Source organism: Chiroxiphia lanceolata, chromosome 6, assembly GCF_009829145.1.
Source record: "Chiroxiphia lanceolata isolate bChiLan1 chromosome 6, bChiLan1.pri, whole genome shotgun sequence".
Lineage (NCBI taxonomy): Eukaryota > Metazoa > Chordata > Aves > Passeriformes > Pipridae > Chiroxiphia > Chiroxiphia lanceolata.
This window is the reverse complement of record NC_045642.1, coordinates 58052811-58629526: the sequence shown is the minus strand read 5'-3', so window position 1 is coordinate 58629526 and position 576716 is coordinate 58052811. Positions and strand designations below refer to the sequence as shown.

The 576716-nt window shown below is 41.7% G+C and overlaps 7 protein-coding genes and 5 long non-coding RNA genes across 30 annotated transcripts; 6 read left to right on the top strand and 6 right to left on the bottom strand.

The window, feature by feature from the left end:
- The first annotated feature begins 30857 nt into the window (after positions 1–30857).
- On the top strand, positions 30858–85706 carry RHOJ (ras homolog family member J). Its single transcript, XM_032691384.1, has 5 exons — positions 30858–31587; positions 75921–75979; positions 81325–81489; positions 82553–82648; positions 83998–85706. Exons 1-5 carry the CDS (start codon positions 31410–31412, stop codon positions 84142–84144), a joined length of 645 nt encoding a protein of 214 aa, XP_032547275.1. The 5' UTR covers positions 30858–31409; the 3' UTR covers positions 84145–85706.
- Positions 52277–62159, bottom strand: LOC116788497. The gene is made up of 4 exons (XR_004357653.1): positions 62101–62159; positions 60173–60325; positions 55195–55263; positions 52277–52421 (listed from the first exon to the last, which is right to left on the bottom strand). It is a non-coding gene; the product is annotated as an uncharacterized LOC116788497 (long non-coding RNA).
- A 5-nt stretch (positions 85707–85711) lies between the features above and the next one.
- Positions 85712–106848, top strand: LOC116788498. Its single transcript, XR_004357654.1, has 3 exons — positions 85712–92629; positions 98016–98020; positions 106839–106848. It is a non-coding gene; the product is annotated as an uncharacterized LOC116788498 (long non-coding RNA).
- On the bottom strand, positions 97836–101504 carry GPHB5 (glycoprotein hormone subunit beta 5). The gene is made up of 3 exons (XM_032691385.1): positions 101411–101504; positions 99909–100113; positions 97836–98024 (listed from the first exon to the last, which is right to left on the bottom strand). The coding sequence occupies exons 2-3, from the start codon at positions 100110–100112 to the stop codon at positions 97836–97838; spliced, it is 393 nt and encodes a 130-aa protein (XP_032547276.1). The 5' UTR covers position 100113; positions 101411–101504.
- An 11897-nt stretch (positions 106849–118745) lies between the features above and the next one.
- PPP2R5E (protein phosphatase 2 regulatory subunit B'epsilon) lies at positions 118746–198588 on the bottom strand. Of its 7 annotated transcripts, none has more exons than XM_032690044.1 (15): positions 198431–198588; positions 196637–196734; positions 190161–190324; positions 150853–151049; positions 138806–138907; positions 136087–136179; positions 131540–131670; positions 131395–131454; positions 130645–130753; positions 129618–129671; positions 129466–129516; positions 128490–128609; positions 127281–127408; positions 125413–125514; positions 118746–122768 (listed from the first exon to the last, which is right to left on the bottom strand). In XM_032690044.1, exons 2-15 carry the CDS (start codon positions 196732–196734, stop codon positions 122669–122671), a joined length of 1509 nt encoding a protein of 502 aa, XP_032545935.1. In that variant the 5' UTR covers positions 198431–198588; the 3' UTR covers positions 118746–122668. The 7 variants fall into 7 exon arrangements, with proteins under 7 accessions (XP_032545935.1, XP_032545940.1, XP_032545938.1 ...); XM_032690049.1 differs by having other exon boundaries at positions 125428–125514; XM_032690047.1 differs by having other exon boundaries at positions 190161–190321.
- On the top strand, positions 194321–204050 carry LOC116787933. Its single transcript, XR_004357491.1, has 3 exons — positions 194321–194921; positions 201004–201789; positions 202683–204050. It is a non-coding gene; the product is annotated as an uncharacterized LOC116787933 (long non-coding RNA).
- Positions 204051–219177: 15127 nt separating this feature from the next.
- WDR89 (WD repeat domain 89) lies at positions 219178–239329 on the bottom strand. Of its 12 annotated transcripts, none has more exons than XM_032691795.1 (3): positions 239007–239328; positions 237983–238065; positions 219178–223282 (listed from the first exon to the last, which is right to left on the bottom strand). In XM_032691795.1, the coding sequence occupies exon 3, from the start codon at positions 223249–223251 to the stop codon at positions 222082–222084; it is 1170 nt and encodes a 389-aa protein (XP_032547686.1). In that variant the 5' UTR covers positions 223252–223282; positions 237983–238065; positions 239007–239328; the 3' UTR covers positions 219178–222081. The 12 variants fall into 12 exon arrangements, with proteins under 12 accessions (XP_032547686.1, XP_032547683.1, XP_032547685.1 ...); XM_032691792.1 differs by lacking the exon at positions 239007–239328 and adding an exon at positions 238399–238495; XM_032691794.1 differs by lacking the exon at positions 239007–239328 and adding an exon at positions 238337–238379.
- Positions 239330–246426: 7097 nt separating this feature from the next.
- SGPP1 (sphingosine-1-phosphate phosphatase 1) lies at positions 246427–266279 on the bottom strand. The gene is made up of 3 exons (XM_032691409.1): positions 265456–266279; positions 254988–255077; positions 246427–252768 (listed from the first exon to the last, which is right to left on the bottom strand). Exons 1-3 carry the CDS (start codon positions 266059–266061, stop codon positions 252217–252219), a joined length of 1248 nt encoding a protein of 415 aa, XP_032547300.1. The 5' UTR covers positions 266062–266279; the 3' UTR covers positions 246427–252216.
- A 945-nt stretch (positions 266280–267224) lies between these two features.
- On the top strand, positions 267225–274821 carry LOC116788526. Its single transcript, XR_004357666.1, has 3 exons — positions 267225–267547; positions 270041–270259; positions 274487–274821. It is a non-coding gene; the product is annotated as an uncharacterized LOC116788526 (long non-coding RNA).
- Positions 274822–281003: 6182 nt separating this feature from the next.
- Positions 281004–290214, top strand: LOC116789012. Its single transcript, XR_004357850.1, has 3 exons — positions 281004–281239; positions 282711–282861; positions 290030–290214. It is a non-coding gene; the product is annotated as an uncharacterized LOC116789012 (long non-coding RNA).
- An 11392-nt stretch (positions 290215–301606) lies between these two features.
- On the top strand, positions 301607–482733 carry SYNE2 (spectrin repeat containing nuclear envelope protein 2). The gene is made up of 118 exons (XM_032689907.1): positions 301607–301627; positions 319792–319907; positions 330250–330311; positions 331254–331349; positions 331610–331687; positions 331780–331872; positions 332878–333059; positions 334710–334906; positions 335378–335478; positions 336229–336330; positions 337066–337203; positions 338065–338229; positions 340098–340210; positions 340876–341032; positions 342737–342833; positions 342993–343180; positions 343350–343514; positions 344745–344918; positions 346670–346828; positions 347099–347272; positions 348217–348342; positions 348499–348654; positions 349339–349550; positions 349830–349905; positions 350511–350629; positions 351223–351346; positions 352228–352385; positions 352839–352986; positions 354134–354732; positions 355369–355548; positions 356523–356673; positions 358448–358606; positions 359304–359465; positions 361843–361944; positions 363120–363320; positions 364289–364454; positions 365198–365310; positions 366062–366264; positions 366631–366750; positions 366856–367144; positions 367889–368058; positions 369386–369698; positions 370444–370608; positions 371473–371823; positions 372275–372409; positions 373335–373493; positions 374562–374708; positions 377564–377719; positions 378099–378364; positions 379453–381559; positions 383056–383378; positions 384311–384455; positions 385173–385388; positions 385772–386037; positions 386825–386981; positions 389508–389663; positions 392422–392562; positions 392895–393077; positions 393638–393775; positions 394018–394203; positions 395054–395176; positions 397240–397422; positions 401138–401263; positions 403619–403813; positions 404381–404455; positions 405483–405602; positions 406363–406470; positions 409262–409477; positions 411293–411460; positions 412474–412599; positions 413468–413580; positions 414222–414363; positions 415319–415450; positions 416020–416172; positions 416425–416634; positions 417755–417856; positions 418875–418994; positions 419164–419364; positions 420763–420936; positions 421524–421655; positions 423474–423670; positions 423875–424007; positions 424850–425032; positions 425467–425613; positions 427183–427359; positions 428858–429013; positions 429903–430052; positions 432393–432569; positions 433488–433621; positions 434091–434295; positions 436233–436412; positions 437775–437903; positions 438440–438594; positions 438937–439084; positions 440178–440272; positions 441523–441757; positions 443172–443366; positions 444120–444245; positions 446182–446337; positions 449929–450087; positions 451053–451219; positions 462979–463141; positions 466539–466726; positions 466885–467035; positions 468137–468319; positions 469628–469765; positions 470655–470849; positions 471648–471930; positions 472287–472355; positions 473147–473283; positions 474176–474326; positions 475779–475990; positions 478437–478637; positions 478981–479109; positions 479601–479789; positions 480477–480566; positions 480785–480831; positions 481635–482733. The coding sequence occupies exons 2-118, from the start codon at positions 319829–319831 to the stop codon at positions 481858–481860; spliced, it is 21039 nt and encodes a 7012-aa protein (XP_032545798.1). The 5' UTR covers positions 301607–301627; positions 319792–319828; the 3' UTR covers positions 481861–482733.
- A 3103-nt stretch (positions 482734–485836) lies between these two features.
- On the bottom strand, positions 485837–521443 carry ESR2 (estrogen receptor 2). Of its 2 annotated transcripts, none has more exons than XM_032689908.1 (9): positions 521305–521443; positions 517510–517982; positions 513125–513300; positions 510268–510384; positions 500606–500905; positions 494962–495100; positions 492301–492434; positions 490349–490523; positions 485837–488313 (listed from the first exon to the last, which is right to left on the bottom strand). In XM_032689908.1, the coding sequence occupies exons 1-9, from the start codon at positions 521305–521307 to the stop codon at positions 488124–488126; spliced, it is 1707 nt and encodes a 568-aa protein (XP_032545799.1). In that variant the 5' UTR covers positions 521308–521443; the 3' UTR covers positions 485837–488123. The 2 variants fall into 2 exon arrangements, with proteins under 2 accessions (XP_032545799.1, XP_032545800.1); XM_032689909.1 differs by lacking the exon at positions 521305–521443 and adding an exon at positions 519219–519443.
- Between the last annotated feature and the right edge of the window lie 55273 nt (positions 521444–576716).

Here is a 576716-nt window from a genome sequence, read left to right as displayed (position 1 = left end):
GGGACTTAACTCCTCCACCGGCCTCTTCCAATGGTGGAACAGATTCAGAACAGATAAACACAATGGAATCAGGAAACAGCACTGCCATTGCGTGAACCACCAAACTTATCCAAGGATATGATGTTTTTCCAAGGGAAAAAAGCACATTCCCCTCTTTCACGTTGTGTATAATGACTAATAGTGATCGGGATCTGAAGATGATCTTTACCCATCACTGATTATAAGAAGATTTTAGGCAAAGCATTATGTATTTCAGAAATGTGAATACACTGTGTTGATTTGTGAGCTGGCATAGTCAGACAGAGGAGCAGGGAGCTGCGTCAGTAAGGAACACCCTTAAAAGAGATTAAAGCAACTTGAACTGCAGCATGAGCAGGTCTGTCTTCAGTTACTCTATTGCTTTTGCTTAGGAGGCTGAAATCCGCCTACTAATTGAAAATCAAATAACACAATTCTGCTTTTAATGAATAAGATCTACTAATCCTACATTCTGTAGTCCGAACAGAGACTCAGTGTAGAAAGTATTAGCTCAAATTCTTTTTATTCAAATCTTCTGTGTTTTCTCTTACTCCACCCACAAATTTATTTCTCAAATCCTGCAGTTCCAGGTCACCCTTATGTTCTGAAGCCAATAACCCCTACCTTTTCTCATCTTAAAGCCTTTCCCCCTTGTCCATCTCCCCATGTTATCTAATCCCTCTCCATCCCCTCCCCTGTCCTGCATACAGGAGCTCCATGTCATACACAGGACCAGAGCATTACTCCTTGTTTTCCTTTGGTGCTGCAAATCCCACTCTCTCTCCCCAGCACTCACATAAAACCTGAGATCCCTTTGGAAGTGAAATGACCCAAACACTTTCAGTCTTTATATCTGTCAAGCAGCTCTTGGTAGAAATCATTTGAGCAGCTCTGGTTTATATCCTTGTGAGGTTTCTTAAACTGCTGCCCAGCTCTGATTGACTTATCAGGCCCCTCGACTTTCTCTATTACCCCTTATTCCCTTGTTGACACAGCTTCCTTACTGTTCTTAGCTTTTCAAGCTGCTTTGCATTGTGGAGACATTTTCACCGGGTTCACAGGGATATCTAAGGCTGTTCTATCCAGATAGGAGGCCCCAAGTAACTCAGACCCTGTGCAAGGTTGACTCTGGTCTACGCTGATTTTCAATTTCCTCCGGTTTTCTTCGCTAAGAGCATCTCAAATGGCAGATTTTAAGGAACTAATATGAATCTGGAGCATAAGTAAATTTTGCTGGAAATTCACCAAGCTCCAAGACACATGATGTCTTCCACATTCCTGCAGGACTTCTCATATTTCTTAATGTTTTCCCAGGCTCTGAGGGACCAGCGTGTCAAAGACAGCACGCAATTCTGCCCAGGCCATTGGAGGCAGAGCTTGAGTACTGCTCCCTGCTGAGAAATCTCTACAAAAGAACACAGAAGACTTTAATAAATAATAGAAAAATTGGTAAACTTGATTGGAGCCTGCTGGTGAAAAATAGGCATTGCCTTATGTTACGTCCTTCTGGGATTCCTCAAGCAGCTGTCCGGTTCAAATTAACTGAAGACATTTGTTAAGGCAACATGTCTTTTTAATTTGTAGTTTCCTTTTTTGAAAGGTGTTTTGATTTTTCACTTATCAAACTTCAATTCTTGACTATAAAGTTTAGGGGAAAAAAGAAAAACCCAAAAGAGAATGATGGATAGGTTTATTTTTGACACCTGGGATATTTTCCAGGCAGCCTAACACAAGAGAGCCTGCAAATACAGCACTCCAGGTTCATCAGTGTGACAAGAGCTAATGCAAATAGCACCAAGTAAGAGCAAGAGCCTCTCCAATACAGCTAAACCAGATTATTTAGCCATCTGCAGAGAGGTCTTTTCTTCCCTAACACACAGCTGGGTGCTTCTTTAGCCGAACTGAACCCCATCAAAGCACTGCCAGTGGAGCTACTATCAGTTTGTCCTGTCAGTGACTGTACCAAGCAGCTGAAGAACTATTCATGTCTCCTCAGCTGGTGGTCACAACCTCTTGGGGATCCACTGATTATTTCTAATATAAAGTTCTCCAAGATTTCTATAGCCAGATGACCCCATGCAAGTGCTGTAGGAGTCTGAAACACTTATTTAAACTTTCCACTGGGCTTCTGCTACTACGTGTTCCTTTCACGCTCACCTGGTCCAAACACTGTGGATGCCAGAGGCACCAGAGACTGAGGAGAAAAGATACAGGGATGTTTCTGATTCCCTGGAAGCAGTGAAAAGTAGTAATTTGGGCCATCTTATTAAATCAGATATACAAAAATAACCCACTGTTTTTTCTGCCTTTAAGAGCAGCTCTCACAAAGAATTTCATCAGGAGAAAGTAAAGCCACAAATGAGCTCATATGACCAGAACCAACCATAAATAGTTTACTTCTCTGCTTGTTATTTAATGAAATTTGGGGACCAGTATTAAACTTTTAAGGGATTTTCATGAGGTTTAATTTTTAGTGGTTACTTCCAAAACGTGACAGTTTCCAGAGTTACTTTGGGGGTGTACCCAGTTGCACCACCTTTCAATACACCCTATTTCCTTTGTGTTTCACATGTAAAATTTGCCACGTAGATTACCATATCAACAAGCTGGTTTATTTTCTGCCATGGTATGGAGCCAAAGTAGCTCCAAAAATCAGGTGAGTTACTGCTGAGAAACATGTTAGAAGTAGCAAAGTTTTTGCGATTTTATGACATGGAATAAAAACATGAGGACAAAAACCTGAGATACTATTGCAGATGAAAGACCCACTGTCCTGTTTCCAGCATTGACTGAGAACAGGTGTATGGGAAGGTGTACAAGAACCTGGCAATCATATGAAGGTACAGTCTGAGGTTACTCTCCCAAACTGTGATATTTTGCACTTCAGGAGTTTCCTAAGCCAGAGGTGTTTCCTTTGCACTTAATGTCAACAAGCAAGTTCTTCCTCCATAAGCTCGTCTAGTTGCTCTTTGAGCCCTTAGACAGATATTTGAACCAAAAGTTTTGTTTGTTGTAATAGCAAATCTGAGGGCAGCAGCTGCTATCAAGACTGATTCCAAGAAAAAAAAATCTCATATAAAAAGTGTAATAAATTTCACGAAGTTCAACACAACCAAGTGCCAGGTCCTGCACGTGGGTCGGGGGAATCTGAGGGCAAGCTTAGATTAGATATTAGGGTGAAATTCTTGACTGTGAGGCTGCTGGGGCCCTGGCACAGGTTGCCCAGGTTGCCCAGAGAAGCCATTCCTGAAAGTGTTCAAGGCCAGGTTGAATGGGACTTTGAGCAACCTGGTCTAGTGGAAGGTGTCCCTGGATGCAGCAAGGGGTTTGAAGTGAGATGATCTTTAAGGTGCTTTCTTACCCAAATTTGAACTTGGATTTCAGGAAAACAAAACCAAAATGAACCATGATAAACAATAAGCATTTCTCAAAGAACTAACTTTTACACATATAAATAACTAGTTGTAAATAACAAGACCACTTTCTATAGCTCCTACTGGTAATTTCTAATAAGCGCCCTTAAGCTTAATGGGGGGGGGGAGAAAACCACCAAAAAAATACCACCCCAACTGAAAATTCTATTTGCAGACAGTTTGTTCTTTTTTTAGTTTCAACAACGACAAAAAAATCCCCATTTCAATCATCACTACCAAGTTCTGTTTCAGAGGATGAAAATATCCCATAGAAATGAAAGTTGTCAGATATAATGTCACTTCATGGGTTTTGATCTTTCTTCACTGTTTGCAAAACACATTTTCCCAAAATAAACTAATTTGGCATGGTTCCCTGGAACCTAGATAACCCACAACTACTGACTGCCCCTGGGACAGCCCTCTTACATTGAAATGCAATGAAACTGCCAAGGGCAGCGGAGCATCTGGCATGGCTGGAATCTACATTTCTTACTTCACAAATGCTGCTCAGCCCAAAAAAAGTAAATTTGTGCCTGAGAATCCCTCCTTCTAATTGTTTTCCCCTGCCAGAAACCATATGATCAAGATATCTGCATGGGGTATATTTTCTCTTGGTCTGTATCTAACCACAGTAGCATATTTCTACGGGAACATCACTCTGTTTTATAGATGTGCTGGTGCTGCCACGAGCTTTTCTCATTATTGCTTTTGGTCAGAGCCAACCACAGTTTTTCCTCTCTGAGCACTCACAGCCAGACGTAGACAGACGTCGCTGTGTGGTGTGGGGCACATCCTCTCCAATCTGTGCAGCGTTTGGTTGCGCGAACGCGAGACTTCTGAAGAGATAAACAACTCATTTCCCTCCCCCCTTGCAGCTGCGTAACTCCAAGCCTTTTGCACAGATGCATCCTTTACGTCTTGTTTCAAATGAATTGGCAAACCTTGAAGGGAAAAGATGCTTTTGGCGTCTCCTAATCATAATGAAATACGTCTTCTGCAGACATGCGGCTCTGTGACGACTTTAAAGATCGCCGCGGTTTGCTCTTTGATCACACGCTCAGTGCAGACATAAGCTCGAGGTAAGAGCTTTCATATCAACTCCACATAAGGAAAGAGGCCACCCAGAAAGGCCAGATGAGCCTTGGACCCTGGTTTTGAAGAGCAGAAGCCTTTTTAATTTTATTATATTATTGTACTACTATATTATATTATTTGTAACAAACGTGGATAGAGCCTTCCTAAATCTTCATTCGCGAAGCCTAGCCATGATGATGATATTATATACTTTATGTTACATAATGTTATATCTTAATACAAGAAGAGTTGTAGACTTAACTTTTACTCTCATCTCCCTGAAACCTCTGTTTTTTAAAGGATTAAGTACCTAACATTTTAATGAGACTATCTTTCTTCATATTATAATGATGTTATGCTCTTATTCAATGCTTTCTTTAAACTCTCTATTGTGTTAGTGAGCTAGGTTATTTGTTCTGCTTCTGAAGGAAGACACACTGAGGGATTAGTTTCTTTTATTATGCAATAAGCTGTCTGTTCCCATCTAACTGCTGCTGCCCTTCCTGCCTAACCTCTCCTACAGGACCTGTGCCCCTCGGTTTTGGCGAGTAGGAATTGCCATCAGGCTTCCATGGCTTTAAAATTCACTTTCTTTTTGATTTTCATCTTTCCTCTCTTTTGTCTTTCTTTTGATGCCTTTTAGTTTCTGAACCACCACCGCACAGTGAGATGCAATCAGATGGCAAACACCCTCCAAAATATTCATCAGGCAATTTCTGCAAACAACTGCTTCAAGAAGGACTAAAGCAAATAGGTTGCCCAATGGGTTAAATGTTCATTTTTATATAAGATTCCATTACTACTTCTGAGCATGATCCTGAACCGTACAAAGGCCACCTGTGACTAGGGAGAAAGCTGATTGCTCAGCTCCCTTCCTTCAGTGAAGATCTCACAGGTGAAAACGCTTCAGCCCCTCTACCTGGCAGCAGTGGTTGGCACACATCATAGAGGGTCAACAACCTCCATTCATGAGGGTAGCAGCATGGCTCACCGCCCCCACCAGTTCCCATTATTTGTTCTGTGCTAAAATCTTTAAATTCCTTAGGAATTAAGTCTTGATTAGCTGAAAAGACTGCCAACACAGCCTGGAGTGGGGATGGCTTCTCAAACTGTGTTGTGGTTCATCCATACAGTCTCCTTAGCAAATTTTCTCTCCAATAGGATTGTTGTTCCACCCAAAAGTCCTTTCCTTTCCATGCTGCCATGGTTTCACCCTAGCCAGCAACCAAGCCCCACATAGCCACTCGCTCACTCCCTCACCATCAGGATCAGGGAGAAAATCGGAAGGGTGAAAGCTGGAAAACTTGTGAGTTAAGATAAAGACAGCTTAACAGGGAAAGCAAAAGCTGAGCACACAAGCAAAGTAAAACAAGGAATTAATTCACTGCTTCCCATAGGCAGGCAGGTGTTCAGCATCTCCAGGAGAGCAGGGTCCCATCACACATAATGATAACTTAATAAGTCAAACACCATCACTCCAAATGTCCTTCTCCTTCTTCCCCCACTTTATACACTGAGTATGATGTCATGTGATCTGGAACATCCTTTTGGTCAATTTGGGTCAGCTGTGTCTCCTCCCAGCTCCCCAAGCACTCCCAGTCTCCTCAGTGTGGCGGTTTGAAAAGCAGAAAAGGCCTTGGCTCTGTGTAAGCCCCGCTCAGCAATAACAAAAACATCTCTGTATTACCAACCCTGTGTTCAGCACAAACCCAAAACACAGCCCCATACCAGCCACTGAGAAGAAAATTAGCTCTACCCCAGCCAAAACCAGCACACATGCCTATGGCAGGCAACCTTTCCATGTGTCCCTTTACAGCCTTTGATCCGTGCCAGAGGGGTGACGAGGCGACAGAACATCTGGTACTTTGCAGGTTCAGTGGATAACACTTGATCTCAGTCTCCCCCAGGGCTCACAGCTGAGGGAAACTTGGAGGGATGTCCCATAAGACCCTTTTCTCAGGTCAGGGAGGCCAGAAATAGTGAGTGCCACTAGCTGTGGCATGGAAACCTGCTCCAGACTTCAGCAGGAGGGTAAACAAGATACCCAGAAATGATGAGATTTGGGGAATTTTATGGGGGTTTTTTGTCTGTGAAATGTTTTTATCACCCCTCACCTAAGCACCCAAATTAGGGAATAAGTTACACCACTTCCCTAATTAATATATGTAATACAACTACTCACCACTGTGACCAAAGAGATCAGTTCTGAGAATTTTACCCATACAGACAAAATTCTATTTCAGGATATTTGAAAACAGCCAAGGAAAAAAAGATAAGCCAGTATATATCACAGGATGTGAGAAAAAACCCACATCTTTCATCCCAACTGCTTGCTGGGCAGAGTATCACACCTCATCATCTTTCTTAGGTAATTTTTTTAAGTTTTCCCACACAGTCACAATGGAGCTGTCAATGCAGTTTTACACAGATCCCCAGCAGGTGTAAGACAGTGTGATCTCCAATAACTCTGTTTATGTTAATGGGGATTTGGCCTAAGGTGCTAAAATATTTACTGCAGAGAGATTCGTAGATCTGTTATAATTACATTTTATCTACTGATCAAACCTCTGACTGTTCCTAGTGCCTTAATTACTAGACTTGGATTTCTTCCAGGAAGAGATAAATACCAGTAGAGAGATGGGAGTTAAAAAAAAAAAAAGGAAAGAATAATTTAACATTTCCCTGGAGAAACAACAGAGAAGAAAACATTTAACAATAACCAGAATTAAGCATAGATTAAGATGTTCAGTAGTTATTGTTCATGAACAAAATCAGACACACTAGAAAGGGCCAGAAGCCACATTATACCTCCATATACCCAGCTGGTCCCTGGTGCCCACTCACCAGGGTTCCTCTTGCTCATCAAATTACCCTTTTTACTGGACTTTAGACACTCCTTACATGCATTATTCAAAGGCCTGGTACAACACAACATTGAGAATTTTTTCTTGTTATTCCACCTGAAGTTTTACCTTCTGACCATCACAACTTTGGCTTTAAAAGCTGTGTGACCTGCTGGCTGCAGTTCTGTGACACCATAGGAGTGTACTAGTTTCCTTGCAACAATTTGCTCTATTTTTCAGTTGGGGATGGAAATTAAACTAAAACTAACACACAGGTAACTCATATTAATCGACACAACTTCCTAGTGCTACAAAGGGGCACAACAAGCTTTCCTGTAAATTAAAGTCAGGAAGGCAAAAAGGCATCCAGGAATTTTGCAAAGCAGAGTTCCCACCAAAACCTTCTTTCAGTACTAGGGTGTTTGGGGTCCACGAACAAGAGCTCCAGGAAATCTGCTCCAAGTCCTTTCCTGGATGTGTATCACACACACATGCTGTTGGCTGTTGGAGAGGAGTTTTCCATGAAGACCTCACATGCATATGCTCAAAAAAACTCCAACCTAAACAAAACATTTCTCTGCCCACAATTTTCCTACGCGAAGAGAGGCCAAGAGCATGTTCTAAACAGACGTGAGAGCTGGTTTATTTGCTGTACTGCTACAAGGTGCTCAGAGAAGGGAAGGACGTGCCAAACTTGCAGACACTATGTTGGCTGCTCCAAGCAATGTGGTATGGGATACACTCCAGCTGGTGGATTTCAGTTTGCTGCCCAAGGCCTGCAGATTAATTTTTAAGGGGTCACAAATGGTAGAAAGAGAATAAGACTAACATCAGAGCACTTAAATGCACTTTTACAGAAAATAATATGAAAATCTGTGTGTGAAAAGTGTTGGGAAAAAGCTTATTCTTGAAAAGCATTGTGGGAGTATTCCCTATCCCCACATCAAATCCCTGATTTGGTATGAAGGAAGGAAGATGAGGGTGTGTTGCTCTGCAGCCTCATCTTTTCTGCTCGGCTGCCCCTCACTTCCCAGGGGAACTATCTATCCAAACTCCGTAATCTGAAAGGAAGTTCAGCCTGAATCTTACCAAGACCCCAAACACCAGAAAAGAACACAATGTGTACGTGGAAAACAGGGACTGAGAGGGAAAAAAAATCACACTGTACTGTCATGGGTGGACAGGCAGTGTCAAGAGTTCAGTTTATGGGTAAGAACTGGTTGTTAGAAGATTTGCAGGGCAGTGATTTCACAGCTAAAGTGGTCATTCCTTCAGTGTGAAGTAATTAACCAAATCTGGACCCCATCCCTGCACAGCACCCAAATTTGCTTCTTCTTAATTCAGTTTCCATTTTGTTATTCCTGCTGCACAGTATAAAATCATAAATCACATTTCCTGGAAGAGTAGAGGAAACTACATACCTTGCTCATCCTACAGGACAAGACAGACATGATTTAAATACAGATGTTTTGAAGATGATGTATCTGAGGCATTTTTTTCAGAAAATCAGACTTTACTCTAAAACCATCTGGAACTTTAAAATGAATACAGATTTCCCAGTTACATCATCACAGTTTTAAAAATAGCCCACTACACTGCATCAGATGCAAACTATTTTACCTGCATTATTAGTCTTCGTTAGTTGTATTACTAATCCTCTCAGGAGCCTTAGCAGTGAACAGCAACCACCATGAGCAAGTATAAGTGCAAATAACATCAACAATTATCTTTTGACCTGTTTTTGACATTTACAGAATTTGAGCCAAACTCATCCCAGGAGCAACATAAAAAAAAGCCAACGAAATGACACCCTGGGTCAGTTTAGTCCTCCCCCTCAAATCTTCAGTCAGTACTCATTTATTTTCTTAGACACATTTCCTGTTTCCACTTTTTAAATACATTCTGTCTCAGACACCATCCTTTAACTTCTGAATATATCCTAGCATTTCCTTTTATTTTATTTTTTTTCCTATCCAGCTTTCCCTCTTGGTCTTTGCAGTGACACCAACTCTTTCCAAGGGAGCAGAAATGAAACAAAACCTTAATCCTAGCAAACAGCTTGCTGCCTGCCTTCAGGAGGTATCTAAGGGATTTCCATCTCCTGGAAAAGGAGAAGGCTTCAGCTTTGATGTCCTTTGTAGGTTACTGGGGAGCTGTGCATTTCCATGTCTCCCCAAAGCCAAAGAGAAATGTCCTTTTGTTTCCTCAGCAGATTGTCAGTTCTGTACCACATGTGCCTTCAGAGTCAGCTTCAGAGGGCCAGCAACCTGCCAACCTGGTTTATGGATGGCCTGACTGCTCAAATACCAACATCCCTTAACTAGGTTTTATTTAAAAAGATAACTCCGTGGGAAAGGCCAAACCAACCAACTAACCAAGAGGAAAAAAAAATGTACCTTTTCCTCATGCCCCTTTCATTGACTTAGGATCTGGTCAGAGATTCTCTACCATTTAGGAAAGATTACACATACTCCAGCTTTTTCAATGCCCTGTTTCATAAAGTGTAATTTACTCAGCCTCTGCTCTTTCTGGGTGGTCAGTGTCAATTAATCATCTTCAAGTAACACTCTATGGCTGATTTCTGCTATTTTGATTATTTCCTGTTTCATATTATCAGGGGCAGATGCTTTCCTGAGCTGTTTTAGAGGTGTTGCACCACTAAGTTACTGAGGTTATCACCAAAACAGAGGAGTCTCTGCACCAAAGGCTGTTCGACACCTCCAAGGTATTCCTAAACACCCAGTGATGCCAGTGGCAACATTGCTGTCATTGCCCACTTTTACCTCACTTTTATTGAGATATATTCTTAGGATGCAAGACATTTTTTCCTTTGTCAGGGCCATTTTATCAGCCACGAGGAAAGAAAAAAAGTGATTGTGTATGTCTTGTGAGGTGTCTTCACAGCTATGGTTTTTTAAAAGCTAAAGTAGATGATCAGCCATGATCACAGTCCTTCCCAACCACAAGGACCTACACAGCTTCTCCATTACCAGGGAACAACAGGACGTAACAGTGCTGAAGCCAGTAATCCTGCTTCCACTGAAAGCAGAGGATTAATTTTCCTGAGCAGCCCTTGTGTCATCTCCCTAAGAACCAAGGTGAGTGTATATTCCAGCTGACCCCAACCATTTATTGCACATCAGTATACTGACAGACTTTTCCAAAGGACTTTCCTTTCCAATACTTCTAGTGTCCCTACCACCAAACCTTCCACTTTTTAAGTACTTTTTTAGGGAGAAAAGGGGTATGCCTACATAAGTAAGCTGCAGTCTCTCCTGTGAGCTTCTCATTAAATTGTCTCCAATACACTGTGAACTTGGCTGCAGTTCCTGTTCATTATGTCTGCAGACACTTGACTGAGAGCTCTCTGAAATGGAAATATTTGGCAGTTGGGCTTTGTGACTGTTTTTTCTGCTGACTTAATTTCTTCTGACAAAATACTGAAGGAATGAAGAAGAGATCTGTTTTAAATAATGAGGATATTTGACTTGGGAACATGATGCAGCTGCTTTAGTATTAAGAAAAAAATAATCACTTTAAAATGCTTTTGTCTGTCACGTGTGAAAGCACTGCAGAAAGGCACTGGGAAAAGAAACCATCAGCAAAGTTTACTTAAAACTTGTGGTGTGAAGGAAAGAACACAATGGTAGAACTAAAAGAGGGACTTGATTTGGCAATCTTCATCATGGGCCAGTGTGTGCCCAGGTGGCCAAGAAGGCCAGTGGCATCCTGGCCTGTATCAGCAATAGTGTGGCCAGCAGCACCAGGGCAGTGACTGTCCCCCTGTGCTGGGCACTGGTGAGGCCACACCTCAAATCCTGGGTTCAGTTTTGGGCCCCTCACTACAAGTGAGACATTGAGGTGCTGAAGCATGTGCAGAGAAGGGCAGCGGAGCTGGGGAAGGATCTGGAACACAAATCCTGTAAGGAGCAGCTGAGGAGCTGGGGGTGTTCAGCCTGGAGAAAAAGAGGCTCGGGAGGACCTTATCACTCTCTACAATTCCCTGAAAGGAGGTTGTAGCCAGGTGGGGGTCACTCTCTTCTACCAAGTAACAAGCAATTGGACAAAAGGAAATGGCCTCAAGTTGTGCCATGGGAGGTTCAGGTTCGATATTAGGAAAAATTAGGAAAAGAGAAAAACTTCAGTCCAACCTCAGCCCTCTAGACTACTTTAAACCAGGTGGGGACCCAAATACTCTTCCATGCGTGACACAGGATGGGAGATTTGCAAGCACCACTAAGGACATGACAGACACACCACACACAGCCTCTCCAGGGGCTCTGCCAAAAAAGTAGTGTGCCTGTCATGCAAAAATGTGCCGCAACATGGAATAGCATGTAATAATATTATATTCTTCATAGAATTGGTACTAAAGCAGGTAGCTCCTTTCTCTTTGCTGAGAAAAAGGGGATCCAGGTTCTACTAAGAGATGGAAGATTTCATCTGTAGTTGCTGCCTCTGTACAGATAAAACTGGTAACTAGAAGTAGCAACATCTTTTCAATCGCTTTCTGCACTGTGGAGGCAGTAGCCCAATATGCTGCAACGTGTACTGTAGTTTACAATCCTGATGGTTTTACCCTAAAAGGATAATGTCAAATCAAGGGATTGATCCTGCAAATGCTAAAATATGCCCTCATCTTCAGGAATTCAGTCATCCCTTTGTTTCCTTTAGTGTATCAAGTTGTATGGCCATGCACAGGATTCACATTGCATGGCAAGGGGCTATGGTTGAGCCACAATCCTACACAGTAAAGAGAGAACCTCAGGAATCACTGCAATACTATCACTACTCCTGATTAATGTTAAGTAAAAGTATATTTCATGTTATTTTACACATCAAAGGTGTTAGAAAATAAAATTCATTATCACCAGAATTATGTGATTTCCCCAACCTTTCATTTTCTAAGCTGTGAGAAACAGAAACTATAAACACAAAACAGTCGTATTTAAACATTTTCTTTCTTACATGCAAAGACAAGCAAAGGGAAAATTATAAAGTAATTAATTATGCAGGTGTCTTCTGGAATCTCTGTTCTTTTGCTTTGTATTATGTTCTGAACAATAACAAGGATACAGTTATCAGCAGCAAGTACATAATAGTTTTCATAAGAGATGTTTGTGCCTAGCATAGCTTATTAAGAAAGTTTATATAAGCATGCTGTCCCAGTACCTAATCCACCAAAATAGGTCAATCATGCAATGCCAGAGAAAAATAAACTTTTTTAAAAATAAACTGTTTGGGAAGTTAATTCACTTTTTATTAAACTACAAGGTTCTTTCATTTTTTTTTAAACACCAGAGATTAATGTGGCTATGACAGAAGCTACATGTCTTACTTCGGCCTTTCTGTTCTTTCAGGCCACCAGTGCATTCTGGAAAAGACAAGTTTGGCTTTTCCACACTGGGAGATGAACAGCAGTGAACCAAGTCAACACTCCACTTTCAAAATGTCAAAATACCAGGAGCCAAATACCCAAATGTTGGGATTCCAGCCAATCTCCGGCATGTGGAATTCTTGTCTGACAAATGCTTTTCTCTCCTGACTGAGCCACTGCTTCTGCCACCCACCCTCTGCAAAGGTGGAACCCCACTGTTGGCACAGCCCCTCCCTGCTGCCTTGTTATCATCCTGAACATTCAAGTCCTATCCCTGCCGTTGTTCCTGATCAACCCTCAGGATGACTCAGAATAGTTGTTACAATATCAGTTTTCTGCCTCTTCACATGAAATTACTTGTGCTGCATACCAGGAGGGTAAACAGAGTACGTCTCACTTGTAAAAGTGGAAAATGAGGATCTGGGGAGCCATAAAACCATCAGTCTGGAAAGAAAATAGCACAAATTATTAAACAATCTGTTTATAAACACCAGGAGAACAATAAAGTGATTTTAAAAAGCTAGAGTGGATGCGTCAAGAACACGTCGTACCCGTCCTAAACTCATTTCCCTCTTTGACAGGATGACTGGGAAGGTGGGAGGTGGTAGACTTTGGATGTCTTGATTTCAGTGATGAGAAACAAGGATAGTGTGGTTTCCAGGAGTCTGCAAAAACTTGTCACAACCAGTTGTCCTCACACTGACACACATGTTGCCATTGGGCTCCTGCAGTGGTCAGTCCTGCTCGGTTGTACTCAATATTTCCATTCCTCATGTTAATGAGGCAAAGTAAAGCTCCAGGAACATGCAGGTCGCCTCAGTTAAGAGGGTCATACACACCAAGGAGGGCAGGATATGCCCACAGACAAACCAGAACCATGTGTGACCAGGTAGGGGCTGGGAGACATGATGCTGGTGGGGAAGGGGATGCACTCCCCTTACACACTCATGGAGCTGTGCCAGTGAGGCATCAGCACCTACATACCCCTGGAAACATACCTTTTAGATGTTCAAGGTGTAAATTAGGGTTAGCTGCCAAACTAACCTAATTTGAGATCAATTATTGACTTAGTCTGCCTTTGACTGCCTTGACAGCTTCTCTGGCATCCTCTGAAAAGGAAACATCTACTGAAAATTAAAAAAAAAAAATAAAAAATAAAAAAAATAAATAAAACCAAGATATCTAACACTGGCTGTCAGTAATATCTGTGGACAATGTGTCCACAGGCCTGTCCCATGTTGCTATATATTTCAAAACAGTTAGCAATAAATATCTGACCGTATATACAAAGAAAGCCACGGCAGCTGGGAACATTGACAAGCGAGCTCTCTTTCCTTGTTATTTACTGTTGAACAAAGGTATTGATAAGAGAGCTAGAGAGAAGATGCACATTTCTCTCCATCTGCCTTATTACACCACTGTAAGGCACAGCAGGAAAGGTCTCTGTAGAGCCAAGTGGAGAAAATAATAAGTAAGTTTGAGATGACAAGAAATTTAACATGTACTTCTTCCATCCCAACTGATCCCACCATACCTTCCAGAAAGATAGTGTCACACGTAGAAAACCTCTGCCAGACTTTTATTTCTCCTCCTCACCTGAGCCAAAGGACAATTTGATCCCTTCCAGTGGTGCCCATGGGCTTTTAGATTCTCTTCCTATTTTAGGTATTTATTAAAGACAAAGTCAGTCTGATAGCTGAGGCAGTTCATGGGAAGTCTAAGGGGAAACATCTGCCTCCTCTCCAGGGAAGCTTGTCCCAGTCTGATAGAGCTTAGAGAAGTTCAAATCTCAATCAAAAGACTTTACTAATGTGCAGGAGGGGAAGGCTCATCAGCGAGGGCTGAAATAGGTGTGTCAGGGTGAGATGATGGAGCAGCACCTGGGTCTGCAATCAGAGATAAGGGGCAAAGAACTCAGTGAGGCCTTAAGTTCCAGGGATTTTCTACAAGGGTCCTTTAGGAACTTTGTCTGTTTGGAGAAACAATAGCAGCATGAGCTAGGACCCCTGTCTCAACCATGCCTCTGCATGAGGGACAGGAGCACAGCCACTGGGTCTCCCTGGCTCGTGTCTGTCTGGAGGGAAGGACATTTGAGCTGTTCTGCAAATAATAAGCCTCTGCCAGCACTTTCAATATAGTTGAGGTCTTTAATTACGCTTTTCAATTTTCATTTTCAAAGTTTTATTCACAGCAAAAAAAAAAGTCACTGCTCTCATTTCGTAGTTGCAGATTAACAAAACTACAGGGAAGAGATGGAAAATGGGGCAAGGTTCATTTAGCTCTGAGGCAGGGAGACATCCCTGGGTAACCCAGAGTCAGCACAAGGTACCACTGGGGCTGCTCTCTGTGCTGTTTCATGACCTGCTTTAAAAGAGAGTAGCAGAAAAAAAGCACTGCTTTCCCCAAAAGGACCACTCCCCACTTAGCAGTCCTATAGACTGTGTGTGATGAGAAGCCTCTGAGAAGGTAGTGGACTGTCTTGTGTTAATATTGTGACCACATTATTGCTTCATATATATTTTTCCCATGCTACTGATAACAGCTTAGGGCACTGGAATGGGAATAATTCAAACAACTTTGTTTCCTTTCACTACTTCTCTCCTGGCTCCCTTATTCAAATTTAGGAAAGTTAGTATCAGCTTTGCTTAGCATCCACATTCATTTTAATTTCACATTCCTCTTCCCTCACCCAATGCCATGCTTTTTGCAGAAAGACATCACCACAGCTGGGCCAAACATGCTATCGAGCAATGAAGATGTTTCTGTGCATGTCATATTTCAAAGTTGCTCTCACTCACCACAAAACCCACAGAAGGAGGATTACAGAGGAAGGAAAAATTAGTGGCCACTGCCAAGTCATTGGTTCACAATCATTTCCTACCATCGGTTCAGTTTCTTACCGTTGTAATGTTTTGTGTAAGAGAGCACTGGAAACAAAGGTAATCCTCCAGGAACCCTCCTCTCTGCTTTCATCTGAGCTAGATAACCTACAGCCAAAGGAGCAACCATCTCCTCCCTCGCTGGCATGGGAAAATTGGAAAATGCATCGCTGGCAGAGGGCTGCTGAGCACCCTGGCTTAGGCTGCTGCTCTGTTAAAAGTCTCTTAATGACCACTAGGTGGGGAGAGAAACTTATTGTCCCTAAATCCCTGGAAAATATGCAAAGCAGCATGGTGTGCTGTCACTCCAAACCCTCAGTGTTTAACCTGACCAATTCTCTCCCTCAGCTGCAGATGAATGGAGGGGCCATAAACTAGATGTAATCGGAGGCAAAGAAATCCCTCAGTATGATCTGCAAGTTTCATTTATGGTCTGTAGTTTTTCTGGACTCTGTTGCAATCCCAGAGATGTTGGATCTTAAATTCGTTGATGGTGCAGGAGTAAGTTTAATATTATATACAGGAAATGTTGGGCCAAAGTAATTTCTGTGGGTAAGTTCCTTACTGACAGATTTATTTGGCAGAGGGATTTGGGCTATTTTGAGTTTCTTTAGCTATTAAATAGAAGGTACTTCAAGAAAGAATTGGGTTTGCTTATAAGTCCCAGGAGAAAAGGATCAAATTCAGAGAGTTTAAGAAAGATGACTGAAGAGATACAAGACATGAATTATCTCTCCAGTTATCTCAGAATTGCCAATATTATCTATTTCCAAAAACTCAGTCATCTAAGTTCTCACTAGATTAGTGCTTACAGAGGTGTCTGGGGTATGTGGAGGGATGGATCTCGCTAAAGAGTTATTAATTCTTCTCCATTGGCAACCAGATTCCCCAGGTCAGCCACTTTCATGAGCTGCATCTGATTAGCTGTCAGGAATTCGAGCCTATGTGCCTACCTGTAGCCACTGAAGAGCACCAAGGGCACTCACAGTGTTAGATCCAGACAGAAACACAGGCAACACCAGGCTTCAGAATTTTCCAATGAAGACAGACACAGTGGATGAAGGTGCTCAGCACTGCCGTGGCCAGTCTCTACTGACACCCAGCTGGCTAGTTTAAAGCTAGACTGGGTCTGCATTCCAAGCATGGCTGCAGCACAAATCCTCAGAAACCCGACCTCCTGGTATTTGCTTTAGAGACAGAACCAGAAGTTCTCCTTCGCACTTGCAGTCTGAGCTGAGAACTACAACAGCGCCCACAAACAACTGTGGTTGCTATAAAAATTATATCTTAGTCACCTTTCAGTAGCAAATACCTTGAAAGCATTTGGCTTCAGTAACTGTAAATTTCTCACTTCATGCCTGGTAGTAAACAACAGTATCTTTCAAAAAAGATGTGAAGGTTGCCATGGAGCTCCCAAATCTTCTTGGTCCAAGAGAAGTTAATGTTTCAAGTACAACATTTTGATGAGGATATTCTGTGTGGTCTTTTTCCTCTGCATTCCCTGATAGAGGGATCATTACCTATGACCAAATAAGAGAAGAACTTGGCAGCTACCGCACTCATCTACCAAGTTCGGTGTAATGTACTTCCAAGAAGAACATCTGGCTCTGTAATTTTGTTCCTTGGCAATGCAGCTGTTGTCTATATGGCTGGCTACCCCTCTCTGCTGGCAGCTGTGAAAATGCATTGGGGTACGATTTGGACGCAGACTGCTGCTTTATGATGTCTGGATGTTCTTTGTCCTTGCCTTCATCCCAAAATTGCCTACACCTAGGAATGATTTTGCTTCGCAAATGAAAGCAAGCTGCAGTCCATCTAATTTCACCTCACTGCAAACAGAAGCAACTGGGGAAGGACAGCAGCATGGGGCTATTTACCTGCTCACCAAAATGAACATCAGGAAGACCCCTGTAAGACCACCTGCAGTTAGTAGGCACAAATCATCATATATTCTGTTGTCATGGGGAGTAAAGGAGGAAAGAACTCCTGCCTCAACCACAGGCCATTTTATGGAGGCTTTACTGAGATCTTCAGTGAATCTGAGCATATGCTGGGTGAACACTGCCACTAAATTGCATTAGGGTAAAGGACCCTGAGACAAAACAACACATGAAACCAAAAGTTTAAGTCCACCAAAAAAAACACGATACCGAAAACTTGCATTTGGTCACTATATGATAATGGTCACTATTGTAGCCATTATCAAAGTGTCTGGCCCAAAACAAGAGACAATCTGAGGTGTCCAAGAATTACTATGCAACAGTGTGCTCCCACCAGAAATGGACAGAGCAGGAGCAGAGGGATCACAAGAGCACTGAGAATCGATTTTTAGTAGAAATAACAGAAAACCCCACTTCAGAAGATGAAAAAATTCTCCATCAGCTAACAAATGAAACAACCCTTTATTTTTAATAACCTGAGAGGTGACAAGGCAGAGTGCCCTCAGAAACAGTGACATTGGGGTGTTAAAAGTCCCCTTCCTGCCTGCTCCACGGAGAGTAGGAGTTTTCATAGACCACGATAACAGAGCTCAGTAGCTCAAGGTGACACGAACCCTGCTTTTAAATTGTACTGTTCCCACTTTAATTCTCTATGTTTTTTCCATCAAACAGTTGGAGTGTTCCCCAGGATTCAAACCGCAGTTGGCCTCTGACGCTCGGGATAACCTTTTGAGCAGATAACCCCCCATTTTGTGTCAGGTACAGCTGAGTGTTTGTTACAGCTCTCTGGTGAGTTGCTATGAAAACTAGTGTCAAATTAATAAAAGCCTTAGGAAAAAATGTCAAAGGGTCAAACACTGCTCCATATTAGGGGCTGCTAATTACAGAGCAGCAGGAGAGGCTGGGATTTCACCTGCTGGCACTCTGCTCAACACTAGTCTTAAACCAGAAAATGCCTTCACGGCTGGATACGGAGGTCAGCAGTGTGAAGAGACAGAGAAGGCGAAGCAAATAGCTTGTTAGGGTTTGAAAGCTCAAGTTTTCCTCCTGCATCATAACAGCAAAGCTGTGTGTGTCCACAGTGGGAAACAGCAGCTGTGAGCAGCTGCCTGCTGTGAGAAGTAACTCCGTGGTTATGGGAAATTGCTTGCCCCATCAGACCTGTCCTGCTCAGATGTAAATGTGGTTTCTACACTCTGGAAGGAAGAAAAGGTGGGATGAAGTTGTGCACCTGAGAAGATCTTATAGCTATTGTCATATCCTCTTGCATTTAAAGCCCATGTTGAGTCCACTCTTCTCAAACCCTGAAATTTGCCAACATTTGGTTCCCAAACTAATTTGCTTTGGCTGGGAATCAAGGGACTTGCCAGTCAAAGAAATTTAGTGACAGGAAGTGTCCAGACTTGGGTTTTACCTCTCGGGGCACAATGGCAGCAGCTGGTGTGAGCTGCAGGATGCAACAAGTTCAAACACAAATTCAAGCCCAGTCAACAGGGATGGTCTCAACAGGGACAGGCAACTGAAGGAGGATGAAAGAGCTGAACCAAGGGAAGGCCCCTGTATCATCAGGTTTTCACCGCTTATGGCTTTGAAGTCTTTGATACAGATGGATAAGGAGAGGGAATGTACTTTTCCAAACATTTCCAGGCAAATATGTAACAGAGAGATGCAGAGGAGTCCCAGACTGAGCTCTGCAGGTTGTCTGCCCTGCTCAAGTGTTAGCTGGAGGACAGTTTTCATAGTGATACTAGAATCATAGAATGCGTTGGGTTGGGAGGGACCTTAAAGATCATCTAGTTCCAACCCCCTGCCGTGGGCAGGGACACCTTCCACTAGACCAGGTTGTTCCAAGCCCCATCCAATCTGGCCTTGAACACTTACAGGGATGGGGGCAGCCACAACGTCTCTGAACAACCTTGGCCAGCATCTCAGCATCCTCACAGTCAAGAATTTCTTCCTAATACCTAATCTAAACCTGCACTCTTTCAGTTTAAACCAATTACCTCTTGTCCTATCACTATCTGCCAATATAAAAAGTCCTTCTCTGGCTTTCTTGTATCCCCTTTTGGCACAGAAAGACAGCACTATGGTCACTGCAGAGCCTTCTCCAGATTGAACAGCTCCAGCTCTCTCAGCCTTTCCTTGTAGCAGAGGTGCTCCATCCCTCTAATCACCTTCATGGCCTCCTCTGAACTCACTCCAGGTCTATGTCTTTCAGTTTTAGCACCTTACACTGAGACCTTCCCAAATACTGCAGAGTGGCAGGTCCCATGGCAGAAAAATCCTATAAACAGATAGTCTGGCCTTGGTCTTGCTTTGGGAGCAACCTGCTTTAGGCACAGCACGTGACTGGAAGGCATTTATCTTAGCAGGAGATAACGAGTGGTTATGAGTCAAGGGCATGGGCTTCTATTTCTGGCAACACTAGTACCTCACACATCAGCTGGATAGTCCTTTCCCTCCTGCTTCCCCCACTGTCACTTGCACCTTTAGACTGCAAGGGGCTGGAGCTGCTGAGTTTCCCTGGACCTCTGCACAATGCTTGGTGTAACAGGAGTGTGTTTCCACTGCTGTCTTCAAAGCAATGCTGGATACAAATCCTACATGCCAGCACAGAGCAATTGGAGCAGGGGCCACAGTAACAGGATGGCAATTAAATTGGGATATTATGCAAACATTGAATGAGAATGAAAACCAGACCTTTTGCAGAGATAAAAAGCGCTAGTTAAGTTTTTCCTTATTTCCACAAGCAGGCACTCACCCCAGTTCCATCAAAAGCAAGGCAGGCAGTGACATGGTTGAGTGCTGAAAGGCTGTTGCTCTGCTATTCACGGCATGACAAGTCGCAGAACGATCTGTCACATGAACCCACTCTTCTATGATTTCCCAATGGACTGTTTTCCCGTCCTCCTTACCTCAGCACAAACTTAGAAAAGGACTGTCAACAGGACCTGGTCAAAAAAGTTGGGAAATCTCCTGAGGACAGATTTCTGGAGAGTTTGGCAGCTGTTTCTCCGGGAAAACCTATAAAGGAAGTTGATTTTTATTTTATTTCTCTTTTTATTTTTTTTTTCACCAATAATCAAAATGTGGCCCATGATGGTCTGGGTGAAATGGAAAGAGGTATTGAAATGGTGGCAATTTGAGCTCTACTTCCAACCTGATAAAAAAAAATAACAGTGCTCAAGACACCTAAGAAAGAGGAGAATTATATGTAAGCACCACGCCACTATTCAGATGTTTAGTGAATGGTTTTAACTGGAGATTATTATTTATTTGTATTATTTATCCAGTAACTAACACAGCAAAATGGGTCTCAATGACCATTTTGATGAAGCTCTGAAGACGAGCTACAGGAAGGACTAAAAATCACTGGAGGATTTTGAACAATGGAACGGTGACAGGCTGAAATGAAGCATCTTATTCCTGATGTTCATTTGCAAGCAAAGGAGAGGGCTGTCACCCATGAGAGAGGGAAAGACATAGAGCATCTTCCAGGACTCCAGCACTTTCCCTTCTCAGATGGGGCTGAAATATGGCTGAGAGACCTGCAGAGAGGACAGGAAGGACTGAAATGCTCTTGGAAGCCATCTGGTTTCTCTGCTACTGCGTACCTGAATGGCACCTGCCGCGTGGGTTTCTCAGCTCAGCTGCTGATGGTGATGAAGGCTGGTGGGCTCACAACTGAACATGGGAGCCTGGTTGTGCTTCACTGTCATCGCAAGCTCTGTGACCCAGGTGTTACAGAGGAATTGCTCTGGAGGGTATGATTATGGGGTGATTCCTGCAGCTCTCAGGCTGCTTGGATGCCCAAGTGGAAAAAGAAGACGACAGTGTGTGATGAAAGGAAAGCTTCACAGTTGGCACCCACGGCAAAAGCCAGCGCAACATATGGTCACAGGGCTCAGATGAGCATAATGAGCCCAGGGCTTTGGGAAAAGCTTCTCTAAGATAATGTTCTACTGGATGATGCCTACTGAGATCAGTCTGTGTCTCCAGATCACCTGCAGGTAAACTGGGAACTGTTCTGCTCCTACCACTGATCAGCAAAGCCCATTAAAGAAGTCTGAAATGTAAATTACAGAAGCTCATCAGCTACTTGTTGTCTTCAAGTTAGTTCCTCTTATGTTTTGCTTAATTTGTGAAATAAACACTTTTTTTGAGATATCTGTTCATCTCCACACCGTACTGATCCCCTCTGGAGAGGGGGCACAGGCCTCTACCCAAAATCCACAACCACAGACAAGGAAGAGAAGTTATGTGCTCTCTGCATATCAGAAAATATAGAGATCATCCCAATGCAGCCCAAATAATGAGGTCTGATGCCTGCAGGGTGCAAATCAGAGAGACAAGAAAGAGAACGGATCACCCTGTCCACTTTCTAGACATTTGCTGTAATAACAGTAACCTGTATCTGACTATTACCACAAATGTCCTGAAGAGAGAAAAAAAATTGTGTTAGAGTTAAGCTCAGTGAACAATAGTTCTCTGAGAATGGATCCCCATATTATTCACTCTAGTTGTTATCTACATCATATTTGTTTTGTTGAGCAAAACTGGAAAATCTTGGGAGTCAGTTTGGCCCGCTAAATCTCTTGAGGTATCACCAGTGCAAAATACATGGTCATGAAGACGGCGTGGTCTCAGGTGCTTCTGAACTAAGGAAAATAACCCACAGGGGTTCCTACCTTTTAATGGCAGACACTGGGGGCAAACCCAGACAGCTCCGAGATGGTGGCAAATGGCTCATTTTACGTAAATGTGCCACCGTGGGAGAATGGGGAGCAGGGAAAGGGAGCCCTGACCATTAAAAGCTTCATGGAGCTGCATCAGCTGATGGCAGCACAGTGCAGAGCATAGCACCACACCAGTCTTCAGCAGCCACAGATCCCCCACGATACATTATACCTAAATTTCACAAAAGGCCACTGCTAAACAAGCAGAGCTTCCTCCTGAGAGATGTCAGCGCCCTCTCAGAGAAGGAATGAGCCAGACAGTAATGAGAGAGAGGAGGCACAGATGGGTGAAGAGTTTCTAAATCAGCCTGATCGCACCATGAGCACCTACCATGGTGTGTCTGCAAGGCTGTGACTGCAGCTCATGCCTTACACAAGCCAGATACGTTAGCACAGGTACATTAACAGCTGCATTACCTAGAGCAAAAGCTCTGCTGAGCACCACAAAGCCTGTGTAGATCTCATGGAAAGCATTGGGGTATGTGCTGCAGAGAACACAGGACCACGTTTGCAGAGCACAAGCTTGGAGAGCACAGGCTGTGGCCCTGGAGGCAGGTGCAACCTGTAAACCCTTGACATGTAGCTCAGGGCTGTGCTAGTGTGGCTGAATTGGTAACATGAGCATCCACAGAGGAGGCAGGGGCTGAGCCATAGGGATCTGCTGAAGGTTTTGGCACCTGCTTATCCCCTTTTCTCCAGAGAATCACTGCAGCCACTCCCCACAGCTCTCATCCACCCCTCTCTGACAGCCCAAGGTACTCTCTATGTGTCTGATGGCTTTTGACCACAAGAAAATCTTGCCATAGAGTTCATTAGAGTAGAAAGATTTTCAGCCACAGAGCTGGGTTATCAGCCCATCTAGACACCTGCCCTGACCCCTTTTCCCCACTGGTGAGCTGCCAACAAGTCCCTTTCACTGTCTGTGGCTGCAAAAATTACCTCCAAGTAGACAACAGACACTGAAAATTAAGATTCTGACTATTTTCCATGTCTCTCCTCCTTCCATTGTATGCTCAAGTACTTGTAGGTCCTAAGGCACTGACCTGAGGCTCTAACCTTAAGCCTCATGCAACTTTGGGTAAACATTTCAGCAGGCTAGGTAGGGTGCCCACATTCCTCACTTGTTTTACCACCACACCCAGACACCTTTAAAGCAAGAGGATGATTTCGCAATGCAAATGAAACCTCCAGTTTCTACAAAAGGAGCAAAGTAACCTAGCTCTTGTTGCTTGTGGGAAGCCAAGCTGTCCCTCTAGTGAGTTGGGGGAGGTCAGCTAGCACAAAAACAACATGAAGGAGCTAAAAAAAAGAGCAGAAGAGTTTCCTATGCATTTTCTCCTTTAACAAGCTCCCTGTGAGGTTAGACCAAGCACTTTCTTCATGACAGTCAGCAAGTAAGTTGTTTTAGCTGTGTCGTGGACCCACACCCAAAGCTGGTCCCTGCCCTGCAGATCAGCAGTATAAACAGACAGAAAAAAAGGAAGCATTCCTCTTTCCTATTTTACATATGAGATAAGGGGTTTACTTAAATGATCCACTCTGCTTGTGCCAGTCTGAGCAGCAGGTTTGGAAACGGTGCTCCCCGGTCTCACTGCAGCGCTTTGCCACAAGGCTTTGCTGAGAATAGGCTGAGCAAAGAGACACAGCAGAAAAACTGTGACATCCCTTTGCTAGCCACCTTGGTCCCCCTCCCGTCTGCCTGCTCCTGGTATGTGGAGGCAGCACCAGCCTTCTGCTTATTTTTTAATGGAGGCAGAAAGATCACGCCAAGCAGAAAAGCACATTCTCTTCTTGGAAGCAGCCTGCTCCCTTCTTTCCAAGAGAGTAAAAACTCTGCATGAATGTTTTATGAATCAGACGTGTTCATTTCAACGATAAAGCCAGCTTGGCAATTTGGCCTGGAAAGGGGGAAGCTGAAAACCTGCAGATTCCAGCTGGCATGTTTTTAGACACGAACCTTTTCCCCCATTGGAAACATTTGGACCCATCTAACTTGGGGAAGTTTCTCTGCTTTTAAAGAAATTGCAGATTATGTCCCAAGCATTGCTCAGAGGTAAAGAAAATAGATTTGTCCCTATAGTGACTTCACTGAGTGCATGCATACACGGTGCTAATTGGTCACAATGTTGGTGCCCCTTGATTTCCTGATTGCAGCCCTTTTACATTCCCAGCAGTCCACAATCTGCAGGGACAAATGCCATTTCAAGATGCAGAAGAGGCATAGATGAAGTTTCCCTTTGTTTAGCCTCCTGCTGTACTGCTCAACCTAAAATAAATGTAATTTTAAAAAAAGTCTCTGTGGAAAACATCGTAGGTAGGGAGAAAGAAATTGCCTGAAGTGATGTTTTTTTCTGCTACGCTAATTCCAGGCTGAACACTTACCTAAGTCCACTTCTTCCCACTGTGATAGAGAGAGGTAAACAACTTTTCTCATACATCACCTCTAGTCTAGGGAGAGAAGAGAAGAGAAGAGAAGAGAAGAGAAGAGAAGAGAAGAGAAGAGAAGAGAAGAGAAGAGAAGAGAAGAGAAGAGAAGAGAAGAGAAGAGAAGAGAAGAGAAGAGAAGAGAAGAGAAGAGAAGAGAAGAGAAGAGAAGAGAAGAGAAGAGAAGAGAAGAGAAGAGAAGAGAAGAGAGAAGAGAAGAGAAGAGAAGAGAAGAGAAGAGAAGAGAAGAGAAGAGAAGAGAAGAGAAGAGAAGAGAAGAGAAGAGAAGAGAAGAGAAGAGAAGAGAAGAGAAGAGAGAAGAGAAAGAGATATGTAATGAGACAGTCATGAAAGAACAAAACCAGAAAGGAGTGAAGGCAGAGGCAACAGCCAGTGATTTTCTGCAAGGAAACAAGAGAACGATGGTGCAAACAGAGGGATGCACCACACTGTATGCCAGGTGCACATATTCCACGATCCAGAGGGAACTTTCACACCTCCAAGGAAAACTCATCCTCAAAGTCCAAATACAAATAAATACCTGTGAACAGAAACACCTGGAAATGCAGACTCCGGGCAAGAACCACCATATGTGAGGATGGGTAACACACACAGGACTATCTACAGTCAGGGATGCAGAATTAACTCTAAGGTGACAAGTGAGCACCATCTCCCTCAGTTGAAAACAGCCCTCCCCATTCACAAACACACAAATACACCATGTGGAGCTCTCATTTTATAGCAGCTCTCCTTAGAAATCAAGAGGGTACTCTGATGGACAGGGCATGAAACATCCTTTGCTTGACCTCCTCTCCCAGAAGTCATTTGTTTTTTTAGCTCGTCTTTCCAAAGGGAAACACAAAGACACTAATTATATCCATGGTAGAAGCTTGAAGCAGGGAACCCCCCGCTGCTGACATGGACCACCGTGGTGGTGGTGATGGTGGCAGCTGACTGATGGGGTGTGATGGCTGTAGGGAGACTTGCTTTCACTCAACAATCCTCAAAGCTGACCCTCAGCATCTGTCCCTTAGCAAGCTGCTTCTGAAAAGGCTTCACATAGAACACTTCCACCCCTCCTGTGGTCACTGCTAAACTATTATTTTTTCTCTTTAATTTGCTGCTTCTGCTTTTCAGTATATCAAATTCACTTGAGGAATCAATGAAAGCTTCACTGGGGTGGGAGGCTGATGAATGGGGCTGCCAGCAAGGAAGGGGAAGAGAGGATGGAGGAAATAAGGATAAAATGCCCTCATTTCAATTATTCTTAGCACAAAGTGGAGGGCCATATAGGCAATCCTAGAACAAAGAGGACTATGCCAAGTCAGATCCATCTAGGACTAAGGGTCCTCCCCTGAGAATATGGTGACTGTGGTGACAGTACCAATTTTTTTTTAACTGCAGAAGGCTGGGTTTTACCACAGCATAGTCCTGAATCTGATGGCCAGCGAAACCTGGTTTTAAACAGCACAGTGAGAGTTAAGCTTAATATGATTATGCTATGTTCAGTCCAATATCAGTGCAATCCTTGCCCTAAAAACCTCAAAATCTAAACAGATTAGACAAAGGATAAGAAAAATGTGAGAAGACTTGCCTGAAATCAATTTACGGTTCAGTGCCAGAAACTTCATTCCCTCATCAGCACTGGTAGGTGGAAGGAGAGTGGCTGAATGTGGCTATTTCTAACAACAAGACATGGGGAGAAAAGCTTCACAGTAGTGTTGGCACCTTCAAAATCCCCCACTCCTTGGAACCGCTTCTTATGGATGAGAATGCAGAGACAGATCTGCTTAGTTTAGGCCAGGAGGGGCCTAATGCAGGAGAGGATTTAAGAGGATAAGACCTCAGGAAGACTAAGACCCCCTTTAAAAATTATTCAAGTCTGGTGAGAAAACCAGTTAGCGAAGAAAATTCCTCTGACTGTCAAGTTTTAAATTCATAAGATTGCACGAAGGAAGACCACTGTGTTGTAGGAGGCACTGGAGAAACATGGGAGTGGCAGGTTGGTCAGGGAAAGAGAGCAGGGAGAGCACAATAGAGCATCACAACCCTTTTTTCCTCCTGCAAGCCTGCAGAGAAATATAGAATAGAGTTAATTGACCAAGATATTGCTAAGTGCCAAGCTAATTAGATTTGTGAGTTCTTCGTCTCCTACAGATCTTCTCACCAAATTTTCTTGCACAAGCCTTGAACTTGCTAATCCCCAAGGAAGCAGTTCCAGGCACCACCCTATCTGACCTGTGCTGATGAAGATGAAGCTGATGCATCCACACAGCTTGTGGGAGTTGGAGATACTCTGCAGTTTTAGGAATAGATCTGCTGCCAGTTAATTTGTTAATTAACAAAAGGTCAGAGGCACTTCATCCAGAGAAGAGCTCTTTGCATGAGAAACTTTGCTGGAAAGTGCCTCAGGTGACAGCTTCACTCCACAGTGCTGATAGCACTTGCCCATATCTATTTGTGCCACGGTGCTCTTGGCTAGAAGCTTGTAAAATAAGTGGGAAACAAACTGGCTTGGATGCCAAAGAGCCACACACATTTAAACAAGCTTTCCAAGCATTTAGACCAGTTGGTTTCACTTTTTTTTTACTTCAGCCATGTCTTCACAAATTGTGGCTCATAACCAGCCTGCTCTTATTGGATTTGTGAGATGGTAATGACTGAGATCTTGTGAGAAAATCTGACCAATTCTAACCTAATTAGTGAAAGAGCAAAATAAGCCATGAATCGAGATTAAATCACTAGACTTCCTGACCTTTGCTAATCATTACCAATACCCCTGTGACTTCCACTCTGAGGCTTGTAGGCAGCTCCGTTGTGAAGAAGTGGTCTTGGGGGAGCTGAAACTTGCCCAGTAATGCAGAAGGGTCAGTTTAACCTATAGAATTGCCACTTGCTATTTGCAAGTTAACAAATCTTCTGTAAAATGTAACAGGATTGCCTCAAACAATGCTAGACTGCTAGAAAACAAATTTCCTTGTTAATTCACTTAGCAAAGTCAGTGCCAACTAGGTAAGTACAAGATAAAACCCCAAAATAGCAGAGGGGTTAATGCTATCTCAGTCCCCTGAGAGAAAAAAAAGGTGTAAAATGATGTGGTTATACTTTGCTTCGACTATACCAGCTCTTAAAATCTTTTGTTCCAGCTGATGGTGCCAAACTAAGTTAAAGTAACGAGATTAAAGAAAATACATCTTTTTGGTCTAGGTACTGTTCTTATTTTATAACTTCATCATAACTCCTCACATATCACCTATATAATTAAAGCAAAAATGTAGCACTGAGTGTGAGTTATACAGACAGTGTGTCAGCCTTCCTCACCTTCAAGACAAACTCTTCCTGTTGGTCTATTCCAGGCCAGCCATTAAGTAGGCTCTAACAGTGTGGCTGCACTTCCATTATTCAAGGTGAGGCATGCAAGGTCTTTTATTGATGCATCTTAATTAAAACCGGTTCCCGACAAAGTGTCTCATGCATCGGAGCTTAGAATTGGAAGAGTCTGTAAAAACCTAAGAAACTCTGGAAGAATTCCTTCACTGAAAGGCTGGTCAGGAAGGTGGTGGAGTCACCATCCCTGCACTTGTTCATGTGGCATTTAGTGCTATGATTTAGTTGGCATGCTAGTAATCCATCAAGAGTTGGACTCGATGATCTTGGAGGTTTTTTCTAACCTAAATGATTTTGGGATTCTTTGAGTGTATGACCCTCCAGTTCAACCTCCTGATAGCATGAGTAGCAGAAAAGCTAACGCCTTTAAGCAATTTTGAAACACCTTTTTTAAAAAAAAAAAAAAAAAGGAGAAAGAATAAACTCAATTAAAGCCTCTAGAGAAACAGCAAGGGAGTTTCATCATTTAACCTCTTGCAAATGGAGGTGTGCACAGTCCTGCTGAGACTTGCCCAGCTTTATGATCAGGGAGAAATGAGCCATGGGGATTTTGTTGCAGGCCTAAATTTTGCCCAAGTAGCATTAAATCTTGCCTTAACTGGAGTATGTCTGATGTTGAAAAAGCTTGCAGATAGATTATGCCTGTGTAAAATGGGAAGCAAGACAGCTTTTGCTTTTGTCTGATAGTGGTAATGGGGAACTGAACCATGAATTATTGGAATGTTTAGCTTCCTCAGGCTCTGCAGTTACCTTGCAACAGCATGCACCTACATATTTGGCACGCTTTCCCAACAAGGTCACCAGGCTGGTAAGCAGAGGCACAGAGGGTATCAGTGTGCTGGTACCTACTCAGCTACACAACTGCTAAACAGAGGCACAGGCTTGGAGTTTGACCTCAATTGCAACTAGAAAGAAGCTTAAAGAATAAATCTCTTTAACATGTGATGCACCTCAGGACAACCCAGCCGTGCTGCTGATGGTGGAAATGATCAGCAGAGTAAATACTTGGAGAATGGGGGGTTTGATGCCCAGAGCTCCCAGGTTTTCTTGGATAAACCTCAGCCTTGAGCTGCAGTTTTGAAGCTAAGAGGATGCAGCTGATCTCCTAACTTTAGGGATGCCCTGGGACAGCAGGTGTGATGCTGGGCCTAACACTGCCTACTAAGATCTCTCTTCTCAGCAGGGAGGGGGACATGAAGAAGGTGAAGAGCGTGGGGCACAGTGCACACGTTACTGAATGACCAAGTCTTCTGATAGGAGACGGCAAAGAGAGCTCCCTGGGCACTCCAGGTAAACAGACGAACCTTGTTCACCCTTGTTCACATGCTTTACCTGTTTCACATCCCTGGAAGTGTTCAAGGCCAGGTTGGATGGGGCTGTAAGCAACCTGGTCTAGTGGAAGGTGTCCCATGGCAGGGGGATTGGAACTGGATGATCTTTAAGGTACCTTCTAACCCAAACCTTTATAGGATTCTGTGATTCTACCACCTCCTGGGAAAGGTGTACAGAGCTGGCCCAGCACAGATAGATCACTGAAGAGCTCTGACAGACTTAACCTATACAAGAGAGACTGCAGGCGGGTCTGCTCCGGCCCTTCACCACTAAAATTGAAGGACGTGTGGTTTGGTGGTAAGGATTTTCATTATGAAGGTTGTGTTTGTTTTTACTCATGCAGTTTGGAGCTAAAAGAGTTCCTTTTCAGGGTTGTGTTGGTCTTTGCACTTCCAGGTGTGCGTTGTTCCAAGCCTGTGAGTACTTTTGGGCGCTTATTTCTCACCAGGCATGAGCAAGGCAAGGGAAGCATTTAGCACGGTGTGCTTCCCCGTGGAGTCCCAGCAGGGGGGTGTTTCCCCCTTTCAAAGCCTTCGAGCCTTGTGGAAGGGAAATGCAGCCAGCAGGATGTGCTGGGCTGCTGCACTGGGGTTTATGTTAATGTCTGGCTCATTTCTGCTGGAAATTGCAGAATCTTTCCTGTGGAAGTAGCAGGGAGCTTAGCCCTTCATGTACATATAGACTGATGTATATTTAAATGGAGAGAAGGCTTAGAAGGCGTGTGAAACACCAGACCAAAACAGAGGAGGGGGGTAGGAATCATACAGTTCAAAGGGGGTTTTTCACAAACTTCTATGCAGAGTTTTTATATTTTTAATTCCTCTAACCCTTAATTCCACTTTATTCTCTCTGTCTGTGTTTACATGTTTACGCTAGGCAAGGGAAAATCTGTCTTTTTCTTTTTTATTTCTTTTTTTTTTTTTTGGAGTGGATGAGGGGAAGTGCAAGAGAAACTTTCCGAGTGCCTGAATTGAAAAATCAGTCATATATTCCATAAAACCAAGTACTTTAAAGAGCTATAGACACAGAGAGTTGACATTAAACTCTATCTGCCCACTACACCTCCTATCTGCTTTTCCAGCTCCCCCTTTTCCCCTCCCAAATGGAAGAAAATACCTATTTGAGATGAGAGGAGGTCGTGCCTGGGATCAACAGGCAGCCATGAGACAGGGACAGAGCTCGCAGCCTCCCCGTCCCCCGCCCGGCCGTGCATGTCCAACACTCGCGTCTCCCTCAGCCTCTCCCAAATCCTCCTCGCCGGTCTCGGTGCCGGCAGCCCAGAGAGCAGCTGGAGCGCGGGATGGAGCAGAAAGCCTGAAAACTTCATTCTGCAGAGGGACCTCTAGTGTTTTCCTTTCTCCATGTCCTGGCAGAGTTCCTCCAAAGTACAAATACACACAGAGCTCCCATTGTTTGCAGCCCTTCACAAGCCCACTGATCCTAATATGGAATTCAGCAGGAAACCCATGATTTCCTGACACACAGCAAGCTGGAGAAAGAAAGGAAAAACTCCATTAAAAACCTCCAGGCTCTCCTCCATGTTAGAAATGAAATGGAAAATGGAGTGGATTTAACAGGAGTCCCTGATTCCTGCGTCCAAGCTGGAGAAAGGGAGACGCGAATCAGAGCCGCAGGCTGCTGATATTTTTGAAGTCGCAATAAATACTGAGAACTGCCGGGCAGGATGAGGATTTCCTGACTGGGACAAATGAAACGGGACAGATCACTTTTTTTATGGTATTCCTCTCTACGTATTTAATTTATTTACCTCGATGATTCTCTTGACTGATCTGGTAATTGTTAGAAGTGGCTGTGACAGACTGGAAACATTAGTATGATTTCCTGAGTTTGAGATTTGCTGCTGGCCCCCCCCCCCCAACTCCAAACTCAGGAAAAGTCAATACAATCGCACTTCATTTTTCCCTTCATGTGCACTTGGAAGTCCTGGGAGCAGCAAGAGCAGCGGCAGCAGCGGCAGCAGCAAGAATGAACTGCAAGGAAGAAAATGACAACTGCACTGATGGGAGCAGGAATAACACCAAGAAGATGTTAAAATGCGTGGTGGTCGGGGATGGTGCAGTTGGGAAAACCTGCTTGCTGATGAGTTATGCCAATGATGCCTTCCCGGAGGAGTACGTGCCCACTGTGTTTGACCACTATGCAGGTAAGAAAGTGCTTTAAAAAGAAATTTAATTGAGAGCTGCGGGACAGCCAAGTGGGAGGTAAAGGAAACTCGAGGAGAGGACAGTTCAAAAGGGATGCATGGGTTACTTCTTGTCCTGGAATGTCATTCAGGCCTGGATGGTAGCCAGGCAGCTTAGATGGCAGCATATAAAATTGGGGCAATGCAGGATTTATTCAGAGAACTTATTTGTTTGCTTCTGATTCTTATTTTGGTTTTGGCAACTAAGCAGCGTTAGGGGTGCCATTAAATCCACCAGATTTTGAGGACGACAAATGTAATTCAGACTCTATCGACTGTATTTTTGGTTAGTTTTTGAAGTTCTGAGCTTTGCAGTCTGCACTTATGAAGACCATATATATATATATATATACACACATACACAAAAAAAATATATGCTGTCGTGATCTTGTGCCTCATGGCAAATGATGAATAAATTACAATATTTATATTCTATTTAAGGAGTAATCTTTGAGAATATATCCTATTTAAAGAGTAAACTTTGAGAAAACCAGCATAGTATCTTTCAGTGCTGTCGGAATATAACTGTCCTTTCGGAGGCGTTTGTTACTCCATCTATAAATAGATTTTAATACTATAACTTGATGATAGGGAAAGTAGAAGTGGTCATTGTTTTGAATACTTTATAGTGAGATAATTTGTAGTATGAGAAAAAATACAAACATAATCAAGATCATTGATGATGTTCACTGCATTGCTGTGCAGAACAGACACACAGATTAAGTACAATATTCACAGCCTCTTTCTGTAGCAATTACTTACTTTATCCAGCTGTGTCCAAAGTTATCACACAGATGGTTTATAGACTAAAACTGGTGCTCAAACATCTGCTTAAATTTTACTATCCCAAATTCTACTGTTTTTCTTCTCACAGTGTTCTTTGGCTTACAGTTGTTGTTTATGAGATCCCTGACAAACAGATTTTAGAAGCACTGCAAAACTCATTGCTTATCTTGCAGCAGCAGTTGGAGTTTCCCTCGTTCTCTCCCCACCTCCTTAAAAACTGAATTTTCATGGTGTGGCTTATCATAGGTTTGGAATTCTGTAATGGGAAAATCTCTGTTTGCATTCTGGCTTCATGTCAGGTTTAGCAGATGAACTGGCCAAACAAGAAAGCTGTGTAATTGCAGAATCTGATCCATGGAAATGTGAAGACCTTTTCCTCCACAAGAGTGGGCAGCGTCACTTCTAATGCAAGCAGCTCTCTCTTTTCTCTGCCCTTCCCACCAGATAGATTGAACAACCTCTTTAGAAGAAAACCTTTACACAGACAAGATATAAGACAGAATATTGCATGTTGTAAATGTGTACTTCCATGGGCCAAAATCCCTAAGGGTGCCTGGCTGCCCTATATTGCAATAGCACCCACTTTCTCCTGATAATTTCCGATCTGTTCATCCCTTACAATATGCTAGTCCCAGCATCCACTGCCCTTCTCCCACTCTCTCTCATGCCCTGCAAATATTTCTGCATATGGAAAAAGCCACACACTAGCTGGTGCCAGACCACCTAAGCATCAGTCTGGGTGAGTTTGGAGTGAGTGTGGGGACACACATGCGTGCATGGGGGCTGTGCACACACACAGGCACTGATGCCAGCCAGGCAGGCTGGCACTTGGTGAGGGCACCACCCCGAGTTTCTCTCCCCTACTCAGCTACAGGTGACTCACAGGGGCTTGCTTTGGTTTCCTTTCCTCTGTCAGAAGTGGTAGAAATTGCCAGTGGGCTCAAAAGTTACTGAGAGAAGGATGGAAAGATAAAGCAGCATAGTCCTGGTTTCCTTCGGGTGCCAGGTAAGAGCAGTATGCAAGCACTTTTAAATCAAGCTTCATTTTCAGGTTTCGAAGATTTACCCTATAAAATATCTCCAGCTATTCTTATCTACCTTCTTAAGTATTATAGCACATGAATATAAAGTAAGGATATTTTCAATGGGAAAATTCAGAAAGATAAGGGAAAAAATAGCTCTGTATATTAACATGCTATTCTGAGACAAACCCTGTTCAGAAGCAGTGGTCAAAACTAGCATTGATCAAAAAAGGAATTTCAGTTTTTTGGGGAATCCCATCATTTATTAAACCAATTTCACTACAAAACTGCATGTAGAATTGAGCAGTAGAAATTACTACCGGAGCAGAGTGCTGGAAAAGGTCCCACTCATAAAAATATTGCATGGCATAAAATATAACCTATTTAAAATACTGTGGATATTGACTGAGAAAAGAACTCACTTTGGGCAACTCACTTTGAGATATTCTGTTGGAACAGCCTCTTCCACATCTATCTGCACGAAAACCCATGGTGGAGAGAATTGGCATGGCAGTACCATGGGCATGGGGACATCACAGGCACTACAGCACACAGGGAGGCTTCATACACGGGCAGATCCTGCAGGGTGTTGGAGACTCCGGAATATCACTTTTGAATTTACCCCAGGGAACTGGTTTGTTTACCCCTGCCCTTGTTCCTGCTTAAACCAACTCTTTCAGCTTTCCCAAAGAAGCTGAAACTGTTAGATGCAGTCCTTCTGTGCTGGAAATTTTCAAAAGCAATTAATTGCTGCAGATATTTTCAAAGCTGCGCTTTCCACTGAAGATTTTCAACCCAGGAGTTATTACCAGCAGTGGTGTGTTAGCAAGTGCTTCCTCTTGCCTCACCAGGTCACAACCCGATTGCGAGTCCCGGGGCATTTACCCGTTTACCTCTTTCTAATGGAAAATGTAGGGGTGGGGGACGGGGAAACATTAAAAATCAAGGATTCCAGTGATGATCTCAGAGCAGTTTCTCACTGCCACGACTCCAGTGACTTGGGAGAGACAGTGATGCTATCCAGCCCAGCACTGGGAAAAGCTCCAGCTGCACGACTGCTGTGGCCAAGGCATTAACTGCTCATGGCCCCAAAGCACCAGCTACATGTACTTGCCCTGCTGCATTGCACCTTTTTAGTTCTTTCCCTGGACAGGTGTTCATGGAGCAGGTGAAGCAAGTGGACATACTGACAAGAGTGGCCCAGAGGAATCAACCAGTTTTTCAAAGGGCTGAGCTCCAGTAGTGTTAGGTCTGTACAGTATTTATTCTGTGCCTTTCACATGAAAGGGCTTGAAACCACCTTATAAAATTTGGGCTCAACCTACCTCTAAGAAAATCTAAAATACAGTAGCTGAATTTCACTTAGGGAAGGAACAGATATTCCTGTAGATAACTCACACAGCATTTACAACTGGATACGGCGATGCCTGGGACGAAAGGCTGTTGGTGTTTCACCACAGATGCAGCTGCACTGTACAAAATTCCAAACCAGTTATTAGCTCCACACTAGTAATATTCTGCCACAGATTTCACCCACAGCCCGCAACCCCAAATTTCTTCAGGGCCTGTTGCCAGGGTTGGGGTGTGATGCACGTAGAGTAGGTTCAGAGCAATGCCAGATAGATGGGGAGGGCAAATTTGTTGCTTGGGTGTGAAAATGGTTTCTTTCACTGGATGTATGGAAGTTTATGAGTCTGGTTATTTCTCAAGGCATTTTGGAGAGGTTTTGCTAGAGGCCAGAGCCCTGAGTAGGTTTTCTTACTTTGGGGAATTTCCAAGTCCCACACTGGAAGTGTTTAGCCACGAGGCAAATGGTTGTTTCTAGGGCAGGCGAACCAAAGTGCTATCCCAGTGACAAACAGGATATCACTGGCAATAACTGTAACAATGGGGACTGTTTGGATAGTGAGTAGATGCTTTGACACGCTGGTTCCATTCCGTCTTTTGAACACCAAATGCTGATTTTCCGTGAGCAAAGGTCTCTCAGCCAGGGTGACTTGTATTGTGTCTCGCTATGTGAGGTTATACATGTTTATTTAGGGCTGAGGTTGGACCAACAAAAAAATTCAACTCAACTACCAGCAGAGTTGGTTTAATAGTACCAAAGTTAACCGACTTGCTCTGTGAAATACAGAAGGGAGATGTGTGTTGTTTGTTACTTAGACAGCCACCAAGTATCCCATTTTATATTCATGAAGCCTAAAAGCACTGCAATTTTTAGCATGACATTTATTCACCCTAAAATCTATATTTAGGCTTCCTGGAGAGGAGACCAATGTCCCACGCCTGTCAGTGTTTAATAGGCATTTGGACAATGCCCTTAATGACTTGCTGTAACTTTTGGTCAGCCTTGAAACAGTCAAGCAGTTGGACTAGATGATCACTGTAGGTCCTCCCTTCCAAATGGAAATATTCTATTCTATTCCAAAGTGCATTCTTTATGTAAAAAAACCCTCAATGCTTGAGGAGCAGAAACAATGGCACGCAACTAACTTAGCCCATTGAGCAGACAAAGGTGAATGGGCTCCTTAGATGGTTGCAGTCTGAGAAGAAGAGGGTTGTGACTACTAAACTGTCTAGTTTAGGCACAGTGCAGACATGAGTACCATACAAATATCTTTAAGAGCCAAAGTTGCATCTTTGGTAAATGAGCAAGGTCAATCCCTCCAAAGGAGAACTGCAAAGCATCTGCAAAAAGTAGGTGGTGTAAAAATGTCCCTCCCTCTCCTCATGTGTCGGCACAAACTGGTGAATATTTATAAATAGTGAATCCATTTGAAAAAAATTAGCAGTGGCATGTGATCAACTAATGAATAGCATACAGAATAGCTCAGCCCTGACTGAAGCTCTGTAAATAAAAAGCAATATAGAAGACAGACATTACTTACTGTTAGGAGACACATTTTTTTGTTCTTTAGTGATGATTCAATGTAATCTGTCTGACTTTGCACTGAAGTGGGCTGGAGCACTCACCAGTTTCACAGAGGAGTGATCCCAACCTTGCTGGCCAGACAAGCCAAGTAAGAAGGGAGAGTCTCCTGCTCTGGCATTTTTATTAGCATAGGGGCAGTACTACTACTATTGCCCAGAGCAGTCAGCTTGTACCTGTGCAAATCCATAAATCTATTATATTTTGTCTATGTGCCAGAGCACTGACTCAACTCCCTGTTCCTTGTGTCTTCCCACGAAAGGGAGGAGTTGGAAGTGGGCTATCACTGATCATGGGGCTGCTCGTGACTAGTTGCTCTGTGTCCTGGGGCAGGCAGGAGCATCCAAGGGAGGAAGGCCAAGCACCAAGCAGCTTCGCCTTGCAGCCTCTCCCCATGGGGCAGGAACCACCAGCCAAAAACCAGATGGGAGCCATAACATCCCAAATTTCTCCAGCTACAGGCGTGAGAGCACATCTGTCCATGCTTTTGATGTGATAGTCACTTTTAACTGATTGCTATTGCACATTGTTTTTAACCCATCTCTGCTTGCCATGGTGTGTAAGTGATGATTTAAACCCTATACCATCCCTTTTTTTTGCCCCTGTTGAATCTGCATTAGGCAGGAAGGGACTGCCCAAGGAGATTCGCAATTTCTGCACGAGGGCTGCCATGGGAGTCTTCACACTACCACATTCTTGAGACAGTTGTCTCCTATAAACAGTCTTGGTAGCACATTAGAGAAACCCTTCATGTAATGTTTGGGGTCATTAAACTGAAATATCTATAAATAGCACTGACAGAGAGCTGTGATGTTTCTTTGCATGGATGTTTGCTGTGGTTTGGTTTTTTTCCTTTTAATGTTCATCCAATTTTGATGGTACAGATTTGAACTCTATCACTGAGACAAGAAAGCACTGACTCTCTGCCAATTTTCCTGGTATCATCCAGAATAAACCAAGGATCTCAATAAAACATTCGAGGTACAATACAACAGAAACCCACCAGTGCAATTCAAAGGTTTTCATGGCTGAATTTTTTGAAGATGAATTTTACAGAACCACTTATTCTTAGCCCCTCCACAGAAGGTTTAATTCTGAGTCCTGAGTCACACAAGTCAGAGGTGATCTAGTGATCCTAAGGCTTTTTCACATCCAGGAAGCTTGGACAGTCCTTATACCAAAAAGGTGCCTTTTTCCTTAATCACCACAGTTAGTCTCCTTTCAAATGAGACAGGCCCCACATACACCCCCAAGCATCTTAGGGCTCTGTTCTTCTGAAGGTGTTTTGCAGTGTGCAAAGACTCGAGATAACTATCACTCCTATCTCTTCCTCACACACATCCCTGTATTGTCCTGCGGGTGCACAATCCACTTGAAGCCCATGGAGACAGAGGTGTGTGCATGCTTTGGGATCCTATTTCTCAGGGCAGATCGTTTCTGCAGCAGTGCTCTGAGTGCCGCGGTGACAAAGTCCCTGTTGTCCCCTGTCCCCCTACGGCTGTGAGTGGAGACGAGCCTGCAGCACCTGAGCTGCTTCCTACCTTTGCCTCTGGCTCTGTCATATAGCTTCTCTTAGTACTGCTGCCATTCCTGGTTTGATATTACTTTGACTTTATGCTACAAAGAGGCACAAAAGAGCTCTGCACCAATCCTTTCCCCACACAGGACTCCACTGACAGGCCAGAAGCTGCAGCAGCCCAATGCAGAGAACTGATTTCTTCAGCCAGTATCAGTCAGTGGATACCCTTGGGCATCAAGCACAGCAGGGGACAAACACTGCACCATGAATGACATTTGCAGTTTGAAAACTAGATGTAAAATGTAAGCAAACTACAGCACACATCAGGAAGGACAGTGCCAGGAATTAGAGGAGTAGATGAAGCAGCCATGTTACTTTATCCAGACTTATCCAGCCTAAATTCCACCTAAGCCCCTCTGTCTACTCTTTTGTATTAGCTATGTGGTGTCTGAAGGGCAAGGGGAATCACAAAGAACACTAAAAGAGGAGTTAGACCATTTGAATCTGTGTTGGTGGTTTGGGTGTAGAATGATGGGATTTTTCTTAAGGTCAGGCACAGGCCTGAGGGAATGGGTTGGAAAGATGGAAAAGTGAAAAGGCTTAAAAAGAAATATTTCTGTGTGTGGTATGTGATTAACCCAAGGACTTATCGCTTTATGGAAGTTCCTGAGGACAAAATTTTAACAAGGTTTGCAAAAAAAGGAGGTTGGATCAGATATCAGGGAGATTGAGTGCTATCACAGGCTAATGAAAAAGACTTCTGCAAGAAGTGAGCTGACACAATCTTCTGTTCAGAGTCCAGGACAAGACCTACATTTGGTCTGATCAATGGCAAATCATCTTAAAGCTGCTCACAGCTATGTCAGAGAGGAAGACATTAGGCTGTGGATTTGGTACCCTTGTGCTCAGAGCTATGGAAAGGGACTTTTTGGAGTGATTCTTCTGGTATGTGGATGGGCAGATTTTGAAATTTTGTTTATGCAGCAATGGACTGCTATAAAGAGAAACGAGGGGATTTGTCTGGATCACAAAAAGGGTTAACAGTGGTAGCAATGAGAAAATAACCCTTTTCTTCTTCACTGCTCTAAGTTAGTCAGTCCTAGTCTTTCCCTCCCCTTCTCATCAGCACAACTTTGCAGGAGGTGACATCAGCTGAGAAAACCAAACCAGAACTGTTGCCTCTGGCCCTTGAAGGACAATCTCTACAGCTTGAACTAAACCACATCCACTGTCTTAAAATCAGTAATTGACTCAGTATATGTGTCCAGCCACCCACACAAGGGGGCAAAGCCGCTTACAGTGCCAGACCAGGTGCATGTTGGCAGCCAGGCAGATGGTTTCCAACAGAAGATGTTCCACGTGCAAGAAAGAAAAAACAAACTTAGCAAAGAAGTCCAAGCAACCCAAATTCCTAGGCACATTTCTGCAGGATGTGGCAGAAATGTTTTAGTTACTGATTAAGTCAATGCAAAACACCTCCATTAAAACCTCTTTCTCGTATACTGTTCTCTTGATACACCTTGATACCTTGACATCTGTATTAGTGATACATATCATTTCTACTGTGCATCATTGTGTGTATTTTGCCCTGCAGGCAGTGCCAGTCCTATGTTCTATCTTTCCAGTTGTTATGGCCAGGCCTAATGACATCATGGAAATGGCAAGGGATGAGGAAGAGCAAACATATTTCCTTCAATTGTTCTGTTCGGACAAAGTCATTAAACAGTAATGACATCTCTTGTCAAATTATTATTTATCTTTGCAATGAAAAAAATTCAAATTATTATATTTCTCATCTGCTTTTAGGAGTCACCACTCACCAGTGTCGTGAAAGTTATATTTTGCTTTACCTCAAGTTATGGGTCTTCCAGCTAAGTCAGGGAATATGTTACTAAAGAATGGAAGTTTTATGAATTTTCACCCCATGTTTTATGCCAAGAGGTACCAAGTGAATGAATTCTAAACTGGATTATTGAACTAGTATTCATCTCCCTTTTCCCCCCAAATAATAACAGTGAAAATTAATTTTAAAGTAATGTCTAATAAGTAAAAGCTTTAAAAAAAAAAAGGTTGATTCGCCTTATTTAATATCAACCATTAATTGCATTCAAACTCAGAAGTCTCTCAGCCAAGACGAGCCGTGTTACCAGAAGCCTTGGCTGAATCTGGGGACTAGACTTTACGTGCAACCTGTACATGTGCTAAAATGCTCAAGTTTCATTCATCAGCCAATGGCTTTCCCACGTACCCAGGTGGACGGGAAAGCTCTCCCAGATCTGAGAATGAATCATTTCGCCTCACTGCAATCCCAGGCACCATCCCTCTTGTCTTAGCAGTGAGGATACAGCCAGGTGAGCAGCATGAGGGAGGACCCAGGGATACAGCCCAGGTGTGTGGCTGCTTTGGATTCAGACTGGATCTCTTTTGGAAACAGATGCAGATCTCATTACACAGCAATGGCTTCTCCTGAGCATTTGCTGTGTAGCAGACATACTCATAGATTTAGGAACAAGAGCAAAGCCCTCTTCTTAAACAGCTATCACTGTGGGCACAGAAGGTCCTATGGCAGAGTAGGGAAGATGGTGTGGAAGGGTCCTGGGGACACAGTATCCTCTTTATGGCACTTGGGAGTTGGTGTCCCCTAGTCTCCATCGCTAAAGTGGTGCATTTGGGATCCCTGGGAAAGGGAGGTCCTGAAAGGCCATGAAAGCTTGTTATTTCAGCTAACACAGATCCCCAGATTCAGTGTGTATCCAGTGCACCAGCAAATCCAGCACTGAGGTTGCCCCAGGGTTGCCTTTTTACTCAGGAGCTGGCACAGCAATGAATCCATAAATACAAAATGTGCCAACCAGCCTCAGGGGACGAAAAGGCTGGAAAAAACTTTCACTGACAGGAGAAGCACTGGGAAAAAGAGAAAACTCCCAAAGGAAGAAGATTGACAGCTGTAAAAATATTCCCAAGCACAGTGGCACAGGAGGCACAGTCAGGAGGGTGCTGGTTTGGGGCAGGAGGGGAAGAGCAGCACAGCGCTGTACTAGCATCCTCACTCCTGGTTTAGGACAGTGTGCAAGTGTCTCATGGAAATAGTAGTCCCAGAGATGAGCACAGGAGCCAGCATTTAGGCATCTGAAAGAGTTAAAGAGGACTGTGCAGAGGGACTGGACAGAAAGGTCCTGCCACAGTGCAGGAGGATGCCTGAGATGACTCACTAAAACTACTTTCCAACCCCTGCAAACAGAGGCCACGTCTCCTATTAAAGACTCTCTGGCACAGACTCCAGCTATAACTTTGAAGTAATGGTATTAACATATCTGCTCATGCTAGGCTTTCTGCATACTTTAAGGAAAAGAACAGCTTCAGCAATGAGTGGGAAAACATACATGTTTAAACACAACATTAATTTTTATCCCCTGGGAGATGGGGCAAAAAGAGCATCTATTTACAATAGTACTCTGCTTTGCTGAGAACAGACTTTAAGGAAAATCCCATAAGGTTGGAAAATGTGTTTTAAGTTCACAAGCTGTCTCATACTCTGGTTCCAGAGTAGGCAGCTATCCAGCTGCTGTGTCCTCCCAGGCTGTACCCTCTCCATCTAGGACATGCTTGGTTTCTGAGAAATCCCCCAGCTCCATTTCAGAACTGGTTAACTTACTTCAGCATGTTTTCCTCCAATAACTAGGTGTGTAGTCTACATCTTGGCTAATTTTGGGAGCCCTGTTGCTTGAGAGCCTGTCCACAAGCAGCCGAAATGCGGAGGCTTGATTTTTCATTTAAAAGGTGAGGCCTTTCCACCAGGGAATCTCAGCTCCAGAACAAATTCACGCTGAAAACACCTCCTGAGACCATCTATCTTGTGCTATATATACCAAGAAATGGCCTGTGGAAGTAATGCCCAGGAATTCATGTTGTGCATTCCAGCTTGGACGAGAGCACTATACAACAGGTTGGGTTGTATTATGCTGCTTCCCAAGTGGATTCACATGGGCACACAAACACCACTGAGCGTTCATGGTGTATCTGCAAATACCTCCAGAGAGGTGTTTAGAAGGTGCATCTTTACTTTTGTTTAGTTATAGCTGCACATAAACTTTTTCAGCTATACCAAAACCACAAAGGATGCTACAGAATTGCTTGTAATTTCTTTCTCGTTTAATCCCATTTTTGCTCACTGAAAACTTGCCATTAAGAATTTCAGCAAAAGCATGAACAACATCTAGGAAGGCATTTGGTTGTTATTATTTAAGCTCTTAGAAAGGTCTTTTACCTCCACAGTGCAGCTTTCCTTTGTTCTGTGTAGCCAGGAATGTAACCAGTAAATTGCAAAAATGAAGCACAATTCCCTTCATCCCATTACCTTCTAGCTACTGCTCAGAATATTTTAAGCCTGTTCCAGGAATGCAAGGTTGCAACATCTCTCATTAAAAAAATATATGTGAAGTACAGCTTTAAGAAAGTAATTTTCCAGGAATATCATCCATGAAAACAGGATCAAACTCAACACTGAAAAAGGAGTTCATATTCCAAAAAATATTCAGCTAATCTGCCAAAAAACAGGCATTACAGAAGAAGTCCAAATTAGCTGAGCCAGTTCGTGATATCATTAATATAGAGAATTTCCCTTGCCACACATAGAAATAGTCTCTGATGGACTGTGCCACTAGAAGATCTGCTAGGCATTTACCTAAACCATTTGGTTTGGTTCAAATCCAGAGGGGTGAGGTTGCTGTGGTTCTTGTTATTTTAATATTTCAGAGTGTTAAGTGCATTTTCTCCCTCTAGTCTCCCTCCTGGGAAACTGCTAAAATGGTGAAATAATTCATTCTTCCATTATTTGAATCATATTGCCCAATTTATTTCTTTTCCTGTAAAGAGCTCCTTGTAGCAATACCATAAGTCCCTCCTGATGCTTCCAAGGAAGGAAGAAGCAACAGGGAGTGTGAATACAAGATGAGGACCCAAATCTGAAGTAATTTTTGACAAAGACCTGTGCCAAGATAATGGTGGAACAGCAATAACTTGTGTTGTCCCCATATGGTGCTCCAAACTGGGTTTCTCTCCCCCTGCCTTCTATTTAAATGCATGAACGTGAGAGATTGGAAAAAAAGTAATAATACAAGTCTTAAAAACAATTTTGCAAGGAAAATAGTATTTTGAGACTACACCCAACAGGGTGGAAACTCCTGAGGACACAAAGCTTGTCCCTGACTGAATGCATTCACAGTATGTCTTTGTGAGGTGCATGAGACAATTCATACAAAGATCACCTGACTAGGGAGCACCTTGTACCTTCAATTACATTAAGTCTTTCCAGGTCCTGATCTCCTTTCTGCAGCTCCCTCCAGCTTTCAGAATAGACAGCCACATTTCCTTTTTTCAGTATTTATTTTCCACGTTGCTTTTTTTTTCCTCAGTGAACAGGGTGTTTCCACCTGAAATGCTGAAGAAAAAAAAAAAAAAAGACAGTTTGTCTTTCCAGAGCTTGCCTGGGTACAGCATGGGACATGGAGCTGGCCAGAACTAGACAGGGGTCCTGCAGAGCCACCTCTGAGCAAGCTGGATCCAAAACCCAACCCCAGACATTGCACTCATAGCAGCTGCCCCACAAGCACCGAGTGATAATTGTTACCGTGTGTCTCCTCTGATTCCTCAAGCGCTGCCGAGCCAGCGAGGGCTGCAGCTGACCAGGGCATGGGAGCAGATGTTCCTGCCTTCTGACAGATGTCAGCTCTGCTCATGGAAAATGCCATCGGAGTGAGAACCAGCAAGCAGCCAGACATGTCTTTGCAGGAGGGTAGTGGGACCACCCCGCAGTGCCCACTCTCCATTCCGGAGACCATCCGGCAGCCACCTCTTTCCTGGCAAACCCCTGCCACAGCATTCCACAAAAAACATTATCTCAGCATTGCTGCTTGTGCGTAAACTAGAGAAGGTCAAACGAGCCAAGGAGCTGCATGAGAACCAAAAAATACCCAAGTAAATAGGAGAGAAGGACTGGAGGACTGTGGTAAAGAAATGTACATCCTTACAGGATGGAGGGGAAAGGTATGTTTAAGAGAAGACAGTCCAGAAACAGTCTATAAATCATAAAACAAATGACTTGTAGCAAATATGTTTTGGGGGATATGACTCATAATTTTGAACTTTTAGGGTTAGCAAAAGTTCTGGCCAGAGCATTTTTGATGAACTGTCCCACCAAGAGAAAATGCTGATTCATGGAAGTTGACGCATTTTTTAAATACTTGAAAGGACAAATTCTTGAGGTCCAGGGCCCTCTGGTTATTTCTGACAGTGCAGCAAAAAAGACCCAAATTGAAAACATAATATCTGAAGGTTTTGTTTTCATTCCATTGTAAAATGAAAACAAATTGTAAAACCTCAGAAGTTGTCGCAAAGCTGAATTATCATCCCCCTGGCCAGTTCTAGTTGGTTGCTGTTATTATCCATTTTACAGTTACTGTATTGCAGTCATTACTTTCCAAGGGCAGGCTTACTCCCACTTCCTGTAAATGAAATGTTTGTGCAGCAAAGACAAAAAATTCCAAGGACAGTGCTTCAAATAGCGTGAGCTCAGGTGTGGTTTTGGGCTCTCTCAATACAAAGAGCTGCAGTGGTTGCAGGGAGAGGTTGGCAGTCCTCTCAAGCCTTGGCAAACCTGATGGCAGAGCCAGGCAAGTGCTTAGGAGAAGGGAAAACAGTCTTTGAACTGAGCATCACTCATTATGGTTTTACCCTCTCTGGTACCGTCGGAGAATTTTTTTCTCCTCTTCTCCTTTGACAACTTTTGTCATCATATTTCTGTCCAATAAATTCACATTTCTAACTTCTAAGGCCACATAGGTTTGATTCCCAGAAGAAGGAATTTAGCCCAAGCACTCTCAAAAGTTTGCAAAGTACATCTTCCCCCTGCCAGACACCATCTCGCTCCAGTGAGTGGTCCCCAAAGTTAGGGACAGTGGAACAAGGACTTCACCTCTGATGCCCAGTGGACGTGGAGGGAGGTGTTTGTGGCCACATTCTGGTAATGCTGCTTGTAGATTATGGAGGAAATATACAGTAAAGGACCTGATTGGGAGTTTATGCCATATTCAGTTAGGAAGGACACCATCGTGGGTAGGGGAATTGGATTGTTTAAAAAAAAGTTTAAACTTAATTTAACCTATATTCCAGTTTCTGTCAGGTCTCGTTCAGGATCCCTCCTGTAGAGCTGCATTTCTATTATCTGTCACATTAACAAACCAAACTGCCATTTGATAGGAGAGATTCATTCCATGAGCCTGGAGCTAAAACGATCTGTCCTTCCTGGGAGCTTCTCAAGGGAGGGCTCAAAATCCTGGCTCTCATACGAATTACATCTGACCTAAGGAAGTTCACTTGGGGTCTCCCAGGACCGCTGAATTTCAGATTTCATATATGGGCCACCCTTTTGAATGTGTTCCTGCTGTGGGCTGTCAGGCAAGAAATAAAGCAGAGACATCAGAAATAATGAGAAGGCACTACTGACGGAGCCTAATGGATTTTCTTCCTTAGAAGAGCTGGAAGCACAACCTGAAAGAGACTGGTTTCCTTTCCCAGTGAGCACGGTGGGTGTGGGTACCTAAAATTAGATGTAGTCTCTATTAGTTGTAAATATTTATGCCTGTTGCCATAATACATGGCTTTTAGTCTGACGGTCTTCAGAATGAGGAAATCGTGGTAAATACATTTTGATATTGAAAAAGGAAGAAATAACAGAATTTTAGACAGTCCTTTTCAAGGTTAGCTACGCTCACAGAAACCATTGGGTTCATCTGGTTTTCGGAAGGCTCACAGAGCTGGGGCCAAACAAATCTAAGTCAGGAAACCCTTGAAGTGAAGGAATGTGTGACATACAATAAAAGACCAACAAGTAGATGAATAAAATAAGGGGGTAAAGCAGGTAATTTCCTTAATGCATTTCTGTGCAAAATTCTAAGATCCCAAGAAATCAGAACGAAGATATTTATGACACACAATAGATAATTTCAAGTAAGAAATATCAATTTTCCGCTTATGTATTTGCAGGACATGCAGCGAAATGTCCATATATTAATAATTGCATGATTTATTTTTGTCAAAGAATTAGATAACAAAGCAAACATATGTTTGGGGATTTTTTTACCCAAATTTCTTTCTTTTCTATATTAATTTATACAAACAACTGGAGAAGTACCTACAGTTTCCATTTCAGCAAATTTTCCTCAAAATCATTTCACAGATGCCTTTTGCTAAGCAAAGGCAACAGCTCCAATGTCTCTCACCATTTCACAGATGCAACCCCTGTTAATTACAGGAGCTCATAAATGAGCTTTATTTCTCTCCATGTTTTGTAACAGTATGTACAGAAGAAAAAGAGGTTGGTCAGCAGGGAAATACAGATACCGCATCTCCAGCGCTGGGAAATCTCTCATATACCTGCTCAGAGAAAGGCAACTCCACCAAAATCCTGGTAAGGTCCAGAGTTCACCAGCAACAATAGGAGAGAACAGTAACAGGAACCAGAAAGTCCGGACAGATCAAGCAAAATAAACACCAACTTGAAAAAATGTGAAAAGCCCAGAAGGAAACTGGACTTTGGCATTCACCCTGTACAATGGAGCTCTTCCCAGGGTAGAAAAATATGCAGCTGGCTGGAAAAGTTTTCTCTCTTGCCTGGGCACCTCAGCCCATGGCCAGATGTGAGAGGATGAAAAACACATCTTTCTACCTCTTAATCAAAACTAGGTCAGGGGTTTTGAAGCCACCTTGTAGAGCTGGAGACCCCAGTCAAATTCAATTTGAAAACGAACATTTTGGCTTCCTTGGAAAATCCTCTCCCCTCATTTTGACTCCCAAGAGTTTCAAATCTTCTCATGCAGCTTCCTGAGCTGCTGAACATTCCCAGTTCCTCCATGGCCAATAGTCCTGCCACAGACATCAGGGTCTTCCCTGCAGGATGGCAACAAGCCCATCCCTCAGCACCCACCCTTTAGTTTATAGAATGGCTCATCTGGGTGACCACTAAACCTTTGCCTATGGAAACACAAGTGCTAAGCAGGAGTCTCAGTATCAGAGACTCTTAGAGGCTGTAGAAGAGGATGTCAGATATGTCACAATTTTTGCAATCATCCAGTTGGAGGGAAGGCCACAAATTCCCTTGGCTCAGCAAAAATCTGTGGTAACTGGGAGATGATCACTGACATGGCGAGTGCAATGGATACACTCCAGATGTCTCTTCGACATCTGCTGGGATTTATATCCACCCATTGACACATGGGAAACCTCAGTTCTGAGAAAAAAAAAAAAAAAGAGAGATCTGTGCACTGAGTTTATAGTAAGGTAGTCAAGACTAAAACTTCTAGCGGTTTGTATGTCATCTTGCTATTTCTAGAAATACCTCCCTCTGTCCTCTTGGACACTAGAGTATGTGTTTCCCAGACCTGTAGCTGTCTTAAAAGAAAACAGATCATCTACTAGGAAGAAGTAAGCTTAGGGAGATCAATATGTCTGAAGGAACAGGAGTGGGAAAAACTCCAGAGAAAAATGTTTAAGAAGGAAAGAAAAAACACTCTGTGGTTTGCCATCATCCACATACCCTAAGGTAAGGAAGGAGCGTTTTGCAAGGGAGGAAACATAGTCATACATGGCAACATAGGCTAAAGAATATGGCCCTGAGTTCAAAAGGATACAACCCTGAGAATACTCTTTCACTTTGTAATTACAGAGTGAACAGTAAGCTTATGATGATGAAATTATGCATAGAATTGAATTAACTTGTCCCCAGTGTCTTCCTGTCATTACAAGAAGACATATTTTTTCCATAACTCATCCCCAGGTTACTTTAGCACTGGCTTTCTGGATACCAATGCATCATTGACCAGGTAGATATAACCTGTCTGACTCCAGCCATCTGTTTGTTAAATAACAAAGAGTCTGCTCAGACACCCCAAGGTGTCTTATGAACATAGCAGAAACAATTTAGCATTTTAGCTGAAGGGGGTGAGTTTGAGGAGTTATATAGGCACGCATTTCCTGACATTTTTCTCATCCTAATTTCTCCAGAGGGTCCCAGCACTGGTCAATCCATGTGTTTTGCAGAATCTGCTCCCAAACTCAAAGTCCAAAGATCCTGCGTGTAGAGAGGAATGTTGCTGTTCCGAAAGGGCAGAGATTTTTGAGTATCCCCTTTGTTCTGAAATCCTCTTAAAACCAATCCAAACCCGTTTCTTAGTGGTCCTCAGTGGCACGGTATAAACAAGATTTAAATCTCATATCTTTGCCATTTGCTCACTGCTTTCCCCACTGAAATGGCACCAGCTGGCCATTATTATTTCACACACTAGAGGGTTCAAATGTTCATCAGCTCTCCAATTCTGGGAGCTCTCATTACAAAGAGCAGTAGAGGTTTCTGGGCTGTTTGGTCAAAAAACACACTTCATATATGAGCACAGCATAATAATGCATATGCTGCCCAATGTTAAACAATTCACTGCATGCTATTGAATGCTTAAAAATAAAATGAACCACTGTTATTTTAGATTATCTTGATCATTAAAGCCCTGCAGGCAGCAGGCATCACAGCAGTTAATAGTAACAGTATTTAACATCAAGGAGTAGGATATATTAAGTAAACATTAAGTTCAACCCATAAACAGTCTCTAGTATAAGCACAGCAATACATGAGGGCTCACAGGTTTTATATAAAAGCAGGTTTGTGTCAATACTCACGTTTTGTTTGGAGGGAAACACTGGCTTGGGAGGATCACACAGCTGCAGGGCAGGAATCACGGCCAAATCACCCGTGTCACGGACCAAAGCTTTACCCACAACCCACCCCATCTGCCCTTCTGTGTGCACAAAAGTTTCTTCTACCCTTATTTTTCACCTGGAAGAGTTCAAGGTTTAATCCCTCTTTCCTTTGATAAAACAGTTCCCAGTCAGCCATCACATTGTGATTTCTGTTTTGGCGTCTGTTTGTAGACGCAGAATGAAATCCATTCTGCTGAAGGAAACATGCCTGTTTTTACGGTTGGGATAGGGATTTCACCCTCTGCCCAAAAGCCTTTCCAGCTGGGCAGCCAGGCTTTCTCTTTACTCCCCTTCAGGCTATTTCTCCTGGCCTTGCTGAGTCCATTCCCACACGAGTGGACTGTGGACCACAGCAAGTTCACGTGCTTTCTGCCACTAAGGGCCACCTTCCATATCTGCCAGCAAGACTCCATTCAGCCCCCATGCAGGTGTAAGCCTGTGTTTGCCCCTGTGCATAGAAAGGAAAGTCCTTCCCCTATGTATGTTTACAGTCATCTGGGCTTAAACACTCATTAAAGATAAGTACACACTTGTGTGTTTTGCTGAAACAACCCCAGAATGAGGAAAGTCGGAATTACGCAATATGGAAAGAATACTCTCCATTTATTAAGCGTGTCTTGACAGTACACTAAAAAAAATTCTGTAGCTTTCTTCTTGGCCAAATATTTCTCCCACTTCATACCATAGGTATGCTCCAGTTGTGCTGGGAGCAGAATGGCAATATTATGACTCACTTCATATTGTAGGCAGGAAGTACCGTATTTTGTTCCAGAAAGAAATAGATCGTAGGCATAAGATTTAAAAGGCAGCCTTTTGTAAACTCCACTCCAGTATATTCTGGAGCACATTTTGATCAGTTGCACCATCCAGTCCCTCTCCAGCTACAGCCCTGGCTGTGCTTATTTTTAAATTTATAACTCTGCTGGGAATATGGCATGTCCAAATTAACTTACAGCGGCGAGTGAGGGAGTTAAATGAATTTTTTGTGTTTCTTTCCAGAGCGACTCTCATGGCAGTAGTTGCTGCCACACACTTTTGCCATCAATTCAATGTTGTGTCTGTGCTGAAGCACTCAGGCACGGATGAAATTATGCTGTTCCTGTGTCTCTTAAGGGCCTATTAAAGTGGTCCAAATCTTTTGGTTTGCCAGCCTATGGGAAGTGGGAATGATTGTCCTCCCACTTTGGTTTTGCATTAATTATACATGGTTGGCCAGCCAAGACTACCAGTGGCTGAAGGTTTAGATATAAGTTTTCTTCGGTAGGGTGGAAGTGAAAAGCAATTTAATTTCTGGTGTTTAACAGATGAGGCAAAGTCTCTATGCTGTTTAGTACCAGTACGTTTCATTTGTAACAATCCAGCACTGTCCCCACTGTGTAGAGTCAGGCACCAGCCAGCACCACTGGCCCCTGCAGACCCAAAATGAAAACTTCAGGAGAACACGTGCAATTCCTAAAAAACATGCACTCTGGTAGAAACAAACCCTGAGAAACAGTACCCTGTCTCACAGCCCCTCTCACTAGGACAGGAGGGAGACAATGCAACTGCTTTGTCTCAAACCTGAAGGTACGTAGACTGTTGGCGATGTTTACTCCAGAAGCGCCCGGAGCACCAACTGTGTTTTTCACTTCTGACAAGCAAAGGGCAGGTGTCAGGGCTTTATGAGCCACACCAGCCAGCCACGCATTCTAGGGCTTGCCTGCTAAAGGACAGCATCAGTATACCTGTCTGGAACACACAGAAATCACGTAAAATGTTGGAGGTTCCTTTATATACAAGCCCAGCAGGCAAAAATTATGATTCCCTTCTGCGGTTCAGATTTTATATCCACAGTTTGTGTTTAACCGGCAAAGCCCCCAACTACCCTCCACACGCCTCAGTGGCTGTTTCATATCGAAGAACCCAGGGTAGATAGAGCAGCACTGGGAGCCTCCAGCCTGCCTGGCCTTGGCTTCTGGCCAAAAATCCTTTCATCCTCTGAGACCAACTCAGCCCCTCGCAAGCCCCGAGCTTTACTGGGATCAGCTGCACCTGATGCTTTTGGTTCAGGGCCGCATTCCTCGAGGGAACCTTGAATCCCTCCAAGGATCCGCTCCAAGCAGGCTTTTTTTCTTCCTCTTAGGAAGCCAGCAGTGCAGGATACCGGAGACTTCCTTCAGACGATATCCAAGCAGATGAAGCCTTAAAACTGTTGGTTGTGTAGAAACAGAGCCAGACAGAGGCATTTTGCTTTGGGTGGTTTCCTCCAGAAACCGCCTTCCCCATCAACACAGCAACCCACAAACCTCTGGGAAAGCCCCCAGCTCCCGTGGCTGCCAGCTGGGGCTGTGCAGGGCACCAGAGTTGTCACGGAGAAGGACACTACAGAGTTAAAAACACATGCTATCAGGGTGTAAACACGTGTCCTCTAAGACCAGGTTGGAATTATTTCTCTCTATATCAAGTCAGTCTTACAAAGAATGCTCTTGAAATGGAAAATACCCAAAAGGTCACAAAAATAATGGAAGGTTTAGAAAATAAGATCTAGAGGAAAAAATTTCAGCATTGCAGACATCAAAGCCAGGGACTGTGTGGAAAAATAATACAGAGCAGCAAGGTAACAGTCCAGAGGGACCAGGGAGGAATAGAGAATAGGAAGCTCAGGGCAGAAGGGAACCTCTTTTTATTGGAGTTAAATGACCACCCAACAGTCCAAAATTTAGAATATAGGGTTTTTTACTAAAATTCATAGTGTAACCTCTGGGCCGGTTGTAAAACCACATAAACTGCCGAGTGAAATTCCTGTGTCACAGTCATTGCAAGTCCAGAGCAAGACTGGGCAGGGAGTGAATTCTCCTTCACATGGCCCAACAACACGTATTCACCTCCAAAAGCCTGGTTTTGTCCTGTTTATCTGGTAGAATAAAAATCTACAATAATATCCAAAAAAAGCCATTTTACTCTCAGCATACTGTGATGGTTGGAGACTGCACAGGCACAGTAAAACAATCTTCACAACATCCTTCCATCCTGAATTCAGTGAAAGTCTCAAGGAGAAGGGCATGTCAGTGATATCCCATTTGCTGTTATAGCCTCTGGTTTTAAGTTTGAAACCTTACAGCAGTGCAATAATGAGCTTTCCATTTCTTTGCTGACGTGGTTGATGCCTGCAGGTTATTGAGTTTAAAAGCCAAAACATACAGACATAGAAAATTTGCTGCAGGGTTGAAAAAATATATAACCTGTTGGAAGGGTGGGATCAAATTAGCCTTTGTTCTCCCAAATTTCACATAAACAAGCATGCTGATATTCTCCCAGTACAAGGCAAGCAAAATCAAGAGTGCCTGTTTGAATTGGAATATTACTAGTCCGTGGTGGGTGGCAGGAACATATGTGCAAGTTATAAGGCTTGAAATTTAGGACTTTGCTCCATAAAATGCCCACGTGGATCAGATGAGAGATTGCCACTCATTGAATGAAATGCTGGGGACCAGGTCAGATCCTGACAGCCTGAGCCACCCAAGGCAGGATTTGCCTGTCCTGGGACTACAGTGGCATACACAGTCAGTATGTGCATCAGAAATTGGTGTAGAGATACTTTAGTCTTCAGCAGTATTATTTGCCAGTGAATGGTTCTCAACGATTATGCAGCAACAACTTGTAGAGACTGATGCAAAATAAAACCACAACAATGGTATAAAACAAGTAATTTCCAAATCCTGCAGTGGATAATACTTTATGATCCATGAAGTAGCTGTAACGAAAAAAAAACAAAAAAGAGAGAGAGCAGATTAAATTTTTTTTCTTTTTAAATTGTGATAATTATCCATATCACTACAATAAAACCATATAATTATACATTGAGACACATATTGTGTCTTTGTAAGACTTCTAGTGTCATTTCTCAGTCATTCAAAGCAGCTGTTAGATGATGCAGGGAAACAATCCACATTGTCTGCTGTATTGCCTGCCTCCTCCCTCTCTGCCTTTGTGTTTTCTTCCTCTCTCCTCCTCCTCCTCCTCCTCCCAGTGAATTTCAGAGCTATAAAATATCACTGACAGCCTCAAACTGTGGAAACAGGGAGCAATTCCACCAGAGTCAAGGGGGGAATCTCTTCAAACAGCAAGGGAGTCTCACAGTCAGAGAAGGGGGCAAAGCCAGCTCATGGCAAGTGACCTGGGGACTAAGTCCAGTCATGGCAGTGGGCAGTGAGCTGCTAAGTGCTGGTGAGGAGAGTGCTGTAAACCTACAAAGTCCATCTGAAAGTCTTTCATATGTGTGTGTGACTGCATGTGTGTTTGTAAACACATGCCTGTAAAAAACCCATTAATTTTAGAACACTAATTATTGGTGCAAATGAGTCCCCTAAGGACATTAACAAAGTACAAGGATAACCAGATCCATAGTAGAGCCTGTGGCAGACTCTGTTTTCCTTATTTGGGAGGAAATACAGCATATCTTTGTGAGATGTTATAAATGTGCAAAGTATTAGAGCCTGAATTACCTGTCAACACCTCTGGGATATATCTGTCATCTACCTTTTTCCTGCCATCTGCCATTTCCTATTTCCAATGGCTTGTCCTGAACTGACAATATGCAGTCAGGAGGCTTCCTGGGACCCTATTTCTACCCTATCCCTTCTTATGGATATACCTGTAGTTATCTTCAAGCCTCACATAATTCTCTGTGGAGAACTATGTTGTGTGAGCTGAGAGCTTCCTGCTAAAGGTTACTAGTCAAAGGAAGAAGGACAAAAGGTAATAATTAAATCTGAGGAGAAAGGGAAGAGAGAGAGAGAAGGACGAGTAAACTACAACAACTTCCACCCCTTCATGTAAAATTATGTGCAAACCTTCTCCTCTGCGAAAAACAATTTATATCTAAATATATATGGCCAGATGGGTATGGTAACTCAGTGCTGCTTGAGTCACAGAATCATTGGAAAAAATATTATTAAAGCAGGCCCTTCCCAAGATATGCAAGGACTGGTTTCTGATTTTGGTAGTTGTTTTAAATGATGTTATGTTTTGCTTGATAATAGAGAATCAAAAGCACAGTTTCCAGAACGGCACTGACCTCTTAGCCAAAATAATGGAAAATTTTCAAAAAACACCAGGAGAGCACAGAAAAGCTCATCACAATGCTTTTGCTGTCATCACTCACTCTGTTTTCATGGGGACAGCTGAGGGCTGTTCCACTGGAGGTGGAATTTCAATTAAGGACTTAACATTTTAGTAAGTAGAGACTGTAAGAACAAACTTGTGGAAGCAGAACAGCCATATTAACCGTATTTATGGATTTGCATTCAGGCTATGCCTGGAAAGGACAATGCAGTCTCTTTCATTTAATATGGAGGGCTGGGTACAACGGAGCCATTCTCCTAAGTATGTTGTATACAGTGGAGGCATTGGCTGGTTTTCATGTTGTGTAGAGTTCAGCCTTGCTACTCTCAGCCGATGGCATCCCCATTGTGTTCCAGATGCTGCACACACACATCTGTGTGCAGCCAACAGTCCAGAGTCACCTCTTTCCTGAAGTGAAAATGAGTCTTCAGTTTCTGCAGAAAGCTTCTTCTGAAAGCTTCTTCCTGAAGTGGTTTCTTTTTCCTTCCCCCTTTGCCTTACTTAGGCAGTATATGTGAGATGAACAACATCTCTCTGAAGCCAGGAGGGTATCCCAGCCAACAAGGTCAGCTGCAATCATCCTTATCCGTCGTTACGTGCAGCTCGTGAGCTCGCCTTCAGAGCAAGGGCAAGTTCTGCCAGAGTGATCTAAGAGTTCAAAGTAGTGCCCTAAACTTTGGCTGTCACTTGTTGTTGGATCACAGCAGTCATGTGCCATTTGAGAGGTGATGGAGCCACAGAAGGGGCATCAGCCCACATCAGGCTGGTGCCTAGTGAGTATGAAGCTCCCATGATTTATTAATGGGACAGAAGTCCAAATGACCATTTTCTTCTCATTTGGCTGATCTCTAACACCAATTTAAACCATCTGAAAAGGCTCATGGTTTTTCTTTTTCATGTTCAAAGTAACATCTCTTAAGACTTTTGGGCCAGTTATCCTAAAGAAGGATCCCCAGACCAGAGCCCAGTGGAGTACAGAGAGGGTGAACACAAGAACCCACTCTGCACAGTGGGTTCTTTTAAAGGTGACAGTTAACCTTCATTCCCAGGCTGTTATTACCCTTCTGGTTGCATATGTTTTGAATTAGAGTTGGTGTCAAATTCAGATTAGGAAGAGGGTCTAAAAAGCCAGTTCCTGATTTCAATACCATGAACGTGACTTTTCCATTGACTCACTGGGATTCAACCCAAAAGAGACATCAGAAATGCTGAAACATCGAAGAACAGAAAACATAACCAAAGAAATAGTGCTCAGGCATCTACACAAAAATCACTATGGCAGGAGAAGACTCCTGAGTGGGCTGAATAACACTAAGTTCGGTAGCAAAGTTGATGGAATTTCTCTACGTTTTTAAGCTTACACAGCAATAGAAAAAAGAAACTCAGCCTTTGAGTGTACTTACCAGATTGTCTCACTATTTGCTGTCATGTAAGGTTTTCAAGTCTCATGTTGAAGCATGACCTTGGGAAGCCTGGATGGGAGATCTTTTAGGAACAGACACCTCTTGGGAGCACAGCTCCCATGTGTATCACTGATAGACAGACAAACAGCCTCCTTGAAAGGACAAACTTCTAGGGCATTTTCTAGCAGCAGAGTCTTTAAGAAAGACAGAAGTGATATGTTCTCACTTAAAATTCACTGTCACAAATTTTACAGCAACTATGTTCACTCAGTTCTCACTACTGCTGTGGAAAAAATTTGGGTGCACACACACAACCCAGGTCCTAATACCTGAAACTGCGTATTCAATTAGAATTTTAGTGCCTGCTCATTTGTCATCAAAAAGATTTAAGTAAAAATCAAGATTCACTTAACCATAATTTTGCTTTTAGGCAATTTAGTTGAGTTTGCATTCTCCAGGAATCACTGCATATGCAACATGCCCATGCAAACCCCATGGATTTCTCTATTTCCATGCAGGGCTAATCTAATCCTTCACCTGAGTGGTGTCTAGCTGGTTAAAGACAAGGGATTTACCTGAACAGCTGTGGGAAAAATTCAGGCCCTCATGATTGGTAACGAAGTAAGACTTAACAGGATAGAATAGTGTAAATGTTTAGGGAGAAAAAATGGAAAATCGGAAAGATTTGGGCAATGCTTCTTAAATAATAAAGTGACTTTAGAGTTTCAACAGAGCCTGTACTTCACTTATGATGTACAGTTCCCAGTGAGAACTAGGTGGCTTTATGCTCTTTGGTCATTCATCTGCCTTTCAAACCCCCTTGCTAAGACCTTGTCCGGCAAAAAACTCAAGGCCAATAGCTGACTTAAAAACACGTGTGTCCTCTCCCAGCAGCCAGAGAGGCTCTGCAGGAACACACGTATCTGCCCACACACATCCAGCTGCAAGATTAGGGCCAAAGTTTTTATCAGTGGAACCTCACCAGGAATTTTTCTAGATCTGTTTGCACAAATGTCAATGCTGGCTTCTAAGCTTTTCCTCAGTCTGACAGCAAGTGACGTTTAAAGGGACAAAAGATCTTTTCACACAGAGAGCAACACAGCCAGTCACGCAACTGTGAAGTCTGTAGTGTAACCACGTGAGTCCAGAGACACAAGCACCATATCCACTTGGATAAATGCTATCATCTCTTCAGGCTTCTGCATGGAAAGCACGTGCCTGTCAGATACATTTCCCTGTCTCTTAACTCTCCTGTCAGCACAACTCTCAAATGTTTTCAAGTCCACACGTGTAATAACCTTCCTAAGAATAATTTTAAAGTTCATGCCCATGGAAGCAGTTTGATGGTGAGGTGGATGTGGGCAGCACTCATAACCTGTGCTACAGGAGGAGGAAAAAGTCATACATCTTCCATCCAGGGCCAAAAGATGTTCTTCCTTCCTTCTGAGGCATGGATGAAAGATATCATAGAATAATAGAATTATTTGGGTGGAAACAGAACTTAAAGATCATCTCGTTCCAACTTCCTCACCATAGGCAGGGACACCTTCCACTAGACCAGATTACTCAGAGACACATTCAGCCTTGATCACTTCCAGGGATGGGGCATCCACCACTGCTCTGGACTATATTGCACTAGCCACAGCCCTCAACAGAACTGATTAAAACCAGGCTTCCTTTTTTTCTCCCTATAATTTTATTCAATTCAATATTTTCCAAAGAAACACCTAAAGCTCCTCCTTTAGACAAAAGTAATCAGTTTCACCTTTCAAATACAACACTCCCTTTTAGAGACTTTAAAAGAAAATTTCTTAGGAAATAACCATTCTTTTAAAAACACATGTTATAAAAAGCCAGCATAAGACACAGAGAAATATTATATTTTTTTCAGCATTCATTGCTGAATTAGTTTTGGCACTCGGGGCACCTTGTTGATCAGAGGGATGAACTTTATGATCCCTTCCAACCCAAATCATTCTATGATTCTATGATTTCATGATCCTGTGACTTCAGAAGATACATTACTTGAAGTGGACTGTATCAGACCAAGCCACTGACCACCTCCCTGCTTTCCTCTCCCCATTGTACACGACACAGCTGGGGAAGCCCTGCCGTTATTCAGAGCACTTCAACCATGAGCTGTAGGGACAAACAGCAAATCTGACTCACTGTTGATGTGCCTCCACTACCGAGTGTGCCTAATGAGATGATATTTTATGGGTATTTCCTTAGCACTGTAATATGAGTCCTACAGATCCCCGTGTTGCGAATTAGCCCACTGTTGCCTAAACATGAGTCTTGGTGCTGCAAGCCAGCACAGAGCAGCAGTGGTTGGAATAATCTGGGGTCCTGTGGGGTGAGCATGCAGCACGTGAATAAGTGTGTCAGGGTAGAGCTTTGCTCCACGTCATTGTGCATGGGGAGGATGTGATGCGTGAGCAGAGCCCATCTCTGTTTCCATCTGCTCCCTCCGGTCCCGCTGCCGCACTGACTCAGAGGCAGGAAGTCTCTCCCCCAGTGGGGAAGGGTGTAAGCCAGGGGAGCATGAGCCACTAGGGCAAGATAAATGCCACTGATGACCCTGCAGGGAATTTGAAAGGGGGAAATGAGACACCAGCATTTGAGGAGGAACCTTCTCAGAAGGGATTTATCAAGCCTTTCCTGGTAATGTTTTGAACTGGGAATAAACCCAGTGGAAGTGTGTCCCCCTCCTCCTCTGTACCCAGATGGTAAGATCTGTCCTTTTGAGCAAGGACCCCAGTGGTGGGATGAGGGTCAGCCACTTTCCCTGGCCGAGAGAAAGATGATCTGCAAGTCACAATGCAGCAAAATTCTTAGGAAAAAAAAAATGCCACCGACTCAGGGAAACAATTGGCCTCTGGCCCTGGGCTGCCTTCACATAGGCATATCACAGCTCCTCTCTGTGCAGCTGCTTTGGATTCCCAGCAAGCACCAGCCACAGCCAGGGGCCAACAGCAAAGTTCAAGAATTAAATGATGCTTTTGACTCTTCATTGACCCGTGGAGCTGGATGATTTTCTAATAACCAGATTAGAGGTGGGTTGCCTTTTTTCATTAGGCAGGGAGAAAGACACCACAGTGGGAGTTTCTTAAAAACTGTGTGTAGAAACCAGGACCAGAATATCTAACCAGCCTGTCCAGACATAGAGGGGAGCAGCAGGCTCCTGCTCTTCAAGCAGAACTGCTGCATAAATCTTTAGGATGGCAAAGGTATTTCAGTATCTTGGGCGAGGTGTTGTTCCTTCCTGGTGGCACAGGCAGCACCACCTTGCAGACATCTCCCTGCTTGTGGACTAGAGACAGATTTAAAAACAGCCAGAAAAGACAGAAGTATGGCAAGCTGAAAGGGAAATTACTCAGGAATATACACCAAGCAGCAGTGCTTGCCATCTGAGCCTCAGCAGAGAAGAGTACCAGCTTGCATCAGACCAGAATCGTCACTGACTGTGCAGTTAAATTGCCAAAAATAGCTCTGTGCACCTCAGACAGGGAGACAGCTCCATCCATCCCATTCCCATGCCAGGCTTCTGCCTCACATATCTCTGTCACAGAGCTGTGGCTCTGTTGAGTTCAAGCAGAGGGATTTCCACCACTGCTTCTGATTCACACTTCTTGTGCCGGTTTTAAAAGCAACGCCATGTGGTGCAGTTACACCAACTGGCAGGGGGAAATCCTGCAATGCAAGAAAGCTGTAATCCTGCCTGTGCTCTCTCTTTTCCATTCTCCCTCAAATCTTGGTTCTGGTTTAAAAAGGATCTCTAATCCTTACATATTTCAACAGTCACTAAGCCAGTTACAGTACATGGCTACCACTGTCTTCAATCTAATTTGTCTCCAAGGATGAAACAAGACAGGAAGTCACTCTCAGTCTTCTGTCTCCAAATGGTCACTCTCCAGGAAGACCAGGAAGCCTTTAAATCTTGACATATTTATATTCACTGAAAGAGCTGCTCTTTTACTCTGGTGTCTCTCTAAGAACCATAGCAAGCTGAAAGAAAGGGTGATCAGGCACTGAAATAGGCTGCCCAGGGAAGTGTTGCAGTCACCATTATTAGAAGTGTTCAAAAGATATGTGGATGTGGCACTTAGGGACATGGGTTAGTGGCAACATGGCAGTGATAGGTTAACAGTTGGACTCAAGGATTTTAGTGGCTTTTTCCAACCTTGTTTGTTCTATGATTCTGTGAAATTCAGCCCTGTCACTGTGGTATAAAAGTGTGTTCAAAGCTAGAGAAAACCCTGTTCTCCATGGATATTTTCAGTCTTATTGAATAAAGTAGGTATAGCTCCCAGATATTACAGCTTACTTTTTTGCTATGATGATAAAAGCTTTCCAAAGAAACAACAGATAAAGTGGCTGTATACCAGAGGGGAAAGAAATGAACAGCAAGTTCAGTTTGCATCGTAGGAGAGGGCAGCAATTGCAGAGCATCTATTGCAGCACAGGTTTGGTATATGCAGGAGATCAAATTGTTAGAATCAGGAGCTATGAGCATATGGGAAAAAAAAAAGAAAAATAGCTGAAACCACAGTTGTTCAAACAAATGGGCTAATTGCAGCCTTGGTTACACACACGTGCAGGTGCAGACTGATCTCAGCCAGCATCTGTGGAAAATGCCACTTGGCAAAGGAGCGCATCACACGAAAGCAAACACTGTGTGTGCACAAAGCTTGCTGCTGGCAAACTGCACTGGGAAAGGGTCCTCTGCAGTCTCCACTGCATCACACAGTCCTTGGAAGGGCTATGTAAAGTGTCCATATTCCATCAGCACTGTGTCAGTTCAGGTAGAGGCAGGGCTGTTCCCCTGACCTGCAGAGTGGCTCCAGATGATGGAGAGCCCTGGTGGGGGGCTGCTGTGACAGCTGGCACAGGGGCATCACTGCAGGGAGTTGAGGGGCTGTAAGGCTGAGAGCTGAGACTGGAATAAACACACCACACCAAGCAGCACTTTCCTCACCTCCTGCTCCCAGTTCCCATGTAGTCAAGATTGCACAGCTCTTTCCTTGCCTCTACTCCCTGCTTGGTTGTGTAACATCTACAGCCAGCATGTAGACACCCTTTTATACATAGGTTTTGTCTCCCTTCTTTGATGTAGGAGCTCTGGATAGCCCTGGGATCAAAGAAAAAGACAGACAGATAAAGTGCACTAGGTGAAAGCAACAGAGTTTATTCTACCTTCTGCATTTTACTTACACCTTGCCTCCTTGTGAGAAATGCTGGGTGGAACAAGAGCAGAAAAACCTGTTCTCAGAGCACTAGAAATATTAGCAATTTAAAAAAAAATTGTTCTTTTTGTTATTCTTTAACAGTGTCTTCTGGCTTTTGGACATGGCTGTGGTCCACTCTTGCTTCCTGTTCCCTTCCACTTTGTTTCACCGCAAGCCGTAACTGAGCACATGATGTGGTCACTAACTGCAATGAGTTTCCCAGTGCATCAGAGCATTACCAGGCAGCTGGGCAGACAGATTTACACATCCCAGATGTACAGGGTGCTGCCTTCACATCATGCGGGCAGCGTCAGAGAGGGTTTAAAACCAGCAGCAACCTCCCCCTTGAATTTCTCTCCCGATGCAGCTCGGTGGCAGCTTTCCTTATATGGATGGGTTAGAAAGCAGCCAAAGAGATATCCTTAATGATTCTGGCCTGTGTCAGCAGCAAAGACCTCCAAAGTCCAGTTTGGTGTTGATAGATGAGAGCCCTGGCCCCGCTATAACCCATGCAACTCTGAGTTCCCATCCCTGGAGCTCTGCTAAACCAGTGCTCGACCCCAGAGCTTTCTCGCACCACTGGCATGAGTCAGAGGGTGCAGCACAAAATGCTTAAACCCACCCAAGAATCACAGAATCTTAGAATGATTTGGTTTGGATTGGATGTGACCTTAAAGATGACCTAGTTTTGACCCCCCTGCCATGGGGGCAGCAATTTCCACTAGACCAGGTTGCTCAAAGCCCTATCCAGCCTGGCCTTGAACACTTCCAGTGATGGGCCACCCAAAACTTCTCTGGGCAGCCTGTTCCAGTGCCCCATCACCCTAAGAATATCACAGCTTGTTTTACCCACCTTGTTTTTACCTGTTTTTATTATGAGAATCTTAGAGTCAGGTAATACTGTGCACATTCACTGCTGTAGGGAAACGACCACATGCACCTGCACATGCTCAACCACAGGCCAATCTGGTTTGCTGTCATTTCAACAATCCCTGGTTTTTCACTGGGCTTGGTTTAAAATGATGCAGACTACTTTTTTCACTCCGTTTTTGTGACACCAAAGCAGGGAGTTGAGAGTTTCTCAGTCTTTTCTAAATCTGTTGCTATGAGAATGCACAAAAATGCTCCAAATCCTTTTAAATGAGAGAAAAAAAATCACACAATTTGACTTTTCTCCCAGCAGAAGAGTCCATTTCAGCTAGCTCAGAGGCGTCTGAGTTAATATCTATTTCACTTAATCTGGCAGCCTGATTTCTTTGAAGATGCACTTTCTGAACGGATTTCTGTGTGCTTGTCAGACGTGTTGTTCTGACAGGGCAGAAACTGGGAGAAAACATTATCTGATGAGTTCAGCTCTGGACAAACTCAGCACGAGACCCTGAGGTGTCTTTTAATACAAGCATCAGCACTGTTTCACTAAAAACCAATGGAAAATTACAGAATGCCTAAAAACTCAGCAACATCCCAGTCACGGCAGAGAAACAAGCCCTTGCCAGGCAGCTGCAGCTGCGGTGAGCCCTTGCCCAGCTGATGTTCAACATCAATTCCCAGTAGCAGGGATGTTTCACCACTCTAATCATGTTGTCAGGGAAATCAGTTCAAATAAAATATTGCAGGGATTCCTGCTTTCCTAAAGTACACTTGGGCAATGTACCCTGTTCCCTGCTGCCCCATGCACCTGCAAGAGCCAAAGTGCCCACGAAATGAGCAGACATGGCACCTCACCGTATGGTTTAGTGGGTGTGGTGGTATTGGTCAAAGGATGGACTTGGAGCCTTAATGATTCTATGATTCCATGATTCTGTGACCCGAGGCTGTCCTGCAGGGATGAGCAGGACGCAATGTCCAGAATCTGAGGCCACACCTTGAGTCCTGTGCCCAGTTCTGGGCCCCTCAATTCAGGAAAGACATCGAGGTGCTGGAGAGGGTCCAAAGAAGGGCAACGAAGCTGGGGTAGGATCTGGAGCACAAGTCCCATGAGGAGAGGCTGGGGGAGCTGGGGTTATTCAGCCTGGAGAAGAGAAGGCTCAGGGGAGACCTTACTGCTCTCTACAACTGCCTGAAAGGAGGGTGTAGCCAGGTGGGGGTTGGTCTCTTGTCCCCAACAACAAGTGACAGGACAAGAGGACATAGTCTTAAGCTGTGCCTGCAGAGGTTTAGGTTGGACATCAGGAGGAATTTCTTCACAGAAATGGTGATTAGGCATTAGAACAGGCTGCTCAGGGGTGGAGTGGAGTCACCATCCCCGGAGATGTTGAAGGAAAGGCTGGATGTGGCACTTATGACAGGATGGTGTTGGGCCATAGGTTGGACTCGATGATCCCAGAGGTCCTTTCCAACCTATTTGATTCTGTGATCCTGTGATCACCCAGCAGGATGTGCAGCCTGCAGCAATGGCCAGACCCAGTCTCTGTGTTGAGATGAAGCCACAGACTAAGGCTCAGGCTTTTTCCCTCCATCTGCCCAGCACGGCCCTGAAGAGCCACATCCCCCCTGTGCACCTTGTCTCCCTTGCCGCAAAACAGGAAATTTCCTTTCTCCACCTTCATTGTTGGTGTGCTTGCTCTGCAGGGCCGGGGTGGCCCCTCTCCGGCTGTTTGCACCGGCCTAGTACAATGGAGTCATCATCCAAGGTGTTGCCACTGTAAAAATAGAAAGGGAGAACAATGTCTCTCTTAAAAACAAGGCTCTTCATGTATCTGATCGTGTAAAATACGCTGCTTAAAATCCGTTCACTGTGCTAAGCAGTAACTCAAATCAAAGGAAATACATCATACTTGGTAATCAATAGTGGGAAGTAGCTCTGGGTTTTCTACCTTGATTCATTTCTCCTTTATTTGCAATTTTCTGTGATTTTTCTTCAAAGTCCCTTCCCTCTGAAGTCAGATATGATCCCTGTTAGTGGAACTTTTATGTAGCTGAAGAAGTGTGTCAACATTTTCTAATATAGATTAAAGCTCCAGAAAAAATGGAGGAATGAACTGTAGGGTTTTTGGGAGAGCAGTGAGAAACAGAAAAAATTGCCAGATATGATGTTTAAGATGCTCTCTCAGAATACTTAAGAGTGTATTTCAGTCAATCACTAAGCACATACAGCCTTAAATAAAGCTAGGTGGAAAATAAATAATTTTTCTGCCAGGTAAAAGATTAATTTGGAGAAATGCCCAATTTCATATAGGCTAATATTTTGATTTTTTTAATTGAGCTGCCTGCTGCTACCCTGTATTTTGCTGATTATGTTCCTTTTCCACCTAAGAAAAGAAATGAGATGTTATAAAAAAAAAATCATTTCATCATAAATTTCTGCTCTCTGCACCTATTGACCATTGCATTTTAAGATCATAACATTTTAACAGCAATTTACATTAAAATATATGCTGCTTGTCTCAAAATTAGTTCACTTGTTTTTCCAGTTACATGATTGATGTTTCCCACAACTGAAAGTAACTCCTCTGAGCTCAGCAGAACTGCCTCTGATGTTCACAAGGTGGAAGAGAAGGTGAATTAAACCTAATAAATCTTTTCAAGAGTAAATACAGTCTAAATGGAGTTACAGCTAACAGAGAGTGCAAGACATTCCTGGAAATACAGCTAAATTAGAACATTTGATTTTAAAAATTGCATTCAACCATGGAATTATTAACAGAAAAGTTAAATTAATTAACCTTAACCTAAGAGTTAAAAGTTTAAAGAGCTCTGGTTAGAGCAGAAAGCCATCACACATTCCTGCTACTTGGAAAAGCCACGTAATTCAGAATCCATTTTCACTGTACATGGGAATTAAAGGTTAAAAATTTAAAGGTTTTCATAAGAACAATGTTTCTATATATAAGAAAGAATCACTGCCACGGCAGGGAAACAGCTTTAGATAAACTGGTTCAGGTCTTTTTAACAGAGGGAACAGTTCAGATCAGGGTCAATCAATTCACACCATTTCACCTCATTTCTGCCAGTGGAAACATCTGAACTCTTCTGTTGAAAGTGATAGCTTCCCATGGAAACTTCTGATTCTGTAGAAATCTCATTTTCTAGATGAAAATTCCTCTCCAGCTCTACACAGGAATTTGGATTTAGTTTTTTTTTGTCCAAAGGAAAAATCCTCTGGGCACAGCTCAAACAGGCACTTCAGCACCTCTTCTGTACACCCAGGGCTGGGCTGCAGCCACTGTGCAGCCTCTTGCTCTCCCAGGAGGAGGCTGCAAGACCCAGTCCTGTGCTGGAAGGGCCACCAAACTATCCCTAGTGGTAGAAATTACCTTTCTGAGGTCATGGCATATCACATTCTGCTTCATGTGAGTGCAACCGTGCTTGAACAAAGGATAAGGGTATCCAATGCTCAGGTTTGCTCTCACCTCTCCCTTTCACAGGCACACACACAAACAAGCAGAGGGTTAAGACCAGGCACTTCATCCATCTTCATCTGTTGCTTTTCCAACATTACAATCACTTCATTGTCTGCAGCAGCTGCCACGCTGGGCAGGAAAGTGGAGGGATTCTCAGCAGGGCGTAGAGAAAAAATTAACAGCATTTAAAACCTTCGTGGTAGCTAGGAAAAAAAAAATAATTCCTACCTTCAGATTTTCTTATAAGAAAGCTTAAATATCTCCAAGATTTTTGTTTACAGTGTTTAACATTTCTGCTTCTTAAGTCATATAGGCTTAGAGCTGCTGCCCAAATGTTTGGCTGATCTCTGCAAGCTGCAGGGTAAATAGCAGCTGAGGTTTGGTCCTGAAGCTAAGGACAATGGGCCTGATTCTTGGAAATGCAAAGCAGAGTTTCTGTTGTGATACTCCTTGGATTCAGGAACAGGTACTTTGTTTTCAAGCCTCTCAAGCAATGTCTCGTGGGGAAACATGCATGGGAAAAGCCAGAATTAAGGTCAAACTTAAACGAGATGCAGACAAAGCATCAGAGAGGTTGATGTTGGAAGGGGATGCAAAACATCATTTAATCTTTTCCCTGCCCAAAACACAATTCACAGTATGTAAAATGTCAGCTGTGGAAGCACTGGAGTTTGGGCAAACCTGATGCTCCTGACCTCTCACACTGATCTTAGTAGCCTTCCACTGGAGCCTGCTGGATTCAGTTCAGTGTGCCAAACATGCCCCTGCCCCAGAGGTTCACAGCTCAGAGGACCAGATGCTATTTTAAGTCACACTACTCTAACTCATCAGATGCTATTTTAAGTTGCACTGCCCTAACTCTGGAATTATGCCTGAGGCATTGCTCTGCTCTCTGAGCCAGAGAGTGGGTCTGACTGCAGAGATCTTGCTCAAATGCTCATGGAAGCAGCTGACACACACACAGACACACACACACACAGAGACACGTGTCTCACACATCTGTGCCCAAATTTTGCTCCCAAAACATCTCACACATCTGTGCCCAAATTTTGCTCCCAAAACATCTCAACGCATCGTTAGCTACATCTTTGCTTTAGATACCTCAGGACAGGCCTGCCCATCTCATCTGGCACTGAGTGTAAAGAGTAGTCTCAGGCTCTTTGCACAGACAGCAGCCAAGCTGTGGCTGCTTCCTGGTTTATACTCCTGCACATCAATCATATTTCCCCTAATATCAGGTTCTTATAGAAGACACACTCCTGTCCTCTTCTGTGTATACATACACAAATATTTCTTCTTTTCTGGCTTTGGCATCTGTACTTTTTTGTTGAAGATGCTGGCAAGCAGAAAAGCCATTTTTCCCCCTGAATCACATCCAGCAGTGGTAGGATGTGCCATAGTGCACTGCCAGCTGTAGTACTGATGATGTTGCTGGGGTAACATCTCTCCCCAACTCAGACACAGTATCTAATGCAAGTCCATCTTAGTTCCACACCCTCATTCCTTGGCTGTTCCACCACAATTACCGGTGTTGATTAATGGGGGCGATACTGAGAATCAGCTTGGCCAGCATAAACTGCCTCCCCTTGGTCACTCAGCCAGGAACTCTTTGGGAGCCCAAGAAATGAAAGCACCACAATTTTTCAGTCTTAAAATCCTCAAAGAATTCAATCCACTAATGTTGTAGCTACTGAATATTAAATTGCTTCTACTGTGGTCTCTTTCTCACCAAGAACCTAGAATCTCTGTGAAGTACAGAGTACAGAGCCTTCTGCCAGTATAAGTCACTGTGATAGAGTTACTCCATCATCTGAAGATCCAGCCCACAGTGAGGGCAACCCATCCACTGCAGAGCAGATGTTTAGTGCCCTTCCATCAGCATTATCTGCTCCCACTGCCACCTAACCCACACCAAGGCAGGTCATCACAGATTTTAGAAAGATATGTAGGGCAAAGAGCCAGAGCTGTCAGGCAACACTGCCTGTCCAGAGTGCTTTCCTCTCCCTTTTAGGCAAAAAATCCACTAGCTCTGATCCTTGAGCAGTGCAAGAAGTGTAGAGCAGAGCTGCCTTGATTCCTCCCAGCCACACAGAGAGACTTGTCCTCCCATGCTCTGGGAAACATCCTGTGTATTGTCTGGATACATTTCAGTGAAATCTGTCTTGTTTTGCCACTGATCTTCCATTTATTCTGATGCTATTTACCAAGAATCATGCTCCCTTGATAATCAGATACCTGACATAGCTTTGGAGATATTCTTTTCCCCAGCACTCGGTTGAGTTAAAGGAATGACTTTTCCCTCACACAGACAGGAGAAAGAAGCCAGAAAAATAGGCAAAAGGTCAATTTATTCCCACATTTTTCTCACTTTATTTCCACTTCTTCTCCTTGGAGTAAAATTCACACATTTTGCTTTGCTTACCATGATCTCAGCATCACTCTTAGGAGACTCCAAATACATCCTTCAGCATTAGGTTTCAGTAAGCAGTTGATAAAGAATCTTGACTGACTTTATCTGTGTTAAAAGAAACTGTAAATGCTGTAGTATCTGATCTTTTACAGATCAGTCCACATAGCTAGTTAAAATACTAATAAGAATGCTTCAAATATCAGTTACTTTTAATAATCTCAGAGCTATTAGCTTGAGTCATCAGCCCAGCTCTTGAAAAATAGATACTCCTAAATACTGTGCTATGAGGATGGAAACTTCAAAATATTTAGTAAAGTAAAAAATGTGAAATATAATCTACATGTTGCTTTTTTTTTTTTTTAATAGGTTTATACTCCAGATATAGCCAAAATTTTGTTCTTTCATGCATCTCAATGCCACAGACAATCATGTGGTCTCAGAAAGGGCACTTCCCCTCCATCTGGGTTAAGAAGATATCCAGTATTCTTCACTGTTTAGGAACAATCTTAATATTTTTAAGAATATGTTCAGATTCTATCTATTTATATTGCTTAATGCTACAGTTGTTTCTCTGTTTAGCATTTGGTTGGACTTAGTGCTGTTATTTTCAGCAAAGAGTAAAAAGACCTTCAGTCAGATTATCATTAAAACGCATACATCAGAGTCTATTTGCCTGCAAATTTAGTGCATTTAGCTAAGCAGTTATTATTAGTTTCTAACTCAGGAGCAGAACTGCCTTCCATGAGGACAGCTGATGGTGCACAGTGAGCTGAAACACTCAGGAAGCACCTCCCAGTCTGTGGCAGTGCACAGCCCTCCATTTAAGACGGAACAGAATCTAACAAGAGGCTCTCTTAGACACAATGTCAATTGTTCTTCAATTCCCCAAGCACCACAATCGTGTTCGGCTTTTCTGTCCAGCACAGCTTTACATAACCTTGAGGACTCAAGAGCTCCCTCAGTACTTGTATTGCCAGAGAAGCCGGGCATGGTTTTCTTGTAAACAGAGACCCCGAGATTCCTTGGACTCTGCTATCAGCAAAGCTGAATTTGTTCAAGGATTGATTAGTACGGCAATAATTCACGGAGATGCAGGGGAAATCCTCCAGTGCTGATTTTACAAACAATGAGGTCGATGATTCCGATAAATCAACTTCATTCATGCTGTCTATAAATAAGTAGTGTCCCAGACTGCAAAGAAGCTCGCTCATCTTGTAGTGTTGTGCTTGTTCTGAAAGCTTTGGGAGTTTCCATTCTCCTTCATCCATTTCTGGACCAGATTCGTTCTGCTTCATGTTCATAATCAACCTCCACTGCTTTTGTATTCTGTGTCATGTAAGCTGGACAACACTGAAGTCTGACTTCTCAACGTGTTTTGAAAGATTTAGAACATTTCATACGAGTTGCTTGATTAAAAATGATTGGTGAACTGGTACATCTCTGTTTGCTGTCTCTTGAGTAGCAAATACCCAGCTGTGAAGAGCTGCATCGTTTTTCCTCTCAAGATGCAAAAAACCCACGTACAACAAGTCATAAATCCTCCTCTAGGATGACATTGTCTAGATGAATCTGTCACCTTTGCATAATGAGACAATAGAGTTGTCATTTGGTGTCAGCCTGCTTCCCCAATGAAGCTGCAACATGAGTCAGGGTTGGGCATTTTTCCACTAATTCCAGTGGAATCTTCAAACCTGTATGGACAAGGCAGAGGGGAGGGGGTGCCCCTTGCCTTACGTGAGAGATAAGAGCTCAAGGTGAAGAGCAATCCCTAGAGACAGAGGAGAGATGTCTGGAAAGGAAACATTGAAAAGTGCTTGGATATCGCTTCTCTGACCTGAGACATTCTGTTGAAAAAGCTTGTCACTGCACAGACAATCCCAGACTTCCAAAAGCCTTTAATGTTGACTTCCATGCTATGGGATCATCGCAGGATCGTGACTGTTTGCCTCCCTTTCCGTGAGATGTCATCAGTGGGTGTTTCGAGTTACAGTCTCCAGATTTTCCGTACAACCACAGAGTTAAAAAGAATGTAATTAAAAGGCCTGAAAATACAAAAGCCAAGAATTACTGGACTTTAGCCTTAAGACAGAAATAAAGTACTGCAAGGCTCATTAAATAATGGGAATAACCAACCAATGAGAGCTTTAGATCAGCCATTGAGGGATGACAGGTAGGAATAGGAAAGTCATGTTACCTCTGGCTAGATCACTAATGAAACCATTACGAGACCCCACTGTCTGGTCACAGCAACCGCTTGACAAAGAATTTGGAAAAAAGCTACAAGAATGATACAAGAACAAGAAAATATGCCTTGTAGGAAGACACTAGATAAGCTATTTAGAACAGAGTAAATGATGCTGTGAATTCTATCTGGCTTTAAAATCATTAAATATCTGTGGCCTAAAGACAAAGCAGCAAATTCCTCACCACCTCATTAAGACCAAAAGCTTCACGGAATGAAATCGGCTGAATCCCAGCCCTGGAGGCCTCTCTGTGCTCCCACCACAGAGAGCAGACTGGAAATGTTTTTCAGATATTGTAAATATCAGATGGGCAAAAGTATTTGCTCAGCAGAACATAGATCTCATCCATTGATGAGGTGACAGAAAGTGGAGAGGTTTACTCGGAGCCCTTCTTTTGGAAAACTCTGTCTCTCAGAGGTCTGTATGACTAGTGGTAGATGATTACAGGAGCAATTAAAAGCATTTAGTACAATTTACATCTAAAGAGAAGTATTTAGGCCAATTACAGGGCAAAATAACATCAGTTTGATTTTCTTTTCAGAAGAAGGTTGCTAAGCTGCAGGGCAAGGCTGAGGTAGAACATCAATTTGGCTGTAATCAAATCTTGTTTGTCATGAAGGAGGGAATGGGGGAACATGCTGGGAACATCCTGGGAAATCATTGACTGGTGCCCATTTCTGAGGATCTCAACTCTTTCCTCAAATCTTTGCTGAGGAAAGCACCTATAAAAGCACAAAACCCCCTCATAATTGCAGGTGGACTCTATTTACATGAACAATAATAAATCTGGTAAAGAACACGGAGGAAACTGAGAATGAATGGTTCTGGCATTGCTGAAAATGTTCTGATTTTATAGGTTAGTGTTGCAGCAGATTTAGGGCATACTAACAAGGAAGAGGGTGTACCAGCTTCTTCATTTAGTACTCTGACTGAGGAGAAGGAGATTCATTTCTTACCTCCCTGGGAGCTGCTCTAGTCCTCTGAGGTGATGCTGTTGTTGCAGTCCCTGCCACTGAATATGCAACAGGTTTCCCATTATTTTTTCCAGTAAAGTCTGTGTTCCTCTGTGAATACGAATCTTTCCCCTTTCAGGCACGATTAAGGTACCCCAAGTCAAAGCAAAACATTTCACTCTATAGCTGAAAACTTTGTTCAACTAGAAACTGGAAACATATGTGCATTTGTGTATTTTATACATAAAGTACGTCTGCATATGTGTGCGCGTTTGTATTTTAGAGACAAAAATATTATTCATATTATTTCCCATTGTTACCCCTCCTCCTTAGTATCTGACCCTCATTTAATACATTGATCAGATAAAGTTACAGTTTTATGCAGATCTTCACCTGACAAGTACATACAGGAGCAAAGAAATTTGGTTTGAAATAGTTTTGTGAGACTGGGCACAAGCCGAAGCCAAGAGTTTGAGAAAGTACTGCTCTTTGGTGAGGCCTGTATGCACCAGCACCTTTGGAAGTGAAAGGAACTCTATAAAACACACAACATACATGCAAAGGACTTTCTTTTTGGAAATGAAAAATTTGGTCAAGTGTCTGCCCAGCACTTAAAGCAGTAAGAATACAAAACTTCCATCTAAACTTCACTGCAGCTGATCAAAAATTGCTCTTTTGTCCATTTTCTGATTTTACCCTTTCTCAGCTGTAAATGAAACCTAATTTGGCATTTCTACTGCCAGCAGGTCAGCCAGAATTGCAGTTCTCCTACCATGGCTATCCCTGGAAGTGTTCAAGGCCAGACGGGATGAGGCTTTGAGTAACCTTGTCTAGTGAAAGGTGTCTCTGCCCATGGCAGGGAGGTTGGAACTAGGTGATCCTTCCAACTCTGCCATTTTGTCATTCTGTGATTAGTCTGTGTTAAGTAACATTCATCTGGTGCATATAATCATAGTGAACAGAAAAATGTATAAACTAATACTCAGAGCTTGCTGACTAGGGCAGAAGATGACCCTTGTGAAAGCTGGAGGCTTGAAGCAAACTAATTTGCCCAAAAACGTGAGGAAGTCTTTCCCTCCAGACAGGTGCTTCCATTTCTGCTTGCTCTCAGGCTTCTGGCATCTCTCTCCAAAGCATCTGGACCTTAATTTGCTGGCAGGAAGGCACTAGAATAAATAGATCACTTTTCCCATGTGGTGTCCTATTAAACATTGCTTAGCTGTTGTGTCAGTGGTTTCACAGTCTTTGGGTTCTGCAAGCAATTCTTCACTGGCATGGAAAAATTCCCTGTGATGTGCATATCCGCTCTCCTGTGCCACAATTGCGTCCTACTTTGGTGTCATACCATATGTGCTGCTTTGCACTATCAGTCAAACATAAGATCTGTGAATGCAGTAGACATTATGCTTCCCATTTCTGTCAGTGCAGACTGTGAACATTGCTGTTGTGTGGCTGAAGGGCTCTTCCATGGGTACAGTTCAGACCCACAAAGTCACTCAGGTTTTGCTACGAGCAAAAAAAAGCCCAATGAGAGAAGAGTTTGGCAAAGATTGACCACAGACAGTTGGATCTGGGGCAATCTGGGCATGAAGAAGACCAATGAGAATTGTCATATTGTCCCTGGCAACACAAACTGACCACTCATTTCAAAAGAGAGCTCCCAGTTCAGACCAGTTCATGGTCCACACTCCAGATCCATCCCACACAATACCTCCACCTAGCACCTTGCCCTTCTGCTGTGGTCTTCAAGCTCTGTGTTGAAGCCCATTAGCAGAACTCCCAGGCACACAGACCTGCAACAAAGCCCTGGAGGTGACCCAAGACAGTTACTCAAACTGTAGCAAGCAATACTCAGCTAATTTATGATCTAACTATCATATTAAAAGCAGTGTTTTACATATCCTGCACTTGGTAAAACCACCTAATGAAAGGAGGGGAATATCTACCCTGCTGCATTCTCTGATGCAACCCAGACTAGAGCCAAATGAGAGCCAGGATGCAAAGAATTCTTGTGCAAGAATTCAGCCTCATTTTACTGCAGTCCCCACTGCACTGAGTGTTAAAGGCCAGATCATTTCAGTGCTTAATCAATATATCAATATAGACAGTAAATGGCAAGGAGTGTTCATATTTGTCTTGTTACTTCAAGACTGCTCATAAAGCCGAGTTCATGAGCCTGTAAAGGAGCCTGCATTACCCCAGTGACTGGAAAGGAATTCCGCATTGGCTTCCCATAGGCTTGGTCACTGAGAGAACAGGAAAAGATACTAACAGGGTAAGTAAAAGTAAACTGGAATACAGCCAAAAGTAAGACCTACAAATCTAGCATGGCAATCTCAGCTCGTAAATACGACCTACCAAGTGGATACTCTGAGTAGCCTGACAGAGGCAGACTGATAAACTTTTCGTAAAAAAATACCATGAAGTTTTCGCAGGCAAAAGCCATTTATTTTGACATCTGTTTTGCCTGCTTGAAAGTGTGGTGGAAATTTCAGCACCAATACATTAATCTAGACATTGCTGTTTCAAAATCCAGGGATTATTTGATTTGCCAGCGTGAGCCATGTGGTCCCCATTGCGTTCAGAGCCAGGAATCCAAAGACAACAGTTTGCCTGTTGCTGAAGTTTAGCCAACAAGACAATTTTCTGGGGTGGTAGCTGCAAACTCAAGAGAAGTGATATGGACAGGAAGAATATCTTCTGATGATGAGACAGAACAATCGACAAGAAGAAAGAAAATATAAAAGGTGGATGGGCCAAAGAAAAAGCAGGAGAAAAAAAAAGAAAAGAAAACAATGAAAAAATAAAAAGGAGAGAAAGAAAGAGATAAAAAGAAAAAGATAAAAAATAAAAATATGGGACTGGTACCACACAAAAATCACAGCAGGACCTGTAAGAGGCAGGAGAGGAGGCTATAAGGAGAATTAAAATGTGATATGCAAGCTGGGTAGACTTAGGGTGTATTTTTCAAAATGCCGTTGCATTTCTTAGCCCTTGTGTTTGGGAAGAGTAATGGGAGGACACTACCTATCTCTTTCTTCCCCCTCAGCATTTCCCAGAGGTCACCAAGAGCCAAACTGAACTGCACAAACCATCAATCACTGCTCAGTGTGTGGCTCCACAGACCTGTTGCAAAATATCCACCGTGACTTCATGGACCACAAAACACAGATAATAGTTTAGGGGTTATATCCTTCTGGCAGCAGAGACGGACTGGTCCTCTACCCAAACAGCTTATCTCCAAACCATATTAATTACTGGAACAAGGCAGCAATCTGTAGCTGCACCAGGGCTTCTTGCCAGCATAGCTCTGTCAGTCAGATGCCACCAAGAAAGAAATGGGCCAGCAAAGTTTCACAGCAGAGTAAATTTAAGTACGACTTTTAAGTTTTTAAAACACTGAAAACCAGAGCTGGTCTTTGCAAGCAGGACCCAGCTCAGCTTGGCTGTTCTCATGGTTAGCCAGCAGGAGAGGCTGAACTGGATAACTCTAAGCACCGCCTCGGCCAGCTGAGCGTTGCAGCTGGAAAATTGCCTTCCGTTGAAGGGCACATTACATCTTCCCACAGCTGGTCCTTGAGCAGAGTAAAACCAGCAGAACGGGTCTGGTTCCTGCATTTCTTGGCACAGGGGCAGATTGGAGGCCGGCCAAGGTTGCAACTGGGAAAAAAATGCACATTTCCCGCTGCCTCCAGTGAGCTGTGCCAGACCACCTGTAACCCCCACTGCTTCTGAGAAGGGAGCTAAGAAAAGCGGGCATGTGGTCAGTAAACTTATACAGTTCATACCTCTACTAGGACATTCTGGGACTCCCCAAACCACAAGAAGTTGAAAACCAGGGCTGCAGGGAGGATTAGTTCTAATTACTTTATTCAAGTCAGGTTGAAGGAAGGGGATGGGGCATGTGGATTATCTCCTGTCTGCATTGAGACCCATCTCCCCACCCTGGTAGCTCTTCCCTGGGCTCTTCCACCCTTGGACATCCATGCTTAACAGCCAGCCCCATTCTGAGTTCCCCTGGGAGCTGCACATGCTGCCTCCTGAGCTGGGAGGAGGGGTCTCGGCCCCTTTCCCATCTCCTCTCTCAGTGCACCATCACAAGGCAACCCCAGCGGCGGGTGAGTGCAGCCCATCCTGCTCTCATCAGCAAGTCTGGTCTTCACTGAGCCTTTGGTGCTTTCAGGATGTCAGGTTTGCTCTGTTTGTGTGCTGGCAAAATCATCGTGTCGCTTTGCAAGCAAGTAAAGCTGCTGAATAATCAGCCTGTCCAGTCACACTGACAGAGGCTTCGAGGCTAAGAGATTTCAAACAGGACATTGTTCCCCAGTGCAGGAGCTATTAAATTCCACAAATTGGTAGGTGCTTTTCTCCTGCAAAACTTTTATCGCTAAAAAAAATCAGCAAGAGCCTGTGTGATGTTTTCAAGCCTCCTCTTTGCTCAAAGTAACCATTACTCATTCCCAGACCTCATTAATTGCAAGTGGTGATAAGATGATGGGCATCAGTCCCAGCTCCACTACCCCAGCCATAGCTCTGTGTTCATTCCAGCATTTTCCCCTCAGGTTTAAACAAAATGTAATAGTCCATATGCTGCAAAAATACCATTATTTTAAGCAACCTTCCTGATGAATATTAAAAGTTCCTGTTGACTAATGGATAGTACTGAATTTTCCTTCTTTCTTTCCAGTTGAGAGGCAAGATTTAAAAAGATTAACTGGCTAACTAAATGTCATTAACCCAAATCATGTCCTTTATACAAAATAATACTGGTTAAGAGATCAGCTAATAATGGGGTTCATCCAAAGACAATGAGAAAACATTTTTGTCAATGTCAATGGGCTCAAAATGTGTCAATGGGCTCAAAATGAAGTTCAAAGTGAATTCTGCAAAAGGAGTAAATGTGCCCAAATGTGATCAATAAATTAAGCCATGCTTTCCATAATTTGTACCAGAATCTGGTCAACTTCTCTGCACATATTAGTGCTTCTCTTCCTTCCTGTCCCTCAACGCATCCACCACAGCCCCAAGTACCAAGTGCTGCCACTTTGACTGTGATTGCCTGAAGAAGGGCAGGACAGGCTTCACCTCCACTGAGACCCACCAAACATCAGCCACTGCTGAATGCTTCGTCGTTTCACAGCCTGGAAGAAATAAAGTAATAAAAAAACCCTCCCAGTGATCCAGGACAAACCTACCCCAATGCCTCTGGTGGGGAGACAGGAATTCTGTGCTTTCAATCCATGGTGGTCAGCTGGTGGCTGAAGAGAGAGAAACAAATGTTTCCTGTCCCTGATGGCAGCCGTGTGTGCAGCTCGTCACCCTTGCTTGCCTTCACAGATATAAGAGCTTGGCATAAAGAACTTGCTTTTGTTATGACTTTAGGTTGCCTTCAATTTGGGTTGAATAGATGTGCTTGGTTTAGGATGCCCATTGTAAGACACATGCTACTGTGTCTAGTACAAGGGTCTATTGGCATTTTGGGATTAAAGCAGACAAAAATGAGGCCATTGACTTGTGCATGAACAACAACTCTTGTTTCTTTCTTCCAGTAACAGTGACTGTGGGAGGACAACAACACTTGCTGGGACTCTATGACACTGCAGGGCAGGTAAATTACTGCAAAATATTTATCATTTTCCTTTCCCATGTGCTCTTGTGTTATGGAGTTTTTTCTTCATCTTCTTCTTTTGATTTGTTTTTTTGTTACTACCATATACTGGGATTTGTTGTTCATGATATTTGTGGGTTTGTTTTTTTTTTAACAAATATTAACAACCAGTTGTGAGCTGCAATGGTTGAACTGCTGACCTTCTCGTTTTCTACATTCCTTTCTACATTTCTCATTTTCTGCATTTCATTCTGGCTCAGCTATAAAACACACACAAATACATTCATCCCTAAGACTGTATTTCCTCTAATCAAAATACCAAAGGTATTTTGATGAGGCCGTTCAGCTTCCCATATATCCACCTTCTTCTACAAACACTATGTTTCATATACTCAGTGTTTTCTTACCTTTACCACATGGTGGCATTGAAGATACAGAGAAGTCCCAGTTCCAAGATCAGAAAACTAATATGATACAGCACCAGTCTATCAGTCACCAGCTATTGACTTTTTAAGTGGTAACCCAGCCAGATTGGCATCCATCCCAATATCCTTCTACGAGGTCAAGAATGTCCATTACAGGGGAGTCTGAATCCCATGTTTACTTACATATAGAATGCTTTTACTGTCCACGGTCTGATATGGTGTGATTGTACCCAAAGTTTGGAGAATAATTCCACTCCCTGGAGAGGAGGAAAAAGTAATTCTCATGCTTTGCTCTGCCAGTAGAAGGGCAGAAGAAGGTACAGGGAGCAACACATTTTTGTGGTGATATTTCCTTCTCCTACCTCCAAATGCCAGTGACAGGCAAAACAAAGAGTGAGCCACAATCTGCACAGAAACCTTGCAGAAAATCACCTGCTGAGAGGGGAGGGAGCAGGTTCCAGATCCATCACACCCTGGGGAGGTTATAACCTGCGTCCACCAGCTCCTCCAGTCAGAACTGGCACTGGAGCCAGCAGGAGAGAAAGCAGATTTGGGAACTTTACTCTCTCTTGGTTCCACTAACCCTGGATGCAGGGCTTTGCTTTCATCAGGAGCACTTCTTGGCTGTACTGGCTTTGGCCATGACTGACTGCTATGAAATGCACAGACAATACAGAACAAGACTCTCCTGTCTGCAAAAGGCCACTTCTTCCAGAATATACTTTGCAGCAGTATGCAGAGAGATCAAAAAACCCACACCAGAACAGACTGTCACTTCCAGAAAGCCTGCACTCAGCAGGACTGAGGTTTTGATGCTCTGGGTTTCACTTCCTTTAATTTTATTCCTATCATGTTTCTGAAGGCAGCAACACTCACTTCATGGTTAGCTTGGTGGCCCTTAAAGTCCACTCATCCATTCTATTGACATAGCACAAACAGATGATCCAAAAGCCAGTCCCAAAATATGACCCAAGTCCTTGTTCTATGTCCAAAGCCTGTTCAATCTTCTGTGCTCACAAAAGCAGAGCTTGGAGCACGTGTCACAGTCCAGCAGACCTGCAGGACTTCACAAGTGAGACTGGAGTTATATTCACTTCTCAGTCAGATTTCACCTGTGCCTTAATATTTCTACTTGTTCTGTAGGGCTGACAGTTCCACCTGCCAGCGATTTTCTCAGCAACACCTCCTCTTATTTGTCCTCCTGAGCCAGAAGGAACATTAATCTGTCTCTTTGACAAACCTCACCCCTTCATCTATTCCTCCACATCATTTTGCCATCTCCTGCTTCAAACTGGCCAGATCAACACCTGCCTCCAAGCCCTATTTCTAACTCATCAGGCTCATCTCCCTCTCAGACCTTGGTCCGGAGGACGTGGCCATCTAGTCCAAACTCGGAGCATGAATCACCCCTCGATGACTAGGTTGTGTCTCCATGGAGGCTGGAAGGATGATGCTTCCCACATGCTCCAGCTATAACGACAGATCATCTGGGTTGTTTCCTCCCTCCTTCTCCTTGTGTTGTGTGGCTTTCCAAAGGCATCAGTGTGAAGTCATAGCCAGAAATAGCCCCTGACATTACGATGCTATAAAACATATGCTAATGAAATAAAAATTGGAAAATGTACTCCTGCAGCAGGACCCTCTGTCAGCCTGAAGGGAGAGCTGGCAGAGACCCCAGATTTGGGGTATCTGGTTTTCTATATCCCTGGCACAAACAGTCCTAGGAGGAAAAAAACTGGTCTTTTTGTCCCAGGTTGGACTCAGGTGCAAAAGTGCTTTTAGGGAACGTACTTGGCAGCAACATTAAAAAAGCCAGTTTGGGGGTTTCTTTTGTGGGGCCCTAACATTGTTGAGCCGATGGCAGCAACAGAGGGGAGGGAGCAACACTAGTCAATGTATCTCAGCCCTGGAAAGTCACAGACAGTAACTCAGCAAGGCCAGGTGTGGCACTGACGTTTCCATGCCAAACCAGTGGTGTTAACTGGGAAGCCTTGTGCTCCCTGAAGAGCAGGCAGCACAATGCAAGCAGGAGCGAGGAAAATAAATTATTGATCAACCACAGCCCAAGCCTGCGAGAACTCATGTGCCTTCCCAAACACCACTGTCACTCACTGCAGCACCTCTGGATACGACCCTTATCCATACAAATGTCCAGTCCCTTTTTTATGCTATTTATTTGCTTGACTTCGACCATCTCTGACTGAGAAATGACACCGTAGTGCCACAGTCCAAGGTGTTACAGCCTTCTCCTGGAAAGTAGGTACATCCAGAGACAGAGTCCTTGTCTGATGTCATTTGGAAGCTCGTGTCAGCCCACAGACAAAGGAGCCCAGATCAACTCTTATCCACAACCTTTGTGTTTTAACATGTCTGTGTTTCCATGTGCCCTGGTGGGAGACAAGACCTCTGTTACGTTACTTGTGGCTGTCCCTCCTTACAGTTTATATAATGTTCTGTGCTGATAGCTCAAATCAGGAATGCTCCTCCTTAAAAAAGGATTTTCTAGGGACTCCAAAGGAGCAAGGAAAATAAAATTAAATACGTGCTCCTGTAGCTGTCACAGCCAGGCAGAGCACTCATGGCTTTAATCTGTAATTTTAATGGTACAGTAAGTTCCATCCCATCTAAATATGCACGTCTGGAATATTGAAACTGCCTATATTTAGCCAATTTCTTTCAAAAAAAATCCTAAATGAGGATTCCTTGAGGGCTTGCTGCCATCGTGTGGCTGGTTCAGGAGCCTGATTTGCAGCAATTAAACAAAATACAGAAAAGGCTTTTAGCGGTATCAGTCTGTGTTGGCTGAGCCACAAACATACTTAATCTCAGGTTGGATCTTCTGGATTAAAATAACTTCCCATAATCAGGCCAGGCCTTCCTAACACACAATATTTACATGAAACCTGTTCATCTCTGTGATGCAATTGCTCTGTTGATCCCATCCCATCACTTTGCCTCTATTAACTCCTCTGCTGGGAGCTGGGTGACATCTCCAGAGCCCCGTATACATCTCCTTTCACCAGCTTTACTTCTTCATGAACTGCATCACTGATATTCCCACAAACATCTCTGAGGGTTTTTTCTTACTATACTCTGAACATGGAGAATTCACTTTCTTTGGAGGTGATATATCCAGAAACACCTCCTCTTGTCTTGTAAATCCTTCTTCAGGTCAACACTTTCTATGCCACTGGAAAGACAGACACTGGTCAGCTGAAAAATACTCTGGCTTTACCCCAAATACTGTGTCTGTGAGAGCTGGAGGTAGTAACTGGGAATTTACTCTTCCTGTCAAAGTGGGTTTGGGACAATGAAGATTCAGTTAAACAAAACAAAACATTTTGTTTGTGTTTTAGGATGCTTCTTTAAACTTTTTAATGAGACAGAGCTACATTTAGCCTCATACTTCCTTTCAGAATAAAAAAGTATGGTTTTGGGTGGTTTTTTTAGAAGCAGTTGGAGAAGACTCTTTTTACATAATTCATGAGTATATTTTGGAAACTAGTCTCCATTCAGAACTAATATGGGTCAACTTATGATTGTGTAGTCAGTGAACAAAATACTTCAGAAAGAAGATTTTCCAGTCTCAGCTCAGGATTAAACCCTCTCATTTGCTGACCCATTCACAGCAAGGCAGAATTAAGGCTGAACTAAAACACCATCTCACCTGGGCACACACTGATATAGCTCTGCATCACTTTCTCCTGCAGGACAGAAAGCAGCTTGTATTGCTCCTGCCCCTAATGTGTTTTTTTTTCCTACCTAGAATAAAAGTTCTCAATTCTAGGCAACAGCACCTGGGTGTCTTTTTTTTCACCCTTTTATTAGCTTTATTTCCTTTTATTAACTATTTAGTATCTGCAAAACAAATCTGCAGCAGTTGAGTTTTCATACAGTTAAAAACAAAAGCGACCAGACTGCAGAGATTTGAGACTTGCCCAGAATGCAGAAACTATAAACTGCAGATCTAGATCTCAGTCAGGCTTGACAGCAGTATGTATTATTGTTTCCCACACTCCAACTTTGTGTTCCTTTCCCCTTTTTTGAACCTGGACCCCCCAAAAAGGCCTTCAAAACAGATGTATCCCCTTCAAAAAGCATCTGTTTCATTGCACTGAAACTTTCTAGCAGGTTTCATTGAACAGTACCCACCAGACACAGCTACATATGCTCTCACTGTCAAACTACCCCTTTCACATGGCTTGCAAAACCTCTGCTTGCTCTCAACTTCTCAAGCCTGAAAACAGACTTAAATTCCTCCTTGAAACTCAGCTATCAAAGCCAGCTCATGACACAACACAGCTGTGCTTTGAGCTGTTTGAAAATTTACCCTCTCCGCTACTAGCCCATAGAGAAAACATCTCTTCTTCTCCTGTCCAGGGCCCATGAAAACTCTAAATCTCCCACAGTGATGTACCCAGGCACTGCAGGCTGGATTTGATCTGCTTTCAATATGAGTGTCTTCTGCTGACTGACACATTGGTGCAGCAGACTATGATGGTACCAAATGCACTAACATTTAAGATTCAGCCTCTGCACCAACATCTCCATGGATAATACACACCCAAACAAAATGTGTTCACAGAATCATAGAATGATTTAGTTGGAAGAGACCTTCAGGATTATCTAAATCCAGCCTCCCTGCCTGGAGGTGGACACATTTCCCTAGACCAGGTTGATCACAGCCCTGTCCAACCTGGCCTTGAACACTTCCAGGGATGGGGCAACTTTCAGCTCTTTTGGATAAAGATGTTGACAGATCAGCCCCCCTGTCTCACAAGGGGTGGTTCCCCCCCCCAGCCAGCTCCCTGAAGGTTAGAACTGTTGAACACTTCATCAAGAGCCAACGTGGAGCCAACACGATGCCCCCATCTGCTGTCATCCCCACCTCATAACGCTCTTGCTGTTCTCCCCTGGCAGGAGGACTACAACCAGCTGAGACCCCTGTCCTACCCCAACACAGACGTGTTCTTGATCTGCTTCTCGGTGGTGAATCCTGCCTCCTACCACAACGTCCAGGAGGAGTGGGTGCCTGAGCTGAAAGTCTGCATGCCCAACGTGCCTTATGTCCTCATAGGAACACAGGTAATTCTTCTCCTGAGCACTGGGGGGGGCTTCAGAGAGAGGGTGGTCCTACTCCAGCCAGGGGTGGCAGGAGGCTGAATTCTGTGGAAAGGTCTCTTATTGTGAATGTCTTATGTGAAATGCAGCCAGATTTTCCCATTGGAGGAAAACTCAGGGACTGGGAATGGAAACCAACATGCAGATGTCTGGATGGGTAGAACTCATTTCATCTTTTTATTCAAATGTATATTAATGTGGCAACAAGGCATCAATACCTATAGGGAAAAAAGATTTCATACAGGCCTTCAGTGAGGGGAAAAAAACATCAAAGTCTGTGGTTAAAAGCAGAAGCTAAACTTCAAACTAAATTTTAAGAATGGGAATAATTAACCAAATGACTTAGAGACATGGGAAGGAAGTAGCCTCCCTTCATGCTTTTACATCAACATTGCTTGTGTTATAGTGATTGTTAGACTGAATGATCAAACCACTTTATTTTGGCCTTAAAATCTATAAATTTATCAATCAAATAAAAATACCTTAAAGATGGGTTTGCTTCCAAGACACAGAATGACTAGAGAATGTGAGAGTAGGGATACAACTCTCTGGAAAATGTCAGAACACTGGACAGTAACCTAAGCCAAGTTAGAGAAACAGATCAAATTCTGGTCAAAACCAAAATCTTCATGCCATAGGAAAGGTCATTCATTCAAACACTGGCTTTGTTTTCTAAACTGGAATAATCTGAAACACCCATTTAAAAGTAAAAGTATTACCCTTTGGATCACACACTCTGAAAATGGATGGGTTTGAAATGCCAGAATACTTCACTTTGATGTTTTCCATGGAAAAAAAGGATTTTGTTTCAAGTCAGTCAGACTGAGCTGTGTCTGTCTGGCCTGTCAGGGTGGTTTTTGGTGATGCAGTGCAGGGTCAAAGCAGCCTCCTCTGCCAGTAGGGCTCAGGCTTCTCCCAACACTTTCCAAGATGCACTGGGAGAGGACAGATGCCTTTATCTGGGTCTGTAAAGCTATGAATATCTGCCTTAAGAATTACAGCACAGAGTTTATGTATTTTCTACTAGATTGATCTCCGGGATGATCCCAAAACTTTGGCACGGCTGCTTTACATGAAGGAGAAACCACTCACCTACGAGCACGGGGTGAAGTTAGCAAAGGAGGTAAGAGCTTTTCCTGAGGTCCCATGAAATCCACTGATCACACCTTTCCACTGGGTTTGTTTCATTCAAGGTGAACTTCTCCAGGGCATGTTGGTGGTCCCAGACAGAGATTAAAGCCTCTGATCAAGCAGGTTGGACCCAGGCACTCATTGCAACCCCTGAGCCTGCACTTCTGCTGCCATACCCAGTCGAATCATAAAATTGTACAACAACCTGAGCTGGAAGGGACCTAAAAAGACCATCGAGTCCAACTCCTGGCCATGCACAGGACAACTCCAAAAATCACACCATGTGCCTGAGAGAATTGTCCAAATATTTCTTGAACTCTGGCAGGCTTGGTGTTGTGACCCAACTCTAAGTAAAGCATCAAGATACACAGGGCAGCAGGTGGCAAATGGGCATCAAAACAGATTTTACTGCCTATTTTACCTAAGTCAAGTGTTTCCTGTTCAGGGTTCTGCCAGGAGCTGCATATGGCAAACCCCTCTCTGCACCCACCTCACATCAAACTCATCCCTATCCCTTGCAAAAGCACAGGCAACTCGATTCTCACTTATCCTTTGCACCTCAAGCAGCAGAGGAGGTATTCCCAAGTTTTCTGTGATATTGCACCTTTCCCCCAGGAACGTAGGGGGATAAAAGCCCTCCCCAAGCCCTGGAATGCAGGATTCTGGACCCCAGCCTTGTCCACCTTATATGGTCCCCTTGCTGTTGTTGGCCCTGGCCCTCAAAGGCCAGTGAGAGCATCCAATAGCAGAACAAGATGAATAAGCCACAAGGTTGCTGAATAAGCTGAGGCTGCATTCCCAGGCCGCTGTGTGTGTTTGTGTTATGCCAGCATCCCCAGGAGAATCCCATCTTAAAATGATGTTTCCCTGTTCCCAGAAACCAGCTGGAAGTCCTCACCAGGTAACAGCTCCCTGGCATTGGAGGAGGAGGCAGGACATAAGAGTGACAAGTCAGGGGAGAAGAGCCAAATACATGAAGGGGTTCAGCATCTCTTTGAAATAAGCATCTCTTTGAAACCTTCCCCAGCTGCACAGGCAGGAGGCCAAGCTCCTGGTCCAACTCTCTCTGGAGAGTTGTACGGGGAATTCCTGCTCCCCATTACACCCTGTGGTGAGAGACTTTTGTTAATGCTTATTCCTGCTCCCTGGCTCAGGATGACCACCTGCCTTGTCCCTTCATCTCACAGGCAGCCAGATATAAAACAGACAATGACCTGACCCCCTTTCTAAAGGTCTTGGCTTCTCTCTGAGACAAGACACATGTGAGCATAGAAAGATGCCAGAACAGTCACTTTGTCTCTCCCAGCAGTGGGTACTCCACTTTTTCCTCTTCTCTTTCAGATTGGAGCACAGTGCTATCTGGAGTGCTCAGCCCTCACACAGAAAGGCCTTAAGACTGTCTTTGACGAGGCAATCATGACCATTTTCCACCCCAAGAAGAAGAAGAAGCGCTGTGCAAAGTGCCACAGATGCTGCACTCTCGTGTGAAGTCACTTGGGAAGAGAAGCAAGCTGAGTTCAATGAAACCAAGCAGGTTAGAAAGGCAATGAAGGTCACATGCAACTGAAATGGGGAACATGACCAGAAAAGGGTCCTTCTTACCCAAATACAGGAGCCCTCCATTCTGTGAAACCTCCAAGCTGTATCACACTAGGCCAACTCATGTCTCTGTGCTTTCCTAACCCTCCAGAGCTGTAGGTAGCCTGTTCCCACTACTACAGACTGAACCGAGCCAACAGAAACCAGGATGCCTGCTCCTGCCTGAGTCTTCACCTTAGGAATAAGGTGAAGGTGGCATGTGGCTAAACAAAGAATTAAAGGCTGTAAAAGAAACAGGAGAAACTCCATTTGTGGCCTTAAGTAAGAATTGATCAAAATTAGGAATTTGCAGTACTTAGGAATTAAATCTGAATTGACTGAAAGCACGTGGAGATCTGTAGAAGTCTAATATGTAAGATATACACCATAGGTAGGATGTACTTTAAAATTACTTTTCTTTTATAAGACTTGCTAGTTCAAGAGATACTTTAGTTTGTTCGAACCACATGGAAGTAAAGGTGGAGTGATTCCAGTTTATTCTGACTTAATGGTGAAACTTCACAGCATCAGGATGTTGCTGCACACAAGCTACCAAAATGGACCAACATTTACCTCCAGACTTAAGGAATGTTCTTATAACAAAAAAAAATGCAAATAACTGTATTTTTACAGGAGAACGTTCAGGCTGAGCCATGTTTCCATAAGGAAGAACAGAGTTGTAGCATTAATGAACTGAAACAAAGAAATTCTGCCACCAAAGAACATTGCCCTAGACATGGAATAGCAGCGTGGAATAATCTCCCTTCCAGCTGAGAACATGAACGAGACACATTGCCGTGGCAACTGAGAATTTACCTTATAGATCAGCTGGATTTCTACATCTCACCCAACAGCCAAAAATAGCAATAACCAAAAAGCCAAAGGTCGTGCTGACTTTAAGTGCTTTAAGGTGATCCAGTTGCCTTATGATTATCTTTTTTTGTGGAGCATTTCTGTAAAAAGACTCATCAAAGAGATTGCAAATGTTGACTTATTGTAGTCTCCCTCCTCCCTTTGATTGTTTCTTTCTTTCCTCCAATTTTTCCATCTTCAAGGAGAATGATGTTTTATTTGCAGCATGGCTTGCAGTCCTCAGGAGTGAACTTTCCCATGGGTGGCAAATGACAGCTGACAGCATGGAGATGGGCAGTCCAGCCCAAAAGAGAAGGGAAGATGCCTGTGAACTCCCTTTGCTGCTGGAGAAAGTGTGCCTTTTTGCTAAAACCTCTCCAGAGATCCTGTGGTTTTGCACACACAGCAACACAGGCACTCAGAGGTGAACTCCAAGTGCATCTTGTTATTTGCAGCTGCCTTTGGGTACCTCAGCAGTGCCAAAAGACTGTCTTGTTATGGATTTCATTCCCCAAACAGGAAATCACAGTACCAGCACATACAGATTTGAAGATGTCTGATGTAACTCCTTGCAAAAGCAGTAGCCAGTGTTTCCAGAAGCGCCTGGAGTGAGAAAGTAACAGTAGCCAGAAAAGCTGGTGAACTGCAGACCTGGTGTTGCTTGGAGTAATGAGTGACTTCAGCAGGACAACAGGAACTGCACCCTCAGCACAGGGAAGGGGCCAAGTCTGATGCAGTGCCCAGTCCTGCAGTCATCAAGGCTTACAGGTCCAAGCTCCTCCTTTAGCACAAATTCCATTTCGTAGAATCATGGAACAGTTTGCAATGGAAGTGACCTTAAAGATCATTTAGTTCTACCCCCAATTTACCATGGACTCCTACAGAAACAAGCTCTGACACCCAAAAACATTTCCAGTTATAAATCAGCAGTTCTCTCTGACAAAAGCAATCAGACTCAAGGTAAATGCCTTGTTGCTGTTACCTGGTGGCTTCCACTCACCATCCCTTTCCCACTGCACACAAATATGGATGAAAGCACAGCTGTGCTAAACCAAAGGCAGACAAAAGAAAGTTGTCCTCACTGCTGGCATTTTTTTTTGTGTGCATATTTTATGTTTGGTTTTCTGTTTGTTCCCAAACATTTACTTCATATGGCCTGGCTGCTAAAGCCCAGCTCAGAAGAAGGACAGTGCCAAAGCCCAGTGCAGGGATCTGTGCTGTGCCACAGAGTTTGTTGCCATCTCCAGGCAGAGCAGTGAGTGTTCACCCCACCGGGACACTGGCAGTCAGCTGAACTGTAATGTGTAAAGAGATATTAGGAGAGTATGAGGAGAACTAGGAGTGGATTAAAGAAATCAATATTTAAGTAATGGTTGTTGGCTTACAACATGACTAGAAATCCACTGAAATGAAAAAAAAAAAAAAGCTTTCAACACATTTCAGAGAAAAAATATATCTTCACTGTGCTGCCATTTACTTCAGTGGAAATAAATTAGGGGAATAGTTTTAGCTCATGTAGGTTGCTGTAGAGTCCATGTACAAGTGTCTGGTTGAAGTAAGTGAAGTCTGGTTTAGCTGGAGCACAATGCAAGCACTCAGGTTGGAGCTGCCAGGTATTCTTAGAGCTTCACAAAATGCAGAGGAAATAGAAATCCAGAGTGACAGCTGAGCTCATCATAACATAATGAGCACACTGCAAAAGTGCAATATAACATCCCAGCATGCATTAGGGAAAGTCACAAATAATCAAAGGGTACTTCTGTGTACCACTAAGTACCAGGGATAGTTATTAATACTAATTGGATGGCATAGGATTGGGAATAGAATCAAAAATCAAATGGGATTTGAGGAAAACTAACTACAAAATATATGGTGATGCAGAAGCTAAAATGCTACTGTCCTAGTGTGTTAATCTACAACACCCTGAACACATCATTGCATGGAGAAAGTAGATAGAAAAGTGTTAATATGCGTACAAAAATGTTGAGACTAACCAGGGATTTATTTGCACTTTTATTGCAGGGGTTTATCAAGTTTGTGAGGCAGTAAAATTTCAAGTTTTTCAAGCTGATCTTGACCAAAATTTGACGTCTGGGAGCTGCAAGGGAGGGAGGGTGCTCACAGTCCGCTGAGAAAAGGCCTCTGCCCTCCATTTACTTTTAATTTTTCTTCCAACAAAAATAAATGTTTTAAAAATAGCCATGGTTAATGCAGGTCCCATAAACATTATTGCTGTCTTAGGTTATGTACACACACTTATCCATGGAATGTGGCACTTACTTAAGGATCTGCCCTGTTACACTATTATTTTGGGGATGCAGAGCTACCCCAGGTCAATAGGCTTTAGAAAGGGATTGTAGGATGTAAGGAGATTCATTGACTCTCTGGCAAGTTGTACCTAATACCTTCTCTAAAAGCCAACAGATGGTGTGTGAACAGGCAGCAAAGCTTATTTTCAGAAATATCACAACACCAGACAGTGCAAGCACAGGCATAAGGCCACAGATATAAACTCGAAGTTATTTTCAAGCACCATTAGTAACAAGGAAAGAAAATCAATACAGGACTGCCAGGTGGAAGCAGATGGGTTTTCTCACTGTAAGATGAGCTAGAAATCAGATCCCAATTTCACCTCCAAAGGAACACAGTTAAGGAGAGTCATAAAGGTTATAAACCATCCCTGGAACCTATTCGACAACATCCTCTTATTGCAGCTGATGTCAAAACCTTTCTTGACAGACCTGCCTTTGCTAATAGTCTGCTGTCATTTCAAAAGCACTCACGACTTACAGGAAACCTGCTAGATCCTGTAAAACCCATCTCCTTTAGCCTCTTCTTAAACCATAATATTCTACCAGGAGTTCTTGACCTGCAGTTCCAGTTCCAAACAGAGTTCCTGAAGTATTTTCACGCAAACTCCTGCAAGGAGATATTAGAGGTATTAGGTATTTGAGAGATATCTCACACAAAACATTATATCATATATCATCATTAAACAACCCACAGATGCCTCTGCCCTCCAGACTCCTGCAAAAACACCAGGCTGGTGGAACTGGGACAATCCTGCCACTTCCAGCATGATTTGAAGGAGGTCCCACAAAGACTTCCACAGTTTGTCCTTTGCCTCCCAGAGCTCAGATAACCTGGGGAGAATACAGAAACAATGCTCTAACCTACGTAGGTCCATCCTTGTTTGTTCAACAGGATATACATCCCATGTACTTACATCATCCAGGGGTGGTGGTGAGCAGTTCTCAAGATGAGCTCACCCTGGTTCTCCTATGTGCCATATGGTCCCAGACCTTCTCTCTAATATAAATAACTACTGTTACAGTAATGTATAGCTTTGAGAGAACAACCAGCTACAAGCTCTTGCCTCTCATTGCCTTGCATTAGGCAGGATGTGAGTCTTTCCCTCTATATCCACACGCACTGGTCCTGATAAAATTATTCTTCTTGCTGGTGGGAACTACAGAATTCACTCCAAGTCCAGAATGACAACCAAAACAATCATTTCAGCAGCTGACATTGATATTTCTCACCTTTTTTGTCTTTCAAAGCACTGTTTCAATTCGCAATAAACACAGAATTAAATATACTGCTGCATCTTGATATGAAATAACATTATTCCAAATACTTTTATTAAGGGGACAGATTTTGGCAGTCTTCCTCCTGCAGAAGAGAATCTTACTTCACAAGGAACTGTCTCCAGCTTCCTCATTTCTCATTCAATCCCACTAACACTGCTCATATAAAGGAGGGAGGTAGAATATGGCCATTGTGACCTGCCCTGTAGTTAACCTATAACAAAATCTCTTCCAGCTGCTCTAGTATTGGTGGCCCGTGTTCCACAAAAGGCCGTGGTTTTCCACTCCCTGCACACTCTACAAATCACTTGGTGGTCTGTCATGCTAAGCACTGTGATCTGTCTGGTATCTGCCATCTCTAAGGAAGTGTGGGGGAGAAGAACCAAGAAATGGGTTGGGAAAGGAGAAAAGCCTTGGCCATGCTGCCACACAAACCAAGAAACAGTCACTGTTTCCCCCAGAAACAGTCACTGCATTGCAACTCTCATCAAGAGGCTGAAAGCCACACCAAGGGTGGGAAAACCACTGTAGCAAACAGAGAACAACAGGAAAAAAAAATTTCCCTACAGGTGACTGTCTGGATACAATGACAAGAATGCATGGGCTTCACTTCCCATCGACGGCAAGCTGTTGAGATCCCATCCAAGATATTGTCCCAAAACTCCAGAGATCCAAACTGAGAACCCTTTACAGGAGCTTGGAAAAAGTTGCAAAATACCTTGCAAGAAATTTCTATTGCTGCCTCCCCTCATATACCCCTCTGTTGCACCCAGCCTCACATACAGCAGTGACACAGTGGTTGGTCACACCAATGGTATCTGTCCAGCAGGTGCATTTTCACTGTGCAAGCTGCCCTGTCCTCACAAAAATCACAGAATAATTTTGGTTGGAAAAGACCTCTAAGGTCATCAAGTCCAACCATCAATCCAGCACTGCCAAGCCCGTCACTAAGCCACATCCCTAAGTGCCACATCTATACGTCTTTTGAATACCTTCAGGAATGGCTACTCCACTACTTCCCTAGGCAACCTATTTCTCCCTTTAATTCAGATATTTAAGATGCCCATCTGCTTTTATATCTTGCTTACAGTCCATGACTTTTTCTGTACCTTTTTTCCCCAAGTGGTACAGCAAATACCTCTTAATTCACCATACTGGAACTGCATCTGGATTAAAAATAGTTTGCAATGGCATCACTCTGTCTCAAGCCAGGATTGTTTAAAAGCACATTTGTCTTCTCCAGGAAAGCAATCAACATATGCTCATGTTGGCCCCGGGACCATTTGTTCAACAAACAGGTAGAATGCAGGAATCTGGCTGCACATGCCTTTCTCCATGCATTTTCCTTTCCCCTGAGGAGAATTTGTAATGTGTTTTATCCCACATAAAAAAAGCAAATCTGGAAATAACAGAACATTTTCTTGATTCACAACTCTATAGGACTGGAGGAGCATCTGCTGTGACAGGAGGTGAGCATGGAGAGACCTACGTCAGATAACTTCTAGACACATTTGAGCTCCATGTAAAAAATGAAGACAAATTTCCACTATAAATGTTTATTTTCCTCATCATGAATAAAGACCATCTGAAAGCAGGAAAAAGCCTCCCACTGCTTTCGGTAGTGGCTTCTGATCTCAGCTGTCTTCACCTATCAAAACAAAACAGGAACAGGAATATTTTTGCATCAAAAAGTTGGGACAAAATCACCAATTAGAAGTCATGAATGCAACAGAATCACATCTACACTTCTGCTTTGGGGGAGAGCTGCAAAATCAGGGACCAGAGTCACAATTAGTCAGTTTGATCCTAAAACTTGAATTTTATTTTAAGGTGTTAAGGGGACGCCCATAACTAGAATGAAAACAAAACTTCCAATTCTCTTTTCTTTGTTTCAGTTAAAGCTTGCAGAAACATGGGACCATGAATGTATTTTTCCTGGGCAGTTCCAGGAACCCCACCAGAACAGCATAAATAATCAGATGCTCATTGTAGAAGGAAAATGAGCTCACAAACCCATATATCACAGAGCAAGAAGCAAAAACCATGTGAATTGCTGTCAATAGTTAAAAATCTCTAACTTTGAAAATATTGCAACAAAAAAAACTTTGAGCCTGATCCCCACCCCCTTACAGATTGTGCAGAACATAATGCAGGGTTTGGCTGCCTCTAACTATAATGTTAGGGTGGGATTTTCAAAGATGCTGTATTTTGGCTTCATTTCAATTCTTATGAAGGCAATGGAAAATTTCAGTGGGGTCCACACATGGCTAATGTGGAAAACGTTTGAGAGTCTTTATATTACCTCTTTTTCTAACCTTTTATTTTGGCTGACCAAGCTTTGAGCACATGGACACACTGAGCCAGGTCCAAGAATATTTTATACCTTTTGGCTGCTGGTTGTGGGCTCCTGAAAGGAGATGGGGCATCTGGAAACTTTGCTGATCTGATCTTTGGAGGCTGAATTTGAAACTCTGTGTTCCTACCACTACTAGTCTGAAGATGAAAATAGTTACATTAACAGTGTAATATTCAAGATAAATGGTTTTCTTTGCTGAGTTTGATACTGCACTCCTTGCTGTCACTTAATTTCATCTCATCCCATTCAGGATGCCAGATTCAATTTGGTTTTGCCAAAGATCAGTTTGAGCTCTCACTGATATGAACTCTGGTGAATTTTGACTTTGATCAGAGGTTAATGAACTCAGAGTAAACAACTGTCACCAATCTACAGTTTCCGGATCTTCCGATACAACAGCTATTTGTATTGATAACATATAGAAAATTTGGTCTCATGCCTGTCAAAGAACTTTGGGTATAAGACATACCCATAGTATGACTATCACATCATCTCTCCCAATACTTCACCCCAAAATAGGCAGCTGCTCTATTTAACTGCATTACAGACCTGGCAGGCACTGAACTGCCTTGTCAGTATGGAGTAAATGAGCCCAAACTCTCCCCAAACTTGCAAATATTAATTCATTAATAAGCAATAACACAAAGTTATATGAGAGGGGAAAGACATTGGCAAAGTCTTCTTCACTCATGAGCAGAAGTGACTTAAGGTGGTGAGCCCAGGTTGCCAGGTGGGAAATGCTACAGAGCAAGGCATAGCATGTTGTCCATGTTTCCCCAAAAATTATGGATTGAGCCTGGTGAAAGGGCTCAGAGGTGCCTCTATGGAGTCACACCAGGATACCTGGAGCTCAGCAGCACCTTGGAACTGGGAGGACTTCAAGGAAGGCTGCAGAGAGGAGCAGGGAGATACAGTGCAAGGATAACTGAATCCAGTTTAACCTGTTATGACGTTGATGCACTTGTGAAATACAAGCATTTCACTGCACAGAGATGCCCTGCTCCCCTGAGAACACAAAGACAAGGAAATTTCTTTCCCTCTTTTTTGTGTTTACTTTATAGTAATACTCAAAAGTGTTCACTAAGCAATGCTTAAAAGTAACAGTGCAAAAAGTTATTCTAACTGAGTCCGTGAATCAGATGTAATGACCTCAGCACAGATCAGGACCTAATGCATCATCAGTCAGATCTTAGCCAGCTGAGAAAAGGAGTCATTTACTTGATGTGAGCAACTGAATTTTTCTCTCTTAAAAGTTGCTGTGTGCAATACTGCTGGAATCTGGGGCTGGTGAAACCAAAGGATGAGCACTAAAACATTATGTCTGACTTTTGAGTGATATGTCTTCTCTTCAAAGATTAACCAAATCTTCAGAATTCATGTCAAAGCAATACAATTTCAAACCAAGGAAATTCGGTTTTCCAGCGATTTTGTTCTGCATAGTTTAAAAATCATGTAAACAGTATTAGTTTCCTATTTACAGCACATAATTCTGTACTCTTTTGTTTATCCTCTTTTAAACATGTAATTACTGTATATTGTAATGCACATTAATATCCTCTATTGTACATAGTTTATTTTAACAAAATAAATGTATTACTAAGTATTTTGACAGCATCCTTTTGAGAAGGTGTGGTGTGTGGTGCTGTGTTTATTTTCCCAGATGCTGATCACATATACACCTTTCAGGACTCTTCAGGTAGGAAAAACCTGTACTAACATACAGGGCTGCTTTTGGATTGTCCTGAAACCACCTGCACTTTCCTGCAGAAAGTCAAACAGGAGGTGACACAGCAGGTTTGTTTGGGCATGTTCCTCTTGGAAAACTGTTGCTTGACCAAATCCCCTGCAGCCTGGAAACACAGAAAGATGGAAGTGTGGGAACTGCAGTTCTGGCTCCCTGATGGCACATAGCCTTTAGCTCACTCTGGTCACAGGGTATCCCTCAGGGACTGGCCTGGAGATACTTAGTTCTCCATCCTCCATCAATATTAAGGTGGTTGGTTGTTGCTTTGTCAGTTAAAATTTCATTTTTCTTTTAATTTCTGTCTGTGGTCTCCATTGGGTTATCACAGAACCATAAGAAGTTTTTTTTTTCCTTGTTTGAATGGAAATCTGAAGCATTTTGGAGAGAAGAGAGCGTGTGGCAGCCCAGCAGCAGCTCTCTTGGTGAAGCAGGTGGAAAAATGTTAGCCTAGGAGTTTTGAGGGGGTTTATTACCTAACACATGGATAACAAACCCTCCCAATAAACCCTTGCTGATGGCAAGGAAGATAATGAGTTGTGTTACCTGTGGTCCAGCAGGCAGGGCAGGTATAGAGTCAGGAGGGAAAGTGAAATGCTTACAGGGATGAAGAAGTTACATGAGGAAAGACAGCCCTGACGGACTGAAATTAAGAATATGACTGGCCCCAGTCTTCCAGGGACTCAGTGCAGAGATGTGGATCTTGTTTAAAAACAAACAAACAGAAAAAAATAGTGCCTTTGTTATGTAGGTCTTCATTACAATTTATTTCAAGACCAGAATCAATCCCATTGATCAGCTGGTCTGGTCTTTAAGTTAAGGCTATAAATCCCACCATTTCTGAACAATGTCCCTTATACTGATTGGGCTAAAGCAAGTTTCACCAGAGAAAGACTCTTTTTGTGTTTCTGCAGCTTGTGAACCTCAGTGGGTTTAATCAGCCCCTGCCTGGGGCACTCACTCACAGAGCAAAGACAAAGCGTATCAAGGTCTATTCCTAATAAAAAGGCACTGCAGCTCAAATCCTTGGCTGCTATAAAAGGATACAGGACAATCCAAGAGGGCACAGTATGTAGCCTGGAATATATTTGATTTATTTGTCCCCAGAGGAAGATGATATTACTCACCACACTTTCCATGGCCAGACTTTATCTGGGAAGAAGTGGCATGGAAGGACCTGCATGTCTGGGGCTAACAACAAGGTGCCAAAGGCATCCCCCGGAGCAGAAGCTTCCTAAACTGCTGCCAGATAAATCTTTGTGGATATAGGCAGAGAAGGATATCTCTGTACAGCCCTGATGCTTTCACATTTCCCTGAAGATCCACGCTTGGCTACTGTCCGTGGCAGGATGTTGGGCGAGACAGCCCTTTGCTCTGACCCAGGGCGGAGGTTCCTCTGTTTTCATAGGAGTACAATGTGAGCAGAGGGAGCTGCCTGTCCTGTCCCCCTAAGAGAAATCCAATCAGTGCAGGAAACACCCATCCGGGGAGGCATCCTGCCCTCCTTCTCACGGTAACTCAGGTCTGGAGGCGGGGTAAAATATGCTGATTTCTGGCATGGTCAGACTGGCTGGGCACACCAACTGCAGCATGGGAATGAGGGGAGCTGAGCTTTTGTCACTGTCATAGAACAGGAAAGTCTTGTGACAAATCGAAGCATGGCATGATAGTGACTATTGCTGTTCAGGTTAAAAGATTGACAATAAACCTGAGGCACTGAGTGCTGTACAGGATACAGATATGACTGATCACAAGGGACTTTACAGCCTTGTGATCTCACACTCCAAAGCACACAGGAGAGAAGAAAAGAGTCATGTATATCATCATTCCCAGTGTCCAGAAGGGAAATTGAGGCACAAAAAAAATCCACTGATTTTCATGGGAGAGATAATACCTGAGATGTGACAGTCTCTGTGACAAACACTTCTTGCAAACATGCACCAAAAAACAGAAGGGCCATTAAACTGCTTTGGACAGATGGGATGATGAGATTTAAATCTGTGGATTTAAGGAGTGTTAAAATGCTCCCACTATGGTTAAGATGGCTTTGGGAAGGGGCTTCTCATCTTCTGAAATATAGAAGCTATGTTGACTGCCTGCAAATTCTAAGCAGGACATACCATACCAGCTGCAACATAAAGAATGTGAAATCTTGGAGACCTGGTCACAAGTAGGGCCTGTTGCAGCAGGATAAAGGGTCATAGTCTTAAATTAAAAGAAGGTTGATTTAGACAAGATATAAAGAAGAAGTTTTTTTCCAGTGAGGGTGGTGAGGCACTGGCACATGTTGCCTGGAGTGGATGCCCCATCCCTGGAAACATTCAAGGCACCTTGAGTAGCCTGGGCTGATTGAAGATGTCCCTGCTCATCGTGGGGGTTTTGGACAAGATGACCTTTAAAGGTCCCTTCCAACCCAAACCATTCAATGATTTTAAGTAACAAAATCAGTGGGAATTTAACAGAATGAAGACCTAGTACTGTAATGACTTCTGGGAAAAAAGCCCCAGCGGCAGAAATGAAGTTGGTCTCTTGAAAGTCAGTGTTGTCTACTTGTGGGAACTCAGCACAGCTGGATGAAGAGGGATGTGCACCACTCAAATTACAGAATCATAGAATCATTTAGGCTGGAAAAGGCCTTTAAGATCATTGAGTCCAACCACTAATCGAGCACCACCAAGCCCACAATTACAACATGCCCCAAGTACCATATTTACACATTTTTAAAATCCCTCCATCAATCACTTGCATGGCAAATGGGTTGTTGGGCTCTGGTGTCAGCTGGACTGTTGTCACTCAGGGCAAATCCACAGCATCACCAGACGCTTTGGCTCTTCTCCTTAAAAGACCCTCTTGAAGTGGTCTTTTACTGATTGGGTTCAGTCAGTACATCATTCCCACCTTCCTCTTCTGGCCCCCAGTCTGGCTGCATCACTCAAAACTCTTCTCACACCCTGTAGTGTTTTCGTTTGATCACTTGCTGAGGTTTCTGCTGTCTCACCGTGTCTGGGTGCAGCCCTTATTTCCTGCTGGCTGCAAAGGAAGTAAGTTTGCCACTTTCTAACCCTACCTCTAATCCTGAGACTATAGAACAGCCAGACTCCATCAGAGAAACTCAGTGAAGGAAATGACTTCACATCGAGGAGATGTTTTGCAGGTGTTCACAGCTCTGGCAAAGAGTTTGTAGGAGTTTATACATATTCTACGTGAGAAATCTCTATGCATAAATAAAGAGGGACATGTTGCTTTAAATTGCTTTCATGCTACAATGGTGAGATTTATTAAAGACACAAAATAATTTATACTTTTTCCATAATAACTGTGATGCCAGTTAACAATATCAGAGGGATTGTGAGATGCAATTTGAAACAAAACATGAGGACTTTTTAAAGGAGGGTTAGTTAAACTCTTCATCAGCAGAAAACTGCTGCTGTTGGACAGAGCAGTCTCTATTCAAAATTAGAGAAGGCAGAGTGATAAAATCACTTCCTTCCTACTCAGTCACAGTGCAGCTTTTCCAGTTCCACTGACAGAAAAAAATGACATCAACTAATAAATTGAAGGTTAAGTTAGATCTGTCTCAGTGAGGACAGTACACCTGGGGAAGTTTCAGGTATGTATCCCCAGAAATGAAGGTGACTGCATCCAGAAGACAAGGCACTGCATGGGGGGAAGGCAGGTGCAGGTATTACTCTCAGCAGCAATTCTCTCCTAATGGCTATCTGAGAAGGTGTCTTTGTTTTGTAAGCTCCTGTGAGCCTCTCCCACTTGGCAAATCTTCCTGTGCTCACATAATTTCCCATTTTATTCAGGGGGGAAATGAGGGATGAATGTGGATCTGTCCTCCTGCAGGTGGGAACCAGAGGACAAAGGCACTTCTGTGGCTGTGGTCACAGGGGGCTCTTGCAGCAGCTCCCAGATGTCCCCCCTACTTAGGTCTGAGGAGGTGTGAACTGTCCTTTGGCCTGTCTGCTCTCTTTCCTGTCCTGGGTTTGTCTCACCCAGCATTACTGGATACTCCACAGCTTTACTGTCAGCACATCTGGCTGTCCCCCAGCTCTCTGTGCATCCTCAGAGGAGCGAGTCTCCATGGAACTTAGCAGTGCAGGGAACTGTGGGAACACCCTACGCAGCCCCCTCTTTCCCACCATCTCAGCCAGGGGCTCACTGAAACCAAATCATGATCGTTGCATTTTGGCTTGGTCCCTCTAACTCTGGAAATTGTCAGGAGAGACTCCTTGGGCTCTGCAGAGTCTTGCTGATTCTACATGAAGCCATTTCCCCTCCAATCCCTGGACGAAAGCAGATGGTTCTACACATTAATGTGTTTCTCTCTTTTTTCTTTTTTCAAGGAATTTTCACTTGTGAGGCAAAATTTTTTTTTCAGAAAAATAACTCCAATTAATCAAAGCACTCAAATACCTACTTAACTGTAAAAGTCCACTGATACTGAGCAAAACACTTAATCATGAGCTTAAGTACTTGGCTGAGTCAGGGCTGAGTATGCACTCACCCTAATTTCAAGGTAGTGATTTGGATACTCATTTCCATTTCTTTGGCCTTAAGACATTTTTCTTTGACTGTTATTCCTGAATGACCGGGGTAAAAATAACTAATGGAGGGAGGGTGGGAGGGTGAGGTGGTGGCAATGGTGGTAACTGCATTTATGTTACTGGGTAGGAGTTAAACCCCAGGTGAATAAGGAGGCTGTTACAGAGGAGGCAATGCCTTTGTGAGCTGTTTCCACCCCCCAGTGACTGCTTAGTCCATATGCACTTTGTACACAGAGAAAAGGTCACACAGCAAGAGGAAGGGAAACTGCATCACTTCTTTTTACCAAAGGGTTTGCTATTGTAAGGCTGTGCACTAGGTTTCTACAGCAATAATACCTTGAACAGCAAGAGGAGAGGGGATTAAGCCTCATCTGCCCGGAGAAGTCAATGATTAGGAGCATTAGAGGCTGAGATCAAATTCAGGACCGATTTACATCCTCAGCAACGCTGGAGGTACTAGGGGTGTGAAGCTGGGGGAGAATTCAGCCCCTCCCTGCCTGAGCTGTGGAGGGAGCTCAGTAAGTCTCACACTCGGTGGTGGCGGTGGAGCAGATGTCACAGTCACACCGGATGGCCACGGGGTAGGTGTAGAAGGGATCCACGTCAGGGGCACACTTGGGCAGCTTCACCGTCACCATCTTGGTCTCGTTGTAGGTGCAGATCCGGTGGTGGGACTCGATGTAAGGCGGCTCCAGGATCGGTTTCTGCGGGGGGGGGAAAATGATGGCCTCAGGCAAGAGGCGAGACAAACATCTGGAGTCCCACCTTCCTCAGGGGGGTTTAGCGTAAATAGAGGAGCTACTGGATCAAGTGGAAGGGGACATGGAAATAATTTTTAGGCTGCATCCTTCAACACTTGCCTTTTGGAGCCCTGTCGGGGGGTTGGGGGTGGGGAAGGGTGTATCTGCGTGTTTCAGTTTGTCTAAAGAATAAAAGCTCCAATCAAAAACTGCCTGAAGGAAGACAAAAGATTATCCAAATACCTGGTTTTCAGCAGAATACAAGTGTTTCGACCAAATGCTGCCAAAAGCATCTGCTTTCTTCCAAAAGCACTGATTTTCCATTAAACACATTCTGCTGGAAACCCCTCCATGTGCACAATCTGACTAAGAGAAGGGGTGCACCCAGGTGCCAAGGGCTGGGTTTTTTCTCAGTCAGACCAGTCTTCCCAGTCAGGCTGCATGTCTCACAAAGCCCAGTGGGTGTACACTGTGAGGAAAGCTCTCAGCACAGCAGCCAGCAGAGAAGCCTGCAGTTCCTCCTGAGAAAAACAGCTTGGCCAGAGACCTCAGCCATCAGGAGATGATGGGAGCATGAAGGCCTTGAAACCCACACAGTCATGTGGTATCACAGTGGCATTGCTTTTGCTGAAAAATTGGGTTTTTTCCTAACAGGGACACCCATTTTCCAAAGGATCCAAGAAGGGGCAGCACACACAGCAGTGGGAGTCCACTGTCATCCTCTCACTTGTACAGATGGGAAACAGCGTAAGATAACACATCCAGAAGACACTTTAATTTCTTTCTTTCACTCTCTGCTGTGTAAAGAGCCCTCCCTGGAAAACAAGAATCATGGCGTGGAAGAGAACAGATGCAACATCTCATTAAGAAGACATCCAGACACCCTCCCTCTTACAAACTCCCCAACCAGGCACATTGTGCTGCTTCCTAGAAGCTGTTGAGCCTATAGCCAGATGAATTCAGCTGAACTACACCCCAGTGGTATTGCAATACACTAAGAGAGTCTGAAAAGTCTGTGCTGCCAGAGGAGCTTGGGGGTAGGGGAAACCAGGTGTCAAGAGGTCCCTCAAAGGAACCTTATCCCACCATGGAATCTGGCCACTGGTGGCCTTCCTTCTCGTCTCACCAAGTCACAAAAGGAGGGCAGTCAGAGCTGTCCCACAAACCCTGGCTCCTCCTCTGGTCACCTATGCAGACCTTGCCTTCATGCAGCAAAATCCCTCTGAGTGGCTCAAGGCTTCCCTGAACAAATTAAACTGGGATTGGTCCCTTGAGCCTTCCAGTGGCAGAAAGGCAAAGACAGTCAGAAAGTTGTTCTCTGATTTGAGTGTAGATGTACTTATGCTCTTTCTTCCTCCTCCTGTACACCCCTAAAACTTAAATACTTCATGTTTACACAGTACTGTGACTTAAAACATGACCAAATTAGAAACAGACATTATCTTTGGGATTTCCTTTTTGGAACAAAATATATCACCCATCAATCAGGAACTCCATCTTAATCTCAAAGGAATTTTTTTTTCAAGTGAAAAGTAATAAAGTCCTCCTCTCCTGAAGCGTTCAAGCTGTAAGAGGCTTTCAGATTGTGCAGTAAGAGTTTTACATAAGGGCTTCATTGATGTCATCACATGACGTCCATCCCCCTTTGGGGCAGGGGAAGGAGGGAGGGAACAACCGACCACAAACGCCGCTGTCGGTGGTAGCGAGGGGGTCCTGGAGTGGGACACAGCCCTTGTCTGTTTAGTAGATACCTACAAGCTATTTAATGTTGGGTGGGTTTCTGTGGAGGGATTTTGGGGGGGAGGAAGCAGCACCCAGAGATGTCAGTGCCCACCACTGCAGCCTCACCTCCCAGGTCTCGCAGCGCCCCCAGCACGCGTCCGTGGTCACCCGCAGCCCCCGGCACCCGGGTTTCTTGGCCAGGAAGGTGAATTCCCGCACGGCACAGCCGATGAAGGTCCTCAGGTCGATGGCAGAGGTCTTGAGTGTGCTGCCACAGCCCCCCAGCAGCAGGAGAAGGAGAGCGCCCAGGATCACACAGTGGAGCTTCATGCTGAGGCAGAAGGGAAAGCAGTGGAGGGCTGGGAGAGCCAGCACGGTCCAGGAGGCAAGAAGGGCAAGTGGGCAGGCTAAGCTGGAGCTGGGACACCCCTTCCTGCCTTTGGACACACTGTTCCCCATCATCACTCAGCCTGAGAGAAGATGGGCAGACGGAGAAATGAGGGGTCACCTACTCCCAGGAGTGGGGAATCTTAGTAAAAAGTTCTGCCAGAGAAAGCAGCAGAGTGAAGACTTTCCCTGCAGAGTAGTGAGAGTTTGCCTGGAAGAGATAAAGCCACCAGCCAGTGCCTCAGCCCCACTGAAATCTCCATATTTCCAGGTTTCTTTGCAGCAGATGCCTTTCTACCAGCCCTTTTGGGTTGCCCTGAGCTCACACAAGGCCAATAGCTGAGCAGTTAGAAGCCAAGCATCCCTGAATTTGTGCTATAATCTCAGCATCTCTCAAGTGTTCCTGGAGTTGCCATTACCAACACCCTGAGCACTGGACTTGTGTTGTTCATCTCCCAGGGCTGCAGCCAGGGGGGCTGGTTTTCTCTTTGGTACACACTGCCCTACAGCCAGCTCAGCCCCAACCAAGGCTGCCAAGCCAGTGATCAGAGCTGGTTAGGCAAGGGGGAACACGGCCAAGGTGCCAGAGGAGGCTTGAACTCCTCACACCTGAGCAGCCCAGCATCCACCAAGACCTTCTGATACCTGTTGACTTTCTGTCTCAGTAAAAAAAAGCAACTGGCTTTTCTGAAAAACTTTCTCTGTCAAAAAAAAGAGAACTGGAAAGTAGCTCTAAGCCACGAGATGCATTTTATTTCTCAGATACTTGCACTGCATTCAAATATATCCTCCCAGACTTGACACTTCATTTTGAGAAAGTCAGCTACTGCACGGGGCACAGACTGGTGTGCACTGGCCTGTGTTCTCAGCTGGATAGACCAAAGTTAAATGAGCTGGGCCTGCCTTTTCCCTGGCTGATGCTTGAGTCTCTAAGCTCCTGCTAAACCAAATTCTTTAAATTTGCTAAATCAGAGCATTAGATCAGCACACGATGCTTGCTTCATATGTCACCATGCATACACTAGAGTCCTACATGTGATTAAATGAGATGTTTATATATAAGCTTCAACAGAGTAAAAAAAAAATGCTAGAATTCTATATTTTTAAAGGAAGACATATGAAAGCAAAATAGAAAAACTTCAGAACAAATCAAACGTATATTCTTGGTCACTTTAGCAAACCCTGCTGCTTTATTCATGAGCTGGAGCCATGACAGGGAGCAAACACAGACACACACTCACCTAAGTTGTTGGAGTCAGAATTCCTTTTGCAGTTTTAAATTGCAGATGATGTTTAAGGACGTCAGAGTGAGCAGCAGGAGACCTGTACAGCAATCTTTGTCAGCTTTGTGATCAGTGGATCTCCCCAGCAGCTGCTACTGGGTTGTTTAATTGCCCAAATTTATAGAAAGGGTCTTGCCAATCAAGGCAGATCCTTACTTGAACTACCCAAGGCATCAAAGTCATTGACGGTAAAGCAAGGCTCCCCTTTCCAACAGCAATTATCTTCAAGGGAATTGTTGTTTTTGTAGGTTATTGTTTCATAACATCAGCCCTGAAACAAAAGGAGCATCTCAGTGAGTGAAATTATGAGCATGCACTGGGGCAAAATGGATCTTCTTTTCCACAGTGGAATATCAACACCTTTGTGAGGGGATTGGAGGTTGGCTCTGAAATCATTACCCTTCTAATTAACAAGCCCTGAGTAAACATCCTCAAGAGAGACTTTTTGGATATTTGTGCGAAAAACCACCTGGATTTTTGCCAGTTGCATTAGACCCTTTTTATTCGATTGCTCTGTACAAGCAAGGGCAAGGGATAGGGGGAGGAGGTGTGAGTTTGCAAGGAAGGCAAGTGTTCTCTTGATGAGCCAGGCAGCTGTCACACAGGTGAGCACCACTGTGAAAGGAAATTTAGAAATCGTGTCCACTGCCTTCACCACACAAACACAGTTTTCAGCTATTCACAGGACGGAGAGCAGCCGAGGAACCTGGTTCCCTGAGGATCCTGCTGGTCAGTGAGTTCATAAAGGATGAGTGGGAGAGAGAAGAGCAGCCATAAGCTCACGGAGCGACCTGGGGAAGGTCACCTCCCTTCCTTTCCACCGTGGCTGGACGGTGACTTCCCAGCAGTGATGGCGCCAGTACCCAGGCACGTCCAGAAAAGGCAGGGCAAGTGTCAGGGATTATGCACCCCTCAGGATGATGCTGCTAAAGGTGGCCACAACAGTACAACCCAGTCCTGAGAATAGAAAACATAGAGGAAACCTTGATTCAAATAAAATCCATCCTACAATGTTTCAGAGGGGAAAAAAAAAAATATTTTAAAAAAAACCAGCAACAACCAACCAAAACAGCATCTGTTGATGTCCAGAACATGCATCTCATCAAATATGAAGCAGTAATTACTATGAGTTCGTTAATTTACCTTACAATTATCCAATACATTCTTCTGGTGAGTTGTTTTCAGGCTTTTTGTAGTTTAAGCTATGGAAACCAGCAAATAGACACTGAGGAAATGTGATATTGAACCATTCAGGGCCAAACAAGGTACATCACATAGGTGCTCTCCCTTTTTCGGGATGAATAACCCATGGCTCGAGATCTTTGTTTCACTTCCAAGGTCAACAGCCCACACTCGGTGCAGCAGCAGGGCTCACACTCATGCTCATGTCTCCTGGGAAGCCCAGAGCATTTGCTGTACTTCACTGTTCAGCTTGGAGCAGCCACACAAGCTGGTGTGTAAAAGGCTGGTTATTTACCCTCAAGATTTGCCTTTTCTGCTTAAATTAGAAAACAGTGATTGGGAGAAGAGGGAAGGAATTGTCTGAAACACAGAAGAGCAGAAGGCATTCAGTGCTGTTGCCATATTGCCATCATGACATGGGAAACAACTGCTTCAGAAAATTAATTCACTTAACTAAAAAACAAACAAACAAAAAAACCAAACCAACCAAACAGAAAAAAAAAACCAAACAAAAAGGAACAGAATTTTAACTAAAAATTTGTAAGCTGTCCCAAAGTCAGGAGGGAGGAGATGTTTAAAATCTGTCCCAGTACTCTCACTCATTATTATTCAGGGTCTCACTCACAGTAAAGGATTCCAGCTTCAAGTGAAGAGTGATCAGGTGGGACATTGGAGGAGGAATACTGAATGGAGGTGTTGTAAATGTCTCCATAGATGAGATCACCAGACACGTCCTGGACACTTTTTTCCCCCATTGAAACCAATTGGGAAAAGCATGAGATTCAAAGACAAATTATATCACAGGGAGATCAAGAGGAACAGCCAAAGTCTTGTTACTGATCTAAAACTATCAGAAACTTTCCACCAAAAAAAACACTAAACTACTTTTCCATAATTTTCCCTGACCAAAAATAAAGCTAGAAAATAAACTTTTAAGGGCTTTTTAAAAATACGCAGTTTAAATGTTCCTGAGTTGCAGAGGAAGCAGGTAAAAGGGAAAATATTAAGCTAAAGTTCCCTTTATTTTATTCTGGAAATGTGCCAGCAAAAATCAGCCCAAGATTAGAGACAGGTACAGGAAATACATGCCAGATGGCAGATGAACCAGCTTTGACAGATCCCTCTTCTTCTATGGATTAGAAAACCAGGTGCTGGACTTTTTGTGTAATTTAGTTTAGTTTCGGTGACTTCAGCTAACTAATATTCTGTTCTCTTGTCTCCATCTGTACTGAATAGTCTTATAAAGTAAAACAAAAGAGAAATTGCAGACTCTCATTTTATCTTTAGAATATCCTGTCTGTTTGTGGAACAGACACCAATTGCTGAAGGACTGTCAGGCGAAAAGCTTGAGTGTTGGCTTTTTCCCACACAGAGTTTTGCTGGCTTACTTATTTGTGATTTTGGGTGGGTTTTTTTAATTTAAATTAGTTAATAAAAATACCACTAGGATTTCAAATTGGACTGGTCGTGAGAAAGGAGCTGAGATGTGCTATTTAATGAGACAGACCAAGGGAAATAACAATTATTGAGTGGCTGCACATAGTAAGTACTGCAGCAAAACACGTAGGCAGTGACAGGCCAAAAAGAACCTGGTAACCATTCAGGCAAGCAAAGACAGTGACTGGACAGGAGATGCTTAATGCACTGCACACAAGAGAGATTGGGAAGGGTGGGTGCTAGTTCAGAAGTAAGACAGAAAGAAAAATGGATGAGGAAACGAGGTGCTATGGGTTGGCTGACCAAGCTCACAGGAGTTTGCATCCAAGAGAGGTTAGAATTCAGATTAGAGTGAGTCATGAAACTGCCAGGTAGGAGGTGAAGCTATGTGTGTTAGATGTAATTTGATGAACTCACTGAAAAAATTAGCACCAGAATCACTTTTCCCTATACAAGCTAACATTAGACTTTTTTTTTAACAGGTTGTTTACTCTTTGCTGGTAGTTTTTTGGGGGGAAAAAAAAAAAAGATAACCCTTATGTCCTGAAAACAGCATTTCAAACAAGTACATTATGATTCTTTAATCCATCCCCACAGCAGCTGCGTATTTGTCTTGGAGTGTGACTTTCTGTCGTTTGCTACATTTCTAAAGAATGTAAAGAATTGGTTTGTAAAGGGACAGACAAAGTAGGTTTAACCTTGAGAGGGCATGGCTGATCTGTAAATGAAAATCAAAGGAAGCGAGTAAAGCTCATCAAAAAGCTCTGATAGAAATACTGCCAAGTGCAGGCACAGAAAGCACAATGCAGCCGTCAGGAAATGTGTTCTCGGGTGGTAACTAGATAAGTGTGGACTCTCCCTGCTAACAATGGAACACCAGTCCTGGCTGAAGGTCTCAGGCACACAAAGCCACTTCTACTTTAAAAGACTTTCTGCTCATTTCGCTTCCTGAGCTTAACACAACACGAACTGGCACCGGCTGAATGAGCATTAGAGTGAGAGGAATGTAGTCAGGAAAGGGGATTTTTCGAGGCTGCCGTGGCAGTAAATCACACCACACTCAGTACTTAGGGGAATGACCCATCTTAGAGAGGGGATTATTATTCCTTTCAGCTTGTGGGGGTACCTGTGTTATGAACGGCAGAACGGCCCAATGAACACACCTGTAAAATCAGGAGATCTGAAATGCTGTGAAATAGCTCTGCACCAACAGCAGCAATATCACAGCTGCTCCAGCACGACTGCCTTACTGGCATGGCTGTTATAAGAGAACTGTCAGACACTATTCGTCTCCTCCTTTCCCATCAGACCTGGAAAGTGAAGTCTCAGGGTGAGGCTTAACAGTAACAAAAAACGCTAATCCATAGTTTGCTTGAGGCACATCTAGCCTGGTGAGATAACTCTATTCTGCTAAAAAAGGCTTGTAGCTATGATGGATTCAATCCAGAAGAGAACTATTGAAGCTCCTACAGCCACTAGAAGAGCTGAAGCTTCTAAAAATTTGTAGTGAGAATCTCTAACATACAGGTGTTGCACCCAAAACAAGCTAATTCCAATAAAGATTAATCCATAGCAGAACTGCAGGTTCAGTTCAGAACCTGATCATAACCTGATTTTATACAATATGGACAAAGACTCTGTATTATAGACTGGACACTTTTATTAAAATTCTTTTTTTACATGTTTATATATAGAGGACCTCAGAAAAACTAATTTCTCAAACCTTAAACTCTGAGTAAAATGCTTTGAAAGTAAAAATCGGAAAGAAAAGTATAAAGGCAAATAGGAAATAAAGAGACTCTGTGGTCAAGAAAAGGACATCTTTTATGCAAAGCAAAATGCATCCTGACCTAATGGTGAAGGATAGCAACAATTTAAAATAAAAAACATGATACTGATATCTGTCCCAGTCTGAGTAGTGCAAATGTTGATTGTGGAGTCATAGTCTACAGAAGTAGGAAGTTACATGTTGTAAGGATTAAGAACTTCTTAAGACACATTTATCAAAGACTGACTGCCAGAAAGAATTTACTTGCAAGAGGGACATTCTTGGGAAGTTCCCCAAAGATTTAGGAGTTGTGATATATACAATGATAAGGAGGAAAAAAAAAACAGAAAAACACATATCTGGAATGAATGAGGAGGAGAATAAAGGCACAACTCCAAGCCTAGGCTGAGAAACTCCTTTCTCATGGTCCTTAGGAAAGTTAAGAGACTCCCTTCTTAAGGCTACCACTTCTTTGCACCGGAAAGGTGTATTTGTCAAGCATAGCTCCCAGTAATAAGGAATAAAACACCACTAATTAAGGGAAAATTGGATTGTTTTCTTTGTTTTGCCAATGCCAAGCACATTATAGGATCAGAGCTTGGGATAAACTGTCAATTTAAAATCAAAGATAAAAAGGTACAATCAGGGTCTGAAAACAACCAGCACCACATAAATTCACAATTGACCAAGGCTGACTAACAGGTCCTGAAATAGTAAAAAAATGGGTCTAATTAATGCAAAAGCAGTCTTCAATACAGGGATGTACAAACTTCCCAAAAGAACAGAGACTTTTGCTTGGCATGAAGTCCTTGAGTCAACTCCCAACTCCCTGTCAAATTTTGAGCCCTTCTGACATCTACAAGGCAAGGCAAGGCAATACGTGGCTGAGTGTGAAAACAAATGGCATAAATGCCAGCTTCCAAGATTAGCATTCTTCTGTGTTTAACATGTCACCCTGTCTCAGGAGAAACTCAACCAGAAAAACTTCCTGAGCAACAGGAAGACACACAAATGGGTGAAGAAATCATTGTTATAAACAATATGTCGTTACGATGCTGGAGGTAAAAGCATTAACTGATCTGAAACCATTTGTAACAAAAATGAGTTATTCTATAGCACAGAATATAGATATAGATATCATGCTATAGACACAATTCTATGAGTAGATATGATACAGAGATGATATTCTTGGATATGCTATTATATATGAAAAGGGAAGATGTGGGGAATTACAGGCAAGTCAGCTTCACCACTGTGCCTGGCAAGACCGTGGAGCAGACCCTGCTGGAAACTGTGCTAAGGCCCATGGAAAACTGAGAGGTGATTGGTGATAGCCAGCATGGCTTCACAATTGTGGTGGTTTGGAAAAAAACCCCTTCCCCTGGGGCTGGTAATAGTCTGCCCCAGAGATGGTGTGGTAAGATCCCACCTGGAGTACTGAGTCCAGCTCTGGGTTCCCCAACATATGAAAGATGTGGACCTGTTGGAACAGGTCCAGAGGAGGCCACAAAGATGCTCAGAGGGCTGGAGCACCTCTGCTATGCAGATAGACTGAGAGAGTTGGGGCTGTTCAGCCTGGAGAAGACTCCAGGGAGACCTTATAGCACCTTCCAGTACCTAAAGATTCTCCAAGAGAGCTGAAGAGGGAATTTTGACAAAGGTATGGAGTGACAGGATAAGGGGGAATGGCTTTAAACTGAAAGAAGGTAGGGTTACGTTAAAAACCTGCTACACTCCTACATAAATTCTTCCCTGTGAGGGTGCTGAGGCCCTGGAATGGGTTGTCCAGAGAAGCTGTGGCTGCCCCATCCCTGGAGGTGTTCAAGGCCAGGTTGGATGGGGCTTGGAGCAACCTGGTCTGCTGGAAGGTGTCCCTGCCCATGGCAGGGGGGTTGAAACTGGGTGGTCTTGAAGGTCCCTTCCAATCCAAAGCATTCTGTGATTCTATGATGACAGAGACACTACAACTACACTCCTTTGCACGTGTGTATCAAAACTGACACAGGTTCCCTGGCGTCTGGTAGGGGTAACAACTGTAAAGCAGCTTTTGCTCAACAGGATAGTAACATGGACATAAATCCAAAATATTCATAAAACCTGAAAAACAATAAGCACTATCATGCTGTTAAATTTCCTAAAAAGAGCCAAAGGGGTTGACAGAAATAAAAATAATTAAGGTGAATGATAGACTGATATGCAATATGCTTTGTTTTAGGCACGTTCAGCCCAGAATTTGAATTTAAGAATTCAAATCCAATGGAATTGGCTAAATATTGATGTGAGTGAGAAGAGGGCTCTCTAACTGTACACCAGGGAATTGCCTGGAGATCTGCTCTGAGTTCACTGCAATGTGAAAAAGATTCTCCAATAAATACAGATGCTATGCGAACTTTATGTGACTGACAATAACCACTTTAACTCAAGTCTCTTCTGCACTCCATAGCTTTCCTCTAATAGTCTTTTTTAAAAAGACATTTTAGTTGCTTATGATAGACTAGTGGGCAATGGCACAGCTCCTTTGGGCTCAGAATTTGAAGATGAAGCTTCTACAAAACTACAGAAGTTCAAAGATACATTATCTTAATTCATTAATTTCCCTATTGTTCATGTCCAGTGCACTGGAAAAAGGACACCTTGTCTCGACACACATCACCCCCAGTGCTAATGCTCCATTTCCAATATTGCCTTGGTGATGAGTGAAGTTTGCAAATTAGACAAAGCTGGAAATTAAGTCTCCTGAGACAAAGCTACCACCTCTTCCTGTGAATCCTGTTAGAATAAACTCATAGAACTACTGAACAAATCAAAATCCAGCCAGATAAACAAATATGATGAGAGTCCCAAACCCCAGAGAGGCACATGGCCAAACCAAACTTCGGCACAGCATAGACCCAGACAGTAACAGGCAAGAAGCTTCAGCAGCAGATAGAACCAAATCTTCCAGCCTGAACTCTTTTTACCCTCTGGGGTAAGATGCATTTCAGTCAACACTTTGAGTCCTCAGACTACTTCCAGTTTAAGTCCATTACCCTGATCCCACTGATTTTAACAAGCTCCTTGTAGGTGCAGAGTCATCCCATGTCACGAGACCAGCCAGACTCACAGAGGTCATAAAGAAAAATAGATTCCAGCAAGCCCCTGAGAAACAAACCCCACAGCTGTAGAGAGAGAGCTGAGGTGACCAGAGGGTGGCCAGTTTTCTCTTGTCTATCTTGGGTCACCAACTTGTCAGCAACTGAAGAACCACAGGGAAGGAAGAGAAGAGCAAGAGATACCAAAGCTCCACCTTTGACCTATGAGCATCACTGCCACAGCCACATCACACTGTAACTGTGTCACTGCAATCACACCCGTGTCCTGTCTGCAGGGTCTCTGTTTTAACCCTGCTGTAACACAGCTGCAGAGAGCCTGATCCTTGTGAAAGTAGAACATGGAGGCCATGACAGGATCACACAGCACACCTCAACAAACAATCCAGAAGCATAATCTCTGAGTCAAAGTCCATCTTAAAACCACTCATAAACCAAGCAAACAGCAGGCACGCTACTGCACAGCAAATCATTCATGTTGTCACACATGCCATGACCTGGGAAATGTCAACTCCAGCACAAGACAAACAAATGCCCTGACCATGGAGGTGAGTTGGTACATACAGGGCTTTTTGAAGTACTGCTCTGCCCTAAAGGGGAGCAGTTCTCTGCTGTTGGGAGGACACAGAATTGTAGAATCATAGAATGGTTTGGGTTGGAAGGGACCTTAAGAGCCATCTGGTTCCAACCCTCCTGCCATGGGCAGGGACACCTCCCAGCAGACCAGGTTGCTCAGAGCCCCATCCAGCCTGGCCTGGAACACTTGCAGGGATGGGGCAGGCACAGATGTGCAACCTGTGCCAGGGCCTCACCACCCTCACAAGAAAAAATTTCTTCCTGATGAACATCACTCATTATAATTTGCAACTTATTTACAAATTCTGATGTCACAGTAGTAACGATTTCATACCAGAGTTGAAAGTTCAGGTCAGAGCCTGTGCACCTCTGCAGATGGATTAATTGATAGAGATTAACTGAAAGAGTATCACAAATTCAATATTGTGGTGCTGTGTTGCTACACACCTCTGCTTTCCTTCAAGCATGCTTTCTATTCTGCAGTCTTTTGTAAGCTATGTCTACTTTAATTAGATTAGACAGATAAATCCTGATAAAAACAAAATGCTTCTGTCATTTAAAGACACTTTCAAACTGGATATTAATTTATACAGATCTGAAAGTCTAACAAGACAAGTTTCATACTTCACACAGCTTCATATTGAATTTGGTTCTGACAATGTCAGCTATATCCTCTGATGTTCAAAGGTCAAACATGTAAATCATGGCCGAGTACAATAATTTCTTGCTTTGCTTGCAGCTGGCATGTGGCAAATGGATGTTGAAATCCAGCTGTTTAAATCCTCAATCATCCATTTGAGTTTTAACTCAGCAGTGAAATGACTAAAAGGTATGTTTTCAGAGGAGTGTGCCAAACTGTACCCCAGGGATTCCCACTCAATTTGAAATACTAAAAGACTCTGAACTTCTTTGACATGTAAAGAATACAACATACAGATGTTGCTTTATAAGGGAAGTGCATTACAAAAGACTCACAGATTAAGCTGGAAAGACAATAAAATGTTGGATTTGACCCTAAAAGTAAGGCTAGAAAATTAAATTTAAGGTTTGCCTCTTTAATTAGCATCAGGGATCAGCTGTCCTGCAGGCTTCAGTTTCTGAACCCTTCAGCATCACCCTAGAGCAATGTGCACTACAGGGTAAATGTACAAAGTTTAGCAATGGCCAAACCTCCACTGACACTGAAAGGGGAAAACTGTACTCTGTACTCCTTTTAGAAAACCCTTCCCACAGAGATTGGCCCCAGAGTACCAAAAAACCATAGGTCCTCATACAAACCCCAGGGCCTCAGCCCAACATGTGCTGATTTTCTTGCTTTGGGTGATGTTCTCTGCACAGTGTGGACAATGCTGGTGGAACTATCAATGTGTCTCTAAAAAGACTGGTGCCAATGACAGCTTCTGTACATCACAGTTGCACAGGCTTTTTCAACTGAGAAATCACCTCTTTTTTTTTTTTTTTTTTTTTTTTAAACCAAGGAGCCACAGGGTTGACAGATTGATTAAAGTTGGCTAATCTGTTCCTTTCCCTCATTTCAGTTGGTTGATTGCATGCACATGACTGTGCCCAAGCAAAGGCTTCCCAAACAGGTCACTGCTCTGGTCCTGCTGTCCTATTTCTGATACAGGTCAGGATGTCATTGGCCTTCTTGACTTGACTCAGCCTTTGACTGACATGGCCATGACAACTCTATCCTGATACTCTGGGCAATAGGAGCAAAGCACTTTACTAAGCACAGACACATCTGACACGACTAAAAATTACTTGTTTCTCCAGTTTCTTAAACATCTGATCATCCCTGAAGGAAGATAAATGTCTGAATGCGTTTTGACTGGTCTTCACTTTCACCTCATTGTAGCACTTCCAGTTATAAAACCTCATTCCAAGCCCACACTTTTTCCCAGTGTCCCCTCTATTCTCAGATCTGGATCAGAGCAACACACTTCATGCAAGCTACCTCCTTCCATGGTCTTCAAAATGCCAGTCCACTTCCATTACAGGGTGCCAAAACAGACAGTACAGAACTTGCTTCTCAGCATCACGGTGACATTTATTGCAGTTTGTACAAAAACTGCTCTGTATGTATGCATTGGTACTGTCCAGACAAAGAAAGCAAAGTTAAATTGCTTAATTTTCATTTTTTCTCACATCAAAGACTAGGGAAGTAGGTTTTTTCCTCAAGACAGCACGTTTTAGATAAGTAACAATAGTAGAGAGTCTCAGAGGAGAAAAGACAGTGTTTCAATAACAGTGGTCATGAAATGACAACTGCACCAGGAAAGGGCAGTTCCCTGCTCCTGAAAGCAAAAAAATTCCTTTCAATTTCCCCAGCAGCAGAATAGCATCTTTTGAACAATGCTGCCCTGTTCATAACCAAATCCTTTTGTATGCAGACATTGTGTCTAGACAGCCTTAAAAAAAACTGCCTCTACTTAACCTCGGGGAGGGGGGAGAGGGGGAGTGTTGGGGGGTGTCGGGGTTTCTGTATGTGCTGAAGCATTTACCGGTGTGCTCAGGTACTGACCACAAATAACACAGCACAAATTATTCAGTTTTTCTCTGGAGCCGATGGGTGCATCGTTTTAAAACAGGCAGGAAGCAAAACATGATCACATATTCTCTCTGAATTTTATATCCATAAAAGCTTTCTAGAGGTCACCCAGCTACTATACACGCAATAGTAGATGATATTAATAGGATCAATTTACTGCAGGAAGAGGAAATGAGTCCACATCACCCCTGTTAGTACTGACCAGTTTCCCCCACAGACACAGCAGCTTTGTCCAATCTCCTCACAGGTCTTTATTTTACTTTTGGTGACAGCAACAGGACTTCCATCATTGACTCTGGCAGGAAGAGAATGAAGTCCTGCAGTTTACAGAAGAGCTGTGCTTAATCTGTCTCATCGTGTTTCTGTACTTGGAAAAGGGAAGATCTCCATTATTCATGTACATGTGAGTGCAGTCAAGGTAAAAATAATAAAATATTCTTTAAAAGAACCCAAACCTTAGCCATGGATAGAAAAACATCTGATTTATCTTTGAGACTAAAACGGAATCCCCTTCTGCAGAGGGAAAAACTGTGTTCTGGACTATCACACACCTTTTTTCTACATATCCTCCCCTCTGAGGATCTGATTGCTTTGGGGTCAGTACTGACTTGCAGATCCCCATGTTGGCAGAGGAGAGGGAGGATGTCTTTCTTCTAGAAGAGCCAGGTGAGAAGCACAACTTGACCTGCCAGGGGATCCCACAGAAGGGTGGGGAAGGAGGGCATGAGCCCTGGAGAGCAGGAGGAGCAGGTCCAGACAAAAGGGCTGGAGCCCCCATGAGCCCCAGGTCAGACCTGTGTAGTTTGGGGCTGCAGGGGATTTGGCAATAAGGAGTAAGAGCTGCCTCTTGTGGGAGAGGGAAGAGTTTAGGACAGGGTGAAAGATGGATTCTGATATGAGTAAGAAAAGGGAAACTGAAGGACAGAGGGCACATGCTCTCTGCATGTGGGCAAGGAGGGATCAGGAAGTGTCCATTCACTGAGGCACTGAGTTTGTTATGGGATGGAAAACCTAAGAACTGGGGATTCCAGCAGGAGTGGGTGAAAGTTACCCCCTGGCCCTCTCTCCCCTGGGATCCAGGGCAGGGAGGAATCCTTTCTGTATAGAGCAGGGATGTCCTCCCTGCATCACTCAAACTCCCATCCCACTGGCACAGGGATGCCAGAAACTCTTCTCCTCTCACCTGCCCAGTCCTCTTTTTGCAGGCAAAAAGATAACGACCCCAACTCTGAAGAGAGGCATTTCCAGAAAGGGAGACCTTACTCAGAAAACGTATCAGCACAAACAAACTGATGAGGATACAGGATGGGAATGACAGAATTCGAACATGTGGAAAACAATTCAAGGTTGGAGTAAAGGAAAATACATTTCAAAGATGTGTTTTAGGGACTTCAACTGCTGCCAAGTCAGGCAGCACAGAAGGAGAAAAGCCAGTATTGGAAGTAAGGTCACAGAAGTTTAACTGACTACTAGTATTGCCATAGCAAGCTTAAAACACTGCTCCTAAGCCTTACCTGTGTTTTGCATGTCCTGGTTACTAAAAATGATTGTTGTAAGAGAAATGCTGGTCTTTCATCTGATTTTCCTGTTTCTGGTCAATAAAGCACTGAGAAATAATACTGAGCCCAGTTTTGCCTTGCAACCCTCCTGCCATAATGAATGAAGGTTGGTCCAACAGTCTTCCCATGAAATCAAGGTTATGCAGAAACAACAGCTTAAGCATTAGAAATTGAGTTGTTATTTATTACTGCAGGGTCTTGATTCCATGCCCACACTCCCTGCTGCAATAATGAAGTGACCAAAACAGGATATTCTACATCAGTGACTAACTGACACCCAATTAAAAACAACAACAACAACAAACCAGTATGACATTAAATGACTTATTTATAAGTTCTGTTTTCTGAGATCATTAATTCAAACATTTAAATTTAATTACTAGATTTCCAATCCCAGTAATATATTGGATATTGATCCATTAAGTTACATACAGCATATATTTCATTGCCAGGAATTTGAAAGGGGGTTGGTAATTTAGAATAGGAAAAGAGAAGCAGTTTAATGACGGTGGATTTAGCGGCAATACAAATTACACTTGATTAAAAGCAGAGAAAAAAAAAGGGGGGTGTGGTGTGTTTTAACAATCTAATTTAGTTAATCTCTTTTCCCAGACACTGAAATCATGACCTAAAGGGTAGTCTCTGTGTACACCTGATACCTGCTGGAAGACAGTGTTCTCTTGCACTTGAATGCCAGGGCCCCTTCTTGGTTTGGTCAAATCTGAAGCACTTGATGTAAACCAGAGGGCTGCTGTTGGGATAGCACTTCCCATAATCCAGGCAAGGAGATCAATATCCCTTTATGGCAAAGTTTCCTAAGGAAATAAATTCTGTGTTGTCATGCCATGTGCACCCGACTCCTGGAAGTTCATTCTGCAGCTTCCGTTCCAGTTAAGTTGTATCAGAGAAGTCAGTGTCTCAGACTTGTCTCCCACAAGCCATTCCTACGAAGCCATACAGGAAAGACACAGTAAACCAAGTGTTTGTAGTTGTGCTGCTCCTGGGACTGTCTAATCTTTCTTACTAAAGTGCATTTGAACTGCAGAGAGTGTCACTAACACACACCCATTGCAATAAAAACAGACGAAAGTTCAGAGAATAAAGAAGCTGAAAAAGTTGAAAGTGGAGGGACTAAAATTCCAGGGGAAAACCAGCCACCTCTGCTCTCCAAAATTCTGACAAAAAACTACAAACTAGCAAGAATTCCTGCATGTGCTTGACCTGTTTAAACTGAATCCAGAAGAATCCAAAAGGTTTATGCAGCCCGTGAGGATCAGATCTTCGCAGATACTGATCAGAGAGGGGCTTTTTACAAGGCTCTGGAGTGACAGGACAAGTGGGAATGGCTTCAAACTGAAAGAGGGCAGGGTTAGATCGGATATTAGGAAGGAATTCTTGACTGTGAGGGTGGTGAGACACTGGCACAAGTTGCCCACAGAAGCTGTGGATGCCCCATCCCTGGAAATGTTCAAGGCCAGGTTGGATGGGGCTTGGAGCAACCAGGTCTAGGGGAAGGTGTCCCTGCCTATGTCAAGGGGGTTGGAACAAGATGATCTTTAAGGTCCCTTCCAACCCAAACCATCTTTAGCCGTTCTGTTGCATTTATTGCAGAAGCACTTCTAAATATTGGAGCAAATTTATAGATTTCAACATCCTCAAAGTACTTTACCAACAAACCCTGAATAATCAAATAGATAGCAACGGGATTTGAAGCAGGGGAGAGTTTTTTTAATGATTCACATTCGAAATTTCAGAAGGTTTAATAGATTGAAGGTAATTTTAGAAAGAATTGCATTTGAAAAAAAAGGTTCTATACAGTTCCTGCTAAAGCAGAGCTACACTGCAAGGATCCACAGGACCTCCTAGAAAGTCCCAGTTCTTTAGCTAACCACATGGAAAGGCATTTGCTTGGATAAGGCTAAAATACCCACAGGTCCAGTTATGTTCCCCTTATGACAATTTTGACTGGAATAGCACATTTTGCTTAAATTTAGCCCATTTCAAGTCCTCACACTTGTGTTTGCAAGAGCCTCAGTGCAGCAGGTGCATCACTCAGCAGCACAGGAGAAAAGGGGGGCAGTGAGGGGCACCACACTGCAGGAGGAAATATTCTTTCCTTTGTGTTCCTGAGAGTCATTTTTGTCTGGCCAGAACTGGTGTTTGAAATGTTCGTAAGCACTAAGCGTGACAATTACTGTCTGATGAGTGTCACGGAGAGCAAAGAGCAATAATAACCCCTTGTGTTTGTGAAATAGTCTGTGGACTAACAAACTAATTACCACTGTCTGAATTCCACATTTTCTTGCTCCAGAAATCAAGTGTGTGTTTTGCCAAGTTACTCCAAGATCTGCCAGCTGCAGACTTGAGCCTGTCTCCTCCAGGATGGCTGAATTGGAAGACTTTGTAACGCAGATACCCATCTGGGTTTGAGATAGTTAAATATACAGTGATTTTCCACTTATGCACATTATATACAAAGCCAAAGTAAGATCTAGAAAAGCAGGGGAGCCATTGCATGGTCTTAGGGATGATTGATGAGCGTAAGACGTAATCCTACAAAGTACATTTTGCACAATTAATATTAAAACCTAAAACTGAGTTGGACCACTTGTCCAGTTTCCTCACACAGCTAAAGCACGTGTGCTTCACCAGAAGGTGAAAACTGACCTGAGCCTGCTCAGTTCACAGAAGGTTTTCAGGCCTTTTGCTGCTGGAGGGCTGCACAAATCCTCAGGCAAACACAAGGTCTTTCCTTCCTTGCTGTCAGGGCAGTTATGCCTGAGTGTGCTCCTGCTGTGGCTGGAAGGTTGGTGTAGGATCCTCAGTGCTCCATGAATATAGGCTGCTGGGTTGCTGCTTTTTCTGTCAGGGAAGCACTGAGGCTTTGTACCCAAGAAAAAACTTGTCCCTGGTGGTGCAAAGTAAGAATTTTAGAAACAAGATTCAGAAGGCGTATAAAATATCCCTTTCTCATCCTCTTTTTGGAAGACCTTCCCAGACCCAGGTATAATGCAAGAGAAGTTCCCAGACACTTTCAACTGTATATCAAAGGTATGACAAGTTCCCAGACCTTTCAAGTGTGTATCAAAGGTATGAACCATTGTATAAAAAAATACACATTTCTTTAAATGCATTGCAAGCTTTCCATCCTTCCCAAGTGACCCGTAACTTCTCTCACCTTCAGTGATTTCAAGAGAGGACAGTACTGAATAGACAAAATGGACAGGGGAGAAACCAAAAACATCCAGGCATAAAAACAGTGAAAAATCAAGTTTCTGTATGACCATTTTTCATGTGATGGAGACTTGCACGAAAGCCTTTGGCCACTGCTCACAGTGGGTTAGAATACTCGTTTTCAAGGTATTTTCTAACAAATTCAGGATATTTGCTTTGGATTCAGCATAAAATCTTTAAAACCATAGATCACTCCAAACTCACAATGCAAGACCTTGTATTTGTTTCCACTGATCAATACAGCCTTGGGAACACCCTTTATCTGCACACAAAGCTACTTTTGTAGGCTACAGACTTGTGATCTGGAGTCAAAACCTAACATAAGATAAACCAGGCACTCTGCTAGTATATGAGAAACCAAAACTTCCCTGAGAAGCAAAGACAAAGATGAAAAATTAGCAAAGCAATTATCATTACTGAAAGTAGGAAACTAATTTGAGTTTTTAATTCTGATCTTGTAAAGGTTGTTTTCCAGCTTTCAAGCAAGACAAATCCTACCCTGAAGGCTAACTTACTGCATGTTCTCATCTTTTTTTTTTTTTAAACTTCTTTAGAAAACACTTGCCTTGCAATAAGAAAGTAAAGAGATTTGAGGTTGTTAAGTGATCTAAATATTGTCTTACAAGTACTTAAAGAGATTTGTGATAATGAGCTCTTCTAACAAAGCAAGATCCAACTGCTGAAAATGTAATTTGGAAAAAATCAAAAATGGAAGGAATTAAGAATTAGACTATTGGAATAATTCATGTAAGAAAGTGGTATTTAAAGATCAGATGTTTAATAAATATTTTCTCCAGTCTTATGGAAGCAACCATATGTTCTGTGCTGCTGCTGAAGCCGCTCACCAGCAGTGCCCCTTACCAGGCTCTCTCCGTGATCCTCTCCAGAGGGTTTCCCCCACACATGTGACCATCTTAAGCTTTCCTCTTCACCTCCAAACTGCAAGGCAGGACAGCACGAGGACTGAAACAGGAGAATGGTGCTACAAAAGAACAAACTCCTTCACCAGCTGCAAAGTGTAAGGCTCAAAGAGATCCTAAAGATCAACTCGTGGCTCTAATGCCTTTTTTCTGCATGCTCTGCTCTTGACCTCTCTCACAGGTGGGGTTGTGTGCAGCTCACTACAATGAGAGGACCTTTAAAAAAATGAACTTAATGAAAACCAAGTGTTTACTATGGTAATTCTGGCTGAAGCTTAAATTACCACCTCGCTGTTTGGGTTTTGTTTCCAGACAAGTGTCCTTTAATGCATTTAATACATGCAGATGGCATCTGATCGCTGGAAGTTCACTGCTGAAAAGTTACATGAAGTTTAGATGGGAGGAGGTGGAAAAAAAAGCCAAGCACCTGGAAAACACTTCATTGCTTCTTTATTTAGATGCACCCACAGTACAGAGCCTCTTTAGCAAGTGCAAAAGAGGAAGATTACACATTTATAGCTGGGAGCACCACTGAGTTCGAGTTTCTTTGATACCATTTTTAAGAAAGTAAACTGTTTCCAAAGAATGACATTTGAATCCAAGAGCTTAAGACCTGCTTGTACTTTATCCAGAGGTGGAAGATATTTTTCTTTTATTGTTACTTGGATGTAGAGTAGAAGACATTTTCACAGTCTGGTTGGACCAGTCTATATATTTTCATATGCACCTTTTAATATATATAAAAAGTGTTTCATTTTTCCCCCCTACCCACAGATAGTTAAATGCAACTAAGTTTAAAAACAGTAATGGGACCAGAGCATTCCTATGGGGAAAAATGAACTTTTGCTGCCCTCTCCTGCTTAAACAATGAAATGCTAAAATATTAAGATCTATGAATCTAATGCTAACCTTGAAACAAAAAGCATGACAGGTCATTCGCTATACTACAGTCAAAAATAGGACAACAACAAGAAATGTATCGGTACTATTTATATTTGAAAACTCCTCATGGGTCCATGAGGTTATGAATACAACATATTTACAGTTAAGTGATCCAAATAACAAAAACTCTTATTCAGAGAGGTCATGATAAAAAGCGTACGCTTCTGTGGATGGGAAGCAACACTTGGATAAAAGTTTTCAATGAAAATCAGTTCCATTCTGTTTCAAGACACTGCTTTGTAGACTTCAAAACGAAAAACTGGGCTATATAAAATACGCTGCACATACCAACTAGGAAAAACTAATTCACGGCTCACTCCAGAGCTGCTAAGGGAAGCATGTGAGCCAAAATAAAAAAGCCACGTGTAAATAAAAACATTCTTCAATCTGGAACATTTTCATCTTTGTCTTCTTTTAGGGCAACTGCTTTGGGACGGTGCTGTCATACAATTAAGAGAAAAGGGCATCTTTGTTTTCCAAGACAGAACTAAAAGCAAACTATTTCAGTTTTACTTGGAGGGAGAAGAATCTCATCTTTCCTGCTCCTCACAAAACAATAAAGAGCTTTTTAGAGCTCCTACTATATTTTCTTTTCCACAGAGTGAGAGAGCCTGAGGCCGTACTTATGCACGTATAATGTAAGTACAGCTGCTCCATTTCCTACTCAAGCAATTCTTGGCTCTAATACCCTCGATTTTTCCATATATGAGAGTAGATAAAAAAATAAATTAAACCTTTTTATTTATGCTAACAAAATCAGGATTAAATTTACTGTAAGCCTGCTAGTGAACGCTCCAACGGCATTAGAATACTTTTATTTAAAGCATTCCAACCTTTGGAAGGGAGACAAAAAACACTCAAAAGCAACGAAAGGAAAACAGTAAGGGAGACTTGCAGGATGAAGAAAGCAACGTGTGCTCAATTTAAAGTGTATGAGAGGAACTTTACTTTTACAGTTGTTACATCCCCATGACCCGCTGCAATGCCCAAGTGTCGAAAACGCAGCTCTTTTCCTTTGACCAGACAGCATCCAACCCTTTCTCCTGAAACCAATATGGCACAGGACACGAGTGGCCACCCAACGACTGCCGGACGAGCAGTGAACAACAACATTTACACAAACAAAGGTAGTTTCTGGAACTCAAGAAGCGAACGAAAAGCGTTAATTAAACAGACGCACTGATCACACTTTGGGCCCGTGTGCTGCCTCCTCCTCGGCCTGCAGCTCCAAGTGACAGCAGTGGGAGCTGTGCAGGGCAGGACATGGCGCTGGGACTGCGGCAGCCTGTGGGTCCCGGGGGTACGGTCGTATCATTGTGGCAAGTGCTTCTTTTGGGTACATCGCACAGTGCAAACCTACTGCCGTGTGAGCCTTTAGAGTCAAGTGACTAACAACATCACAGCGTCCCGTTCACGTTAAACATTCCTTCTCGGAAGTGATAAGTCATCTATAAACTTTAGATACACCCCACTATCCCCACATCAGAGGTAACAATCAGAGGTAACAAAATATTGCAACCCATCAGGTTCTCGTCAGTCTTGTATGATCAATAGCAGAATGACATGTCAGAAACCAAAAACAGTTATGAACTAACAACACTCACCTAAACTCTAAGTACAGGACAAGGTGCTTTTTCTAATTTCACATTGTTGTGTTTTACTCCACCAGGTGAAAAACATGAAGTTTTAGTCCTCCATTCTATCTCAGTTTTTCACAATGGAACACAGTCTTTGAGCATGAGTTTGAGTCCACCCTTTTGTACTGTATGAACATTTCACACAGAAGTCACACTAGCAAATTTTTTTTTTTTTTTGGTAACAGAAATAAAAGACTGTCAAAATCAATGGGCTAAGGGACATGATTTGTTATAAATTTATTTAATCTTCAGTATTTCAGCTTGCACCTTTGCTTCAGCACTTTAAAATAAAATGTTTCAACTATGACAGTAACTGCCTAATTTACATTGCGTCCCAGTCAATGTTCTTAAAAGAAGCTCATATTAATCCCATTAAAACCATGTTGTGTTTGGTGTTGCATATGACTAGTTCCACTTTTTTTTTTTTTTCCAGAATTAACAGTGTCAAGTTCTTACAAAACGTTGAGTTTACAACATTTGTGTGCGCAGACCCAGGAGTACAAACTGTGACCTGATAATCCTGAAACAGTCAGTAGTCTAGAAGGGAATTCTTTTTTACCTCTTTTCCGTGCCTGAAAACAAGAAAACTTCAAATCCTACTGTATATTTAAATGGTAGGAAGAAAAATATACAAGCTTGTATTTATACTGTATTTCTATCAATGGCAACAGGTCATAAATTCATGTTTGCAACTATCACAAAGACTCATGAACACCAATTCAGTTTTATACTGTAAATACTGCTGGATTGATGGTTTAGGATTATCAATTCACTGTTGTCATATGTCTATAACAGTTCAAAAGCATCCTGGAGAAAAATCCCAAAACACATACCTTCTGGTATATAATAATGCAACTGCATTAGCTAAATATATACTGTACATAAGTCTTATCAGCATTTTACCTACCAAAGATGTAAGATTCCACTTTCAAATACAAAGCAGATAGCCAATAATGGATACTTATAATACAGCCCTCTTCTTTTGTTCTTTGTAATTTTTTTTTTCCTCTTTTGTTTTAAACAATTTGGTCACAATGCACCTTTGATATAAAAGCATTTTAAACTTTATTATTAATACTCAGAACATTAGGATTTCCAGAATTCTTTTTTTTTTCAGTAGCATTTGTAGAACCACTTTTGGTAACAAATACAGTAGTTAGGAATGAGCATCCAGATGAGAATGCAGAAGTGTATTATCCAGAATCCTTTCCAGCTAAGACCACAGGGCTGGTACTGTGATGAGTAAGAGTACTAGAACCACAAAAACACTAGAGTATGTTTTTTAGAGGCTACATCCTCTTTTGCTGGAACACTTTATAAATACATATTAAAAAGTAAGGCAACAACTCCAAACTGTCCAAACTGCTATCTCAACTCATTTTCCAATTAGATCCGTGACCACTGGAGATCAATTTCATGCTTGTGTTGTTTAGCACGTGTATTCTTTCTAAATGGTCCAATAAAAACATACTGTAATAATTTAGCAATTAGTGTTTCTAAACCAACTCTGGTACGTGTCTCCAATGCTGCATCACTAATACTGGTTAGGTACTGAAGTTCAGGGTGTTACCACTGCCCATTTTTTCAAGGATTGTGGACACTAATTTGGATTTGCAATAAAAAGGTGCATGAATCCAAAGCTCCCTTTCCTACTATGTTTATCACCTACTTGTTTTTTTAACTCCTAATGCTCAAATTAAGGAAGCACCAGAGACAGCCTGGTACTAAAAAAATTCTCACACCAGTAAACAAAACTTTTATTCAGGACCAATGTTTTTCATGGCCCTGATCTGAATGGACATTCAACTCATGAAGATGTGCAAAAGGAAAAAAAAGTCAAATTACAGTAAAGTTATCCAGAGAAGGAGGATGTTACACAAACTCATAAGGAAATGACAGTCTTTTTTCTCTTTTACTATAAATACACGTAACAGTTTAGCAGAAAGACAAGCTAAATTTTAAGATTGTTCACATTTGAAAGTTGTATTATACTCTCTGCTAATGATAAATAAGGAACAGGTCCTGACAATGGAATTTGACATTGCAATTTTCATCAACAGATCTTTGAAGACTGGTTTTAAAGAAGGGTTAAAACAATGATTATGTTTGCAAAGTTCTGAGAAGTCCATCTGTTGTCCAAACTTTGGATTAAAGTCCTTATTTTTTTCCTTTACTTAGAGACAGGTATATACAGTGCTGTTGTAATAATGAAACAAATGTGAAATCTACTGTAAAGTTGCACAATACAGAAAACTGTTGCTCCATCTTCTACTACATAAATGTGTGACTCCACAGGTTAATAATGCTGTTTTGTTTTTTTGTTAAGTTGGAATTATTCCATCACGTCTAAGACCTCTCTTTAATTCCAAATCCTCCAGTTTTTTCCACAGTTCTTCACGTTCTTTCTCTTTCTTCTTCTCACTGACAGATGAAATAAAACAAAGTGTTAGCAGGAGAGAAGACTGTATAATATTTATGTTAAAATATATATATTTGACATTATTGGCTGCACTGATTTTCAAGAACACAACCGCAATTTTCCCAATAAATTTAATTTTAAAAAATATTTTCTTTTTTTCCTTTTTGTTACCTACATAAATATAACTAAAAGCAGTATGAGAAGAACATAAAACATAAGCTGAGCAAAGTGACAGTGTCCATAGACACTAATTTGTAATGAGGAAGAAAAAATGCAATGGACTTTTATTATGGGCCTGATGGATCAAGATTATAAAAATTAACATTACGAACTAAATTATTTAATTATTTTCAAGTTTGTTTATGTAAGCATGGCATTTTTTAATATTAAAAATAACAGCCACTTCCTAGAAAAAGCTTTCCCTGATTCTTTTAGAATTGCTATTCTTACTTAACTGAATGGTGGCTTCCATTTAGCTCAGGCACCAGCCAAGGCGAAGTTCAAGTTAAAAGATCTGCCTTTTGTTCAGTCAGTCACTCTTTTTCCACACCACATTCCTACAAGATCTATGTAGCATTTGCTTTAACAACAGACTTTAATGGTTGATTTGACAAAATTAAACAGCAAATCTAACATTTACTTTACCTGCACTGTTTGCTTTCTAAGTTTCCTGTCTCTGCCATAGCTTACTTTGAATAAATCTCCTTGGTACTGTAAGGTACAAAATGCTTTCTAGTTCTATTACATCACCTTATAGGTTTAGAGGAAATGGAAATCTTAACAATGACAGAAATACAGATTCTCTGCTAGTCACAGAGAAGTCTCGAAAAATATTTCAGTGGATTAGAAACATCTCTACACATCTTGATTCAGTCAAAATACCAACATCTGGCTCATTTATTTGGAATTTTAATTTTCCAAGAGTATTTTAAACTTATAAAAAAAAAAAATACAAGCAACTTTCAGACAAATCCCCAAAGAACAGTAAAGGAAAAAAAAGAGCCCATTGTTACTAAAAATACTTAAAATTAAATGCAAGAATAAGTGAAATAGCCTTACATTTTTAGCCTACCTACCAATATTTATCCTCTAATCATTATGAAATATATGCCTGCTTACCTAAAGGGCTGTTAGAGGATGATCACATCATCCAACTTACCTATTTGACCTTTCCTAGTCATTAATATTGAACATATTTCTCAAGTTTTAAGTGGTATCATAGCTACCCTTTTGATATGTGGTTTTATTAAAATGCTAAAGATTTTCTGGAAACATTAAGGTAAACATCCAAGCAGTTTATACCTTCAGTTATTTGCATGTTTTAAAATTATAAGCAGTAAATAGAAATGGTGAAATGCTTAGCACCAGCCCTGAACAGGAGATACAACATCAGCAGGGGCAAGAAAAATTCTTTGTGTAGTTCAGCCAATAAACCTCCCCATTATCCAGCCATGGGACACTCCACTTCAGTGTCTGGTCCTGTTAAGAGCAGAGTTTCTTATCTGCAAATTGATTTAAGTCACCAACCTCCCTCAGTGAATGGCTGGATTTGATGACCAGTCCCAAAATTCTCTGCCTGTTTGTTAAGAAACCACTGTTGTCTCAACTGCACTAGCAGATTGAGCCTTAACTATCAACACCTATCAAGAACTGATCTGGCATCTTAGTTCAAATATATCTCCAAGTCTCTAAAAGTAAAATACCACATTAATGGACTATTTTTACCACTGCCATACCATATTAGTGAACTATGGTAAAATACTATATTAACGAATGATTTTTTGTGTATAAAATTCAAACAAAGCAAAACAAAAGGCCAGTGTGACTGGAGTCACACAAGTCAAAAAACAGCCTCCAAGAGACTTTCCAGACTGTACTAACAAGGTCTGCTGACATGCAGTGCCCTTTGCTTTGCTTTGGGGGAAACCCTGAGTCACAGACAAGGTGTGACTTAAATGAAGTTGCAAATTGTTCAGAGTTCCTGAAATTTCCTCATTTTTTTCACCTGACACTTTGCATGAGGCAAAACTTTTGAGAAAAGATGCCACACTGTAATTGGAAAATGAAGATTAAGGAAAACAAAAGAAAAGACAAAAAGCTACTGGGGTAGAACTGTGAGTGGTGTACTTAATGGATCCTGCATGCTAAAAGACTCAGATACAGAGCAAGACCTCTGAATAAGAAATGAAAGGGCTGAGAGATGCCTCTCTGCTTTAAGACCACATCCAGCCCAGAAACAGCAGTTTGGAAAACAAATCTTAGGGGTTTCCCTTGTGTCTCTTTCCAAAGCTCAGTGTAACTTTATTTTGTGAAGTCTTAAAGCAAAGTGTTATCTTTAAACTCTTTTTTTTTTATTATTGAAGACCTTGATTGCTTCAGTCTCCTGGAATGGGGAGTCAAAAGGAATTGCTTGAACAATGTGGATTCCCAAGCAATGCAACAGATACCCTATTTAATATAGGGTAAGGAGCAACCTGCACATATAATCTTACACCTTGCAAGGAGAAGGCTAATGGGCAGGCAAGGGGAGAAATGGGGCACTGTGCCTACCATATGTGAGATTATGCAACTGCACCTGAGTGTAAGGGAAAAACTAAACAGCAGGCCTTATGCACAGCTGACAAAAAAAAAGCTTTAAAAAGTTACCGCTGACGATCTGACTTGTAAGTGGCTGTCAGCTCGTCAAACATGGTGCTGTTCATTTCCATAAATGCCTTCAACACATTGTAGACTAAAGCCACAATAGCCCTGTGAAAAATTGAAAAAGAAGAAAGGAGTCCATTAGTTGCAGGTGAAATCAAACGTGAAATAAAAGTGTCTTCTCTTCCCGGTCTTTCCGTGACCAGTTCTGTTCTTGCAAGTATGATTATGTAAATTCTTCGATTTCAGTGAAACTGCTTTTGATTAACATATTTAAAGGTGAGAATCAGCTTTCCTGTCTCTACTGACTACTGAAATCGAGAAAGCCAAAACTCCAGGGTAAAAGGTAACAACAGAAAGCTATTACATATAACTACAGACTCTTCCCTCATGCTGTGGAGCAGTTCTGAATGCAACTTCAGGGATTCAAATCATCAATGCTGGCAGAAGGAATAGAATTCAAACACAAAATGAGAGTGATTCATATTTCCTTATGACTTTTCTATGAAGCTGAATATTCACTGCCTCTATGCAAAATACAAGGCTGTATTTCAAGAGTGATTGTACTCATACATTTCATATTCATTTTCCCTTTCACAGTTCCTGATCCACTACTATGGCTGTCATATTCAGACCCAGAGCTGCTTAAGAAACAGCACTTCAGCCAGGAGGCAGTGAATCAACAGTACAAGTGCCAGGAACCTTTGGAGCTAATCCATACAGCAGACAAACTATGTGCTATTGCCCACATACCACTGTCTCTCTTTCACTTCTTTCAATACACTTTTAATTTTGTTGCCTACGTGGCAAATTTTCCTAGAAATATAAAAATTATTTAAATTATATTCTTTATTTTACATGTATCTTTACCTGGCTTGTGTGTCAAAGAAACAAAATTCCTGTGGGTATGAACAACCTGTTCAAGGATACTTGAGTATTCTCATTACCAAAAGCATCCCAGTGCACACTATAAAAGTTTGGCAGGAGCAGGGGCATGTTGGAGACTGGTAATGCCATGGAAAGTATCTTTTTGTGATCAGTGTTAATTACAGAACCTTTCCAGTAGCACTAGATTTGTCAGGTAAGCACACAAACTTGCCTAGGTACAGAACAAAAAGACTAATGTTTGAAAAGATTAAATATTGTATAGTAAGGTCTTAAAACAACTGAGACCTGAATGTAGCACAAGCTGATTAAAAATACTGGGTTTACTACATGGTAACCATCTTGAGTTAGAAAAACTTTTCAACTCAAGTATGAAATACATGGCATCTAACTGTGATAGTATTTTTCATTAAAACACTTTCTACTAGGTCATTCAGTTTAAAATAAAAATGCCTAATTATCAGAATATCAATATGAAGTAACTGTTCAATTACTGTAGCACAGAACAGCTGTATTTAAATAAATTTAGAAAAAAACAACCCAAGAAGAATATACTGATGTCTGTATGCTTCACAGATGTTTAAAAAATACCAGTTCCAGAGGTCTCCCAGAGGTATCAGTCCATGATACAGCCACAAAGCTTTATTAATGCCAAGTGATATTCCTCTAGACAATTTACAATCTGGCTTAAGAGTCAACCACTTTATAAAAAACTGTGTAGGAGAAAAGCTTGATGAGCAACACTTTTTCTTCAATAACAATGTAACATCTAATTTCTCTTTTTTCCAGCTTGTGAGAAGGTCTATTTTTATCCCGTAAGGTAAAGATTTTTGTACACATACCAGTTAATTAAAAACACTCTGAGACAAGCTCAAGTACAGACTAATTTATATTGGCATTAACAGAGTTGCACTTGCTCAGACCAGCTTTGGGTCTGGACCTCTCCCATTCAGAAACAGTAAAATAAAGTGTAAAGACAAAGAACTTACGGATTCCAGTGTTCTTTAGAAATCCTATAAAGGCTGGAAAACATGATGGGAAGTATAACATTTGAGTTCTCCTCTATCAAACTCATGATGTACTCGTTATTCCAATAATACAGCGCTCTTTCAGCCACCTTTGAGTCAAAGGAATAAACTATTAACAGGAATTCAGATACCTATAATTTTGTAATTTTCCAAAGGAAAAACAAATCACAGAAAAACTTCACAAAGACAAATTAACAGGAATCATTAGTTTCGGAATTAAACAACTCCAATCAGTAGCATAACATGCATTAATGGAATTAAGTTTCTATCCTATAATTCTGATCCCACAGCATCCACACTCTCTTTCTCCTGAGCAATATGTTGCTGCTCACTGAAGACCAGGTGCAGACACTGCATTAATGCTGCAGCTGTGGAGGGGAAGGGAGAGCAGAGAGACTTCCCATCTCCCCTTTCCCTCAAAGTCAGGAAGGCTGCAGTCAGAAGGAAGACACTAGTGCTGGGATACCAGAGGAAGGAGACAGAGAAAGGCCCCACAGCTGGGCTGAATAAGGGAGGAGAAACCTTCCGTGTGGGGAGGGTAACAATGACAGTGATCACCTTGGGGAGGAGCTGGGGAGTAGGAGGGAGGATGCTGATCTAAATTATGCTAAAAATAAATGCAGCCCAAGGAAGAGCTGAAAAGTCACATCTGCCTTTGTGCCAGGACAGGTCACCAGGCTTAACATGGATACACCACAGGCCATGAACTCTACCTCCTCTTCATGTATGATTCCATCTAAATCCTATTCATTTCCCTTCCTCCCATTATGCAATGTGATGATAAGTTTTCTATCACCTCTAACCAGACATCTCCTGGTTACAGAAGGAAGTAAGTAGGAAAACAACAATACTGTACCAAAAATGGAGAGCAGATATATCCTACATGGTCTGTATGGCAGAGACCTGTCACCCACAGTCAGAAGGGCTCAAGGTCTGCTTGGATGTAGTTTTTAGGCCTTATGTGGGGCTCAGAACAGCAAGTTTTGGGCTGTAACCCCAGATACCTCTAACATGGAGCTCAGAACTAAACTTCTACTGCAACATATCCTCTTCCACAGAAGGCGAGTATTTAAAACCACATAACATAAAACAATAATTACATTTGCAGGGGTGTTACATTTGAAACTGAGACTATACATTCCTATATAAACAATAACCTCTACCACTGACCTGAAAATGAGGGCTAGAGACACACTTGGCAATTTGTTTAAACAACGGTTCCTGGATTTTGACAAATTGTGATGGTTCAATTACATCCAAGATTTCCTCCAGCTCTCCTAGGAACATGACCTAAAGACAAGGAAAAAAGCATTAAATGTAAAACCTCTAAATCATCTCGATCAGCAAAATGCTGGTAACCCTCAAATTCTACTGCTTCAGGGAGAAATGGAAGCCTCACAAGCTCAGCAAGACCCTCTCCAATAATATGATCAGTTCTACCTTTAGCAGCTTCTGGATTCAGTCTCTTAAAAGAAGGACAAGTGTGTTCAAGTGCTGTCTTTTCAAATATAGCACTTGTCCTTTACAATAAAATTAGCATGGAATACCGGTTCAATTCTCAAAACTTTGCCTCATACAAAGAATTTGACCAAAGCTTAAACTTTGCTAACTAAGGAGAGTCTCTTTATTTTGAATATTGCTTCTAAAAACAAGGCAGAATTATGGTTTTGCTTTTTCACAAAACCTCATTAGGGAAACTCAGATTTGCATCAAGAATTTGAAACAAAAATGCAAAGGCCTAACTGCATCATTTACATGTATAGCAGATAAACACTAGACAGTAAAATATCTTTCATCCTCCCTGGAAAAATACTACCCTCACATACAAACAATTCCAAGTCTACCAGAGTTTTCCAACCTATCCTCAACTTTGTTTATTTTCTCTTCTCAAAAAAAAAATGCCATAACAGTTCTCTGCAGAAATACCAATGCCAATTTTGTGAATAGAAACCATGGTTATCAAACTTTTCATAGTTGAAATTGTCCAAAAAGCCAGAATTCAAGTAGAGAAAAATCATCTCCAAGAAAAAATACCAAGATTCACCACAGCACGTGCTCGCTACCAGGAAATATTTAAAGATTCCCTGCTTATTATATTTTAGATCAAAATAATTCTTTTGTTTTCTTATACTAGCACACCGCTTACCTCTTTCTGACTGCAGGTTTTTGGCCAGAATTTCATTAAACCTCTAATGACCTAAATTAGAAGGGAAAAAAGTCAGATTTTTTTATTTTTCTCTCAACAGGGAAAACCATTTATGAGGCAAAAAAAAAAAAAAGTACAAAAGAAATATTTACCGGTTCCGTGAGCGAGGGGTCTTTCTCCAGAAACTGTACTATGCAATACGCCAGCTGTGAAGAGGTAAGAATTCAAGAGAATTAAGTCAGAACATTTCTATAAAGAAAACCACAAGGACCCAATTTTTAAAAAAAGAGACACTCAAGGCAAGGTGCTAATCAGCTTTCTCAAACTGCATCCGATTTCAAACTGAGATGCACAGTTTGCACTGTGCAAATGCTCTGAAAGCTCAGTTCGTAAGAAACAACAGGACACTTCACAAAAACAGTCAGAGAGACAAAGTAACACATAGAATTAAAATCAGAGCAACTTGCAATTCTAAATACAGTCATACAACCAGTGTTTTGAAACTTCTGTTACTCTCTCAAACTGTCTTTTTACACATTTTATACATCAGCAAAATCATGAGAACTCTTGAAAGATGAGCCAACATCTAAACCCTAGAATAACATTTAGAAAGCACAGCTTTATCATCATAAGAAATACTGCACTATCAGAAAATCAGACAAAGGCAACAGGTAGCACTTATCAGACGAAAAATAATGTTATGAAGGTATAAAAAAGTATCTGAGAGCATAAATGCAGTATTAAGAAATCCGTGAGAGAGAATGTTGAAGATCATGCAAAAATGTGGGTATTATTATTCAGGAAGTTGTCAGGGTGAAGAAGAGCCTTGACAGCACCAGACTAAGGAAACCCAAACATCCTCTTGGGAGAGAGAATGGGAAAAGCAAACTTGTGAGAATGAGAAAACAGCAGAGAGGAAAATCTACAGAGACTGCTTAACTACTAAGTAAAATCTCCAAACTATTACAGTTGTATGTTAACAATTTTAAATACCTAATCAGAACAGAAGCAAAAATCTATCAGACAAAGCACATCAAATGAATTTTTTTAAAAAAATCTATTGTATTTTTTCCACATTTCAGAACTTTCCCCCCACCTTTTATGTGCTACATAATTAAATTTCCAAAGCAACCCTAAAAAAATATAACTCTGAACAGAAAATATTTTTATAATGTCTACCTGTGCATGGAAGAGTGATAAACTCCTGACAGTGTGTAAAGGGATCAGCACCTTCACCAGAAACTGTTTATGCTCTGCCTTCAGAGGTAAAGCAAAACCATTGATAATACTAGAAATCAGAAAAGAAATATTTGTTAGTGTCATCATCACAGAAAATAATATGGAGGTCCAAACAAGCGCTTTCTAGATTAAAATGTATTTAGCAGTCAGTACCTGTTTACAAATAGCAGGCTCATGCCATCTGTAAACAATTGCTGACTTTGGTCCTGCTTTATATTAGCAGGGCACAAGATGTTTAAGTAGCAATTCAGCTCCAACTTAGGAATAATCACATAAACAGCTGAACAAACCTGTTGCCAAACAGATAAGACCTTGTCTATGTGGTCTGTAAATTCATGTAAGCAAGGTGGTCTTGAGTAATTAACCTACCAAAATTAGATTAACTCGAAACATTCACACTGCTAGTGTGCTCAAAAAAACCCAGTAATTCTACATCATGTAAGGGTGAAGTGCACAAAATGTAATGCACACACACATGTAAAATCAATCCAACAGCTGGCTGTAACTTGCATCTAGTTTATATTCTTGGCAAAGATGTGACAGAGGTTTGCATGTGGGCTTAAAGATGAGCATGTGCACGCATCTGTTTTCAGAATCAGGGCTTATCATAATACTTTTTCCGAATCTGACACTATTCTGACGTGTCCAGAAGGGAAGTCTGAGACAGATAATAAATAAAGACTCGTTTACCTTCCTAAAATTTCCAACAGTTCAGCTACGCCATTGAAGTGTTCAGTTTCATAAACAAATCTAAAAAAAGAAAAGTTAAATATAAGCGATATATCAGTTTCCTAAAGTGTTCATGAGAGAAAAAGTACCTTCTTCCACAACTTACCGTAGAAAAATATTATTAATCTGTTTTCGGATAAATGCTCTAAGACCCAGAAACTTGCCATAGATTCTGTGCAAGACTGTTTTTAGGTAGTCTCGTTCTCGAGGGTCTTCGCTGTCAAACAGCTCCAACAGCTGCGTTTAAAGGAAAAAGAGAAGTCAAACAGGGGACATTTGACAAGTGTGACACACAGACTGCTATATAAAAGTAAATTCATGAAAGCACATGCATGCAAAATGTGACATCCCTGGTACCCAAGGTGTAGATAAACAGTATTCAAAGAATCTGTTGGAATCCCAGTACCTCATCACAAAACTCAGACTAATAAATTTTTGATTAATTGGCTCCAAAATGCTGCTTTTCTTCCTTCCTTCTCCCCAAAATAAATACGTAAGTTCTTAGATGCTGGAGTATCTATAAATGAAGACAATCTGCCTTTTAACATCCACCATTCCCTCACTCTGCAGAACTAAAAGATCCTCATTTGCTTTAATGTTCTTGTTCTCACAACACTGTGTCAAGGTCACATTTTTCTAATTGCTTGTAATTTATATGATGAGCTCTTAAGCCTTCCTAGTGATTGCCTGGCCTTCATGCTGTGGAAAGACTCAACAGGGAAGGTCTATGCCAGCACTGGGTCTGCTGTTACAGGATCTCCACCAATTGACACAAATCAAAGCGCTGGGGGAATTAATTAATTAATATTAATATCAATGTCAATTAAAAAATCAAACCAAAACAGCCAGCAAAACCAAAATAAAAAAACCAACAGAACCACCCAACAACAGAAGACCCAGAAGATTTATTAAGTAGCTCTTAAATAAGACTTTAAAACAGCAAAATGATTATGTGAGACTCAGTCAAAAGAAAATATATTCCAGTGTCTTGTCTTGCACAAAATATATCCCAAAACACTGACACCTGAAGTTGTCTCTAAGAATTAAGACATGAAATGAGCAGCAGGAATAGCACCTGCAGATCTTTGCTTTATTCCCCTTGACGCTTATACCACAAAAGTATGAGCCTCCCCTTAGCCACTTTCTTCAGCTTTTGACCCCACAACACTGGCTATTCTGGTGGAAATTTGAAAAAAAAAAAAAGAGAAGGTAAACTTTACTTAAAAACAAAAAACTCAACCACCACCACCACTAAATGCATATAAAACACGGAATTTTAGATAGTGATCATAAGCAAACAGTATCTCTCTTGCATGAAAAAGAAAGTAACTGTCAACCATCACCTGTCTTGCAAAAGAAACGAAGACAGTTTCCAAAGAAGTCTTACAAATGTGTTAGATGCTGTCAGAAAATTATTACAGGAATGGTAGAAAGCAAAATTATCTGAGATTCGCAAACAGATAAATTATAAATACCTATTACAAGTAGATCTGTCAGTGTATGTATGCTACATACATCTCAAATTGCTATACAACTTTGAGGAGGTGAGAAAGAAAAAAGGTAGAAAAATATGATTAAAAGTTATTAAGTTCTCTGGGATTTTGACTTCTAACATGCAGGTCTAGGACTGATGCACATACTCTTCTTCATTGTTTTGGATGTTTCTGCAGCTTGTAATGAGATCTCACTGTATTTTCCTTGCAGTAAGAATCTGTGGTGGGGATTTCATGAGGAAACTATGAGGTTTGTCATCTGCCCTCCAGAGGTTATAAACACATTGCTTTGTTCAATTAGTTCTACAGTTAAATAAACAAACAGTCACCTCATCCTTCCCCAAATAGCACATTTCACCCTAAGACAGCAAACAGCTGGAAACGCTTACGTGTTTCATTTTCTTAATGGATTGCAAAGTATTTATATTTCCAGTTCTCTTATACAGATCCTCTCTGGAAACACTGCTAAACTAAGGCTCACCCTCTCAATTTAAAAAAAAATAAATAAGACTATTATTTTCCTCTGTCCAATTTGTTATCAGTTTTCAACAATAAAGTCTTATTTTTATGGACAAGCTGCAAGACTTCCATAATTTATGTGACTATTCCAAACATACAAAGAAAAGGGAAATAAATTTTCCAAAATAGCAACCTACATAACACAGAGACTTGTGGATATATTTGAATAGTATGTCTCTTAGCAACCACTGCCAACCATTTCAGACTGTATATAAGCAGGCTTGAGAACTGAACAGTCACACTGGTACATACAGCATTTTATTAAAACATACAGCTGAAAGCCAGAAACACAGACATATTTAAAAAACCAAAGGCAAAAATCAAGCCAACAAGAAAAAGCCTGGGAAGAAGTGCATTAAAATGTATCATTTTTTCATATAGTCATTCTTACTGCCAAGAAACACCTCAATAAAGTTCATAAAATTAAAAAAAAAATTAATTTTGAGAGAAAGCTGATTTCAAAGACTGTTACACTTATGTTGTCAGTGTCATGAAACACCAAACATGCTTAATGAACCTTTAGTCTCAAATCACTTTCCCATGTAAGTGATCTATGGTCACAGATTCTCAGGAGTTGCTCCAGACACACAACAAGAATAACAGAAAGTAGAAGGACAGCCCAGTTCCTACAGGCTAAACACAGACATTTACACACATGGAAATATAACTACTTGCTTATAATATATATAGCTCAATAGAACTTTTTATAGAAAAATGTGGATTTTAAATGGCACACTGTACACAGCAATTTATAAATGTGCATCACCAAAACCACGTGTCAAGAACGTGAATCCTTAGAATTCTTCTGACCTATTGTCATATCATACATTTTCTGGTACAGAGTTTTTAAAATCTCATATTCCTCTTTTTCAGTAGATACCATTCTTTCATTTAGTACACTTAATAAAGACTAGCAGGATTTAAAAATAAAAAAATCATCGTTGTAGACCCGTTCTCCTGTGCCAAACTGTGCCAGGATTGAATGTCTTGAAAGGGCATGAGTGGGATGTTGCCAGTCATGACCAAGCTCAGCAGCACATAACAGGAGCATCTAAGAGTTATTTTCACTGGATTTTGAACATGTGCACACGTATTCATTCCAATGCAATCCTGCTATATCTAAAGAAATTAAAACCAGCCTGGAAAAACCTGTAGAGAGTGATTATCATGCATCTTTTTACAGCTCCACCAGGTGTTGGATGATCAGATTGGTGCACATCCTTGATCAAATCAGTATTGAGGTGAACAAAAAGCAAACCACAAGAGGTTTGATCCAGATGAAGAATGCTCTTGTTTTTAGATGATGGATACAATAAAACCATAAATATATCCTACTGCTTTTGTGAAAAGGGTGAAAAAGGTCTTGTGTCACTAAGAAGGAAACTGAAGTCCCTTCTTTGAATCTTTGAGCATAAGGACAGCAACTGCTCTCTTAAGTACATTTTCCAGGTATTCTTCATACAAACAACAAACATGAACAGTAAAAGCACAACTTGTATTTCCTGAGCACTACAGGGAAAAAATAAAAGCTCCATGATAAGAGGTGAGAGAAAGGTCTTCAGAAATGCTGAGTATCACTCCTAATTTGTTTCTTATTCAAGTGTCAAGCCTGCAAGGAAACTCCCTTTTCTAACTAAGTAGGAATCTTTCTAAATTTCCCTGATTTCAAAAGCAAGCTATAGACAGCATCAAACATGAAGTTCTTTCTGACTTTGTGGTTATACAAAAAATTCACCATGGGAACAGAAAACCCAAGACAGGCCTATCCCCAAGAGCCAAAGACAACAGTTGTATCTGTGGAGCGTCCTGGCTTACACTAGAAAACAACCTCCTTCAACCACCTCTGTTCTGGTGTTTGTCAAGGCCTGGACAAAAATTTCTAAGTAGAGAGGACCAGCTACTGTAGTTCCAGTGAAGTTACAAAGCACATGAGAAATCAAGGAAGACTGAACATGTGTAAAATACCTGGGTAGCAGCTGAAAGTCATCTCTTCCCTTTAGCCACAGCAATGGCAAGCAAACTACAAAAATAAAGCTACCTCTTCTTTGTCCATATTGTTTATTATTGATGCTGCTTCTCCTTCCATGCTTTTAACAGACCTCAAGCTTTATACAGCCTTTTGATTTACTTCCTCCCCAAACACTACAGTCCCACTGTTTCAGTACCATGCTGGAAATAGTACCATGCTTGGCTAATGAACTTCTGCCCCTTCCTGCAGAGAGAGACAGCAGAAATGTTCTCCGCTTCCAACAAAAACATTTTAACAATATTAAGACATTAAAACTGGCGTTTAAGTAGACTCCCTAGACAGCAGCACTTTGAGACTTCATGGTAAACCTTTCATTTCTCAATAGTTACTGTTTCAGCTCCCTCTCATAAGCACCAAGTCCAATATTTTGACTGAGGTATCAAAACTGGATCCAAACCATCTATTTTATGCACCTATAGCAGCAAAGACTGACACATAAACACATACACGTATTTCCACCACCTCCATAGATTGAAAGCTTCCATTGTATATGCTGGTGTAGCCTTTTTCTTTTGCAAATCAACTTACATTTTCAAATTCTAAACAAAACCTTTTTAAAGGAATTTTCTTTCAAAAGCAACGTGAAGCCTTAAAGAAAACACATCAGCTTACCTGCAATACAAATTTCTGATCTATGTACTTTTTGGCAATGCTGGGCTGAAATTCTTGGCTTTCCAAAAATCGTATGAAAAACTCATATACAAGCTGCAAAAGAAAAAAAATGTGCTTAATTTAAGACTTGATTAATCTTCATATTTTAGTATTTCCTTAAATTTTGTTAAAAAACTAAGCACTTATTTTTCCACAAAGCAAAGGGTTAAAAAATGAAAACGATTTTCCTCCTTTATCAAACTGCTACCTCTTAGTTAGAATTAATTACATGAGCTTTTTAAGCTGCTTTTGCTTATTTAACTCCAGTCAAAGACATTTCATGACCAAGAACAGGCACTGCCATCTTGTAATGCCTGTTATCATCTTGTAAAGCTTCCTTAAGTAATTGGAAAGCACATTTAAACTGCCCTCTGAACTGCTGAAGTCACATCAAATACAGACATTACAATTCTGAAAGGGTTGGTGAAACAGTTGGAAATATTTAAATTAAATTAGAAACTGCTTAGAGTAGTGTTCTACTACAACTTGACACACAGAAGTAGAATACAAACCAGAATTTATTCAGAAGTTCCTAACTTACAGTCAAGATTAGCCTCGGGGCTGGAGAAAATCTGCTTATTTTCATGCAATTCCATCTCTACCTAAACTATTCAGTGGGACAGCAACAGACTTTTCATTTAGTGGAGAAAAAGAAGAGTATAAAAAAACAGGCAACAAGGAAGTGAAGTGAAACAGAGACTGCTGTGGCCTCATAAGACAGCAACTCTGATCTGTCACTGATAATGAGCTAACAGCCAGCAAATCTCTTTGCTGAACCTTTTCATAAAGAGCAGCCATTGAAAACTTGCTCACTTCTGCCTTCAGTGAGTCTGAGTATCGATACTGAAAGGAGAAAGGAAGCTTAAAAATTACATTTTTAAACAGTTTTAAACTTTTCCATGACAACAATATGCTGCAAAACTGCTGCTGCTGCTACTTTATGTCAGTGTTCTCTGACTTCTCCAAGGAAGCAATAGGAAATCAAAAAGGGGGAGAGAGGTTCAGAAATAAGACATGGAAAAAGTGACAGCTTACATAACTAACATTGAATCATCAGGAAATCAATTCCATCGACTCCTCACAAATACTTTGGTGAATTTCTTCCTGACAATGGCAAGTCATCCGCTGGATAAGAATTTCCATCATTTCCATGACTTTTAAAACTACAGCACCAGTGTCACTTAACACAATGTAACAGACACCTATGCCTGTGCTGTTTCCAGGTAGGCAGAGCAGAGCTCTTCAGAGCTGCCTCAAAGCTTTTAAGATTCGTACTTTTTGCGAAATTTAAATATAAATGAGGGATGAACCTACATTTCCACAGACTCTAAATGACAGAGCACAAAAGAGCGAAACAAACAGCTCACAGGTAAGGATTGTGCATGCAACTGTAAAATACAATCCTCGTTTCAGGCTGAGATCAATTGTGCTCCTTTGCTCACAGAAACTCTCAGACTCCACAAACTGATGTTACTCAGTCAAACTTCTTCTCAATTTACTAGTACTGCAAGTCATTGTCCTGACTAACACACAAAGGATCTGCATCTGTGTTTTCAATAAAGGAAATTACTGTCTTAATATCAATGATGCTTTCTCCAAACTTAGTTTATGTTCCTGGTTCAAAATCATGGAATCATGGGATGGTTTGGGTTGGAAGGGACCTTAAATATCATCTCACTTCAACTGCCTTCCACGGGTAGAGACACCTTCCACTAGACCAGGTTGTTCCAAACCCCATCCAACCTCCAAGGATGGGGCATCCACAGCTTCTCTGGGCAGCCTGTGCCAGTGCATTCTGAGTGAGGAATTTCCTCCTAAAATGTAGTCTAAATCTCTCCTCTTTTAGTACAAAAACCATTCCCCCTTGCACTATCTGCCTACGTAAAAAGTCACTATCCCCTCTTTTTTATAAGTGCCCTTTCAGGTACAGGAAGGCCACAATGAGGTTTCCCCAGAGCCTTCTCTTCACCAGACTGAACAACCTCAGCTCCCTCAGCCTGTGTTTGTAGGAGAGGTGCTCTAGCCCTCTCATCATCTTTGTGCCCTCCTCTGGACCCGCCCTAACAGGTCCACAATTTTCTTGTGTTGAGGGCCCCAGAACTGGACACACTGGTCCAGGTAGGGGTCTCAAAACACCTTGTTTTGACAACTGAAATACAGAGAAAGGGATAATACTCAGCAGTGAGCACCCTGCTACAAATACCTCAAAACAAACCTTGACTCGAGGAAAGGAAGAAGGACTTAGGGATGTAGCTTATCCTTCATTTTTCTGAGCAGCTGCCAAAATCTGTGCACTTTTGTATAAATATAATCTACCCTCAGTAAAGCAAAACTGCCAGCAGTATCATCCCCACGATGCTCTTGCTGAAGTTGTTGAAAAACCCTTGCACATCAGAGCAGTTTGGAAAACAAAATAATTTTTAAATCAGTGAAGGAAAACAGGATATATGAGGGACTACATCAATAGAATTTTTAAAGAAAGCTTTAACATTCTGCAAATATCAGAAAGTTCTCTCCCGTCTCTGTAGGTACTATATTACAGCCATGAAAAGGATTAATAAATGTTAGTGTCTCACAGACTAACAGGGTCTGATTCACAAGTTTGAAAAAAAGCTGAGAAAATTATGAGATACGTTAAAAGCAATGACAAGCATTTCTTCTGAGGTAAATAATCAAAAACCTGTAAATGCGGCCACGACGCCTCCAAGGTGGGCTCATCTTCTTCTGGATCAAATTCATTGCTGTCACTAGGTGGGAGAGTTCTGAAGATATTGCAAGATACCTGAAAAGTGAAAGAAAGATGGATGAGATCTGTTCTTCAAACAGGTGTTAGATTTGAGGGCTGTGTATGTCAGTGCCCACTCTAACAAAGTTCAGAACAGGGCTGAGGAATCTGTCCTTTTACAAACCTGCCACCACAATCTTGGCTTTTCTTCTTTCCACTGATATCCCAGTGTTAGCTGGTCTGCCACCACACTCTAGGAGCCCACCAACATGTGATTCCCAATCCTGCTGAGTACCAATGGGCTGTTTAGGAGTTGTGGGAAGTATCATCAACATGCATTTACAAGTGTTTTCATACAACACTTGGTTACTTTTCTTTGCGAGAGAAAACACGAATGATTAAGGTCTCATCTGTCAGCACTTGTTAAGAGCTGCCAATGCTACTCACACATCAAATGCCTGGACATCTCATGCCAAGTACAGTACTTGGTACTAAATGAAAGCAAATAATAGTATTTGCTCGACACTTAGCCTACATTTTATTTCATGGTTGGTTCGCTTTGCTTAATCTTATTTAGAGGTACTTTGGTGAGACTGCTTGGCTTTGTGAGGTTCATGCTATCAGCAAAGACTGAAGCAGAGTGCTTTCCTGGGTTAATTAGAGTGCTGAATGGAGCGTACAGCTTATTATGCAGCAAATCTGATAAACTGCAAACATGCTGTAGGGCCCTTCCTGCACTTGGAAGGTGATGATGTGCCTCCCTCTGCTCCTGCGCATTTGACCCATCTCTAAGCTGGTTAATCAAACAGCTGGGAAAAGCAGCCTGTTATCTCCTAATCTATACATGACCCCTTCACAATAGTTCAGATAAACTAAGCTATTTAGAAAACAAAACTAGTATGCTCTTGAATGTCATTATTTATTTTTCCAGCCTTTTGCTCCTGCATGTGCTTTCAAGTTAGTCTGTAAGGCATATTTTCAATATGTTGGCAATTTAGTAAGAAAAGGCACTTTAAAGCCAGAGTTTAAATACACTCCAAATACTGATAAAACCAGATTGAAATAGAGTGAAATATTAGAATTTGCAAGATAAACAGAGCAGATTCGGGTGCTGCATAAACAGAAAGATGAAACAGAAAAGTGCAGGACAGCACGTAAAGATGTTCACTGAAGCCAAGGGAAAGACAAAAGAAGAGTAGGAAAAGCAAACCACTGAGCACAGAAAAGAAAAGACGCCACGCTGGTTTGTGCTGGGACTTTTCCCTTCTGCCACAAGAGGGTGTGTGCCACTGCACTTACAGCACCACAGGCTTTCACAGAAGCCCCCACTCTGTATGTAAATCTCGTGTTTTCAAGCGGCATGGTTTTCAGCATGAAGAGATACAGCACCTGCTGCAGCCCGAGCTGATGGATGCTGAACCCCACTTGCCCTGTACCCACACCTGCCAAATGACTGCCAGCAATCAGTAGGAGAAGCTCATTTTCTCCCTTCTCCATCCTCTTCCCCGACTCATTCACTTCTCTCAAGAGCCCCTCCATGAAAAGACATTTCTAGTCTCATGAGAGGTCAAATAACTATTCCAGGAATACACATGTTACAGTTTATCTTTCTTCAAGGATTCCTGAGCTCGTCCTTCTGCTATCACTGATACAAAAGAGCAGGGAGAGCAGTCAGAATTAGCAAGACAGAACTGTTCCTCTGGTAGAGCACAGGGCAAAAGAGGGTAGACAGCTCAAAGGATTCCCAGGTATAAAGGGGGACATGTACCTTGGATCCAAGCATGTGGGATTCTACAATACTTACTCAACCATATTTGGTTAATGCTTCACAGTCAAAAAAATCTCAGCTATCTCAGGATTTGGACCAAAGTAGGAAACTAAGAAAACCAAAGACAACTTTTTCTGCTCTAAATTTCATTTGAAACAAGAAATTTTTCTGTAAATTTAACCACACATGTATTATTGAAACTTGTACCAACAGATCACAGAAAACCTAAGTATTGATCAGCTGTTTTGTTTAGAACTGGGACAAATACTGAATTATGGCACAAGCAAAACACCTGCAAGGAAAAGTACATACTTTCAGAATGAAAAGCCAAACAAAGACAAATTCTTATAAAACTTAAGTTAAGACAAACCAAGCCTCAAGCAGTTAGTGCCAGGGCCTTACCAGCATGCCAAAAGTATGAAGGGTTCAGCAACAATTAGTTAAGTGCCAGCACTGACACCTGGATCTTGAGCTTGGAACAAAACCAGTATGATTTCCAGAGTGCGCCTACTAAAAAACTCCAGTCTCAAGGCAACTCAAAAGCAGGTTTTTTGCATAAGAAAATAAACATGCAGGAGTAAAGGCAATGACAGCTAGAATATGGTCTTAGTAGACACTATGCTCTCTTTAATTTTCTTTTTTTGCATTAGAAGTAAGGATAAGCTACATGGAGCCAAAATGCAGATACTCTCCGGAGGAGAACAGAGAGAACAGGTTATCTTTAAGTGATTTCCCCAAGTTATCATAACTTTAAAAGATAATGTGTGCCATTACAGTTGCATTAATCACCACAACACAGCACGACAGCTCATTTACATGCAGTGTCAATTTATAGCATGCTTATCTAAATCAGTAGCCTCTGGGTGGTAAATGTTTATAAGCCTCTAAGGGAGAACCAAAGGCAACAAGTTCTTCCATGCATGAACTGCCCAGCTGTACATTGGAGACTTTGACAGCCACCACACCAAGATGGGAATACGCTACATCGAATCTGGAAAGAATTTTTCTCAGATAGGCATAAGGTACCTATTTAGTATTTATCCCTGGGCCCAAGCAGCATGCCAAAATTCCTTCAGCTGGATAGCTGAATCATTTCTCTTCTGACCTCTCTTGGATCATCAAGCCAAAGGACATCCCTGCCAGCCTGCATATACAGTCCCCGATGATTCTTCTCCCATAGCCAACACAAATGACTATGGATCAATACTGACTTCCATCTGCCACTGGATCAGGAACGTCTCCAAGCCCAGATGATATTTTTGTAAGGTAAACCAGAACTCTTAATATTCTAGAAAGTTGTATCATGACAGATCTCCCCCTCTGTCCTCAAAAACATCTGCACGCTGTCCTCTATGATTGTTCCTTTCAGAAGCACACACCAAACTGGATGTAGGACCTTAAAGGTCATCTCATTCCAATCCCTTGTCATGAGCAGGGACACCTTCCACTAGACCAGGTTGCTCCATCCAGCCTGGCCTTGAACACCTCCAGGGATGGGGCATCCTCAGCTTCTGTAGGCAACCTGTGCCAGTGTCTCGCTGCCCTCTGAGTAAAGAATTTCCTCCTAACATCTGATCTAACTCCAACCAGAAGCAAGACAAAAACTCTTCCAGGCAATTACAATACAATGTCAATTCATTAAAAACAAAAAAAGACAAGGAAGGCTCCTGATACCCCCACAGAGACTGAGCTGCAAGTTCTGAGCAGATCTGATGACTGGTACCTGGCAATGCAGAACTACAAAATGATGGATATACAGCTAAAAGTATAAAGCTTTGAGAAAGCTCTGGTTTTATCACCGCATTTATATTTGAAATACCTTTAAGAAAGAACTAAGAGGCTCAAGTCTGAAGTCAAAATGCATGCTTTGAGAAGTCCTCTCTTTGTCCCTCATTGGAGTGCTTATAAAAATGATAATGCTGTAACAGAAACACTTCACAAATTCAATTGCAGCTGAGCACTCCTACTCTGTGCTGTTTGAAACAAAGATTTTTATCAGTAATAGTTTTCCTGAATGAAGCCTGAAATGAAAACAAACACTGGGAAGTTTAATATATTCCCTGTACAAAACCAGGGTAAGTGAATACCCATGTAGCTCACAGGGAACACCTGTTCTTCAATTAAAAATATGTGGAATTATCCAAATAAACCCCATGTACATACAAAATTGAAACCCAGTATCTCTGCACACAGTTTTAAGTGCTGTGCATAATAACAACATACATTAACAATAAAATGTAATTAAGCTGTAACATGAAGCCATGTTAACCCAGAGACAACACTGGCCCCTGCAAAAGACACTGAAATTGTCCTTCTGAAACATATCTGCATATGGGGTTTTTTTTAATATTGTTTATGGATTTACATGCTCTACAGCCTGAAGCAACTACTGCAGTCACTCAGTTATAATCTCTCTATAAAACTCGCTGAATTGTTCCCAGGAGTTTGACTAAAGTACATTTTACAAACTGTAGTATCTAATCTTATCTTAAAAGATTGCAAATGATTCCACCAGTTCTTCTCCTAAAGTTTTACTACTATTTAACTACAGCACTGCTTCTGATTTCAAGGTTGAATCTGCCTGATTTCCCGCTGATTCTCGTTAAACCACCAGATCACTCTTACATCTGTGTATATATATATATACATATTTACATATGCAGTATGTGTCTATCTATATATAGGTATTCTTACGTAGACATGACTCTTCTCAAACTCTGATGGAAAATCAGAGCTCCTGAACCCAGGCAGTTGCTGGTTTCTCTGTTTGTTTTTAATGCTGTGATTATTTTTGTTTCCTTCCTTTGACCTCCCACCTGTGCACAAGTGCACTAGGTTATGTACAAAAAGCCAGACCATCTCCCTCTTTTTTCCTGCATGTTGTTGTATTAATTTATTGACATTCACTTCTCTGAACAGTGCACTGTACCACAAATTCATATTAAGATGCTCATGATAGCAATCCACAATGCTCAGGTCCTTTTCTGCACCACTGCTTGCCTGAATACAGTCTTTCAGGGCTTACTATTATGTGCTTTCTTTTTGCCCAGCAGCACTACTTTTGACTTGGCTGCATTAAAATGAACTACATTGGACTGTGAACACAGTCAACAATCCAGATCACAGGCTGGGGGGAAAACAATCCTTCTCATCTTTTCTTGACCTTTAAGTCTTTTAAAATTCAATGAATAATGTGCAACAATTTAGCTCTAGATCAGGGCTCCTACACTTGTTAGTTTACCATCACCCACTTTGGTGGTTGGTAACAGCTTCCATCCACACAGATGAGCAAGCAGCAAACCTGAGATCCTTGGGCAATGCTTCTCTCGGCAGGGAAAGGTAACAGGAACAAGTTTGTAGAACAAAAGAGCTGGTGCTCAGGTGCAATGTCCACACCGTGTCTGTTTGGAAGGAGGAGTTTCTTTCTAGTAATCTCTTGCAGTGAAAAAAGCACTAGCTACACTCCAGCAGTAGAGACTTGGTCTAAAATGAACCCAGTTTGCAAACCCTGAGACTTCTCATAGAATCACAGAACAGTCTGGGTTGGAAGGGACCTTAAAGATCATCTTGTTCCAACCCCCAGCCATGAGCAGGGACACCTTCCACTATCCCAGGTTGCTCAGAGCCCCATCCAACCTGGCCATGAACACTTCCAGGAATGGGGCATCCACAGCTTCTCTGGGCAACCTGTGCCAGGGTCTCACCACCCCCACAGTCAAGAATTCCACCCTAATATCTAATCTAGCTCTGTCCTCTTCCCGTTTAAAGCCATTACCCCGTGTTCTAATCTTGTTCTCTATCACATGAATCAAAGTGGATTATGACACTTATGATCTGAATTAGAAGGGTAAGCCCAGATCCATCCCCAGGCAGCACCTCCAGTACAGCTTCTTGCTGCTGGAAACTGGAGCAGACCCAGACCTGACCACAGCAGGACACTCTACTAGTAACCCCACTCATCTATCTCCATGTACCTAAGTTTTGAGATGATCCAATGGAAGAGTTATTTATTTAATGTGTGCCCAGCTAATTCTACATAATACAAACTAGCATATCATAGCAGTACCTCAAGTATCTTGGACAAATTAAAGCACAGGACCAGCAGAAAGAGCCCCTCACGTCTAGAGCAGGCACCCCATGAAGTGAAAGCCTGCCAGTACAGGAACTTGAACTCTAGACAGTCTTACAAAACTCATACTGTCTCGGACTCCAAAGTAAAGAACAGAACAAACAATTCAAAACCCAGCAAAACAATCCCCCAGAAGATTCGTGTTGGCTTGTCTAGAGACACAATGCTCGAAAGGTACGTAAGAGGATGACACGGCCAAAACAGGGTGTGGGGAGACAAAGGAATAATAATAATAACAGTAATAATAATAATAGAAGATAGCTGCAGTCTATATAAGTACTTTCTGCAGCAAGAAACTCTTTTTCCAGTTTATTTCTTTGCTCTAGACCTAGTCACTGTATTATTATGCAGATAAAGTTTGATGGATGCAAGGCCTAAGTAACCAACTGCAGGAATAACAGATACAGGTAAATGTAATTACACATTGTCAGGAAAAATTATTAGGGACAACTGCTTCAAGAGGAGCTGCCTCCAACTGATTTTTTGAGAGGAGCACAGAACATCAGAGTCACTTCTTTTAATAAGCATTGTGGGGTTTGTACGAACTAGGTTTATAAAGAATGTGAATAACAAAAACATCTAACAAAAGTATTTGGAAATAATACATAAAAGAAATCAAAGTTAGATTCTTTTCTTCCTTCTACAGAATTGATAACCCTCACACTAAAGAAACAAGAACAGAACTGAAAATACTATGTCATTTTTACCTATTTTTTTTTTAACAATAGCATGCTTGCTCCATCACTGCTGCACGTACCTGACAACAGTGTTGAATCAAAATGCATTTGGGGGGTGCCAAAAGAAACTGAATTTTCCTTTCAGCATTTCAGATGGCTTCAAAACAATCTGTTCCACTTCTACTGATTCAAGTTGCGTTTAAGATTAATTCCTAAAATTTTACAGAAGCCTCAACTGATACAAAATTTCTATTAGAAATGAGACATTATTTGTCAATTCTTGTGAGAGTCTATGATTTAATTTATTTCTCTTAGAGTCAAAATGACATTCAGTATTATACTTTGAAATCCAACAGGAACATATGCACAGGAGTTTTGGTAAATCAAAAAGGTAAGATTGGATATAAGTAGACCTGCAAAAATATCTCTATCCAAGAACATTTTAACACAGAAAATCCTAAACAGGATGAACATTTAGCAACCAAGATGTCATACTTAGTCATAAGACAGAGCCAAAGCTATAGAAAATAAAAAGATTCATAATGCCTATGAAGTCTACAGCCAGAACACTTCCTAAACATAGGTTCCTTAACGTGCTAAAAAAATCATGGTTTAACAAGATATTTTTTATGTTTAACAGGTCTGTCACAAACAAACTCCTGAACAGGCTCTGCCCTCATATCTGTTTAGACAAACCTGCAGTAAAAGGAATGCAATCCCTCTAGATTTATGCCAGTAGAAAGGAGAGATAAAAGTAAAAAAAAAAAAAAAAAAACCAAAAATACCCCCGAATCTGACCTTTAAAACTCACTTTTTTGTGTTTATTTAGGTATTGATTTAAACAAGTTTCTTTCCCTGTGTTGCTCAACACAGTTTCTACACCTCATGACATGTGATGTTTCACTTTGGCTGTAGAGAAATTACAGTCCTATTTTACTTGATTTGTCATTACAGAAAAGATAAAGATGAAAAGGGAAGCCAAAAGCATTTCAGCATTTCACCATTCTAAAAGGTGTATCCCAAAAGAGTTTCATTCCCATCTCCTATGGGCTGGCAATCGCTCCTGGATGTTGTGTAAACATCCCCAGTAAATGTCAGGGCTTGGGTTTACAATTTTTGAAGAATCAAGTAGGAGAGTTGAAAGGCTGCTCACCAACAATTCATCCAGATTTCACAGTTTAACAGCTTGTCAATTTTTCCCATCCAATTTTTTAAATGAAATAAATCAGTTTCCTCCATCTATGTCTTAACACCCAGAAAACACAAAACAGCTCTACTACAGACACCCTTTAGGATACCACAGATAATAACAAACATTTATTTCATTCAACTACCATTGCTTAATCTACCAGCAAAATCAGTACCATTAGTTTAAGCCTCCACATTTTGCTTGGACAAGAACAAATTTTAGATTAAGTGTCCAATTATTGGCTCATAAAGCCCTAATACTGCCATTTCCTTCTTAGCAGAGTGTGGCTTAATTGGAAACGGCCTTTTTTCCTGAGACTTACCTAATTCTAAGCAATGTCATCTGCCCTTCTGAACAACACATTAAACTGCAGGGGAAGCGTGCTGAGCAATGCCCTCCTGAATAAATCTCTCCAGCTCAGAGCCATTAACACAAATCCCAATCCCTCTTCCCATCAACTGATATTGATGACAGTGATGAGGCCACTGCAACTTGCTTTGGTGGCCATTAGGAAATCCAATTTTATTTTGTTTTGTTTTTTGTTGTTTTTTTTTTTAAATAACAATTAACATGCCAAATACTGTATATCAAGCTAAACAGAGAGGTTTAAAGAAGCAGATTTGCACATAGGTTGGCAAAGAGCCAAGTGATTTCACATTTAGCCATATACAACATCATATCATATGCTCAAGAGAACAAGATGAAAATATGTGATACTGCAAATACAGATAAAGGCTTTAATGGCATGCATTTCAGATGGTTGGCATAAAAAATACCCAGGAGTTATGCTGGCTACCACAAATGACTTTTTCAAACCCTTATGTCAAAACACCACCACATTTTAGAAGCAATTAAAACTCTCAGATCTTCTGAAGAATTTTACTGGCAATCTTTTTCTAGCCTAGTATCTACAGAGCCAAATTCCAGTCGGGTCACAAACAGAGATCACTAACATACATGTACTTTATAAAACCTTAAAACAAAAAAAGCCTCTTCCACAGTTAATGATTATCTAAAATGTTCAAAAAAGTAAGATGAGAAAACCCATTAGCCATTAATCCTTCTCCACAAATATCAGTAACTTTAAAAATATCCATTTCAGACTGGTGGCCCTTTTTTTTTTCCAGACCTTAAATGATACCAAAACTCACAAAAGAGCTTCTTTTTTTCCCTTCACCTCCAAATCACAGTAGCTCAAAGGGTCAAGCAGGAAATATTAATTCCTAGACTCATAAACACTACACATAAAGGGAAGAAACCTTCCAAAGGGACAAAGAACACCTGGGCTCCGTTTTGATCAGTTTTAAGATCCTGGTCTTTCAATCAAAACACTCCCGTGACAATTGTGGCAGGCAGTCAGTGGGGACACTAATTTGGTCAGGACATTGATACTGCTGTTTTCTTCACTATCATGACAGGTCTGAGATTGTCAACGTGACAGCTCTTTTGTGAACACAGTTGGAGACCCTGGTGAAAATCCCCAAGAGCAGACAAAGGCAGCAGTTGCACTCACAAAGTCAACTGGGCACAGTTAATTCTGTCTCAGATCATGGGTACAAATCTGCTTGAAACAAGAATTGCACTTACTACAGAGAACAGGTTACACCAAACACAAGGCTTCAGGACAAAGTGAATAATGCTGTTTCTTCATCAGGCAGTATGTGCTGAAAACTTACTCTGTATAATATTACAAGCCCTACCTTTCCCTGTAGAGCCCATGTAACTGTGATGAGAATGCTGGAGAAGTCTTGCTTTTATAGGCAAAGACAAGGAGGGGAAAAAAGCATATATACCTGCAAAATACAAAAAACCTGCAAGCCACAAAGGTCCTGGTGATGTGGTTTAGTAGAAATGTTGCATTAGCATTCGTTGGGATGATCGACAAAAATCATTCATGCCTCTGCTATGGATTCACTCACATAAATTCAATACCAGAGCACAGCATCCTGCTCACATAGAATACAACCACCAAAGTGTTTTTCTGGCAGCACACACACCAAAACCACAGGTACAACCAGGGGACTCCAGCTGTCCAAGAGCTTACACCTTCATCAAAGCACAGGTGGCTCTTGCAAGCCAGAGCTTCTCAAAAAATCTAAATGCTACAACACTCTCAGGAAATTCTTTAGGAAAAAACATGTCCCCTTCCCTAAATACTTAAGCATCTTTTTATTTGTAAAAACCCAGGTTTGGGTAGTCAGGGTCCCTGGGTAGCCAGACACAGGACTTCAGAATATTTGCAGTCCTGCGCCCTGCTTCGGTACCATGGCAATGAAGAGGAAACACAGCTTGGGTTCAGCACTGGAGCCCAAATGCGAGGCAGAAGGAACTAGACTCAAGAGGGGAATGATGCGATGAAAGGAAGAAAGCACAGTTTTCCATCAAAAATGAGCTAAGTTGAAACTGAATTCCTGAAGCTCCATTAGCAAATATCAACCAAATCCACTGGACACATTCAGGCCGTATCTTTATTTCCAGTGACTCCTCCATATCATAGACATAGACTATATTTAAGGAAATTATTTAAAACCATGCTTTTCAAACTCTTCAGGCAATGCATCATTTCCTTAAGATAAAACCTGTTGTGTGAATTAACACAAGTGACTACAGGGACAGTGTAGGACATACTACCAAAGGGGGTTTGCATTTCTTTCACAGTTCAAGATCAGATTGTTTCATAGACTACAATTTATGATTCAAATTGAACTTTATGAGCAGTTACCAATCAAATTCCTGTTGTTTCTTGGGGCCCAAACTGAGACAACACTAACTTGCAGAGTTTTTATTCAACAGATTTTGCTGCAGTAAACAACTATAAACAACTATAAAGTCAACATGAGAATAAAACCTCAGTAACAGAAATGCTAAAAAGAATTATCAAATTCTCTGAAGAAGTAAGTGAAAAAGTCCCCCATTCTTCTGAAGTTATCTGTGCATCACTGTCCTGTCTGTGCAAAGGGTGTGATACACTTTGTTCATCGCAAGGGATACACAGGAGATTAAAACATTCACAAACCATTTAGATGCAGCACCAGCTGAAGAACTGAGCAAAGAACTAGTCATTCTGTATTCTGACAGTATTTGAATGGTGCATGAGACCACATGCTGAACAAATAACATAACAGACTGAAAAGCACTTCATTCAGAAGATTGGTCCAGTGCAGAAGCAGGAAAGGGCGGGTGAGGGAGAAGGGGAAGAATCTGATCACATAATTATAGGCTTTCTGACAATGCACACACACAGAGAAGCCATATTAAGATTTTTCCATATACCCTTAAGTTCTGGTTTTTTCCTTTTCATGATTAACTGCTTGGTGGTTCTGTCACAATTTACAGCTATTTTTAAGTATTACAGACGAGCAACACAGCATGTATCTGTGTGTCAGAAAAGAAGTGAGGAGTATATATAATGCAGTGTAAAATCTATTCATGTTTTTCTTCTTACAGCACATAGCCAGTGGATTCCACACAGCATCATTAGGAAACCAACATCACCAAATCTATATTTAACTAATTGCCTTCTCATTTAGGTAATGGGTTTTAAGGGTTCTGTATGGTAGTACAGAACAAACACTTTAAAGCAGTGATTGATTTTACCAATCCAATGAACCTCCACCATGTAGCATCTGGTACTGTTTCCATTTTTACACTGAAAAACTATTATCTAACCATTTCTATATACAAGGTATGGCTTTATTGCTGAGTAATCTTGCTCACTCTAACAACAGCTGCTAATAAATCCACATACCACAACCAGGAAATTTTTACACTGATCCTATACAATATTTTTAGCATTTATTATTTTAAAATTATTATCTGTGCATACTTCAAGCTACCTCTGCCTAAAGTAGACACTCAAGAACTTGGAGAAGGTTCAAAGAAAGATAAGAAACTTGCAAAAATTATTGCATTATTTATACTGGGGAGGAAAGGGAAGGCAAGTGGGGGGAAACGTAACCGACTTCCATTTTATAGCTGCTGGTTTTCTCCATCAGGAGACAATCCAGGTTTCTTTTCATAGGTTTGTGATTATAAATAACCATCATCTCCTTGGCTTTAATCAGGAATATATAAAAATTAACATTTTTGTCTCTGGAGAATTATCCCCAAGTGATGTCTAGCAGCAAATACAAACCAAAGGCCTCATTTAATCCACCTACTCCAGGTTCAATTTCGCCCACAACACGTAACTAGAACTGCAAGTGGATTTAAAGAGACCATGAGAAAGAAGGAACTCACCATTCTAACTACTTCAGGGTAAGTCTGCTCTGTCAAACAGCCTCTGCTTATTGTAATGTAGTCCACCAGTTCATTAAGAGTGGAGCGCTTGTATTCTTTCATTTTAAGGTCTGAAAGCGTGTCCATGAAGTCAAAAATGACACAGCACTGTTGAAGTTTCTTTAGGAACAGTTCAGGCTGCTCTGAAGATGGAACGTCTATGAAACAAGAAAGGAAATCTTTGTGAGTCTGGCATCTTATTATACAAAACAGGATTTCTTTTTGAAGATCAGTTTCAAAGGAAAGCAGCATTCATACAATTTTTGTAAAACAGAGTTCACATTAACATACGAACCGCTTATGGGAACTGTGTTACCACTGTGTGTTTGAGATCTTCAACACACTGTAGAAGAAATTTAGTCACCACCGGCTATTAGGAAAATAAAGTTCACCAAGAAAGTCCAGGCTTAAGTGGAGAATGCAAACACAACAGCATTGAAGACTTAATTTTACAGTATACCACTATTTGGAGGCTGGTGTTCACCACTGTTAACTTACACTCCAAAGAAGGATAAAAGAACTGACAAACACATCAAGCTTGATTAATTTATATTTCTAAAAACACTGTGTCAATTATAACCCTACATGAATATACATGAATAAACATATATGAATACACAGCAAGACTATAATTCCACAAACAAGTTTTATAAAGATTCAATCATTACCCCCACGTTGACACTTTTCACAGCAAAATCAATTGCACTGAAACACAATGAGGATTTTTTTGCTGTACTATAACACATGCATCAATAGGAACACTTTCACAAAAAATAGCATGTGCTTGACCAAGGAAGTAAGGAGAATGTACTATTCACTACTTTTGCTCTGTTTTCTTAATTCTCAGTAGATAAAAAGACTTAATACAACAATAAAAGGAATGTCAGCATCTTAGTGGCTGGTTAATTTACCAAATGCATCAAAAGAATACACAGACAGCTTCCTTTCTCCAGTGTTCATGCACACAAGAGGCTAGTAGAAAGTTGCAGGAATGAAATACATATTTTTACTCTGCAAGTTTGCTCTCAGACTGGGGAGCACTTCACTTCCTTTGATCTGCCTTTTTTTTTTTTTTTAAGACATCAATGCCTGCCTCCTCAGCACCAAAATCCTGCAAATGACCTTCCACGTCACAATATAACATGCAAATGAAAAATTCTGTTAATCTCAACTAGAAAAATTGTAATAGTAAAAATTGATGCTTATTTCTTAAAACTTGGACATACCAGTAAAAAGCCAATCTAAGATGGAATTTCTTACTGCTGACACAAGAATATGCCAAGGTAATACTTGGTAAACACTGGAAGCCCTTAGTAATTGTTTGGTAGTTTTAAGTAGTTTTAAGGTTTAAGTACCATGAATCTGTTTTAATTAAACACAGCACTTAAATTTAATTAAAAACAGTGCTTAAACACTGAAAGGAATAAACACGGACTGCAGTACAAATAAAGATGCAACGGTTTATTCAACCTTTCTCTGTTTACAGCAGTAGTGACAGGATTCAAAAGGTATTGAACTGCATCCTGCAAAGAACCACCAAAATCTTGGTAAAGTTTAACTGATGCTGTTGGGCAGCACACACCAATCTCATATTCATTAGGCCTGGGTAAGTTCTGTGACACCTGTGTCCAAAGGAAATTAGGGTGTAGGGGGCAACGTGGTATAGTTATGACACCACACATCACATCATCAGAATTGTTCACCCCACAGTCCCAAAGGCTACAATCACCTGTGGCACAGCAGATGCAAGAAACACGGTCCTGCAGAACCCCAACAAGAGCTACATGGGAGAAGAATCCTCCCCAGGCACCTCCAGAACACTGAAGGTCCCCAAACCAAGTCACCCTAAAGCCATTCCACTGGCCAGGTTTCTCTCACACATTCAGACACTCAAAGCAGGCAGAGCTGAAACCTAAGATGAGCCAGGGAGCCAGAGAAACTCATTAGCCTTCACCCATTACAAAAAAGAGCACTTCTTCAAGACCCTTCTAAGGTTACAGCCCTACAGAAGATAAAAGGCCTGGGGAAGCAAAGTCCTTGTGACTGTTTTCTTGACTACATGTATTCAAGTAACACAGAGAAGGAGAATGGACTTCAGAATTCACTGTTATTAGCAAGCAGGCAAGAGTTACTTAATTAACAATTTCTTCCAAAAGACAGACTCTAAATACAAGCTGCAAAGAAGAGGGGGAAAAATGAAAGTGAATTTGGTTACATTTCAAAAGTATTATTTTTAAAAGTTACGCTCTTTCTTATACTATCTATAATACACCACAGACCTCGAAAAGCTGTAAAAGGTATCAATAAAATCTCGGTTGTTACATGGCCATAACAGGGTTTTGGTTGCACTGTTCTGCATGACCTGTACACATTTGCTTTGGCCAACAAGGACATTACTTACAGTCAAAGAAAAACAGGCTGAGATCAAATGGGAATCCATTAAGATACAACTCAGCACAAGTTAAAACCAGACCCATATATATGACTCAAGATGACACTCATTTTAAACGGAGTTGGTATTAAATAAAAAATTTAAAATTACTGAAGCATTAAAATAAGCAATAAAAGTTTGTTTGTTTGTTTTTTCTCCAGTTAAATATATGGAAGTGTGGGAACAAAACGAAAAATATAATTAAGTTCTGCTCAAGAAAAACCACTCTAGAACACTCCATGAAATTCACAGGAGTCTAACTACGTCAACAAGCCATATAAACCATAGGGGCAAACAAAAAAACCCCAAACCACAGCCAACCAAAAAAACCCACAAACAAACAAACAAACAAACCTCAAAGCCCCACAAAATAAAACCTCACAAACCAATTGTTCTGGTCATATCGGCTTTTCTTTATTAAGCCAGTTACCACTCACATGAGAGAATAAAACTGCAAGAAGTTTCACTCAGTAGTTTTTCTCATTATTCTTGGGAATTTGGGGTGCCTTGGGAACAGGCTAACACCTGATGCCTAGGGGTTTTTTGGACTTGGAAACAGGACAAGTATGGGAATAAATTAGTAAATTAAAAAATAAGGGGAGTAAAAAATTAGAGGGTCCTAAGACAAGAAAAGGGCAGCATAAATAAATAAATAAATAAAATCAGTATTCCGTGTTCCCAGCCTTCCCACAGAGACTGTGCCATTAGTTGGTTTGGAGTTTTGGGGGGGTTTCTTTTACTGGTACCTGGGGTACAGACCCACAGAGCCCCGCAGCAAAGCTGAGCTCCTCAACACAACCACTTGAAATGAAACCTGCAGCTCCTTACAGATGTCTTCAGGGAGCTGATGGAAAACAGCAAATCATTTTCTTCTCCGCAGACACTCAGAGCTTCCAATGGATTCTGCAACATTTTACTCCTGTCCTAACGCAGCGAAACATTCAGGCCCCAAAATTTCCATTGTATCTACTTTCAGATGAAAGAACTGAAAACTGAGCAACTGCTCTAATAAATCTGTGTAAATACATATAATACTTTAATAGCCTATAAAATAAAAATGACACTATTAAGTGGCATGTGTGATTTATGTCCAATGCACAAAGGAGTATACATTTATTAAAATCAAAATTTAAAGGAAGATAAACTTCTGTCTGGATGACTTGTGAGAACTCTTTTTCATTTTCAGAAGGTCCTTGCTACGATTTAATTTTCAAGCTTGTCAGTTTTCTCTTTAGCCATTTAAAACTGCGCAGATCTTTTGAAATACAGCGAATATTCACAGATTCAAGGGAAATTGGCTTAGAGAAAGCAAGTACTAATACATCTGAACAATGATAATCAAGACAGAATCAGAGCCTTTAACAATGTCAGGTTTTTATAAAGTTATCAGAAAAACTGGCAGAAAGTGCTGTAATTTTTTTTTTTTTAAACATGAACTAACAATTCTTACTGCAAGGGCTGAAGTACTAATTCCAAAATGGTCAAAGCAATTCCGCTTCTCTCTTAATAGCCTTTTCCCAAAATAATCCTAATCCAACCAGCCCATCCCTTCTCATAAATCTCTGTCTTCTGCATCCTTTTATCAACTAAAGACATAAAACCTGATAGCACACTTTTACTGCAAGTCTCAAACATCAATAAAAACATAGTAATGTTTTCACTGCATTCATGTTTTAATTAAAGTAATTCACAAGTAACTCATTTTGGATCATAGAAAGCAAACTGTGCACCAGAGAAACTGCATCCAGAGAACGGAGCTCTGGCTCTGCTCTCCCTGGCAAGGGAACAACCAAGAGAAGGGGAAGCACCTGGATCGGTTCCCTGATCCACTCCAGCGTGTAGGTTTGCAACAAGGGGAAGTGAAGATGGGGGGAGGGATTGAGCTGCCTAAAACAGCACAGCAACTGTGAGGAAAAGCCACGGGATTGTGAAGGGCAGTGTAGGGCCCAGAGTCAGAATAAAAGGAGATAAATGATGCAGACTACATAGGAAGCATTAAACACAACTAGAGGACACTCACACATGCTGCCCTGCACTCACACATGCACTATCAGAACGTTTATGAATAGTTAAAATCAAAATGCCCTCAGAATAACTACTTCTTCCAGTATATACATTACTGGTACTCATTAGCTTGAAGATGACATTTGCATAAAGAATCTGCATCATCTTCTTGTATGACTGTAAAAGCAAACACCACATTAAACATGAAAAAATAAAAACGCAGACTAAAACCAAACTCCAAAATGGGGAAGAGAGTTTAATAGTAACGTTTTTATTCACACTAACTTTAAGCACTTCCTTATAATGTCCCAACATCTGAGAACTCTGTATTCACTCCACTTCTGAGATTGTTTCCTCTTTTAACTAAATGGCAAAATTTCTACTTTCCCTTTCAACTTAATGGCAAAGTGTTTCCTCAATTTTTCTCCAGTTTCCACATCTTCCAGTTAGTAAATAAACCTAGAACTATTCTTTTTCTAGTTAAATAAAATCTCCTTGTGACAAAAAAGCTCCACAACCCCAAACAAATTTCTCTCCTTTTGCTGCCACTCACAAAGCCACCTCGTTCAACATAACCTGCACCAAGGACGCACCTGCACAAAGCAGGAGCTGTGCATGAATCTCTGCCTACATCTATTCTTCACAAAACGCTGCAGAGATTTTATTTTGTAAGAAGTTACCTTTTGAGTTTTTCATTCAAGTAAAACTTGCAGGTTTGAATTTGAAAGCCTTTTGGTTTTCTTTGAGCAGCTCACTTCAAGAGAAGGTCTAGCGACACCCAGCTCAAAGCTTTCGCTAACTCGCAGTCCTGTCATACAGAGCAAGCCACTTCTCACAGGACAATAATGGTCATAAGACCTCAAGAAGTACAAATGTTTGCCCTCTTTTTCTTACTCACACACTTTTTGAGAAAAAATAATCACTATCCTGATAGCATTCGCTTAATTTTCCTGCCTGGCTGTCAATATTGTGAATGCTTTGCTAAGTCAGTAATCATTCATTTACAATAAGTGCTTTTTCCCAAAGCTGGTTTCCCAACCCATTCTCTATACTTAATAATTATAAGGCAGGGCAGCAATTGGGCACTGTGTTCCAAAAACCTAACCAGTACAATTATTCACACAGCAATAAATACAGTGGGACAAACTCAAGCTGACTTTCATGAGTGAACACACATAAGAAAAGCACGACATTAACACCCCATTTCCAGCACCTTGGAACTGCACAATTAGAAATGCAACACGGGACACAATGCACCAATCTCCTGACAATCTGTGCCTCTTCAGATAATCACAAAATTGAGAATTATTTCCCTAGCCATAAATTTCTCCCTGATCAAATCGAACAAGTTCTCCCTAAGTGGGAATCTCCTGGGTAGTTATGTAGGAATCCTGGATCTGGAACTCCCTCTACTGCTTGCCAGCACTCCCTGATCATTTCACAGAGGTTTCCAACAAACATTATTTACTGGGGTGAGCATTCTGAACTCAGTGTAGATCTAGCATTTCATTTGAGTGCCTTGAGTGCAGATGTGGCAGTATTACAAGCAACAGGGGACACTCCTTAACAGGCATATTCTTAGTCACAGACATTGCCAAAATTTTATAATTCGATATACTTTTAAATATATTAATCAAAATTCTGCCTTTACTCATGTATGTAAAATCTTACAAACTTCAGACTCTGAATAGAACACATGAATGAAGGGCTGCTGTTTCCTTCATCACAAGACCAAGAATTAAAACCAAACTGACAATAAAAAGAATTTAATAAAGCATATTTTTAAAAGCCATACTTTTAAACCTTGTGAAGCTTCAATTAAACCTTTTGCCTACTCTCACAGCAGGTATGGTGCAGGCAATAGTTTAAACCTCTTCACTTTCACCCATGGACCTCAATCCAGAGCCACAGCAGCCAAAGTTTCAAGGAAAAGATTCCTCCAGGCTATGCTTTGGTAATCTGTGCCCAACACTTGTTCATCCCACCAATGATGCCTGTGCTGTGAACATCCTTCAGTTTGGAAGTGGACCAAGACCACAAGCTTGGTTGTCAAAGCTACTGATTAGCCACAGCAGAACATTATTACATCAATACTCGTTGCAAAAGGACTTTATTGGTGCAAATTGGCATAAATGATGTGCACCCCCAAGTGAGTAGAGAGCTTCCAGGGTGCCCTGGCTTTACAAATTTGGGTACTCTTACTCATCACTAACCTAACATGAGGAATCTTATTATGAAACAGTTACCTCAAACATCTTGGATAATAATACGTAATCAAGGAAATACATAGTGGATAGTGAGAATTCCTGAGCAGCTAATGGAAGACAAGATTGGCAGGGCATTTCAGTACACCAGTTGCTGCTTTAGGTCCCCTGAAAATAGAGACTCACAAGATATTTGGCCATATATAGCATCCCTTATGCTAGTACTAATAATCACCACTCAGAAGTAATCATGTCTTTTCATAATCAAGCAGCAATGCCTTCCTCCTTAGGTAAGCTGACAACACTTTTCAACACTTCCCCATTAGTTCTTCAAGGAATGTGAAGAGTTTAATGGAGTAAACCAAGACAGTCAAACCTTACCTATTCTACCCACAAGCCAAAAATGATCCAGGTCAAAGATGATAACAGAGAAGGTATGGAAAAGGATTCAAATGACAAGACTTCAAAGAAAAACTGATGGGAAAAGACCAGGTAAATGAGTGTACCAAAAAATTTCAGAAGAGATGGAAGAACAGCAAAGCATCTGTGAATCCTATGAGAAGAGGGCGGAGTGGGAAGCAAAAGAAGGCAGGGAAACAACATAAAGCATTATTGAAAAAGACCAAGAGAGAAAGAGGATGAGGTAGAGCAGGAGACTTGGAACAGAGAGAGAGAGGAAAAATTGTTTGGACAATAAGTAGCACCATGAAATAGCAGAATATTTCAAAAGGAAAAAACCGGGAGCTCAAGTATTTAAGCAAAACAAGAATTAATGAGTTGGTGGTTAGGGGCTAGATATGATTAAGCAGCCACATATCTGGAGGTTCTTGACACTCTGACATCTTTAATATATCCCATTACATTATTTATGGTGAGTTTGCCTAGACATCAAATTAACACCTATATTTTAGCTACAAGCAGATCACAGGTTTTGTAGGTTGCTTTCTCCCTCTCCCTCCCCCCAATTTTTACTAATATTTCAAAACCAATTATTAGCGATTTCTTTTTTTTTTCAGTGAAGCAAAAAGGCTGGTAAAAATACACGTTATTTCAATTTCCTAAATTGAATACGTGGCATAAAATCCCAAAATAAGACAAAAATACTTTGCTGAAACACTGAGAGTTACTGTGGCCCATTTCCTGGACTGACTCAAGTTTCTTTAACACTGGCTCAGAAAGCTCATGCTAGTTGTTTTAAGTAGATTATTACTGAACTGCACTTCCAAAGTACAAGCTAACCTTCAGAGAGCTGAAGTCACCAAGTTTGCTGAACAGTCACCAGAGAGAGCTGCTGCTCATGTCTGTCCTGCCACTTGAAAATACTGACATGAGGTAGAAAAAAAAATTATCAGGATACCTTTGCCACACACCTTCTGCCTAACACACCTTCTACCATTAGATATGAAACACTTGAGTGTTGCTTTTCAAAGTCTTCTCCAAAAAGGGGGGGGGGGGAAGCAATGGATTATAAATGTTCTTCTAAAAAAGGAAAAAAAAACCCACACAAAAAATCCCCACTGTTTGTCTTCTGCTTGCTACATTTATATAAACATAAGCATATTTCCACTTACTGTATCTGTGGTTTTTCCTTGGTTGGTTGATTTATGTGTAGAAAAAACCCCCGGGAGACAACACTAAAACACTGTACAATCAGCTAAAGCTTTGGAGCTCCCAGAGCTGTCTTAGAACACCCTTAGTCTAAGAATCAAAACTTCCAATAACTTAAAGATCTCCAAATTTTAGCATCACGCTCCATTACAAACACAAGGCTGACTCTACATGAAAACCCCTTGCAGTTCTGTTTCCTGAGACTCCAGGATTAATCAGTATTACTCCTTACACCCTTGCTCAGTTCTAACTGGTAATGCCACCTTCCACTGGTTCCTTTCAGCCCTTACCAGGAGGAGCTGTACACCAGAATTAAACTCAGGTTTTTCTGCCGACATTTTGATAGCAAAAGCTACAGGCAGGGCAAACATAAATGCAAAATATGCTCAACTTACCTATGTGCTCAGCTGCTCTACCCCAAACCACATCACGAAGACCAGAGACAGGAACACCATGTAAACAAAGCCATCTCATTTTCCAAGGGATTTCTCAAATACCCGACATAGAGCAAAGCTGCACAACAGTAACTTAATGCTCCACTGAATCACCCTATTGCTGCCTTCCTTTCCTGTCAAATCTTGAACAGTCCTTCAGGCTGCTTCTCAGTGTATTTTTAGTTGCCTAGCTCGTCTCTAGGACCCTGCCATCCTCCATCCACCCCTAAGTTCTTAGTAGAGCACTGGAACCCAAAACATCAATAGAGACACCGAGTCTCGGCTCATTATTTTAACTTGGTCATGCTATGCTCGTGTCACTTCTATTTTGGACTTGGATTCTCTTAATTTTAGAGGGAATGATGGATTACACTGCAGCTTCAGCTTTAGCTTGCTACATCATGTACAATGTATTTTTATTGGTTTTTTGCATTGTGAACTAGTGCCAAATAGTAGAATATGGCAAGATCAGCCATTCATAATGAACAGTACATTGTTTCCAGGTACCCAAGATGATAAAAAATCTAAACCACAGAAAAATGTTTACAGGTTCCAAGACACTAAGAAACACCTTTGCAAAAAACCCACGATGGCCTGCTGACCTAAGACAGAAGAATCCTTAAGAGGATTATTGTCTTCCTTTTGATAAGATTCTTATCAGATCACAATTTTCTTCTGCATGACATGAGAAGCTTGTGCTCTGTAATGATCATTAAATATAAGAACACAAACATGCCACAGCAATCTTACACTTACCTTCCACTCTAACTGCGGTCACAAGGCATTCAGGATTTGCACTGCAATTCATTTGTTCAGTTCATTAAGTACATAATGAAATAATGATAAAATTATATATCTGTACATGCTTCCTGTAAGAATGCAAAAATTCTATCTATCTTGCTTAGTAAGTGCTCTGAAACTGCCATCTGTCCAAATAAAAATATGCAACATTCATTTTGCTGCAACTTACAGAGTTGCCCTGTGAAATTTATTCAGGAACACTCAGACACTTACAAAAAAGCTGAACCAAGAATATAGGAAACCCAAAACATAACTCTCATCCAAGTGGGTTCAGACCAAGTGCCAGGATTGCTACTTTGCTTGATACTGACCCACTAATTTATCCCAGAAGTCACAGGAGTACTTCATTCTCCACTGAAAGAAGTAATTAAGTGAGAGCTATTCTACATACACAACCCACTGTCTAAGAGCTCAGGCTTATATTTAAAAATATTCACATTTATTAGCCTAAATAATATACATATATATAAAATATACATTTCTATAACCCTACTTATACGTTGAGAAGAGTTTAATTGAACCCTGAAAACACAACTTCCATTCCCTTCTCATTTGGTAGTATAAATTTAGTCAAGAATATATTCTACTCTATGCTAATTTACCACAATAGTCTCCCCGCATTTTCCAGTAATGCACTATGAAATCCAACTGTTTGCTCCCTCATCCCCTCCATAGAGGGTGCAATGTGTGTAATTCAGTAAGAATTTTAAGATGTTACGTTTGTGTAGGAAAAAGACAAGATTTAATAAAAATGCCCCAAAGTTATGATGGAAGATGTGGAAACAAGCTGGGAGTTCATTCTAAAGTCCCCAAAGGGATCCCCCTGGTTATACACAACTCCACTGCACAAGCTCCAGCATGACAGAACAATAAAATCACTGGGTTTGGCCTTCGTTATGCACTTAGTCTCCTAAATACTGGTTTCAGACCACTGAGATCAGAATCAGCACCTCATGCTGGATTCAATGTCATCCCAAAAGCAAGCTGGGGTTACCAGGGATGCTGCATCTGCACCAGCAAGTCCCTCAGGGACGCTGTGATTCCTGAGCACAAGAACATTATCCTCACTACATCCCAGCTGAGCCACAGGAAAACCTGAAGGTGCATCCTGATCTGCACGCTGGGATAACATCTCCCTGCCAACTTAGAAACTCAAAAGCACTACTCAGAAGATGCCACGTGAGGACTTTGCATCCACGAACAATCCACGTGGTTTCTTGGTCAAGAAAGGCAGTTACCACATCAGTCCCTCCTTCCAGATACGCTCCTTGCAAAAGACCTTCCAGTGCTCGGGCTCCACCAGCTGCCCTGAGACGTGGTCATTTGTAAGGCTCAAACTGTTACTCAACACCTTGTGACAATAACTCAAATCAGTCAAGCTGTTAGTCAAGGGAACACCCTTTCTCACATTGCCAAGCCCAGCACACGTCTAAACAACAGAAAAAAAAATATATAAATCTACTTTATTTTGTTTTGCTTCTGCAGTTACTGAGAGCTCTCTCACATTCCCTGGTGCACAGAAATACATTGCCATACATTGCCAATACATTCTAGACCACTTTTAAAGCAACCTCTTGATCTTGAGATTATTCAGAATCTGGAACAATTCAGCAACAGAAGTAAAAAACATGACATTTATATAATACTCTTCTATAACCTGTCGGGTAATCTGTGTTATGCTGGATATTTTATGCTATTTGTATTATCATTACATATGTCTATGTAAAAATAATAGGATTTTCTCAATCACACAATGGCTCAGCTCAGTTTTAAAATTAAGTAAAAGAGAGATTCATTTACTAGTAATTATTCACCTTTAGAGTCCATTGCTCTGTTATACCTAAACCAGGTATTTTTGCTAAAACTTGCAATTTTGACTGATGTAGAATATTAGGTCACTTTTCTCTCTTTAACAGCAACTTTTTATTTTGCTGCTTGAACCCTAAATGGGATATGCATTTTATCTCTCTAACACAAGGTTCTAGAGCAAAGACCTAATTTCAGAATATTTATAATTGTCTAAAGAACAACTCTTTTCATAGCCTTGCACTATCACAATAGTGTGAGGACTTTCTTCAGATGCTCTTTACTTCTGACCTCTTCCAAAAACACTGAATAAAATAATGCAGGGGGTTTTTGGCAGAACATATTTACCTGCATGTGTGCAAATCCATCATAGGGGTTTTTGTCCCTGAGAAATGCTGTCTGCTGTAGGACAGACTAGTGTATCTGATGACCACTGGGCCTTGGCGCCTGAAGCGAATGTCTACAGAAATTACTTACTCTGCAATATGACTATCAGCCTATAACAGCATATTACCTTTAAAAATATATATTTGACTCATAACAAATAAAGAGTTCTGAATTAACTTCTCAAGAACAAGTCAGAGAAAATTAAAAACTATAGGGAGGAGGTTATGTCATGCAACTAACATAACCAAAGGTATCACATCACTGCTGAGCACCGAGTCACTTTGCAAAGCTCTATTAGTTTAGACTGTTACAAATATTAACCAGACATAACAGTTTAAGCATTAAATATAATTAAAACATTTCCTCTGTGGTTACCAAACAATACTCTTCATCATCATACCCTCTCTACCTCTTCCAAGCTACTCATTAGTTAAGCTGCTTCTCTGTTGAAGGTGATAAACTGACATTAGATTACCAGCAATATTTATCCCCAGCTGTGCTGTGGTCACAAACTTCATCTTCAGCTGGTGTCCTGGCCAAACTGAAGTAGATGGGAGTGTTACTCTGGTTCATCAGAGCTGTGATTACACCTCTGCTCTAATTGGCAGAAACCTCATTGCTTACTAATGAAAAAAAAAAAAGGAAGAGCAACCTCATCAGTTATGTATTCCACGAAAATTGACTCAGCAGGAAAAGTGTGTATTTCACAGGTTCACACAAATACAGGTAAGTTTGAAAGCTCTTCTTCATAAGTGAGGTGATCCAAATACACTATTGCTGAATTAGCATAACTTTTTACAGGCATTTTTATGGAGCCTTTGGAGGTACAAATCCAGAAAGGAAGTATAGTCCAGGAAACATGCTCTGTAGCTGTCCATATGAATACGCAGATACATCCTCTACCTTATCCACACTGTTTAGGAAGTAGTTGGCTCCCTACTTGACCACTAGCAAGAATTCTTTGACTTACACACATCCGTTATGTAATTAAAGACAAGACTTCAGGTACATCCTTCATGCCTTCTCTTTTTTCCACAAAATATCAAATTCACTAATACATTATTAAATGCTAAGTGGAATGTGCCATTTACAATAATAATGAGTATTTTAGGTAATTACCTCCACTGGACTGAACTTTATCAAGAGAAGGCAGACAGCATTCTGTGCTCTCTTTACACTTGGGGTGTACCAGCGGGCACATATACAGATGGCCCTTTCCCAATCCAATAGCTAACACGCAGCCAAAGTAGGTCAGTGAGGAACAAAAGAGTTTTTAACTATACTAATCCAGTGGCTTCAGTATCCTCTAAAATGACAGAGAAGGAACCGTCGGAGCTGTTGTGGCTACTTGATAACTGTAAAGGCTAGAAAGCAAAATCCCACGCCAGCCAGTTCTCCTCCCTGTACCAGGCATGTTACTTAATTATTTGGTCTCAGTGATGTCAGCAGGAGTCAACTAATTGCCTTCCAGCAAACATACTACTTGTGTGTGACTTACTTCTTCCTCTGACAGAGGCATTCAATCCTTACCATAAGAGCTAACAGCCTAGTGAGCTTTACACCCACTCCTGTGGTTCCTGTCATTTTCATAGGATGCTACAGCTCGTTTCATTTTCATACCAGTGCCAGCCTTATCGCTCTTGTCAGATGGGAGCCAAGAGCCCAGATCAGGAATTCCATCAGCAGCACAGGCCTGTCAGTTTGAGGGTCCAATTTCATATTGCTCCTTGTCCTACCTCTGTCTGTTTGTGGAGTTTCTCTCACAATCCTGCCTGTAACACTCCTGTAACACTCCTTTCCGAAGGTTGCCTCTTTCTCCCTCTTCTCTCGGTCTACAGCTGAAGTCCTTCTCCCAGACAGCCCCCAGCTTCTCCAAATGCCATCTATTTTTACCAAGGCGCTCCCGTCTCATTCCGGATGCTGCTAATTGGCCCCTCAGTCACAACTGGAAAAGTAACCTGGTTGAGTAACTCTTTCTGAGCTGCTGCACTGAGTGTGCCTCACACTTGCATTCATTCAGACGAGGAAGTTTCCAGTAAATCTGTTCCGGGGTTTAGTACAAATTAACCAGAATTTCCCTTCTAAGACTGCACAGCATTTTCACCAACACACTTTTTTTTTTTTCAATAACGACCTTCCTGCACAAGTTCTATGAATTTAAAGTTCTAAATCCTTTAACAGAGCATCATATAAAATAGGAGATAACTGCAGTACTAGAGAGCCACTGTACTTATTCATCAGTCTTTCCCCCCACACACATATTATCTACACAAACCTGTAAACTTCCAAGAACTTCCTCGAAAGAAATGACACAAAACCCAGGTAAAGTTACATTTTTAAAGAGTGAAATAGGCAAAGACAAAAGTAACCCATTCTGGAAAAGTGTTTTCCCACCAGACTTCTTTCTTATGGACATGACAAACCTGCTGGCTTCACAGCTACAAAATGATGTTTCAGATAACTCTCTGAGCCCTGTCTGCTTCTTAATCCCTTTGCTAATGAAAAGTTAAGTTGAAGTATCTTGGAATTTCCTCCCAACTCTTCCGCTTCTGCACAGTTATCAACCAAATTGGCACAAACAGGAAAAACCAAATCGTGAGACAGACAGACTAGTTAGACAGCTTTTACTAGGAAAACACTGGGAAAAGCAAATAACTAAATGATCTAAATTCATTCTAAATTACTTTAGAGCCACTGAAATACTTTATTATTCCACTAGAAAGGCAAATTTAATGTTGAGTATGTAAAAGCCATTACTTCAGAAACACAGTAGGTAAATTAGAAAATTACCATTTTATTAAGGGAACTTGACTCATTGTTACTAATAAAGACCACAATCGTTTAATACTAACATAATTAACCCCTTCTAGAAATTCTGAGGTTACCACAGACAAACGCAGCATGCATTTTTGATAACATGAATGCAACTGTCAGATGTCCTGAATATCATCTGTAAAAACTAAAAGCAGAGCTTTGACAGATTAGTAATCCTGGATTCAGTTAAATACTGGCAGGATTAATACTATTTCCTAGGACGAAAGAAAGATCCTGTTCCACCCCATGAAGACAACTCAGGCTGCCAAGAGTAAAGGGAAGGACCTTCAGCTGTGGATCATTAAGAAACAGCCATGTAAAAAAAATTGGATGTTTTGGAGAACACAGCATCCGGTAAAACTGTGGAGTACTTTTTCCATGCCGGACCCAAGAGAACTTGAAATCATTTATTCTGCAAATCAGAAACTGAATGCTTCTATGATGGTTTGTTTTGCTGAGAAAGGAACTTCTTTTCATTTCAAATGAAGGCAAAAAGGATCTGCTTTAAATGTGATTCTGCTAAAATGAATGAACACATACAGCAGACTGCAAAATCCTTGCCTTGCAAACCATCACCACCACTGGCTCTGCACATCCCTACTTCCCTCTCATATTCATTTGGTTTGGGTGGGATTGCTTTTGTTTTTAAAGAAACAGTTGTGTAGGGCTGTGTACAACTTTGGTCCAGACTGAGGACTCAGCAATACAGCAAGGACTCAAGTTAATCACAGGCATGCACATCTATTTGGGTTCAAATGTATGGTACCTCAAAGCCAGTGAGGAATCCCCATTTCCCATGACAGTGCTGTGGGGGACATTCAGTGCCTGGAGAAGACACAGAGCGAGCAGAGGGAGAACAAGCCCCCATAGGACATGCAGAGCCCATCACAGGAGCACCAGGTAACTAAACCCTAGAACCCAGCTCAAGAGCACCCCTCTCACTTTTTCTCCAACTCCCAAACCTCATGGTTGTTCATCCAAAATGCTGGGAAAAAAAATGTTTGGGAGTTTCTAGCTGTGGACACAACTGTGATGGGACAGACATGGCCACTCCTGGTTACATACTCCAACTCTGCATGGGACGTTCAGGCATATCCAAGTAGTTTTTGCACAGGCAAAAGCCTGATGTTTTTGATTATTTTAGAGGAGGCTCCTCTCATCCATCTCCTCCAAGGCAGACGTGTCAGGCAGGTCAGTCAGCCCTCAGAGCTGTGATAATCTGTGACAAGCCTAAAGACCCAAGGGATCTTTGACTGTACTCAGCTCCAGTCAGTCCAAATGCCCTGAGTGGCTCAGCCACGGGAGAGGACACAGATCACTTTCCATGGCAAGCATCCACTCAGCACACTTCCCTTGCAGTGGCTTGGACTCACAGGTCCCTACTGCCCCGTGGGCCTTTTGTGCCATTTCAGCGTCACCTCCCGCACTCTACCAGGGATGGATGAGCTCTCCCCAGCTGTTTATCCTCACTCAGATAAGGTGCAAAGAACAGCCCAGTTTCTCCTCTCTCTGTGCACACAGCCTTACCTGGACACACAGGTTTCCTTGGCCTAATGTGAGGTTTTGATCAGGATACAGCAAGGCAGAGGAAATTAAAGAGGCTGCTTGTGCAATGAAGAGGAAAATGGCAGGTTCTTCTGCTTTGGGCACTACTCTTCCCACTCTGAGATAATCCTTCCTTGAGGCATCAGTACCATCTTAGGGCACTCATGGTATAAGTATTTACCCCTGGCCCTCCCTTCAGTAGCTCTGATCACCTGAGAAAAAAATCAAATTACTCCAAAATCCCACCAGTTTGTAGACAGATGCAAGCTTATGAATCAGTATTTTTGATTTAAGGAATTGTAAGGCAAATAAAACTATTACTGTACAATAATGTACTTTACCTGTTCAGGAATAAAATTTTATTATAACTGCTCCACATCCTTGCTATCTCCAAGTAACACCATACCAAGCAAACTTTGAATTTTCTTCTTTTTCCACTGTTATGAAGTGCTCAAATTAAAAAGCTAAGGAAGAAACGGTTGAGCTTTAAAGCAAGCTCAGACACTGCAGTTTGCCAGCAGCAGCACTTCCCTCCCCTGCCACTTGCAGAATAAATAGGCTCAAACAGAGCTCCCTCTGCTCCTCTGTTCTCTCTCAGCCCAACTCGTTCTGGTATCAGGGAGCTCCAAGTCCCTGCCCTGCACCTGATACAGCCCAGCTCCTCTCATACAACAGGTCTGTCCAGTTCCTCTTTGCTTCCTCATTCTGTGACTGAGCAACAACTTCCCTCGGTTTTCCCCCTTCCCTGATCCTACTCTTCTTTGGCACGACCTCCCAAGCTGCCATTAGCCCTTTACTTCTGGGTAGGTCTAAGGTAACCATCATTGGTCATTTTAGGTTTCTGGGCTTCCTGAGCCTTTAAAACAAAAAAACCAACCAATCAACTGCAACAACAACAAAAAACATGAAGCTTTTTTTCTTACTATACATAATGAACTCACTGGAATCTGTAGGAAAGAGAATTTTAGACTGTTTGAAAATGTTGGGGAGGTAAGAGAAAAACAAAACAACCCTGTGCCCACAACAAATGTCTGACTTATAATACCTGAAACTCCTAAGGTTTTCTGAATGTCCAAGGGGTAGAATACACATGAGGTGTACAAAAATCCCACTGGACTGGTATTTTGAAATTAAGCTTCTTTTTTATTATGCCTAATGAGCAATGTTGGTGTCCTTTCTTAAACCAAACTGAAACACAGTATTTTTTCTCCTATGAAATATTTAAGAATACATGACTGGTACAAAAGCTTCTGGATTTATAACTTTCACATGAACACTTTGAAAACTGTAATTCTAATTTGCTTTTAAAAGTCAATTTTACCTTTATTCTGGACATAATTCTCTACCTCCCACTGAAGGGGAACCAACTCAGGGCCTGGTATGTTCAATGACAACTTCCAAATTTGTCTTAACTTCGGCAAAAGATGGACAAAAAATAAAGTACACCACGAATCTCTTTTAAATTAAAACACAAATACAGTCTCTCTTAATATCCTTCAACACAGAGATCAGCCCTTGCCTTACTAAAATGTTACCACAAAACACACCAGCCAGAGTAACACAGACATTAACACACACCTCCCTTCACCTTTCAAATAGTGAATCTAATTCAGCAATCCTTAATCAGGCAAAGTGCAAATATAATCAAATCAGACTTGTTTCTAAATAACACAAAAACCGGTCTTAATTCTGCAACATAGGAAACACTGTTACAACATGGAGACTGATCCTAAACTTCCTCAGATTTTTAGGCCTCTTAAGGTTAGGATAATTCTGCAGATAAGATCAGGTTACATGTGGCTCTGATTTCCACTCACTGTCTCATAAAGCTCTAAAACAAAAAAAAAAAACAAAAAAGGTATAAAAGTATCATTTAAAAAAATAAGGATCAGCTTGTCCCTGAGTCCACTGCTTGTAGACAGAATATTCTTGAATGTTGATATCAGCTGCTCAAGTAGCTGATTTAAGTTATGAACCAAACCAAAACACATCCTACTCAAAACATAAGAGCCTAAAACATAAACAACTAGAAAAAGCAAAGAAAAACAACATCTCACCAAATACAGCTTTTAACCACATAAGAAACTATAATAAAACATTTTTTTTCAGATCTGTCCAACCTGAAGAGCCTTACCTTCATTACATCCACAAGATGAGTATTTCCACCAGATGAATGAATACAGCTTCTTTGCATCAGTGTAGCACTCTAAACAAAATCCCTGCTTTGAACCCAAGTGCTTACTGAAGGTATTTAGAAGTTCAGCATTGGCCTATAGTCTAATTCACTTGTCTAACGAGTGAATTATATTCATAACTGGATGGTGATTAACACCAAACAAGCCAAGCTCACACAAACAGCACAGCAAATCATTCTTTTCAAACTGCCAATGGTTGAGGTCAAAACATTCATGCTTTTAAGTCAAATTACAATCAACTTCCTCCCCACCCATTCTATTATTTGTTATTCATGCATTGACAAGGACATGGAAACCACTTCACAAAAAATCATGGTTGTCTTGGAAGAACTTGTACTACACTTAAAGATCAAACTCCACTTAAAAACCAAGACACCGAAAAGGCTTCTTGAGTTTTAAAAACAAAAGTAAAACCCAACAACAACAAAAAAACCCAAACAAAATCCAACCAAACTTTTGATTTGTTTCAGATACTTCCTTTTATCCTCTTATATTTTGTCCTTTACAGTGCCCCTCAACTACATCCTCCTCCAAGGTTGAGGCAGGCAACTGTTTTCTACTTTTAATTTTTTTTTAAAAAAAAGTTATTGAGACTAATATGGTGACATTTTGAACCACAAGCAAGTCACAGGGTTCAGCATTTACATTGTAAAACTGTAGCTGTCAACAGAAAAAAAACCACTAATGAAAATAAAGAAAATATTAAGGAAAAGAAGGAAAACAAAAGGAAAAGAAGGAAAACAAAAGGAAAAGAAGGAAAACAAAAGGAAAAGAAGGAAAACAAAAGGAAAAGAAGGAAAACAAAAGGAAAAGAAGGAAAACAAAAGGAAAAGAAGGAAAACAAAAGGAAAAGAAGGAAAACAAAAGGAAAAGAAGGAAAACAAAAGGAAAAGAAGGAAAACAAAAGGAAAAGAAGGAAAACAAAAGGAAAAGAAGGAAAACAAAAGGAAAAGAAGGAAAACAAGAAAATAAAAAAATTACTGGTTTTTTTATTCTATTTACATCCAGATTCATTCTCGTGCCCCTCTTCATCTTTCCAATCTACGCCAAGGAAACTCTGCTTATAAATTAATTGTTTTCTAACAAACTATTATCAACCTCCTCGAAACACCCCTTTTAACAGCAGCAACAGCACATGAAAGACAATATCACTACAGACTTGTCGGAGCTGGAGTTTTCCATGGCGGAAACTCAAAGCACTCCTGCTGACACACGTTCAGGAGCCCAAGAGCGCTCCCGGTTCCTGCTCACCCACCCTGGATCCTCACGGCAGCCGTGACGTCGGAGCGACGGCCATGGTCCGGCGTGGAAAGCAGCTCCCAGGCTCTTTCCTGGCTCTAACTTCACTCCAGTTTTCGTGGATAAACACACGCTGGCCAGTCCTTTCATCATCTGCATAATCCCAGCCTCTTTGATTACTGGACTGTAATACCAGCGCTTTCATTCCTGAATTATGGCCACACAGAACATGACCGGGGGTGTGCCAAACAAGATGATTAAGCAGCAAAATACGACGAGGCATGAGTTATATTATTAATATTCCTATCTATCATTAGCGGCAGAAACGAGGGGGTTGTACAGCCAATGGCAGCTGTGCATAAAGCAAGCTCCTCCACTCTGACTCGCTTTCAAAATAAGAGCAACTTTTTATTTTGAGTAATTTTGCTCTCCGGTTGCTTTGACACCGAACTGTATTTCAGCAGTTTACAAATTACTTCCTCTTTCAGACTCTACCATGAAATGACGTTGGAGGAAACCCTTAAAAAGGCAGACTCGAATTACAAGCCTTTGTTTTCAATGAGCACGGAATCATTTTTCAACAAGATATGCTGAGCAGCTTCCATTTCAGCAACTCACTGATATACACTGATATGGTCATTTGATATATTTAACTATATATATCAAATCTCCACGAACTTGAGAGTCATCAGCATGTTGTTTCATTTTCCCAAATTCCCTAAAAAGTAAATCAAGGAGCAACTCTTAATGAGTTTGTATAAAACAGTCAGGAAACCTCTTTCTTTTCCCCCCCCTTCCCTATCTTTCTTTAGTCATATCATCAGCACCACCGAGGTTTCGCTCATTTCTGTAAGGGCAGCCATTGCCTTTTACCTTCAATGATCTGCTTGACTGTTTTCAAGACATTTGTTTGGGAATGGGAAGGCAAACACCTAAGAAGGGTAAAAGTTAATGTAAGGACATGTAACACAGAACAATAAATTACTGCACATTACACTACCAAATTAGTAGAATAAACACTCAAAGACCAAAGAGATGAACTTTTTGATGCCATTAAAAAAAAAAATCACTTCACAGTGTAGGGAGACATTGTTCAATATTCCATAAGATCCTGATCCCAAGAAGGGAATACCAAGTGAACACACAAGGCATTTGCCAGGGAACTCTTTTCAGGATCTCCAATGCATGTGGCATCAGCCTTGATCTCAGCAGTAAACAAAGAGGGAGAGAGGGCAGGCAAAGATAGGTGTGCTCCGTCAGGACAGGCAGAAGGAGGTGAGAAAATAGAAGAGCTTAAGCAGGATCGCAGGTTAAAATTATTTTAAATCTATGGCTCTTCTTTAACCTGGTGAGGCTTTTTAAAGTGTGTTAAAGAGAAGAAAGAGCTCTGGTGAAGCAGCAAAATGAACTATGGATTTCAGTTAAAAAAAAAAAGTTTAAAAAACCCCACAGTACAGTACTCTTAGGAAGAAAAATTAATTTTGCATAATGAAATCATGAACTAATGCAATAAATTAAAACCCAGAATAATTAATTTTCAAGTTTTATTACTAAAAAAAAAATCTGATTGAGAAGCGACTTCAGGCTCAAGATGAACCAATGAAGAGACACTGCTCAAGTCTGAATCGTACTTGAATTTCACTAGGGTGCTTCATTATCTTTAATCAAGATTTTTAAAAATGTTTGTGACAGTCTGACTTCTGAAAAGAAAAACAGAAATAATTCAATCAGATTTGTTTCTATTAAAATAAAATTAGAGCAATCTTTCGGTTGCTTAGCTGTAATAAAAGCAGTGAATCTTAAGAGTTTGTATGGTGTTGCATGTAATTTTTATCTTGTTTTTCCTCAAACCTAGCAATAATAAATTTTTTTTAAGACTGTCATTTTTATGCTGTATTACTCACAAGATATCAATTTAAAAGAACAGATATAAAAAGAGTCAGATTAAAAGCATACATTAACTCTTAATGCCCAACTGGAGACAGCCTGATTTTTCTGAATGTTTACTTATTGCTGTGTAGTATTCAGGACTAGTTCCCACTAAGTTCACTTGATTTTGAGTCATCATCTGTTCTGTAAATCACCACCCAGTGTCTCAGGCTGAGCAGCAAAAACAGCAAGCAAGTAGTTCTCAACAACCAGCAGAGATTCACCCAAGATATACAGAGAAGAGGAAACAACTAAGTCTAATTCCTCCAAGGAAACAGCCAACTAGTCTAACTCGTGAAAGCCTCATTTTTCTTCCCGAATTCTTTACTGCCTTTCCAGCAACTTTCAAAGCTTCTGAAACGCGCAAAGCTGAGGGGGTTTACAGCTGTAGATTTAGGAAACTGAAAGCTGGAAGGGGCTCCCAGAGCAGGTTTAACCTAAATGAAACAGTCCCTAAGATTTCCTAGGGAAGGAACCCTTCGAGAACTAATGTGGTAACCTGTGTTCAGCAAAAACAACTTCACAAACCAAGAGTCACGACTTTTAGGAAACACACAAACAGAGACTTTATCATCACTTTAAACAGTTCCTGCCAGCACAGACTTTTCCTCACTATTAAAACCACATGATTTTCTGGCTTTAGGTGACAGCACTGGTTCTTCTTGTATTTGCCTGGTATTTTCTCCCCATAAGACATTCTGACCATATCTGTTCTCAAGCTTTTCAATAAATTATCCAAACAGATTTTTTTTTTAATAGTATTGCATAAGGCATTTTCTATGGGTTTTCAATCATTTAATGGGTCTACATCTCTTTTACTCTCCTACAGCTTCTTCAGGAATGCCCAGGATCCATCCTCATATTGATGTTACCAGTGCCACAGACAGAACTAACACTGATGCCTCTGTCACACCTCACAGGAAACAAATCACCCTCATCTGCTCTGTGAGGATGACACATGTACACTCTGGTTAATAACAGATGCTAAAATGCCTGATCATTAATGATGATAACCCTATCTAGCTGTTACACATAAAAGAATCTCCTGCTGTCTCAGAACTCGGCCAAATTTGGGCTGGTGTCCACAGACAAAGCAAAAAAGCTCATTGAATGCACAAAAACCACCCCTGACAAACAGCAAGGGACCACTAGAGGAGTTCTAAAGCAACCATTTTACATGGGCAAATGTGCACTCTTTCAGAAATAAATTTTTATAAATTCTGAAAACAATGTGGAAGTTATGACACTGTGTGCACAGAAATTTTAGCCATGTTACTATACAGTGTAGTAACAAAGAAAGTAGAAAGCAAAGAACATATTTACCAAAATTGGAAACCTTTCTATCAGAAGCAGAACCAGCAGCTGAGACAGATCAACATAGACTGAAAAATCTCTTGCTATTTTCTTCGCCTCACTTTAAAAGAGAACAGTATTTTTTTCTTTCGTGTAATTTTGCAGAACTCTCCTAGTTTTAGTTATATTTGCCTACAATGAACCGATCATTTCTAGAATAAGTAGGCCATGGAAAAACGCATTTTCCATTTAGATTCAAACAAGAGATTCTTGTTCATTTGAATATTATTTTATGGCTCAATGTGAGCCATGAGTGGGAAATGCTGAAAAGATAATATTTTTCCCCAGTTTCTGTAGCACCTGCTAGAAGCTGCAGGCACACAAAATTAAACCTATTCCAAAGGCACAAAAACATTAATCACCTCTTTTGACATTCTGCAGGTTAAGTATCAAATGTGCTCTTCTGGAAACGCTTATACCCACACGTGTGCAAACCTCTGCTTCTGCAGCAAAACTATCTCCCTTGATGTTAACTATTTAATGAACCAGCACAGAGTTCCTCTAATCAACTCTCCCCAGGGAACAGGTCATAAAAGGAACCACACTTAGAAATGAAGTAGGAGTTCATACTCCCTGTTTAAATCAAGTACTCTGGTCCTGAGCAATGGATTCCTTAGGCTTTCTCTCTGTGTTTACTCAGACTGTACAACAGCTTCACACAACTTCTTCATTTTCCCTCTGCACCTGCTAGAAGAGAAAAAAACACCAAAAAAATTCCGGGGTAGCTTATTTCATGTGCCCCACACAGCATCTCACAGGTCAGAAATTATATGGCTAAAGGGCCTTTAAACTCTGGCTTGGCATTAAGGTGAAAAACTGGAGCAGCTCCCAGGGCTATCCAAGCTGCAGAGGAGGCCCATGCAGGGATGAAGAAACCTTCCCTTTATGGACCATCCATGGAACTCTGCACATACCCAGCAGAAATTCAGGCCCAGTCCCACCATCTCACTTCTGGCTTCTTATCATGCTCGCAAAGGTTGCAGCACAAAATAAACCCTTTAGGTAAATTTTCGTGGTGTTATAGCTTAGAAAAACATTAAGAGCAGAAGAAACACAGAGCTTTCTGAAAAGTTCAGAAGACAACACCCCGCAGCTTTCAGCTAATTTACTCAGAAACCGTATTATTCCCTTTGAAAATCAAGTTCAAAATGTCCCATAAACTGACATAATTTACCAAAAAAACTGTAAGACAGGTGGGGAAAAAAAAGGGCTTGGGGTTGGATTTCTTTTCCCCTCACATCAACACTAGCAAAGTATTTGTAGCTTAACTCCGGCTTTTTTTATTTAACATGAACAGCAGTAAGTCCAGGCAGTAAGTACATTTTTAAAGCAAAACTCCTCTGTCATATTTGTCTCAGCAATTCTTCCAGTCATTAAATGTTTTTTCAGGCAAACCTACTAAACAGCTGCTTAATATTTTCAAGTAGTTTTGGTCCAGGTAGCATCTGCCAACCTCTTAGCTACATTTAGTATCCTCCCACAGCTGAAGTCTAACAGACTTCTCTATTGAGACTTAAATCAGCAGCCTCTTTGTCTCCATGCAACTGCTCTTTTACTGAAAATGGTATGGCAGCAAAGAAAGCACAATATGAGCTTAAGCAGTGAAGCTGGTAGAAAACTTCTTGTTGTCTAAAAGGAAAAAAAAAAAAAAGTGAATTCCCACTTATTTCCTCACCGGAAAAAATAAAACGCAGGCCCTCCCTCCCCACAGCCACGTGGGTGTTCCCACAATGGCACATGCAGGTGGCAAAACAAGACATTTCAGTGTTCAGAATCACTCACTGCAAGGTTATCCAGTTCCCATCCTTTCCAGAGAATGGATCAGATGAAATTATTTCTAAGGGTATGTAGTGGACAGGGCCATGCTGCTTTACACAGTATCTTTTTTCTTCTATGAAGGAAATCTCTACTCATGTAAATAAGCCTCCCTGCAATTTCCGTCTCCTCACAAGGTTCTCCTCAGTTTTACAAACACAGAGTACTGAAACTCCACACTAACTTTTTTCTTGTAGTTAGTACTATAAGAATGGGGTTTTTTCCAGTGTTATGCATGTTCCATTCATAAGAATAACAAACATTAGGACTGACGAGCCAAATTTACTTAAAATTGCTGATCATCTTACTTCTAAAATATGAAACTGGGAATTTTTTGTTTAATACCAACTACTTAAAAACAAAAAATAGAAGTACTGATGGTGTTTGAACCCAGGCCTGCCACACAGTGTGGTTTCAGTAACAAAAAACTCTGCTGTGCAAGTTTGCCATTTAACATGATCATTATCCTCACTCCCCAAACACCTTGTAAAATCAGATTTATTTGTCAGCAGGTGAAAGGAAAAATCCATCATCCCCTAACAAATGGCATCAAATACCTTTATTAGACAAACACAGAAACCTGACCTTTGACAGCTTGTTTTATTTAAGGATCTTCAGTTGCTGTCAGTCACCAAATCATGCAAACCCAACACTTGGGGGGGAAAAAAACCAGTTGTATTTGCATCTAATGCTTCAATACTAATAAAAACACTCTACTTATAATTTGCACATAAAAATAGTGGGTTTACATAAAGTTTGTCCTTGGTTAATTTAAAAAAAAAAAAAAAAAAAAAAAAACAAAACCAAAAACAACAACCCTCCTGAAACTTTGATAGCTGACTGCTGATGACTGGTTTTCCCTCTTCTACTTTCAAGTGTATAGTTTATCACGTCCATCAAAATGCACACCCCCCCAACAGCACCAATAACTTTGATAAAGGGTTACATTTTGCCTATCAATACACAAAGGCTACAGGCAATTTGCTTCAGAAGTTTTTCTCCTCCATTACTCTAAGGAAGCAATCAAACACGAGCTCTTTGTGCAATTCCTAACAAAACCAGCACACCTGAGTGTCAAAGCCACACTCAGCAATCCCAGGACACACTCAGTTCTCCAGAATCAGACTCCTAAACATGTGGGTAAATGCACCCAACCCCCCCTCCTTGAACCCACGGCGAAATTTGCTTCAGGTTAATGCACCCACTCACTCTCTGTGGTCAGTGCTAAGAAATGTGCTCTGTGGTTCCTGCCTTAGTCGTGTACACAAAGGTAAACATTTTTAAGTTCAATTCTACTTCACACAAGAACCATAAAGAATCACCAGAAACACTGCAGGAGATTTTTAAGATTTTAATCTTCTTCAATTTTATCTTATTTCCAGATATGAAATACTGCGAAACCTCTTTGTTACTGACTATTTGTTCATCCCATAGGCATGAAAATATTTAGTGTTTATTTTTATTAAGTCACTTATTCTATCTGTTATTTGCCAAAATCTATCAATACTGACCTCAGAAATTGATTTAATCTTCCTGAACTTTATACCCTTAGATTCTATTACACTATTCCGAAGATGTAGTTCTGTAGGAGATAAAGTGGATTAAAGACATATTGAGGATTATAGATTATGCAGTTAGAACAAACACAGGCAAGTATTTCAAATAGCTGACCATACAGAAAGGAATCACATTCTGTTCTCAAGATGATATACAAAAATAGAAAGCACATTCCACTAGGAAAATATTTACTTAATAATTTATCATTTAAGAACTACTACTGTACAAATTAAAGTACAAAGACAGCATATTGAAATCCACATGAAGATATATATGCAGTGATTATAACAGTTTCAATTTCGATTGTGATTGGATTTACAAAGTTTACTTCATTCCAACATGAATCACTCTCTAGTTTCCCCTGAAAGTCCTACATTTAAAACTGATTTTTTGGATAGGAGAGGCTGAGAAACACAGTGCTGCCAAAAAGTCTAGAAATAAAGGGATAAAAATCTTAAATTATCCAACTGGAAAGAAATGCCAGTGAGATATAAGAATCAATTTAGTTCAGACACTAATAACTTCCTTAATGATCTAATGATTAAAATAGTATATAGATAACATCTTCTGAGGATATTAAACAGAGAACTTTGAGTGGCAGTTAAGTCAGAACTAATACAAAGGAACCTAGGCAAATTCCTTACATGGCCAGAAAACAAAGCAAAATTCAGTTTGGAAAAACACCAGCTAATACAGCTGGGAAAAATAATCCCAAATATAGATATTCAATATGGACAAGAAACCTGGGAAACAACAATACAGAAAAACTGCATTAACCACAAATGCAGCACAAGCTCAAAAGAGAGGGTGGCAGTGTCTGTCTTGCCACTGAATCTAGGAAAGGGGAAGGCTGAATTACTCCCCTTTTAACCATTTAACTCTTTTCCCAAAATGAAGCACACACACAGGTGGGTGCTCTATTCCACTGTCTTTGTTGCAGCTCTGTACATGAGATAGGTCCTGTTCCTCTGGACATTTAAAACTGCACAGGCAAAAATATTACCAAGTACTAAATGTTTTAGAGCTTAAAAGAACAACTGTAATGAAAAACAGACTGTTCTTTTTTACTGTATATTATGTGGTGGTGTAGAGCTTTTTTGTTATATTTGAAATATCAGAGCTTTCTAACCCAGAGGTATACTACTTCTCCAAAAGCAAATAAATACGAAAATATGCTCACTTCCAAACTGTTTGCTTTTTATTGACCATGAAGTTTTGGCACATCTGACCACAAGCAAAATCACTTTGAAGATGTTGGCTCTCAAATGAATTTCTGCTGTAGTTGCAATGTCTGTTCATGTTGGGAACAACTGTACAGAGTAAGGGGAGACCAAGCAACGCTGCACTCGTGTCACAGGAGGTCACCTCAGAATCTGTACTGCAGGGGATGGTAACGCTCCTCTCTGCAAAATCCTTGATTGAGAAAGGTTCTGCAATAGGAATGACTGTTCCTTACCAAGTAGGAAGTAAGAGAAACTTGCTTAGACATACTTCAGCTTCTTAGTTCCAGCCCCTTACTTCTTTTTCTAGATATTATGGCATTCTTTCAGTAAGAGAACAGACCGAAAACTTAAGAAAAATACTTTCACATTGCTAATGGAAATTAGAATCTCTCCAATTGCCTTACACTCTCTCAGAATCAGCTCAGAAGCATACACAGAAATTATTCAGGTTTCGTAGGTTTGTTTTTTCTGCTTTAAGGGTGGGGAAGTTCCCCTCAAGTGTGTCAGCTGGAAGATTCTGTCCCACTTCAAGTTGAGGGATACCTGAACCAAAGCTTAAACCTGGCCCTTCTTGCTCATGAAGCAACATGCTCCAAATGCTGTTTGCTGAACTTGACTGCACATTATGGATGCAGTAGTTTAGGGACAAACAGGACACTGAAAGAACAGGAAAAGGAACAGACTTGTCCTGGGAATTTCAACACAATTCTCCTGCCATTGCAATTTCTCACTGTTAGAAAGAGAAAAAAAGATTAAGATCATCAACTCTGTGGCTGTCTATTAAGAAAAAGACTGATTTTTTTTTATGTATTACTTGGGACACTTGTCTGTTCTTCCTGAAATTAAGGAGGAGTGAGAAATTTCACTCCATGACCTGGAATTTCACATTTAATGGGAGGATGGAGTAAACATAACCTCAAGTACTTTGTTCCTTTCTCCTTCCTTGCAACGACTCCTGTTGACTCATGGCAATGAAGTGTCTAGAATTTTTCCAGGAGTCTTTTCACTGCTTGGCTTATGTTTAACTCACAGTATAAATCTCATTTGCTTGTTTCTCTAATATTAGAGGACTCACTGCAGCTCTTTTTACTTGTGACTAAACAGATTTAATCTGGCAGCTCAGATGATATTCTAAAACAGTTCACAGTAAGACACACTTCTTTTGAGATTATGGCATCCAAAATACAGGCTAACAACCACCTTGATATGCTAATTTTTCCTCGAAGTGCATCTAAAAAGCCCTGAATCCCAACTCTCCCCCACATACCTAATGGGTCTGCTCCTGTATCTTTGCCATCCAACACACCACACCACTTTTCCAAGAGCCAAAGCCAGCTGCCAGAACTTTAGCACAATCTCCATCACTTAAGACACACAATTTTGGAGCTACTCTTCTCAGAAGGACTAAATAACCACTTGGTTCCACCAACCTTTATAGTATTAATAAGAGAAACTGGAGTGGCCTCTAATCCTGAGTAAGATAACTTAAAGTCTGGGGTTTGCCAAAAACAGATACAGATTTTTACTAAGATTCTCTTTTAAAGACAAATCACAGCAGTAGCTATTTTCTCTGTCCCTTTGCCTTGCCTTTTCATTCTTTTTGCACTTTTTAAAGACAAGTAGAAATTTCAACCACTGCAGTTTCTCAGCACTGGTGGGAAAGGAGGCTCTGTTTCCTACTAAGGAGGAGAGAGAGAGAAAAAGCAATAAATAGAGTGCATGGGGAGAAAGGACAAGGAAAATTATTGCATAAATTACAAAAAGGAAAGACTGTCTTGCAGTGAGGTCTGATTACTGCAACAGAGGCAGGATGGAGCTGGCATGCTCCTCACAGGGTGGATCTCCATCCTGACAGGTCCAGTCTTGTCTCCAGAAGCACAGACAAACAACCACTGTAATACATGGATGGAGCTTAAGATGAGCAGACTACTTTTTTCTATATAAATATAGCTAATTTTATTGTATTAACATTGTCAATAACCTCTGTAATCCCCCCCACCTGGAGTGCTCGTTTATACACACGTGAGTTTTATCACCCTCTTGTGGAAAAATACGTAATCGTATCCGTCAGAGGTTGCAGGAAGAAGCAGAAGTGGGAGTAAGGAAGGCAGTGATAAGAAACAAGCAAGAAAGCAGGAGAAGTATGGGCTGGGTGGCATAAAGCAAAGTGAAGGAGAACCAAGACGACCAGTAACACAGTGCCACCTCAACTTCTTCAAAAAGCTATCCCAAAAATGTTATTTGAAAACACCAACGAGAGCAAGCTGCCAAATTTACTCTCCCTTGGTAACACTGACATTATTCAACAAATAAGTTTCGTTCTCTACAGCGATTCAAGTACTATCTCAGCTGTAATCACCATCTTTTGCATCTTTGTTTCCACACAGATGGGAAAACATATTCTCTATAAGCAGTTTTGAACAGCTAACCTTATGTAAAATCAGAAGGTAAAGACTTTCTTATTTATACAGAGACTGCATGTAACATCTATGTCCTGCTGTTGGAATGTGAAAGTGCAGAGCATGTGAGCAAAGCTTGCCAAGAAAACTAATGAAAGTTTATGCCTTCACAGTACATCCTACTAGGTAACATAAAAGAAAAATAAGAATACTTAATTCCTCTAAAATCTGGAATCATCCTTTTCTCAGTTTCTGGCTATTCATGATATCAATTTGTAATTTGAGAAATTTAACTTCGGGTAGATTTCCTTTGGAACATAATCCATATGACAACAACATACTGAAAACATTGAAAGCAACAAACAAATTTGCTGCCACCTACATTGTAAAACCTGAAAATCCAAATTTGGTACAAGTACACACAAAAAAGAAGCCAGGGAAGTCATGGTAATATTAAACTCATGACACTGTGAGAAGAACCGAAATACCAAACAACAAAAAGATTCAGGAGGTACGACAGGCATTGAGAAAAAGTAAGAAATCACACACAATATATCCCTAAAACTTCCTGAAAATCTTCCAGGAATCCCACAGAAAACTACAGACCACATCCAACACAAACTACAGCTACTTCTTAATGTTGTTAAACCTTTTTCCTGATGCTCCTCGAGGAGTTAGAAATTCATTAAAAATAACAATTCTAACAACAGATCTTCCTGAGTTTATGATAAAAGAACATGCAAAGAATCACCTCCTCCATTACCCAAACTACATTTATGCCCAGCCACTATTCACGATGAAAGCCATAAAACAGACAATCACACCAGTTACATTTATTTCATTGTTTTAATCAAAATCTGACAGTAAAGTACTTCTTCAGACAACATACAATTTCAGCTTAACCTTATTCTTCATGATGATATCTGATTTTTCTGACTAAAAATTGCTGTATCTGAGTATTTAATCGTTATCTCCAACTGGGGGTCAAGTCCTAAAAGTGATACTTTTACCAGCAGGTACACACAGTTACCAGCATTTATTCATCATCCTGGAGATACCACTGAAGGTTTACTAGAGCTTGTGTGAAATACCCATCAAGTAAGGATGGCTGAGTCTGTGATTCATGTTTTGCAGCAGATACAGCTTTTTCAATTCATAAAAATCTTGAAAAAAACCCACAGCCTAATTATGTACCAACTTGTACAATCAGAACAGCACACAGTTTGCCTCCACATCTCTTGTAACTCAGGCAGTTCTGAAGTCCAACATCAAGTTATTAGAACAATCTCTTCAGCTCAGGGAACACAAGAAGCTCCTGCTACAGAAGAGCTGGCAATATGTCCAATGATGCACAACAGACTTTACAGCAATCTGCTATTCTGATTTTTATTTTAGGAAGCTACCCAGAAAGGATCCATTGCACTTTTTCACCTTCTGCCCATTTAACCAGGTACAGCAACAACATTGTTTTCCTTCTTGCCCCAGACTCTTGCCATGGGAAAGACCATGGGAAAGACCATGCACTTCACATACAAGGAAAATACCACAGTTAAGAATCTGTCATATGAACCACAAAGGAAAAAACGTGATAAAAATCAATAAAGGGAATAAATGTAAAATAATGAGCTTTTTTTATTAAATGTATTTTAAAATGGTAGTGTTCTAAAATAAAATTCTTATAGTACATACTTTGTTTTCAAGCAATAAAACTTAACATAACAGTTAATAATAGACATACCGTGACTTGAAAAATAAACTTGATATAGGAGATTCAAAATTATGTTGTTATATTAAATGAATCTAAGAATATATACATTTTCAAAATTATACACACATCAGAATCAATTAGAAAAAACTACTAGTGAAAAACCTTCTATTACTGTGAATCATTATTACTCCTGATCAAAACTGGTTCCCCTGTAACTTGACTTCAAGACTTTGTTCAAAATATACAAATTTTTTAATTAAGTGCAACAACTAAGGGCATGAAAGTATTTTACACTGATTCTTTGGACAGCTGCCTTATCTTTTGAAACATTTGATAAAGATCCTCAGACTGTAGCTGCAATTTTTTTACTTTTTTTTGTTTGTTTAGTTTTGGAGGGTTTTTTTAAGCAGAAAACCACACACACAGAAGGCACTAACCCTACATAAATATTCCACCACCGTTTCAGATATGCTGAATTAACTGTTTGAGAGGACAGGATCAGGCACATCACCAAAATTAGGAGGAGGCAGAATCTTTTTAACAGTCTGGTTTACACTGTAGCCCCACAAACACTTGTCTCAGCAGATGAGAGGCACCACTGCACTTGGGAACTTCTCAAAGCAGCTCTGCCACCAGAAAACACCCTCACGTCACTGCACCTGCAACCAAGACTGACACAGTCAGCGAGGTTTTAAACTAAGATGAACGCTGGCATATCCTACTGAAAGGAGATTCTAGTCTGTGTGCACCCATTTGCTGATATTTGGGAATTAGACAGTTACCAGGATTACATGGTCCCACCCCTAATCCATTAATACCCACCCCACCAAAACTCACTGAACTCCCCAAGTCCTCTCCTCTGTTACTGCTAAAGATTTTTGCCTGATTGTGCCAAAGAAACAGTAATAGCTTGAATGAAAAAACTGTAGGTGAAAGGAAGTTACCCTGAACCTAAAAATAGTTGTGTGTCCTCCTCCCACTCCCCAGAAAGCATTAATGAAAGTGCTCTTTTCTCAGGGAAGCAGTAGCTTACAATGGATGAATGTGAAAGGACTGATGCCTTACTATAAAGCTCTACCAATAAGCAGAAGTAATATCCCATTTTAAAAACAGAAGAGAAAATTAAATAAACTCAAAGCCTAAACTTTGTGTAAGACATTAAATATGTCTACAGCTCATTTATATACACAGACAGATATAATACACATTTAATATACACAAACACAATTTTATAAATACACACATAATTCCAGAGATATGGTAAATGTGCTCTTTCACAACAGTAAAGCTCCATATCATAGTCAATTATAAAGGCAGCACTATACTTCAAGAATCATTATACTACATAGAAATAATTGCATGGCTGAACCAGAACTTGTGTTTGTTGAAGGTACTTTGGGAAAGGAATATAAAGGAGGTACTTATTACAGAAACAGGAGGTTCTATTACAGACCCATAGGGCTACACTTGGGCACAGAAGAGAAAATGGTAATACTATTAGAGTATTACAGGGAAACATATTATAAAGACATATTGTACAAATACAGCCTGAAACCAAAAGTTTCTGGTGATGATGACCAGGTTGGATGGGGCTTTGAGCAACCTGGTTTAGGGGAAGGTGTCCCTGCCCATGGCAGAGGAGGGTTGGGACTGGATGATCTTTAAGGTCCCTTCCAACCCAGGCCATTCTGTAACTGTGATTCTATGATGAAGTCTACACGTTCTGCAGAAAATTATCAAGATTTTAGGCTCAATCTTGTGAGGGGTACAGAAATATATTTTACACAGTGATTACAAGTTACTTCACTTTAAAAATTATTAAGAAGAAAACAGAAGAGGTGGGAATCAAACCACCTTCCCCCAACAAACAAATAAACAAACAAAAAAAAAAAAAAAACACACCACCACGCTTATAGGAGGAAAATTGCCAGACCAGAGAGACTCAGAAATAAATACTGGGAACTGACTGGAAACTTCTGAAGATCAGGGGTAAGCTGACAGAATTCCTCCCCAACTGCAGTTTCACTAACACACTGCTAAGATAAGGGGCTACTGCTTTTACTATGATCTTAATTTCAAGTCAGCAGTCCTACAGCTGCCCATTCTCTACAAATGCTGGCCTACAAAACTACATTCTAAAAGGAGACAGCAACAAGCGACAAAAAATTCAGAAAGACAGACTGCAATTAGTGCATGGCCCTTTCTAAGCACCATCAAACAAACACCTTTTCAGAAACAGCCAGAAACCTTTAAGATAATTGGAAAAAAATATTCTACAACCAACAGATGTTACAAATTAAAAGTTAAGTGTATATTCAAAAAACCACTGCCAAGAGCACACGAGAAAGTGAAGAAATTTATTACATACGACAAGAACCTTGTACATATTCATAAAAAAAAATACTAAATAGGCTAAGTCCTTCTTCCTTTCAGGATTGTGGCCCTATCCCCCAATCTTACACAGAGATGACCTACTATGTCCAGATTTGTATCGGCCAGAACGGACACAAAATTCCTAGAAGTAGTTCCAGGACTGATGCAAGATTCACCACTGATTATGTGCAGCACAAACCAAGTTCCACTGTTTCTTTCATGCAATAAATTAGGAGTCCCGAGATCTATTTCCAGTTATGTAGATAAAGCTGGATTTCATTTTGAGAAATCATAACCACTGTGACCCTAAATTCCTGTTTATGTATTAGGAGAAGTATTTAGTTTAGTTATATTATTAACAGTTTAATGATATCTGTGTATCTGATATCTGTAAAACATTTCAAATTTCCCAAATGGAGAGCAGCACAGAAAAGACAAGCAGACAGCCCCCATAAAAGTCAACAGAAAACAGAAGTTCCATCTCTCTTCTTCTACACCTCAAATCATACCTACTTCCCACATGAAGAGTTTTCGGTGGCATCCATAAGTCTGAAAAAGCCAGACTTTCTTATGATAAGGGGGTCTTTTAAAAATCCAAAAGAAACTTGTATTTGAACAAGAAGGTGCACATCTTGCAGTTCTCAGTCGAAAATCTTTTGGAATTGTTAGGATTTTTTTACCATTTAGGAACTTCAGCATTTGACCTATAGATAGCATTCATAAGAAAAGCTTATGATAGAATCTCAGCTATAGGGAAATAATATAATGATCAAAAGCAAACAGCAAGTGGAAAGAGATTTTCCCTTTTCGACTATGCAATGCTCTTTTGTTGCCACTACACCAATTCTTTAATGCCATGGAAACTATCTGATAAATGTATTAGAAGCTCAACAAATTTCATAATAGTGAGGTAGCAAAGCAATTGGTATTGTTGACAGAGAACTGCTCCGAGCACCTATTTTCAGGAGAAAAATTATCTAAAAATAAAAAACATACTTTGAGCTGTATTCAACAAAAGTATACAACAGTTGAATAGAACACGAAATGAAGCTACCCTAATTATATTGGATCATTGCAAAACATGGAAGGACGAGAGGGGAAAAAAAAAGCACACCTTGAAACTACAAAAATGAGATACAAATTACTTAAAATTTAACAGTCTTACTTTTGGATGGTTTTACTTTACCCAACTTCTGTATTTGTAATGAGGGTGAGGGGGGTGGGAACAACACTGAGTTACATGAGAGTTTTCTGTCCAGTTTCTCAAGATGTATTCATAAGGCATATGGTGTTTTTAATCATCTATATGTATGTCTTCATCCTCTGCACATTCCCCTATCAGAACAGACAGGCAGAAACTCAAATTAACTTCTCCATTTAGAGGTAAATACTGAGATTGATCTGTTTTCACATGTCCAGCACTACAATACACTTTTTTTCCAACCAAATGCTTTCTAACATTGCACTGCTGTTGATCTACCTCTAGAGACTTCTAAGTAAAAAGAGCAGCTACACAAAATGAAAGTAAAATAGCCCTCCAATAAATAATACACCCACCCAATAAATAATACACCCATCCAATGCATTCACAATCCTATCTTCCTCTATAGAACAAGCCCAATTTCAGGCACACAACAAACTTGGGAGAGATTTGACTAAAGCACAGAGGTGGAAGTACTCAATCCCAAAAAAGAGCCCTTTACAAGGACTGCCCTGCCACTGACCTAAGGCACCTGCCAGGCTTGATGAAACCATCAGCCTTTTCAGAAGTAAAGCCAAAATCCATAATGCACTGCCAGATGCACCAGGGAAAAGCATGCAAACATCACAAAAATGCATGTGAGAAACACACGTAAGGGTACACTCATGCAAAAAGCAACTGTATCACAACTTCAATTTGCACTTCTCATCCCATTCCCTCACACTTGAAACGAAAGAGAAAACTCTGAGTTTAAAGTGTTACATTGGACAATAGTTGTGTTAAAAAAAGGTAACTCCAAATTAGATCTAGTCACAACACAATAAATAAAAATGTAATTAAATTTTCAGAAAAGTTAAGTCTTTAGAGTAGGCAGACAGAGCAGCTTTTTGGCTTGGGGCTTTTGAAAGCCTAAATTCAGCCCAACACAGCCTCAGAAGGCACATCTTATTTTCTAAATACATTAAATGTTTATTTACAAAGTAATACCATACACCATACATTAAAAAAAAAAAAGTAACAACTTCATTTCTCTATTCCTTTTTTCCTGGAATAAGCAATACTGAAAATTCCAGTTGCTCTTATTACATTTCCTAAATAGCAGCTTATCCTTCAGACTTGCACACAGCATCAAAACATACCATTCTCTTCTACTTTTCTTTCCTGAAACATTTTTATTACCAAATGAACAACAACAACACACTGCCTTATCTGTTTTTGCAATTCAGGCATGTATGTTCACAGAAGGCAACAGACTGCATTAAAACACTACCAAAACAAGCCATTTCACTATATGTGACTCTGTCCCCAGGGAAAGGAATGAGAGCAGATAAGATGTGACAGATGTGTAGTCACGTCACTTAATACAGTACTGGAAGGTGCTCAAATCATTATGGTGACAGGCAGAGTATAAAAACTTGCAAAGAATGGACCAAGCAGTTATCCAGTTTTCTGCAGACATGATTCTTGTAATCAGAGAAGATATTGAGGTCCGTGAAGTGCTGTTTGAGATAAGGCAGCCTGCCAATGTCAATATGCAATAGTCATAAAATAAAAAATAGAAGGGTGCACAGCATATATGTTTTTGTCAGCAAAACCTCTCCATCATGAATATGAAATACATCTGATGAATATGAATTCAAGGTCTGTCCTCTAAAAATTTCCTGTAATGAAACATTTCTGAAGAGGTTTAATTAAACTTGAAATTTACCCAAACCAGGAAGCTTAAGCTTAGCAACTGTAGTTGTCCAAACTAAGTTTTGTTTTTCAGCTATTTTGCTGAAATCTCTTCTCTATTTTGGTTTAGAAGACAGAACAGTAAGGATAAAACTGGAAATCATATGGTTACTGGACAGAATAGGACTGGTCACTTGTTTGAAAGCAAGTATAAATCTAAGAGTTATTAAAAAAAAAAAAAAATCAGGACTTTCATGCAGTTGGCCAATTAAAGTATGAAAAATGCAGGATAAAGTAGTTTCCTCACATTTCAAGTTTACTAATCCTGACTGTTACAAATATTAATGTAGGTCAAGAATATTTCCAAACAGCAGCATGATTTTAGCTGCCAGTGTCCCTTCAGTAGGGACCAATACCACTGCTGTTGTTTCTCATAGACTGTTAGACCCAAATCCCACAAATTAATCTGCACAGGTAGATCCCTGCGCCTCTGGGAATCCGCATTAAGGCAAAGAGGGAAAACTAACTCACAGGATCAGATTCTTAACTTGAAGCTGGACCACTGTAACTCATTATGACACTAATCATAAATATCTCACCAACACCCTCTGCTCCCCATCTGTTTGTTTTATCTTATTATAGTTTTATATCTCAATCCATGGGACTAGCTGCAGTAGTCGAATTAAACACCTGCATGTGCCTGTGTTTCTGCAGGACCAGGTCCTCAGACACACGCTGAGTTTTCCCTGTGCTTGTGCCCATGCCTTGTTTGCTCCCTGAATGGGACAACAAAACAGAATGACAGAATTATAACATCAATTTCTTCATTTATACAAACACCGATATTGACGTTTTCAAATAATCCCGTTCTTTAAGCCAAAGGATAAACTCCCATCAACTTCTGAGGTGCAGCAACTGGTATGAAGTAACCTGCATATCAAAAATTACCTGGAAAAGTGTGACACTGGGCTTTAAAATTATTTTGAAGAAGCACTTGCTTCTTTATCGTACTGTCACAAAACAACAAGTAAAATTTCTAAGAATCATGGAATATTCTGAGCTGGAAGGAACCCACAAGGATCTTCAAAGTCCAACTCCTGGCCCTGCACAGGACCACCCAAAGAATCACAAATAATATTCATTGCAGACTACTAAATCAAATCCACTGGCACCAACCAACCCTGAACTGAGGAATACTGAATCCAAGCCAGTCACCATCAGGCCCAGTGCAGGAGGTTGGATGGACCTTTCCTTTGACCCAGGATGGCCATTCGTGCATTCTTACAGAGAGCCCACAGGAAGAAGCCCACAATATTTCAAGGATAACTCCACTAGAATTAATCCTAGAATCCTACTTTTAATTAAACTAAAAAACACACATTAAGGTGTGTTTTTGTGGGTGTTGGTTTCAGGTTTGGTTTTATTTTGCAACTTCTATCTTCTTTTGAAGAAGTGGGGTTAAGAACTAAACCAAAGTGCAGTCATGCATTTATTACATATTTCAATACTCTGATTAACAAATTTGTCAAACAGGTAGATGAGGGAATGTGGCAAATATACGTGCCCACAAAGCAAAAAAAGGCACAGACATAATATTAAACCTATTAAACGTGCTATTTTCCAGAATTGTCAGCACAAACCATGCTTATTTGCACTACTTATAGCAGAAATGAAGAATAGCCATTAAAAAAAACCCACAGAACTAAATAAACTGCTTGAGAATTCAATGTTGAAGACTTCTGAAAGGTATTTCCCCTTCCTCACCAGACAGACATTAATTCTGATTTTGGCCCCTGGATTTGTACTGAAATTTGGTGATAGCTGGAATTTAGGGGAAGCATTCAAGATACTGGCACTCTTTAAAGAGTAATATGCTGGATCATAATTTTCTTTCTCAAATCAGAGGTTAAATCTGCCAGCAGAAATTCAGCTCCAGCTGGGATATGTAGGATCTCAAAACAGTAGGGTCTTGCCTAAGACCAGACTGGCAGCATCTTTCCCCTTGAGAGGCTGCAGCTCATGGGACCTTTTGATTTCAAAACCCAGCAGAAGCCAGGAGCTGGGAGCTATCCATCCACAACTGGTATGAGAGGGGGTCCCACCTCCTCACTTGCTGTAGGACAATCAAAATACCCCTGTGGGCTGCAGTTGGCACCACTGTCACAGGTTACAGATCCCCACATCAAGGAAAGATGCTTAAAACCAGTTTCTTTCTGCTCACAAGTCCATTTACCCTTTCCAAAATTACCTCTCATTAGTGTCAACTGCTGAGGATTCACAAACTAAAACACACACACACACACACACAGCCTGAGTGCCTTGACAATTCAAGTCATGGTACAAGTTAACATCAGCATTTAAAACTTTCAAAAGTATTGCAAACAATTACCACGCCCTCAACTCACAGATAAAATATTCTGTAAAGCTTAAATACATATATTTCCGGCATGAAACATTTCTCAGTGCTGGCAAAACTTCCCTGCAATTTTTTACAATAGAATACTTTGAGTTCAGAAGCTGGTTGTAGGGTAAAACTGTTTTATTTATTAAAACCCATATGTGGTCTTACCTTTTAGCAGAGGCAGGGGAGTTAACTCGATAGGCTTGCCCTGAGACCTAAACTGGGAGGAGCTTTGTGACCTCTTCTGTCTGGCTTTTCTGACGGACTTCCGAGAAAATCCGTCTACTTTATCCACTGATGGAGGAGTAGTTGGTGCTGAGGACATATCCCTACTGAAGGAAAACAAAGGTTATAAATATATTCCAAATGAGTGAAATGGGTAAAGATTAGCCTAAACTTCCCATATATCTTCTTTCTGCACCACTCTCCTGTTGATAACTCACCCACATAAACTGTTAAGAGATTTAGCCCAGCGATAAATTTAAACACTGTATGGAATAAACTTAATGGAGCTTAATCATTAATGTAATAATTCCTCTTGCTCACTTTTTTATCTGTGTCTCCCATTTGCCAAAAATCCTGCAACGGGAAAAATTCAGACCTAATGCTGACATCATTATGTCAACAGAATTCATATACCTGTAGACCTGACACAGGATTGTTGCTTTAAACTGTGTATTCTTTGGGATGAAGTCATTTCAACTCACTCTGCAAGGGACCAGGTATGCTAAAGAATGGGTACACAAAAAGGTACAAATGTTTTTTTTGGCATTCAAGTCACCAATATGCATGACCAAAAAAAAACAGGACAGCAGAAAAATTCCATTTGCTTACCGTACCTGCATACCAGATTTTATAGAAATGCAAGAAGGTATAGCAGAAAGTACTGTTATACTTCACAGTTTCGCTAGCACTGACAAATTCTACATAATGCTTCTTCACTCTCCATTTTAGAAATGGAGTTATTTTCCTGTGAGTCTCTTTACACATAGTTATTCCACGTTCTGGCATTTCTGTAGGACCAGCAGTGTGGTAGCTGTAACTGTTCTAAGGGCACAAGCCAGAGAAGGTTTGCAGGGAGAGGCAGAGAGCCAAAAAAGGCTTCTGCAAGCAAAAGTTTGTTTGTTTCCCAACTTCAGCTGGTGTAAGCAATAAGCACTGCATCTTCCTATAAAACCGGCCTTGGTAGTACTCCTGTAGCTGATTCCATACTACGAGGAAACATTTAAACAGCGAATTAATGCATTCACCTATTGTATTTACCAGTCTTGTCCTGCGTGTTATAAAGGCTCATCAGATCTTGATGAAATACGTGAGCAACACTCAACAGAAACGAGACAGGAGGAATTCAGGCCTACATGTTTCAAGCAGCTCTGTGCACAGTTAACTTCACCAGCGTGTGCAGCTCCCCTGAAATCAGCAGCCCCATCTGCATTAATGACACGATCATTAGCGAGAGCAGCTCCGCTGATTTCAGCCAGGCCACACACTCGTGCAAAGTTAAGCATCGGCGTAAGCATTTGCAGGATCAGGGTCTTAGAACATGTCCTTGGAAAGCATTACTCATCCTCAATGTCTGTTGACTTCAATTACCAAAGTGACTCCTTTGCTACAAGAAGTTGATTCCACGACACAGAGAACACTTTCGAGTACTTATTTTTATTAAAATATTTGATTACTCATAGGCTTCATAAATTACTAAATCCCCTGAAACAGACATCATTTGGGTTTGTCTTTTGTAAGAAAAGCTTTCGAAAGCATGATTTGTTGCAACAGTGTAAACAAGCTCCGAAAGATAAGAACTGTTTAATGCAGAATCACATATAGGTGCACTAAATCTATCAAAAATGGGAGTATAAACTCCATAGCTTCTTCGAGGAAGCATGTGCAGCACTCAGAAGGTGAACTGTGCAGCTGGCATTACAATAATGAAAAAAATCTCATTCCATCTTTTTGATTTCTCCTGAGGTATTCTCTCACTACCAGCTTAGGCTTTCTAAATATAATATACTATCAGCAACATGAACCCGTACCTTAAACTGGTCTTGTTTATCATCTGGGCGGAAAAAAAAAAATGCCACCATCACCAGGGCATTCAGGCCCCAGCCAAGATTAATAAATAAAAAAGTCAGATAAACTGAAATAGAATGGCCTGTACTTTAGTAACCCACTTCCAAGATTTCAACAGTCCGCCAAAAAACATACAAACACCAAGTTACCTGTTACATAAACCAAATTCTGGAAATATCAGCAAAAAATATATTCCCTAAACCTGAATCGGTTTGGCCCTATTTCATCTCATCAGAAAGCTTCCCCTCCTCATCACGTGCATCATTAAAGTGTAACCATCCCTGCAGAAATGTTTGCACGCTCCCTCCAAATTAAATTACAAAAAAAAAAAAAAAAAAAAAAAGAAATAATAATAATGGACAGGGACTAAAGTAGATCACTTAAACTGCAGGATCATTGTGTCAGCAAGGAGCTTTACTGACACTTCCCCGCTGTAAATTTAGTAACAGTTTCCCTAACCTGCTTTATAAATTATTAAAATCTAATTCTAATTCAACAAGACTCCATCCAGCCTAACAACCTTACAGTAAACACTGATCTTTCTTTTCGTCTCCCCAAATGAACATTCGCTGCCCTGCATACACTATCACAGGGAAATACTCTGTTTCCACCAAGAGTCGGGGGGGGAGGAGGGAGGACGGGGGGGAATAAAGCCCGAGATTATTTATTGTGTGCGAGGGGGGAAAGCTGCAAACCCGGCCACCCGCTCCCCGCTTGCTCCGCTTTATTCCCCGAGTATTTTGGTAAATACGAAGCCACGCTCATCAGATCCCTCAGCCTCGGGGAGGGGGGGATGGTGGAAGACGCGAAAATACCGACGGATATCGGCGGGGAAAAGGGAGCAGAGGCGCAATTATCCGCTCCCGGCTGTCATTTCCAGACGGGATCTCCGCAGCTGGAACATGTCCTCCCGCAGCCCTCCTCCCGCACCGCCGGGCCGGCCATGGAGTTACCTTGACGCTCCTGGGTAGAGAAGCCGGAGACGGAGGGAGGCGGCGGCGGCCTTGGCGGAGCGCGGCCGATGCCTGGCGGCGGCGGCGGCGGCCCGAGTGCGGTTCTCGCCGGGCTCGGTCGCTGCCGCGGCGGCGCAGGAGCCCTGTAGGCCTCGGCCTCGGCGGCGGCGGGGCCTCCCCGGCGCAGGGCGGCGTCGGCGGCGGGTTCAGGCGCGGGCGGCTCCGCTCAGTCCCGTGCACTCCCCGCTGCCTGCGGTGCCGCTGCCTCTTCACATTCCCGGAGAAGGGCCCTGCGAGGCGGGGTGGTGTTGGGGGGGGGGGAGCCGCCGAGCACAGCCGAGCCGAGCCGAGTCGAGGGGGAGCGGCGGGCGCGGAGAGGGGGGGGCAGTGCCGGGCAGGGCGGGGAGCGCGGGTTCCGCCGGCGGCGCTGGTGCGGGGGGGAGAAGAGCGAGTGGAGGGTCCCGGTGGGCGTCGGGGTCGCGGTCCTATTGTGGCTCTCAGCGGGCTCCGGCCATGGCACTCGCTCGCACACACTCGCTCGCTCACAACCGAGCGCGCTGCTGCCACCGCCCCCCGCCCGCGGACCGCCCCCGACCGCCCACCGGAGCCGCCGCCGGGACGCGCCGCCTCAGTGGCGCCCGGAGCCGCCTTGGCCGCCGGGACCGCCGGGAAAGGGCCGCCCCCTCCCCCGGCAGCGGCGCGGCCCCGCCGCTCCCGCAGCCCCGCGGATCCGCCGCATCCTGCGGGTCCCTCGCATCCTTCGCCCGGGGGAGCGGCGGGGCCCCCTCGGCTGAGCGGTAAAACCCGGCGCTGCTGAGGGAAAACCCCGCTAAGGCTGAGGTAAAGCCCCCCGTCGGAGCCCCTCGCAGGGCGCAGAGCCCCTTCCCGGGGAGGGCAGCGGGCGAGGGGCCGCGCCGGGTCCGGCCGGAGGGACCCGCTGCGGGCACGGCCGCAATTCCCTCTTTGTCTGCAGTGGGAAGCAGCGGTTGCACCCTCCCTCTCCTCTCTGCACCCTTGGGTTTCTTAGCCCAGTGTGTGATCGCTGTCTGCACCACCCTTTTTTATTTTTTTTTCCCCCCCTTAAGTGTATTTTTATATACTCGGAACCAGGGACCAGCACAACGGCTGCTTGTAGATAGTATGGTTAAATGTCATAAATTTTTGTTTAAACTTATCTACCCGATGGCTTTGGTGTTTGCTGGTTTTGTTTTGGGTCCTGGTTGGTTTGTTTGTTTGTTTTCCTCAAAATACAGCAAACGGCTATAGGGCAATGGAGCTGGTGAAGGGACTGGAGAACATGTCTTTGAGTTGCGGCTGAGGGAGCTGGAATTGTTAAGCATGGAGAAAAGGAGGCTCGGGGGGGAACCTTATTGCTCTCTACAAAGGAGGATGTAGCCAGGTGAGAGTTGACAGGTAACAAGTGACAGGACAAGAGGACAGTCTTAAGCTGCAGCAGGTGAGGTTTAGGTTGGACATTAGGAAGCATTTCTTCACAGAAGGGGTGATTAGACATTGGAATGGGCTGCCTAAGGCGGTGGTGGAGTCACCATCCCTGGAGGTGTTTAAGGAAAGACTGGACCTGGCACTCAGGTGGTGTTAACACGGTGATGTTGGGTCATAGGTTAGACTCAGAGGATGATCTCAGAGGTTCTTTTCCAGCATAATTGATTCTGTGATTCTGTAATGGTGTTCATATGGCTATTACGTTTGAAAATACTCTCCACTATTTCTCCTATATTTCTGGCAGAAAAAAAAAGGTGACTTATATGAGCAGCAGCCTTCCTGCGTTGATATCACCAAATCCCTCTGAGGTACAGTCTTTTTTTTTTTTTTAGGAAATGAGCTCAAGGGTACTTTGAGAGCTGGTTGCTTTGGTGGATCAGTCACATCCCTCCTTTTAGTGCAGGTACAGAACCCTCTCAACATTACTAATCCTGCGAAGGATACCTAGTTGTTGTCCCACTCAGCTTCTTGACTCAGCTTTTGGCATAACGGAGGGTGTGGGACTGTGTCAGACTCGATTTAAAGTGATGTAAGCTGTTGTCAAACTACTTTCAAAATTGCTAATTTTCAGGCAGCTAAGTTCCCTGGTCCAGTTCACGTTGAGGAACCTGGAACACTAGTTAAAAGCTCACGGCTACTGAAGTATAACTAATGGATGTGAGCAGTTTTGCCTCTCATCTCTCAAAATGCCTCTTCATATGTTAAGAAATAGGCCTCCCCTAAATTTTTTTACCCATAGCCAAAGCGTTTTCAGTTCATTTCAATCATTCATTGTGTGACACAGTTTTAAACCTCTTAAGGTGCTTATTTCTTGGCTCTGTGTTGTCTCAAAATCATTCACATCTTTTTTTGAACTGTAGCACCCAAGACTGGACACTGCTACAATTGAGGCCTCAACATCTGCTGTCCTGCCTGTCACAGACCACGTTCCTGTGTACATGTGCCAATACAAATACTTTGGAGTCAGTCTGATCTATCCACAATCTTGCTGACCTGTCTTACCCCCGCATCCATTTCTGCTGACCTACCAAGCCAGTTATTTCTCCCTCAAGTAGACAGTAATGCTACTTGAGAAATTACTTCCTGCAGCAGCCCTAATGCTATGCCCTCATTTTTAATGCTGGATAATCAAGCAGTCAAAACACATTTTGAAATAAAATTCCACATGATGTTAAGTCGGAAAACTGTAGAATTTGTCATCCTTTGTAAATTGACTGCATTTCTCGCAAGAATTGTATTTGAAAAAGCAAAACTTAGATTGAACTGTGCCACAGTTACAGAAAGGTTGTGTAACTAAATTTAGAAGAGAGATTTGTACATATTTGTAAATATTTTAAACTTGAAATTCACTTAAACTAAAGCAGCTAAAAAAATGTAACTGTAAGCAAGGATTGATAACAAAGAATGTAGGTCAAGGAGAGGGTGCTGTTATACCAATATAAGGTAAAATATGATAGAAACAGTGTAGCTTCCCATCAGTGAGGGACAGAACCTGCAGACAAACATGTTTTGCTGTTACATGCACTTAATTCTGTTAGTTGTGTTTGTCAGTGACATACTTTCATTCTCAGTTTTGGTCACTGTCCTGTATGCTGCTTTTGATCTGAACAGTGCAATGAGCAGCTCGGAAAGTTATTGCCAGCATACTCTGCAGAAAGGAAGTTCTAGCACAGCCTGATGGCTACACTGGCACTTTAGGTGCAGTTGAGCAAGTCATTTTACATGATTGTACTTCAGTCTTCCCAGTATGAGAAGAAATCCATCTTTGTAAAACACTAAAAATCTAAAATTGAAGCCTGTGATGTAGGTATCTATTAAAATAAGTGCCATAGAAGGGATAAAAACCAACACTGTTGTCCAAGTCCTGTGCACACAGAGGTTTTTACTCCTCGTTCTGCCTTTGTATAACAGCTATCGAATTAGTTCTTCAGTACAGCTGAACAAGCTGGTAAATAATGCATTCAGCTAGTTTATTTCTTAGATGGTCATCATGTGGTATGTTTGGTCCATTTCGCTTGTGTAAAGCGCTTTTATGATGTGTTTTATATCAGGTGATGTTTGGATGGTAACAATTCGAGACAAATACAGGCTTTATCAGTGAATAAACAGAAATCTTACCTTTTCTGTTTCGCTCGGCCATCAGATTTTGCAGAGTAGGCTTCCCACTTATTTCCAGATCGCTTTCTTTTTCCTCCTTTAATCTGTGAAGTCCTCATCTGTGAGAAGATTTAAGAGCATGATATAAGATATGAATGTAAAACTGCTGGTATTTTGAAGGGGCACTTGTCCTTCTCCTGTTCTCTGTTTAGTCTGCATTTTGTAAAAATTGTTACTTTTAAAAAAATGGATAAGTGAATTCCAAGCAGAGATGGAGAAGAACTAAGTACTACAGGTGTTTTACATAGATGTGTATCTGTATATGTTTATATATGTGTTTGTATAAATACCAATTTGCAAGAATAAAAATTGACTTTCATCAGATAAAGTTCACATGACCAACATCTCCCGTACAAGTGTGTGGGCATATATATGAAAATATAGGCACAGTCAGTACCTGCAGCCCTTCCTGGAGATTTACAAGCAGTAATAAGTTCTTTTGATCAGTGTTTGTCCACTGCTGTCAAAGGTACAAGACAAGCCTATCCTTTTTATAAGTGGCACTGCCTTACTCCCCTACAAAAGGGCTTTTTAAAAAATGGCAGGAGAGGAATTTTCAGGGCTAGCTCCTTGCCAGTTCGGCACTGTGCTTTTTAGCACCCAGTCAGAACAGCAGTCAAGAGTCCTCCAAAACAGAGATTTTTGTACCAGTGACTCAGATTTGTGCCACTTCACTATTTTTTTTTGTGTGGTTGAAGTTCCACTATAGACCATCTGTTCTGACCACCCAGGCAGGAGTACGGAGCTCTCATCCACATTGGCATTCTGCTCTCTACATAGCAGCTTATCAAACGAGATTGCTACGGAGATACCCCCGTGGAAGTCCTGCTCCATTGAGTGATAAACATAAATGGACCTAGCTGGAGCTTGTAAATGTCTCACATGGCACATCTGACATGTATTTGTCTACAGGAGGGGTCACATAATGCTCTATAAAGGATCTCCGATATGTCAAAAGGAGCATTATCGGGGGTACCATGGGATTAGTTCAGATATTCCCTGTTCCAATACTAGTAAGCAAGAAAAGACTTGCTCTCCCCAGAGAACTAATTATTCAGACCGGCAAGAAAAAGACCAGAAAGAGAAAGCATTATGGAGGAAGCAGCAGAGCTGTTTGAAGAGGCAAACCAGCATGTGAACAAGGCTTTTCCGATACATCTTTTAACAAAAATGAACACGGTGGAACACCACATCAAAGTAACTGTCCTGCTCCATCAGCGTGATTGAAACGGCACAATCTGTGATTTTTTTTTTGTTTACTTTTGAATGAAATTCACACGTAACAAGAAAGCGTTTCTACTTAGCCTGTTTACCCTGCACTTGACTCCTGATTCATACGTTCTACATTTTGGGGAGGAGTGGCATGTCCGGCTTTTGGGCGACGTTCGTAATCGCTGTACCAAGTTTCTGCCATAATAACCAAGTGCTTGTTCCTCCTCGCCTCCCGCTCCTCCTCGAATCAGCTCTGTGATAACACTGTCAGTGCCCTCAGGAACTGAATTCCTGGCTGGGGACGGAGGGGGGTGAGCGTTTTAGGGTCATAGACACAACTACCAGAATGGGAACTAATTCTTCCTCTCTGTTTATAGACACTGCGTCATTTGAAGTCTGTTTCTCTAGTCAACATGGCAAGATAAGTAGGAGCTTGCTCGGCAGCTGGAGAGCTGCCTCCTCCCAGCACCACACTGCTCTCACTGATTCCCAATTCACGGTTTTGTTCCTACTTTGCTCCCCTCCCCCGGTGTCTTAACTTGCCTTCAGGCCCCAGGCACTCCTTTAAGCCAAGTTTTCTGAATTTTCTGTTCGATTTCCTTTGCCACCTGTTTACCTCCGCCTTCCTTGGGCTTTGCAGTGCCCTCCTCAGCCAACCTGCCCTCCCCAACTGTCCCTGCCCTCCCCAACTGTCCCTGCCCTCCCCAACTGTCACTCCCCAGCTGTCACCCCCCCACCTGCCTCAGAAGGTTCTAGTGCTCCCCCGTCTCTCCCGGGGCAGTGCCCGCAGGGCTGCCTCTGGTGCCTGAAGCTGCCTGGAAACACAGCCACGTGTGTTACGTGGTCCCCCTGTGCCACTGGGGTGTTTCTGAGTCCCAGGTGAAACGAGCTCTGCTTCTGTTCCTTTGCTTTGTGATCAAGCCTCCTTCCAGCAGCTGAAGGGAGTCTGCAAGAAAGATGGGGAGCGACTTTTTACAAGAGAATGGAGTGACATGACAAGGGGGAAAGGCTTCAAATTGAAAGAGGGTTTAGATTGTGTATTAGGAGGAAGTTCTTTGCTGTGAGGGCAGTGAGGCACTGGCACAGGTTGCCCAGAGAAGCTGTGGCTGCCCCATCCCTGGAAGTGTTCAAGGCCAGGTTGGATGGGGCTTGGAGCAACCTGGTCTAGTGGAAGGTGTCCCTGCAAGTTGGAATGAGATGATCTTTAAAGTCCCTTCCAACCCAAACCATTCTATGATTCTGTGATTCTAAGTCTCCTCTGTTATCTCTGCATTTAATGTGTTACAAGCCGGTATATACAGTGCTATAAAACCATCCTCTTCATGTGAGCACGTTTTACTGAGGCCCAAGTTCCTATCTACAACATCACACCTTGAAAAGAGCTACTGAGTAAAAAATACCTGTGTGTGTTGAAGGTGCCCAGCAGTGCTTTAAGTGTGTGAACTGCAGCACTTCCCACATCTCCAGTGAGGCACCTACCAGCTCCCTCCCAAGCTTGGTGCCTCTCTCATGGTTATAGCAGTTGATAAAACTCTTGGGATTTTCCCCAAGTTCAGAGTCCCTGAGGCTGGAGTAGGCTGAGACAGAGATATCTTGTTCCCTTTGTTATGAAAGAGAACAAGCAAGTATTCGTGTTGTATTTTTCAACCTGCTTTATCTCTGTCTCATGGTACAACTTTAACCTATTGGATACTTTTTAAGTTTTCAAATTATGGCAAGGGAAAGTCTTCTGTAGTCATTAGCTAAGCTCAGCATTGTAGGGAATGCTTAACATCAGAGGGTGTCTAACAGCATTCAAACAAGTTTAAAATATAAGTTTTAATGGGTTCCAGATTTTGCAGTACAAATGAATGAATATGTATGAATACTGCCAAAATGGGAAGGACAGGAAAAGAAAGGTTATAAGAGCATTTTCTAAAGCCTTCCCAGATCTACTATCAGGGTTAAACAAATATGATAATTTTGCCACTGAGATAATTACATGAATAAGGGGTTGTAGTTCTGTCATGACCCTGTAAAAGAATTACAGATGCCCTATAAATGGCTAGTAAGAAAGAACTTCACATGAGAGAGGAACTGGAGTTGAAAACCAAAAGCTATAAATCTTAGAAAAAGACAGAAATTGATTAGATTTAGACAGAAAATAGTAAAGAAACACCTAAATAATCTCCTGACTAAGCAGACCACACAAAAATAGATGACTGGAACAGGAACAAAACTGGTGTTCTGTGCAAGTGCTGGAAGTGCTAGAAGTTGAAAAACTTGGTTGAAGAGATGAGGTTGTCTCACTTTAAAGGAGCACTGATAGAACTGATTTTTAGGAAATTCCGAGAGGGAATGGCATTAAAGCCTCTCCAGCACCTCATGGCAGAAAGAGAAGATGATGCCAAGGTTAGGACAGGAATAGCAAATAAAACAGGAAATGTCATCATACCATTGTACAAATCCATTGTGAATCCTTCCTTATCTTTAATGCTGGGTAATTTGGTATGGACTGTATTTAGAGAATACAGAGAAAGCCAAAAAATAAGATGGCTGGGTACAATTCTCACAAAAGAAGAGGATTAATACACTTGGGATCTTGAGGTCAGAAGAAAAAACTTCATGCTGAATTTGCTAGAGGTTTGTCAAGATCTTCGATGTCATGGAGATGGGCGAACGAGTGACTTATTTATCAAAACTGCTTTGTGTTATTTGTTCTTGTGTTCTCTGGCAAGATGGAATATTACAACCTCTTACATCCTGTTATGAAGGCAAAAAGTGTGAACAGGATCAGTAAAAGAAAATTTTAAAAAACAGATGCTCAAGGGCATCAAGGAGATTAAATTGTCCTTGTACTTTAACATAATTGCAACATACATTACATATGCAATATATTAATGACTGTAGAAGCTTATTTACCACTAAATAAAAATGCACCACTATCAACTTAAAAAATCAGTTTTATAGAGAAGTCTAGACTCCAGATTTAGGGTAAGATATCTCAGTAAATACAGAATAATTTGAGCCAATATAAAATGTGTGATATGATAATACTTGGCATATTATCATTATTAGATGGCTTCTTTGACATGCTGTCCAGCCCCCACACTTAGAGAATTTTCAGCATTATCCAGTGTCAGGTAGGACCTGCAAGAATTTGTAGCAAGAATCAACAGCCAAGACTTCAATGAGAGCTGATCAAAGCCAGAACTGAGATTTTCATTTCTAAGAAGGCACAAGGAGAAGTTAAACCCACGATTTGCTAAGGCACCAAGCGGCGCCATAGGACGCTCCTGGAAAATTCATCTTAAGCTATATTTAGTACGTTCACAGAAATTGTGGCTCCCACTTGAGCCATTTCAGCTCAAATATAAATAAATAAATAAATAAATATTTGAGAGAATTGTGTGCTTCTGAGTCATGTTTAGTTCTAATATGTGTCTTTCTAGGCGAGCTCCTACCTCGGAGCAGATTCATCTCTAGCTGCAGTTCTGTAGGTGTGCACCTGTACTTCACATGTTAAAGTCCATCAAAAATACACTAGACAGTGAAATGCTGATATTGAAAGCTTTTAGTACACAAATGGCTAACAAGAGCCCTTCAGACAAACTCTTCCCTGCAAGTTTGTTTCAGAATAATTACAGTTTCTTGCAGTTACTGGCTTTTAATCATGGGCTCTTGAGATGGTTTTTTTTAGTTCCATTATCTTTGTAGAGTTTAGTTCTTGAAATTTTATCACGATCTCATTGCATGAGTGTGAGATACTCCAGGGCAATGCTGTTCAATGCCTGCTTGAGTACAATTTTAAAATGTAATTTTTTTTCTTTTCTCTGATTTATACCTAGGTCAAATTCATATTATTGTCTTGAGTTCCTTCTTGAAAACTCACTGCAGCTTCATTTGAGATCTTAAAATATGATGTAAGTCACATCCTGGAAAATGTGAAAATAGATTTTCTTCATCTTCTACATAAAACATCCTTTCTGAGTTACTAAACTTTCTTCCAAAGTACACTGTTTTTGATCCAGAATTTCATTCTGTGACATTCAGACTGTTCTGATTGCACCAAATGTAATTCCACCCCCACTGAAACCCACCTCAGGCCTTTTCCCAGTGTGATCCAGCTATTTTTCTTTGGGATGTTACAGGAAGCTACACACCACCATTCTGATACACGACAGTGAATACGCTTCGAGGGGTTTTTTTCATAATTCCTGGTAGCATTGCAACTCAGCAAACTGTTTTGATACATCTGTGTAAGCAATTTAACTCTCCTCCTGCTCCCCACTGCAACTCAGTGCTCTGCTTTTAACAAATTGGCAGAATCCTAACAAATAGACACCCCAAAGCTGTCATACGGTGCCGTTGCCTATCGTCCCATTCAAATGGTTTCTTCAAGGAAATTGCCAGTAGTGTTAGTCCTGCTGGTTATCATCTGCAGGATATTTCAACCAGAATGCCATGTATGCAGAATTCTTGATTTTAGTTTAGTTTGCAAAAATATTTGCCGTCTGAAGTGTTGTCTACTTATTCAAGCCATTAGACAGAAATACAAGTAAGGTTCTCTGCTTTCAACTGAGATTTACAAAAAATCCTCATTACCTCCTGGGAAAAAAAGAAATGGCAAAAGACATTTGCAGGAAAAAAAAGTAGGGCATCTATTGCTGCTGCATGTTTAATTTTATTTGATTTACTGTACTTAACTTTTTCCTTTGTTGGCAAAAACAACCTTAGCTGCTGCTAATGCTGTTGCCAGTGTCTCCATCTGCATCTTTGGTTACTTCTTGGATTTGCTCTCTTTCAGCATTTGCAGAATTCTGCTTGCATCCTCTGGACTCTCATGGAAATTTTTCCCCTTTGTGGCCAACATTCACAGCAGCTTGAAGTTACTCTCATTGTGGATGACATTTTCCTGCAGTTGAAGACACCTGAGCCCAGTTCCCTCTCGAGCCTCTTACAGGCCTTGGTGATCACTGCCACTGATAAGGGAAATGCCTCTGTCTCATCTTCAGAAGTCTCAGATTCACATTGTGCACACCCATGTTTCAGTTCCGTCATTAATCCCAAATCCCTTTTTGGAGCATTTATCTGAATTAATCTCGTAATTTTGCCATGTAGCTTTATTTTGCAGCTGGACCCTTCCTTATCTTTCCTTTTGTAGATTCTTTCTCTTGGGAGTGGTTTCAGTAAAACACCTTGGAAAGCATTTAATTTAGTCTCCAAGTTGGTACTGTATTTGTTGGCACTTCTGTCTGGCCTGTTTTCTGCTGACCTTTACTTAAATGATTATGTATATGCATGTGTGCATGTATATTTGTAATGCTTTCTGTCTTGTTCAAGTTTAATTTTACTCCCTGAAACAAGCTTTTCTCTTGAGCTCAACGTCCCAGTTGTTTCATTAGGATTGTGACAAGTCTGCTCATACAAGGCACATCCACGGCACATCTGAATGAAAGTAAACATCCTGTGTTCCTCAGCCTTCTATAAACCCCAGCAGATGGCTGCTGCTTTGACAAACTGTGTGGAATAGGGTGGATCACATTTCCCATGCAACAGACTTATTTCTGGAAATCCAAACCCAGTATAATTCTTGAAGGTGACAGCGTGGATCTAACCACAAAGTGGTTTAGCCCAAATCAGTCCTACGTGGTGACTCTTTGTAGCTCAGACCCCCTTGCTTTTTGGACTGGATGTACAGTGGGGGATACCTTAAATTGCTGATCCACACAAAGTTGCAGGAGGACTGGTAGCAGCTTTCACCTGCAGGTCCTTGTTCATCAACCTCAAGGTCCTTTGTGTAATACCTCTCCTTGTTAGAATCTGTGTATGGTTTTTTGTCCCCTGTGATTAAGTATCTTCTGGAGAGAGATGGTATTTCTTAGAATTGACTGGATTTTTCCTTAATGCTCAGAGACAGTCCCTGCTCAGGATTCTGGCAGAATCTGCAGGAGGTGATGTGTATTTTCTACACCTCAGGTAACACTCAGGAGACATGTGCCACAGACATATGTCTTATCCTGGTTCCCTGCAGCAACAGTTCACTGGTGTGTCTGTGCTTACCCTGTGTCTGGAATCAAAGGCACTTCAATGTCCAGGTGGATTAGCAGCAATCACAGAATCATAGAATAGTTTGGGTTGGAAGGCACCTTAAAGACCATCCAGTTCCAACCTTCTGCCGTGGGCAGGGACACCTTCCACTATCCCGGGTTGCTCAGAGCTCCATCCAGCCTGGCCTTGAACACTTCCAGGGATGTGGCATCCACAGCTTCTCTGGGCAACCTGTTCCCAGCCTGAGACTTGACCCTGTGTGTGTGTATGTGTTCAGGAACCCTTTTCCATCTCATTTCATTTCCTAAAAGGAAGCAACAAGGGAGTTATTTTGGCTGCAAGTCCAAGCAAATAGCCTCTATTAGGTCTTAAAAACACTGTTGAGGATGCGTCCTGAGAGAAAGGCAGTTTGGGAGTGGGCTTCATCTTTTCTTGTTTAAAACTTTCCTCCACTGAGTAACAGGCTTTTCATCACATGTTCAGAGTATTAAGCGTCAAAGGAGAAGGCTTTTGAAAGACCACCTGCATTCTAGAACTTGTGTGCTAACCTCTTGGCACAGATGATCCTCAATGGGCTACATGTCTGTTCTGTTGCATTCAGAGGCCCTAAAAATGCTGCCATTTGTTTAGAATCATAGAATCAATAAGGTTGGAAAATACCTCCAAGATCATCAATTCCAGGAAATATTTCTGAAGAACTAAGAAACTTCTGATGTTTCTGCTCCAAATATACTTGTTACAAAAAGGCTGAGTCCAAGCTGGTCTAGCATTAGCTATCCTGGTGTGCCTTCATCAGCCAGAACCTCACTGGTCATGCAAACCCAATACACAGTTAATCATGGGATATTTTCCTCCATCACACCAACGCAGAAAGCTTCCAGTGGCTCTCGAGTGCATATTTCCATTAAGGATTCAGTAGACTGATCACACTCCAAAACCCATGAAGTCTGTATTGTTTCCTAAATCAAAGTTTCTTACACTTCCAATTTCGTTTACAATTCATTGGTGGGTTTTTTTTTTTAACCATCTGCTATTAAGCCCAATTTCATTATATTTTAAGACATTTTCTACCGTGCCCATTGCGCTCAGTCACTTCCTCATTAGCCTTCCTGCCCTTTCATTCACTATTTGGTCATTTCAGAGCGACCCAGGAGGCAGGAACTTTGAAACCAGAGATTTTACAGGTCTCTGGCCAGCATTCTCTTCACAGTGATGATATTTTTTGTGTAACATCGCATAAGGGCAGCATCCTCTTGGTCAGGTATTTCTGTGGCTGAACAGAACACACTGTTGGTCAAAATCTCTAACTAGGTGGAGTCAGAGATGAGACTGTTCATCCTGTCTTCCAGCAGCTGCTTCTGTTTCCTTGAAGAGAGACTCCCTCGGTGGTTATGTCCATTTTCCCACTAATGGGACTAAGTGTCATTGACTGGTGTACACAGCCAAAGACTTTCTTGAGATGCTTTTTTTACAAAAGCTTGTGCTCAGAAAAAAATCAATATTACAGAAAAAAAACTATCAACATTTTCTCTTATACAGAGACGAGTTTCCATTTGCTTTATATTATTATATTTCCTGGCCACAGAAGGATGGGCACTGAAATCAGGTGGATTTCCTGCAGTCATGGAACTCAGCCAATAATTCATTATATTTTGCGAGTTGCAATATTCCTGATCTTGGTTTGGTTCTTTAATCCAGAAGAAAGATTTTAAAACTGCTTGTGCTGACCCCCTCAGAGGTGTTTGTAAATAAAGTATGAACCACAAAGCTGTATCTGTTTCTTGTCCTTTTTTTTTTTGCATTTTATTTCCCCCAGCGGTGCCTCTTTGGCTTTTCCACGGAGTTTTTCAAACTCAGCAAAAGCATCTGTGAACCATTTTGCCTGCTACAGTAGGACACACCTGTTTATGCATGTAGACTTCCCTTCTCATCTGGGAAGATGGACAACAATATAAGCCCTTGTACTACAAAACCAGATGAACTCAGAATCACAGAATCATTTAGGTTGGAAAAGACCTCTAAGATCATCAAGTGCAACCTTTAACCCAGCACTGCCAAGCCCACCACTAACCCAAGTCCCCAAGTGCCACATCCACACATTTTTTTGAGCACATCCAGGGATGGTGACTCAACCACTTCCCTGGGCAGCCTGTTCCAGTGCCTGACAACCCTTTCAGTGAAGTAATTTTTCCTAATACTTTTCCATCTGTACAAAAAATTATGGTTCTGCACAAGTGGGTTTGAGTAAAATCGCCATGAATGATGCCAAGGGTCAAATGAGGCATCCAAAATCAGTTATTCCTCACCAAGAACACTGGATTCAAGTGTAAACCTTCCAGTACCTGAAAGGAGCCTACACAAAAGCTGGAGAAGGACTTATTACAAGGGCATGTAGTGACAGGACAAGGGGGAATGGCTTCAAACTGAAAGAGAGTAGGTTTAAATTGGATATTAGGAAAAAGATTCTTGACTGTGAGGGTGGCGAGGCACTGGCACAGGTTGCCCAGAGAAGCTGTGGATGCCCCATCCCTGGAAGTGTCCAAGGCCAGGTTGGATGGAGCAACCTGTTCTAGTGGAAGCTGCCCCTCCCCACAGCAGGGGATTGGAATGAGATGATCTTTAAGGTCCCTTCCAACACAGACCATTCTATGATTCTGTGATACCATATTTATCTTCTGTTGATCTTTGCTGTATTCAGAAGCAATGGCCCATGTGTACAGCCCTGCAAATCTTAAGTGGCAGAAAATGCTAATTGGAGTCACAGCCTAGAACACACACTGCCAGAAGCCTTTAGTGAACACACTCAGCCTCTCACCTTCTTGCTCCCTACTCATACACGATCTTGCATCACATGTATATCCCACATCTAGCTCATGTTTCCCCCCCCCCATAACTGCTATGTGTGCCTCATAGCTGCCCAAAATATATCCTACCCAGGCAGGGGCTACGCCACGGCTACAAAGAAGGACAGCAAGGTCCAGCTGATCCAGCCCTTCCAGAGGGAAGCAACCTGTGTGATTATTAAAGAAGGCTACAGAAGCCTCAAACTGTTCAGGAGAGAAACACAACTCCCTACGAGAGCAAATAAGGCACATTCAAATGTGTTTAATTGTGTGTGCCTGTCTGAAAATCTGGCTCATCATTCCTCTTTCTGTTTCTCACTCAGAGGGTCACTGAAAACACTGATATGCCAAGGAAGCCAATTCCCTGTGGGATCAATGACTCTGCTCCATGCAGACATTTTCCCTTCTGTCACTTGGCATAATTCAGTATGTGACTTGAAAATTCAAAATATAAACAAGAGAGAGGAACCAGGGCCAATGGTGTTGCAAGCAGAATTCTCAGACCTTCCCAGTAAGTGGAAAATACCTCTCCTCTAGAAATACCAGCCATTTCTCCATTCTTTTTAGCTTAGAATGATTTCTTTGCAGCTTTTAACCTATGAGGAAATTGGGGCAAAAATAGCATAGTCAAACATACATGTACAAGACTATAAAATCACACCACTCAGTGCCTCACTATGTCATACACAATTTATCAGGCAAGTTTCTACCACCTCCTTGTTCTCCTCTTCCTGTGAATTGCTGATTTCTTTTTTCTTTCTCAGAACCATTTTCTCCCTTAACTTTATTGTTCTTTAATGCCTTTTTAAAACAGTTATGAAACATATAAGTATGTATTTAAGTATATATTTTGTTCCTGCTGCTTTCATCTGTGTTACAAATGCAAGTTAAAAACCTTCAGGGTATTTATGCATCATTCTGAGGAGGAAAGAACTGCCCCTTATATTGTCCATTAGTAGCTTCTGGTCACTCCCATGTCCCAGGGTGCACAAACTTACTGCAGATCTTTCCTGAAAATTGGTAAATGATACACCTGAGCTAAACAAATGGAAAATTCACCATGAGCACAGACAGATGTCTTCTGAAAGCCAAATCTGAGGTGTTACCTTTCCTGCAGTTCCTTATGCAGTGAGTGCTGACCCTCTCCCAGGGTGGCAATAAACAGCAGGAGGCCGTGACATTAAGATATCTCTGGAGCAGTTGTTTAAATGATAATGTATCTTCTTTTCTTTCCAGATGGAGCATCTGGTTCTCCTCTGGAAGGTGAAACCCAGAGTGTTCTTGCTTAGGGTCACACTGAACTCCATGTGGAGATTCTCTACTAACAGTTCTGGCGTCTTCCTCAGCCATTGCATTGGTAGTTGCTCCCCTCCTTGGTTACACAAGTGGCTCTTTTGGTCCTCACCAAATCCCTCCGGCATCCGCTCAGAGCAGTTGGTGCTTCCCTGACGTGCTGCCATCAAGGCAACCAAGTGAACAGGGAAGTGGCTGCAGAAGCCACTTGCTCCTTTGGCTCCTTCCTTTGGGCAGAAGAGCTTCTTGTCTGTAGATTTATCATGGAAAGTACTCAAAAATTCTGACAAAGACACTAAACAAGCACAACAGAGATGCACCTGCAGCGTGGACCACATCCACACAGTCCCGAAACAATCCAGTGCTGCTGGCAGCTCAAGTTTCCCCTCAGAGCTAGATTTAGAAAGGTCAGGCCAGCACAGGCATTTTAAGGGAAATAGCTTCATTTTTTAAAGTATTTGAATTTTTAACATTTAATCTTTCAAGTTAAGGAAAGCCAAGAATTTATGGGAGTGAGGAAGGCACGATGCCTTTAAGAGAATTATTAAACTGAATTAACAAGAGCGACTATTTCTTAACTGGGGGGGAAAGAAAGTAGGAGAATTCAATGCAAGTTAATACTCCTGGCCAAAGAGTTAAAAAGACCCATTCTGCATTTTGTCAGGGAAATGATTTTAAGGAGGAAAAAAAAAAGAAAATATTTATAAGCATATGAAAATATACTCAAATATATTAAACATATGACAAGTGTATATGAGTATGAAAATATTTATGATGCTTCAGTAAATGCATAGCTGTCATTTCTTGTGAAGAAAATGCAATCTTAATTTTAGTATTTCCTGTTTCTCGGATGTAAGTAGGTTTCAGTGGCACACAAGGCTGTACTATATATTGTACTTCAGTTAAAGCACCATAAGTTAGGGAAAGGACAGTTATCTGCAGAATTCAGTCTGTTGTGTATATTTGTATATTACTAATGCTGGCTGTGTTGCCACATGTGCACACTTCAAGCCAACTTGGGATTTACAAACTTGCAGGTATGAAATGATATTGGCACTCACTCTCTGTTTCCTTAGGGAGGAAGCAACAAATGCAAAACTTCAACAGGAATGAAAGGGTAAAGGGTAAAACAAACACAGGGAAGATACTGAAATGTACATGTTTACTCCAAACATTTAGACAACGTTGAAATTTAAGAAAATGTTGTCTTATGGAGATAAATCTAGATCTAAGTCAGGCTACATCAGCTAAGGGTGGGGAAGAAATTGGGAAATTCTTAGTCCCAGATGAAAATGACAGTAGGTAAACTTCTTTTACAGGGTCTGTAAGTGTAAAATGCAGCCACTGGTACCACTACTCCATTCACAGAACACCGAAACTGCCCTCAAAATGAGAGTATAATTGTCACAATAAGCTAGTGATGAGATGGCTTTTCAGTCAAAATCATTTGTGCCTCACTGTGAGAGCTGCCAGCTTGACCAACCCTGTTTTATTTCTGGAAATCCTCATTATTTCATTTCCAGCAGCCCAGGACTAAGGGAATCCTTTTCAGTGAGCACAGCCTGAAGCAGGTTCATGGTACAAGTGGTACAGCAACACCACCACCACCTTCTCCCAGAGGTGAGACTCCTACCAGTTGCCCCAGCAAGGTGCCCTGTGCAACACTGGCACTGATGCAGGTGACTGAAAGCCTTGGAATTGTGCTGGTACACCCCAAACACCCCGGAGGAAAATTTTATTACAAAACATTATAATATACAAATACAATATAAATACTATGAAGCATTCAGAGACAGTGTTACACCAGGGGATTTGTACAATTTTCTGAAAGGGCAACAGCTGCCCTTTCTCACCTGGGAGCAGCCCAAGAGGGGAGGTCTGCTCTTGTGGGAGGAGGTTTTCTCCCATTTTATTGAGTAAACAAGGGTGACAGAGGCAATATATGAATTTGCTTCCCAATTAAGATTTTTAAGGAGGTTTTAGGGTTTGTTTTACATGTTTTCCAAGTGTTTTCCATGGCTGGGGGAAAACCTAAATTTTTTACTTGTGGTGGGTTGATCCCTGGCTGGAAGCCAGGTGCCTACCAAGCCATGCTGTGACTCCTCTGCCCAGCAGGACAAAGGCAGGGGGAGAAAATAAGATGGAAAATCCTCATGGGTCAAGATAAAGGTAGTTAAACAAAGCAAAAGCAAAGGCCATGCACAGAAGCAAAGGAAAACAAAGTATTTATTCTCTACTTCCCATCAGCAGGGGAAGTCCAGCCACTTCCTGGGAAGTTGTTCTTCAGTATGTAGTGGTTGGTCTGGAAGAGAAACGTTGTAAGGAAGGAATGCTCTCCCTCCTTCTCCTTTCCCTCAGCTTTTATTGCTGAGCGGGTGTCATATGGTTTGAAACATCCCTTTGGTCAGCTGGGGTCAGCTGTCCTGGCTGTGTCCCCTCCCAACTTCTTGCCCACCCCCCCAGCCTCCTGGTGAGGGGGGAGTGTTGGAGAGGCAGCTCCATGCTGTGGAGCACTGCACAGCAGCAGCAGCCAAAACAGTGGTGTGTTAATCAACACCTTTCCAGCTACCAACACACAGCCCGGCTCTGGGAGGGCTGCTGGGGGGATAATTAACTCCATCCCAGCCACACCCAACTCAGTGCAAAAAACATCTTCAGCCTTCCCAGGATGGAGGCTGTGAATGCTCACAGGCATTTAAGACCTGTCCTGCCTTCCAAGAATGATGATTTTGAAGAGATTGTCAGTGCCCTTAGGGCATTAAACACAACACTGCTAAACTGTTGGTAACCAAACAGACCCGCAGGAGAGATCCATGGGTTTATCAAACTAAAGTGATAAAGTGAAATGAAACAGACTTGGTTTATTATTTCTTCTTCTATAATGTACAATGGCAACCAAGCACAGATGGGCTGTACACTGAATCCCAAGTGTGTGTGGTATTAAGAGCTCCTGCAATTTATAAAATCCACACCAGGACACAGTCATTACAACAGAGGACAGAAGGCAACAGCCTCTGTGTGGTCCCTGGTCTCTCACTTCACACCATCTCTTCCACATCCACGGCTCAGCCTTTCTGTTAATTCTCTCCCCTCTGGCTCTTTGAGGAACAGAACAAATGAAAACACAAGATTGCTTTAGCATCACCCACGGTAAAAAGCCTCCATTCAGCTTTATCTTGGTGCTACACAGGATCACAGCCCGGACTTTTCTCTCTACCAATCCCACCTCTTGGGCTCAACCTGGCCCCCTTGCTGTTGAGCCACGCTCTGTGATTAGCCATTTTTTTGTCACCTTCTGCAGCTGTGTAGCAGTCACAGGCACTGCTGTGTCCACTGAGCTGCCCTGAGCTTCAGTCAAGCAGGTCCCACTCTGGGGTTCCCCAAATGAGTCTCTAAACGGTGCAAAACGTTCTCCTCATGACATTTGTGCCAAGGGCTCAGAGGTGAGCACCGGGCAGTGGGAGGGAAGGCAGGGCCAAGCTCCTGGGACAGTTTGTGCTCCAGTAACATGACATGCACTTACAGGTGCAAAGCATAAAGGGGTGTGAGGGCAGAGCTGGGTAAAACTCCTTGCTCGGGGGAGAGACATTGAGCTAAAGCACCAACTTGAGCCCCGCTCCCCCCATCCCCAGGCCCAGCTCCTGCCGGACTGACACAGGCAGCTCCTTGCCTGTGCCTGCCTTCCCCTCCTGCTCATTAGCAAGGAAAACGACGTCAGGCGAACGGAGCTGGCAGGAATCCCACCACTGTGTTTGCTAAATGGATCTATTAAAATGTAAACAGAGATCACATTGCAGGGCATCATCATAAAACACGGGAGGGGGGGCGACACCTCAGCAGGTTCCAGAACAGCCTTTGACACTGGTGGTGCTGTGCTGCTGCCCCTCTGCCTCGCCCTGGTCACAGTTATCCAGACTTTTCCTTCTCCCTCCAAGCATTTGCCAACTGGGTCCTTTGAAGGCTCATCATTATCTGTCACCCCACAGAGGCATCGCTGCATCTTCAGCACATTTTGGAGCCATGCAAGCTCTCTGAGGCTTCCTAAAACAGTAGGAAAGGAAAACAGGACTCTGGGGCCTTAGTGTTCCCTTGCCATCCCTACAGAAGCCCTTGAGTTTGCAATTTAGCACTGATGGAGCACAGGACAGGCCACACAGGTTACACCTGTCTCACTCCTGCCTGATACACATCTAGGAGGAGTTTCTATCACCTCTTTGTCTGACTTCCAAATGAACGTTTTCCTGCTCTCTCCCCTGCTGCCCCCCCTCACTCTCCCCAGGGGCTCTCAGGAAGCCACCAAACCATGACTTTATTCTCTTTCAAGGACTCTTTAAAGCCAGGTGCACATTCCCCTGCCTGCCACCTGGTCCACAAAAGCTTGACAAAAATTGGGAGGGGGCTGGGGAAAGGTGAGGGTTTGATGACCGTGACTTGCCTTGCTGGTGCCCTCCTCTCTTTCCCCTTCCTTGTGTGGTTTATTTCTATTCTGTTCCTATTCTCTCTGTCCTCTGGGGTTCTAGACCTCAACAGAGGCTTCAAAGCTTTAAAGAATAAATTACTTCTGCTGGTATCATTATGAACTTTATAAACATTATAAAGCAGCAGCAGCAGCCTTGATGAGCAGAGGAACTGGAAGGGAAGCAGGAGTTCCTGACTGATCAGTTCTGGCATAGATTTCTTATGTGCAGCTGGGGAGCTTTTTGCCTCACTTTCCCTCTCTGTAAAATGAAAAATACAACACTCACTCCCTGTTTGACACACTTAAAGGACAAGCTCTCTGGCAGGACAATCCACTGTTTATCCCCAGAACACCACGTACAGCATGTACAGAGCTCTCTATCCATGCAGGAAAACCTTAGGCTCTACTGGTCCCTCCAGCCTCAACAAACACCATGAGCAGGTGGGAACACCTCAGAGGTAAGTTAGTGGCGCTCAGAGAGGAGCTTCTCAGGGAAGATAAAGGGAGATGCTGTTTTGTACCATTCTCTAAAAGCTGATATAATATATATTAATGGGCTTCAAGCCCATTCTTCTCATTAAATGTGTAATAATGGAACCCTCCTGATGGAACAAAATGCATATTATTTATATTAAAAAAGCTGTGCGTTTAGAAACCTAGATTCCATTTGGGTTCTAAAGTTTAGAGGTTTTAATTTCACTCCTTTAGAATAACTACGTCACATACCTTTAAAAATGAGCTGGTTTATTTTAGTTATACTGGAGATAATGGGGGGGGGGAGAGAGAAGCAGATTAAATCCTCTCTGAAATCTGGGAAAAATAATCTTTGAGTGACAGAGCACCGTTTTCTTCCAGAAGATTAGCAATAGTTTATTATTCCAAGTATATATTTAGACTATTCCACTTACATAGTTGCTTTAATATCAACCATATTAAAACCTTTTTGATAGCTGACTGCATTTGTAAGTGATTCCGAGCTCCTCCATGTGTTCTGCTACACCAAGTGCCTCTCAGGCCACCATTTCAGCAGGGGTTCACACACACCTGATCCCTCTGCACCTTCTGACAGGTAACAGAGCAGGTGGGCACAACGCTCTGGTCTTCCCACTCTTAATATGCTGCATGAAGCCCCAAAATATCAGCAAGCAAGACAGCGCTTTTAGAGCACTTAGTAACATTCTTTCCGTTCGGGGATTAAAAATATTTTAAAACAGTATGTTTCCTGTTCCTTTGGTGATGTCCCACTGCTTGTGTGGTGAGCCAGAGAGCTGGAAATTATCCTGGTAACTGTCAAGTTCACTGTTGCCTAAAGAACACAAATTGTCTGAGATCAAGAAGAGCAAGACAGGGAACACATACAGGAGATTCTCAGTGATATTGGAGAATCATGGAATCCTAGAATCATTAAGGCTGGAAGAGACCTCTAAGTTCACTGAGTTCAACCATTAACCCAGCACTGCCAAGCCACAGCTACACATCTTTTAAATCCCTCCTGTTCCAATGCCTGACAACACTTTCCATGAAAAAAATTTTCCCTAATATCCAATCTAAACCTCCACTGGCGCAACTTGAGGCCATCTCTTCTCACCCTGTCACTTGTTTCCTGGGAGAAGAGACCAACCCCCACCTGGCTACAACCTTCCAGGGAGTTGTAGAGAGCGACGAGGCCTCCTTTTCTCCAGCCTAAACAGCCCCAGCTCCCTCAGCTGCTCCTCATCAGACTTGTGCTCCAGACCCTTCCACAGCTCCGTTACCCTTCTCTGGACTCGTTCCAGCCCCTCAATGTCTTTCTTGTCGTGAGGGGCCCAAAACTGAACCAGGATTTGAGGTGTGGCCTCACCAGTGCCCAGCACAGGGGGACAGTCACTGCCCTGGTCCTGCTGGCCACACTATTGCTGATACAGGCCAGGATGCCACTGGCCGTCTTGGCCACCTGGGCACACACCCCTGGCTCAAGTGGTACTTAAGCTACATTCTCTTTTTGTAGTGAGATGACACCAGATTACATAGGAAGTTAAAACATCTTTAAAAAAATATAGAAAAGAGAATGGAAAGACAATACAAACACAGCAGTAGCTGCTCTCTGCACTGTCTGCTCCGGGCCAGCCACACATTGCTTTATTCTCCTATACCTTGGCTTCTGGCCCCACCAGAATGCTCTGGTTTGCATCCACACGAGCTGTGTAGGGATCACTGTGGCCTTTCCCCTCCGAGGTTCCTGACTGTGGTACATATGGAAACCCGGGACTGACAAGGAAAAGCTGCGCAGGAGCTTCACTCGCCTGGCGTGTGGAAAAAACGTTAAGAGCTTGAGGGGTTTTATATTTTGCAAACAAAAGGAAGTTCATTTCCTCTGTTAGCTCACCATAACATTATGTGCAAAAACACGCCTGGAGCTCTCGAAATACCTTTACTTATTCCTGCATCTACCAAATTTATTTATAGAGCCATCTGGAAAATGCTGACTCTTCCTCTACAATATACTATGGAGCTTTTCGGAATTGTTTCATCAACAAAACTCTAAAAACACCCACACCTACAGAAATTGTCAACAATAATCAAGTCTCAGGCCTTGTTTTTGTTGTATTTAAAGACTACTGACAGGACAGTTAAGACTGTCATATTAATGCATAAATAGATAGTTCTCCATTTGCTAACTTTGACGTGTTAATAAATCTAGCAAATGTGTCTAATAATAAATCAGCAAATGGGTCTAATACACATCCCTGTAAGAAACCACAAATACTTCAGCTATGTCTCATTTAAATGCAGTCTTGGGGCATTCTAAGTTTAAAAATTAAATGGGAGCAAATTCTTCTATGAAATACAATAAACCTGCAGACTGAGAACATCTGGAGCAAAAGTAAGGTGAAAACTGGGAAACAAGATTGTCCTGGATGGCAGGTGGGCACATAAAGGGAAGAGCAGCTCTCATCCCCTGCACATGGCACTGAGTTAGCTCGAAACAACCAAGTTACAGCTCCCTCACTGTCTAGGCATCCTGGCAGTAAACCACAACAGAAATGTTAAAATAATAACACTATTAAAAATAAATAAGGATTTGGGCCTATTTTAGCCAAGATGTTTTAACAAAATGCCACTATTCATTCCTTGGCATGTGGTGGGATGCCTGTGTGCTCCTATTCTTACATTCCTGAATTGCCTTCATGCTTCTCCTCTTTGCAACAGTTAGGACTCAATAAATTCAACCCAACTATAAGAATTAATTCCAACCATCATTTGATCTACTTGTGGCTCCAATACCATACACATCTAGAAGGCTACACAAGCTCTTTATTCCTGCCATGTTACCAGTCTGCTGTCTGGAGGAATACCTTCTGACCCACACAGCACTATGTGTCTTCATTTAGCAAAACAAGATTGTTTTATAAATGCTGATTTTTTTTTTATTAGGCTGTCCAGTATTGGCTTCAGCTAGACTTTGATTTTTGGGGTGTGAAGTTCAAACACCATCCTACTTGATCCAAGGAACATCCATCCCCCTATTTCTCCTGATCCCACGTGCATCAGTCCTAAATTGAGACAGTTCACCAAGATCATTGTTACAGAGAAGCCTTGAGCCTTTCTTCTTCAAATTATCCCCAAATTACTGTTAGAAAACACTGCACTCTGCATTCTCTAGATGGCTGAGATCTCCATCAGTTTGAGGGTTCCCACCAGCAAAGTGTATCAGCCTCTATTTTTCCAAGACATGGTGATCAGCTCAGTACCAACTATTACCCTCCACAGTGCTCTGGTGAGTATTGAAGCTTTGCAGCACTGGGAGATACCCAAAAAACATCTTAAATTGTTTAAACACAAACACAGGAACATCTTTCAGAGGCAAGAGCAGCTGGGCAGTAGCTGCCAGAGCACCACCAGACCCAGAACAACCAAACCAGGGTCTGCACTCCTTCCTCCCTCGTGTCTGATGTGATAAGCAGAAACAAAAGCACATAAAGAAATTAATTTTTCTTTCTAAGACAAGAAACATGAAACTCTGAATGCAAACTTTACATCCAGCAGCAGGGAACAGTTTTTGGCAGCAATAATTACAGTTCAAGGCAGTGTTACAAACACTTTATCAGTTCTGTTTGCCTTTTTGTCTTCATTCTTCATATATCCGCAGGGCTGAAATCAAAGACATAAATCAGAACCACTGGGCTGGGTTTATGGACATTCATCTCCAGAAGTCCCAGTAAAAGTTAAGGGATTCACTTCCAGCTATTTGACCTGCTGTGTGTGTATTCAGTATTTTTTTATCTGGACCTGAAGTAGTGAGAATTGGCATACATTGTACTCACAGGTACTCAACTCCATTAGTAATCACAAATTCCTGTATTAAAAACATCCAGAAAAGTGGACTCTAGGTCTGAGTTTGTGCTTCAGCTTCAGTCCAATATACTCACCAAATCAGTAATATCAAATATATTAACTGGGATGCAACAGTCCTTCAGTGATCTACTGTGTATTTTGAGTTCCCTGGACCTTCTTTCTTCATCTCTTTTAGTAGACTTCGCAAAATGATCATTTTAAATTAGCACTGAGAACTCTGCTGAGCTCCTCCCAGCATTCCTCACTGCCAGTTCTGAGTTCCTGTGGCAACAGGCTGCTCAAGTACCACCTTTATGGGATTGGAGCACCATCAAATCTTTAGTCAGAGCACGAGAGAATAAGACTGAAATTGATATCGAAAATGTAATCTATTCCCATAAAGATACTGGTGCCAAGACTGCAGGAGGAGTATATAGAATAGTATTTTCTGACATTCTATTTCCAGAAAAGTAGAAAACTTTCAAAATACAGATTTCAAAGTATCCAAAGGCATGAGGAGGAAGACTGGAAGAAACACACGTGTTGAAATCCCAGCTGGACAGAACAGCCTGACAGCAAGCTGAAGGCAACCCCACTCCCATTAGCCAACATGCCTGTGCCAGGTCACAAAATGGCATAGGAAAAGGAAGCAGAAACCAAGAAGTTATCAAAGATCCTCAGAATTGGTTGATAAGTTATCTGCAAATAACTCTGATAAGGAACCAAGGAAGAGAGTGGTATATAAACATGTAACAGCAGCAATTCACAGACTGAATTGCTACCTTTAGCTGTCATCTCCACACTCACTCCTGCCTTCCTTTCTTTCATGGCACTTGGAATCCCCAAATCCATCAGTTCCTGCAGGGCAGAAGGAGCAGCACTGGCTCAACCAGTGACTCTCCTCACTGCTCACAGAAGTTAAGAACAGCCAGCCCCTGCAAGCGAACACCTTCTGCCTCTTACACGCTTCACTGCCAAATTGTTCATCTCACAGACAAACAGGAACTGGCTTTTATGCCTGAAGGGTGTTTATGTCTTGCATAATTTATTTGAGGTCCTGTCCTGCTTACAACAAGCTCAAGAATAAGCCCTTACATATATTTCAAAAGGTAGAGGGTCCAGCTCCTCATTGAAGAGCTTCCCTGGACAGATGCCCTGTCAGAGGGTCAGCAGGAGCCAACCTCCCTTTTTTCTTCTCTCTCTCTGGTTTTCACCCTCCATTTGGTGTGATAAGAACTGCAGAGTCCAGCAGCCCATGGACAGGACAAGAGACCTCCCAGACGAAAGGGAAAGGACTCATCTCCCTTGAGAAAAGCAGGTACCATGACACAACTCACTGCTATTCCCCCCCCAACCAAAAAAGACCAAGAAACCAAATAACAGAAGACCATTTTGAAGGGGTGGAGAGAAGTAATTCCAAATTAACCATGACAAATGCAGATGAGCTTTAGGAGGTGGGCAAAAGTGTCAGTTCTTTCAGGAGTACAAAACCTTGGCTGATTAACTGACAGTGCAATTAACTGTGTCCATACCCCACCCCCATGGCTGGGCTCCATCCTGACAGAAGGGTGGCTCACCCCAAAACACAGATATTTAAGGATACGTGTCAAGAAGCTCTTTTCAGCAACAGGACAAGAGGCAACAGGCAGAAATTAATGCACAGGAAGTTCCATCTGAACATGAGGAAAAACTTCTTTACTGTGAGAGTGGCAAAGCACTGGAACACACTGCCCAGAGAGGCTGTCGAGTCTCCTTCCCTGGAGATATTCAAACCCTGCTTGAGCAGGGGGTTGGCCTAGATGATCTCTAGAGGTCCCTTCCAACCCCAATCAGTCTGTTAAGTCTGTAAAACACAAAGATGCAGCTACAGGAGCGTGCAGGTGCTGAGTCAGCACTTCCCATGACAAAACTCATTGCTTCAAACAACACCCTGACCTACAGATCCACATCAGGTCACCAGGCAAGACAAAGGTGTCATTCCAAACCCAGCATAAAGCTTGCACTTCATGCCTTTAAAATGTTTTACTGTATCAGCATCTTTGCTAAGGGATATTTTAAAGTAGATACGCAGTTTGAATGCATAGGACACGTGCCACATACAATCTGTCCACCAAATAGCTTTTAACTGGCTAAACAAATTTCACCCAAAAATGAGTTCACACCTTTAGATTTGTCAAATAATTTCCACTGCAGCCCCAAGGTGTGGGTAAAATCGTCCACTGAAGTTAATTCCTAAAGTTACCCACCAACTATGGAATGTTACTGTGATACATCATTTACTTGAACAGCAGCAACTGTGAGTGTGCAAGTACTGGATTTTAATTATAAAGAAAAGAAACAGAAACAAAGAGTAAATTTAATAATGTGCCAAATGCAAGTAAGTTTATTTTCATGTGTTCACAGCAGGATAATCTCCTGCTACTCAGATATATCGTACAACAGGTTTACTATCAACTCGGAATAAAGATGGACACTGTTTTCTGCATTTAAGTAGTCTGTCTGGATTTTTGCTTCTCATTTACTGGAAAAGAAATCTGATCCTGCTTCCGGAATTAAAGCTTCCCCTGGGGTTAAACAATTCACACAGTGATGATTTCCGAATGCTACTTGCACATAGTTTCAATTACGTAAGTTTTATAAAGGTCAGGTCTGGAGTCCTGCATGGCCTTTGACACAGTCCCTCACATCAACTTTCTCTGAATTGGATAGATATGGATTTGATGGATGGACTGTTCAACGGGTCAGGAATTGGCTGGATTGTCACATCCAGAGGGTAGTGGTCAGCAGCTCAATGTCCAGAGGTCAGTGGGGTCCCTCAGGAGTCTGTAATGGGACCAGTAACAGTTAATAACTTCAGTAATGATATCAAGTGCACCCTCAGCGAGATTGCAGATGACACCAAGCTGAGTGATGCAGTTGACACTGCTGGAGGACAGGATGCCACTCAGAGAGACCTGAGCAACCTCCAGAAGTGGGACCATGGGAATCTTGTGGCATTCAACAAGGCCAAGTGCAAGGTGCTGCACCATTCTCTGATTCCATGATTTAAAGTTTCTTAAAAATGCTGAAGCCAACTTACAGACATCAAAATAGTAAGAGATTAAATACAGACAAGTTAACCTGCCTAACTTCAAGTCTATTATTATTATTTTTGTGATCACATATGGATTCTGCCAGTGCTCTGTGGTTTATGAAACACTGTTTGCAGCTTACAGAACCAAGCAATGCTGATCACTTGTTCACATGTGGTTTCCATCTATGTTTATTTTATGGGTATTAACCTGAAATTGAGTCAACACAGAAAAAACCCAACAAAATCAAGTATTTTCAGAGGCAACACAAGCCTGAGTCTTGTGAGAGCTGCTGTGCTCTTGCAGAATTTTAAGATACATACACGTTTTACCCCTTCTGTTGCTATTTCCGTTGTGCAATGAGAAATCAGCTTCGCAGGGAAAATCACGACTTCAACTGTCACTGATACAGAACAAATCGATACCCACCTAATTCAGAAACAAGGTAACAGATAGGGTTGCACACTGCAAACTTTGGTACCAGAACTCCCATCTCTGCTGCTTTAGTTCAGAGACAGCTGGCAGAGCACAACAGAATTTCACTCAACAGACACTTGAAAGCAAGTGGAGACCACCACAAGCTCCCTCTCTGTGCATTTCTCTATGCGAACACAAAACAGCCTTCAAGAAATCAAGTGTCAAACAGAACCAATGACTCGACTCCACTGTGTCAAGATACCAGGGAAAGAGTGGATAAACATCTAAGAAGCAATTTGTATATTGTACTTGCAATGAAACAGGTCTCAGAATCATCCTTTAGTTCCCCACCCCCAACTTGGTACCGAACCAATTCAGGCCTGTGAGGGCATTACAGTGAAGCAGAGGGGTCTGAAGCTTTTGGTGCACTCAGTTACAGAACTGTGTGTTCCACAGAAACAGCCAGTGACCTGTCAAGAGTACATCTGGAGAGGGCACATGATCCAAGTGCATTGTAGTCCTGAGACTTGCTGCCCACCTTGTCTCAAAATAGCACAAATTAATCTGAAAGGCATTTGAAAAGATGTGGATGTTGGGGGTAACTTGAATTTACAAAAGTAATAGGAAAAAAAAAGGTTTAGAGAAATGTGATTTTTGAATTGAAGCTGCACTTTTAAATAACCAGCAGTAACAAAAACAAGTGACTCATCTTAATTATCACCAACAGGCAAAGCCAAAACAACAATGGATTCACAGTTGTGGCTAAAGGACATTAACAGTTTGTGAAACACTGTGTGGAAAACCAATACCTGTGGTTGAAAAGGCTTCACTTCCACAGATGATTAAGGCATCTTCAGCACAGCTGTAACCATACACCAGAGGTATCTTCTGTACTTCAGAAACCATTTCTGAACTCCAGGACAACATTCCCACTTAGCATGTGATACCAGCTTATTTCAAAAGTCAGGATTTGGGATTTAAGCACCACCGGTATAATTACACCTGTCAATGTCTTTAACCCACCAAAGATCTCCCCAGTCTTCCAGGTGCACTTACCATGACAGAATGAAGCTGCTTACAAGATTCTTGTGTATTTTCATGCAGGAAATATGCCCTAAATAATGCCAGTTTAACAGTTCTCATACACATACAAATTAGCTGTTTGGAATCATGTGCTCCTCTTTGGTTGAATACATTCATATCTGCTACGAAAAATATGGCTCTATCAACTCCTTCTTTATGAGCTCATTCTAAACCAGTGATGTGACAGTGCAAAACTACTTATTTTCTGTTTCATCAATAAGTAATTCCCTCAAGCATTAAGATGTGACATAAAATCTTTTACTAAATTGAGCAATTTAATTATGTTTTCTGTAAAGAAAGCAAAATACAGCATGAAATACAAAAGCTTTTCAAGTGTGCCAGGGAATTTCACTGGGAAGGTAACAAACTTTGCAAGCCACAGGCCTATATTACACATTTAAAACATTGCCTGAGACGTTAAATAACCAGAGAAACAGTTTTACATAATATGATTTAACATCTGTTGTTCGAGAACTCAAGAGCAGACGATTACTCTTTTCTGATTAACATTAGCAACATTAAAAAAATAAGAGACATTCTTCTGATGACTGAAATACATTCCCAGGGGGAATTCAAGCACCATAGTTCTTTCCACAGAATACCTCCAAATAAAGCACAGCCGAGCATTGCCTGAGAGATGAAACACCAGAACTCAACGCAGCAAAGATTCCCACTTCCAGCATTTTACTTCTTCCAGCTTTTGAGGGAGCTGTTGTGAACTCTCACTCTCTTCTGCACGGAAGAAGCAATCTTCAGAGATGCCTTCTTTGTGAGGGACCTTTCCACAGCTCCGGGTTTCCATAGCAACAGCTGAGCATCCTCTCCACCCGTCAGCAGAGACTCATCCGCCAGGTTCCAGCAGAAGGAGCGAACGGTGGCGGAGTGGCCCCCGCTGAGGGTCCCCACCAGGCTCAGCCCGTCGGTGCCACAGCTGATCAGGTGGATGTTTCCTGTGGAGGTTCCCCCAATAAGGAAGAGTTTCTCTGCCTTTTCGTGGTACAAGCCCCCCACCATGTAATGCAGGCTCTGGTTTTCAGCGCAGACCGAGTCTCTGACATCCAGGACACGCAACAGTGTTATTGGTTTCTCGGTGTCCAGCTGAGCCGTGTCCCACCAGCAGAATCCCTCATCGTGTGTCAGGCAGTAGACCTGCTTATAATCTCTCCCAGACCAGCCAATAAAACTCACTGATGAATCTGAATTGCAAGTTGATATCAAAGCATCATCTTCGTTATCCTCGTTGATGTCGAACACATTGACCAACCCATCAGTTGACCCAGAAACTACCAGATTGGGTTCAACAGGATGAAAACAGATTTTAGTGATGTCATCATTGTGACTTTCAGAATAGACTCCCAAGGGTTCCTTAGCTGAGCTGGCACAGTCTGTAATGCCTCTTGCATCCCAAAACACCAGAAATGTGTCCTGTTCAACTTTTTCTGTCCCAGCGCAAATGATGAGATCACTGCAATTGATATCAAAACTGATGAAAACGTTGGAAGGGTATCCACTGAATACCTGAACGGGTTTCTGAGTGGCTGAACGAACATCCCAGCACTTCACTGTACCGTCACTGCAGGCTGAGAACACCGCGCTGTCACACGCGCGGGCAAATCTGACCCCACTGAGTATCCCGGGATGGCTGCTGTACTCCCTCAGGAAGTGTAATGTTTCCCTGTTGTACACCCTAATGGACTTGTTGGAACAGGAAACTGCCACAAAGCGACTGTTTTCAGACTGAGCAGGTCTGGAAAGGTCGATGTCCAGCAGGTAGGCAGGTTCCTCGCTCGGCGCAGAGCGCTTGGCTATGCGCAGACTCGCGAGCTGCTCCTCAACCTTCTCCACTGCAGCCATCTCAAAGGCTGTTCCCAACCTGGCCAGAAACCTGGAATAAATAAAATCCAAGGAGAGTTTTAATTATAACGTTCTGAATCAGTATTAGCTTTAAAAGTATGCATGAGAAAGGGTCTCGCGCAGAAGTGATGCGTGAAGCCAAAATTCAATTGCCCTCACGTCCTTCCCCACCACAACTTCATTCACAGGAACAGAGAACAGGAAAGGGCTCTCTGAGTTGAGTTCAGTCTCTCCTGTCTGTAAGCACTACACCAGATAATCCCCTTAACAGATTAAACAGCCTATCTGTGAATCCTAGGAGAGTCACTTAGCTAAATTTGCCTTATTATTTTTATAAAGTAACGTGATGTTCTCCACAATTGGGAACAAAATGAAGTCATCACCACTACCTGAAGAGGAATAAGTTTTGTTCTAGGAAGCAGAGCCCACAAATAGCTGCATCAGTGCAGCTGCAGGAGAGTTCTTAAGTGAACTTCTGTGCTGAGGGACGTGCACAGGGGAGGCAGAGAACAAGACCAAAATTACACAGAACTACAGCCTGAAATGGCCTGATGAGATAATTTTGCAAGTATTTAGGTGCCCAATGACGCACAGAAACACCTGTCAGCATATCATGGACCACCTAAACAGGCTACGTGACATCAGTGGAATGCACTGCAATTATCTTTGCCTCTTTCATCAATTCTCCCAAGAACCTCAATGTTTTCTGAGCCTCCTATAAAACCACATAACACTGGCTTTTAGTGCAGCTGATAAAAATCTTCTCTTCAGAGGCAATTCTTCTCTAGCACTGCTGAACCCTCCTAGAAACCCAAACTATTTCAGCCATGCACATAAGTGCAAACTTTACCAAGGAAAGCCAACATTAAACAATATGCTCTTGATCCTCTCACACATTGATTCACTTCTAAAATATGCTCTAAAAAAAATAAAAAAGTGTTCCTTTCTGTAACACAAAGGAAAATTCAATTCTGTAATTTCAGTAAAGGTTTCCATCAAGTCAGAGTCAGAAAAAGCACTGAAGCATTTCAATTTTAAAGAGATATTTGCTACCACGAACAATACGTGGTTTTAGTGAGTTCACAAGCTACAACCATTTTTCAAAGGAAGACGTAGGTGGGCTATGTTAAGCACAGCCATCCAAGAGTGACTTCTGTTAAAATCACAGGTTCAATTAGACCACTCTTCTGTGTTTAAAAAAAGATCAAAACTCAAATATTGAGGGAATCACAGCAGGTTCTAAGGGGTCAACACTCCAGTGACTTCTCACTGGTACCAATATTTCTTTAGGACTAGGCCAGCAGCCAATTCCAGTTAGTACAGGTATGAAATGAGCCTTCTGAAAAAAAAAAATCCAAGCAGAAATGGTGTAAAAATCAGGAAGACCCAGAACAGAAGAAAATATTCTCATGCCTTCCCAGCTGCCTTATCATCAATTTTTCTGCAAATTCTTCAAGGCTGGAGTTTTAGGGGTGGAATGTGCAAGTTTCCATGCATTACTTGTTTTAGTAGTAATTATTTTAATTGTCCATGAGAGACTAAAAACAAAGGAAAAGTTGCTATGACAAAACTGCATTCTGTTTTGGTTTTTTTTTCTCCTTGGTGTTGTTTGTAGTCTCGGGCTTTGCTTTCCCTCCTCCTGTTTGGTGCTCACAAATATTCATGACACCATGTGACAAACGAGCAAATTCTTAAGAAACAGCTTAAGTAGGCACACATAAAAACTTAATTCCCAAGTCACAAATAATCTCACTAAGCGATTTGCCTCGGTAATATCCTGACAATGAGGTCCCCAGGTTAATCTTCTACATCAAAGCAACCTTACAGAGCACATCTACAAGTCATTTTTGCCACAAAAAGCAGACATCCTGTGGAAACTCCTTTCCCCTCTGAAGACAAGAAGTTCAACATGTTTTCTGGCATTACCCTGTGTACAGCCTACCCACAGAGCTTGCTCCTTCCTTACCTTCCTGGGTATGTCCTCAAATGAAACAAGATTTTACTAGAACTATTACACAAAGCCAACTGTCCTCAAACGCCGTTTGCTCCACTGCTTAAACACAAAACTGTTAATGCAAATTAATAACATAAATTTTAGAAATAAAACATTTTAATGTCATTGAGAAGGAAAACTTCTACTTAATCCAATTTACTGAAGAATTACAATGGAAGCTTCAATTTAAATACAGTTTTGAACACACATGTTTGAGGGTGGAGAAAGGAGTTCTTGTAAAACAGCTTTCCTGTAGAGCTGTGGCGACTAAGAAAACCAGGTTCTCTCTGTAAACTTTTTGTAAGAAAAATGTAGTTTTCCAAGCTGACCTGAATTTTAAGATCTAAATATTCAGGCTTTTTCTACTCAAAAGGCCAAGTAAACTCAAACAGACATGTTCCTGACAAATGTCATCCATTTGGAAAGCGAGCTGCAGTTGTTTAAATATTACTGACTTTGATAGAGAATATCATTCAATGAGCAGTTTCTGCAACACTTATGTCAGAGCTTTTACTGCTGGGGAGGGCAAGGGAACTCTACAAGTACCCAGAAGTTCATTCAGATTTAATAATATTTTTTGAGATATAAAATTAGCCCAAGACAGCTCTTAAGCTTTTACCCCAATTGACATAAGCACAGCTATTCTGAAATTCCAGAAAAAGCTGTTCATGTTTTCAGATAGAAGTGCAATTTCTATCATCAGGAAGCTGGAGGGTTCAGTTTTCAATTCTATTTCCACTGCAACAACTAAGAAGCCTTAAAATTGCATTTGATGACAGCCAGGTTTTTGCTAAAAACTCGGTAAAATGTCTGCCCTAGTAAGAAAGTCTTCAGACTATTATGAAATTGTGATTGAAGGTTATATAAACAATTCATGCTCAAACTTCAGGGTGTAGCTGCCAGCCCTTCCTTTTCAGAAGGGGAAGTCACTGTTGTATTTTGATGGGAATGTTTAAATGGCAGGAATAGGATCTGTGTTAAATTTATGAGACAAATAGGAAACAATGGTCTTCCAAACACAATAGAAGATAACTAAGCATTGGACTGCAGCCACCTACAAAGCACATGGTCCTCTGCACTGAAGAACTTTTAGTTTAGCACTCCTTAAGTTCAACAACAGAGTTATCTGTTTTGTTCCTGCCACAAAGAATCCTTTGGCAAAGTCAGTGTCTTTGAAACCTGACATACTGTGGATATAGCACAACAGCCAGTTGTGATGATCTGTGAGGAAAACTGCTCTTGCTAACGTGACAAACTCTGACACACAGACTCTATAGGGCACACAAGTTTGTGGCTGAAGGTGTCTGGCTATGGCCAGTCACTTGTTTTTGGAAGAGAGGTCATCACCCATCCTTGGTCATCACCATTCCTCATATGGAACAGCTGCACCTTTCAGCTGCATCCACACCTGCACCCCCTGAGCAAGACAAAGCCACATCTTACAAATTAACCCTGAAACTTCTGTGTCACTGTATCTAGTCCTCTGGTACTACCCTCATGTGATCTGCTCTATGAATTAACTTCACAGTTATTTGCAACCCCTGCACATTCTCCTGGATATCACAACTACCAGAAAAGCTTCTTGAAGGACACTCAAAACTCATGACATCTTAGGAACTCAGAATAAACATAGTTGTCTGAAATAACCTAAAATATTTTGACCTCCAGGGCATCCTACAAGGCTCCTCCAGAAAAGAAATAAGCTCAATGTTTAGAACAGCAGGCACAAGGTGGAAGTGATGCCAAAGAGGCAGGACAGGATTTTCAGATGCCTTTGTTATGTGTTTCTCACTGGTGGAGTGTGGAAACAACCACACAGCCAAACTAGAAGCAAACTGTTTTGCTGAAAGCAGCCCTTTCCAATGATGGAGGAATGAAAAGCGAGCACCTATCTGCACAAACTAAACATTTAACATTGTCCCAGCACATACTGCTGTGCTGTTTGTGCAGCCTCAGTTCAAGCCAACAAGCTTGAGTCGTCTTCTAATCCAGAAAGTTTTTCAAAAGATAAACCAGGAACTCAGAAGTTATTTTCCTTCTCCTTTTAGTGGTGTACAGAAGATGCTGCCAAATTGCACAGTTCTCCTTTCCAAAAGGGAATGTTAGCTCAAAGACATACAGAAATATAAATTTACCTTTGAAAAATACAACGGAAAATGTGGAGAAATGGCAGTTTCTCAAAGATTTAATCAGCAACGTAAGAGTAACTTACGAGTAGGAGGGCAGAAACACATAATAAAAATGAAAACAACCTGTAGCTTTGGCAATCCTCTCCGAAGAGGTCAAATACCAAAAATAGCAAAGGATCCGAACAGCAGTAGATGAAATCTTGCACTGTTCTTTCCTACTACAAACGACACAAACAGACCCTCCCTTTATTTTCACAACTATTACACGTTCGAGAACAGAGACTAAGAAGAGAGACCCGGAGCTCTGGGCAGTGGGAAGCAGCTCGTGCACGCAAACATGACATGTGGTTTGCATTTCAGAGCAGAGCTGCCAAGGCGGGGTTGGCCGAGGAGAACACATTAGTGCTCCGCTCTCCGCTAATGCAGGAGCCTGCGGAGACCTCTCCTCACTGGCACCACTTCCCAGCACAAGATGGATCAGCAAACCACCTAAGCACTGAGGGGAGACACAGAGCACCCCTCAGGAATGCTTAATTTCTCCAGGGTACACACTCCCAGAGCTGGTTGCGTTGTTTTACCAAAGCAGAGAGATAAGGTGTTTTTCCAGCATTCCCACAAAGCCGTTTTTAAGGCGGAGAGAAGAGCATTTAGTCATCAGGCAGGAAGGGAATAAGATGCACGAGAGGCTACGCTGAAGTGCAGAGACAAGATGTAACTGCCAAGAGAATTATTTCATCCTCTCAAATCAGCTACATCTCGTTTCCAAATGTAAAGCACAGCAAGAAAGAAACTCCACGTAATCCTTCATTTGCAGCACAGAGAAAATTATATCAGGAGAGCAGAAAGGAGGAAAGAGATAAAACACTGCAGCAACAAAGTCTATGGGAAGATCAAAAAAATTAGGTCTGCCAAGCTTCTTCCATGAAATCAATTCCTACCCTCCCAGCAGTAGTGACCTCGGGGGTACAATCCTGTTCAGCAACAGGAAAGAGGAGCTGTAGGTGGGAGAGAGAACCAAGGAAATGGCCTGAAACAACAGTATTGGTTGGACAGAAAAAATAAGAGTCAGAGGTAGGAGAGAACAAAGGGAAAAAGGCCCAGGTGGCCAGTGCTTTGGGGTTCAATAATCTAAAAAAGAAAATTAAAAAAGGAAACTACAACTTTTGTGAACTCATCTTTTGGGGGCATAAACAGGTGTTCATGTCAATGCAGAAACAAAACCACTTTTTGAATATTATACTGGACATCCATAGAGAGATCTCAAAAACAACTTTTGGATTTGACCAAGCATGGTTTTAAATGCATAAATCATAACAAACACACATTCAATATGTTTTTGTGTGTAAGATTCTCTATTTCAACTAGAAAGATCTATCCTGATTCTGCATCCAATCTTGGAAAATATGGTGAAGAGAGGAGAGATTTAGAAAATTCAGGCATGCCTTCAGGGCCAAATTGCAATGAATTAACAATCAAACTTGAGTAACTGAGATCTTATCAATATAAATCCTTCAACCAAAAAGATGGCAAAAATCTGCAAAGGACCAAGAAGACAAATCATCAGAAGAAAAATCTAAGTGTGGAACAATCCAATGTACAAATAAAAAATTCAAATAAGCTTGAAAGCACTACACAAAACTATAAAAATGGTCAAATTACTAATTCTGGCTTCAAAATTGAGGCAAAATTACTAAAATCTGATGCTCAGATAGCTAAACTACCTTCTCTAGAACAATTTAGGAGACCCTGACATAGAGCATGGGAAACATAATTTCTATTTACTCTAAGAAGCTGTGTCAAACAATATTTCAAACATATTGAGAATCTTCGTTTTTCAGTCTTCTCTTTTCATCCAGCTCCTTGCTGGTGACACAGACCCACTAACAGAGGAGTCACAAAGGAAGCTCTGCCACTGAAATCCCACCCTGACATGAGCAGCTGGACCCAACTGAGAACTTCCTTAGAAGGGGGGGAGGTTTCCTCATAGTGACCTCACCAGGCAGAGGATGCTACTGGGTCCAGGTGTGGATAAGGTGGTCATCCAATAAAGGAGTAATAAGAGGATAAGAGATGCTCTATTTTACTCTCATGGCTATTCTCAGATCAAGCTGACAGAAGCTGCAGCAGAAGCAATCCTATTTTATACAGGCAGATCTGAAAGAGTCCCAGGCAAAGGGTAAACTACAGAAAGAGATACTGGGATATTTATATTCTAAATTATATATATTATCTCTTTTTGGGGGGGGGGGGGAGTAAAGCATACTGTATTTATAAGCAGTCTGTGAAAGCTGATCTATGCCTAAATTGCACGCTCACAGCCTCTGAACAGGTAAACAACAAATGCTGCATCCTCAGATGGATTCTACAGGACAGGAAAACTATCCTAGTCCTGGGCCCTGGCTTTTGCACTGAGCAGGCTCCGTGATGGGGGTCAAATATGAGGTTTGTGCCCCTTTCTCCTCCTTCTCCCCTCTCCTCCCAGTCACAAACAGTGCTCAGCTGACCTGTACTCCAGCATGCTAATAACGTGTGGGGTGAGGCGTCCAGATCACCCTCTAAAAGAACAGCACACATCTACCAGGGCAACCACGACCAGCTGTGACACTCTCCTTGTCTCCAGCAACCACCTCCTCCCACAAGGGGATCCAGGATATCTGTCAGCACCCCCACCACAAGGAACAGAAGGTTGATGGTGTGTGCCCCCAACTGCTCCAGAAGATTTCACTGTTCCAGTGCTACACAAACACCCAGTGCTCCCGACTCCAGAAGATGCCAGACCACTCACAGCCTCAGGACACAGCACCTCTCTGTGCTGGTGTCTGCCTGCAGTGGAACCACAGCCTTCTAGCCAACCCGCTGCAAACCTTGAAGAGAATCCAAGGCTCAGCCTTCTGCACTTGTGCTTATCTCATCAGCCCACAGCGACCACAGAAAAGTCATTTCCTTTCTCCCGTGAGCACCTCCCACCGTACGCATCACACTGACATGACTTTTTGTAACCACAAACTTAGGAAAGAAGATACAGAACTAATCAGCCTCTCAAATAACACACAGACAACAACTGCTGGAAATCAGACACGTAGGGCACAATGTTCTCCTGTGTGTAGTATTAAGTTTTTCTCCATTCACAGTTCCACAAGACAGCCATGAGCAGCTCAGAGAAGGTTCATGCCTTTCTCTGAACTATTCCTCACACACCTCCTCGTGTTACAACAGCACTTTCTTTTGTTAAAAGGTCCAACAGCTCGCTCTCTGACTTGGCACTAGAGCTGAGCACCAAGGTGGTCATCTCACAGATAAGGAAGACAGAAATAAAGCTATTTATCTGAGTGCATATGAACAAGAGCCTGGCCTACAAGCAATTCCTGGTCCTGACCGTGGCAGAACAGCTCACTGAGCATATTCCCAGCAAGGTGCAACATTCACTCTTTACTTTCTCAATCAGGGAAACAAGGACAGTATTTGCCCAACCCAAACAAACAGTGTACACAAACATTAGTAAGTACAGTCAGCACTACTTGTGTACACAAACACTAGTAAGTACAGTCAGCAGCAGACTTTTAAAAGGAAAAGCCTTGTTCTGAACATGTACACTGCAAGGTAAAATGCAAAAGTCAGAGCAAAAGTCATTGCAGGAGCAATGCACCTGCAAATTCCACAGTCAAATAGTGCTCTAATGCCCTTTCAAATTTGGGATTACAGGAAAGGACTCCAAGAGTGATGATTTTCAGAGCCATTTTAAGCAGAACAAAACCATCACGGGCAATCCCAACGATCCACCCTATGGAGAAAGGTGAAAGGAAAGAATTACTTATGCAGCTGCATGAATAATTTAGTGACTCTGAAACAACACCATTTATTTCCTTCATTTAGACATTGCCACTTGCTACCAACATCCTCATATAAAAGAAATCTGGAAATGAGGAAGAAGATTCTTCCCAAATATTAATAAATTTTGCTGAAAATCTTCCAAATAATTTGTTTCTACACCACAGGAAGCCCGGGAAATTTCAGCCTAAATTTAGCAGCAACCATACTAAAAGGATATAAAGTAACTTTACTACAGTTGCAAAAATAGCTCCTACTCCCACACACTGCTGCCAAAACACCTACAATGGTACAAAATGTTGTATTTACCAGAATATTTTAGAAATTCTTTCACAACAGTAATTTAGCTTACGTACACTTCATTACCAGAGCTCATTCTTCAAATCACAAGACTATTATGTTTTCAAGACTCTTTTCTTAAAAACCCTACCTTAAACCTTACCTGTTGCTGGGGAACAGGTAAGAAGATATTCCCCTACATGTGCAGTTATATGTACAACACACACAACATTTGTGTGCTTGGCAATTTTGAACACTACTCTAATATCACTGCCCAAACAACTCTCTGCAGTTCCAGATGTACTGCACAGGCACAAACATCTGTCAAGCCTAAGAAGGGGAAAAAACTTCTCCTCATTTCCCTCATTTGCTCCCCCAGAACATGCAGATGACTAAGGTGTCTTTGCCAGTGATATCCCTACAATATCCATTTTTTTATATCTATCTAACCCAGAACATCCCCACATCAAGGTAATTTGTCAGACCCTCTCCAGTTTCAAAGCAACAACAGAAACTGGAGATCTCTGTGTGCCCATGACAGTTCACAGACTATCAGTTTCCAAAACATGCTCTTTGTGCACAGTCTGACAGCTGGAGGCTCTGATGAATCTTTATCATGCCCTAAGCTCAATTTTCAATGCTTTGTAGCAGACAAAAGGAAAAGATGTCATTTAAGTGACAACAGGAGGATGGAAGAGGCTGAAATAAAGGGTTGCAGAGCTATGTTGACTCCATCCTGTTCAAGAGAATTTACTTTTGAGTCTCCATAAAAGATGCTAAGGAATCAGGAATGTGCACATTGAACCCATGCAAGACATTCTCTTCAGCTCTTTGTTTTCAAGAGCCTTTAGACAGTGCTTACACTTGAACCATACACAGCACTCCAGCAGCAGCCTCACTAATGCCATAACAGATTAAAAAAAAAAAAATCAGCTTTCCCTTTTTGTAACGCCCAAGTGCACAGTGGTTTTCCACACTGCACTGAAGTTCATGTTCAACTGCTTTTTCACTCTTAAAGTGCTTTAGGATTCAGTCCTAAGAAACAGAATCGTGAAAAGGAAGGAAAGAAGGAGAAAGTGTGCAGGTATCGATACTCCAGACCTTCTGATCAAGAGATCTTCTGCATGCAGCAACACAATCCCTGCTGACAAATCACCAAATCATAACAAAAACTGTATGTTTTTGTTAGCACCCATGAACCCCTAAGACCTGTGTGGGGAATTTATTTTTCTGAGATCCACAAACACCTTTCCAACATCTTCAGCAGCTTGTTGCCCCAAAATAAGACATGGCTAAAAAGCAAAGCTGAGAGCTTTATGCATTTTAACAGCCCTGCTCTCAAACCATGTTTGTTTTCAATGCTTTAGTAAGCCCATATTTCACAGGGTCATAGCAGGCTCCCAGCAGTGCTCTTTGCTGAGGTCAATCCTTGATATCTAAGCCATAATCAAGGGCAGAGAAGGAAGGGTTAGATGATCCAGGTAATGGACTGTTTATTTTACAAGAAGTAGCTGGATGCTTTGCCTTGTGTAGCTTGGCAGAGACAGAGACCGAGAGGGGATACGATTACTATCTACAAATACATCAAAGGAATAAAGGCTGAGGAGGGAGGGGAGCTGCTCAAGAACAATACTGGCATGAGAGTTTAAGAGTATAAACTGGCCATAAATAAAATATGGAGCAGAAATTATACAGTTTATCTTACGAAATACTTTCCAATTAGAACAGTGGGGGCAAAACCTTTAAACTGCCTTCATCTGCTTTTATAACCCCGTCAGCCTGGCACCCACCACTGTCCTTGCACAGCAAGGAACACAAAAATAGGAAGGCAGACTGAGAAACAAGCAACTCCGAGATAAGCTGGCTCATTATTTCTTCATGGAAGATACCATGTTGCCGGGCAGACAATAGCAAGACGACATTTGCTTACTCCACAGCAAAAGCAGAATTAAGCCCACAGTAAGAGGGCATCTACATGCTCAGAGAGAGAGGCAACTTCCAGCTTAAGGCGGCCTCCTCTCTCTATCATCCCAGAATTGTGAGGATAGCAGTCTAAGGGCTTGCGTGTGCCCTTCCACTACTTGCCGAGGCGGAAAATCCCAAGAAGTTTGGGACACGGGAGTCGGGGGGGACAGAGGTTGTTATTCCGTGGATGTTCTTCCGCGCTTGGCCACTGGATGTCGCCAGTGACCGTCACCCGGAGCGGCTCAGTCGCGATTCACATCACAGCACTTTTCTTATTATATTACATCTTTATATTCCTCCACTACGGTTACTCGGTTACGATCAGTTAATTGTCTCCTTAACAGAGCGGCATCCAAGGAAACAAACAAAAAACAAAACAAAAAAAAATCAATCTGGAGTGCGAGGCAGAGGATAAAACACAGCCTGGAGTACTGCAAAGCATGTTATTAAGGTACCCATATTTTTCTCATCATTTTAAGAGGCTCAGTTCCTCAAATCAGACCATTAATCAAAAAAAAAATCACAGCCTTCGCTTAGAACTGTCTAGCACCAAAAAATTAAGAAGGAAAAAACCCAGCCAAATTCAACTACACCACAACTTCTCTTTCTGATCTGTCAGAGGTTAAAAATATACACACGTTCTTTTTGGAAGTCTCATTTTGTGACTTCAATTCAGAGCTTTTTATCTTTCAGACTTGATGATAATGCAAGATGAGACTCATATTTCCATGCATTGCACACATAAACCTACTGGGAACAAATGACTTGTGTTTGTATTTGCTCTTTTAGCAGCCAGCAAGTCCAAAAAACCGAGTCCAAAAAACTCAACGCTAAATTTTCCCAAGGAGGAGGGGTGAACAAACCAAACCCAACAACTAAAAAACCCCTTCCCCTTCTCAGTCTCCTATCTGGCTGCTATAAACATTCCCAAAGCAGGAACATTCAATACACATACATGGTGATCGTTACCAAAGACATGAAACCACCAGAACCAAATTTTTCCTTAAATCTGTTTTTTTCTCCTTTTCAAAACTGAGTAATGTACTTCCTTAGATATTCTGACAGACACTGAATAAACTAAAATTAACTCGTTTTACAAACAAAAACTCCTTCATAAGCCATATAAAATCTCGAGTAAGTCAGGATTGCTAGTAAAAGACCTGTTTCTAAACAAGAATTTTTGCTTTCACAACTATCTCCTCGTCCCTTCTGATTGCACAAAGAAGTAATGGCACTTAATTCCAGCTTTCTCAGTCATTCCCATGACAACAAAGATACACAAATTATTATTATGAAAAGATTCTCAAATTGTGGAAGAGTGAGCAATACATGAAGCTTCCTATTCCAGGTACTGCCAGCATATAACTCCTTCTAGCAAGCAGTTTGCCAGTTTTAGTTACATGCTTGGTTGTCTTTTCACCAATTTCACTGCTCAGCAATTGTACAGCACTTTGGTATCTTATTTTTAACAAGACTTGAAATAACAGGCAGGGGGGAAAAAAGAAATACTTCTGTAGTTATGGCTGGATGCAGAGAGAGGTGCAAGTCAGAAGTTGCTTATCAACTAAAAATACAAAAAAAAAAAAGTAAAATTCCACTGAAGAAAAAAGAAAGAAATTTCAAGAAAGATTATTAACAAGACAGAAAAACAATCATTGTACTTTAAAGCTAATTTTGGTTTTCAATCAGTTAGTTCAATAACTAAGCATAAGAACTATGAGTGTTTTAGTGCACTTGTTTTTTCACAGATGAAATTCAGTTGCTTTATTAAACAAAGGATTTCTGGAACCCTTTAGTTTTGATCATTCATTAAGCTTTCATTTAGCTGGAAAACTCGAGAATTAAAGAAAAACAGCAAGTGCCCTTATAAGGCCACAGTGCAGTCATCTAAAACAAGTCTCAAGGAGCAAAACAATAGGGTTTAATAGGGTTTAGATTTAAAAACACTTTCATTCCTCTATCTGCTGCAAATTTAGTCTGAAACTAAACATTAAGGCTACCTCAAAACATTTCTCAACAATACAAGAAGTGTGATAAAAACTAGTAATGAAAACCTGATAATACTGACGATCTGCAAGAAGTGCCTTCAGATAAATGTGAAAAGAGGAGATAAATTTATGTCTGTAAAGGGTATAAACAGCAGTACAGATGGTTTATGTTGCAAAGGAGATCTGCCTTTATGATGTAATAGTCCTTTAGGACTTTAACACCTGACATAAGAAACAGAATAAAAGCATATGAGACAGAAGAGTTCATAGGAAAATATGAACTTGTTAAAATGAACAGCTGCATAATATTTGCTTCCTGATGCTACTTGCAAAATATTTTGATTTTTGAAAAGACTCAAATATCCTGTAAGACAAAGAAACAGGACAGAAAACACATTCTATGCTGGGACCTTCGGAGCAGCCTAATGGAATTACTCAGTATTTGTCCTGCAACTTCAGCCTGATTTTTTCAGAGCTATAGATTGGTTTAATTTCTTCTTCCATTTCTTCTTCTTCTTCTCCATCTCCTGCTTTGTTCCCATTGAAGTATTTTGTTAAAACTTGCATCGAAATATCAGCTAATGCAAAAATACATCATAGAAACAATTAATCCTAACTACTTCTACTTAATTTGAGGGCAACGTTTTGGCATCAGACATCCTTTGCTCACAGCCTAAAGCTTTATCTACCAAATAAACCATCTTCTCTATACTATTTCCCAGTCCCTCTGCCTCTCATTTACTTTGGAAGCCAAAAAATACTCCCTAGTCAGTCATGTCCACAAGTTACCTCCACATATATTTAACTAACCAGCCCTAAATTAAATGCAGGAGGAAATAAGAGAAGAAAATGCACCAGTAACAATTCACGTAACCCTTGGATTAAAGGAAAAGAGACAGTACAGGAACATAAGAAGGGGAAGAGCTGAGGGAGAAGTGGGTAATAGGTCTTCCTAACCCCACATGGCTACAGGCAACACACTCTTTTCCTGCCTTTCTTATGTCCTCCACTGTCCATCCTGCACCTCAACTGCTTTCAAGTCCCAAGGCACAGTCATTTCTAAAACCTGGCCTTGCCAAGTTTCCAATTCACAAGTCTCAACACTCTTTTTTGATGTCTGATGAGAATCTGAGCTACACAGAAAAAGTCTTTCACTCACCCAATAAAACCAAGTCTTAGATGTCTGCACAGGCAACTTGATATCAACACAGCTGGTCAGCACTGTAGAGCTGATCTCCCTCTGCTTTGCTTTCCCCCCCATCCCCCATAAAAGCTCGGAATCCCATTATTTGTATAGTTCCAGTAAAAGCACAGCAAAGCTGCAGAACCCAGCCAGGAAGTGCTGCCAGCACGTAACAACCATCTGGTTTTACACGAGGCCTCCCACACAGTCAGGTACAGAACAGATCCTAGGGCTGCTCAGCAAAGGGCTCTTGTCCTCAGGCCTGATGCAGTGAAAGAAAAACCATTTTAAGGAAAAACAGAAAAAAAAAAAAAGGCCGGGAAAATTGGGATTGTTCAGGCTGGAGAAGAGAAGGCTTTAGAGTGGCCTAATTGAGGCCTTCCAGTGCCTGAGGAGGCCTTCAAAAAACATGGAGAGGAACTGGAGTGACAGTACAAGGGGGAATGGCTTCAAACTGGCAGAGGGCAGTAGTTTCTCTAACTACTTTTTTAGTCAAAAGTTTCTTTTCGCTCTTTTCCAAAGGGAATAAAACAACCAAACAAAAACCCCAACCAAACAAAAAACCCAAATCAAAACTTTAATTTCTTCTTCTCACCTTTATCAGATCTGTTAGTTCTTTTGTTTCAGGCTGTTACTCTTATTAATAAAGATCCCCACCTTCACCAAACCCAGGTGAGGTCAGCTGGTACTTATCTGCATAACTTCCTCATACATGTATTTTATTGAATCACAGAATCATTAAGGTTGGAAAAGACCTTTATGGTCATCGAGTCCAACTATTAACCCAGCACTGCCAAGCCCACCACATCTACTTGGTTTTTGGACACGTCCAGGGATGGTGACTCCACCACCTCTCTGGGCAGCCCGTTCCAATGCCTGAGCACCCTCTTAGCGAACAAATTTTCCCTGATATCTGATCTAAAACTCCCCTCGTGCAACTTGAGGCCATTTCCTCTCATCCTGTCACTTGTTACCTGGGAGAAGAGCCCGAGCCCGACCCCCACCTGGCTACACCCTCCTGTCAGGGAGTTGTAGAGATCGATAAGGTTCCCCCTGAGGTTCCTCTTCTCCAGGCTAAACTTCCCCAGCTCCCTCAGCTGCTCCTCGTCAGACTGATTAGCCAATACAGTCCTAAATTTAACCCTGACAGCCGCTAATTGCCCTGTCACTCTCATCTGCTGTGCCCGTGAATTTAGCAATACGCTGACCCAGTTCTCACGCCAGAAATCAATCCCAGCCCGCTCTGCCCCAGACGCAGCATCAAAGCTGCGGAAGAAGGGGTGACCAAGACAGTGCCCGCCCTCCATCCCCTGCCCGGAGTGCCCTTGTTTTGGGAGCAAATCGCTGAGTAACGGGATAAACTCACAGAGCGAGTCGAGTGTTCCGATTCACATCTCACCAGCGACACGGCACCGCCTGCCAGCAAAGCCAGAGAAGCTCCAGCTCAGCCTGACGGGGAAGAAAAAGGCAGCGCTGAGGGCTGGCAGCTCACCCAGAGATGCCCAAACACGATGTCCTTATCCCGGTGTCCCCAGAGTTCCTTACCCAGGGTCCTTGCCACAGCAGCCCGTCAGGGGATCCTTGTCCCGGGATCCTCGTCCAGCCCCCTCAGTGATCCTTACGTGGGGTCCCTGTCCCGGTGTCCCCAATGTTGCTTACCGGGATCCCTATCCCGGTCTCTCCAGGGGTTCCCTTTCCCGGTGTCCCCATTGTTCCTTACCCGGGACCCTATCCCGGTCTCTCCAGGGGGTGCCCTGTCCCGGTGTCCCCATTGTTCCTTACCCGGGACCCTATCCCGGTCTCTCCAGGGGATCCCTGTCCCTCTCCCCGAGAGCCGCTCCAGCCGCCGCCGCGTGCGCGCCCTGCAAGCCCCGCCCCCCGGGCCCTCCCCGCCGCCCTATTGGCTGCTCTGGCCGCCATCTTCCCTCCCTGGTGACGCGCAGAGAGAGGATTGGTGCAGGCGGAGGAGGGGCGTGTCTAAACGTCATTTGCCGCGTTCAGATTGGCTCCTCAGGGAAGCCCCGCCCCGTGCCCGCCGTGCCTCACGGCGGGGTGGAGGAGCCGCCGCCATTTGCGGCGCCCGGCGGTGACGGCGCCGGGCGTCAGAGCTGGGAGTGTAGCTGGGAGTGTCACCGCCCGAGGGCGTCACCGCCCGGGGTGACAAGGCAGGGAGGGACCTTCATGGCCTTACGGCCGGAGTCCTGCCTGCGCTCGGAGCTGCCCCTGGTTCGATGGCACCGAGCGAGCCTCGCAAAGAGAACGATGTCACGTTGGGCGGAGCGGGGTGAAGTCACTCAAAGGACAGCGAAGAAACGGGGAGTTTGCTCCAAGACACATGGGATCGGATGTGGTCAGCAGGATTAGGGGCTGAATTTCCCTTTACAACTTACTAGCAGGAGCTGACGCTGTCGGTGGTACCTGTGGAGAGGCAGGTCCAAGGGCTGTGCAGGGGTGTCACATGGAGCTGCATCCTCCAGGAAAGCAGGAACACAGAGGGATTATTTCCTTTGAGGGGTCCAGACAAGGGAAGAGTAATTAGGTTTCCTTTTCCTTCAGCTTGCTGTTACATTTTCCCAGACCCTTATTTTTCCAATTAAAGTTCCAAACAGTATTTTTCTCCCTTTTTTTTTTTTTTACTTACCATTTAATAGGCTGACACATCCAGGCTATTAGAAGAACAGCATAATTAACGTTTGCTTCTTATAACTTTTTACTTAATACTGCCCCAAGTTTTATAATTCAGAATTCTTTGTTCTGCTCTGAATTTACTGTTCAGCACTGACAAATACTGCATCAGCCCATAATCTCAGATGTTATTCAGTGATAAAAATAATTTGTATCTTTATTTTTGGACTGGTTAAAATCGCATTTGTGGTCTTTTCTGATAAATGCTGGAAGTTGTGAAAAATAATAATATCGATATCAATTAAAATATTTCTTGAAATTATTTAACATCTCCACTGGCATTTTTTTAAATTAAAATCTAAACATTTGAAGTGAGTATATGTTTTTCTAGCAGCATAAAAAAGAGCTTTATCTAAACCCACGGATGTGGTCAAGTCACATGGACAACAACCACAGAGCAGTGTAAAAACCACAACTTGTACCTCAGCTTAATGGCCACCCTAAAGCAGAAAATCAAGAGATACTTCAAAGTACTGACAATCTCAGTTGCCTGCGAATAGTATTGTGCAAAATTTTAATTAATTCTACATGCTCCAGTATATCTACTGTTATTTTTATTACTTCAATTTGTGTAGGTATATAAATAATGCATGTATTTATGTTCCTGCTGGCACAATCATCTTTCAGCACGTAGAGATTACCCTTCCCTGTGATCACTCCGCAATACTGGGAGAGAGACTACTTGTATCTCACAGTTGCATTGATAATTTATCTTGTTTCAGCTTAAAGTCTCCCCTCTAAATAGTTTATTAGAACCAGATATTTGTATTTGTGGGGAGTCACAGGTGCACAGGTCACTGAACCCTTTAGCCAAGCAGGTATCACCCAGGACAGACCAATTCACCAACTGCCATCAAAAAGTGCCCTTTTTTTTGTTGTTTATTTTGGCTTCTTATCAATTATTGGGGAACCATTTTTTTCCTGCATGGTGCACTGAACATAGAAAAATATCTGAGCACGTACCATCAAAGCACAAATCCCCAAATCACACACTTGGTGTTTTCACAGTAAATACCTTCCCTCGCTGTGAAGTCTGACCCCCCTGGAGCTGTCACCCAGCACTAATCTCTGCTCACACCGGTGACAGTCCTTATGAAGATTTCCAAACAGGAGGCACGTGATTTCATTGAAGACACAATATGCACTATAACACCGTATTGCAAATGCCAATAGGACAATAATAACTTCAGTTATTAGTTTTTCATCTGAGTTCCCCAGGGCTGTTAGTGTTGCCACAAATTCATCAAATACCTTCTGTTCATTGTTCATGTGGTAAAAGCAGCTGCAAGATCCGCTGGAATGACACAGTTGTACAGCCACGGATTTGGTGTCCAGCACTCCCAGACGAACCCAACTGCATTAACAGGAAGTATCTTTTTTTTTTTGGTAGCACATCAACACTGCTGAGTCACAGTGTATTGCTGTGGAGTTCACCACAGTTAAGTGCACAGCAGGTGCTCCGGAGATCACTTTGTAACTCTTGACAGTTACTTCACAGACATAAAAAGGTATTTTAACAAAGGAATCTTGAAGAGCCTCACCTTAAAAGAAAGAGAAGTAGCCTAAACAAATCCGAGTGTCAGTGTCACGTACTCTAGGACCGAGGTCAAAAAACAGCAAGTTGCCTGGAATGAGAATTTTTTGCTGCGTGTTTGCATAAGAATACAACATAATTTGTGACACAACTGTCCCTGGGTATAGCCAGCAACTTATGCATGCTGCCATGATGCATCAGAAATATTTTCTGCATCTTGTTTTCCTTCAATTTTTTTTTTTTTTTTGCTTGGGTTGCATTGTGTGAGGTACAGGTCAGCGAGAAGAGTTTCTTCTCCCCCCTGCACTCCCAGCAAAGTTAAAAAAGGGAGGGGGGATGGAAGAGCCATTATTTTAGAGTCATGTATTACACAAAGCAAAGAAATAAATTAAGGTACCTAGATGTAGTTGAAATTACTTTTTGTAAGATGCCCCTTCATAAATAATGTTCATAGGGCTTGATAATTCTCAGTGATGCTCGTTACAGTTTTAACTGGAACTATTCAGTTAAAGACAATCAAATCAAGCAGTTGTACCCTAATTACTTGGCTACTTGTCTTGTGTGTCAAGGCTAGTTTTGTGGCAGTATATTTTGGCCACCTATACCAACTTTTACAGTGTAACAATATGTAATTAGCTCGTATGTGCACATAGACAAAGTGTTACAAACCAGGGATCAATAAACATAATTCCATCAGCAGATTCCTGCTGCTGAAGCAGTAGAAGGTAATGTGCTTTGCTGGAGAAAGGGGTTTATTTTGAATATCTTTATAAGGTATATAGGTTTCCTTTTCAATTCTCATCTCTTTGTTGGAGATTAGGGGGACAGAGATTTGGAAAACCTCTATCAATTTTTTTTTTTGCATTTCTATCTGCAGACCTTGAAACAAAATGTAGAAATGAGGCAAATTTATTAGGACTGATGATTATCAAGTTTCTGGATTTATAGAAGGTACTTTAATGCTTAATTGCCTCTTAGTGCTGAATAAGCATTTAATAAACCAAAATCAAAGGCTCATTTAAATTATATACTCTAATTACATAGTACAGTAAAAAGAAGTTCTGATTGCAAAGTCAAGCTGTTGGGTAAGGGCACCATTTTTTAGAGGTCAGCTCAGAGTTAACAGTACCTAAGTTCACAAAACCTAAGCTACCTTCCTGCATCCTGCAGTAGGAAGAGCTGTGTCCATCAGCTCTTTGCTGCAGCAGTTCTCAATTTTAACAATGCTGCTGTTGGTAGCAGTGCTCCCAGTTTCTCATGACCTGCACAGGGTGCCAGGTTAAGATTTTATGTTTCATCCTGTTGAAAGCAGAAAACTGGGCCAGGTGCTGTGAGCTCTTCCTCAGCCTCCCCAGCTGCTTCCTTTAGCTATTCCTAAAGGGCTGAATGGATGTTCCAGGCATGGTTCAGGTGGGAAAAAGACTGCACACAAGTATTGTTTTCCTGGTTGTCCTCATTATATGAACACCCCTGCTAGGGCTGTACGTGTTGAGATTTGGGGTTTAATTGGCAATTTTGTTAGTGGCAAGAATTCCCGATTCCTCCCTGAAGCAGAAAGACCAAACTGGGCACTAAAGCAGGACCCTCCCTTCTACCTCAGGGGTAGCAGAGGGCACCCAAAGAGCACAGTTCACTTAACCATTGCCAGTTGGTTTTGTATTTATACAGAGGTGAAACAGGAGAGCCGAGCTTGAGCCATTCCCCTTCTTCCTGGCTCTTCCCAAGAACTCAGCCAACCACCACATGTGAGGTTCCCGAATACAAGAGGCGTGTTACAAAGCAGCTCAGATCTGCTACTTGCCAACTTTTGGGGGGCAAGTTCCTAAGAGAGTGGGTCCGTCAGTCTCCACATGCCGTGCACTTTTTTGTTGGGAAGGTACCATCTTTAATTTTGCTTCGAGGTCTGGTCTTCTAACCCCAACTGAAACTGGCTGACACCAAGATCAGTTACAGAAAACTGTGCCCCCAAAAGTCCGAGCTCATGGGAGAGAGAAGTATGGGGCCAACAGACCAGATGCATATTTAAGAACTGCTGTTCATATGGTGTTTACATAACTACTGAAGTGGCTTATAAATAGTATATAAACTCTGAAATAGACTTTTATTTGCATTGACAAGAATGAAAACGCAGCAACCAGATGTTTAAAAAGGGTTCCAAAACAGGCCTGTTAAGTGAAAAGAGTCAAACCTGACCAAAAGCATTTTTAATTTTAATTTCAACTACACGTTAGTGAGGTTAGTCAGCCTAACTAGTTAGTCCAGACACAACACCAATATTGACACACAGCCAATGCATCAGGAAAGAACTGAACTGCTGCTGCAAGGCAAGCACAGTGCAGTGCTAATTACCATCGGTATGAAATCAGTCTGAATGCCAGACCTGTTGACTCTGTGCTTTCATCACTGTCTTAAAGATATTGGCAACTTTTACGCCTTTAAATCTTATTAAAAATGATCAGAGAAAGCATTATGTCCTATAGACATCAGCTCAGAGAAAAATATTCCAGCTCTTAAAGCAGAAAGTGCCGATTTGAGTGAAAGCCTTATTTAATTTATAGTTCCAGCATCTGCAGCCAATCCAGTGGAGTCCACAGCAATGCCCACTGAGCAATCAGGAGCCATCACAGCATGAATAATGCTGTAAACAGTAAATCCCCCAAACCAAATGATTAAAGTACCTGCTGCACACAGAGGGGCATAGCTGACAGCCTCTCTGAATTTTCAGTTTAAAAAAATCTTTGCAAGTTAGCAGAAATCTGGGTCATCATGTTCTGGAATGTAATCATTCTGTACGAGGCAAATATGATTACATCCCTTTGCCTAACAGCATGAGGTAAGCTATTGCAAAGGAACTCTTCATTACAGGCATTATTTTGGTAATCTTCCCAAGGCAGTTGTGGATTTGATTAGCCACCAGGACTGAACTCTCTGCAGCAGGAATTACCACCCACACATGGATACCAGCATACCAGGAGAGATGATCAAATACACGATGGGTTAAATAATTCAGGGGAATTTTTTTGTCTCTAACTGATATGGAAGCAGAGTGTGCTTTCTGCTTATGCTTGCTAAACTACCACGTCAAATCAGCCTTACACACGTAAGGGGAAAAGAACTTCCAGGAAACAAACTTTGGGGTTGGTTTGGGGCTTTAAATCCACCCATGAACTCAAATCTGAGACCACATGCAATCAAACTTAATTAGAATTAGTACAGGTGATGGACTGTTCTCCAGCTCCCATAACAGATAACCACAAGAAAGTGTTAGTCCTAGAGGGGAAGGCAGGGTCACAACATAAGAGGCACATCAAAGCAAGCCTACCAGCCATACATCCAAACCACATCATCTGTAAACCAAGTATTGGCCACATCATCCAGAAAAGTTATTGCATGAGGTCAGAATATGCCACTTGTAGGGAGCCTGAGCATTCAGTTAAGTCAATAATAAAAGGTGTAATAAATATCTGACAAAGGATAAGAAAATCCTTCAGAAAAGAAAAACAAGTTTCTCCACATCCATCTGTTCTTCACAGACTAAAGCTCTATTAAAAAATATAAAAAGGAAAGGACAATTCCCAGTGCACTGCAGGTTTAAGCTTTTGGGCAGGAACTCGCTTTTACTTTCTGCAAAGTTAATTAGCAAGCAAAAAGTCAAATCAAATTAGTCAATCTATATGCAAATCAGAGCTAAACTCATTACAGATTATTTTTACCTGTAAGGGTTTATGCAGTTCTCCTCTATCCATTTCTCTCTTGTGATCTAGAAGTCTCATGGAAAGAGCAACAATACACAGCTGAGGAAGATCCAAATCTCAGGTCTGTGGAGATTGTTATCTGTAATATTTGGCCAGGAAGGATTGATCAAAAGTGTTTCAATCACACCTTTCCAGTTTCAGTTCAAGGCACAAACTAGAACTGCCATGAGTCTATCAATTAAGCTCCATCAGCTGTTTAAGCAGAGGAGGAATGCTTACCCCAAATCCCTTCAAAATCATTTTATTTAGAATGAAGAATTAGAAAGACCAAGCACATATGAGTCATTTTATGAAGAAACGGACCAGAGATTTGCTTTAGAAACAAGGATTTAATTATAAAGACTTAGAATAAACCTTTGTTTCCTCAGCAAAGACCATAAACAATTACAAATATCAGTGGAATGAGAAACAGAATCTCACCAAAGAGGTGTTATTTAATTACACTTGGTGAGGTTTCCATCATGTACTTTTTTTTGAGGTTATCCTTTCTGGGGCTCCTTGAGTGATTTTGGTTGGGTTTTGTCTCAGCATCTGCAAAACTATCTCAAAACTTAGAACTAATAACCCACAGTTTGTTTATTTCTGTGGTCCTTGGAATTAGCATCCTGGTTATCTACATTCCTGACAGCTCTACAAAATGGTAAAAAGGCCTTGCCAGGCCAAAAAAGAAAAAGGAAGAACCTCTGCAAGTTCCAAATTTTCTGAGCATGAAGGATGAGTTCTTACCTTGTGTAAAAAGTACAATTTTGTGCACCAGTGCCACGTAAATCTTTCCATTTAGCAAAACAAGGAGGAACACTGTGCAATGCCCAACAAATGGACCTGCAATGGCCTCACAGCTTCCTTTCAAGGGGCAGTTCCCACCTCCTCTGCTGTGTTCTGCAACTCCTTTCACATATATCACTCAGCTGCTCAGACTTCTTCCTCACTGGGTGCTGTACAACTGCAGGAAGAGAGGAAGCAAGAGTTGTGCTCACTAATGTTTCTTGCTACACTTCTCCAAGTAACTTAAGACTACTTAAAGTTAATACAAATATACAACTGAACTAACACGTTCTCATGCTTGCATATCACACAGCAGTTAAAGCATCTTGGAACCAGGTAAAACAAAATCCACAAAGTCTGGAATTAACGTTATTCTTCAGCTGGCCTGGTTTCCTAAGAAACAAAGCTCAGGCAAATACACTGCCTGCATACATTCCATGAAAATGAGTTTGGAAAGAAAAAAAAAAGATACTCACAGCTGGCTGATTTTCAGAGCAGATTTGGGAGGTGAGCAGAAGTTACTGGAACATGACCCCTCAGGATACAAATTGCATGGCTGTTTTCTGAGGGGAAATAAGAACTGGGCTATCTCATTACACTGACTCCACATTGCAAACCAAGGCAGCCATCAGGTATTTGCTGGACACCCAAAGTTCAGAAGTGTCACAACTTGTGAAACTACTTCTCCACAACAGGCTCTTTCCTAGAGAGCAAGTCTCCTGTCAGGGTAAGAGATGCTTCCACACTCATTTATCAGCACACAACAAGTGATAAAACTTCAATCTTTGTATACAGTTTGATCAATAGCTTGGGTTGGCTTTTAAAATATCAAATTAAACAGTCCAGATTTTAAGGCAGTGGAAAAAAACTTCTCATTTCAGTATTTCCTTATTATTGTTTCCTTAAACTTTTGCCTCTAGAGCCCACACCTTAAAAGACAATATTGTTGTAACAATTATTGCTATATGCTAATACGAATGTCAGGTTTCTTGTGATCAGTGTTTTACACTTGTGGTATGTGTCTGACCACATGTCCCCGAGCACTGGAAGGAATGAAGACAGCAGAACACAACGGAATCCAACAGTAGTTTATTACCCACTCATTGCAGATGAAGTTAAACACTTCAGTTACCAGTCAATACGAGTTTAAATATTAGTTGACAACTGCAGAAAGTGTACAACGAGTACAAAATCATTAACCATAGTGTAACAAAAAGTTCCAGTGTACTGATGTCTAAAACATCAGTTGTACACTTATTATACAGCAACCATTATATGATCCTCAGCTAACTCGGGGCTTGCATCTGAAAGCTGGTGGTGTGTTTTTTTTAATGAAGTTCTCCAAGAGGTTGAGAGATTGGGTTACAACTGCATTATTTCCCAAAATACTACTAACATACAGCCTTACCTTATACAGACAAAGCTGGTTTGTGTTTTATCAACACTTCCTTTTATCAGGGAATGTAGTAACAAGAAAAAAAAATCTATACATAAAAAAATTAAACTCCAGTACACAATATATTATATATATCTATATTGTACTACAGATTTCATATAAATCAAGTATAGGCCAAATTTTGGCATCAGTTTTAAGTGCATTAAGTTTAATACAAAATCCCCCTCAGACTCTGCTCTTACTGTTCACGTCACTTGTTCCTGAACTGATCTTCATCAGCTTTGATACCTTAGACATCCAGGGTTTTCTTAAGATCTAATTTCCATCTCAGCAATATTACCCTTGTCTTTCATTACACTTTCTAACAAAAATAAACTTGTAAGAAAACTTAGTGACTAATTTAGTCAAAGTTTAGCGACTAATAAAATTCTCCAACTTTATGGGAATTCTTATTTACATTTACTGGTCAATAACTTCAAGGTAGTATTATCCCATGTACCCTCTATTCTCCTTTGATCCTACAGGAACAGTTACTGATAGTACACATTCTGCTTTGCTTTCTTAAGTGGACTCTTACCAACATGCAAATTATTTCTAGTGCAGAATGGAGTGCAAAGAAATTTTTCTAATGCATGGTTGAATGTGCTTCAAATCTAGCATCACTTTTTAGAGAACACCTAAAGAGCTCTACTTTCTCTGCCACACAATGTCATATTTTGTTTCCAAATTCAGCTTTGTTTAAGGAAGTATTGTAAGAAGAAAAACAGCATTAATGACTCAATTCATCTATCATTTTGACAAAGATGGTACTTACAATAAATTTTAAAATGGGCTTATATTTTTTTTTTTCCTGAAACAAAAAGGCCACTTGAGCTTTCCACTGGAATAAAGTTCCGGTATGAAGTCATTCAATGAGACTTCCTCCCACAAAAAGTTTCATTTTCCTCAAACTTGTTTGTAAAATACAGAAATAAATTGTATAACCTACAGACATTCTACATTAGACCAAAAAACCAACCAAGAATCAATTACAGTAAGTTGAGTCACAATATCCCAATAAATCAATTGTTCTGTCATCACTTTATCTACTGTCTTTGTTCTGGGGTCTCGTCAGTCACACAATTCTGGTACAGAGGGGGAAGCGCCAATGAAGTCTTACAAATGTGCAACCACTTCCAGCTACTGAGAAACAGCTTCCAAGTTAAGCCCTTTAAAAGTCTCGTCAAAATGGGGCTGAGCGTGATTTTAGCAAGAACAATCTCTCAGACCTCAAAAGCAAGGCTGTCACACCTCAGAAGGGAAGTCACTTCAGACACTGATGTCTGCAGGCAGGTCAGAGCACGGACTTGTCCTTCAGGGTTCACTCTCAGTGTAATATGGAAGGAACCAGGTGCAAAACTTCGAGTAAAGTTAACAGGAGTTTGACAGCAATGCCCCTTCATACCACTCAATTACTTAATATCATCTGTATTCTATGTCAAAAATCTCAATTTTGTATTGAGAAAGCAAATACTGAAACAGAAACAACTTTTAGCACAACAGATGTATTTACTTACAGCATGCAAGGTTTGTTTTTACGCATTTTTGCAGCTAACAGCCACTCACAGCCCTTAAGTATTTACAAGTTCAAAATTACAATCTTCACATAAGTAGCAATTGCTTACAAAAGTTCTGGACAGCCCCTTGGAAATAAGCAAGAAATGGAGTAAAAAATACTGAGAGCAGTAATTAAAAAAAAGAAAAGCAAAGGAAAACATAATTGCTTCTAATATCCAGACAATGTAACACTGTTCTGGTAAGAAAAAAATAAACAACACAAAAGCCACGTATCACATTTAGAGATGCCATTTTATAAGAAATGCATCTTTATGGTGGTTGTTTGTTTTTTTTTTTGGAGAAAAGCTGTACATAACCTTTCAAAAATTCCAAGCAAATAAACAATACACAACTCCCTTTGGTTTGCCAGTTTACCTTTAAGTAGCTTTTCCACCTCCCACCTTCCCCCACAGTTTCAAGGTGAGTGGTAAGGCAAACATGAGCAGAGACTGAACAGCTTCACAGGTGATCACACAGGAGAAGGATGCTTCAATCAACCCCAGCACGTGGTATGGGATGCAGAAGTTATCACTTTTTCAGAAACATGAAGCTTTTTTGAAAATAATATATTCTAAAACTCACCTAGGATGCAATGCTCACTCCTGACTGAGGGCCAGGTCAGGAAAAAAATCCTGCTCCTTTATTTATGGCAATCTTAGACTAATTTGAGTCCCTTCAGCCTCTTGGAAAACAGACTTTTGTGCCAAATCACTCTCTACCTGCCTGTTGGTATTAAGCTTTATTTATTTATTTATTTAAGGTAATTAAATAAGATGAATTTAACTCGCAGCTTTTTGTAATAAATGTGCATTTTTATCTGCTTCTATAAAGTAGAATTTCTCTCCTTAAGACTATACAGCCTGGAACAGAGGGAATTCCCTAGCAGTGACATGGAATACATTTTCTCACTATTTCATGAAGCATATTTTCCTTCTGTAAAGACATCTAACTACCTTTTAAAGCTATGTTAAATTTATTTATAAACCATTTGGTACCAGCTGATGCTCATACTAGAAACATTTTTTGTGTTCAACTCTAGGAATAGGTTAGGGCAAAAAGTGCTCCAGTTTTACCTGCTGCTTTGTTATGCCCAATTCCAAAGAATCTCAGCTTATCAGTAAACAAAATTATACTACAATACAAATATTTACGTTGGATTTTTAAGTGTTTGCATTTCTGTGATTCTTTATTCTCTAGCAGTATTTGTACTGCATGACATTTGGGCTAAACTGCCCTCTTGAGCCTAACCCCTTATAAAACATGAAAATAGAACAGTAAAACTTTTTCTCGTGTAAACTTCGGTAAAGTAGTTGCAGTCTGAAGAGACAGAGTTGTGAAGGTGCTGCATAAACACTCTGATGTACATTTCCTGGGGACCAGACTGTGGTACATGGAACATGACATTTTGAAGTTACTCAGTGTAATGTATAAAAATATAAAATATATATTCATGAGTAACAGTAGAATAAGCTACAGTGCAATTTTCCTTAGCCTGTTGAAAGCTCTACCTGTGTGTGATCTTTTCCACCCCTTCTACGTCCTCCACAGTACACTTCATGTTCCATTAATACTACAAGAGAGCAAGCACAGCTAGAAAAGACAGCTTGAGCTACACTCTACATGCTGTAAACTTGAAGTGTCTAAAAGTCCAATATGTACCTTAAAAATTAGTTTTGCTCACTTTTCTGTGCTAGAATTTAAACATTTTTTGCTATAAACTGTAAAGCTAGGATATTTAAGGAGAATATGCCCTAAACTTCAGAGAAAGCTATCCTATTATTTTCACCAGTCCTCAGACTAATTTAATATAATTGCAACTACAGCACTTTCTCAGGGCTTTAAGCGTAAGGCATTTTGTGTACATTCCCCCAGCTATTTATTTAATGGCTATCTTGGTGTGCAAAGCCAAACCAGTGGAAATCCCACCCTCAAAACCTCAGAAACCAATTTACCCTTTACTGCACATTCAGCATCGAACTGTAAAAGGGAAACAGAAGAAAAATCAAATGCAGCAATATGCACAGAAACAAGGGAACCATTTTCTACTGGGTAAGGTCTTTTCAGCTACACAAGTTGTTCAACACCCCCTCAGCTCTGAATTCCTCAGTTCAATACATTCATAGCGGTGCATTCAGGATGCACTGGAGAAATGCATCAGAAAAGTTATTTTTCACATCATCTGGTGCCAGTGTACCGTAACCTCCTCTGCTTCAAAGAAAGTGAAGTTAATTTCGTAAATCTACACAGTAACAGTTTGGAGATATGATCTCCAGTACAAAAAAAAAAACCAAACAACAACAAACCCCTTCCAATTGCAAATAACGTTTACAAAAAATGTAAGCTTTGCATTCTATCTAATCACTGTATTTCCCAATCAAATGATGCTTTTCCTGAAAAAGAAACATACAATGCAAACTAAGTAATTTGTGTCTGTCACTAAGACAGCGCTTCCTGGAATAACAGTTCCTGACATGGAAAGAACAGATTGGGCAACACATGAACAAGACAAAATGAAACAGAAATAGGCACATGAAAATACAGTTGAAGGGTCATATCCTACTCATCACTGGAAAAAGGACCATGAAAAGCTGTAAAATTTAGATATGCACAAACAGTTCATGCATTGACCACACTGTCTTGACTGCTCACAATCTGTCAATCAGAATGATTAAAAATTTAATTTGATCTTTACATTGTCTTATAGCTATCTAAACTGGGTAAAAGTGACTATCACCTTTAAATATAGTATGTTAATGCATAAAAATACATATATTTTCTAGAATAAGGATTATATTTTCTAACCAAATACCTAAAAGCAGTGGTCCTTCTAGATTAGTTTGGAATAATAAGTGAAGCCCATTTCCTTGCAGGGGTGTTTTTATTGTTTATATGTTTAAATAATTAATTTTGAATATCTGTCCACCGTATAAACAATCTCCAGAAAAATATATCCTCTTCCAGTAACTTACAATACACATTAAAAATACTTACAAAAGGGATTATTGTTCATTTACAACATCTTGAGCTCACAGACACAATTTTTGGGCTATTTCATTACTCAATTTTGATCAGGCAAAACTGAATATTCCGGTTAACTTGAACCATGTCAGCAACACGGACAATCTAACATTTCAAAATATCTGCCTAATTATGTAAGATTTTAAATAAAAATTAGGCATTTTTACATCACAGTATATATGGCATTTCTTAATTTAGTAACAGAAAGGCACAGTTATCAAACCATAAAATACAGTACCTGAATTATGTATACTCTAGTGATATCTACCAATGCTAATCCAGACATTTTACTCTGTAGAGGGGGCTAAAGAAAAAGGCTTCTGCTTGTTTATTTAGAAAAATTCAACCTCATTACAAGTTTGGTCCTTTAGAAATACTTATTAGCTGAAACATCTTGAAGCAGGACTTCAGGAAAGAATAGAAGAAAGCAAATTTAGCAGTCTATGGTCCAACAACTTGAGTAAATTACCGTGAAATGGCAAACAGATGATGAATGGAGGCTTCTGATTAGTTGTCAGACATACCTGTTAAAGTGTCAGTGTACACAGGTACAGACTGACAGACATCCCAGACACATTCACTGCATCACACACACACGCAGACTTTGTTACAGCAATAAGTCCAGACACAGCATTTACAGAGTTCAGCACCTCTCCTGGATTGATACTTGACTGCTGGCCCTACAGCATCCCCAGAGATGTGCAAAGCCCTCTAAATGCTTTGCCTGCTTTCTATTGCTGTTAATGTGAAGACCCTGCTAAAGCCAAGCTCGCCGGCCTTCCCGTAGCAAACTAGTGCACCTCCAAAAAGCAACTAGCTCTGTTCTCCCTATTTAACGTGCTCAAACTGCATCAGGAAAGACCAATGAAATGGAAGAGGCAAGGAACAATAAACATGAGGGAGAACCCAACCATTCCATAGGTGATATAGCGATAGGGAAGCTCAACTTCCATGCGCTGCCGTGCTTTCCGTACGTCGCCGTGCGGGATGCGAAATATTTTACAGGCCAGTGGGATCGTGGCTTTTTTCATCGCCACTTTTGTTAACAGCAGAACTATCACCCCGATCAACAGCCGCAGTATGGCTTTTCCAAACACAGTCACGGTGAGGGAGGACAGGGATAACGGTAAGGTGTGGGGAGGAGGATCCAGCTGGAGGCCCATGATGTAGTTGACGTGAGAGCCGCAGGCCACGCCGGCACCACAGCCCAGGATCTGAGCCGTGTCTCCTCGCGACGTGCTCCAGGTGTCCAGGGTAAAGGAGAAGATGCCCAGGGCCAAATGGAGACTGATGATAATTAAGGGTGCATATTTGTAAGTCAAGTTGAAGTTATCAATCAGGTCCACAACTGGATGGAAGACAACCAAGATAAGAATAGCATACAGAAACCCAGCAATAACGTCCTGTTGAAGAGAAAGACGTGGTTTCAGTGTAGTAACAATTAAAAAAAATAATTTAAATTACATTAACGAGAACACAAACCTAGACTGCTGTAATGCTAAAAGTGACTTGTGGATTCCCTTTTTTTCTTTTTAAAGATAAGGTAAAGAATTGCATTTGACCACCTATTAACAAGTTACCTGCATCCTGACCAGATCATGAACGAAGTTAGGATCAAATGATCCATGATCAAAGTTGCAGATCTAGAGTTTTTAGTAAGGTCTGTTGTGACAGGACAAGGGGTGACGGTTTTAAACTAGAAGAGGATAGACCGAGACTAGATACAAGAGAGGCATTTTTTCAATGTGGGTGATGAGGCACTGGCACAAGTTGGTGGTGGATGCCCCATCCCTGGAAACATTCAAGGTCAGGTTGGACAAGGCCCTAAGCAATCTGGGCTAGTTAAAGATGGCCTTGCTCACTGCAGGAAGGGTTGGACCAGATGACCTTGAAAGACCCCTTCCAACACAAACCATTCAGTTATTCTTATAGGATTCTGTCTGCTGGCAACAATGGTCCTTGTCCAGGGTCAGGGCATTCCAACCTACAGCCAGCACAAATCCAGCCCAGCTAAATACATTCTGCCAACTTAAGTTTGCTGAAACAGCTCAACAGTGGATCTCAGTGCTTGGGTGCCAACACACAGGCACGCTGGCAGTTGAGGACCACTGCAGCCAGGCATTAGAGCAGCTTCAACTTTCCACTCCAGCATCAAAATTAACAGTGGGGCAAGAATAGAGAACTGATTCCAGCTATTAAAGGAGAGGAAGAGGTAACTTCCATGGCTTCATACTTGATTTTCAGTTTTATTACTGATTTTAAAAAGTCTTTTCTTAGTTAAAAGACTACTCTATTTTTTAATTTAGCGTTAAAATTCAGTTGCTGTTGATTAATCACTCAGCTGTGTGGAATTATCTGCACCTTTTGTCACCTTTAGTTGTTAATGAAGAACAAGCACTACACTAAGCCAAAAACTAGAAAGCAGATTCCCTTCATTCTCATGCTTATCAACTCTTCCATATGAGCCATAAGGTGGGACTTGGATCAGCAGGGTTTGTAGTGCTCCCTCTTCAATGGATCATTTTTGTTCACTTCCACTAATTGAATGCTTGCTAAAAGCTCTAATACAATTGACTGATATGAACATCAGACTTGCTCATTTCTGAAGCAACCACAACTATCTGCTCTATTTGCCATCCTATTCCCCCCAAACTCAGGCACCATGGTTGATGTTTCTTGCAGGCAACACATGGTGAATTGTATTCCCTCAAACACTGCAGAGGATTCAGGTGTGAAACTGCCAAATAACCCAGTCTGGTCACTATTTGTTGCACTACTTTGTTTTAAGACATTATGTGTCAGCTGAACTACCAGTCCATCACATCATCCTCCACACAAGTGGTTCTAATTTGGGAAGCCTCCTAATAAGTGATGTAAAAATGCCATTCAGTTTTTCTGAGCTGCCTTATTTTCACATGCTCCCTTTACACTGTGTTCATCTAGCAGCTTTTCTACTCCCTACCAGGCTTACTCTTTTCTGTCAGTTAGCTTTTCTCCTTCTAGCACATGATCCTCAAAAACCATCCTCATTAGCAGTCTTGCATTCCAGTTACCCCTTTGTAGTGTTCTTGTTTTCCCATTTTTACATTGCATACATTTGTGTTTCAGTCTGGGGTTTTTTTAACCCTGTTTAAAAAATGAGTTTGTTTTTCAAAGATGACAACTTCGTTATTTGGTTCTAGAAACTCTGGGAAGTGAAACCCCAGCAGGTAGTGTGGTGCTCTGAAATGAATGTATTTTGAGCAGCTGAGATGGAACCCAAGTGAACATTAACAGCCACTTTCTCATTCTGCAAAATTATTTCTACTCTGTAGAGGAAAATTTAGTCTACACTTCAGAGTAGTCATCAATTTCTGCACTAAACCCCGATATTAAATAGCTGTTAAGTTTCAACTGCAGACTGAGTTAATAAAAGACAAGCATAAATTAACCATGATATTCACTTTTAGCTATTGTATCAACTTCTGTGCTGAAGAAATGTAAGTATTCTCTTCCTGTATGGTAGGACATTCAAAAAAATACATCTCTATACAATTATTGCACTATAAAACCTTCAATGTGATGGCAGTTTATGAAATCAGAACAGCATTAAAACAGAAGCTTAGCAGGATTATTTTCTTACCAAAATTGAATGCATTCCCATATAAATTCGACTACAGCAAACCAAGGAACACCAGCAGAGTGCAAGGATCAGTCCAAACATAAAAGGATACTGGTAGGGAATAAAAATGGAGAAACTGTATTAGAATTTGGAAAAAAATAAATTTTTTAAAAAAAAATCACTCTATGAGAATTCTATAAATAATTCCAATGAATGCCACTTATGCTTACCCTTTTCCTTGCCCTTTCCTTTCCCCCAAGCCTATTAGAGCACCTTTTCATAAACTCAAAATGTTAAGTCAAGCTTTCAAATTTTCCCTTGCCTTCCTTTGCATTCAGGATGTATGAATTTCAGTGCTCGGGTCATACCTTTTCAAAGCACTAAGAAATGTATCCATCTCTGTAGCAGTTGTCTTGCCATGCTGAGATACCCTAAATTGGCCACATGGGCAGAGACAAGTGTGTGCTATAAACTGTGTAACAGTTTTACACTGAGTGAAGCAGCTACATCACATACTAGTATTACTGGCAATTATCCAGACAGAACCTAGTGGCTCCACTTCCTGAAAAGAAGGAACTCATCATAAAATTACAAATAAATTCAATCCTTCCTCAGTCCTTTACTTTAGAGCTTCTGCAATCCCTGACTCCACCTCTGGGCATCAGTATGAAACTCCTAAAACAGTAATCTCTTTTGTTCTCTCCAAACCCATATAAATTTCCTCTCACAGTCCACATTTGTTAAACAAAAAACATCAAATAATTATTTGCAATTATTTCCATCTTCTCATAGATTTTTTTTTTATTAATAAGGACTGTTTACCAGGAAGAAACGAAACACTTTGCTTTAATAAGCACATGCCAACACAAGTAGAAACTTAGTTCCTTAACTTTCTTAGGTTTTGGATAAAACTATGCTATATTAACATATTACACCTTCTCCACTAACATATTGCAAAATGTTGTACAAGACAGGATACAGCTTCCTTTTTTTCTGTATTAAAAATAATTATTAGTTCTTTAAAAGAAGCAGTCACAAGACAAAATGGCATGTTTCCAAAATTGCTTCACTTCCCATGATAAATCATTTTCAATAGAAACAGGCAGTCTAGATGTACTCAATCTTAGGAATAAAATCTAAGAATTACAGGCAGTTTTCTTGCCCTTTCCCTTGTCCCTTTTATGGGTAACCTGAAGGGTAGAATACACAACAAATTAGAGAAAGTATCTTTAACATTACTGGAGAAAGTCCTCTGCCCTCTGTGGAGGCCACTGAACAGACTGACAAGTTTCTAAATCAGTCCGTCAGTGAAAGGTCTGAGAGAAGATTATCAGTCTTCTGCATTATTCCAGTGTTGTTTGAATTCTCAGCTCCAGAACCAAGTTAGCATGACAAACCTAAAATAATTTTCCTCAAACTGACAGCATATCACTGAGCTCAGATTTCACATAAAGATTTCACATCAAAATAAATTCTAAATGCCCAGCTCACAGTTGGGTTACATCCAGGCTAAACTAATTCCTGTAGCAATATTTGCCTTTGTTTTTACTACACTCATCAACAAATTGGACCTAAACAAGATTACAAACTTGTGACTCATTTCTAGCTGAAATGATGAAGGAACAAATCCAGTTTCCTGCCTTTCAGAAGTGTGCTAATAACGGGCAAACCAGCAGGAACTCGGTCACACTCAGGCAGGATTGCAGGGTTATCAGATGCCGACGTTGTCACGGCGCCCACAGAAACCAACCCTGTACGCTACGAGTGCAGCCCCATCGCTCTTCCTCATGATGCTTCTCCCTTCCTTGCCACTGACCTCAGGAAAGAAGGAATGCTGCCTGCTCCAGGAGGACAGTCAAGCCACACAACCTCCCTGCATGGGGCTGCTCCCCACTCCCTGCCAGGGGACTCCCAAAGCAGGAATGCTGTATATGCAGGGATAGCTATACCCTATGTCCCACGAAGGGGAGCTCTGAGTTGCCCATCCCTTGATACCACGTGGCCATCCTTGTTTCCTGGCACACATCTTTTGTGCTTTCTGGGTCCAGTCAGGGGTAAGGCTTTTCTTTAATAAATACAGACTTGTCCTGTTTCTGAAATACCTGACAGAAACAGAAGCTGGAGCTTTAGCAGAAGACCAATGCAGTGCCAGGCTCAGCAGGGCTACAGCAGTTAATGATCCCGTGGGTAAGAAGCTGGGATTGTGGGAGGGAAGAGGTCAGAGCAGCTTTAACATCAAGATCCCGAGAACAAGGAGCATGAAGGAAAAAGTTAGGTGAGGAGTCTTGTTTTAAGAGTCCTGAGCAGGTCATTGTAAACAGCAGGGAAAGGATTCTGAAAATGAAAAAATAAATGCTTGCTCTCAGTTAAGAAATCTCAAGGGTGGGGTGTTTGGGAAGAAGGAAACTGTCAGAAACTCCAGCTTAGAAGAATATTTTGGAAAGAGTATTTGTCTCTGTCATATCTCACTCTAATTCTGAATAAATACCCTTTAAACCATCTGAAAATATGGGCCAGCTTAGTTCCTCTGTAGCAAAACATAGCAGAATAGTTTGGGTTGGAAGGGACCTTTAAAGACCATCTAGTCCAACCCCCCTGCCATGGGTAGGGACATCCTCAACCAGATCAGGTTGCTCAGAGCCCCGTCCAACCTGGCCTTGAGCGTTTCCAGGGATGGGGCATCCACCACCTCTCTGGGCAACCTGTGCCAGCATTTCACCACGCTCTAAAAAAGTTCTTTTTTTTTTTTTATCTAATCTAAACTGATCCTCCTTTAGTTTAAAAACATCACCCCTTCTCCTATCACAACGGGCCCTAAAAAGTTGGCTCCCAAATTTCTTACAGGCGCCCTTTAAGTACTGATCACAAATAAAGCACAACACTGCCTCCTCCTTGGCCTGTTTCACTATACCTCTTAAAGGCAGCCACTGGGTTCAAGAATTCCCAGGACACCAGACTGGCAGCACCTCCTTAAACCCTGCCTTGGGGTGGTAAAACAACCATGTATTTTCTCCTCCCATGTAGGGCTAAGTGCACAAGGTGACTAGAGGAGAATATTAACACTCCCACACAGCAGAGTGCTCAGCAGCAATGCCAAGTCATACCACCAACAGGGGACATCACCTTGATCCTTACAAAAAAGCTGATGCCATAAATGTACTTCTAAATTGCTGTCTGAAAATAATGCAATACTGAGGTACCAGCAAGCATTTCCTAAATGTTGTTTCATCTAGAAAATGACAGCCTGTATTTTGCACATATAGTGGTATATACCATGGCTGTGCATCTGCAACCTCCCACCACCTAGGCCTGCAAAATGCCCCCAAATAAGAAATATTTTCTGTTAATATAGTGCCTTAAGAGTATTAATATTTGTTTTTCTTTATAATATTGTATTTCACAAAACTTATCTCCTAATCACAACTGAATCTTCAAAGAAAAAAAAATGAAACAAGCAGCTTTTACTATGTTTTTTTACTTAAAATAGGCACATTTTATGAAAGACCACGGCAAAAATCTTAATATAAGTTTATCTCAAGTGTTCATGGAAGAAAGCCACAAGCACTTTTTTATTTTGCTATGTTGACTTGGGTCTCTTATTTTGGAAAATACTGCATTCATGAATTCGAAAATTAACAGCTATCAATTACCTCTGAGCTATAAACTTTCAGATCTTCTCTGTATAGTTGTATGCAGACACACTGACAGGCTCTAGATACATGAGAGACATTAAAGCATGAACTGCTGAATTCCAGCAGTTTTATTCCCATGGCTCCTGGCACCTACAGAGGGACAAAGGACAGTTGCACTTCTGCCCTCTTCCCCAGTTCACTGCTGTTTTTACTGATTTAGGCATCAGCAGGCAGACTGGTACCACATGTCCTTTCAGGTGACGGCCTGAAAGGTTGTCAGAGCTCACAGCTGGGAGAGATAAACATAAAAACCAGGTTTCATTCTCTCAGCTTGTTCTTTTGGATAAAAAAATTGTCATATCACCGTTCTTGACTGCACTTAGTGTTGCTGTCAGTCAGACACTCAGGAACAGCCCAGTTTGGACACAAACACCTCAAACTCTGTCTCCTTGTCCTCAACTAAGACCATCTTCAGTATATCCTCAAAAACCCATTATGCCTCCATAGCCATCGTGCCACCTCAACAATTCTGAGTATGAGGGATATTTTTTGAACTGCACACTGCTTTCTTTTGTCTAAATAAAAAAACTCCAAAAAACAAGCATGTTATTTAAAATTTAAAAAAACCCACATGTTGATTACTTCACTTCACATATTAAGACAAAGCTAGGAATAAAATTGACTGAATAAACTACTCATCATTTCTCAGACCTCAACTCATATGCAGAATCTTGTTTCAAAGAAGCTGAATTAAATTCATCAGATTTAGAAAACAGCAGTAAAACTGTTCCCAGGAAGTCTTTGAGAATTTTATGCCCTATGTTTTTAACAAAATTTCCCATCCAATAGAAAATTCCATTACATCCTCCAAAACGGGCTTGCAAGCTTCTGACTGGATTCCTCACCAAACCTTTCCCCATCCTCCTCCCTCCCCTTAATCTGACTTTTTGCCAAGAGTCTTAATAACAAAACTATTGTTTAAAAATGCTCATAAGGAAACAATCTGTCCCAAAAGCTTTGACCTAGGTCAGAAAATTTCTTCTTTCATAATGAAACACTATTAAAAGACACTCTAGATGCTCATTTCTTTACTTTTTTAAAGCACATTCTACACTGGAGAAGTTTCCAGCACCTACAAAGGATTCCAAAATAATTTTCTAATATTTTCAGGGTCCTACAGTATTACTCAATGATCTTTTTTAATTGTATCAGAACTCAGAAGTTCAACTTGAGTTTGAGATGATCATTTTGGGCCAGAGTCCACGGAAAGAATCCAAGCAGCACTTGCAGCACTGGGCTTTCAATAAGGTATTTTGATATATTGGTTAAGCTGCATTTATCAATAATTTCTTTCTTTCTTCCACTGACCAACCTTAATACCAAAAGGCATGAAGACCTCAGCGTTATATGTCACTACAAGAGCTTCTTCTTTGAATTCCAAGGTAAGGTTTTCAATGCCAGTCCTGCAGGGAGTTAAAATATTTAATTTTCTGCCACACATAATCTGAAAAGAATTTAAGGAGTAACAATAGGAATTAGCCTGTTATTTCTTTTCCTTGCAGTCATTAAAAAATAACCCCTCTCTGAACACAACCAGCAAGAATCTTATGGCTTGCTCTGTTTATGCCCCTACACCTAAAACTATAGTTTTTCTGCAAAATGTTTTCTCAGGCTTAAACAACACATCCCATTTGAAAGAACAAGTAGTGCTTTACATGTGTACGATCCACCATGAAAAAAGAAACCGCTTGAGAACTATTTCCTTTGAATCCTTTTTCATCAAAAACTCTGTATCCAACCTTGCAACATTTGTTTTTACATATTTCCCCCCAAGATCCTTTACTTTAATTAAAGATTTGCTTAGGCAAAGCTGAAAAATATATTTAATGCCAATCAACAGGGTTTAATAGGACAGGCTGCTGTATTCCTCTGGTACAGATTCCCCAGTGAGATTTCTAAGAACTGGCTGTGCTCTCTTCAAACTTTTAAGAATATTTGAATCAAACAGGCCATACAACTTTTTTCAGTTTCCTTTGCCAACTACAGGCATTAATATGGCCCACAAAAGAAGACCTCACATTTCAAATACAAGAGACAAGGCCAATGTTGAGACCCTCCAAGTTCCCATCTCTCTTTCTCAATTGCTCTCGACCATGTGGGTAATTCTGTGTTTTCAGATCATCCCTTCAGTTGTGCTTCTCATGTCAGAAGTATTGACTGTTTAAGAAACATGTGTAGAGAAAAACAATTAAACAAGCACACATCTCTTTGCCAAAGTTTCTTCCAAACATTTTAGTATTTCAGCCAAAAATCCATTTGGGCTCGTCCCAGAGGTGAGGTGTCTCCTTCTGCATGCAGTCTATACTTGCTCTCACACACAGATTTTGTACATAAGAGATGGCTTCCTGTGTGTAGCTTGCAGTTTATGACTACATTACTCTTATTAATAATGAAAGCCTTTCAACAAGGACAGACACTTAAAACTAGGATTTGCCCCTTTCTGTAAAATTCTCACTGTAGCAATGTTGTGATTAGACTATTCATTCACCCCCGATAATCAATTATTCCCTATTCCTGTGGGAATTTAGTCTTTTGAAATGAAAGAGCAGGAAGACAATTCTAGAGGTAATATTCAGTAGTGGTCAATCAGAATCACAGAGTGATCAGATCTCCCAGAAATCCCACTACAGATCCTGTCAAACCCATCTCATTTGATTAGATTCATCAGCCTTGATAAAAGTCTTGGCGCAGACAAAAGATCTCTGGAAGGGAGTTTGATGTGGTACCACGTGACAGTTTTACACAATTGGTACCACAGAGTCAACAGAGCACTAATTAACTGAAAACTGAAAAATACATCAGAGAAACCATTGCAGAACAAATGCATCTGCTGTGGGTTTAGCAGTGGTGTTTATCCAGGTCACCATTAGCACCAGCAGGGTGGAAAGACAGTCACTGATGAGAGGCTTTGCATATCAAACACTGGCAGACACGTACACAGGGAGGGCAGTGCTGTCACATTCAGCACCATCAACTGCTTCAGAGGGGAAGCCATTCTAAGAACGTTGGTTAATTTAGTTACAGAGGAACTGCTACTCATCAACCCGGGCTCTGGGCTCCTGCTGAACATCAACTGAGCGAAGTTTGCTCGGCGGCCTGCAGTGAGAGTCAGCAGTTCCTGACTCAGCTCATTAATGCAGAGCTCAGGAAGGAGTGCAAACCCATCACTTCCTAATGCAGACAGCTACTGCCAGAGCCAGGCTGCATCCTGGAGGAACAACGGGAGAAAACTGTGTTTTCTGTCTCTCTGGATGGTATTTTTTTTTGTCCCCCTCAAAATAAGCCAGCAGGGTTATGGCACATTCAGGTGCCATTCCAACTCAAGCACCATTTCTAATAAAATATGTCTTTATATCTATTAGAAATTAGTGGGTCAATGTAATCAAACAAAATATAAAAAGTACTTTTTCCAGCAGTCTCAGCCTGAGTCTTAGGAGATTTTGTAGATAATTAGCAGTTCACACTCTTTCTTCCTCCCCATTCAGGACATGATAAGCCAGCCTGGCTCAAACTGTCAATATTTCAAAGAAAGCAGGTTTTCCTCAAAGTGATAAAGGTTTAATTAAGAATTATAATCCCACTGCCTTTTAAGTGTTTGTCCTCCTCTTTCAGGGCATCAGAACATCAAAGACAGGAAAAAAAAAATCAGCATCTGTAACGTTCCTAAACTCTTGTGAGTCTTTGGCATGAGCTTTATATTTCAAGGGTACTGAAACATCTTTGAAACAAGTGGTTTTCACTGCTGAAATGCAGCATATTAAATAAACAAATAGGGATTATGTAAGTAGAATCAAAGGCTTCAGGTAAGCTCTCATAATACAAGGAGAAACTGAAAAATTATATTCCACAGTGGACAGAACAGTCAGACATTATGAAAGTTATGTCAATATATAACTTGTTTCTCTCTGAAAGTGAATATTCCCAACATCCAAACCATCTTTAAAATACATCATCTCTGAAAATATTTTACTTGAGCAATTGCATTTATAGCAACTATTTCACTCTTACTGTATATAGTCAAAAGTACTTTTGAACACCATGTGAAAGGAAAATAATTGTAACAGCATTACTTATAGTCATTGAAAACATGGAAAGCACAAATTCAACAGGTTAAAAAAACCCTACTGCAATCAAAACTTGATTTTAAAGGGACAATCTGGGCCATATGTAGAAAAATAACAGCAGATTTGCTCTATTCTCTATGTTATTCAAGGAAAAGACTCAAATAGATTGTCTTTGATAGAAAAGAACTATCACACAATAGTAGGAAGTCATAGCTCACTGAAAGCAAACTCCAAATAAGCTATACAGGAAAGAGATTCCCTTCTCACTGGAATAACATCTTTTAGAGCACGAGCAGCTTTCTTTGGTTTAGTATAAACTTCAAAGTGACAAACTCAAAGTCACCTCTATTGCAGAATAAAGTCCCTGCAGAAAGTCACACTTGTATCTGCTTCAATTCACACTCAGCCTCACTCCACTGTGATTTTCTGAACCAACAGTCCCAAGATGTGGACTGGTCACCATCAGGGTATGTGTAATGCTTCTTCACACTGAATATATACAGAAAGACTGTACCCCAACATTTGCCAAAAAGTTTATATCTAACCATCTGTATCTACTGCTAAATTTTTATAATTAAATAAAAATCATTTATAATTGATAGCTTTCCAAGAAGTTCTAAGGTCAGTCTTTTTTGACACCATCTATTTCCAGAAAAGCATGACAAAAAGATGTCACATAGATTCTACTCCCTTTCAACACCAGTAAAATATGGAGAACAGAAGAAGCATCAGATGAAAGCTTAACTCTAGAGGTGAATCAAGAGATTCCTGACATGCCATAGGTTAACTTCTGATTAATATTTGAAAATAATTTAAAAATCAGAAGAGATTTTTTCTACATGAATATTTTGAAATGGTAGAAGCTTCAAGGTCTGTTATTCACACCCATTTCACAGGAAAAGGAATCAAAAGTAAGACTCAAACACTTTGCTTCCTCATTTCCTAAGCACACTTCTGGACAAGTAACAAGGCTGAATGTTTATGATTTCTTAATATGCATTCATTATATATATGTTTAGTCAATTAGCACAGTGTCTCACAGACTGCAGTCACAGGGCTGGCAACCCAAAGATCGAACTTGGTTCATTGGCAAAAACACATTTCCCACACTGTCACTGTGCTGGTTCTGTAAAAGCAATCGAGGCGGGCTCTCCTCTGCACACAGGACATCAGTCTCTGCAAAGCTGATCGACTGCTGCTGCTAAATGAGGTTTCCCACATGCAAAGAAAGAGAAATCCAGTTCGCTCTTCCAACTGAGATCAGCCCTACACACCCAACAAGTAATAATCAAATATTCAAATGATCGAACATTGATCATGACGAAACACGATCAAAACAACTTTGAGATTAAGAATCTCAGCGAAAATCATTTATTTCAACATCCATAAAACATGACATTATTACTTATATATCATATATATTATATATTACTATCCCTGCACAACTCTAGCAGAGTGATACTTCACATTTTCCTAGCAAAGAATATGAATCCCTAATAGCTTTCTTTTGGGCACATTTTAGGGCATTCTTTTGGGCACGTTGTAGAAAATAGATACATAAGCTTTGGTTAAAGAGAGGCCAAATACAATCTCTAACCTTCAACTATCTCTTTCCTTTTAGCCACCCATTCTAGACACTGAGACAGAGCCACAGAGTGTCAGCCTGTGACAGCCAACAACTGGTGATTGTTATCAGTGACTGGGAAGACAAGAGTTCAGCCCCTGCCTGAAGCTTAGAACGAGACGTTAGTTCTCTCTGCCGAGATTACATCCCACTTAAACCAGGCAGGTATTATAATAAAGATTTGTAACCATTAACAACTTAAGAGTCGAATTATTGCATAACTTCTTCAACATTACACACACAGTCCTCAAAACTCTACACTGGACATTTGATGCCTGGGAAAGCCTTATCCCTCAGTTCCTACTGACACTGGTGCAGTGATTTAAAGCTGGATACGTGATGTCCTTCCCTTGGAGTCGCTGCTGTTGCCGTACTTCTAACAGCAAGTGCCGAAGCACATGCCACTGCTTGCGTAAAGATCAACAGTGTTATTTTAACTTCATCTATTGACCCAAAGTGCCACAGGCAGATCTTAGAGATTCTGCTGAATGAAGGTGCTGAAAAGATCGGAGGTTATCAATTCCTGCTAATTAAGAGCACACTGATAGTTGTAAGATCGCCTGAAAGTACAAACCCCAGAAATAATCATTTACAGTTTGTCGTTAATGAAACTAAAATCGTTAAAGGAAAGCTAAAACTACAGACTGACTGAGGCTACAAAGTGACTCGTGGTAAAGAACGATCAGCAAAAAGTGCTTTACTTGCTGGCTCTCCACCAAATTCTCACTCGGTAAAACCAAATGCCTGTAAAAATATCAGATGCCTATCCAAACTTCGCGCGAAGAAGGGACAAGTTGGAAAAAACCCTCACAAGAACAAAATGCAGATTATTACCGCAGACTTTTCGTGCCTGCTGAGCTAATCCACAAAGCCAGCAGGACCTCCATTCAACAGGACAGAATTACTAGAACAGTTCTTGTTACCTGAGCGCTCGCTTAGATCGCAGAAAAAAAAATATAAATAAAGGGGGGAGGGGGAAAGGCACAAATTTCACATTTTTCCCGAACAAACTCAGCCACCTCTCCTCCCAAAATCAATCAGGACTGTCGCATCCTCACACCCCGGGGCCGGAGAGCGCACGGCTGAGGACGCGGAGGTGCGACCTTTACCTGCCAGCGGCCGTAGCTGAGCAGCAGCAGCGCCAGGGGGATGGCGGTGCCCGACATGGCGTGGGTGGAGGGCATGCTGTACTCCGAGTTGTAGAACACCTCCAGCTTCACCACGGGCGGCGAGGCGGGACGCGGCCAGCGGATCACATCCTTGGTGCACTGCCCCAGGTACATCACCCACACCCAGATGATGATGAGCCTCCGGCCCAGCCAGGCGTCCAGGTTCCAGATGCAGAAGGGGAAGAAGAGGATGTAGAAGAGCTCGTTGCCCAGCTCCGTGCCCAGGCTGAAAAGATAGTAGAGGAAGCGGCTGTGGGTGGCGAACTCCTGGCTGCCGTCCTCCTCCTCCGTCAGCGAGTTGCGGCGCGGCCTCCTACTCCAGGGCCGCGGGGGTCCCGCCGCGCCGGGTACGGCGCCGTTCCCGGTGGTGTTCCCGGCGGGATGCGCCTGCCCGCCCGCGGGGCCGCCGTTCGCCACCGGCCCCCGCTGCCCCGCGCCGGCCCAGCCCGAGGGCCCCTCCACGCCGCAGAGCCGCTGGAACGCGGCCACTTTGCGCGGGTCCTGCAGGTGGGCGGCCAGGCGGGCCAGGCGCCGGCCCACGGACATTGCGAGCGGCGGGACCGGCGGCGAGCTTAGGGCGGCGGGGGGGGGGACTTCTCCTGATGGGCGGCGGGAGGGGACGGGGGCTCCGCGGAGGAGGAGAGCCGTTCCCTGACGAGAAACGCGCCGGAGGGCGAGGCGGCGGGGAGCGACGGACGCGGCGGGGCTGCCCCTCGCCTCAGCGCGGCTCCTCCGCCGCTCCGGCCCCGCTCTCGCTCCCTCCCTCACGCCCGCGCCAGCCCCGCCCCACCGCGCCTGCGCGCAGCTCCCCCCCTCAGCGCGGCCGGGACCCCCCTCCCGGGACGTCCCCACCGCGCGCGGATTGGCCGCGGCCCCCCCCCGGTCCCGCCCCTACGGACGGCGCAGCCAATCGGGACCCGGCGCTACGCGAGGCGGCGGGCGGCGCGAGGCGGCCTCGAGCGTGAGGGGCAGGAGTCGGGGAGGTGGAGGGTCTGCGTGGGAACACGTTGGAGCCTTTTCCTTCTCCTTCTTTTCTTCCTCTTCCTCCTCCTCGTTACAGAATCAGTTGGGCTGGAAAAGACCTCTTGAGATCATCGAGTCCCACCTGTGACCCAACACTACCGTGTCAACCAGACCATGGCACCAAGTGCCACATCCAGTCTTTCCTTAAACACCTCCAGGGACCGTGACTCTGCCGCCTCCCTGGGCAGCCCAATGTCTTAGTCACCCATTCTGTGAAGAAATTCCTCCTAATATCCAACTTGAACCTCCCCTGGAGCAGCTTAAGACTTGCTGGAGCATCAGACTTACAGAACAGTTGGCCCCTAGTAAATTAGTTGCCTTTCCTTCTGTAGACCTACAGGCAGAAGGAACTTGAAATTCAAACATCCCTTTGTTTTGAAATGCGTGTGATAAGAGGCTGCCAGCTGTGTCAGGGGAGGTTTAGGTTGGATATTAGGAAAAGGTTCTTCACTCAGAGGGTGGTTGGGCACTGGAACAGCCTTCCCAAGGAAGTGGGCACAGCCCCAACCCTGAAGAGAGCTTAAGGAGCATTTGGACAACGCTCTCAGGCACGTGGTGTGATTCTTGGGGAGGTCCTGTGCAGGGCCAGGAGCTGGACTCGATGTTCCTTGTGGGTCCCTTCCAATTGAGGATATTCTATGACTCTATGATTCTAACACAGGGTGAGCTGCTGCTGCCCTCAACCACAGCCACCACGTCTGGCCTCAGCACCCCCAAATTCCGTGCCTGCTGCCCCTGCCCTCTGCCTCCTCTTTGCCCCCAGAAGCCTAAATCTGGTGGTGTAAACATGAGGTGGAAAGCTGAGGCTGTGAGTGGTCATAGCCCCGGCAGTCAGGCCGGTTTAGGCAGTGAGTGACCCGCAGGGCTGTGGAGCTGCTTGGAAGGTTTCTGCCATGCCTGAGGCAGAGTCGTGCCTGACCCATCTCCATAGTCGGGAGGAGGTTTCCACATCTCCTTCTGAGTGCATGCAAGGCTGGAAGTTCAGCAGGACTGGTACGTTTGTAAACAGGTACGTTGAAAGTCCACAGTTGCTGGGGTTTCCATGCTGGAAGTGCTGTGGGAAATGCAAGCTCTGGTCACTTCTGCTCTCTGATGCTTCTGCCTGTCCAACGGGTGCTGATCTGTGGTTTGCTAATGCTCCAAGATCTTGCCTTAAAATTAGGAGGTTAAACAACTGATAAAATGTTACTTTGTGCTATTTTTGAAAAGGGTAAGTAATATGACCCCAGTGACTGGTTAACTTCATAGTTATCCTAACCAAAATAAAAAATCTTTTGCGGAATTCAGGTAATAAAAAGTTGAAATGAAGGAAAATGATGCAAATCTACACAGTGTTTTGGTTAAAATAGATATCAATACTGTTTTGAGGAGGTACTTGACTCAAGGCTCAGTGCTGCACGATATTCTCATTAACATTAGGTGCCTGCTGTGCCAATAAACCCATGCAAATGGGATTTGCTGCCAGGTGTCAAGAAGAAGAAAGCTATATGAACACTTAGTTGAAAGAGATGGTGTCTAAAATAGTTCCAGCAGCAGGTCCTGTGTCCTACTATAGTTTTCGCTGCTGCAGCAAAAATTTGGCTCCAGGATTAATGGAATCGTAAATAATAAGCACGAGACACTGATGAGAACAGTTGGTAGAAGCAGCCTGTTCAAACATAGTGAATTTTAATTCATCAAAATATATAGTTGTCGATCTAAGGAACCAAGTGTGGAGGTCATAACTGGAGAATAGAAGACTATAGCCTGGGAAGGTAGTGACTTTGAGAAGGATTTAAGGGTCAGATAAGAAAGCAATCAGATAAGGGCTCTCCTGTATGTTGCCACTGCAGAAAAGGACTAATCAATGTATAAACAAAGGAATTAAAAAATGTTTATTTTACCTCTCATGTTTGGCCTCAACAATGTTGTCACAGGGTAGTGCATACAGCGCTGGTTTTCAGATTTTAAGGAGCATGTTGGAATAGAAGAGAGAGCAAAAGAATGAGGCAAAGTGTTCTGGTGGTTGGAGAAAATGCATTACACTGGAATGTTTTAAGAGCTCATGCTGTTAAAAGTTATCTGAAAGAGAACTGGGAGGTGACTTGATTGTGGTGTATAGGAACATTCCTGGAGGGAAATACAGGATATTAAAGGGCTCTTTTATCTATTGAAGAAAGGCATAATGGGAAGTAATGGCCAGAGGCAAAAGCCAGACAAATTCAAATAGGAAATAAGACATACCTTTTTCCATGGTTAACCACCAGAATACATTCCCAAGAGAAGTTGAGGATATGCCATCATTTCATGTTTTCTGTTGAAGATTAGATGTATTTCTGAAAATTATTTTTTAGCTGAGCAGACGTTATGCTTTATGTTATTGGATGAATGCAGGTTAAAATCTGATGGTCTGTAAGCACAGCACCGTGGTGATCTAGTGGGACCATCGTGTTTTAAATTCTAAGTGCCAGAAGCAGACATTTCATTAATAACCATGAGCATTAGAATCAATTTTTTTTACCTCAAAATACTTATGCACCATAAAAAAGCTGATCTGAATTAAGCTTTTGGCTGCAGAACTTACTTACTAAGACAATATCTAAGGGTTTTGGCCTTTTCCTGCCTAAATTTGCTCTCTTGTGATTACTTGGAAAAATTTCTCTGCATTTTCATTTGAATTTCTGAAGGAGCAGATCTTTACAAGAAAATTCATTTGGTGCATTCTGATTCTCTTGGCCTTGAGGCAGTTTTACGTATTTGATATTTACATTGTGAAATATTTCATAGAGGATTATTATCCAGAGTGCTCGGGTAACGGCACCAAATGAATCCTGATAGATTTCCTATATTGTACATTATGTACATTTGTATGTGGCATATGTTTCCATTGTTGAGTCTTAACCTCACTTGAGGCATTATAATATGAACAATTATATTACCAACAGAGGAGCTGCTGTTACTGAAAGAGGGATGAATGAAATATAAATAAGATTTCAGATCAGCAGCTTGGCAGGGAAACATGAAAAAAATCCACCCTTGAAATGGTACATGATCAGTTTTTCTGTCTTGAGATTGGAAGGTGTGCTGTCATTTCTCTGCCTTCTGAGAAATGCTAATCCTGCAAGATACATGTGCTTCCTAATTTACATCCTTCCCTGGCTCTTGGGCAGAAAATGCAAAGACAGGAGCTGAAAAACAAGCTGCCGCCTCTTTTGTGCATTTTCCCAGAGTCAAGCCACAAACAATCTCCCCTTAAACACAGAACAAACTGAAATCTGTTAATTAACTTGATGATGAATTCTGGAATGAGATCTGAATAACTGTACAAGGGAAAAAAATCACAGTGATTACAAAGGATAAAGCAAGACTTGTCTTTATGGTATGTGCTTGGTAACTTAAAAAAGCAGAAAGTGTTTGTGTGTGTGTGGTTGAAACTTGTTTACTTTGACTTTGAACTCTTAGTGTGAAAATTACATGACATTAATACTGAAGTAGCTTTTAAATTACCCTTGTGCGTTTTAAGGTGAATAAGGATTGCAGTGGGCACTCCAAGAGGAGTGTGGAGTGCACTCTAAAACTGAACTTCGACAGAGAACGTTGTTTCTTTGTGCCATCTGCAGAAGATGGCCCCAGAGCTGTGCTGGATCCGTGTCAGCTCAGCACACGAGGGCTGACTGAGCATGACACCCGTAACACGGGCAAGTCCAAGGCTGCCTGGCAAAGCAGCCCTGTTCTCCAGGCCGTGAGTATTTGACAAGACAGCTGTGGGAATCGATGGCAAATGAGGTGCAGAACACATCACACTCACAGCTGCTGCTGTCACTGCCCTGCCTGGGTGACAGCAGCAGCACCAGGAGTCCCTTTCTGAAGCAGAACATCCTGCTTGGCGTCCATTTGGATGGCCACTGGCTGCTGAGTGTGTTTAACATCGTGGTTCTGCCCTGTAAAGCTTTTAACAACTTAGTTTATCCAAGTCAGCAGCAGCCAGTTGTTTTTCTGTCCTAGTAAAACTAAAGTAGGTGGCAGGATGTTCTCCAGGACTTCTGTCATCATCAGAAAAAGCTTGAATCTGGTCGTCTTTTTGTGCAAAAATATGTTTGATAGCATTTTGTGAAGAGAATTAAGATTATTTCCCAGCATGATGAAGGATGGCAAGGAGCATTTATAGAGGTCTGAAGAGCTACTTTCCCACTGAAATAATTATTCAAAGGCTGCTAGTGTTTTGTATTATTATTAGTGATGTTAAAGTGCCTACAGTCAGAGAAAAGCTTCATTTTAGATGATTTTGAATGTAAATGGATAAAATGTACTAGCCATAAAGTGTTTATTATTAGTTTTTAAAGAAATTGGTGACTTGAGGGCCCAGATTTGAGAAGGCAAGAATTTATTTGTTATAAGGTTTATTCTAAGTCTTGAAAAATACACGGGAGAATAAGGAAAAATGGATTTTATTTCCAGTTAATACTTATTGCTGTAAGGAAAAAAACCCCCAGGAGTGTTTTAATTTGTTCTTGGAGTATGAGCTATTGCAATAGCTCAGTGAAGGAGCTGGACAAGTTCTGTTACAGGAGTGGGAGAAAGAACATGCTGAAGGGTTTTCAGCTCATTTATGCTGCACCCAGTCATTCCTGAGTCCTGCACAGTACTTTCTTAGTAAGCAATTTCAGGTATTAAAATGTTGCTTATCTCTGTAAAAGTTGCTGCTCATGAATCCCAGTGAAAGCTTTTTCAATGGAACTTAAAAGAATTTAGCTGTCTTTAATAAAAATGTATTTAATGAACCAATTATTTTAGATAAAGTCTAACAATTATGTTATTCTGCATAGGTAAAAAAAGATTCAGTATTTTGGAAAGAATAAGGCTTGGTTCTTGTATCTTTTTTTGTTGGTATTCTGATTGCTATGCTAAAAACTTTACAGCTGGAATAAAAAATTAGTTCAATGACTTGCTGCAATCCCCTGATTTCATTTCAGCCTGGGTATGCATTTATTTCTGCAGGATAATACTCAAAGTTCTGTATGTAAGAGAGCCTTTTGTTGTTGTTGTTGGTTTTGTAACACTTTGCCTGCATTGTTTACTTTGTAAATCTGTTAAATTATGCACACACAATGCTGTGGCATTTGGGTATGATAGGGAAAGGTCACTAGTTACCTCAGAAATCTGATCCCTTGGCAGCCTGGATAAATTGAAAGGCTAAGGCCCAAATAACATTAACTTAGCAATAGCATCATGAGCAACAAAAGCAGAAAACACAGGCTTTGTTTAAATGGTGGGTGTTTTGCCTCAGAGTTACAAGCTTGGATTTTCCAGGGAATGGAATCAGGTGGCTTTGGTGTGTTGCTATTTTAGCCCGGGTGGCGCAGCAGCGTTATGTTCTCGTGTCACAAGGCGTATTTCTTATTATACTGCTGCCTCATTTAGATGAGAGCCAAGTGTGCCCATTATTCCAGAGTCTGCCCAGCCTGCCTGGGTTGGTTTTTGTATTTTCTTCACATGTCTGTGTTGCACATAATCTGGGACAGGCACAGAATTTTAGTGACTAAGCATTATATGCAGGTGCAAGGTGTGCAATGTCGAGATTTGTTACAGCAAACAAGAGTAAGAAGTTGAAAATACAAGAGACTGCAGTGGTGGGGTCTCCTCTGTAAAGTTGTTTTAGGAATGCAGTTGTTATAGTCCTTTCATTCTTCTCTGAACCTAAATCTGTGTGTTTAACCATTCTAAACATAATTCAGATAAGACGACATTGTTTAAGGTGCGTTTCTATTGTTTTAAAAATGAGATAATTCCATTTTAAACATTATCTTAAGGTATTTTATATCCTCAATTATAGCATGAGAGTGTCTTGCAGTCATTAATTGGCAGCTTGTCAGAACAATTCTGTGAGGGAGTGGAACATATGATTACCACCCCCTTAATTTTACTACTGGGAAAGAGATATAGATTGGGTAACAGTTTCATTATAATTTCATTTCTTCCATTTTCCCAGGTTCCTGTAATTTTAATTTTTTAATTTAGTAATCTGCTGTTTGCGTAGTGAGAAAGTGGAGATTGGGGGTTTTCCCCCTATGGTTTTCGAAGAGACTAACAAATCCTAAAGCAACAAAACAAACTTGGTCTTTTTGCCTCTTTGTCCCAGGATTTGGAATTGAAAATAAATGAATTTGGGAAACTGGGTGAGAGGCTGGTTGCTTTGTGGGTGGATAGGGGTTTGTTTGCTCTTTTTCAGAAACAAGAAATCAAAAAAAGAAGAGGAGGTTTAGATTCCTGCTGTTTCAAAAGTTTGGATTTTGAACTACCTAGCTGTGGGCATGAAGCTCTCATTTCTGGAAGTTGTTTCTTCACTCTGGCTACCAGGGATTAAATTATAAAATTGCTTGTTTTGGAATAATGTGCCTTCATTCCCATGATTTCCTTTATTACCCACACTGTTTGTCTGTGACAAGTTCCTAACCTGTGCCTGCATGTGTTTGGGTGCAATCACTGCCTTATTTTATAGCTGTATTTTATTACTAGCAAGACAACAGAGGAGGGGTAGAATTAAACAAAAAAACAACCAAAACTTGTGCACAGCCTTTCATCGACCTGGAGCCCAGAAGTAGAGGGTTCCTTCTTCCACACATTGTCTGGACTTTGGTGGTCGTGCCCAACTTGCAGCCTTTTTATCACTGTGATTTCTGCAGACCTCTTAAATGTATTTTTCATTTAAGAAAGGAATGAGCTCTTTCACACTGGCTTGAGTCAGCTGCAATTATTGCACATTGGATCAAATTTTATGTGCAGGAGTGGGAGCTACATCCGTGTCTGAAAGCCAGCGGTGCTCCAGGGGCAAACAGCTGCTGAGAACTCCTGGGAGCAGGAGGCTTCTTGTTGGAGCATGCCGAGAGTAACAGGGATCCCAGCTCCTGGTTCCCCAGCAGCAGAACCCTGTTCAAAGGCCATACCCCCAGTCCAAGGGTGAAAACAAAGCCTCTCCACAGGGCGTCACAGAGTTGCAGGGGTGCCTAGGACTCCCATCAGAGTGATCACATCCTAGGAGTTACAGCTCCACGGAACAAAAAGAAAAAAAGCACCTTTTCAAGAAGCCAGACCCATTCTGATTCCTGAGAGTCATCAAAGGGATGCGCCCCACACCACAGGAATGGGAAGGAATGCATGGGAATCAACCTGAATAGCAGGAGCAGAGAGTTTACCTTGTGGCATCCTGACATGAAAGGGAGGAGCATGTTCAAATCTTACCATCAGGCTGAAAAGTTCATGGGTAGGTAACTAAGCAAGGCATGTACGTGCCAAATAAATCCCTAGGGAAGACAGACTGGTATGATGAGAGAATCAGGATGCAAAGTATAAGATACACGGCTGATGGGAATTTGCCTTAGAATGCACAGATTGTGTTTTAATCAGTTCTGGACTTTTTTCCTTGGAAAATCCCGAATTGCCAAGATTATGAAATGGAGCAGATTCATGTTCAAGGGTGTGTCAGGTTACTCACCACTAGAGTAGGAGGAGTGAAAGCTTCCCTAGGGTTATTTCTGACAACATTTGCTCATTTTCAATTCAGAGATGGAAGAGAAGCCACAATTTAGGGAAGGTGTTCGTAATTCATAGGATCATTCAATGGAAAAGGCAGATACCTTGACAGACAGAAGAGATCTACACAGGATGAGAGAGCTGTGTGGAGTTGGCTGATAACAAACCAAATGAGAGGATGGCTCTGAAGCTCCATCCCACACCTCAGGCAGGGCTAAAAGTGAGATACCTTGAATTCAGTGCAATACAGGATCTACTGGTGGTAGTCAGTTACGACTGCTTTTATAAATAATTGGGTAGACCTCACTTTTTAACAATATAGGATGCCCATTTTTGATGTAAATGTCTAGTGATCAGAGCTCTTACCTGGGAAGGACCTTTCCAAGACCTTTTAACAATGCGATAGCCAATACTAATTCACTGCTCCTGTTTGTTGCAGGTGAATTGAGAACATCCACGACATCACCAATTTTCCAATCTGATGAAAATGCCAGTGATGCACCTCCCTCAGTGTTCCATCTTTGGGGTGTTACATACTCCCAGTCCTGGGAAGGTTCTCAGGAAAAGAGCAGGTGTGCTCAACACACATGATGATACTCAGAACAACTTGCTTGCCTTACTGCTGCGCCCTTTTCCAGGCAATACAACCTGTGCATCCCAGGGCGATTCAGAACCTGTATGACAAGTATTTTGGATGTAGCTGGTGGTTCTGCCGCCTCTCGCTCCCAGGGTAGAGCGAGCACTGCTGCTCTTCTTGATGACACAGAAAGTGCTCAGAATTATGTGGGTGTCTGTGACGTTTCACAGAAACACAGAATATCCTGAGTTGGAAGAAACCCATCAGGATCATCAAGGTCCAACTGCTGGCCCTGCACAGGACACCCCAAGAATCCCACCATGTGCCTGAGGATGTTGTCCAAACACTTGAACTCTGTCAGGCTTGGTGCTGTGACCCCTTCCCAGGGAAGACTGAGCCATTTCCTCAAATGTAAATTAACCCTTAAAATATCATCATGAAGGAAGTAATTAACATTTTTGTGGTGCTGAGTTAAAATACACAGGGTTATGTGACTTGCCCTCAAACATTCAAGGCCTTAAATAAGTGCATTGTCACGATGGGTAAATTCTACAATATTTACTTTGGGCTCTGAAAATGGGACTCAGGTGGATTCCTCTGGCCAAGTTCAAGAAAGCTACCTATAAATCTTCTGCTGTGGCAGCTGTCTGATCGTAGAAGTAGGTAAAATTCCTACCACCTACTCATTTGTTCTGGAAGTTCCACAGGTCACTAAACTGGAGTGCCCATGACTGCGCTGGTGTCAGTGACTGGTGTGGCCAGGCTCCCATTGAATCCTGCCATGGTTTGGGAACACAGCAAAGACAGGTCTATATTCCACCTGAATGCCTGGAGAAACCTATGCTACTGTGCACACTTGGAGCCTCATAAGGCTGAGTCCAGTGTTGTTCACAGAGAAACCAGAGGCTTCTGTGAAAAAGATGAGGGAAGAGAAGTACCAGAGCTTCCTTCCCATAATATCTTAATACATGTAGTCAACTGGAGAGTGGAAATCTCAATTCAGTTTCACCTTGTCCTGGTGGGATGCAACCCACTCATGACTAAGAAGGCTGCTGTAGCCACTAGATTATGGCATAATCTGGGAAATTGCATCTTCCATCCCTCCTCCTGAGTTTTAGTCCTCCTGTCTGTAAAACACAGAGGAATAGAAAGAGATCCAGCAGGACATGTAGTTTGGTGATTGCATTGTAGGAAGTCCACATCTGATGGAGCTTAACTGCTTTGGCTGAAAAGGGAGCAGAGGCACTTGATCAGGTGACCTGACTCCACAGGTATTGGGAGTTGCAACACTTGTATTGCAGGCCCCCAAAGTCTTGCCCCTGGAGTTCAGTGAGATTAGTCATGCAACTAAGTCATGAAGCTGTAGATTTGGAGTCAGGATATGTAAATGGTAGAAACTGGCCAAGAACACAAGATTGCTGATTCACAGAGCTGTGGAGCAACTGTGCTTGAAGCATAACTTCAGGATGCAGGAGCTCTGTTAGTTTGCTGGTACATCTTCTGATACCACCCTCGTGATCTTCTGTGGCTGCTGAAAGGCAAACAGTAAAAGATTATTTATAGTAAGACACACATTTTTTAAAGAATTTATTCATTTTGGAGGCAGTAGGGGACTGCATAACCTTTTGATCACTGTATTTTAGGAAAAAAGATGTTTATAACAAGACTGGAGGAACTTGCAATGTAGGTTCATCAGTGAAGAACCCGAGTGTTTAAGGATTGTGTAGTTTTGCACCTTCATTGTGCTGGAAGCTACATACAGCTGATGAAGGGGCTTTTCAAACCAGCTTAGCCAGACAACAGAGGAACACAGGATACTATTCATGAGTGGGCTGGAGTTGTTGCACTCACTTTGTCTTAAATTTTGCAGATTTTCTGGCTAATCAGATGGCTAGAGATGCTCACATTCTGGAATGTGATTTTGCCTTATGACTGTCCTACTGTCCCCCTCTGTATGATGCATATGTATGCATATACACCTTTTTTAATATGCCTTGTACTCATTAGCTCTGTCTGTCTTCTTATCTCCATTTGTTTGGTTGACACTTATCCTATGAGTAAAGTCAGAAGAAATCTTAAAAGTCCCTTTGGTTTTGTTTGCATAGTGTGCCTGGCACAGCTTTTGCAGCCACAAACTGTGCAACCACTTCTGTCCCACTCTTTAATCCTACCAGCACCAGTGGAGTGCTCACACTTCTGGTCATATGGCAGTACCAGGGTCATGTTATTATATTTCACCATATTTTTCTCACCCTTTAAGTGCCAGCTGAAGAAAAGCCCTGCCTGGCTCCTCTTGACAATCCAGTAACAAGGACAAAATTGGGTTTGTTTTGGAAAAAATAAAGCCCAGCGAGAATCACTCCCTTAGTACAGTCATTATGCTGTGGGATATGGCTTGTAAGTCCTACCTAGTACAGAACTCTTCCTCATTTTTCCTAGTGAACATGGATTTCATTAGGAAACTGGAGACACAGAGTGACACTGATGCTTGAGGATGTGTGTATCATATGTCCTTGGATGAAAATGACAATAATTATCCAATATTGTTCACACAAGCAAATCATAAACAAAGCCCAAGTAAAATTTTAAATCTTCACAGATAGAATCACAGGTTTCTGAGTATTATCCAGTGTGTGAATAGAACTTCCTGTCCTGTCCTAGAGAAATTTCCACCTGCTGAGTCTGCAGGATTTGGCTTTCATGCTAGTAGTGGTGTGACAAAAGAATAATGGAGAGAACAAGACAAACATAGTGTAACAATGACTAACAGATGTATTTCAGGTGCAGATGTAACAAGAACACCTTCTCAGTCCAAAATCACCACCCTCCAACAAAGCCCTCACTAAAATGGGACCAGGACTTGTGTATCTAGACAGAAATGGCATCTAAACTCTGCAAGAGATTGTTAATCACCATCATGCTGCTATTGCATGCCATGTTAATGACATCCTGGCAAATAGGACTTCACCTAAATGGCAGACCCTATTGTTTAAAAGACAGCTGCCTGCAAGACTTGTAATGAAGATATGGTAGGTTTTTTGCTTTTAATTTAACAATGTAGTTTGTTTTTTGAACCAGGTGCTTGGAAAAGCCACGTGTCAGGCTCACTTCAAAAGAGCTCAGTGTCTGTTGGGGCACAGTCTTGGGAACAGAGGGCAATGTTCAAGCCAGAAAGGCAAGTCAAAGAGGCCAGGACAGGATCGGGCTCAAGGCCAGACACAGCCCAGCCTGGAGGAGACTTCTCACAGCTCTTTTCCCTGCAGTCTTGCCCCAAGTTACAGAGCTGGCCCTGAATATGGGCAACAAACCCCTCAGAGCAGTGCTGAAGAGTGTGTTGGTGCTCAAAGGACCCTGACACTGTGAAAAAAAAAAAAAAAGCAGTTGTATTTGCTAGGGCATGCAAAATACTTGCAAGAAAGCCTGCATATAATCACAAATCTGAAATCCAAGTCAGATTCTGTGTAAGCCTGGCTAAGTTTTATGATCTGAAAAGTTTTATGACCTGAGCCATGTATTCAACAAATCTGGCTTGATTTATGTGTTTTGGCTTAAATGGTTTAAAACTTGAAGTTTAAAAAGTTTGTATAGTCATTTATAGCCTTCTGGTTTCAGAAGCTTTTTTGGTCACATGCAGTTCATACAACTGCTCTTTTCACACATACGTGGAGGAGGCCTGTATGCAGGAAGCTGGGTGGCACTTAAAAAAAGACCTTGGAGAAGTCCACCTTTTACTTTCAGGGTTATTTCTTACAAGGCAGTCTATGTAGGTTTTAAGCATCCAGTGATCTCCAAATTAAAGCAGTCACACTATGCTCCCAAATGTGTAATTACAAAAAAATACCTCTTTGTAATACCTCACCATGAAATGTTTAATTTCCAGTGAAAATACTGACCAATGCTGTGATTCTGCAAGGGATTATATGTCGTGCTCACACATCTCTTTGGAGTCACAGGGATGGCACTCAGGGCTGAAAGCTGAGCATATCTGAGCCTTGACAAGGTTATAAAATGTTTGAAATGAGTTTTGAGAAGCCTGTAGGACTAGGGCAAATAGAATTAGGATCCAGCTTACTTTCTTAGTATTGAAATATTCTCTGTAAAGACAATAAATAGATTGAAACGTAAAGAAATTATTTAGGTCAACGATGACAGTTGTTCAATGGGCCTCCAGGGCTCTCAACTCCAAATAAAACCAAGAGGAGCCAGAAGTCTGTAACACCTCTTCAAGCCATCATGTTGTTAGGAGGCACACATTGTATCAAGTTCTTTTTCCTCTCTGTACTTCTGTACCAATAACAGGGAAATAAGGGCACTGATTTCCTTTGTAAATCAACTGATGAAAAGTGCCAGAAAAGCTGTTACCAGTGAATACCTGCTTTTGTGAATAATTTCCATGTAGCATTTCAGACACAGGAACCTTGGCACTCATGTAGAAAAATATTATTACATTGAATCCACCAATGTTTCCTTACCGTGAATAATTAAAATATGAGGTACAAACTGCCAGCACAGTCCTTGATAAAACAAAATTGATACTTTGCAGAAGCTGTTTTCACACTATTCCCTCTGTGGTTCTTCACCACACTCAAAACAATTGAGAATATTGGATTATAACAACATTTGTTTGTTGTGCTGGAAAATGGATGTCAAAGTCCTATGCATGTCTAAGTATAGCAAAACAGTAAAAACAGCACAGCACAGCATCCAGGAGTCCCATGATTGGCACAGAACTATTTCACAAAGGCATAAAAACAAAGAAGATGATCCCAAAGATAACAAGAGAAAAGCTTTCCAGAGGAATACCTAACAGAAATACCAACCCTATGGAAAGCATATCACATCTTCCCATGACCAAGAGTTTTTGTTGTGGGAATCTCCAAGGGCTGGGAGAAGGGCAGGGCCCTTGTGGGCAAGAGGTGGCCTTGGCCCTGGGGGCCAGGCAAGGCTGGGAGAGATGTCCATCTGCCTCCCACAGCAGCCCCAGGCTGTCACTTTAATCACCATCTGGGTGATTCCTCATCTGCCAGGGCTTGTTTTCACTGAGAACCATCCTACCAAAATCCCTTTGAGCATCCAGACCTGTGGCAGGCCAGGAAACAGCCCTGGCACAGAGACTTCACTTCTGCCCTTGTGCCCCAGCTGTCTGCTTCAACTTGTGGGCACAGTGAGATAGGAAGAGATGATAGAAATTTATGGAGGGAAGTGCTTAAAAACCACACAAGGCTGTCATCGGAACTTGCTTCCACAAGGACTTTTCAGGCACATGAATAATTTCCATGAGGTGAAGAGGGAGAAAGAGAGCATTTCACCTGAAAGAAGTTCTGCATAAAGAGCAGAGCTGACAGAGAAGTACAAAGTTTGATAAAAAAAATATAAAATCACAGGAAAAAATTTGTTGGCATGAGGGACGGGGAGGCTGCAAAATGCTTAGCTGAAAGAAGCCAGAGAAAAGACATGGAACCGTTTTTTAATTACTCTGTCTGTGAGAAGATTATATAGAGATTAAGGGAAGTGCGTGTTTGCAGTGATAATACAGCTTGAGGGACAGCCAAGAGATCAGAGGTTGTTCTGAGCGTTACCAGTCATCCAGTGCCTTTCAGTTGATGGAGCCACATAAGCAGCACTCACTGGGAGGGAAAAACTGCTGGCACTGCCTGGCAGGGCTCACCCTCATGGTGTCCTGGTGATTTAAACTGTGCCGGGCCAAAGCAGATGGACTTGGGCATGAAAAATGAAAACTTGGGTTTGGTTAGGATTGTTGTAATTTAAAGATCAGCCTAGACATGCACCTACATATTGTACTGCAGGTAGGTCTAGGACATCACTGAGATACCACAGGCTCCTGCCTGTGCTCCATCCCATCAAAACCCGCGTGCCTGCATCTGTGTGCTGCCAAGCACCAGCAGAAAAGCCTCCTAGGAGCAGAGTATATTGACTTTGAATCAGCACCAGGTTAATGTGATAACACAGCTTTTAGTTGGATTATACCATGGACGCTTACGCTGTATAAAGGCAGCTTGAAAGGCACTTGTATAATGAAAAAAACCCCATCATGTTTTCCTAATTGCTTTATTTATTCAGTTGTATCACTGCAGAATCACAGAATGATTGAGGTTGTAAAAGACCTCCAAGATCATCGAGTCCAACCTATGGCCAAACATCACCTCATCGATTGGACCATGGCACTGAGTGCCACATCTGGTCTTTCCTTAAACCTCCAGGGATGGCGACTCCACCACCTCCCTGGGCAGCCCATTCCAATGCTTAACAACCCTTTCCACGAACAAATTCCTCCTGATGTCCAACCTGAACCTCCCCTGCTGCAGCTTTTACTGAGCGCCAGTTTGCTCCAATAAATTTAACTATGATCCTCCTCTTCCCTCTAGAATCTTCTGTTGATCCCGGGCCTCTGGGAAAGCTGTGTATTGAAAACCAGTTGGGTGTAAAAAGCTGCTGCAGTCAGGGCAGAGATTTGGATCGAAATGGTGCCACCTGGGACATGGCAACCAAGAGCAAGTACTGCTGCATCAACACAGAGCAGCTCCAAGTGTGTTTTTCACAGACTCTGTGTCCATCTTTGCTGAATATTTGGAGACAGAAAGCAGCTTTACACAGGTAATGCAGTCCAAACTCATCTCTCTGATGTTTTCTAAAGCAGGAGCCTTCTCCATCAGCTGTCTTTCCTCATTGAAATCTTACCTGATGTGTGCAAAATTAGTTTCAGCATTAACCCCCCTAAATTTGCCTGTGAATACTGTGTGTGTGACTGTGCTCTACCTGAAAGAGCTGTTGATGCAACTTTTCATGCCACTGAAGGGCACTTGTCAGGACACAGCTCCATGTGTTTCTCTCCAGTGAATATATGACCACTTCTGTAGTAGAAAACAAGAGTTAAATATTAAAAAAAAGGAAAAAAAATCTGAAATGAGTGAAAAATGCAAATCTTTCATCTGCCAAACTTTTAATATGTGTTAGGTCTATCTCTGCCCAATTCAGCTGTGTTGTGCTTCCAATAATATACTTGCTACTCAACATGGCAAAACTTATTGAAAAACTAGGAAAGGGTGGTATTTATTTTTTTTTAAGACAACTGGATTTTTTAAGACACCTTATCCTTCCCCTCACCCTGGTCTGTACTCCAGTCAATGACCCCCTTAGGGGCTTCCTGTTTGGAGAGAGTTTGAGACACTGAGTGCTACTTGAAAAAGATACTATAGTCAGATATTTGCAGTGTTTAGGTGTGAGTAAAGATCTGTAGATAAAAAGTTAAGTTAAAAAAAAGAGTAAAATATCTGAGAAGGCAAATGTGGATTTACTTTTCCTGAGAACACAGTGAGACAATGCATTACATTAACTAGTACACATCCTGTTTCTGTGTTACTAATTGGTTTACGCTAATGAATTACAAAAATGTCTGTTATAAAATTAGGCATACACACTATTTTGCAAAGTTCCATAGCTGTACAGGAATATATCTGAGCAGACACCTTATGCTGTTCAAAATCCAGAAGTTAGCCAGCCAGCCAGCTGTAACTAACTCGAAACAAAGCATTAGAAGGACAGACAAGGGATTGGTAAAGATTTCAGTGTAAATGTATGGGAATTTAAGAATTCATCTGCTGAAGGATGTCTTAGCTTTATTCTCTACTTTCCACTGGTTTGATGGTTGCACTTAGGAGCAGATTCATTGTACTCGTATTATAAGTATTTGTACTTGTAGTGACTTTTAAGAGATACAAATTACTGGGTGGAAAAGCCACCTAGTGGTACAGGGAAATGGTGCCAGGCAGGAGCGGTACCTCTGAATTCCAAGGAAAGATTTGTTCTCATGCTGGGCCATTGTGCAGTGGCATGCTTTAAAGGCTATTTGTTATTACTCATGGGAATGTGTATCGTAGGTGCATGAAACCCACAAACAAATTAAATAAATTTTCCAAAAGACAGCACCACAAAACTTTGTTGGATCATTGCCTGTTTAATATATGCTGTGTAGACAATAAAATCTCATTTAGAGCTATTTCAGAGAATCAAAAGAATATGATTCAGTTTGCCCCATTTTTCTTTCCACCTGTCCAAATAAATGTAGGATTTGCTCCAAGTCCAGCTGTCCAGAGCCCAGAAAGAGAAGAAAGTCCATAAAGAAAACACCCATCTGTACTATTTATTTTAATCTTCATTGTGTCATGGCTTTAAGGCATGAGAAGTCAGTGCCTTTGCAGAGCTAAGGAGGAGCACTGGTAAGCCTTATCTCTGTTCTGGATCCCATTGGTTACTTTTTTGAGGATAATTTCTATGTCTGTTGAGAAGAATCGGGAAAGCCATCCAATTTGGGAAAACAAAAATTCACCCTCCAGCAGAAAGCTGCTGGGTGAGGCTGCCCAGGGCAGTGCATGAGCAACACATGAAATTCTGCCGCTTCAGAAAGGCTGAGAGGAGCTGGCAAATGGTCACAACAGCTCTATTCCTTCAGGACTCTTCCCCTCAGCACAAGCAGCACAGAGTTATTGCAAGAATGAAGGTGTATCTCCCTTCAGCACATCAATGATTAAACCTGAGCCTGTTTAAAGAGTAGTAGAATAGGCAGCATGTTCTTATCTAAATAGTCAAAATGCAAAGCTACAACCCGCGGGCTGGAGGCTTGGTTTTTATAATGTCAAGGTCTTTGCAGCTTTGTGCTCAAAACAGAATGTTCTCTCGTTTGCAAATTCATCTGCGAACACACGGATGAGGGAGCTCTGCAGACACGGAGGGATTAGCTCAGCATTGCACAGCCAGACCTCACAGGATTCTTCAGCCTGTGCTGGTTGTTGAATGGGGATGTAGAGAGGGAGAAGGGAATGCCATGCCAAGCCACATCTGGGTTAGATGTCTGCTGGAAATCATGGGGCTGTGCAAGCAAACACACCTGAGCATACCTGACTGCAGACCACCTGTAACATGTGCATCCAGCTCTGAGGATCCAGCAGCCCCTGTCACTGCCTACATCTAATGTAAGGAGTCAGTGTGGGAAAGGGGATATGGCAAAGCCCTCAGCTGTGTAAGGGGCAGATATGAATGAAGGGGAAAGGGGATATGGCAAAGCCCTCAGCTGTGTAAGGGGCAGATATGAATGAAAGGGACTATGAACATGAAGCCTCTTTAGGTAAATGAATTCATCCTCAGAATGGGAGGCTTAGCAAGTCAAGCTAGGCAATTAGAGTAATTACCCCTAAATGTTTAATTACATAAATGCATCTGCAAATACACACCAGGCCTGAGGTTTACTACATGTAATAAATGCATAAATGTGCCAATCTGTGCATCAAATAAATCGCAGCATTTATGAATGTGAGCTGACAGAACTGCGTCCACTGAGCTAAAGGAGGAGCAAAGACATGTAAGAAAATATCTGCCAGTACCAGCATTCCCCAGTGGACATGGAGTTTGGTAGCCAGGGAGGTCAGGATGCTGGAGTGGGGAGCAAAGACAAGTAATCCAACAATTGCCTTGTGAGACCTGCTCCATGGGGTGTTGCTCTGAAGACACTAATTTCTTTCTCCTTTTTGCAGCACTTGGCCATCATAAGCCTTTCAGGCATCCTTGAGGCAGGTGTGGTGTGGGCAAAAAGGAACCTCAACCAGAGGGACACAGATCTGTGGCAAAAAGTAAAAGGGACCTGGGAAGAGAATTTCTGAAATGTTCCCCGTTTGTAGGGTTGTGAGGAGCAGCATTCCCAGCTTGTGTGCACAAACATTACACACAGCTCAGAGTAAATTAGTCAGCTTTCCAGATGAAGGTGAAGAGAAACCTGTGGGAGTGTGAGGAGGCACATGGAAGCCTCCCAGGACACTCACATTTGGCTCTCCCTGCTCATTAAAGCTGACTAGGAGTCTAATTTGGGTGATTGGGTGTGGTGGTTGTGCCAGAGTGCCTGAAAACACTGGCATTTATGGGTGGACTCAAGGCTCCCACATATCCACTGCTTTATTCAGCTTAAGTGCTTTCTGTTTGCTAAAGATTTCCAGAGGTGTCACAGCCAAAATCTCGGTGGACTGTCTCCGTGAGCACTTCCCATGGGTTGAGACATCCTGCATGACTGTAGAACCTGCAAGCTGCCCTGCTCACATGTGTGCTGAGGGTCCTCTGCTCTCCAGAAAGCCTCAGCCACTGGGGGTGTACTCAGTCCAACTGCTTCATGTGCTTCCCAAAACTGTGGGATTTGTAAGCAAGTCTCACCCACAGTCATGCAGGAAGTCTCACAGGATGCTGGTACTCTTAAGAAAGACTGTTTACAGGTAGAACAGCCTCACCTGTCCTGCATTTCCAAGGTTTAATAAAGACTTGAATGACTTTGTGAAGTCCCTCTGCTTTGGACTTCATTCACTTTGGTGACGGTAAAGAGAAACACAGAAATCTCAGGAGCAAATGGTCTCTGATGAAATTTCTGCAGTATCTTTTCCTGGTATGCCCACATTCCCAAATCTTCCCCGGTGCAGATCCCTCCTTTAAATGCATTTCCTGCATCTATCACCAAAAAATGTAATCAGTAGAAATCTAGCAGCCTCCTATGTACTTCAAGACAACCTGTGTACTTCAGCCCAAAACCTCTTACATCAAGCTATTACAACCTCACTGTCTGGTTTTTCAGGGAAGTTTCTTTGCTGCCCTTCCACAATTCAAGTTCTCTGACCATTGTTTAATGAATCAGTTAGTTTTAATTTTTTTAAAAGTTTACGTTCTGTGTGTCAGCAAATTTCACCTGGTACTTCTGCATCACATCCTTCATATTTGTGGGGAGTTTTAAAAGGTCACAAATGAGCCTGTTCAAATCAATTAAATCACAAGTGGTGGAGCCACCATCCCTGGAAGAGTTCAAAAAACATGTGAATATGGCACTTGAGGACATGGTGGTGGTGCTGGGTTGACAGCTGAACTCACTGATCTTACAGGTCTTTTCCAACCTTAACCATTGTATGATTCTAATCTTGTAGTAAAGTGCTGCTTGACCAGGATAACAAGAAAACAGGTATAACCTGTATTTCCCTACTTGAGCAGAGAGACTGGACCTAGTGACCTACTAGACCACTGTAGTCCCTTCCAACCTTACCCATTCTGTGATTCTGTGAACCTGTAAGTTACTGATCTGTAAAAAACTACTGCAAACCTTGAGCAAGGGTACATTAAAGGGGGCCTTGGGTACATTAAAGGGGGCCTTGTATTTTGGGAGCTGTATGTCAGCCTTTCTCTGCACAGCCCTGAGCACACATCTGGAAAATGAACTCTTCTGCTTCCATTGCCTTATGCTTCTTGAGCACTGACTTTTCCTTTATGGGCACACGGTGGGGATGAAAATAAGCCACTGTTAGTAAATAAGTAAAAAAGGAGTGCTGCTGCTTAGTCACCTTGAGTGGAGATCAGAGATTTCTGAGTCTTGGCAGTGAGCTCTGATGTCTGTGTGGGTGGTAACGTTGATGGGAAAGAGTTAATGGGACTGGGAGATGTTTGATTAGTAACATTCAAGGCTGCCTTCCAGCTACAGGGAGCTGTGACATGAGCTGGCACACGTAAGGTGACAGCAGCTTTACCACCTCCATATTCATGTTAGGCAGAGCACAGTGGTGTTGTCCATAAGTCCTAAGGTGGGTGCTGGTGTGCAAGTCCTAAGGTGGGTGCTGGTGTGCCTTGTCTGGGTGTCTGAAAAGAGAAAATAAATGTGTAAGCATGTACGGCGAGTCTGTGATACTGATACTGTTCTGACCAAAGAGGCAATGCTGAGAATCGGTTTTCAGCCTCTAGATCTGGCACTGGGACTGGAAGGGAACTCTACCAGGCAGCCAAATGCAGATGTGATTGCCTGTTCAATGCACATCGCTGTTTCCACATAGTCCACTTTACTGAGCAAACACAGTGCTGGCAGGGATCACTGTTTGTCCCCTTCCAGCAGCTGCAGCTTTGCTTTGTCTGTGAGTAGCTTTGCCAAGTTTCAATTTAGGGTCCCAATAAAGCTTTAACAAAGCTCCAAACTGCAAAGGCAAACAAAAGAGAGAAAAGAAAAGATAATGAAATGTAATTAGGAAAATACTGTTGTATGACTGCAATAACTTGGGATACTGGGAACTGCTTGTGAAGACAGTTTGCTTTAACAGAAGCTACCACAGTGGAAACCACAGTGGAAATCACTTCAGAAAAGCAGTCCTGCTTTCCAGGGTTTCCATGAGCATCTACAGTGTGTTGATGAGAGGATTCAGCATCCCTCTTGCCATTCTTGCCAAGTCAGGCAGGTAGCCCTGCAGGGTCTGCAAGCTTTCTGCAGCAGCTGAAAGGGATACTGTGAGACACAAGACCTTTTCTTTGGGGAGAAGCTTTGTTGTCTATTTAATACACTCCCAGAGTAGAAAACATGAGTCAAGTATTTACCTTGAGGTTTAGGCTGAGCACTGCAGCAATACTGAACAATAGAGAGTTCTCTGTTGGAGCTAGGTTTTAGTGAACAAGCCTGAACCGAGGAATGCTTTAGCTCTCTCTGTAACCAAACTCATTGTTTAAGGTCTTGATTAATTTTTTTCTTTGTCAAAAGACAGGGTGTGTTTTGTAAATTTTGTTTGCAGCCATAGAAATCCCTTCATTTTAAGGAATTTCCTCAAGTCAGTGAAAAGTAGGCATTCTTTTCTACATATTCCCTGAGAATATACCCTGCTTTATTACAAGTTTTATAATTCAAGCCTGGAAAAAGCAGATTTTTTAATGTGTTTCTCATCCATGCTCAAAACTAGTTTGTGGTCCCAGGCAGCCCTGCCTTTACCACCTTGCTGTCCTTCTCCTGGGGAAGCCCCTGCCTCCATGTTTCCTTTAGGAATTTAACATTTACAGTCTAAAGGCTTTGTCCTGACATGCAATAGCATTTTCCAAATAGGATGCTAATGGGTAGACCTCATCCACTTTGAGTTGAGAAAGCAAAATAAACCTTAAATGCACAGCTCTCTCCTGGTTTTTCAGCCTCTCCTTGCTGGCTCTGGTGGTAGCAGGTTTTCCTGGTGGGCTCTCTCACCTTGGTCTCACTGTCGTTTCTAAGCCATGGGAGGCTTATCATTCCCTTCCATATCTTCTTATCAATCAGAACTATAAAACTGGCTATTGCCTTTTCAGGTTTCTAGGGAAACACCTCCTCCTTTAACTTCTCTTCTAATCCAACTTCTTGGCAAATTGTCCTTTAAAACCACAGAGAGGCATGGGCTACAGGCATAAAAATTGTGATTTCTCAGGCTTTCACAGCTGTTGTCAGATATGATTGCAGGGGAGCAATATCCAGCATGTGCCTCTATTCAGTGTTTATGTAAGCATTGAACACTAATCTCTGTAGTACAAAATGGGTAAAACATAGAGTTAAGCTCAACAGTGAGATAGATCCCTTCCTTCTGCTGTTTTAACCCTTCGGCTTTAAGGCTGGAATGAGAAGATTTGATTCCGTGATGCTTAAAACAGAGTGAAAAACAGCAGGGCTGGCCTCAGTGCCGGGTAGCAGCTCTCCCTCAGAAACTCGGGATCGCACAAGTCATCGATACAGACTTTCAAAATGTTCATTATTGATGCCTTTCCAACCGTTACCAACAGCGGTGGTAATTCCTCCTTGGAAAAATCCCTCCCCAATCCTCGCTCGCTGCCCGCTGCCCGAGTAACGCGCTTCCCCACTAGATGTCAGCGTTGCTTCTGCGAATCACCGGCGTTGATGAAGAGCCTTTAATGAAGGTCCCTCATTTTTCCAGGCCTTTATCAGGCTGATGGGAGACACTACCACCACCACCCCCGCCAGCCGGCACTGGACCAAACGCTTTCTGGAGGAGATTTGCACCAAAATTTGCTTTTGGCTTCATTAGGAGGATCTGTCCTGCCGATGGGAACCCACCTTCTAACCCAGTGCCGGGCACCGCCCTCCAAACAGCCCCTGAGATGTTTGGAGATGTTTAATTGCATTTACTCCGTTGGAAATAAGGCTATTTATAATGAAACATGACCCACAGCAGTTTAACGTGGTTTAACGTGGCTGTGAATTCACTGGAGGTTGTGGTCCAATCTCCCCACAAGGTGCTCTGTCAGGTCGGAGGGTCCAGCAGCCAGAAGTGGCATGAAGCTTCAACAAGAGCATGATCTGCAGGGGCAGAAAGAGTATTTCTTATTCCCAGTTTATTCAGCTACCTGGCTAAGGACAGCTCAAGAAATTAATTGACAACAGAAAAAGCAGGAAAACTTGTTTTCTTCCTTTTACCTAAGAAAGGGAGACAGCTGAGGATTAGAGCTAGCACTTCTGACATCTTGAAATTCAGAAAAAATCCTCCTAATCCAATTACAGAAAATACTTGTTTATTTAATGAATCAGTTAACTCTAATTATTTTTTTAAAAGAATACGTTCTGTGTCATTTCCTGTATGTATTTAGGACAGTTAAGATCTTTTATAGACTAAAATTAAATTTTAAAGCACTTGTTTACTTATATTTAATTGCAACCCAACCTCCATCCAGTTTGACCTAAGTGAAAAATAATAAATAAAAAAAAGCATAATTCACCATTTCTAATAGTTTTATTGAGATATAATTCGGAATTTGAATAAAAGCATATAAGATACAGACTCACTTGAATAAGTGAAAGCCACAGGTGCCCTCCTGGTTAGTCACATCTAATTAATTCCAACAGTCACTAAACTTAATCTTTCTTTAAAAATTGAAATAACCGTGGAGAACCATAGTAAAATGGAATTTAAAATACCAGGTGGGTTTTTTTAAATTAAGACTTCCTGATTGTTGAACTTTGTCATTGTTAAAATTTATCATTTCAATCCGTCCCTGGAATGTACAGTGAATCACCTCTTCTAAATACAAAGCACAGGAGGCGATTACCCTTCTGCAGCTGCATCTCTGGATTCAGCTTTTTCATTACATTATGATTAAAATGGATCTTTAAAATTGTCACGAAAATAAAGGATTAGTGGCACTGAAAATGAAAGTGTAATAGAAGGAACTAAACATAAGCTATGAGCAACTTCAGCTCTGGCCTCTTACCCGATTCCCATTTCATTTTTGGACTTGTCTGAAGTGAATAAAGAGCACAGAGCCAAATTACACAGTGAACTTTGTTATTAAAACAGCATGGAGTAATACTTTGCACTTCAGAGAGATTTACATTTTGTTTTGGTCCATGGTGGCAGTGGAATAACAGCATCTCTGTGTCATGCAGGTCCTTCTTGGGGGCCTATCTGGCACCTGAGCAAGCACCTGCTCTCCCACACCCAGCTTACCTTTCCTTGCACTAGCAAGAGTTGAGTTTTGTCCTAAAAGTTGTTTTCTTTTATAGAAATGCAGTCTGCTCATGCACATCTGCCTGCAGTTTGTTTTGCATCGCCAGAGTGACCTTGACCTGGCTCTTTGTTGCAGGTTGGTGAAACATCTGGAGCCCTGTGCTGCATCTTGCTGCAGAAAGGTGTGCTGGGACAGTTCACTGAACATCTGCCTGGGAGCAGCCGTTTCTGCCTTCTGCTGGCACTGCAGCTCTTGCTGTGCTCTGACTCTGCTGCAAGGTCACACTGGGGGGGTGGCTCTGGGGTACAGCTCTGTGCATCAAACCGACAGCACATCCACCTCCTCTGATCCCTGGCTTCGGTGCTGCCTCACACAGCGTGCCAGGGTGCTCAACCAGCCCAGCCTGAAGCTATTTTTATTTCTTGCAATGAGCTGTTCGTTGCTTCAGGTCCCTGAAGGGTGAGGTGGCTGCATGGTCAGTGAGTACCAGTGCCAGTGCTGCAGTCCTGCAGTCCTGCCCAGTCACAAGTGCCATGGGGAGGGAACAGGGACAGACCATGCCCCTCAGGGGCTGGGGGCAGGTGAATGGGCTCGGCCACATCACGAAACCACACATTTAAGACTACTCCCCTTGCATTGCATCTAGTGGTGATAGGGCTGTGGGACAAATTTGTTCAGTACCCTGACCTGATTGACCAGAAGCATCCCAGAAAGCACCTCTAGAATAGAATAGAATAGAATAGAATAGAATAGAATAGAATAGAATAGAATAGAATAGAATAGAATAGGATAGGATAGGATAGAATAGAATAGAATCTTTCAGTTGGAAGGGACCCACAACAAACATCTCATCCAACTGCCCGACCACTTCAGGGCTGACCAAAAGTTACAGCATATTATTAAAGACATTGTCCAAATGCCTCTTAAACACTGACAGGCTTGGGGCATCAACCACCCCTCTAGGAAGCCTATTCCAGTGTTTGACCACACTTGCTGTTAAAGGCTTCCTAGTTTTCTGTTGGATCTGATAGTTGAGCTGATTCATTCTAGCAACCTCTCATCACTAAACCTGGTGCAGGACAGAAGGAGAGGGCACAGCTGGGGCAGCTCAGGATGGGATCACCCTACTGTGACTGCTCCACTTAGATCAGCTCAGACAAAATGCTGGCTCATGCTCACCCACATGAGTGGAGCTGCCAGAAGCTGCAGGCTGTGCCCTTCCTGCTCTCCCTTTCTCTGATCCATCAGCCATGGCTCCCTGCGCTGGCTCCAGCCAGACAACTGAAAACCAACTACATGCCTTTTTCCAGACCGTTCTGCAGCTGCACCAGCTCATTTAAGCTGGGATTTATGGCTCTCACAAGTGCCAGTCCGATAGGAAGGAGATGTGAAGGCCACCTGGCTAGAGGTGGCGGGGAAAGACAAAAATGCCTTCTGGAGCAGCAGCAACGTCTTGCATCACCCTCCACCTAAGCCAGGACTTTGTCGCTCCTCACACCCATGTTTTCCCCCTTTTTGGCCTTGTCCTCATCTGCATGAATGTCTGCTCTGCTGGAGACTCTTCCTCCATTCTTCCTCCAGATGCTCTCTGGGACCACTTTTCTCTCTGCCTGAAAAAAACTGAGGAGGCTCAAGCACCACTTTGGCCAACTTAGGCTTGAACAGGTCCAACCTCCGCCTGCCTTTGTCAGGAACAAGTTCTGCCCAGGTACCCATAATGACTCCATTACCTCTGACACCTCCAGGGCTGTGCACAGGCTCTCCTTATCCTTTTTTCTGCTGGTGGCAGCAATATGTCCCTTTGCCACAGAAGAGTCCTGGATTTTATGCACTGCAAGCCCTAATAATAACAACTACTGGAAGAACTGCAACCACCACAAAATTCCTGCTGTGTCTGCAAGGTGTACTCATTTGACCTTGCTTTTTTCAAGACAGTGTATGATACATGATAATGTATTGCACTAGCCTATGTATCAGTGGATATTCTCCAGAAATTAAAATTTGGGAAAAGCTTTTAGTTTATTTCTGCAGAACAAGGGCCAGGGACTCACTGTAGGTCAACCAGGAGATGTCCAGCAGCTTCCTGTGGTGCTTAGAGCTGGAGGGAACAGCTCAACTCCTCACTGCACCCAAAACCCCTGTCTTGGTAGTATATATGTGAGTAAGAGGTCTGGGACTTGCACAGGACAGGCCCGTGTCAGGAGCCATTTATAAGTGATAATGAGAGGAGTAGCCCTGATCAGCAGAGGGGACAAGGGGTTATTGTTGCCCTCCAAGGCTGAGGAAGCCCAAATCCAGCTTAGGAGCTGTGACTGGCTGCCTCTGAGCCGGGCTTGTCTCCAGGGCTGGCAGCTGGGGTGGTGGGTGAACTCACCCTGACGGGTCGGCCGTGGGGTATGACATTCCCAGGGTGGGGATGGAAGGCTGCAAAGTTGTGGAGAAATGTGGGGAGACTGCAGGTCTTGGGGTCCCACCTGTGGGGCCCTGCAGGGGCTGGGGGGAGGTGACAGCAGCATTGCCTTGGTCCTCATGATTTAAACCCATCTTTGTGCTGGTACAGGCTCTTTCTGTTGTCATTTTCCTTCCCTTTCTTTGGATGTGAGGGTGACTGCTGATGTTTGGGCTAAACACAAAATAACATGTTTGGTTTTTCCACTGCAAATTGCAAACAAGGTATTGCTCTGTGGTCAGCCCCAGGCAGCAGATGAGCCAGCAAACCTGTGACTCGCACTAATGCTTGGCTGGTGGCTCCCTGCACGGAATGGGATTGTTGGTCCACGTGCTCCTGCAGAGCAGAAGGTCCCCCAGCGCCTGACACCAAGGCCTCGATGGCCAAAAATAGCTGGGCCTGTCACAGGAAGGATGATACCTCTGGAAGGCTGAGGCCACACTTCAAGGGACAGTCTGTCACACGGTCAGAAACACAGCAGTGTCTCATTTCGCATGCATTTCCCTTGGTTTAAGGAAAACTGTTTACAAATAAATATCAAATTGTTTGCTCAGGAGAATAGGACTTGGCTAAAAACCTGCACAAGCATTTGGGAGCTGAAGATCCTCATGGTGGGTTTAAAGGAGAGGATGTGTCCACTAACACTGCTTTTAAAATAGACCAGTGTGTAAATGACAGAGCAATTTAGGGACTCTGGGCAATGCAGGACAGCAAACGTCTCTCGAAATATGGGAGCTGTCCCCACACGAATTATAACAGATGACAGTTTACTAAATATATCCCCAATGCCAAACCAAACAGCACTACATACCAAAACAAGAGGTCACTGCAGTTTGCCTTCATGCCCCGCTTTTCTTTCTGATCTGCAAGAGACTTTCACCAGGAGGACTGAGAGCTGAAGCAGAGGTTGAGTGTGTGAATGTGAGTGTCTGCCAGGGAGGTGGATTCCCATTTTGGCAAACGCTATCAATTGTGCCTTCGAGGACCGGTGTAGTATCTCATTACAGTCCCTACCTATCCCCTGTGACCAAAAAAGTCTCAGTCACTCAGAAAATCTTACACTGAAGGCAACAGCAACTTTACACGGCTTAGGACTGAGTGAATGAGACTTTCAAGCTGGAGACTGGGATAAGTAATAAAGGTAATGAAAAATTAATTGTATCTCCTACCCTGAAGTACATTTTAAATATCATCTGCTTTTCAGGCTTGTGCATAAATATGCATAATTCTGCATCTTTAATTGAAATATGTATTCAGCTTGGCTGTTTTTCTGCTGACAGCTCAATGGAGTTACACTGTTAATAATCATTACAATTATTTAGTGGTATTCAGATCCTGCTAAGAGGTCTGAACCATGCTATAAGATTATAGAAACCTGGAACGAAAATATATTCCCAGCCCAAGAGCTGAAATCCAATAATAAATTTTATAGTAAAAAATCCCTTTCTAAAAAAAACCCTTTTGTATGAAATATCAACCTAAGGGGGTCAGGAATCCACACCAAACTGAAATTTTTAGAAACCATAAATATAATTCCCTCGGTCCTCCTTGAAAATCTCAGCCAACTGAGTGATCAGTGAAGGAATAATAATTTTAGTGGGATTCCTACATAACCCCTGCTTAGGTCTCACCCCAAGTGAGAGCTGTAAATGGAGCAGGGCAGTATCCAGGCAGGCTCATGTTTGCCTCAGCTTTAATCCCCTTGCAGGCAAAATCCCGAACTTGAATGCATGGAAAATTGCTGTTGATAATCTTATTTTGAGGGAAAAAATTATGTACCCCGACCAGCATCTGGCAAGTTAAAGGCTTTTAGCTTCTGCCTTGGAAGAAACCTCGTACGCATATGTGCTTCTCTGGCTGGTAAAGTTTCTGGAATTATGTTTTTTTTCCTTTAAAATTCTGAAGACACAATAGCAGCCTGAATTCCCCTTTTCTGTGTTATGTATCACTGCACACTGGCAGCAGGGCAGGAGACATTTCATAGGCCATAAAACCAGAATGGGCTTAATCCTCTTCTCACAGTAGATTTACATTTGTGTGACTGTTAGTAAAGTTGGCAGTAAAGATGTTGACAGAGCTGAGGGCTGGCTGGGGCCCAAGGGCACTGATTTTTAAAGGTGGCAATCGGGATTACTAAATCCTGCTTCCAAAGAAGCCTTAGCCCCACTTCCTACCCTCGAGAGCTTTTTTGTTCTCCACTGAATCATGGTTGAAAATGGGCTGTAGCCACCCAAGACATGTCAGGATTGCAGGGGAAGCAGAGGCAAAGCAAAGTGCTGCTGCCTGAGAGCTGCTCAAGAGAGCCCTACTCTGACAAAGGAGGGGTGAGAAGGGTGCCTGGTACGTGCTGACATGATTCCTTCTGTCCTCAGCCCTGGTGTGTCCTAGAACCATCAATACCTACAACACAGAGGTTGCTGGTTTTTCTCTTGGTTTCCTTTTCATCGCTGGAGATGGCAAGGAAGGGAAATGCTGTCAAGAGATTAAAACAGTCACTGCTCAAAGTGAAACTATTGCGGGTCTTGTCTGAGGCTCAGTGAAAGGGCTTCAGGGGTGAAAGGAGGCCAGCAAAATAAAAATGCATAAGCCCTTGGGTGCCTTCTGCTGCCTAGTTTTGCTTTACAAGCACCTGGGCTTACAGGTGGCCTGCTGGAGCTATTTTACAAAGAAGCTGCTTGCCCAGCTGCTGTTATTCCATTGTAAATCCTGCAGGTTCCTGAATCCAGATCTGGCATTTGACCTCTACACTGTGTTTCTCCAGCTTCTGCTATGGCCAGCTGAATACAGTGTTTCTTGGCAGGTTCCTCTCACACAACTTCTGAGAAACAGAGCCAAAACTGAGATGCCAAACTGCTGGTGTGATACAGTGTGCTTGGGAGGCACCAGCCAGCCTTGGAGCATGAGGGTGAAGCTGACAGGACCAGTGGGGTCTTGATTGCAGGCTTGTGACCGTGCCCTTACAGCACAAGAGGTGCAGCAGCGACAGTCCAAGGATAAAAGAGGTAATATTTTTTATTAGACTGACTAATACAATTGAAAAAAGTGGATAAACATTTGGGTTTAAGATAAGGGGATTCTGAGCCCAAAACCTAGCCTGAGTTTACTGGTAAGATCAGGTCAAGGTCTTACGGGCCCCCAAAGGTCTGTAAGACCTTGACCAGATCTTATCAGGAGCCTAACAGACTCCTAAAACACAGTCTGCTAAGCCAAGTAAGCCCATCAGTAATGCAAGGTTTCAAGTGGGATCCAAAAAGGCACTTCAGTACCCAAAGCAGGACTTGGACAGGTCAGAGATACCTCAGTAAAAACCTGTGATCCAAGAGACCCCACTCAGCTGGTATTGAGGGCTGGGGGTGCTCACCTTTGAATTTTAATTTTCACTGAGGAACTTGAAGTTACCTTCTGACCCTGTAACTGAGAAGCTGGTGCACTTTGGGAGGTGGGAAGATGTAGAGTGGAAACCTTTAGAGCCTGCATTATAAATGGAGCAAAATGAACCCTGCTCAGTTCAGATGGCAGGTGCCTCTCCTCAGGACACTAACCTGGGATGTGCCTCTGCTCTGAAAAAATCGGGAGTTTGCACCAACCTGTGTGTTCAGCACTGGTTACCATGGGACAGCCACCCCCTTGAAACAACTCCCTCATGCAATGGTGTAGAGGTAGATGTAAGTGCGTGGTGCCAGCTCCTGGATGCTGCTATAAGGTTCAGGTACTACTTTCTAAGTGTAGAAGTCTTTAGTTTGTCCTGTTTTTAGCCAGGAACCACAATCCACAGGCAAAACAAGGGAGAAAAGAGAACTGAAAAAAAAAGCTGAGTGTATCCTCTTTGAGAAGCATTTTACTAATTATGGACCTATTCCAGGAGATTTCCTACAGATTTGCTGTGACTTCAGTGTTATTAACCTATTTTTCTCCTTTGGAGCTGTGCTCCTCCATCCTTAAATTAGCTTGTGACCTAACAAAGCATTTAAGCATGTGCAACTTTATCCATGGAAGGGTTTCCACTGACTTCAGCAGAACCACTCGGGTGTTGGAGGCAGCGTTGGTGCCTCAGTGATCTGCTGGAGCTGCCTTACACGCCGGGGACAGTGTCATACATAATACTTAGATTGAATGGGAGGGGAAGAGGGAGCATTTCTAACATGATTACAGTCAGATTTCCTTTTATGTTCTGCAGAGGAAAATAGTATGCAAATACTCCACGTGCCTACACGGATTCAAAATTCCTTTCCTCTTTTTTTTGATCTCCCTAATTCTGACAAACAAGTTGCCCACGGTTTCTGAAGAGAAACTCTCCCCGAGGCGTTGGGCCATGGGCATTTTTTGAGGGGCACAGTGGATCTAGGCAGACCCCTGTTTGCCTGCTTCTGGCTACACTTTCCCACTCCAGCACTCTTCCTCCAGTTGCACCTCAGTGGAGATGAGGTGAATTTTTGTGTCTGGGAACTAAGCCAGGATAAAAATAACTAAGGTGGGGAGGGTGCTATTTTTTTAAGCAGTTTCCTGGTCTGTTTGTCAACACAACGGCACAAAGAGCTGCACCAGCACAGCAGAGGAAGAATAACCTGACTGGTCCATCAAAGTGCTGCCACCAAAAAGGGTGTATGCAAAACGCAGCCGTATCTCCTCAGCATTGCTGCACCAGCAGGGTGGAAAGTCCTTTGGGAAGTCCATAGTTGAGTTTCTATTCACTCCTTCCTCCCCTTTCCCAATTCTTGTCTCTCCTGCAAGGGATGGGGTGAGCAGAGAGCAGCTGGGCGCAGAGACTGATGTTTCTGGCATGGTGCTGGTTCCTTGTTTTCTTGCTGTAGTGTCCTGTTCCCAGCTCCAGCTTGTGCTGTGCATTCCTGTCTCTGTGCTGGATCCTGCTGCCCCCTCTGCCGTGCTGACATACCTCTTTGTGTGTCCACATCTCAGTCAAAGCCTGGGAGCAATCCAGATTGAGCCAAAGTATTCTTCTTCTGGGCTAACCTTCATCTGGTTCCCAGCTCCAGCTCCAGCACACACACCGTGCCAGCCTGGCACAAGGGATTGCACACAAGGGAAAGAGGAGGGTCACCAGGCCAAACTTGTTTGGTCAGATTACAGAGCAGACATAACTTGGAGTATCCAAACAAAATTAGTTTATACAGCCCTCACTACCCATGAGAGTTAACACTTTATCCAGCTTGAGTGTTACCAAACAAGTTATGTTTCTTTAAAAAGGAGCCTGTGCAGCAGTGGGGTAAAATGTTAGGACTTAATCCACAAGAGAGGAGATCTAATCCACGAAATAGATAGCAGCTAACAAGCAAGCTCTAAGCTTTCTAACACATGTCCATGTGTTAGAAAAAAACAAATTAAAGTTTAGGGCTCTCAGACCTGGGGGAGGAAGTATGGCTTGGGATGTACCATTGATAATGAACACGAAAGAATGCAGAATTTATGGCCAACCAGGACATTTGGCAGGACTCCCAAGACAAGGAAGAAACTAATAAAACCAACTCAGTAATTGTGCTGAAATCAGCTTCAAGTGGGTAAAAGGTAATTTTGGTAGGGGGATCCACGACCACCGACTCAAGAAAGCCCCTGACCCAAAAGAAGAGAGAAACTGAGCATGTGGACTAATTAGCATGTGGACTAATTAGCATGAGAAGCAAGAGAATCATTAACCAATAGAAGACTAATTAATAAGAGAGCTATGTAACTTGTAACCAATGAACACTAATTCCTTTTTTTACCAAAATGTTTTAAAAGTCAAAAGTTTTGATAACTGATGTACATATTTTGTGGAGTGATGCTCCTGTACCTCAGTGCTGAATAAAGTAATGCCAACTTTCTAATCTAACAAATTGGTTAGAGAGTTTATTTTCTGCTTTTTGCTGACAGGGGGGTAAGACTTGGGACATTTGATCTCCCTCCAATCTGGAATTCCCTCCTGGAATCTAGACATGCAAACTCTGAATTATAGAAGGGATGCCCTACCATGAAGCTCATGCTGTTCATACATGTGGGACCTGTGAGTGCCAGATCACAGAATCATAGAATCATTAAGGTTGGAAAAGAAGACCTCTGTGACCATTGAGTCCAACTGTTCAACCAGCATCACCACATTCACCACTAAACCATAACCCCAAGTGCCACATCCACATGCCTTTTGATCACTTCCAGAGATGGTGATTCCACCACATCCCTAGGCAGTCTGTTCCAATGGCTGACAACGCTTTCAGTGAAGAAATTTTCCCCAATATCCAATCTAAACCTCCCCTGGTACAACTAAAGGCCATTTCCTCTTGTCCTGTCGCTGGTTACCTGGGAGCAGAGACCGACCTCCCCTGGGCTACAACCTCCTTTCAGGGAGTTGTAGAGAGCAAGAAGGTTCCTCCAAACCTTCTCTTCCCCAGGCTAAACACCCCCAGCTCCCTCAGCTGCTCCTCATCAGACTTGTGTTCCAGCCACTTCCCCAGCTCCATTGCCCTTCCCTGGACATGCTCCAGCATCTCAATGTCTTTCTTGTATTGAGGGGTCAAAACTGAACAGAGCATTCAAAGTGTGGCCTCACCAGTGCTCAGTACAGGGGGATGGTCACTGCCCTGGTCCTGCTGGCCACACTATTTCTGATACAAGCCAGGATGCCATCGACCTCCTTGGTAACCTGGGCACACTCTGCCTCATGTACAGCAGCTGTCACCCAGCAACCCCAGGTCCTTTTCTGCCGGGCAGCTTCCCAGCCACTCTTCCCCAAGCCAGCATTGCATGAGATACCTGGATGCCTTGTACCAAAGACAGCCAGCTCTCTGAGGGCTTCTCCTCCCCACTGCAGTTAGCTACACCACTGCCAGCTGTAGCCTGCAGTGCTGCTCTGCAGGTCTTTTCCCCAGTGCCCCATGGATCCCTCCATCATTTTGGACACTCAAAGGCAGCAGGAGAGAGCCGTGCTCACATAGCTTCCATCTCTTCACCTTCCACAAAGGCCGATCCATGGCAGCCACTTGCCTACCCCGCTGGCAGCACCCTTATACCTGTCAAAGCAGGTACAGTCTGAGCACAGGGCATTAGGAGTTCCTGGCTGGAAGGCTGTGTGGAAAAAGAGATGAAAGCTTATTTTCAGAGTATCAGTCTGTACTAAGTAATCAACAGCCTGAAGATTTGTATACAAAGGAGGCATATATGACTTCATTCTACCTTTGTGTCTTGGATTTTTTATGGTATTACTATTTAATTGCTTGCACTAAGCCTGTCCAACAATACCATTTAGCGTTAGTAACACTTAGTGTCGCGTCTTCAAAGTGCTTTACAAGCTAATTATGAAATGTGTAATTTAAGTGAAAAGAAGCACCTTGGGCTGGGACCTGTGCTGTGTTTGACACAGCCTGGCAGGTGCCTGCAGTGCTGTGCACACTGGGATGAGGAGCCATGTGATTCATGGCAGGGTAAAATCAGTGAGAAGAACCTGGAGAGAATAATGTGGGATGGTGTTCTCTGAGGTACAAAAGATCAAGGCTTGATGACTTCTGCTGAATTTGATGGGATGTGGAAGAGCCTCAAGTGATCAAGAGGGAGTTGAAATAATTCTTCAAGTAGCAGTGTGGTTTTGATATTGCATCTTCTTCTCTCCTTGCTTTAACGCAAGACTGAAAACTGACAGTCAAAAGTCATAAATCGGTCAGAAATGCTTGTTCCATTTTGAGGATGTGCATTACAGTAGCCATAACACAGGAATTAGGAAACTACAGCACAGCCCCAAGGCAGCCCTTTGCCTTCAGCTGTGTCCGTGGAGTACCAAACAACTGTGTGACTATACAAACACTAATTAATCCTCAATAAAACAAGTAAAAAAAGTACACAAAGAGCATTCACGGGTTGATTTGTTGCCAGGATGGCATGAATTGGAGCAGGTGTTTCCCAAGGCAGGGTAGTCAAGTTGCAACCAGCTTTGACTGATGCTTCTGCAAGTCTCAGGCTGTGTTGTCAGGCTCCAGCTGAAATGACACTCTAAAAGATGTAGGGTTCACTTTTGCCTGGAAAAGAAAAATTTCCTTACAGACAATCAGGGCTCCAAATCTGCAGGGTTTCTCGACACACCTGTTGGTATAAAGAAAAGCTCAAGTAAGTAGGTACATTTAGATTTTTAGCCTTCAAATATAGGACTTCACTTCCTTCCCTGTTTTAAGTTGGTTGATGTTTTATCAGCACAGACTGAGGAGAAACCCAATGTATCAGCACTGGCAGGAAGTGGCTTTTGGAAAGTTACATTTCTCTTTGGATAGCTGACTGACCTCTGGGTGCGTAAAGCAAAGCTCAGTCTCAATATTTATATCTTCTCACTTTGTGAACTCTACAGCCAAAAGCTATCCAGTACCCAATGGGAAAAATCTAAGGAATTCCTTCCTCCCTCCCCTTCCAAAAACCCTATTCTGAATTTTTAAGAGACCCCCAACTTGCCCCGTGTTCACATAACTGACCCCCATCTGCACTTCCAGAGTTGCGGCTGAGCAAGGACAGGTGATGCTGATTCTAAAGCTGAGGACAGTCTGCATCAGGAAGAGAGGGGGAAGATGGTTCAATCCTGGGATCTGTGCCTGAGGTGAGGGGAGCTTAGCTGGAGGAGGCCTATGGAGGCTGTGCAGAAACTGGAGAGGTCTCTGATGATCTTCTAAATTTGATTTGGGGGTGCTGCAGATCTCCGACAACACTGAAGTATTTCAATTTTTTGTATCACCTGTGGCCCCAAATCCTCCCAGACCAGAAAACGCTTCTTACAACACACAGGTTCTCTTACTTCCAGCACAATTCCTTACTCAAAGCACATGGACACACAGCGCCTGGTGGCCCTGCCTGGCTGTCCGCGAGGGGCGGGACGAACAGCGTCGTCCCGGTAAGCGCTGGGAGGGAAAACACCGGGAAACCCCACGCGCGGCTGGTGGGGACGGGAGCGCGCGGGGAGCCGGGGACCGTCCCCTTCCTCTCTGCGGGGCATCCCACCAAGCGCGGCTGTGCCGGGGGTGTCCCGACGAGGCGGGAGCGGCACTGAAGACAGAGAAGGCAGCGAGCAGCTGCCGGCGCGGGGGGCGGAGGCTGCCCCGGGAGCGCTCCCGGCGCGGCGGGGGAGGCGGGGCCGGGCCGGGCCGGGCTGCGGGGGCCGCGCCGCCCTCCGGCCCCGGGCGGGGAGCGCGCTCGCTCGCTCGCTGGCAGCGGCCGGGGCGGGGAGCGCCGGGTCCCTCCTCCTCCTCCTCCTCATCCTCCTCCCCCCGCCCTCGCCGCCGCCACCCGCGCCCGCCGCCGATGCCGGGACTGCGCCCGCGGTGAGTCTGCCCCGCCGGGACCCGCCCGCGGGAAGTTGCGGCGCGGCCCGGCTGCGCCTTTGTGCGGGGAGCGGCGGCGCTGCCGCCCCGGCCCGATCCCATCCCCATCCCCGGCCCCTGCCCCGGCCCGCCGGTGCCGCCGCCCCGCCCGGCCCCGCTCCGGTACCTGCCGCTCTTTGTTCCCCGCCGCCGCTGCCTTTGTTCCCTCGGTGCCGGCGGCACCTTCAGCACCGCCCGCGCCCCCCGCGGGATGCCGGGGAGTGCGAGTGGGGACACCCCGCTCCCGGAGCGGGTCCCTCCTCTCCCAGCCCGGCACAAGACGGGAAAGGGGGGAAAACACCGCGGCGGGAGTTCGCCGGGCTGCGCGGGGGGGAGCGTGGCGGGCTCGGCCGGCGGCGGGAGTGGGTTTGGAGCTCGCTTAGAGCTCTCTCGGAGCTCGCTCCCGCCCCCGCGGTCCTGCCCTGCCCTCCCGAGGGGCCGCGCTGCCGGCGGAGCTGCGGCCGGGGCCGACTCGTCCCGGGGCGGGGGAGCGCGCAGGGGGCGCGGGTAGGTGACCGGCGCTTCCCGCGGGAGCCGTGGGTACCACTTGGAACGGCGTTATCGCTCTGGTTGTGTGTTTGGGAACTGATGGGGGATACTTAGGCAAAGTTCCCGGGTAAAGGAGCAACTACTTTTCTGGGAGGGACGCGGGAGGCACCGGCGTGCTTCCCGCCGCTGTGTTTTATTGCCCGGACGTTGCTGCTGCCCTGGATGAAGCGCTGCCCGCTGAGGGCTCCCGCTCTCTGTGCTTCCCACTGCACATGGGCTGCTTTCTCTTCCCCGCCTTACTACCAGCCTCCCTCCTGCCTTCCCTCCCTCCCTCCCATCTTTCCAGGGTTCCTGGCAGCCGCCTGTTTCCTCTCGGAGCAGTTGTTACGGATTTGTGTTACTGTGGCCCAAGGGATGCCGCACGTGGAGTTCCCGGTCTGTAACTTGACTTTGTGTCAGGTGCTGTGTGTGCGAGGATTTAAGGGAAGGCTCCTTGTCCTCCTTTCACCTCCACAACTAAAGCTGGGCTCAGTCCTATCCTTGTCTCCCCAAAACAGAATAGTGCTTATTCTCTGTTTTTCCTGAGATTTGCTGGAGGCATCGGGAAGTAGAGCAGGTGCACCCTTCTCAAGTTACTCGAAATCTACAGAAAGAAAACTTTGAGCGAGTTTTTTTGAGTTTCTCACAGTCTTTGTCAGGTCTGTGACTGTGTGTGCCTCATGCCTCTGCTTCCCCCTTTCAGGGTGCCTCGTGTCCTGCCTGTCCTCTCCCTCTCTTTGCATCATTCCCGCGTTTTCCTCCCTCTCAGCTTGCAGGGCGATCTCCTGTCTCGGGACAGACAGACAAAGACGTAAGTGCCACGTGCGGGGTCTTGGCTCATTGCTGTCACTGTTGGCCAAGCGAACGCAGCCGTGGCTTGGCGGGCACGTCTGTTTATGTCTCTGTGTGAAATGCAATAGCTGCAGGAGGGACACACACGGCTGCTGGCGCCTGCTGAGCTGTGTCATGGGCTTCGGCCACTTCTGGGGTGGCTTTACAGCTCCGAGAAGGAGCACGGTGGTGGCTGTTAGTGCTGCCCACAATAACAGCATCCGCACACGCGCTGCCACCTCTCGCTGAAATCAGGGCAGCCTAAATAATTGATTTCCAAGGCAGAAGGCAGCGTGTCACAGCCAGAGAAGATGAGGTGGTGCGCAGTGAGCAGGAGGTGGCAGGGGAGAGGAAACCCTGGCATCTGCAAGCAGTGGCAGTGGGGACAAGTTGAGACAGAGAGGGTTGGGCAGTGACAATGGAGTTTGGAGGGGTGGTGAAAAACCAGCAGTGACCACAATAATGTATTGCCCTGTACTGACGTGTACAGTGGCAATGTTTGGGCCCCCCTTGTGTGAGATGCTGTACAAACACATATTCAGACGTGCGTAAGTTATGTGTTCTTTTCTTCTTCATAATGAATGGTAATGGATGATAATTGCTCTTTTACCCTAGTTATCTGTAGAAACATATATTAAAGTTCTTTTATTTAAAAAATTCTTTACAAATAACCTCAGGAAACTATTTGGAAGTGCTGCTGCTATCATACAGTATTAAGATTTAAGCATGGTGGTTTAAAGAGGGGCAAAGGAGCTGGACTTTTGATGATCCTTGTGGGTTCCTTCCAACTCAGGATGTTCTATGATTCAGGATATTCTAAGAAAAGAACTGATTTTTCTTTTATTAAATATAACTAAAAGTTCTTTAAAGTAACTGAGAACTTTGTTGGTGTCAGTAGCACTCAGCCAGTCCTGTAGTGTGCCAGTTATTTTTTATTTATTTGTCAGGCAAAAATTTTAAGCGTGGACACAATGAAGTAATTCAAGGAGCGGCATGCACTGCTGGCTAATGATCTAATAGCTTGAAAATGCTTTATCTCCCTAGCTGTTAATTTTAAGTTTTATGGTATAAGGGGAAGTAACAAAAGTAAAAAAATGTTACTGTTTGTTCCTTTGAAGTTTTTGTTCATGGGTCTTATTTCTTCTGATATGTTTTTGGGAAAAGTTGTTTCATGTTTCAGGAAAAAAATTGCTTTGTTTCAGGGGAAAAATGGGCCACAGTTTAGCCCCTTTACTGGGTTCATTATACACACTATAAAACCCTTTTACTGGTAATTATTCCATAAACAGTGAGCTCGGCTCCACTTGGTTTCCTCGACATCTGAATATAGAAAGGAAGTAAAGAAAAAGTCCCAAAGAGGGTATGAAGCAGCACAGCTTGGGAGATCAGGTATAAAGAGCCTCATTCATTTTGGTTTATCTGTAGTACAGGGATATGCCCTTACTCCATGAATCATCTCCTGACATCTGTTTGCAGAGCTGTTTTCTTAGCAACTGCAGCTCTGTTTTAGATCTGGACTCTCAATGGTCGGGTTTGTGCCGAAAGATGCAAAGAGACAATTCTAACTCTTCCTAGCAAAGCTGTGCCTTTCGGCCCATTTACCCAATTTATTTTCTTCCCTGAGGCACAATAAATACAGGTTTTAAAAGTCTACCAGCTGAGATGCTTTTTCTGTGTGTGTATGCAGAGATGCTTATCTGTTGCTTACCACAACTGAAGTGTTTCCCCAACACTATCTGGCAGTGTGGGAGAGGATGGCAATGGGCTGTGTCCTTGTTCCTGTTGAAGGGATGAGCTGTGTGTGCACTACGTTTGCCCTGCCTTTCCCGCAGTTTATTTTGGAATATCATGGCACTTCTAGATGTGGGAGAGGACGTGGTCTTAGAGGAACGCTGAAAATGTAGCTGGTGAAGGCAAGGACCCACTCCTAGCAACGTGCCTGTTTGAACAAGTAGTTGGATTAGACAGTGGGATTATACATGTGGAGTGTGGAGCACTGTATGAGTAACACTTCAGGACCGGATCCATAAGCTGTGATTAAAGGGAAGGTGCCATTTCACACACCTCTCACCTAATCTTTCTTTGCCGGAACTTTATCCCTGGCCAGTGTGGGTGGGAGACTCCTGTTGCTGAGACAGAGGTGGCCATGTAGCCACTGAGAGATCAGGTTGATCTGATTTTTGCCATCTATGCTCCCCGGACTTGGGTCAGGGGAAGGTTTTTACTTCAGCTGATATGGATGAATTGGTTGGGAGTGTAAATATATGTCAGGGAGTGCAAGTGGTATGTCCATACTAAGGGATGGGTGATGTTCACTCCACTCTCTCCTATGCTGACATGCAGTTTCTGCAGAAGGAGCAGGAGATTATACCTGCAGTAGAAGCTACAGTTACTGGACTATAAATCAAAAAATATAGTGTATGTTAGCCCACAGGACATGGATCTGACTGATTTACTTTTCCTGAACTGACTTGCATTCTCTGCAGCATGAAGGATGGCAGTAACAAATAGTCAACTGTGAGGGGTGACTGTATTTTGGCTTGGGATAATGCTGAAAGGGGAGAGACCCCTGGTGTTCGGAGCATTTTGATTGCAAAAAGATTAGAGAGTGGAGATGGGAAGAATAAATAGTGTTGCTGAATACAGGCCAGCTTCCTGTGACCTTCATGGATTGCACAAGTCCTGGTGTTAGTGGGGGTACAAAGAGACAACCTCTGTAGATCACTTAAATCACAGTGTTCGCAGCAGGAGGTGAAACAAGCTGCTTCTGTGGAGATGCACAGAGGCCATGACAGGGACACAAGAAGGAGTGGGGATAACACTTCTGTTTAGCCCAGCTATCTGCACAGGAAGGGCTCAGAAAGCTGTGGGGGAAAGGGCTGGAGCTGAACAGGCTGTTATCTCCCCACAGGAGGGGAAAATGGGGCAGAGCTTTGACTCTGGGCACAACTTTGGTCTCTCATAGGGAGGCATGTTTGCTTTCTAACCTTCCTGCAGCCTGCTGATAACTCCCTACACAATGCAGCTGCACAGATTGGCTCGAGAGGTTTTTAAGGAATTGCTGATCCTGATACAAGCAGTAACGTTTGTGTCCAGGGATGAGGAAGAAGAGAAAAGAATAGTGCTTAGTTATCTGAGCTTTAAGGCTCAGGCTGCAAGTTCTATCAAAGGAAATACAAGATGCAAAACAAAACACGTGTAATTACTTTCATGGAAGTGTAAGGAGGAGGCAGAAATGTTGGGGTTTGCAGGAAAAAGTTTTGCTTCCTGGATTTTTTGGCCTGTTGGTTGCCAGGAGAAAGACCAGAAGTTGGTGAATGGTGGAGTGAAAGGGTGAGGCAGAGAGGGGATTGAATACATTGGATCTGCCTTGATCTGTGGGATATAGACTGTGTACAACTGGCCATGAAGTGGTTGCAAAGACACTTCAGAAATGGGTTCAGTTCAGTCTGCGTTAGAGACACCTCTTTTTTATGTTGGGTTGTTTTGTGCTGTTAATAACCACCTAAATGATGCAGGGAGAGAAATGTAAGCTGCCTCAAAAGCAACATGCCCAGCTTTTTGGAGGCTCTCGTATCGTGAGCAACATGCAGGTTTGCTTGGAGGGAGTGTTTGGTGAAATATTCAAGTTCAATGACTGAATGAAACTCTTCTAGCAAAGCCAAGCCCAAGGGTAAAGGGGGTTGTGTATCATCTGGTTGCAAGGTGTTTCTGGGGGATGGAAGCACAGAGCCCTTGCACAGTGTGTATCTGCTGGAGACGCTCCTTCTCACTTCAGTGTAACCCGAGGGGATGCTGCTTTGTTTACTTCCTTTCCCTCATCTTAAAAGTGCGAGATTCATCTTGCCAGACCATATAACATAACTATCTGCATGAGAGACAGTTCTCCAGACTCCTTTCATAGTCACTAGAGAGGAGCACACACTTTTGAGCCATGATTCATCCATACTGAGCTGGAGGTCTAAAAATACATCGGACAAACTGCCCTAAAAGTGCCTGTTTCTCTCCATTGTTTCTGCAGAGTTCAAACAATGAGCGCACATGGAGGCATCGCTCCTGTAGCTGCTTAGTGTCAGGAGAGCTGAATCTCGGCCAAAGTGCCTCATATCCCAGCAGAGCACCTAGGAGGGCTCCCAGTGTCCTCATTTCCACCAGACTCAGTGTGGGTTGAGCAGTGTAAGGCTGTACCTGAGACTGGGGGGCAGACAGCAATGCCCAGTTTAAATCCGTCTTCCTCCCCTGGTCGGTCACTGGACTCGGGCAAGCCTCGGGCTGGACCCGCAGCCCCAGATAATCTGCTGTAAATAAGAGGCCGAAGGGGATTTGCAGAGTGGCTTTTTCAAGGTCACACATCAGGTCAGTGGCAGAGGTGGAAGCAATGAGGGCACTGCGGGCTCCCAGGGGTGTGCTCCTTCCCCTACCCGAGCTCCTTGCAGCTGCCTTGCAATCTGCTGCACTCCTGGGGGCGAGACTGGCTGCCTGGCTCTCGGTGGCTGGACAGCACCCGGTAGGTACTCACTTGCTTTGGGTGAAAACCTTCTGCAAAATTATATGGGCTCATTCTCTTTTCCCTGTCCTTTGTCTTGCAGAAATCCGTACAGCTGAATTATTGTGCATCCACGAGGCTGGCATGGGTGACTGTGTGTGTGCTCCCAGTCACATGCAGCTAAACTTTGGAGTGAATGGGTGGCAGTTCAGGCTTGTGGTGAACCCAGAACAGCACGTGTGGTTATTCCATGGTGGTCAAGTGATGTGTGGAAACTCTTTAAACAGACATGTCCAAACCATGCCATGCTATCTATCTATCTATCTATCTATCTATCTATCTATCTATCTATCTGTCACTAAATGCAAAGCTTAGGGAGTTAGTCACATAGGAAACTGTGCCCAGGTCTCCTCTGAGGTGTGGCTGCCACTACTGTGTTATTTAGCTGCCTGGAAAAGGAATTACCAGTTCTTCTGGAAAAAACCTAACTTTTATCTGTACGTGTAACCCAGGTAGGCTAAGGATAAAATTCCTCTTCCTCTGCAGAGAACTAGTTTACAGCAGAAAGACTTCCTTTTCTAAATGTGCTGAGTGTCTAGGGAGAGACTTTGCTGAAGGAATTTGCTTGTGTAGCAGAGATATGAAGCACAGGCAGGTACCAAGTGTTAAACGAATCCCGTGCAAGTCTGATTTCAGACAAATACCAGAACATTCTCCTATCTTTCTTGATACATGAGGAAGAATATGATAGCCATGAAATAGAAAGAATGTGTTGTCTGAGCCAGGATATGATTCTTAAAGTACTTCTTAGGGGGTCTGTGGGTGAACTCCAGGAGGTGAAACAGATTGCAATTTGATCCCAGAGAGAACAACTGGGGAGAGGAGGGAAAGAGCTAACTGTTAAATAAGAGCTGGGAGAAAAGCCAGTCTCCAAAAATAAACGTTAAAGATCAATTCCAGGTATTTCCTGGCATTGTCATTCTGCTTCATCCACCACTTGGACTGTAACAAACAGTTTCACAGTTAGCAGGCTGACAGGTTTAGAGTTGTTTGGTGGGTTTTTTAAAAGGAAAAAAGTGTCTGATAGGCTGTTTGCAGCATTGTTTCTTACGCAGAACTGGGTGGGAAGTTGGTGATGAAATACTCCTGGGATGGAGAAAGCAGAGCTTGTTATTGTAAAAGGCAGTCAAGAGCAGAACTGGCTTCATTTTGGAAAAGTGAAAAATCTGGATTTTCTTCCCAGTTACATGGCCAGGGCACCTCGGGAATTCCTAAGTGGGAGGAAGTGGTTATCTGTGCAACATAGCGTGAGCAAACACGGTTCCTGCAGAGTAGTTGTGCCTTAATAGTGCTGTAGGTAGCCTTGGAATGGCTTTACAGATAACGTTGGTGAGTGAAGGCATCACCTTTGCAAAGCTTGGAGGTGACTCTGAACATGTTTCTTCTTGCAAAAATTCTGCAAAAAGCCAGTCCAGGAGTTTACTGTAACAGGGTTGTGAGGAAGTTGAAGCATATCCTGTTCCAAGGGCTTGTGCTGGTGATCACACACCATCTCCCTGCTGGGGTTTTGTTCAGGATGGTGGCTCCAGGAGGTGCGTCCCTGCAAACTGTACAGGAACACCCCTCAGTGGGCTGGAGTTGGCTTGGGCAGGAGCTATGGCTCGTGTCTTACCTCACCTGCTTGGCCCTGCCCCGGGAGAGGATGGTAGGGCAGCTCTGCTTACGCAACTTGTGCTCAGTTGCTTGACTGAACTTGTCTATAAGTAGCTTTTGTGTTAGTAATGCTGGTGCCCTTCAGCGAGGGAGATGTACGGGGCTCACGGGCATTCGTCCTGGTTTGTCTCCGTTGTAAGAAATCCCGATTCTCAAAGAAAACAGCCCGGACACTTCATGATTCAGACTTGGATGAGGAGACTCTGTCATCCTGCCTGTGCAGAAGGGGAATGAATGCATGATACGAGTAAGGCATCCTTTAGTTTGGGCTCTTTCTGATTTGGAGTACTTGGCTTTGTAATTGCAACTGATTTTACTTTTTTAGATTTTGTAGAGCAAGAACAGTTTATTGTAGCAGGTTACTGCATAGCACCAAGTTCTTTCTCTTGGGCTATGTGCTGTTTGGCTGTTTGGTCCTTTCTGGCATCAGCACTGGTAAGAATAACAGTGTTTGGCCTGGTTTTCACCACGCACAAAAAGTTACTCTACAGGCTTGAAACTATGCTATAAATCAGAGATTTAGGTTTGTGGCTTGTTTTTTTTTTTTTTTTTTCCCTAAAACAACTAATTCTTTAAAAGCAAAGAGAAAGACATTTTATTTGTCTGAAGCAGTAAAGAAAGTGTTTTCCTTAGTGGAGAGGGTCCTGCTCTGTCAGCGTGGGAGATGCCACTATCGAGGGGCCCCTTTTATGTGTGCGAAAGCAGCACAGGCACACGAACATGCAGGCTGTGCTTGTAGAAAGGCTGCTCTGCCCACAGACCTTGAACTATGTGGGACAGAAGGCATAAAACAAATAAACAAGACCCTGACTAGCACTTTGAGGGAGATTTTCAGCTGGAAGAATTATAGGGATATGAAAAACTCACTCTTGGGAGAGGCGGCCCCTCCAAGTCAGAGCAGAGGTGTGCTGGGGGAAGAGCAGTAGTTTGCATTGCTGTAGCCTCGATTGGACATACTTGAGAGAGAAGCTGATGAATTCACAGCTGCCAGGATAGGACCTATCATTTAAATTTTAATTTGCCCTTCAAATTTGGCAAGCTTCATTTGCCGTTTGCTTGACAAATCTCTCTTTTGTGTTCTCCTCTGCCCGCGCAGAACAGCGAGCGCTGCCGGAGAGAGCTACTTGCAGTAGATTCCTTTTCTCTGCTATATTTAGTGATCAAAACATGTTCGTGATCTTTGCAGGAATACTGCCAAAGCAGATAGGTTTAGCATGAGACATGCCCTTTCTCTCTTGGCTCCCAGATCCACATTGCATTTCACTTTCCTCCCCTTTCCCGACACCGTCAATGGCTCTGTCTGCTGGTCTGTTGTGCAAACATTGTGCTGCTGCTTCCAGGGATTTTGCTCAATTAGAACAAGTCCCTGCTTTAGTGAAAACTCCTGTGTTGAGATTGCCACTATCCCTAGCTTTCCCGTTTTTAAATTTCCTGAAAGAGCAGATTACTACTCTTCAGGAAGATCTTTCTGAGCAGCCTTATGATTTCATTGGGAAACTCCAGGCTTTTTATTGCTTAGGCGAGCTTCACTCAACAGGATAATGTTTGTTAACCATCTGACTATTTCATTTGTTTGGGGAAAAAGGGAAATGGGAAAGCAGTGGAAAGGAAACATTTGTATCCCTTCAAAGGCAGAATATTACTAGGAACCTGATTCTTACTAATATAATGTCATTAATGCAAAGCAGGTGTAATTATTATATATTGCTGTTTTAAATACCCTTTAAATACCTTTACCATGTAAAGTGGCTCCAGTGTTAATGGGAATCTGGCTGTGAGTGTCTTTTAAAACACTAACCAAAGAATTTCAGTCACAATCCAGAGGAAGGAAAGAAACACTTGTAAATAAAAAGAATTTCTTGCAGTGCCTTTTGCTTGGTTAAAGCAGGCAGTGTTGTGCAGTTCATTCTGATCAGGCACGAGAGCTAAACTTGCTCTGATTGCAGGCATTTCCCACCCCCTTCTCTTCCCTTCCCAACTGTAAAATCTGACTCAGGGCCAAGAAGGCTGAGGAAGGGCCATGATGAGCTGTGCGTGGCTTTTGCAATGGGAACTGCCCAGCTAAAGGTCAGAGGTCTGTCTGCGCCCTGCGGCGCCGGCACTGCCGAGGCCACTCTGCTCCCTTTCCCCCTGCTGAAAGGAGACCAGGCAGAGTGTGGCTACTCAGAGCTGTGTGTGGCTACAGGCCTTGCCTGAGCCCAGCAGCCAGGGTAGGGGGTCAGGTAGGGGCATCTGTCATGTGAACGTGGAGAAAGGCTTCCAGGAGTGAAATGGCAGCAATGACCATCTTGTTGCCTGCGCTCCTGGTTAACTGAGTGTGTAGGAAGAGGTCATGTTTATGCACTGGATGTGCTTCCCAGGTAGGGCATGGATCTGGAGCCAGCCTGTGTTTCTCATGTTGTTTTTATGATAACCCTTCCCCACAGCCCCGTTATCTGCGGGAAGCGGCCTTGGGGCTGCGGCGGCCGGCACAGGGAGGCAGGGAAATGTGGGACCAACCCCTGCTCTGGAAAAGCTTTTCCATTCTGGCCTCACGACAACACATGTGGCTTTTTGCACATGATTGGAGGCTTCTGGGCATTGCACAGGTGGATTTGGGCTGGGATGTGCTCGTGGGCTTTGTGTTTTGGAGGTTGAATCGCTGCCCAAACCCTCGGTTTTGATGGAGTCATGAAGTCACCATGGTATTTTATCCTGCACACAGCGGACCCAGGGGTGATAGAGGGGCATGGCATCATTTTCCCAAGCTCCAGGCATTCATCACTCACCCTTTTTACATTAACTGTGATTTTGAGTCTTGAGCAGTTCTTGTTTTTATTAACAATGTGGAAAGTCTTGGAAGCCAGTTGAAAACTGAATGTTTTCTGCAACTTTAGTAAGTATGCTTTGGCACTGCCTTTCCACTTGGGAACAGATAAATGTGAGATAGGCTCTTATTCTGAGGGCAAGTAATTGCATCGTGCACCTCCATGGGCCAACCTTTGTGGCTGTGTGGGCAAGGCTTAGCTCTGTTAATAAAAGCATTTCTCTGTGTGTGTGTTAACAGCAGCATGGAGTTAGTGCAGTTTTCAAACTGTGTAATTGTACTAGGATGACTGATATATTACCAGCCCCCCCCCCAAAAAAAAAAAGAAAATGTCAAGAAAGACACTTTCCTAACTGTGTTTTAAAATTGATTAATGAAATGAGAAGATCCATTGTGCTTCTGTAACAGGAAGCATTACTGATGTGTAAATCAAAGACAAACCAGAAACTTCTGCTGGCCTTAAAAAGTGACGTGGCTTTTGTATACTCATATGCTTGTCCTGGCAAGTTTTCAAAAACTATAAATAGATCACTGGGAAGTCCCTGCATAACAAAAATGTACTGCTTCTGATTGTAATAAATAAACTAATAAGAGATGTCTTGGTCTTGCAGCTCTTATTCTTTGGAGGAGTCCTTACTTGTGCATATGATTCAGGAGCATCAGTTCCCATGACACAAGACTATTTCTGTGGCAGTGGGGTGCAGCTTTGTGTCCAGCCCTGAATCTCCTGAAGATCTCATGCTCTCTGGGCTTGGTCTCTTGCAGGTCTGTCTGATGCTCTCTTGGCTTGGTTCTGTCTCAGCAGAGTTGTTCAGTCTTTTCCAGGCTTTTCTCTTTTCGATTCCTTCATCTCTACTTCATCAGCTACTGAGAGCATAGGAATACCCAGGGCCAGGCTTGTTTCAGCATCATCCCAGGCAGTGCAGAGTCTTTCTGATGCCACATGCACTAAACTGACTTATTAGAAGACTGGCTGACACCCATCTGACTGCTGTGGGGTATTATGTAGGATCAGAAGGCTATAGCCTCTTTTCTGTATCACCTTCAAAGGGCTGGAAACCTAATGGAAGCACTTTTCTTCCTCCAGGGAAGCAAAGAGAGTATGTCATTATTGCTTACTAGATGATGGCAAATAATTTTTTTTTTCTACCAGACCGAGAGAAGTTGTCGGTTCCTCCAGTGGGGAAGTCAAGGTGGATCTGTCAGTGGTGCTGTCCTGATTTTTGCTTCCTGAGAATCTGGCTCTGAAGGGAAGGGGGTCAGTGTGTTTGCTGTGTGATCCTGTTCCAGCTGTGGACATGATACAATTTGAGTTGGCCCATAAGAACAATGTTGGCAAACATTTTAAATGTGGAAGGGATGAGCTTCAGTCTGGAGTAGGGCCTTAAGAAAAAAGAGTATTTAAATGCAAAGATCTTGGAAAATGCATGCTTTAAGCAGACCTTTCTCCCCACCCCTGACACTGGGTGAAAAAATGGTGAAAGCCTTGTAAATGAAGTGTTGAGGAGAAAGCAGGACCATCAAACTGAAGTGCTGTGTGAACTTGTCAGGCTTAACAGAGGTGTGAGTACATTGGAAGTGAGGGGAGAAGAAAATGTTATAAAAAACCAAAAACCAAGCCAACTTGATGTAAGGGGTTTTCTGTGATATTTTTTTGGGTTATACTGTCATGATTTGGATGCCAGCAATTTGCCTTTAGGGAGGCTGTGACAGACTTACAGAAAGATAGTTTACCAAAAGAAGGTGGCTCAGCAGCACTTTGCAAGGCTCAAGACTTGCACCTCTGAATGTTACTGCTTCCTTCTGAATGTAAAATAAATGGAGATCTTTGTTAATAGCCAAAAAGGAAAGGGTCTTCAGTCCATCAGCATTGTGGAGCTCCACTTCCTTTGGACTGGTTCACCAGAGATAAAAATCTGCCGTTTCTGTTCACGACGTTGGCTCGGCTGAGCACATGAGCAATAATAATCTGTTGCTAGGAACAGACTTCAGTTTACATGGAGAGGCCTCTCTGGAGGGAAAGTCTTTGAGTCCCCTAGTGGGTCATAAATAATCAGTGGCACTTCAAAGGAGGAAAAGTAAAAACAAGCGGTTGGAGATGCCATGCAAAGATGTCTGCAATCCTTATTGCAACACCAGTGGAAAGCATGTAGCCAACATAATTGGGAAAATATGGGGCATGTGTCTGCAAAGGCAAAACCAATGAAGCCAGGATTTACTAACAGTGGGTTATAATATTCACCTACCTCTAGCTGGGCTTGTTTGCAAGGTATCTGCTGCTTTCAGCTTTAAGGAGTGCATAACTGAGCTAATTTCATGCCGTATGATTTTTCAGGATTGGCTCATGGGGATGGCTGTGAGGGTACATCTGTGCAGGGACACGCAAGAATTACCTGTAAATTCTAGGGCTAAAAATGCTCTTACAGTATGGGACAGTGTGGAAATCACATCAGCTAGTTTACCTTGCTTCCTAAATACTGTGCACACCTGTTTTGTACAAGTAACTTTAAATAATTAATAAAATACATTTTTTTTTCTATTTTAACTGTAGTTATGTACATTTTAACTGTAGTTACATTGTTTTGGAAATGGCAGTGGTCTCACTGTAAGGAGTGTACTGTGTAACTGCTGGTTTTTACATACAGTGAAATCTTACCATCTGCAGTACTTGGAACAGCTGAAAGCCAAGGCTTGCAAACCACCCTGATCTGAACTAATGTTAAGGCTATGAAATCCTTTCTAATGAATCCTCTAAATCCATCTGAAACTTTTTGCCCCCTTTCTTCTGAGACAGGAATATCCGTATAGAGACCATGCTTAAGAAGAGCATCTTTTAGGTCTCATTAGGGCTTAAGCCTCAGTGGAGACAAGGTATTTAAATCAGTGTTGTTTCTTCTTATGATAATGGAATGTAAAGCCTGGTTATGATTATTCTCAGGTTAGTTCCTTGAGATTTCCAGTCCATTACCTGCTCTTAGGTTTCTCTCTTATCAATGTGCCTGTTTGTATGTTAATACCTGGGATTTTTGGCATTCTGCTGGCTAATTTCAGCTGAATTTGGGAAAGGAAGATAAATTCAAGTTGAACTGATGTGATGCAACTGTGCTGATGTAATTTCCACCAATGTTTTTAGGTACCCATTGTGGAAATATCTGGGGAGGTAAGGGAAGAAGGAGTTGAGTCTTATGAGTTAGGGAAAAGCTTTTGTTGATGGTTGAACCACTGGAGCTGCAGGTTGAGCCCAGGCGGTCAAGAATTTGCTCCTTTGGAGAACACAATGGAAAGCTTTCCTCTTGAGGAGGACATTACTAATGCACCTTTCTTGTGTGATTTCTCCTGTGTTGAGGAAAAGATGAGCTTGCACAAGAGCTCTGGTGCAATTCATATAAATTAATCCACAGGAAACGAATCCATTGGAAATAAAGTCCCAGTATTCCTGCAACTGTCTTTGACCCTGTGATACTTCACAGGTTATCCCAAGGTGTAAGTAGTTAATGCTTTCCTGTGTTAATGCTAGACTCTCCAGAGAGAGAAAGACAAGGTCATTCCCTTCACCCTCCCTTTTATCCCCACTGAAAAGGTGTCATTTGAAAGCCCTTGGTTTATTTTCAGCACCATGTGTATATGTTTCCTCGTTGTCCAGCATTTCATGGAAGTGAAGGATTTGGTTTAGCTCTGCAGTCCATTGAGTTGTTATGAAACAAAGGAATTGACTTAAATATGAAGTAAAGAAGATGATCATTCCTACTGCCTGTGAAAAGCATTGCTGATTTCTCTTACACACAGCTTGATGCTTTTAGACTCTTCAGAGGCTGCAGTGATATAGTTATACTTCATATGCTTTATTTGAATGAAATTTGGGGCAGGGAGGAGGACAAAGTGACTACCATATTGTCCCTGTATAATCCCTTCTCAGACAATCTGTACTTTTAAAGACCACTAATCCTTGCAGGTGTGTCCTCCAAGAGTGTTTGTGTGTCTCCCTTTCAAAGCAGCTGTGGAGTCTTCTGTTGGGGCAGGGCAAAATGTATGTGCTGTGTTGGATGGTGAATTAAGGCTTTCAGGGACATGAAAGCTTTAGCGTTAAAATTTACCTGGTATTTACCTGTGTGTTTTCATAACCTGCACTGTGGATTTGTTGAGGGGATGTCTGTGTTTAAAGAAAAAAGTTTTTAAATTCCCACCCTTTTGGGAAGGAGGCCATAAATTGACTTTAAAAGAAAATGGGAGCATATGCATTTCTTTATTTATGTGTTCTATGATCGTGTGCTGTAATTTAAGTTAATTAATTAATAAATTAAGCAACTTAATTAAAGTTAATTCGTACTTTAGAGCTCAACATACTTTCTACTTTGAAATGCTGGAAGTTTATTAGCTTCATCTACTTTAATGCTTAAAGATCTGAACTGAGATTGGGGTCCCATCACATGAAGTGCAGTACAAGCACATAAAAGGACACACTGTGCTCTGTGGTTGCTGTAGCTGGCACGGGATGGAGACAAAGGAGGAACAGTCGCAGAAAGGTTAAAAATACATTTTGCGTTGTTCATGAAACATCCATCAATGTTGTTCATGGCTCTTGCATATTTTTTAAAAGTGGAATTTTACTGCCAAATCCTTCTCCTTTTCTCTGATCTGTGGTCCCAGCGACTTTAGCATCATGCAAGTTAGGTGAACGTGACTTGGCTCTGCCTGTGCCATCATCCCAAATTTGGATGCTTTGAAGTTGAACAGATGTGTATGTTTCTGCTGTTTGGGACTTCTGTGCTGCATTTGTGCCTTTAAAAGAAAATCCTTAAATAGTGCTTAGTTTAAAATAAAATGAAAAAAATTAGAATAAACACATTAAAGAGGAAAAGAGCAAGCATGGCCACTGGTATTGAGTGTATACACATGTACATTGTTTTGGAGATGTCTTGCTTGTGGATTTTGCCAGTGTGGCAACGGTGGGTGCTTCTAGTCCTGTCCCTCTTCCTTTACATGGATACCCAATTTGAGTTATAACCTTAGGTCCAAATTCAGGCAGGCCCATTTATTTCACCTGCAGATTCATTGTTGCCCAGGATTTACTATTTCTTCAGTATCTCTGAGGGTCTACAGTTGACCACTGGAAAATTCAAGGTGGAGGGAATGCAGCTACTATCCCTGTGTCCCGGGAGAAAAAAGCAACAGACCTAATGAGGTGGTTTGGAATTTGCTTACATACTTCCCATTTGGGTTATTTGTCATTACCTTCAAGGTGGTGATCAAAAAATAAAATTCAAGACTTAGTGATACCCAAAAGATATTAAAGCCACCTGACAGGTTGCATTTTCAGACTTTGGGTTTGTATTTCTTTATCTTGAGAGAAAAAAAAAAAAGGAGTTTCCCAGGAAAGATTGCCTCACCTTGGGCATAGGCAGCACTGCTGGGTTCTTGCTCAGCCCTTGCCCTTGCTCAGTTCCTGTAAGAACCCAGTGTTTATCATAGAATCATAGAAGGCCAGGTTGGAAGGGACCTCAAGGATTGTCTGGTCCATGATAAAAGCACGGTCCAGACAAGATGGCACAGCACCTTGTCCACCCAAATCGTAACAGTGCCAGTGTTGGGGAGCCCACCACTTCACTGGGGAGATCAATCCAGTGGCTGATTGTTCTCACTGTGGGAAATTTTCCTCTTGTGTCTAATCAAAATCTCCACAGCAATAACTTGTACCCATTACCCCTCATCTTTTCATTGTGACTCCTTCTAAAAAGGGAGTCTGCATCCTCTGTGGGCACCCTTTAAGTACTGGAACATGGTAATAAGGTCTCCTCTCAGCTTTCTTTCCTCAAGGCTGAACAAACCCAGTTTTCTCAGCCTTTCGTTACCCGTGAGGCCTCCCTGTCCTGGTCATCTTTGTGGCTCTTCTCTCTCCAGCCTGTCGACATAATTTTTTGTACATTGGAGCCCCAAACTGAACCCAGTCTTCCAGCTGTGATTTGACAAGTGCTGAGCAGAGAGGGATAAGGACTTCTTTATCTCTGCTGGTGATGCCCTTGTTGATGCTGCCTAGCATCTTGTTGGCTTTCTTGGCTTTTTAGAAATCTTACTATTTCCATCCTAACCTCAAGGCTTGGCTTGTTTCTCTGTCATGTTCTCATGCCTGCCAAAGATCAAATTAGTCCTTTTCCTCCTATTTTTGCTAGGCTAAGCAAGCCAAACTCTTATAAAATATGTTTTTCTCTGATCATCTAGACAGGTCTCACCTTTACCTGTCCCAGCTAGAACTCTCTTGAATCTGGTGCCTTGAGCTGTAGTTGTAAGTTGGTGGTGACTTACAGAAGCACTGCATACCCCAGCAGTTGGAATCAGTGCTTCAGTCATGTGAGCTAATATGTATTTCTCTGGAAGACCAGGAACTTTTTCCTCCCCTTTATTCTCTCTGTACCTTTGCTTGTCATCAGTAAAGTGATGCCCCATGGTGGGGGGTTGGACTACATGGGGCCTTCCATCCCAAACTGCTCTGTGATTCTAAGTGTAGGCAATAACCCCTGGTCTCATGTAGGTGCTGCAAATGTGAATTGATTGATGTTTGTGAAGTGTTCAGATGCCAGGGTAGTGAGTGCCATAGAAAAATCTTGTGAGGAACTCAATAATCCTGTCATCACAGCGGCTCTTGGATAAAACACAAGGACACACGTTGTTCAGGGTGAGGAAAACAAAATATTATATAGCTCCTCAAGAAATGCATGTTGTCCTTTTTGTGCAGTGAAGGAGACAGAGAGTGAGGAAAAATAGTATAGAGTGGAGTAAACAAAGGCTGCCTCGTGATTCATGTGCACAAGGGAATGAATGTAAGAATTTCTCTGGCATTCTTTAATGTTGTATTTCCTGACTCATCTATTCACACCCTTTATTTTGACATATACTTGGTGGATGAGTTATTAATATATGGTGTGGAAATCAGTGTACTTCTGGTGAAAAGGTTACAGTTGTTTAGGTAACAAAGCTTGTTTAAGGGTGAACCCTTATTTAATTTTCAGCTTAATTTCTTTTTGAATTTGTTTGACTTTTGGATTCTTGATAAAATTGAGTCTGTATCTTAAACATCCAGTTTTTCCTACAGTGACAAATTGAACAGTATATCTACTACACTACCAGGAACACTGTTAGGTTTTTAAGAAAGGTAAAGCATGTAATTTTCTAAAGTTGCATTAGTGATTGGGGAGGTATCCATGGAGGGGAAGATGGATGAGTTGGGAAAAGAAATTCCTTCATGGGTGTTGAGAAGTAGCAAAGGCATCAGACAGAAATAGCAGTTGTGTTGATTCTCATATAACTGCTGCTTTTTCATTTCACCTCAGTCTTTCCAGATTCTGCCTAAATTGTCTCCACTCTGCAACAATTATGCAGGCAGGCAGGGAGATCTGAAAAGTTCAAAGATTAAAAAGGTGAGGTTTGGCAGTTACAAGTCTGCAGAAGGTACCGTGAGCCTTTGTCACCTTGACTTTCTGAAGGAAAGCAACTGTGTTTGAATTTTCCTAATCCTAGTGCTTTTGTTTTGGTGGCAAGACCCACTGGGATCCATGGTTTGTACTGACCGCTATTAGGAGTCAAAGGAGCGATAGGAACTTTTCCTGCGGTAGGAAAAGTTGCTTTTCTGTATAAACTGAGGAGACAGCTGACCAAGGGAAGAAAACCCAAAACAAAACACATGTCTCGGTGCCACATCATCATTGAGCATCATCAATTTTTACGTAACACTGTACTGATTTTCATTTTTTTTTAATATCATTTCAGTTTAGAAATCGATTAAAGAATCTACATAGAATTCAATATGGCATCAACACAGTCATCTGCCTCAACAGAGGAGCCGGCTTCCTCTGAAATAGATGATCTCCATCTATCGCTGCAGGGTAAGTGACCGTAGTTTTCTGTGCCTCTTTAATTTAGATTTTTGTCAGAAATCTGTGACCATGTGTGCAAGTTGAAGGAAATTCTGAGAAACCCGTACAAACTAGTGTTATGATGGGTATAGTTAGTTCGTGTTGGTGCTTCTTTGCAGACGTTTCTGTGTTTCATGAGAGATGCTTCAGCAGTGAAATGAAAGATAACAGCTCTCACAGTATTCCTTGTGATATTTTCAGATCTGTTGCCTTTTTTTGATACAGATGTGCTCACTGGTTCTTATGTTTTGTTACTTGGAGCATGTGTTGCTGTAAACTTTTTTTCAAAGGAACCACCAGCATGAAAACAGTTAAGCCATTTCATTAATTTCCTTGTTTTCAATTTGCTGACATTGACTGGTTGCATTAAGCTGTCTTGAGGAAGCCATTAACTACAGTACTATTTTATTTGTTTTTCTGTTTTTACTGCTATATCCCCTGCAAGTGAAGATAATTTTTGTGGCTTCTAAACAAATTTCTTATGGGTCAGAGTCTTTCATCCTTGTCTTGCCATCATTAAGGAAGTTCTCACTGACTGATTTTTACTTGTTCCAGTTTAATGGCTTCTACCTGGACAGTTAAGGGATGATGAGTGTACCCAAGCTGGCCTCTCAGATAGGCTTTTTGGATTTTCCTTAATCACATGTTGAATTTCCTTCTATAAGAATTTTCTGGGAAGGTTGACTTTTCATCTGAACATATTTATGGAGACTGTCAAGAAGGCTAGTCCAGGCAGCAGAGGACTAGCCCTGCCAGAAAGGACGTTTTTAATGTGCTTAGAGCCTGGTTATTCTACAGTGGATGGGCTAACTCATGTTTCCACAAGAGATATTTTCTCTTAACTCCCTTGCAGTGAAATTTCTATGGTGCTTAGTTGAGAGAAAATATGTTTAAAACAGATGGTGCAAAAGAATATTCTGCCAAGTCACTTCTATGATCCGTATTTGCACTGATGTTGTCACTGGAGCCATGTGTTGTGACGAGTGGGTGTTAATAGTGGTCTAAAGCCAAAGTGTCTTTAATGGTGAATTTTCTTCTGTTTTGCTTCAGTGTTACATTGTCAGGAGAACGAGCAAAAACTTGTAGCAGACAGGAGCCAGTCTGACTGTTGCACCGAGCACATCTTGTCAGACACACATTTGTTGTGCCAGTCAAACTCAGCCTTTGGTAGGAAGACTGAGGCGGCTGTTGTCGGGAAACAGATTTGAAAAAGCCTCTGTAGCTCTAAGGCAGAATTAAAGTTACCTGCAATTTTAGGATAGGGCTTTACATTGAAATTCATGTGTTTTTCTGAAAAGTCAAATTGGTGTTTGTGTTGAATAACAGTTGATGGTTTTTTTTTTTGGTCAATATCTCATTGAAGGAGCCCTGCTTAGTAAAACTGACATGACTGTGTTTCTTTGCTGTGATAATTTGAGCTCCTAGATTACGCTGAAATGAACACACTGCAAATCTGGGGCCAAGATGTCTGTGCCTGGCTGTTGTAAAACATCTGGAGACATCCCTTAGAAGTGACATAAGCAGTTTTTGTGATGATTAAAGATACAACAAATGGTACCGACACGTTTTGTCAGTGGAGCTGTGGCTCTGCAGCATCTGCTCAGGGTCAAACAAGCAAATGGCAATACAGCCGTGAGGAAGCACCAAAGACATGCTCCCTGACATGACATGTAGGAGCCATTAGTAGCTCTACTCACAGCTCTGTGGTGGCAAAGGTCAACTAAGAATAATAGGGTCACTGAAGGAAACAGGTTTTTCCATTAATAGCAATCTTGGGATGAGATTTGCAAAGCAACCAGAGACTTTGATTGATTCTTCAGGTTCACCTGGAGAAGTTGTAGAGATATCTCAGATTCAAGGAATAGCTGCTTATAATTGTCAGAAAAGCAGCTTACATTTTATATGAATATAAAACTTGTTATGATCTGCTTTTCATATTGCTAGAATATAGCTTCAAAGAATATGTCCAGCCTTGTATAGTAGTGTAACAGGAGACATACATAAATAGGGAAAAGCAGGAGTGAGATCTAGTCTGGATGTAGTCCAGATCTTGCTCATATTTTGATCTACTTTTTAATTCTTTGTGATCCAGTCTTCCATTATTCCTGAAAGGCATCCAGTGGGAATAGAGCACTTGTCTAGTCTGGTTAATTAGGACAAGATCAACTTAATGTGTCAGTTTGTTTGGTTATATAACTCCATGAAGTTTATGCCTAAAAAATGTAACAAAATGGTTAGCTTTCCTTTTCTTTTTTTCCCCTTCTCTACCATGTGTAGGTCTGTAATTTTAAGTATGTTTGACTTTAATTTTAGTTACAGTCTTCTGTGAGGAGGACAGCACTTCTGGGAAGAGAAAGAAGGAAGGGAAAAACAACTTCCTTTACATAATTAGTGAAGAGGTTGCTACTTAGTAGCTCTAATTATTATAGAATTCCTATTAAATTATTGGTAGTGGCTTAACAGTTAAAAAACTTCATTTAGTGGAATTTATGTTAGTGTATTTTTAGGTAGAAGAGTGTTCTAGGGTGAGCATTCATTTTCCTTAGTGGTGTTTGTCCTAGAAGATGCCATAAAGAAATTCACTAGAAAATAGATAAAAATGTAACTTTGTTCTCAGTACATCTTTCTTGTCAGCTAATTATTTTAAGGAGATTTAATGAAACTTGAAAAACATGAAGAAAACAGGTAAAGAAATGAAAGCAGTGGGTTTTCTAATGCTTCCATCACCAGACATTTTCTAACGATGAAGCTAGTCACAAAATCATGAGACTGAAGTAGAAAGCTCCAAGAATATAAACACCTATATATGTATCTTTTCAGATTTTTGTGTTACTCTTTAACCTTTACCAGTTTTCAAGCTGATCTTCAGGTCAAAGAGTAATAGTTACCCCCTCCCTTCCTTCCAAGAAAATGGAAATCGCTATGAAAATGCATGATGTCAGGACTTGAGAGGCTTATTTTATTTTTATTTTTTTTGTTTCCTCTGTCCTAGATGTTATAATAAAATTAAATCAGATTAAGATCAGCATTATCTCTGCCCTTTCCTTCAGCACCTCTCTACTTTCTCCCTTTTTTCTGACGCAGCACAACTTAAGAGCGGCCGCAAAGCTGCTTGTGTCCTTGCACAGCCGTGTAAAAGTGCAGGTGAAAAGCCTGGAGCTGGACTGGTTACAGATATATCCAAGGAGGGAATACTAAAGAGAAGGGTTTGTCTTGCCAGGCAGGCTGCAAACATTTTGGTGAAGAGAGAGGATGCTTGCCAGGGAGATGTTCCATTGTGCCACAGACCATCTCTGAAACCTAAAGTCACTTCTGCTGCTTGAAGGGACAGGCAGGAGCTCAGGGCTTGACTGGCATTGAGCATGGGAGGAATAAAGCAGGATCCCTGTCCTATGTCTCCTCCTCCCGTATTTCCCTCCCAGCACTGCATTATAGGCTGGCCCCGGAGAGGGATCCAGCCTGGTGCTCAGTCTTCTGAAAATTGAAGAGGCACAGTCAACATCCAAAATTGGTTTTGGCTACTTGAGATTGAGGAGGCAGGTCATCTCCTTGGTAAGAGAAGGGCTTCATGGCAGTGCCTTAAGAGCTGTTGGGAGATAGAAGTACTCTTTGCTGATGAGCAGGAGTGCGGGAGAGGGAATGCGCAGCTGCTCCGTGGATGGATGGCTGCAGCAGGAACTGAACAGGGTTTGTGGCACTCTGGAGCAGGATCATTTTTTCCTTCAGACTGTAAATCTCTTTACCTGTGGGAGGATCCAACCTTCATTTTCCCTTCTGTGCACAATTCTTTCCTCTGTCTTCCCTAGAATAGCAAACAGACCCTACGTGTGGCGCTTCCCACCAAGCCTGTGCAGAACTCTGTTTTCGCTTTTCTTTTCATGCTTGCTGAGCTAATTCAAACAAAAGAGAGTGTGTTTTAGCTCTTGGAGTTTGGGGCATGTGCTTACTCTTTCACTGTTTAATTAACTGCAGGGGTCCTAATTTTTGGCTCCACTTATTAATCCGTGTTTGTGTTACTGTTTATTATTTTAACCCGAAGGATGATCATATAGGAATGTGGCTGCTAAAATGGAAGAGAGTTTTTGAAGAAAACTGTTTTTGAAGAGAGTTTAATGATATACATGAATGATGCTATTTTCATGCAGATATGTCTAATCCTTTATGAATGATTTCTCCTCAAGTGAAATTGAAAATATGGAGATACGTATGGATAGGTTTTGTTGTGCAGCTTGTAGTAGATTGTACTCATCTCTGAGCAAAGGGAGATTTATTTTTGAGACCATCTTAATTCATTTGGAGATCAAGTAGACTACTAATTCTTACCCAGCTTTTTTTTTTTGTTCTAACTGTGTGTCTCATCTGTTTGGGCCACTCGCTTACTACAACTGCGCTTCTTTTTTTTGCTTTAACCACAATGATCAAAAAAAGTCCATTAAACGTTTATGATGATTTTTCAAGGGTGACTTTTACAAACTGAAAAGCTCCCACAGGAGCTGCACAGAAATCTGTACCTGGTTTATGCAGCAGAGGCTGGTCTGCAGTTCTGTAACTGCTTGGCTTCATGGCATGTGATGGGGCTGATGGCACTGGGGAGGCAACAGACACGTGCCACTGCCTTAAAAAAAAAAATCAGTCATTGTTATTTTTGTCTGTTTCACATGCCAAATGTTAAAAATAGATTGTAGAGTTGCATAAATATGTTCCCTGCTAGATAACTTCCAATTTGTTAAAGGCATAATCGGGTGCATAACTGCCTAAAAACTGACATTAAAATGCCTAAGGAGTGGGCAGCTTCTGAGGCACCTGTAAAGGGCACTGGAGGACCCTACATTCAGATCCCTGATCACTGTGGATTTTATTTAAAATGTTACAAAAGCCACTTAAGCCCTTATCTTTAAAAGTATGTTGATATCTAAATGATGTGACTTAGTACCTTTGAGAATCTGACCCACAATCTCTGTCTATGCTCCCAGTATTGCAGTGCTTCACTTCATGGGCTGCTGTGGAGTCAAGACAGTGGTGATTCAGAGCAGAGCTTTTCCAGCATACTGGCAATAAGAAAAGCAAAAGGGTTTAAGAAAGCCAGGAGGGTGAAACTTGGTGTCAATATGCAGGACTTTTGGTAAATTGTCAGTTTGCATTCAAAAGGAAAAGGAAGTTGAAAGGAATAGTGTAGAAAGGGAAGTTCCCACTTGCTGCACAGATGTGGTAATAGTGATTTAGTTAATATTTATACAATATTTGGATTTGAAAAGACCTATTCCTGTAGAAATATTTTCATCACCTTCATTGAGCTTTGGATAAACTTCTCAATCTCTACAAAAAATACTTGGTTTTTTAATTGCTTAACACGATGTTGCTGAACATAAATGCTGGAAATAACTCTTTTCCCTGCTTTCCTGTCTGCAGAAAATGAAACTCAGTGGCTGAGTGGAAGGGAAGGGACTACACAAAGGGCTCGGGGGTGAATTGCTCACTCTTTCCCTGGGTTGGCAAGTAGTTAAGGTTTCTTCTGATAGTTCTGATCATTTAGATAATGTACCTGCTTGGTGTGTTAGCTCATATCAGCGGTTCTGCCTTGAAGGAGCTCTCCCAGTTATCCCTGCTGACCATGATTCAGTTCATTTTTCTGAGCTGTCAAGGAGTGTAGAAAAGATTATTTTGGACGAAACCTAAATAAATGCCCCAAGAAGGTGCTGCAGCTGTCTGTGGGCATTGAAACTAGAGTTAGTCCAACACAACCTTTCTTCCCTGCACACATGGTGGATACACTGCGTGGTGAGCACCAGCTCTTTTGATCTGTTGATCTGTTCCTGATGAGCTCCCCTGCTTGCTACTGAAGACATAGCCTCAGCTGACCCCAGTGGTGAAAGGAAGATATAAAAATATCGTACACAAGAGGTAATTCCTCCTGGTGAATTGGAGATGGGAAGATGACAGAAAGGCTTGTGCTCATTGATTTCAAATAATTGGTTAATTTTTTTTTTTTTTAAGAAAAAAACCCATGCAGTTGTAAATTGTTCACTGGCAGTGATGCACCAGTCCTCGAGATAGAAGAAAACCTCTTTGCTCTTTGGTGACAGTGTTTGATGAGCGTGGACAGACGGCTACATCTGTTCTGTCATGATTTGCTTGCCTCAGCTTATTGCCAAGGGAGGAGGCGGTGCTTTCCTTGGAGCTGCCATTCTCCTGTCTCAGGAAGGGAGGCACAAAATGCAACAGAGGAGACTAATTTTAAGTCTGTTTTTTCTGTATCACCGTTGAAGGAAGGCTGAGAGTAAAAGAGTGGCTGGCAGTGCTTCTGCTCTTCTCTTCCTTCTGGGAGAGTTCAGCACTGGTGTGGTCCCTGCCATTCCCTGTGCTCTTAATGATCAGTCTGGTTTGTAGCACTTGTTGATAGCTCATTACTGAATAAAACAGTCATTGTCCAGCAGTGTGTATTGATTTTTGAATAGCCTACGTGACACGTTTCTTTTATGTGTTATTCCTCCCTAAAGAGTTGTTAACACACAGTGAAATATGATAGATTTTGGTTGCTTTCAGATTAGCAGGTTCTTATTTTGTTCTTTCAGATCCACTTTTTTGGGTTGGTGAGTTTTGACCTGAAGTGAAGGAACGATCAGAGGTTTTTTTGATAGCTTTCCTATTCTGGATCAGTGACGTTTTGAAAACTAGGGCAAGAGAAAAACCAAGGTCACTTAGAGTCCTACGAAAAGGCCCAACAAAGAATCCATTCACCCTCATAAAAATAAAAATCCGTATTAATTAACCACGTGGTAGAGATAAGAATTGGAGAGCTTGATTAAATCATTAGCGCCTCTGAGCAGTAGCGTCGGAGGGGAGCTGGGAGGGAAAACACACTCAGCCTGAAAATTGCAATACGACTGCCTGCCACGGTGCCAGAAGCACATCTGTATCGAGCTGTGTGTGGTGTGGCCTGCCTGGAAACAGTGACTGCTGCACTACAGTCTGGGGAAATATTGGCGGGCATGGAGTTTTGTTATTAATTCAGGGGGAAGGTCTATCATTATTATTTATTTGGGTAGGAAAATAAGGCAGCTGAGGCAGCAGCTGCTTGGAAGGCAGCCTGGTGGATTGCATTAGGCAGTGGCTATAGTGGAGGGTTTGAAGCGTTCTTAGGCATGTGCAGTGAACTAACCACCTTGTACTTTCACCTGGTGAGACATTTTGCCTGAGAGCTGCTCATGTGAATCAACACTTCCAGTATCTGGCCCATATTGCATAATGAAGCATGTTAATATGGATGTCAACCAAAACAAGACCAAGTGTCTCCTCCTAACCATCTTTCTGTCACTGATCCCAAACGCACGTTCTCCAAAGCAGTAGCAGTATAGTGTTTTTGGCAAGAGCTGTAGCTGCAAAAGTCACTGGCGTCAGCCACAGTAGTCAATATTTGCTTTCTGTCCCTTTTTAAGTGCTAGAGCAATGCCAGCCTTGACTGTCTGATAAAATTGAGCGCAGCTACCCAATAATTGCTTGTTGAGTAACTGGAATGGCTTTCACATGGTGTTCAACCAAAGGGTGTGGTTGGGTCCTGTGCTAACATGAAGCCATTATCTCCATGCTATTTTTGTCCTTCTCGTGAGCGTGTTTGCACTTACTTTCTGTTTCCTGAACAAAACATGATTTTGTCATTGCATTTTTGCCTGCATCTTTAAGATTACCCTTATCTTACTGTTCCGCATGATCTCTGATGATTATAAAGAACTGTAAAACAATGCAGTAAGCAGGGCAAACTGACTGCTTCATGCTTCTACAGGATCATAGTGTTGCACATTAGAGGAGGGCTGTTGAAAGGCACCTTAGTTACAGGATGCAAAACAGTCCTCGACGCACATAATGCATGAATGTTTTTGTTGCCACTCACCCTCCCAGTGAAGCAGGAGGAGGCCTGTGGTGTTGGGAGCAGGAAGCTGGGTTATCCTCAAGAGAATTGCTGTGCTTCATGAGCTGATGAAGCTCCTTCAGGCCGTCTTGGATGATGAAAAGACAGCTACGACTGGGGTTTGTGTTTACAAATTCCCAGAGTGTAGTAAAGTGTGAGACATTTTCCTCTGAGTGGCATTTTCATTTTTATGGGCAGAGGAGTCAACATTATTATTTTTTTTCCCCCAAGGACTTGATATTTTTAGTATCCTTCATCCTGCCCAGCCTACCGAAACGTACGTGTATCTATTGCTGAGTAGTCTTTCACTTGCCTTATGATGTCAAACTTGCATTTAATTAATCTTTGGTGCAAGAGCTTGCTTTCTGAGGCAGAAGGGATGGTCTGTTCCCACCTAGATTTGTTTCTTTGTGCAAGCTGATGGCCTGGTCAGTGTCCAGCTGCCTCTCCCATGCAGTGGGAGGATTTATCCCAGCTGGGAAGTGGGCAGCAAGTACCCCTCAGCTGCCTTGCCCAATGTGTCCCTCCATGGGCTGTTCACCCTGCTGGACCACCCACAGCTCCTTAGGGAGCTGCCTTGAGGCCATGGAGCAGGACATGCACCAGGGCCCTGGATGGGCATTCCCTGGTCCATCTGCCTCTCTGTACATGGGAGCTCCGAGCCTCTCTTCGCCCTGACCCTCTGCTCCAGCTGCCTGACTCAGCCCCTCTGGCCGCCCAGCACAGCGAGGAGAGGAGCTTGTTCTTTCTCTCTGCTTTGCACCTCTCCTGCCCCTCAGGCTTTGCTTCCCTGCTGCCTGCCATGAGCGTTGCAGGATACCCCTGGTGCACTGCCCGTCGCCATGTGCCCACCTCAGCCCTCAGAGGGAAGGGTGGGAAGAACCCTGCAGCTGGCACAGGCCAAAGGTGATGGTTTGGGTGACCAACACATCAGCTCTCCCAACTGTGTAGTCTTGCCCTCCTCAGCTAGTAGTCTATTTGACCTGCTTTCTAATGCCTGGGCTATTCACAACCAGTGCAGCCTTTTGGATGTTTATTCCAGTGGGGAAGAAGGCAGGGATGACCACCTTCCTGCAGCTCCAGGCAGGCCCCTTTCGGGCATGCTGTTACTTTTTAATCTGTTTTTGGGAAACCAGTCCCAGTACTTGCAGTCAAGGCTGCTGTGGAAAGGGAGAGAAGGAGTTTGTGTTCAGGCTCATTCCCAGGAGCCTTTGGAATGGCTGCTGGAGGAATGGGAGTCTGTAATCTCAGGGGCCAGCACCTCCAGCCGTCACCTCAGACCTGTGCACAGACATCCAGCCCCTAGGGATGTATGGTTGGGTTTTGTGGTGTTTCTTGGGAATGGGGTGGTTTTTTGGGAGGGAGCATGAGCTGGAGAGTCATGTAATGCACTGGCCATGACCAGGGCCAGGGGGCTGGTCTGGTCTGACTCTGCTGCTCACCCTCTGGTTCACCTTTCAGGGGAACTTGTCTTTTTTTTGTCTCTACTGCCCACAGGCCATGGAAAAAGGCCTTCCCCTCTCTTGAGCTCTACTCTGGTACGAGAAACAGCTTAAATACTCTAATTTTTGAAACATGGGCTTAACTAACTCCCTGTCTCCCTTCACAACTGGTGGTAGTTGCTCACCCTGTACCACCGTGAGGGACCTGGGGGCTGAGCTGGATCTCTGTGTGTCACTGGGTCACGCTTTGAGTTCTGCGTCACTGTTTTTTTGCTGTGAAACAAGTTCAAACACTTCCTTCTTCCTTCCGCCTATTTTAAAACCCTGTGAGCTCCTTTTTGGCTGGATTAATAATCTGTATACCCTAGGGAGGACCCAGCACTGAAAAGGTTGCTGTTAGAGGTTGTGTTCCCCCCATGACATCTAAATAACTCTCCAGGCCTTCAGTTGGCAGCCAAGACATCTCATCGTGTGGCTTCACCTGCAGATGTGCATTTATCACAGTCTGCATCCTGGTCCCATCACCCAATGTAATGCATGGCTTTTCCTGAATTTCAAGATGTATCTTGTACTGATGATGGCCCAGAGTCTTTCAAGGAACATTAGGAATGAACAGAGTTATTGTAGACATATTTCTTTACAGAGTTATGTGTTCACACCACTGTTTGTATTTGCTGAGCTTCTGAGAAAACCTTCATTAGTTGCTTCTTGCTGCATCCTGTAGAGTATGCTTGATGGTTGTAGAGGTCTCTGCAGAATCAACTCTGCAAGCAAGAAAATACCATCTCTAAAATATGACTCGAGAAAAACTGACATTAAATAATAGTTAATAGTAACATAATATCTGGAAGAAGGGACCTTAGGTTTGAGATGAATGCTGTGTAAGTTTTTAAGAAAGAGAAATAAAACCAGATAATTTTTTCCATTAACAGTTTTTTTCCTTTTTTTTTTTTTTATTTCCCAGTGCAGCGAGAGTTCACACAGAAGAAAACCTTCACTAGTTGGATAAATTCAATATTGGCAAAGGTAGGAACGGGATTCTTTAGCAAAGACATGCCTTTACCTTTTCAATTTGGATGTGCTGTATGGAGATTGATTTTTAGGAATAAACAAAATTAGTATGAGTTTTTTTTCATCACTGGATGGAAAAAGTAGCCCCTGGAAAGCATTTGTTTAATAAGTGCAACAGCACTGTATTGGTGAATGTCCAAGAACGTTTGTAAGAGATGGTTTTTAAGTAGATGACACTCTTCCTTGCTCATGTGGTAAAACTTGTGGTGAATGTCTCAGGGTTTTATGGGTTTCTGTGTTTACAATTAGTTTTACTGTGATTAGGTAAGTGTTATTCTATTATGCAATCCAAGAACATGAGTGTAATGAGCTGACCTGAGTGACTGGTAAGTATTAAGACAAACCTCATAGTAGCGTAGGCACTCTTTAAGCTTTCGCAAAACAGCTCCTGCAGCTGTGCTGAGGCTCTGACTTGCTCAGGTAAGAAAAAATAATCCTATTTTGGTCCCTCCTTGAGCAGAAGCTGATGAGCTCATGATAAATTTGTGTTATGTTCATCACAAGTGGGTAAAAAGAGGTTTAGTTATGCAACTTTATACTCAAATTTGTACTTAGGGTATATTGATTAAGGTCTCAAAATATGAATTAACTGCTTTGTTTAGCTTTCCCTTTCTCAAAATTTTGGGGTCTTTTGCAACATGCTTCCTTGAAAAATGTAAATACTTGAAAGTGAGGCCTAAAATAACCCATATAAAACACAGAGGCAGAGCAAAGGGGAATAAGACACAAACATAATAATGGGTTAGAAGAAGGATATGGCTGATTAGATGCAGGATTTTTATTCCAGCTTAATGAAAAAATAAAGGATGCTAGACATTTTTTAACAGAGTAATCAGAGTGTAATGTTTTGTAGTGTGATGAATTCAAAATGACAAAAGATAAAAATTTATTTTGCAGCATACACCTCCTTCTGTTATCTCAGACCTGTATACAGACATACAGCAAGGACATTTGCTTCTTGATCTGTTGGAAGTGCTTTCAGGTCAACATCTGGTAAGACAGAGTAATAAAAATATTACCTCAATCCTTTTCCAAATCCAGCAAAGATTTCTGGATATGCTTAATTGTAACCATATGAATGATCCTTCTGGAGTCGTAGAGCTAGTTGCAAGTTTACACCACTGACTCTGAAACACACTGAAACAAGTTGATCCAAAGCAGTTTATGAATCTTTGCAGGACTTCTCTTATCAAAATGTAGAATAAAATTAATTTTTACAGTTGAGGATGTAACATGTTCTTTTTGCTTCGCAGCCACGGGAAAAAGGATTTAATACCTTCCAGTGTAGAAGTAATATAGAAAATGCTTTGACATTTTTAAAGAGCAGATCAGTGAGTATTAACTTCAAAATTCCCAACTAAAGCCAGTTTAGCTGGTGGAACATTTTCTTTGTTAACAATGATCCCTTTTTTTTCCTTCTTAGCTGAAGCTCATAAATATTCATGTTGCTGACATTATCGAAGGAAAACCTTCCATTGTGCTTGGCCTAATCTGGACCATTATATTTCATTTTCATGTAAGTATTTCAGCGATGTAAGAGAGTTTTAGTAGGGGGAAAAAGCACAAAAATGTGTTATAGGATTGCCAAATGGGATGAATTAGAACAAAGCAAAAGATTATCTTCTGACATCTGGAAGTGACAGCTCAAGGAGGAGATACACCAGTGCTGCTTCACCAGGGCAGTGATGGCAGTGATGAACAGTATGTAGCTGCAAATGGTAGGAAGGAAAGATTGAGAATTTTCTTGAAGTAACAAATTAAAAAATAGGCTAAACTTTGCCTGTCTAAGACCTGTATCGATTAAGCTCCAAATGGAGCAAATAGTGTGAAGTGGCTCATCCATCTCCCTCAGAGGCAGCCCTGCTCTTCACTGCTCTTCATTGTAAGCCCTGCTTACAATGTACAATTCTTGTTGTTATTTTTTTCAGTACCAGGTGCCTGAAATAACACAAAGGCTGTCGTAATAATGTTTCTTATACGATAAGAAGCTCAGAAGCAAAGTTTTTTAACAGTATTTAGCCCATATTTTTCATGGTAGAGGCACTTTGATGCTGAAGATTCTTGTGCTGCACGTAGCCTATGCAGTACCTTCTTACCTAAACCAAGCTTCTGTAACCAAATGTAGATCTCTGAGGCCTGCACTCTGAGTGAGCAGGTTAACTCTGAGCATGTGTAATACATGTCACTGTTGACAGCAGAAAACACAGCTACCACAGACTGCTGTCACTGGTAGAAGTAGAAATTGAGTGAGGAGGACCCTTGACGTCATTGCTGGTACCCACAGGATAAAATGGAAGTCTTTGGATGAATATATCCTGCCAAAAAATTGTCTAAAGATGGGAATTCCGCATGAAATAGTTCAGATTGTACAGATTGAAAAGCCTGATCTGATTTTGGGTGGGAGGGAAACTACTGTTACAGCTGTGATTTGAGTCCTGTCTAATTCTCTGTGGTGTTCTGCCAGTGATGTCTTGGTAATTTTTCACTGAAGCCTGATTAAGTCTCCCATCATCTCTGATAGATTGAAGAACTTGCCAGGACACTTGCTTGTACTTACAATCAGCCTTCACTTGATTGTTCAAGTGCTGTTGACTCCTCTCCAAAGGCAAGCAGATCAGCTAAAAAAAGTGCTAAAATTAAGGAACGGTGGAAGATGTCTGCTACAAAGGCTCTATTGTTGTGGGCTAAAGAACAGTGTTCACTGTAAGTTCCATCCAAGACTTATAAATAGTATGCTACATTTTGTATTACTGCTTTCTTCTAAATGTGGTGATATTTCTCCCTGTTTTTTAATATTGCTTAGTGACAGCTTAGCAGAAATCCCTTTAAGTTTCAGATGTGCTTACCTGTACTTTTAGCATCAATCAGGCCCTAAATGTTTTGAGATGAGTGAAACTCATCTTATTAATAAAATACAACAATGTAATTTGAGTTGCTTTGCTGTTCTTTTTTGAGGCTTCTGTGTGATAGGTCTAGTGGAATGTTCACATGATTTGCTAGTTTTAATCCTCATGTTTGGCACTGGTTTTAAAAAATTTCAATAATTAATTTTTTTTTTAAATGGAAAATGTAGGATTTTTACGATTCCCGCATCTTGTTTCTTTCTGTCAAAACAGTGTATGATCCCCAAGAATAATCCTCATCCTGGAGGTCCCAGCACCTAATTCTAAATAAATGTTTCCTTATGCTTGATGTACAGATAGCACTGTTGCTTTCTGTTGTGGGAGTATTCACAGCACACAGTCTACAGCAGATACAGATATTTCTTGCAAGGAGCAGACTTTCTGCCACTTACGCTTTTTTTCAAGGGCTGCTGCTTTGCTCCAGGATTTTTCAAATATGTTTTACAGTGATGTCAGTCCTTTCTCTCCAGCTCTTTGGTTGCTTTATGTTCTAATAACATCCTACTAATATTCCATGTTTTTAGTGGGAGATAAAGGCCTTCATCAGCACATCAGACACTTTCTTCTGGGAGAATGGCACTGAAGTTTGCCTTTTAGCTGTGTTTTGTCAGAACAAGATTAATTGGCACGTAAAAACCATCTCTTTGTCCATTTAATCTTCCTCTTTCTTTTGCCTGTTTTTCAGCAATACTGCTGTCTGGTTTTAGTATACTTTCTGAACTGTCATGACACTGAATGATTTTGTTATCAGTGAATCCGTAGTTTTTGATAAAGGAAAAAAATCTTGTAAGTCTTGGCCGGTTGTTTTGTAACTAAGTTTGATCACCCGAAATCCCACATCTTTTCCATGCTGTAACATACTCATAATATACAGGCTGTTTTTGGAAAGTTGTCCCAGAATTCACTGTGGCCTGCAGTGCTGGGCATCTCACAGCCCTGTCCAGGCGCTGCTTAATGGAAGATGTTTTGAAGACACTAAACTAAGAGAAAAAGAAATATTTTCCTGCAGTAGTACATCACTTTTAAGTTCTGGGTTGTGTAAAATGCCAGAGTTGATTCCAATTCTCAGGACCCTTACAGACAAATACTTTGTGTTCTGCAGTGCTTTGCTTGTTGTTTTTCCATCCCTTAGAAAGCAAAAATACTGAGCACAAAGGTGGTGTTCAGAAGGGATATTGGATCAGCAAGGCTTCATTTTCAGAATGCAACATAAGACAAAAAAAAATAGTCATTTTTCAAGAATAATATAAAAATATGTAATTGTAGAAAGATTGGATGGTATTGGCTGTACTGTTGTCTGACTCAGCTTCTGCAGAAGTTCAGTGGCAGGGTTCTCTTGGATTTGGTTCGTACTCCATTTTACTAAACTTATATTCTATTTCTAAATTTGTATTTTTAGCCTGTTTACTCAGAAAGCCTAATATTTTGTCTCTAATAATTTTTGGGGTAGGCACGGCTCTATCAACGTGACTGATTTCAAGTCCAGCTGGCGGAGTGGACTGGCTTTTTTAGCCATCATCCAAACCTTACGACCAGGTCTAGTTGATTTGGAGAAGGCAAAAGCCAGAAGCAGTAAAGAAAACCTGAAAGAGGCTTTCAGAATTGCAGAACTGGAGCTGAATATCCCACGGCTCCTTGAGCCTGAAGGTAAATGATGAGCTTTTTTTAAATCTTCGTTATCAGGAGTAAGATTAATATAATCCTGTGTGCCTTGAATTGTAACACAGGAAAAAGTAAGACTGTGTTTAAGTCTGAAATGGAACATTGATCTTTACTGTAATTCTCAAACCTCAAGTTCTTTATAGAGTCAGCTGTACTTAGGAATTATATGATTTTTGAATTGGCAACAACTGCAGGAACAATATGCATAAGAAAGGATATGAAACATTCCTGTTCATGGGAGAAACTTCTTCATTAGTTAATCATGTTATATTAAAATATTCCCAAGGAAAAAAATGTTCATCACATATTAATTTCTGTCAATGGTATGTTAAGTGAGCTGTTGCAAAATAAACATGTTTATGGTAATGTGTTTTAATAACTGCAGTATAGTGTGTAATTATGTGATCAGACCTAGAAGGCTGCATAATTATGTAAATGCTGTATTGGCTCTTGTAGATGTTGACATTATGAATCCAGATGAAAAATCAATCATGACTTATGTGGCTCAGTTTTTGCAATACTCCAAGAATTTGCCTGAGTCTGAAGAAGACATGCAGGTATGTCATGTGGTTTGTCACTGGACATTTTTAAATGAATGTGCATCATGAATGCCAAGACTATCAGTGCTTTCTTTGCCCAGTTTATAATCTCAACCAGTAACAGTTAGATTGTAGAGCCTCTGATTCTGCTGCTGACAGGACTCAATTGGTTTGAATCTTATGATGCTCCTGTGTGGTAAAAAAGACTCCGTCTTACACATTTTTAGTGGAATTGCTGTGGAGGTTATCTTTTTTTTCATTTAAAAGTTACAGAGGGCGTTTTCAAGCTTGGTTGTCTTCCTCTGTGCTCTGAAGTCTGTGTAAATGTTGAGGTAGTAACAAACAGATTTACAAATACACAGAACAACCACCTTTAAATTTAATAGCTGACATGTGAAGTGGACAGAAGTTGTCACTCACAGATGACATCGACTGGAAAACCACGTTTTCTGTTCTCTGTATTCTCCTATGAGAGTTTATGTATTAATTGATTATTCACATATCTCCATACCAATAATTTCCCTGTAGGAGGACTGCAGTCAGGCACTTCTTTTGGTTCGTTCACATATGCAATGCCAGGTTTAAAACTTTGGCCTTGCTCTGTAATAGTGCCTAACCCAAAAGTCATCAGAGTCACCAGGAATTTGTTTTTCAGTAGCTTTGAACAGACTTTATCATATGCTCGATGAGTGTTGTTGTATGGCACAATCTAAATTGAAAACAAGGCTTGCAAAATGGAAAAATGAAATTTTCTGCTCTAATTACCAGGAAAAAGTAAGAGAGGCCATGGGCTGGTTGGCTGCACAGGAGGAGAAGTTAGCAAAGCTGCTGATTGACACAGAGAATGAAACATATTACCAGAAGTGCAAAGTAAGTCGCATTTCATGTTTAACTGCTTCTGTGAAACGAAACTGTTTCTGGGAATATTTTTAATATTTTTCATCTTCATTGCCTAAACTGAAGTGTTAAATAAACTTTTAAACAAAAGTTGGAAATCTGACGATGAATTTGGTATGATTGAAGGAAAGGTAGGATAAAATCCTTTCTGTTGTGAAAAAGATATATATTGTTTGGTTTCTGAGCAGAGCACGTTCCTTTTGGAGAGAGTAAAGTAGTATCTTAGTTGATGTAGTTGAAGGCTTGGACGAGATTCAAGCACGTAGGCTCTTTGCAGTGCCTTCACCATTCTGTGATGATTACAACAGTAGGTTTTGCCCAACTAATGTTGTAGAGGAGTAGTTGAAATGTTGGCTATAGGTTGTGCTGAAGTAAAATTTCCTTTGGTTTGTATTGTTGCCAGAGTTTGTAATAAAATGGCCCGTGGGGAACTGTGAGGAGAGGAATTTTCCCTTTCTCTTGCTGGGAGGGGAGAACCGTGTTCTGACTGCACTGGCATCATATTAAATACAGACTTAGGGAATGGCACCTATAATTTCAGACCCAAACACTGCCTGGAGACAAGTATGCCTCTTGCTATCTTGCCTTTGCATGCGTCACACCCTTTGAAGTTAATGGAAGTCATACCAGTGTGTTCAAAGGCAGTACTTGGCTTCATGAGCTTCCATCTGAAGATTTCTGTGAATTACTCTTCTATTTTATCCCTAGGAAATGATGTCATTCATGGAGACATTTAACCAAGAAAAGAACGCCTTTCTGCCTGTGTTGTCATCAAAAAGAAGTGAAGCTGAGCTGAGTGAAGACCAGAAGCAGATGAGGGAAGAGTGGGATAAAATGATCTCTCAGGTCAGAGGCATTTCTTGCTCACCTCGTTACCAGCGTGACTGTGTTTGATGAAGAAGCCTGAGTCTGCCCAAGAATTCACTCTGGGAGAAGTGGGGAGGTGATACTTTATTTGGAATGATAGAAGAGCTATTGACCATGAACCTGAAGTCCAGACAGTCTGAGTGGTGTTCAGTGCCCAAGAGGAGGCAGAAGGTGACTGTGTGTTACCCTTCTGCCTCCTGAGCCTCAGGACTATGAGATGTCTGCAGAAAATGCCCTGCATTTAGTTATCTTTGAGCACTCTTCTGATGAAAGTTTTTGGCCTATTTATGCTTAAAAGGTTATTCTGGGACATAGTCGGGGCTCAGGCAGTGATGCAGCTGGGAAAAGTGTGTTAATATATTCTGATATATTAACAGATCCTGGTTGGCCAGTGCTTTGCAGTGAGGTTGGCTGTGTTAGATCCCTCTGCCACAAATACGGATGTGTTGGGCCATGCTGGTTATTGCTCTTTTTGGAAGAGCTTTTTTGTCAGCCTCATGACAGAAAGCTGTTCGTTTCTGTTTCCCCTCTATTTTTGCAACTAGTTTACTATAAATTTTCCAGTCATTGGGCCTTGGGATGGTCACCAGCGAAGGATTAGTAACACCAAATTTTCTGTGGTGTTACAGAGGTTACAGGCTGGGAGGAAACCTGAGCTTCAGATAAACATAACTGATTTGCAGCTGACTTCACTGGAAGCTCCTTTCCTGAATGGTGACAGGTGTGAAGAGTGGGTTTCTGGGATGTCTGGAGTGTCAGTTTATGCAGCTTTTATCAGTATCTTGGGGATGGAGAAGAAAATAATAGTGAGAAATTTAATCACTTGTTTTCCTTTTAAAGATTAACGAGTGGAAAGCGAAGCTGGACCAGATGTTGCCCTCCCCTCTGGGTAGCATTGAGGCTTGGCTTCAGGAGGTAGAACATCTGCAGGCAGAAGATTTGCCTGATTTGCAGGACCCATTTAAAGCAATGTCTCTCTTCAGAGAAAAAATTGTAATACTTAAGGTATGCTGATCACAAAGGAACATTCTGCTTCAGTTTGACCCAACAAAGCACTTGTGGAATTGGTGTTTGACGTTTTGGGAAGTGGGGTGTGTATGTTTATCTTCTGAAGATGAAAAGCTCTTCTGAACATACCTTTGAAGAATGATGAGTTTAATTAAATAACTGCATGGGTCTATAAGGAAGGTTTATGACTTCACTGGGGTGAGATTAAATTTGAATACTATGTGAATGAGTAAATTATGGTATTCTTTTTTATGTGGTTCCTGCAACTTATTTGTTAAGTAATAACACAGGGTAATTGCATCCTTATCTTTAAATCTGTGCTCAATGCATACCTATTCAGAAAAGCACTTGAGCTCAAGGTTACATTCCAGTGAGTTCAGCAAGTTTGTTTAAAGTTAAATATTTGCTGAATCACTCTGTATTTCTGTTCAACGCAATAGGAGATACTTTGATACCTTGATACCGTGCAAGTTATTTATTCCGATCTTGAAATTTTTCACTGATAATAATTTAAACATCTTTTTGAGTTTGAAAACTCTGAAAGAGCAGATATGTTGATGCCTGTTGATCATCATAATGCCATACTTTGTTTTTTTATGAACAAGTTTGCTTTTTTTTTTTTTTTGGCAAGTCCTTAAAGAGAATCGAAATAATGGGCAGTGGAGGTTCTTGCAAGTGGCTTGATAACACCACTTTTTTGAGCTGTTGCTAGTCACTTCCTGATGAGAGATGGCTTTTTAACTCCTTTACCAGCCTTTAACCATTTGATCCAAGATTTTTGTTGTGCAGCCTAAGTAGTTAAAGTGTTTTTAAGAATGAGACAAAGATGGAGATGTAATTTGTTAAGGAGTTTTGTTTTTACCATTGAATATGTAGATAAAAATCATTACATTTCTTGAGAAGAAGAAACCCATAATACTTCATTTCTGTCAAATCCACTCTTCCTTATGGGAAGACATTCTGCTGAGTATTTTTTCTCCTTCCTTCCTCTAGTCAGTCCTTTTAGTACGTCTCATGTAGGGATCATATTGGCAAGGTGGTGCCTTATAATGGAAATTTTACTTTCTCTTAAGGTCTAGAGAATTACCCAGCAATGCTCCTAACTGTGTGACTTGTATAGCGTTAAGGTTACAAAATCAAATGTTTAAAATCTGTGCACTATTTTTGTGGTTGAGGGCTGTCCCTGGATTTAGCCATTTCCATTAACATGCTTCCTAGCAAGTTTTCTTACATAAAAATGAACTTTTATCGTATTTCTTGATATGCCTCTTACAAATATGCTTATATTCTGTGCAATGCATTTTATGTTTTATTTCTACATAGGGAATTTGGTGCTGAGACACATGCCCGTAAAATATTCCCCCGTCATGTGATACTGGCCATCAGGTGGTTAATTTGATGTGCTGTCATCATGGTGTTAGACAGAAATTTATTGAGCAGTCAGATGAGCTATTAAGCAAGTGACATGACAGGTTTGTTCAACAGGTTTTACTGTCAGTCTTTGCTGGTGCATAGCTAAGAACAACTTAATATCCTGAAACTGTTACAATGACACTTTTATGTCCTAAAGGTGATAGTGATAAGTGCGGAAAAAACTGATAGTAGGAGTAGTGTAGGCTCATGTTCCTTATATTTAACTAGATGCACAGTGGTAAGAGAAATGTGGTAGTCCTGCACTAAATATACCTTTTAGAAGGTGATGAGGTAAATACTTTTATTGCACTTTAATGAGTAAAGGCACTGGAAGATTGTCTTTTGCTGGCTAGTTCTTAATAGCTCTCACCCTAATGGCAGGTGACTTGCAGGTTCCCAGATGAAATGCTCTAGATTAAAATGAATGCCTTACTATGTCTTTTTCTCCCCAGGGTTTGATGGATTGTTTTGATTCTCACTTAAACACCCTTCAGTCATTTAAGAACGAAGATGAGAATAAGATACCACTGGTCTTGCCTGAAAAATTAGAGGAAATGAAAAGAAGGTTGTGATGCTTATATTTCCTCTACTTTAACTATGTTGTATTCTAGCTCTGCTTGTTCTACCTTTCTGAAAAAAGCACATAATTTATCCATGCCTTGCAGAAAAAGAGCATTTTGCACTTAAGCACAGACTATCAAGCGGAGCAGTCAGGGATCTCTCATTGGTCCAATGAGTGGTTATTATGTGTACAGGGTGGAGCTCATTAACAGGACCTTTTTAGATGCCCTTTGCTAGTGGGGATAGGAAACACCTACTAGGGATAGGAAACCTGAATATTTTGAATGTAAACATTTCCCTGGTGGAGGGGATTTCCACTTTTTAAAATCACTGAGATCTACAGCTTGTACAGTCCCAAATATCTGTTGGGAGGATTTTCAAATGTGGCCAGTAAATCTGTATCTATAACCTGAGATACTTTGACATAGAGATGGCAGATGCCCCTTTTCTGGGCATTTAAGGTTTTCCATACATTGAACAGACAATATTGACTGAAATTGTTGCTGCTTAAAAAAATGAGTTGTTGTTATCTTAAAATGTTATTCTTTCATAACAAAATAATATTTACATATGTGTAATTCCGAGTTTTTAGGGTAAAAACCTTGTATATTAATGCCTTGTGTATCCGATGGTTATGGAAAAACTTTTGGAATGTTTTTCTGTTTGTAGATTCAGCAATATTCATTTAACAAACTCCAGCACTTTTCTTGAATACCACTATGGACTCTGCTCAGCTATTGCCAATGAGGTGACGTTAAAGCTGAATATCTGGGACATGAAATATGGATCAAAAGAGTCTGTAGAATCACTGCTGAAAAATTGGAATGTAAGTTTAAGATACATGTATCACACCCTGACAGTAATTCTTCTTTCCCAGCTCTCTTTGGTTCAGGTTTATCTCTTCCTCATCACGAGATACTATGGTAGTTGTTAGAAGCATGGTGGACTGGTGAGATTTGGGATTTATGCAAAGAAGGGCAGGTAGACTTCCACAGAAACTTACTTCACCCCTTACATCTTCCCATTTTGCTCTGAATGAGAGTTCTTTCTTCAGTTTGGAGAAGTAATGCAAGCCACAACTGTAATGTTTCTCTCTGCCTTTTTTTTTTTATTTTTATTGTGAAGATTTCTTTCTTTCTAGACAATTTTTAACCCAGCAGTAGCAGATCTTCCCTGTCTCCAATCCACAGAAACCTCTCCCGGGTAGTTTCAGGAGTTGCTATCTTCAAAACCAACCATTATTCACTTTGCTGCCTAACACTGCCTTTTGCTGTTGCCTCTTCCTTTTCCCTGCTTCTTTACCTCCTTATGCTTAATGGTGAATATGAATTGTCCTGTTTTGTTAAATTTTGTGCTTAGTTCAGCTTCAGGAGTCAAATTACTAAAATGATGCCACACGTAGTCTTGTAGGAGGGGATGGATTACCCCGTTCCAAATATTGACAAACAATATTGCATCAGGAATAAAGGCAGAGATGAAAACTGAAGGCGTCAGTTTTGTCCCGTCTCCAGTTAATGGGAATGTGAATTCCATCTTAGTGGAGTTTCTAAAGAGTTTCTCAGAAGCTTTTCAGTGGCAAATCCCTAGTTAAATTAGTGGGAATTTCACCAGCCTGAGAACTGTGAAAGAAGGCAAGAAGTTGTATAAAACAGTAGTTTTCCTGAGCAGTATCAACCTTACCCTGTGGTGACATGGGAATACAGAGTTAATCTGAGCAGAGGTTGTTGATTCAGTTGGTTTCATAAATACTTATTATCTTGTTATTTCTACAGTTGTGGTTCATGGTCTTGCTCAAGCTGATAGAATATAGAGCTTTCCCGGGGAGTTTAAGGCTTGTTGCTGGTTTCTCTTGCTGCTCCCATGATATGAAGTCCTGGCTGAGTGGTGATGTGGTGGAGGGAGGCTGCAGGGGAGGCTGTTGTGTAGCCTACTGGGTAGGACTTTTGTACGAGTGGGGAGCTCTGGGGGTGAGATGCAGCTCAGACAGAGAGAGGCTGAGGATCAACCCTCGTTCCCTGGGTGGATGTGTGAAGCAGCAGTCTCCTCCTCTGTTCCCATTTTTCTTCTCTCACCCTTTTCTTACCCAGTTTGGATCTTACTTCATCTGTGGCAGGAACTAGGCACATTGATATTTCTGTGCAGGGAAACCCACTTTTCACTTTCAGCACTTCTTTGACTTACATGACTAAGTTCTGCCTGACTTGATCATCTGACTGATGTTATTTCTCAGTATTGCCCTCCGGCTGTAACTTTTTGAAACAAGCAGTCCTGACTCATGCAGGGCTGTGGCTCAGCCAATGACATTCAGGAATTAACATTCCCATTAACCTTACTCTCTGCACAAGCAAAACAGAAGAACAGGTCTGTTGCAGACTGAAGGGTGCAGCTGAGTTGCTGGATGGGCTTTGCTCAGTTTATTTTTAACCTGCAGGTTGTAGGCTCATATTTGAAAAGTGTCCCAAGCTGTATTTCTTACCCAGTTTTATGTGCTTCAATGTTAGTTATATCAATTGCTTTTCACTTTGGGCAGAATTTCATTGAAGAAAAGAATCTTGAAGCACAGCTAGAAACTGCTACTCAAATCTGTGAAGATTTGAAAAACAAAAACATATGCGGTCCTGATTTAGGTAAGTTTGTGCACATAAGTTGATATGAAGATCTCTGTTTTGAACTGATGTGCTGTCACCAGTTTTAATTCCATCTACTGTTCTGTGTAAACAATGTTTCTATTTAATTAACCTCTCTGTTTCCAAATGTATAACGGTGATCCCTGTTTGGTGTCCTAGGCGGAGACCCTCAAGAAATTAGCAAACTTTTTAAGACAGTAGAGTCAAAGATTTCCACGTGCAAAGACTATATTTCCAATGTAAATACCACCTTACAGAAAGTCCTGTCCTCTTGGAGTAATTATACAGAAAACAATCACTTGTTAAAGACATGGCTGGAAGAAAACAGAAATGAGCATCCGAAAGAGGTACGTGGTTGGATTTCTCTCTGTGATGGCAGACAGAGGTACTTGGAAGCCTCCTGGAAGGAAAGCATTACATGGGACAGTGGCTGTTTTTGTTGCTTTTCTGTTCCTCATTTTGGAAATGAACTTTTGGCAGGATTCTGCTTTAAATTGTTTCACTGCCTCTGTCTAGATCCCTGCCGAGGTCCTGGCAAAGAGGAATTCAATTCATGGTTCCTTAAATGAAGCTGGAAATTATCTCATCGAAGTCAGCAAAGAGCAAGTTGGATCAAATATTTCCAAAGAGCTGAAGAAACTGAACAGGAGATGGGCAAAGTTCATCAAGAGGACACACTTTGTGAGTTACTAGTCTCATATGACTCTTTTGCCATGCAACCTTCAAAGTAATTTTCTAGACTTATCAGCTTGCTAGTCAGAGATTCATCAGTCTTTCAGTCAACTGAATATTCCTAGTTTTAAAACAGGAGGAACAGAGAATACACAGGGGCATCCCAAGTCTTTGTGACTAATTTACTAAGTGCTCTTTATAATATGATGGAAAATGTTCATTTTTAAATTGAAATTTTAAAACCATTTACGAAAGGAAATCCTATTGCAGAATTTGATTCTCCTGTGAGCCTTTGCTAAATTTTACAATCTCTGTCTCAGACAGTAGACAATAATTATTGCTGCATAGATATTTCTGAGGTTGTACAACTTTTCACCAGCTCACTTGATAGGTTTTTAGGCTGCTGTAAATTCCTATACTACCTGCCTAATGTTACATATATTACATTTCCTAGAATGCTTTCACAAGAATGACATTTTTCACTCTACCTAGGAATACTAGAGCTCTTAATTTACTAAGTTGAGCCTTTCATTGACATTTATTTAGATACCGCTGTGACATTAAACTACATTTTTATAGGAGATGAGCTTAGTGAGAATGCAATAAAATAAGAGGAAGCATATTCTCAAGGGTGAGGGAAATCCAGAGTTTGCTAAAAAAACCCTTAATAAGAGATGCTTTTAGGAAATACATTGAGGAATGAGTGAGAGAGAGCCTTCTTGCACCTTAAAAGGTCTTAAGGACTTGAGAAGTTAATTTTCTGGTTTGCTTTGGACATTATGCCTATCATATATATTACTTTTTTTTTTTTTGAATATCAAAAGGCAAGGCCAAATGCTTGCGCTCTGGCTTGTGACTGCCAGTACCATAAAACTGTTAGCACAGTTCCTGATCTTTATTTGGCCAACATCACCTATTGTTCTCTTGGACAATTCCCTGGCATGATCTGGGAGATGCTGCAGCCCAGGAGTTTATTCTCCTTAGTAATGTGGCTGTGGCTGCTTATAGGGGAGGAGACGTATGGGCTCAAGTTGTACTGTCCCACCTGCCCTCAAGGTTGAGGAACTGAGCCTCACATTGTTAATTTACCAATAAGTTTGGCATTTATTTCTCCTTTGATCCCTGTTGGGTGCTGAAGCTGAAAAATAACCAAAGTGGTGATTGTGTTGGAGGAGGCTAATGGAGAGATCCATGAATTGATGATGGGAATGAACATCTTATCCTGCTCTTTGTCTATAGCTTGGAGAAGGGAGTACAAATGCTGCTGAGAAGAGCAAGGAACTTCCAGGTAACCTGGAGAAAATTGAAGAGCTCCTTGGAGAGGTGGATAGGTGGGCAGCAGAGACTGGATGTCTGCTTGGCAAGATCAGTCACAAGGGGCCTGTGGAACCTGAGACAGAGGAACATTTGCAGGTGAAAATACTGCTTAAAATACTCATTAATCAGATTCTCATATTTCAGCACAGATTTGTGGCTGGGATAGAATGAGCCATCATCAGTGGCTCATTCAGAAACAGAAATTTTTGTGGATTTTGTGCTATAACGCTGGTAAAAAGTTGAGACAGTGCCAGTGCTTTGATATTATTTCTCAGGACTGCTCCTAGATGAGCTGTAAATGAATCTTCCAACATCAGTGTGTCCAGATGACAAGCAGGTGCCAATGAAGTGCTGTTGGTGCCACTGATCAGCAGCTTGTTCTTGAGTGATATTAATTACTCCTGTCCAGCACAGCACTTGGAGCAGTTGACAATTTGAGAATTTCCTCTGGTCGTACAGTGCTTTTATCATCTACCCTCCAGTGCAGGGAGAAGGTTTGGGACAACTTGCCTTTATTCAAGGCTTACTTGTCAAAAACTGGGATACTTTAAGTGTTTTCAGCAGCATGTGGGGTAATTTGGGAATATCAGCTTATAGGCAGTTGCTCTAAATATCCACAGTGAGCACAAATTAATTTCTAACAAGAAATTCCACTAGTCTCTATTTCCCATTTCTCTCTGCCAGGGATTACTGTCCCCAGCAGATGGCAGGTGAAAATACATGTACATAACTCAGCAACTTCAGTACCAAGTCTGATTTATTTTCTTCACCTGCCAGTGAAGATGAGACTGAATAAAGATGCCAAGCTTTGCACTGGAGAAGCTGAAGCACTGTCTTATGTTGCTTTTACTATTTCTGCCACAAGGCCTGTATAACCTAATGGTGTGAAGGTGACCACCAGAAGGATGTTTCATTGAAGCTCCTTTGTCTAACTGCTGTAATTAAACAGAAATACTCTTCAGTTCATTAAATCTACCAACAATAACTGTGAACCAGAGTCAGTGTTAGTTTACTGTTGGTTTGTGCCTTCTCGCATTGTGTTTATTTTACAGATTTAGGGGTGTGAGATGGTGAAAAGAATCTACTCATCTTTGTGTAATCATGGGCATATGTTTATAAAATAAGCCTCATTTTGCACTGTGACACTAGTTTGTTAAAAACCATGGAGCAACAAAAGACACCATGAAATACAGCCCCCCAAAATGTGGCTGGTATTGTATCTCCATGTCTGGGAGCAGGAGAGATCAGGTCGCTTGTTACCTGCAGTGCCAATGGGTCAGGAACCAGAGTAAAGCACTGATTATCATTAGAAGAATGCTAATTGACAACTTCAAACAGGAAAATGTGTTGAATATTCATAGATCAGAACAGCTCTAATAAGGACATTTCATGATAAATATTCAAACATGGCACACTGCTCCTGCATGCAAAATACCCAGCTGCTTCCTGCCTTTTAGTACTGAATAGCACAAGAAAATCGGAGCCTTGGTATGTGCTTACTTTTGGATGACTTCATGACCAGACAATGCATATCCAAATGTGTGGTTTGTGCACTCATTTGGAAAGCTGTTTGGATGGGAGAATGTTGGCTCTGAGGCAAAGACATGGGAGGTATCACATTGACAGAAAGAAATTGTTTCAGCAAACAGAATCCCCTGTGGATGGCAGCAAATTTCTTTCTCTCCTCAGAGATTTTGCAGTGCAATACACTGACCATAATTGGAATATAAGGTTTTTCCTTGACCAAATATTTACCATCCATGATCAAGGCTGGCTTTGTCATTCAGTGCATTTGAACAAAAAGACATAAACACTGTAAAGGCTTCTGATGGTTTCTTTTCAACCAGAGTTTGGCTGCAAGAGGAACCTTATGCCAAGAACAAGTTGTGGCAGCAGAAGAGAGATTGCAATCCCTGATGCAAAATGTTCCGAGTCAGGTATTTCAACAGCATTCTCACACCACTGGGCTGGAGGCACGAATTAAAGAAGCCAGAGACAAAATTGAGGTACTCCTTTTTTGTTGTTACTGCACCTTGTACACACAGAGATATCTCTAATTTTAGCATTATGTGATAAGGAAGACTCCTTATCGGTCATGTAAAATAGACAAGGTTTTATACTGTTGGAATCAGTCTCCCAGACTTTTGCCAGGGCAAAATCTAGAACATTTCAAAGATCATATCTCAACTTGAAAAACTTGAGTGATGTGATGAAGCAATAACTTATGTAATCACTGACACTCAGGCATGCTCTGAAAAGAGTCTCTTTCTTCCAAGGCTGTCATGGGTGACATGAACAACATACTGTCCAAATCTGAGAAGAGACTGTCAGAAAAGGAGGCTTTGCTTAATTTTGAAGAATCCCAGAAAGAGCTCGAGGTCTCTATTTCAAAGGCTGTGCAACTTGTCAGTCAAAAATTAAGCCCAGAAGAATGTATTTCAAGATATGAGGTGGGTTTGTATTCTGAACCAGCTGAATTTGAGTATTTCTTAGTGCTGTGTGGTTTCTAGAAGTCTTAAGGTACCACAGTGAGAAAAAGATCACATTTTTTTTTTGGTAGCTATTAATGCTTTTCTCAGCTTAATTTATCTGAGAAAATGTAGTGATTTAGCACTGTCAGCGTATATTAACTTGGCAGACAACTTGAATGAAGAAACATAAATCTGTGTGGCAGTTTATTCAGTGCCTTGTCTTAAATTACTCCATTATTCTATCAGAACTCATCATGTTCTGAACTACAACCAGTTTTTTTTCTTGATCAATAATTAAGATTCCCATCAAGAATCACATGCCTGAATTCTTGGACAGGTCTTTAAAGCATGATAATAAATACTGAATCTCCTCTTTTTTTCCAGAGGGTAGCTGGTAAATAAAGTGTTCAGTCTCAAAATGTGTATCTCTAAAAGGGGTATAAAAAACAAAAGTGCCCAAAATCTGTGTTGCCTCATCTTGCAGAGCAAAACCTGGGTGTCCCTGTGCCAGGAGGGGCTCAGAGCCTCACTCCAGGCCATCTTGCAGGGTCCCATCGTGCTGATGGAGACCTTTCACCCTCTTGCTGACATGAGACATGGCCACGTAGGTTCCCTAGAAAAGAGTCTGAGTTCAGGGACTTTAATCTTTCTTCTTTTATGTCAAATTTGCCCCTAAAAGAGGAGTTGCAAGATCAACACCTCCTTTTCTCCATAAAGCACACACTGAAAGTGTCTGCAACCTTTTGCAGATGTGCAGGGGTGGAAAATGCTCTTGCAGTCACCCACAGAAGGGCCACCACAGCCCATACATGCAATGTATACATTCCTTATGCACGGCTTTTGTATGCTACTGATGTAATTTTATTAGGTAAATAAGTTATGTTCAGTTCTGTTTATTTTTCATTATGATGCCTTTTTTGCAGGAAGCTTTTAATGCTCTGGACAACAAAGTTCTTGAGAAATTTTTGAAAGCAGCTGAACAGCTGAAAAATATTTCATCTAATCATGAAAAGCTGGTAGTGGAAGAAGATGTTCGTAGGAGATGGGAGGTGAGATAATACAGGAAGAAGAATCCACTGTCTGTTCTCATTAGGCCTGGTATCTTAGAAAAACACTTTTTTTGTCACATTATGTTCTGAGGTTTTTATTTGCTGTGTAACACTGTCTCACCATCTCACAGGAACAATGTGTTTTGAATTTTGCAGGCTGTTCGTCAGGAAATTATGTCCTATGTCCAGCTCATGGTAGAAAGGGAAAAAAAGAAATTTAATGCAACTTTAAAAAAAATCAATAAGCAATTAGGCAAAGAGAAGAAACTCCTAAGTATGGATAAAACCAAAGGGCTCATCAAGGAACATGAGGTACGAGAGACATTCCTTTTCTGCTCACTTACCTCTCTTTGTGGATGCTTTGCTGTCCTTCTTCCTCCTTTTTAGGTACATTATGGCAGCCTGTTCTTGTGAAACAGAGCTCTTGTGCCCTATGTTGTATAAACACAGAACAAAGAGGCCACTTAAATTATTTCTTTACCTTTTTTGACTGCAGATATTAGTGTTCTTGCATAGTTTTAGAATTAACTCCTCGTTAAGTGGATGGTATCTTTTTCCCTTTTTTTTTTTTTTTTCAGATTTTTATATATCCGGATTTTACCCTAATAAGTATAATAATTGATGAGAAATATTTTTAAAAAATTCTATTTTTTTTTTCTGCAGTCAATGAGACATGCCTATCTGATGTCAGGGTGAAGAAGCCTTGGGACCAAAGTAGTTAAAATTGTAGTAACATAATGAATTTCAAAATCAAGCAAGACTCAGTGTAGTCTTGTGAATACAGCTGGGGAACATGTTGCCAGAAACCCTGATTTCTGTCCTGACTCTGTCTGAGAAAAAATTGAGACAAAATAAGTGTTTCTTTCTTGGTTTGACAGCTTACACTTTTAAGTGTGCTCATCCGAGAAAATAGTGGAAGTAGAAGAAAATGTATATGAATAATTCCATATCCTCATGAATTAACATGAGTTTATTATATCATTTTTCTTTGTTTAGGCCTCTTTTTCACATGAAGGCAGCCTGAGGGAACTTCAGAAGTCATTAGAAGACCTTAAAATACTGGGAAGACTGTCAGAAGAAACTGTCCCAGGAATACAGACACTCACTGCAGACTGTGAACAAAAGCTAGAAAAGGTTCAGCAGATGGTGGCAGATACTTCCACAGCGCTGCTGGCTCGTGCTGGGACAGGACAGGCACCTCAGAAAGGGTGGGTGGCTGAGGGCACGATGTATTGTAGCTTCATGGACATCATTTATGCAGCTAGATTTTGTGATAGTGTAAATGTGCTACCAAGGACATTACTAAGGACATTACTTTGGACAAACTGTACATTTAAACACTTAGTATGAAGTTTCATGAACTAGCGAGTAAAGTGTTTGATTACCCTTCATCACAGCTGCAATGTTTTTAATCTTTGGCTAGGGTTTCTTTTTTCCCTTTGTATTTCATAATTCATTCTTAAGCTGAAATTTCTTTTAAACTGTAGGAGCTCCATTATTGCTTCTGAGAATGGAGAAGAGCCTGGTTCTTCTCAAGGAATCGATAACCTTTCGGTACAGGAGGTAAGAAATCCAGACTTACTGTTAAAGAACAGTGCTCTGTCAAAGGGAGATCATTGCCAAAAGGAAAAAGTGATTATTTCTCTTACTGTTTTCATTGTGATGGGACCTCAAGCCTGTCACAGAAATCAAAACCCCCTTATACTTGTGAATGTAGATTAAGTAAATATTAAAAGTTAACATGCAAGGAACAGGACTTGGCATCCCAAGGAGATGTGAGTCTCCAACCTTGCATGATATTTTGCTAAAAATGGTTTTCAGATGAGAGTCATGTGAGAAGGTGAGTTCATATTGAAATCCCCCATAGTGTCCCTGTAATTTGAACAAGTTTCAGAGGACAGAGGGAGGAAAAATAATGAAGACTTGGAGGTGTTTGTCTGTTTCTGTGGAAAGAATGAATAAGCTGGCTGCAAGTATTCAGAAATTTGCTCTTTAGGGTCATTATTGAGTTTAAACACATCTTGTATTCATGAATGGTATCTCTCATCTCCTTTGGGACACATCAAGCAATTCCTTCCTTCAGGAGTTCACAGATGTCTATTAGGCTTCACTGTGTTATTACACAGCATGATGTGGAGGTCACTGTTAACCTTTTTATTTTTACTTAGACCTCAAGACCTGCTGCAGATATAGTTTTGGAACCAGATGTGAAACATCACAATGGAGAAAGCTGTGCAGAGAAATTTGAGGAAGACAGTGATTTGGCCATACCAGCTTTATTAGAGAGGTAATTTTTAGAAAATAAAATACATGTGTATCAGGAGATGATACTATGCTAGACATTCACAGATTAATTGAATATATCAAACATAGGGTGCACTTTTGCTGTGCAAAATTCTGTTCTTTTTCTACTACAGTTTGCTTAATATTTCTCTGTAATTGATAAGGAAGCACTGCAGCTGCTAAATGCTTCAAACAGGAGGATTTTATAGCAAGAATACTTATAGCTGTAGAAGTTTTACCTCTGCTCTTTTCTTGGGCCAGAAAAAGCTGTACCTCCCTTACTAATAACTTCAAATATTGCAAGGTAAAAAAAATGTAACAAGTTTTTAGAGAACCGACATTTTTACATTCATAAAATTGAATTTAGAGAATGCAGGCAGACATTCGTACTTTAAAATTAGCCAGGTGAGCAATATCTCATCTCTTTAATATATCCTCATTTGTGCCCATTCATTTGAGACTTCGTCAAAATATGTATTTGCCATAGACTGTGCTTATTTTGCATGGTAATCTGTTGGTCAGCAAGTCCCATAGCCTGCCATGTTCCATTAAATTAGAAGTAATATTCTCTCTGAAAGTGATTACCTCTTTCTTTAGCTATAACATACAAAGAAGTAACCTGGAGGAACTGCTACAAATCAGCAGAGATAAAGTAGCATCTGGCTTTACTGATGAAATAAAGGGCACTTCATGCTTTCAGAATAAGCTGCTTGAACTACAGGTAAGTATTTGTCTTCTAAAAATGTAGTTGGTGCCTAAATTGTTACTTTCTCATGTAGAGCCCTTATCTCTCTGTGTTTACATATATTGCCAAGGGAAAAAGAGCATCCTTGTCACCAGGTTTATTAGAAGTGTAAGGGAGATCAAGGGTTTGGGTTTCAGCAGAACTGCATTCCTGCTTAGCAGTGGAGTTTTTCAAGCGTTGCTGAAAGAAGAAATTGGTGGCTCTTGGTTTGTTACCTGCAGGCTAAAATAGGTCTAATAGGGGGAAAAAAAACCACAGAGGGCAGCTTTTTCTGTTGGCAGGAGTGGTAAGTGATAGAGATGGTCAGGGCTGGAGGAGTCAGCAGAGTTGAACCACCAAGTGGCAGTGGTGTGTGTGCAGAATGGAACTTTTCCTGGACTTGATTAGATTTGTGAGATCCTTAAGGGGATGACAAAGGGCACAGTATTGATGCTGGAGGGTTTATTAGTGCAATTTTTCAAGGCCTTGCTTTAAAGGAGTACAAAGATTAACTAGCATCTCAGAATGTGGTTCAGTTCTGTATTTAGTTGTGTTTTTTTTTCTTTTGAAAATAGCTAAGTGGAGATATTTTCATTCTTGAAGTAAGAATAGCTGACTCATATTTATTGAATCCTTTATAAAATGTAGCCAAGGCATACATCTGGCATGGAAATTTTCATCATGAAAAGTTGCTAGAGATTTGCATGCAGCTGAAAATGGAATCTTAAAGGGAAAAAAAAAGCAATAGAAACTCCTACTTTCAGATGGTATTTTCACTGTTTTTGTGACAGCCTCTTGTGACTGTAGTTTTATGAACTGTCCAGTCCACTGAGAAAAACAAGATCATGTTAATGCAATTAGCACTGCTTATCTCTTAGGTGATAGAGAGTGAAATCAGTTCTGGTTGGACACAGTTGGAAAACATCTCATCTACCTTAGAAAATCTTGGGGTTGAAGTGCAGCAGGCTGCTCTCTCTGAGACAAGAAACAAGCTACAAGGAGAGTGGAAGGAGCTTCAGGATATTATAAGTACCAGGTATAAAATAACACTTTATGATATTAGCTAAGGAATATTCATTGTAACTAATGTGTGTATTTTGAGGGGAATAGTGCATGTTACAGAAAATACCTGCAAATTTTTAACCTTTTTTAATTGCATAAAATTAAGTTCTTAATTTTTCTTGGTTCATATGCACATGACAGATAGTTTGAATGTCCCCAAGAAGCACAGAGCCAGATCTTTCTAACATCACTGTGCAATATTCCCATATATTGCTGTTATTTCCTTTCATCTTCTGGTTAAATTCACGGCGATTCACACTTCTTTTCTCATTAATGAAAGAAAAACTCCTTTGACCTCAGGAGGAGGAGGAGGATTAGATCTGTTAGACAGTCAATTACATTATTTTTGTGGCTTTTTGTGCTGTAAAATGGAGAGTGACTTTTCTTGCTTGCCTTCCCTGTTCATGCTTTGTTACCTTTCTTGCAGAATGAACTCTTTAAGGACTGCTTTGGAAATTGTTTTGCCAATAGAAAATGAGTCCATTCTTCTCTGTGAATTGGATCAGCAGCTGAAGAAAAAGGACATCCAGCAGTTTAATCTGATGAATAGTGATCTTGCTTATAGGGAACTGAAGGTAAGGGAGGATGCAGAGACCACACCCTAGCCAGAACGGGTTTTAATGTCTAGGAAGTAGACAGTTTAATGGAATTTTCAGGTTGGGGCTGCTGACAAGACTTCCTAAGCCTTCTAAAATCTGTAACAGCATTTTAGTGCCTTTGCTTTAAATGTCATTGTTCCTGTAGAGGCAGCCAGGGACCCTCGTAGGTTCTGCTGTAAAAAACATTATTGTGAACATTTTGTCTTATGTTAGGACTTTCCTTTGATGCAGATTTACAGTGTTCCCACCTGCCTTGTATCATTTTGTGGAACCGTATACATAGTATGGTGTTAATTTGTGAGCTAATCTAAACTGCCTGTGTCACATCTGCTGAAGTATCTGAGCACACCTTGGGATTGATTTGGAAGTTCTGCATGGATGCAGTAATTGTTCATTTGCTATCCGTGTCTAATGCCTAGGCTCTGGTCCATTAGGCAGGGTGAATATTGTTTTGTTCGCTGACAGCTACACGGGACTGAAAGTTTGTGTTTGTCTACCCTTGGCTCTCCAGTGAAGTAGGGTTTAGGTCTCTCAAGCTGTAGGGCAGAGAGCATATGTGCACTCTCTGCCTGATCATTTTAGGCTGGAAGGACTCAGATTTCTTGCCCAGCTCACTGCACAGCTGGAGTTTCACAACACTGACACACTGCTCTTTGAGGGCTGTAACCAGAGAGCATACAGACTGCACCAAGAGATTTTCAAATACATGTAAGTCTCCTGCAAAAGTATAACATGAAGAACTTAAAAGATGGCTGAGTAATAAATATCGCCGTGCTTGCCTGTGCTCTGACTGATGTCCTGCTGTGAGAGCCTGCTGCTTTCAGTGCCAGGACTCTCATCATCTTTCTCTCCTTCTTGTCTGATTGCTGCAAAAATTGCTGGGCTTTCAGTAGTGCTGATCAAATTCCCTGTGTGTGGAATACCATTTTATTTGATTTTTTTTTTTTTATTCTTTTTTCTTCCCTCCACTGAAGTCCAGAATAGGTTTTCTTTCTTAACTACCCTGTTTATCATACTTGTTTTGCTGCTAGTATAATTTGGGTTTCAGTCATGGGTTCACTTGAATGCTGGATATATGTTTTCTTTCACTTGCTAACACTGTTGGTCATTCTCTCAATTTCAGGAGCTACAGAGATCCATATTAAATCAGATTGAAGTGTGCAAACAGTTGGAACACCTAGATAGTTCAGCAAGGGATGAATTTAATCCAATAGACCTGCAAACTGCAAGTAAAATTATGATTTACTATCAAAACCAGCTTGAAGAAATGAGCAATAAAATGCAGATCCGTGAGACAGTCCTTAAAGATCTGGAAGCTTTTATGGCCTCATTGAGGAAGATTCAGTCTTCCATCAAATGTCTCACAGATCCCCCAGGTCAGTCTGAAATACAGGGAAAAGCTTTGAGAGAGGCTGCACAAGAAGTTTCTCACATGGCAGAAGAGGCCAAACATTTGGATGAACGCCTGAAAACTGTTGATATCTGTTTGGAAGATGCTGAATGTGGGAGAAAGACTTGCTGTGAAAACCTTGTTCTGACTTTATCTGAAGAGCTAAATACGATTTATGATCCCCCAAGTGAACAGGTGCTTGCGGAAGAAAAAGACTTGTATGAGATTTTTTCCAGAAAAAACGCTGAACTCCTTAAAAACATTCAGGATCTACGTGAGAGAATTAACAAAATAGGCTTGAAGGATCCAACAATGCCAGCTATTCAGAAAAGGTGATTTCTTTTTTAAAGCTCTTTTAATTTCATAATTTCAGTCAAGTCAGCCTGTGACCCCTTCGAGGGCCCCTTCAGAGCACTGAAATTTGAAGTATCTATGGAGCATTGACAGAAGCTGTGGATGTAGCTTTATTTGTTCTATTGCAGCCTAAGTAAGGAAGCCTTCTCCATTTTTTCTTTTCTTTTGAGTTGCTCTCTATGTGTATGTTTGAAGAACTGAGGAAGAAAAAATAGGAGGAGGTTGATTGTTGTGATCTTAGTTTTCAGCAAGACAACTGTCGAAGAGGGAAATGGGTCCCCTTGCTGTGCAGACGCACCTGATCTGAAACTCTGCAGTGTAAGATAGACAGAATGCACTTACCTTTTAATACAAACTGATTCACTATATTCATACAGACCCAGTTGCCTTTTAAGATTTTGGATTACCTTCTCAAAGAGCTAAGGTCAGCATAACTCATCTGAAGGCCTGTGTCAAATTATGTGAACTGAAGATCAAATTAGACTTTTTATGATGTCATTTAATATAGCATGTGGAGCTCACGATGAATTTCTGGGGAACCTAATAATTACATTGTGAACCATATCAAAGAATTACTTTAATATAAGGCTGTATTTCATTTTTTTCTAATAAAGGATAAAATCATTAACAGAATTGGAAAAGGAATTGGACTGTGCTGCAGTTGAAATGAAACCTATGCAAGAAATTGCTAATAAGCTCCCACAGATCAATGAGGAAAAAGCAGAGGAAGCAAATGAGCAGTGCAGAACTACAGAGAGGTTATGGGAGGATACAAAGCTCTTGCTTGCTGAATGGTAAGGAGAAAAGCTACATTTTAAAGTAGTATTGTACAAGTAAGAAGTTTGCTTTTAAAATCAACCAACAAAAAAACCTTAGACCTTTCTTTAAAGTAAATGAAATATTGATACAGTAGAAACTGTTACCATTATGATGGTGTAAACTATCACTAAACCAAGAATTGCAAATCAAAGTTTGTAGGCAAAGCTCATGAATTCTGTGTATTTTTAAGACATCTCAGTCTCATAATTTAGCAGGTATGCAGTGAAGTGTTGGACTTAATTGGTATCCCAAAGAAAAACCTGGCTGCTGCTGGGAATGGTGTGTCTTCTGTATTTGCTATGAGTTTCATGCCAGCACATTCAAAAAGAAAAGTCAAACTGAAACAAATGGAAGAGGACAGCTGGGAAAACAGTCTCTTATGCAGGAAAAGGCTAATGGAGTTTGGTTTGATAAGTCTGTGCAAGTGGGGACTGGGAAAAGCTATGATTGATCACCCAGGGCATCTGCCCTTCCATTATGTTGTTTGAAGATGCCTAGAGGCTTTGCATGGACTGACACAGTTCTGGTTAATTCTCATGGCATGCACAGTGTCAATGGGAATAATCTGTTTTCATATCCCACTGAAGGCTGTCCTGAAGTGGCATCTCCCACTGTCCACCACCCAAGCTGTGGTGATATCTGCTGCAAACTGTGTTTCAGTGTACTGGTGTCTGAGCTCACCTTTCAGGTGGAGAGTATCATATTAACAGAACTGCTCAGATCTCATCACAGTTAGATGTTGAATCAGAAGCATGTGATGTTGAATGGCATTTCTGATTCCAAAAACTGCCTGAATACCACACCAGGTATCACACAGTATTGCAGACTTTGACTGGTACAGTTCATGACCTCTTTTCTCACATGTTTGAATATAGGAGAAGGAAGCAGACAAGAGGTTCAGGCTGCAGTTTTATGCTTAGGGCATAAATAATAGGTCTCTTTTTAATAGCCAGGAGCAGTGTGCAAGGGTTCTGGAGCTCCTGAAGCAATACCAGAGCTGCAAAACGAATCTGACCAGCATCATTCAGAAACAGGAGATTGTGCTTTCACAGCAAACTTCTTACATGGGGAAGGAGAATTTGAACAGACTAATAACAAAGGTGAGTAACAAGAACTAAGTGGAAAGAAAAGCATTTCTTGGGAGCATTCACTTGTAGGGTTGTCCTTGTACCCTCAGCCTTTAGGGCAGATGTTAAGACCTTGCTTTCACTTTGGTTTCCAAAATACATTTAAGGACCCTATACCGTTATTTTGTTTTAAGTTGATTTAAGTTTGTTTTTGATTAATGAATCAAGGTTTTGTTAAATGAGAGGGATTTAAAAAAACTCTAAACCCCATGGAAGAACTATGATCTAGTATGAAAATGGGATGAAGTCCTATTGTTTTTGCTCCAAGCTGTCTTTGATAGCAGTTAAACATTTACAGTAGCTTTTACATTACTTGATGAGGTACTCATACTGAATGAGCAGGTATTGCTGGACAGGCCCTCATTTAGTTTAAAGTTTTCCACCTTTTCAGACAAAAATTTGGCAGCCAGCTTCTTGGCTAAATGAGTACAACCACTGGATATAGTTGGATTAGGGGAAGAGCAGCATGTCCATCATGACCATTTTACTGTACAGGTTTCACATTTCCTGGCTGGGTTATATAACTGCTTGTTCAGATCCTATTTTTAGGCTTTCTGATGAGGCATCACCTATATCATTCAGGAACGTTTGCTCTCACACAGTGCCTGGGGTGGTTAAATTTAAGAAGGACTGTAAGTGGTTTCTTCCCTCAGGCAATGGGATGGTGTCTGTGTGTTCCTCCTCCCTTTAGCTGAGGCAGGGTTTTTTCTTGGTTCCACCAGTGACACTTTTGGCACTTCATACCACATGGGCTTCTGCTGCAGGGGAGATTGCCTGCATATCCCAACCCCTGCTTGTATGGAGACCCCTCTCTGGTAACAGCCCCTCCTCCTCACCCTGAGTTTTGCAATTCCTACTCTCAGAATCTCTGAATGCTCTGAAATTGCTGTGGCACAGTGCAGTCATGTCCTTGAGTGCTGATGATTTGTTATTTAGGATTATATAAAATAATAGCAGAGAAGGTCCTCTGCCTTGTTCTGGTTTGTGAGAGCTGCTCTGCCATCCCTCCCCTGAGCTCAGCAGCTGGCAGTGTCGGTGTGGGAAGATGTGATTTCCCAGAACGTCTCTGGGATTAAATAAGGAGAGCTGCTAGTATCAAAATGCCTAGCGCTAGAGGTCAGTGTTTCCTTTCCAGGAAGCTTCCATGTTGTTTGTAAACACTGACATTCCAAGTAAACACAAAGGAGCAGTTTAGTGTTTAAACAGAAAAAAGGAAAAAGCGATGTTTCAGTTTCTGGCAGTGACATATTTGATGATATCTGTGTTTAAGTAGGATTTAAGCTTTTTTTTTTTTAATAGTTCAAAACCTGAGGGTCAGAATGCCAGGTCATATTTTTTAGACTTGTAATAGTGTCTCAGATGATTATGTTGTGCGTTGTTTATCTCTGTAACCGAGGTTCTCTGTATGGATGTGTAGTCCCCTTGGATCTTGCACTTATGACTTTTAAAGCAAACCGTGATTTTGACTGTCTTAGAAATAAATTATCCTTAGTTCCCACTCAGCTGTTTAGCAGCCAGTAACAGAATGATATGGATTTCTAGCAGGGAAATACTCCTGTCGGCATGACAGGGTTATAACAACACAGGATGCATTCCTAGTCTCACCATAGTGTACAAAATAGATTATTTTGTGTAACGCTGTTGTTTCTCTAAGATGAAAAGAACTGCACATCAGTTAAAGTTGTTTTGCTGAATAAACAGTCATAAGCAAACATGCTCGTAAATATCCATGTGGTCTGTTTCACAGATTGAAGAGGCAAAAGAAGAATTTAATGATCACTCTGAAGATGTAGACAAAATAAATCAGATCTGCAAAAACCTGCAATTCCAGCTGAATAAAATGAGAAGCTTTGAGGAGCCTCCGTTCGAGAATGAGGCTAACGTTATTGTGGACAGATGGCTGGATGTATGTAAAAAGTAAATTATCAGGGTGGTCTTATCTGTTATGCATTATAGTAATTGATTCTGACACGGGTGTAATATTTGGAATAAATTAAGTCCAATATGGCAGAGATTCTTAAGAGATAAATCCAAGTGTTTACCAGAGCAAAGCTTGCAGAGTGTCTACTGGTGTAATGTTTCTGATCTCTCAGGTGCTTTATATCGTGGGTACTCCTTGGCAGTAAATAATTCTAGGAAATGCAGAAAGGCAATATTTGTGCTTTCTGCATGAATCTGTAAGCTTCCATTACAACTTCTGTGGATTTGGACTTGGGAGACAATCTGGAAAATTACAATGCCGGTGCTTTTGGTGAGAAATGTTTGCCACTGTCGATCTAAGCAGTGCATCAATACTGAGATTAGATGGTATTTACTGGGGGTAGATAAACATTAATGAGCAAGGCTCCTTCCTAAACCTGCCTTAAAACTGGCAAGCTGCTGTTGTGATTGGTATGTTTGGTGACATGTGTGGCAGGGATTTAAATATCTTCTCCATGACCAGTTTACTGTGAAGACACGAGATATTTTTTTCCCCCTTTGCTGCACTTGTTTTTGTGGGTGTTTTCATCTCTCGCTCCGATTTTTATTGTTCTGCTTTTGCTTTTAGAACATAACTCAGCGTTTTTGAAATCTGTGTGTGTTTTCTATCAATCTCCTGGTAGATCAATGAAAAGACTGAAAACTACTGTGATAATTTGGGAAGAGCTCAGGCTTTGTGGGACAAACTTCTGAGTTTATCTGGCACAATTGAGGCTTGGGCAAATGCAGAGCTCAAGAATGCAGAAGACCATTGCCTGACCGAAGAGGACCTCACGCAGTTGAAGGTAATTGGAATAGGTATTTTTTACCCTTCATTTATACAGTAATGATATGGACTTTGGACTATAAACATGCACATTGCCTAGGAATATCAGCACTGGAAAAGCAGAGGAAGTTGTAACATTTGCAGTTGTATCTGCACGAGTAGTTTCACTGAAGATATTGCCTGTCATTGGGGATACAGGTCTTGGAAACTGATGCATAGATAGTGTATATGTGCACTAAATTGTTTTCAGTCAGTGCAGCACTGCAAATACTCCTTTAGATTAGAAAACCCCCTTATTCACTTGTGTTGTATAAATATAAACAAAGAGAAGGCCTGGAAAGCTTGAGCCTGGAGTGCAGTGGTGCACATATTTCCATGTGCATAGAGAAGAAAGGGAAGAGTGTGTCTAGGATAATGATTAGTTTTCTAGGTAGAAATTGCCAATCAGTGAAGATACCGGAGCATCAGAAACAGCTGGGCAACACACAATTCAGGAAGAGATTGCAGATGTGGTTTATTTTCTCCTTGTCTCACTGTGCTCCCCAGCGTAACTTAATGCAGCCTTAGCAGTGTCTGGCTGCTGGGGGTCTCCAAGGGCTGCACACAGGCAGACAACAGCAGAGCCTGGGCTGCCCATGCCCTTTTTGCACAGATTATAGCATTAATTCTTGGTATCAGAGTGCAGTTGGGTGTAAAAACACATGCGCTGGGCCTGTGGCATTGAAGAGCTTCACAAACAGGGGAAAATATTTTAATTTCTGACTTTAGGGCCATAATGGACAAGTTGTGCTGCTTCGTTGTGGTTATAACCGGTGTCTACTAAATAATTTCCTGCTTGAGTGGGGTTGAGACATATATCTAGCCTGTATCCACTTGTTTGAAAATATGCAGGCAGTTTTTTCTCAGTGTTTACAAGTTACAGATGCCCTGGTTTTTACTGTGCTTATTTGTAGCTTTCCTCCTCCTGTTAGCACTGCTCATTTGTTTTAATTTGCAGAGCAGGAAAATGCCAAGGTGTTCTTTGTGTATCGATCTTCACAGGGAAACAGTGGTATATCCACTCTGCCTCGGTGCACGTTTTGTCACATTATTAATGTGTTTACCAGTGTATTGTTAGAATTTACCTGGGGTAGTTTAGGTCTCTCTCAGCAAAAAGGCATCAGCTGGAGACTGCATTTAAGAGCCATTTTGTAACCTGGAAGCTGCTCAAGTCCGGCATGATGTGACCGTGCCCCCGGTGTGACTCTGTTCGTGCTTAGGAAGGGCTGTGCTGGAGGTGAATACACTGAGGTTACTCCACTGCCTCTGTGTGAGAGGGTAATTCTTGAAGGAGGCAGGAGAATAGGGCAAGGGAGAGGCAAGCCACGTTCCCATGAGCTACTATAAAAGCAAAATACGAGAGAAAATAAACCCACTGCATTGGTATTTTTGTAAAATGATTTCAAGTGCAGAGGGCATCAGGTTCCTTTATCACTTAATTTTTTTTTTTTTTTTTGTTGATCCTGAAACATCTGTTAATTACAAAAAAACACCCCCAACTGTTACAATGTGTATCATGTTACATAGGGTTGAAACCCGGGGTCGTTTGTGACCTCTCAGCAGAGCACTGGTGCATGTGTTTTCAAGAAGCCTGTCACAGAAGAAGAGTAATGAATTATTTGATTGTATATTTAAAGATAATTTCATTATAAACAGTGTGAGAAAAGTGCTGCTTTCTCCTGTGGCCTGCATGCAAATGCAAGCTCTTATAAGGAGTGCATTACGTTTTGATGGTTGCTTGTACAGACTGTAAAGGAATGCTTTGGCCTGAGGGAGTTTGGAATATTGATCTGGGGTTATGAGATAATGTGATTATCCTGTTCATAAGTTGAAGTTGGCATTTTACCTTAGTATTACTGACTTGTTCCAAAATCCATTCAAATGAGTAGAGGTCTTTTAATATACAGAGGACTTATATTTAAAAAGTGCTTACAGCGTGTGTTGTATTTTATCCCATCCATACCAAAATGTGATCCATACCATCATTGGGATACCAGTTCTTGACTTTGTCTGTAACATCTGAGAATATCCCTTTAACAGAAGCAACAAGAAATGAATGCAAAATTAAGATTATTTTCCTGCAAATTTACTTGAAGCAAAATAATTGAAATTGTTAAATTTATACTAGATTTGCATTAACAACTGTTTTACCTGAGAAATGTAGAATTTTTCTGACTCTAATACAAAAGAATGTTTGTGTTCCTAAAATGAAAATCAGGAAATGGATGAGTTGTGACAGCTCTACGTGCCAAAATGCAGAATCAGAATATTTTAATGTAATTTTTCTAACAGAAACATGGAAATGTAGTTTTTGGGGAGGGAAGACACAGTTACCAATGTGTTTTTTCCACCTTTAGGCATGCTTACGAGTCCAAGAGCAGAAGCTCCAGAAATTTGACAACACGGTGGCTGAGATAGAAGAACTCCTGAATAGTAATGAACCTCCACTGGAGCTGCAGGTATGAAGAAGCTTTTACAGCTGGCATGTCATTACTCATTGCTGCAGCCCTGCTTCAGTATTGTCTTTACCACATTAATTCCTTGGTTTGACTTAAATCTACCCGAAGAGTTTTGGAGGCATTTTGTTGGCTATGAGCAGTAACATTTCATCTGTTGTCTGTCTCAAGCTGTTAGAACCAAACCTGTCATTTTACACACAAAGACCTCTGTCACTTCTGTGCCTTGTTGGGACTTAGGCCTGACCCAGTTGTTTTGCAGGCCTGCTGAAAGAGGCCAATATCAGTGATATCTGCCTTTGAGCTACTGGCCAGCAACAAGGCCCAATGGACCTCATCATCCTTTTGTGTTAACTTCACACAGCAAAGAATAAATCCTCCTCCACTGTTCAAGACCATGGTAGCCCTGCCTTGATCCTGTAGCAGTTCCCTAAGCATCTTCTTGCAGTGTCTCTCAGATGCACCTTGAGCTTGACCCCGTTGGGCTATTTCTGTGTTTATCCTCAGCAGGCAGTGAACTCAGGAGTTTCACTGGGTAAAGTGATCTAAGGAGCTTAGGAAAGGACTCAGCAACCTTGTGCTGTGCACACTGTGCTGCTGGGGAACACCAGCTGCCCTGAGTCCCTGAGGTGGTGTTTCAGCAGGTGGCCATGATCCCACTGAGTTCCTGCCTCGTGCAAATCAGTGAGAGCCTTAAGGATGAGGTTAAGGACCTGTTGCTCCTTAGTGAATAGTCTCCAGCCACAGCTCCCCACCTCTCTGTTGCCCTTGCCTGTTTTTTGGGCCACTGTGGGGAATTTGCCCTGATGGAATCACTGCAGGGAGGTGTGCTACAGAGAAAGCTACCACCTTTTTCGTGGCAGCTGAAGAGAATATAAGTCCTTAATCCAGCTCAGAGTAGACACTGGAGTAGACCGACAAATAAATTTGTTAACAAAGCGGCACCAGTACACATGCTAATAAAGACAGACTGAGATTATTTGTCCTCAGAAAAGCAGGGCTTAAATACTATTATTTTTCAGTCTGTGGAGGGGGAGCAGAAACAAATTGGAACAAACTGTGATTGAAATGTCTGGACTTTGGATAATTTAATTTCTTTTTATGTCTATCATGGATTTTTGTAATATTCTAGGAATTCAATCCAGTATAATTTATGTATGTTTGTTTCCAATTTTAAGGTCATCAGATCATCTGTTGTGCAAAAAATGGAGCTAATAAAAGAGCTCTTGTCAACGAAGCGACGGACCAGTGAACTCACCGTGAACACAGCAGAACTGAAAGGAGACCTTGATCTGGCCAAGACACAGATTGGAATGACTGAATCACTTTTAAAAGCTTTATCTCCTTCAGACACCTTAGAGATCTTTACTAAGTTAGAGGTAGCATGCCAAAATTATGTATATTTAATTAATTTGTTCATTATTTCTCTCTTGGCCAAGTATTCATAAGTGTTTGTCCTGTGTGAGTTGTAAACTGCTAGAATAACTCAAGTGAGGAGCCTTGCTTGAATATTCCCTTAAGATGCCAGAAACATGAAAGAAAAGCCTGTTTTCACTGGAGTTACCACATGTAGTTTCTTAACCCTTGCAGCTATTGGAAATGGTTAATCCTAGGCACAACAACATATGCCACGCAGGATATGTTCAAGCAGTAGTGGGAATACTGGGCTGTATATTTTCCAAGACTGGGTAATATACAGAGGATGTCTTTGTGCCACCTGAGCCTGTCTGCAAGGGGACCTCCCAGTAAACAACTTCAGCTAAATATTTGCTCAAACTCAAGCTCCTGCTTGGAGGTTTAGGCTGGCAAGATTTAAACCTCCTGTGGAGCAGTGAGTGGATATGTACACCCTGGGTGTCAGACCACTGGTGTTTGGGGGCAGTGAGATCACAGGCATTGGAAGAAAGAGCTTTTAATTAATTCTCCTAGCTCCCTCTAAGTTATCTTTTAGCTCACAGGGACTTAACATTCAGGATAAGGCATTTAGGGGTGGAATAATGCCTGTGGCAGCTAAGGCATTGTAACTTCTAGGTATTATATGCTCTGGAACATACTATATCACTGTTCACATATGTATTCTGTGTGATGCCAAACTATGCATGAGTGAATGTGTGATTATGTATGCATGCAGGGTTATGGACACTGCTCAAGGAGAGTTTAGTGCTTATATCTACCAACTGAGTGCTTCATTAATGCCAGTGTAATTTAAGAAATTATTTTGACACATTGGTAAGGCTAAACCCTTTTGCAAAACTCTGACTTGTACTGAAGCATCTCTGTACAGTGAACTTCTGCTCGCACTTCAAAATTTTCTTTTTAAAAATTGTCCTTTTTTTTTTAACTTTAGGAGATACATCAGAAAATTCTGCAACAAGAACACCATGTGGCTTTACTCCAAGAAGAGACGGATTGTCCTGATGTGGATGAATTAAATAAGCAGCTTAAATGTGTCACTGACTTATTTAATAACAAGAAACATGTGCTTCAAGATCACTTTATCGATGTTTTGAACCGTAAGCAAACACATTTCATGTTTGTGTGCCTTTATAGGTTTGCACTGACCACCGTAATGACTTAAAGGTTATGCAGTTAATTGGTTTGGTGTCTGAAACTGCTTCAATAGCTCAAACTGCTTCAGCTTCTGAATAAGATAAAGATTTGGAGAAAAATGGCTTTTGATCCCAACAAACCACTCAGTCTGGATCAAAGTATTTTGTTTCTTATTTTTACGTTTGAAAAAATAGATAAAAAGTGTAAAGCATAATTCAGGAACAAATGTCGGAGTATTTAATTTAAAAATACAGAAATCCAGTGTTTTCATTTTTTCCAGTCATTTTTTACTTAAACTTAGTTATAAGAATGAATAGTGTTATTGCTTTTTGTCTTAAGCAGACACAGAATTGTGCAGTTGCGGTTTTCCGCCCAAAGGTAGTCTCATATCTTTACGTATTTTTAAAGTGATATTAATTTGTGTGGAAATGAGAAAAGTTACCAGTAGGCTATTCCAGGTCTTGTTTACCCAAACTGCTGTGTGTAACAGACTGTCCCTTCCAAGTGAACAGGTAGGTTTATTGTCAATTAATGTTGGGTAAGAAAAATATGAGCTGCAGGATTCTCAGTCACACACTCTGTAGTGAAAAGCAACCTTTGACAGTAGCACTGATAAATACAGTTGTAAACTGTCTGAAATGTTAAATAGGATTTTCTTTTACAGGATACAATTAATGAAGAAAATTGGAATGTATCTTTTTTTCAGGTCAGTGCAAGAATTTTAATGACTGGTTCAGCAGCACTCAGCTGTCTTTGAAGGACTGCTTTGACCCCTCAGAAACAAAACCGATACTGGAAGAAAGACTACAGAGGCTAAAGGTAAAGTATTAAAATGTTCTAATTGCTAAAGCTGATTGTTCTTGAAGTTTTACTCTTTACACAGGAGACTGTTCTTGGGAGTGAACTCACCAGCAGTGGCTTTGTAACTTGAGGCTGAAAGAACATTTCATGTAACTTAAAGCATTAGGGCAATAAGTGGAATGAAAATAAAACTTGGTTCAAATGAAGTATCGGTGTTCAAGTTCTGACATAGTTGGGCAAGTGAGAGACAGAACAGTAGCTAGTCAAAGTCAATGAACCTTGACCAAGTCCTTCAGTGTGCAAAGATGCAGAAAGTCAAATATGTACAGAGTAACATGAAATTCTGACCCTCCCAATGGACTCGAATGTAAAAAATTTGCATTCATTTTATTGTAGCCAGATTTTCTCTCTTAAGTCAGACAGAATCAAGAGAAAACAGATGGAAAAGCCACAACATCTGCAAGAAACAATCACAGTTAAGCAGCAGAAGGAGACATAGTGATGTCAGTGCTAGATTTGAATACTGCATGCCTGTTTCTTCTGTGTGTATTTGTGCTGTAGAGAAGAAAAAACAAGTCATCTACTTCACTTTCTCCTTATTTTACAAACAGCAACTTTTCCATTTGCAAATGGCATTGTCAGCAAACTGAATTAACATATATTCCTTTTCATGGAAAAAAATATTGATGAAGATAAAAGGAGCTGAAAAACTCTTGTAACATAAATATCTATTATACTACAGCAAACACATCTTGTGGGTTTTTTTCAGCACTTCCTAACATCTGAAGGCAAAGATAGAGATATCCAAGAGGTTAAAACTTTACTGAATAAAGTGAAGCCTTACTTGCCCAAAGCAAGCATTAACCACCTTAACAGCCATGTGAGAGATCAAGAAGCAGAACTACAAAGATTGATCTCCAAATGTCAGAAACGGGAAAAGGAACTTGGTGCTTCTCTCCAGCAGCTCAGTAGGTAGGGAGCTACTGTAGTTTCTGACATTTTAATCACAAGTGGTATAAAATGATTCATTATTAAACAGCCATAGTGAATGGCAAACAACTCTGCTTTTATAAAAAATGGTATTTATTTAAAGGATAATGAGTGTTTTGTTATATGCTTCATGTGGTTTTTTTTCATTTCATAGCAAACCTGTATGGAAACTATGGATGGTGTCAGTGACATGAACTGAGATACTTAAAATAAATCTTGTGCTCTAAGTGTTGCTTGATCTGACACGTGATATTTATGTTACTTGTCCAGCAAAACACTGTTGTCAGCAGGTTTTAGCCATGTAATGCCTCTCATTTTGACCTGACTCTGGATTTATACACACTTTAGCCTTGAAGAAAACATCTCAACCTTGGAAGAATGGCTCACTGCTCAGGAGGAAAAACTGAAAGAGATAAATAAAGATGAGACTAAACTTGAAAACTTCTATAAAACACTATTACTGCAGAGGTATTGTGGTTTTTTTGGTCTCTATCTAAGAACTGTCTTCTAAACAAGATTGTTCCATGTTGTTACAACAAGTAGATGTTTATTAATTTTTATTTTATTTTTCAGAAAACCATTTGACTCCATGGCTCAGCTAGCAAATTCCTTGAGGGAAGCTGGGCTGACAGAATATGAAACCATTTCAGAAGCCAGTAATCTTATTAGTAGGTACCACACATTGGTAACACATGTAAGTGGAATGGCAGGGAATACTGAGGGACTTCCAGTGGAGGAACAAAATTTTGAAGAGCTTGCCCAGGATGTTTCTTGCTGGCTCAAAAAGCTTGAAGAGGCTGTTGATAAACTGAGTTCTCAGGAAAATGAGTTGCCATCAGAGGAAAGGATTAATCTTATAAAGGTATTGTCTAAAATGTATTCCTTTTTCACCTCACAGCTCAAACTAATACCAGGGGAATGCTTGATGAGTCAATACCTCCTGAAAGACACTATCACTGCTCATGACCTGTAGTTTCATGGCTTATTTGAGAAGGGGCGGGGGATGTTTGGTATTTTTTGTTTGGATTTTGCATAGGTTATTTCCCACCTAAGATAAGATTGATTGCTGCATCTTTGGGTGAAGTACTGGTGGCCATGTGCCTTCCCATCATAACCTATTCCAGGAGTGGAGGGGAAGGTCAGTAACGTAGCTGGGGCATCTGGAGAGTCTCTGCAAAGTGTGTGGCTTCTCAGGTGTCTTGCATGGATATTGTGCTGGGCTGCTCCACTACCTGGGTGGGTCTCTCAGGCCTCAGTGTCCTCTTTAGTGTCTCCTTTCTCTGACTACATAGGATGAGAATGCTGGGATTTACAAGTTTCATTCTGTGGAAATGAATAGTATTGTGATATGAAATTTGGAGCAGTTTTTTTTTATTTGTGAGCACAGTCTCTTGTTATGTAGAGAATAATTAATAAATCAGCTTCATTATTCCAGACTTTCAAGATTAGATCATCTGTTCATGTATCAGTTATGTAATATATTGGAAGAAGAATTCTGTTGTCTTGAACAGCAGTGTGCAAAGTATGAGAGAACAATGGTAATACTTTTTATTTTGTAACCAAAAAATAATTGTACATGTACTGCTTCTGCATCTCTTTAATACAGGAAATCACAGCTCTCAGAGAAGAAGGAGAGGCCAAAATACGGAATATGGTAGCTGTAGGAGAAACTTTACTGAATAATGAGGAAAATAAGCAGCCAGAGGTTCAGCAGACCATTTCTGAACTCCAGAAAAAGTGGGAAAGCATTTGTCAGGTGGCCACTGAATATAGGAGGTAATGTGGACTTTGCCAAGAGGCAGTACAGATCATTTACTGCTGTATTGACTTTTTTATCTTCCTCCTGCACCAGTTCCATTGAATTTCTGTTCTTCGGGAGCAGAACGAGGTACCTACGAAAATACTTGTATTTCTGCAGTATTGTGGAGGGGCAGGTCACAGTTTGGACTGAATAGTCAGATGGGGAATAGCCAGAGATATTTTCTGGTGTAGCTGTAAATAGCCAGAGAATATTCTGTTGCCTTCTGTTGCTACTGAGCACTCAGTAAAAACAGTACAAGTAGCGCTCAGGAAGACGGAGTGTTGGCTGTGTTGGATCCAACACAGCAGAATGCAGAGCATCCTCTTCACAGTGTGGTGAAGACAGGAGAGGAGGTGCTCAGCAGGTCTGAAAAGATGCTCAGGACCTGCAGGATCAGGCTTGTGCATAACAGATGCACCATGGTAACAACAGCAGGGAGAAGATGGAACAGGAAATGTGGTGCAAGAGTACTTAATGTATGCGTGGCTGTGCTTCATTTGTCATTTGCTAAAAAATATGAGTCTTGAGGGGCAAAATCAAAACACTTAAGCTTTGCTTTTGTCCTCACTTATCCTGCTGTACTTTACAGAATTATAACCAGAATTCATTTATTTGGATTTGTTTGTGTGGGATCATATTTTCAAATGTTGGCATTTAAGTTCCATCTGGAAAATATCTGGGCTTCATCACTAAACGTGAACATACAAATGTTACTTATGTCTCATTGCATATTTGCTGTGGACAAATGCAACATGTTGACCTGCAGCAGATCAGCATTCATGCTTATAAAGCACACAAATCAAAATCCTGTGTAAAGGTCAGGAAAGTAATCACTGGATTGTACTAACATAACCCATATTGCATATGCTGGTTTTGTTGTCTGTATCTCTAGAACACTCCCCCATCCCAACCAATGTGATATGTATCTTCTACAGAACGTTCCCTTTCAGGAGACTATCATAAGAAGTCAAAGAAAACAGATTCATAACCATATTGTAGTTCTTAAACAGAACTTCTGCTTCAATGAAAAGCAGAAAAATACAGAGCATGAGCATCACATCTCAGATGCTTGAAACTGTGGGCTTATATGTTAAGAGACTTAGTCATTTGTCTTGCACTTATTTCCAGTTCATCTGCAGTAACTTCAGTGCTTTTCATCACCTTGAAAATTAAAACCTGAACAAAACCGTTCAGTACACTCAAACTCATTCTAATGGTTGACTTGTTCACAATTTGACATTTTCTAGGTAATCAGTAAATTTGGTTGTTTTATACTATTAAACACAGTATTTTTTTTCTTAGCCCTCAAGAGCAACTTCAGTGCAACAGGGAGCAATATGAGCAAATCAAAGAAGATCTGAAACGGGCTCTAACAGAACTGGAGAAACAGCAGCAGGAGACGGGATTTGCCCTTCAGCCTGGTTTGCAGGAGAAGCAAGCTCAGCTGGCAAACTATGCCGACCTCCTGCAGAAAGTAGAAGGCTTAACTTCCCAATTTAGTGAATTGAAAAGCCAGAAGGATCATCTACAGGGCCACACTGGGGATCCCTGCTTCACAGAGGTGGAATGGTCAGAATTAAAGCACCAACATGAAAATCTGCTCAGCCAACTCCAGGTTGGACCCTCAGTCTCTTTCCTTACGAGATTCTTGGTGTTCCTATTGGTGGCAATTCTCACTGATTACCTGTAGTGTCATTCAGATGGGAAGTTTATGGGTAAAGCTGGGAGTGGAGGAAGTTCCTCTGAGAAAGGGCAGGGAATTCCTCTCTTTCTTACTGTGAGAAGAAGAGCACCAGGAGCACATACTCACTGCCTTGTGCTCTGCAGAGGGATAAATGTTTATACAAATGAGACCAAAGTAAATGTGAAGAACATTTTGTACCTGTGTAAACAGATTTGGATAGTTAGAATATGAAGCATTTGTTCTTATATTCTCCAAGCCATGGTAGGTTTCCTTCCTTTGTGAAGAATGAATTTGGAAGATATCTTCTCAAAGATGCTTTTCCAGCATCTTGTTTTTACTGGTTTCACCCAATGTAGTTGCACTTGCAACCTGTGTGGCATTCTGCCCATATCATCCATTTTGAGTAGAAACCATCCTTTTTAGAAGTACATTCTTATGGAATGCCAACCCTTCTACTTCCTGCTACTAATAAAAATTTTGTTTGTGATGGACTCCCTGTGGACTTCCCTGTGCTGGGAAGAGAACAAGATGTTTATGTGGTTAGCTGTGGTTATTTTATGGAAACAAGCAAGTTTGTTGTGCTAGTGAGGTCCTGAAAAAGCTGTGACAGTCTGTGGATTAATTATGTTTGTTTAAGATGATGGTGGACTAGTCCTAAAATCTCCTTGGTTTCTAGATCATCGTGCAGACATTAGAAAGTCGTGTTCAAGAGCACCAGCAGTTCCAGGATATGGTAACAGGTCTGAGCACTGAGCTAAAAGCTGTCTCTGAGAAGCTTTCTGGTGTTGAAGGTCCAGCAATGGAACAGCCATCAGCTGAGCAAAACCAGTTGGAGTCACAGGTATGTTGCAGGTTCTGCATCATGAAGAAGGGGTCCATGCCCTAGAGACCATCCCATTTATAAAAGAGGACTGCTAATGGTGTGAAACTGAAAAACTAAGAAACCTTTCTAAAAGAAAAAGTATATATGATGTTCCTTTTATCAAGATAACTGTAGACCTAAAACCACTCTGAATGAACTGAGGGGACCTTTACTGTTTGCTGAACTGAAGGTAGAATTGTCCCAGCTCAAGCAGACAGGCTTCTTGTTTGGTTGGGATTTTATTTTTCCTCTCTGGGCATAATGAGGAAAGAGATCATTAAATTTGTTGCTAGTAAGTGTCTTTAAATTAGCCAGTGTGGAAAGCTTAGGAAAATGTCAGTGAGCCAAGTTCAGTTTTAAGAGGTGTCCTTCATGCATAAGTAGACATCCTTTTGCTCTTTGGCAAAATGGATAACAACCCTGTAGCTGTGTGCACAGAGAGCTACTGAAAGCTGAAACCATAGCTCAGATACGGGTCACTGCAATTCTGCTTCCTCCAGAATTTACTGTGACTCTAACAAGTAAAATGGAATAGGAGAGATGGGGGGGGGGATTATCTGTTAAAAACTTGGAAGGATCATCATGTACCACACAGTGTGCTATCGGATTATTTTATCGTTGCATTGCTTATAGCTCCAGGTGATCTCTGTCTGTAGAAATGGCTGACAAAATTACTGGTTTAGTATTTGACTTTCTGCAGCAAATAGGTCTGCATGTACTTTTCAACACAGTTTGTTGTTGACAACAAATATTTATGATTTTAGAGATTGACTTTAGATCATAGCATTAAGTATATTGAGTGAAAACACTTCTCAAATGAAATGGTTTTTTTTGTGTCTAAAGGAACAACAAGGACCTCTTAGTCAATATGAAGACACTTTAAAGAAGATTTTGGTTTTAGCAGAAACTGTTAAGCAAAACACCTCTTCAGCAGGACAGAAGTTTATTAAGGATGAGATTGAAACACTTCAGAGTGAACACAGGAGTCTGGAAGAAAGACTTGAAAATGTCAAGCAAAAGAAGGAAAATATTTTCAGTGAAACCCTTGAGTTAAAAGATGAGTTTGGTAATGAAGCACAAATGGAAGATAAGGCAATGTTGAAGAGAGAGATACAGATCACTTCTGACAATGGTGTGGTTGCAGAAAAGACCCCCACAGAAGTGGAGCTGAAGGAGCCTTTGGAAATGTGTGATGTGAGTTTATTTGTTGACAGTAAAGAGGCACCTGTCTCACAAATATGTTCTGTATATTGCATCCTTAATTAAACCTTCTGTAGATACATGTGTATAATTCAAAGATGTGGAGAAGAACTCCCTTAACTTGTCGTAACAAGCCAGTAACGTGTATTCAAAACAGCAGTTCTCCATTTAAATATAATATGCATATAACTTCCTCTTGCCAGGAATTAGAGCAGGTATCCTTGGTCAGAACACAGGGGAGAGGGTGTATAGGTGAGAAAACTGCAGATAAGCCTCTGCCAAAGAGCTTCGAGAGCTTCTCTTAAACCAGTAAGACTTGTTTAGAACTGCAACACAGTATTTGTCCTGTTTGTTTTCAATGGTAATAATTTTTACCATTCAGAGATTTAATGTTACAACATTTATGGTCACACAAGCATATTTTCTTTTCTATTGTTTCTCTTAGGGTCAAGATGTAAATGGAAATGTGTCAGAGAAAGAGAAGCAGAATGATCCAGTTTTGGAGGAAAGCAGTCTGTTGTCAGATAGCCCGTTAAAGGATATCAATCTCAGCAAGGACATATTGGGGCAGGCTGTTCAGGTACCTGACACATACATTCTAATACATGTCAGTGTATATAACTGTATGTGTGGCTGTGTGTTCATTAGACATATATATGCAATTCCGAGACATATTTTCCTTATCTGATGAAAGGAATGATAAATTGTAATCTCCAGATCACCCCCTCAGCCTTGCTCATGTGAAGTGTGCAAGAGATCAGTGTGATTGTCTTAAAAGACCCCAGGGCTTGGACCCACTTTTTCCGTGATGCAAAACCTGCCACATACTTGTGATTTCATAAAATCATAGCATCACACAATGGTTTGGGTTGGAAGGGACCTTAAAGATCTCATTCCCACCCCCCTGCCATGGGCAGGGACACTTTTCACTAGACCAGGTTGCTCAAAGCCCCATCCAGCCTTGTCTTGAACACTTCCAGGGATGGGGATTCAGCAGGTTTTGTCACTGTAGGTAGTCAGAGGTCACTGACCTGGAACTGCTGATCTTTAGGGGACATTCATACTGTAAATGACTTCATGTGTGCAAAGCTGAGGGAATGATTTGGAGTACTCCCTCATTGACCTGACCATTGGGTAATAACAGTACATGGGAGAGATGACCATCAAAATATCAGAGTGGAAACTATCCGTACTGGGATTTCTGGAGAAAGTGCAAGATCAATAGTTACCAAATGTACCTAAGCAGAAACTTCTATAACAATATTAAAAATCATGTGAGCACTTACTCCTGTAACTGTTTGAGTGGTTAAGGTCTTGATATGTTAAATTGATCTGAGCAGGAGTTTCCAAGATACTCTGGATTTGAGTTACCCCAGCCTTTTCCTTTATTCATTAAGCTAAACTGAAGGTAGAGTAGACAGATTGTGGAGTGGGAAGTTTCTTAGCAAACTTAAATTTTGTACTAACTTTTACTGATTGTAAACATCTTGTATTTTGCAAATCAGGGGGAGGCTGATAAGGAGAGCCCAGGTATGGACAAACGGGATGGGACCCAAGAGGATGTTCTGGACAGTGCGGTTCTGAGTGGTGAAGCAGAACTGGAAAGGCGTCAGGATGGTGTTCGTTCTGAAGGTGGAACAAGAAAGGAAACTCATCCAGCAGAGGTAACTGGACATGAGATTACACAAGAGTGATGGAATTTGAGGGTACATCTATACAGTTTAGTTGCAATGGGGATGATACCACTAATAAATAAGTAATAAAAATCTCAAGTTACACTGAGCTAATTTTGTCTGTTGTGTTGTATACTTATTATATGTTAACTCACTTAATCCTTTCCTGTACATTTAAAATTGGGATATAGGGAATTTTTTTTAATAGTTTGCTGAGGATACTGCATTCCAAGAGATATTGCATTCCAAGTCACCTGGATGTATTGTGAAGTCTTTTGACCATTTCGTTTGAATACTATTGTATACTTACTCTTGAGTCCCTTTCAGTTATGTAGATTTCTTATTTACATAGTTACTTTGCATGTGTGAGGCTGTACTTGACATGCTGTGTCCTGTTTGGTGCACCCCAGTACAAGGGAAATTTTGATACTAGAGCAGTGTTTAGGAGATAGAGCCATAATGAGTGGGAAGAGACCAAGTTCCCACTGGAGATGAAAAGGCTGACAGGGGTCTCGTTGCTGTCATCCCCTCCCTGAAGGGGTGTTGCAGAGCCAGACTCTTCTCAGAACTTCAGTTTTAGCAACTGTATGAGATGCTGAAAGCTGCATCCAGCAAATCCCCAGGTTGCCCACAGGGCTATTCTGCCTGGTAATTGGCTGGGTGTCTAACCACAGACTCTCTGTCTACAGCACAAGTGCAAGGAGGCTCAGGAAGAAACTAAACCTTTTTAAGAAATACATTCAAGACTGAGCCCAGGAGTACACAGGTCCCTGCTTAGAGTTATTCTAAGCAAGAAACAGCGTAGGTCAGAGTACAAACACTTGCAGTCTGCAATTTTTCTAATAATTTATAGCAGGATTACAGCACTGCTTCTTCTAAGTGCTTTCCTTTGCCATAACCTTGCCCACAGTAAATTATGAGATGTAATTGTGGTTTTCCTCATCTACCTATAATTATGGGCTTCATAACTTTGTCATCTTAAGCACTGTAATTATTACACAGCAAGTTTGATTAGCACTTTTTGATTACTTGTTTCTTTTATTTTTCTTACACCAAAAGGAGAAACCTAGTGATGACAAGAATGAGTCATATAGAGAAGACGTGGGAGAGGTTCAACATAAGGTGTGCCAGAAGAGTCAAGTCCTGGAATCTGCAGCAGCTGAGAAAGGTGGTCTGGGATCTAATCCCCCAATTTCTGCACACAAGGTATTTATTTATGGTTTATTATTTCAAGCAAAGTTTGCCAGCCATTGAAGTTTTGTTTCCACATGGGCTTCAGCTGAAGTTGTTTTAAAAGAAGAGACAATTACTGTCACATCAAAATCAAGACTATTGTGTATACTTCTTATTTATGTCCGTGAGAGTTTTGAACTTTATCCAAAGTGCTAGCCACATCATATTTTTCAGTAGGTCTGTTCAAAGAGAGTTCAAACTGGTTTTCAGAGCCATCATAATCAGTCTTTATTTTATGATATTTACAGTTTCTCTTTTAATTGTTAACCAATACAACTTCTTTCCATGTTATTATAGTTAGTTGTGATAGTTTTGCCATCCTAAGGAAGGCAGATCAGAAAACTGAAATAATCCAAGGATGATCCAGTATGAGAAAATAAATGAAATAAAACAGGGAAAGGAGAATGGATTCAGGCTGAATTAGTAACAAGGTTAATGACTTTACTAAGTTTATTCTTCTTTGAGTAAGGGAGTTAGATCACAAGTGCCCTGTGACTGCTGATCTTGGGCACCACATTTTTAAACTGAAGATAGGGCCAGATTTAATCTTCAAGTTAAACCTACAGGCAGCTTGACAGCTGGCCCATCTGTTGGCAGGTCTTACATGGGACTTGCACATCTACTCTAACTGGAAACCTTAACAAAATTTTCCAGAGATTTTAGGAGTCTGGAGAGGTTCATACTGACTGAAAGCTAGCCAGTGATATTCCAATTTAGAAGAAGTGTGTGAAGGAAGACCCAGAAAACTACAGACCTGTTAGACTAATCTCAGTTCCTGGAAAAATTATGGAAATAATCCTGGGTACTATTGGAAAACATTTAAAGAACAAAGCAATCATCATAGAATCATTTAGGTAGGAAAAGACTTCTTAGACCATCAAGTCCAGCTGTTTACCCAGCACTGCCAAGTCCACCACTAAACAATGTCCCCAGGTGCCACATCTGCAAGTCTGTTAGATACTTCCAGGGATGGTGACCCACCACTTGGCTGGGCAGCCTGTTCCAATGCCTGACCACCCTTTCCATGAAGAAATCTTACCTAATATCCAATCTAAACCTCCCATGACGTGCCTTGGGGCCATTCCCTCTTGTCCTGTCACTTGTTACCTAGGAGAAGAGACTGACCCCCACCTCACTTTCAGGGAGTTGTAGAGAGTGATAAGGTCACCCCTGAGTCTCTTTTTCTCCAGACTGAGCCTCCCCCTCCCAGCTCCCTCAGCTGCTCCTTGTAGGACTTGTGCTCCACATCCTTCCCCAGCTCCATTGTCCTTCTGTGGACATGCTCCAGCACCTCAATGTCTCTTTTTGTAGTGAGGGGTCCAAAAAACGGACACAGGATTTGAGATGTGGCCCCACCAGTCTGTATCCAGGGAGGCAGTGCCACGGTGTGCAATGAGAACATCATACAAACAAGCAAAACATGTACACTGCAATCCTGAGGTTTTTCTTAAAGTTAGAACACTTATTTTTCTGTGTGTTTTGTTGCATTGATAGTTCAATCTTGAAAAGTGGATTTCTTCCTCACTCTTTGATAGCTTAGCTGAGTTTGTCTGCTTACTTCAGCTCTATGGCACTCCAGAGTCTCTTGAGATAAAATGTTATGTCTGAATTGATACAACTGGTATGGATGTATACACAGAGAAATTGAAAAGCTCTCTGATTGACTATTTCAGCAGTGGTCCTCTTCAGTTTTGACTGAAAACAACCAAAAGAGTTCAAACAAATGGAACTATTCTTTTCTGATAGTGTGTTCTATGTTCTGTTTGTTTCCCATACTTGGCAGCATGTATATTGTATATAGTTGCTGATCCACAAAGGGACAGATGACAGCGACAGCTTACAAATGATATATGGCTGCTGAGATAGCTGGTTGCTTCCTAGTAAAATAATATTTAAAGTAGCAATACAGTAAGTTTATCAAACAAGAATTTTTTTACTGTTATTCATTTTAGATGTTAGTACCATGGAGAAGCTCGACACTCGTGGTGTAGTTATATCTGTTTATTTGTATACATTCACTCACATAAAGTATACGTGGAACAGATCTGCAGATACAGACAGGTACTGGGGGAAGGGAAATGCAGAAAGATTTTTAAGGTATTGCCATGTGACCCAGTTAGCCTGTGACATTTCACTTATATTTTTGTCTGCAATAGCTGAAGGTGATGTTAAACATGGCCCACCCCAAGTGACTTGTACTTCTGTTGTGGGAATGAGAGACAGTGCCAGGGACTGGCTCTGGAGTCGCCTAATCCCTTCCTCCCCACCCTGATTGAGACATGGCTCCCTAATGCTCTCATCTTACCCCAGATTTTGGATAGCACTTGTGCCAGTGGCAGTCATGGCTTTGTGTCACAGCCAAGCTGCTTCGTGCATGAGTTACCCTGTGAAGAACAGTTGAAATAATGCCCTGGTGAAGGACATAGCAGGAAGTCAAGGCAGGTGCTGACAGAAGGAATGTGGATGTGAAGAGAGGAAGAAGTTCCATGGATATGTAAGGAAGAGAGGGAGAAGACACGACAAATGTGAATTCATCTGTAGCAGATGTTGGTGCAGGGAGGATGTTATTTGAAGTGGGGTTATCAGAGTTTCAGACTTAAAATGATGGGCAGAGGTTTCACAGCTCTCTGAGAAGTGCTGGCAAGCCAGGGTGACTGCAGAGGTAGTGATGAAGGTTCCAGTTTCTGGGTCCAGGTTGACCCACAGAGGTTGTGGGAGAAACAAGAGGAGGATTTAGGCATGGCTTAAACATGTGAAGCCAAGTGCTGCAGGCAGAAAACTTATTGGTTTAGGACCTTCAGAAATAAGAATCCTGTTTTGCATTGTAGGACACAGGTGCTGAAGTGGATGTCCAGAAGGAACTATTTCCTGGAGTGCAAGTAAACACTGAATATTTTGAAGAGGAACAGAAGGTCAATGAGCTGAAAAAGGAAGTGGCTGAACTGGATATGGTGCTTATAAATGAACAACTGAAAGAGCTGGAGGTATGGAAACTGCAAAGCCATTCTCATTGTTAATGCAGTGATACACTTACAGAATTCTGATTCTCTTGGACAAACCAAAATTGTTGCATATAGTCTTATCTGAGGTTTGATTAGTCAGTTTGTCTACAAACACTGCCTTGCTGCAAGTATGTCCACGTAAATCCCACAGTTCCTACTGCTCTTCTGGAGTGCAGCAGTAGATAGACCTGGGATTGCACATGTGCTGCCATGATGTGCAGAGGCATCCGTGCTCCTTTGCGTGTGGATGAGCAGGCATATGTTTGTAGGTGAATCAGTATTTAACTGTATTTTGTGTTGAAAGCTGAAAGTGTTTTAAGACCATCCTTTAATCCCCTCTCTATGGTGGGCTTGATTGTAGGATTTACAAAATGAGCTGGAAACATGGAAAGCAAAATCTTTGTGCCGTAGTGAAGAAGCGATTCCCAATGCAACGGGATCCAACAGAGCAGAGCTGCAAACCACGGAGCCTGTGGTGCCCTGCTGGGACAGGCTGCTCCAAGAAATAGATGCTGTTAAGGCAGTGAAGGAACAACAGTACTGTTTAATTAATGAATACCAGAAAAATCTTTCTGCTGCGCAGTCCTCCATGAAAAATTTGTCAACAGAAAAAGATAACATAAAAATGTAAGTATAGTTGAAGGTTTTGGTTAGGAGGTTGCAGAACAAATATGGCCCTAGGCTGAATTTTGTGCCGTGCTCAGAGAAGAATATGGTGTTTTATCCACTTCATTAATATTGGGTAGCAAGAGAAAGCTTACAGGTTTGTATGTTTGTAAACAGCCTTAAACAGAAGCATTTCTGGTAGTTCTCTGCTATCCTTAAGCAACATCTGCTCTCTTTATTCTTTAGGTAAAACAATGAAATGGTTGCTGGGCTAAAAACCCATAAAAAAATCCATCCTAAAATATTCTTGCAAAAGTATGGCAGATATGAAATATTCATTTCTCTTTAAGGACTCACTAGTTCTAATTCTTTTCTGAGAGATATATGTCTTCACTCTGAAAACAAACCTTATTTGACAGGAAGAATTCTGTGGCAGGAAATAAGTACAGTGCCAATTCAGACACGATGCACACAAAATATACTGTTTTGTGAATTAGTCTTCAAAACACAGAACTAGTTTGTACCAATAATGTATCAAAATAATTTGAAAATATTTGAAATTTATGAAATCATTAATTTACAGCAAAGAGATTGGAAAAAATGGAATAAAAATCTAATCTGCTAAATGTATTTTAGATGGGCATTTCAAAATACTCCTGGAAATAAAAGATGAGTATATGAACTGCTCCAAATTAATCTTGAACAAATGGAAATTTCTAAATATTTTTATAACTAAGTTTTATCTTCATTGTCAACCAGAAATTACCATAAAATATTGTTATTTCACAAAGAGATGATTTTAAAAACTTTATTTGTTGTAACTTTAAATGGGGGCTACATTCTATTATATTAGTATATACTAAAATTTTAGAGAATATACAGTAGAATATATCTTTTCTGCAGAGATATCTGAGAATAACAAATACTATAAAGAAATAATGATATTGCAAGGGTGATTAGGAAATTTGTGAGAGAACATAGGGATATGTGTGATTAAGTGAATAAAGTGAGTGAATTTTGTTTTAAAAAGTGAAAATAGTTTTTTAAAAGCATCAGTCTATGTTTTAGGAGAATTTATTTTTTTTAAACACTGCTCATGTTTTTGGCAGGGGTCCTACGAACAACACAGTTCTTCTGGAGAAAATTAAGGCATGCATAGAGTCCTTAAGGAGAGAAAGAGACGTCTTAAACCAGCTGCAAAGTCAGCAGGAAATTTTATCTCAGCATTTGACATGCATGGATAAAGTGCTGACGGAAAGCCAAATGAGGCAACTGGAGCACTGGTGGCAACACGTGGAACAAACGGTGCAAAAGAAACACGATCAGGTTGTGGCAGAAATTGATGAATTTAACCTGCTTATGAATAAAGCACAGGACATTCAGAGGCTGATACAAGAACAGTATTTACAAGCAGAGTCACATTCCTCAGCTGCAGGAAAAGCCAAGGACCCTCTAATTTGGACCACAGGGCTACAGGACATTAAACATGGACTTTCGCAATTAAAAAGAAGGATTGAACTGCAGATGAAAAGAATTTGGAGTGATCAAGAGAAGGTGGCTTTGGAGAACTCTATACATGATTTGCAGAGCAAACTGGAAGCTTTATCAGCACAGCAAGCTCAAGGGGATACTCAGATCACTGGTCCTGCTCTCATGAAACATGAAATGATGAAGAGGCTGAAAGAAAATATTTCATGGGTCAAAGATTCACTGTCCCACCTTGATCAGAAAGCAGCACTTTTCCCCAGTGATGTCAAATCACAGATCAGAACTTGTCAACTCATGAGCACAGAAGTTGTAAACAGAGAGCCTGTGATTCTGTCACTGGATTATGGGCTCCAACACATCCTTCCCAGCTTGGAGCCAGAGGAGGTCTCTGATATGACCTTCCTGTTACAAACATTGCAGAATTCATACAAGGCTCTTGTTTTAAAATCTGCTCAAAGATTGCAGCACCTAGAGCTCCAGCTGGAGGAGAGGCAAAGACTTATTGCAGAGATAGACAAAGTTCACTGTCAGCTTCGAAATGCTGAGCTGCTTGCCAGGCCTGACACGAACCAAACCAGCACGTGCTTAGAGTTAGTCAGCCAACAAAACATCTTAAAGGAGATGTTAAAGGACGTACAGGAAATAGAAGGGCTTATCTCATCTCACTGCAAAGAGAGTCAGGTCACAGCTGGGGAGCTGAGCCTGTCTGAACAACTATTTTTGATTGATCAGTTGAGAAGTCTGAAGAACAGAGCAAGAAAGACGCAGAGGCAAATTCAGAGTAAAATTCATGAAGTTGAAAAAAAGATAGCTGTCTACAGAGAGTTTGCTGAAGGAATAGCTTCACTACACCAGGGTCTTAATGATCTACAGAATGGTGAAACGAACCTGAAAGAAGATGAATTAGTAGATGCCAAGCAGGGAGTGAAGGAGAAATGCAAAGCACTTAAAGAAAAAGTATTAGCTCTTCAGGCAGATTTGTCACAAATAATGAAGTACAAAGAAATCTTTGAATGTGTAGGTCTGAAATGGGACTCACTGCAGCTGGATGAATTGCAAGCTGAATTTTCTAAAATAAAAAGTAAAATTAAAGGAAAGATAGTGCAGTTCGAGAATGTTGTTAGGGAATGGGATAAGATTCAAGTATTGCTAAATGAAATCCAGACTGTAACATCCACTGTAAGAAAAGAAGCTAACATCCTAAATGATAGCTCTAGCTCTTCTCCTGCTGAGAATGTCATATCTGCACAGATTCTGCTGCAGACAGTTCAGCAAATCTTGTGCTTAACTCAGGAGGCAGCAAATCAAATAAACAAAAATGAGGTCTTTGATACACTATTCAAAGAATCTAAGACAGAAGAAATTAGGAGCCTGGAGAAAGATGTTGAAGAATTGAATAAGTTTCTTCAAAACTTGGTCTCTGGGCTCCAGAGTGTAAACAAGGAAGATACCCAGAATGAAGTAGAAAATATATCCCACATCATAAAGCATATTCAGTTAGAGCTCCAGCAGCCAGTTGTGATAGATGTGAAAACAATGCAGGATGAAAAGCTGCGATGGGAAGCAATTCAGAATATGGTGCAAGCAAATTTTTCTGCTATTAAACGTATAATGGAAAAAGAGAGGGAAAATCAAGAAGAAAAATCTCTTGCTGCTGGTATAGAAACAAAGTTAGAGATACTGCAAGGTGATGAAGCACAGCTGAAGACAGACATTGCTGCCCGTGTTGTAAGTATATTTAATGAAAGTGAGGTATTGACATATGTCTTTCCCCAATAATTAGATCAGGTGTCTGTGACTGTAGCATTTATATTTTCATGACTTATATCCTCGTTTATTGTAATAGCTGAATTGGCCTTTGATCATCTCTGCATTGGTGGGTATGATGGGAATCATGATAGAAACTAAGGATACAAAGAAGTCAGTTGTATTCAGTTTGATTATAACCAACCAGTGGAGATTAGCACAAGAAAACAATGGTAAAGAGGAGGAAGGAAAAAGTTGTGTTGAAATATTTGGTTGAAGAGAGACTGAGTGCAGTTGTCCTACAATTATTCTTGGGATAGATTTTAGGTAATGTTTTCAATAGTAACAATGGTGAAAAAAACCCCAAGTTCCTTGTTTCTACTATAAAGAAAATTTTACCAGTTGGGAATGATCAAGAAGAGTAAAGCACAGGTCAAACCAATGTGATCAGGCCTCAGGAAGATTGGGCAAAGGAAAGGCAACTGGGATCCAAGGCTTTAACACAAGTATATAAGGCATTGATAAGGTATTGCTGGAGGATTGACTCAATTCTCAGTGCTTTTGTCAGGAAAGGTTCACTCAAATTGGAACAGACTCTGGATGAGGAATGTTGAGGGCAGTTAATAAAACTGAATTTACTCAACCTGTTAGGTGAGGGAAAGTGGGAAATCCATCTGAGAGGTGTAATTAGAATGGAGGCAGACTTCATGAGTGGAAAAGGACTGCTTAAGGTAAAGCGCAGTGTTAATATAAGGATCAAGAGTCAGTGAATAAGTTTATGTTGGAAAGCAGAAGACTGATAGCAAAGATGTTCTGAAACTGTGTTCTGGTCAAGAAGTCCTGTGCCCTACCTGCCCAAGAGATCAATGGATACAAATGAGGAAATATGAGGTGGTAGTTAATAACAGGAAGAGTCACTCAGCATCCCTTGGTTGATTTATGGTCCTGCTGCCAGATTTCCCAGTTTGCTGTGCTTCACAGCTTGGGTATTGTGTGGGGAGCACAGTGCCAAAGTTTCTCTGCCCTGCAGGAATCCAAGAGCTGACAAAGTCACACGTTCAGTGTAGAAATACATATGAGAAGAGGGTTTAGCAAGAAGCAGTTTGGCAAGTCATAGTGGAGATATCCCCTGGAGCAGAATAAACCGTCAACATGTGGGCTTTCCTTGTCTGAACAGGAGTGTGTACTGCCATGTCCATGATGGAATCTTGGGTCTCTCTGCCCTGCCATCCTTCTCTCTGGACTTTTCCAATATTAGCAGTTCCCTCATAACCCCTGTCCTATGGTTTTGGGCACTGCTCTGTGACTACCTTAGGTAGCAGAGTGCATTTGCCACGTGTCCTCCCTTACTTCCTCAGACCAATTCTGGGAGCATTGGTCTCAAAGACAGCCAGGTGTGAAATTCTAAGATCAACTGGTGATCCAGAGGAGTACAGCAGCCTTTCTTGATTGTTCCTTCATCTTTATAATTCTTTCAGAGTGCTCTGGAGGAGGCATGTAATATTGGTGATCTTTATACCAAGGCCCTTCAGAGGGCTGCCAGATTGCTGGAGGACTATGAAGCTCAAATCCAGGCTGGTGCAGCAGAGCTCTGTAGCTCAGAGGAGATCTGTCAGACCCCACAACAGAAACAGGAAGAGTTCAACTCTGCAAAGGCTGATGTAGAAAACCTTCACTCCAAGCTGAAAAGCCTAGTGAAACCAGAAGATAAAGTATGTCTGGAAAATACTTTAACAGAAGTGGTCAATAAGAGTTTGGCATTAAGGAAGAAGGCTCAGAGAAAGGAAGCTGATGAACATAGGTAAGTTTAAGAGATCTTCCTAGATTATGTACCTTATTATGAGAAACATGGCTGAAAATAAATGTGGTGTTGTTTCTGTTCTGATAGAACCAGGTAATACAGTAGAAAGAAGTGTAAGCATTCCTGGTGTTCCCAGGTGTGATTGTAATGTAAGGAAAATTACCACACAGTCAGCATATTGCTACGGATTTACAATGCAGTCATTTGTTGCATAGTCCAAAAAGTACATATGGGGCCTTCACTGAGGGTGCCAGAATCAGAAGAAAACACATTTCCACAGTCTCTAGTTCAGTGCTGGTGGAGGTTAGAACAGTTTTCAGTGGGGTCCTAATTCATGTCTTTGGATGGCTTGAGAAAGTAAAGATCAAACAAGACACAGGCTTTATTTTCCTTCCTTGAGGTACAAAAGAAATCTGAAGGGTCATCAGGTACATGTACAGAAAAGGTTTGGGAGATAAAGGAATTTTAAACTGCTTGCTCGTGATCCAGTGCTTCTGGGTTCACTTTTACAATCAAAGAATGAATGAATAAATGCTTTGGTAATAGAAATGAGATTGTAAGATACAGAAAAAAAATTGGAATTGTACAGACCACACGTCGTAGGAACAATAGAATGTGTGTTACAAACTGGGAACTAGTTTTTGGGTATCCCTGAGGAGGATGGAATCTTAGATCAAGACATGCAATTCATTCGAGCAGCTCCATGGCTGATATATGGATATACATACCTATATTTGCCTCTGAGACATTTTTATCTTCACCTCTAAAATATCTTACGTATAACAAATGCTAATTGATGGTAACTTGCAAAACAGTAAAGATTACTAGTTCAGAAGATATTTTTATGTTAATATTTATTCTAGTGGGCGTTATGTTTTTAGAGAGGAGCAACAGCAACAAATTTTAATTGGTCGATTAATTGTATCTTGCAGGTATTTTGAAAAATACAAAAGCTACACAAAAACCAAAGATAAAGTGTGTGATAATCTTAAGAAACTGGAAAAGATGCTTAGACAGTCTTTGTCTAAAATTCCGATGTCTTATAAAGAAGCGTTGGAGCACTTAGAAGAAAGCAAGGTAAGAGAGGCTCTGAAGAACTTGAAAAGTTCATGCAAAACTAATGCAGCTATGCACACCAAATGATACCATAGTAGAAAGAAGTGAAATTCTTTATCCTGTATTTATATATGTATATATATAAAACCACAGAATATATTTATGTACCCGTAAAAAGGCTGGATTATAATAGGCCATGCGAAATGAGTGCATCTTACTGGTGTAGAAATCAAGCATTTTCTGTGCTTAAGCTCATGTTGCATTTCTGTTCAGATCCCTTACTGCTTCTTTGCAGGCCCAGGACTGATCACATTTCTAACATTGGTGGTTTCCCTCAGAATTGAAAATCAGAATTTCCAGTTTCCCTACTCACAACTGTCTTGCTGCCTCCCCACCAGACCTGTGTTATAATCAACTTCTTTGCTGTCTTCTCCTTTAGTACTTATACTTGTAATTTTATGTCTCTAAATCCTTCACATTTCTCTTCCCTTCCAAGTAAGCAGAAAGAAGTAACAAGAACCTAATTGCCCAAGCACACTATTCTTCTGTTTGTTTTGTTTTATTTACCCCATCTTTCTCTGTAGTCTTAGCTAACAGAATTCTCTCATTATGACTATTTAACCAGCTTAGTGGAGTGATTGCCCTTTTATTAGAGGATCCTAATCATGTTACTGAATACTTCATTAATACTTCTGACTGTAGCATTTTATTTATTTACGTGTTTGTTTCTCCTATAAGATTTTAGTCTCCAACATTGACTCGGCTGAAGAGGATCTTGTGAAGCTGAGGCAGATCTCTGGAGAGCTGATGAGATTATGCAGAGGAAGTGACAGGGCCCTGGGCAGGATTGTAACAGTGCTGTGGGAAAACTGGCTGGGTTTGCTTGAGGCAGCAAAAGGGCTGGAAATCAACTGTGAAGAACTAAAGCAGGAATGGAAATTCATCAATGAAGAGGTGAGTTACTCAACGTCTGAAAGTTTGGGGAAATGTAGTAGGGATGTGGCTGTCAGTAAAATGGCCTGTAAAGGGCTGAGATAAGTGCAGAACACCATTTTCCTACCCAGTGGTCAGCCAGTTACCTCCACCCTTTCTTGAACCCAGAGTCAAAATTGGTGAGGAAATTTATAGTGTGTATTTCCTGAACCCAGAACAACTCTGCATGGGGTTATTTGCTTTGTTAAAGCAAACCCAAATGTTTTGGCACCCTTCAGAGGTTCAAGCTCTGGCTATGTAATTCCCACTACTTAGTCACCCGTATGAGTAAATGAACAATGTAACTTAAGATGATGGAAAAGAAAAACACTTTATCTAATGCTTTGACATGATTGTTTACTTAGCTGGAACGAGAAACAATAATTCTCGATAAGCTCCAGGAAGAACAGCCAGAAAACCTTAAAGAGAAAGAAAAGGCCACCAGAGAGGAACTGGTAGAGTTACTAGATTTTGTGAACTCCTTTGAAGAAAACATCAACCAGCAACAGCTCCTCTTGCTCTTGCTTCTTCACCGAATAAGAAACATCCTGAATACATCTGAAAACACTGAGGCAGAAGCTGCCCTTCCTGCCTTATGTGAGATAAAGGCAATGCAGGATCGCTGCAAAAAGTAAGTGATGTGACATTTCTGTTGAAGATATGACATAGGACTATTTATAAGCATAGCATTTTATTGGATATTAAAGAATACATAAAAGCTGTAATGCAGTTAAAAAGACAATGAGTGCTCTACAGGGTCAGACCAATGCTCCCTCGAACACATCTGCTGTCTGCAGCATGGGTGTTGGGGGATATTATTTAGGGAGAAGACCTGAGCCTGGCCATATCACTTGTGGGCTGCAATTTGTGTTCAAGTGCAGTAGGAATCAGAAGGAATGATAGTCAGTTTTGGACGTTCCAAGCTCTTGTGAACTTGAATGAGACATGTGGGTCTGCCACTCCTAGGAAAATCAAACCTTGGGCTTTTTGCAGCAGTGCAACTTTTGTCTTACTGAGTGCCACTGTCTAAAATTCACCCTAAGTGTTTTTTGCAAATTTGTGATTGTACTCACCCTTCTCTGTGCCTGCTTTTGGACATGGGAATCTTTGTGAACAACATCTGCTCTGCCAGCATCTTCAGACTCTGAGAAGCTGACCTCTGTTTGCTGTTTAAATATGCCTGTTATCCGATTTGGTCTACCAAAAATACTTTGTTTACCAATATCTGAAGACTCAGTTTGAAGAAACTGAGACAACAAATGACATAAACTCAAAGATTTTACAGAAAATATTACTAAAGTACAGACAAATGTGGTTCTGGATATAAATCTATAAAATATCTATATTAAGCATGCTCTTTGCTCCTACTTAGTGTAGAATCTAAAACTTACTGTGTTCTTTCTGGCAATCTCTCATAGGTTGTATGAAAAGGCTCAAGACCATAAGGATTCTGTGAAAGCTGAGATTCAAGAGAGGAACGAGGTCACTGAAGAAATAAGTGCTGTGACAAATGCATTACAGAATGCTGCATCTGTGTTATTACAAGATGCTGATGGAAAGGCAGAACAACTGGAGGTTGGTATTGGCTCTGTTACTGTGTGGGGACATTTGGAATATCTTCTGGCTTGTGCTGGTGCTTGAACTTGCTCCAGATAAAATTAGTGGCAAGGTGTATGCACACTGACTTAAAGAGAATGAACCTGGCAGAACATGACTGGCCCTGCCATGTCCTTGGTTGGTGTTCCTTTCCCTCTGTGTGGGTCAGTAAGCAGGCACAGAAGTATTTCTGAATTGCATGAAATTCAAGCCAGTTGCAATCCTTTTAGGAAAGATTACTTTTAGGAAGGATTACATCCTTCACCCTTTCCCCCTCTCCATATCTAGCCAGGGCAGCTTCAGGTGCTCTGGCTTTGATGTTCCATATTGGAGGTTAACCTGGTAAATGATTTTTAGAAATCAAAATGTGATCAAGACCATGCCCTTCAGCTGCCACTAGCACTCTGTGGCAGTCTATGCATTTCTGTCATTTCTTGACTTCATGAAATGCTATTATTCCTAACACACCCTGAATGTGTACTTATTATTTTAATTATATTTGTTTCAGTTTGGCCGTATTGTGTTTATATTGCTATCATAATTTTTTTAATCTTGATCAAAAATTTATTTTTAATTGTATTTAATCGTGTTATCTTTTAACTACAGAACCTTATCATTTATTTATTCTAGCCAACAAGGTCTATTACAAATTTGGGCTATCTTTGCTGAGTCTTTATGCAAAAACCAATGAGGTGCCCCACAGTTTCCTCTCTTTAGAAGGTGGATACCTAAAGCTGGCAAAGGGCTAGGAAAAGTGCAGAAGCCAAAGACTATGGTGACAGATTGGAATATTTTCCTAAGAGTTAGCATAAGAGAGAAATGTTAGCTACATCTTTAAGAGAAAGTTCAGAAAACCCATGAGACAGCATTACTGTGGTGAAAACTGTGGACTTGTCTGAAAGGGCTGGGTTTCTATTTAAAATTATTTAGAATTAGAATATAGAGTTGTGTCTGCTTTTTCACTGAGTTCTTTCTATCCAGAGTAAATGTTACTACTGCAGGTGTTTGCCTGCTCTTGTCCCTCACATTCAACCTGTGACACTCTGAGCACCTAAAACTCATTCAAAAGTGAGTCTAGGCCTTGTCCTTGTTCCTGACAGCAATGGCAGAAGGAAATGTTAGCAGCAATCCCATCGCATGATTTCTTTGCAACAGTGTGTCACAGCAGGCCTGTTCCTTTTGAGAAGATTCAGATGAAAGGGTTGAAAAATTCATTAGTTTTACATAATGCAAATACCATTAAGCAAAAATCTGCAGAGCAATTTCATCCCTTACTTCCAAAGAAAACCCTCGTTTCTCTAAAATCTATAGCATCTGCTTTCCAGCTAAATAATCTGTGAAATGTGAACATGCATTAATATACAGAAACCAGTTTGCAGAGACATGCTTTGTTTTGGAGACCGGTGTTGTAACTGATTCTTTCAAATTCAGGTCAGGGAATCTATAAGCTCCTGTAAACGCTGGCACAATCTTACGTGGGCCATTTGACAACAGCAGCCTTCTCTGTGAGAAAATGAGACACACAGCTGTTTCATGGGTTTGAGGGGGTTTTTTAATATCACATCCAGTTGTTGTGGGATGACAGGAAATAAATCAATCTCAGTCTCTTACATGTTTCTTCTGTGCATTGTATTCATGTGAGGGAAAAGATTCCCAAGTGAAGAGTAGGAGCTAATGGATTACCCTTACTCCTGATTGAAGAAGAAAAGGCAGTTAATTTTAATGTCTTTCATTGCCTGGTAGGAGCTTTAGATAATTTTTCCCAATAACTTGGGTTAACATTTGAGTTTCTCAAACAGGTGAGCATTGGGGAAAAGGAACCATAAAGCAAGTAAATAGAACCTTCCAACTTGAAATTCTAGAAAACCTCCAAAACAAATGAGTTTCTTCATTCTTTCTGCAAGAGGACTTAGATCGGATTTTCTTTCTAGGCCACAGGCTGTAGACAGTTGTTCAGGTTTCTTTTATCTCATAAAACCTACATTCTTCATGCAGAACTGGAAACTGCTGTTTTGAAAGGAACCCACTGTGCTGCTCTGCGTAATTGCCTGAAAGCAGACACTTCAGCCTGAAACCTGTTGCTTTTTGTGGCCTTTGTGTTGTTTATAATAATGAAGGAGTGGACATTGGCTATTAAACGTCTTTCAAAGGGAAAATGCACTTTTGGCAAAAGGGGGAGCACAAAGGTTAACATTTAATCATAGGGGCATTTCAAATGGTTCCTTTGCTGTACCTGTCAATGAGCATCAGTGCGTCAGTTGCCCAGTGTGGAGTAGTATCAAGTTTATTTAATTCTTACAGTTTGAAAAGCATCATTTGATCAAATGAGTGAGTATTTCTTAAAGTTCATCTGCTTGCAGAGGTAGTCAAATTAGGTTTGCTATCCCAAAAACAACTTTTCCAAACCGTAGTCATTGCAGGAATTATAAAACGCACCATGTATATGTGTTTACCTGAGTAAAAACTGGGTAAAACTGCTGAAGTTATTTATTCTTAATTTTGTAGGAGCTTCAGGGTGTGATCAGTAAAGAAAGTCAAGCTCTACAGGATATCATGGAGAAACTCCGGATCAAGTATTCTGAAATGTATACAATAGTTCCTGCAGAGATCGAAACACAGTTGGAGGACTGCAAGAAAGTACTGCACGACCTAGAAGAGAAGGTAACTGTTGATGTAATTTTCAGACTTACCTTTTAGCAATGTATAAATAAGTACAGCAGTATTTGATGAATGTTGTAACTATAAATTTCAACTTGAAACATTGATTGGTTTTGTTTGCATTTTCCCCTCAGTGAAAATTTATGCATGAGGAAAGATTCCTCATGCTAACTGTCTCCTTTTAGAATATCCTTACAGTAGGCTGTCTGAATATAATATTTTTCTTCTCTATTAAAATTGGACATGGCAGAACCTCTAGCAATAAAGTTTTAATACGATATGGATTCTGTCTTCTATCCAGTCTGATTCTTCAACTGTGAACTAGTAGTTAAAGTTGATTGGGAAGTTTGCATAGCTTAACTGAGAATGTATTTTCAAAACTGGGTTAAAAAAGGACTTTGAAGCAGGATTTTTTAATGTAATTTACACACACAGTAGGGTATCGAGGCACAGTTCTTGTTACCATCCCTTGGGATGTGGTTGCCTTCCTTTAAAAACAGGCAGGGAATTTAAATAATAACATTGCACTGGTGTTTTTGGGGGGGTTTTTTGCAGTTTTTTCTATCTGTAGAGGATATAAACAGTTAAATGTGAGCAAAATTAAAGAAAAATGGAGTAATACTGTAAGCTTCAGGTCAAATTTTAAACTGGTATTATTATTATTATTACCATTTTTAAAGATTCATTTGTATTACCTTTTAAAAGAAAATAAAATATTTCAGTTCTTATATTTCAGAAATAATTATGTTTAATGCTAATTTTAAAGGCTAAATTTCAGTTAATTTGATAAAAATTGAAGGTTTAATAAAACAGTTTTGAAATCCAGTTACTTGTTAGTGTCTATCAGATTATTCATTCATTTTATGTGGCATTACATTAGCAGCATATTAACTACAGCTTATTAGTTTTAATTTGGTTAACTTTATAGTTTCTGTTTCAAAATGGAACCGTCTTTTCAGAAGTAACAATTGGATAGGAGAGAGAAGTAAAACAGTATTTATGTTTTGGGGGGATGGTTTTGTTGTTTACCATTTCATTTACTGAGCTAAAAGATTATCCCAATATACACACATTACACACATTACATGTTGGAGTGAAAGAACTGGTCCTGGAAGCTAGATAACATTTGCTTTTCACAGTTAGGTATTGAAAAACAATATAAACTATCTTGGAATTTTTCAAAATGCATTTAGGAAACAAAAGAAATCCTAGTGGAACTGGAGATCAGTTTAGTTATGTATTAGAAGATATCATCATGTGTTAAATTGAGTTAACTTGTCATATTTTAATGGCATTCTGCTTTCTTCTAATTCTTCTAACCAAACAGTGTAAATAAATTGTACTTTTGATGCCATAAATAATTAATTTATCCCAGTAAGAAGTTTTGAAATTAAAATCCTGCCCTGCTGATGACCAGAGCACTGACAGATGCAGCATTTTTTCCTGAAGAAATATATAAGTCAGTACTTGATCTGCTTTCTCATTTCCAGCTGTGTCACATCACTCATACATGATTCTCTTCTATTTTGGAAACTGGCACTACAACCATTGATAATTTTTCATGTTTGGTCAGGATAATGGTCAAGTGTTTAGTGATTACAATCTGAATTCCTTTTTCCAAGGAATCTTAGGCACTAAATACAGACTGGACTTCATAGCTCCTTTTGTATAAGCATGAGCATTTGAGAGGAGCACTGTAGTTCTTTTGGCTATATATTTATTTTGATTAATGCAGTTTTATCAATACAGCATCTTACTGTGGCTACTTGTATAGTGGTCTTATGTTGGCATCTATAAATAATGTTAATAAAATTGATAAATAAAAATGGATAATAAATGTATTAACTAAAACTTATATCAAGTCCTCTTCCCACAACATGGATAAAGTATTTCAGTATTAGGAGCTTTAAACCAGAATAACTGTTAAACTAAAAATCTTTTGCATCAAGGCAGCATTAAACTGTCGGGTGTGCATATGCCCCCTAAATCCTAGGGCTGCAGCACACAAACAATTTACCACAATTTAACAGGTGCTTGGCTGACCCTAGCAGCTAGCAGGGTTTAGTAAGGAAAAATGTCACTCTGGGCTAAAAGCAAGGACTTTCTCACTCCCTGCACCTCATCTGGTCCAAAGTAACCTGGTATCTTACTGAAGAGAGTTTTTCTCTTTACATAGAAAATCAGGCCCTCCAGTGTACCAATTTTTCATTTCTATGGAGTTCTGCAGAATGAAATTAATTTCCATATACTTGATGGTGCTCAGAGCTTTTTATTTTAGTGATAAATCTCTAAGTTTATATTTAGAAATTCGCTGTACGTTGATGCACTTTCATATTCCCTTACTTGTTACATGGAAGTCATAGCAGTTGGCTGAGACATGGAGGTGTCATTCTGGGTTTCTTACAGCATAAATCTAGATATGACCCCTTCCACAATGCAGCATCATCAGCCTCTGTTAGGGATGAGAACAGGGGCAGCTGAAGCAAAGCACCCAGGGAGCTGCAGTGTCTCATTGCTTGTTTCCTCAGGGATTGCCTTTCTGAGGCAGTCGTTTTTTAATGAGAAGGAATTATTGAACACCGTGTAGACATTGAACCTGCTCATGTCGATGCTTCTCCCTGCAAATGTAATTCCACTCCTATGTTTTTAAGTGACTTGTCAAGAGAAACATAAAAACAATTTCAATATTTTTGGTGAGGTGGTGCACAGAAACAAGCAGATCTTTGTAATCTCCCCTATCGTTTTCTCTTTGCTCTGACAGGTTAGCTCTGAAATCTTGCAGAACTCTCCTCAGTATGTGCTGAAAAGCAAAGCAGAAACCATTAACAATGGCCTGCAAGCTATTGAAAAGATGTTGCAACAGAAGAGTGAAAACATTGCCAAAGCCAAAGAAGTTCAGAAGGTAATCTTGTGAGAAGAAAAAAATCTGTGTTAAAAGATTGTTGGTTGTTTCTACAGAGCCTGGTTTAGCAAAAAGTGGTCTTCCATTCATTTTATGTCTGTAGAAAGAGAAGTACAAACAAACATTTAGCTGGTGAATATTTACCAATTCTTTCTCACAGGAAAAGACGTTTTTTCAACTGTGAATCAGTCCAGTAGATGCAGAGTGTTCTGTTCTCAGCATATCAGTTCTGAAATCTTTGCAATTCCACATGCCCCACGTGAAGAATAAATAACACTGCTGTTGTCTTCGAGTCTGACCTTATGTTTCACTTCCTTTTTCTCCGCGTGCAGCAAATCTGGGATATGCTGGACCTTTGGCATTACAAACTCAATGAACTGGATGCAGAAGTGCAAGATATAGTGGAGCAGAATTCCTGCCATGCACAGGAGTTGATGGATATCTTGGTGACCCCCCTTCAGCATTACCAGCAGGTCTCACAGCTTGCAGAGCGCAGAACTGCCATTTTAAACAAGGTAGATGCAAGTGTAAAAGTTCTTTAAAAATCACATCTCATAAAAAAAAAAAAGAGAGTGAAGGCTTTGCATAAAACATCATCAGAGGCTGAGAAATGAGTAAAGAGTCACAAGCCTGCTGTAAGTGCATTGGCATATTATAGCTGGAGTTTTTGGAGTGGCAAACTTGCCTCCAGCTGCTACCCCAAAGGACTGGTGGGTCTGCACCGTGGTTGGTGGGGGTTAGTGTGGGGAATTCACACCCCTTGGTGGGTGCAAAGATGGTTCTCTGTTACCCTGCCCATGGGCTGTCTATTAAAGCAACGTTGCCATATAAATTGCAGCAATGCCTCCATGAAATGTAAGTATGTAAGCACCAAAATTACCTTTGATTAGAGGAGATAGCCTGAAATCACGAAACTGTTTCAGAAAAATAGTGATTTTTATTTCACTGTACTAATTTAATTGGCCACGATGAAAACACATCCTGTTTTCTTTTAATCTTGTCCGCAGATGCATTTATCCTACACAGTGAACAGCAATTCATTTGTGCCTTTCTGTTAAATCCTGTCATTTCCTAGGCTGCCAACAAGATGGAAGAATATGATGAACTCTTGAAGAATGTGAAAGATTGGATAGAAAGCACCAACTGTTTGCTAAGAACAGATGTTCAAAGTGACTCTGCGAAAAGCTTACGCAAGCATACTGATGACCTGCAGGTAAGTGTTGATGCAGATATGTGGCCCTGTCAGAACTGGTTGCTCTGTAGAGATGCAATTTTCCATTCTTAAGTCTTGCTGACATAAATAATTTACCACTTCCAGTAAATCCTTTGAGTGAAAAATAGTTACAGTTGACACTCATGAAATATGAATACTTTCAGATGTTGAACATATCTATATTGTGAAAGTGCTAATGTTCACCACTGATGGATCAAACTAAGCTCTTATTTTGTCCCCAGATGGCTTTGGAAGACTCAGAGCAAAAGCAAAATGTTCTGCATGGTGTTTACGTGGAGCTGGAGGAGCTGACACCAGTCTTTGAAACCAGCAGTGTAATGCAACAGCTGCATGAAATAGATGACCAAGTAGCAACTTTACAGCATGAGATAGCAGAGATTCTTCCACAGATCCTGCATGTGGCTGATGTAAGTCTGGGTGACCCATCAGTGTCTTTTATCAGAGCTTCATCGTATGTTATGAAATACGAATTATATTACCTGCATAGGGAAAAGAGGTGCTGGTTTTAGTAGTTGTGCCAAACAAGGAAATGAATTGTCTGGAAACAAACCATCGGAAGGTGTTTGGTAACTAATTAAGCTGTAAAGTTCAGGATTAGCACAAGGTGTATGAGGAAAGGCTGGGAACCTGGGTTGGTTCAGCCCAGAGAAGAGGCAGCTTGGGGGTGATGGTGTGGATATTACTGGTGTCTGCTGCTATGTAATGGAAGACTATAGACAGGACAGGGCCAGACTCTTCTTGGGATGTGCAGAGAAAAGATGATCAGACCTAAAGTATAACAAAGGAAATTACATCTAGGAAGGAGACCTCCTGAGGTCCCTTCCAACGTAATCTATTCTGTGACTCTGTGAGAATTCACAAGCAGCTCTACTGTATGTGATTCATTTACTGTAAGACTCTGCACAGGAAACTGCAATAGTGTAATTAGAATAGTTTCCTATGCTGCTATCTGTCACCACTGGAAAACTGTCTTCTGACTACTGGTAGTTTATAATGTGACTTTTCCAGGATCTATCTGTTCTGTATTCAGGATTTAAAACAGACCAGGTGATCTCGAATACTTAATTCCTTCAGAAGTTATGATGATGAGTAATTTATAGTAACTAACCTTTTGATTGCGAGCATCCATTAACATATCCTGCATATGCTGAACTTGGTTTTCAGTGTCTCTTTTTAAATGTAAGTTAAAGGCAGAAATGCAAGCTGGCTGTGGTATTTGTACAGTCTACAAATACTCTCTCTGTTCCCAAAATCTAGGAATTGGATGCCATTGAATGTCACGTGAAAGTGTTTGAGAAGGATGTTGCAGAAATGAAGACAATCCTGTCATCAGATGATCTGTTAGAATTTTCTCCTAAAGACCAACTTAAACATGGACAGGTCTGTGAAAACTCCTAAATGGGCTTTTTTCCCCTGTATATGTATGCAGAAGTTAGTGTAAGTATGGTGTCAGAAGCATAAGGTTGCTTAGTGACTGCAAACCACCATGAACAAGTTTTTAGTATGCGATCTTGAAATGCTAGTATGACACAAATTCTAACTCTGGGATCAAAGATTGAAAGTGTTATTTCAGACATTGTTTCTGCTGCATGTTTCTACAGTAGCAAGTACTCTAAAATCCAAAAGGAGCACATTGGTAGGGCAAAACAGTTGGTGCAGAGGACTTGGTATCTGGTCTTGGGACTTAATTTGGACTGATCCTGTAGAATGGACATCCATTAGTAGCTGGGTGTCTTCAAAAGCTCTTCTGGGGAATATCACCTGCTTTAGTTTCATTTGAAAGGAATTCAGTTTGCATCCAAGACATCCAATCAATGTAAATCCTAAGGGGAGACTGTTGAGAGACACTTTCAAGGAGCACAGTCATGTTTTGAACAAAACATTTAAAATGAAAGCACTCTTGAGAACACGCCCATGGAGAACTCGAGTGTGTATCTTAAGGACATGTTGTCAGACATAGCTGCCATATTTGAGATCTCCATTTTTTGGGAAGTTTACGGCCTAATTCACATACCCTTGCTGCAGACCACTCTACTTGGCATGAAACAGTAATCTGAAATTTGGAAAATGAGGCCCTATTTTTTCAAAAATGGACAAAATTTAGCAGATGTTTCTGGAAATGTAGGCTGAAGTGACTTACCATAAAATTGTGCAGGGACTTCACTGCAAAGATACATTGGCCAGATTTTTTTTCACGTCTCTGCATAAAGCAAAGCATTATAGTATCTTTTATTTCATAACACATGCAGTCCACAGTGTTACCTGACTGATATGCAACAGGCATTTGCAGATGAGGAATAAAAATGTCCTCGTACTTCTTGTAGCTTTGTAACTCTCATAACAAAGCTTTGCAGCTTCGTTATCCAGAGAACAATTTTGTAATGACTGCATTGTGTGGAAAAACTAAGGTAATATTTCTTCTGAAAAATAATGTTCACTTCCTTATTTTAAATCAAAGCCAGGATAATACACTAATAACAAAAAATTCCTGATGCAGACTGCTTGTGAAAGAGAGAATAAGCATCTTTATTCCAACTGGGGTATTTCAAAATGAAATCTCCTTGAGAGGGAATTTAAGCAAAATCTGAGTAATTAAAAAGCCTATAGGTAGGTTGTTTGGTTTTTTTTTCCTCTGAAGTTCCCAGCTGAATGAAGTCTCTGTAAGATTTCATACTTTTTTAGGAGAACCAAGACGTTATGTGTTGGGTTATTACCATTCTGTCTTTCTGAAGCTGATCACTGAGTCTTCCATAAAATAAGTTTTGTGGTATGAAACTGCATATTTCTGTTCATCCAAAACTGATAAAGGTGGTTGTAAACTGTGCATTCACTTGAGGTATTGTCATATGAAATGCTGTCTTCAGGAAAGCCACCTTCACAGGTTTTCCCTGACTTCCATCCTGATTCATCATCTCAGCTATGTTGATACACTGTTTATGGGACCATCATAAAACCACTGGTGTGCAGGACAAACAACAAAACCCAGAATTTGCTAGAGTGACATCAAAGGGTTTGCACCAGGTTTTTAACTGTTTTCACTGCCAATAATACTCTACTTTGAAATGACCTGCTTAGTAAATAGCACCTAATCTGAATGTGACTGTTTTTTTGTCACTGTGCAAACTTTATGAATGTATACACTGAAAAAAGAATTGTAAATGAAAGATGTATCTTTGTCTTGCTTTCGACAACCTCACCGTGGATTTTCACTTCTTTGTTCGAAGATTTGTAGAATCACAGAATATTGAGAATTGGAAGGGACCCACAGGGATCATTGAGTCCAACTCTTAAGTGAATGGCCCATATGGGGATAAAAATATTCCTCTTGAATGGGAAACTGACCAAAGAGAGCTTTTGCACATCATGAGAGTAGTATAAATTTTCGATGTTGATTTTTTTTCTAACTCAGTATCACATCCATCGTCTGTCTTGTGTCCTGATAGGTTATACTCGAGCATGTTGGTCCCATGCAGAAGACTATTGTTCATATACAGTCCTATGAAGAAGCACTTCAGCTACCAGAGATGAAAATGCAACCTTTCTCAGTCTTCAAAAGAGCAAGAAAACTCTTGAGAGAATTGAAGAAATTAGAAAAAATTACTAAGGAACAAAATGACCTACTTGAGGTAATTGATTTTTTTTTTTTTCTTGTCACCTAAACCACCTTTACTTTATAGTAATTTTGATCTTTAAACAATATTGCTATTACAGACATATAATTATGCCTATTATATCTTCTATGTGATGTTTTGGGGATTTTTTTTTGTTCTTTTTTTCTTTCCTGTTTCATTTGATACTGCAACAAAGCACACTCAGTAGTCTTGAAATACATTTCAGTTTTCTGATTCAGTCACAGCTGACACCATGTGGTTTTAACATACTGTAGAAGAAATGAAGGCTCAGGTCTCTTATGACACAGGTTTGCACTGATGAATGAAGTCCAGTATTAGATGTAGGTGTCCACATCAAGTCTTTAAAGTCATCTTTACCATGGAAATTCTTGTTGGCAGCCATTATATAGAAACAGCTGACAGCAGAAGGCCTTTTACTAATTAATCCAAATCAGTGAGCCAGGAAAGTGACCATTTCCTACAGCTGTGATTAATTCATTGTTTTGAGGTAGGCCAACATGTGACAGGAAGCTTGGAGATGCTGTTGGCCAGATCAGGTTTGGGAACAGAAGTGATGTAACAGCATCGGTGTGGCGCACGGCCCTAGAAGAAGGCAGTGCTGGCAGGTCAGTGAGTGTTAACTCAGGGCAGTGAGGGTTATGAACAGCTCCAGACCTGAAGGAATCTCTCTGCAGCACTTCACTGAGCGATGTGGTTGTACCAGCTCAGGAAGGTTTCAATTCAGGGCCTGTCACGCTCCACTGCCCAGGTTGGAGGCAACCTGGAGTTGGGTTACGCACGTTCCCAGATCAGCAGAGGTATGAAAATTCTCAGGTGGCCCACCATTTCTTGGCAGGATGACAGCAGCACCTAGAAAAAGGTTACATTTTCTTTGCTGATACTGTTTTCCTAACCTATTACAGTAAAGCAGAATGCTTTAGAACATCTAACTGGGCATTTCAAAGGCCAGGCAGACACAAGTGTCAGCTAAAATGTGAATGTCCATCTTTGATTTTTAGTTTGTGAAATTAAGAGCACCACACAAAGGAAAAAAACTGAAAACATGCCACATGACTAGTGCATGCTTGAAGTTCAGAAAAAAGGCAATGACTATATGAGATCTGTATGATCCCTATGATCCCTTTTTTTTTTTTAATCCATACAGCTTCTTAGGTCTGAAAAAATGGATGTGGTAAAATGTACCTTTTTCAGAGTTACCAGATCAAGTACTTGAAAATTTTCAAAACACTTTAAAACCATCAGAAACAGAGTACTTTGCAATTGAATTGTTATCATGACACTTGTAACTGGTTTGTGTGGAGCATTAGGTCAAGTTTTAGATTTTTCTCCTTTTGTAGAGCTGTAACCTTCCTTTGCTCAGCATTTGCCTTTACCTTGTAGGCATCCATCAATCTGTAGCTGAGTGGAATTTCTTTGTGAGAATACAGATTGGAAAAATTGCAATTCTTGGCAGCTAGTTTATCAAACTGTGCAAAAGATATTTTCCAGTGCAGTTAAATGGTTTGAAAGCAGCAGTATTACAAGTCTAGTACCAGCTAGGATGTAACAAAGGATAAAGCTATTAAAATATGGCATTTTGAGTGCTGCATCAAAAAGGTAGTAAGCTTCCTGTAGAAATATATACATGGGGTTCCTTTCCCTGGGTATCAGTGTGTGGATGAGTTTGCCCATCTTTTGCTGTGGATGATGCAATGGGATGTTGCATTGGTAGCTTTTGTATGATTAAATTGCATTGTAACACCTGAAAAATTGTAACAGAAACAAAACCTGTAATAGGTATAGCAAGTGCTTTGGGGCAGGATTTTCGGTGACTTAGATCTGTGTTGAACATTGCCCTCTGTTTTTTATTATGGCTTGTTAAGTGCCACACCTAAATAATGTCATCAGGAAGAGGAGTTGGAAGCCACATCTGCTTCTACTGGTTTTCTGTGTGAGAGAGTGGCAGTATTTGCATATCTGTTGGCTTACTGAGCTCATTTTCACTAAGCTCTTCCAAGACAAATACACTAAAGGCAGGTGGGCCTTTTCCATGGGTCGGTCTTCTAGTGTTACCATGATATGAAAAGTCAAGGGCAAATGTTAAGCAGGAAATAACTCAAAAGACAGGCAACACTTGTAGGAAGAGATTAAGTCCAGCAGATATGGTATCATTTGGTGTATTGGATAAAGGATAAAATCAGATTTTCTTGTCCCTGAGTGGAAGGCAGGGAACAGATGAGTTATCTTCAGGCAAATGACTTTATCACATATTGACCTGTGACGGAAGACATTGGAGTCTGTATACAAAATATTCATATTCTTTAGTTAGCCAAAGAAAGTTGAGGTCGTACTCAACCTATTACTAAACACTCCTTTTCGTATAGAAGTGAAGGTGTGAGTAAGAGAATCTGCCTTTTAGAAGGTCTTTAAAACTGAGCAGGAGAAGACCTATTCTGGTTTTTTTCCTCCTCTGATTATTTATCTATGGCACTAAGATTATAGGCCATAATTAAATATCTTTCTCTTCAATTTGGCTTTCTTTTATTAACTGAAGAAAATAGGTTTTTCTTTCTTTTAAAACCTATAAGAAAGATAATAATGATTACTTAGAATCTTATCTGTCTGCATTTTCTTGAGAGGGAGTGTTCTTTTGAAGAAGTGAGTGAAGAAATGGCTCTGTTATGTTTGTAGGAGGAGAGACTCTTTGCTCTGAAAGTCAGAGTCTGTGCATACTTTGCAGTGAGATTTTTGACCTCTCAGGTCGTTCAGGTGCTGCTGTCAGCAGAGTAAGTTCAAGCCTGTTGACTTCATTGTTTCTTCATTACCTTTTGCAGACACCTGAGGAACAGTCCTTAGATAGTCTTTGGTTCTCAGCCTGTGGGTCACAAAACACAGAGCCACCAAGTGCTGTGCATATTCAATGTTTTCACAAAATATTCTGATTTGTAAATGTGACAATTTCTTAATTACCAGACACATCATGACAGGCTGTGACTGACAAATATGAGTGTGTGGGGAGATTGCCCTAAACAGTCAAGCTGGGGGTCGATGAGATTTTGCTGTTACTGTCAAATGAGTAAAAGTGAATTTAGCTATTTATAACACATGATATGTTTTCCTATAAGCCAAGTAAGAACCTAAGTAATAAGCTAAGTAAGAAGAGGAAGTTCACATGGTGGGACTACTTATCATTTTTATGGGAAGTATTCAAATTGTCAGATACTGTAGTTGGCTTATTCTCTGAGCTGCAGTGTCTACCTGGTGTACAGCACATTTCATTTTTGGTCAGTGCAGAACTAGCTGGCAGTAAGGACTTCAGCACCAGTAAAAAACAGGTAGGCTTTCTAACTTGATACGAAATACTGTAATTTCTCTCTTCCCCCCCCCCCCAACCTTTTCTAAATTGTAGTGAATGTAATGAAATATCCTCTATTTCCATTTTATAGCCAAATTCGTAGTTCTACTCTGGAGTAAGCAAAGATGTGCTTCTAGGCAGAATAATCCACCATACTTCAACTTGGGGATAGAGCAGTTTGTTTGTCCTTAGCAAGTGAATAATAAACTTGGTGAGTTTGTGCAAAGTTAGCAGAGCAAACACAGTTTCTGTTACACGTAACTAGAGGTGCAAAGGAGGCTTCACTACTCTTCAGTTCATCTTTGCTGTGTTACTGACTAGTTTGTTTCTGTACTCCTTAATTCAAAATTATTTATGGAGATTACTACTTCACAGGAAACTGTAAAGAAAACAGAAGAATGTGAGCAAGAAATTGAAAAGTTGAAACAACTCTTAAAGAACCACTTGGTTGAAGTATCACATGAAGATCAACCACAGGCTCAGAAGACTCACTGTCCAGAGGTGGGTTTCATTGTTTTCTCTCTCATGTGTGTTACTTGTCCTGACTAACACTAATCATGATGATGCAGAGCACTGAGAAATAGCAGTGTACTTGCCTTCCCCACCAGAGTCAAGCAGACAACTGAATGCCATAGTGTGGCCATGCAATTAATTACAGTTAATATTAGTTTGCAAATTGGGTATATCTTTCGTAAGATACTCCTTATTGATTTTGATGTGTCATTTGTACCTATATCAATTTCTAAGAAAAGCTGAGTGCTGTTTTCATGACAGCTGACAGCTGTTTTGGTGAAACAATCTGTGGCACTGATAGCTCACCTGTGCTCAGCATCCCGCCAATTTTCCTGAGGTAGCAGCTTGGGATAGTGCATAAGGAGAGAACTGAGTCCCTTTCTGATTACTGATTATGCAATGGTACTTCTGGGGATTCTGATTAGAGTTAAATTCATTAGACTCTTTTCCTTCCTCACTGCTGCAGTGTGTTTTCATCAACTGATAAACATGTGTTGCTTTTCTCCCTGCAGTCAGCATCTTTCTGTAATGGATGAATTAATTTGTTAATGCAAAAATAAGATGTGTTTTAAGGACAGCACTGCAGAAGGCAGGAAATTACTAATTAAATGTAATAACTGTTTATAAAGTGCCTCTGTAATGCTCAGTTTTTTCCAGTCAGTCACAATAAAGTTAATACACTTACATTGTACTTGCCTAATAACTATAATCACTCAGTAGGCTCCTAAGTACATGGTAGCTCTGCTGTCAGCTGGTTGGGTGCTGGAGGTTTGATGTAGTACTAAGCATGACTCATTTCCTGGTTCTTACTTGGTTTTGTCTTTGAGTGTGGGATTTTCTGTTTAATAGCTCTTGTTTTAGCAGACAACCCATCTCGGAATTGTAGCATTGCATGTATAGAAGTGGGCGATGGAACTGCCCATCTTGTTGAGAGGTTTCAGATAAAGAAGTGATGTTAATAAAGATTTGGTTTCTGAGGAAATTATGGCTGACTAAGTCTGAAAAATAGTAGATGGTAAATGTATGCTGGAGAGTCTCCTGCTGCAATGAAACAAACAGATATATTGTTCTTAGTGGGCATTTATAAAAATGTGCCAAATTGTCATGGATGGCCGTTTCTTCATTCCAATGACATTTTCTTGCCTCTGCCTTTGGGAGATTTTATCTTGTGGTTTTGAGTGTACAAAAGGAGAAAAACATCCTTATCTAAGCAGAGTTCCCATGTCCTTTTAAAATTTGCTGGAGTTTCTGCCTCCACCTTCCCTGTCATGCCACCACATTTGAGTTATTAACAGAATAAGCTGTAGTCAAGGCAGAACCAGCAGTCTTAGTGCTTTCCTCTGTTACAGATTATTACTGGCATAACATCATTAATGATAGGGCATGGTGTGGAGTCATTGCTGTTCTGATTTCAAGCCCAGCATCAAAGCTTGCTATGATCAACTGAGCCCAGTGTGTAATGGGATATTTAGCCAGGTTTTGGTTTTCCAAGCAAGCAACAATGCTTCAAAGAGCTTTAACGCTTTTAGTAATTAAGAGAGTAGAGCAATTTATTCCTTGCCCTGTCTTACTCTGTTATTTGCTGTGCTTTCTTTGCTCACCTGGAGGCTGGGTGGTAAGGAAAGCCCTGGCAGAACACTGGCTAGAGCAATTGTCATGGCCAGGGTGGAGACCAAGACAGATTTATTTCCCCCTTTGTTAGTGCAGAGTTACTTGGATTATTGTTTAGTCCCTGCAGAACATTAAATATTTTTCTTGCACTTTACTGGGGACCATTTTTCCCAGTATGACATTCAAAGACATGGGATAGTTTTGTCCCTAGACATGTCCCTAAAACCCATCAAATGGTTTGTTTCCTTTCTTTAACTTCAGCAAAGACTCAGCCCTGAGCTACCCTTGTTGCTGACCTTGCCCTCATCAAGGCTATCCTAACTACTTAGTGTCAGGTTTTTCCAGGGAAGGTAGTTGGAAGTTAACATCACCTGACGTGACACACAGAGTAATGTCACCCATCTGCATTCCCTTTGTCCTGAAGGAAACTAGTGTTCCCTTGGGTATGCAGGACCTAGTTAGAATTAGTTCCAGCCTGCCACAGTTTCCTTCCAGACTACCAATTGTGCACTACAAGTGGCAAAGTGCTGTCCTGAGCCGAATCTGTTGCTGCTGTTTTGCATGTATCTGGACATCTGCTGCAGTGACAATGGGGAACTGTCCCAATGCCCTGAAAAAAGAAAAGGGGGAAATAGCCCCAGTCCCAGTAAGATGCATCACTGGTGTCATCTGTTACATTACTGTTTGGTTAAGTAAGAATAATGGATGCTTATGGATGTTGTTGCTCCTTAGGGAGAAATGGAAGCTGTAAAAGAAGAGATCATAAAGCTGTGCCAAAGAAAGGAAGATATCCTTACCGGGATGAAGAATTCCATGTCTGAGCTTCACCAGCGCTTACAGCAAGACGTGCCTGAATCAGCAGATGAATCTATAGCCTCTGTGTTAGCACAGAGTAACTCAGTTGGGACTGATGTTTCTGGTCAGCAGGTAAGTGATCATTTACCTGAGAGCTGGAGAGGGAAGGTAAATAACCCTTCTTCCTCCTGGAGGAGTGGCGTGTGAGAGAGGAGCACCCCTGCAGCTGTGAATCAATACTGTTTCTCCTCCCCTTTGTGCTTCTGAGTGGCCCCAAAATGATTGAGTGTGATGCATTTCTAAGAGAAGCTAGGAGAAGGGTGCCTGTGGTTATTTTTCATCAGGAGCAGATTCAACATGAAGTTTACATCAAACAATCAGTAGCGAAATGCTCGATGTGTAGTTTCGTTGATAATCAGTTGTTCTGGGATTTTCAATAAATTATTTTCCTGGAGTAAAAATAAATTTGTCCCTATTATATCTGGGATTTTGAAACTTAACAGCATCAAGTCCCGGTTTTCAGGGATGCTGAGTGCCTGCAACTTTCAGTTACTTTAATGTAGGGTGCCAGATTTTCAGTGCTTCCCCAAAAGTGGACCGCAAGTGGTAACTTTCTTTTCGTTTACAGGCAGAAGGGAAGAGGCTTTTACTATTCTTGTCATGATTAATTGGGTTGTCTCTTTGTGTGTATTTTTGTAGTTGAAAAAAAGAGGAGTGGTATCTCTTCTGCCTTCTTTAGATGAAGAATCAGAAGACTGTTCTTTCCACAGCAAGGTGAGTTCAGTATATATCTTTATATATACAGCTGCGTATGTAAGATAGAAGATTTTGGTAGAGGATGAACTATGAAAAATGTGTAAATATGAAATATTTCAGAACAAATTGAGATACCTGTTATCACTGCAGGATACAAAGATATTGCACTCAAGCCAACCTACCAATATTCCAATGCCATTATTACACAGCACCTCGTTCTGTGATGTGTGATTCTGTTTTTGGGTGGGATTGCTTATACAGTAAAAATCTCTTTATGGAAGTGTTAGTGGCAAAATATGGGCCTAAATACCAATGTTCATATGTGGGGGTGGGCTTCAGACAGGATTAGGCAGCCTCTGAATTGCTAAAACATAAAAGAAACAACAAAAATTATTTGTGTGTTTGAGCTTAAGAAAAAAGGGTATGACCAGGCTATTGGGAATGAGGTTAAAATAGGAGAGATTTCTGGGAAAATGGGAGAAACTGGGAGAAACTGTCCAACACCTGGCTCTGAATCTGGGGAGTCTGAATGCCCAGATGAACTGCAGAGGAGCAAAGCTGGGAATAAAGATTCCTTGCTTTCAGGAAAAAAAAAATCCATGGCTAGACAGTGCAAAGAAGTCCAAACAGCTTGCATAGAAGTGGTGCCTCACTACTCTGATCCAAGCACTTCAATTTTAAGGTTTCTGATTCTACACCTCCACTGGTGCAGGTTTTTTTACATGCAGGACTTTTTAGGGGATAGGATAGGAGAAAGATTATTTCTTGCTTGGGTATTTTTATTTATTTTTTAAATAAAATAAAAAAAATGGGAATACTCTGAGGTCTCTAGAGAAAGCTATCAGTGTCATCCAGCTGCCATTCATCTTTCAGCAGAGCTATAGAGCAAGGAAAGAGGGGAGCTTTGGGAAACAAAATAAAGATAGATAACCAAGGCAGAAATAGAGCAAAGTGTTACTAGAAGTTTGCAGTACTTTACATTGCCTGAAGGAATATCTGAGCTTCCTGTTCAAAAGCTAAAGCTGAGCTGTTACTGCTTTCAAAGGGAAGTCCAGCCACAGAGAAAGATGCAAGCTTTTGGCCTTCAGAAAGAGATGATGAAAGGCACAAGGAAGACAGTGCAACCTCTTGGTCTTCTGGTACCTTGTCGGATGGCATTGTTCAGGTAATGCACTCAGGTTTATCTCCATGGGTATGGGAACTCATCTTTGTGGAAAAGATCTGCACAAGTCCTAGGTGTTGCTGAAGTCTGCAAAGCAAGAGAACTGTAGAAATGCAGGACAAGTTTACCTTATTCGTATCCTCCATATCACACTAAATTTTGCCATTTAAAATCTCTTTCTGTTGCACATATTGGTTGGACCAGTGACCCCGGAAAGGTCTTTTCCAATCTGAATGATTCTGTGATTCTAATTCCTTTTAGCCATACAAACCCCACAAAGATAAAAATACATGTTTAATAGCAGTGATTTCTTTCCCTAATTTCTGCAAAGTCTGTAAAATGTGAGGGATGATTTGTGGAAGAAGTTCTCTTGGTACGTGAGAAAATCAGTGTCTAAGACAACCAGTCAGCTACAATTTTGATTCCATTCTGCTCTGTTCTTCTTGGTGTCTCAATAATGTTGTGATAGGTGCAATTGCTTTTCTCTACACCAGTGTTATAGGCATAAAAAAACTGTCTGTGAATACTCTTGGGCCAAGACCAGGATGGATTCAGTGGCTGCTGCTCTTTGAGGCTTTTCTAGCACAACAAAGCAATGGATCACAGACTCATAGAATCATGTAGGTTGGAAAAGACCTTCAAGATCAGTGAGTCCCATCTGCAAACCTAATGCTAACAGGTCCACTACTAAACCACCTTCTGAAGTGCCACATCTCCACTAGGAATGATACGAATATTTCCACTGTTTCCTCTGTCTCTACAGGATGAGGATGTAATAATTGAATCGCACAGTAAACATGGTGAAGAAACATCTCTGCAAACTTTGGAGAGCACTGAAGGCCCTGGCACAGGTGATGGCAGTCTGGCTATGGTGAGTTTGAAGGCCTGAAGCAGCTGAGCAAGGTCATCTTCTGAGTGTGTTGCATGACCTACCTAGTGGGTAGAGGCTCTGTTCTGTTATGGTTATGCTGCTGGAGTTTGTTGCAGTATGATATGGTAGGATACCTGCAACTTTTTTAGGGCTTTTTCATATTCTGATGCTTTAGGTGATGATAAATTTTGATTTTTCTCCTTGAAAATGCAATTTGCTAGGGAGCAAAAGGAAATATTTTCAGGAGGTAAGCTGCTGGCATGAATGGAGGGGTTCCAGTGATGTAAACATACATCAACTATGGGACTTCTAAATGGCAGTTAAAGGAGAAATTAAGGACACTGACACTCATATATATTTCTGCTTTGTGGAAGTCATGCAAAGGCTAAGGCAGGAGTGTGCAGCAGCTATAGGTTATATACAAAAGAGTATATGGAGACATGGATGCTCCAGGAAGACCAGGAAAAACAGACTGGTGGCAGAGCATCCTCAGCTCTTGGAATCATAGAATCCTAGAATTGTTAAAGTTGGAAGAGACCTCTAAGATTATCGAGTCCAACTGTTAACCCAGCACCACCATGTTCACCACTAAACCATATCCCAAGTGCCACATCTACACGTTTTTTGAACACTTGCAGTAATGGTGATTCCACCACTTCCCTGGGCAGCCTGTTCCAATGCCTGACCACCCTTTCAGTGAAGAAAGTTTTTCCAATATCCAGTCTAAACCTTCCCTGGGGCAACTTTGAGGCCATTTCCTCTGGTTCTACCCCTTGTCTGGGAGAAGAGACCAACTCCCACCTCACTACAACCTCCTGTCAGGTAGCTTAGAGAACAGTAAGGTCTCTCCTGAGTCACTCTGGTTATCCAGGACTCCTGGAAAATGATTGAATGTGGCTTGATAGCTCTTCCACCAGCTTCCTTAGTACCCCTGTGTGGATCCCAACTGACTCCATAGACTCGTGCATGTCTGAGCAGCATAGCAGGTCAATGACCATTCTCCCTTGGATTATGAGGGTTTAGTTCTTCTCCCTGTCTCTGTCTTCCAGCTCAGAGGGCTGGGTACCCAGAGAACAACACTGGTCTTCCTATTAAAGACTGAGGCAAAGAAGGCATTAAATACCTCAGCCTTTTCCTCATCTTCTGTTGCTGGGTTTCCCCTGCATCCAGGGGATGGAGGTTCTCCTTAGCCCTCCTTTTGTTGCTGATGTATTTGTAACGTTTTCTGTTGTCTTTTACAGCAGCAACCAGATCAAGTTCTAGTTGGGCTTTGGCCCTTGCATAACCTCACAGCATCCTTGTGGTCTTCATGAGTTGCCTGTCCCTTCTTCCAGAGGTGTTATCCTCTATTTCTCTGTGAGTTCCAGGAAAAGCTCTCTATTCAGCCAGGACAGTCTTCTTCCAGTTTGGCCCCACTAGTGAATCTCCTCCTCAGAGTCCCTAATCTTCTTAACCTTTCGACTTCTTCTCTCAGCTCCCTCACCAGACTGAGCAGATGGTCCAACTGGTCATACCTTACACTGCTGTTGTCCCTACTGCCTTCCAGTGCCAGTGCCAGGCTCTGGCACTCCCTGCAGCCCCAGACCTGGATGGCTACAATTTTTTGTGGGAGCCCTGCCTGGGTCACCACATCCTTTCTGGCACATGCAGAGGATGTGGCTTTCGGCCAAGTGGACAAATTACCAGGGAGTGTAGTGATAGGACAAGGAGTAATAGTTCTAAGTGAACTTAGATTGGTTATTAGGAAGAATTACTTTACTGTGAGAGTGGTGAAGCACTGGAACAGGTTTCTCAGAGAAGTTGTGGATGCCCCATCCCTGGAAACATTCAAGGTCAGATTGGACAGGGCTCTGAGCAACCTGATCCTAATGGAAGGTGTCCCTGCTTATTGCAAGGTGGTTGAATTAGTTGGCTGTTAAAGGCCCCTTCCCACCCAAACTGTTCTATGATGACACTGATAGCTGAAACAATGCATTTTTGCTCCTTTTTTTTTGGCCAAATCTCATTTTAACATGGAGCTTGTACATTACCTCTGACCATGTCAGTTGCCTGAATGTGTACTCTAGAGCCACGGGAGCATACAAGTAGTTTTGTTCTTGTGGTGTTGTGCTTTATTTACTTACTAAGTTCCAGTGTTTGTATGTGTGGGGGCATATACAGACCTGTGCAGCCTCCCAAGCAACTGCTGATTATCTCCAAGCACTTTGGACTTCTCCTTATTACAGAAGTGTGCAATGCAATATTGCTTCCTAAAGGAGGGCAAATAAGAAGAATTACCCAACATTTAATACTTAAAATACACCATTTTTTTCTAGGGTGACCTAGAGCCTGAATAAAGCATATTTGACTGTTGGAACACACACAGGTAGCTTGCAAGCATTGCCCAACAGCTTGCTTTGCAGCTCCAAACTACATTGCTTTTACATATAACTCCCACAGAAAAACATCTCTCCTGGGGGAGAGCTGGTTAATGGTGAGTCATCCTCTTCCTGTGCGCTCAGGAACTACCTGCGTGCTCAGGTATAGCTGTGCAAATGCAAATTGCTGCCTGGAAACCTGTTATACCAGATCTTGGATCTCCAGGCTGCTGCGTTTCCCTTTCTTTTTCTTTTTTCCCTCTTTTTTTTTTTTTTTTCCTTTTCTTTTTTTCCCCAAGTCTGGGAACACTGTGACAGAGTTGTTTCGGAGCTCATGTGAGTGTGAAAGTTAATCATTTCTCACCGGTAAGGGGAGGGGAAAGAAATGACAAACCAGAGAGTTAACCATGTTCCTTTCATGTGCTTTGCTTCAGAGCGACCAGCCACCTCCAGTCCCCAACGTCGCCCTGGGCTCTCGAGGGGAAGCGCTGGATGGCGGGAAGCCCGAGCCAGAATCCATCCTCCTGGTGTGCCAGGCCCAGGTTGCCGAGCTGGAACAATGGCTAGACAAAACTAAAATGTCCCTGAGGTCAGACCCTCAGACCCCCCACGCGCAGCAGGTGGTGGAGCCGCAGCTTGCGGATTGCCAGGTAAGACAGAGCAAGAGCAGTCGGTTTGCTGCTGCCATCCAAACCAGGCACCCTTCCCTGGGGGGGTGTGTCTGCAGAAAAGCTGTGCTCGCTCTTCTCTCCCTTCTTCATCAGCTTCATCACACCGTGCAGAGAACAGGTGACTGCTTGGCTTCAGTTTCAGGTGCAGCTTTGAAAGGGCTTAGTTAAGATACCTGTTTTTAGAGTTGGGATCTGTGTGCATCCAGGGGATTTAGGTAGAATTCTGGAGTATTTGTAAAGCTTTGTTTTTCTTTGGATTGTTTTCAAAAACATGGCTCATTATAGTTTAAATCCTCTATTGAAAGGCAATTTTTCGTTAGTCTCAATCATGATAAATCAGCTAGAAAAAAAAGAGTATTTTTTTTCTTTTGACAGTTTCACTCTGTTTCTGTCAGAGTAATTTAAAAGACTGGTATAAAAGAGCTTCCAAGCTGGTTAATTCTACTTTTGCACTTTTTGCATAGGTAGAAAGATGGGGCTTTTCCCCTGCCCTCAGGTATTTGGACCTACTGCATTTACTCCTAGGGCAGCCTCTTGCCCCATGGCAGTGGAACAAAAGGAGTGGGTGGTTCCTGTTGGTGAAAATGGGAGGAGGAAAACAGGACTGGCATGAGGGGCTGGGTGGGAGACAGTCCTGGCATGCAGCAAGTGCAGATTAAAACAAAGAATGCAGGCAAGCCTCTCTGAAGCTCCCTGTGGTGCCAGTCTGGTGTGCCAGTTTACTTCAAACACTGAGTCTACCTAGAGCAACAAATTTCACTCACCATAAAGGAGCCAATACCAAAATGTCTCCATTTTAAATTACCAGGAGACATTTCCACCTGTTTTGTTGCTGGTTTGGGTGTTGTTTTTATTTTTTAATAGGAACTGAGTCCCTGCCAAGAAGTGCCTCTGGGTTTAGGCTGTGATTCAGTCAAGTGTTCAGGTGCTGAACTCTGTGGGAATTAGGATCCTGAATGCACCTAGGTGTCTGGATCCATCTGGATCCCGTTCAGCATTTGTGTCAGCACAGGCCTCAACGGGGCAGTTCCAGCTGGTGAAAACAAGCAGGCTTTGGGCAGCTGTAAGAGCTGCTCAGTTCCTGTTGGCTTGAACTGTCTGGCTCAATGTAAAGATGAGAACTCAGGGGTGGAAGAGAATTTTCTAACCTAATCAAGACCTACACAAAAAGATACATATAGAACAAAGAGAAATAGTCTCTAGATCCAGGCGTATGACGAAAAGCAGTTAATTTATTACAGTTAATTACTTTGAAGTTGAGCCATGATACCTGTTTCCACACTCATCTTAAAAATATGAGTTTAAAGTATGCAGAGATACACTTTGATTCAAAGCAGCTTGAATCAAACCCCAGATCCCAGCAGTTTGCAGTGGCCTGGCTGACACATAGGAACATTGCTATGCATTGGTAATTCAGCATCGTTCATCCCAAAGGGTGATGTGAGCAGTCTGTGCACTGCCTTTCCCCCCACACTGAGATGTGTCGTCTTCTTGGTCACACTCAAATGGAATCTGTAATTTCTGCTCTCCTCTTATTGCTTCATATCTTCATAACTTCCTACAGATGCTATTGTTTGAAACAGTGTTAAGACTAACTCTGTAAAAAATTTGTTTGATTGTTCAGAATAAAAAGAGTCTATATTGGAGGAAATCTTGGGGGGGCACAGCTATTTCTCTTGCCTGTATGTTTCTATTCTTTTCAAACAGGGGTGGTGTGAGCATTGACTTCAGAATGCTGTCAGGAGAGGAGTGTTGTACTTCTAAGAATGAATAATTATCTGCTGTCCCTTCTAGGTGAGGTTATCAGAGATTGAACAAAAGGTCCTCTCTTTACTGGAAGATTGTGGAGATAGTGCAGATTACCAACAAAAAACAGAGGCTCTTTCCATGAAGCTGAAGGAAGTGAAGCGCAATTTGGAAAATGTCCAGATGATGCTTCAAGACAAGTACAATGAAGAGCAGGTAAAGCATATGAATGCTGTGCAGACCAAGAGTGAGAGTCATGATGCTTTAATGGTCTGTAGTTGCAGAAGAACAGTTAGAGCTCACCATGTGAAGCAAGGAAGGGAGAGAAGTCAATCACAAATGTCAGAGTTGCTATTATTCTAGTTCACAGTCCTGTATAATTACTTGCAGTTTGTAGCAAGTAGTGGATTTTTAAAGAGTTTCTGAACAGCATCGTTTCTGCTTTAAGTGCTCAGTGACAGAAGTCAACATTTTGCAAGGAATATAGGAAAAGGACTGGGGTTTTGGTTTGGTTTTAAATGCCTTTAAAATGCCATGATGTTTGTCTGGGATAGTATCACAGCAGAGAGGCCTTTCAGTAACTTTCTCTTTGAAGAATGCATAAATGGCAAGGACAGTGACTGACACAGCTGCACAGTCTTTGCTAAGTTTCCCAGTGGGTGAGACAGGAACTTCCTGGTTTCAGAGCTCATTCCCTCTTTGTTGTACAAGGGATCAGAGAAGCCCACCTGATGTGTTTGTGTAAGAGCAGCTACAGTTTCTCCAGGGCTGGAGGAGCACAGTCTAAAAGGGAGCTTGCATGGCCCAGGAGAGAATTAGTACTGGTAAAGGCTCCTGTTGAAATACCTCTGTGAGTGCAGACAGATAGAGAATCCAGGCACATGACCAAATTTATAAGTAAAAATTGCACATCCCTATAATTTGGTCAAACAATAAGAATGGAGGATTAGTATCACCTAATCTGCTAACAGGTAAAACAAATGAACTGTAACTGTTGAGGGAGAAATGTGAGGACCTTGGCAGCAGGTTAGAATGGATTAAACTTTCAGTAAACGAAACTGGACAAAAATCTTTGCAAAAGTAGCAATTGTGTTTCATGTGCTGCTGATTCTGTGTATGGTAAGTCTGAAACAGCTCTGCTTTTCCCTTTCCCCAAACTGCACCTGAGGGGTTCTGCTGTCTTGTCAAGTCTGGAAGCTTTCCCCCACTGGGTCTCTCTCTCTTTACAGGTTAACAACAGGGAGAGGGTGGACCCAGAGCCCCTTGAGATCCTGCACTCAGATGGCTTCAGCGTGCCCCAGCCTGCCCTTGCCGAACAGCCACTTGGTTGGCACAATGGTCTTCAGCACCCACAGGTAATTCGCCTCCCATCCAGGAGCCAGGCTGCTCCACATCCCCTGTGGGTGGGGGAAGCAGCTGCATTTACAGCTTCTGCAGAAGTTTGTCAGGATGCAGAAAGGTCTCGTTCCTAAAATCCCTTGTCCAAAAGCTTTAGTAATATTGCAAAGCGGAGTGGGACCCTGACATTTGCCTTGTTTCATAATGATTCAGATGGCATCACCTATCCCTCCAATCTCCTATCCTTGAGGCACTGATGTGTTGTGAAATCTGAATCCATGTATTGACATTACTTTTGAAGATGCATTTGAAGCTAAAACTTTGTGTATGTTTTCCCATGGGCTAACTCACAAGGACTTTAAGGTGGTTGTTAGTACAATAAAAAAATCCTGTGATGTTCTGTGCTCTGCACACTGCTTCTATTTTACTATCTGAAAAATTAACTTTTGCCATTTTGATGCTATTAGAAAAGAGTTGGAGAAAATTATCCAGGTTGAGCTGCTAGAATTGCTCACTTTTCACTCGACACTCTCCTTTTGACTAATGGAAATCATATTTGAGCAAACCCCCATTTTCCGGTCTCTCTGTCTATGGATTGCAGTAGGTGGCCCTTAAATTTCCATGTCTACATAATTTGTTTCTGATTGATGGGTTTTGCTTTTAAATCTTCAGCTCAGGCAGAAATACATTCCATAAAAATACATGTTTGCAGAAAACTGTTTGTTTTGCAAAGTCATGTTTACATGTAAATTGCACTTTATTCTGACAGATGTATTCTTATTTTCATTGCCGAATGATTTCACTTAAAATGTGATTGGAAAAGCGCAATCATCATTTCAGATTATTACAGTTCAAATAACTGTTCGTGCTGTCCTCTTTGCACAGGATCTGAAAGTAAAAGCAGCTGAGCAGAAAAGCCTCATTGACTTTATTGAGTCGTGCGTGGAAAAAATGCAACCACAGCTTGAGGACAGTGTGACTCAGAAATCAGAATCAAGGTACGAAAAAACAAACTCAGTTACCAGATTCAGTGATGTGAAACTGCCTAAACCTGCTGAAGGTTTGTAGTCATACCATTGGTACCTGTAGAAGAAAAATGGCAGAAACTGGGGATATCTGCCATCAACAGTCTAGAGAAATGGAGGCTCGTTCATGTGACACCCTCCGTGATACTGGGCTGACTCCAGTGTTCAGAGTCAGTCTGACTGTCAGGCAGGACTGACACGTGCTGTAAACTAAAACAGGCCCCTTTGGAGGTGAGTTGAGTGTGTCTGTTCACAACCATTGCTGTACAAATGCACAGACACACCCAGCCAGGTTCAAAGGCAGCAGCCTTGAAAGGGGGACATGGGGGTCATGTACCTTCCAGTAAGGAACTGAGACTTGCTACAGGACTGTGCTCCCCATGTTGTCATTACAGACATGGAGGCTGCCAGCAGGCCTCTAGGATGTTTCATGGGAAGGGAAAAGTCCAAAGAAATGTATCAAAGCTTGGATTAAAGATCATCCATACACTTGGTTTCAGGCTGGTTTTGAGACAGGAGCAAGAGGAATTAATTTTACACAAGTAGCCTTACAAACCTGGTTTTACTTATTCTGCTTCAGTATTTGCCATTCTGACAATGTTTTCTCAATACAGCAGTGGAGAATCTGATTCAAAGAGCAAGCAGGCTGATCCCACCTTGGCTCCAAAGGATCAAATGGGAAATAAATGGCAATATTTACAACAAGAGCTGTCATCAAAGGTGAAATCTCCTCTCTGCCAGCTTGTGGAACCTCAGGTTTGTTTAAGTTCAGTAAAACACTCTCTGTGGGCAGTCGTTTGTGGTAAAGATAGCAATTAGTGTATCTTCCTGTGTCACCTTAGTGTGGCTCTTCATCAGATAACTGAAAGCTGTGCAAGCATTCTCCAGAGGAGATTGTTACTGCATAGTGTTTTCATAATTGTCTTTTAATTTTACTTTGAGGTAAATCATGTCTCTGAAGTAGTGACTACTAAGCACAGTGTGGGAGCACCTGGTGAGTCTTTGTAGTTAACATTCAGACTAGATGTTATCTGCTTCATTCTTGCAAGAGAACTAAGAGAGTTAGCCAGCAAGCTCCCAGCTGATTTTTTTGGATGTGGGTTAAGTCAGTTAAGTGGGTTAAGTTTCCCCCAGTGAGAACATTTTGGTCAGAGCAAATCTTGGGCTAAAATTTTGTTCTGCCATTCACCATTGTGTTCTCTCATTCTCATATGTCAAAAGCAGAGTTTGGACTGCAACAAGAGCGCGCTGTGTTTATGTTCTGAACTGACTGCAGAATTTTACTCTTTGGACAAAACTGTAATTCCTGTTATTAACAGTTTTATTCACATTAAATTAGAATAATTACATTTCTTATTCTCTGAAATTGCTGCTATACAAGAAAGAATATCAGACCTAAAAGAATGAATGTCAACTCTTTTGCAGGCAAGACTTAACCCTGCAGTGGGCAGTAGGGTTGCCTTAACACAAACTACAGCTGTAGCCCTTAAAACTGGGAATCAGAGGCTCCTTTTTCAGTCAGTCTCCCATCAGGGCATAGCCTGCCCAACTTTTGCCAGTGTAAAAGGATCCCTGCTATCCAGGTGCTTTATACTAGTGCCTTAAAAGTTTCATTTCAATGCTTTTTGAGAGGGGTGTTATTTCATTGCCCATAGCCCTGTCTTCATTTGAGCTTTTCACCTAATTTCAGTGTTCTTTTTCCAAATGTTAGATTACAACAAAGATGAACATGCTGCCCCGAGGAACATTCACAGGTGCAGGAACCCCAACTGTGGAAGAACTGAAAACTTACACTGTCCAGCTGGGAGACCTGAGCCAGGAAGCAAATGTGGTGCATGCACAGGTAAAAATGGCATGTCCTGGCATTGCAAAAAATACCAGGGATTCTAGAAACAAGACACTGCTTGGACACTGGGAAACAGTCAATAATCATATTATTGCAAGTGGCATTCACTGTAGTGAGCTTTTGCATTGGGTGTGGACTAGAATGTAGAAATCAGCTTTGGATTTTGAGAGGAAACATTTCAAATTTCAGCTATGATACTTCTGCTAACTGAATCCAAAGATTTGCTAGTGTGGGTAAAAATCCTCAAGCTATATAAAGCAAGGAAAATGATTTCAGTAAATCTGCAGGATTGGAGCTGACAAGACAGATTTGTTATGCTCATTCCTGAGATTAGAGACCTGAAAGACCACAGCCAGTCTCTAATAAATAAAGGGTTATTGTCTCAGCTTTGTCCTTGACAGCTCTGAATGTTGCATGCATATAATTGTCTCATGAGTCTGTCTCTCAGTATTTAATTAATTCCATTTTATTATTAGCTGACCAAACCTCTAACCTTATATGAGTGAATAAATCTTAGCCATGCCTTGGGTGAAAGTACTGAAAACTTCTGGCTTGCATTTACTCAGGATAACGTGGCAGAGGAAGTCTCTTCCAATTTGGACAGAAAGTTGTTTGAGTTGCTTCTGGCGATCAGCCGATGTTTGAATAACATGGAGGAGATGTTAAACACCTCAGTCCTCTCCACGGAAGAGGCAGCTGTGCAGCAGGCTCTTTATGAGGTAACTGTCCTAAGCCATTCTGGGAGGGAGAAATCCCAGTGGATTTCTGTTACAACAGAATATATATGGCCTTATATTTCCCCTCTGTTTCGCTGGCATTATTCAGGAATAACAGCACCAAACTACTCGGTATTGCACAGATTTGGGCCTATTGCTTTTAACAATTACCAACTTGAGTCCTGCTGCCTTTTACAGGTGAGAGTCCTCGGAAAGACCATTTTCGCTCATGTTACTTTTCTTTTCACCCTTTAGACTCTGTCTGTCGAGCTGCAAAAACTTCACGCTGATCTGAGTGATAAAAAGGATGATCTCCTGAAGTCTATTAGCTGTGCTGGTGGGAGCACAGATGTGTTCTGCGAGTGCTTTAACAACTTGCAGGCACGGCTGGAACAAACTCAAGCTGCCACTGCTTCAAGGAGCAACTCAATGAAAGCTGGGCTGGATCATAATAGCAATTATCTGGTACTCCACTGCCAAATGCACATCTTGTTTCACAGCATCTGTTAGACTTGTCAGTGTTAATGCATTTGGGTTACAGATGAGCAACCTCTAATGGACTCTTTTTTTTTTTTTTTGCTACTAAACAAACTTGTCTTGGCCTCTCAAGAAGCAAATTAATTTTGCTGGTTACAGTGCTGTTTGCAGTGCTGACTGCTATAGAGGCCCGGTAGGAGCACGGTAGAAAATTTGCATGCAGAAAGTATGGAAGTAACCTGGTATCCCATGCAGGCTGAGCTACAGGCTAAAGCAAGTTTCTCTGCGTAGGGATTAGGCCAAGGAGAGTTTCAGGTATTGTTTCTGCTACTGTGTCCTCAGGAGAGGCAGCCTTCTTCCCTTTTGGTGCCATGTCTGACACTGGGCTACTTTTAGCAATGTATTGGAGGTTGATTTGGCCCCACTGTATTTACTGTTCCTTTAGATTTTGTGCCGCGGTAGCAGAAGCCATAGTTTTGCAAATTTGCCCTTTTTTTGTTCTTTGTCAGAAAAGCAGATAATGAGAAGCTTTTCTTTAGATTCTTGTGATGTGCTGAATCAACTAGCTATTGCTGGAAAACATTCAGATCAGGTATTTAGTCTTAAGTAAGGAAAGAACCTGGTCTTTGAGATACAGTTTGCAGTGTCCAGCAAAACTTCAGTGTGCTCATCATCTGCAAGATGACCTGGCTCTTAACTGCTGAATAATAAAGCAGTTCCATTGAAGAACACTGGGATATTGTCTCCAAACAGCAGCAGAACTAGTCTAGCAATGTTTATTTATGCAGAATCCATGGAGCTCCATCAGTCAACCAGTAATGGGCTCATTTTCTTATTTTCAGAAGAGAAGAATTTGATAAGTTTCACAGATTTTTATAGTCGTAGAGGATCATTGGGACAGACTAATCTACCTTCTTACACTACACAGACTCCAGAATTTCCCTCTCTAAATTACTGCTTTAAGCCCATAATGCACATGCTTTATTTTTTCTGGTTTTTTTTTTAAAGAAGGAAAACACGCTTTTGCTGTTGTTTGCTGCGTAATTTTGTCTGGTCATTACTCTGTTCCTGATACATGATATATTTCTGATGTTTGTTTCTTTTGCAGAATCAAACCAGGCTGCTCTATGATCAGTTAACTGAGAAAAAAACTGCTCTGCAACAATGCTTGAATGAACTACATGGACATAATGTTTCTGAACAGCTTCAGGTAATTTTATTCAAAGGAAAGGAGAGTTTTTACAGCATTAGCTATTATTTCCAGTTTTCTGCAATCTATTAAGTTTCATATTTTCTAAAGTTTGAGTCTCACCTAGGTTTTAAAATTGAGAAAGGCGAGAGTTCAGTATTTGCCATATTTGCCACCCCCTTTTTTTTTTTCCACTACACCCCAATCTGTAGACAGACCTTTTGTAGCTCTTTTAGTTGTTGGAGTGGAGAAACCAGTCTCTCCACAACCTCTCAGAGCAAATACACCTCATACTATTAAAGGGAAAAAAAAGAGCTACGCAGAGTACAGCACTTCACACATTCGGCCTTTTATATGCAAAACTAGCTTTTTTTATGTGGGAATAGGACTCTAGTATTTATATCTACTCATGTAGCATTTATGAGTACTTCGTCATATGGAATTTGACCAGTTAAGCTATTTCTTTTGACCTTTATAGGGATTAGAAGAGAATTAAAAATTAACAGACTGCATATCCTTCCTAGAATGGTCATTGGCCATCTACCTACTTGTTGCCGAAGCAGAGGGTATCTGGAAACTTTTTTTATTACAGGCTCATAGCCTTGTATAAAGGCATAATTTTCTGCCAGACTGAGAGCTGTGTTCCCTGGTGAATCCCCTAGCAGGGATTGCTGCCTTGGGTATATTCTGTCAGGTAACCACTCCTGGAAAAGAAATGCCAGACGTATATAGCTTTCCTTTCTTCAGAGAGGACTTGTCTCAATTCACTCCTAACTGAGTATTTATGGTTCATAAAAAAACAATGGTGTTTTCTGAGTCCGTGATTCCTTTTAATGGCTGCTCTTGAATTAGTAAACTGAAATACATGTTGAATGTTGTACTATGTCATGAACAGTCTTGTCCATTTAGTTTATAAGATGGTTGGATCTTCCAAAGTGCTGGCACAGATCCAGCCTCTGGATCCACTGCTCTACCAGTGATAATGGAAAGTTTAATGGAATGGAACTCTTCCTAGTAGCTTATTTTGTCCTTCTTTCAGAAAGTTGATGCCTATGCTTTGGAGCTGCAAAACTTTGAAAACCAAGTGGCAAAATTGAGAGGCCATGGAGAAAGATTGCAGTTACCTATCACCTTAATCCAGGAAGCTTATAAATTAGAGGTAAGAGGACAGTACAGTTTCCACTCATTCAGAAAGGTTTGATTTTTCAAAGCACGATATTTTCAGCATCAAAAGGCTGATGGTTGGCTTTTTTTCTGGAAATATATGTGTGGGGTTGTGGAATTTGCTTCTGTCCTTCATGAATTGCTTAACTGTGTTTACATTATAGGATGTTTTGGATGACATGTGGGGGATTCTGAAAGCAAAGTATGTGGAGCTGAACTCCCCTTCCATCAGCGAAAGCCAGTATGAGGACTTACTTTGTGGGTTTGCAGAGCTGGTAGCTATTGGAAGAGAGAAGATGGCACAAGATCCAAAGCACTTAGCAAAAAGCAGAGCAGCTCTACAGTCTCACCTGGAAAATCACAAGGTATAAGATGCTTATCACAGCACTGCTTAGATCAGCATAGCAGGATCACTGTTTGTTGTGAGTGATTTCTCTCCAGTGAAATGGAGAAGAATAACTGGCTCATGCACGGGGGAGGGACTTGAATATGTGCAGAAAACAAAGCAAAGGTTTTCAGTAGACCAAAACAGGACCCACTAAATATGAAAGAGTGGCTGTTATTACAAATGCAGTTTTGGTGATAATTTAGTACTTTTGCTTACTCAGAACACATTGATGTGTAAGGAAAACATATGTCCTTCTAAGTACTGACAGTAAATCAGGAGTGAGGTTCCTGAAATTGTCTAGCAACTGGGAGTTGAGCCTTTGCTTTCAGCAGTCTGTGCCATCATGATCTGGTGGATGAAACTTACCCATAGCAGCCCCTTTTCCGATGGGAGGGTAGTTGAGACCCTCCCCTTTGCAGCCCAGTGTCCCTTTTATTCAGCTGCTGCATGCTTGGTGGGAGATGCTGAGAAGGCACCTGCATCCTCATTGTCCTGCACTTGACAAGCAGCCCTGGGCAGCACTAGTTACTGGAAGGTGTCTCTCTGTCATGTCAATGCCTTGATGTAACTGTTTCATGTAGCTTAAACTCCTTAAAAATTCCTTCAAGGTGCTGAGCACTGCAAACCACTACTCCAAAGTCATAGGAGTCAAGCATAGGTGGTTGTCACTCACAGCTTGCCCTTAGCAAAGCCAAATGTTAGGAATTTACTTACAAAGCAAAAGAAAACTCCAGAAGCCATTTTCTCTACCCTGGTAGGAATGCTCAGGATGCTCACACAACCTATGCATGGAGTATGGTCTTTAAGTGAAATTCTTGTACTAGTTATTAGTTCTTAATGAAGAATGTCTTGACTGAAGACCCTGAAACTTTTTTTTTTGTGAGGGGAAAGTGCTGTGTTGAGATTCAGACATTTACCAAGAGCCATAACTAAATCAAGCTGTTGCCTTATAGTTATACGAAACTATTGTTCCCTGCCTACTACTTATTGCTTGAAGTCACCTGAAATCCAGGTGAAACAAACTGGATAATGACTGTGTGGTGATAACTACCTCATGTTAAACTACACATTTATTTATAGCTAAACTCTTCCTTCTGTCATCTTCCTACAGCATCTATGAATTTCATACAAACTGAAGGTATAACTGTAGATCTCTCTCTTTAGAAATGTATAAATGAGAACAGTGTATTCAGCCCCTCACTCATTTCTGACTAACTGTAAAATGATCAGTAACTGCCCATCTTGGGGTGATGCAGAATTTGGGTAGTAGGCTCCTGACTCCAGCTATGCCCTGAAACTGGCTTCTCAGTGAGTCTTTTCCTGCTGTGAGTATGTGATCTCTCTTACAGACCAAGCTTTAACTTGTTTTTTTCAGGACTTTTTCCACAACCTCATGACCCGCATGGCTTACATGCAAGCATTTTCTAAGAGAGTGAGTCCTTCCATCCTGCAAAAGAGAGAGGAATTCTGGAAAGAGCTGGTGAATGAAGTCAGGTTGCTGGAGCAGAAGGCCTGCCAATATGGTATCCACTTAGAAAGCCTGTTAAAGGTAATAACTCAAAAGAAACCCAGAGTAAAAGCTGGAGGGAAAAAGAAAAGTTTCATCTAAGGCAACTCTTTTCCCACCAGTGATTCTTTGGCTAGTAGTTGTCCTTTCCTGACATGACTGGACAGCAACAGTCCATTAGTTATTCTGTGTGTGTCAGTAGACCAACTTTATCCTTGCAAGTGTCTGAAAGTGGACATTTCAGCTTATTATTCTGACATGGATGGGACTTTATGACTTCTTGCAGTAACTTTTGAGTGCTTAGACTGACAGAAGTGCCTTTTAAGGCACAAAATTACCAGCAGCACTCTAAAATAAGACTTAGTCTGAAAATACACCTAGAGAATAAAAAATTATGTACACCACTTTAAAATAAGAACCCTTGAGGATATTGGAGAATGAATAATTAATTCATCTGTGGTGAAATCATGTCTCACTTTATTTTAATTTCCATATTGTTCACCTGTTTTCATGTTATGTTTCATTAAAGCAAGAGCTGCTGATGCTAGAATAAACAGTAAGGCCTGAGTCTGGTGTAGCAAAAACACAGATTGATGTATGGTGTGTTAATGATTCGATTTATTTTTTAGGAATGGATGGTGTTTGATGAGGAATGCCTAGTTTTCAATAAGGAGTTAGAGGCACTTGCCTCTACATTACCTTCTGTCAATTTGGTTGAAGAAACTGAAGAAAGATTAATGGAAAGGATTGCACTTCTAGAGGTACTTACATGTTTTTCCAGCTGACTTTCTTTGTGGATCTGTAAAGTTGACCAAAAGATTAGTTAGAATATGAGATGATGATTTTTAGGACCCTGTTTCCTTTGTCTCCTTGCCTGTGTGTGGATGCAAACCGACAACTTATTTTAAAAGTATCAGGGGACCAGGCTGCTAATTTCAGCCACAGGCTACAAGTTCATCAAAGTGGGAATAATGACTGTAGCTACTTTAGAAGTTGGTCTGCAAATGCAAATATTTGGGATAAGATGGTATGCAGGCTCCATGGATCCCAAATACAGCAAGGAACTTTGGAGTGCACACAGAACCACTTCTCTGTAATTCAGGAAAGATTTTCATGCCATAGTGTAAAACCTGTGGAAGAGGAGAATCAACCTAGTGCCTTCAAATACCTGAAAATATGAAGTATTTGAACCCCTATTGCCACCCTGGTTGCAGCTGCATCTCTGATGGCAGAGGTGCATCTTTTATTTAGAACCTCAACTGCAGTTGGAAATATTTTATCCATGTTTTAAACACATTTAAATATAAGGATATGAAAGCAGCCTTTATGATTGCTTTATAAAATTAAGAAGAAATAGTATTCAGTAACCTTAGTGATGTATTTTCAGAGAGTGCTCTGCATTCCTCAGAGGTTTGACCTTTCTCAGTCTTCAGAGGACCCACTCCATTAGAAATTTTTGAATTAATAAATGTTTGGGTCTATACTGAGTCCAGTTTGATTCATAGACTATAAAGGGCAGAAAGGATTATAGTGATTTAATCTGTCTGACTGCATGAAAGAGGTCATTGGATATTCCCAGAAAATTCTGAGCTATATTAAAGCTTTTGTAATTGATCAACAGTAGATATTTACGATCATAGTGGCCCTCTGGTGCTTTTGATACCTGTTGCACTGAGACAGGAGTCATGCCATGCATAATCAGTAACTGTGAAGTTGCCTAGTTTTCCTTGGCTTTTTAAGTTTTTAACTAGCTCTTCACTCTGTATTTGTCTTTAAAGAAATCAGAAACAAAGTAGTAAAGCTTTAGAAGATGTTTTTGGGTGGAGTCCCAGCACTGGACCTTCACAATTTCAAGGACAGGGCAGAATAAAATTCTCTGGGGCTTAATTCCTGTGAGAGAAATATCTCTATTAACAGTATTGTACATGTCTGGATAGAAGTGAGATGCACATCACACAATTACTACTTTGTTTTCTCCCTGGGACTGATCTGCTTCCTACTTTTTTTTTTTCTTTTTTACCCTTTCCTCATTTTGACCTTCCAGTGAAGTGTAGTAATGGTAAAATGCTGACTAAGCAAACCAGACCACTCCTATTTTTTTCCTTAATGAGCTTCACTGTTCATTCTTTGTTCCTCTCTGCCACCATTATTCAATAATTATCCCAACAGTTTCCTTCAAAACTCTGGTAACATTTCTTTTTAAATAGGATAGAACCTGAAGGAAGCACAATAACTTCAAGGGGAACAGGAGGACAATAACAATAACTTTCTGGTGGGAACAGCCATATGTTTGGACAGTGCAGCCACATCTGACAGTCTTTGTCCATTGCCTGAGGTTTGCATGGGTCAGAAAAGCCCATCAAATCATAACACATTCTGATTATGTATGAAAGTATGTTGAGATCTGTCTTGATCTCTCTAGGGGAAACAAAAAACCCCACCCACTCTTATTTGGAAAATAAAATACACAACAGAGTAAGTGTGAGATTAAGAAGTCAGAACAAATTATATGTGTTTTCCTAGCTGTGTTTTCTGTTTTTAAAATATTATTGTTCTGCAAACTTCCCATATTCTGACAGCAAATCAAAATCAGTGTTGATGAAAAGCATGCCAGGCTATACCAGATGGTGAAAGAAGGGAAGAAATTGCTGACTGCTGTGAGCTGTCCAGAAATAAGAAGCCAGATTGGGAAGCTGGAAGAGCAGTGGTTGTCTTTAACCAAAAAAGTTGGCCATGAACTACACCGACTTCAAACCTTACTGAAGCTCTTGGTCAGGTGGGTGTAACTCAAAAAGCAATTAGAGATATCAGTTAGACATCAGTTTCTGATCTTCTGTAGGTGATAGCTGTAGTCAAGCTTCTGCAGGGTCCTGTAGCAGCAGAGGTGCCTCCTCACAGAGAGGAGGACAATTTGGAGGGTGAGAAATGTATCCGAGCCTCAGCTAGATGTAATTTTCTGTGTTTTGTTTCCTCCTTGTAGCTACAACAGAGACTCTGAGGAATTAATGAAATGGCTGGACTCTGCTCAGCAGAGAATGAATTTTTGGAAGGAACAGTCTCTCAATGTGTCACAAGATCTTCCCACCATCAGGGACAACATCAGCAGCTTGTTTGTAAGTCATTTCTGCTGCCAGGTTTAGATAAGGCCTTGTGACTTATGGTGAAAATGACCATTTTGAGAGGTTTTTATATTTGCCATGAGGTTTTTGTATTACTGCCCACGTAATACAGCACAGAATGGGTGTGTGCCCCAAAGCCACCAAAGACCTTCCTTCAGATCCTGAGACTGGCCAGAGATCCGAAATCAGAATGGAATCCTCTGTAATGAGCTCACAGCCCAGCCAGGATCTCTTTCTTATGCAAGTACAGCATACTGGCACTGCTTCTGTCTTGCTCCTGATGCCAAACACCAGATACAGCAGTTCTGCCAAGCTGCCACTTGACAGCAGAACCTGGAGCGTGGGCTCAGGGTACAGGAGGCATGAAGATGCTCAACCAAAGTCAGTAAAGGGAAATATGCTGAATTGCATTTCATGTCTTTGCCTGCCCCCTGTGCTGTGCTCCCCTTGGATGACCAGCCAGGAGGTTCAGCCCCAGTGTAAGGCCAGACAGAAGGAACAGTGCACAGTGGGAAAGCAGAGCATCGTGAAGGTTGGACTGGTAGGTGTGAGCTGACTGGAGACCTGAGGACTGGGGTTCCTACCTGAACCTCTGTGTGAAATGAGAATCAGGATATTCCCATCCACATGGATGGGGCAAAAAGTGGCATTCAGCATTGTATCAGGCTGGGCAGAAAAATGCTTTACCTGCTGCCAGAACATGTTGAGCTCATTGTTAAATTTGCTAAAATCTGCTTGAAGCATTTCATCCTGTGACTGAAAACGTGGTTTGTCTTATTCATTTAAATAGATATTGATATATTTACCATCTCTTAAATTTCTCCTGTGCACCTCAGACGTTCTCTAAGGAAGTTGATGAAAAATCTTCCCTGAAGTCATCAGTGGTGAGCACTGCCAACCAGCTCTTTCACGTGAAGCAAGCTGATACTGCAGCACTTAGGTCATCTTTGGCAAAGTTTGAGCAAAAATGGGGAGAACTGATTACACAACTCCCAGTCATCCAAGAAAAGCTTCACCAGGTGAGGAGACACTCTGCTGCCATCTCTCAGTTCAAGCTAAATAATTACATTAAAATGTTGCTGCTGGGATTCAGTTGGCTGCTCCCCAAACTACCTTTTTCTGAGTTAACTGTCTGTCTTGCTTTCAGAATAACCCCAATATTGTACTGCAGTTTAAATATTACAGTGTTCTTCCTGGGCTGTTTTGCTTATATTTATTATCTTTACAGTTTTACATGAAAGTCTGTTACAAAAAGAAATATTTTTATTTGAGATTTATGAATTCTTGAACCTTTCTTAAGTCACTTGCCCTTCTGGAGCACAGGGCTCACTATCAAGTTCATGCCCCTGTAATGCGATTATAGTGCCTGAGCCTTTCTGAAAATAGAAATGTCATTTTCCTTGATATTTCTAACAAGCAGAGTGTAGAGGATTCATTATATGCTTTATCCCAGCTTCAAATGGAAAAACTTTCATCACGGGAAGCTATTGCTGAACTAATGACCTGGCTGGACCATGTGGAACAGCAGCAGGAACATGAGGAGCCAGTAAATTCACAACGCAGTGCTGCCCAAGTCAAGAGCCTCCTTCACAAGTACAAGGTAAATGGGAAGCTGGAAGTCCAGGCCTTCTGCAAGGTGTTTGGCTGTAAAAAGGATGGAAACAGCCTACAGGCTTTGTCATATCCTTCCCCTTGCTCTCAAGAGGGTTCCTCAGTCGCGAAGGTGTCTTAAAATCTTCCTTTATAAAACCTTATGCTTCTGTGACACAGAAAACACTGCCTGTCCTGCAATACAGCTACTGCCTGCTGTGCTGTAATCTCCTTTTCCCCATGCTGTCCCATCTGTCTTGCTTGTTCTCTCTCTCGCATTTAGATTATGAAGTGGGATGAACAGGAAAGCCTTTCTTCCCTAGGAAGATAGACTGTGTTTGTGCTGTGTTCCCTGTCTTTTTAACAGGGAATATATCTCCATAACCAGGATCTATTTAACTAGAGAACAACAGGGGTTTTGAATATCACGTGTCATCACAAGAAATAACCTGCAGAGAGAGAGGCTGCAGCAGAGTCCTGGCGCTGTTCAGATGCCAAAGCACCAGTGGCAGAGGCTGATTGCTCCAGCCACAGGAAGGATTCAAACTGTGTACTTCCACAGATGCCAGAGAGCCCAACCTCAGGGCATATTTTAGCTCCCTGCAGAGCCATATTTTGCTCTGCCCTCACAGAGCTGCTAAGCTCTGCTCTGGGCTCAGACAGTCTGACAGTTCTCAATCTTCAGCTGCAGTTCGCAGGCACTTTGGCACTACACATAAGGCAAGTGCCAACATAAACATTTCTTTCCAAGTGCCTTGGTATAGCACATATATAACATTTTGGTCTGTATCAGCTGGATTTAGCAGTTAGGATATGTAGGTGAAGTGCTGTTTTAACTCCTTTGAATATTTAGAGGTCAGTTTGTAGGTGTTTCTTCTACACTTGTCAGCAATATGGGGATGTGTATGCTGAGGACAAAGCTGGGATGAGGCACACAAATTCCTGCAGGAAAACAGCTGTGACTTTAGTACCTCTATTGTGTATTCTCTGATGACTTTTTTCTGGGTACTGCTAGATATATGAGGAATCCTTTCCTTCTCTTTTCTCCTGAGACCTTCTGAAATTAAAAGACATTCCCTTATGTTTTCACTTTGCGTGTAGTTTCTCACTCATCTCAGTGGGCAAGGACACTCATGCTGGAGGACACTTTCTCCTCCCAGGTACTCTGATATTCTGTTCTGATAGCAGATACTTTGGTAAAGGAGCAGAAGCTCTTGCTGCATTTGCCTGAGAGTTGCAGGAGTGTAGGAAAGCCTTGGTCTCAGCCTAATCTGGGACCATGGTAGTGTGATGGTATTGTCCTGTGGATTAAGTATAGAGTCTGGTACCCCTGGATTTCCTTCCCTATTCCAGCACTAGCCTGTTCCTACTTTGAACTACCCATGTAATGATATTGAGGATTATTCCTACAGCCAAGTCTCCTTCAGAAAAGTATTTTAGGTCATGGTTCAGACTCAGCCGCGGGTGTCCCACAGCTACACCTTGAAGTATCATTGGAACTGATCAGATTAAAACTACCAAACTAATTGGTTTACATTTCTGTTGTTTGTTTGTTTTTTTTTTCTTTTTTTCCCTGCAGGAATGCATGATGGAAATGAACTTTAAACAGTGGATGGTAGATTTTGTTAACCAGTCACTGCTGCAGATGAGCACTTGCGACGTGGAGAGCAAGCGGTACGAAAGGACGGAATTTGCTGAGTGTCTTGGCGAGATGAACCTGCGGTGGCACAGGCTGCAGGCAGCCCTAAACAGAAAGGTGAGATTGAGTTCTCATGGCTTTCTCTCTCATAACTCATCTTGCCTGTTGACTGTATTAGGTGGAAATATAAGATTCCTCATATAAAGAAAATACAGTCAGTGACACGTCAACAAAGAAGTCCTATATTGAGAAAACTATGGAAAAGAAAGAATTCAGGGCAGTGTCTGCAGGGGAACCTGTTAGTGAAATCCGTTGAATCTTTGGGGTGCTGTGAAAGTTGGACCATTTAAAACTTCGTGGGAGAAAACACTGGGTGGTTTGTGGAAAGGAGAGGTGCTGCACTGCTTGGACAGACAGGCCTTGCTCAGCAAACAGCACCAAAAAAAACCAAGCAACCCCTCCACATGCCATATGATGGGAATGAGAAATAGGGATATATTAAGCTATCCCCAGTTTTCCTGTTGTAGCAGTTGGATTTGCCAAAAAAAGTAATTATTAAGTTAGTAGTGTTGATAGCCGTGGGGGAACATATGATCCTGCTGGAAAAGGTGTAGCAGGGATTAGTTCCCAGGCCTGCTCCAGCCCTCCTGGGTCCCTGGAAATGAGTTATTCTGGATCTGTGTCCTCCTCCTGAAGTAATTAAATGCTTTCCCAGTGGAGTGCTTTGAAGACCAGCAGCTCATAGAAAAATTCTTTATCTAGACTGACTGTACCAGCATATCTTCTGTTTCTTTGGAGAAAATCTGTTTCAGGCAGTGCCTCAGAATTGCTCTATTCTAGTGAGGCTAGAAATAATCCATGCATCCAGAATTAGATGCTGCTGTTTGTGTGCCCCAGTGCCCAGAAAAGCTAGTGTGACTCATGATATGGAAAAGACATGGGGAAGGTTAGAATCCCAAATTCAACCATGAGGCTGCTGGATTGACTCTCTCTACTAACATATTCCTCTTTCCATCTCTGTTTCTCAATTTGCACATCTTTGGGAGAAGCTGCCTTCTCTGAATCCAGATACAAAGATCACTGATCGAACAGACAATTCACAATTTTTTTTATAGCTCAGAAGGTCTTCCAAAATAATTTTCAAGTGGAAAATTCAGTTCCACGATGGAATCCCACTTTTGTAGGAGAAAAAGTTGTCTTCTCTAACCATTTTCAAGAAACTGCATTCTAGGATTTAATGGATCCTCAGGGCCAAGATTGAAGATAGGAGATCTTCAAATAAGAAAGGTCCCTTTCATATTAGTAACTCTGGTGGGGTTTAGTGAGAATGAAGCTTTCAGACTCCATATGAATCTGTCCATGTAGCCCAAGGTCCCACAACTTGTTAGGTCTGCATGCTCCCAGCTCCAGAACACACACTGTCTTGTTTCTTCCCAAGGAAAAGGTCAGATCCTAAAGAGCCTGCAAAACCTTTTAGCTTTTCCTTTCAAAATATTTTCTCTAAATGCTATTTTCAATGTAGATTTCGTAATTTCAGAGTTTGTCGCGGAAGGGGAAGCCCTGTTTCTGCCCACCCGTAGGTTTAAGGAAGTTAAAATAATTCTGTAACTTACAGATACAAGACCTGGAACACATTTTGGAGGATATTTCTGAAAATGAGAACAAAGCACAGACTCTTCACAACTGGCTGGAAGCTCAGAGCGATCGACTGAGATCCTTACAAACCCCAGCAAGTCTGATTTCTGCACAGAACACATTAGATGATTGCAAGGTAAAGCATTACGTTGAATGATATTGTTGTAAAAACCCTATTTAGCACTTCGATGAATCCAGACTAAAGAATTGCACAGATTTTAACAGAAAAAACCACAAAGGAAGGTGCTATTTCCTAGCAGAATACTACAGTGTAATTTTAATTAAAGTATGTTACATTCAGGTGATAGAGCCAGATGCACTTTTAATGTGAATTGCTATTCTGTGGGGTTTTCCTCCAACTGAAGATGCCATTTGCTGTTGCTCCATGGTATTTGGAGTGTTGCACAGCAATACTGTGGATCATATTCTGAGATTCAAAATTGTTCTCAGTTCAGCACAGCCATGGTAAAAGCCATCAATTCCATTAGTTTGAAGAGCTCTGTGGTTGAAATGTCATGGAAACTACACAGTCCTAATTGGAAAAATAGCAATTCTCTCTACCTCTGCCCTAGAAGGTAGTCTCTCTGCACCAGCCTCAGGAATCTTGGTGTCCTTTGGTTCTGTTGTGTTTTTCTAGGCATCAGATCCCTCAAAATTAATACAGGTGTTCAGCTGCATTAATAGAAAAACTTTTTGCATCTTGAGAGGTACGAAGAGTCCTGCTTGGTTACTGAGGAATTAGCTCCTGATGATTTCCTTCCCAAGCATGATGTCCAGTGCTCAGACTGACAGTAAAGGGACTGATTATAGTTCAACCTGCAGGAGACCATCTGAGGCAGCCACTGTCACTTGGAATTCCTGTAAAACAGTTGTGTATCAGAGTTGAAATGATGGTGGCATGGCTGAAGAATTATGCAAAATTGGTTTTAAAGAAGGAACCTTTATCTAAGCTCCTCACACAGCAGTTTTTTTCCTATGATCTCATTAAAAAAATCTTATTTTTCTTCCTTTTTTTTATCAATTAGGAGCTAGAAAATCAACTCACTGCTAAAGCCAAAACTCTTGACGATCTCAAACAGAGTTTGGCTTCGAATGGTAGTGAAGAACAAACCCCAGAAGCTCAGTCTCTCAGGCTTGCTGAGCTGTGTGAAATGAAGGACAGCATTGTAAACCAGGTAAAAGCTTCGCCTGTGTTCAGGTTTCCTCCACTACCTGTTCTGACCACCAGTGTTATTAATCTTCTTCATGGGATGGCAGGAGCTGGTACAAAAAAGATGCAAAGTATTCCTTGCTCTTAACTTTCTGAAGAACTTCCTTTGAAGTCTTTACCATAATGTAAATTAATATATTTCCAAAGTTTAGAGACAAAAATTAGTCTGATCTTGAAACAGTTTGAATATAGAGGGGGAAGGAACAGACCCCCATCTGCAGTTTAAGAAATTAAAGAAATAGCTATTTTTCTGCAAAGTTGAAAACTTGACTCTCTTGCTTAATCTGCTTCTCTTTCATACCTGTTGTTTGTCCCCTGTTATGTGCTGGTGGAAGCTGTCTGTTCCTACCCCATTCTAACTGCAGTTTTTCTATCTCCCAGTGACTCTTCCATCCAGTCACTGGGATGGCTGCTGCCATCTTCAAATCCTGTGCAGTTTGCAGTTTGTTCAAGGATAGTGTGGCAGATTGGTTTGCCATGCAAATTTACTCCCCAGCAGTTTGTATTTATAGTTATATTATCTGTATACTTGGAACTGATCTTTTATTTTGTGGATGTAATTGACAGGTTCAGGAAATATAATAATGAGTACATTTATAGATTTAAGTGTGTGATAATAAATAACCATATACTGTAGAGAATTATACATGATGTAGTGTTTATGTTTATAGTTAAGATTCCTTTACACTTTCTATTATAAATGCCTTGCCTTTATTCCTCAAAACTTTGTGAAACCCGAACCCTTTTGCTTGAACTCTTCCACATAAGGTGTCAATACAGGATGGATCTGCTGCTTCTTAGTTTAGTTTTCAACAAAAATGACTTGGCTGTTTCTTACCAAGAAAGCAGGGAAATTTATGTCTGTGTACATGAAGAAAGATTGACCTTCTGCTTTATAGCTGGAGATAGAAATTGGCAGGATTGCAGCCTAGTGCTTTTTTCTTCTTGCAGTCACCATGGGTCATGTTAATTTTAGGAACTTTATGACTTAACTATCAAACTTCTAAACTGCAGAATGTTCTTACAGCCGAGTTGTCTGTGTGTGCAAAGAAGCACTGAGTGCAGGTTCCTTCCCAGGGTGACTGCTCTCAGCAGAGCCAGGCTGTGATTTCATATATAGGGCTAAGGAGATGTGATCCCTTGATTACAATGTCCGTAGGCTGAACTTGAGACTGTAAGTCTGTGGCCCCAGAGACATTTCCCAAGAACAGTGTCTTTCCATCTTCCTTGTGTGGGCAGTAATTAGCTACAGGCTACAAAAAGCAATTACAGATTCCTCCCACCTATACCATGATTCAAAAGAGAACAGGGATGATTAATCCATCAACCTGTGCGTACCTGAAACTAGGATACTAGGATAAAATGATCTATGCAGTCTATTTAGGGTGAACTATAATGTAGAAAATTCTTCTTCTCCCACTGTGTGGATGCATAGTCAGAACTGAAATCCAGCATGTGGCTTTGCCAGGTCTCATGGAGACATAGTTGGTTTTTTGCCCTGTTTTCCAGCTTTTCTCAAAACATCTGGTCCTGGCATGACTGGAAGTGGGTATAGAACTAAATGATGCTTTGTCTAACCAGGACCATGCCTTATGTAGTTCCCTGATACCAAAGGGTAAAAATGACAAATCACACTGCAGGAGGACTGTGGTTTTGTGTTTGCAAAGTCTAGGAGTATGTGGCAAATGGAAGCTGTACTTGCCCCATATAGATTAGATAACTGTAATAGTAAAAGTGACATAGAAAACAGAGGATATCCATCATTTAATTGGATATGAGAACCCTGAAGTTGCTAGACTGGGATTCAGGTGGGCCTGCATTATTAGAGCACAATGGCATAAGAGGGATGACAGCTCTCCAGAGTATTGTAGCAGTGTCTTCTTCCATACAAACCAATTTCTGTTCAAATTATCTTTGAAAGGAAACTTGATCTCTGGATCAAACTATTTGCTTCCTAAGAAGATTAAGGCTCTCAGCTTCTTCCCACTTCAGGTTGATTTTGGCAGAAAGGAATAAGCAGTTCATTATTTCAGTACTTGTTACTTTTTGGCTTGTTCTGAAGTTATGGCTGAAAGAATAGTGCTACCTTGAACTCCAGTTAAATTTTAATTGCCTACAAATTCTTATATTTAGCTCTAAATACAGTTTACTGCTTTGTTTGAAGCCTGCACAATTCCTTGTCAAATAGGAAAATACTCCAACTAGTGAAATTCTTGTGAGCAGTAAGCTTAGATTTTTAAGTAAATTTACAGGTGATTTATTGTCAAGATCCCAAGAAATAGCAACAAAAGTGTTTTGTTTGCAGGTTGCACAGTTAAAGGCCTCAATGCAGTCAATACTGGAACAGTGGAGAGCATATGATGAAACTTATGCAGAAGTCAGCCTGATGACAACAAGATATTTGTACTGCATAGACCAGTGCAAACCTTCTGGGGAAGAAGCTTCATTGGAAGCTTTGAAAAAACAGGTCAAAACTCTCCAGGTAAATCTATTGAAGTTGTCTTATTTCTGTACTTCCTTGTATGCCTTTAGGCAGACAAACAAACACTGAAAAACAAGACAGAAAAATTTATCTGAGCAACTTTATTGTCATGACATTAAAGTCAGTGGAATATTATTACATTTTTTTTACCTCCAGAGACACTGAGGATTATTTTTAGGCTTCTTACTTTGTTTAGTGCCTAAGTTCAACTTTGGTGCAATTTAGGTACCAAGGTTCAAGAAAGAAGTACAGGTCAGTCTGCCTTATTGTGGGCTAGCACTGCCTCTATTTTGGGTTGCAGAGATTCCTTGTTCAGTCTCCTGCACGTGCTGGAAGGCATCCCTGTAGGAAGCACCAGGTCCTCATACTCCCTTGCACCACAGAGTCCAGATGGACCTGTGCTCTGCACCACCATCCCTCATGCTAATGTCTGCTCAGTCCAAATCTAATTCACACAGACAGCAGGAAGTCTGGCTGAAAATACAGCTGGCAAAGGAAAACTGTGGACACTGTTGTATGTGTTTGCATAAATGTTATTCACCATTCCTGTAAAAGATGTTGGTTCTCGGTTCATTCATTGAAAGTAAATTTGTCCCTTTGCTTGTGCTTCCCAGGGAAATGCTCTGCCATAAGGCTGTGGCATAACCTGGAAGGAGATGCCTGGGCATTGATGCAGGGACTCAGTGCAGAAACAAAGGGAACCCAAGGTCTCCTGAATGATTTTTTTTTTTTCACTCAGACAATTTTACCTCTCTTAGCTTCCTAATTTTTAGAAACAGGCGTTACATTTTTTGCAAACATTTTAATCTGTGCTGCAAAAGCATGGTATTATTGCTTCCCTATCCCTAACAATCTATAGGGGAAGTTATACTTAGGTTTGTTTATCTCCACAATTAATTGCAATAATCCATTCTGCAGTGTCTTCAAGAGGAATCGGAGAACAGCGAAGAAAGCTGGGCCAAGCTCCAGGCTGCTGCCAGTAACCTGAAGAAGAGCTGCTCCCCATCCTTCGCAGAGATTATTGACCAGAAGTGCACAGAGGCACACACTAGGTAAGCCTGCAAAATAAGACCTCAGTTATCAGTATTTCTAAAAAAAAGAAAAGCTGCTGAGGCAGGGCTTGAAGGTCTGTCAGATTTTTAAATCTATATTAATGCAACTCACCTGTCTAAGGGTACCTGTGTGAGGAATAGAATCACAGAATGGTTTGGGTTGGAAGGGGCCTTAAAGATCATCCCGTTCTAACCCACCTGCTGTGGCCAGGGATGCTTTCCACTAGTCCAGGTTGCTCTGAGCCCCATCCAGGCTGGCCTTGAACGCCTCCAGGGATGGGGAACTGATACCTTTTAACTGGATACCTTTTTCTTGATGGAGTCCCATAGCACAAACTACTCCGTATCAGCAAGGCTTCCAGTAACGTGGGTGTGAATGCAAAGAAACTCCCATGGCAATTCTATGCCTATTCATATTCTGGAGGAGAACCTACCAGGAAAGCACTCTTGTCCTTGGATATGTTGGCAGGTGGAACTCAGTAAATGAAGACATCACAGATCAACTGCGGGCAGCGCAGGCGGCCCTGCAGCTGTGGGAGCCCTTCGATACTTTATGCACTGAGACAGCAGCCAAGTTACAGCAGTACAACGAGCAGTGCACTCAGCTCTTGGATGCCCATGTGCCCGAGGAGAACATGATAGAAACCCTGGAGCAGAGGATACAGGATATGAAGGTACATTAAATGCGTTTCTGCTGCCTGGCACTAACCAAGGTTTATTGTTGAGAAACAGATCAAAAGAACACCACCAGTTCAGTCAGTGGAAGAGATAAAATCTGTGGGTTTCATCCATTAACAGGCACCTTTGTGTTTCTTTTAAACACTTTGCCCAAATCCTTGGACCAAACCACAGTTAGCACAGGATGAGAAGAGTACAGAAGGGAGTAATCATATTCCAGCTCTGCCCATTTCTGCTCTACACAAAGAATCAGGCCTGTGTTGGAAGGAATCATTAAAAGAAAAATAGTTTACTTTATGGGGCATTGCTTGGGAGAAGAGATAATAGCTACTAGAACAATAGCTAGGGAAAAAAATGTTTTCAGTGCACAGGACCATCCTTAGGTTTTCTACAGTCTTCAAGTTCGTTTTAATTGTATTTGGTGTTGTGTTTTGGCCTGGTCTCATGAGTTCACAGATTTCTGAGCTCATTATATTATTCTAATTGCTTTTTACTTTAGGTAAATGAGACCTCATGCTGAGACCACAGAGTACATTGGACTCTCTCAGACAGCAAAGCTGTCATTAGGTTCTGACATTTTTAGTTTTTTCAAACTGCAATAAAGAAATGTAATAATCCTTATTTCAGGACAGAGCAATGATTCATCGTGCTTTATGAATCTCTAGCTGTGTATTGGAAGAAGTCCAGAGTACTCCATTTTGCATATGGTCAAATAAGAGACTTTACATTATAGGAAAAAGAACTCATGTATTTCTTTCTGTGTCATAAACAACTGACAGCAGCAAAGCTTAGACCAAAACATTTTCACTTTCTTCTGATCTGTTAATGGCTGTGACATAAATTCATCACTATGCCGGCAAAAAAGCATTGTGTTTTCTGAAAATTTTTGGGAAGAGTGTTGCACCTACTAAGCAAGGCATGACCACCTGAATGCCATTAGCACTGATGTGTGTGGGTAGAACACATGGAATTTATCGTGGTTTTTTGGAAGTGGTGAGTTAGAAGAATGGAGATCAGTGATATAGCATAAGAGTTACATGTATTTGAAAATATATGTGCATTAAAAATTGTATTTTAATCCCTCTAATGTTTTCCTCTAGTGTATACTAGGAAAGGTTCTGTGGAATTTTGTCACCACAATAAATAAAGTCCTATATAAAGAGTAAGAAATCAAAATGGATTATTTATTCAATGGCTGAAGTGGTACTTAACAATATGATCCCTTCCAAACATAGGGGTCAGGAAGCAGAAACCATTTTGCTTTTTAGAGAAATGTGCCTGCTCTTTGTTATCAATCAGAAATCTTTGTTTGTTACTCTCAGAAAAGACACTTAGAAGACAGTGGCAAATTTCAGGGGGTTTCATGTTAAAAGTAAATTTCAGTTGTCTTGGCCAAAAAAAAAAATCAAGTACATTGAATGAGTCTAAAATTACACCTTTTGTTCTTGTATTGCCTTTAGAGTTTAATTTTATAGGATCATATCTGTAGTAAAGGGAAACAATTAAAACCAAACCTATGGTCCTCAGTCACTAAGGGATCCACAATACTGGTATGTTTGTAATAAAATAGTGTTTCTCATCTGCAGCATGGGCCAGTTCTTCCATCTGCTAGTGTACACCCGTTTTGGAGAGAGGGATATTCTGATTTCCCTCCCTAATTTCCTCTGGAAAATAGTAGTATCCCGTTGTCTGAAGTCACTGGTGTTCCACTGAACTTTGAACTGTGCCTTTCCCAGCACTAGACTCAAAGGATGCAATTCCCATTATCCTCCGGGTAAAAGACTGAGGCTTCCACTACAGCTGAATTTGGCTCCCAGATGAGTTCAACAAAAAGAGTTTAGTTACAGCAACAAAAGTTACTAAATGAAAGTGGCACATGAATGACGATCTGATTCATTTACTGACTTCTTTTTCTTTCCCCTTCTCTCATCAGAATTTACAGCATGGCCTTCAAAACATAGCAGGATGCCGTACCCAAATTTATTTGCAGGCTGATAGGATAAAACAGCAGGCTGGGACAGCTGCTGAAGCCATTCTGGTGGAGAAGCTGCAGCCTTTCCAGAGAGCCACCTACTTGGAAAAGATGCTGCAGAGGAAGTTGGATGAACTTCAGGTGCTTTGTTTTTAATATTAAATTAGCTGTCAGTGTGGGGTAACTTCTTACCTAGAGCCCTGTGTGAGCTACATTGTTCATTAGAGCCCTGTAGTTCTTGAATTGAAATTTCAATAAAATAAAAAAAACTTGACAGCATGATCAACTATGTTAAGAAGTAATACATGAAGCCAGAGGGACAGGTGAAGGAAGGATTTCAACCTGGCCAGCTTCTGTTGCTCTAACAAGCCTTTGCAAGTGGGCCAAGCAGTGCAGGACCCTCAGATGATTAAAGATTAGGAAACATATTTTTATTCTATGAACATTGGAGTAAGTTGTGAACTTCCATAGCTCTGCCTTGGAAAAAAACTAAGGGCTTCAATTTGCTTTGATAACAGTGCATGTAATGAGCACAAAACCAAACAGAAGACTGTGGCCATTTGATGTAATTTGGAAGACCAGATTCACATCCCTGTTCAGGAAGAGTGGGGAGGGAACTGAATCCAGGTTTCCCCACATAATGTCTGTTCTGAGAAGTGCAGGACTGACTTCTCCTCTGTGCAGATATTTCAGTAATTGTTCTGTTCTAAAGTAAACCCAAATTCATCAAGAAATTTTAAGCCAACTCTATTTATGATTCCATCTACCAGCACAGTTCAATGGCTGGAAGCCAGATATCTTTGTGAAGATAACAGATTTCTCATATTCCCTGTGAACTTCTCGCTGCATGAAAAATTTCATTTCTGGGTAGTCATTTTCTTTGATGTAACCCTGTAGTATTACCACAGAAATCTCTCCCTGCACCAGTTTTTGCCATTCATTCCTTATAAAAGTGTTGCTGTCTAAGTGTTCTCAGAGATGTGAAGTTTAATTCTTGCCAAGAAAGAAAAAAATTTACCAGTGGTCTTCTCTCTGATGCATAGAAACCAAACTAGAGAGTAAAATTGAATTCCAGCCCTAGTTATTTCACCACAGAGCTCATGGAAGCTGCACAAGTCTTGGCTGCAGGCACATGGGAGCAGGCCCTGTGTGTGGCTCACTTTCACAAGTTTCTCCCCTTTGATAAGCTGAGTTTTTACTTTCCAGTTTCCCAATAAATCAAACAGCCCAAAGCTACAGCAGATATCTCAGAAGCCCTATTCCTTCCAGATAGTTATGAATCTCTCAGGACTGAGATTCAGTTTCTCATTCTCTGCTTTGGCTTACATTTTCCCCTTATCCAGTGGAAAAATTGAATAAATTTCAATAAGAGAGTTATAAATACATTAGAATTTGGATTTAACATCTGTTTGTTTTCCTGATAATACTGCTTATTGCTCCTTTTTGTATTCTGAATAAGTGCATTAAACAGTAATTAACATAAATTTGCAATATTCACCCTAGTTCAATCTTCTACAACTGGAGGATTTCAACAACTGCCTTGATATGCTGGAGGGTCGTGTCAAGAATTGCACAGACGCCTTTGATAGCCTCTGTCTAGAGGAAGGAACAGACAACTCAGAATTGCTCATGGTATGTTGCATTCCCAAATACAAAAAGGTGTTGCTCAGCTCTTGCCTACTTCAGCATGCTCTCTGTGACCTGAGTATCACATTACAGCACTTCCATCAGAGTAACTGTAATTTATCCAAAACACAAAAAGCAGTGATTTAAGTTTAAAAACTCCAGATCTGCAGTGTAGGCCAAATGCCTGCATGGAAGGGAGGAAAATCACATAGATTTGGGGTGGACAAAAGATCTTTTTCCCCAGCTTTGTTCTGGACCTGCCCTGTTGCCCTCAATGGAGGACACAGAGTAAATCTGCAAGCACCACATCTTGAGTGTCTGTTCAGTGCTGTTGGAAAAGCGAGCCCTGTGTAAAAGAATTACGACTTTTTTTGTTTGCTATATTCTTTGAAGTTGACACAGAAATTCTGGGGTTTTTTGGGTTAGTGTTTTGGATGTATAACACTCAGATCTTTCCTACAGAAGAGGTTAGGCTTCTATATTTCTTTGAAATGAAAGAAAGGCAGTATTTTTTTGCAATTAATTAATTTTTTTGCTTCCAGAATCACACGCTGGAGCTTGCTGCACTTTCTCCAAGCATAGAGAGTTTGAATGAAGCAAGCATTAAGCTGCCACTCAGTGACTTCACCCTGAAGAAAATGCAAAGCCTAACTCGGCTGTGGAGTCAGAAAACAGCAGCTGCTCTGGAATGTTGCAGGTCTGAAATGCAAACAAAAAATCGCTACTAACAATTTCCTTTTCTGTGAGGAGAATCAAAACTTGAGATAGAGCATGGGAAATCTGTTCTCATCTTTCTCTGGGGCTTTCCAAGTTGAATTCTGCATTTGCCGTTTACTCAATTAATCAGTGGCTATTTGTATTGTATTCCAAGTCACTTAAAGCAAAAATCTGAATGATCATAGAGAAAGAAGGTAGCAAAGTGCCAAGTGAACCCCCCACTATTTTAGTATTTTTAGCCTGTACATTAAACCATATGCAAACATATCCAGAAAAACAGCCACCAACACAACATTTTCTCATTATTCATTTTGTTTTACAGTATGCTTGAGGGAACCCAAAACGATGAAAAGAAATTCTTTCAGAAATGTGAAAAATGGATGAAATTCCTGGAAAAAATGAAAGAGGCCTTAAAAACAGATATTCCAGGCCGGTTTGAAGAACTGCAAGAGCAACAGAGAGTATATGAGGTAAAGCTAACTCTAAAAAATGGAAGCACCATCTTGCGTGGTGAAGGTGGGGGGAAATCACTAGAAAATGCTGTGCCTTTTGAAATTAGATCTGGGCAGAGTTTTACAGAGCAGAAACCTCTGAGATGTGAAAATCCTTTTCCAAAATGGATGGATCCCTTTTTGCGGAGATCAGACTTCTAGGAGTGCATCTTCAAGTGTTGTGTCGTGGAAGTCCTAGATTTCTGCAGCCCTGAGGTGTAATTGTCTGTCTGCCTGTCCAGAGCACTGAAGTCTGTATGCTGCAGATCTGGCAGGAGTCTTACCAGTTTCTGGAAGAGCTGAATTTTAAACAAAATGTGTTCACAGCATATTTCCATTTTGAGCAGTTGTTAGATTTTGGTGGAAATCTGTTTCACTGGCATTTTCCCAAACACTTGATATTTGTTACAAAGAGACAGTGCTTCACATGTGTATGACAGTATCTGTTCAGAGGAGGAGGCACATTGCATTATTCTAGCAATGGAAAAATAACCAAAATAGAGAAAAGAAAATTATTTGTTAAATGCTAAACATCATAAGCCATTAGGGTGAGCCTTGTTCTGCCACAGTGGGCCACAGCCTCATACTACCCTGAGTGCTGGGGCTATTTCCACAGGATGTTAAGTGTCTGCATGTTCATTAGGGTCCAGAGAAAGTTATTTTCTCTTTTACTTCGACCTCTCCAAACCAATTCATTCATTGCAATGAAATAATTTATAGAAAAAGCTTCTGCTCATTGTTTTAAAGAGTAAATTCACCCTTAACTGTAGCCTTTTTATACCTTTTCTGTGGACTTCTGTCTAGATTGCATTTCTCATTAATGAGTCCAACAAACTTTAGGTTTCAGATTGTCTGTATCATACAGCTTGTAGTGGGTTCTGCTATCACATATATGCAAATTCCTCCTGGTATCCAAAGAGTATGAAATCTTTTAGGGTGCATTTGACACTAGCACTTGAAAATAACAGTTTTCATGAAATAAATCCTGTCACTCTAGAGGAGCCAGAAGCAGCTTTCATTGCAAAGGTTGTTAAGTGAATAGTTAAAACTGCTGTTCTCATGGTATTTTCAGATGCTGCAAACTGAGATTTCCATAAATCAGCAAACATTTAATTCCATCATAGAAAAGGTTCTACTCTCCTTGGAGTCCGGAGAAGCAGAGAAAAGGTAATCCATTTGTTTTGCTCCCTAAAATCTTGGTAATTCAGTGAATGTGCTGTCTTCCTTGGAGTTGGTATTGAATCTTTGCTCTCATGAGGACATAAACCCAAATTCTTGGCTGGGTTCACTCTTTAAATAACCTCCTGACATATTTTGCAAAAGTGTGAGGAGATGCAATGAGAAGGAAACACAAGTGCCCTGGCCAGACTGGGATACTGGTATTTGAGATACTAACTGGCTGTTCTGCCTAACAAACATAATTGCTCCTGAACAGGAGGCTTTTGTTGTGTAATTGTGGTTGAGAAGCTGCCTTCTTACAGAAGGTAATGAGGGTGCTGCATATGAAGGATCCTTTCCTTCTTCCTAGACCTCTGTACTTTTCAAAGTGCAGAGGTGTGGACTATCCACTCTGCCCCTGGCACACACTGGCCATGAAACCCAAAACATATGGTAGCTAAACCTGTTTTTTATCAATATGATCTTATACTTTCCTCTTAATCAATGTGGCATGAGAAACAGCAAGTAATACTTGTAAGCAGAGGTTCAGCTGCCTCAGGTGTTTGCTGTGAACACATTCCCCTCCCTGCCAGAGCTTGCTGCTCCCAGAGAATTGGCAGGACAGTGTATGTGCTCCCCTCAGCCCCTTGTGAAGTCCATAGCTTGGCTTAAAGCTGCCTGGGAAGGTAGGGCTCAGCTAAGCCAAGCCAATCTGCTGGATTTTTGTGTTGGAGCTACCCCCACAAACACAGGGGTTTGTATAAAAAGCAGTCAGGGGCTATGGTCTCTTGCAGAGGAGCAGAATTGATAGATGGGGTTATCTTAACCAGCTAGATCTGCTGGATTATTTAGCCATGTTGTATAAGAGGACCAAAAAAACTGTTTAAGTGGGTTCCAAAACACCACAGTTTGCAATTGTGCAGATCAATTTTGCGGCATAATCAGTGACCTTGTCTCACTTGCACTGACCTTCTTGTTCTTCAGAGAAGTGTTTAGTGCATAATGTGTCTGATTCCTTTGTATGCCACAATTGCAAGATTGACTTGCCTTATTCATTCTTATATCATGTAAAAGGTTTTTTTGGATTGCTTAAAAGATGTAATACAGAGAGCAGGGCTGAGCTTAGGCCTGCATAGAGCTTTTTGCATTGTTGGGTATTATACTTGGAAAACAACTTTGCAAATAGAAATCATCACAATTATTGTAATATGCAGCCTTGAGATCAAAATAAATTAAGACTCAACACTTGTTATTTTCAGGACAGAGTTTATTTCCAAGCTCACCTTGCTGAAAGAGCAGTGGCAGAATGTTATCCGGATGGTTCAGCAGAGGAAGAAAGATATCGATGGACTCGTGAGCCAGTGGCAGCTCTTCAGGAGTTCCCTTCAGAGTCTCAACAGATTCCTTGATGATACCAACAGCTTCCTCACAGCTGTGAAGAGCCAGGACTGTTATAGCCTTTACCAGCTTAGAAATGTAATTCATGATTTCAAGGTACTGTATTTATTTCTCATAAATCTAAAATACTTGGGTTTTTTCCTCAGCCTGAAACAACTTCAGTCCAGTAAGGTAAAAGCTCTAAAATCACATGCCTTTTTGGGGGAAAAATGGTTGCTGACACTTTTTCTCTAAGCTGAGCACAGTTGAGAAAATATTGACATTGTGAAAGGCTCATTATACTAGGAAACTTCTTGGTCAACATTAACATTTAGTAGCCTTATATGCTAAGGGAAATGCAGGGTGCCAGAAGATTAGACAAACCCTGGTCAGTGGGTAACCTCTAGGACTATGTGTATCTTACTGACATGACTGCTGAATTCAGGCCCTTTAGTTTGCCTAAAGGAAGAAGGCACATATGTGTCAGGAGAGGCCCTATAGGTCCTGTGTGTGCAGGGATGGGCAGGAGATGCCAGGAGCAGAGGATAAAGCACTTGCAAGGGGGTCTGTCCTTGGAACCATCAGTCCAGGATGCACAGACCTGGGCAGCAGTCCTTCAGGGTGGTGAGTTCTGCATTTCACATGTGGTGGAAAAAAACACTTTCCTTTGTTAATTTTGGATATTTTGGTTTTCCATTTAACTGTGCACCTCCTTGTTCTATAGGAAAGTAAAAACAAGCAGCAGTTGTTCAAGATTGCTTAAGGCAATCCAAAACCTTTCAAAAACATATTACTGAACGCCATTTGCACAATCCAAGATTTATATTGTGTACCCACACACCTAATGTTGATGAATTAACACATTACTAGTATTCCATTTGGTGCTTGCCTTGTTTATTTCATCTTTATTTTTACCTGCTGTGTACAGATGATTTCCAGTAGATTTTACAAGTTAATGCTCATGCTTTTCCTTAGTGAGAAAAGCCAGAAAGTCTTCTCCCTCCTACTCCAAATTGCCCTTTCCCTCCTGCTGCTGTTCTACAGAAAGAAACAATGATCATATCTCCTTGTGTTACCAATTGTTTATAGGCAGATTTGTTATAGGCAAATTATTATTATTGCTGGCTTACTTCACTTGGATATGTCATGATTAACAGAGCTGTTCTGAAAAAGTTTGTCTAAGTTGTTGATGGTAGAGGTGCTAACAGAACTTACACTGGCTTTTTGCTCTGAGTAACTCATACAACTGCATTTCCATCTTTTTGTAACTGCTGTACCTTTACTCTATAGATTCAGTCTGTGAAAAGCTATTATAGAGTTTTATAAATCAAAATATCAGAGAGAATATGAATTTTCTGAAATTAAGGAAGCAGATAGGAGAAGATCTATTCACTACTCTCTCATGAATATGAACAAAGTAGTGCCTTGAAACTCCTTTTGTGTGAGGCATCTTCCCAAGTGAAATATCAGGAACATGCTTCTGTCACTTCCGAAGAACAGTTTAGAAACTAATTTTGTTTTTCTTTCAAAGAGTAAGACAGTGATTCTTCAGAGGTGGCAGGCTGTGTACACCTTAGTCATCGACGTCGGGGAGAAGTTGCGCGCTGTCTCCAGCCCCGAGACCAGCGCTGCTCTCCAGGAGGAGCTCAGCCAGTTGCAGCAGAGTTGGGGGAAAACCCAGGCCCTGCTGGAGAAGAAGAAGATGCAGTTCAGCGGCACCCTACAGGTACATGGTGCCCTCCCCACCTGCTCCTCTGGTGTTGGGTCTCAAGAGCATCCCTGTCCAACCATCTCCAGGGCTGAGCTCTGCAGCAACAAGGCACATGCTCAGCTGCTGCTCACCCAGAGGGGCACTGAGGGAAGTGCCTGTCTGTGTCATCAGAGCTTGTGGGAAGCCAAAACTGCAGTCCCTTGATTCTCCAAAGAAAATTGGGTCGGCATCCATTTCTTGCTACAATGGATGTTCCTGCTCTGATTGTTCTCATGGCCCGGAGCTTGCTCCTGCTTTGGGCTGTGAAGCCTGAGATAATATTTAGCTTAGAGGGAGTTAGTGTGACTTGTTGCTCCTCTAAACAGAAGGCTCAGGTCAGTCATGTTTATCTCCTTAGAGCAATGAATTTGCTTTCCTGGTTAGGTAGCACATAGGTATGTCTGAAAATTGAATACTGTCATTGATACAATCCCCAGTCCAAAAACTGTGCTTGGGTTGAACAATCCAAGCCTTTGGGGTTGAACAAAACAAAAAGAGCAGAAATGCCCTGCAAGGCAAGCCTTAAATATCAGAGGCTTCAACTTCTGTAAATCCAAGCACCAAATCCTTGTGGGTGGTACTATGTATCAAGAAAGAAAATTCAAAAAAAACAGAGCACGATTCATTACTTCAGTGTTGGAGATGCTATTTTGTAACATATCCATGTGGTTCAGCATGTCATGATAAAGTATCCTCACTCTTTATACTTCCTTGGATGTCCTTGAGCAGACTTGTGACCGCTTTGAAAAGCAAACCAAGGAATTGGAAAGCAGACTGCGAGAGCTAAAGGAGAAAGTAAAAGATCCACTCCCTGTTGAACACGAAGAGCTCCACAAAGCCAAGGAACACATTAAGGTATGAACAGCCATATTGTATTTAAATAGATACAGTCTTTGCACACCACCTGCTCCCTGTAAAATCAGTTTTCCCTCTTACCTGATCTTCAGTGACACTGAGTTTCTCTCTTTTACACCATCCTGATTGCTGACAATCTGCAAAGTCCAGCTGACCAAGAAGATTGCAAGGGATAGTAGTAGCAGTGTTTGGATTTTTTTTTTCCTGCTTCTGCTCCCTTTACAGTCTGAATTTATAAAATGAGTAGTTTCTTAAAAAAAAGGGGAAGAACTTCCTTGTCTTAGCTCAACTGGCTGATATCCCTGTGACTGAATCTCCCTTTTTGTTTTCCAATCCATTTTGGACAGGGAGCTCCTCAGGCAAGAGGCCTTGTAAGTCTGCAAAGCACCACACACACCTGCAGGATCTGGGAATAATTACAGAGAAGGAAAATTAAGAGTAAGGGAGTGGCAAAATCCCTTGCAGCCCATAGTGCACCATGAAAGTTAAATGGAGTGAAAAGCTTTTCCAAGGGATAGGAGGCATTTGTCTGGACTGGTCAGTCTTTCATCATCCTTTTATGAAGTGAATTGTTGACCTATGTAGTGGGAACAAATAAGCTTAATGAGCCAAGGCTTTGAACTCATTATCAGCTGCCTGAAATCTTCTTTGTGAGTGCTGGCTGCTTTTCCCACGGCAGCCCTGTAGCTGTAGCCCTGAATTATCTGTGAGAGGGCAGCACACAGCTCCTGCCTCTTGTTCCAGTAAGAGAAATTCAGCCGCAGAGGCATCAGGGTCAGACAGTGCCAGTGCAGATGCTGCTCTCAGGTGTCACAGTTGAGTAAAATAAGGTACCAAAATGGCATGGGGGAGAAGGGACCTCCTTTCCTCTCCCTGTTTTTCACTTTTATATGAAATAAAGCTATTTTTCTGTCAGGCCTGGACCTGATATGAGGCTAGCGATGTCGCATGAAATTCCACAGCTCCATTAATACAGGGATTCTCCCCTTGTTAGGATATATAAATACACGTGTGCACATTTGTAGGGAGTAATTTATTGTGAGCCCAAGTAAATTTTAGTCTCAGGTGTGTTTATTTTTTTCTCTAGTGTTGAAGCTGGGTCCAAGACCTGTGAAAATCCTCGCAGGGCTCAGAGCCAGCACACTTCTGATACAAACAGTCACAGGTTTTTTTTTTCCCTTTAAAATGAGACAAATTGGATTCTCTGTAAGAGGTTTTTTTTGTTAGATGAGCAAGTGACACTTCCCAGCAGCCTCTTTACAAATTGGGACCTAGGACCTTGTGTGTTGAGTCTCATTTCCCAGCTGCACGCAGTGGTGCCTCTGCTTTTTAGGTGACAATTTTAACACTCTTAAGGAAAATGTGTAACTTCATTATAAACAGCAAGGGAAGTTAGGGGAGCAAAGCAGAAGAGACAGCACATCTGTGTGAATGAGCAATTTAAAAGCTCCACATTCCTGACAAATCTGAGGAAGTGCCTGTGAAATCATTCATTAGAGAAGGGAACTGATTTTATTTTTTTAGCATTTAAATAAATAACCTGAAATTGGAGCAAATGCAGGTGGAAAGAGACTTGCCCAAAATAATTATAATAGAAACAAAAAACAAAAAAGGAAACTCCAAAGAAGTGGGCATGTTTCAGCCTGGGTGTGAAATGCCAAAGGCTGCCCTGGAGCGTGGGGAGTTGCAGGGGCCAGGCTGCGCTCCGGCACTTTTGGATGCAGCGGTGGTACCAGTGGAGCACATCCCGGGGCTCCAGTGGGGCTCCAGTGGGCTCAGGGAGACCCCAACCAGCCCAGCCCTGCTGGAGAGCACAGCACAGGCAGCTGCACATTCCCTGCTCTCCTCCCCCACAGGCCAGGCAAGGGATTAGCGAGCAGGTTTGGAAAGCCGAGGAGCTTAGTGCCAAGGCTTGTGCTGGTGCGTTTCCATGCAGGAGCTGGAGCAGTCGCTGGCAGACTGGGCCCACGACATGAAGGAGCTGCAGGCCATGAAGGCGGAGCTGGCACACCTCATCCTCACCGAGGACATGATGGTGCTCAAGGAGCAAGTGGAACATTTGCACAGGCAGTGGGAAGAGCTCTGCTTGCGGGTAAGTCTTCACCTCCTCTGGGGGTTTATAGCGGGATGTGTATCCATGTGGCCTGGCAGGAAAGGGGGGAGCAGGTCAGCAGATGGGGTTTCCCTTGGGTTTGGCTCACTTTTGCAGTTTTGGGTGGGAATGGTGCTTCTCCTGGTGCAGTTGACCCGGGCTGGAGTTTGCTCTTTGTGTCCTGGACACAGACTGCTGAGATTTTTGTTGCAAACCCTTTGTAACTAGTGAGTGCCGAACTGCACGGAGCCCAGATGCAGCTGTTTACTGGAATAGGTGCCTTTGTTCTGGGCTGCCAAAGGGAGGGAGGGAGGGAGGGAGGGCTGGGGGGAGGGATGAGCACAGGAATTGCCTGAGGGCATGGAGCAGGGAAAGGAAGGGGGAAGTGAAAACAAAATGCCAGGAGACTTGATAAAGAAAACTTAAATGTGTTGAAATGGGTTTAAACCCATTAAGAATGGACTTGTCTTTTCTGTAGCAGTAAAATACTGTGAAATATTTGCATTTTTTGTGGCTTGTTGCTGTATTACACTTAATTTAGTGTTGCATGTGAAATTGCTGGGGAGCATTTACAGCAAAGTCACATGAACTTGATTCATTAGGTTATTATGCAGTTTGAATGTGTTTACTTTGCCCTCTTAACAGGATTGGAAGAAATAAAATAATTTGGGGTCTTACGTTACTCTGAGTGGCTCTACACACCAGCAAACGAAACTCTTGCCTCTCTTTACTCACAACTCTCTAGCTTTTATTTTACAGTTTGTAAAGAAGTATCAAAGCAAGTTAGTATTTTGTTTCTAACTCTGACTCAGGCAAAGGTAAAGCAATCTTGGTGGGGATATTGCTAGAGTAATGAAAAGCTATGCTTATTTCACAAACTGTGCTGTGATGAAATAGTTATTTGGGTTAATTTTTTGCATTGCAATGAGAAAGAAGAATTTAGTATCTACCTTAAATGGGATGGTTACTCTACAACCAGTGTTTTCTCTGTTATTGCTTCTGAACTCTGAAAATAATTCCAGAGACATCTTCCCCCTTCCTGAGAAATAAGGGCCATTATTTTTAAATCAAAATGCCTGAACCATTTTCCTAATGGGAATCTGTAGTTAAGTATATAAATGCAAGAACTTTTATGTTTTTCATTTTTTGGCGAGCTGCTGAAGCCTGCTGTCCCCACTGTGGTGAATAGCCCTGAAAATTAAGCTTTTTTTTTATGTACCCTACTTCAGTCTATCCAAGTGGTAATTTCCTGCAGTAATTTAAGTTCAGATTTTATTTGAAATTTCCATTTTAATTTCCTGAGGGAACAATGTTTAGCTCAGTCCATCTTGGAGAGAGGTGACATTAATGTGACTGTGTTAAGCACACAGAATCCATAGTGGGAGGAATCTGTTCGGGGCTGTAGTGGAGGGAGGCACTGAAATGTTTGCACAGCCCTAATGAGCCTCCGGAGAGCCGGCACTGATGCTCAGCGCTGGACACCGGGGCAGGAAAGCAGACTTTGCCGGCTCTGCTGTTAGCACCACTGCTTTGTTTTGGCTTACAAATGAGAGTCAAGATGTATTGTGTGAAGAAAAGTCTGCGGAATAAATGCAGAGGGGTGAAAGAGCGACGCGGCCGCAGCTGTCACCGCCACAGCAGCAGGACAGTCAGATGCCTGTGCTCGGCTGGGCAGGGACACAACACACGGAGGGAGCAGATGCACTCGAGGGATTAGCGTTTGCAGAGCTGCCCTTGTAAGGTGCATGTAGGTCACAGATTTAACTATTCACATCAGCGAGCAGAGCAGCCCATCCTGATGAACGCCAGAGTGCGGGTTGGGCCTGGGCCTTGATGTTCTTTCAGCCTCCCTTGGAGGGAAAGCACATCATGCTGTGGATGCAAAATGGAGATGGTACCAGGGCAGCTGGTCCAAGGAGAAAGTGCTCAAAGCAGTGGATTGAAGGGCTCGTGTTCCTAGAAGCTTGTCTGGGATTTTTTGGGTCATTCCTGTTATACCCACAGTCTGTATTGCTAAGCCAGCTAAAAGCTGCTTCTTGTTCTCAAAATCCTGCCTTGCCCCTGTCTTAGCAGGCAAAAATGGAGTCGGGATCATGTCAGGATTTAATCATGTCTTTACACACATGCATAGTCTGTTCTTACACTGACCAAGTTAACTCTCATCTCCACATATGAGATGTTGCAAGTCATAGCGGAAGGATGAGGGGTTTACCCTTCATACCTCTGAGGCTGACAGTACAAGGGAGCATCCCAGAGCAGAGACCCCCTTAGAGAGTTTCTGAGGTCCCTGGCATCTCCAGACTTCTTCCGATGGAGAACTTCGGAGACTGTTTCCCAGTGTCCCAAGGCAGTGCTTTCAGCCTCATCTCTTTGCTTAAATCATCATGACAGATTCAGAAATCACTTCCACCTCTCCATCCCCTCCTTAAAAAAAGTCAGAATTTAAAGGACAAAAGCAATATATTTGGTTAGGGCTTGCTGCCTTCTCTTTTGATCCTGGTGTTACGTGGAGCTGGTCTTGCTTCCACACTGAACACTTAAACTTCCCTCTGGGGTACAAAATAGTGTTAGAGGTTAGTCTATAAGAATCAATAATGGAATTTTGAGGAGTCATGCTGTATAAGGTGCATGTGAGATGTGAAGAGGGAGTGTTTCCTGCTATGGGGTGATATTTAGAGTGGCCATTCACAGCCAAGACAAGCAAAATGTGATGTTCAGTCTTTAGACAAAGTTTATTGGTGAGGGGTTGTTTCTCCTGTTTCAGTAGAACCTGTACTTTTTTCCCCTTTCTTCGTTCCATATATCTTAGTACGGGAATCCACAGAAGTAGATAAATGAATACAAATACATATTAAAGATCCCTAGGCTAGAAACAGGTACTATTAGCTAGAATAAGAGTGACCCTGCTTCTTTCTGAGATATTGGAGCAGTGGTAATAGCTCTGCTGGTTTAGGCAGTATCAGACCTTAATTTTTCCGTCTAGACAATTTGTTTATCAGTCCTGACAAACATCAGGGGGGGAAAAAATCCATAGTTTTCAATGAAAAGGATAGATTCTTGATGCTAATTTTTTTGGAAGTTCTCCAAGAACTGGTGAGCGAATGGAAAGAAAAGAGGGAGGCTTTTATAGAGATAAAATTATTCCAGTCAGGAGTTGCACAGTTTCTCTTACAGTGGCAGAAAAACAAGAACTTACCAGGGTGTTATTTCTCTTGTGTTATGTATAAGGCCATACTAAACAGTATGTAGTAATTATAATATTTTATATTCCTTTTTTGTTTGGCATTTTCAGGTTTTTCACTAACATTTTAAATTATTATATAAGCACATTATTTATAAAGCTGTCACTCAGTTTCATTCTTCTGAGGGAGAGAATCTGGTATTTGCTTGTCAACTTTTTGCCCTGCTATCCAAAATAAGATGTAATAACAACCTGCTTGCTGGCTTTGAAAAGTAGAGATACTTGATAACTGCTCCTGCAAAATGGAATATGATCAAATGCAGTCTAGAAATTAGAAGGCTCATAATTGCTGGTTTCCTTCCTGAGAAAGCTGTTGCTGGAAGTTAATATTATTGTGTGCTTTTCCATAGGTGTCTCTGCGGAAGCAGGAGATCGAGGACAGGCTCAATGCCTGGATCGTGTTCAATGAAAAGAACAAGGAGCTGTGCTCCTGGCTGGTGCAAATGGAAAGCAAAGTGTTGCAGACTGCAGATGTTAGCATTGAGGACATGATAGACAAATTGCAGAAGGTAAGTAGCAGCACCGCTTTTCTTCAATTGCAGTCTGGTAGCTCGTTATAGAGACACCATTCCTCATGTACTTCTTGCTTCTTAGGAGTGATACGTGATATAAAACCAACAGGTAAGGGCTTTTGTGAGAAGGTGAGCTTTTCTAGCATCATCTCATATCTTCTTGATGTTCAGACTTGGAGCATAATGCAAACAAATGCCTCCTGAGTGCATTTAGGCATGGAGTGTGAGCTATGTGAGCTGCAGTAGGGGGGGTCTCTGTTGTTGGGGTTTTGGGGCACATGTGCACACACAGCACTGCTCAGAGCTTTCCCTGCTGGGGATCAGTGGTGTCCTGGGAGCAGATCACTGCTCTCACCACCTCTGTCATCTACACAACTGGTAGTCAGAGGGCAAAGAAGATTGAAGGACAGGGTAGGTCTTATGCCAGGCGAACAAAAAGTTTCCACAGCCAAAAATAAAACTTAATTTTGCCCCTTCCCCGTGGTAGTTAGTGCTTTCTAATACTTTTATATTAACTTGGTTTTAAAAAGGACCGTTATTTTACTTCTCTGTTCCTTCCCATGGTTAAAAGGTCTCAATATCTAATCCTAGATCTCCTCTGCATAAGAATACCAGCAAAATAAAGCCATCCTAGACTTGAATTTGGGTTCCTTTGAGGTAACTTCGTTGAAAAATTACTTTAAATCAGGAAAACAGATAAAATTAGAACATTCAGTTTCTATTTTTAGGAGTACTTACTCCTGGCACTTGCAAGTCTTTAAGCTGCTTATTTTTTCATAGTGGCATCAGTGTGAGAGGGCTTCTTCATTGAGATTTTCTTAAGAGTTGTACATGCTAATGTAGAAACCCCAGACAAACCTGACTTCACATCACATGTGTGGGAAAAGAAACAGACAGTTTTGTTTTGGTTTTACTGTTTTGTTTTGCCCTCTAGTTAAGCAATGTTTGTGTATATTTATCAGGACTGCATGGAAGAAATAAACCTGTTCAGTGAAAATAAGCTTCACTTGAAACAAATGGGCGATCAGCTAATCAAGGCTAGCAACAAGAGCAGAGTTGCAGAAATAGATGACAAACTCAACAAAATCAATGATCGCTGGCAGCACCTCTTTGATGTCATTGGGGCACGGTAAGAAAATGATTTTCAATGTTTTATGTGAGATAAAAGTCAGAGGCTTGTGTCCTTGACCATCAAAAACAGACTGACACGACTTTTCAGTTCTGTTGAAATGTATTTTTGAGAGTCAAGCTGAAGTGAATGCTTTTTTCATAATGACTTGTTGCTGTATTATGACACCAGATGTCTTAATTTACTTAATGGTAGAGGGCAGGGTGTAAGAACTCATATAAAATATAATTTTTATTATGGGAGCTTTGTAAAAGGAAGAGTTAAAGTGATCTCTCTGTTGCATGTGTTGAATTGCAACTTGATTTTAAGGCAGTCTGGTAGGAGTTAATTTGGGCTTTTTAGGAGAGCCTCCTGTTTTAACAAAAGCCTTTGTTTCACCCTATGTCTGAAAGCACAGAATTTAAGAATAGATTCTGTTCTGTCTCTGTAGACAGTCAGATTTATAAAATGATAACGTTCCTTCTTTACGTTCAAAAGTGTATGAAATTTCATTTAATATCAGTGCTATTTCTTTACTCAGTCTCTCTCATAAAAAAACCTGAAAGACCATATGAGTTTCTTTTAAATTTAGTATCTTTTGTATGATGGTGAAATGTAAAATACTACCAGTTGAAATTAAAACAAAAACCTGCATAGTCTAGGCAACGACCTCTTCTTAAAGGATTAAACATCTTTATTATACTTGACAGAGTTAAGAACATCATGATCATTTTAGTATTAGCCTTACTGAGAAGATCCCATTTCATTATTATCTCTGAGTTTCTACCACAGCTTGGCAGGAGGAGGATGCTGGGCTGGTCTCACCCCCTGCTGAGTTTATTAGTAATCCAGAAATAATAAGGCTAACACCAAATTAGTATTGGTCTAAAATTCTCTCCTAAGGTTTTGTTTTGCCAGTAATCCCCCTCTGTGGGCCCTCAGAAGCTCTATTGCTGAGTTTGGGACAGATAAGGCGGGTGGTTTGTGCTGTGACAGTGTAGTGCTAAGTGTGCTGGGCCTTAATCAGGAATGAGATCTGAATTAATGGTGACACATGAGCCGTGAATGATTAAGCAGGAGGTGCCTTCTTAAGGTCCTACACTTTGCAGGTAGTCTTGCAATGGTTGTCTCAAGGTGTCTCTGTGTTTGATCTGGTGCAGGAGAGAAAGCTCCACTTTTATAACAGCACTTTTCCTGTTCTCATCTGATGGTAATGTGTCACTTTTAAAGCACTTTTATGATCATTTGTGTTCTGCTGTGTGTTAGTTTTGAATTGTAGCAATTTTTAAATGCAGGTTAAAACTGAGGTTAAAATGGCACATTCCTACCATTCTTTAGGAAAATATTCTAAAGAACTGATGGTATATTTAGAGAGATTTGGACGTCTTATTCCAGCACTCTGTGACAACAGAACACTTGTTTGTCTACCTGGGATGTCTTAAATCTTTACCTTCAGACAACTGTACAGTGGTGCTTTGAGGTACATTAGTGTGGATTTGCCTAGAGCATCAACAAGGCTGCCAGTATTTGATGTCTAAGTGGATATTGCAGCTACTGGAGAATTGGTGTGATGCTTTATGATTGTTCCTGTGTTCTTAATCCCAAAATGTCTGTCATATGCCAGCTTCTACTTGCGATTTCCACCAATTTCCTGCTTAGCACTAGGGTAATGAACTGAAAGGACCTGGCAAAATGTGATTTTAAGCAGCTCCCTCAGTGGTCCAAGGTTATCAGGCAACCCCATGGGCTCTGCTGCTCCTCTTGGACTTAGTACTAGCAGAGATTCAGTGTATGGCAGCGTTTTGCAGCCTGGGTGCACATCTCCTCCCTTGCCTAATCCCCCTCACTTGGGCTTGGCTCCCAGCTCAGCAGTTCTCAGCTGCTCAGTCATAAATTACCACTAGACCTGTGAGTGTGGGTTGGGATGCCCTGTGCTGATAGACTGTCTCCTTCCTTTTCAGTAAAAAATACAGTATTTATGCTGTGTTGAAAGAGCACATGAAAAGAGCGTGGTGGCAGAATATTTTGGCCCTGCTGGATTGAGCCATCACAATCCAGACATCCTCTCACAATCCCGAACATCTGCCATCACCAGTTTCATTCAATGGACAGTAGGATGGGTTGGCTCCAGGGAGCCCTTAGGGAATGGTACAGGGGCTGTACACCCACTGTGGCCCTTTGGAAGAGATACCGTGGCACTGCAGGACTGCTGCCATGTCAGCACACCTGTGCAAAGCCCTTTTCTTTGAGCACTGATTCATGTCTTGGGCAAGATAAGAGGAATGGAGGAGGTGCCTGAGGGAAGGAGTGCCAGAGGGCCTGGAGGGTTTGAGGATAGGGGAATTCTGCCTGGAGAGCTGTGATAAATTTGACTGTGGTGGGGAGAAAAATCTTATCTTTCTCCTGAAATAATGAAATTAGAAGGTAGTTTTGCTCCTATCTTTTCAGATCAGTAATTGTGGCAAGTGAATTGAAGTGTAAATTTTCTGAGTTTTTAAGTGAATCTGTGACCATTTGAAGCTTTTTTTTGACAAGTATTACAATTCAGCAGTTTCTGTTGAACTCACAGTGATCTGCTGCCTTTATTTGCACCACAGCCCACTGCACCTTGGCTCTCAGTGGCTCACCCACCATCACAGGGGCAAGGACCAAATCGTGCTATGTCTTCATAGCAGGCCAAGATTTGGCCAGAAAGTGAACTACAGAGCCACTGAGTAGGGGGAGAAAATGTATATTGAATAGCTGTGTATTCCAAGCCAGTTCTTCATTCTGGGCACTGAATCTTTCTTGTAGAAAGGCACTTTTTGATCCTGTGGATCAAGAGTATGAAATAACCCATATCCACAAAGGAATCTAATTGAGTTCTGTGGTTGCTAATACTCCATTGCTGACCCTGCAACCTGAGCAGCATTTTACCTTTCCTGTAGCGCAGTGTGATGGCTGTGTGATACCAACATGAAACCAAAGCAGTCTGGAGGCAGTGTATCAATGCAGAGTGTTCCTCCTGATAGCTTATTTCACCTTTTAAAACCAATAAACGTCCTGGGACAGATGGACAAATTAGGTGAGCTCCCCATTTAGTCCTTGAAGTGATTCTCTTAGTTCATGGTGACAAGCTCAGATTTGCCATATGGCTGCACTTGCAGGACTTAACACTTTCATTATGTGCCTGTGCTTGGCTTGTGCAGTGACAAAAGCTTTGCCGCGTGTGTTGCGCCAAGCCACGCTCTGGCTGCAAACTTGGAAAAGTCTCAAAATGTTAATTTTCATGGGATAAAGTAACCATCAGGGCATTAGCATTCCTGGAAAGGAGAACAAATGAATTCCTGTTCAGCTCAGAAGATACTCTTACTAGGGGAGTTTCTCCTGCTGAAGTCTTAGTTGATGGATGGGGAATGCAAACATACTAACAGGCAGAAAGGGAGCCTTGTGCTGACTGTAGAAATGGACACAGAAAGGCTCTTGCTTTTGTTGCTAAAGCAGTAGGAGAAGGACTGCCCAGGCTGCACACGGGTGGTAGACAAGCAAAAACCTGCAGATCGGTCTCTACAGTAGCTGATGTTGCATTTCTGTACCTCTGGGCGTCCTGCAGCTCTTGCCACTGCTGCTAAGCTGTGGAAGGGGGATGCCATTTCTCAGGTGCTCTGGCTGTGGGCACACTGTGATGTGTTTTCTTACTTGGTGGGTCTGGTCCCTGTTTTCAGCCTTGTGGAGAAAGGCAAAGTTTTTGTGTATGTAGCAGGAACGGGTTCAAATGACTACGACCTTTATGCAAGCATGAAAATGCACGGAAGCTAGGAAGGTCAAATGTGCCTTCTCATTCTTTTAAATAGGAATCCTTGGCAACTAGGTGTTTTCCCTGTGTTTGCAAACTGCCAGCTGTCATTGCAGGGTCCAGGAATCTTAAACTGCCACAACCAAAGTCAGCCCTTCCTTCCCACATCTAACTTGGGAAAATCAAGGTGTTTTCAGATGGTTTCTTGTGTACCCTGGGGGACTGAAATTCCCAAACATCCTGAAGCTGCTCAGGTTGCAGAAAAACTGGGAAGACGTTTAAGCACTCCAGTGACATCACTTTGTGCTGTGCTGGGTGTCCACAGAGGCTTCATTGGGGAGCTCCAGTGAGCCACTACTCTGTGATTCCCTCTCCTCCCTGCACCCCTACTGTGGCTGGGTTGTCCCAAAAGCTGCTCGGGCAGCAGTGGGCCTGGTAGGTTTGGGGACTGAGTTCATACCACCACTCAGGTGGTCTCTATTTATTTTCCACTGCCTTGCTTACCCTTTGGCAGGACAGACTATCAGGCACCACGTGTTGCTGTGCTGTCACAGCCCACAGTCAGTGTGGGTGCACTCCAGGTTCAAAGGTCTCTTTGAATTGCTGCAGATCAATATTGCAATAATGCAAGGGAAGCAAAATATGCTGCAGAGAGGCCCCCAGGTAAATGATAACAGCAAGGTCCAGCAGAATCGTACTGGTTTGTGTCAGTACCACTGTAAAATCTCATTCCTGTATTTATGTTGGTAAAAAAACCCTGGATAATTGAAATCTCACTCACCAAGTGCCTGCTTTCTTTCCATGTTCCCTCTGTCCTTTGAGGATTACGCTTTGCTTTGGTGCAGAGGCTGTGACAGAATTCATTATTGTATCAGCCATGATGGTTGGGCTTATTTTGGTTATGCAATGTGTGCCGGGAGCAGGGGGAGCTGGCAGTGCAACAGGAGTCCTTGTTTCCTGCAGGCTGTCACCATTCCCAGTGTCTGCCTGTAAAGCTGGGGGAATTATTTCCCCATTTCCTCAGATCTACCCTTTCAGATATGGTTTTGAATCACCCTGGACCATGATGTTAAACCGTGGAGGTGACTGAGCATGATTTACCTGTGCAAATGTCCAAAGCCCTCTCCCACTGTGCTGTGTCTTCCCAGGCACTGTGTGTCCTACCATGTGAGCGATCAGCAAGCCAATACAGGTCTGCAGGAGATTATCTGAATACTGAAAAACCTTTGATTTCAAAACCATTCTTTGCATTTTTTGTGGGATTATCCTAACTTCTTTATTTTTTTCCTGATATTGGCTGGATGGGGAGTGACTTGTAATCCAAGGTTCTCCAGCTTCCGCCTTTTTTTCCCACCCCGTGATCTCTGGCAGTCATAACACAGAGAAAACATGACAGCGTGTTTTTCCACAAACGAATGATATCATAAATGAAGATTAGGGCTTATTTTGTCCTCCGGCATAACAGGCTATTTGCACTGGAGGCCTTCTGCCTGGTCTGGAAGGTTAAAGAGAGGACAGGTTAGTGTGTGGGAGATTTAATTCGTCCTTAAATACCTGGGATATAATGGTAAAGGCGAGAGAGCAGAATGCAGGGGAAGTAAGGATACCTCTTTGTGCGTGGTGCCTGTGCGTGGATGTACGTGCTCTCGGTTTTTTGGGTTTGCTTCAAATTGACTCTGCTGTAAATCATCCGGGGCTGAGACTCCAGTCCCTCTTTTGCACAAGAAATGAGCACTGCATCCACCTTTCTCCGTGCCGAAGGCTTCAGCTTGCAACCTTTTTGTCGCCAGCCGCAGGCAGCCGCCCCGGCGTGCGCTTCCTCATGTGCTAATTCTCTTGTGTCAGAATAAAGCTCTCGTGGCTTTGTTCTGAGGAGGGATGCGGCCGTTCGCCAGGTAAAAAAAAAAAAAAAACAAGGCAAAACGTCGGGGTTAAAATGAGGGGGGAGAGCTACGGTGTCTCCCCAGCTCGGGGTCGGGGAGGAGGAGGAGGAGGGCGAGTCTCCCCCCGCCACGCGGGATGCTAAAGCGGCGGATAAATAGGGCATCTGTGGAGGAGGGGTTTCCTCTTCCATGCCTGCCTGGTCGCACAGACGGTCCCCCTTGCAGCTTGGGATTTGCAAGCTGAGGAATGGTTTTTTCGTGCGAACAGTAAGTGCGGTGCTGGTGAGCGGTGCGGGTGTGGTGGGTTCTGTGGGAGCAGCGGGACCCGCCGGCCCTGGGCGGCGGCGGCGGCGGGGGGGAGGCGATGCGGTGCGCCAGCGGCTCCCCGCAGTTCTTCTCCCTGGACAAGTGGATAAGTGGGAGAAGCGGCGCGTTAGCAGCAGGAATAGCGCTCAGGGGCCTCTCGCTTGAAATCAGCCGTGTTTGGGGGTTGGCACCCAAGGCGGTGGAGATCTGTGACAACAACCTTTGGACTCGCCGGCGGGTGACGCGAGAAAAGCCTCCTCCGGCTTCACCCGCTGCTCGCTCCCTGTGCGCACACAGCCCACGGACACGGATCTTCTGGCATTGTACCAGGACCGAGAAATGTCCTTGCATTTTATAATAAGGCCTAAAATTTGCCTTCGGCGTCACCTCTCCACATCGGTTCTTTTGTCCCTCACACGGTTAGGCTCCCCCTGCAACTCACTGAACAAAGGTTTCCTGGGTTGTGCATCTCATTTGTTTTACCGGCTGGTAAACAATCCTGTCAGCTGGCAGGGCAGTTTCAGCTCCTCCTCCGAAAGAAACGTACCGAGTCTCTTTTTCTGATGACATTTGTGCTCGTGAAGGAGGGTTTGGAACAAATGTCAGAATGTTGTTCATTCCTTCAGACACTAGAATTTGAATGTTACTGTTTACCTTATTTGAGGTTGCCCCTACCTTTCCTTGCAGCATTTTGACATCTAAGGCAATGCAGTTGGCAGGCATTTTGTAGTTCTTTTTGCTTGTGTGAATACATTTCAGTCAACCTGGAAGCTCCTTCTACTGATATATATTTCCTGAGTAGTTGCTACAAATATTCTGTTTATTTCTGTGGTTGTACAGTGATTCAGCTTGAGACAGCTTAATGGGTTTCTCTTGTAACCCAGTGTGGGCAACTTCAGTGAGGGTTTTAAGACCCAAATCCAATCTCTGGTCAGGTCAGTTAGTCCTTCTGTTCACTTTTGCAGCCAGCTTTTAGTTATAATCTTCCAGTTTTGTTCTTTTTTCTGCCAATTCTGTTTTGGTGTGAAGATTAAGACATTCAGAAACTGGCTTTGTTTGGCTTATCCCAGGCATCTTATGCATGTGTCTAAGTGCTTTTATGAATCAGGGTGTTATTTTAGCTAGGCCTGTTGTAAAGGACAAGACAAGTTTGAGTTTGTTGGGGTTTTTTTTAGACTAGTGGTGATATTTATTGGATTTTTTAAATTACTACTAATTCTTTTGCTTCTGAAGGCATGTTGAATGGTGGCAGGTGAGCTCTCATTGGGAAGTAGGTCTTTTTTCAGTAAACAGTAAGTTTTTCCTGTTTGACCAAATAACCTGAGGATCAAACTTGGTAGAGGAAAAATTCAATCAACAGTGGTGGCACCTTCCACCCTGTGGCTAACTAGGAGAAATTGGTTTCCTCTGCTGCACTTGAACTTTTGTTACTGTTAATTCACCATGTGTTGGGTGATTGGTCCCCTGGACTGGGGTGGGGGGGTGGGATGGGTGGAGGGGGGAAGCTTTTGTCCCTAAACTTGGAAGCTTGTACTGTGCACCTCCACCCAGGTCCCAGCAGGACTGTCTTTCCCTAAAAATGGTCCCTTCAGGATGCATCTCAAAACAGTTCATGAGTTTTCTGTTAGGCAAAGAGCAGGTGATTTGCAAGAATACTTGCAGTGCACAGATATGCATCTGAGAATGGTGGTTGCAAATGTAAGACTTTTATGGATGTAATTAGTCTATTCTACTCTGGGCTGTAGCCAGAGAAATGGCAGTTCCCTGTGACTTCGGTGGAATCTGAGGATGCTCAAGGAGGATGCTAAAGTTTTTCATCATTTTGCTCATTGCTTCAGTGTAGAACCCTTGCCCTTTACCTTGGGATCTGTGTGTGCTGACAAGAGCAGATCAGCCAGTGTGAACATCTGGACAAGGCTGCCCTCCCATTTACCCACTGCACTAGTGTGAACTTCTGTTAGGTTTTTATTCCTCTTTGTCTGCTTAGCTCGAGTTTGAGATTAATGCCTTAGAGCATTAAGGGTGGTCAAATGACTGACAAATGCCATATTCTATCCAGAATATGTAACAGATTAAATTACTTAATTACAGTGGTGTATCTAATGGCAATTGCTAAAAAATTAAGTACAAGCTCCCAATACCACAGTGATGCTGTTTGAGACTGTTGCTTCTAGTGACACTAGAAGGTAAAGACCCACATATTTATGGTGATATTCAAAACTTGAAATTTAGAGTGGTTTCTAAACCAAAATAATATTGGAATGGTGGTGCAAAACACCACTCTTAGATTCTAAAACTGTTGCTTTTTAAATTTATTGAGTGTGCTTTCAGTCATAGAGACATTTATTTACGATCTTCTATCCCTTGGTTTTGTTTTGGACTTCCTTGGCTGTGTTTACCTGCCTATTTTCCTAAGATACAGACTGAAAAAAGATGTTTTGTGGCCTGTGAATTTTTCTGTAATGAAGCTTAGGAATGGGCAGCTGGTAGATACAGACAGAGAAGGGGGTACAGGGAAGCAGAGATGAGCCTGAGCAGCACAGCAAACTGCAGATCAGCTGTGACATCAGGTGCTCCCAGTGTGTGCATCTCTTGCAAGTCGCCAGAGGGACATTTCCAAAGCACTAGTGGGAAACATCATAGATTATGCAGAGAATAAATTCCCACCGGATACAGTCAGGGACAGTGCAACAACTAAGCCTTGTTTTCCTCTCAAGTGACCTGAAATCATGCATGATTAACAATGCAACAGTGTATATGTTTGGCTCAGACTCTTTCTCTGGCCTGGCTTTTCTTGTGGCTCTTCCCTTTGGTAGTCAACACAGCGCTTATATTGCCCCATCTCTCCGGGGAGAAGCGTTCCTGAGTCACTTGTCTTTGGTGGGCCACACTCCCCGAGGAGTCAGAGGCCCTGCTGAGCATCGTAACCATCAGATCCAAATTGACTGGTGGGAGTAGGGTGAAGGAAGAATTAGTTCTCCTGGGTAAATTACTGCCAGCCTATGATAGCACAGGAAAATTCTGCAGTGACATGTTTATTGAGTACCACTTAATAGAAGCAGAACCGGGAGCAGGAAGATTTATATAGCAGCTGTTTGCTTGGGAGCCAGATGCTGTCTGCATACAGGGTTGAACTTGGGAGCAGAGTTCTGAAAAGAGCTTGTTAAGGAAAGTGAGAGCAGCTCAGTGCTTTGTCATCCGCTGGCTTCCTCTCTATCAACTGCAGCAGTGGGAAGCACAGGCAGTGCAAAGGAGCAGAGACAGCTGCTTTGCACTTTATATCAGTATCAGTGGCTTTGTGAGTGCAAGACAGGAACAAGGTGGACCATGGACTTGGGCCAAGTCCTTCAGGCTGGCTTGCAGGGTTACTTCAGTCAGACAATACTAATTTACTTTTTGGAGAGTGCAGAGTTGTTAAATCCCTTCCAGTGGAGGGATTCCAGTGGAGGACTGTGCTTTTCTCACCCTCCTTGTAAAACAGCTGAAAGTACTGCCTGGTCCTTGTGGGACAAGAGGTAAGGGAATGTGCTTTCCACACTGCTAATCAATATGAGACCCCAGGTTTGCCGGCTGTGCTCTGTACCTTCACAGTAACCAACAGGACTGAACAAATCCAGCAGGATCATTCCTACATCTCCTCCACAAGTGCTTTACCTTAAATCAAGTGTCTAGCTGACGTATGTATCCTCTTTGATTACCTTAAGGTTGCTAATAAGATCAGTTGTTGCTTACAGAGTGGCATATTCTTTATGGATTAGCTGTCCTGCATATCTCCTGTCATTGTATCAACAGGCCAGCTGCAAAAGCTGCTCGATTACAGGCAGTTTGGACCCCTCTCCTCCAAAACTTGCTAGGATAGTTTGGCAGCAGGCAGGACAGTGGGCCAGGAAGCTTCCCATTTTCCTCGCAAGGGAGAGGCAGGTCCTTTGCATGAAGCCACCATGTAGGTACCCTGTCAGGGCACTCCTGTCTTGGGTAATCTGACTCTTCCTGCACTACATGAGATCGCATCCCTGTGCCCTGCCCCAGACTCAGCTTGCACAACACCGGTGTTGCCAAGTACATCAGGGTTCATCTCAGACTCCTCAGCACTCCCCTGCATTTTGGGACATACAGTGATCCCCTTGTACAAACTGTGCTTGCAGTCCCACTGCTGGTTTTGTTTAGCTGGTGACAGTTCCCAGCCACAGTGGCCAATGAATGGGAAATGTCTCAACCTTTTTGCAATACACACTTTAACTTTTTGCACTGCACTTGACTTAAATAAAGAGGCTCATCTGGGTAGTTGCTAGAGCAGGCAGTAGCTAAACGCTTAATTTGTAAGTTTGCATTAATAAAATCACATGCAAGGTCCAAAAATCCCTCTCAAGGCAGAGGGACATAACTAGAGGTCAGAGGGCAAGCAGCCAGGAGAACAGCACAGGGAGGCAGTGCTGGCTAGGAAGTGGGTTTTCCCTGGGACATGGGTGGAATGATTCCACCTGACTTTAGCATCTGCAGTGTTGATGTACGACATTGGAGTTCATGGGGAGAAACGTGCTTTTTGGTACAGTTCATCTCTCCTGGTTATCTGGATGTTTAAGACAGGTCTGATAGAAATCATTATATTTCTTTTTTCTCCATTAACTACCAAGGTCTAGATGGCAAGCTCTGAAATAAGTCTGAAGTCAGAAGAGTTAAGTGTCACTCTGGTGTTGCCTTTTTAGTAATTATTTTGGGGTAATTCCAATAAATGAGAATTTCAAGGAAAGATTTGAGAGCAGTGAGGTAGTTTAGCAGATATTCCTCCAACATATGGGGACAAATTTTCCAAAATATACAAGTGTGCTACTTGCATAATTTGAGGGGCTGATAAGGAGGGTTGACATGGTAATATGCTGTCAAGGCTGGAAATAAAGAAAAGATTGTCTGCAGTTTGAGAGCTGTACTACAAACAGTGTAAGAAAAGTAGATAATCATAGTGGTTCATTGCTTGTCCACTTCACAAATCTCTCTACCCATTGCATATTCTCCTCCTTCAGGATTGTTTTTTAAATTCTTCACCCATCAGGAGAGTCTGGCACATCTCTGCGTGTCCCAGTGTGGTGTTTAGGGGACCTTTTAATGTGGTGCTACAAGCTCTATAGTGGTTGTTGTTCAGCCCTTCTCCTCTCCTGCCATCATCCAGAAGGTAGAGAGGCACTGGTGCAGGTTGTCTGGAGAAGTTGTGGATGCCTAATCCCTGGAAGTGTTCGAGGCCAGGTTGGATTGGGCTCTGAGCAACCTGGTCTGGTGGAAGGTGTCCCTGCCCATGGCAGGGGGGTTGGAACAAGGTGATCTTTCAGGTCCCTTCCAACCCAAATCAGTCTATGATTCTTTGATTTGCCCAGGGTGTTGAACTGGTGGTTGGAACAGATCCTGCCTCTGTTGGCAGAGCGGTACCTTTTGCTGATTAGTATGGACCTGTTGATTGCTGAAGCAGACACTGAACATGATTCACAGCAGGAAAATCAGACCATAGATACCCATTTTAGTTTAACCGTGGCACGTTATGGTACAAATTCCCACTTAGACAAATGTCCACTAGCAGATGAAAATTCACCCTGCTCATATAGTTTCATTAAAGCATTCACACAAGACCATCTTGCAGCTGTAGAGCAGGGACCTGCTGAGCCAATTTAGGTAGGTTTTGACTAAAACAAGGCTCTGATTTCCAGGCAGCAGCTTGGTCCGACAGTTAAGTGCTTCATAAAGCCATGCCTGTCATCACCTTTTGCAAACGTCCTTTCCACTGATTGCCGACCTTTGTAACAAAATATTCTTCCTGATTTGCTTAGGGTGAAGAAACTGAAGGAAACATTTGCTTTTATACAACTTTTGGACAAAAACATGAGTAACCTTCGCACGTGGTTGGCCCGGATTGAGTCTGAGCTTTCCAAGCCTGTTGTTTATGACATCTGTGATGACCAAGAAATCCAGAAGAGACTGGCAGAACAGCAGGTGGGAAATACCAGCAGCCAGAGTAAATGAGCTAAAATGCTGCTGATTAGTCCTGGTTTAAAATCATCTGTTTCTTTTCTTTAGCTAGCCCTTCTAACTCTTTGCTTTTCATGGCATGTTCCTGCCAAGATGCGTTACGTGGAAAATTTTTATTTGCTTGCAGTGATTTCAGTGTTGTGTTGAACTACCTTCACTTCCCCTTCCCCCCTTCACCCAAGGAAAACATGCAAAATACAAACAAGAGCATTTTAAATTTGCTCAGTTGAGTACAGCAGACTTCCTGAGGGCTAGGCAGGGCACAGACAGTGGGCAGAATACATGAGGATGACTTAGACTGACAAGGCGTGAATGCTGCTCTCCTGCAAAGTGGCTGTGACTGATTCGAGTGCTGTGATTTGATGCTTTGCCTCACTCGTTTCTCGTCCCCTCCTTGCAGACAGCAGAGCAAGCTTGGCAAAGAAGGATGCTTGAGCTTTGGAGGGTGGACTTGTGCAAACACACCTGTGGCTGAGGCCTGATCCAGTCGGCAGGCCCTGAAGATCTCTCAGGGTTGGGTGAGATGGTGTGTGAATCCTGCTCAGGCAATAAGTGTGAACCAACCTCTGCACTGCTGGGTGTTGGATGAGTGCGGGTGGGCATTTATCCAAGGCAGTGGCTCACCAGGGAGGCTTAAAAGATAAACTGGATAGTCCTGAACTAAATTTCTCTCACCAGCAGCCAAGGAACAAAAAGGAACTTCTCCAAAACAGAGACTTGCTCGTGGAGTCACCCTTTGCTCAGGGCTGTGCTATAAGTCTGCCCAGGTTCAAAGTGCTCCACTGTCATCTGGCCTTTGTGTTGAACAAGATTATTTGCCCTAAAACTAAGGGTGACAAATAAATCTGTCAAGCTTGGAAGCTTTATAGCATCTACCTTTAGGAACACCTATTGGTATCCTTCTCATCCTCCCCATCTTTTCTCTCTGGCTTCTGCTTTCATGTCTGAGGAGCAATCCCTGAGTGACCCAGACCTGAGGGCTGTGTTCTCTCCTGCTTCATAGTGCTCTCCTTGCACTCATGTCCCACACATCACAGGAAGGCTCAACTCCTCTGTGACAGGAGTGGAAGTGGCTCCCACTAACTCCACTGCAGGAGCTGGCCAAACACCAGAAGCCTTGGCCCTGTGCCTCTGATGGTTTCATCTGCATTGTGCACGATCATGTAAACAACGAGATGTTTTCTGCCCGTCCAAACCTTTTGCATTCTCAAAAGCAGTGATAAATTGCCAGGCAGAGCAGAGCATTGGGCACAAAGGAGTTGTGTCCAAACTAATTTATTTTTATTATGAGCATTCAAGTTTCAGCTGGCTGTAAGAGCCATCATTTGCTGCTCAGAGCTACTTATTGCTTTGTTATTTGGATTCTGTTTCAAACATAGACCCCTGGGCACTTCCAGGCTCCTTCTACTGTAACTTTTTAACAGGCCGAGTATGAGAAGATTGTGCTGACTAAAAAAGACCACGGGAAAAAAAAAAGCCTCTTTTGCTCTGCATTAGAGAAACATTTATCTGAATGCGACAAGTAAAAAGATCTTTCCTGGTTTTATCTGAACAATTATTTCAGCAGGAGCACAGTGATGGTGAGAAATATGCCCTACAGGCTTCTTCTATTTGACATACATGACTGGAAAAGCATTACCTGTTCAGTCTTGAATAATGATATTTAAAAGTGTTGTGCATCCACAGAGATGTTGTATGGCATGTTTGTTCAATTCAAGGATAAAGATTACAACATGAGTAATAATAATTTTAAGATTGCAAAGGTGTTTCACTAATGCAGAGATCTAGCAGTGTGTAGTCTGTTTAAGATCTCTGGGCAATGCTGTGCAGAGTTGAAGGAAAAGTACCTTTTGGGGCTCACTGTATGTTCCTGGCCCCCTTACTTAGGTTGTGTTTGTCTCACTTAATACAATCGAGGCATTTGGAAAAGAGCAAGGATTCTGCCTAGGGTTATTCCATGAACCCAGGCATAACATAAAGTAATGAGCAATATTATCATAGTGCAAGTTAGAATTAATTTCTGATCTGTGGTCAAAATTCTCGTTTTCATTAATGCATCTGTAAATCCAATGGAATTTAATGAATTCAGAAGAGACTCTCCAGGTACCAGTAGTGGGGTAGAGCCTGCTCCCAGCTGTAGAGCTTGTGTCAAAAAGACCCTGATGCATCTGGCTCAGAAAACATCTGTGAATCCTTAATAACCTGTAAAAAAGTCTGTTTAGCTCCTTCTGGCAGTCTCTCATCCATGTAGAGATTTTTGCTTCTACATTCCTTAAAGCTGTTCATTACTACAAATTCCACAAGCCATATTACCCATGTAACCACTGAAGATTGCCACTGGGTGATACTCAACTCCTTGCAGCTTGTTGACTTCTGGGAATATCTTTCTTCAACTCCTTCTGTATTTACTATAAGCTGTATCTGGTTTTGTTTGTTCTATTCTGGGGGTTTTTTGTGTTTTTTTTTTTTTTTAGGTCTAGAGCAAAACCGATTCTGCTTCATATGTTCACTGAAATCAGTAATACCATTTAGTGATAGTTCCAGTTCACTGTTGTCAGAAAAATATTTGTCTGTGTTTGTTATTCTAGTGTTATTCAAGCAAAAGTCTCTGTATCCTTCATTAGAAAGGCCAGAAATGGATTCAGAAAACGGAAATGTAGTGGACATTGTCATTTTATTAATATTTATAGTTGGTAGCATTGTACAGAGCTACCTTTTCTATAAGAAATGTTTAGATAAGGATTTTCTTCCTCCCCCGTCATTCAGTTACATTGACTTTAGTAGTACTGATGGGTGCAGAATGAGAGGACAGACTTCCATGCCTCTGGAGAAGAAACCTGTAGTGTAGATTAGACAAAAGGTCTTCGCCAGACCCTTTAACAGTCTGTCAAAATAGGAACTCTACAAGAAGGAATAGGAAAAGTAGTGTAACACCAGGTACTTGTGTGCTGTGTTTCTGTGTTTCATGCTAACAGTCTGTGATCATACAGTCACTAAAATACACATGCTGTACTAGGAGTTCTCTGACAAGTCTTACAGTGCAGTAAGCTGATATGAGACAGTCACCTTGTGCTGTCAGCACGAATTTATTTATGGCATATGTACGGTTTGGATTTTGAATGCACATTGAAATTGTCCAGACTGTTAATGAGAAGATTGAGTTTAGACTGAGAAACCAAAGCTGGACAATCCCTTTTTGTGTGACAGTTTTGTCCTGCTAGTCTGTTTTCTGATGCTAAATAAGCTCTTCCTGACACACAAACTGCTCTTTCCCCATCCTCTACAGCATTTCAAGAGGGTATGTCTGAAATGTAGCCGCCCGTGTTTCCTTCCACTCAAGCTGTTCTTTTGCCCATGGCAGGATCTGCAGCGAGACATAGAGCAGCACACGGCAGGTGTGGAGTCCGTGTTCAATATTTGTGAAGTCCTGCTGCACGACTCAGATGCTTGTGCTAATGAGACAGAGTGTGACTCCATCCAGCAGACTACCAGGAGTTTGGACAGACGGTGGAGAAACATCTGTGCCATGTCTATGGAAAGGCGAATGAAGTAAGTCTCTTTTCCTTACCCCTCCCGAAGAAGCCTGTTGGCAGCGTTTTGAAGAAACGCTGTAACTTTTGCCACAAGCTGAATTTTGAAAAGGAAAAAAAGTAATTCAGAATTAATAGTTGGCTTGTAATAAAACCTTTCCATTTTTGCTCTCTCAGAATCGAAGAAACCTGGCGTCTGTGGCAGAGGTTTTTGGACGACTATTCTCGCTTCGAAGATTGGCTAAAATCGTCTGAAATGATAGCAGCAAGGCCTAATTCTTCAGAGGTTTTGTACACACATGCAAAGGAGGAGCTGAAGAAATTTGAGGTGAATTTTCTAACTTCCTTTCTTATGCTCAGCAGCTGGCTGAATGATCAGGCTGTTGAGTACTTATTACAGGCATCCTGGCCTGTATCAGGAACAGTGTGGCCAGCAGGACCAGGGAAGTGATTCTGCCCCTGTACTCAGTGCTGGTGAGGCCTCACCTGGAGTACTGTGTCCAGTTCTGGGCCCCTCAGTTCAGGAAAGATGTTGAGGTGCTGGAGCAGGTGCAGAGAAGGGCAATGAGGCTGGTGAAGGGACTTGAACACAAGTCCTATGAGGAGAGGCTGAGGGAGCTGGGGTTGTTTAGCCTTGAGAAGAGAAGGCTCAGGGGAGACCTCATCACTCTCTACAACTACCTTAGAGGAGGTTGTAGGCAGGTGGGGGTTGATCTCTTCTCCCAGGCAATCAGCAGTAGGACAAGAGGGCATGGCCTTAAGCTGCGCCAGGGGAGGTTTAGGCTAGACATTAGGAAGAAATTCTTTTATAGAGAGGGTAATCAGGCATTGGAATGGGCTACCCAGGGAAGTGGTGGATTCTCCGTCCCTGGAGGTTTTTAAGATGAGGCTGGATGTGGCACTTAGTGCCATGGTCTAGCAACTGTGGTGGTAGTGGATCAAGGGTTGGACTTGATGATCTCAGAGGCCCTATCCAACCCATCTGATTCTATGATTCTATGATTCTATTGTCTGTGCCGAATGCCTGGGTCACTGGAGAACACTAGTTTGGCATTGGTGATATAGAGAACATAAACAATGTGCCCAGTGTGCGGCTGCTAGATGGATGTCTGGCTGATGTATTTGTCTCCAGATTTTTTTTTTTAATGTGGAGAATCCAATGCTCTGAACTGACAAGATCCTGCTTATAAGTCAAAGATTTGCTGTTTATAGGCAAGAGACCTTGGTGGGTTGATACTTATTTTTTTCTTTCTTTTCCTAATGAGCTCAACCTGAGCAGATGATTTAAAGTACGAGTCCTCCTCTGGACATAAATATGCAGTTGGAAGGTCTATTTTTAAAGGGAGGGCATCACCTCTCTTGATGGATAGTATCATCTGCATCCTTTCTCTTGTCAGCGAGGGAATGAGTTCACTGCTTTGCCTTGCAGGCATTCCAGCGGCAGATCCATGAGCGCCTCACGCAGCTGGAGCTGATCAATAAGCAGTACCGGCGCCTGGCCCGCGAGAACCGCACCGACTCCGCCAGCAAGCTGAAGCAGATGGTGCACGAAGGAAACCAGCGCTGGGATAATCTCCAGAAACGAGTCGCTTCCATCCTGAGGAGACTCAAGGTAATTGCACAGGGAGGTGAGAGAGTGAGGAGCACTTGCTGTAGGAATTTCTCAAGAGCAAAACACGCGCTGGAGCAACTGTCTCATGTTGGTTTGTGTCTTGAGCTACCAGTGTAGGACAGCAGCTCTGGAAAGGTCACCAAGGACATGGCATAAACCTGTCCTTGGTAGATGGGCTCTTGGTAGCTGAATAAGAGCGTAAGGATGCAAATTTGGATGATCAGTTGCCAGTCTCACTGCTCCTATCACACTTATCCTCTTATCCTTGCAATGTGTTCATGCGGTGGCTTCTTTCCATAGACAAGAGGCAAAGAGACAAAAGGGCCCCAGTGCAGATATGGTTTGGAGTTTGCAACTCAGCTCTACTTCATGCCAAGTTGTGATTCACCTACAAGGCTTTAAACATGGAGATGTGATGGAGAGGCACAGCTCCTGCTGTACTGCCTGCCTGACAAGGAATGTTGTATTTGTGAAGGGTGTATTTGTGACACTTCAAAGAAGTATCTTGCTTGTCAATTAAACTGATCTCTGGGCAGATATTCTGTGCTGTGCCCTGGGGGAAACTTGCTTGATTTTTAAGTACAGCTTTCCCTGTGAGTTGTTTGCAGCACTGCTATAAGGTCCCAAAAGTCAGTGGATGAGGCTGCGGGAGCAATGATGGCTTTTCATCTGTGCAGTTATGGGTTGTTGTGTTTGGGATGTTACATGATCCCTTTCCTGAACAAGAAATCCACCCAGGAGAACAGACAAGCACCATGTCTGTTGGCAGCTTCTGTGGGGGATGGCAGCAGAGAGGGTTCTTCCTAGTTACCACACCAAATGGTACATTAATTACACTGGCATGATCATCCATGATGCAGCTTCTCCATTGTAAAATCAGTAAAACCTGATTTTAATCTCGTAGTTTTAATGACTTTAATTAGAGATGGGATTTGCTTCCTTTATCTGTGTCTCTTTTAAATTTAGAACGAATTAAATGTCAAACCCGAGTCCAAATAACTGTTACACTGGTCTAATAATATGGGAGAAGGCCTACAGTGTGAAATAAGACTATAACTTCATAGAAGCATCTTACACTGCTGAAGTTTTATTCCCTCTTTCGTACAGTGTACTAACAGAGGGCACCGTTCTAGCATCACTACAGGAAGGGAACAGGTTTTATCCATGGTATGCTGCCATTTGTGCCCTGAAGGCCTTTAAAGTAAACAGAAGTTTTGGAAAAAAACCCCACTGTTTTCAGAAGGGTCCTGTGACCACCTTTTTTAGTAGCTGCAGGCTTATAACACTGGCTCTTTTCTTCCCATCCAGCACTTCACCAATCGGAGAGATGAGTTTGAGGGGACAAGGGAAAGCATCCTTGTTTGGCTCACAGAGATGGACCTCCAGCTGACAAACGTAGAGCACTTCTCCAAAAGTAACTTTGATGACAAAATGCGACAGTTAAATGTACGTATCCTTGTAGAACAGTTGTTTAATGTAGCCCGGCTGATCCTGTTGGGCTGCCCTCTCTTGACAGAATCATCTCCTTTCCTGGAACTTCACAATAGCCACCAGATCTGTGTAGGGCTGTATTTTTTTTAAGACACCAGTAAATTGTTAAGACCTATTGTCTGAATCAAGATTAATCTGTACAGTATTTAATTCAGATTCAGTGTTCAACCTCAGTTCTGTCCTGCCATTTTCTCCTGACACTGCATGTCAGTGGCAGTGATACCTGGGCTGGAAAGTAGCAGATGCCACTTAACAGTAAAAGCTACATTCCTAAATTCAGTGGGTTTTTTTTTTCTGGTGAGAATTTTTTTTTAATTGCCATCCTCTGAGCACATTGTTTGTAGCTGGGACTTTCAACAGAAATAACGCAGCAGGAATGTGCAATGATTCTAAAGAATGTACTAGGTCTTTGTTACCTGCTCATATGCTCATTTCTCCATTCTCCCTGCACTGCTAATTGGTTTGGGATGTAGATTTATTGTTGTGTAGGCTGGAGGCCCAAGCAACCAAACAGACGTCTTTGCTGCTGAGACAAAGATTGCGTGTACCCAACAGAAAAATAAACTCTGATTAACTGAACTCTCGTGTCATGATCCTCTGCAGGCTCAGGACACTGCAGTCAAATTCATGTACACACGGGTGGAAAATACCACTTCATTTGGAACTGTAATTCTGCTAATAAAACAAACCTTTGGACCTTTTGAGTAAAAAGATATTTGCCAAATTAAATTAGCCAACAACGTCAATTTTGTCTTTCACTGCAGTGAGCCAGAAAAGTGGGATAAACCTTAGGCTAGAAAGGGCTGATGCAGAAGTAATTATTTTTCTTGTATGTTCCAAACAGGGTTTCCAACAGGAAATAACACTGAACACCAATAAGATTGATCAGCTAATCGTTTTTGGGGAGCAGTTGATTCAGAAGAGCGAACCTTTGGATGCTATTCTGATTGAAGATGAATTGGAAGAACTTCATCGATACTGTCAGGAGGTGTTTGGGCGAGTTGCCCGGTTCCACCAAAGACTGACCTCAAGGGATCCTGTAAGAATCAACACTTGTTTTGATTGTTGGGATAAGATTTTGGTGTTTGAATTGCAATGCTTATTGCTTATCCCTTGCAGCTTCACTGAATGGTTTGAGCTGAAAGGGCTCAGGAGCTCCACAGTAGATGTGCTATCTTTGTTAAATCTTTGTTACCAGTCTTGTCTCCTCACACCTCTCCTGGTGGGACTCCATCTACAGAATCTGGATAATAGCATGGAAGGAGTTCATAGGGTTCATATTTATATAGTAGTGGCTTGAGGGCTTCAAAAGCTTTTTTGGTGTTTCTTAATTTTCTGTAATTTCAGTAATGTGCTTAGAATATCTCTTTATATATTTGCGAGGCTCCATCTGTCTGCTTTGTTGTGAGAACCCTAAATGGGGAGAGCAACGTGCACTTTTCTTTTCCCTGGGAACATTCACACGATTCTCAGTTTGCTTTGGCTCAAAAAGAAAGAATATCTGTTAGAAAGGCAGGTGAAGGAAGTAACATGAACAACTACAAGTAGCTGTTCACCCCTGCCTGAGCTTTGTTTCCTTGCTGATCTTTGAAGTCCATTTGGAGCTGGGTACCCCTCCCTGCAAACTGAAGAGAGATATTATGAGTGGTGGTTGAGTGTCTTGAAAGAGCGGAGGTAGCTGCTGCCTGCTGATGTCTCCTTTTAATTTTAGGCACGTGATCTTTGATTGCTGCAGCTGACCACAAAACTGTCCTGTGTGGCTCAACCATTAGCTCATTAAGCAGTGTAGATCTCTTGTAAATTTTATTAATATGCGATAATTGTTACTTATTTGTAGGGATTGGACGATGAAAAAGATAACTCTGAAAATGAGACAGATCAAGAAGACTCCAGAGAAATCCAGAACGATCCCTGGCATAAGAAGGCCATCAGCGAGGGGCCCTCATCGGCACAGTCCCTTTGCCACCTTGTGCCCCCTACTCAAGGTCACGAGAGATCAGGCTGTGAAACCCCTGTCAGTGTTGACTCCATCCCACTCGAGTGGGATCACACAGGTGATGTGGGAGGTTCTTCCTCTCATGAAGATGATGAAGAAGCAACATACTACAGTGCTCTGTCAGGTGAGAACCAATGTCCAGCAGTTCGGTTTGACATGGACAACTGCAGGATGTCCCTGTGTGGGAAGGGAGGGGGATTGAAGTCTTACTCCCACATGGTTGGTTGGTTTTCAAGTACCATCAATAGATGTGAACAGTCTCATCTCTTAGATCTCTTGATGAAGGGAATGGTATTGTCTAAACCAAGCTTTTGTCTTTAGGAACGTTAGGTTTTTAGAAACGTTACTTTTTCAGAATGTTTGAAAATAGTACCAACCACTTATTTTGTTCTTTGTCTTTGCTGTCCCTCATTGTTTCGGTTGTTTTTAATAGTTGGAAAATATTGAATAGTGAGGAAAATGACATTATTCTTTTTTCAGATGTAGAAATCACTGAAAACCCTGAGGCATATCTTAAAATGACCACAAAAACTTTGAAAGCATCTTCTGGTAGGCACCTGCTAATGCATGTGTCTGAACATGGCGATCTCCCTGTGCTGCACGCTATATTCCTCAACCTCTCTCATATGTAATGTCTGACTTCCTGCCTTGTGTGGACACCATGTCTCATCCTGTCATGGTGTTCTTACGCTGCAGTATCCACATGTACATTACAAAGCAGTCCAGAACATACCATTTAGATCTTGCCTGGTAAATGCCAAGGTGGTTAATGTGCATTTCGTCGTAATGATCCAAAGTCTTTTGGTACTTTCTTGGTGGTTTGCTCTGGGTAGTATCACTTTTTTGGTTGTTTCTAATTTTGGTTGCATAAGGCAGTAGCTCCAACTCTGCAAGTACTTTTTGTGGTGCATGACAGAACCGTGTGTGTCCTGTCTGTTAAATCCAGAACAAACATTCTCCAATTCAGGACATGTCTGTACTTGTCCCTACTGACATGCATTGCAGTTGTGTGATGGTATTGTTGGGATGCAAACTTTCCAAAACCACGGTGCAGCCTTTTTCTTTTGTTTTTTGACTACTCATACCTGTATTCAAGCATTTTCCAGAAGAAAACAGAATGTCCCATAACTGCATGGCTCTCATCTCATTACCTTTGAAACACTGTTGATGTTTTGCAAATGTGCATGCTTTGCAAGGAAAGCTGCAAAACTGTCATTTTTATGCCATAACTTGATGCCATTTTATTCAAAGCGCTTTCTAACTTTAAACAAAGCAGCAGCTTCTTTGTGGAAATGGGATTTTGCGCTCATGGTATATGGTTTTGTTTTTATTTGTTTCAGGAAAGTCTGTTTCAGAAGCTCATCCTTGGCATTCTCCAGGTAGCCCAGTCTGCAGGAAACACAGATATAACCAGGCAGAGATGGTTGGAAATGTATTGTCTGGTCCAGAGACAAGTACTCCCTATAAGCCAGACTATGTGAGTTCGAGGCTCTGTGAGCACTGAACCTGTTCTACACAGTCTGTTGTTCTGTGTAACTTCATCCTCTTCCCTTCTTCAGCACCAAGGAAAAGATTAGCTGTGGGGGGGATGTTCACTTCATGCAAACTCAGACATTATTTCTGGTGGCTCAGATAACCAGTGAGAGTCTCTATCCATGTGCTAGAAAAGCTTCTTTAAAGCAATTCAGAACAATTGTGTTGGGCTCCTGGTCAGAGTCAGTGTCTAGAGGAACTTCCATCGTCAATTGTCATAGGACAAGTCTAGGAGAATTTAACCCCCACGAAGGAGAGAGTGTGAATACCCTCTCTTGCTACTTACATCTCTCTCTTTCCTAAGCAGACAGGCTTGAAGGGTCCTTTTCTAGCATGCAACACACCGTTTAATCTGCTTCTAGGCACTAAAAAATGTGCCCAAATGGCTTATTGTTCATGGGTACCTCCGCCTTGGTCGCTGTTTGCCAGCCATGGCTTTGCCAGCAACTGCCAGGCTCAGTGGATCTGGACGGATTGTCAGCACTCTTCCAGACAGGATGGTACTGATATCTGGCTGCTTTTGTCATCATTAATCCAGTCTTGGAGCCTTAGAGTCAATATTACCAAGACCCAGAATCCAACAGAGAGCATCAGCAAATGTACATTGTCTGGTACATGCAGTGCAAAAGCAATTAATTTACCATGTCCAGTCTTGCAATAATTAGCACCACTATGGAGTGTTCTTGTTTACTGGAGAGGCACAGAGAGCCAGTATGAGCTGTTAGTAGAGACACAGAAGCCTAGTGCTAAATCTGACGTGCAAGAGCTCAGCAGCAGCCCAGCCCATCAAAGTAATACAAAATAAGTTTAACCTTTGACAACTTGTTAACCTGCAGGGCTCACCCACCAAAATGTCCTTCCAGGTGAAACAACTCAGCTCTGCAAGCAGCAGCAGCAAAGAGAAAACTCCATCTGCTAATATGAGTGATGAAGAACCCCAAGATGACCAAGAGCTCATGAATATAGAAGCAGCAGAGAAGCAGCCAGGTATGGGAATGGCTTTGGGGCTGTGGTGTTTGTCCTCTACGCTGGGGGCACAAATGCAGCGCATTTGCCTTGGGAACAAAATTGAAATAAACTGTTATAATCTCAGTTAATGTATTTTGCCAAGTTTCACTGAGCTGCCTTCTCACCCATTTCTGTCCAACCCACATGTGCTGTTCTAAGCTGTTACATTTTCTGCCAGAATTAAGACTTTTCTCTCATAATATACTTCTATCTCTTTGCTAGTTGTAGTGAATTGGAACAATTTCACTTTTGTGTGATACTGAATACTTCAGAGACTTTTAATTAGATTTCAAAACAAAGAAGTGTGTCTCTGTCTAAAATAAGATTGCTATGTTGAGCTATTGGTACTCCATATAACAAGATGCTACAGCACCCATTAGCAGAAGTGTTTTGTCAAAGCTGGTAATATATTCTGTTCTTCCCTGTGGTCCTTTTGTCCAAATAGACCAACAAGCTGGTTCTTAACCTTTTAGGACCTTGTTCCTGGTTTCAGGTGTTTGAGATTGTAATAACACATTGTACTGGAATCACAGATGAAGCTCTGAGAAGGGCTTAGATGTGCTTCCAGAAATACTGTTAGTGATTGCACAAGTGGCAACTCCATGTCCTTTACGACTGAATTGATGAAACATAGAATCATAGAATGGTTTGGGTTGGAAGAGACCTTAAAGGTCGTCTAGATCCACACCCTCTACCATGGCAGGGACCCTTCCACTAGACGAGGTTGGTCAGAGCCCTGTCCAACGTGGCCTTTAACACTTCCAGGATTGGGGCATCCACAACTCTTTTCAAGTGCCTCACCACCTTCAGAGTAAAGAATTCCTTCCTAATATCTGTTCTAAATGTGCCCTCTGTCAGTTTAAAGCCACTTTGTCCTATCACTCTGTGCCTTTGTCAAAAGTCCCTCTCCAGCTCGCTTGTAGCCCCTTCAGGCACTGGAAGGGGCTCTAAGGTCTCCCCAGAGCTTTCTTTTCTCCAGGTTGAACAGCTCCAGCTCTCTCAGCCTGTCCTTAGAGGAGAGGTGCTCCAGCCCTTTGATCATCTTCATGACTCACTCCAGCAGCTCCATGTAGACATAAAACACAAACCCAAGTTCTAACTGCTGGATCACATTTGTCCGGTGATGGATTTTGGTGTCCACCAAATCACGGCTGCACTCATTGAATTCCATCTCCTTAGACTTGCTGTGTTCTTCCAAGTACATTAATGTGATTAAAATCCTTTGTAGCATTGCTGTGTGGATAACTTGACCAGTAACATGAAATTTACAGGCTGCAGAATCTCAAGAAAAAAATGTGTCTGGATAACAGTAATACATGACAGCAGTTATTTGGCCTTGAGTAGATTTGAGAATAATTTACTTTTTACATCAGTTTTACACACTCTGCACATTAATGAAGATTTACATGTATCTTCTTCTATGATTTGTAGGCATTATTGATAGGTGGGAGCTCATCCAAGCTCAAGACCTCAGAAATAAACTTAGGATGAAACAGAAATTGCAACAGTGGCAGCAGCTGGACTCAGATCTCAGCGACATCTCTGCATGGCTTGATAAAACCGAGGAAGAGCTGGAAGAGCTGCAAAAAGGGAAAATTCCAACGAGCATGCAAGCATTGGAACAAAGGGTCAAGAAGTTGAAAGTAAGTTATGGTGTACTGAGAAGTGGGATTTCAAGATGCTGATGCTCTTTATCACTGTGTTTGTGCCCCTGGGATCTGTGGGGCAGCACGGATGCCAATAGGAATGTGCAAGTGGCACAGGGGAACTAAACTGCTCTCAGCTGAGAAGCACCTTGTTAGGCAAGATGCTTCTGTCTTCATCTGCAGAGATTTGCAGACAGTAGGCCTGGATACAGCAGGCAGTCAGTCAGGCTGAAATAAAACCCTTTGTCTTCTTGCAGAGTGATATCACCATCTTTTCCTTGTGCCACGTCCCTCTATGCAAACCAGAAACAGATTGAAAATTAGCCAGGTCAACAGGCTGCAAAGTCTAGGCTGATTTTTTTTTTAAAATTGAATTAAAGGTGTAGTTCCAATAGGGAGGCTGAGAAAGATCTGCTCTAAAGCTGTGGGTTTTAGCAATATGGTGTTTGCAAACAATGTTAGCTCTAAATAGCACCTTTGCCCAGTAGTTGAAAGATTGATCCTTTTAAAATATGCAGGTTTTTGTTAGGCAAATGCAGATTTCTCCTTGGATAGAATATATCAGTTATAAACAAGAAACAAAATAAATTCAGTCTCTGCTGATCTTCAGCCAAGTAATAGAACAGTTAGAGAAACAATATAATGTGAACATTTGACAGCACGTGGGGTCATACTATGACTCAGCTTCCATACACCAAGACTACATCAGGTCTGCAAGTTGAACCAGCAGGTCACCAGGGTACATGTAAGTGCTGGTCCCTGGGACTCGGTAACAAAATGCCTGAGGTTGAGCTCTGAGAGAGCTGAGTGTTCCTGGCAGCTGTGGAAGTGCAAAATTCTTGTGTGCTCACCCTTTGACCAGCAGCCTCCTATGGAGTCACCCAAATCCTGAGGTTACTGGTCAGTTTGGCATCGCTCTTGGAATGATGCTCGCACACAAGACACACTGCAGGATAGAGGAGGGATTTCCTAGGCATATGAGAGTGTGCTTAAGCCTGTGTGTCCTGGAGTAGTCCTTAGGCCAGGGAGAATAACTGCACTCCAGTAAGATTGATTCCATCAGCCAGTCTGGCTTAGGCACCAAGTGCTAGGAAAGGTTTGGTGGTGCCTCTTGGGTGGAGGGACGTGCTTGTCTTTAGCCTGGGGTTGGGTGTCTGACCTCTTCAAGGAGCAGAGCTTCACTTCTCTCTCCTGCATCTGCTTAAGAGGAGTCCAGCTGGCTGTAAATCCCCTTTTCAGACGGCTTGGCTTTATAGAGGTGTCTAAAAGAGCAAGCACACTCTCTAAGAGGTGAATTTCATGGGATGTCAGGACATCCCAATTGCCTCGGGTAAGGATAAGGCCAGTCTGCCTGCAGACTGTTTTACTGGTGTTCAGAAGTCTGTGATGGCCCATTTGCTTTGTCTGATATTAAAAAAAAAATAATTGTTGCTTGGAGGAGGGAGGCAAGATTCTTTGTTGGGTAGAATGTGATTTAGACCAGCAGTTTTCAGCAAGTGGGATGCAGATCTCGAGAATATCTAGATTGAGACTCTTGTTAGAAAGGCTGCTAAGGAAAGCAGTCTGAGCTGTGTGCTTTGCAGGATTCATCCTGCAGCTCTTATTTTTCTACTGCAAGAGCAACTTGAAAAAGACTAAGTACCCTTGATTCAAATCATAAAGCTGAGGGTGCAGGGTATTGTTCAGCATTCATTTTTTTAACAAACCTTCAGAAATACAGGCTCTACCTTAACATAAAGATGATTAGCTGATACAGCCAGGACTTCACAAATTCCATATTATTTCCCCCTGCAATTCTAAGGGAGAGGAGGGAAGCAGGCAGGACTGCTTTTGGGGGGACCTGCACAAGTCAGAGAAATGGGCTGACAGAAACTTTGACTAGAGAGAAGAAAAAGAATTTCTCACAACGTGCTGGCCTGGTGTGGGACCAGGGGCCCAGATGGGACTGGCAGTCTCCATCCTGCAAGATACTCAAACTTTGACCAGATGAGACCCTGAGCTCAGAGTTGAAGTTGGCCCTACTTGGAGCAGGAGGATGGAGTACAGACCTCCAGATGTCCCTTTCAGCATTATTCCAGGATCCTGAGGTGGCAAAACATTTATAAATTAAGAGGAGATACCCTGGGAATATTTGTCCAAGTGTAAGGGAAAGAGGCAGCTTAGAGTAATGAAGGACAGATGTGGATTAAGCCATAATGCCTGTGACTTAGGAAGAAGCACAAGCCCAGACAGATTAATTTTTTCAAAGTGAAGATTTTGGCTTTAAAAATAAAAACCATAAAGCAGGCTACCTACCTTAATATGTTTCTTAGTAGTATTGAAAAGCCACCAGGTTCAAACAGCTTTCCCCAATACCTGTGATTCTTTTGAGTGCAGTTTTATTGTAAATAAACAACATGTTTTTCAACATTCATGAAAGTTCTTAATCCTCTTTTTCTACCAGGACATGCTTAAAGCATTTGATAACTACAAAGCAGTGTTGCTTTCTGCTAACCTGAGCAGCAAAGAATTCCAGAAAGCAGATAGCACAGAGTTCAAGGAGCTTCAGAACAGGCTTCGGAAGGTGAACTTGCACTGGGAGAAGGCAACTCGTGCACTGGACAGCTGGAGGAAAGGTTTACAACAAGCCTTACTGAGTTGCCAGGTGCATACCAAACTCTCTTTGGGATGCTACTGTGAGGGGTAGATAAGGGGAGAGGGCAGGTGGGTAATTCCTGCACTTCAGTGGAACAGTAACTCACAGTCCAAGACACTTTGCTTTCTTATAAAGTTGACTCTGTTGGGTTTAAACGGTTTGGTAAAAATATCTTTCAACTGGATAATAAATATCCTTTTATTACATAGGTGGAATAGATTAGAAACCTATTCTGTACCCTCCCTAATTGTGAATTTCATGTTGACTTTCTAATCTGGGCCGGGCATTTTGTTTGTAGGCAAAACCTACAAAGATGTTTTTTCTCTTATGTGCAAATCTTCTGTTTCTCTAGGACTTCCACGACCACAGCCAGAAACTAATCCTGTGGTTAGCAAGTGCTGAAAGCCGAAGGAATGAAGCACAAGTCACAGATCCAAATGCTGACCTCAATACAACACTGGAATGCCAAAAGGAGCTAATGGTAAGTGTAGTCTTAACTGCAGCACCTCAGCTCTTCCAGTGAGTCAGTAGCTCTCACCACAAAATAAGAGCAGGATGTTTATGTTTCAAGATGTCTGCAGTCTGTCCTTGAACCTGCTGTAGTCAGGCATGTGGATGGTTTCTGAAATGGACCAAGATATTGCTTATATGAGGCAATTTTTCCATTACACATCATAATTAAATTGCTTTTGAACAGTCTTTATGCTGGAGTAAGACTTCAAAAATTTAATGTCTTCTCTATATGACTTACCCACTGCTAGAACTATTTTTAAATGTTTTCAAGCAGGTACAACCAGTCTCTTCTAGAGAACTTCTTTTCCTATGTAGCTGTAATAGCCATTCCTATGTAGTGTGGATTCTCATGCAGGTTGAGTTGTTCTTTAAAGCCTTCAGAATTCCTCCTTTTGCAACAACATCCTTAAAGTTGAGAGTAACAGTCTGTTGCACTGGTTTTTGTTTGTTTGTTCTAAGCAACTGGAGAAAGAGCTGCTGGAGCAACAGCTTAATGTAAACTCCCTTCAAGAACTCACTGCTTACCTGCTGCTTAAATCAGATGGTGACTACATTGAAGAGGAAGAGAAGGTCCATGTAATTGGAACAAAACTGAAACAGCTTATTGAACAAGTCTCTCATGACTTAAAAACAATACAAGGAAATCTGGTGAGTCAGAATTTTAAAACTCGTTCCTGCACCTTCTTTAATGAAAAGTAATAACATACTAAGAGTAAAGGTATTTGTAAAAGACTGACTTAAAAACTTAAGTTCTTCCACCTTTAAAAGCTGAAAAAAGAACAGTTAAGTCTGGCTGTAGGAAAAACTTCAGCACCACAGGGCTGGCACAGTATTGTAAGAGATTGCTCAGGCAGGTTGTGCTGCCTCCATCCTTGAGGGGTTTGAAGAGCAGAGATAAAGCTTTCAGTAAGGCTTTTGGTCAGGTCTCATAACTGGCCTGACTTTGAACAAGAGATTGGACTAGCTGGGCTTCCTTGAAGTCCCTTCCAGCCTGAATTTTTATGATCCAGACCAAGTATCAGGCTGGAAGTGTGTAATGAACACATAGGAGTTGTAGTTCATAGCAATGGGTTGCTTATCCTGAGAGCTCTCAGATAGAGATATTTTCAAGTTAATACCTGTGTACACCTGTTCCTTTGTAATTCCTTCAGGCTGGGCATAGTAAAGCATTTCTTTATGCCAGAGAACTGGAGCATCAATTCACCACTGGTTATGCATCTGGGAAGAGGCAGTGGGCTGTGCACCTACAGAGGCAGTGAAAGGTGGCTCTTAGCGCTTCATTTGTTGTGAGTTTTGAATGTGCGTTTTAAAGAGGAAAGTGTTGTTATCTTTTAGGATACAAAAACATTCCTGCTAGTTCCAGATGACTTGGACTCAGGAGACTATAATCCAGAAGCAGAGAAATCCAGCCCTGCTGTGAAGAAGGCAAGTATATTTTTCTAATATTTTGCTATCGGCATACAGCATATTTTGACAGATTTAGTGTAAAAGTTCCTCAAATATAATCATTCTACCTTTTAGATCTGTGTACCTTATTACAGAATTTACAGCCAGGCTTTAAAATCTACAACTGTCTTTTCTGAGAAAGAGAAATTCCTTGTAGTTTCTGAAAGCTGGATACTAAAAGCTGTTTCTCTCAACAGATTGGGGCAAGGAGAACTGCTGATGGCAGAAACAGCAGCAGCACAAGGTATTATTTTTATACTCATCTGTCTCTTGAAGGATAGTGAATATGGCAGAGATGAGCTGAGTGCCAGCAGAAACCTGGGCAACTGTTCCTCACAGGATGACACATGGGTGGAGGTGATTTCTGCCTCCCTATAGTGTCTCCCCTGCCTCCCATCTCTGGGCTGCACCTTGGTGAATGGATTCCTTTAGCACTCGTGCTCCAGGACCTCTGCAGTGATGTGCAGCCTTGGCTTGTCTTTACTTTTGAGAAAATATTATTTTGTGCCAAATGGGGGATATTTTAGGTTTTAATCCTCCTTTCATTCCACTAGCATACCTGGAAAAAGAAACTTGCCATTGAGAGCTACTTAGTACAAACAGACCATGAAGGACAAAGGGAGAACGTAGCCCCCAGTGCATTTAGGACCTATTCAAAGATCTCAGTAATGCTAAGGCGGACAAGAGCCTCATCAGTGTAAATGGTTCTTTCCTTTATAGTTCACCACGTATTTGGAGTGGTTTGTTTGCCTCCTGGGAAAAGTTAAGTTTGCATTTGAAAATAGGGTAAAAACCCACTGCTTTAAGCTATTGCAAGTAAATGTTTCTTCTTCAGTAGTAAGGACAGTAAACCCACACCAGCAGCTGGCTTCCCACTGAGCAGTCCTGCACGCTTCCAAATTATGGTTAAGGTGTTTCATGTGTTTTGTTCTCCTGTAGATACACAGCCCTGCATCTCAGAAGGGTCGTGTGAACCCTGGAAAGGGCTAAAACAACTTCTTTAATTCAAACCTAAAGTGCCTGTTTTTCCTTATTTCTCCCTTTCAGAAGCAAAAGCCATCCACAGCCCGTGCAAACCAACCCTCGGTCCCCCTCCTTCTTTTACCGGGTGTTACGAGCAGCTTTACCCCTCCAGTTGTTCTTTCTACTGCTTCTGCTCCTGGCTTGCATGATTCCATCTTCTGAGGAGGACTACAGCTGCACCCAGGCAAACAACTTCGCCCGCTCCTTCTACCCCATGCTGCGATACACCAACGGGCCTCCACCGACCTAAAATCGCCCTCATTTACACCAAAACGCTCTGGGAGGTGCTTTTTTTCGCGCTGCCAGCATCAGTCAATCAAGCAGCAAATTTCACATCTCAAAATGTATATCTTGACGGAATTTCGGCATTTTTTGTACGGAAAACAGACTTTTTTTTTTTTTCTATAGATTTTTAAACTGTAAGGAACACACTTTATACTTTGATGCAATAGATGCGCTATTTTGTTAGGGGCAGTGCTCTTAAGCTTGCAAGGTGTTTGAATACCGAGTTATTAGATGCAGAAACGACATCACAGTAATCTTAAACATAGCAGTCTGTCGTGGGTTAGCATGACAGACAAGCAGTTGAAGAGGGACTTTCCTTAATATGATTACTGCACACACTTCACGTTACCTGTGTCTTTTGGTACTGTAGTCACTTTGTGGAAACAAAAAAAATTACATATTTTTGAATCTTTGTTACTGTATTTTGTTCACCTAACACATTCAATAACATGATGCACATGTGTTTTGTTTGACATAAAGTGTTCTAGTGGTTAGGACTGCTGTGTTGTCTTTTTATACCACTTTTGAAATAAGAAATTGCTGCATTGCATGGAAATGATTTATAATGCACATATTTTCTAGATGAACATGATTATGTAGACTATCCTTGATGTATACAAATAGTGTAATGACTTTTTTAATGAAAGAATTTTTTTCAGTTTTTAACTTGCTGAATAGTGTACAGTATTTGGGAGAGAATTGTGCATTTTTATAAGCTTTGTTTTTCAAATGAGACTGACACTTGGGCAGTGGCTGGAGAAACACTGTGTACAGTCAGCATTGCCACTGCTCCTCAGTTGTACAGTTTGAGTACTGTCATTAAAATTTTGCCAATGTCTGCAGGACTATCAGTGTGTCTGGTGGGGGGAAGCAGCTTTATATTCCAACAGTGCTGACTCTTCCACTCCTGTGTGAGTCAGCTTTGCTTGCTCGTGGAGCAGTGTTGGAAGAAGCACCACCACTCTCTTGCTTATCAGGGCAAGGAATTACCAATCCAGAAGTGGAGCCTGTGTTTGGTGGCACAGATCCTTTCCTTTGCAATTGTTGGTGATTTCCTGGGAGAATATGAAGCTGAACCAACTAACGCTTACTACTAGTTTGAAATGCTGAACTATTTCCCACCCTGGAATTGATTTTTTATACTGGGAGTTATGACAGTGCTGGAGAAGGGGAAGTGCAGGTTGAGGAGAGCTCGATGCAGGAGTAAGGGCTTTGGATGAAGGCTTTTTGTATTTGGTTGCAGTGAAAATCACCCAGGAATTAGCTAATTTATGTAATGCTTACCTATAGAAAATGAGATCTGTGATTAGCCCCTGGGAATTCTCCCGCCCTTTCTACACTTGTCTCCACTGGTGTTTGCTGATTCCCCATCTTCTGGCAGGGGCATTTATGAACCTGCTTTGTTGTTCTGATGTTCAGAGACAGACCAAACCAAGAGCTTTTTCCCAGCCATGGTGGCAAACCCACCATGGTTTATTTCCAGGATATTAAACTAAAGTAATACAGCTGTGTTGAGGTGCCAGACTTGTGCTCCAAGACACCAATTTCACAGCTACAGCTCTCACACTAGTGCTGTATCCAAAGGTAAATGATGGATCCTCCCCACCCCTCACACAGGCATACACACTCTCCTCTCTCCCTCTGCAATCCTTATTTGATCTTTTCAACACAAGTACTTTCAGATGGAGCTCATTTAAGTTTCTGTCTCTGTAGAAGTCATCCAACTCTAAACCATTATTACATTGCCAGATTGTCACAAATGCCCATGCAAACCTTTCTGCCAAGAGCTAATAGTCAGTTGCTGACATGATCTTCAGTTCCTCTGCCATTAAAGGTCCTATGCAGGGGGAAAAAAATTGAACAATGTTAAAAGGTCTAAAGAAAATTTCATAGCCTACAATTTCCTTTCATTATGTACAGTTACATCAAATTGTTGAGCTGATGTAATATATAAAAAGAGGAGCTTTCAAGAAATTATCTCAAAATGTCACAAAAAAAAAGTCTGGGGAATAACTTAAATCTTTTTTTTCCCTGAACTTATTTTAAATAATTTTATTTCCAGTTGATTGCAATCACTGCACTGAAGGCTGACACTGAAGTCTGCTTTAAACAAGTAATTCTGTATACCCACCAATTTCTTTATGTCATCATTTTGCTCAGGAGTGGGTTGCTAGTGGTCAGAGAAGGGAAAAAAGATAAAGAAGAGAGGACAGATGCAACAGATAGAGCAAGTAGGACTTGTGCATATGCCTTGTAGGAGTGCAACCAGCCCCAAACTCGTTTTGAGTTGAAGTCTTATTTCTTTGGCAGGGAAATGAGGCCTCAATCTGCTTTCAGCTCTAGGTACTCCCCCCCTCCCAAAATAGTCAACACCAATGAGAAGGCTCCAGGTAGACTTAAGAGCAACTTGTAGCACCTAAAGGGGACCTACGAGAGAGCTGGAGATGGGCTTTTTACAAGGGCATGAAGTGATAGGACAAAGGGTAATGGCTTTAAACTGACAGAGAGCAGGGTTAGGTGAGATGATAGGAAGAGATTCACAATTGTGAGGTTGCCCAGAGAAGCTGTGGACACCCCATCCTTGGCAGTGTTCAAGGCCAGGCTGGATGGGCCTTGGAGCAACCTGGGATAGTGGAAGGTGTCCCCCCGTGGCAGGGGGTTGTAATGGGATGATCTTTAAGGTCCCTTCCAACCCAAACCACTCTGTGATTCTGTGATAAAATCCAAGCAAGACAAAAATTCTTACCTCAGAACAGGTTCATCACTGTTGACAGCTCAAATAGGATCAACAGGCAACTCTCCAGGGGCTCTCTGCATTTTGAGGGTCTGTTAAACCACTGTATTGAAGCAAATACAGCAAATATCTTTCATACTCCCCAAGCCATCAGGGGTATAAGTTCCAGCAATTAAAGGGATGCTCTCCTTTCACCACAATGATCCCTGTATCAATCTGTCATTCAGTGAGGAAGTAACATATGATGATGGAAATATGCATATTTATTGAAAAAAAAAAGATCTTTAAGTGCTACCTTGTCTTAGTTTGCTACCCATTTGGGAAGGACCCACCCTGTTAGGCACTATCTCAAGGGAAATGGTTTCAACACATCTACACATCTTTCCACCACACTCTCCTCTCTGGCAAAGTGACAGCATTAAAAATGGGTAATAGGTAATTTGCAGGAAGACAGAGGTGTGGAAAAGGTCTCACATTCCTGGAGACAAAGCATTTCACCTGTCTGAAATGCTCCACATTTCTTTAAACACAAAACAGCAAAAAACCAAGATTGTTTTACCATTTGGCTCTAGTTCTAGATTTGAGAGGAACCTTGGCATGTTTTTAACAGCATGCACAAGGAAAAGTTTGGACCTTCCTTTCTTTCCTTCTCCCTTCCTTCCTCCCTTTCTCTCTTCCTTTCTTTTCTTTCTCTCGTTTTTTTTAAACCCATGGCAAACAGCCATCCCATATGAAGCAGATTTTCTTCTCACCTCTACCAGCATCCCAGAACTGCAGCACAGTTTGTCCAAGCAGAAGCAGCAGCTCTGTCAGGCCCCAGCCCAGCACAAAGGTTGATGTGCAGCCAAACAGTGAAGGAAAGCAATAACCCAGCCCCGTTCCCCTCCCCTCCTCACAGCCCCCACAGGTCCTCAGCACTCCATTCATTCACAGGGAAACTGGAAAAGCCCCCCAGTATCCAAATGGAAACAGTGTGGCTGCTCTGCTCAGGCCTGGCAGGAACACAGAGATGCTCCACACCAGGAATGCAGTACCTGAGAGGGTCTGGGGGATACAGACCTGTGATAAACCCAACATCTCTCTCCAGACACAGGCACCCTTGTTCAGCCATTCTGTCACACACCCTCCTCTGTGCTGTTTGAGACCTTTGGGCACCTCCCCTTACCTGAATTTGAACACAGCTACATGAATCCAGACTCGACAGCTATTGACTTTGGACCATTTTAAAACACTAGTAGTAACTTTTAATAAAATTGTGTTCAACATGACAAAAAGCAGGTTAAAATCACGTCATTTTCCCATTTGCACTGTGTTAATAGCAGCATATATGAATAACGACACGGGGCACAAATCTGCAGCATTGCCCTTTTACAGAGTCAATCCACAGCAAATTTCCACTTAGAAGCCAATTTCATGATTTATACCCAGCCTTTCCCATTTTCTTTTTAAGAGGTTTGTTCCAAGATTGTACATTAATTCAGCACTTTTAAAGTAAAACAAACAAATCACAAACATTTCTGTGAAAAACTGTATTAAACAATAAAATTATACAGGATAAGGAAAATCACAGAAAGAACAATACAACAGACACTGAGGCCAGAATGCAATCAAGCCCAAGGAACACTGAGACATGTTTGTTTCACAGCAAAATGTCCCTCAAAATGAAAGTACCAATGAATTCCAGACTCTACTCACTTTTTTTCCTCTTTTTTTTTTTTTGGTAGTAGATATTACACCTCATTAGAAGGGCACTGCTATATTACAATTTCTTAAAAACAATAAAAAGGTAGCAGGTAAAAATTTGGATCAGCAGCAGTATCTGGTATAGTACAAGATCAAAACAAGACAGTCGATCTGTGTAACTGACTGAAAAGTCTTTATGCTCCTCCTATAAAAAATACTGTCCTTGGCTTTAAAAAACCACCAAGATTAGGTTTGACCAATATTCCAAATATGCAAATGGCATATTTTACTAGTATAATTCTAAGACATACTAATCAATACTAATAACACTATTACATACTAATCAAAGTCCTAATCCAAAAGACTTATTGGCTCAAAATAGACATTTGGTGTGATCCTAATTTGATTTCACCATACCTGAAATGCCCAGAACATGCATGTGTTCTATTTAAAGCTATCCATTTAGAGTGACAGTTGCCAGAATGAATGATGCCACCCTGCTGATCACTGGGGCCTCAGCCAGGCTATTTCACCTGGATGTTTTTGCTCAGTGCAGCGTAAACACATGCAGAAATCAGCACAATGAGGGAGTTTAAACCCACTACATCTTCAGTGAAATTCAAACAAGTCATCACACTTGCAAAGAAAAGTAGTGCTAGGACCATTATCCCCATCCTCACTCTTTGAGGGCTCCTATACCAGTTATGAAACCACAGCATAAGGTGCCATGCGAGTTGAAAACAAGCAAGCAGCAAACCTCAGGGCAGCAGGCAAAAAGAGGTCCCAGTTTATATTCCCATCCACTTCCTCATACCCTGCAAAAACTTTTGGGTGGGCAGGGCAGAATTCCACAAAAGGGAAGGGAAGATGGTTTGTTTCTAACCAATTTCACAAGGCCTGATTAGCAGATCATATACAAATGCAAACAGTTAATATTCACAGAGCAACCTCTTGAACCTAATTATTAGAACAGATTTAACATCATTAATAAATATATAAAACAACATGTTAATCTCACAGACAAAACACATTTCAAAGGTAGGCATTGACTGAAATATCCAGGTGGTTTGGTCATTGTTTAAAGCACTGAAGAATTATACACGGATAATACTGTGAGTGTAAAGAACAGGCTCACAAAATACAAACTTAAGCTCAGCTTAAACTTTCTGAAGAGGCTCTGAACTGGCCCTAGAATCTATTTCAAATAACCTACAAACAAAGGCCATTACAGCCATTGCATATTTAGGAATAGAATAAACTCCTTTACACTGTTCATATCTCGGCACTTTAGATCAGCTGCAGAGCAGGCATTCCCCAGGGACCAGCACACACAGGTAAGCAGATCTGTCCCAAATAATAATGCTCTACATTTCATACCATCCCATGCCGAAAGAGGAGATTGTCCCGTCAGTGCTTAAAAAGCCTTGCTGTGGGAGACAGAGACCTTGGTGCTCACTCCAAGCTGTGGCACAGGCTTCTTCTGCCACCTCAGAACAGTCCCTTACCACTCTGTCTCAGTTCACCTGCCTCTGAGGAGAGGCAGTAATCCCCTGTCCCACAGTGCTGTTCTGAGGCTTGATTTCATAAGGTGCTTTTGAAGAGTCTCAGAAAAGGCGCTGTAAAAGTGCAGCTGTTACAATGTCAGAAGCACGGACAGAGGTGTGCATCCCACAGCTGTTCCCAAGACACCCATGTGCAAATCCAGAAGACATGAGAACTCACACCAGGTCACACTTCAGCAGCCCCATCACAGCAGCTCTGTTTTCTCCCACAGGTTTGAAAAGGCTTCACCTTCCCAGGTCTCAACACAGTTACTGGGCTGCCCCGTTTCGCAGGCTGTCTCCGGGCTCCATTTGTTCTAAGGAGCCAAACTCAGGGTGTGTGGCTGGGGACTTCCTTTGCCCTCGGAAAGTGTGTGCATTCAACATCTCCAGCAGCAAGTCATACACTGGGACCACGTTTTTACACTTCATGCTCAGGAGATGCTCCATTCCCTTGTTACTGTGCAGGAGAGCAGAAAGTAAGTCAGAGATCTGGTTCCAACAGTGCAGAGAAGAAAAACACGCTCACGGCTTCAAGAGAGTCCTTTTTTTGTTTGGAGCTAGGAGGATTTAGCTGCTGTGATCCCTGAGATCACTTACCACTATCAACAGTAACAACCAACTTCAAGGGTGAATGTTTTACTGTTTAGAGAAACAAGATTTGTTTTACACCACACAAACTGACTGCAGGAAATAATTCAGAGGTACCACCCTACTGAAAGATAAAACCTCTTGGATGCTGTAAATGTGGGAGGCCACACACTGAATCTTTGTATAAAAGGGGATTTTACTACATGCATTTACTGACTACCTACCTCTCCTACCTGGCTGAGGATGAAGAATTACCATGGCTAATTTCAAGCACTTTGTTTACTGTCTGCATGTCCAATGTCAGATTTTGCAGATGGCTACAGAGCTTAAAAGTAATCTTTTTGTTATTCATCAAGACACAACGATACCTTGTTAACTTGAACACCTAGTGCTGTATCATGGTTTGGACTAACAGTATCATTGCAGTCGCATATATTTATGCAACAGATGCACTCAAGGGGTTGAAATCTAAGGGCGTTTGCTCATCACCAAATTTATCCCCATGGAAATAGCAGCAGACAGCCAGCACATAGCTCACCTAGTGGGTTGGACTGGGAGGGGGCAATGCTTCCAGATAAACAAGGTTCTGCTACAATTCAAGACTTCAGAATATGTTAAAGGAAAAGGAGAAATTGCAGCCCCTCTCCTACACCCAGCTCTCAAGATTCCTACATCATTTGGTAATCAAGACTGAGTGCATCAATTATTTCCAGAATAAAGTCTAATTGACTGACCAGCACTAAGGAACATAAAGGAGACAGGACACAACAAGTAGCCTCCAGATTTTGGCTGAGGGAGACACAGCATAAAAAGTCTTGGTTTAATGAGAAAACACAAAAAATTTTGCAAAGATTCACAATATTTATTCACAGAATGCCAGAACACCTCCTGCAAAGCTGTGACAATAAGTCACACCACAGAGGGCAATGCAGGTGATGACACTGCATCACAGACATGAGACAGGTTCAGCTCTGCCTGGTGCTGGAGTTTCTGCAAGGCTAGAGTTTCTGCAAGGCCAATTCTCAAACTCACCCTCAGTTCACAAACTGACTGTTAAAAGCTGCCTTCAGCACAGTCAGGTCCCTGCTGCTGCCACCTGCTCTACCAGCAAGAGAGGTTGCAAAGGTAGCCGTCCCTTTTCCAGTGTCCCTACAGATATGCCCAGCTCTCCTTTGCATGCTCCAGCCTGGTCTCAGGACCATCTTCCCTGGACACACAGTCCAAAATCAAGCTATAAGACTTAGTGAATAGCTGGCCTCTGGGTAATATTTTAAATTACAAACAGCCTGAAAATTAAAGCATCTGTTTGTAGGACCCTGCGTTTCAGTCTGTTGTACCACAAACAAAGATAAACAGCTCAAGGAGGTCCAGGATGAGGCAGGGAGAAGAGGAGCTGCTTCCCATGGGAAAAGCAAGAGCTTGGCATTGCTGTACCATAAGTCACTTGGCAAAAATGCTGTAGTTTCAAATAAAAGACAGCAAATTGGTCTGGGAAAAACATGGCACCCAAAGTCCGCTTTGCTCCACCAAAGCCCACACTGCAGACCAGTTTTGGAGATTTTTATTTTAGACAGAAGAGTTTTAATGGCTGGGTGGGATTGGTTTTTTTTTTTTTTGAAAGGCTGAATTTGTGTTGTTATTGTTATGTATTGTTATATCAGGCAGATACATAATGAACAATTGAACGTGATAAGCTTAAGACAGCATTTTAATATCACACCATTTTTGAGTGCCAGCAAGCACTTGAGCATAGTGCCTGTTTTGTTGGGCTAGGAAGGAAAGCCTCCCAGTGACAGAGGTGAAGAGGATTCCCTCAGGAGTGCTCTGGAGTTCTGCCCTTCCTTTTTTCCTGTAATAAGCAAACACTAATGTCCTACATGTTACACACACTCTGTAAAACGTACCTTGCATGTCTGACATGAGAGAGGAGCATCAACAAATTGGCCAGACGAGTTGTCTGCTGCTGTGAGGGGATCCCACTCTTCGCAATAACCCACACCAAAGCATCTGTGACCACGTTAAGCAGGTGATGCAGCTTCCTGTTGCTTTCAGGTTCTTCTGCTGACAAGGGAAACATGCCTAACCAGAGAAGAGAAAGAAAATATTTGCTGCTCATGAGGAAGGAAAAAAGCCAATGACTGTGGATTTTTTCCTGATGTGTCTGCGGTGAAAAATCTTAAAAGTCGGCAAAAACAAACAAACAAACAAAAAGAGATTGGGGATATGGAGAAGGAAGAGAAGAAATCAGCACTAGGAAGATCTGGAAACACACAATAACATTATTGATAAAGCAGAAGAGATCTGGGACAAAACAAAACAAAAAAACCAAACTAAACAACAACAACAAAAAATCCATCCAGAGACATTTATGCAATGACAGAGTTCCAGAACAGATTTTGACAAGAAAGAAGAGTAGGGAGAGGTAAAAGGAGAGATTTTTTGAGAAGTGAACCTCTCAAGAAAATATGGCTGATTACATGTGGGGTTTTTGTTGGGTTTTTTGGCTGCTTGATTGTGGTGGGTATTTGAGGAAAAAAAGAACAGCTTTTGTTGTCTATTGAAATAATGGTATCCATAGAATCACAGAATCATTTAGGTTGGAAAAGACCTCTAAGATCACTGAGTCAAACCTTTAACCCAGTACTGCCAAGCCCACCACTAAACCATGTCCCCAAGTGCCACATCCACACCTCTCCTAAATCACTCCATAGATGGTGACTTCACCACTTCCCTGTGCAGCCTCTTCCAATACCTGACCACCCTTTTGGTGAAGGAATTGTTTCTAATATCCAATCTAAACCTCCCCGGGTGCAGCTTGAGGCCATTTCCTCTCATCCTCATCATCACTGAAATCTCTCATCCTCATGATATCCCACTTCCTCTCATCATCATCATCATCATCATGGCTTTCCAACCACTCTGCTCCCAGCCTGTAGCACTGAATGAGCTTATTGTGGCAAAAGTGTAGGACCCAGCACTTGGTCTTGTTGAACCTCACACCACTGGTCTCCAACCACGAATCCAGCCTGTCCAGACCCCTCTGCAGAGCTTTCCTGCCCTCCAGCAGATCAACACTCCCACTCAAACAAGTAGGCAGAAAAGTGGGATAAGTGGGCAGTTGGACTATTCACCTTCAGTATTGGACTAAGAATTATGCAGCAGCTTCTTGCTGAAAGCAGTAGATGTAAATAGTTTAGCTGTTATTTTGTTGTTACATTATTTTGACAACATTAACTACAAAATGTTCTGGGGCCAAAAATCATTTTTACTGCAGACTACCCTAAACTAGCAAACACACACTACTCCTTGCCCTGTGTAAAAGCTTGTAAAACAAAGCTACTGTCCTGAAATTCATCTTGCAGAACTGTTGAGTACTTTCAATCATTGCTACCAACTAACTACCGTTAAATAGGAATATTTAAGCCCAATTCAATCATGACTCAGTTGAGTAACTAGCTTTACTAGAAATAGGAATTAAGGACAGGTTTGTAGAGCTGTACAACAACTTTACACATGAGCAGGATCCAGAGAGATGGGAGCAAAAGTTCCCATGGAAAAGGACAGACCCACAGCCTGGGCCATGGGCCCCACCTTGTGAGAAGCTTTCAGACTTCAGGTCTTTTGTGCAGTTCTTACAACAGGACATAGATCCTAAATCCAGCAAATGATACAGCCTGGGAAGTTTCTTGAGCAATCAAACAATCTTTATAATCTGTCAGAGAGAAGTCCTTTTCTCTTATACTCTTTCAACAGTTTTGTCTCACTTGACAGTTCTGTGTTTTTGAGGTTGATTTCCCAGATACCCTGAAAATAAAAAGTACAATTTGGTGAGTATTAGACCCGACCCCATACTCACTGGAATTGAGGAGGATCATTGCCTTGACACACAGATACTCCTTGTGCTGCAGTTTCAGCTCTCGGAACCTTGAGGTCATGGCCAGGAGCATATCGAAGATCTCCAAAATTCCTTCTACGCATTTCCCCTCATCCCTATGGAAACACATACAAAATGTTACTGAAAAAGTAGAATTAAGGTACTCTGACTCAGACAGATAAAATTCGAAGCACAAAAGAGGCTGCAAAAGGCCCATCTATCTCATCTTTGCGAGAATTTAAAATGTTCTATCATGAAATCTAAATTGAAAATTAGACTGATATAAAAGGTCAGCAGTTATAAGAAACTGATTTTCTCTCTAAAGTGCAAGCAGGATTGACCATAAGTATGATCATATTTCTCTAAGAGGCTTTATCCTCTCAGCCAGTATAAGTCTGGATAATCAGCTTGAAACCCTGCAGTGAAGGGCACAGTACCACCTTGAATAATTTTACAGATTTGTTTCACAAGGAGTTACCACAAACAATAACATCATGGTTTTACCTGATGGAGGCCTCAGGACTTGGTGAATAAAGAAGACCCCCTTAAATAACTGTCTTGGAATAATAATACATTTTTAAAGAATAAAACAACCCCTTGTCCCTATCTGCTAGCACCTTTTTCTTTGAAGTTATTGAAATATAAACAGATTTTTTTGGGGTTTGGTGGTTTTGTAGTTTGGGGTTTTTCTACTTTTACAAGTGTTTATGAATACAACTTTCTCCGTTTTGGATACTAGAATTGGTCTTATTTTTTGATCTGAAAAAAAACAAACATACAAACCTAAGCAATTCTAATGGGTTTAAAATTAAGCAGCAGCACATTTCAAACCACTGAAGCTACTATTCCAGTTTTGGTTATTTTTCTTTTTACTTAAAAAGCAATTAAGCTCTACAATGCAATATCCAGAAGGAGGCTTCTTATACTATTTGTAACAGGAGATCTTTTAGTCTGTAATACTTTTAACATGAGACATTTAAACACAGCAGTGCAGGAGTATTAAAGAAATTTACTGTTTCTGCCTGAATACCACCCAGTTTCCTGTGTTTCTCACAGCAAAGGAGAATTTTAAGCTTTGAAGAAGTACAGACAGCTGCCAGATTCCAAACAAGGACACAAGCATCAGAAAAGTACTTGTCTGCAAAGTGATTATGTAGGATATGTATCTGAAGGGTCTGGGGAGATCTTGGAGCCCCTTCCAGTGCCTAAAGGGGCTCCAGGGGAGCTGAAGAGGGACTTTGGACAAGGGCATGTAGTGCAAGGACAAGGGGGAATGGGTTCACACTGACAGAGAGTGGGTTTAGATTGGATATTAGGAAGAAATTCTTTACTCTGAGGGTGGTGAGGCACTGGCACAGGTTGCCCAGGGAAGCTGTGGATGCCCCATCCCTGGCAGTGTTCAAGGCCAGGGGTTGGATGGGGCTTGGAGCAACCTGGTCTAGTGGAAGGTGTCCCTGCCCCCCTGCAGGGTGGTTGGAACGGGATGATCTTTAAGATCCCTTCCAACCCAAATCATTCTGGGATTCTAAGTTCAGCTAAGGTAAAAAAAATCAAGTTACAGACCAGTTTCGTGTAAGGACGTCTTAAATAAAATTACAGCACATCCAGATGGTTGTAAGCTCCCACTCTGCCATGTCTTGAGGAAATGAAGGAATGCATCAAATAAGATCACCCTGTTCAGCACATATTAGCTTCTGAAAAATTACATCTATCATATATTTTCATCAATTTCTTATCATTGCACTGAACAATGCAGCTTGCCCTTGCACTGAATTTTATACAAGTAAATTATAATTTATTTCCTATATTTTATAAATTAGATTTATTTCTCTTATTAGCCCATTTTCCTTCTGCATCTGTGATGATAATTACTAATTGCAAGCCACAGAACTGGTGCAAATCTGAATTTCCCCGGATTGAAAGGTCTAAGAGACATTTTAACAAAATCCAAGAGAGTAGATTGTTTCCCTGACTTTCTGCCGGTGTGAAGCTCAGGTCAAATTCTTCTAAAGTTCTGTAGAAAAACATCCTTACTAATCTATAATCAACCCTCTTGGTACATGATGCTGTGGAGAAATAATCTTTAAATTTGAAAACACCCTTCTTTACCTTGAAAAAATATTCTCAGTATTCAACAGCAATCTAGGAGTTTTAAATCCCTTTGGGCTAGTGCTGCAATGTTCATTATTACAGATAGCTATGAAGTCTGCAGTAATGGGAGGAAGGAAAACAGGCAGGAAACCTACCTAAAATAATTCAAATATTGCCTGACACTATATCTACTTTTTAATGAGGGATGTAGGGACAAATGGACAAAGATGTATCTATAGTTTCAGCATCTAGAGACACAGAACAAAAGAAACAAAATCAGCAATAGATGTGAAAAATGCAGAGAAACTTCACACTGTCACACCACATGAATTCAGGAACTTACAGGTTCAACAATACTGTTTATGCTTAGCATTCCTTAAACCCCCATACGGATGTGGAACCTCAGGATATGATTGTTGCAAATACCAGTAAATTATAGTGTTAGATAAAATGTTAATAGCATCTCCCATACTTAATCCTCTTCCTCTTACCATTCACCCCACCTCCAAATGTCTTAATACGAAGCTTTCTCAAGAAATTTATTTCTTTTACCTGTCTAATACAAGGTCTGGTGCAAAAATCAGTTTCCCGGGATGGTCAATTGATCTCCACATCAAACCAATCATTAGAACTTCCATCCAGCAGCTCTCCAAGAGTCTCACTTGGTCATAGAGGCTGAGATCAATGAAGCCTAAGTGATGAAAATAGCATAAAATAAATCAACCTGTTTCTTCCTCTGTTTTGATAAAGAAGAATGAGCACAAGAGAAACAGAAAGAACCATGGGTTTTGAAGAAAGGCAAACAAGGGAGCACTGACACCTGAAGTGCCATCCTGCCATTTCAAATAGGAGTAAAAATATTTGTTATTGTCAAATCTTCCACAAAACCTTTGGAATAAAGTAGAGTGGTTTTCTAGCGCATTTAATCCCACAGAGCTGGTGAAACTCAAGTGACTGCAGAGGACCTGCTTTATGCTTGGCCACCTTGGCCTTCTGAGAGGCACCAGGAAATCACTTGGGAAACTCGCATTTGTCAGAGATTGCTGCATTGTGCTGCAGAAAACTCCTAGGAAAATAATCTGTTCTTTCACCAGAACACATAAGGTTGCTGCTTGCAGGGTGTTTTTTATCTCATGGCAGGCATGTTCCTGGGTTTGTTGGGTAACTGTGAAAGAACCCACATCTTGTGGCTCATTGTAAATGAAATGTGTTGATACCATCCATTTTCTGCTCTGTCCTTCCCCAAAATTTCAATAAACCAGAAAAAAAAAAAAAGACAAGAATAGTCAATGGAGGCAGTAGTGTCCTCATTACCTCCATCCATGGAATTCCAGAAGCAAGAACAGAATCAATGCCACTGTGCATAAACCTGATCTGCATCCTGGGCTGCACCAAAATCAGCGTGGCCAGCAATTCAGGGGGGTTGATTGTGCCCCTCTACTCCACTGTGGTGAGTCTCCACCTGGAATGCTGTGTCCAGCTCTGGGGTCCCCAGCACGAAAAGGATGTGGATCTGTTAAAGCAGATCCAGAGAAAGGTATAAAGATGATCCAAGGGCTGGAGCACTTCTGCTATGGAGACAGGCTGAGAGAGCTGGAGTTGCTTTCTCCTTGGAGAAAGAGAAGGCTCTGGGAAGACCTCATTGTGGCCTTTTAAAACTTACAAGGGGGTTATAAAAAAGAGGGAGAGTGATTTTTTTAAACAGGCAGATAAGTGATAGGACAAGAGGGAAATGGTTTTAAACTAAAGGAGGAGAGATGCTAGAAAGAAATTCTGGACTGTGAGGGTGGTGAGGCCCTGGCACAGGTTGCCCGGAGAAGTTGTGGATGCCCCATGCCTGGAGGTGTTCAAGGTCAGGTTGGATGGGTCTTTAAGCAACTTGCTCTAGTGGAAGGTGTCTTTGCCTCTGGGGGCGAGACACTCTTTAAGGTCCCTTCCAACTCAAACCATTCTATGATTCTGATCCTATGATTTATTTCTCTCCAGAACTTATAGCAAGGCCTTAGATAGCACTGCAGCACAGCCAGAAGGGAGAGACAGTCATTGCCTTCCCTTTCCCTGCAAAAAATAACTGGGGAAAAAATAATGCCTAGAAGCGAAAAAAAAAAAAAAAGGGAATAAAATTTACACACTGCAAAACAAAAGAGTGTAGATTATCAAAACACAAATGGGAAAGCAGACTGCTCAGTCAAGGAGTAAATCACAGATATGATGTATGATGAAGTGCCACTCAGAGGCCAAAACCAAGATCAGGCCACAGTTTTCAAAGTTGAGCTCCTTTATCTCGGTCCCTTAGCAAAGGTGCTCCATTTTCAGACAAGTTGGCATCTACAGCTCTGCATGGTGAGAAATCCTTACAGCCTGGCCATGGGAGACAGGTTTTCTGTAATTCTTCTCAGTTGTCTGAGGTCTTAAAATACACACAGGACTTTTGCGCTGCCAAAGAATCTGCTGTCAGTAATTTATACAAGTGCTCCTTGTATTTTGATCTTATTAAACTACTAGGCTGGAAGACAGTCAGTGAGAGCATCAGGTTGACATTAACTGGGTAATGCTCACTCTCTCTTATCATCACTAAACTTCTGCCTTTTGACATTGGTACAGCCTTGCTTATGATTTTGTGAGAAGTGTAAATGGGAGTCTGTGAGTGGTACCTTCCCGTCCTGTCTTCCCCGTCACTGAATTTACTACAGAATGCACAGACAACAACAGATCAGCTGCCACACACACTCATCATTTAAAAGTGCATTTGGAAAAATAACCATGGAAGTGTGAATAGTATAAACTGACAGTGGCAGTTTCCTGGGAAACAACAGCAGAAAGACATTTCAGAGTTTATTTAAATAAACATTTACACCAGTGTGTACTGATTTCTCTGGCATAAACAACAAGTTGTCAGGGTTAAAAACTCTCTCAGTGGAGTGAGGTGTAAAATCAAGTCCCAGTGTTCAATCTACAGGTACTTAAAAATCCAGATTTATCATGGATGTCATCTGCTAAACTCACATTATCAGCAGCAGCAGTAGGATTTATGACCATTAAGCACAGCTCTTAGAAGGACTATACTTTTCCTAACAACTTCATGCTCTAAAGATTGAGGACAGTACAACTTCCACTGCAGTGTCAGAAGTCTCATTTCCTGCAGACTACCTTAAACTACTAATTTTTCTACAGCTTTAGTACACATCCTTTAAATTGTGTGCTGCATGCCTTATCATTTAATTATAAATTGCTAAGACAGCTGAGAAAAAAAACTTGTGCTGGATGTGTAATGACTAGAAAAAGGCACACTGCTCTGGTCAGCAACACACTAGGTTGCATAATGAATCCAAATTTCAATGTTGTGACAACATCTTATTGATTTACAATACAGGTTCAGCGATGAACCGTGTTGAACTCTTTTAGACTAGGTCAACAAAGCAAAAGGCAATTATAGAAGCTATGTTCTGCTGCCTGACAACTGAGAATAAAAATACTTGGAATTCAGAAGGAAAAAAATCCAAAAGTCAGCTTCTATTTTACTAAGCAACAACAAAAATACAATCTGTTGGGCTGAAAGTACAGACAAAAATACAGCTGCAGAGTAAAATTCCTAACAAAAGACTCTCATTAAATGTTAAAGATGAAAAAAACAGAAAATATAAACATGTATTTCTCCTATTTAGGCAAAATGTTATCATTAATATAAGCATCTATAAGGAAAAATAAAAATATTTTCTTTCACTTTCAGTAAGTGTCAAAATAATATTCAGTAATAACTTAGAGATGAAAATGAGCTTCTAACCCAGGTACACAAAAGAAAATATTCAGCTTTTCAGAAAGTAAAATAACTGCTCACTGGGCCTTTACTCAAGAAGTCTGTCTTTTTTTCTAAGATTTTACCTCCAGGAACCAGGCATGGATTGGCATCAGGCAAGAGTTTTTGACAAATGAAATTCCATGTTCTAAAATTTAGTCACCACAGCTTTTTAACAAAAAAAAAATAAATCCGTATTGAAATAAATGCTCCAACTGCCACATAACATGGCAACATTACTTATCATCATCATCATCATCATCATCATCATCATCATCATCACTTATAATTAGGTGTATATTAAACATCACATTTATTTTTGGCATTATTCTAAAATGCTGTTTATTTCTGTTCTGTGTAACATCCGTGATCAGAAAAAACAAACACACATGATAAAGTGTCAGCATTCCCAGGAACTGTTTTGAAGGGGTTTGATTGTTTCAGTGGATTTTCTTCACGCAGTTCTCTTACTGCCAAGAAAAAGTTATTATTTCTGACATATGTTGAAAATAAACTGAAAGTGATTGATGTCAAAATTGGGGTTGGTTTGGAAACTGATTTTTAAAAAAATAATAATAAAACAATCTCAGCTGTCTGAGATTTTGGGTTTGTGGTTGGGTTTTTTTGGTTTTTGTTTTGTTTTGTTTTGTTTTGTTTTTTTTAAGAGGTAACAGAGGTAAAAGATAGAAGTTATTAGCAATCAAAAAATTGAAATATTGCTTAAAATAAGGTCATTTTCTAAGACTGGTTTTCTTTCACAATTCACTTCTTACCAGATAAACATAACTATGTTGAGTCCATTGAAATGGTACCTTTTAATCAAGTTTTTGTGATCAGACAAGAAACTATAACAATAGATTACTTACTTCACAGTTATTTTCAGAGTTTCTTAAACCAGTAAAAATAAGGACAAAGGATTCAAGTTTAAAACATCCCACACTAACAGCAAAACCACTTTCACCTTGCAAATGTGCAACCTGGCTTGAGATGCTCGTGTGGTGCAAACATCTCCTCCCCAGCAGCTCAGCAGCTGACCTGGGATTTGCACGCCCTAAAACCATCACACCTGGGCCCCGCAAAACAGTGGCTGAACCTGGACACTAATCTGCTCCAGCAGCTGGATCTGGTTGCACCACCAGCCACTCCACCTAGACCTGAAATAGGATACGCTTCCCTTACTCTAAATTCTTAATTTAGGGATTATAGGAAATATTCTCCTCCAAGTGTGTTTCTTGTACTGTGCACGCACTCTGCTTCTAAAGGCAAGGATTACTGTCATGTTTTCCCAAGTGTGTACTCAAGCAGCAGCAGCTCTTTGCAGTGCACACAATGACCAGAGCAGAGCTCACACAAGCACACTCTGAGCACCTCCAGCATAAAATCCAAGAGAGGAGCCGTGGTGTGCTGGCTCCTCAGTCCTGATGGTCATGGAGTCAGGAATATCAGTCATGCTGTGGAATATATTAGCCATGCAAGGTAAACAGAGCTGTAGGGATCACTCCCAGCAGAGCACTCTGTCTGAAGCTCAGGATCAAGCCCCATACTGCTACACGTCCACCAATTATTCGATGTTTTCAGCTCACTGTTATCTGGTCACCTTAGGTCTCGCTAAAGGGCCACAGGCTGTGGTTTAGTCTATGCCAGCCACCAAGTTTTTCTGCACAGCTTAACCAACAATCATCTCTGCATGGTGGCTGCTTTTATTCTGGCTTTTATTCTTTATTCTGACTCTTTTAATCATGGGTACTTCAGGGAGAAGGAACTGAAAATGCTCACCACTTCTGGTTTGTAACATAAATTGTGCACTGCCAACGTGTACACATTCAAGATGTTCCAGGCACTAACACATATTGTTGTACTTCAGTGCATGTTCTTTGTGTTGCCAACAACCAAAAGCATCTTACTGATTTTTGTTTTGAAGGAGTGCACATGATAACTCCGAGATCAACACTATGTTCCACTGATGCTTTTGCGCAGCAGGTCTGTCAAATGAAGTGATTGCAAACACCCAGAACTCGGACACATTTCAGTTTTCATCAGCTGTATTAGGAACTATCAGGATTCAAGGAAAGAATTTGGTGTTAGATGAACCTTCTAAATCAGCTTTGTCAGGTATTTTATAGCTAATGAGGTAGAAATTACATACAACACCAGCTATGCTTTTTAACAAAATGAGCTATTATGTGACTAATAATAGATGATAGAAAATTATGAGCTAGGTTGTTGTCTAAATCAAAAGACATCTGGGTCAATTACTGAGAGCCATAAATTGTGCATTAGTTTAAAGGATAAAAAGATTGACTTTCATACCACACACTTACTGTGCTGTTATTTCAGAGTAGAGAATGACATACTGATGGTAAAAGCACTGACTGAAACAAATAAGACTGAAACTCTTACCAGGAATTTTTTTGGCCCAACCAATCATGTGAACCAGCTCTTTGTCTGCCAGTTTTGTCAGGGACATCATCATGGAGGCCTCCGTGAAGGGTTTGCTGGGACGGCTCACCAGCACGTTGGGAGGCTCCGCTTCCAGCAGCGTCAAAACGAACTGCTCCGGGCTGACGGTGCTGAGCAGGATCTCCTTCACCCGGGTCGCCGCCTCGTTGTACTTCTTCGCTTTGCCCATGCAGTGCACCCGATCTTCGGAATTCCGATGGCTGCGCAGGATCCGGTATCCACAGCGTTCCCTTCTGGAGCCTGACACGAGAGAGAAGCACGCGGCTGCACTGGAGGATTTTTCTAGCGGATCGCGTTATGTAAATCCAAATATTTGCGGAGAAGGGGGAAAATCCTTTAGTGCTGGATGTTCTAATATTGAACATCAAGTTTTTAGGTTATTCGGCATTGACTTAACTTTGTTCCCACCGAATTCAGCTGAGGGGTTTCGTTTATTCTGCTTAACGGAAATAAAGTTTAAAAGGATTTATTTTTGAACTTCAGTTAACTCACTTTAAAAGTCCAACGGAAAACTCCTGTCGACATCAAAAAGATATAAATCAGGTCTTTAAAGGTAAATAAAGATAGCTGATCATAAATTCTGTTTTAGATGTAAAATGGGGGAATAAAAAACTTTTGGAAGTCTGGGCCATGTTACAGATTAAATACTCCAGGAAGAAGCACAGCTGGGCCTCCATGTTAGCCAGGGAGTGGCTGGGTGTTCAGCCAGGGACTTACAATTTGCAACCCATTTTCTCCTGATGTCCTATTAAGCCAGTAGGAGCTTCTCCAAAGGGAATTCAGATATCCACAACTAGGAGCAAACACCCTATTTGGAGTTCTGCCTGCAGAACGCTATTTCTGTTGCAAAGAGCTGTCCTTTAAATTCCTGTATTTATTTATGGTTCATTCTGACAGCACTAAACATTCTCCAATTCCCTGTCAGTGTTACTGGTGGCATAACTGTTACCTGTTCTTGCATAGCTGCCAAGGAAAGAGTCTAAAAGCTTCTCCAAACACATCATATGGGGATTTGCTAAAATATTCAGCTATCTGAAGACATTCATCCCTTCAGCTATTCTTTAACAGGGATCATGTTCACTCATTTACAACTAAACATTGGCAGTAACTGATGTGCAAGGTTGTACCATATTAAAAATCAGGATATTTAAAAATATGATGTTACTGAAGGGATCCTTATACTGGAATCCTCCAACACTTAACAATTCTAATATCACAGCTAAATTGTTCTCTAAATCTTTTAGAAGTTAAATTTTTATGCTGGTCATCAACAGTTTTACTGACACATGATTCTCACGGGTTCAGTTTCATAGGTATGAAAATGCCTGGGCTAACATAAATCTGTAACAGACCAATATTTATTATTACATACATAGAGACCATGGAATCTTATAAGTTTTATCATAGGGATTCAGTCCCACAAAAAATTTGACAGAAGCATCCTTTCTGCTAGTACTACTTTCTTGACATTACTATTATTATTTATGTCTTTCTGGTGTATAGCCTAAAGACTTGCCCTGGCCATGGACTGCGGTTCTTCTTCATTAGGGTGTGTGATTAAAGTTTTCTTAAAATGCATGAAGGAAAAGAAGCAAAGGAACAATGAAAATGGAAGAACCCCAAGAACCTAAACAGAGACAACAAGTACACTGACTAGGTTACTCAGGTCTATCAAAGGAGAATGATCAGCCTGTGGGCTGGCCATGACACATGGCATGTAAGCCAAAACAAAAGGTTTTTCAGTTCATCTGGAGGGACCAGGCATTCCAAGACACCTACTAGAAAGTCAAGAGGATCTGGGTGGCAGCTACTGGTAGGGTGATACCTTTGGATCAGCTGCCAGAGACGTGTGTGTGTGTGTGTGTGTGTGTGTGTGTGTGTGTGTGTGTGTGCGCGCACAAAAGACAGATTGTGCACAAGATACCTGGAAGAACAGAGGATCTACAGACCAGCTACTGGATAACATTGAATGACTGACTAAAGCCATACCCTTGTGTTTCTGTGACTGCTCATGGGGAAGAAGGGCTGAGTATCAGCAACTGGGGTGAGTCTGCAGACCCACACAGCCATCAGCTGGGGAGAGATGGGGATCCATAGGCCAACTGTTTGACAGACTGACTGTCTAAACCCAGCTACTGGAAGGATAATAAATATTTAAATACACATGTTTTTCACTGCTTGTGTTCACATGACTGCTGTGTTTTCTCTCTGCTGTGCTCTGTATGGTTGGTTGTGGACGCAGGTATTGTGTGTGCATTTGCATAATAACAATTCTCACTCAGATTTTATACTGGACCTGGGGACATGGCAGTGTGACAGCTTCCCTTGTCAAGCTACTGGTTTCAGCAATTCCTATAATTCGTCATCCCTATCCATCAGAGTTATATAGACCATGACTTGTCCAACCAGGCAATGCAGTTCTGGTCCTGGGTTTCAGTTATCAAAGTGGTCCAAACATAAGCCAAATTAAAAATAAGGGCAATGGGGACACAAAAAATTTAATTTCAGATATTGTTGATGAGGCTTTGTCTTGCTAAATAAAATGTTGGATGAATACAGACCCTCAGTGGTGGAGGTTCCTCAGATGAGATGGTTTTTCAGGTCATAGTCCTGTTGTGTCTTCAGCAGCTGTCAAACAGCATTTGAGTCAATCTGTGAGACAGGGAGATGCTAAGGCCACTCAGGTACAACCTAAAGGCACTGAAAATACTGGACAAGGACCAACAGAGTGTGCCAGAACTTTTGGGATGTGGACCTTTCAAATTCACGTGGCTATCACCCTCACTTGCTGCTTGTTCAGTAAACCATGTCAGATGTAAAAGAAAACTGGATGACCATTAAAGAAGTTCTCAGTATTAGAGAACACACTTTACCTAGAAATCCAAGACAGGAGAAGACAAGTAGAGAAAGCTGGTTCAATGAACAGACCCTCAGGTATGGAAGTATGCAAGTGGAAGTCCAGCTTAAAGTCTGCACTGTTTGGAGCAAGGATGATTTTGCATCCTTGAAAGGGATATGGGTACAATGAAATGGGGTGAATGCAGACAGGATATTGGAAAAAATAATGGTAGAACAAAGTGCTTAGCTTAATAACAACTACCTAGAAGTTGCCAGAGCAGCTGAACAGCAGTTAAGGAAAGATAATATACCAGCAGAGACAACTGGAACTTGAGACATTATCTTATGGTAGATTCATGAAATGATACTTGATGATGATACCCAAAAAGAGGCTATCTGCAGAACTACAAAAGTCACAGAGCAATTTCTTCAACCATCTGTCTGTGCAAATCCTTTTCTTCCTGAAAGAGTCAAAGGCCAGCGAGGCATAGACTAATTTCTAAAAAGACACCTGGATGATGTAGTGAACTCTGTGCTAAACCTCATTTTTGGACTAATGCATCAAGGTCAAGAGGAAAATCTTGAAGTGATTTGTCAGTTTCCAAAAAACATTAGAATGGCACAGTGTGCTGCAGACTGTTCTGAAGTAATGTAATGGACAGAAATTATGTATTTTCCATCACGGAAGACAAAGAGGAAAGGTCAACAGTGAGCTAAGCAACTGGAATGAAAGTACAGCTGGAGACAGATGAGGAAATGCCCAGGTATCAGGTGCTTTGCCTAGGGAGAGCCATGGCTCTGATTTCCATAGTAGTCTGCATGGGAGGGGCTGTAACCAAGAAGAAATACAGCATGTTGTTTGCACTACTTAGAAAGCTGAAACACATTGAACATGGGCATCTTGAAGGACAGAACAACAAAAATAACAGAGGGACTAAAAGCCATAGACAGGGCAGAGAAGAAATTTTCTTGGGCTATGAAAAAATACAAACTGCTGTGTGATGTGTAGTTTTTGTTCTCCAGTACCCGGGGGAGCTGCGAAACCCCCCAAAAGAATTTGCAAGAATATCAGTCCACTAATTGAACACAGGGAAAGTTGTTCAGTGAGGGACTGTATCTAAAGTGATAACCTGTTGAAGAGGGAACTGGAGAGAAGAGCAGATGGCTGATGACACAATAAGGAAGAAATTCCAGCAATTTGGACACACTCGCCAGAAGCAACATGTGGTCAAGAAAGCACTTCCAACCAGCTCATTGACCCTAGATCAGATCCTGGCACTGAAGTGAACCAAGTGGGCTCTTCTGGGACTCCACGATCTCTGATCAGCTCTGTTATGCTGTCACTCACATTTCTCTGTAGCACTGAAAATATCAGGCCTTTGGTGCCACAATCTGAGTTATCCTTTCCAATTCAGTGTTGTGAAGATCTTCAAATAACATTTTGCAGCCTATCCAAAATATAAACACACAGGTAAATGACCAGACACCTTAATGAAGATGAAAGAAAACAATTAAATTAAAAAAAAATAAATTAAAAAGTAGTCCAGTATCCTGTGATATTGAGATTATTAAAGGTCTCAGTACTTGTGGGGAGGGTTCTTAGTGGGAACTAGCAATCCCCTTTAAGTTACTTTAAGTTATTCAACTAAATCAAGTTTCATATACTACCAGTACTTATTATAAAAAAATAGTGCTCCATTTAAAACATAAAACCATCTTCTATTATCACATTACCAGTGCAGAAAGCCAAACTAGGAGTGTTATGACATTTTTACATAAAAAACTTGTTACTAAAGAAAATACAGTTACTGATAAAAAAGGAGGAAAAATCCAACCAAAGCAGATTCTGTTTATTGTTTGTATTTTTTAATCAACATATATTTCCAAAGCAGGTGAAGGCTCATTCACTGAACAGTGTGCATGAAACACAGCTCACTTATTTCCACTTTAATTTTTTTCTGCTTGTATTTAAAGAAAAAGAAAACAACATTTAAGCTTGCCAGTCAACCTACACAGCAGAAAACAGCAGTCTTTCCAATTAATACAATGCATTTCAACAATGTAAAGGAACTTCTTTGCTTTCTATTCAAATCCAAAGTTTAGGCAAGACTTAGAAATTTTACCTATACAACTACTAGCATCCAGTAGACACAAGTGATTAGAAAACTATATATTATAGATAATTATCAACCAGGTTAATGTTTGGCTTAACTAGACACAGAGATGTGGATCAATGTGTGTAAAGGAAAAGCAATAAAATTCAGCTTCCCAAACTAGGGACTATCTCTGACTTTGCCACCAATTCCCTAACAGTACTTAATAGCTAATATTCGTTCCAACCAAGGTAATTCAGGCAATTGCAGAAGTGCAAAATGATCAAATCCCTCATTCTTCCTACCACACGCTCCTTATTTAGAGCTATTTTGTGCAAGAAAATAGCTGTATTCAGCTGAGAATGCTGGACCAAGGGCAAGACCTTGAGCTACAGCACCACAGATCACACTAGAAAATGATCAGAAGAATATAAGAAATAAGGCACACTGAAAAAAAAGTCATTAAAATGAGACTGTTGTTCACTTACCCATGAACAAGCCACAACACGTATTACTGGCAATGAAACACTATTTTTCAAGCAACTCCTGCTTTACAAATTCTCTGAAAATCACAAAAGCTGTCTGATATGGTGGGTAGCCACATGGCAAGTTGCTCTTCATACTGATTTTTGTCCCTGGCAATTGCTTATGTAACTAACCAGTTCAGTAGCAACTGCACATTCTACCACTGAATATGTTATAATCAGTTTTTGTAAGTGTTTGAGCTCAAAACTGGCTCCAGTACACATTAGTAAATCATTATCTCTCCAGTCACCTTTGAAAGCAAATGCAAATGTTCTGCTGAGTGGCTATGCCAGAGCAGAGCTGCTGACAAAGAAGTTGCTGGCTGCTGTGTGCATATGAGAACATGAGCTGAAATTACAGTAATTTCTATAATGGCTAAAATGCAATTAATACATCCGATGTCCAGAGAATGCCATGAAACATTTTTTCCCCACTTATTTTCTGTGTGGAAAATACCTCACAGTATTTCAACTGCACACAGCAGCCACACGCAGGAGAAAGAGCCAAATCCTGAACTGAACCAGCCCACAGGGAAATCTGTTTTTCTTTCTGCAAACTTGTCAAATGATGCCAGTATTCAAGGGCAGCATCTCTCCATCACTTCTGAGTGTGGCCCCTCAGCCTCCCCACTTGGGGCGGAGTGGGGTCTGAAAGGAGCTTTGTCTTTGGAACATTTTCAACACATGAGAGCAGACACATGGGGGAAAAGATACAGGAGTGGGGGAGAGGAGGGAAATAAAAGGTAGGTCTAGTTGAACAGGGAAACTGAAAACTCCTTATGGAAGAAGGTCTATTTGAGCCTCAGGAAGCAAAAAAGTAAAGTAGAGCATAGCTCCTCTAAGGGTGGCTATAGCAAAGTGATGAAGCAAATCCCCTCTCCTTCACTGTCTTTGTCCATTTCAGTTCCCCAGGTAAACACCAGAAAGTTCCAGGAGAAGATCAGTTTTATCCTGATCTGTTTTATTTAAAGTTTGCTGGGCAGAGTTTAATGCAGTATTTCTGTTTTGTTTGTTCCTGGTGACAGTGCAATTTTTCATAATTATTTTTTCCTACCATTGTTAGTAGTCCTAGTGTCAAAATTTAGCAGTAGCTTTCTTGTTTGGAACAGCAGGGAACATGGACTTCCTGCAGAGAGATTTACAGGTTTAATGTCTAAGACCCTCATTGTGTTTTTGGCAAACATGGTATATTTTGTAAGAAAATCCATTATCACCTTAATACAAGGCACTCCCAAGCTGGCCTCTGCCAAAATACCTGCAGCTTGTTGGGTTGAATTCTCAACATTTATGAAGGTGACAACATTCAAGGGAATTTCAGACCAGGAAACTCCAAAGCAACACTTTTCTATTGCCTCCTACTGTATTAAAGATGGCATGTACTGCCTAATCATATTTAGGCACAGAAACTTATGTTATATACACACACATACCTATGTGTGTATTTTTTCTCAAGGTGTCTATCAATAATATGCAAAATGAGGATCAGAAGATTTTATTTAAGTGGTGCAGAGTTTTTATGAAGGGCTTTCATAAACTGCAAAGTGGTAATTGAACTTCTTTTTATCACTTCTACTGGACAACAAGTCTCCACCGAGCAAAAATGCACTTACAAGCCATTCTATCCTATCCAGTGTTTTAGCAGATGTGAACCAAGGCATTCACTAAGTGACCTGGGAAAGGAACAGAGATGGGGAAAAGCCTTCATTAAAAAAGAAAATGTATTCTTTTATGGTTTTCTACAGTTAAAAAGTGGTATTAAAGCATGGCTCTACAAGAAAACCTTTGAAAGATAATCGCTCTGGTCTGCAGGAAATGGCATTTATATTTCAGGCAGTCTTAAAATCTGTCTGGTTTAAATGTCTGTCACCATGTGTCCATACATCAGCATTACTCACAGGTGCCCCTTAACTCATCAGGCAACCCAGACAGTTCTGAGTAATTTCTATGTGCTTTTTTCTGAAATTAAATTGTTTGGACTCTCAAATTAAATTTGTAAGAGTCTCAAATTCCAGTGCCACTAATCAAAAAAAGTATTTTTTTTAAAAAAATACAATTCCTTTTATTTTCCTGTTATAGTTTCAATCTGCCATTCTTTATCTGGCACACTCATTAATGTCCTTTAAATATTCATTATTGTAGGAAAACATGTTTGTGAATATGTGGCAAGATTAAAAGGAAAACGGCAACATGAGTGCAATCTATAATTTATACTTGTAGTACCATAGTGCCTATGTAGCCTAATCACAAACCAGGACTTTCTGGACAACTAGAATAAAAGGATTAATTTAAGGCAAGTATTGTGGAGGTCCACCTTATGACATCATTCTGGGATCAATCTTTACAAAACCTCCATTGGAAAACTTTGAGTAAAATTCTCAGTCATAAAGATGAACAAAAGACAGTAGCACCATTCAGAAAGTAAGGTTTTGAAGGGAGTCTTATTTGTAAGCTTTCCTTTCTGGAGGTAAGACCATTTTAATGAAAAACACCAATGAAGTTGAGATGCATCATCACTGCAGGAGAAGACAGGAACTTCACACAGAAAGAACCATCTGACTTGAGCAAGAGAAACTAAATGTACTTCAGGAGTACAAAAAGAATACAAGGAGCAATTGAAATTGCAGTTCTACACTAGGAGTTATCAGCTAGAAATGAGCAGGGAGGCTGCAGTCTCAACAGATCATAGTGTGATTAAGAACTGCCAGCATGATGTTACCATGAAAAAGGCAAAGAGGATCCTGGGCTGTGCACAGAGAAAAGCTCCTGCAGAAACAGAAATGTATTAATGCTACTGCAGGAGAGTTCACAGGAATACTGCCCATGATTCTGGTCATCCAAGTGCAAATTGGGTTATCTCCACCTGGAGCCGACTGAGGGACAAGCTACTCTGAAGACTTCCAGATTCTGTCTACTTTCCTATTTTGCAAGAAGGTTGAGTGGGGATATGATGTAGTCCCTAAATACAACCAGGTCATTATCAATAAAGAGAAGAGGAGCCTCTAAGCTGAAAGACAATATTGCCACAAGAACAAAAAGGTAATCACTGTCCAGCAATAAACGCAGGCTGGAATTCTGAAGAATGTTCCTAATGAAAGGAATTATATTCTTCAAACAGCCTTCAGATCAAAGCAGTGGGAGGATGAAAACAGTGCCTAGCCTTGAAATAGAAGTAGATATCTACATTAAATGGGATTAAATGAGATGCATTAATGAAGGGCCAAGCACAGTGACCTTCTCCTTTCCACTCCATTGTTCCTACATGATGTTTTCCCAGCCTGTTCCTATCACGTACATTGGGGAATCTAAAAGAAACAGTAAACCTTCACCATGAACATACACTAGATATTGAAACATCTCTCAAATTATTTTCTTCTTAAAAGTAACCTTTAAAATATCATCCATAAATGTATAAATACTTTGAGGTCACATCACTCTAACTAGAAGATAGGAGTAACAGGAAAGGCTGGATAATTCTGAGTGGTGCAGTGATAAGAAGTGGTCATTGACAATTTCTGCCCTGGTTCTTCACATGATGGGTGATCAAGCTGCTGAGGGATGTTGCAGATGCTGAGAATTCATGGGGTTAAATAGAGGGACAGTGGAAAAGTTGCCATGTTCCCAGCTGAGAGCTGTCAGCAGTAGTTTCACATAGGTGTCCTCTCATTCTTACGCTCCTCCCGAGGCACGCACTCTTGCCACTGTTGGAGGCAGAATACCCAGTTAATTAACTACTGCTTTGATGTGACACTGCTGTTCCTTCAGTACATTCAACAGCAGAGCACAGCACAGGCTGTTTTACCTCATATTAGCAGAGATTTCAGTTTGGCTTGAGGCTCAGGAAGAAGCAGGTCTTGGGTTCCCATTCTGCAGAACACAGCAGGAAAGTAACCTGCCTTCCCGAGGTTATATGATTTTCACATGCTTAACCTACACTTTGCCCCTTCCCACAGGTTTTCTTCTGAAAAGTCTTCTCCAGCTTTGAGAATCAGTGCATTCCTTCCTATAAAACCAGTCTAAACCCTGCCTTGATTGCCTGTTGTGCCTTTTCAGGATTTCAAGAAAAAAAGCGGGAAAAACTATATACAGAACTGGTTGAAGGGAAGGAAAAAAAAGAGCCAAGTAAATAACAGAGAGATGCAAAACTCACCACATTTCATCATTCCCACTTCATAGCATTTCCGTAGCCGGCATGCCTGGCAGCTTTTGCGCCTGTTTTTATCTATTGTGCATTGATTGGTGGCTGGGCAGATGTAATCGTTGTGTCCTGCAGCAGAACAAGAAGTGAAAGTTTAACATTTCCAGTCATCTCTCTTCCTCATTTCCCAAATCAGGAATGTTCCTGGTTTTAAGCATCTCAGCTTTTTCTCTTGCATACATCTAAGCTCCATTAATTTAACTGATGAAAAAAAAAGCATATTTATCCTATGTTAAAACATCGATTTGTGGCCTCAAAATTAACCAGACAACATAGCCCAGCTTTATAGTGATAACTGTTAGATAACCAAGCACCTTCTAACACTAACTCATTTTTGAAAATGGAACATACACTCTTGTGGAAATGTGCTCCCAACCTCCAACTTCATATTGTATATTGGGACTCTACAGATGGCAGATACTAGATTTTAATTTTTTTTCCTCAGCAGAGTTGAAAAGAGCGGTACAGACAGCTTCAGTCCTGCAAAGATTTAAGTAAACTACAGCTCTATTTACTGAATTCTGAAGTGTTGAGTTCCAGGAATGAAGAAGCCTTGGGAGGATTGACCCTGGACCAAAGTTAATTGAAAAAAAAGGAAAAAAAAAAAAAAGCCCAAGAGAGAAAGACTGGTATGAAATACTGCATACTATAAGTACAAAGAAAAGCACAAGCAGAAGGTATAACTTTTAGATATTCTGGAAAAGTGTTGCTCTTATTTTATTCTCTTCTCCTTCTCTCCCATCTCACCTCATTCCTATCCGAATCTCTCTACGTTGTTGTATTTCATTAATCAATAATCTGGTCCAAAGGTTTATTACTGTAAACTGGACTTGAGTATGATCCTGCTGTAAATGTAGTCAAATCATTTGCTGTCAAATACTGGAACTATCTCTTGCAGCAATTACCAAAGGATTCGAAAATTATTCAGTCATTTACATTTCTTAATGTCTTTTCTCCCAGGTTGTTTTCTAAGTTGGTTTTTTTTCCGAACTGTAAGAATAGATCAGGCAAAAATACAACTACTACAGTGGGTTTTTTTCATTTGATGTGAGTCCAGGAGTTCAGGTCCCCAAGAGTAATTATTTAACTGAACCATTGTGACTATTTCCTTGCAAAATTAAAATTATTTTAACCTTGAATTTTTGAACTGACAATTTTAGAAAGAAGCGATCAGGTTACAGTTTGTCCCATTTCCTACCGGCAGATATGACTGAAAAACAAATTACTGTTTATCTCTCTTCACACAACATGGGGGGAAAGGAGGAGGAAGCTCTCTGTTGCACTATAACCTAAGCACAGAGGAATATAAAGTGATTTAAAACTCTCATGGCCTTGGGATAATTTAGCTTGCAGGCAGATGTTCAGCAATGGCGGACAAACAGACTACACCACAAGCCTGGACAAGCCAAGGAGACCACACACAGTTGCTCAGTCATCCCATCTAATTTTAGTTAGACATTAGCCTGACATTTTGGTCTATGGTAGGCCCAGAAGTTCTTCATTTTAGCATGGAATATCCTGCATAACAACAGTTTCAGCTGAGGGCTTGGTAATGTTTTATGCCAAGAACTGAGTTTCTTTTATTTGAATTACAAACACCATTTCCTGACAGGGTATACTGAGGTGTACAAAGGACCACAGTGGGTAACTCGTTGATGGCCCAAGCACATGTGAGCAACACAGAGCAGGCAAATCATTTACTTGACAGAAAACACTTTGAGATCAAATTCAGTCTCCGTTTGTGACGAACTGGAGACAAAGTTCTCTTCAGTTATTTTAGAAGTCTAAAGCACTTGCACCAGCTTACAGAAGTTACACAATAAACTGAAAAGGCAAAACAAGTTTCGAATTAAATTTGATTCTCGTGGTGACACCAGTTCTGCCGTATTGAGCCAAAAGAAAATATCTGAAGATTGCTGAAGGCTTTGCAGGCTGAAGAGGAAGGGGAACATTAGAGACCAAAAAACCGACAGGATTTTCTGTATTGGTATCCACATATAGCATCCAATGTCAGTAGTAGTTTTTCACCTAGTGGCCCCAGATGAGGCCAAAGAACATGATAAATAGACCAAGATTAAAGAAATGCAGTGCTCCAAAGCTGCAGTACAGTGCCTAAGTGACTTCCATTGGCTGTGATAGCAAACATGAAGCCCTACATTCACACTGCAGCCACTCAGCCAAATTGAACTAAGTAACAAATATTTAAGAACTTAAACATGGAAGTGAAAGTCTTAGATTGAGAGTTCTGGTGGAGTAAGAGATACTGCAATCTAGGCCCTGGGTGGTGGAGGCCTGAGTACTAACAATAATCAGCTTAGTGCCTAACATGTGCTACACATATTTTTATATCCTACATAGTGTGTAGATATTATACGCTATGACTCAACAGCTCTGGGCAATATACTCTTGTTAAGAGTAGTTCCTGGCAAGCAAAGTCTCCAGATAGTTGCCCGCTTTGAGTCTGTGACAACAAATTCACAATTACTGCGTCTATGTTGGGACACAAACAGCCATTAGACTCACGGGTCTGTTGTGCCACCCACCCAGGACTTTGCTGTGGGGCCTTCCCGTGCTATGTGTTCCACCTCCTCTCTAAAGAAATCAATTGTTCCCTCTGTAATGTTTCCAGATCTTGATAACATCGGAGCCAAAAGACAGAGCAGTCAAATCACATGTTGATCTCTTTTCAGAGCATAGCATCATGCCCCAGGATTTCAGATCAGTTCATTACTAGTAGATCCACTGCTGCAGCACCTGGTCATATGGAACAATCTATTTGAGCAACATTATCAAAAGCCGATTGTCCTACCTTGAATGCTTCTTTTAAAGAATGCTTTGCAGCCTTCACAAGACCAGACCCCATAGTGGTATCCTGAAGCATAGTCACTGCAGACTGCACAGAAGTGGGCATCCTTTTTTGAGCCGGGATTGTTTGCAATTGGGCTTGTACAGTCATTGCCATTAGTTTTCCTTTTTAACGTTTCTCTGATAGAAAAGAAAAACATCTGTTACAAAAGAGGAGAAATTAAATCTGCACTACAAAGAGTTTCATAGTTTTCCATTGTCTTCTATTCTCTCTCTATAGAGTCTCATTTCTGAACACAGGATAGTGTGAAACACTGTAAAGTCTTTTCTGACAAGGTAATTTAAAGCATGTAGTCTGATTCCTGAGCTTTCTGTGATGAGAGACTATAAAGTTCTAAAATACTCAAAGGCATAAAACTGGACTGCTGATATGTCAATCACATGAACCCTGGGAAAATCATATGGAATGCTGACGGATCTTGAAGAATTCTTGAAAATGTACAAGTCCAGGAATTTGTGAAGCCAGTGGACTTTGCCTTTCGGAAGCTTCACAGGGAAAATGAGAACTCAGACAGCTCAGACTAACACGATAAATGCTACAATGAACAGAGCTGCAGTTTGTACTGTTAGTCAGGCAAAATTACACTGCACATATGTTCTCAAGTATTTCATCCTTTACATAAGGTTTTATTCATTCAGTGACATTCTGGAGACAAATAACTTGAAATGTGAATCTTGGCCCACAAGACTGACTCATGATGTTAGTCAAAGTTTTCTCTTCAAGACGATGACCACATTGGTCACCCAAATGCTAAATAAATGGAAGTCTGAATACAAGAATAATAGAGAAACACAATTAATAAAATACTTTCATTCATAAAAAAGATTAAAAATTGCTCTGTATAAATTAGTAAGATATACAAATTCCTGAAGTGTTGCAAATAATTCCAACATACAGTAACTATTCTTAGTGACTGAATTAAAATGAAAACAGGATAAAAACATGAAATAACAGCCAATTCCTGACACCAGGGTCCTGTAAACAAACAGCAAGAGGAAAGGAACTTAGATTATCAGTAATGTGGGGTTTAGGTATAGGAAGTACATCCATTGTATCCTTTTTATCTGGATGTCATTTTCGTGGTGGTTTTAGCACGTTATGCCTTCAAATACTGTCATGGACAAACTCTCAGCAGCAGTTTGAGAGAAGGAAAGGTGTATAGTCAATTTATAGGTATAAATTTAATCACAGAGGCAGAATTTAGAAACTCTAGAATTTCCCTCATCCCACTTTCCAGCAGGATTAGGGAGGAGAAATAAAATCAGTTGGGATAAGACAGCAGGTAGCAGAGTTTATGACTTCTATAGAACAAGGGCAAGTTTAAACAGAACATTGGAAGCATGTTGCAAGTGCTGTCAGAGGCTTTAACTAATATATTAAAAGTAGACTTTGTGCTGGTTTCATGACAGGAGGTAAGGACAAACACACCCACATGCCAACTAAAAATCATCAAGTTCATAAGTATATGAGGAGAACGTGCTCCAATTTCCTAGTAGAAAATTTGAAAAGGATAAAATGGTGTTTCTTGGACAAATTTCAAACCAGAAAAATTGAGGTATTTGTTGTACAATTGAGTTACTGAAAGATTTTTTTACAACATTAATTCATTCAGATATTGCAGGGCAGAAGAGTGTTTAGATGTTTAACAAGCTTAGTCTCCAATGACACACGCTCCCCCATTAATGGATTGGTGAATCACTGAGTTGTTTCCCATTCTGCCATGCTGGGAAGACTGAGGGGGAACTCTCCTTTAGAGTAAAGGGATTGTATCACATATGCTTAATATGCTGCTAATGAAAGGAGGGAAAAACGTCGCTATTCCTTCCCGTTTCCCTGTATCTGGAAGCAAAAGTGATTTTGCGTTTCATATTAGTAAAAGACGTATATTTTTAAGCTTTACTTGGGAATCGTGATCCAATTGTGAGGGTCAGAAAAGACAAAATCAGCTGGAGAGCCTCTCTGTGGCTGATTGATACACTGTGGAGAGCGATGTTTATTGCCCTCGTTAAAGGACCGAGATGTTATGGATGAAAATAAAGAAAAAGCACAGACTGTAACACTTGGTGAGGAGCGTTGCTTTTTTACCTTCCAGTCAGGACAAGTGTTTTTAAAAAACACTTTTTCTTTCCCTACTTAAAAGTGGAATGATAGCCACCCTGCACACATGCAAGCTGGAAGACTTCCACAGACTGTGGCAAACAGCTTGCACACAGAGGAACCATCTGGAACAAATTCCTCCTGCGTGCCAAACAGGCATCAGAGCCGCCCGTCTGCGACAGCTGCAGCAGCACAGCAGGAGGCTAAAACCCCATCAATTTGTTACCAATGTCTTTAAGGGACATGGTCCCGAGACTCGAGACTCGCAGGCTCAGGCAGAGTGTCCACACCATCTCCATGCACGGTCAGAGACCACATCCCAGCACCCTCGGGACTGGAGCACCCCAGAATTCTCAGCAGATAAACAAGCTGCCAGGTCCTCCAGATGAGCTGGCAGGAGCTGGCTGGATGCCCACAATGCTCCTGCACCAAAGGATGCAGGAAAATGGGGGATTTACCCTGGCGGCCACTGAGGAACCACGTGGAAAAAGATGTATCGCTTTACGCCTCCTTGTATTCCTCTCTATGGTTTCTATATAGAGATGTTAAGTTTCCATAAAAAGAATTAAGACTTTTTAAAAATTCACTAGTAATTGATTTGCTACTAGTCATCCTACTACTCTGAGCAATCTGGTCTAGTGAGAGGTGTTCCTGCCCATGGCAGGGGACTCGGAACTAGATGGTCCTTAAGGCTCCTTTTAACTCAAACCATTCTGTGAGAAAAAAATTATACTCCAGGTTTTCTTGGTTTCTCTTTGTTAGGTCATCATGAGCTACATGAGCAATAGTCCTTATACATCTATACAAATAGCAGAAGAATTATTTATTTAAACTCCAGTGTGGCAGGTTTGGTTTCCCTTCTGTCTATGTAGAGAGGGCACTGCAGAGCATCAGACAGGAGCTCTTGGATTATTCCAACTGCTGTCCCATCATCTGGACAGCTTCAAACACTAACCTACAGCAGCCTTCCCAGTGCTATCAAAGTTTTGGAACCCTAACCAAAGTGAGAAGAGTTTGGATGTTTGCCCTATACACATCAAAGCTGCTCAGGGAATTCTTCTGTATGTAAGTGCTACCCAAACAGTGTCTCCCAATCCACATACCTACACTGAAAGTAGATTTGCACTCCAGAACTGCCTGCTACTCTCTGCCAACTCCAAGTAGTGACTAGTCAGGTGGCTGGGATGAAGGTCTGTGCCGCCTACAAGTCAGAAGTAGATGTGGATTCCATACCTTAGTCCTGTACAGATAGCTTAAAGCTCACCCACTGCAGTATGAATGTGGGTAGTCTCCAAATAGCACAAAACCTTTATTAACAATTGAGTTGAAACTGTTGCCAGGACACGCTATTTTTCAAACTCAAAATGACTGCTGAAGTTAAATAAGGAGCCCTACGAATAAAAATACGACTGCTAAAGCAGGAACAGCACCAGCAACATCCTGAGCTTTTATCCATCCAACAAATGTGCCCATGGATGGAGTAATTTCATCAGCTGATGATTTACACACTGCTTAAGGTTTGCAGTATGAGTAAATGTGTGGAAAGAGAACATATTTTTGCAGAGTTTCTTGCCAGCTGAAAATTTAGCCCATGACTCTGCTGTTCACAACACCTTTACAAAAGCAAGAAGAAACAAAGTCAGACTTTTTCAGTAGCAGCCCCCTTTTAACATGGTGCCTGCTGCTATGTGACTGTTCGTACTAAAACCAAAGAGCAAAGAAAACATTTCCCTCGAATTTCAAGTTATTGAAAAGCCTTCACAACTATTACATGCAGTAAAAAAAAAACAACAAAAAAAAAATCAAATCTGGATAAAAAGAAATTCAAACAATACTGTACGAAAAGGAAAAAAGAATGAACTTTTACTTCTTTCGCTCAAAGGACTTAATTTGCAAGAGCGAAATTAATTTTTGCTACACAAATTAGTACCTAGCAGTCTTGAACTTATGTTTAGACAGAGTAAACTGTTTCCACACTGAAGGTGTTTGCACTGCTTTGTGTTGGTGCATAGTTCTCTAAGGAGACATTGAAAAAAAGTCTCATTTCAGAGGTTACATAAAAAAAAGAACAAACACAAAACTCTGATTTGGTGTCTGGTGGAGGTTTTTTGGCTTTGTTTCGTTTTTCAGAGGGACCAAGAGAGAAGCTAAATGTAAAAGGAAAAAAGACTTAAACTAAAGAAGCTGTAAATAATTTTCAGCAAAGTTTTAAAGCACCAAATAGCACTGACTTGCTCACGGGCAGCACTGGCTCCATCGGTCTTGCTTCGCACCACAGGCTCTTGGGCTGCTCTGCATAGAGCAGGGATGACTGACAGTGCAGCGTCAGAGGGGAGAGGTGGCCAGGAGCAGACCACAGCGCACTGGGGCTTGAGGTTTGCCTCACAGCCACACTCTCTGAATCCCCAAAGTTGCTGGCAATGTTGTAATTCATCATAGCAGGGCTGCAGAAGGCCATTGCAGAATACTCGTGTCGGTTTTCCATGTAAGATGAGGGAATGTAGAGTGGACTGTGCTCTGCTGTCAACACGGTCTGGTTGCAGCTGTAGGGAACTGGAGAGATGACACCAGCAGGTGAGTTTTTGATTTCTGTTTTATTGCATCCAATATCCTGAAGAGGCAGCAACTGAGAAAAGTCCTTGTGAGAAGATGCACACAGAGACATTTTGAAGCAAGGTTGAAGGGTGCTGTTTAAATATTCATCCTAAAAAGATAAGGTATGGGGAAAAAAAAAAGAATTAAAAAAGCAAGAAGCTCTGTATTATTAAGTATTTTATCTAAAAGAAAAAAGGAACCGCTAAACCAGAAAATATAAAAACATCTTGTTAAAACAGATTAAACTGCTCTTAATCAATGTACAAATTTACTACCTTTAAGAAAAAGAAAGCTTTCTAGAATATCCTTAAAAAATAAAGGCTAAGACACATGTTGAGTTCAGACTCCCTTAAAAAATAATAACAATAATTTAAAAAAGTAAATTATTTAAAGCTCGAAACAAATATGAAGGTGACAACTTCATTCTTAACAGGAGTAACTTGTTACAACCAGGGTAAAACTACACTGCATCAAAAGGAAAATTACCCTGTGGTCCACAGTTATGGAGGAGAAATCAACTCTGTTTATAACTCCCCATCTCCTGCTGTACTACAGTCTTCAGCCTTGTACTACAGGGTACTTCCCTTTTCCATCACAAACATGTAACAGCAGATATTTTGAAAACAAGCACACACACATGTATCCCCTATACTTTCCGAACCCAGAACTCCACTGCACATCCCTCTCCACAGTAGAGGAAGACATGTAATGGATGTCAGCAAGCAATGCAACTTCATCACTGAGAGGTCCCTTGATATGGCACCTCTGAACAGAGCCATTAAAAAAGCAGAAGTCACACAATGCAGATATTTCCAAAGCTGACAACACAACTCCAGTGATTTCATAAGGTCCAGAAGTTTTTTAATTCCCTACCACTCTCCATCCCCATCCCAAGTACTCCCCATCCTTCTTCTCATCTGGCTCAGCTATCAAAACAGAGACCTTAAAACGCCCACAGTAAATACTTTTTGCCAGATTTAGGTATATTCAAATTATTTAAGAGAGAAAAAAATTTTGAAAAATAAAAAAAGCCCACCAAAAGCATCCTCCAAAGACATAACTCCTGTCCTGGAAGCATTACTTCACAGTAGCATTTAAAAATATTTTTTTCTTTATTCTTCGCTAAAAGTTTCATCTGCAATTCATTCCAGCTCTGAAGACAGACATAGTTTGCAATCCAAAACAAATCCGTATCCAAAATATCAAGTTCCAGCTCCCCGATCTGATACTGCAGTGTACTTTTACAGAAAAGACCTTAACACAAAAAATCACTGGATAATTAAACAGTCACCCACAGCCTTGTTGTTTCTCAGGTTGCCAAGGTATAGATGCTAAATGTTCTTACCTTTTTTCATCTCACATGACCAAAAAGCAAGATGAGGAAGATTCAAACACAAGTTTGCTGAAGTACAACAATCTCCCTGTCCCCAAAGTTCTCAGCCAGATGACATTTCTAGTATGCCATCTTGGGCAATTAACACGATTTTCTCCTCTAGGGTGAGGACTGCGAGTAGAACCATTAATGAAAAATATAAGAAATAGTCTTTTGGACTAAAATAGATAGTTGAGAGTCCATCCTCCTGTCTCACTCTGCACTGTCTATGAAACTGAAGATATATGTAGAAATATCCAGGAACTCATTTAGATCAGTTCAGGCACTTCAGTCCCAGCTGCTGTTTTTTCCTTTGTGGGAAACAGGAAAGTGAGATATTTCAGCAGCTGTTTGTGTCCAGCAGTTCTTGGACTGGAACTCCAGTGTAGTCAAAGCAGGAGAATCTGACCTCACTCCTCACACAACCTACAGGCTTCATCTGCCCCCACCAGATGCTCCACAGCCTCCTCTAAGAGAAACCAAGCATCCTGCAAATTTCACTGCAAAAAGCACTGACAATCCCAAAGGTGCTTTCACTTCCAGGTTATAGGGTGGGTAACCCTGGGCAATTTTTCAGCAGCAAGTGATGGAACTAAGAAATTATCTAGGGAGTATTTGCAGTGGTTACTGCAAGTGGACCCAGTGAGCACACTGGATTCAACATGCGTGTGAAGCTTCTGTGTAGGCAAAGCTGTATACTCCTTGTAATCTTAGAGGCTGCATGTATTGAGGATGTGCATGGAAACTCTGCCAGAGCACCCAGAATATCCAGCAAAAGTTGTCTGTGCTAACTGGGTCCCTCTGTCCCCTTTGGATGGGCACCCACTGCAGGGGAACCCCAAACCCTTTGCAAAGAAGGACCTGAGCAACATTACAGCAACATCTCTCTTAGGGTCAGCTAGACACATTCTGCTGTGATACTCCAATAGATTTTGCAGCAGGCAACTGTTTGTGTAGTTTTCCCCAGCATTTGTAAAATACATGCTGTAGAAGCAGAGAGAACACAGAGCTGCTACTACACAATTCCATGAACTGAAATCAGCTGAGATTTAAGTCATGTTTTTCTGCAGAGGGAATCCACTAGTGTGTGCATGCAGAGTAACTGCCTGTTTAACAGAAGGGCATATTATCTCCGAAGGACAACACACAGTATTTAGCAACATACAGAGAAGTTACTAGAAGCAAGAGTGAGGTTTGTTTTAGGGATGGGAGTTCACGCAAGCATGAGGTGTCAGTACAGCCTTCCTGAAAAACATATGGTTTATGACTTATTTACAAGAGAAGGGACTCTGGGGTCCAGGAGGTTAAAGAAAACTGTACTCGTGATCTTCAGCAGGCTGAAAAAATAACAGCATTGGCCTCAGATAATTAACTTGGGTAGCAGAAATAGTTTAGACACAGTAGACTATGGATCTACATGAGATCACGTAGTTCACGTTTCCTTATGTCTAGAGAGTTTAAAATGGGAAGCCCAGAGCCTCACAAATAAAATGAAAGTGATAAAATTGCCCATTATTACTCAGAAGGTCCTAAAAAATTACTGCATGACTGTGAAGTTGTGTGTCTTAAAGAAGGACTGAAGACCAAGGGAGCCAGATCTCAAGATCTGAGGCCAGAGAAGACAAACTCCACTAACACCAGTAACTCAGAAGGAAGTACAACTGCATTTAAGACAAGGATTACAATAAACAGTGCAACAGGCTAATAAATTTGTTCCATCCTAGTATAATGTCCTCATATCTTAGGTACTATTCATTAAACAGAAATTAACTACTTCTTAAAGTCCTGTCCCAACACTCCCTCTTACTCTGAAGAAGGATTTTAAAAGCAAGATTCAACTATAAAGCACATTATTTAGACTCAGTCTATCAGCACTGCACTAGATCTGTACCAAACACAGAAACAAACCAGGTGTCCATTATTTTTATACTCCAGTCTTCTGGGAGTCTGAGAATGTTTCAAACCGCTTGAGTCAGTTTAGTTTAGCAAGATATTCAACAAGCAAAATGCCACTATGAAATAAATAGCCACTCTGGCCAGTTCCTTGAGTCACACTTACCATTCACAGAGCTAAGACACTACGGGCAGGATTCACATCTGACAGAAGAGAAAACAACTCCATCGTCTCCAGCACTCAGAAGATGACACTGTGGGATGACGTAGGGGAAAAAAAGGGATGTTATCGATGTTCTCCACAAAAAAAAAAAAAAAAAAAAAATTAGGTTTCTTGTCTTTAAAAATCTCTACAACAATTGCATGTGCAAGACACACCAGATGAGGGACACGAACTGGTTTAGATGTCATAGTCAAACAGACACATGGGTAAATAATTAAGCCATCTGACCTAATAGAACAAACTCAAAAGCCACTTATTGCACATTACCTATACCAGGTATCCCTTTAAAAGCCTTGTGTGAAAAAACTAATTTAATTTTTTTGGTTGGTTGGTTTTTAGAGATTTTTTTTTTAGTTTTTGAAGGGGGAAAAATAGGTAGAGAGGGCAAGGTGCCACGTTTTATAGCCTGCTTGGGTACATAATACAATAGCTTTTCCTAGAAAAATGCAACATTGCAAAAAGCAAGGGAGTGATGGATGTTCTCAAGCACCCTTCCATCAGCATACACTACAACATGCTTGGAATTTTATATATATTTTGAGTAAAGAATTCTTGCAATAGAGAATCAAGATGACCTTTTTCTCCACTAGGCTTAAATTAAAGTGCAATCATTCTCCTAAATAGAGGTGATTCAGCAAGGGTTTGTTCCACTACCCCACAGCTGAAGCCCCTCAGTCATCTTGTGGAGCATTCTATTAATATTCTGTTAAGTTACATTTTACACAACTCACCACAACAATAAACTGAATCATTTTCTGAAAAAGTGATCACTAAAGGAAAGTCGTTCTACAAAATGACACTTGTGCTTCAGGTTTTGTGAAAAACTTATTACTCATTAAACACAGCGGTGCCAGATATTGCCAACAGAAAGCAGGCAAGTAAACAAGTTTATTATTACCTGAGAAGGACTAGATGCAACAAGTAGGAGGGAGACAGGGAAGTAAAATGAAAACACAGCTATCTGTCCAGACCTCAGATGTTGTACTCATTCCTGCAAAATTAATAATCTGTTCTCAATGACCTCAAGACCTTCTCTGAAGAAAATATTGCAGATTAAAAGCAGACAGGAAAGAATACTTTGAAACAGTTAAGCAAAACGAGCACCCTTTGGCCTATGTTAGCCTTTGAGATAGCGAGGACACTGACAACTTCTAGACTATTCTAAATATTTATAAATATATTTCAGGGCTCAACGCACATGACACGGAGGCACCAAGGGAACTGGGCTTGTCCCTCTAGAGGAATATAAGACCGTAATCTTCTACCCCCCGAAACGGAGTTACAAAGAGAAGAAATCCAGACTCTTTTCAGAAAAAGTGCACAAGTCAGAACAAGAGATCACAGCGCAAGGGAAATTTCAGCAGAATATATGAAAAATTCTCCATAGTGAAAATTAAGTACAGGAACAGGATCTCCAGAAAAGCTGTGAAATCCCTGTCTTGTAGCCCCTTCAGATACCAGAAGGTGCTATAAGGTCTACCCAGAGCCTTCTCTTCACCAGGCTGAACAACCCCAGCTCTCTGAGCCTGTGTTTGTAGTAGAGGTGCTCCAGCCCTCTGATCATCTTTGTGACCTCCTCTGGACTCGCTCCTTCTTATGTTCCATGTCCTTATGTACTCATTATTCCAGGTGGGGACTCACAAGGGCAGAGTAGAGGGGTGGAATCACCTCCCCTGTCCTGCTGCCACACTCTGCATTTGATGCAGCCCAGGTCACAGTTGGCTTTCTGGGCTGCAAACACACATTGCTGGATCACACTGAGCTTCTTGTCAACCAACAACCAAGTCCCTCCTCCTCAGGGCTACTCTCCATTCCTTCTCCAGTTGCCCTGACCCAGGTGAGCACCTTGCACTGGGCCTTGTAGAACTTCATGACGTTCACACAGGCCCATACCTCCAACCTGTCCAGGTCCCTCTGGATGGCATCCCTCCCCTCCAGCATGTGACAGCACCCCACAGCTTGATGTCATTGGCCAGCCTGCTGAGGTGCACTTGATCCCATTGTCCGTGTCACCAACAAAGGTGTTAAATAACATTGGCCCTAATATGGACTCCCGAGGGACCCCACTTGTTGCTGGGAAATCTTTAATTTGTATGACTCTGCTGAGAAGCATCTGCCATCAAAAAGGGCAAAAGCTTGTGGATAAAATTCCTCATTTTCCCCAGTAGGAATTTTACACAGCTTGGAGGATTACTGAATAACTGTCTCTAAGTTATTGGCACGATGTAGACATGAGCTGGCACAGGGGCTGAGGGTCTTTGACTCAAGTCAAGTTCTTTCTGTTTAGTCTTTCAGCAATTCAACATCTCTTGTCTTATAAATAAATTGGGGACTGAAAATTCTCCTGCATTTATTCCCTTTTCCCACAACAGTTCCCACACACAGGTCTGTGAGGATATACAGCAGCACACAGTGAGCAGAGCCGGCAGCAATGCACTCATGCCAGCCAGAAATTTGAGAGGAAAGGGAGGGTGTCTAAAAAAGTCAATATGTGAAGAAAAACAAGTAAATCAGGCAATAGGGATGGAACAGGAATTGAAACTTCCTACTTTCTCAGGGGAGATAATATCTATCTTTCCTTCTGATGAAAGCAAAGGTGAGAGATCTTCCCTGGCAGCAACTGTCCATCACCAGGCATAAAGACTTGTGATAGGATTAAGAGCCCTTTGGCCAATGGACAAAAGAGTACAGTCATAATTGCCCCTAAAACCTGACCCCCTGGCAATCTATTGGTAACAACATTAGATAGATGGATAGAGAAGTGGAACATATACCCAAATTATGTGAACTAATTTATTTCTGCAGCTCAGGCTATACTACCCTGGCAGATCTGGTCTGCCATAACTCTAAAAGACAGAGTGGGAGTTTCTGTTTGGCATGTATGTCAGCAAATGCAGGATTTAATTTCTCCTGGCTAAGCAGACATGATGCATTGGCTGTTCCCCATACCATGCCATGCCTCAGGCTCCTCAAATGACGTCTTGCTTTATGAGGCTGAGAAGCAATGGTCATAACCATAGCTGTCTTTGGCAAAAGAAAACCTTCCTTGCAGAAATGCTGTCAGGGAATTTTTTTTTTTCTGATCTAGATGACCTGAAGAAAAAGAAGTGTTGTTTGTTTTTTATTTCCTGCCAGACCAATGTGCAATATCCCTTATTCCACCTTCTCCTCCCCCAAATGGTGTTATTTACTGTGTTCTTCTGGACAACCCCTTTACTATGTAAATGATTTATGCTATAGGATTAATTTAGGTAGTCAAATAGTCTGTTTCACTAGTGGTCTTATTAAGCAATGATCCCAAAGCCTCTTCAGCAAACAGCACTCGACAGCATTGATTTAAAGACAGTCAGTAGTGTCTGTCCAAGAAAAACCTGCCAGATGTACTTTTCCACCACTGCCACTCAGGCAGCCACTAATGCTTTGGGGTTGCACTGCACTTTGGGAGATACTGAGAGACCTGCTTCACTGTGGGACTCTGACAGCAAAGAGAGTCCCATTTAATCACAGAATGGTTGGGGTTGGAAGGGACCTCCATCGTCCAGTTCCAGCCCCTCTGCCATAGGCAGGGGCACCTTCCACTGGACCAGGTTGCTCAAAGCCCCATCCAGCCCAGCCTTGAACAATTCCAGAGGTGGGGTTTACAACTTGCTTTGCTTCATATCCAAACAACATGGTTTGGAAATCCATGCCTGCCTTACATAACATGTGGTTGCCTTACCTTTACACAGTAAAAGTATAAAACTTTTGTCCTTTTAATTATAAAATGTGAATAAACAATATTTTCTATCATGGTGTAGAAATGAAATCTATATATGAATATGTATGAAATGCAGAACACCTTTAGCTGTTTTTCTGGTTTTAGTTATAGTAAATTACTTTTCTTATTGGAATTTCTGTAAAATACTATGCCAATTTTATTCATTTTGTTGTGCATCTTCACATTTACAACAAATTCAGGACTAAATATTTTCCCCTGAAATTATATTCTAACTTCTTGAAAAAGAGTTTTTTCAACAGTTTTTTGATACCTGATTTTTGATGACTTAAGACTCACAACCACCCAACAAATCAGTAATTACATTGTAACTTTTCCCCCATCATCACTAAATCAATGAAATAACACAGAAACCCAGGCATTGCTTATTCTTGCCGTTCAAACTATGAAACACTGTTATAACACTTTATGAAATCCCAGGTCAGATATGCTTAACATCATCTACAGGTAACAAAAGTTTGTGTATATGTCCTTTAAACAAAAAAAAGTTGTTCTAGATTTGCCTCATCTAGAGACAAAAACCTGCCTTTTACTGTGAGTAAAATCCTGTCTCAGCTGAGTCAGTCAGAATTTTGTTGATATTCCCCACCAATGGACATTAGTCTAACATATTAATTAAGGCAAAACTGTAATGACTCCTCCTAGTCTTATTGAATGATTTCTGAGAAATTATTCTGGCATTTCTGTTTTCTGAGTTTCTTATGTTCTGTCTCTCAAGGAATGGTCTGGCAAACTCTTCTATGTGCATATTTCTTGCTGCTGGCAAAAGCATGTTGCAGGTAACTGAAGAAGAGGACAGTAAAGTAAAGGGTATAAAATTTGTTCAGCCCCCTGGGTCACCATCCCTTCTCACTGTAAGCTCTTTGCTACTTGTACCTTTAAGCCTATATTCAAGAATCTGAACTAAAACTATGAGTATTTAAAGAGATCATACACTAACATGGATTTATAGTGGTTTTAATTAATATAGTTTAATCCATTCTCTATCAGAACATCATTAAAGACACACTGCCTGACTTACTGAAGACAATTCTGCAATTGCAACATTTTAACAACACCTCTAAAAGTATGGGTATTTTCTTCCTGTGATATTTTAAGTTTTTCAGGTTATCAGCAAACAAATTCACTAGGATACGAAACAGATTTTGTGTTTCCACTTTCTCCAGCAATACTTGAAGCTCCGTTAACTGATTCTCATTTACAGCACTAAAGAGATCAAAGAGACATTAGATTTGTCCCTCCTTTCAGGTCTCAGAATTTTATTGTTATTTCTCTTTTGAAAGCCTGAGGAAGCTGAGCTGTTCACTCACACAGAGTGACCAGCCTGCGAATGGAGACACTACAGCCATCTTCTAACACTGTGTTATAGTCTCTGTGTCTGCAAAATTTAAGTTACATCTTATTTAAAAAGCTATAGGGAAGTTGAGAAAGGAAAGTAAAAACGAGGGGTAGCCACAGAGGGGTGATTCTATGCTTGAACTTTGTTCACAAACAAAAAGAGGAATCTTAATAGACTTCCCAAATACCAAATAAAAGTTCTAAAGCTTTAAATTAGAAATACAAAATGTATTTGTTGCTTCAGCAAAGGCACCGGTCTTAAAATTCTCCCTCTCTTGAGAGGACAACAGATGAGCAAAGAATTTCAAGGGTACAGATGAGGAAACAGATTACTGGTAACACTGAGTACATCAGAATCAAATAGTAAATGACTTTATGTTCAAAAGTGGTTTCTCGTGCAACCCATACCCATATCAAAACTTCCTCTGCACATAAATGGTAATTGTGCATCATTCTCCCTATGACAAGGCTGGACCCTTTCCCAAAAAGAAATAGCACATTCATCAGCCATTTCAAGGTCTAAACTGCACAATTTTCTGTTTATCCCATTCTCTCTCCAGATTGAAATTTATTTTCCCTAATAAAACCTTGGTTATATAACATCCAGGATTAAAGACCAGACCATTCTTGCCCTTGCTAGCCAAAAGTCTTTACGAGCATTCAGGCAGAGGTTCTGACAGGTTTGATGAAGATTTACACACGTGCTGTACCATGTTTAGTTACTGTTAAATAAAACTTTTAGCAGTGCTAAAAGCAAACTTAGGAAACAGGCTTAAGAAACATTGCCTAATTAGGAAGATCCTTCTCAAAACCTGAAGATCTTATTAAAAGAGTGTAAATCTATATCATCGACTTCAATGGGAAAACTACACTGTAAGAACAAAATCTGAGATATTTATCAGTCTAAGACCTGGAAATTGAAAAGTCAAGTCAAGTCAATGAGGAGACTTCCAGTAACTCCGATTTGCTTTGGATCAGGTCCTACCAAATACTATGATGCTAAGAAGAGGCATTTATCCTTTGCTAGCATATTCATCTGTGAAGTTTTCCAAAAACCTTAAAAAACTAATCCCCGAATGTATGTTCCAAAATACTCCTTCTGCTCTCAGTGCAGCAATCCTATTCTAATTGGATCCTTAAGTCAAAGTCCTAAAATACAACAAACTTCCATAATTTTCTCTGTATCCACAAATATTTTAAAAAACCAAACCTATTGAAAGACCATTTAATCTGCATAAACTGTTAGACTTTAAGAACAGATTTACACTGGAACCAAAACAAAAACTCTGATAATTTAACTATCTCATTTAGCTTACAGAGGCTATTGTTCAAAAATCCAGAGACTATCAATTGCAGATCTTTGGCAACATTTACAATAATAAATATTTCATTCAATACAGCACGTACCTGATTGACACTGAATAGGATTTCTGCTCTTTATAAATGCTGTGACAGCATTACATGTCAGCAAGATTTTCACATGGCAATTCTGGATTTGTTTTCCTTCTTTCCTTTATCTGTGATTCTAAAGCAGCTGTGCCCACCACCACTTAGTCATCAGATCTCAAATATGAATCTTTCCAGAGCAATGTGATGTCTGCTCATCAGTGCAAGGTTACACGAATACTATCAGTGTATCCTTTCCCGGTGAAGGCAAGACCTAAACAGAAGTTCCTCCTCCTCCTTTCTGACATAACAAGCTTCTGAATTTGTCGTTCACTGCAGTTAAAGCTCTTACATGATGGAATCGTTTCACAAGCCAAGCATTCTCAAGTGTAGCACAGAAATCTGAAGATTAACTAACCTGCAATTCTGGCAGCAAATACTGAGATTTTAAAAAGCTAAATCAAACTTTTTACATCTTTGTCACAGGAAAACCTGAAACATAATTAACATTTGCTCTGAAGCAAAAATGTTCTCATCTTAGACATTCTGGGCAGCATAATTAATAAACTCCTTTGGCATTGTTTTTAAACACCAGATGCATAAAACACAGGCAATGTAACTACATTCATTTTTAAAACAAGCAAATTAATTAGAAGCCATTTAGGGTGATATCTTTGTTTTACTGAGTGTTATAGTTTAAACCCAGCTGTCAGTTAAGCACCACACAGCCACTGACATGCTTCCCATTGGTGAGATAGGGGAGAGAATTAGAGGAGTAAAAGTGAGAAAACTCGTGACTTGAGATAAAGACGGTTTAATAGGTGAAGCAAAAGTCACCCACACAAACAAAACAACACAAGGAATTCATTCACTGCTTCCCACGGGCAGGCAGGAAAGGAGGGATACATCGTGTTTAACAGTGACTGGTGAAGACAAACACCATCACTCTGAATGTCCCCCCTTCTTCTTCACTCAGGTTTATATGCTGAGCATGATGCCACATGATATAGGATATCCCATGGGTGAGTTGGGGTCAGCTATCCTGGCTGTGTCCCGTCCCAGTTTATTGGGCACCTCCAGTCTCCTTGCTGGTGGAGTGTTGAGGAACTTGGACTCTGTGTGTTTTTCAGCAATAACAAGAACATCCCTGAGTTATCAACACTGTTTCCAGCACAAATCCAAAACACAGCCCCATACCAGCTACTATGAAGAAAATTAACTCCACTGTAGCCCAAACCAGCACATTCTCCGCTTCTTATCCAATACAATTTACATAATGCTCAGGTCCCACACTATCCAACACATCCCCATTACCCATCACCCCCTTCCCATCCTTCGATACAATGCAGAAAAAACACTCCCTTAGTCTATGGGCCACCCCTGCCAAATGTCCATATATGTTCACAAATGCCCACAAAATGCCCAGTGAGTTCATTTAGTCCATGATTTTGTGCTCCATCTGATATGGAGGCCACTCAGGACAGTGCTGTGTTGTGTGGAGTTACTGGGCACCAAAGCCAGCTCAGGTCAGATCACTGCTTCTGGTAGTTCCTGCTATACTAATTCCATAAAATGCAACCCAAGTCCCAGGTTAAGCAATTTAAGGATATTTCCATTACAACCTCCACCCCGGTCCCTTTGAGACAGGTTGTATGGTTTAACACTGCGGTGAACTCCTCCCCTTGCCCCTGTTCCAACTTGGATTTATCCACAGGGCTGTATCTGCTCCAAAGGAGGCCTTATCCATGAGCCACAGTCTCCTCAGGACTGTAACTGCTGCAGCATAGACTTACCCACAGCCACAGTCCCTTCAGAAGTGAACCTGCTCCAGCATGGCCTTGCCCTGCCTGCAGTCCCTCCAGGGATGGACCTGCTCTGTCAGGTGTTTATCCATAGACACACATTTTGAGGTGCTCCAGCATGGCTTCATGCACAGCCACTGATGCCTCAAGGTGTACCTTCTCCAGGGTGGATGCATCCTTGGCCCACAGTCCCTTCATAGCTTCAGCTGCTGCAGTGCAGACGTAACAATGGCCACAGGTGCTTGGAGGTGTTTCTGCTCTGGCAAGGGCTTATCCATGGCCATGAACATTTTGGGGGGTCCTGCTCCCATGGGCACTCATCCCCAGGTCACCATGCCTTTGACTTGAATTCACACTGGAATTCCAGCCTGCCCAGTGCAGCACAGGAACAGCAGTGTTGCCCCTGCCAGCCCAGTGCACTGCCATGGCCATTCCCAGAATGGTCCCAGGCACGGCAGAGTGAGGCTGTTGGCAGCACAGCACTACAGCAGCAGCAAAAAGCAGCCACTAACAAGCACCAGACTCTCATATATGGTCAGGCAAGCGAGCCCCATGGCAAGCACAGGAGCTGCCAATTAATAGCTAAACAGCCCTGACTTCGATTTAGCACATTCCAATCAAATCTATAATTATCTTAAACCCTTCAGTCCCCATGCTGGGCATCAAAAAGCACTGTCGTGGTTTAACCCCACCCAGCAACTAACCCCACCCAGCTGCTCACTCACTGCCTCCAGGTGGGATGGAGAGAATCAGAAGGGTAAAAGTGAGAAAACTCGTGGGTTGAGCTAAAGACAGTTTAATAGGGAAAGCAAAAGCCCCATACACAAGCAAAGCAAAACAAAGAATTCATTCACCACTTCCCATGGGCAGGCAGGTGTTTATCATGTGTAATGGTGACTGGGGAAGACAAATGCATCACTTCAAACATCCCCTCTTTCCTTCTTCTTCCCCAGCTTTATATGCTGAGCATGATCCCATATGGTATGGAATATCCCCTTGGTCACTTGAAGTCAGCTGTCCCTGCTGTGTCTCCCTCCCAGCTTCTCCTGCACCCCCAGGTCACTCTCTGGTAGACCAAGAAGCAGGAAAGCCTTGATGCTGTGCAACAGAAAACCGTCTTCTGAACAACAACTAAAACATCCCTGAATTATCAACCCTGTTTCCAGCACAAATCCAAAACATAGTCCATCCTAGCTACTATGAAGAAAAATAACTCTGCCCCAGCCCAAACCAGCATACTGTGTTAACGTTTATCAAAAAAACCACACAAAACCAAAACAAAAAAAACCTCAAAAAACTAAAAATTGAAGACAGGCAGCAAGGTCCAGTTCTCAATTATACATTGGGATTGCTTTGAAAAGGCTTGATTAGTTGCAGAGCATAAATCTAATTTACTCTAGGGAAGCTGACACACTTAATAATTTGCTTGGAAAAAGCCTCATGTTATTCATCATTGGAATTTTGACCCCAAAATACCTCGAAGTCTACACAACTTTCTGAAACCACTTGTTGGAATTAGCAGCTGAAATAGCTCTGCCCCCTTTGCTATCAACAGCTTCTGTGCAAGCATAGCCAGGACCAGACCAAGGTAATATTACTGCCCACTCAGACAGCCCTCCCTATAATTGTTTTATGCTAATGTAACTTTTCTCAGTATTAGATATGCCTTTCTACCTTGTTTCTCTGTGCTTTTCCTTGAGCCCTCTCACCTCCTCTCATTACTATTTTGCAGGTCCAAACACAGCTGCTTTTAATTTGAATTTCTTTTGTTTTAACAGATAAAGCCTTTTCCAAGCTACGGGAAATGCTTTTTGATGCTTAGTTGTTATATGGAGTGTGATCTGTGTCTATCTAATCCTATTTACGTCTGTGACAATCCTTTAACACTGTGCAAGGGTGAGATCATGTTCCCTACCATCCTCAGTGCTAAAGGGGTAGATAGTATTTTTTGCTAAATACCATAGAAGTGCACCTTAGTTTTTTGCACATATAAAGGCTGCTTTCCCCTCACATCCTGGCATAGCCCCTAAACAACCTGTACCAGGCCCTGGTCCTGTAAATCCCTTACTCTAAATACCTGGATACCAAATGAGCATTGGGAGCAGCATGAATTAGTTACCTGTGTATTGTATCTTTCCTCTCCATTTGGATCTTCTCTCAGTTAGGAGCCACAGTTACTTTGGGTAATATAAACAAAAAACCCTTCAGTCAAGGCTAATTAAGGTGGTATTAAGGATTTTATGTGTTAGATAACCAGATGGAATAAAGAGAAACCAGATAAATGATCAGGGACAGGTTGGCAGTAGACAAAGAAAAATAAGTCAGGTTCTCGTCTCTCTCTTTTATATATATAATGTAAATTAATATTTCTTAAAACAGTATAAAATTAAGGCCTTTAATGTATTTTCCTCAGAGGTTTGGTTTTTTTTTTTGGGGGGGGGAGTGTCAAGACAGGAGTTTCCACGCATAGAAAGGGATTTTTAGACTCTGAGCTACAGCAGTTTGTAAGTGGAGCAGCACCTGCCTAGCAGGCATGGGGAGCAGCTACAAGGAGCCTTGAGACAATACACAAGAACAAAAATGATCCAAATCAAATGTATCTCAGGCTGTTACACTCCCCTGTGTGTGCAAATGCATGAAGGAGAATACATTAGTGCCAATAGACTGAAAAAGCAGTTCCTTTAGGCAAAGGTGGTGTAGTGAATAAAATGTGTATATTTACCTACCTGACAATGCAGGCCCATCCCTGATAACTGTCTTGTTCCAGACTCAAAGAGTTATTTACATCATTATCACCTAAGATTACTCAAGGCTGAGCAGCTCCCGAGGCCACAGGATTCACAGTGGTGTGTACTGTCCATAAACTTCCTGAGTAAAGCCCAACTTCTCTCCTCAGTACTCCCACTATATTTAGCACCCCAAGTCTCACAGTCATGACTTGGCTTTCTAGCACATTCACGCTATAAAAGCAATTTGAAGAGTGGCTTGACTTGAGGATTCACCTAACAAAGAACATTTTGTCCACCACCCACAAGCTTTAGAGGTGGTATAGTAAAAGGATCACACTGAAGGGGGAGTGAAGAAAAAGGTCAAGACAGAACTGCAGAAGGAATCCTTCTGGGCAATGTTCATCAGTGATTACATGTTTTTACATACTTATTATTGAACTGCTGTAGTATTCTCCTTAAGGACACTCTCAGATAGCTGTAAAAAACCCTACATATTTATCTCACATATCCATAATAAGATGTAGATTTTAAGGGAAAGAAGGATTCAATATTAAATTTGTAGAAATAAATAACACAATTTTGCCTAAAAGAATTTGAAGGAAACTACTCACCCCTGTGTTATCTTAGTCAAAGGTATATTCTCATCATCTGTGAGTATCCAGTGGGTGAATACCTTGCTTTGCTACTACAGGTCTTCCACCCCAACACCACACAGAAGAAAACAACTATCTAAAGTTTTAATTCTTTAATATTAAACTATTGCAACATACAATTGGATTCAAGATTGCTGTCATATTTTATTCTCTTTTCAATTAGTTGCAATCTTGGCAGCAGACAACTGAAGTCAAAGGCTGAAAGTCAATGGCTGAGAATATGGAACTTGTGTTTCTTGATTCTGTGCAAGAGGGAATTCTCTCTTCCTCCAATTTACCTCATCCAGAACAGGTTCAACATAGGTCATTTTGAATTTAAGTTTTTAAATGTAGAAGACCTGGTTTTTCAGAGACTCAACAGGGATCCGAAACTTCTATATAAATCATACATGAGAAAAACAGCAGTCTCCATATCACACATGCAGTATAGGATATTACTAAACAGGAGATTTGGTCAATTGGGTTCAAAGGATTTCCCCTACTGCCACAGTTCAAACTCCCTTCTGTCCTCATTTAACTCTTTCCATATACAGCTCCCAGCCATGGCTCATGGTTTTACAGCAGACTCCTCTATCTTCCCTTGGACCTCTCGGCCTTGAATAAGCTACTGGAGTAGAACCTGTCTGTTAGGACACATATGTCCTGAAGTAGCAATTAAGCTATTATAAATAAATATAATTTTTCTTCTGAGGTCCTAGCTTACTGGCTGCTGTTATGAAGGAGGCCACCCCACTCCTTCCAAACCAAAACCAGACTTTGTTTCTCCAGCCTTTCTGCTTCCAGGGACGTTGGCCTCTGGAGATGATAGAAACAAAGCCCTTTCCATAGCATGAGCTCTTTCTTACTGGTACACCTCTGTGGAGAGATCATTCAGAAGCAGTTTGTTTCTTGCTCTCCAGGAAATAAATATATATTCTTTGATCAACACAGACACTTAACAATAACTTGCCACCTCAAAGAGCATGGTAGTGAAACTCCTGTCTCTCTTTTCAATGTCACCACAAAGAGGTAGATAAAGAAACTGGTGACTCTACCCACATATCTTTTTAATTTACAGTTTTTTAAATCAGATCTCATTTTGCAACAAGTTTAGTTCAAATTCCCCTCAAAACCAATCAATCTTCAGTGGGAGCAGCTGCTGTCTGAGGTCAGATTGGGTATCTCCTCTTGTCTGACAGCTCACTGCCATCACCAGCAGCATTGTCCCTCTCTGTTCTGCCTCTTCAGGACCATGCACTCCCTCCCTTCCCCTTATGTTGGCTCTGGAGCTCACCTGACCCAGGAGAAGTGACTGCAGCTTGGGAACTTCACAGGAAGCTATCCCAGCAAAGAAGAAGGAGGGAAAGAGGCGTGGGGTTTTCTTTCTTTCTTTCTTTTTCATCTCAGTGCTCAGCTAAGAAGAGGAATCTGCTCATTGAGAGGTCAGACAAACGGCAAACCAAGAGAAATGCACGGCTGCACAAGCAGGAATGGGTGAGGAAAGACTGCTCCTTTGACTGCAGACTGTTAGATCAGTTCCTTTATTCCTGCAAGGAAAACAACTAGCTGCAGCTGAGGCACAGACTGGATAAAATTATAGGCCACAGGTTCTGCAGACACCCCTCTTCCCCCATCATCCCAAACTGTGGAGGAGTTAACACCCTGCCCAAACTCATTAAGAATCACTGGGAACCCCTCTTTCCCTTGCCCTCCAAGAAAATCCTCCTTTGCCACCCACAGAAGTAAAGCTACAAATAAGAGAATAGGATGATGGGCAGCAGGAGCCAGCACCAGGTGTCACAAAAACAACATTAGGGTATTCATTGCAGGAGAGGTGGACTAGATATCCTTTAAATGTTCTTTCTAACCCAAACTATTCTATCATTCTATTCTCTGGAGCTTGAAAGGCCCTGTTGCCACACCGTGCTGGTGACTTGTTCTCCCACAGCACAGATTCTTGTATTTACTTGAGTTTCACTCTATACCAGCCTTCTCCCTCTTCTCAAACCATATCCCTTTCCTCTTTTTCTATCCAGCTGATCCATGACCGGCATACACCCTCCCCAAAGAAGTGCCTTCCTCCTTCTGTTCTCATTGCCTCATAGCACACAGAAGGGATCCATATTAAAATTTACCAAAAACCAAAAAAACCTATCACTTTCTCAATGAAACCAACAAATAGAAGGATTCTAATCTAAAACAGTTCTCCATAATAAATGCAATAATGAAATGTAAGCCTCATAGTCAAAGGAGCCTCTGGTGTACATGGCTGGTTTACTGAGATGTTTTAGAGCTGAGGTTCTCTGATACAAAGACAGAATGTTTTGGAAGTGGTTAAATTCCTACAGTAGGGACACGACTTCTGCATCCTCCTAGGAGAGCAGCTCCAGATTTTCAACCAGAATAACTCTTGAGAGACAGTATATTCCTTGACTAAACAGGTTTGCCCTTCATCCAGAATCACTAGGAATTTAGGCAAAGTCTTAAATGCAAATAGGCTTTAAATGTAATAGAAGTTTAGAGAAAATATTCTGCCTCTGTATTAGCATAGAACACGGTCTTCTCACCTATTACCTTGCTAAAGCAAACGTAATGGGGCAAGGGGAGTAGCAGTCTGACTTTCTTGAACTCTTGAAAAAATAAATCTTCAAGAAAAAAACCCAAAGAAGCTATAATCTCAAAGAATCTGGCTATCCAGTTGAGGAGATCAACAAGAATAATCAGCTGGGTGACTGGCTGTGGCTGCACACTTGCTGTGTTGAAATCTTTGCTGCCTGTTGCCTGGTTTCTCAAAACTGGAAGAGCCAGACCTAAATTTCCAATAGGGAAAGAGTAGCACCAGATAAGCACCTGAAACACTCCATTTTAAAGCATCACCTAGTGCTATATAATGCATTGGTGTAATAAAAAACAGTGTTCAGAATCATTTGTCTTGACTGATTTATCCTTTTTTTTTTTTTTTTTTTTTTTCCCAGAAGGAGCTTGGTTTTTATGCTTTAGCATGTTAACTCAATAAATTATGAGGCCAGGCAGCCAAGGGCACTGCATCTTTTGGCACTCCACCTGTATTCATTCCTGGAGCACAGTTCAGGGAGGGGACTATGTGGCCCACTACAGCATTAGGAAGTTAAATAGAGAAGATATACAGCATGTAAGTGAAGACTGTTCTGGTGAGCTCAGTTGTAGGACTTCCAAACTACCATGCACCTAATGTTTTTAATCCAAGTGCTCATTAAACCATTTTGTTGTGAGTGTTTATGGTCGAGCTCTCTTCTAAACCCACGTTTTTATACCATGTAAGGTCTGCAATCATCTCTCTCTCAGAGATTATTGTATTATTTGCAAAATACAGGTAAACCACTTCTTCTCTGATCAGGGTAGTAGCAATCATTCAGAAGTTCATTTTTTCTTCCAGAAATATTTTGCACAAAAAGCTCCAAGCAATTTTTTTTCCTCTCAAGCTCACACTAGAAGCACTCCTCTTTTTAGTTCCCTCTTTCCTTGCTTATTTTAATCACACACCCACCTACAAGGAGATCAACACTTCCAGCTTGTGCTTGCATTCAGAGCGGTCTCTGAAGTAGCTTCCCATGTTCCAATTATTGTTAAACAAAGAGGCACATCATTGTTCCCACTTTCTGCTAGAATGGAAAGCAACTAGAACACCCTTCAGTTTATAGAGATTTTTAACAAGAAGGATGTGGAAAGCAAGAAGCAACAATGGTTAGTTTTCAAAGGGCAGATTCCATCTGAAAGTCCAATAATGCAGAGTGCACTTGAAAGGATCAGGACCTGGACACATGAAATCAACGCCTAAAATTGAGAGAAACCTGACATTTTAACCTTAATCTCTCTCTGTCACTTTCCTCATCTACGAGATGAAGGGCAAAACTCCGAGGGATCCTCACATGAAACCAGGAGGCAGGAAGAAAATCAGAAAAGGACATTCACAGAATCCACAGGATTGTGAATATTGAACACAGCAGAGACTGCAGTCATTTACTTTTGCTGCATCAGTCACGAATGTAATAAAAAAGGTGTCAGAGACTAAAAACAATGGCTGTAGTTGAGTGCAAACATAATTCTTATTCATCTCTCAAAGCTATTTTATCTTGAACAGCCAAAAAAATCATGAACATGAGAGACTTTTCACTAATTAATTTCCTATTTTGTCAAACTCTGCCTGGGCAGCATTGTGAAGAGATGTAGTAATAATAATGGTAGGAATTAGGAAGGAATAGAACAGGCCTCTCAATAGAATTCCATTCCTGAACAAATTTTACACATAAAATAAGGACTCTATTCAATTATTCCATACAGATGAAACCTTTGTAACATGCAAACTAAAATCATCTGGCTAATATATCTCTTTTGAAAGATTCAGAGAAAAAAAAAAAGCACAACCAGAAGTGTACATATAGGAAGACAAAGTCTAGAGAAACAAGATATAAAAACACATCCAGTCCAGGGCTAATGGGGAAATTGCCAAGAAGACAATACCTGAGTCCAATGCCTGAAGAAGAAAGTAAAATATCAGAAATGGATCAGGGGAGAAATATAAGAATGAAAGGTAACTAGAAAATAAAACTGTCTTTACTTCTCCTGTCTCTCCCACCCCTACCTGTAGCATCCTCAAATTTATTCCAGAGGTAGTTATATATATATATATGGATTTTAAATTGTTTCTGGTAATGCTTCAATCTAGTGGGCACTAAGCACACTTAAAAGAGCCCCACAACCATCTACTGTTCAAACATACTTAGAATTTACCATACAGTGCCAGCTTGTTTAATTTTAGAGAAGGCCTTTGGGCTACTGCACAGCCCACCCCACTACCTTACCTCACTGACAAACAATGATCTCATGCAATTGCAGAGTCCACCACCAAGTAGAAGAAAGTTTCAACAGTTTCAACCAATTCCCACAACGGTGGTCCATGTAAGATGAGACCAAAGAAGAAGTTTTATCTTCCTGGCAAGAAGGAAAAGGCATGCCAAAATCTGCATTCCATGACCTTCCACGTCAGTTTATCATCACATCTCTCATAGGATGACACTAGAGGGGCAGCACGTAACTGAACCAAGCTAGGATACAAGCACTCAGTAGTTTTTTTGAGAAGTTAAACTTGGACACACTAGGTCCTTTAACTACTGGAAATATATAGTCACAGCATTTAGCACAACTGAAGTAGATTTACAGGGAAGAAGGAGGCTTCAGGAAACGATTCTCTTATACTCTGCAGGAAACTATTCTCTTATACTCTGCAGTTTCAGGTTATAGAACTGGAGAGAAACTGCAGCTGCCTCTACATCTCTGACTAAGTGAAAGTCACTCATCTCCCAGGACCACAAATAAAATCTAGAAATAACAGTATTCTGTGAGCTGTTGCATATTTACCATGCTGACTTCTCCTTCAGTAAACGATGTATCTGTTGGAAGATCATAGCACTTAGCCAGTTGCTGAGAGGCAAACGTGAGAAGTGCTTTATTCCATTTTAGTTTTGCCTCTGTGCTCAATATTTAGCTTTGCTTGCATGCCTGGCTTTTGCTTTTCCTATTAAACTGTCTTTAGCTCAACCCACGAGTTTTCTCACTTTTACCCTTCTGATTCTCTCCATCCCACCTGGAGGCAGTGAGTGAGCAGCTGGGTGGGGTTAGTTGCTGGGTGGGGTTAAACCACGACAGTGCTTTTTGATGCCCAGCATGGGGACTGAAGGGTTTAAGATAATTATAGATTTGACTGGAATGTGCTAAATCGAAGTCAGGGCTGTTTAGCTATTAATTGGCAGCTCCTGTGCTTGCCATGGGGCTTGCTTGCCTGACCATATATGAGAGTCTGGTGCTTGTTAGTGGCTGCTTTTTGCTGCTGCTGTAGTGCTGTGCTGCCAACAGCCTCACTCTGCCGTGCCTGGGAACATTCTGGGAATGGCCATGGCAGTGCACTGGGCTGGCAGGGGCAACACTGCTGTTCCTGTGCTGCACTGGGCAGGCTGGAATTCCAGTGTGAATTCAAGTCAAAGGCATGGTGACCTGGGGATGAGTGCCCATGGGAGCAGGACCCCCCAAAATGTTCATGGCCATGGATAAGCCCTTGCCAGAGCAGAAACACCTCCAAGCACCTGTGGCCATTGTTACGTCTGCACTGCAGCAGCTGAAGCTATGAAGGGACTGTGGACCAAGGATGCATCCACCCTGGAGAAGGTACACCTTGAGGCATCAGTGGCTGTGCATGAAGCCATGCTGGAGCACCTCAAAATGTGTGTCCATGGATAAACACCTGACAGAGCAGGTCTGTCCCTGGAGGGACTGCAGGCAGGGCAAGGCCATGCTGGAGCAGGTTCACTTCTGAAGGGACTGTGGCTGTGGGTAAGGCCACGCTGGAGCAGGTGCTCCTCGAAGTAACTGTGGCTGTGGGTGAGTCTATGCTGCAGCAGGTAAAGCCCTGGAGAGACTGTGGCTCATGGATAAGGCTCCACTTGGAGCAGGTACAACCCTAAGCAACTGCAGTTTGTGGATAAGGGCAAGTTGAATCAGGAACAAATGGAGTAGTTCACCGCAATGTTAAACCGTACAACCTGTCTCAAAGGGACCAGGGGTGGAGATTGTAATGGAAATATCCTTAAGTTGTTTAACCTGGGGCTTGGGTTACATGTTAAGGAATTTGTATAGTGGGAGGAAGCAGTGGAGGACAAGCTTTGCAAGTGCAGCAGTGACCTCACCTGAGCTGGCTTTGGTGCCCAGTAACTCCACACAACACAGCACTGTCCTGAGTGGCCGCCATATCAGATGGAGCACAAAATCATGGACTAATGATTGAACTGATCGGGCATTTTGTGGACATTTATGGACATTTGGCAGGGGTGGTCCATAGACTAAGGGAATTATATTTCTCTATTGTATCAAGGAATGGGAAGGGGGATGGTAGGTAATGAGGATGTGTTCAATTCTCTCCCCATCCCACTGAGGGGGAACGAGTGAGCAAGTGGCTGTGTGGCGATGTGCTGGCTCGAGTTGAACCACAACTCAACTGAAACTTCAGCAGGTGCAAGAACTGGGAGATATTTCTTTGTCACCTGCTGAATTGCTGCTGTTGCTGTGCACTAGTCACAAATCCAAACAGGGACCCACACCAGAGTTGATGTGCCCCAGGGATGCTTTTGCAAGCCAAGTTGGCAGAACTTCCCTGCAAACGCTTCGGAAGATATCAGCCTGTCTTTGGTAGATGCCCCTCAAGGCTGATGACTACTTTATAAGAACCAGAGGGAACTGAGTGAATACTGCTGGTTAATCCACTCTCCTTCAAATCTTAAACTCTATTTTTTTTAAGTGTGCTCAGCACTGAAAGGAGAGCCTGTAATTCTGGAGCAGACAGATTTCTATATAATTTATTTGCAATGTTCAAATTATTTCTGCCAGTGTCTTCTGCAGTCTTGGAAGAAAGAGAAAGCCAGTACAATGCAGGATTCTTTTGTGTAATTTACATAAGTAGCTTCTAGTTGATATTTAAACTATTTTTTGCACATGCATTGTATATTCGGCATTGCTGACCAGAAAATTGTATTCAGCATCTAATTTGTTAAATGATCTCCTCTGTCAAGAGAATGTTCCCTCTGTAATAGTGATATTTTAACCTGTCAAAAAAATGATTAGACTAAAACATCTTAGTAAATACCATAAACTACCCAATAACATCAAAAATTGAAGATGTACAAAGGCTATCCAATTACTCAGGAAACTCCAAAATTTTCAGGTAAAAGGACTCATTTTCTACTTGAATGAGTAATCAAGGAAACATCATTTTCTTTTATATTGATCATGGTATAAGGCACAGCCTAAGGACAGGAGCATAAAATGGTCTATTACATTTTCTTTATTAGTGTTGGAAAAATCATTTTCAAAACTATTTCAGTTATTTTTTCTGGGAAAGTAACCTCCTTTCTAGCTATGTCTCCAAATTCCTAGCTTCATGATGCTGTTACTGGTGGAAGGGCATGGTCTCTCTGAGAAGTTCTGTCCTTGTTGAAGTCAGTGGAAGTCTTGCCGTTAAATTCACCAGGGACAGGATCACTACTTCCATATGGGATTAAATGCCAAGCAAACAAGCATCCAAAATCCAGAATCATCCCAAGACTCCATTGACTAGGCTTTAGTTGCATTTTGTGCCAAGATTAACCAAAGAAGAGCAAAGACAAACAGCATATCCAGGTTCCCAGCATCTAAACGTCCTGAAGCCAGTTTTCTGAGTCCACCAAAACAACAGAGGTTTTGTATCACCATAAGAGGTTTTGATTTGAAGGCTGCTTGTAGACTACTTCTGTGTTTCAGGGAAACTAAACCCACCCCTGGAATGCTCGAGGGCTGCCAAGAGCAGCCCCAGCAGTGCCAACCATCTTTTCCCTTGACTGCTCCTACTTGCCAAGACCCATTTGTGTCACAGGGTGAGCACCTCAAGAGCACTGTTACACACAACTCTACTTCCATTAGTGAAACAACCTTGATTAAACGTATTTTCCAGAGCTGGAACACACTTCTGAGATAAAATAACCTGAAATATGTCAATTTGAAGGTGATCCAAAGGTAGCAAAAAGTAGTTTTCCCTAGAGGTCACAACACATAGCTGTGGGAAAACAGATTGTTTTACCATGATGCAGCATGAAGTATGACTGGACTATTATTTTTTCAGTTACATTTTTGGGAAGAAAAAATACATGTATTAGATCTACATGTAATAGACCTCATTATCTCCTGACTACAACTTTCACTCCTTTTGATTTTTAATTCATTTTAGTTCCTTCCAATTTCCCATCCAGTGAAAAGTGGAGTAGACAATTTACAAGACTGTAATTGGAAAAGCACGTGGTAAATACTTTCCATGTACTGGGACATGAGATATTAATCTGTACACAAGTTTGTTTAAATGACTTTCTAAACTGTGAGTCTTTGCTTGCCGCCCTAAAAATGATCCTAAAATATTCCATATACTTTGTAATCCCTAGGTTTCTCTCATGAAAAGCAACTTTCCATCTCTTACAATCATCATTATCCACCTGCACCTGAAGATGCAACCAATTTAACAAAAAGGCTGCTTGAAACATAAAATTAAGCATAATATGCATACACACATATGTATGTATTTTTTACTTGCTTCCAGATATATTTTAATATCTAATTCTAAGTATAGTTCTGCAAGAACAAAAAAAAAGACACTCATCTAGGTGTTTCTCCAGGTTTTTGGACCAGCAACTGGTCACTTGTGATAATTTTTTCTTCTTCTACCACTTGTTCAGTCAGGAAAATATGCCAGTAAATAGGCAAGAGGAGGAGGGCTTCTTTTGGAATACTGCTTGTTTTTTTAACATTCAGGCTCCCAAAGGAAGGATGGCAGTGTAAGAACTCAATTAGGGGACCAAGCAAGTAAAAGGAGTGTACTTCAAAATCTGTGAATCCACATCTGGGTGAGATTAGCATTGCAATTCTGGAAGTGCTATCAAGCAACCAACCATCCCTCTCACATTTTGTACTTTAAATGGCTAAGGAAAATAAATATTCTCATTTTGTAATATGCTTTGAATAAGATTTTCTTTTGTTTTCCACACATGGAAAGAATGCAGCTAATAATAAATGCATTACATCAAGCTGGGCTACTGTCTACCATGAACTACTGGAAGTCCAAAGGCTTGTAGTCCAATTCATTAAATTTTAGCATGAGAAAAATACGTCTTTCTTCACAAGTTATATGCTGTAAAGTTTACCAAGCATATATTATGTTCTCTCATGAAGTATGACATTCACTTGCTTGTACTACCCTGCATCAAAATAATCCAGTCACAAAAATATACAAGAACAGTTAACAAATAGTTCCTTTACTATGATTTATGTTAACCACCACTGCAGATACTGAAGGCATATATTCTTGAGGCCCCAGAAGTGCCTAATTTGGTCCAAATATTTGAGACAGAGACCGCAGAACTGAAAGCAGCATGAAGTCTACCTAAAATAAGTGTCTAAAACAGATGTGCAGCAGAATTGTAGGATTTCTGCAAGACAACTGGTCAGTGAAGGATAAGGTCAGAAAGTTGGTTTTGGAATGTAGGTAGAATTCAGAGTTCCTGGTGTTAATTCCTCTGTTTAGGGCTTATGCATATTCCTTGCCAGCTTTAAACAATAAGAGCATCTGGGATGAAATGAAGAATTTCAAGAATTTTTTAAGACTTTTTTTTCCCAGCTTGGCAACTGTTCTTCTGGAATACCTTCTCCTTCTTCTTCTCTCAGTTATTCAGATTCAACAACAACAGGCATGAACTTCACTGACTTCCTGGCAATTTTAAAGAAAGTTGTTGGACTTTGAGAAGACAATGATGTGTAACATAATATCTCTGGTTGTGGTACCTACAGTTTGAGGTCTCTCTCAAACATTAGACTTGGGCAGTCATTCAGAAGGAAAAGTTTAGAAAAAAAAAGGTGGCATAATTATTTAATTTCCTTGGGTTTGAGTTTCCTCCTTCTCTGTGTTTTATCCCATAGAACATTTCCTCTGACCAGATCTATAACTACATATATTTATTTTATTATATATTTTATTTAGGTTTACTTCTTTGACCATGCTCACAAGATATTTTTAACCCCTCTATATGTTGTGAGAATGAACGTTAGAAAGTTATCATGGCAATTGTGGTTTGTATAGAAAAATTATAAGATAGAACTGTGGCAGAACAGTGAGAAGAAGATTTAAGATAAACATAATTATAGAGATATTCCAGTAATTCTACTCCTAAGGTGTACCTATTCACTGAACCGTGGTTCACAGTGTTCATCTCTCTACCTTCCATAGGAAAAGAACCTGTTTTGTCTTTAGCTTAAAATGTCCAAAATATTTTGAACACCTGCAGTCTTGATATAAATAAATACAAAAGCAAAGGGAAAGAGCACTATTCAGTGTATTGCAAATAAGAGCAGAGCCAGACATAAATATGGTCTCACATTTTGATCACTTGAAACTAGTGTCCATATCGTCCCAGTTCTGATTTTACTGAATGTATTTCCTGATATCCTAGTTGCTCTGATGCTAAAGAACCCAACAGTTGAAAGTTATGATTAGTTCTTTAGGTGACTGCAGCAATTACTCTAAGCATCTAATGTTTAAATCTGATACAATCAGTGCATTTCTATTAAAGCATATAATCTTCCTACCATGTTCTGTGAAGCCAGTACGCTGTAATGAACCACTGAATGTGGTTACTTTCACAGCAATGTGCTAATAATAGTTTTCCCAGAAAAAAATGAAGGCAGTGAAACTGTTACTAGAATGATTTTTAATAAAAGATCAAGATTGTTTTTAATTAAAACTCTAAAACTGTTCTTTGTTCTTTTTTTTTTTTTTAAACTCTGAATAAACCAACTCCTGATTGCCTTTTAAAGGAACAATACAGTTCTTGAGACTCCTCTATTACCAACAGTACTTCTGCAATGTATTCTATCTCTCTTTGTGACAAAACTCATTCTTTCAGGTTGCTGAAGAAGTCTCTTAAAAAATCCTTAAGCTACCATCATTTGAACAGAGAGCCAACTTGCATTAGCTAGAGCATCCAAAACCTATTTAATAAAGTTTTAGAGAGTGTCTTAAGAGACCTTAATGATTCACTGTAATAGCAATACAGAGAAAAAAAAGTACCTGGCTCTTTTTTTCCCCATCTTGCTACTTCTTCAAGTGCTCTTTTGGCCGAGTGCAGCTCACCAGTGACTGCTTCCAATATGCTGTCTTCATCTTTTTCTATTTCATAGCCTGTGGAAACTTGATCTGTTTTCAAACTGACCACCTTTCCAGATACTTTTTTTTCTCTAGTCCTCTAAAGTCATTCCAAAATACTTAGGGTTCTGCTGTGGGTCTTTTTCCTGAAAAACATATTTCATAAATACAGGAAATAAATCAGAAATTACATTCAAACATTCAAATTGTGAACAAGAAGCTAAGTTCCCCAAACTAGTGGCTTTGTCAGATATATCTGGGATGTAATTCATCCAATAAGCAGTTTAACGTGGAAAGAATAAGATGGGGCAAATGTTGATTTGACACTGTTGTGAGTTTTGAGGTTCTGAGAAACTTTCAGCATTGAAACAACCTTGTTGGCCTTCACCTCTCTCAGGCTGATTAAATCTCCTCTGGTGTTTATGTACTATTCTGCACATTTATTTCCCCTCCCTGAAAGGAAACCTTACCCATACTGCAAGAATTAATTTTATAGAGCATGTTCCATGAAAAACTTGAATTCCTCCATTTGTTTCCCTGAAACAAAGATAACCATCAGATTTGAATGAAAAGGCAAGATGACACAGTTTCTTCTCAACATACATATATTATTATTCCAAAGTGCTTTCATGAATTTATGAATTTACTGTTTTGGTAACAGTTAATAGCTTATATGATGCTTGGAAAGTAAACTAGAATTGTTTCTAAGCACTGACAATGTCCTAGTGCTCCAGCAATCTCTGAGGGAGAAAAGCAGTGTGTTCCTCTAAACAGTAGGAAGACCCAAATTTCTTCCATGATGAGGCTTCGCTGGGAAAATATTGCCAAAGACCTGGGTGAGCTTCACATGTTATATGCTCCCTCTCTACTTTCAGGTAAGATTAGCAAAGAAGGATTTTTTTTTTTCAACTCTACTGATCAGATTTTTCATCTGAAGTTTGCTTCAAGAAAATTTGCCTTAACATATGGAACATATTGTTGCTTTTAGAAGTACTTTGCAACCAATATTGTATCTGTAGTACTTGCAGATTAAAGTTACAGATTTTTGTATATTGTAGGAAGAGTTTGTTGTAGAAAGGGGAGTATGTTTGTATTTTTAATGTTGACTAATGAGTATTCATTAGATCAATAATCCATCTCTCAATATATTACATTTCTGCTCATCCAGTTATTACATAGTTTCCCATGGAATTGCAAAAATGGACACAAGACTACAACCTCCTGGTAACATTGATTCACCATCCTAAAATAGGAGGAATCAATCACACTTGATTTTGCATGTGAAACTGAAAACTTACACTGACTTTCCCTGTAGGTTAGATGTGCAACAATTCGTAGGAGCACAGATAGTAGGGTTTCATTCTTCGAGCTGCTCCACTTTTTGCAAGAACAACCTTGTAGCCAAGGTTATTAAGAAATCAGCTAATAGTCTCTGTCTTTTAGAAATCTGTTTAGAATTCCCTTCTTTAAGGCACATTATCTCAGATTCCATGTACAAAGATATGAATGGTGTCTGCTGTATCTATAAGAAATGTCATCAAAGCTCTAATCCCAAAGTATTTTGTGAGAAACAGAAATACCTCAATTCTATTTGATTATTCCATTAAACTGAGTTAAGAGATGTACCTGGGCATAAAGAATACAATTAGATGTTCCTTCATACTTTGTGCAGCAGCAAAGGGGACGGAGAAGATGGATGCTGCCAGAAGGACCCTAAAATCAACACTCATACTCATTGTCTTCTCATTGACCCATGTATAACCTCCTAAAAGAAATGGATGTGTGTGATTGGATGAAGCATCAGATAAATTGATGGGAAAGAGAAATGAGAAGAGCCATGAATAATAATGAAAAAAAAAAAACACTAAGGAAAAAAACATAATGAAAGAAAGAGTAACAGAGTTCCCAGTTCATTTGCTCACTGGGCTCTTCTTCTGCCTTGTTAAAATCTACCCCTTCCTCCTGGAGGAGTTTCACTTCCTGGAAGTGTTGAGTGTTTTTTAACCCCTAGGAAATCTGAGAGTTTCCAGTGCCTTAAGAGATGGTTCCTTCCTGCTTTATACCCAGTGTCACTGCCTCATCAAGGCTAAATAATTTGAATTAGTCAGTGGGGTATCAAAACTGCTATTGCCAGAATCAGACTGTGCCTTTAACAGGGTCCACTATTCTTTTTTTTTAATCTCGTTCTCTCATTTTTATCTTGTTCTCTCTGTATGCCAACTTTCTTCCTCAAGCTTTCTTTTTCCCAGTAGTTCAAGTTTTTGAAGTACTTCTCTGGGTTTACAAGTTATCCTCAGTGCCTTGTGGTAGGGATCTCACTGCTATTCTACATATCAGGTTAGTAATGGAATTTTTTTTTAAGTCATCTGGTCCAACTCCACTGCTTAAAGGAGAGTCCTCTGTAGTCACATTAGGTTGCCCAGCACAGTCAAATTCCAAGTATCTCCAAAGGCTGAGGTTTCAGAACCCCTCTGGGCTGTATGTAACACTGCTGGTTCAGTCTCATGGTGAAGAATTTTTTTCTTTATATCTGATTGGAATTTTCCTTGCTGAAATTTGTTTGTGTTGCTTCTTGTCCTTTCAGTGTTCACATGAATGGAAAGTCTGGGTGTGTTTTCTAGTGGGTGTTCATAGATATACTTGAATTAGATTAATTAGATCACTCCTTTCTCCAGGCTGAAAAAAACCCTGTTCAGTTGGCTTCTCCTTGTGCATCAAGGCTGGTCTGGATGGGGCTTGGAGCAACCTGGTCTAGGGGAAGGTGTCCATGCCCACGGCAGGGGGGTTGTAACTAGATGATCTTTAAGGTCCCTTGCAACCCAACCTATTATCTGATTCTGTGATTATTTGCTCCATCCCTCTAATAGTCTTGGTGACCATTTACTGGGGTCAACATAAGGTGATTGCAGAACTGCTGCAATTCATCACTTCTCTCTGGTACTGGACACTGCTTCCTTCATGTCTTCTCTCTTTCAGGTCTTTCACCTCTAAGAGCATTTACAGACTATGTTCCTTGTAAACAAATCCATGCAGGAAGAGTTATCATGGAAGGCTTTTGGTGCCACTGCTAATGTTTCAACAGGGTAGTGCAGAGGGTGCTCTGCAGAAGGGCAAGCCCATCTTCCTGCTTACCAGCAGCTTGCATTGTGAATTCTGAAGATTGCATAATTATCTTTAATTAAGTGACAGCAGACATTATGTCAATTTGTGTAGGAGTGCGTTTTATTCTAAAATTTCACAGAGAACTGGCCATGAGTTTGTTTTTCATTTGAAATCTTTGAGAACAAAAGCAAATCCAATAGATTAAATGGCAAAAATATTGCTAAATGTCTTATTATCTTTAGTATGATTTCATCAAAATTATATTACACAATTACTCATCTGTTTCTTTTATAATACAACAGGGAAGAGGAGGAAAAGAATTCCAAAAAAAATCATTGAGAAAAATGTTATATAAGTACTTTCCAGAACAATATAATTAATGAAGGGATCTTTCCACAGGCTGATAGAACTAAAATTTAATCAATGACATTTCACCAACTGTGATTGTTATTATTCTAGAGTCACAAAATATTTTTTAAAAAGATATTTGTAATTTAAAGCAAAGTGAATCCATTACATGCTTATTGTTATCACTTTCCTTATGTAAAGAATATGTTATTTGAGAGCAAACAGTATCTGAACTGCTATTACAATTACATTCCACCAACTGTCTTTAATTCAAAAACTACAAAGAAAGGGAATAAGATATTCTTTTGAGGACACTACAGGAAAGCAACAGAATGGGGTAAACTGAGGGTGGGAATGGAAAGAAAGGACATTTCCTGACTTCTGGGGGAAAAAAGAAGACAAAATGGTTTCCTATGAAAAGATCTAGTTCACTGTAATAATTTTAGCAAGGGTTTTCAGGAAGAATTCATCCATCTTACCTTTTCTTCATAATCTGTGAAATTTCACTGTAGATGAAATTAGCCCACTGTCACTCAGGGTTATTCCAAAAACTAATAGGGTAGACATTTGGAGACTAAGTAGTTTTCAACACAGTCATATATCATGCAGGATATATTGCTTTCAGATTTATCAGAAAGGCTGAAAAGCAGCAGGGGTGTCTGCCACATCTATGAAAAGTGATTATGTTCAATCCAAATCTCATATATGGAGAAAAAGCAAATAACAGAACTGCTGTAGCAGGTATAAAGGAAGCCTGAAAAGGAAGAACGCTTCACTGAAGTAAACCTCACATATTCTACTCAAATCCTGCCTTTAGTCTTTCTCAGAAGCACAGGGCTACAAAGCAGACTACACCTGCCCACTGCTCATACACTGATTCTTTAAACAGCTGGAAGTTTGTTCCTCCAAAGTTCAGGGTCCTGACTCTACTCCTCACTAGGCCCATTCCTTGAGATCACAAACTCCTCCCAGGGTACGGTCGCTACAACCCAGGCTGCTCCAGTCTCAACTTCTCTGATGAGTTTATTTGTATATGTGAGCACCAGGTCCAGTAACACTTCTCCTCTGGCTCTTTGTCCAATACCTGGACCAGGACGTTGTCATTGACACTCTCCAGGAGTCTCCCAGATTGCTCACAACCAGCTGTGCTGCTCTTCCAGGAGAAAATTCAGGGGATTGAAACCCACATGAGGATAAGAGCTTGGGAACGTGATGCTTTTGTAGCTGAAGAAAGAGGCCTCACGAGCTTGGGAACGTGATGTTTTTGTAGCTGAAGAAAGAGGCCTCACCAATAGCCTCCCCCGGTCAGGCCCCTGTAGCAGACTCCAAACACAAAGTGCCCTTTGTTGGTCCAGTCCTCAGTTTTTGTCCACAGGCTCTCAACCTGTTTGTGGCTGTTCCTCAGATACAGCTCTTCATAATGAATCCATTCCTTAACACAGACATGCAGATATGGCACTTGGGGACATGGTTTAGACGTGGTTCTTTTACACTTGCACCAGGGAGACGATTGGCATTTTGTTTCAGTCACAGCTTCGGGGAGTCTGTCTGCTTTGTCCAGGGAGACCCTGGGGTGGGTTTGCACTCCGTGTGATGATGCCCAGGACTGGGCTTCCAGCTGGGTGATGAATCTCCGGTGGCTGTGACATCACGGAGGATGGGTCACAATGGGAGCTGTCACTGGGGCCATCACCAGCTTGTTGCACAAGTAGCTGTGCAAAGCTGTCACAAGGGGCATCCACAGAGAGTCCCAGCCCCACTGCAGTCAGACTCGGACAAATGGCAAGTACACTTGCAGGCGGAAGGCTGGGCTGGATGGGGGATGGTAGATGCCCACAGGGGTTTCTAACCCACAGAGAGAGCTGAGCCCCTCGGGGCAGGGCACAGTACTGCCCTCAGGGCTGGGGGCAGAGGGACTTGTAACTCCCAGTGGTGGCAGGTGCCCAGCAAGACTTTGGAGACATGTTGGGTGCCCTCAGCTCCCTACTCCCTCCCACCCAGACCTGATGAACCCCCTTTCTCACACCTTCTCAGGACCATGTCTGCAGCAACCATGCTCTTCCTTTTCCTGCTGGCCCTCCAGCCTGGCCTGAAGCAGGATCACCAGATGGATGTGGCTACAGCCAAGGACATGCTGGAGCGTGAAGTGCATCTGCGTCAGGAGATGATCCGTCTGCTGCAGGAGATGGAGGAGAGAAATAAGGAAGCCACGTTCCTTTCTATATTGCAGCATCAGTGGCCGTGTTGTATCACTGCAGTGGCCCTGGCCCTGCTTGCTGTGGTCTGGTGTCACACCAGGCAAAGGAAGCCTCAGGAGTCTCCTCAGACATTCAGAGCCTGCTGCTCTGATCTCCCACCAGACGTCTCTGAGATTGAAATCAGGCTGATACTTGGCGATCACGATGATTCCGGAAGCTGAAGGAAGATGGCCTCATCGACAGTCCCTAGTCTATGAATGTTTGAATCATTTGTGCACATTTACAAGATCAAATAGATCTATGCAGATCCAGAAGGCACTGATAATCTGCCAATAGATTCCTCTCTTTGGAATAATATAATATATTCAAATATAATATAATATCAGGTTGGTGTCCAGTCATTAGTGGGGTTCCGAAGGGCTCCATCCTCAGCCCAGTTCTCTTCAATGCCTTCATTAATGACTTAGACACAGAACTTGACGGAATACTAGGTAAGTTTGACAACAACACTAAATTGGGAGGAGCTGTCAACTCGGGGCAGAGAGGCCCTGCAGAGAGACCTCAACAAATCAGAGAGATGGGCAACCCCAAACCATAGGAAGTTTAACAAGGGCAAGTGCTGGATTCTGCACCTGGGATGGGGCAACCCTGGTTGTGTGTACAGACTGAGGAACGAGAGGCTGGAGAGAAACCCTGAGGAAAGGGACATGGGGGGTCCTGGTCAATGACAACCTGATTATGAGTCAGCAGTGCCCTGGCAGCCAGGAGGGCCAACCATGTCCTGGGGGTATCAGGAAAAGCATTGCCAGCCAGTCAGGGGAAGGGATTGTCCCACTCTACTCTACACTGGTGCAGCCTCACCTTGAATATTGTGTGCAGGTTTGGGCACCACAGTATAAAAAAGATACAAAGCTATTAAAGAGTGTCCAAAGGAGGGCAACAAAGATGGTGAAGGGTCTGGAGGGGAAGCTGTGTGAGGAGCAGCTGAGATCACTTGGTTTGTTTGGTCTGGAGATAAGGACACTGAGGGGAGACCTCATTGTGGTCTCCAACATCCTGATGAGGGAAAGCAGAGGGGCAGACACTGATCTCTTCACTCTTATCACCAGTGGCAGGATTCGAGAAAAGGGCATGAAGCTGTGTCAGAAGAGATTTAGGCTGGATATCAGGAAAAGATTTTTCACCCAGGTTGAGCAATGGAACAGGCTCCCCAGGGCAGTGGTCACAGCACCAAGCGTGACCAAGTTCAAGAAGTGTCTGGACAACACTCAGGCACATGGTGTGATTCTTGGGATATCCTGTGCAGGGCCAGGAGCTAGACTTGATGATCCTTCCAACTCAGCATACTCTATGATTCTATGATGCCTATGGATTGCTCTCAGTTTTACAAGTGTCATCATAGTTTCATCTCTTTTTCAGCCAGTCTGGTCTCCTATCTTCAGTGTCATAATGGATGTGTTGAATCAAGAGATTCGTACTTTTTCAGGAGTATCATTATATTAGAAACAACACTTGGTGTGAAACCCAGGGGTGGGCACTTGGGCACACAGAAATATCAGCACTGCAGACCATGAGCAATGCAGATCTGAGGCTCCTGTGTGGCCTTTTTTCTGGATTTTGGAACACATGGCTCTGCAGGCGTAGCATTGCCTCTTCCAGCAAAGCCAGAATGACTCCACAGGGATCAGCGTGGAGACTTGTGGAGCTGCAGCTCCTGATTACAGCAATGCTTTTGGGTAAAGCAAAGCAGGAGATGAACTGCAGGAGGCACACAGCAAGGATGAAGCCATGAAGCTGCTCCCTTGCTGGCTCAGGTCAGGATGCACCCATGGTTTCCACCCATCACCTCAGGGTGATGCCTTGAGGCAGCTGCCCCCAGTTCCTCTCTCAGGCCTAAGAAGGCACTGTCAGGATTAAGAGAGTGTGGGGGTTTGCTCTTCTCTTACATCTTCTCTTTCCTCAGGCCCTCAGGTGGATGACTCCTCAAGGCAATGAAAGGAAAGGGTTTGGGCTGTTCATGTGAATAAAGAAGAGGAACATATTGGAAACCTTAAGTAAAGGCTTTCATTAAGAAGTCTTCATTAAGATATTTTCACTAAGGGAGGGTGAAGAGAGTGAGAATACATCTTAAAGGACAACTGAACTAGTGCAGGGTATAACAAATGTCTGCAATAACAAGCAACAGCAAGAAGCCTAGGAGCAAAATCCCAGGCTGCATGATTCCATCCCTTTAACGCCTTTAACCTTGCTGCTGGAGAAGGATCAGATTCCTTTTTCACCCCAGAATATACATCTCACTGGAGAGGTAATTTTTTTGAGACAGACAAAATGTGCACTGTGGTACAGGGCTGTTTGTGACAGCAGAAAACACAAATGCTGATAACGACCCTTCCAAAGAAAACAGACCCATTCTCCTGCTATGATTTAATGTGGAGTCTCATCCAGCATCTCCACACCCCTGGTGTGGATGTGGGAGCAGCCCACAAAGGGATGCTGTGGCTCAGAAGAGGATACTGTAGCCCATGAAGGGATGCTGCCTGCTCCTGGTAGCATGTTGCCATGGCTACAAGATGAGGTGTTTTGGGGGGAAAAAGGAAAAGATGAACTCTGGCAGGGCTGCCAGTCTGCAGCCTGCCCTGGGAGCCACAGCAAAGCCTTGTTCAGGTCTCTAAAAGCCACTGCCTGCTCCAGAGCTCACAGCTTTGCTGTCAAATGTGAATCTCAGAAAGGAAAAATTATTAATTCAAATCTGACTAGTTCATTTTCCCATTCCTCACATGCACTCCTTAGCCTTTCAAGCTTAGTTAAGAGGGGGCATAAAGATTATGCTGGCAAAGGGAGCCCACAGCATCCTCCTCACAGCAAACACCAGATTTTGTGCTACAAACGGGGGAAAACAGCCTGTGTGTCATGAGGCAGCAAAATGCCTGGTCCTTCCTTACGCTGGGTGTCCAAACCTTGTGCTGCTGATCTTCAGTAATGCATATGTTCAAGATTGTCATGCTTTGGTTTTTGTTTTTTGGGGTTTGGGTGTTTTTTTTTAAATATTGCATTTTAAAATATTTTGAGCATTGTGAAAACCGCTCCAGTGGAGTAGGATATTAAAAAAAATTTATTCACTGAAAGAGAGTGGTTAAGCATTGAAAAAGACTCCTCAGGGAAGTGGTGCAGTCACCATCCTTGTAAGTGTTCAAAAAATAAGTAGACGTGGCACTTCACAATATGGTTTAGTGGCCATGGTAGTATTTAGCTGAAGGCTGGACTTGATGATCCTGGGGATCTTTTTCAACCCTAATGATTCTGTGATTGTGTGATTGGCTCAAGCTTGCACTAGCTGACAGTACATCTGGCCATCTCTTGGCTTGTTTGCTCCTGAAAATCCTTTGGCCCTGCCTTCACTGCAGGACAGGCTGTAGCTACTCCTCCTCCCCAGAAGTCCTTCCTGGGGGCAGGTCCTGGGGATGTCCAGCATTCTCCCAGACTATGATAAAGAATGATGGAGAAAATCTGATTATTGCACCACAAATTGCCCAGGGAAATGTAACCCCGGAAGTCTCCAGGCACATGAAAGGAAGGACAAGGTGATCTGAGGGTTTCCAGGGCTGCTGGTCACCTTGGGAAGATGCTCAAAATAGGCTGCAAATAACATCAAAAGGCATTGAAAAAATATTCCCTATTGCCAGGCTGGGTAAGAATTCACACATCTAAAGCAGTCTATGATCGGTATGTATTTTTAAATAAATTGAAAATAATTTTTTTTCAGGTTTAGGCTTTTAATAACATTTTTACCTTTAAGGGTATGGTGCAAACACAGCCTCTTCAGAAAAGACCACACTCCACATCAATGCTCACCCCGAATGTCAGCTGGTAAGGCTCATGTCCAGCTTTTCATCCACCAAAACCCCCATGTCCTTTTCTGCAGGGCTGCTTACAATGCTTGTGGATTTTCATGATGCTCAAGTGAAGCAAAAAACAAATAAAGACTCTTTTAGAAGAAGGCGCATGGTTCTATGTGCCATAATTTTCAAGCTGATGTAACTGCAGCACTTCAAATCCTATTGGAAATAATTTACATTGTAAAACTGCAGAAAAGTGATGTACCCAATGATAAAACGGAAGAGACAAAGTTCTACGTTTGAGGACTTACTATAAAACCTAAAGGAAATGGTGTCCTGGTTAGAACAGCTGGGACCGATTCATCACTGAATGGGTATAGCCCAAACTGTGTATTCTATAGCCCTCCATTATCATTTCCCAGAAACTGTTGTCAGTAGAGGCCTGCGAGGGGGGGGGGGGGGGGGGAATGTTCCTGAGCACCCTCATATCCTTTTATGGAATGAGCACCCTCATACCCTTTTATGGAATTCCCCGCTCTGAGGGGAGGACTGAACATTCCCACCTGAACTGGAGAGTATATAAACCTGGAGTTTCGGAACCTTTGGGACCACTCGTGGGATCCAGAGGAGGACTGCAGCTCGTCGCTCTCAACCTGCAGCTCATCACCCTCGGCCGGACTACAGTTACCACTTTTGGTTGGACTGCAGCAGCTCTCCCACCAGCAGGTTTTTCCCTTCTCCCTTTGCTTTGGACTCAAGGGGGGGCCCAGGTAGCACCGCTTTGTTTGTGCCCCGGGGTGCTGGGTTGTACATTTGGGCTTTTGTGGGTTAGTGCCTGTTGCTTGTCTGTGTGCTTGTACTTATTGTATTATTTTATTAAATTGTTATTCTGACTTGTAATCTCTCTTTGAGTTGGCTTGGTTTCCTCTGCTGGTTAACTTTCAGACCAGCACAAATGGCAATTTAAATTAGAGAGATCCATCTTGCAAATTTCTGGAATACTTGTTGCTACAGAGTTATTTTGTCTTTTTTCTTCACTGTTTCTGTCTCAGTTTGTCAGGAATCTGTTGTTCAGTAGTTTAGCCAACAAAGGTAAGCTCTGGGTAGTTGTGGTCTTGTCCTTGAAGTCAAACAGAGTTCTAACTTAGGGTTTTTTCTTTCTCCTCTTTATGTGGAATTTTGTGGAATTACACGTTGGGAAATATTTTACCTGTCTCTAGGAAAATTTTATTGTTCCATTCAGTATTTTGCATCTCATCTCTGTCAACAATACCAAACGACATCAAGGCATTTCTTCTCAGGCTGTGAAAATGGTCACCAGCTGCCAACTTCACTCAGAAAAACAGCAATCATTTTCTCCTGCCTGTTAAATAGTGCATGTTACTGCTGTTTTATAAGACAAAGATTGTAACTGCAGTTTTTTTCTTCTTAACTCTTTTTATGACTCCTAAATACAACAGTATTCCCACAATACAATTTTCATAGAAGGTACTCTGTTTCCCTTCAAGTTGTGCATCTCCAAAAAGGATAAAACCCCTTTTATATTTCAGAATATTTTGATTTTATTTTGATTTTATTTTATGGGAGAAAAACAATGTTTTGCTCATGCCTGTGGTAAGGCTGGCACTTGTTCTTTGTGCTCCTTGCTGAAGGATTAGTTTCAGGACCTGCATTATCCAGTACCCTCATAAGTTTTTAACCAGGAACTATTTGGGCACTAAAGCCCAAAAACTGGGGAAAGTGACCCATTGTTGAACTTGAGAACAACAAATACTTTGCCCTTGGTAAGTACTCCCTTGAACATCACAGGTAGCAGTTCAAGGTACCATAAATTAATGCTGTTTTTCTCACAATGAAAAAAGGGCATCATGCTTTCCTTCTTTGCTAAATAACATAGCTCTCCACAATGATGCAGCCAACTGATAGCAATCAGCAGGAGAGATAAATAAGAATTTCCTACCTTTACATTGTATTACTTGTTGTTCAACGAAGCCAGCTGCTGCTGCTTGTTCCTTTGCTCTGTTTCTCAAGGTGAAGTCACTTTAGCTTCCCTAGTAATTTTAAGTTTAATTTCCTGAGCAGCCAATCCCTTTTTAAGAGTGCAGTGCTGGCCTTCCCCAGTCAATGTTCTTTCAAGGTATTGTGAATCATAGAGTTAGAAGAGGCAGATACCCAAAGAAAGTGACACATTTTGGTGTCCTATTTATGGTTCAAGTCAGGGAATGAAAGTAATGAACATTATATAATGTAATATGGGAACACCAGTGTCACTCAACAGCAAACACCTTTTATTATTTACACAAAACTTTCATGTACTTGTGGATATAACTAGTGAATGGCAAGTCAACAAAGTTATTTTGTACCTCTGAGATGCCTTTGATTACTCAGACCTGAAGCAGCAGGTGAGGATGTTTCTTCTAGGGACATTTCACCAGCTGGAAATTACTTTACAGGAACGTATTGGCTGCAGGGAGGAATCCATGTACATAACGCTTCAAAGAGAGCACCAGGTTTTCCTAGAAATTTAATTTCAGCACAAAAAAATATGTACCATGGATGCTCTGCCAGCATTGCTCTATCACTGTGGTTTTTTACCTAGAGTTCACCTCAGGTAGGAGCAGAGAGAGACAAATTGCTTTAAATTTATAGAGGAGATACTACTGGTTTCTTAGAGGAGTTGTTGACTCTCATCACACCCACTGAGGTCTTGGTCCCAGGCACAGCATGACTGTTCTGCATGTACAGAAAGATCTGGGATGCTAACGCACAACAAAATCCACTTGTGCATTCTTAGAAAGTACTGGTCTCAGGTGGGAGCTGGTACTAACAGTTGAGAGAGGATTAGGAGCATGTTTTATGTGTTACTGACTATGGGTGTGTTTATTGAGTGTCAGTACAAAGCAGGAGCATGAGAATTTAAATTCATCTGTGACTTTACCTGAATGTCACTCACAGTTGGATATCACAACTTACCTCCTTAATAGCTAAGACTTCAAAACCCCACAGCGGGGAGTGTGTTCTCAGTCTTTGTCACCCTGAAGGATTATTATTTCAGCTGAAAGTCAATTGCACCCAGTGACACAGAAATAAGCTCTACATTTGCTGGAGTTTCTGACCTGGGCACAAAAGCTCTTTCACCTTCTCCTACTAAATGAATCGTGGATCTGACCAGAGCCAACAACAAAAGTATGTCCCCTCTGCAAAGAGTTTTATAACAGACAAAAGTTTCTTTCCTTTGGCAGCACAGAGGAGCACAGCCATGAAAACTACCACAGCAAGTCATTGTAATGATTCCCATCATAATCTCTGCAAATAAAGAGGGACTTGAATACCCTCACCTTTATTAGTAGAAATCCCAGCAGATCCTCTTGCCATTAACGTCATATAAGAGGATAACCTGCCTCTGGCTTCTCAGATTCTTCTTAGGCTGTTGCTGCTTTTCCTTTTCTCTGGCTATAGGGACATCCAGAAGAAAATACGAATGAGCACCCTTCAGAACAAAATTGGCTGAAAATGGTATCTAGGGATAAGCAAATATCAACAAAGTTAAAATTGCACATCTCTTTCATATTTCTTGGCTTCTCAGGGATAAGATGGTTTAAGTTAGAAAAACATTTCAAAGAATAATTACTTTTGTTTACAAAGAGCTGCAGCATAGCCTATGTCAGGGCTAGAATATCTTTGCAGCTAGATCTTCCCAAAGACAATGAATGCTCTTATGGATTGGACATAGGACTATACACGACAGTGCGTAACAACTACTTTTTAATTAAAATACTTGAAAATGCATGTTAAGATATAGCTTCAGTGAGTGTTGAGAGTTTAATATTGTTGTCCAAATTGCCTCCCCCTAGAGGAAACTGTAAATTAAATTGTTCACATACTGTTCTCACAGTCATTTCTATTAGTGAGAGGCAATCCATTGATATTTTGGTAGCATAATACTTCTTAAATGCACATGATACCACTCAAAACCAAAAATTATGAACTATCCATACTCTGATGGTATTTGAAAGAGTATTCTTGTATACCACCCTTGCTGCTTTCCATGGTTTAGGTGGAATTTAATCAGTACCAACCTGTTATATTGTCTCTTCATATGTCCTGCTGCTAGAGGGTGCCAGCATTATTTGTGTTGATTTCCCATTCCAGGGGTAGGGAAAGGGGGAAGAGAGGTTGTGATTAGGTAAAGAATTCTGTACCACAAGGAGAATGGGAGAGTTCCAGTGCTCCCAGTCCTGCCTCATGGTGCAACCTCCACTGCAGAATGAAGTCCCCAGGAAGAGTCCCCGACTTCTACTGAAAGAGATTCTCCAACTCATCTGCTCTGAAACACCATTGAAACTTGCTTAGTGGCCCTGTCACACTGTCTGTCAGGAAAAGAACAAAAAAAGTCACTCATTAGAATTATTACTCATGCCATTCAAGTCAGTAATCTCAGGAAAAGTTTGAGTGATCCACATCTTGTCACTCCAGGGTAACAATAGTCCAAATCCCATCACAGTACACATCCCTTAGCCACTCCATGCAGTCCCACAACAACAGCTACGGCTGAGAGACGCCTGAACCCTGTCCTAACTCCTGGCAGAGACACATCATGGGTGGGTTCCCTGTCATTTAGAGCACCACGTGTCACCACTGGTGCAACCAAACTGTTAAAAGCTGTAATAGCTGCAAAATTGATCAACAGACGGTCAGGAACATTTTGTTACTGCAAGAAATTGCATCAATTACAAGCGATCCAACCTCTCCCTGCAAAAGCAGCATACACATGAGGTACCTGCAGTCTCCAGGCTTTGTTCCTTGTGGGAAAAAATAGTTGCCTTCACATAGGCACAGCACAATTAACTCAATACTGTTAAATGTGGCATGCAACAACTCATTGAAGAATGAGCTTAGAAAAAAAGATTGCACAATTAAGTACCTGTAAGCAGATACAGGACAAAGGGGTTTATACCTTCACACAAAAACTAAACTTAGTTTACTGATTGCCAGAAGGAGTCATATGAGCCTTCCTTACCCTTTTTCTTGGACAACAATTATTGACCAGCCAGAGAAACAAGATATTTTTCTAAGTAGAACTTTGTTCTAAACCTCGTATTAATTCATAGGTGTTATGACTCATAAATTATGTTTTTAATACACTTTATGGGTGAAGGAATGCTCCGCATTTCTTAGGAGAGGGAATTTGTGGAAGAAGCAGGGTGCTGTCATACTTAGTCCAGGGCTGCTCAGATCTGATACTTTGCAAACATTCAGAAATTTTGCAGTTCATAATCAAAGTTGAAAAGGTGAGATTTGATGGTTTGATGTAGAACCTGTACCTATAGTTGCAGTCACTGAGGTTCTGCCTGCACTGAAACCTTGTGTTTTCCTCTGCCCATGACTGAAACAAGATTTTTTAAATGACTGCACAAATAGCCAAACCTCTGTTATACATGAAAGACATCTGAACAACTTCCTCAGGGGTATAACACTCCATCATGCTGGTTATGTTACTTTCCAGATTTTACAGTATTGCCCAACTAAGGAGGAATTCATGCCTAAATTTTACATTGCAAAACACTTCTTGTCCAAGAAAATATTTAGGCAAATCACATAGAAAACTGAGACTGTTCATTGTAACTCACTCAAAGTAAATATGTGATTCAGCAACACATAATAAGATGTTTTGCCAGCACATATTAAAATTAGATGTAAGGGGATGTTATTAAGGAAAGGATGTGATAAAAGGCAAATAAGTTCTTATCAGGCAGTTTTACAGGCTCAGAATAATACAATAATGTCGTCACAATAATACAATCATGTTGTCTCTTTTTCAAGCCTAACGTTATTTTCTGCTTGAGAGGTGCAGTTTTCCAAAGCAAAATTTACTTCTTACTAATAATTTCAGCTTTAAATTGAAAATTATCCTAATTTTTTGTTGGTGTTAAAAAATAACAATTATTAGCTGCAAGGAGTTCCTATAATTATGTTAAGGGATTTTAACACACCATGAAACCTTCCTCTTCTCCTAACTACACTCTACTGACTGGTCCCAGTGCTTGTATACATCTGCAGTTTTCTGCACCTGTGCAACCAACAAGAACCCAAATCATGTAATTTCTGGCTGCTGCTCTTGTTGTCATGGAAACAAGTGCCAGAAGTAGGTACTTTTAAACTAATCACAGTTTCGTATTAAAAAAGTCCTTTGAAAAAAAAACATGATTAGGTATAGGTATGACTTTTTTTAAAATATGATATTTGATAGATGTTTTCCCTACATCAATTAGTTGCTATTCTTTTGGTGCACTCATTGGAGTGAGAGAAAATAAGTTTCAACCTGTGCATGTATGAGGTGGTTGGTACAGTCTCCAGGTAACAAATTACCAGTCTTTATCATACCTTTTTATAATTGATGTAGTATGAATCTGCGAGTGCTACTGCAACTATTTTGAAATTCTAATCTATTTGAGCACATCACAAAATCCAATCAGTCACTGATAGTTATTTCCTGGCTGTTTTTTGGATGAAGTTGACCGGTGTCATACCATAATAGAGTGGCTTTCATCACTTACTAAGTATCCCAAAGTCACTTCTATCTGGATCAGGCCTGGCTGGTCATGCCACAGTTAGTAAGTCTGGTAGCATCCACTGGCCAGTGCAAACGAGAGCAGCTGGAGATGATCCATGATCTTTTTGCCTTGAAAAGCAACAGTAGTCTCCCAACTTACAAAAGCTCTCAGTTTCAAAACCAACTCTGCCACTCTGTGGGATCTTTTTCAATAACCTGATCTAACAGAGGAGCCAACCATCTAATCAGAAAAAACTCCACTGAAATTCTGACTCAGGAAATGATATACAAATTTAACTGGGGAGACTGTGGGTTTGAAATTATCCATATGATCTTAATGTGTCTACATATGTATAAAGAGCACGACTAGATTGCAGAAAAGCCAAAATCATGAAGTGAAGTAAAGCATCTGAATGATTAAGTAGGCAGGTGCAATACATATAACAGGAGCAAGCAATCATGGATGGCTTTGTATCAGAAACAAGAGGTGTGTGACTGGACATGCAGGGCATCTAAAACAGGGAGGACACAAGCAACCTTATTTATGGGTAAAATTCTTATTTGCCATAAGAACTAACCAGGTTTTTGTGCAGACACCTACCTGCTACCACAGTACCTGTCCAACCACATAGTTCCACCTGACAAAATGTGAGGATTGTAAGACCAACAGGAAAATGTCAGAGACCTCCTAGATGTGATGAAGATAGCAATAACTAAACAAGGAATCATCACATCTTGTGCTCTAGACATGTCTTTCACAAATAAAAGTATGTGGTGAGACCCTTAGACTGAGCAGCATCTTAAACAATCTGGACAGTCAGAGGAGAGAAGTGCTACTGGGCTAACTGGGGTACAATAATATAAAAGATAACAGAAACTACAGATTTTGCAGCTCTGGGACAAGTGTTAGGACCCAAGGCAACAGCATGAAGGTGTGTCAGAGGAGGTTTAGGTTGGATATTAAAGAAAGGTTCTTCACCCAGGGGGTGTTTGGGCAAAGGATTAGAGACAGAATTAGATGTTAGGAAGAAATTCTTTACTGTGAGGGTGGTAAGGCACTGGCACAAGCTGTCCAGAGAAGCTGTGGATGCCCCATCCCTGAAGGTATTCAAGGGTAGGTTGGATGGGGCCCTGAGGAACCTGATCTAGTGGCTGGTATCCCTGCCCATAGCAGGCAGTTTGGAACAAGATGGTCTTTCAGGTCCCTTCCAACCCAAATCATTCTGTGATTCTATGACCAGCCATCAGTGAAGACACTGACCAGGCTGGAATCATCCTCTGCTCCCAGCTCACCTTCCCTTAGGGAGGAACCAGCCCTTCCTGCTCCCTGATAATTATTTTACAATTCCCCAAAATTTAAGCTATTCTTAACTTTCCTTCTGCCTTTATTCTGCCCATCAGAAAACAGAAAAGAAGTAATTAAATGTGAGTATTTTATTTCCTTTGTTAAGATAAATATATGATCTCGATACATATGAGGTCACCTTACAACAGAGGATCTCACCTTCACATAAAGTATGTACCCTGTTTTTTAAACTTGGCATGAACTAAGTCATATGAACTGAACTAATCTGTAGCCAGTAAAACTGTGCCTGAAACCTATAAGATGAGAAAGACAAAAAGAAATCTTTTGTCTTCATCCAGACAAGCAGGAGCTCCATAGCACAGACACAGGAGATTATCTCACCAGCTGTACGAGCTTTAGCTGCCTGCATAAAAAGAGCTCTTTATTAACAAATGAGATAAATACACTTAGCTTTTGCAAATAAAGCCGTAGGACAAGCCTAATGCTAGAAACAGCCTTACACCATCCTTTCCCGTTCAGTGATGTAGGGCAAGTTTCTCTTCTCTGTTACCAGAGCTCCCCTTCGTGTCACACGTCTGAATAACAACTTCAGCTGCACAATTTATTTGCATCTACCTCAGGTCCTGTCATCCAGGTTCTGGCGTGCAAGGGCCATCTGGTCACTAAACTCAGTGTACAGTGGAGCATATTTGTTACATATTGAAGTGCAAATGCAGTACCAAAATACTCTGATGGAAATGTGTGTAACTCGTTTCATTTTTTACAACTGTAGGAGGGGTTCTGGGGAGAAAACCAAAGGCAGGTCACTTCACAAGGAAACCACTCTGTTGACTATTCTCAGCCTACTGATCTCACACCAAACACTGGGAAACTGATTTGCCTTTTAACATTTTCTATTTTACCAGATTTATTCCATGAACAAATAGGACAAATGGTAGAATACAGTCAGATCCACAAAGTTCTTGTTCAAGTTAATGAAAACTGTAAATATTCATAAAACAGGCTTGAGTGGTGTGTTGTGCTTAATTTACAGGCTGTTGAATTCAGCCTGATATTTTTCCTTTTTCCTCTTTTTTTTTTTTTTTTTGGAATGGTGCAAAGGACTCTCCAACTAAGCTGCAAGATATCTAGACTCTTCCAAGAGAGCCTTCTGACTATATTACCACTTGGACATAGCATTGCCAAAAAATTCCTTGAAATGCCAACGGTTTGCAGGGAAGAGACCGATACAGGAGAACTCACATTGCTTTCTATAAATAACTGTCTCTCTCCAAGTAGAATTGGGAGCATGGAAAGGCCTTGGGCAAAATGCTGTCTGGTCTAGCCAGCTCCACTCCTGAAGCTCAGGGGAGCTTGTGCTTCACTGGGAATACTGCCACTGTCTGAATGGGTTCAGCATGTGCTGTCACTGCCACTTGTCATGAGAGGGTGGGGGAAAGGCTCAGCTCATATCCATTGTTCACTCACAACAGGAAGTGACAGCACTGCCTTCTACCAGCAGAGTCCTTCAGGATTGTTTAAATGCAGCTGTTGGGGGTTTGTAGAAAAGCACCAAGTGAGCTTGTGACATTCATTACAGGCAGCTTAAAATGTCCCTTCTGCTCTGTGCATATTTTCATTTTGTGCTTACCTCCACCATTACTGGATGCAGTACCTGCCACACCTGTGCAGAGTCAGGGCCATATTAAGAAAGTGTAAAACCACATCCGAAGTGATTGCTTTTGGCTGGTCCCTCGACTTCCAGAGGTCTCAGCCCATGGGGAATAGCATCTCGATGGACACAGAAGACAAATAACCCAATCTAGACCTCAAAGAGTAAATTAAAATTAAAGAAGTTCTTTGTGACATTCATATTTCTCCAGCACTGGTTCCCGCCCTTGCTGTGTGAGGAGCATTTACTTTGGATTTCTGCTATAGCCAAAATGTTTTTCAATACTTAAAAAATGTTGACAAGTTCTTCTTCAGAGCTAATTAACAACAAGAACGGAAGTCCTGTGTGTATCCAGAACACTTTGTAAAAGTTAAAAAAAACCACAATCCCAGGCAACTTGCCTGCCTCCAATACTTTATTTGCCCTGGCTGGTGGCTGCTGCTACTGTTTGGTTGGATTTTTGCCACGGGGTCAAGCACCAACACTGTGATGTTTGTATCACTGTAGCACAGACGTTGCATCACCTGTGATAACAGAAGTCATTGACAGTCACAGAACAAATTGCAAGATTCCCACCAACGTCACTGGGATGGGATGTCACACGTATTCCATCACAGCACCATAGTAGGAACAGCACTACCTCAGGACCATGTGTGGGGTCCCATAGCACAGTGGCATCCAAAACCCAGTGAGGGACTTTTAGCCTGGTATCTTGGGCAAACTCAAGTTTGAATGGTTGGCCCAAGTATAGGTTTCAGTAGGGGTACTCTTCACATCACTCAACTCTATTTCTTCATTTCTTAACCTGCTGTAAAGAAGTATTTGAGATCAGCTAATTCTGGGCATGGGACATAATTTTGTGACTTTGTTGTAAGGAGTAGTGTTTTCTGCCTGTCTCTTCAGGAGAATCCCTCTTCCTCCCATCAGAAATGTTAGCTTTCACTGGGCACTTAATGTGAGCGTACAAAGTCTTCAGCAAACTCCAGACTAAAAAGTAATCAGGCTAGGTTGAATTTTAGCCTTTTTCCTTGCTGATAGCAACCTTGCTATAAAAAAATCCCACGAAAGAAAACAAAATAATGCTCTGAACTTCTTAAAATACAGTGATGAAAAAGTATGAAGCAACTGATAGGAGGTTATGTTGTCCTTTTTATGTTCTGCTCTGTAAAGCTTTTCCCTGTTTAAGAACTTGTAAGATTCAGGTGTCTTTTTGCCTTGATAACATTCAGGGCACCTACTGACTTCAAGTATTCAAGAATTTGAGGAGATCGCTTATGGCTGAAAAAGCACAGAAGTTACTCTCAGTGGATAGGCAATGCTCTGGGTTTATAAAACAAATTATAATTTCTTGACTGGTCCAAGCCTACACATTCAAGCTGTGCCAAGAAGAAAAGCTTTCCAGGAATATTGTCCTGTGGTGGGATACCAACCGTCCTGGTTTGGATCAGAGCTTCCTAACATGAGGTGGGTCTCAGGAGGAAGAAGTACAAGAGCTAAAGCTGGTCAGAGCACAGAGTGCACAGTCCAGACTGGTTCAAGGAGGCAATAGTTGAGACAAAAGGGGAAAACCAACAATAATAAGGGAGACGTGAACACTGGGATAGGTTGGCCAGGGAGGTTATGGGCTCTGCATCCTTGGAGATCTTCAAAACTGAACTGGACACAGTTCTGGGCAGACTGATCTAGCTGACACTGCTTGAGTAGAGCAGTTTGACCAGAGGTTCTCAAAAGGTCCCTTCCAGCCTCAAGTATTGGCACAACAGCAGAGAGAACAACTGGACCCAGATGCTAGGACTGAGAAGAAGACATTAGCAAAACCTAATGTCTAACCTTAGCTAAAATAAGGTCAGGAAACATTGTTACAAAGAGATCGTGACATAAATGTCTCAAATGTTCCCAACTGATGATTCCGGGAATAAATAATTTCTGAAGGGACCAGTGATGCAAACAAATCCCTAATGTGTAAAAGCAAGCTCCACATCAGAAGTGCTAAGGGCTTCAGAGTTCACTCTGGGTTCCTTAGAAAGTATCAGGGAGGCATGGACACTTGAACATTGCCCCCATTTTCTAATTTCTTCACACATCAAGACACTCCCCTTCAGACTTCACCAATTGTAAAACTATAGAGAGCATTGTAGAAACAGGACACTGGTTCACATGTCTGTCCTTCCACCCTGGAGAACTCTGGCTAATTAAAGAAGGGACATGCAGTACTTACCTGAGAGATCTGTTCCCATGAAAACCTGGAAAAAAATCCTGCTAAAAAGGCTTTGAACACCTAAAATTTTAGATTAGAGAAAGCCCAATGCCAAAGGTGGCAGCTATTAGAGCAAATCGTCCTCACATCTATAAACCCAGAGTACACTCATCACTGAGTCAACAGAAGAGCATGTCCTCATTAGTGTCACCTTTTGCAAAAACCAGCATAATGCAACCCCAAAACTGAAGAAAAATACCACTCTGAAATGTCACTGCAGAAAGTGCTTTCCCTAAACATCTCCCACCTTATATGAATTTTCTTCTTTCTTCCCCCATCACAACTTGCTTGGCTTCAAAGATGCAACAAAGCCTGGACATCAAGAGTGGCCACTTGTCCCCAGCCTTTTTGTTCTTCCAATATGAAAATGACTATAAAGAAATTTTAAATGTTTGTTGGTGGTTTTTTTGCCATTTTGCACTGGTTTATTCTCGGGTAGAGTTAAGTTTCTTCACAGTGGATAGATACATAATTAACTGGAGCTCAAGCTGTGGAAAGCTAAAATAATCCAGAATGAAGTGCAAGTGATTATATAGGTGGATAGGAAGGAGGGGCCCCCATGCTAATACCTTGAACCCATGGGTCTAACGCTGGCCCTGCCCATTGGGAATATTGATCCTCGCATGAGGACGTCAACAGTTGGAGACTGCATACCTATATTTGACTGCATCCCCTTGCACAAACAGAGACATCTGGTGTCTCCTTGCAGAAAATCTTGGTGCCATGAGTACAATAAAGGCTGGAGTCACACGAGGTACCATTTCCCCGACTGGGCACAGTAGGCCTGCAGTGACCAGCACAAGAGAGTATGAGCTGGGAGGTTTGGTATGGATCTGTGTATTATTGTTGGCTCACTCTTAAAGTCAGGCAGTCTGCTCAGCTTTAAGCCCAAATTCATCTTGCAGTCAACCTGCCTAGTTTCAAGTCCAAGCTCAGAAGGAAATGTTTATGTCATGGTGAGATTTGGGACAGTTAGAAGGAAAGCCTGAGCTCATCCAGATGCTCAGCACAGGCTCTGCCACATCTACCCCGCAGTGTTGTTTGGCCACCCACCAGACTCCTCCATTCCCTGCTCCCCAGGGCCTTCAAGGGATGTTGTATGGCCAATGTCAAGCAGACAGACTGGCCAATTTTCCTTCACAGAATCCCTCTGTCATAACATGAAATAAATCTTCCAAGTCTAAGCCTGCAGCATCTATAATATGGGCACGGGTGGGAATCAGCTAGGACAAAAGCCAAGGTCCATATCCCAACTATTTTTCCTGCTCACTGAGCAGCACTGGGGCAACTGAAAATGGTAAATCACTGAGACTAAAGCAATGTGTGTTTGTGGTTGTAAGCAATTTTAGCTAATAGCACGGATGTTCTTCCCCTTGTAACAATCCCACTTAAAGAAGATGTAATAAACATCGCACTGCGAGCTACCAGCATCAGCTGTTACATTCCAAAGGTAATTGTGGAATGCCTCGCACAGGGAGCAGTGAGGTGGGGAAGGAGCTGTAGCTGCTGAGACATGAGGTGAGGGCAGTGCAGATGTACACACAGCTCCCTGTGCCTGGACTCAGGCCTGCAACCACACAGAGCCGTGACCTCTCAGGATTCACCCCCCTGTTCCACCCTGCAGCTTGCCCACGTGCAGCAAGAGGAAGCACACAAAATGAATCCTTTCCTGTGTGACTAGTGCCTTAGGTTATTGACAGATTGGTCGATTCAATTCCAGCATGGAGTCGTTTCTCTGGTTTGAATTTCTGGTTCTTCAGCTGCAGCTGTGGGAGATGCCAGTGCTACAGGAGCAGAGGCTGCTCCCAGGTGTGCAGAGATGGCTTTGCCCAACTTCCAGTAATCCAGCCCTAACATACAGTAGTAAGGCTGAATATGCTCAGTTTAAAAGGCTTAGTTCTGTCATTGGTGCAAATAAAAAGTTCTCTACATAAAATCAATTGAAATATTTATGCTAGTAATGCCCCTGACAGCCTCCTTTTTCAGCAAAATCTAAGGCCTTGGCCTGGATGAGAATGGTGGTTTCCCTTTATAGGATAACCAACTATTATTTTTTATCCTTTTCACTCTTAAAAATTCCACTAATGTTGCTAACATCAATGACAATAAACAGGGTCACACCTGAAGAGAAATCCACTGGTGAGGGGATGCAGACATAATGACACACAAATTTCCTGAACCAACAGGCACAGAAATAACCTCACTGGTTTCAACAGCACTTGGACCCATCTAAGCAAGAATTGCTCGAGAGGGATTTTGGCCAAAAACATATTTAAAAGTGCTTTCCCAAACCAGAAAAGTATTCCTACACAAACAATAAAACCAGAACCACCTCTGTCCCATCCAACACATTCTGGGATACTTCTTCCTGCAGAGAGAGCTGTGTACCTCCACGGAAAGCAGAAGTTGGAATAGTAGTGCAGCTGCACTTGGGAAGCACAAACCATCCCAGAGCAGGGCCACATGGTTGGAGCAGTAAAGGCTTCTTTCTTCCTCTCCATCCTCAAGGCCTGATCCTTTGAATTCCAAGCCATTTCTGGGCACTCAGCACCACTGTGGATGCAGGCTGTGGGCAGGTCTCTGCCATGTCAGTTTTTTCCAAGGCTGAGCTAAAGAAAAAGACATTTTCTTCCAAGTCCTAAGTCTCAGCAGGCTTTGTGTACCCCCGCTGTACAGAAACCCCAGTTAGTAAGCACATTTCAAATTAAACTGCTATAAACTTACCTTTAAACTGACTATTTCAACCAGGAAATGTCTTCTCATATGAAAGTGTTAATAAGCAAATTTGGAAACAGGCTCATATTTATCAGTAAACAAGCACTCCATTTTCCATCTCTTTTAAAAGACCCAATGTCACCCAAAGTACAACAACAATTGACACCTGCTGATTTCCCATAATTTATTTCCCTCATACTCAGAGTTCTCCTAGTTCCAGGAGCAAGTCGGTGAGTATACCTGCTGTCATTGGTACATATATTTGTGGTACAGGGAGTTCAGCCTCTTTCAATCACCGACACCAGGTAACAGACCGAAAACACAAAGTGAGGTGGGGAATCCAAGCAAACCATAACCTCCTATGATAACCTCCTAAGCTGGTGATATCTGAATGTCTCTTCTCCCTGGAATAGGTAGAGGGAGTTGAATACTTAATTCATATAAATAGAAAAAGAAGGTCTTATTTATTTGCTTATGTGTCTCTATATTTCCCAGGCACTGAACACAAGATGATTCTTCAGGCTTTAGGAAGCACCGTCATGCAAAGCCGTAGCGCTTCTCTGTCATGAGCACTCACGCTTGTGGTGCCTGAGTGAAGGACACGAGTGTGCTGTCTCAGAATCAGGCTTTTTTAAAGAAAAAGTCCAAATTACCATGGAGTCCTGTGTGAAAATGTTCCCGCTTAAAATGTCAAGGCACCCCTCTTCAGATCCCAGGGTAGGCAGGAAAGTAGCTTCCTCTTATTTACGCCATTCAGCAGATCCTTTCAAAAAGCTCCAGGAATGCTCCTGAATTCTCAGAGGAAAAGGAAAGGAAGGCTCAGGCCCCAAATGTGTCCCTATGGCAGTGACTCAGACCATACTGCTTATCTTACCCTATACTGACATCCTACCATATATGTCCACAGGGTCAATGCCTACATTAGTGTCAATGTTACACCGCAGGAAAGGTCTCGGGGCCCAAGCCGTCTTGTTGACTTGTTGCTACAATATAGTCTTTGCTGATCCTGTATGATTAGTACAGGGACTCAGCCTCCTTCCTAATCTCTCTGGCAGTCCTACACTGCTATGGCAGGCACAAGAGACACCAGAAACATCCTGGCTTGGCACAGCTCCTCTTGGAAGGATTATTCATTTCCTTCTCCAGGCTTCTAAGCGATAAAGAGGAATCACAGGCCAAGCAGACTCCTCCCTGCTGAGCTCACCATATTCCTGTTCCACAGCAAGTCTACGGGCTCTGCATCTTCCTGTGGCCCAGGCAAGTGCCAGGCACTGTCTCTTCCCCAGGCACAGTTTGGGAGCACAGGCTCCCCATGGTTTGTTCTGCAAAGCAGTGGGGCTGCACAGCAGAACTACTTCAAGGGCAAGCACCTGCATCAGGCTGTTCAGGCTAGAGATGTCAAAATGCAAAGCTTCAAAAGGATGGCTGGAGGGGACCAGAAGGGTCACTACTGTGCTTTTTGCCAGCTATGGTTGATATAGGACAAAACATTACACTGCCTTGCTGGACTACTTAAAGCTCTCAGAGACAGCAGCAAAGGACATGGCACAGACTTTCCAATGAATTCTCCAGCTGGTTTGTGAATCAGAAAGCTCAGAGAGAGCTCACAGCAGCAGATATGAGCAAACCTTGCTGTTCTTTTGAGAAATCTTTCTCCCAGAGATGTGCAGGACAGACACTAAAGCTCTGCAGACTTGTGAGGTTAATTTACTGCTTTTCTTCTCTGATGCATCTGAGTATGAGGGAAGGGACACATGTCACAGCTTCAGGGCAAACATTAGCCATGTGTCTCTGAACCTGGTGCCTCCACCAGGGTCTGCATCATTTATAAATGGAGCACTTCTTGTTTTAAATACCAGACAAATCACACAGCTCTTAGGCAAAAGGAAACTGTAGAAACATGATCACTCTGACTAGAAGCTGAAAAATTTTTGGGATAAAATGGTCTGTAATATAAGGCATAGAAACTGGGAAATACATGCACATAGATACAGGCACATATATAAATGACTATGGAACAAGCTTTCACTGAGATCAGTTGTGTTCATACTGTTCAGAGATACAAGATAAAGAAAAAGAAAGACATACTTGAATAGTCTGTGCATTAGCACTTTTTGACTTTTTCAAGCTGTGCTCTCGCAAATCTGAAACTCAGCTCCAAATATTTCAATTAGGAGAGCTTCAAGGAAAGGAAAATCTTTTTGTTTCATGTATGTCTGGACATATGCTTCTATGAACAGCACATCACACAAAGATTTGCTTTTCCAGAGCAGTTCAGTTAGGCCTCTTCCTCCTTCAATTGCTGTTTCTTCCTAACTGCAAACAACAGTCATCAAACATGGGCAGCGGGGGATAAATATGGATTTTTGTTTTTAATGCTAAGAATCATATAATCATTAAGGTTGGAAATGATGTCTAATATCATCCAGTCCAACCATTACCTAACAATGCCAGGTCCACCACCAAATCACACCCCTAAGCTCTACATCGACACATTTTTTTAACACTTCCAGGTACAGTGATTCCACTACTTCCCTGGGCAGCCTGTTTCATTGCTTGATCACCCTTTCATAAAGAAATTTTTCTTGATATCCAGTCTAAACCTTCCCTGCCACAACTCAAAGCTGTTTCCTCTTGTCCTGTTGCTTGCAACCTGGGGATAATTAAAGTCTAATAATTAACAACTCCAATAGGGAGAAAACAAAGCACAATGGGCAAATAAATCCACATTTCAGAGACAGGAAAAGCATGTACATATCAAATAAGGGAAAAAACCATTCACTGCAGCATGTAAAGGTACCTCATACTCTTATCATTAAAACTAACCAACATAGCCAAGAGGTGTTATGGAAAAGGGGAAGAACACTAAGATCTTGTGTGTTGAGAAAAATCAATACATTCTATATATTATATATCAAAAGAAAATTACTATGGCTCTCATGAACCTCTGAGAACAGAAGGCACAGGCTTCAGACTGTTGTTTGTCCCTAACTTTACTCTATTTCTCCTCCATTTCTGTTATTCTGTTTGTCTTAGAAATTCTTTCAGCTGTAAATGGTTGGAGACCAGGAATATCATGTTTGCCTCATTCCTATAGTCTTCGTTACACATCTCCATCTGGCTACCATTACAGCCTTGACCCTGTGATGGGATAACCTTTTGTCTGATCTGTTATAGACAGTTCAACGATCTAGAGGCAATTATATAGCATCGGGAATGCCATAAGTAGAAGCATATTGAAGGTACAGTTTCTTAAGTCTGCTTCATACTATGAACTGTGTGCATCATCAAACACTCCTCAGTGTGTCAAGTTGGATATGAAGAGAAGCATAAAGACTGTATCACCCAGGTCTGAAGCGCAAATTTACCTATTTTTTCCTCCAAAGACCACTTGCTGGAATCATGGTCTGTAGAAAACTTGGTTTCTTGGACTTCCACCACCATAGACTTAACAGGATCTTTTCACCCTATTCCTGTCTCTTCAGGACAGGATTAGCTTGGTTGAGAGAGTGCCCTGTGAAAGTTCTTGCAGAGATGGCACAGAACCATCTATGTAATCTTGCTCTGCCAAGGATGTCCTTGGTTAGGCTGGGAGAATTATCTGGGAGGTAGTGTGGATTAAACTGCAATGGAAATATTGTCTTTTGGACAATCTGCCTGCAGCCCTGAAACTCACCTTTCTCCCTGCCTACCTCTGCCTGTGTCAGTGTGTGCAACTCCCTATGCAGTTAGAAAGGTGGAATTGGTATGGTATTTCTATTGAAAATGCTGGAAATGCTTTTTTCATTGTTTTCTACTGAAAATTAGCAGTTGGAAAAAGAAGAAACGGCCCATGTAGCTGCAAGCCATTAACTAAAAACTATTAGCCAGAGAGAATTAGAAGGATGTGGAAATGGCAAGGTAGTTAATCACAGCTCTATTGCTTATGTTTGTATTCTGCTTTAGGCAATCAATAAATCCTTTTGGAAAATGTGGCAATAAACCACTCACAGGCAGGCTGGGACAGTGAATTAGGCTGTTTATTGCAGGGAGTGCCCCAGCATACTGCAGAAGGATCAGAAATGGTTACTATATGTGAGAGAGAACTACTTAGAAAATTGTTTCTTTGCTCTGAATTTTATCTCTTAACATCAAAGAGTCAGGACAACCTAGAGCCCATATTTATCACAGACTCCAGCACAGTTCTCAGTGGAATCAAGTGTGATGAAAAAGCCTTCAAGCAGTTAACAAGACATCTTTCTTCTGCAGGATCCCGAAGAGGTCAATGGGAAGTGTTGGAAGAGTTCTGTGCAAAGGCAAGGTGATGTAGTTAAAGGAAGTCAGCTAAAAGAGCAACAAGAAAAGCAGCCAATGGAAAATCCACTCAAGTATGTACAAATTTGTGTCACTGGCATAGTAACACAAGTAGAAGGTCAGAGACAGTCTGAGCTGGTTATTGCTGTCTTTAGAGTGACAGATAATCAATACGAAACTCCCTTATGGTAGCCAAGTGATCAGGAAGCTTGAGACAGGGGACAGGAAAGCACTTGAGAGGCCTGTTTGTTACTGCTACTCTGTGGGACACAACCAGCTCTACCTCCCTGCCAGAAATAGCTACGATTAAAGTACCCTTCACTGGCTTTACAGAAAATTAGTTCATTGTAGTTAAAACTCCTCTTGGAAGTGATCTGGTTAATCTGTCTGCCTTTGCACTGGAACAAATCACAGCTCAAGTTATCTCCTAGTTCATCAACACAGCTTAGCTACAAGGGCTGTTTGAAAGCACATATGTTGAGTCAATCTCAAGCTTTACGTCAGAGTTTAGTCATTTTCTGACCAAAGGGAGAGTTGACCAATAGCATCTATTTAAATGTGTCACTGTTAATCTGTTACAAAGTTGTGTTCCTCATCATGGTACATACAAATAAGGTACATTCTTGGGTGATGTCATTCATTGTTCAGTGGGGCATCTCTAAGCGGTAAAAGTTCCCCGTAAACATTTGAAGAATCGAAGTCTAATAGTGGTTTTCTGGTGTGCTTCTGCAAACAGGTTTCCTCAAAATCTCTTTTCTGACCAAGGTTTATAAAGCTAATCTAACTTTTCTGTTCCTCCTCCTTTACTGGAGACAATGTCCTATCCTAATCATCCCACTTAAAGGGTGAAGCAAAGCTTAATGTTCTTCCTCAGTTTGATGATTTGGGCTCAGTTTCTCATGACAAATCACAGCTTCTGGGGCCCTGTGCCATCAGAGGCACAGCTGTTGGCTCACCAGTAACACTGCAAGTGTTTCTGGCGCGCATTTTGCAGCCTTCATGGGTTTTTGTCATGTTGGGTAAGAGGGGGTGGATGCAAAGGTAAACAATCAAACTCTGGGAGTTGCCAAATCAGACCCAAGTATGCTGGCAGGGACGTGAGGGGGAATAACTGTGCTGTGGCAACACTCAGAGCAGAGAGATCTCTCTTACACTTCAGCCAATCCTGAAGTTACTGTTTTTATCCTTCCTTATTCTAACAACCGTTAGATAATAAGTCTGCTTTGGTGCTGAATGCTTAAAACATTGATCTTTGCTGTTTGAAAACATTTTCACAATGTTTATCTCCTTTGCTGCTGTGTTTCTCTGAGATTTCCTATATGTGAATAGTAGCTTTAACCTTTTTACTGCATTTTGGGGCTGGATACAGCTCTGATATGAGCTGAGCAGAAGGATCTGTTTGGCCATTTCTCACCACATAATCCCTTTTCTGTTCCTTTCCCACTCCTTTTCCAGTATTTTGAGCTCAGGATGACAATTAAGAATAAATGTTAAAGAACATGTTCTTACCTAAAGACACAATGGGCACAATTTCTGAGGAACAATTTCAGCTTTAGTACTTGACTGCCACATGAGACAAGCTAGAAATACAAAAGAACTTCCTGCTATGATAAAAGGAGGTTAGCAAGTCTGATTTTCTGGCATAAGAATTTAAAATTCATGAGTCTGTCCCTTCCTGAAAGTGAGAATCTGGATCAAAAGTAAAGAAATAGTAGAAGTTGTTTGGAATTATTCTTTAGTTCCTTTCCTACAATAAATTCAGATAATTCTCAGAGTTTTATCTATCATCATGACACATCTATTTTTCAGGAGATGGGGTGTTAAGAAAAGCAGGAAGGGAGACTTATTGCTCACACACACATGTAAATCAGGTAAGTTTGCAGTTCTGCATAGGAATCTACAGCTCCTGATGGCAATGGCTTCTTCTGCTCACTCTTCAAATAAGGTCACCTGAATATTTTAAATAAAGTGCTTTTCTCTTTTTTCTTTTCCTGCCTGATATTTTTACACTACCATCCTGAGTGTCAAGTCATTTCTTTTTTTTGGCAAAAGTTGTTTTTGGGAGCTTTTCCTGTCCTTAACTGAAAGGGTTCATCTTTTGCATTTTTTTTTTAAACACAGGGTCGTTTCCCCCTCCAAGAGTTCATTCAGGCCTCAGATAAAGGCACCAGAAGAAACAAATAAGGCACAGAATTTTAAGCAGCCCAGAAAAATCCCTTCTCTCTGTTAATTGCGTATTTCAGTTTTGACTGTATAATACTGCAAGTGCCTGTTGGAGCATTCCAGGAAATACAGGGAATACATAATGAAAGGGGAAAAGAAGTTCTTTCTAGACTTCTCTATTTATTCCCATGTTTTTCTATTTAGCATATAAAAGTCCTAAACCACAATGTTTTTACTCTTTGTCAAGTCACTTTTAAAGAGAAATTTCTGACCTTTAACCCTACAATTACAACATGTTGTTAACTTAAGGTAGTGTAATCACTCAAGGTAACAATCTCTACCCTCAATAGGAAAGAAATCAGAAAAAAAGTAGAAAATATGTCACTTGTTACACTATAAAAGGAAACAAAAAGAAGAAAAGCCTTATTCTGAGAGAACTTTTGAACTATGTATGGTTTATATTCTCCTCCTAGAATACTGGAAAAGCAACCTTAAAGCTTCTGAGCTTCTGAGACAGAAGGGCCCTTATATTTCCATGCTCACAGTTTTGTGCCCTAGGTGGAAGCTGCGAGGCCTGTGCTTCTGCCTTCTCAAAATCTGACAGTTCCCCAAATTCCCTTCTGAATCAATTACATTATGGAGTAGTGGGATTGAATGCTTTCTCAGCAAATTCTTGGGAACAGGCACTTTATTTTTCCTAACCTGTGCATTCTACAGGAAAGCGTTTCACACAGGCCTTTTAAGCCTCAAACTCTCAGCAGGAACACTGCTGTTTTAGCATCCAACCCTGATTCTCCACAGCTTATTCATTTGCAGTGAGGTTACTCCATTTCTTTGCTGTACTGCCAACAAATGTGTTAGATGTTGCTAGGTCCCAAAACAGTTTAAGAGCACTGCTTTACTGGAGGAACGTGCTACCACTCCCTTACAACAACCTAATGCTGTAGGGCCAGCCCAGCATTGATTCCAATTTGCCAGTTCTCAGCCTCTGAACTTTTTATCACCAGTTTCTTGAGTCACAGACCTGCTCTCTAACCATGTGCTAAACATTAGCAAGGAACACTGATGAGTTCCTTAACAGTTCTCTGGGTCTCGGTGTTATCTTGCCTGGGCAAGCCTGCTTCAGTGACATTTAACTGCTTTTTCCATCTCCACCTCTGGCTGGACCCTAATCATTTATTTGCCATATGTGTGAGAAAAACCACCGACTCTCTAAGCAAGGTCCTAGAATGTCTGCACTGGCCTGCAGAGTAAAGAAAAGCCTTGGTTATACAAATAACAGTACCCATGGACAACTGCAGGGATCTGACTGGAAGCTGCACCTTCACCAGTTCTAATGGGATTACTTACTGCAAATACATCCCTTGCAGGCCAATGTTAGGAACCTCTTTCTCACTCTTGACAGCTCCTATGAACTTCAGGCCACAATCTAAGCCTCCTCTTCATTGCCCTCTTTTTGGCTAACCACTGTTTTGGTGACTCTATGTTGGACAAACGTTGAAATCTGGAAAAATAAGGACTACTT

Excerpts from the sequence above, each read along its gene's own strand:
- RHOJ (XM_032691384.1), top strand. The coding sequence starts at position 31,410 with ATGAACTGCAAGGAAGAAAATGACAACTGCACTGATGGGAGCAGGAAT. Across the intron at positions 31,588-75,920 it reads TGTGTTTGACCACTATGCAG|TAACAGTGACTGTGGGAGGA; the intron begins GTAAGAAAGTGC and ends TCTTTCTTCCAG. Across the intron at positions 81,490-82,552 it reads ATGTCCTCATAGGAACACAG|ATTGATCTCCGGGATGATCC; the intron begins GTAATTCTTCTC and ends ATTTTCTACTAG.
- GPHB5 (XM_032691385.1), bottom strand. The coding sequence starts at position 100,112 with ATGAAGCTCCACTGTGTGATCCTGGGCGCTCTCCTTCTCCTGCTGCTG. Across the intron at positions 98,025-99,908 it reads GGCGCTGCGAGACCTGGGAG|AAACCGATCCTGGAGCCGCC; the intron begins GTGAGGCTGCAG and ends CCCCCCCCGCAG.
- PPP2R5E (XM_032690044.1), bottom strand. The coding sequence starts at position 196,734 with ATGAGGACTTCACAGATTAAAGGAGGAAAAAGAAAGCGATCTGGAAAT. Across the intron at positions 190,325-196,636 it reads GGCCGAGCGAAACAGAAAAG|TAGGGATATGTCCTCAGCAC; the intron begins GTAAGATTTCTG and ends GTTTTCCTTCAG. Across the intron at positions 131,455-131,539 it reads ATTAATAATATTTTTCTACG|ATTTGTTTATGAAACTGAAC; the intron begins GTAAGTTGTGGA and ends TTCTTTTTTTAG.
- WDR89 (XM_032691799.1), bottom strand. The coding sequence starts at position 223,251 with ATGGCTGCAGTGGAGAAGGTTGAGGAGCAGCTCGCGAGTCTGCGCATA.
- SGPP1 (XM_032691409.1), bottom strand. The coding sequence starts at position 266,061 with ATGTCCGTGGGCCGGCGCCTGGCCCGCCTGGCCGCCCACCTGCAGGAC. Across the intron at positions 255,078-265,455 it reads TCAGCTACGGCCGCTGGCAG|TATCCTTTTATGTTTGGACT; the intron begins GTAAAGGTCGCA and ends ATTCCCTACCAG. Across the intron at positions 252,769-254,987 it reads TGGGAATGCATTCAATTTTG|GACGTTATTGCTGGGTTTCT; the intron begins GTAAGAAAATAA and ends TCTCTTCAACAG.
- SYNE2 (XM_032689907.1), top strand. The coding sequence starts at position 319,829 with ATGGCATCAACACAGTCATCTGCCTCAACAGAGGAGCCGGCTTCCTCT. Across the intron at positions 343,515-344,744 it reads TCATCAAGAGGACACACTTT|CTTGGAGAAGGGAGTACAAA; the intron begins GTGAGTTACTAG and ends CTTTGTCTATAG. Across the intron at positions 479,790-480,476 it reads AAACAATACAAGGAAATCTG|GATACAAAAACATTCCTGCT; the intron begins GTGAGTCAGAAT and ends GTTATCTTTTAG.
- ESR2 (XM_032689908.1), bottom strand. Across the intron at positions 510,385-513,124 it reads CTTTAAAAGAAGCATTCAAG|GACACAACGATTACATCTGC; the intron begins GTAGGACAATCG and ends GTTCTGCTGCAG. Across the intron at positions 490,524-492,300 it reads AATGATCCTCCTCAATTCCA|GCATGTTTCCCTTGTCAGCA; the intron begins GTGAGTATGGGG and ends TTCTCTGGTTAG.